General features: G+C 36.2%; 1 protein-coding gene and 2 pseudogenes across 5 annotated transcripts; 2 read left to right on the plus strand and 1 right to left on the minus strand.

Moving 5' to 3' along the window:
- The first annotated feature begins 18,729 nt into the window (after positions 1–18,729).
- GULP1 (GULP PTB domain containing engulfment adaptor 1) lies at positions 18,730–253,995 on the plus strand. Of its 3 annotated transcripts, none has more exons than XM_080933399.1 (11): positions 18,730–18,846; positions 141,693–141,761; positions 145,403–145,464; positions 193,218–193,289; positions 202,541–202,639; positions 210,198–210,335; positions 230,314–230,430; positions 231,026–231,118; positions 236,150–236,288; positions 247,997–248,091; positions 252,189–253,995. In XM_080933399.1, exons 2-11 carry the CDS (start codon positions 141,734–141,736, stop codon positions 252,258–252,260), a joined length of 915 nt encoding a protein of 304 aa, XP_080789525.1. In that variant the 5' UTR covers positions 18,730–18,846; positions 141,693–141,733; the 3' UTR covers positions 252,261–253,995. The 3 variants fall into 3 exon arrangements, with proteins under 3 accessions (XP_080789525.1, XP_080789526.1, XP_080789527.1); XM_080933400.1 differs by lacking the exon at positions 18,730–18,846 and adding an exon at positions 60,516–60,568; XM_080933401.1 differs by lacking the exons at positions 18,730–18,846; positions 141,693–141,761 and adding an exon at positions 143,992–144,045.
- LOC308433351 (phosphoserine aminotransferase-like) lies at positions 215,315–218,005 on the plus strand (annotated as a pseudogene). Its single transcript has 2 exons — positions 215,315–215,348; positions 216,892–218,005. The product of its transcript is annotated as a phosphoserine aminotransferase-like (transcript).
- Positions 253,996–361,864: 107,869 nt separating the features above from the next.
- LOC308433003 (selenoprotein P-like) lies at positions 361,865–364,045 on the minus strand (annotated as a pseudogene). The gene is made up of 2 exons: positions 364,031–364,045; positions 361,865–362,903 (listed from the first exon to the last, which is right to left on the minus strand). The product of its transcript is annotated as a selenoprotein P-like (transcript).
- Between the last annotated feature and the right edge of the window lie 212,671 nt (positions 364,046–576,716).

Genomic DNA, 576,716 nt, shown 5'->3' on the forward strand with positions numbered 1-576,716 from the left:
GAACAAAGGGATTGGACCTTCTTACCGGGCAGGGCCGCTTTTCGGCAGATCAGGCAAATTATCCATGGGGAGCCTACGCCCAGGTGTCTGGTACGGCCATCAGGGCGTGGAAGGCGTTAAATAAGAAAGGGGAAGGAGGCAACCAGCTCACAAAAATTCTCCAAGGCCCCCAAGAACCTTTTTCGGACTATGTGGCACGAATGATGGATGCCGCGGGCAAAATTTTTGGAGACCCTGATGCCGTGGGTCCTTTTCTAGAACAGTTAATTTATGAACAAGCCTCCCAAGAATGCAAAAATGCCATAGCCCCTAGAAAAAATAAGGGCCTACAAGATTGGCTTAGAATCTGTAGAGACATTGGCAGCCCTTTGAGTAATACAGGACTTGCTGCCGCCATCCTACAGGCGCAGAGGCGGCCTCCCCCTGCTGGGCGAGAACGCACTTGCTTTAATTGCAAAAGGCCTGGACATCTGGCAAGAGACTGTCAAGAGCCAAAGAAAGAACGTAAGGCTCCTACATTGTGCTCCAGATGTCAAAAGGGTTATCATACGGCCAATCAATGTAGATCGGTCAGAGATTTGAGGGGCAACCTCTTACCACCCCTTCAAAACTCAGCCAATGAGGAGCCAAAAAACGGGCCAGTGGGCCCCCGGTTCCGGGGCCCGCAAAAATACGGAACTCCGTTTGTCAAGGCCCAATCTCTATCCAAGGGGAGCCCACAGCCGGACACTCAAGAATGGACTTGCGTGCCGCCTCCTCAATCTTATTAATGCCTCAGATGGGGGTGTGCCCAGTCCCTGCACAACCACTACACCCCCCTTTGCCCAAAGATACGGTGGGCCTGATTATTGGCCTTGGTGCACTTACTGCCCGCGGACTAATTGTTTACCCAGGAATTATTGATAATCAACATGTCCCTGAGATCCAAATTTTGTGTGCAAGCCCCCAGGGGGTGTTTTCTGTACAAAAGGGGGACCGTATAGCCCAAGTTTTACTGTTCCCCGCCCCCGGAGAACCTATACAAAAGAGTAAAAACCAGATGGGGTCCTCTGGGACAGACTCAGCCTACTTAACATTAACCTTAGGAACTCGCCCACGCCTGACATTAACCATTTGTGGCAAAAGCTTCGAGGGCATTTTAGATACAGGGGCAGACAAGAGCATCATTTCTTCCCATTGGTGGCCAAAAAGATGGCCCCTCACTAAGTCATCTCATTCCCTTCAAGGGCTAGGGTATCAATCCAGTCCAGACATGAGCACTGAAGCCCTGGTCTGGAAAACGGCTGAAGGAGAAACGGGGACATTTACCCCATATGTGTTGCCATTGCCAGTTAACCTCTGGGGTCGAGATGTTATGACTGACTTAGGGCTAACTCTTACAAATGAGTATTCGCCCCATGTGAGAGACATGATGGAAAAACATGGATATCAAGAGGGATCTGGTTTAGGAAAATATGAACAAGGAGACCCACGCCCCGTTTCTCCACGGACACACACTGATAAAACAGGTCTGGGTTTTTCCTAGGTGCCACTGGGGCAACACGACCCATTCCGTGGAATACAGAGGATCCGGTGTGGGTTCCCCAGTGGCCTCTTACCTCTGAAAAATTAACGGCAGCAATAGACATTGTAGAAAACCAACTTGCTCAGGGAAACATCGAGCCCTCTACTTCCCCGTGGAATACCCCCATATTCGTCATCAGAAAAAGATCTGGAAAATGGCGTCTCCTCCATGATCTGAGGGCCGGAGTGCTGCTGACAGGCACTGCTGCGAGCCAAAAAGTCCAAAAGAAATGGTAAAATGGAAAGATGTCCTATCTAACAAATGGAAAGGCCCGGATCCTATCCTTATAAGATCCAGGGGAGCTGTTTGTGTTTTCCCACAGACTGAAGAAAATCCACTCTGGGTCCCAGAGCGATTAACACGCACAATCACCCAGGAAGATGACTGTCCTCCGGCTTCTGCTGATGACAACGCTGGCGGGAATGTCTGCTCATGAGTATCGATGGGGGATAATGTCAACTTTCCCTTTTCCCATGCCGGTGATGTATAATGCCCAAATTGTCCCTCGGTTCTTTACTACAGATAGAGAACTAGGTTTGCCCTTTCTTCCCTGGGATTCACAGATAGAAAGGGTCATAGACAATAGAACTCATTATCTCCCTGGGAGCTTATGTTTTGTCCTTAATTCAACAACCTCTGGGTGCCTGGGGCTGCATGTTCAGTCTGTGTCTAATATTGTTAATGGTTGGGATAATAAGACCCATTGGGGCCAGATCTTCTATACAGAGCTTACTGGAACCTGGCCCCGCTCAAGCTATTCAGAAAACTTAAAGCAGCCAAAGTTAGCCCCGTTTTGCCGAGCAAAAAAAAAAAAAAGACATGCGCCATATCTTACCCTGGTCGGGGTGCCAGTCGCGCATGGTAGGCGAGGTCGGCCCATATTTTTCCCTGTCCCCGCTCTTGTCAGATAACACAGGAAATGTGGTTAGCCTTAATGGTAAAGAAAACACAGGAGCCTCTGGTAGCCCATTTGATCTCTGGATCCTTTGTGGTTCTAACGGTAGCTGTTCAGACTTAACCCCGATGGCTATGATTTTGGGAGGTCGGGTGGGAAAAGGGAGTCTGATGTTCCCCAATAGCAGAGATAATAAAGCCAGCATTGGGGCCAGATCTTCTACCCACACAGAAAAGACCTTTTCCCCCACTCCTGTGTGTGTTTGGTCCCCCTTTTTATGGATTTTGAGTAATACATCATTTAATGAAAGCTTTTCTGAGCTTGATTATAGAATTCACTCCTGTTATTATGCTCTCTGTTGGAATGCTTCCGAGTTTTCCTTTGCCTTGGTGGCTCGTCTGCCAAGGTTTGTCCCCGTCCCTGTAGAAGCCCAGAGCTCTTTGACCCTCTTCAGAGAAAAAAAGAGACTTTGGAATTTCAGCCCTGATTGTGGGCATCATTGCTGCCACAGCCGTGGCTGCCTCTGTAACTGCTTCTGCCCTGGCGTTGTCCGGCACAGTACAAGCCGCAGCCACCATTAATGAACTTTCCTCCACTGTAACTACAGCCATGGAGGCTGGGCATTTGGCTTATACCCAAATCCAAGGAGGACTACTGATAGTCAACCAGCGTATAGATCTGGTGCAAGAACAGATAGATGTACTGTGGCAGATTGCTCAACTGGGGTGTGAAAACCGCCTGCCCGGACTGTGTGTGACCTCGGTCCAATATGAAAAATTTACTAAAGCTGCTAATCTTTCTAAGGCTTTGTCTCAGCACATTTTGCAGAACTGGTCGGTGGAGTTTGACCAGACCCTGAGAGAACTTCGCACGGCCATCCTGCAGATTAACTCCACACGCCTTGATTTATTGCTGACCGAAGGATTCGTGCCCTGGATTTCATCTGCGCTGTCCTACTTTAAGGAATGGGTGGGGGTGGGTTTGTTCGGGGTTTTGTTTAGCCTTGGACTTGTGTTTATTCTTTGGTTGCTTTGCAAATTTTACAATCAAACAAAAAGAGATAAGATGATGATGACTCAGGCGCTTGTCGCCCTAGAACAGGGAGCTTCGGCAGGCGTTTGGCTCGCGGCTCTGAAACAGTAGGCAGCCGGTCGCCGGCCTGATAGCTCTTGCACCCTCTGTGTCCTTAGACACACTGCACGAGGATGAGTGTCAGGCTTGAGCAGCCCAAGAGGGTTGTAGAGCAAAGGGCATCGCACAGAGAAGTCGCCCCCGCCTTCTCTGGGAGACAAGCCTTCTTGCAGAGGGTTGCCTGCCCCAGTGTCCCTCCCTCACAAAACGGCAGAGAGACCAGTCAGGGCCCTGTTAGGGTAACGTCAACAACCCTGACGGGGTGCTTGTACATAGTCTTGACCGCACGCAACTAATTGTGCGCCATGATCATTCGAGGAGAATGGCCTCTATCTCCACCCTCCGTTTTTTGGGTGTCCGGCTGGCCTTGTAATAAATAATAAAGGGGGAGATGTGGGGCGCCGCCCTACATGCCATTGCAAGATGGCGCTGGTTTCCGTTAAGGAACAACGGTAAATAACCAGAGCATGCCCGCCTAAAGCCTAGCCACGCCCCTAGACCCGGGTGCTCGCTTCTGACATCACATCGCATGATTTGGCCCTAGCCCATCAGGAGGCGCCACGTCCGAGGCAAAACCCCTATATAAGGGGAGGGTTTGGTGCACTCAGTGTCTCCACTTTGTATAGCTTTGGCTCTCCCTCTCAAGAGTTATTAAAGCTTGCTACAGAAGGATCCTGTGTGTGCCGCGTCGTTCTTGCGGGCCAGACGACTTGCGCGGGACAAGAAAGGAAAGTGGCGACATAACAACTGAAACTGAGGAAATTCAAGAAATCATCAGATCCTACTACAAAACTTATACTCCACAAAATTGAAAAATCTGGAGGTAATGGACGTTTTCCTAGACAGATACAAGGTCCCAAAGTTAAACCAGGACCAAGTAAACCATCTAAATAACCCTATAACACCTAAAGAAATAGAAGAAGTCATCAAAAGCCTCCCAACCAAGAAAAGCCCAGGACCAGACGGGTTCATTGCAGAATTTTATCAGACATTTATTGGGGATATAACACCAATACTCGCCAAACTATTTCAAAAGATAGAATCAGATGGAATATTACCCAACTCATTTTTTGAGGCTACAATAACCCTCGTACCTAAACCACACAAAGATCCTACAAGGAAAGAGAACTTCAGACCAATCTCACTTATGAACATTGATGCAAAAATACTCAACAAAATCCTTGGAAACCGAATCCAAGAACACATCAAAACGATCATTCATCATGACAAAGTAGGCTTCATCCTTGGGATGCAGGGATGGTTTAACATAAGGAAATCCATCAACGTAATCCACCATATAAACAAACTCAAAGATCAAAATCACATGGTCATCTCACTAGACGCTGAGAAAGCATTCGACAAAATCCAACACCCCTTGATGTTAAAAGTCCTGGAAAGAACAGGAATCCAAGGCCCGTACTTAAACATAATAAAAGCAATATACAGCAAACCAACAGCCAACATCAAACTTAATGGCGAGAAACTTGAAGCAATCGCACTAAAATCAGGGACACGACAAGGCTGCCCACTCTCCCCCTACCTATTTAACATAGTACTGGAAGTCCTGGCTGGAGCAATTAGACAGCAAAAGGAGATCAAGGGGATACAAATCTGAAAGGAAGAGATAAAAACATCACTCTTTGCCGATGACATGACAGCGCACTTGAGTGACCCCAAAAATTCCACCAGAGAACTCCTACAGCTGATAAACAAGTTCAGCAAAGTGGCTGGATACAAAATTAACTCAAACAAATCAGTAGCCTTTCTGTACTCAAAGGACAAACATGTGGAGAAAGAAATTAGGGAAAAGTACCCTTCACCATCGTTACAAAAACTATGAAATACCTTGGTGTGACTCTAACTAAGCAAGTGAAGGACCTGTATGACAAGAACTTCAAACCTCTAAAGAAGGAAATTGAGGAGGATCTCAGAAAATGGAAAGATCTCCCATGCTCATGGATTGGAAAATCAACATCTTAAAAATGGCCATCCTACCAAAAGCAATCTACAGATTCAATGCAATCCCCATCAAAATTCCAACCCAGTTCTTCATGGAATTGGAAAGATCAATGTGCAATTTTATATGGAATATCAATAGACCTAGAATAGCCAAATCCATCCTCAACAACAAAAAAACATCTGCGGGAATCACTACCCCTGACCTCAAGCTATATTACAAGGCAATTGTGCTGAAAACTGCATGGTACTGGTACAGAAATAGGCATGTGGATCAATGGAATAGAATAGAAGATCCAGAAATGAGCCCTCATGTATATGGTCACCTGATTTTTGACAAAGGAGCAGTAAACATTCAATGGAAAAAGGACAGCCTATTCAACAAATGGTGCTGGTCCAACTGGCACTCAGCATGCAAAAGAATGAAAATAGACCCTTTCTTATCTCCTTGTACAAAGCTCAAGTGTAAGTGGATCAAAGATCTCCACATTAAACCAGATACACTGAAACTATTAGATGAGAAAGTAGGGAAAACCTTAGAACACATAGGCACAGGAGAAAATTTCCTGAACAAAACACCAATGGCTCAAGCTCTAAGGTCAAAGATTAACAAATGGGACTTAATGAGATTGCAAAGTTTCTGTAAGGCTAAGGACATAGTCAAGAAAACAAAACGGCAACCAACACAATGGGAAAAGATCTTTACCAATACCACATCTGATAGAGGCCTAATATCCAAGGTGTACAAGGAACTCAAAAAGCTTGACACCAGAGAATCAAATAACCCTATTCAAAAATGGGGTACAGAGCTAAACAAAACGTTTTCAGTTGAGGAACACCGAATGGCCGAGAAACATCTGAGGAAGTGCTTGACATCCTTAGCCATCAGGGAAAAGCAAATCAAAACAACCCTGAGATTCCAACTCACACCAGTCAGATTGGCAAGATCCAAAACTCAGATGACAACAGATGCTGGCAAGACTACAGAGAAAGAGGAACACTTCTCCACTGTTGGTGGGGTTGCAAGCTAATACAACCATTCTGGAAATCTGTCTGGCAATACCTCAGAAAATTGGATACAGTACTACCTGAAGACCCAGCTATTCCACTTCTGGGCATATACCCTAGAGACACTTTAATACACAACCAAGATATATGCACCACAATGTTCATAGCGGCTCTATTTATAATAGCCAGAAGCTGGAAGGAACCCAGATGTCCTTCAGAAGACGAATGGATACAAAAATTGTGGTACATATACACAATGGAATACTACTCAGCCACCAGTAACAATGACTCAACCAAATTCTTAAGAAAATGGCTGCATCTAGAGAATATCATCCTGAGTGAGATAACCCAGTCACAAAAGAACAGACATATTATGCAGTCACTGATAGTGGGATGCTAACCCCAGAGGCTTGCACTCCCCCAGAAACAACTCACAGACTGTATGAAGTCCAAGAAATAAAGAAAACAAAACAAAACAAAAATAAATAAAAAAATAAAAAAAAATAAGAAACTATTTAATCGGTTTGTGTTTAAATATTTTATATAGATGTTATGTTTTTTTAAAAATAAAATAAATATGTTTTATGGATTAAAAAAAAAAAACAATGTGTTCCTAGAAGAAGAAAAATGTTTCTTAAACCTGTATTTACACACACACACACACATATGTGTGTGTGTGTGTGTGTGTATTAAAATTAATAAATTTTAAAAAGCCACCACCAACAACAAATGAAATTGTATGATGTTGATGCTGTATTTATTTCAGTATCCCAGCACTCTGAAGGTTGAGGACAAAGGAATTCAACAAATTTTAGGCCAGCCTTCACTAAAATGAGAGTTGACAAATAGTCCATACTCAACAAAATGAAACTGAAAATAAAATCAAAATCTGACAAACAGAGCTCTATGTGAAATCTTTGATTTCAAGAAAAGACCTGTTTCTTTGAAGTGAAAAGGATTTGTTTAAGCTATTGTTAACATCATGGGCATCTGATAGCCAGACCAGGACCTCAACAGCCAAAATGTATAGAACTGTACTACACAGATACTGAAGGAAGGAAACAGTCCCTAGAGCAACAGATATAAGGAATCAAAAAGGAAGAATTGTATTTAATAATGATGAAACATTATCATACAAAATTACCCCTTTTCTGTAAAAATTGAAAATAAATTAGAAAATAAAATGAAAAAATATTTTTCCATACATTGAAAATGAGTTTATTTAAAAATATAAAACTTAAAATAACATATAGTGTTATCAGATTTACAAATATGTGATAGGAAACATTCACATACTAGGCAGAGGGCCTTTCATCTGTACCAAATTCTACGGAATATGAGTGTCCCATCCTGTTTTAGTCAGTTTGGTCTGCTCTAACAAAGAGCACAGGCTGGCTGAGGGCCTTCATCTTATGGCGATATGTTTCTTCCAGTGCTGGAACTGTGGAACCCATTATTAAGATGCTTTCCTGGAGAGGGCTCTTATCTTCTTGAGTTTTATGGCAGACAAGATGGCAAACAAGCTCTGTTTTCTCTTTTTGCAAGTATACTCTACTCAAAGACCTTAATCTAAATAAATGACCTCCCTTGCCTCCATCCTTTGATATCTTTATTTTGAGGGACAGTGCACCAGTATATAACTCAGAGACTTAATTTATCTCAGAATACATTTCTTCTTTTTTTTTTTTTTAGACTTAAGACAGGTAAATGCTTTATTACTAAAAGGCAACCCTAAGTATCTTGCAAGACCAAGTCTTGTCCCTGACAATGCTCTTTACCAACACTCTTTCTATGTCAGCTACCTTCAAAAGAGAACCAGAAGTGAACAGCTTCTGACAGATACATAATGTGTACATAGAGACACACACAAAATAATTCAATGTAAAATATTTAAACTATATATAAATGAATGTTTCCCACTTAGTCATTAGTAGAAAACACATACTTCCAATCTTGATTCCACTTGACCCATTTTATCTTCTCCTTCTTCCCTCCTTTCCTTTTACTTTTTCTCTCTGAGAAGATACTCAGTCAATCCTATTTTCTGATTTCTCATTATTTGTAGAGGTGTTTGCTGCTACTTTCTTTTTTTTAAAACTTTATTTTAAAAAACAAAGATAAAAGAAAAAATTTTAAACATTTTTGCATAAATGTATACAAATACAATTGTGTCAGTGCTTGGCTTGTTTTTCTTTTTTTTAAGGTTTGATACTCTGCATTAAGGTCTTACTAGTTACAATGAGCAAAAAGTACATGTAAAACAGGATATAACCTGGAATTAGTCAACGTTTTCTTGGTGTGTAAGGATTGAGCATGACGTTTTTTTGTTTAGTTTTTTTTTTTTTTTTTCTTTTTTTCTTGAACTTCACAGAGTCTGTGAGTTGTTTCTGGGCAGTCCGAGTATCTAGGGTCCGAGCATCCCACTATCAGTGACTGCATATTATGTCTGTTCTTTTGTGACTGGGTTATCTCACTCAGGATGATATTCTCTAGATGCAACCATTTTCTTAAGAATTTGGTTAAGTCATTGTTTCTGATGGCTGAGTAGTAATCCATTGTGTAAATGTACCACAATTTTTGTATCCATTCATCTACTGAAGGACATCTGGGTTCTTTCCAGCTTCTGGCTATTATAAATAGAGCTGCTATGAACATTGTGGTGCATGTATCTTTGTTGTATATTGAAGTGTCTCTGGGGTATATGCCCAGAAGTGGAATAGCTGGATCTTCAGGTAGTACTATGTCCAATTTTCTGAGGAATCACCAGACTGATATCCAGAGTGGTTGTATCAGTTTACAACCCCACCAACAGTGGAGAAGTGTTTCTCTTTCTCTGCAACCTCGCCAGCATCTGCTGTCATCTGAGTTTTGGATCTTGGCCAATCTGACTGGTGTGAGTTGGAATCTCAGGGTTGTTTTGATTTGCATTTCTCTGATGGCTAAGGATGTCAAGCACTTCCTTAGATATTTCTCAGCCATTCGATATTCCTCAATTAAGAACATTTTGTTTAGCTCTGTATCCCATTTTTTAAATAGGGTTGTTTGATTCTCTGGTGTCTAGCTTTTTGAGTTCTTTGTATACCTTGAATATTAGGCCTCTATCTGATGTGGAGTTAGTAAAGATCTTTTCCCATTCTGTTGGCTGCCATTTTGTTTTCTTGACAATGTCCTCATCCTTAAAGAAACTTTGCAACAGAGGTCCCAATCCTGGGTTTCTGGTCTCCGGATCAGGCAGGGCAGGGGTGCGCTTTCCGTGTGTATTCGGCAGAGATCTCTCTGCCCCCTGGCTACTTGGATCTACTTCTCACCATGCCTTTACCTTTGGGAACTGCTGGTCCAGGTGGCAGATGGTCCGAGCCCTGTTCTGCAACCCAAAGCCGCCTTGTGGGAATAGAGGTCCCAATTCTGGGTTCCAGGTTCCTGGATCAGATAGGGCAGGGGCGCGCTTTCCGTGCGCACTCGGCAGAGATCTCTCTGCCCCCTGGCTACTTGGATCAACTTCTCACTAGGCCTGTATCTTTGGGAACTGCTGGTCCAGGTGGCATAACCAATTTTTAAAAAGGGATGGCTGATGATTTTAAGGAACACAATTTTAGGGAAAAGCAAAAAGACAAAAAGCAGTTCTCTGAATGCCATCTAGCTTATAAAATAAAATAAAATAATGAATATATACTAAATATATATTATGTAAAAAATTACAAAAAAAGTTAAAAAACAAAATTAAAAATTTAACACCAGAAACTGTAAATGTTTTGTGTATTTTATTAACATTCCCCATTTTATTAATGTGACCTAAAAAATCCTTTCTTATATTTCTCTTTACCTTCCTATGTTCTTTCCCCCACTCCACACTACAGTATTCCTTTGATGGTGATAAAACATGTTTGACCTAAGTTCTGTTTCCTCAAGTGAAATACATCCCAAGCAAGTCAACTTGCATTATGCCAAGTCTTCTAACCTGGCTGGCAATGTATTTTAGTTGCTAGAGTGCTTGACTGCCCTAATGAAGTATTCTTTCCTAGCACAACATAAAACTAGACACAGTGGACATATTTGTAATTTCAGCCAAGAGAAAATGAAGGGAGATGGATCAGTAATTCAAAGTCTTCCTCAATTGCATAGTTTGAGGACAGCCTGTGACTCTTGAGTCATTTATATTAAGAACAATAAATAAATAAATAAATATAACAAATGAACAAAAATATACCACAGAAAACCTAACCTTGCTTTGTTCATTAAAAAGAGATACATACCAATAAATAGCCATCTGAATAAAGACAACCCCTCAACATGAATATCCTTCAAAATTCTGACTAAAAGGTATTGAATATGGGGCTGGAAAAATGGCTCAGCATTTAAAAGCACTTGTTGCTATCGTTGAGAAGCCAGGTTTCAGTCATAGAGCCTTTATAGCCATATAATTACAGGTTGAAGAGATCCAGTGCCCTCCTCTGACCAAAATATGCACTGGAAAAACACATGTTACAAATATACTCATGCAAACATACACACATAGGAATAAAATAAATTTTATTTAGTTCTTTAGGTTTATTCTCTATATTTTATAAGACTGTTTTATTTTTTTTGTGGATTATTATTTTTTTGTGGATGTGAGTTTTGCCTGCATGTGTATTTGGGCATGCATGTCTGTGTCTGTGCAATCTACAAGAGGACAACATCTAATCCTTTTATATCTGGACCTTCAAATGTTGTGAGCTGCTATGTGGGTTCTTGGGATGGAAGAGCAGTCAGTGTTCTGAATAGTGGAGCTAACCATCTCTTCAGCCCATTTTATTACACATCTGTTCATTGACCTGCTTTATAAAAGGCAGATTCATAGGAACTATACCTCAACTTCTTCAAAGCTTCAGATTTCTTGTTGATTTAGGCCAAGGGGAATCACCAGCAGGAAACAGATATAGAAGAAAGGTGATATCAATTTTCCTTCCCAGTGCATGATCCCGACAACCCTGGTTCATCTTATCCGTTATGCTTACTGAAGCTTGAAATTTCTGCCAGGCATTCTTCTCCACAGTTCTCTCCAGTTCTGGTATGCATTTTCTTGTATTTTTTGAATTATCTAAGTATGATGTCTTCCCAAAGCATTTTTTAAATGGGGTAACTCTATTTCTTAATTTCCTTAACATCTGTTTACATCTTTAAAAATAAATAATCTTTGCATTAAATTATCTTCAGATTAGCTGGCTTGGATAAATAGTTTTATTCTTTTCAAGATTCTCAGTAATGTAAAGTCTCTATTGTAGCTTTTTTAAAGGTAGTATGTTTTTATATACAAAGAATCTAAATATTTTTGTGAAAAAAACTCCTGGTCAAACTATTGCTAGTTTGTTATAATGCAATGTAGCTTAATGCACATTGATCACAGTTTTTTCTGATATCTAACTAATATCTGAAAAATATCATTTCTATATCTAATATAATCTCTTTGACATTGTATTAATACATATATTATATGTATTAATCATCATTTCTCTCATCTCTGCTCAGGACTTTGTGATTGAAGTCCTCATTTCACTTAGTGTGGAGGGATTACTGATAGAGCTACCCTGCCAATCTGATAGCCACTACTCCTGATTTTTAACAGGAGGCAAGTATAGTTTATTAAACAAAACTAAAGTAAACTTCAAACATGACTACCTACAAAGGAAAGAAACATTTCTTTCTTACAAAATAATTTCAATTAAAAGATGTAAAACTCATGAAAGAAAATAGAAAAGATGTCACTAGAACACTAGAGTAATAATTACTACAGGAGTGGTCTGCCAATACATGTTAAGATTATTAGGGGAAGTTTAAGGAGTAACAGAGTACTTTCATAATTTTGAAGTATGTTCCCAAATTATTATTTACAAAGGGAAAAATTAATTTTACAGTGGAGAAAACTGGCAACCACCACCTTGAATCTTGGCATAATCCATATGAACTCTCATCATGCATCCCTATTATTTATGCAACAATGACTCTCAACTTCTGTGGTATTTCTTCCACAAACTCATAACTCAGTATAACGATAAATATAAAAAAAACTGAAGACAAAGTAGACTTGAGAGTTTATGTAAAAAACATTTACCAATTTATTTTTAGGTCACAAACTGATCATCCTTGCAATCAGTTTATGTTAAGAATTTGTGTGATAGTGAAATTGCTTCAGGCATTTCACTCAACAATGGAATTTGTAGTCACACCCTCTGTAAACCAACCAGTTTCCATCAAGCTGATAGGATTTATCTCTGTGTATTCTCAGATTGCTGCTTAGAGAGACTGTTGACTCAGAACCAACAAGACGTGGCCCTGTTCCTGCAATCCTTGAACAGATCGCCTTTTACAGAAAAGCCAGTGAATTATTTTAACAGGGAAATGAAAAAATACCAGTGAGTGAGGGTTTTTAGTTGTGATTGGAGTCAAAGTCAGCTTTGCATTTTAAAGTGTTATAAAATTTTCCTAAATCACATAGCATCAGTCTGAAGCACGTAGGCATCTTGCTTTGCTCTGCTTTTTTTCAGGGCCTTTCATCGGATCTGGATAAATTGTGATATAGAATGCTATAGAAAATTTGAAATTAGTATTATAGTAAAAGACTAAAACCCCTAACTTTCAAATAAACTTTTATTTTGCCAAAAAGCCTTTTAGGCGATTAACATTGTAATCTTTTGAGAAAAAAACAATTTTATCTACAAATAAATCTTTCATTGGATATATTCTTGCATTTAGAGCATGGTAGCAATGTGTTGTTTAAAACTATCAGTTTCTTACAGAGGTGCTTCTTAGAGCAAACTTTCTAATCCCCAAACCATTGTGGCAAGAATGCACTTTTAGAACACCAAATCCAGGCATAAAGCATGCGTTTCCTGATGCAGGATCTGGTAGTTTTATTTCACAAAAGATCATTCCAGTCTAGAATGTTCATTAACTGAACTGAATCAAAAGGTGATTGTGTATCCAGATCTGTTCTTTCTCTCATTTTCCCCACTGTACAAGTGCTGTGTGTTTCTGTGACACTCAACAAAGGCAATGACATCATAGCTGGGAGGCAAAGATACAAGATGAATAGCTGCAGAAGTCAGGTCTGTTCAAAATGAGAAAACATCCTTTTCCAGGATCAAAAGAAGAATGAAATAATGAAATGGTTCAAGTGATGTGTAAGATTAATACAATTCTAATAGAAGAGTATGGGGTGGTCAAAGGTAGAAAAGAGAAAAATGTGATAATAAAAAAGACTGATTCCAAAGATCAATTGAAAATATAGGCTGGGAAGAATATGATGAAACTTTGGATGGAAGAAGAAATAATCAAAGAGAACTTAATACAATAGATATGTTAAATGATTAAAGACTGAGGTAATTGATAATCTTTGATTGCCTGAATACTGTAGTAGTTAAATGAAAAAGCACTCTGGGGTTGGGAGAAAAAATAAAAAGAAAAAGCACTCTGGTGTCTTGTATCATGCTTTCAGGAAAACTGGCTCTTTCTAAGTAAGCCTTGTAAATGCTTGAGGCTGAAATTGTAGCTAGAAAAGATGTGCCATTTTTCAGGATCACAGACCTTATTAGTTTGACTAAAGAGAAAACATGGCTGTTTTTCCTTCTGGGAAAAAACGGATTTTACAAGTTCTATCTTTAATATTATTTTACCAGGATTGGGCTGAATTCTAAAATCACTAGATAATGAATAAACCATTCACTTAGCACATATTATTGACCATTTTGTGGACGCAACTGATAAAACTTTATACTTAACAACAACAACAAAAGAAAACAATGTGGAAAGATAAAGTGTGTGTGTGTATGTGTGTGTGTGTGTGTGTGTGTGTGTGTGTGTGTGTGTGTGTGAGAGAGAGAGAGAGAGAGAGAGAGAGAGAGAGAGAGAGAGAGAGAAATTTAGTGAAATTCTCTATAATCATCACCAAAAGAGAGAAGTTATCATAGAATACTACATTTCATGGCTAATATTTGTTGGAGTATCTCTGAGACTTCAGCAGAACCTTGGAAATGCAGAGTAAGTATTGGTAATGGGCATTCTTGATGGTAAGAATATAGTTGTTATTTACTTCCTCTTTCGCACTTGCCCCTATTAATTTCATTTAATTATTTTCATAGAAATCATATTTCATCTTTCATCAGAAAGATCAAAATAAATTAGTTCTTTTAGAAAGTGGGTTAAAGTGGCAGATAAATATCTGTTAATTCTGGAACCAGAGTGTTCCTAGAAATTAAAAGGATATTGGTCATTGCTATCTTTAAGATATGTTTCTTGTTTCAATTGAGACTGAGTCTGAGATTTTAATTTCATATTGTATTTTTTCCTTTCAGAAAGAATTATCAGCTACTTTATAAAATGAGTTTGCAGGAGTATAGTGCTTAATAATCAGCTAAATTATGTTTTATTGTAAAATGGCATTTGTTTCAACTTAATGTCTTCTTTTGCTTCTTTCCTCCTTCCTTCCTTTTTCTTCCTGCCCTCCTTTCTTTTTTAGACAGGATCTCAATGTACTACAGGCTGTATCTCCATTTACCTCAGGCTGGCTGCTAACTTACCGCATTAGTTATTTTTCTTACTATTGTTAGAAAATATCTAACAAAAGCAACTCAGAGGAAGAGTTTCATTTCCTCCCATTTTGAGACTATAGTCCCTCATGGAAGTGAAGGCGTGGAGGCTGCAGCAGCATGACAGTAGGCTGATCAAGTTGCATCCTCAGTCATGAAGCAAACAGGGACTAACTACCTGGTGCTCAGCTTATTTTCTCTGTTTTTCCCTTTGTAGGGAATCTGGTGCTCCTGGAAGGGTGTGAATTTGAAGAAGATCTTCAACATCAGTTAAATCTGTTTAGAAATATTTTTACAGATATACCCAGAAGTTTGTTGTCTAGGTGGTTGTAAATACTGTCAAAGTGTAATTGGCAGGAATTACCTTGCTGAAACTACAAAGGTGTGGCATCAACTTCAGTAGCAACAAAAGTTTGTCAGTTTTCTTCTTATTCAAGCAAGAGAAACTGCAAACTAGCCTGAGCAGAAACATTAATTTTAAAATCAATAGAAGGCTGCTCATTTTTATGAGTGTATGTATACAACATGTTAAATACTAAGAATTTTTAAATGAACTTTGAGAAAATTCAATGGACACTGTCTAGTGGTTATACCCTGCCAGTTTTCCACAACTCTTTCCGCTTGGCATCTTCCTTCTTATAAACATGATTTTAAATTTTGTTCAGTTTTAGTTTAGTGCTGATAAAAACTTGATTCTAACATCCTTGGGATCTTTATGCCTCCAATCCATTTCATAAAGCGGTTCAGTTTGAAAATTAGACAATAAAAAATAACTAAGCAATAACTAATGTAGAGACTTTAAGTGTTCTGAGAAACTACAAAAGCATATAATGCTGAACATTATGTGCAATATTTGGAAAGAGACAGTTGTAGAGACTTATGTATTTTCATGTGTCTATCCAATAATGAATATACTTTGTAGTGACAATTTGTTTTCTGTGTAGTAACTTAGATCTGACATAGACGGGGAACACAGATATAAAGGAAAAACTAATTCAGATCTTCAGAAAATGGTTTTCATCAGGCAATGAGGACTAGGCTACAAAGGAGACTCTAATTGAGAGAGGGAACATTGTGTTGTAGCTCTGAGAACCCAGGAGTTAGCTCTATAAAGGCAGACAAGTCTCAACATGGAGTTTAGTGAGAAAGGGGTTAAAAGTCCTTTTGAAAGCTAGTAGAGACAAATGAACAGCTAAAAGAACATGTTCTGCAGTAGTTCATAGACTGGAATTTATAATGTTGATCTCTGTAGCCAGATACATTCTTTGTTCCTATACTTAAGATTTGTTAATTGAAAAAGATCTGCTGTTTCTTAAGCTAGTATAGTTTTGGAAGTTTAGTATTCTATGATAGTTTTTCACTATTGCATTAAAACACCCTAGTATTTACAGGTGTATGATGAATTAAATAAATCATTTTCTTATTCTTAAGTGATAGTTATCATACTGATAAAAATCATCATGCAAATGGCATTGCTTAATTACCTGGATTCATTCATGAATTATTTACAGATAAAACTACTAGTCTTGTCTTCAGATAAGTGTTTTTGTTGTAATTTTCTTCTTTTATTTTATTTTTTCCTTTTGAGTCAGGTTCCACGTGCCCCAAGCTTTCCTGGAGATGATTCCCATTTTCCTTACTCTTTAGTGTTGGGATTACATGTGTGTGTCACCACACCTATCGTTACACACCATAGACAAGGAGTCAATAAAATGTGCTATATACTCATCTTCTCTGTTACAGTAATTTCAATGTATGCTTAGTTATTTTAATAAAGGGGAAAACAAGCAAGGAAAAATAATAAATGAGCCCAGCTCAAGATACCAAAACTTGGTGTCAGGAAAAATCACCTAATACCTCTAATCTTCCATTACCTTGTGTTCCATACAAGGAAGTTTGATTATGAAGGATCCTAGGGGGTTTTGCCAGTGTTACACACACCTGCCTTGGGCCAAGGCTAGGCCAAGTTCCATTCTCCACCCACAGGAACATTTTTGAGTAGCAAATTCTCAAAATGTACTGACTGATGCTTGCCAGCCAACAGATTAAAAGTCAATAAGCTTAGCCAATAAGTTTAATCTGTAACCTTGCTGATGCAACCTGTACCCCTAAAAAAAGCATAAAAACTGCTTGTAATAGCCATTTGTTGTTGTCTTCTAGTCACACTTGACATGAAGGGCTGATTGAGGGTCGACCTGACAAGCCGGAAAATAAACCTCTTGGCTTTGCATAGAACTCCATTCTTGTGTCTCACTTGGTGGGGGGGGGGGTCTCACAGTGTAGTTAAAACTCACTCACTTCGGGTCTTACAATTAGACTAAGATAATCTCAAAATATTGGGAGGCTGAATCTTTCTTAATGGAACAAGTATCAGAAAAGATCCACTCTGTTACAAAATCTTTGGAGAGGACTTTCCACCACCATATCCGTCTCCCAAATTCCAGCAAAATATCATGAGATGTTTAAGAACCCCCCCTGTCTTCTTTGTCTAATACTAGTCCATTTTAACCCCTGTGCACATGACTGTCATGAGTTCAAACACCTAAGTCTTTTCTCCTGTTGTAACTGAGTAGCGAGACTGTCCTGGGAAACAAAAAGAGTAAAAAGGGGGACTAAGGTGTCTGTCTCTTTGCTCTGGCTTGGACTATAAGCACTTTACAAAGCACATCAATATTATATGCATTCTAACCATGTAAAATGCTTTATACCTTTTCCCTTTATTTTCACATCCAAACTAGAATTGGGTCAGCTAAATGTTAAGAATTATATTTTCAGAAACTTTCTCAGCACTCCTATCATGCTCCAGATTCTCTCTCATGAGGATGCGTTCTTATTCTTTTTCCACTCAGAATTTTACCAGGCTCATTAAGAATGGTTTACTGCGTTTTCCTCCCAACTCCACACAGAAGTTCTAAATTCTGAGGTAAGCATAGAAAGGTTGCTGTAAGTAGAATGTGGCTGTCGAGAAAATTGTCCTATTTCTTTTCTTTTGGGAAGGGGTTGGAGTAGGGGAAGGGATAATGTGCAAAGATTCAGGCCGAGTTTAAAAGAGAAGAAAAAAGAAAACGAAAAAAGAAAACGAAACAAGAAAAAGAAAAAAAAATCTGGTTTCTGCAGCCGCGTTTCATGATTGAGGCTGAAGCAGGCAGGCCCACTTCACTTACATTTATGCCCTTCCCCTGTCACTTTTTTGTTAAACACAGAGGTATTTTAAATTCTTAAGAAACAGCCTCTCTGAGAGGAGGTTTAAAAGGAAACGCAGAGCTGTGGAAGTGGGGCGTGGTCCGCGTTTTCTCTCTTTCCGAAATAAAAATTGGGTAAGGGTCAGCTTCTCATGGCAACCGGTTTCTTTATCTGTACTCCCTAATCTCCCCAGATCTGCCTTTAAAAGCAGGACAGTCTTGCATTACTGCAGAAAACCCCTCCAGCATTTCTAGGAGACCTGCGGAAGCGCGCACACGGAGCCAGAATTTTCTTCTGGCCGAGAGGGGGAGCCCCACGTTCCCAGCCCCAGCAACTGGGAGTCCCAACCCAGCCCCTGTCGTCGCCAGCACCAGTTTTGGCTTCAGCGGATTAGGAGGAGCGAGAGAACCAGAGCCCGAGGGTCCAGAGCCCAGTTCCTTTCGAACCTGCACAAAGTTTCCCCGTGGGCCACGAATATTCGATCCTGGTTCCCGGATCTCCTGTGCCTTCCCCAGCCCAGCGACTGCATCCCTCTACAAACCAGGGTAGGAAGTGGAAGAGTCCCTGGCCCGGCTAGTTGAGACAAGGTGGCGCGGAACCAGGAACAGACCCCGATAGAAAAGCGCGGCTAACCAGAGGGTGAGGAGGGTGCCGGGCTACGGCCGCCTACAGGTTGAGTAGATTCGGACCCGGAAGGTGCAGGGGAGTTGGCGAGTAGGGAAAGAGATTGGGACCTGTTGCTGCAGGCGTGGGCAGTGAGGGAGGAAGATGGGGGCACCCAGGGACGCTAGCCCAGCGCATTCCCGCCTCATCCTCCACTAGACGCAGCAAGTGGTGTGTGTGAGGGGATACTTCGCCTGGGTGCGGCGGGGGCGCGCAGTCTCTGGGAGCGAGCGGTGGAGGACACTAGACCATCCCGCTGCGGGTGCGTGGAGCAGAGGCTGCCCAGCAAGAGGAGGCATCACTAGGTCAACGAGGCGACCCGGGAGCTAATTTCCTCCAGCCTTGTCTCGCTTTGTTTGGCCTGCATTAAAATATGGGCAGCGGACTGGGAGGCATCAAGGAGCTTGTGACTGGGCTGCAGACCTGGGTAGGGCCCCCAACTCTCGGGCTTTGTCTACTGCTTAGCCAAAGCTGCTCTTTGGCTAAGCAGGTCAGATCGTCGCTCTGCGGGCGTTACATTAGTGGGACCCGGCTTGCCAAGCTTGCTTGCTCTGGTCCACCTCCCGATGGTGGCCGAGAAGACAGCCCAGCTGGCTCTCTGTCCTCGGGTGCTGGGCTGATTTCCCTGTTTGCAGGAGGGAACTCTGGGCAGTCTAGTTTTCTTGGAATGTGTTTACAATGTAGACTAGGACTTGAACAGGAAGCTGGACGCTGCAGTTAGAAATAGAGTGCTAAGGTAGAATGAGGAAGATACAGCTGCTGTTGGGGAAACTCCCAAGTGTGGGGGACAGTAAGAAACACCTTTCCCCAGCCCCACTCCCCCTGCACACGCGCTTGCACGAGCGCGCGCGCGCGCGCACACACACACACACACACACACACACACACACACACACACACACACACGGTCTTAGTTCCTTGATGAAACTTATCTTTGTTTGCAAATAGACATTTACGTGCATTATTTCAGTCTGTTAGTTAGACAACATAATATCAATTAGGAAGATTTAATAAGTTTGTATTGTGCCTGCTGTACCAACATTTAAGAATGGAAACTTTCTAGACTATTTCAGTTCTAGATACTCTATTAATTCTAGGACTTGTAAAAGCCAGGACACCAATGATTTTATGTAGTCCATATAGTGAACAGGTCGTAAAAGAGCACGAATTAGAAAACAGAGTAAATGCTGAGAAGTGAGGGAGTGGGAAATCTTGAAAGGATTTTTTTTTTGTTTTGTTTTTCAGGTTAGTAAATTGCCTGTTTGCTTTGCCAGTCTTTCTCTCCTTCTCCCTCATAAACAAATAGCTAGAAATTGTTAGAAAACGAGAGGCCAGACCCTGGTGTCTGCAAGCCTTTTTGGAAACAACAGTGAGGCTAAGGTACTGCTCCACTGCATAATTAAACTCTCTCCTTGAGCTGTCCAGGAGCTTTTCCAAATTTTTACGACTGACCAGAAAAGAAGAGAGGAATCTGGCAGGCAGCCAAACTATACTGAGCCTGAAAGAGACTAAGGAAGTTGCAGGGCATAATTTGAAGGGCTTGGTGGTCTACTAGGGCTTAAATAAGGGGTTTCTTTTGAAATAAAAATTTAAATAACTAAGAGCCTTTTTGAAAAAACAAAACAAAACAAAACAAAACAAAACAACTAACTGAGCATAGAATGCAGTTGAGTATTAGGGAGAGTTAAAACCTAGAGGGAAGTGTGACCCTTCTCATCCTCTCTCTTTAACAGCAACACTTTGCATGTGCTTACACTGTTACTAGGTCTCCTGCTCATGCACACTGTTAGCAAGTCTTTTGGCCTTGACCTTCCTTCTTTGTCTCCATGGCCAGTAAGAATTAAAGACCAGGATTGAGCAGATGATTTTCCACCTAAACTGATTGATTCTATTATTTTCAGATAACTTGGATTTGAGATCATGGAATTAAAGTGGAAAGTTCATTTACTATTTCTTCCTTGTATTACAGAAAGGATCCTATAAATAAACAAATCTTCAAATTTTATCTGAAGGACAAATCAGGTTGCAAACTTACTACTTCTTTCTCAATTTCAGGCATGCCAGACACTCACATCCTTATCTGCAATCTAGTCCCTTTTCTGTATTATCTTTGCTTCTGTTTCATCTGTCCCTCATTTTGTTGCTCAGTGAAGTGAATAAGGTGGGCATGGGAGGTAAATGGTAAAAAATAAATGTGGTTTGTATTCTTTCTGAATGTTGGTGTTTGAGATTGTAAATGTCACTCTTCTCTTAGAGATTGACTTTATGATTCACCTAGTGTAAATTGTCTTTCCTTACTGTGACTTCAGTGTTTCCACTTGCAAAATAAACTTTCCTTTACACAATCCAAGGTCACTAAGGAGATGAAGTGATGTGAAAGCTTTTTAAAGGTCATGAGTTTTCTCACTGAGTTTATGAGAATAAAATTGAGATGTTTATATCTGTTATATACACAATATTTCTGTAAACTTATTTTTTACCTTTTAATTATAGTTATAGTTTAATTTTACATTTTAATGCTTTTGATATTTTGTACCAAAGTACTACTGCAGTGATAGCATTTCTATGCCTCCCTCTGATATACCACCTCCTGTCCTTTTCCCACAACCTCTTAAATTAATCTCTTCAAACACAAATGCACACACACACACACACACACACACACATATATCAGACACACATGCACACACACACATATAACACATACACACACACATACCAAATAAAAAATAAAAACTTACTGCTTTCACTTACTGTTACTGGTACCTTTAGGATGACTTCTTGGGATAAAGTCAGAGATCCAATCCCTGAAGGAAACTTTCTTCATCTTTCAAAGCCACAGATTGACTGTAGCTCTTCATGGAGGGATGGGACCTTTTGAAAGTTGCACATTGGCATATCAGCTAGTATTGTCATTATGTTGATCTTGTTAGGTGACTATGTTGTTGAGATTTCATAAATGGGGTTTTTCTATCGTGTCTGAGTTCACTATCTAACAGTAGTTGTTCTTTTCCTCTGGTTCTTTCTGCCTCTTCTAACAAAACTTTCTCCAAACTTTAGGTATATGGATTTACTATAGATGTATTTGGGACTGGGTCCCTCATGCCATTTAGTATCAGCACTTTGAACAACTTAATTTGTTGAAAAAAAAAACAAAACAAAAACCTTCTTGGAAGAGGCATGATAGCTACTCTTATAAAAGAGGCAACTGTGAGAACTGCAAGTCAGAATCTAGGGCTAGGAGTGTGCAATATCTCAGGCCTAGGAGTGTTTAATATCTCAGGTTGAGGAGTGTGTAATATCTGAGACCTTGAAGTGTGTATTATCTCAGGACTAGAAGTGTGCAATGTCTAGGGCCAGCTTCATTTTCAGATTTCCATTGCTGAGGATGTTGAGTAAGATTTTTGTTATGTTAAAAGCTGGTTTATTTTGTTAGGCAGAAAAAAAAAACTCACTAATTTTTGATTATCTTAATATTCAAAACTAGTTAATTTTAAAGCCTAGTTTATGTTTTTCTTTGTGATATGTTTACAAGCATGTTTGCAAAATTGTGTTTTCAATTGTTTATCAATTTGCATATTTACTTTTGGTGCTTTTGAGGTATTTTAGAATACCTAGTAACTCACTATCAGCCTCACTCCATCTTTTGAGTTCAGGACTTCCAGACATGAGTCTTTGTGCTAGCCTGCCTTTCTTAGAAGAATTATTTGAGAGATTAAAATACATCTGAAATGTAGAAACTAATTAGTGATAGCTACAACAATTTCCATATAAATTGCATGCTAGATTTTGGACCCACTGATAAGTTGGCTCATTTAGCATTTGTTAAATGCCAAATATGAGCCTTAGTTCTCTGTCAACACTTTAGCACTGAACTCAGCTTTGCTGATTTGTATGTGTTAATTCATTTATTGTCTGTATGAGCATCTATAACTTGGGAACTTGTTAGTTGGGGATATATGATACTTGTGAAACATTTAATTTTTACTTTAGCTAATAGTATGCCAACAGTGAAACATGTTACTTGTTTTTAGGTTCCTTGTAATATTCATGAAAATAGGTCAATTTGACAAAGAAAACAATAAAAATGGTAAATGCTTTAAAGACAAAAGCTCTGTAAAATGCTTAATAATAGTTTTTGTTATTAGATTTTACTTTATTTCAAATAATGAATGTATAAAAAGCAAGCATATAGAGACTAACATAGTCTAAATTGTTGATATAGTAGTCAGCATATACATACTTTTGGTTTAACTACCAAGTGAATATTTAAAGATATATTAAGTTAATGTTAATATAAAATGTCTGATTTTTTTTTGTCTTTTAAAATCTTTTTCCCCCTGTAGAATGAAAATGATGTCTTTTTGATGTAAATTTTACTTAGCAGACTGATTTGTTTGTGATTCTAGTTGCAACATTGTGTGTTGTCTTCTTCAACCTCTAAAGGATAGAAAAGAGTTATTTCTTTGAACATGATAATGAATTCATGATTGTTACAGAAACCAATTGTGTGGATTTTATGAACCCTGGTCCCTAAATGTATAAGAGGCTGGTGGATCTAAATGTGTTTGTGTTAACATATTTATAGATCAAGAAGCTTATGTTTATTCTTATGGGAAAGTAAATATTTTCAAATTGGAGGAAGGAAAGTATCATAAACTTTTAACATATCAATTGCTCTGCTTGCAAACAACAGTGTTATTAAATTCAATCATACCTTTATTTTTAAAGAGAACAACTGAGCATTATTCTTCCTAAGTAAACCTTTCTGCTTTCAGGGTGCTATTTGCTAATTTTGTGTTTGTTTTATGCTTGGGAATTGGTTTTATCCTCTCTTGTGACGCTAAACATGCATGATTTTTGATTTTTAAATAAGAACACAGATTTTGATTTTTAATTGGCTCACATATTGTGTAGGAGAATAAATGCCAATTTCCTGTTTTCCTTGAAGTGGTATACTTGTGGTAATTTTGAAATTGTTTTTAATGGTCCAATATTCTATGCTTAGAATAATATATGAAGACTGCTTTATCTCACATAATATGAATTATGATGAGCTTAGGTGGCAACTGGATTTCCAGTGTTCTGTATGCCATGTGGCAAAGATAAAAAAAAAATGTTTAAGAGGTTGAGTAACCTTATATTTAATTTCTTGGTGTTCACCTAAGAAAACCCATGGGTATAACAACACTGGTCTTTTACCTTTTTTTTTTTACACACTTACGAAACAGTAATGAAAAGTATTTTATAGTTTGGGGATCACCACAATATGATGAATCGTATTAAAGGTTTCCTACCATTAGGAAGGGGTTGGGAACCACTGGCCTATGGAGATACCAGTGATGTGATTTCTTGATTAGGCCTGTCCATTGGACAGTGCCATCCATAGGCAGGGAGGGTTGGGCTATAGAATGTAGCTGAGCAAGACATTGAAAGCAAGCCAGTTAAGTAGAGAACCTTTGTAGTCTCTGTTTTAGTTCCTGCCTTGGGTTCCCACTTTGGCTTTCTTTAAGGGTGGACTGTGATGTAGAAATAAAAGCCAAATTCTCCTTTCCTCTCTGGGTCGGCTTTGGTTAGTATTTCATCACAGCAACAGAAAGCAAGCTAAAATGGCAGGACAAACGGACAGTTTGGAAATATCAGCCAGATATGAACATGAGAAGAGAAGGCATGCCAGCAGTGTAAAAGGCCAGGGGCAGAGGAACCTAGGCAGACATTACCGTTTGGTGTAGAAGTTGTTTAAGGAATTGGGGTTGTCCTTTGAGTAGATTGACCCTTGGGCAGTATACTCTCAAGATAGTTCCTCTGTGGGCTCAGCACCTTTCTTACAAGTGGCCAGTAGCACATTGGACCGGATGTGGACTATTGATGTATAGTGTGGGCACACAAGGAAATAGACCAGACTTTTAGATGAGCCGTTTCTAGGGCTTAAAACTAAGGACTTGGCCTTCTAATGCTTCCACCTGCTTCTCGGACCCCCAGAGATCATTTTTGGCTTCTCTGGAAGCAGGAAGGTCAGTTTCTGTGTACAAGATCATCTGTTACTCTTGGACTCCTGACCTGCTCCAGCACCAAACAGTTGCTGCTGTTCGAGTTAAAGATTTTTAGGTTATTTTTTTCGGCCAATTCCATTTCACAAAAGTTTGTACTCCTCTGTCCAGGTGAGCCTGCCAGAGACCCTCCCTGACCCAAATTGGAGTGTTCCCATGTCATGTGGCAACAAAGCCCAATTAGGAATGACCCAAGCAGCAGCCAACTTAATTTTATGCAGTTAACACATAACCTTTGGTTTTCTTGGCAGTGCAAAGTCATTGGCCTTTTGGCTTCTGATGGTCTGGTCAGCAATTACCCAGTTATTAAAACTAAATAATTACCATTAGCTCTTGTCCTCAGAGCATCCAGAATCTCACCATAGATTGATTTCTATCTCATTTGCCAGTGGTTCATTGTAGAGTTATGGACGCTTGTCCTTGTCATAGACAGATCTAGGAGTATGGTGACGCGGGAGGACCACACCACACAGCGCCTTTGCTCTTTAAAAGTGTTACATCCTATGAGCTTTGCAATGTCACTTGGACTGCAGTCACTGAGAGCTGTTCTCTGCCTACATTTCAGTTTGCTTGGAGGTCTTTGGCTTTATTGTCAAGGGAATAGGTTTTTTCCCTTGCTTTTTCTTAGCTGGATATTGCATGTGATCGGGTTTGAAATTCAGTGTGAGGGGCATGCACTTTCTCTCTTGGTCTCTTTCTCTTCTCTTGTCTTTCTTTCCAGTTCTCATCTCTGAGCAATTTCTCTTCTTAAACCCCAGCATTCAAAGGAGGCGACAGTCTCATGCTTAGGTGTGTGGCGCGATTCTCCGCCGGCAGCTTTGCCTGTTCCCTTGATGCTGATGGTGGCTGTCTAGGTCTTAGTTGATATTTTTTTTCCTTAGCATCTCTCAGAGGGTTATTTTTCTTCCTTCAGGAAGCTGGGATTCCACCTGTTTCCTGCAAGGGTTCTGCAATCAAAATCGTCTTTTACCGTTTTGTTGGGTGATAACATTACATAAACATATCTGTGCATGTATCATCTTATGCCTTCTGACAAAAGGGGTACAGACTAGATCACATAAACTTCCATTTCTACACTGCCTCCTGTGTGTGCATTTCTAATTATGAGATATGTATGTTCTTGAATGTTTCTAAATTTGTGATGGATATGTCTTTCTGTAGGAGCAAAGAAACATCAGTTAATTTTGTTTTCTAAACTGAGAATTGAACCTCTGAGTTTTGTGCATCCTCAGCAAGCACTTTATAGCTGGAGTACACTCCCACACCTAATACATGTATATATGTATGTATGTATATATGCACACATATACATATTCTTATTTAGACAAAGGCTCACTATAAAGTCATAGTTGGAAGGAACTCTATGTTTAAGCTGGACTTAAACTTACAGAGATTTGCCTGACTTTGCCTTCTGTGTGCTAGGATAGAAGGCCTGTAACACCACACTCAGTATTAATTGATATTTCTAACAATATTTATTTATTTAATTTTGGTATATTTATATGTGCCTCTATGATTATGTGTTTAACTTGTGCGCAGTTGCCCTTAGAGACAAGAGGGTTTCAGATGACCTGAAATTGTAGTTTCAGGTAGTTGTGACTAGGAGATTGAACTCAGATTCTCAACAAAAACAGGAAATATTACTAACTACTGACACTTCTTGATAGCTTCTGAATTAATATTATGGAACCTAGTTTTAATACTTAATTTAAAAGTGTATGTGTCCATGTGTGTGTTTGTGTGTGTGCATGTCTCTCTCTCTCTCTCTCTCTCTCTCTCTCTCTCTCTCTCTGTGTGTGTGTGTGTGTGTGTAAGAAGGTAGATTCTAGCAGCATGAAGGGTAGGCAGTTGCCCAAATATTGTACTACCTAAGGCATATTTTAAAATTCAAGACCGTGTGTGTCTTTCATCCCAGAACATAAATGGTCTAAGGAGGGTAAAAACCCGGCATGTAATATGCATTACTACAATAATATGCTGCATTTACACACAATTATTATTTCATAGTACCTTATAAATTTATCAGTGGTACCTGTTCTCTACAAAAGAAATTTCCTTCTTACAGCTGGCAACTTCATTTTGCTCATTTCTAACTTGAAGAGCTTAGAAGTTTCCAGTCAACATCTGGGAAAATAGTAATCCATAAAGTGAACTCTACTTGCCTAACAGTCTCCTCCCCTTTGTCTCTCTCTGTAACTCTTTGTCTTTCTCTCTAGCCCAGGAAACTAAACCCCACCTATGTCTTTTCTCTCTAGAGATTGGGTGTGTGCTTCTTTATTCAACCATCAGAATTAACTTGGGGGCTGGGTACCTGACTATATGCAAACTCCAGGTTTTGGGGGCCCACACTTTACATTACAATAGACAGTAAAAGACAAAACCTCAACATACTATACTTTATATTTTAGTAATGTTATATATTATATATATTTTAGTAATCTTGAAAGATGTTAAGCTGATAAGTTTCCTAAAACTTTTTCCATGATTTCTCAAGAATTTTAGAAATAGTAATAAAGTTTTATTATATCTAACAAACAAAATTAAGATTGACATGAGCTGTGGTTGCACTGTAGAGGTATGGTGCTTTTGATGACAGCCTGAGCTATTCAGTAAAACCTGTTTCAATAGAACAAAACATAACAAAACTGTAAAGAATAACATGGAAAAAGAAAGGAAAATATTAGCAACATTGGACAGTTTAGTGTCTTTGCAGCAACAAAAATTTATTTAAGAATTTAACTAGTCTACAATAGCAAATGAGCAAGATATAAACTCTGCCTTTGTGTTGACTATTGTCTAGTGAGGGACTGAAAAATCCAAGAAATAAGCAAATGTGTTTGTACTGTTAAAAAAAAAAAAGAACTTAACTAGTCTACTACCTGAGCTGTTAAGAATTTGCCTAGTGTAGTGTTGTTAAATACACCTGTGTTCTTAGTATTTGTGAGATACAGACAGGCAGATTATGAACTGAAGTCTATCCTTGTACATGACAAGTTTGAGATTAACTTGGCTACTTGAGACCTTATCAGAAAAAATTAAAAGGACAATAGAATTTTGTTCTTTACTTCATATTTTCAAGTGTGTGGCCAGTATTTTACTAAATGATGGCAAGCTGTCTTCTTTATATTTAGTTTGTATTTGAGAAGGTAATAACTTACTTTTTATAGTATTTTAGACTATTTAAACAAAGCAAATGGAACACATGTTTTGTGTAGCAAATATGCAAATTTGGGGCAATTAGTTCACATCAAAAGGATGACTGTAGTTTTAGTTTTTGGATTTGTTTCAAAGCTATTTATACAATGAAAAAGGTAGTGTACTTTATAATGAAAACTTAAAAGTAAATGGGTCCATTGAGATATAAAGCTAAATGAGTTAAAATGAACTTGCAAGTACTAATAAGAGAATAAGGGGATGCTAAACCTTATAATTTAGTTCATTTTTGTTCTGAGAAACTAGCCAACAGAATTTAGATTGCTGGCTGAATGCCCTTATCACCTTTGAAGATGTCTGCTTTAGTATTTATACATATGTCTTCCAATATAAGTGCTGATTATTACTGGTAGTACACATAATTACAGAAAAAGTCTGGATTATTATAAACAATTGTATAATGGAATTACTTTCAAAGTGATTTATTTATTATTGTGCTATCTACAGTAATTCAGTATGATTAATAAAAAGTTGTTTTATACAGAGCACTCTGTTAAGGTACAATTTAATGATATATTAAAAATTCAAATCTTTTTTTGAAATGATATAGTCACTACTTCTGATAGAAACTGATACTTCAAATTTATTAAGTAGAATTACTATATTACAAGAGTAGCTATTGTTTCAAATTTGTATGAGTTACAGTTTCTCTTTTAATGAATGAGTGGGACTATAAATAGAAATTTAAAAATTTTAATAGTAAATGAGTAAGGAATCTCACACTATTAATATCATCTTTTATCATTTTAAAGGAAGAACTGGTCTTACATTTATATCATGGGTTTATCATAGGCTTAATTACTTACATTAAGCAGTCAAAAACTTATGCTAAGTTTGAAAAAAAATCCTAAAGTAATGAAAAAAGCTTTAAAGAACTGGTTTAGATGAGATACAATAAATTGTGAATGTTTTTGTTTGACTCAGTGATTTCAATAACATTACAACTTTGCAAAGTTCACCCTTTTTCATTTTGGAAAATATGAGTCTACAGAGACATGGACTCTTATGTGATTTATTTTATTGAAAACCACGTATTCTTTTTATAGTTGTGTGCATAACAGTGAAAGAAAGAGCTAGAACTTGCTATAGAACTTGGTACTTTTTGTGAAACAGAGGAGAGGATGCTGACGGAGTAGGGACAAGAGAAAGCAGTTCATGAAAAGATTGTGTGGACATAGTTCTTACACAAAGTAAGATGAATTTCCCCTGCTTCAGATGAACCTGGGGAAGGCTTAGAAGCCTGAAGCTGTGAGAACGATCTAGTAGCCCATAGAAAGTTTCTCTCCATCTCTATTATGAAGATCATTAATTACATGTAGGACTTAAGAATTTTAACTGTTATCAGTTTTTAAAAACGATTATTATATCTAGAATTTTGTCTATTTCTGTAGATGCAAACAACATATAATTGGAGGAGGCTGATCTTATTAAACATTTATGCTTAAGTTGGGAATATGTAAATTGTTATATGTATTGATTTTGTCATAGCATGAATTGTGTTTAGAAAAATGATATTTGGCTAGCATTTTTTTATGAAAACCTTTTGCTTCTCCTGTTTAAAGTACAAATTGTCAAATATCTTCTAATTAGTCTTTATGGTCATAAACACTCATACCAGTATTAATCATTTTAAAAATATGAGTGACAAAGTTATTTTTTATACATGGATATGTTTTTCTTTATTTAAAAGTACATATTTGTTTAAATTATGTACATTATTTATTTCTTATGGAAAATTTAAGTATGTGCTAGGGATTTTTGGACTTAAAACTAAAAACAGCATATAATATATTACTGTATTACAAACTGTTCCTATAATTAGAACATATTATGTAATCTATTGCCCTCCTTATGGTCCTTTTTTTTTTTTTTTTGCTTGGCATGGGACTACATCTACTTTAATTTTTAAAATTTTATTGATGTTTGATATACTTGAAATGAATGTGTTATTTTACTTTTTAAATAAATGAAAGAAGATGGTATTTAATGATATTTATTTTAGAAAAAAAAATACTTCACATAGTCCTCAGTTTGTAGATTTGTCCTACCTTCAAGTCGAAAGGTTGGTGGTGTTGGGACTCAAAAAACAGTATCCCAGGCTCTGAATTCTGGCAACCTTGAACTAAAGGAACACAAAAGTATAGGAAGCCTGTTCTCTCTGATCTTCTGAGCCTCTCTTCTTTCTCTTCTGAAATTGACAGAGTAGCTTCACCTGGAGCTGTCTTCCTAGTGGAAAGGCAAATATGTACTCTCATTAACTTGGAAAGATTAATCACTATGGAAAAAGAGGCTACATCCAAGATGCTCCACCTGTTCAGGCATCATCTAATTTTCTGAGGGCAATGCTGAGAAACATTACCTAATATACTTTGTGGATCTCATAAGATCACTTTTGTTTCTGTGTTTCTCTCCTTTTGTCTTCTCAGGACTTGTCAGTATGAGCCTCCTACTCTGTTCAAGCTTAAGTTTTTTCATGTAGCATAACTAAAGTTATTTAAACTTCAATCATCTGACTTTTGGAGACTGTATTTTACTTATATTTCTTACATTCTGATTCCTCTTGGATAACACATACATCAACTAATGGGTGTATCTTTTCCCTATTAAATTTGTGTTTTGTCTATTTATTTTATGTTGGGTATAATTTCCAATTATTTAAAACAGAAAATGCAATAGTAAGTGGAACCTTATTTTTGTAAAGAACAATGCTAGAAATAATAATTTAATTGCTAAATTAGATAATTGTCTCAAGAGTTTTATATAGAAGCCACAACTACTCCAACAGGCATCTGCTCCAATATGACAACTGAAGAAACATGGATTGGAGAGCAAAGAGGGGAGATATCTAATCAGTAAGGCCACATTGAGAGAAACAAAGAAGTTTAGTAACCCCAAGTTTCTCTTTAGTGTACTGAAATAAGTTTTAAGTTTAAGTGGAGGAGGAGGATAAGTGGTATGGGTAATTAAGCATCCATGGTCAAGGTGTGGTCTTGATTACTGTCTCAACTCTGCCAGGAAGTTCTATAAGTTGTTCCAAACAGGTTCTTATGACTGTCCTGTGGACAGGATCAGTATGGTTCCTTTGGATGCTTACTTCCTTTTCAGGATGTAGCCTCCTTCTGATGTATAATTGTACTCAGCTGGGTGATGATCTGTTGGGTGAGGTTTTTCTTTTCCAGGAATCTGTGGTGATTGCAGGGTTAGGGCTTTGCCTGCCTCCAGGTCTTTAGCCTTGAAGGGGATGAGATAGTTTAGGTTTCTAAATTAGACACTCCTTGTTTTCTTAACATGCCTGGCAAAGAAACAAGCAGGTTACTAAAGCTAAGAAAGACCCACACCACATGAAAGCAGATATGCCAGATTTATTCTTTTCTAGTTACCTTTTGCCCCCAAATGAAGAGTCTGTGTTTTTCAAAGAAAATGTTTCCTAAGTGCTTATTACACATGTGTTCTGTAGATACTTTACAGAGAGTCTAATTTATCTATAGCTACATTGCCAATATAACTATAGCCTAATGTATCAAACATATCAGCCATTTGATTAACCAAATGTAGCTTGAGATAAAAAAGTTAAGGCAGAGTAAGCAAAATGAGGAATAATCTTAATAGGCTGAGAGTAATTCAATAAAGAATAAATTAATTTGAAACTTAAATTCATAATCCATTCTACTTACAATATTATACCACTGTTTATTGTTTGTATGGTATCCTTTGCGGACTAATAACATTGGAGATATATAGTAAACAAAGCCCACCTTCTGGTTTGAGTAATTTAAAATTTTCTGATGTTGGTACTAATTTATAAGTATTTATGAAATATAAATCTTATAAGAATACAATTAAAAATTATGAATTGCAGATCCATTCATAGAGGTGTATATTAAAGTTTTATGTAAAAAGAAATTACACAGAGTTCCTTTACTGGACTTTTGTCAGGTGCTTCTGAGCTTTGTTCTCTGGGATTCTTTGTTACATTGTCCAAATTCAGCAAGAATCTTGCTGGCTCAGCTTAGCAGTCTGTTTGATCACATTGAATTATATAATTGGATTTCTTACTGCCACATTTCCAAGATGATGTCTGATTACTCTGCATTCAGCAAGACTCCCTGCAAGATGAGCTTAGCCACAATTTTCACTGGTAACTGGTATGCTTTGCCTCTCATTCCTCCACTTCCTGCTAATGTAAGAACCAAATAGAGTCTCATCTATTTGAGGCTCCCATGAATGAGACTAAAGATCGATGCAAAAGCAAGAAGTTTATTGGTCCAGTGCACTGGGCGACCCTGAAAGGCTGTTACAAGCAGTTTATCCAAGAATCACAAGCAGTTTTATACTCTTTAGGGGTACAGATTACGATAGCAGGGTTATAACTTAAATTATTGGCTAAGTATATTAGCCTTTGAATCTGTAGGCAGGCAAGCATTTGACAGGCCATGGGACCAGAGGATCAGGTGACTATCATTCTGTGGTTTTTCAAGAATGTTTCTGCTCCTCCCAAGAACTGTGGGTGGAGAATAGAACTTGGCCTAGCGTTGACCTGAGAGGGTGGGTGTAAGGCTGGTGAAGGCCCCTAGGGTCCTTCACTAATTTCCAGTTTTCTTCTTTGAGGTTTGACCCAAATGTTTCTTCCACACTGCAAAAGAATTCATTGTACCTATTGTGATCCTGCTTTCCTTTTTTAAAAAATAAAATTTGTTTTTTTTTTACAGGAAATTTTAAAATGTTAAATTTACTTTTAAAAATCTAATAGATGTGAATAGTGTTTATGTTATTTATAAAGCTGGTTTTTTCCCTCCACATTTATTGGAGATCTGGGTATCAACTCAGTTCATCAGGATGGTAGAACAAGGAGTTTCCCACTGTGCCATTTCCCATCTCACTGGCCCATTTTATGTTATGAATAATCTTTTTCTTTAATCATACATTTTCATTCTTCTAGCTACAACCATTTGTAATTTAACTTTTTTCTTGACTTAGGAGTTTTGGTTCTTGTTTTTGTGTGTATGCCACTTGTATTCCAGTACCAGTGATGGCCAGAACACTCCACCAGATAGAGTGGAGTGTAACAATTGTGAGCACCTGACTATGTGGTTTCTGTGAACAGAACTCAGGACCTTTGGAAATTCAGTATGTACTTTGTAGCTGCTGACTCACCTCTCTTGACTTAGGTTTAAATTGTTTTTTACAACATGTTTTCTTAAAGTAAAAAAAAATATATAAAACCAAAAAATTAAAAAAAAACATGACTTTTGGATCTTTTACTCAAAGTAATAGGATTCACCCAAAGCTGATAATTGGCAACCATAAGAATAAAATGTATTTTATTATATCATGTCCTTCCAAGACAAAAATAGTTGCTCAAATAGTTTAAGCAGGAAGTTATAAATAACCTAACAGGCTCAAATAAGAGATAAAAGTCACAGTGTGCAGGCTTGTTGGGAATAAAGGGGTGTGAGAAACAGAAGAAAGGAGGTGTGGGTGTTACAGAGTAGGGAAAACAGTGGGTGAGATACAGATGTTGAAAATCTACTGTAAACAGATTTGGTAATGTAAACTAGTTCAAGGCTAACTTATTGGTATGAACATTAGAAATATGTAGCTTGGAGAGAGAAATAATTAATAACCTGAATACCAAAGGAAAATGAGAAGACATCAGAGGGGTTACTGATCCAAACATTTAATGTGCTGGGATTTCCTGCAGTGCTGTGACGAGGTGTTCATTTTAGTGGCTTGCATAATAATGCAATAAATATGCTTAGGATGCTTCACCCATGAGGTCATTCATGACCTCTTCTCCAAGCAACTAAGCAATCCATGAAGCTTCCCACATACGAGGAGTCCAGAATAAAACATGCTAAAATTTTCAGGATTATTTGTTCCTTTAGACATAATGGATGTTTTGGGGCCTTCATCTGCGATTACAGAATAGATGTGTACTCTGGTGACCTTATTTTCTGGTTTGAAAGGGTTCTTGTGGTTTTCAAAATGAATAACTGCCAGTTGATATGAATTGGAATGTTTCAGTCCATGGTTCAGTGGCTGTATTAATTTTAGGCCTGTGGTAAAGCCAGTACATTATGGCAGGTGGATATGAGAGAAATAAGCTTCCGATGGCATGACAGCTAGAGAGGAGAGAAAGAGAGAGAGAGAAGGCGGGGGGAAGGGCGGTAGAGGATAAAGCCTGTGAGAACATGCCCTGAGTGACCTACTTCTTCCAATTATGCCCATTCCTTAATAACCCATTTAGCTATGAATGGGCTAGATCTATCATAATCAAATCTCTTCTCAATAGCCCAGTAACTACAGCTGAGCCTTTAACACATTTGAGAGACACTTCTAAACCAAAATAGGCTGAGAAATGAAGAAAGATATATTCAATAGCATAGACATGCATCAGCTAATTTTGTCCTCCTGTGCTGAAGGAAGAACATAAAGGAAAAAAGGCTTATTATTAATTCCAGGAGGCACAAGAAACAGTTTATTAGGTTCTCACAGACTATGGTGATTTAAAAGAAAATGGCTTTCATAGGCTCATGGGGAGTGGCACTATTTGGAAGTGTCACCTTTGACAGAATAAGTGCAGCATTGCTGTTGAAAGACCTTGTCTCATTTCACTTCCTCTTGCCTGCACATCTGGATATGGAACTCTCAGCTATCTTTCAGCACCATGTCAGGCTTCATGCCACCATGCTTCATGCCATGTTAATAATGAACTAAACTTCTGATTATAAGCCATCTCTAATTAAATGTTTTCCTTAATAAAAGTTGCAGTGGTCTTGGTGTCTCTTTACTGCAATAAAACATTGACTGAGACAGAGGTCACAGCGTATGGGTCAACTATAATCATAATGTCCAATTCACCAAACCTGTTCTGTTCTCCCATATGTATCCATGTTTATATCTCAGGAACCTAGAGAATTCATGAAGACTTCAAGATCCATACTAAGGACCTAATCTCTCCATGCTTTCAAACTCATATACCTTTAGAGTATATATTTCCATTATCATTATCATCATTGTAAACATTCATCTTTGTATTTAAATTGACAAATCTCAATTAGGATTCATTGTTGAGATCTATAGGAATAGTCATCCAGTATTTTCATACTCATGCATTTTCTCCTGTCATTTTTAGTTACATCCCAGGCAACAAATATGATGAAGACAGCCTCTGACATCTTTACTCTGTATGTTTCAGGATATTTTTAAAAATGAATCTCTCCCATAGGCTGTGATTTGAACACTTGCTGTACAGCTTATTTAAAAGGCAACTAGGCTCTTTGGGGGGTAGGGTGTGACTTTCAAAAGAAGGTCAGCTTGTCAGGCCTTTGAAGATTATAGGTACTTCTGATCCCTGCCTACATTTTCTGCTTCCTTATCCAAGTTATGTAAATAACGCCTCTCCTCTGTCATGTCTGAGCTCCTCTCCTGTATCTTTCCTGCAATGATGGGCTGAATCATTTGAAATCATGAGCCGATAATAAGCCTTTCTTATTTTATGTCCTTTCTTCAATTCAGGAGGACAAAAGTAGCTGATGCACGCCATTTAAACAGAAAATGAGTATCAGAGAAGCACATATTATTTGGCTATTTTATTTGTAAGAACCATTTTGATTTTTAATCAGTTATCAATTGACTGAACTTTGAGGAAAGGGGAGAACACTATAAGCTGAGGTCACTTTGGTCAGCCAAGATCTCTGATTGGTCTCTAGCTCATTTTGTTCAAGCAGTAGTTTAGCTTTTAGTCTTAATATTTTGTTCCTGTTTATTAGAAGCTGAAAATCTGGACTTCAGCACACCATCTTCTTGTTGCATGCATTAGAATTCATATGTGCTTGGCTGGGGTTATGGGAACAGGCTGTGTCTCTCTTTTCCTGACATCTGCATATGCATTAAAGAAAATTAGGCCTTGTAGATGAAAATTGTTTTTTAGGTTTGGTATTTAAAACATGTTATACATGAAAGGCTAAAGAAAATCCTCCTTTAGTTTTGCAAATCTTCACAGGAAAAGCATTAACACAGAAATGTCTCTAGGATAAACTTTTTTTTTGTATTAAAATGAAAATCTGACAAAAACTAGATTTTAACCTGTATCAATCCACGATATGTTTATTTAGACTAACTTGTTAGGTAATTAATTGAGGAAAGGTTTCAGTTTGCCACTCAGTCTGCCTGGGGACACAGTATATGATATGAGTTGTCCTTGAACACATAGCACATATCCTGCTTCAGCACCCTGACCACTTAAATTACAGTTCTCTATCAGCATTCCCAATTGCTCCCACCACTGCTGTTGTAATATTTTTCAAAGTACCCCACTCTGGTTAAATTTGAAAAGAATCATGCACATCAAGAAAGCAGAAGCTCACAAGCAGAAATGCACTGGCTCTGTTGCATGTTTTTGTCCCTTTTACATCTATAAAGTGCAAGAAAATAAGAAAGGAAATGTGTCATGCGTGTGGTGTTACAGAACACCTACAGTGAGTTATTAAAAACGTACTGACCTATAAGGAACCCAGTCCTGTGCCAGGTGTTCCCATGTGCATTCTATCTAGGCTCCGTTAGTAGCTCCTTAAGAGGTCTTGTGGGTGCTGATTTTGCTAAGTCAGACATATCTAGGAATGAACTTTCTTCTTCAAGTGTAAACTGAAGATAATAATATGATATGAATAATATGATATGAATGTCATGTATCTCTCTGGAAAATGTAAACATGAGTAAAGCAAAAATCATGGTTGTAGAACATTAGACAGCTTACCCAAACTTTCTATGCTTCAAATCCTTTCAGTAAAGAAAGACAATATAGCTTACTTCATAGGTTTGCCAAAGGAATTAATGATTTACTCTGAAGAAGAAGTCTCTGGGAAGATTCTGAGCTAAACACTGAGCTCAGAAAAATAATATAGTAATTACTTGACCTTGAGCTAAATTTTAATAATGATTACAAGTACCTTTTCTTATAAAGCAAGCAGAAATTGTCCACAACAAAAATGATTAAGCCAAATATGGGACATTTTGTGAACTAAATTTCACTGGACTGTTGATCTTTTATTTTATTTTATTTTTTATGCTTTAAATCTAAAATTTTATAATGAAGTTACAGAACCAGGTTTACCCACTGCAAACCTTTGAAAAAGTAATATTGAAGTAAGGAATGAAAAATAGCTCATTTCTTCTGTAAAGTCAGCATTGCCCTATTGCCCTTATAGCAACACAACAAAGAAAACTAGAGTCTACTATTCCTGTTGAGACTAGGCACAATTATATGTTTGCATTTCCCCTAATCTGTGGGGCCACAATATATCATTTATCAATTATTCTCTATCTATCTATTATCTATCTATCTATCTATCTATCTATCTATCTATCTATCTATCTATCTATCTATCCATCTATCTCTATCATTCCATCTATCTCTATCTATCTATCTATCTATCTATCTATCTATCTATCTATCTATCTATCTATCTATCTATCTATCATCTATCTATTTATCTATCTATCCTCTATTATGTATCCTTATATCTATCATCTGTTATCTATCTTCCTATCTACTATCAATCTATCTTTTATCATTCATTAATTTTTTACATGAGGGAAGAAGAGGACCTCTGTAGGAGAAGTGAATATAAAGGGCAGGAACTGAGAAAGAGAGGCTTATGGAGGGAAGAAAATAACAAAAGCCCCTTGCAAAATCTCCTTTTGTAAACTGTGAATGTTAGAAAGGCTTTTGTGAATGATCACTATCTATAGACTAGATAGAGACCTGGTATTCAGTTTTCTTTTTTTTTAACAACTTTATTTTACAAAAGAAAGATAAATGTACAGATTTTAAGCATTTTTTGCATAAAATTATACAATACATTTTTGTCAGTACTTGTTTTTTTTTTTTTAAAGGTTTGATAGTGTGATCAAGATCCCACCAGTAACAATGAGCATAAAGTACATGTAAAACAAGATGCAACCTGGAAATAGTCAAAGTTTTTTGGTGTGTAAAGATTTTTTTTTTTTTTTTTTTTTTTTTTTTTTTTTTTTTTACAATGAGCGGACAGTACATGTAATACAGGGTACAACCCGGAATTTTGTCAATGTGTTCTTGGTGGGTAAGGATTGAGCATGACTATTTTTTTTTGTTTTGTTTTGTTTTCTTTTTTTCTTGGACTTCATACAGTCTGTGAGTTGTTTCTGGAGCAGTACGAGCCTCTGGGGTTAGCATCCCACTATCAGTGACTGCATATTATGTCTGTTCTTTTGTGACTGGGTTATCTCTAGATGATATTCTGGATGCAGCCATTTTCTTAAGAATTTGGTTAAGTCATTGTTTCTGGTGGCTGAGAAGTATTCCATTGTGTAAATGTACCACAATTTTTGTATCCATTCATCTTCTGAAGGACATCTGGGTTCTTTCCAGCTTCTGGCTATTATAAATAGAGCTGCTATGAACATTGTGGTGCATATATCTTTGTTATGTACTAAATTGTCTCTGAGGTATATGCCCAGAGGTGGAATAGCTGGGTCTTCAGGTAGTACTATGTCCAATTTTCTGAGGAATCACAAGACTAATTTCCAGAGTGGTTGTATTAGTTTGAGCCCCACCAACAGTGGAGAAGTGTTCCTCTTTCTCCGCAACCTTGCCAGCATCTGTTGTCATCTGAGTTTTGGATCTTGGCCAATCTGACTGGTGTGAGGTGGAATCTCAGGGTTGTTTTGATTTGCATTTCCCTGATGGCTAAGGATGTAGAGCACTTCCTCAGATGTTTCTCAGCCATTCAATATTCCTCAATTGAGAACGTTTTGTTTAGCTCTGTACCCCATTTTTTAATAGGGTTGTTTGATTCTCTGGTGTCTAGCTTTTTGAGTTCTTTGTATACCTTAGATATTAGGCCTCTATCTGATGTGGTGTTGGTAAAGATCTTTTCCCATTGTGTTGGTTGCCGTTTTGATTTCTTGACAATGTCCTTAGCCTTACAGAAACTTTGCAATCTCATTAAGTCCCATTTGTTAATCTTTGACCTTAGAGCTTGAGCCATTGGTGTTTTCTTCAGAAAATTTTCTCCTGTACCTGTGTGTTCTAAGGTTTTCCCTACTTTCTCCTCCAATAGTTTCAGTGTATCTGGTTTAATGTGGAGATCTTTGATCCACTTACACTTGAGCTTTGTACAAGGAGATAAGAAAGGGTTTATTTTCACTCTTTTGCATGCTGAGTGCCAGTTAGATCAACACCATTTGCGAATAGGCTGTCCTTTTTCCATTGAATGTTTACGACTCCTTTGTCAAAAATCAGGGAACCATATACATGAGGGCTCATTTCTGTATCTTCTATTCCATTCCATTGATCCACATGCCTATTTTTGTACCAGTAACATACAGTTTTCAGCACAATTGCCTTCTAATATAGCTTGAGGTCAGAGATAGTTATTCCCACAGATGTTTTCTTGTTGTTGAGGATGGATTTTGCTTTTCTAGGTTTTTTGTTGTTCCGTATGAAATTGCACATTGATCTTTCCAATTCAATGAAGAACTGGGTTGGAATTTTGATGGGGATTGCATTGAATCTGTAGATGGTTTTTGTTAGGATGGCCATTTTTAAAATATTGATCCTTCCAATCCATGAGCATGGGAGATCTTTTCATTTCTGAGATCTTCCTCAATTTCCTTCTTTAGAGGTTTGAAGTTCTTGTCATACAGGTCCTTCACTTGCTTAGTTAGAGTCACACCAAGGTATTTTGTAGTTTTTGTGACTATTGTGAAGGGTACCTTTTCCCTAATTTCTTTCTCCATATGTTTGTCCTTTGAGTATAGGAAGGATACTGATTTGTTTGAGTTTATTTTGTATCTTGCCACTTTGCTGAACTTGTTTATCAGCTGTAGGAGTTCTCTGGTGGAATTTTTGCGGTCACTTACGTACACTATCATGTCATCTGAAAACAGTGATGTTTTTATATCTTTCTTTCCGATTTGTATCCCCTTGATCTCCTTTTGCTGTCTAACTGCTCCAGCCAGGACTTCCAGTACTATGTTGAGTAGGTAGTGGGAGAGTGGGCAGGCTTATCGAGTCTCTGATTTTAGTGGGATTGTTTCAATTTTCCCACCATTAAGTTTGATGTTGGCTGTTGGTTTGCTGTATATTTGTTTTATTATGTTTAGATATGGTTTTTGGATTCCTGTTCTTTCCAGGAATTTTAACATGAAGGGTTGTTGAATTTTGTCAAATGATTTCTCAGCATCTAGTGAGATGACCATGTGATTTTGTTCTTTGAGTTTGTTTATATGGTGGATTACATTGATGGATTACATCTTTTTTTTTTAAACGACTATATTTTACAAAACAAAGAAAAATGTACAGATTTTAAACATTTTTTGCTTAAAATTATACATTTTTGTCAGTACTGTTTTATCAGACATTAAAATAATTTTTACATAAAACCATGTGAATATATTTTTTTAGTCAGTACTTGATTTTTTTCAAGGGCTTGACAGTATGCATTGAAAACCTAATAGTTACAATAAGCGTAAAGTACATGCAAAACAAAACGCAACATGGAAATAGTCAAAGTCTTCTTGTTTTGTAAATATATGTATATTTTTTTGTTTTCTTTATTTCTTGGACTTCATACAGTCTGTGAGTTGTTTCTGGGGGAGTTCAAGCCTCTGGGGTTAGCATCCCACTATCAGTGACTGCATATTATGTCTGTTCTTTTGTGACTGGGTTATCTCACTCAGGATGATATTCTCTAGATGCAGCCATTTTCTTAAGAATTTGGTTAAGTAATTGTTTCTGGTGGCTGATTAGTATTCCATTGTGTATATGTACAACAATTTTTGTATCCATTCATCTTCTGAAGGACATCTGGGTTCCTTCCAGCTTCTGGCTATTATAAATAGAGCTGCTATGAACATTGTGGTGCATATATCTTTGTTGTGTATTAAAGTGTCTCTGGGGTATATGCCCAGAAGTGGAATAGCTGGGTCTTCAGGTAGTACTATATCCAATTTTCTGAGGTATCGCCAGACAGATTTCCAGAGTGGTTGTATTAGCTTGCAACCCCACCAACAGTGGAGAAGTGTTCCTCTTTCTCCGCAGCCTCGCCAGCATCTGCTTTCATCTGAGTTTTGGATCTTGGCCAATCTGACTGGTGTGAGGTGGAATCTCAGGGTTGTTTTGATTTGCATTTCCCTGATGGCTAAGGATGTAGAGCACTTCCTCAGATGTTTCTCGGCCATTCGGTGTTCCTCAACTGAAAACATTTTGTTTAGCTCTGTACCCCATTTTTTAATAGGGTCATTTGATTCTCTGGTGTCTAGCTTTTTGAGTTCCTTGTACACCTTGGATATTAGGCCTCTATCTGATGTGGTGTTGGTAAAGACCTTTTCCCATTCTGATGGTTGCCGTTTTGTTTTCTTGATGATGTCTTTAGCCTTACAGAAACCTTGCAATCTCATTAAGTCCCATTTGCTAATCTTTGACTTTAGAGCTTGAGCCATTGGTGTTTTCTTTAGAAAATTTTCTCCTGTACCTATATGTTCTAAGGTTTTCACCACTTTCTCCTCCAATAGTTTCAGTGTATCTGGTTTAATGTGGAGATCTTTGATCCACTTACACTTGAGCTTTGTACAAGGAGATAAGAACAAGTCTATTTTCATTCTTTTGCATGCTGAAAGCCAGTTGGACCACATCATTTGTTGAATAGGCTGTCCTTTTTCAATTCAATGTTTACTGCTCCTTTGTCAAAAATCAGGTAACCATATACATGAGGGCTCATTTCTGGATCTTCTATTCTATTCCATTGATCCACATGCCTATTTCTGTATCAGTACCATGCAGTTTTCAGCACAATTGCCTTGTAATATAGCTTGAGGTCAAGGATAGTGATTCCCACAGATGTATTTTTGTTGTTGAGGATGGATTTGGCTATTCTAGGTCTTTTGTTATTCCATATGAAATTGCACATAGATCTTTCCAATTCCATGAAGAACTGTGTTGGAATTTTGATGGGGATTGCATTGAATCTGTAGATTGCTTTTGGTAGGATGGCCATTTTTAAGATATTGATTTTTCCAATCCATGAGCATGGGAGATCTTTCTATTTTCTGAGATGCTCCTCAATTTCTTTCTTTAGAGGTTTGAAGTTCTTGTCATACAGGTCCTTCACTTGCTTAGTTAGAGTCACACCAAGTTATTTCATAGTTTTTGTAACAATTGTGAAGGGTACGTTTTCCCTAATTTCTTTTTCCACATGTTTGTCCTTTGAGTACAGGAAGGCTACTGATTTGTTTGAGTTAATTTTGTATCCAGCCACTTTGCTGAACTTGTTTATCAGCTGTAGGAGTTCTCTGGTGGAATTTTTGGGGTCACTCAAGTGCGCTATCATGTCATCGGCAAAGAGTGATGTTTTTATATCTATCTTTCCGATTTGTATCCCCTTGATCTCCTTTTGCTGTCTAATTGCTCCAGCCGGGACTTCCAGTAATATGTTGAGTAGGTAGGGGGAGAGTGGGCAGCCTTGTCGTGTCACTGATTTTAGTGGGATTGCTTCAAGTTTCTCGCCATTAAGTTTGATGTTGGCTGTTGGTTTGCTGTATATTGCTTTTATTATGTTTAAGTACGGGCCTTGGATTCCTGTTCTTTCCAGGACTTTTAACATGAAGGGGTGTTGGATTTTGTCAAATGCTTTCTCAGCGTCTAGTGAGATGACCATGTGATTTTGGTCTTTGAGTTTGTTTATATGGTGGATTACGTTGATGGATTTCCTTATGTTAAACCATCCCTGCATCCCAGGGATGAAGCCTACTTGGTCATGATGAATGATCGTTTTGATGTGTTCTTGGATTCGGTTTGCAAGGATTTTGTTGAGTATTTTTGCATCAATATTCATAAGTGAGATTGGTCTGTAGTTCTCTTTCCTTGTAGGGTCTTTGTGTTGTTTAGTTACGAGGGTTATTGTACCCTTAAAAAATGAGTTGGGTAATATTCCATCTGATTCTATTTTTTGGAATAGTTTGGCGAGTATTGGTGTTATATCCTCAATAAAAGTCTGATAAAATTCTGCACTGAATCCGTCTGGACCTGGGCTTTTTTTGGTTGAAAGGCTTTTGATGATTTCTTCTATTTCTTTAGGTGTTATAGGGTTATTTAGATGGTTTACTTGGTCCTGGTTTAACTTTGAGACCTTGTATCTGTCTAGGAATTCATCCATTTCCTCCATATTTTCCAGTTTTGTGGAGTATAAGTTTTTGTAGTAGGATCTGATAATTTCTTGAATTTCCTCAGTTTCAGTTGTTATGTCCCCACTTTCCTTTCTGATTTTGTTAATTTGGATACTCTCTCTTTGCCCTCTAGTTAGTCTGGCTAGGGGTTTATCAATCTTGTTGATTTTGTCAAAGAACCAAATCTTGGTTTTGTTGATTTTTTCAATGGTTCTTTTTGTTTCTATTTGGTCTATTTCTGCCCTAATTTTGATTATTTCTTGTCGTCTACTCTTTTTGGGTATATCTGCTTCCTTTTGTTCTAGGACTTTTAACTGTGCTGTCAGGTTGCTGATGTTAGCTCTCTCCAGTTTCTTTTTGGAAGCACTTAGGGCTATGAGTTTTCCTCTCAATACTGCTTTCATTGCATCCCATAGGTTTGGGTATGTTGTGTTTTCATTTTCGATGAATTCTAGAAAATTCTTAATTTCTTTCTTTATTTCTTCTTTGACCCTGCTATCGTTTAACAGAGCATTGTTTAGTTCCATGTGTATGTGGGCTTTTTGTTGTCTTTGTTGTTGTTAAAGACCAGCCGTAGTCCATGGTGATCTGAGAGGATGCATGGAAGTATTTCAATCTTCTTATATCGATGGAGGCTTGTTCGGTGTCCAATTATGTGGTCAATTTTCCAGAAGGTGCCATGGGGTGGTGAGAAGAAGGTGTATTCTTTTACTTTTGGATAGTATGTTTTGTATATATCTATTAATTCTAGTTGGTTCAAAGTCTCTGCTAGTTTTGCAGTGTCCTTGTTCAGTTTCTGTTTCCCTGATCTGTCCATTGGTGAGAGTGGGGTTTTAAAGTCTCCCACTATTATTGTGTGGGGTGAAATGTATTTTTTGAGCTTTAGTAGAGTTTCTTTTATGAATGTGGGTGATTTTTTATTTGGAGCATATATGTTAAGGATTGAGAGTTCCTCCTGACTGATTTCCCCGGTAATGAGTAAAAAGTGTCCTTCTTTATCTTTTTTGATAACTTTTGGTTGAAAATTTACTTTATTCGATATTAAAATAGCCACTCCAGCTTGCTTCTTGGAGCTGTTTGCTTGGAAGTTTTTTTCCCACCCTTTTACTCTGAGATAGTGTCTGTCTCTGTCTCTGAGATGAGTTTCCTGTATGCAGCAAAAGGCTGGATTTTGTTTATGTCTCTTTATTGGGGAGTTGAGACCATTTATGTTAATAGATATCAAGGAATAGTTGTTTATGTTTCCTGCCATTATTGCTTTTTTGGGTTGAGTTGTGTTTGTGTTTTTTCTTCTTTTAGTTTTCTTGTTTAGGAGTTTTCTTGTTTTTACTAGGCTGTATTTTCTCTCATTGTATTGGGTTTTTCACCTATAATTCATTGTAGTGCTGGGTTTGTGGTCAGATATTGTGTGAATTTTGATTTGTCTTGAAATATTTTCGTCTCTCCATCGATGGTGATTGATAGTTTTGCTGGGTATAGCAGCTTGGGCTGGTACTTGTGCTCTCTTAAGGAGTGCATAATTTCTGTCCAGACTCTTCTAGCTTTCATAGTCTCTGTTGAGAAATCGGGTGTGAGTCTGATTGGTCTGCCTTTATATGTTACCTGACCTTTTTCCCTTACTGCTTTTAGTATTCTTTTTTTACTTTGGGCACTTGATGTTTTTACTATTATGTGTCAAGAGGTATTTCTTTTCTGGTCCAACCTATTTGGAGTTCTGAAGGCTTTTTTAATGCTCATGGTCATCTCATTCTTGAGGGTAGGGAACTTTTCTTCTATGATTTTGTTGAAGATATTTACTGTGCCTCTTAGTTTATACTCTTCTCCCTCTTCTATTCCTATTATCCTTAGGTTCGGTCTTCTCATTGTGTCTTGGATTTCCTGGACATTTTGGATTAGGAGCTTTTTGTTTTTTGCATCTTCTCTGGCTGTTTTGTCTATGTTTGCAATGTTGTCTTCTGCCCCCGAGATTCTCTCTTCGATCTCTTGTAATCTATTGGAAATGCTTGCTTCTGTGACTCCTGATTTCTTTTTTTGGTGTTCTGACTCTAAGGTTATCTCTTTTAGTGTTTTCTTTATTGTGTCAATCTCTGTTTTAATTTCCCTTTTCCATTCCTTTATTTATTTGGTTCTGTTTTTCTCTAGCACCTTGAGTGTTTTTCTTGTTTCTTCTTTAAAAGCTTCTGAATCTTTTTGCTTTTCCTCCCTTTCTTGTTTAAGTAACTCTATCAGTGTCTTGAGGCATGATTTCAGGTCAGTGTCTTATTTTTCTGGAGTGTTTGGAATTCCGATGTTTGCTGTTATGGGAGAGCTGGGTTCTGGTGTTGCTAGATTGTCTTGGTTTCCTTGGGATATACTCTTCCTCTTTCCTCTTGCCATTTTGTTGTCAGTGATATGTTCTTGCCTTTCCCTTGTATCTGGTCTGTGTCCCTGGTTCTCCACTGGTTGAGGTTTCAGATGCGTCAAGCCCTGTTTTATGCCTCAGAGTCGTCGGGTGTGAGCAGAAATTCCAACGTTCTGTTTCTGTTTGCTGGATCAGGCATGGCAGGGCAGGGCAAGGCAGTGGGTGCACTTTCAGTGTGTACTCCACAGAGATCTTTCTGCTCCCCTGTAGCCCAGGTCTCCCACCCACCAGTTGTTCAGCCTCTATGAGCCTCCGTTCCGGGTGGCAGGTAGGCCAGGCTCTTCGTCCTGAAGTCGCCTCCGGGCAGAAACAGAAGTTCTAATTTTCTGTTCCCAATCGCAGTTGCTCAGCCTCTATGAGCCTACGATCCGGGTGGCAGGTAGGCCAGGCTCCGCTCTGTGTCCGGAAGTCGCCTCCGGGTGGAAACAGAAGTTCTAATTTTCTGTTCCCAATCGCTGGATCGGGCAAGGCGGGGCAGGGCAAGTTATGGTGTGCACTTTCCGTGTGCACTCCGCAGAGATCTCTCTGCTCCCCTGCAGTCTTGGTCTCCCACTCACCAGTTGCTCAGCCTCTATGAGCTGCCGTTCCGCGTGGCAGGTAGGCCAGGCTCTGCTCTGTGTCCGGAAGTCGCCTCCGGGTGGAAACAGAAGTTCTAATTTTCTGTTCCCAATCGCAGTTGCTCAGCCTCTATGAGCCGCCGATCCGGGTGGCAGGTAGGCCAGGCTGGGCGCTGCGTCCGGATGGATTTCCTTATATTAAACCATCCCTGCATCCCAGGGATGAAGTCTACTTGGTCACGGTGAATGATCGTTTTGATGTGTTCTTGGATTCAGTTTGCAAGGATTTTGTTGAGTATTTTTGCATAAATGTTCATAAGTGAGATTGGTCTGAAGTTCTCTTTCCTTGTAGGGTCGTTGTGTGGTTTATGAACGAGCTTTATTGTAGCCTCAAAAAATGAGTTAGGTAGTATTCCATCTGATTCTTTCTTGTGGAATAGTTTGGAGAGTATTGGTGTTATGTCCGCAATAAATGTCTGATAAAATTTTGCACTGAACCCGTCTGGACCTGGGCTTTTTTGGTTGGGAGGCTTTTGATGACTTCTTCTATTTCTTTAGGTGTTACGGAATTATTTAGATGGTTTACTTGGTCCTGGTTTAACTTTAGGATCTTGTATCTGTCTAGGAATTCATCTATTTCCTCCTGATTTTCCAACTTTGTGGAGTACAGATTTTTGTAGTAGGATCTGATGATTTCTTGAATTTCCTCAGTTTCAGTTGTTATGTCTCCACTTTCCTTTCTGATTTTGTTCATTTGTATACTCTCTCTTTGTCCTCTAGTTAGTCTGGCTAGTGGTTTATCAATCCTGTTGATTTTCTCAAAGAACCAGCTCTTGGTTTTGTTGATTTTTTTCAGTGGTTCTTTTTGTTTCTATTTGGTCTATTTCTGCCCTAATTTTGATTATTTCTTGCCGTCTACTCTTCTTCCTTTTGTTCTAGGACTTTTAACTGTGCTGTCAAGTTGCTGATGTATGCTCTCTACAGTTTTTTTTTTTGGAAGCACTTAGGGCTATGAGTTTTCCTCTCAGTATTGCTTTCATTGAATCCCATAGGTTTGGGTATGTTGTGTTTTCGTTTTCATTGATTTCTTGAAAATCCTTAATTTCTTTCTTTATTTCTTCTTTTACCCTGCTATAATACATGTGGAGAAATTAATTAGGGAAAAGATACCCTTCACAATATTTACAAAATCTATGAAATACCTTGGTGTAACTCTAACTAAGCAAGTGAAGGACCTTTATGACAAGAACTTCAAACCTCTCAAGAAGGAAATCGAAGAAGATCTCAGAAAATGGAAAGATCTCCCATGCTCATGCATTGGAAGGATTAACATTTTAAAAATGGTCACCCTAACAAAAGCAATCAACAGATTCAATGCTATCCCCATCAAAATTCCAAACCAGTTCTTCATTGAGTTGGAAAGATCAATGTGCAATTTCATATGGAATAACAAAAGACCTAGAGTGAAAATATCCAAGCAGTAATATCCAAGGTATACAAAGAACTCAAAAAGCTAGACACCAGAGAAGCAAGCAACCCTATTAAAAAATGGGGTACAGAGCTAAACATAACGTTCTCAATTGATGAATATCGAATGTCTGAGAAACATCTGAGGAAGTGCTCGACATCCTTAGCCATCAGGGAAATGCAAATCAAAAGAACCCTCAGATTCCACCTCACACTTTTCAGATTGGCCAAGATCCATAACTCAGATGACAACAGATGCTGGCGAGGTTGTGGAGAAAGAGGAACACTTCTCCACTGTTGGTGGGGTTGCAAACTAATACAACCACTCTGGAAATCAGTCTGGCGATACCTCAGAAAATTGGACATAGTACTACCTGAAGACCCAGCTATTCCACCTCTGGGCATATACCTCAGAGACACTTTAATATACAATAAAGAGACATGCACCACAATGTTCATAGTAGCTCTATTTATAATAGCCAGAAGCTGGAAAGAACCCCGATGTCCTTTAGTAGATGAATGGATACAAAAATTGTGGTACATTTACACAATGGAATACTACTCAGCCACCAGAAACAATGACTTAACCAAATTCTTAAGAAAATGGCTGCATCTAGAGAATATCATCCTGAGTGAGATAACCCAGTCACAAAAGAACAGACATAATATGCAGTCACTGATAGTGGGATGCTAACCTCTGAGGCCTGGACTGCCCCAGAAACAACTCACAGACTGTAAAGTTTAAGAAAAAAAAGAAAAAAACAAACAAACAAACAAAAAAAAAAGTCATGCTCAATCCTTACACACCAAGAACACTTTGACAAATTGTGTGTTACACCCTGTATTTCATGTACTTTTTGCTTATTGTTAAAAAAAAAAAAAAAGAAAAAAAAAAGCCAAAAAAAAAAAAAAAAAAGAATTTTCCCATGCTTTTTCCACCATTCTCAGCCTGGCGTCCCAACTCCCTGGGACCTCACTTATCTGCTTGCTGCGTTTCTTTGAGGACAGCCACACTAGGTTCTTATTTGTAAGCACACCATAGCAACAGTAACTCTGTCATGCCTTGGAGCCTCCCCTTGAGATTGATCCCAAGTAGAGCTGGTCATAGGACCTCCTTTCACTCAGTGTCTTGCCGATTTTTTTCCCTGCAATTCTTTTAGACAAGACCAATATTGGGTCAGAGTTTTTGACTGTTGGATGACAACCCATCCCTCTACGTGATGCTCTGTTTTTCTACTAGAGGTGGACTCTACAAGTTCCTACTCCCCACTGTTGGGCATTTCATCTATAGTAGTTCCTTTTGAATCCTGAAAGTTTCTCACCTCCCAGGTCCCTGGTATTTTCTAGAGGATCCAACCACCTCTCATCTCACCCCCAAGATTGCATATTTCCATTTATTCTGATGGCCCTCAGGGCTCTCTCCTGTTCCTTCCAATATCTTATCAAGTTCCAGTTTTCCTTTTTTCCTTTTCTCTTATACCCAAATCCCTCCTTCTCTCTGCTTCCCATTATTGGGACTGAGGCATTCTTACCTGGGCTTTTTGGCTTGTTAAGCTTTTTGAGTTCTGTAGATTGTATCCTAGGTATTCTGTTTTGTTTTTTTCTAATATCAACTTATTAGTGATTGTATTTTATGTATGTTCTTTTGGGTCTCAGTTACCACACTCAGGATTATATTTTATAGTTCCATCCATTTGCCTGCAAAACTCATGATGTCTTCCTTCTTAATAGGTAAATAATATTTATTCCTCCTTTGTAGGACATCTGAGTTGCTTCCAGCTTCTGGCTATCACAGATAAGGCCACTATAAATATAGTGGCGAACATGCCCCTGTGGTATGGTGGGTCATATTTTGGGTATATGTCCAAGAATAGTATAGCTGGACCTTCAAGTAGATCTATTTACAATATTCTGAGGTACCTCCAGATTGATTTCTAGAGTGGCTGTACCAGTTTGCAATCTCACCAATAATGAAAGAATGTACTTTCTCCACATCTTTAACAACATGTGCTGTCCTGAGTTTTTGATTATAGCCATTCTGGTGTGAACTTGTTTTGATTTGCATTTCTATGATCACTGAAGACTTTGAATATTTCTTTAAGTGTTTCTCAGTCAATGGAGATTCAACTGTTGTGAATTCTCTGTTTAGTTCTATACTCCATTTTTTTTTTTTTTTTTTTTTTTTGGAGGTTAGCTTTTTGAGTTCTTTACAGAGTTTGGATATTAGCCGTATATTTGATGTGAGGTTAGTAACGTTGTTTTCTCAATCTCCAGATTGCTGATTTGTCCTATTAATTATATCCCTTGCCTTATAGAAGCCTTTCAGTATCAAGGGTTTTCATTTATAAATTCTTGATCTTAGAGCCTGAGCCACTGGAGTTTTGTTAGGAATTTTTTCCTCATGACAACAAGTTCAAGGCTCTTTCCCATTATCTCTTCTATTAGATTTAGTGTATCTGGTATTATGTTAAGGTCTTGGACCACATGGACTTGAGCTTTTTGCAATGTGACAAATATGAATCTATTTCTAATTTTTCTACATACACACTTGCCAGCATCATTTATTGAAGATGCTTTCTTTTTTCTTTTATATATTTTGAGTTCTTTTTCAAAGACCAAATGCCCATAAGTATGTGAGTTTATTTGCAAGTCTTCAATTTTTTCCATTCATCAAACTGTCTGTTTCTGTACCAATACCACACAGTTTTTATCACTATTGTTTTGTAGTACAGCTTGAGGTCAAGGATGGTCATTCTCCCATAAGTTCTTTTAATTTTGAGAATTGTTTTTTACTATCCTGGGTTTTTTGGTTTTCCATATGAAATTCAGAATTGCTCTTTCCATAACTTTGAAGAATTGTGTTGGAATTTTTTTTATCATTTTTATTGTATATTATATGTATTTACATTTCAAATAATATCCCCTTTCTCCAACTGCCATTCCCCTCCCTTCTCCCCTTGCTTCGATGAAGATGTTCCTACTCCCAACCACTCACTCCCACCCCAATGCCTTGGCATTCCCCAACACTGGGAAAATGCACTTTCACTGGACCAAAGGCCTCTCTTCCTATTGATGCCAGACAATGCTATCTTCTGCTATATAAGCAAATGGAGCCTTGGGTCTCTCCATAGGTACTCATTGGCTGGTGCTTTAGTCCCTGGAACCTCTGGAGGGTTTGGTTGTTGATATTGTTGTCCTTCTCATGAGGTTGCAAACACTTTTAGCTCCTTCAGTCCTTTCTCTAGCTACTTCATTGTGGTCCCCATGCTCAGTTTGATGGTTAGCTGCTGCAAGCATCCTCATTGGAATAAATCCCCAGATGAGGCAGTCTCTGGATGATCTTTTCTTCAGTCCTTGCTCCTCTATTTGTCTCTTTATTTTCTCCTGTAAGTACTTTGTTTTCCCTTCTGAAAGGGCTGAGGCATCCACATTCTGGCTTTCCTCCTTTTTTAGCTCCATGAAGTCTGTGAATAGTTTCTTGGGTATTTCGAACTATTTGGGCTAACATCAACTTATCAGTAAGTGCATACCATGTGTGTTCTTTTGTGACTGGGTTACCTCTCTCAGGATGATAGTTTCTAGGTCAGTCCATTTGCCTAAGAATTTCATGAAGTCATTGTTTTTAATAGCCGAGTAGTACTCCATTGTGTAAATGTACCACATTTTCTGTATCTGTTCTTCTGGTGAAGAACATCTGGCTATTATAAATAAGACCGCTATGAAAATGATGGAGCATATGTCCTTGTTATATGTTAGAGCGTCTTTAGGGTTTATTCCCAGGAGTGGTATAGCTAGATCCTCAGGTACTAGTTTGTCCAATTTCCAGAAGAACCTACAGACTGATTTCCAGAGTGGTTGTACCAGCTTGCAATCCCACCAACAATAGAGGAGTGTTCTTTCTCCAAATCCTTGCCAGCATCTGCTGTCACCTGAGTTTTTGATCTTAGCCATTCTGACTAGTGTGGGGTGGAATCTCAGGGTTGTTTTGATTTACATTTTTTTCTGATGACTAGGGATGTTGAACATTTCTTTAGGTGCTTCTCAGCCATTTGTTATTACTCAAAAATGAATGACTTTTTAGACAGATACCATTTACCAAAACAGGCAAACTATCTAAACAGGCTTAAATCCTTTTAGGCAATAGAAGTCACTAACCCCCTCCCTGCTCCCCTCCCGCCAAAAAAAAAAAAAAAAAAAAAAAAAAAAAAAAAAAAAAAAAAAAAAAAAAAGGCCAGGACCAGATGAGATGGTTTTAGTACAGAATTCTACCAGACTTTCAAAGAAAAGCTAAAACCAGCATTCCTCAAACTATCCCATAAAATAGAAACAGGAGGAACACTACCTAGTTCATTTTATGAAGCCACAATTCTATGAAGATCACAATTCTATTATCTCTAAATCACACAAAGACCCCCCCAAAAGAAAACTTCAGACCAAATTCCCTTATGAATATCGATGCAAAAGTACTCAATAAAATTCTAGCAAACTTAATTCAAAAACAGATTAAAATGATCATTAACCATGAAGTAGGCATCATTCTTGGGATAGAAGGTTGGTTCTATTTTCATTTTTAAAAAGAGAACTCAAAAGATAATCCTGTATTTTCCTTAGCATTCATTCTTTGATATACAAATATATGGAATTTAAGCAGTATTACATAGAAGAGTTGTTTGATTTTTTCTAAGATTTGGGAAGCTTCTTACGGGATTTTTTACTGGGAAACATTTTATACAGATGATATGTATCCTTGATACTTTACATCTGGGTGTTGTTCTGTTGAAAAGGACTATCAACAGCAAGTGGTATTGACAATGAAGCTGCTTCACAGTGTTTTCTGTATTTATACTTAATGTTCTTATTTCTGCTGTTAATATATATTCACACTTAATGAATTTCCTGTTGATTTTAAGATAAGTTTCTATTATGAACTATTTTTAAAGAGTTGCCTACTTTGAGCTGCCCACAGAGTTAAATCATTTCCGGTCCAGGAACAATGCTTAACTTTGAACTAAAAATCTGACCACGAAATTCAAGCATTATATTCATTTAAATGTATCACTTTTCTTGTTTTCAGTACAAATTGGTAATGTCTGAGTGTGCTCCTGTAATTTCCCATCATTTTTAATAAGTGTAAGTTTTAAGAGATTTGAAAATGGCAAATCTTTTGAAAATAGAAAAAATAAAGTTTTTAAAATTTTTGTTTTTAAATGAACTGAATCCAAGGCATGTTATATAAACCAGTATTACATTTAATGATAATACTGATTCTATATAAAGTAGTAAGATTTATTTTTTCTATATACTGTAGAGAAAATACAATTACTAAAAATTAATATCCTGACAGCAATACCTATGCCACTAATGCTGGTAAATGTGGGAAGCTCAGCATGTACAATGTAGTTATAAAAATTATGTCTTTGTACTTATTGCTCTTTCCCAGTAATATCTGGGTATTGCATAAAGTTTAATTTTTTTGTTTAAATAAACCATTTTATATCTTAAATATGTTTCAGTTGGAAATATATCATGATCTCTTTTCTTTCTTATGTTCTTATAAATAAGTAATCTGGTAAGAAAAGTACATCGGTTAAATGTTGGTGAGGAATCACTGACTGTCTTGGAAAGACTCACTAGCTGCAGAATGAAAGAATAAATTTGTTTCCTATGAAACTTCTCCCTTTGGCTCACAAAGGCTTTTGCTTTTAAATAGAATTTTTCAAAAATATTATAAAATTACTCTGCTTTATTATTTTAAGTATTACCCACATTGATCTCTACTGAATATTAAATAACATGAAGCAGCACTCATATAGACCTATATGTTTTAGAACTCTTCCTTGAGGCTGGAGAGGAGATTGTCATTTTTTTTTTCCTTTGTGAGCTACCAAAGGAATGACATTACAACCTCCTCTTTTTATTTTGTTCTTAATTCATAAACTTCAGTACTGGTTCAGGGTTCAGTTGAAGGGAAAAGCTGAAGCTGGTTACAGTTTGCTTAATTTTAGATCTTCCTAGGAATGCTATTAAAAACAGTTAAAGTATGTAGCTGGGTATACTATTTATGGTGGCTTATGATAATCCAGATTTATGGCTATTCCTTCACCAGATATTTCTATAGTTGAGTCTCATTTTTTTGCAAGACTGAAGTCTATGTTATTTCAGCTGGTTCATGGAGGTTTTTCTTGGAAACTAAACTTTTGTGTGCCCTCTCTCCTGGCTGTTGACAGTAAAGATCACATTTATTTAACTGTAAACCATTGCTGAGGAACATCAGAGTTAGTGAACTTCAATTCTCACTCTTTTGTTGAGTGCAGCTTTGACCTTCAGTCCCTCTCTCCTTTGAAACTTCTCAGTTTTCCTTTCAGGTTTTGCTATTCTGTACTCCCATTTCTTGCCAATTTGATTCTGTTTCATTTTGGACAGAAGCCTCCAAAATCCTGCCTTTTGTCAAGGCCTTGCTATTCTATTTTCTCCATCATCTTCCCTGTCCTTTTGTTACTCTTGTGCTCTACAAAATTTCTCATCCCGTGAGTTTAGGGAGTTTTATATTTACTTTGCAATGCTCATTTCTCTTTGGGTTAAGTTTTCAAACCACGGATAAAAGAACATTTGCCATACTTGAAGTTTCAGCAGCCATTTTGACTCCTCATTAAGCATCATGGATTCTCTTAATTCTCTGCAAATAGATACATATTCTTCTTCCAGATATTACAGTGACATATGTCACTGTAATTTTTTGTAGTTTTGTTTATTTTAGTTCTTATGGTTAGATTACAATATCAGCCAATAGGAAAGATTTGTGTTAAAGAGATAGGTATATCTTGTTTCTGATATATTTATTATATTTGTTTCAGGTATCTTGTGGTATGAATTGTTTTGCATGCAAAGGTGTATGTTAGTAATAGCTAAGAGTTGGAAAATAAATAAGGTTTATTTATGGAGGAATATTATTTTAATATTTAGTTAAACAATATCCCGAAGAATTTCAATGATTTTGCTACCCACAAAGAAATAACTTTCTTATCCAAAAAACCACCACCCGGTAAAAACCATGCAGACACAGTGAGGGACATTGTGTGTGGGAATAGTATGCAAAATGCAGGATGTCAAGAGTAACTGACAATGATTTGTACATATGTATATGTATTCACACATTATAATAGATGTTTTCTTGTTTTTCACACTTTTATGAATCCAGTTATAGTAGTTATTTAGAGCTAGATGTGGTCATTTCTGAATTTTAGTGCCAATTTCTAGTTTTGAATTGGGAAACTAATATGGCATAGCAGTAGACTGTGCTGCATTTCAGTCTCTCATTTTTTATTTTTTATTTTTGTGAAATATTTTTAATGTATAACATGACTGTACAGAGAAAACAACTAGTAAGTTTGTAAATATGCAAAGTACCTTACTAATTCAAATAATAAAGCCATATTATTAAGTTCTAGTAGTTAATAAGTTGCTTCTATACTTTTCCTGCTTCCTTGCTGAAAGAGGTAACATACATAGCATAGAAAAGTTTTTAGTACTAGAACTTAGCCTAAAGGGCTAACAGCTTAAGCTTGGGCTGACAAAAATCTTAGTGTTAGAAGAATGCCCTCTCATGCTGCTTATGCACAGGTGCTTGAGGCTACACTGCACACATTTCTGCATTTAATTGGAAATAATACCATTAATTAAAATTTTAGAAGATATTTTCATACCTTTAAATAATTTTACTCTAGAACATTCTGCAACTCAACTCTATAAAAATAACTGCTTGGTGAGTGTATAAAATGTCAGCAAACTTTTCAGTGTCCTATTTTATTAAATGACTACAATTTATTTTGCTAAGACATTAAATAGAGAAAATATATGGTCTCTGTTTTATTACTTTAGATATTTGAAATATGACTTCATTTGAGGAGTAGACTTATTTTTATTCTGCTGAACTCAATAGCAAGAGTGGAATTAAATGCAGAACTAATAAGAATGGATGCTTTGATTAGTATGTATTTTTCAAATGCCAGTATAGACACTTAAGCATCTTTTTATGCCACAATTATGCTATTAATGTAATATAATAATGTATCTTCCTCTTTATGCTTTCTGATCTCATGCATTCATTTCTCAGCCTCCAAAGGATCAAGCATAACAGATAAACTTTGAAAGTAACCCTTAATTAAGTCATATCTACATTGTTGGAATCTGTCTATAATTTGTTATTTGCTGTTGAACATCATCTACTGACAATTTATATCAGCCATTGTGGGATAAGAGGCCTATGGCCAATGTTACAAATCCCCAAATCAACATATGCACAAAAGCATTAAAGCCATCGGCAGCAACCTTGCTTTTATTTAATTGTAAGACCATAGGCAATCACATTGAACACAACATCAGGTGATGTTGTATACTATTGTGCAAAGATTTTTTGTTCCAGTCTATTGTAAAAACAGAAGAGCAATTGAAATCAACTGAAGAGAAGATACTTTGGTATTACAGGGTCCTGCATTTCTAATATATCTTCTGGAAGACTAGGAGAACCAAAGACCCTGTCAACTCATTGATAGTGCATTGACTGGTATAAGAATAGGACTCAAGAAGGCAGAAGTATTTTGTTCTTTATTCTGGATTAATAATGGGCCACTCTCCTGAGTGGAAGAAGCCTACTACTGACACACAGTTCATGAAAAGTATTTAGTATCATACCTTATGATCTACGAGAAAACTCTTCAGGTGGACTCTTGACATACTTTGCAGCAGAGAAGATGACATAGAGGACACATAAGTGTCATATAATAGCCACAACATAGACATAAATGTCATGCCACTGTCTGAGACCAGCTCAGACTCTCAAGAGGTCCACCAGAACCGGAGTGAAGATTGAAAGAAAAAGACAACTTAGTTAAAGCTGCAATATGACTTCAGCCAGCATTGAGGTTAAAACCTTGTGACTGAAGTGAAGCTTTGCTTTATTTTGTCCTCTTTTAAACTGTTTTAATTACGTGCAAAAATAGTAACAACTGTTCTGAGACAGGGATCCAAAGAGTTAACAATCTTGGAGGTCAGGTGAAAAGGTCAGAGACAAAAATGGATACTGCTGTGCCTACATTCCAAAATCCACCTTGCCCTGAGCTGCATTTCTAAGGATGCTTCCTGGAGCTACAAATACGAATGCACTTCCCTATTCCACATTCTAAAAGTTTCTGCCTCGAACTACAGATGTAGATGTACTTCCTTATAGTCTTATACTTAGAGCCTGCCTAGAGCTACAGATGCAGATGTACTTCCCTATAGCCCTTACAGGGTGTAGCACAGAGGCCAGATTCCTGCCTTGGCTAGCTCCAAAATGTTCTGGGATAATATTAATATTACTCCGCTATCAACTGTTCAGAGGTGCCAAAACCGCTCTCCACAGGTCACAGCCACTACATTGACAAATAATAAATAGAACTGGAACAGTAAAGTAATTGCCTTTTTGGGGGACAGAGATTTCTGAATGTCTGAGATCCACAGTTTATACTGTCCCAATAAATCCTTAGTATCCCTATGTCTCTTTTTCAAATAACTAAACCAATGATTTCTATGTAGAGAGAGCTGGCTGATGCATTTGTAGTATGTGGCGCAATAGAAGGACTGAATTCTGTGACCACTCATTTGTTTCCATCCTGTCTCAATTCCTAATTCAAAACATAATGCATTTTAAAATAAATAAAACTACCTTAAAGATTTAGTGTAAGATCAAAATTTAGGGCTAGTTCACATTGTGTGTTGTCTCATGTTGGATGTTCTTTATGAACATGTGGCCAGTATCTGTTTCTGTATTGAATGTGGAACATATCATATAAGCTATCCTGTCAGCATAGCAAAAAAACACTTCTCAAAGACTTTTGGCTCTTTATTCTGTCTATCTTTGGGATATTTTTGCGAGGCTGGCAAGATAGCTTATGCAGAGTCTATAGAAAACTCTCCATATAGAAGGGTCTACTGTTATAGAACCATTAGCAAACCACACATTTTCAAAATAAAAATCTACTTTATGGTAAAGATGAATTTTAGGTTTGAAATTTACATCTTTAGCTTTGCTCTTTAAAGTAAATGTGCGTCAGGGTATATTTCCCATAGATCCTTGCTTTCTGTCTACATTGCCCACTCCTTTCATTGTTGTTATTTCCTGTGTTCCTCTAGATGACAGAACAAGGTAACACTAATAAAATCAGTGCCCTCAGTATACTTCCAGAAGGATTGTTGTTCCTTTCTTAGTTGTTTCCTAGTGTATTCCAGTGATTTATACACAGAAACCTGCTAAAATATCTTTGCTAAGTGTCTTTTAGATCATTCTTCAGGTTTGTGGAATCCTCAGGCAGCGTTCCAGATGATCTCAGGAATTGTTTGTGGCTTTCTGTACCTTTGTTTCACTGTTGAGTGTACTCATAATTACAATTCACCAATTGTAAAATCTAAATAACCTTTAAGAATCTAGTCAGGTGTTTATAACAAGAGTGTTTTATTGTTTCATATATCCACTATTGAAGGCTCACTTTTATTTTTCTCCAAAATTCTAAAAAAGTATATCAAATTATCTTTGCATTATAGATAAAATCCCAACATATAAAAGGTTAAAATAGTTTGCCTTTGTTATTGGTGAGATAATTAAGACATCTGATTGCTAAGACTTACTCACTTGTTGTGCAATTACCCCTCAATAAATGAAAGTTTTAGTATAATTGTTTATGATTTATATTGATGCTTGTGCCTTAACTGAGCCTCAGTATAGCTAAGAGCTGTTCTTCTGCGTCCAAAGAATCTGGTTTTAGATATTTTTAGGAATATAAATGATGTGAATACTAAATGAAGTTTATTTCTTCTCTTTCTGTGGAAAAGTTTGTGATTATTGCCAAAAAGTCAGATGTTAGTGGCCTTCTGGAGTATATTCCCTTTCCTATTGCTGGCTTTAGCTTTCAAAACCAACCTCAGCTACTAGAGCTGACACTGTAGTTCCTGCTGATGACTGAACAGATGGTGGCCATGATGTAACTCAGCACAGCTCTTCTCGCCTGCCTGCAGACTCTGCAGATCAGTGTGCTTGTATGCAGCTTTGGTCTGTAGTGAAGAGGCTTATCTGGAAAGCCAGAGAAAACAAAGCAAGATGACAGTGGAAGTCAGTTGATAGGTCTAATTTCTCTGTGTGGTGTTATGTGTCAGGTTTAAGAACCATATGGCCAGAGAGCTATTTTATTGTAGGGTCATTTAGCAAATAGGCTGGTGTCACATTCCAGATAAATAAGTTTACATTTTGTACTGAGAGCATTTTTATCAGAGGGTGCTGTGTTTTACAAGTACTCACATGAGAACAAGATGCCTACTGTACACAACACAACTGATGGCTTCCCCAGGGACCCACGGAGAGATGTTTTTTTCTGTGTCAATAAAGCATTCTTTGTTTCACAGACGTTCCTCTCATTTTGGACTGGAATGTTTGAATACAAAAACAGATGAAGCAGGCTCTGCTCTGCTGGTGCCTGTAAATTGGGGCTACTGCTTTGTGACATGTAATAACTATTTCTTTCAAGGAAGAGAGGTATGCTTGTTTTTATGTTTTTTTTTATTTAACAAGTGTCTTTAAAACTACTTGCATGTTGAAATTTTGGTGACAGGACTAAGTCAGAAAAGTGACTCAATGTGAACTCTTTTTCAGACTTTAATGTTTCCAGGTTCTGACCAAAATCTTAGGTTTTATTCATGTGATTCTGTGCGAAATCCCAGTTAGGATGTTATGGGCTCTTTGTGTCTCTGTTCCCCTATTGTCATAAGTTTCAGGTTACAAAGTGATGTCACACTTGCTGTGGGCAATCCTGGAACTGGCTAATAGGATGTTTAGTAGCAGGTATATTTATTGTGGATTTAGGCCTTTGTTGTCCTGTGAGTCATCTGAAATATCAGTTTTGGAAATGGGAAATGGTGGAATATAAGCAATTCTACGTGTTTGGGAATAAATATTCCCTTAACTGTGTGGTGTTTACTGTACTAATAGGGTTTGTTTTCTGCAGGGGTTTCCTACTGCTCCTGTTGTTTCCATGTGAGCCTCTACATCCAGAGCATGAATGGTCAATGTAGAAAGAAAGGACACTCAGTCAAGGGATCTGGGGTCAGAATCAAATGAGCATGGAGGAAACTTTGCTGTTGTTAATAGAGGATGACCAAAATTATAGAATCAGGAGAAGCATATCTAGTTTAGAAATTATCTAAAAATATTAGTGATAATTATGAGCTGATTCATGATCTTTGATGTAAAGCAAAGCTGTCTCTGATTCTGGTTTGAAAACCAAATAAAAAAGACATAATATGTATGCTATACTACAAAAGGCAAGAGAATATTAAACATTTTAATGCTCATCCAATCTACTTGTTTTTACCATGAATATATCAATCAAAGCTTCTTACAGAATACTTTGTACCCTGAGCAAGAAGTTCACTAAAGGTAAGTTAGGTGAAGAAGAGATGTTAGAACTGCCAGTTTCTCTATTTTCTAAACTATGCATAATATTTGCTTGCTCACTGTGCATGGCAATCAAAACAGAGGACTAGTGGACAATGCATTGTACTAAAATTTTTACTTCCAGATCTTCCCACCAGTCCTTCACAGTACAGTTTCTTCTCTGGAAGGAAAACCAGTGATCCTTGTCTTAAGAGGTCTCCTGGAAAGAGATCTGAAGCAGGGAGAAATGTGAGTTTCAGCTCCTTTCTTTAGATGGTACTTAGGCTCATGACTACCCTCTAACAGTTTCCAGTACTTTTCGCAAGGCAGCCTTTATTACTGTAATCTTTTTCTAGTCCCCACTATTTTTCTTTCAACATGTTCCTTTACAACTGATGCTGGCAATAGCTCTACTATTACTATCCAAAGATAGTCTTTTGGTTGTTTTTGAATTATTTCTAGTCAATAATCTCCATTACTCTCTTTAATTATCTCAGTTATAGTGTGGCACTTAATTGCCAAGACCCTGAGCAATGTAGATGCTATTGTTGGTGTGTTCATGAGATAGCTTGGAATTCTCAGTGACATGAGTAAGGCAAGAAGAAAGTAATGTAGCCTATGGAAAGAAATCTTTCTGTAAGAAACTCAAGATAACTCTTTTTGTAGAATGTTGGATAAATAGTAGTATGGGCTAGGTGAAGGCTGGAATGAAATAAAGAAGCAGGAGGATGGTTGGAATTTTAGGCAGATATAGACGAATGATATGGTAAAATGATAGAGAGCTTTTCTAGAGTTTGTAGCCATGTCAGACTGGAAGATTCTAATACATACTTTTGAATACACCTACTGCTTGGAGACTATTCTGCATGGTTGCAAAGGTGGAAGAGTGGGGAATATTAGGAGGCTGCTAAAGAAGATGATGGTGATCACAGACAGAGTAAGGAATGATGATGCATTTTAGCAATTTGAAGATAGTGTATTCAGATGGTTATAACACGCTAAGAGAAGAATTTGGAATGATGCCAAATTTAGCAACCAAATGGGTAGCCTTATCTTCTATGTTTTAAGGGCCACCTTTGGAGGAAAGGTTTAGGGAACATTAGGGATTTTATATTGGTACTTTTAGCATGACTCGCAACTAGCGCTTTGAGTGGGCATTTTAGGAGAAATATCTATGCTGGAGACATAATTAGGAGTGGTCAGTAAATAGATGATATTTAAAGTTAAGAGAATAATTGAAATTCCTTAAATAGTTGATTATAAAACACTTTAGTCTGGTACTGTAATTATAATTTTTACTATAAATATATGATGGTTGGATCAATTCAGTCAACCTTCAGAAATATATACATAAATATATTCAACACACACACACACACACACGTGTGTGTTTGTGTCTGTGTATTTGTGCAGGTGCGCATGTGGACAAACAAGTACCTGGAGATGTGCTTATCTGTTTAAATGTTGATATGTCTTTATAAAGTAATAGGTAGTCATACCTATGTAAATATAGCAAGAAATCTGTTTAAAAATACAGTCTTTGAGAAGGCATTTTATTTAAATGCTGGGAAATGAGTGTAATCACTGCTTTTCCTGCCAAGCAAAATTCAATTATAACTCTGAGGAGAGAACACAAAGAAGCATTATTGCAGCTGTCTTCCAAATGACAATCTCCTTTTAAAATGCAACAATTTTATGCCAATTGTTTACAGTGTGGCATTTTTATAAGTATAAAACATCAAATTATTAGAACTTCTATGATTTTTCTTAACTTTGTAGAATTTTGAATGAAAGATAATTTGCAATAATGAAGTCTTTGTCATCCAAACTGGTAAAATATTCAGTGTCTGCTGGTAAAAATGTCCTATGGCTAACTAGCAAACAATCACTAGATTTAGTCACTTTGAAATAAAAAATAAATTGCACCTCTGATATGCATACAGTCCCACAGGCTCTGTGTGATGTCACCAGATCAGTCAAAATGGGCCAGGAATGGTAGTAATGCCTGGAGGAGATGCTGGTCTCTCCTCTACCTATCACCTTCATAACCATCTTCCTAGGTAGTTCTTTCTTTTTTGTCTCTGAAGCATTATTTAGTCTGAAGATTATTTGGTCTCAGAATCTCATAGTTCAGTTAGTCAATCTAAGTGAGTTCATTTAGCATCTGTCTTAACACAGGAATGCTTACCGCATCCTTGAGAGTAGCTTTCAAATCTAATTGTAGAGTGCCAGCAGCTTACTAGCTGGGATGGTAGCCTTTTGCATTTCTTTGTCCAACCAAAACAAATAAATTTAAAAACTTCCACTTTTTGGTAAATTTTCCCTAAGAATTTGTAAACATTTTTGTGGTTTAATGGCTCTCAAAGTTTACTTAAAAAGTATGCAGGGGTTACTTAAAAGGTTATGATGAATGATGTAGGACTCACTATCCCAGAGAGATTTTTCTGGATCAGTAATGGGTCCTAATAATGTAAATATTTGTGTGTGTGTGTGTGTGTGTGTTTGCGTGTATGTGCATGTCAGAAGTCAACCTCCATTGTTGCTCCTCAGGGGCTTGCCAATTAATCTAGGTTGGATGGCCAGCAAATACTAGAGATTTCTGTATCTTGGCTTTCTCCAGTGCTGGGGTTACAATAATACATCACCATGCTCCATCTGGAAGTCATATTCAGGTCCTTAGGGTTGTCCAGGGAGCACTTGCAATACACATTTTCAACAAACCTGTCACATCACTAATGAATGAAAAATTTAATGATAGGTTATCACAAACTAGTGTCAGGGAAAAGTCATTTATAAAGTAGTTTGTATAGCTGGGTATAGTGGCCATGCCTTTAATATAGCACTGAGGAGGAAGAGATAGGTAGGTTTCTGAGTTCAAGAACAGTTTGGTTACACAGATAATTCCAGGCTAAGCAGAGCTGTACAGTGCAAATCTGTCTCAAAGACAACATAACCACAGCAATCTTATGTAGTACAATTTCACTTTTGAAATGGTTCAACCTTAGAGTATTTTATGTACTATGTTAGCAAGTTTTAGAATCTAGGTAACCAACTCTTTAGTTCTGTCATGTGGGAACATTACAAGAAATAGATGGGAGGAGGTAGTGGGGGAACTATGTGGCCAGAAAGGTAGTGTTATGATACAGTGATTTGAAGAGGCCAAAGCTGTAAAGGAGTCATAAGTCTAGGTACTCAAATGAGTGATACTTTTGGGCAAAGATGCTAAAGTCTAATTTGTTTAGAAGGAGACAGGATTTGCTTTCTTTGTATTTCTTTCTAATTCAGAGGAGGCAGTAATTCAGTTTAGCATCTTTTAAATGTAAGCTATACCTTTTTAAATCACTCAGAAAAAGACTATAAGATGAACCTTTAGCCTTTTAAAAGCAGACTGAACCTGTAGGAGTTGGAGAAAGTTTTATGGGTTGGAAGCCAATACCATTTTTTTTAATGTCTGGTTTCCGCTTGCTTGAATTTTAATGACAATATGGCCACTGTTTTAGTTTTGTTGGGGTCTTTTCAGTCAATCTTAGGAGCAACAGTTTTAAACCAGATGATTCTTAGAGAACTCTCCTAAGGAATCCAGCTGCTACTCAGCTATGATCACTCATTGTTCTGAAATAAGCAGCTTAGGTTTAACTAGCCACACGTTAGATGGTCCCTATACAAAGCTGTTTCTGTCTCACATAAACTGGGGCTCCCTGTGCTCCAGTCTCAGCTGCATGGTCTGCTGAATTAATCACAGGATGCTTAGATCACATTCTCTAAAGTCTTGGCGATTTCTACAGTGACTTCACTCTAACACTGAACTCTCTGCCCCTTTTAAATGTCCTCTTGATGGCTGGGAATTAGAGAGCAGTCTAGTCCTAGGAGGACAGTATAGAAAGGATACTCCTAAAAAACTATTGAGAGGAAATGGGCATTCACTTGTCCTCTTGCTTGTTGCAATGGATGTAGCAGTTAATTTGCAGTTAGCATTCTAAGCACTGTAGAACTCTGTATGCACAGAAATCAGTGTTTTGCATTGACTATTTCATTGTCTCAGTAACACACTGGACAACTGTTACTTGTCTTGTTTGGAGGAAATGAAAAGCCCATTAGATTGAAAGTGGCCAGTAATTTAGGACAAGTGGCTTCAGCTCAGGTTGTACACTGAAGTTACCTAAAATACCTTTATGAAATATAGATGCCTGATTCTATGTCATATAAATTAGATAAGAATTAAGAATTTGGGGCCTGGAGAGATGTCTCAGTGGTTATAGCACTGAGTGTTCTTTCAAAGGTCCTGAGTTCAATTCCCAGCAACCACAACCATATGGTGGGGTGGCACACAACCACCTGTAATGAGATTCAGGCACCTTCTTTTGTTGTGTCTGAAGATAGTGACAATTTATTGTAGAACAGAAAATCTAAAAAAAAAAAAAGAAAAGATGGGGATTAAATAAATGTGCAATCTTAAGATAAAAATTGAAAACTTTCTGGTTAATTATTATAAGTAGGATTAAAAGTATTTGTCCCAGGTTCTCAGATATTCACACCTCATTTGAACTGGTTAGAGATCTTGATCTAGATGTAGGGATCTAGATCTTAGTGATCTAGAACACTAAAGCCTTGTCTAGAACACTAAATAGGGATTTACTACATCTAAAGCTGGATTTATGAAAGATTCCTCAGAAAAAGATTTGTACTGGTTTTTCAACTTTTCTGTAATTTTAAAGATATTCCAAGATAAAAAAAAAATAAGTTCAAAGGGGAGGGGGAAATAAAGATTATACTTAGCATACAAAGGTCAAAACCTTTATAGTAGTTTAGCAAGAAAGAAACTTATTAAAAGGAAAGTTGCTAAGAGTAAAACAACAGTGTACAGGAGGAAGTGAAGGACGCTATTTGGTGGAATTAGAGATCAGTAAAACTAAGTAAACTAAAGCATTCTAAGCACAGAGAAAGACAAAGGTACAACCCTTCTCAGGAAGTTGTTAATAAAAAAAAAGAATTATAAAAAGAGAGAAGAGGGGTCTGACTTTATTGAAGATTGCATTTAATGTACCTGTGTACATATTAAAATTTTACTTCAAAATCAAATTTGAAAACTAGTGCTAGGATAGCAGTTAATAAAAAGAATTTTTTATTTCTGAAAGAGAGAGCAGAGTTAAATGGAACTCAGTCTTTGCTGGTATAGTGATTGTAAAGAGGCTTAGAGACAGCCCTCTGTTCCAAATTCTTCCTTTTTTGGGATATGGTGACTGTCCAGGTTCATAGGCAAGTAGTGTTTAAACGCTGCACTAGATGATTACAAATTTGTAATCTGCAAAAATATCTGCAAAATTTTCCTTGTCATGTTTGGCTTCCTTTCCCCATTTTTCTTCTGCCTAGGCCTTCATCCTTCAGGTAGGATGCTATGAATAATTTCATGAAAGACCTTTTCAAATTATGTCTGTTTGGGTTAGGTACATTCATTTGAGGTTCCTGTAGCATATTGGGTATGTCACATTTTGTTGAGTTTTCCTCTTGTATGTTTATTTTATAAAGAAGTAATTAAAGTGTTTTTAGTAGCTAGCATATCATATTCTGTTTTACTTAATAAATCCTTTAAAATGAAAGAAAAAACTAAGATTATACTTTGGTCTTATGTTCTTATGTCTAGTGACAACAATATCTTTGGAGACTGAAGTATGTTTATGATTAATAGATAGGAAAAAATTTAGATGCTTCAATCTGTGCAAAGCACATGCCTGTCACAGAGCAGGGTTTTCAATAAATATTAGTTGTATAAAATTAAAGGCCATTGTTGTTTCTTCCAAGAGGACTCTGACTGTATTACTTTAAGAAGTAACCATTAGCATTTCAAGAGCATGTGGGTGTATTTCTTCATCAATTAACAATTTTATTGACTTCTAATTATAAAGTATCAGAACATTTTCTCTTATAATGAGATCTTTAGATATGTAGGTAATAGAGGCTTATGTGAAATTTAGGAGCTGGGATTTGGATTCTGAAATGTGTAATTGTGAGACTCATTGTTCATTTCTAATCAGAATTTTCTTTGTTTTGTTTATTGTGCTCTTAACTTTAAGAAGAAAAGAACAGTACACAAAAGACAAAATAATCAAGTTTGATTAGATAAAGATAAAGTGCCCTCCCTTTTTTACATAGATAGTTGTCAAAGGAACATATAAATGGCCAAATTTAAATATAGGAATATCAGTGTTATTGATCATCATGGAAATGCAAACAAAGCCCAGTGGCCTTATTACTTCATAATATTTAGAATAAAAGTGTTTTTTTTTTTTTTTTTTTTTAGACACTAGTGCTGGTGGTATATATAAAAAAAAATGGAACCTTGAATAACATACTGGTTCTAAGTGAACCTGCTATGGAAAATAATGTTAAAACTAAATCTTTATAATCCTGTCATCCTACTATTGGGAATATATCCAAAGGGAATGAGGTTAGTATGTTAAAGAAATATTTTGAGTCTCAAATTATATGAAATGCTACTTACAGTAACCAAAAATGTACATGTAACATAGAGTGCTATTTGGCCATAAAAACATTATGTTAAGTGAAATAATCCAAGCATAAAATGACAAGTGCCACATTATTTCAATCTAAATAGCTCATTTAATAAAAGTTGAAAGTATTGTAATATTTATTAGGGGCCAGAAGTATTGATGGGGCAAGTAAAGTTTAGAAATGTTTATTCAATGGGTATTCTGTTACTACTTGATAGCAGGAAGGAACTGCGATATACTTTGATCAGGATACCAGGATACCAATTCTTAAGAAATAGAGTATCATTTATCAACAAACTATAAGAAAGGTTTTTTTTTTGTAAAATATTCACCATAAAGAAATGATATTTTGGAGAGATGTATATTCAACCTGATTGGAGGATTATACCATATAAATGAACACATAGTACTTACTATATGTCTTATTTAGTGTTTTTATATAGCATTTACCAAAAAAACCCTATTCTAATTAAGTAAAAGAGAAGTTGTGCCTTGAAACATCTTGAATCTTTTTTTGTCAAAGTTTTTAAATTGGAAATCAAGCAGAAGCCTTGTTTCATTGTAGGATCACAAAAAAAAAAAAAAAAAAAAAAAAAAAAAAAAAAAAAAAGAAAGAAAAAAAAATACTGTAGCACTCTTCCCAATTCCTGTATTTCTTTCTCAAAGGGCCTATTTAGCTATATTAGTGACTCATTCATTGAGCAACACATATTATAAGGTATATTATACACTGTTCTAGATGCAAACAACACAACAGTATGTAGGACTAAAAAGATCCCTCCTATCCACTGAGCCCATTTTTTAGGCAAATTGGCCAAAAATAAACAAAGAAAATGATCAGCGACTTGGAGTAAATAGAACAGCATGATAGAAGATGAAAGATGTGGTTGGTGTGTGGTGATGGACAGTGGAGCACATAGTGGTCTGTGAAGTAATATTTGGGATCTGTGAGTAAAGCAAGAGCAAGTTTTGAATTAAGTTTATAGTGCACCGGTCAAGTTAGAGGGTTGCTCAGAGGCACAAATTGCAAACCTTGGTGAACCACAGACAAATCAAGGCTTGGGGAGAGAGAGCAGCCAGAGATGGATGAGAGTCTGGCAGCTCCAGACTTGGCATCAACATCAGCTGTTCTTTCACAGCAATGTGCAGACTCTCAGCTCATGATAGTATTCTTACCACTCTCATACTCCTGCTGTCTTTGATGTTTTTAAATCACTTTTCAAAATCTTTGTTTTAGCTTCATGCTTTGTAGAAATCCTTCTTTGTCACTGGCCCTGCTTCTTATTCATTGATGATATCATTATATAAACCATTTCCATTAACTAGATACACAGAGGTAAGACTTTAATTTATAAATTAGCAACAAACAAGAGACACTGCAACCTCCATTTTGGTTAATGGAGGCAGTAGTGGCAGAATTTCCTATGTAGTGGCTGGTGTTCAATGACTGCTTTGAAATAGCCTTTGCTGAGTGTTCCTGATGAAAACAGCAATATGGTCAGTGTTGTTCCTTCAGCACGTTATCCGACTGCAGAGCTTGGTATGTTGGCTGCCTTGGGATTTTCATGAATGTACTATTCTCTGTAAATGTCTTTTTACTTAAATTAACCAGAATACATTTCTACTGTTTGTATTGAGAACTCTGTGACCTAATCTTAAAAGTAAATTTACTGCTCACAGCTTAGAAACACAGACTCTAATTATAGAGTCATTCCAGTTTTGAAGTCTTGGATTATTTATTGGTTCATGTAGTAAATGTAGTTCAAAACAAAAGTTTTATTTAATTCTTCTAAAATTAATGTTTTTTTAAGCTTCCTCCTATATTAAAGCTTTCTTCTCAGCATCCATGGGAGGACATTAATTACCCAGTTATACCCTCTATGCTTTTTTCCCCCTTTTTAACTCAAGGAACATGATGTGGTATAAAGATGCTAGTTCCCCGATATATCACTGAAGGGGTGTGTTATTCTAATCTCTCATTTACTAAGGAATTACTTATTGGGAAGAGGGATACATTTAATTAATAACCATTTTCATTTCTAGAAAATACTGGTGTCTGTTTGATAGTCATTCTTTTGGTAGCATTTTATGAAAAATGCCTTTTATGAAATTTACCAATTTGAATCTAAGGCAAAAGCTCATAAAATTTAAGTGCTTTTAAATAGCTTTACAAAAGTATTATGACAGTAATTATCTATGCCTCTATTTGCCCAACGGTTATAACAGATTGGTTGTGGAAGGGCTGTTAAAAGGTAGGTGCTTCTCTGAAAGGCTTTATTTCTCATTTCTCCATCTGGCCCTATACTTTTATGTTAAAATTCTAAATATTTTTTAAAGTTCTGGCAATGTATTTTCTGAAAGCTATTTTTAGAGGTTGAACTGAACTTGCTTTCTTTTTTTACTGATATGTCAGTTGGGTAAAGCATTTTTTTTTTTTTTTTTTTTTACCATGACTACTAGAGAAGAAAGTCCATCCTCTAATGTTTATGTAAGTGAAAATGTCTCCTGGACATACTTAGTTTGTTTATGTTGATAGAGATTTCCCATTATAACAAATGGGAGAATAGGTGAACAATTGAACACCCTGTTTTTCTTATTCAAAGGCCTTATGTCCTATAATAACATGATGTGTAAAAGAACAACTTATTTAGACTATTGATTTTAAAACAGATTCTAGATTTTGATTGTCTACCTGATCTACCATTAGGGTGCTCAGCGGAGTTTTAGAAGCCTGCTGAGCTACACATGCTCATGAAGTATTGGTAACAAATTTATGAGCATTTGTAAGCTCCCACTTACGAATGCTCTTCATGTCTTTATAGGGTGGAGACAATACTTTGAACAGGAATTATTATTCTGGAGTATTTTCTGTAGTTGTGTTTTTTTCTCTTTTGTCTAATGACATAATAAATATTTTAATCAATATGTTACTCAACATTTAAATAATTATCTCTAGACTTATTAGAAACACTTTAAGAAGTAGTTAATCTTCAAATAGTTATTAGGGTTTTGTGAGGTGAACATGCTGCTTATTTTGTCAATCTGTCTGTAGATTTTTGCATAATAAAAACTTCAAAAAAAATATTACATATTAGATTAAGTTTTCAAAAAGCTCTCATGCCCTTATCAGTGAAGTTGAAGTAAAAGCCTTATTCATAGAACTGCTACTAGGAAATAAATGCTCTGATGCTCCAGTGTGCCTTATTGAATATAAATAAAAAAGTATTTGTATCAAATAGAAACAAAAAGAACCATTCAAAGAATTAACAAAACCAAGAACTGGTTTTTTGAGAAAATTAACAAGATTGATAAACCCTAAGCCAGACTAACTAGAGGGCAAAGAGAAAGTATCCAAATTAACAAAATCAGAAATGAAAGTGGAGATGTAACAACTGAAATTGAGGAAATTAAAGAAATCATCAGATCCTACTACAAAAGCCTATACTCAACAAAATTGGAAAATTTTGAGGAAATGGATAAATTCCTAAACAGATACCAGATACCAAAGTTAAACCAGGACCAGATAAACCATCTAAATAATCCCAAAACACCTAAAAAATAGAAGCAGTCATAAAAAGACCCGCCCCCCCCCAAAAAGCCCAGGACCAGATGGGTTCAGTGCAGAATTCTTTCAGACACTTATTGATGACCTAATACCAATACTTTTAAAACTATTCCACAAAATTGAGTCAGATGAAACACTTCCAACTAATTCTTCAAAGTCACAATAACTCTCATTCCTAAACCACACAAAGACCCAACAAGAAAAGAGAACTTCAGACCAATCTCACTTATGAACATTGATACAAAATTACTCAATAAAATTCTTGGAACCCGAAGCCAAGAACACATCAAAACTATCATTTACCATTATCAAGTAGACTTTATCCCTGGGATACAGGGATGGTTTAATATACAGAAATCCATCAATGTAATCCATCATATAAATAAACTCAAAGAAAAAAAACACATGGTCATCTGTCTAGGTGCTGAGAAAGCATTTGACAAAATTCAACACCCCTTCATGTCAAAAGTCTTTGAAAGAGCAGGAATCCAAGACCCATACCTAAACATAATAATAGCAATATACAGCAAACCAGTAGCCAACATCAAACTAAACGGTGAGAAACTTGAAGCAATCCCACCAAAATCAGGTACTAGACAAGGCTTCACAGTCTCCCCCTACCTATTCAAAATAGTACTGGAAGTCCTGGCTGGAGCAATTAGACAGCAAAAAAGGTCAATTGGATACAAATTGGAAAGAAAGAATTAAAAATATCACAATTTGCAGATGACATGATAGTATACTTAAGTGAACCCCAAAATTCCACCAGAGAAATTTTACAGCAGATAAACAACTTCAGCAAAGTGGCTAGATATAAAATTAACTCAAACAAATCAGTAGCCTTCCTCTACTCAAAGGGTAAGCCTTTTGAGAAAGAAATTATTGAAATGATACCCTTCACAATAGTCACAAAAACTATGAAATGCCTTGGTATGACACTAACTAAGCAAGTGAAGGACCTGGATGACAAGAACTTCAAATCTCTGAAGAAGGAAATTGAAGATCTCAGAAGATGGAAAGATCTCTCATGCTCATGAATTGGATCAACATTTTAAAAATGGCCATCTTACCAAAAGCAATCTACAGATTCAATGCAATCCCCATCAAAATTCTAACTAAATTCTTCATAGAGCTGGAAAGAGCAATTTGCAAATTCATCTGGAATTAAAAAAAAACCTAGAATATAGAAATCCACCCTCAGCAACAATAAAACATCCCTGGCCTCAAGCAATATTACAAGGTAATTGTGTTAAAACCACATGGTACTGGTACAGAGATAGGCAGGTTGAGCAGTGGAACCAAATAGAAGATCTGGAAATGAATCCTCACACATATGGTCACTTGATATTTGACACAGTAGCTGAAGACATTCAATGGAAAAAGGACAGCCTCTTCAACAAATGGTGTTGGCTCAACTGGCAGTCAGCATACAGAAAAATGACAATAGACCCTTTCTAATCTCCTTGTACCAGGTTCAAGTGCAAGTGGATCAAAGATCTCCACATTAAACCAGGTACAATAAAACTATTAGAAGAGAAAATGGAGAAAACTTTAGTACACATAGGCACAGAGAAAATTTTCCTGAACAGAACACCAATGGCTTGTGCTCTAAGACCAAGGATTGAGAAATGGGACTTAATGAGATTTCAAAGTTTGTGTTAGGCTAAGGACACTGACAAGGAAACAAAATGGCAGCCAATAGATTGAGAAAAGATCTTTACCAATCCCACATCTGATAGTGGTCTAATATCCAATATATACAAAGAACTCAAGAAATTAGACTCCAGAAAATCAGACAATCTTATGAAAAAATGAGGTGCAGAGCTAAACAAAGAATTCTCAATTGAGGAATATCGAATGGCTGAGAAGCATCTAAGGAAGTGTTTCACATTCCTATTCATCAGGGAAATGCAAATCAAAACAACCCTGAGATTCTACCTCACACCAATCAGAATGGCTAAGATCAAAAACTCAGATGACAGCAGATGCTGGCAAGGATGCAGAGAAAGAGGAACATTCCTCCACTGCTGGTAGGGTTGTAAGCTGGTACAACCACTCTGGAAATAAGTCTGGCTATTACTCAGAAAATTGGACATAGTCCTACCTGAAAACCCAGCTATTCCACTCCTGATTGTATACCCCAGGTACACATGCAGGAGTGGATAGCATTCTCTGGCATCAGTGGGAGAAGAGGCATTTCGTCTAGTGAAGGCTTGTTTTCCCAGTGTAGGGGAATTCCAAGGTACTGAGTTGGGAATGGGTAGTTGGGAGAGAGAGAACACCTTCACTGAGGCAATGGGAGGGGTAGGGGGGATAAGATTGGAGAAGGGGATAACATGTGAAATGTAAATGCAGAGAATATCCAATAAAAAAGTTAACAAAAAAGAAGCCAACAAATGTTTAAAAAGGGAAAATTGGTGACTATGGGCATGTGATGGGAGAGATTATATAGAGAACTGACTAATACAAGACTTGACTTTCAGATTTGGATATACTTGAGTTGTGAATTCAACTTTGCATGGGAGGCATGGAAATGGAATACAGTCATCTTTGAACAAAGGGCTGCTTGTTAATTGAGAGAGTCAGGGAAGAGATTTAAGGAAGTAAGGTTTGTGAAAAAAGTCAATGAAGTAGACAAGATGAGAAAAGTGATATATTTTCACCTTGTTCTTTTTTCTTTAAACATGTTGTCTTCAATTTTTTTCAACTTCTTGTTAATAAAAGAAAGATCAATGTTTTACTCTGCTTGGTGCTACATGAAAAGAACTATGAGGCTGTATTCCTGCTCTTTGGAATTTACAGTCTGAAGTCATCACAGCAATGTGAATGGGGTTATTTCTGCCTATGCCTGTCCTCTAGTAGATGTATTTATTGTGCCCTTATTTCTATGAAGAATCATGACTTAATGTCCCTGTCTGTGTGAATCACACAGACTAAAACTTCACTTTATCCTTGTCACTGAAAACAGAAATGTCTGTCTTTTTTGCCCTAGTTCCAATACCATTTAACAAGCCATTTACTGTTCAAGATGCTATCCTTCATCCAGAGTAGAGTTAAATCCACATGTTATAAGGTGGAAGTTGCCTTAAGCCTAACTACAGGGTCTCCAGATTGCTGAATCCACCTGAAAAGTCAATTAATGCCACAAACACCTATCAGAGTAATACTTTCCTATCTGCTGTGCTCATGTGTATATAAGTGTCTGATGAGGAATAATGGCAGTCTTTAAAAAACAAAAAAAATCACGTTTCATATTTTATTGGTATCAATAACCTTAAAAATCCATAAAGAATATTTGATCAGCCAGTTTTTAAAGATGTTTTGCTGTGAGGGAATGCATCATTTTTTCCAGTTGATAACATGCTGTCTTGGGCATTATTACTTTTATGCACAGCAACACTGCTCCTTGAGGGTTCAATAATAACAATAATTGATACATTGTTCTGGGCATGCCATTGAGGCACATATAAAAGCTACCTATGCTACATAGGTTATTACTTCCTAGAATTTGTGGTTAAGAATATTGCTATGTTAAGACTTGTAACAAAAAACTTTGACTATTTCCATGTTACATTTTGTTTTACATGTACTTTATGCTCATTGTAACTATTAAGTTTTCAATGCATACTATCAAACCTTTAAAAAATCAAGTACTGACTAAAAAATATATTCATACAGTTTTATGTAAAAATTATTTTAAAATCTGAAAAAAAAGTACCGACAAAAATGTATTGTATAATTTTATGCAAAAATGCTTAAAATCTGTACATTTATCTTTGTTTTGTAAAATAAAGTTGTTAAAAAAAGACTTGTATTCAAAGGTATATGATATATTAGTGACAGAGGATCCATGACTAAAGCACCAAAATGACTAACCTCTGTGGAATACTGTAATATTAAGCATTTCACACGCCTTTTTCTCCTTCTGTTGGTCTTATAGCATTTAATTGAAATAAACTAAGAACTATTTTATAATATAACTATATAAACACTCTCAAAGAAGTTTAAAAAATGTGAAATCAGTGGCTTTAATTAAAATGTGGACAGAAGTTTTATTTGTTTTACTTAAAGAATTAAGTATAACCAACTGAAAAGAATTTGGACCTTATTATTATAACTAAAGTAGGTTTGTCCATTCTTTCTTTAGAAATATTCTAGAGGGCAGGAAATGAAATTTAGTGTAGGATTTGTCATAAAGCTTTTGAGAAACAGATAACAAGTTATAATACCTGTTTGACAAACTTATTCTCCACAGGATTTATAACTGATATCCTGAAGTTACCTGGCCAAGCATATAGCTACTAACAGAGTCATGGACTAATTAGAGTTAACTATAGTTTTTCTAGCTAGGAGCACTTAATGAGTGTTTTTAATGTAGTATGTTGAGGGTGTTGTTAATACTTATATGGGTCAAAATGTATTTATTCAAATGTTGCTGATGTTAAGCTATGTTATCTCCAGATAAAAAGAAAAAAAGTTAAATGCCAGTTTTGAATTGCTTTCATTGCTATACCTGAAGGAACAGGATATCAGACTATTAAAAGATAAGAATGTGGAATTACTGTTAGTGTTGAAATAATTATAGTGTTGGATCCCAATTTGGGCCAGTCACTGGACCTCCTTTTCCTTAGGCTCTTCTCCATTTTGATCCTGCAATTCTTTCAAACAAGAACAGTCCTGGGTCAGAGTTTTTGACTGTGGATGACACTTGATGGCCTGTCTTTCCACTGGAGGTGGACTCTACAAGTTCGCTCTCCCCAGTGTAGGACATTTCATCTAAGTCCTGAGAGTCTCTTACCTCCTTCTAGCGGGTCTCCCACCTACTACCTCCAGAGGTTGGCTTTTTCCATTCTTTCAGCTGGTCCCAAGGGCTTTAGTGCCAGGGGCCAGCCCCTGCTGGGTTTTTCTTTTTTGTTGCTTCTTCTTGAGGCAGCAGAGGGGGAAGAGAGTTGGTGGAGGGTCAGACTTTGTCTTAAGAAATACAGGTAAGACTTTGTCTTAGTCAGGGTTGCTGTATAATCATAAAGTTTACTTATCTAAGTTACTATGCTACTGAAGCTGACCTGCCTTCTGCCTCTGAGACATAAACTGCAGTCTCTGGCATTTAGCACCTCATGCTAAAACAGCAGGAGATTAAGTAAAGGATTAATTGTTAGAATCTTTTGTTCTGATGCCTCTTTCTTTTTGGGCTAGGGAAAAGTATGGAGCAATAAACTTATATTGGATCAGAAGAAGAGAATAACACTCACACAAAGAAAAACTTTTACATAAGCAAATATACATAAACTCATGTAAGTTCATATAGACTCATGCATGCATTCTCATATACTTACACATACATATACATATATTCACAATTACATATTTACACAATGCATCTATATTTACATATGCATATGGAACAAAAGACCTGTGCAGAAAGAACTCATTCTGCATGAAACATGAGCTCCAATCTTTATTGCATAAAGCAGGCTGGAGAGATGACTCAGCCATTAAAGGCTAGGCTCACAACCAAAAATATAAGAGAAAGAAAATGCTTCTACTCTTTTAATGTTAAATAAATTAAACTGAAGTTTGAATGAAAAAAAGCTTTGTTCCTCTTAATAAGACTCAGCCTGCCTTGTTATTAAGAAAGGACCTGTTCTGTCCCATGGTAAGGAGACGCCTGCCTGCTCCTTCTGCAGCTTCTTCATTTTTCCTCTTTCTCTCTGCATTCTGCATATTGCTCTCTCAGTTTTTTATGTTGTCTATAGCTTCTAAGTTATTCCACTTTGCATTCTAATTTTAAATGCTCTCTCCTCTTGCTCTGAAATCACAACAATGCTCTTACTCTCGATGCCTTTTCTTACAAAGCTATGCCTATATTTCTAAGTTCTTGAGTTCAGTTCTGTCTGAAAGGTGTTCTGTCTAAAACACTTTATCTCAGCTCAGTTCCTCTCAGCTCAGTTTTGACTCTTCTCTTTGTCCTCTTCACTTAAGCATCTTTCAGAATACTTGATCACATTAAAAGGTCATCAAAAGTTACATACAAAATCAAATCTTAAATTGAAATAGAAGTTTACAATAGAGAGTTTACATGCATATCCACTAGGCGTAATTATCTGGCTAAACATCTATCACCTATTCGTTGTAAATTGAAAACCATAACTAAGTTATTAGTAAAGTTTTGTGTAGATAAATCCAGTCAGTATTTTATCTTCTGTCCTAGCACCTATAAAACATAGTTGGTTTCCTTTTTATGACCTTTGGTTAATTGTTTTACAACCTTTTAGAACTCCCTCTGAATAGGACAAAGTCTGGTTACTATCTAAGAGCAATTAACTGGTGATACATGGAATACTCAGAGTTCTCACTGCAGTTTTGACTATCAGAAAAGAACCTAATAGCAGTCCCACTATAGAAGAGCTTAATAATCACTGATATAATTTTAGGAATTCTTATAGGACCATCATTAAGATTTAAGAAGTCATCTATTTGTCTATATAGCATCACTACAAGACAGTATATCTTCATAGATTTTCAGAGATCTGCTCCAAAAGAGTGGACTAAAACCTAGTGATTTTTAGTTATATGTTTAATAATAAGAAAAACATGTTAATAGCAGGAATCTTTCCTAAAATAAATTCTCTTATGGCCTTGCTTTATAAAAGTGAATCTGTAACAGATTATATAGTAATCTGAAACAGACTATCTCAGGAAGATCACCTGCTAGTATTCAGCTTGTCCTATAATGGCTCCTGTCACTTCAGTCCTGTCCCACTTTAGGCCTGCAACCCCCTTCCCCCAATTCCTGATCATATTCCCTTTTTCTGCTCCTTGTACTTTTCCCCACCCTGGTTTTTCTCTTCCACTTCTCCGATCCATGATTGCTTTCTTCTTCCTCGTAAAAGGGATTGAGGCATTCTCACTTTGGCCCTTCTGATTGTTAACCATCTTGAGTTATGTGGATTGTATCTTGGGTAATATATATATATATATATATATATATATATATATATATATATATATACATATATATGTATATATATATATGCTAGTATTCACTTATTAGTGAGTATCTACTTGACACTATTACTGATACTAAAGTGTGCTTACAAACAGGAGCCTAGGATGAATGCATTCTGAAAGGCCCATCAAGCAGCTGAGTCAGATGCACATATTTACACCCAACCAGTGGTTCAAAGCTGGTCACCCCTGTGGTTAAATTAGAGAAGCACTGGAAGAAGATAAGGAGAAGGGTGATCCTATAGGAAGGCTGAAGACCAGCTTTCTGAACTAACTTGGACCTCCAAGATTGCTCTGATACTCAGTCACCAACCAGGAAGCACATACCAGCTTATATGAGACCCCCAACACATATACAGCAGAGGACTGCTGGGTCTGGACTCAGTCAGAGAAGATGTACCTAACTCTTGAGAGACTTGAGGTCCCAGGGAATGTGGGGGGCTGGGGGCAGAGGGTGGAGATATTCTCTTGGTTATGGAGGAAGGAACTATGAGATGTGGAACAACCAGAGGGTGGACCGGGAGGGGTATAAAGACTGGACTATAAAAAATGATTAAAGAATTTTTAAAAAGTAAGAAAATAAATATCTTCTATAGCAATACACTAAAAAAGAGAAATAGAGTGTCATTTGAGCTTTAAAGTATATGACATATACAAAGTCATATTGTAATGAAATCTATTTTATACATTGAATATTTGAAAATATCCTAAGTAGACATAAACAAAGGAACAGAAATTAAAAAAAATGTAGGAGTTCTGTGTATCAGTGGTTGCAACATGGTTAAGGCATTGTTCACCATGAGTTATTCTTTTGACAGTGTTCTAACACCAGTCACCTACCTTAGCAGTGGTAGTAATGGATCTAAAAACAGAACTGTATCTTAGATTATTAGTGACATAAAGTAGCAGTTGCCCAAATAAAAACAAAGTTAGTAAAGATTGAACATTATTATGTGTGTTTTAAATAATATAAATTATCAAAAAATTCTTTTTCATTTTCTTGAATTTAAATATTTCAAATAATTTCTTCACTCGAACAACATTTTAAAGTAACAAGTTCTTTTTTTTAAATTCACCATTTGATATATTTATGGTGCTTCTTTTTTTTAAGTCTGTTTTAGAATATTTCATTCTGTGCAATTAAGCACAATTCTTTCTTAAACATAATCAATTTTGGTTACATAAGTTGAGGGTTTCTAGCCACCTGGTAATTGTTTAATATTTTTGGACATTTTAAAGCTGTTTTTTAAAGTACATGCATTATTTTTATTCTCTGCTCCACTCTTTGTCCCTTTATTTCCTCCCATGAGTGTTCTGTACTCCTTTCTAAGAAGGGCTGAAGCATCCACATTTTGGTCTTCCTTCTTTATGATGAGTTTTATATGGTCAGTAAATTGTTTCTTGGGGATTTTGAGCTTTTTGGGCCAATATCCACTTATCAGTGAGAGCATATTATATGTATTCTTTTGTGACTGGGTAAATAGTTCCTATTTCTAGTTCCATCCATTTGCCTAGGAATTTCATGTAGTCATTGTTTTTAATAGTTGAGTAGTACTCCATTGTGTAAATGTACCACATTCTCTGTATCCTTTCCTCTGTTGAAAAATATCTGGGTTCTTTCTTGTTTCTAGCTATTATAAATAAGGCTGCTATGAATTTAGTGGAGCATGTGTCCTTGTTATATGTTGGAGCATCTTTTGGGTATATGCCCAGAAGTGGTATAAGAGGGTCTTCAAGTAGTACTATGTCCAATTTTCTGAGAAACCTCCAGACTGATTTTTAGAGTGGTTGTACCAGCTGGTAATCTCAGTAATGGAAGTGTTTCTCTTTCTCCAAATCCTTACCATCATCTGCTGTCACCTGAGCTTTTGATCTTAGCCATTCTGACTGATGTAATGTAGAATCTCAGGATTATTTTGATTTGTATTTCCCTGATGACTAAGGATGTTGAACATTTCTTTGGGTGCTTCTCAGCCATTCGTTATCCTCAGTTGAGAATTCTTTGTTTAGCTCTGTACCCTATTTCTAATAGGATTATTTGGTACTCTGGAGCTTGTCTTCTTGAGTTATTTGTATATATTGGATATTAGCCCTCTATCAGATGTAGGACTGGCAGTTTTTCCCATTTTCTTGGTTGCTGTTTTGTCATAATGACAGTATCCTTTGCTTTACAAAAGCTTTGCAATTTTATGAGGTCCAATTTGTTGATTCTTGATCTTAGAGTATCAGCTATTGGTGTTCTGTTTAGGAAACTTTCCCATGTGCCTATGTTGTTCTAAGCTCTTTCACACTTTCTCTTCAATTAGTTTCAATGTATCTGGTTTTATGTGGAGGTCTCTGATCCACTTGGACTTGAACTTTGTTCAAGAAGAAAGAATGGGTCAATTTGCATTCTTCTACATAATGACTGCCAGATGAACTAGCATCATTTGTAGAAAATGCTGTCTTTTGTTCATTGGATGTTTTTAGCTCCTTTGTCAAAGGTCAAGTGACCATAGTGTGTAGGTTCATTTCTAGGTCTTCAGTTCAACTCCACTGATCTACCTGCCTGTCTCTGTTCCAGCACCATGAAGTTTTATCACTATTGATCTGTCATACAGCTTGAAGTCAGGGATGGTGATACCCCCCAGAAGTTCGTTATTGTTGAGGATAGTTTTAGCTATCCTGGGTTTATTTTTCTTTCAAATGTATTTGCAAATTGCTCTTTCTAACTCTATGAAGAAAAGAATTGAAATGTTGATGTGGATTACATTGAATCTATAGTTTGGTTTTGATAAGATGGCCATTTTTAATATATTAATTTTGCCAATCAATGAGCATGGGAGATCTCTCCATTCTCCCGAGATCTTCAATTTCTTTCCTCAGAGATTTGAACTTCCTGTCATACAGATATGTTTCAGTAAATATTAAAATAAGGAATTTGTTGCTAACCATCCCACAGTCTTACTCTGAGAGATCTCTAACTCCGAGGGAGCCACTCCAGTGTGGAGCTGAGCACGGTACCTTAAGTAGTGAGTTACCAAGCCTTTCATACACACATTTCATTCTGTTGGCCTGAGCTGGATGTGTTTGTTTAATCTGCCTCTCAGCTATTGCTTTCACACATTGTCCTCCACAGCCTGGTAAAATCATGACTCAACAATCAATAACTTATCAAACAGACTTATATGTTAAATTCTCAATTCACAATACATCCAAACAATACATTTACTGCCACATAATAAAGATATAAACTGCCTAACTAGAAAAGATATCATCAATCTAGTTTACTTTGCTCCGAACCATCATCTGCTCTCTCCATCTTGAATCTTCCATTTCTCTTTCTCTTCCACCTTACCTAAACTTTGCTCCTGCTCCACTCTCAAACATTTAATTATGAATTGCCTTGACCTTCGTTGTGCCAGCTCTCACATACATATAGAAATTAACCTATACAGATCTTTCAGTTGCTTGGTTAGGGTCACACCAAGGTATTTTATATTATTTGTGGCCACTGTGAAGGGTGTTGTTTCTCTAATTACTTTCTCAACCTATTTTTTTTTTTTTGAGTAGATGGAGGGTACTGATTTATTTGAGTCAATATCAAGCCACTTGCTGAATTTATTTTGTTTGTTTTTGTTTTTTAATCATGTTTAGAAGTTCTCTGGTTGAATTTTTGGGAACACTTAATTATACTATCATATGATCTGCAAATATTTTGACTTTGTTCATTCTAATTTGTATTCCTTTGACTTCCTTTTGTTGTCTAATTGCTCTTACTAGGACTTCAAGTGCTATATTGAATAGGTCGGGAGAGAGTGGACATTCTTGTCTAGTCCCTGATTTTAGTGGATTGCTTTAAGTTTCTCTCCATTAGTTTGATATTGGATACTGCTTTGATGCATATTGTTTTTACTATGTTTAGTTATGGGCCTTGAATTTCTTATGGTTCAAAGACTTTTATCATGAAGGGTGTGTTGAATTTCATCAAAAGATTTTTCAAAATCTAATGAGATGATCATGTGGCTTTCTTTTTTTAAAAGTATTTCCTGCCATCTACTCCTCTTGCTTGGATTTTCTTTGTTTTGTTCTAGAACTTTCAGCTGTACTGTCAAGCTGTTTGTGTATGCTCTCTCCAGTTTCTTTTTGGAGCCATTCAGAGTTATTAGTTTTCCTCTTAGCACTGCTTTCTTTATCCCATAACTTTGGGTATGTTTTGCCTCATACCCAAAATTTAATTTAAATTTAATTGCATTAAATTCCACAAAGTATTTAATTTCTTTCTTTATTTTATACTGGACAAAGTTGTCCTTTAGTAGAGAGTTGTTTAGCTTCCATGTGTATGTGGACTTCTTATTGTTTTGTTGTTATTGAAGACCAGCCTTATTTTATGATGATCTGATACGATTCATGGAATTATTGCAATCGTCTTCTACCTGTTAAGGACTGTTTTGTGACAGATTATATGGTCAGTTTTGGAGAAGGTACTGTGAGGTGCTAAGAAGAAGTATATTCTTTTGTTTTAGGATGAAATATTCTATAGATATCTGTTAAATCCATTTGGTTCATAATTTCACTGTGTCTCTGTTTAATTTCTGTTCACATGATCTGTCCATTGATTAGAATGAGATGTTGAAGTCTCTCAGTATTATTGTATGTGGTGGAATATATGCTTTGTGCTTTAGTAAAGTTTCTTTATGAATGCAGGTGCCCTTTCATTTGGAGCATAGATGTTTCGGATTGAGAGTTTATCTTGATAGTTTTTTTTTCTTTGATGAGTACGAAATGTCCTTCCTTTGATGAGTATGAAGTGTTCAACCTTTTGGTTGAAAGTCACTTTCATTAAATATTAGATTAGCTACTATGGCTTGTTTCTGGGGATTGTTTGCTTTGAAAAAAATTGTTTTCTAGCCTTTTACTCTGAGGCGGTCTCTGTCTTTGTCACTGTGATGAGTTTTCTGTATGCAGTAAAATTCTGGGTCTTGTTTCCTGTATCTGGACTGTTAGTCTATGTATTTTTTGGGGAAGAATTGAGTCCATTGATTTTAAGAGATATTAAGAATATTGATTGTTGTTTCCTGTTATTCTTGTTGTTAAAGGTAGAATTATGTTTTTATGACTATCTTCTTTTGAGTTTGTTGCAGGAAGATTACTTTCTTGCTTTTGCTAGTGTATATTTTCCTTCCCTGTATTGGAGTTTTTCTCTATTATCTTTTGTATGGCTAGATTTGTGGACAGTTACTGTGTAAATATTTTTTTTTTGTCATTGAAGAACTTGGTTTATGAGAATTGAAGAACTTGGTAATTGAGAAATTTGCTAGTAGCCTGGGCTAGCATTATTGTTCTCTTAGGATCTGTATAGCATTTGTCCAGAATGTTCTAGCTTTCATGTTTTCTGTTGTAAAATCTGGTGTAATTCTGATCGGTCTACCTTTATATGTTATTTGACCTTCTTTCCTTACTGCTATTAATATTCTTCCTTTGTTTTTGCATTTGGTGTTTTTACTATTATGTGATGGGAGGAATTTTTTTTAATCCTATCTATTTGGAGTTTTGTAGGCTTTTGTATGTTCATGGGCGTCTCTTTCTTTAGGTTAGGGAAGTTTTCTTCTATAATTTTTTTGAAGATATTTACTGGCCCTTTAAGTTTGGAATCTTTACTCTGTTCTATATGTGTTATCCTTAGGTTTGATCTTCTCATTGTGTCCTTAATTTCTTGGATGCTTTGAGTTAGGAGGTTTTTGCTTTTTTGCATTTTTTCTACTGTTGTGTCAATATTTTCTATGGTATCTTCTGCCCCTGAGATTCTCTTTAGTCTCTTATATTCTATTTTTGTTGCTGTGTCTATGTCTCCTGATCTCTTTCCTAGGTTTTTTTTTTTTTTACTCCAGAGTTTTCTTCTTCTTCTTCTTCTTCTTCTTCTTCTTCTTCTTCTTCTTCTTCTTCTTCTTCTTCTTCTTCTTCTTCTCTCTCTCTCTCTTGATTTTTTATTGTTTCTATTTTCAATCTTTAGATCCTGGTTGGTTTTGTAAGATTTCTTCACCTGTTTGGTTGTGTTTTTCTATAACTCTTTAAGGAATTTGAGTGTTTCCTCTTTAAGGGCTTCTACTTGTTTACCTATGTTCTCCTGTTTTTCTTTAAGTGGGGTGATCTATATCCTTCTTAATGTCCTCTATCATCATTGTGAGATTTTAAATCCAAATCTTGCTTTTCCAGTGTGTTGGGATATCCAGTTCTTGCTGTGGTGGGAGAACTGGGATCTGATGATGACAATTTGTCCTAATTTCTTTTGCTTAGTATCTTGAGCTTTCCTCTTGCCATGTTGTTATCTCTGATGTTACTTGGTCTTGCTGTCTCTGACTGGAGCTTGTTCCTCCTGTAGTCCTGTGAGCCTGTGATCTTAGGAGTGAGAATGTTCCTGGAGACCAGCTATCTCTCACAGGTTTTGGGTCTGGGGGGCCATGGGACAGCCTTAGCTCTGGGCACAGATAAAGACTGGAACAGTCCTGTCCCAGGTTACCCTGAGGCTTCTGTGCCCAGAGAGCTCCAGACGGGTTGCTCCTTAGACTATCCATTGGAGCACAAGTAGGTTCCTATCTGTGGGCTTGCAAGTGAGAGTGTTCCTATGATACCAACTCTCTGTGGCTATGTTTGGGTCCACAGGGCCATGGGACCATCCCAGATCTGGGCAAAGGTGGAGACTGGAAGAATCTAGTCCCAGGCGGCCCCATGATTCTGTGCCCTATGTGCTTCTGGCAGGTCTCTCTTTGAACAATCAGTGGAGAGAAAGTTGTGTCTTACCTGTGAGCTTAGGAGTGAGAGTGCTCCTGGGAGACCTGTTCTCTCTTGGCAGGTTTTGGGTATTGAATGCTGTGATTCAGTCAAAGCGTTGGGTGCAGATGAAGACAGGAAAGTAATGTATGTTATTTTTGTTTGTTTGTTTTTTTAATTTTGAATACATTGGTGAGGATATTACTGTTTTGATGCTAAACAGATATGAACAAAATGACTTGAAATTCCTTTCTGCCCTTAATATTTCCAAAGTGTGTTATAATTCTATCCCTTTTCAATTTTCAATAAACATTGCAATCTGCCCTCTTTCTTAGAAAATATTTTAGAAATAAATTGAGTTTGCAGTAATTTTCAATTTTTATTGTTTAATTGTTTAATCTTTAAGAATTATTTTGTACCTCACAATGATTATAATATGCTTCTGCATGTGACATGTGAATTGGTGGATCCTTCATAATAACTTTGTGGTTCTTGAGAAACAGAGCACAGTGGGCATAATTGCTGAATGCAAGGAATAGGAGCTTAAAAGCAAATGGTTATGGCAATTAAATATGATGCAGTATAAAAATTATGTTAATGACTCCAAGGCAGCATTGAGGATAGTGAATAATTGAGAGAGAGAAAAATCAAGATTTACATTACTCTGGAGTAACAGCATTGGCTAATAATCACTGCCATAAAGCCCAGTATCTAAGATATTGTTATGCCCGTGTGATAGTAAGAAGGAAAGATGGGTACATCATAGACTTCCTTTTGAAAGCAAAATAAAAAGTTGTGGTAGCAGATGGAAAAAGTTGAGTAAATGAAAAACATACTGTGTGACCTGAAGTATTTATGACATTTACATGGTAAGAAATTTGAAGAACTTTGTCAATTCTAGAGAAGAGGAGGTATTTTTATGCTCTGCTTAATTTGGGTCTGCTGCATGCTAACTAGCAGCATTGACCTCTACTAAGTATGCTTCCCATACTTATGGCACACTGATGTTTATAGATAGCATAGTATTACATATACCAAATCAGATAATTAGTTTAAAAATATATTTTATTCAAGTCTTTAGTTTACATGTAGTAGGCTTCACTTGGACTTATTATGAGCTAGCTGAATTCCCTGTGAAGTCAGAGACTTCATTCATGAGAATGACTTATAGTGTCTAAAAATTCAGTGTATCATGTTAGTTTTTATAGGCTTATTCTCTTCACAGTGCTCAAGCAATAGTTTGTTAATATGAAACATCCCTAGACAAAATCAACTTGAGGTTAGACAGGTTTAATTTTGGCATCCAGTTTGATGGCTCATCATAATAGAGAGAGTAAGTCAAGATGAGCTTGATCTTGCTAGTCATATTGCATTCACAGACAGAACACACAAAAAAGATGCTAGTTAACACTTTTCAGTCACTGCTCTGTTGCTGCTAAGAGAAAACATAACCAAGTTAGCACTTATAAAAGAAAGCATTTAATTGATTGCTTTTTTACACTTTAATAGGTTTAGTCTATTATCAATCATAGGAGGTATGGTATCACATAGGCCGACATGGGACTGAAGCTAAGATCTATAGGCATCAAGGAGCAGAAGAGATACTGGATCTGGCATGGGCTTCTGAAACATGAAAGCCTACTGTTGTTGGGCATCCTGTTTGGATAGAACACATGTCCTGGGACTTGGGAGAGCAGGAACCATACATCTCTGAGATGGGAGAGTGTTCCAAGGCAAGGGCATCCTGAGACTTTGGGGGCCTAGGAGCCATTTAACTCTGAGAGGATGCCTCCTCCATATAGACATTGCAACTCCCAGGTAAACGTATCCATAGTTGAGTCAGGAATGTAGGAACCTCAGCACGACTCCTTTTCTTTGTTCCTTCCCTTCTTCATTTCCTTGTTTCTTGACTTCTTCAAATGAAAGAGTCATACCAGGCAGCAAATCTCATATGAGAGATTTACTGGAGGGATCAGGGCTGCTGCCTATGATCCCAGGATGGAGCAGACAACATGGAATGGGACAAAGTTCAGTGCTTTATAGGTATTCTGGTAGAGATTTTCTTATACGGTAGAGATTTTCTCAGTGAGGATTGATGGGATTTTACATTCTGAACTTGGGGGAGCTCAGGGATTTGTGGGTTTTCCTGTTCAGGGATTGGTGCATTTCTGAGGGAAGTTCAGAGACTGATAACTTTGATTCAGACTTTTCACCTAAAATTAGCATAATCTGAGGAGGATCCTCTTGAGGGCCTGGAGATAATTCTTGTGATAGTTACAAAGGTTGGAGGTCTAGGGGAGAGGAGGTGTGGCTGCTGGAACTCCTCCGGTAAGGGCATAGCCACTTTTCTGCCTTAAGAGTTTACAAAATGTATAAAGTATAAAACATCTACAAACAGAATCCACTGTAGGAAAAGCCTTTCCTGCCACTTGAGTTGAGTGAATATCTAACACTAACTTTAGTGACATACTTCTTTTCCAACAAGGATATACCTACTGAAACCTTACTGCATCTTCTAATCTGAATAAGCATTCAAAAATATGAACCTATGAGAGTCATTCTTACTCAAACTAGCACAATGCTCAAGTCATGTTCTTCTTTTTATTCTATCTAGGATTCCAGACCATGAAATTCTGCCACTTACATTTAGGGTGAGCCCTCCCACTTCAAGCCAACTTAGAAACTCTTTTACAGTCATGTCTAAAAGTTTATATTTTAGGGATTCTGAGCTGTGTCCAATAAACAAACAGTATTAATCATAACAGCAAATCTATTCTAAATCAGCATCTACAAACTCTGCCAAAAGATGGTTTGCTTACATCCAGGTAACTTGGGTTGTTTTTTAGTAGAAGGATATCTATGAGGAGAATTCACAGTAGAAAGTAAAAGTTGTACAGTAGAGACCACCTTGTCATACCCAGGACTCAGGTATCAGCATCCACATTTGTTTTCTAATGAAACTTAGATAATTTGGAATGATTTATCTCTAAGATAGTAAAAGAGAAATAGCTATAGGCAAATTGTCACACTGAAGAGAAATATCTGGAAAAATGAGCCAGTGAGAAGCAGAGAAAGTTTTAACAGGCACCATCTCACTGTACAGTGATCATATACATAACTTTGTTCAGTTCAGAAGTGATTATCTTAAGAGAATTGATATCAGGATTATAGCTGATAACATACAGTCCTAAGAGCTGCTGGGATATTTTCATTTTAAACAAAAGTGAGTAGTCTTGTTTACTCACTCTTCAGAAAACATTTCAGAAGAAAAGGAGTAGGCCACATTCAAGGTTATAAATATTTAAGCCTTAAATGTATCTTTTTGATCACTTAAGTTCTTATTTGAGAATATTTCTATATAAAAATAATGTTTAAGAACCAGAAACCTTCCGAGCATATGTATGTGCTGAATTTCTTGAGCTACGGTTCCAACAAACTCTGGAGTAGGGAGCAGCAACTGTGTGGGCCATTTCTATGCTTACTCAAGCATGAACACAGAGGCTTTTATTTATTAATTAGTGCCCAGGATTTATACTAGGCTTGTTTCCCACTAGCTTGTAACTCAAGTATTATGTTTATACTAATCTAAGTTCTGCTGCATAGCTAGATTGTTACTTCTCCTCAGTTTCAGACTTCCAACAAAGACACATGCAACACAATGTTCATAGCATCCCTATTTATAATTACCAGAAGCTGGAAAAAACCTAGATGTCCTTCAGTAGATGAATGGATGCAAACATTGTGGCACATTTACACAATGGAGTACTACTCAGCTATCGAAACAATGACTTTATGAAATTCTTAAGAAAATGGATGCATCTAGACAATATCATCCTGAGTGAGGTAACCCAGTCACAAAAGAAAAGACATAATATGCAGTCACTGATAATTGGATACTAACCCCAAAAAAGCTCTGAACACCCTGAAAGAACTCACAGACTATACAAAGAAAAACAAAGGCCAAAAAAAAAAAAAAAAAAAAAAAAAGAAAGAAAGAAAGAAAAAAATAATTATGCTTAATCTTTACACACCAAGAAAACTTTGACTATTTCTGGGTTACATCTTGTTTTACATGTACTTTATGCTCACTGTAACTAGTAAAATTTTAATGCATACTGTTAAACCTTTAAAAAAAAATCAAGTACTGACAAAAATTTATTCATATACTTTTATGCAAAAATGCTTTTAAAATTTGTACATTTATCTTTGTTTTTTAAAATAAAGTTGTTCAATTAAAAAACAAAACAAAAAAGAAAACACATAAATTAGGAACAAAATAACCATTTCAATATTTAATTTTAATATATAAATGAAGATATATAAAATATATACATTTACATTGTTCAAATCTTTTATTAGAGAAAGTATCAGAGAAACTAAAATGCTGATAGAAATAGAGATGGGATATAATAGATCTTTTCAAAAAGATCCTGTGTGGGAACTACATAGAAAAATATAATATGGCTAATATTATGAGACAAACCTTGACAATGGTTACAGAGCTATCATGAAAAGCAGGTATTAGTGTATAAAAATAATTTCACCCAAGATAGAATCTATTTTTTTAAACAGTTAAGATGCTGTGGTGTATGAGGGTATCAATTCATATAAAAATACAAAAAGAACACTCTGGAGAGCTAATGACTAAGCCATGAGTAGAAAGATACCCACATACCAAGCAGAAAGATGTGAAAGGGCATTCTAAGAGAAAAGACCAAAAAGAAAGAAACGTTTGGGAAGCCAATCAGGTTTTTTATACACTCAACTCCATGATTCATTAAATGTATATCCCAGGGGTTTCAGAGTGGCTCAGTGATTAAGAGAATTATTTGGTCTAGCAGAAGATTGAACTGTGCTCTTTAGAGAGTTACTCATTTGCTGGGGTTGTGTGTAAGATTGTGATATCATAGCTAGAAGCATATTTCCAAGTTCCACATATTTATATTTTTCAAAGTACTTCCCATAAGAAAATTTTCTCTATTATCAGCTTCTAATTTCATGTCACTTTAATAAGAAAGATATTTGGTATGGTTTAATCCTTCTTAAATATAATGATATATGCTCTGTGGCATAACACACAATCTCTCCTGAAAATACCACATGCACCTAAGCAGAGTGCCAAGTCTATATTCATAAAATCTAGGGGTTCATATGATCTAGAGTGCAGTCTAGATCCAACACATCCCTTTAAAGCTTCATGTCTGAATGATACTTCCATTTTTGAAGTAGTATATGAAAGTTTAATATGAATGTGCTGTGTAGAATATCTCTTCAGATGTATATACTCATATATATCTTTGTATCTTTGTATATACATCATGTGTATCTATCTCTGCTCTCTTCTAATTTCATTGTAGGATGATTTTGTTCATCTTTCAGTGCCCTTAATATTAAGTAAATATCTTGTAAAGAATACAGAGTTGGGTCTTTTAAGTAAAATACTTGCGGCTAACCATTGGACTGAGCACAAGGACTCCAGTGGAGGAGTTAGAGAAAGGCCTGAAGGATATGAAGGGGTTTGCAACCTTATAGGAAGAATAAGATATCAACAAATCAGACCCTCCCTAGAGCTTTCAGGGACAAAACCATCAACCAAAGAGTACACATGGAGGTGGACCCATGGCTCTAGCTGCATATGTAGCAGAGGATGACATTGTCTGGCATCAATAAGAGGACTCCCTAGGAATGGTGAAGGCTCTTTTCTCCAGTGTAGGGGAATGCCAGGATGCTGAGGCTGAAGTGAGTTGGTAGGAGGGGAAACATGTTCATAAAAGAAGGGAGAGAGGGGATAGGAGAGGGAGGAACCTGGAAAGGGATAACATTTGAAATGTAAATACATAAACTATCCAATAAAAATTTTTTGATGTAAAAAAAAACTCAGTTGTGCTAGAGAGATGGCTCAGATGTTAAAAGCACCCACTGCTCTTGCAGATAACCTGTAGTTTAATTCCAAAATCAATGATCAATAAAGAGTAAAATAAAACTTCAACAAAAAATTTAAAACTCAGATAAATTTGGATGGGAATACTGTATATGGTTATAAGCAGAATAGCTAATGAAGTAGAGATGTTGTTGTGCTATTTTCTGTGTTGTGAAACATGTGCTCCCTTCTTTCTTTGTCTTCTTCTGTGAGCAGATTTTTTTTCTCTACTGTCATGTGATGAATCCTTGCTCTTTGCATTTACATCATAACTACCAAGGCTTTGTACAATGAATAATAGCTTAATTTTTATTGCCTAACAACACTCTGTGGTTTGACTTTCTGTCAAACATTTTGTTCTCAGTGTAAAAATGTTTTATGTTGTTTGCTCTTTTAACATTTATGCTAACTATATAGATACTTCACATAGCAATTTCACAGAACTAGGTGAAGCACTATAAACTTGATTGCACAGTTAATTACATCTATGAGTTAGACGATTGTGTGCTCATAATACTAATTAAATCCTTTTCTTTTAGCTGAAAAAGTATGCTTAACATTTCTTTTTGCATTTATCAGTAGCAAACGCAAGTTTAGGTCTAGAAGAATCCTTACCTTCTCATTTCACATGACTAGTTATTCTGGGAAAGCACACTTGGTTAGCAGCATTTTGCTCTTCAGTGTTCAGATTGACCTCTAGCTCTCTTCTTCCTACCAATATGTGACATCCATTTCTCCCCTCTCCCTTAACTGGGCAAGTTCTGTCCAGATGACTGCCAGCTTCATTGGAATTCCCTTATACTTGAGATGTTAACATTTTTCTTAATTATTTCAAGGGAATCCTTCTCTTGACCTTAGGTTTGACAATTCAAACATGTCTTATTTAGGTTTTTTAAATTTAATCTACCTGAAAAGCTCTGACATTTCCATACTAGGACACTTCTTTCTGAATATATGAAAAATGTGTGGCTATTTTTAATAACTTTCAGAAATCTTTGTCATTCTCTTTTCATTCGCCGATTTCCATAACAAAAAGATTTATTCTTTTGATGGTATCATATGAGGCATAATATACTGTTCATTCATTTCATCATTCTATTTTAATATTTGTATGTTTTTTAATAATCTCTGACTGATTCTATGGATTTTTCAGCTTTATAGTTCCACTACTGACATTCTTTGTTCCATTTTCTATTTTACTAGTTTTATATTCAGATCTAGAACCAGTTTGATTTCTTCTGTTGATCTCCTACTTCAGGTAATGTGTTGCTTTCCTAATTTCATTGTATCATTTTATTGCTCATTGTTAATGGAACTTTACTGAACTTTCATAAAACAGTCAATATGATTTTTTTTTGTCAGATAGTTCAGAGATAGGCATTTGTTCAGGTCAGGCTCCTGGTACCTTCTTCTTTTTTTTTTTTTTTTGTTAATGTCATTTTTTCTTGTTTGTTTATGGGTTTTCTAGCCATTGTACAACAGAAGGATTTACTACAGTAGCTACAGACTGGCTTGTTCTGGGAAAGTATTAATCAAGCCAACTAGAAATCATGAGGAGGTTGTCTCATATGGCCCCATATAGGCTTGATGCTGAAGTCCCTGGTCAAGATTCACCATTATCTATGTCTGTGGGGATCCATTGTGATATATTTGTCAATTTAGTCAGTAGGAAATAGCCTGAATGCTGGGTCCATAAGAAAGGAACCTGGAATATTAGTCTATGAAGACAAATGAGGACAAAATCTGATAGACAAGACACTGAGTAACCTGAAATGTTGTCAACAGATAAGGCATCTGTGTTTTTGAACTATGATCTGAACTTGGTCACTGAAGCATATCCTTGTATGTCCTCTTCAAACAAGAGTGCCAAGGCTTACACTAAACAGAAAGGAAGTATTTCAAGAAATTTTAAAGGTGGCTTCATCAGTAGCATTCCATCACATTTCTTTTAACCATTTTTGTTACTTCCCACTATTTTCTACTAATACATTCTAATTTTAAAAACATATACTTAAAGATTCTGAAAACTTAAGTCACTTGGTATAGACATCTTAATCTAAAGTTCCTTATACTCTCAAAACAAAAACATTCTCTTTGGAGACATTTTCTTTGACCCCGAAGTATTTTCACAAAATCCTGCTTTAGCCTTAATCCTACCTTGGAATTTTTCAATTTTCCTCTGTAATTAGTTTATAAATTCCTTTCTCTATCCTTCTTTGCACGTTAAGCTAGTCTTTCCGGTTACTGATTTTGTTGTGAGAGTCTTGGGATGAGGGGTCTCTTCTTCTTCTTCTTCTTCTTCTTCTTCTTCTTCTTCTTCTTCTTCTTCTTCTTCTTCTTCTTCTTCTTCTTCTTCTTCTTTTTGTTCTTTCATCTCCCACTAGTTATAGCAAAAGAAATTTTTTTCTTTTTTCTTTTCTTTTCTTTTTTTTTGTGCAGACCATTAAAACTAGACACCCCAGATAACGAACCGACAGATAACCTGTCTGGTTACTTGACACTTGAATCACAGAAAGAAGAGTCAGATGTGAAAAAAAGCAGAGTTATAAAATGTATTTTAAAAGTTTTTATATAATTCTATAGATCTATTTTGGGAAATGATTAGACATAGTTTGAATTTAGGAAAGTCAGGGTTCATATTACAAGGTGCTTCCTGGTAATTAATTTAATTGCCAGAGAAGGAGGGGAGACATAATGAGTGATGTTAAGTACAAGTTTTTCTTTATTCTAGATGAGTTTCCAGAGCCATATGCAGAGAAAGAATTAAGAAAAGATCAGAAGCCAGGTAAGGGCTATACTGTTCCTTTGGAAACCAAATATGAAAGAAAAAAGTGCAAGTGGGTCTGAACAGGAAATGGTGAATAATAAAAATGCACAGAGTAAATGAAAAATGCCAAATGAGTTAATGAAAGATTGCTGGTGTTAAAACAAAAATCAAGTTTCCTGTTCTATAACTTTCCACATTTGATGACATAGATAAATGATAGTGCTAATTAAATAGAGAGTAAAGATGAGTGAAGAATAACGATTTTTTTACTTTTTTTAAATTGAACAACTTTAATTTAAAAAACAAATATAAATGTACAGATTTTAGGCATTTTTGCATAAAAGTATACAAATAAATTTTTGTCAGTACTTGGTTTTTATAAAGGTTTGATAGTGTGCATTAAGATCTTACTAGTTACAATGAGCATAAAGTACATGTAAAACAAGATGTAACCTGGAATTAGTCAAAGTTTTCTTGGTGTGTAAAGATTAAGCATAATGGTTTTTCAGTTTCTTCTTTCTTCTTTTTTTTCTTGACCTTCATATAGCCTGGGAGTTGTTTGTGGGGTGTTCAGAGGTTTCTAGGGTTAGCATCCAATTATCAGTGACAGCATATTATGTCTGTTCTTTTGTGACTGGGTTATCTCACTCAGAATGATATTCTCTAGATGCATTCATTTTCTCAAGAATTTCATAAAGTCATTGTTTCTGATGGCTGAGTAGTACTCATTGTGTAAATATACCACAATTTTTGTATCCATTCATCTACTGAAGGACATCTGTGTGCTTTCTGGCTTCTGGCTATTATATATAGGGCTGCTTTGAACATTGTGGTGCATGTGTCTTTGTTGTATGTTGGAGCTTCTCTGGGGTATATACCCAGAAGTGGAATAATTGGGTGTTCAGGTAGTACTATGTCCAATTTTCTGAGGAATCACCAGACTGATTTCCAGAGTGGTCACCCCACCAACAGTGGAGAAGTGTTCCTCTTTCTCTGCATTCTTGCCAGAATCTGCTGTCAAAAGAATTTTTGATCTTAGCCATTCTGACTGGTGTGAGGTATATCTCAGGGTTGTTTTGATTTGCATTTTCCTGATGGCTAAGGATGTTGAGAACTTCCTTAGATGCTTCTCAGCCATTCGATATTCCTCAATTGAGAACTTTTTTTTTTATCCCTGTACTCTGTTTTTTAATAGGGTTGTTTGATTCTCTGGTGTCTAGCTTTTTGAGTTCTTTGTATACCTTGGATATTAGGCCTCTATCTGATTTGGGGTTGGTAAAGATCTTTTCCACTCTGTTGGCTGCCATTTTGCTTTCTTGACAGTGTCCTTGGCTTTATAGAAGCTTTGCAATCTCATTAAGTCCCATTTGTCAATATTTGACCTTAGAACACAAGACATTGGTGTTCTGTTCAGGAAATTTCTCCTAAGTCTATATGTTCTATGGTTTTTCCTACTTTCTCTTATAAGAGTTTCAGTGTACTTGGTTTAATGTGGAGATCTTTAATGCACTTGCACTTGAGCTTTGTACAAGGAGATAAGAAAGGGTCATTTTCATTCTTCTGCATGCTGAGTGCCAGTTGGACCAACACCATTTGTTGAAGAGGCTGTCATTTTTCCATTGAATGTGTATAGCACCGTTGTCAAAAATCAAGTGAACATATGTGTGAGGACTCATTTCTAGATCTTCCTTTCTATTCCATTGATCCATGTGCCTATCTCTATACCAATACTATGCAGTTTTCAGCACATTTGCCTTGTAATATAGCTTGAGGTCAGGGATAGTGATTCCCACAGATGTTTTCTTGTTGTTGAGGATGGATTTTGCTATTCTAGGTCTTTTGTTATTCCAGATGAAATTGCACATTGCTCTTTCCAACTCTATGAAGAATTTGGTTCGAATTTTGATGGGGATTACATTGAATTTGTAGATTGCATTTGGTAAGATGGCCATTTTTACAATGTTGATCCTTCCAATCCATGAGCATGGGAGATCTTTCCATTTTCTGAGATCTTCCTCAATTTCCTCTTTAGAAGTTTGAAGTTCTTGTCATACAGGTCCTTCACTAACATAGTTAGAGTCACACCAAGGTATTTCATATAGTTTTTGACTATTCTGAAGGGTATCTTTTCCCTAATTTATTTCTCTACATGTTTGTTCTTTGAGTATAGGAAGGCTACTGATTTATTTGAGTTAATTTTATATCCAGCCACTTTGCTGAACTCATTTATCAGCTGTAGAAGTTCTCTGGTGGAATTTTTGTGGTCACTTATGTACATTATCAAGTCATCTGCAAACAGTGATGTTTTTACTTCTTCCTTTTTAATTTTTATCCCTTTGATTTACTTTTGCTGTCTAATTGCTCAGGCCAGGACTTCCAGTACTATGTTGAATAGGTAAGGGGAGAGTGGGCAGCTTGTCTAGTTCCTGATTTTATTGGGATTGCTTCAAGTTTTTCATAATTAAGTTTGATGTTGGCTATTGGTTTGCTGTATATTGCTTTTATTATATTTAAGTATGGATCTTGGATTCCTGTTCTTTCCAAGACTTTTAAGATGAAGTGGTGTTGAATTTTGTCATTTGCTTTCTCAGCATTTAGTGAGATGCCCATGTAGTTTTTTTCTTTGAGTTGGTTTATATGGTGGATTACATTGATGGATTTCTGTATATTAAAGCATCCCTGCATCCCATGGATGAAGCCTACTTGATCATGGTGAATGAGCATTTTGATGTGTTCTTGGATTCGGTTTGCAAAGATTTTGTTGAGTATTCTTGCATCAATGTTCATAAGTTACATTGGTCTGAAGTTCTCTTTCCTTGTATGGCCTTAGTGTGTTTTAGGAAGGAAGGTTTATTGTGGCCTCGAAAAATGAGTTAGGTAGTGTTCCATTTGACTCTGTTTTGTTGAATAATTTGGAGAGTATTGGTATTAGGTTGACAATAAATGTCTGATAGAATTCTGCACTGAACCTACCTGGATCAGGGTTTTTTTTCGGTTGGGAGGCTTTTGATGACTGCTTTTATTTCTTAGGTGTTATGGGATTATTTAGATTGTTTACCTTGTCCTGGTTTTAGTTTAGTATCTGGTATATGTCTAGGAATTCATCCATTTCCTCCAGATTTTCCAGCTTTGTTCAGTATATGCTATTGTAGTAGGATCTGATGATTTCTTGAATTTCTTCAGTTTCAGTTATTATGTCTCCACTTTCATTTCTGATTTTGTTAATTTGGATACTCTCCTTTTGCCCTTTAGTTTTTCTGGCTAAGAGTTTCTGAATCTTGTAATTTTCTCAGAGAACCAGCTGTTGATTTTGTTGATTCTTTAAATGGTTCTTTTTGTTTCTATTTGGTCAATTTCTGCCCTGAGTTTGATTATTTCTTGCTTTCTACTCCTCTTGGGTGTATTTGCTTTCTTTTGTTCTAGAACTTTCAACTGTGCTGTGAAGTTGTTAGTGTATGCTCTCTCTAGTTTCTTTTTGGAAGCACTCAGAGCTATGAGTTTTCCTCTCAGTACTGCTTTCATTGCATCCTATAGGTTTGGGTATGCTGTGTTTTTGTTTCTGTTAAATTCTAGAAGATCCTTAATTTCTTTCTCTCTTTCTTCTTTGATCCTTGCTATTGTTTATTAGAGCATTGTTTAGTTTCCATGTGTATATGGGTTTTTGTTGTGTTTATTGTTATTAAAGATCAGCCTTAGACCATGGTGATCTCATAGGATGCATGGGCGTAATTTAATATCCTTATATATTTGAGGTTTTTTTTTGTGACAAATTTTATGGTCATTTTTGTAGCAGGTGCCATTGAATGCTGAGAAGAAAGTGTATTCTTTTGTTTTAGGATGATATGTTCTGTAGATATCTATTAATTCCAATTGGTTCATAATCTCTCCTAGTTTTACTGTGTCCTTGTTCAGTTTCTGTTTCCATGATCTGTCCATTGGTGAGAGTGGTGTGTTGAGGTCTCCCACTTTTATTGTGTGGGGTGCAATGTATTTTTTGAGCTTTAGTATGGTTTCTTTTATAAATATGGGTGCTCTTGTATTTGGAGCATATATGTTAAGTATTGAGAGTTCCTCCTGACAAATTTCACCTGTAATGAGTAAAAAGTGTCCTTTCTTATCTTTTTTGATAACTTTTGGTTGCAAATCTACTTTATTTGATATTAGAATGGCCACTCCAGCTTTCTACTTGGGTCCATTTGCTTGGAAGGTTTTTCCCCAACCTTTTACTCTGAGATAGTGTTTCTCTTTGTCTCTGAGATGAGTTTCTCTAATGCATGAAAATTCTGGGTTTTGTTTATGTATCCATCTGATAGCCTATATTTTTGTATTGGGGAATTGAGTCTATTTATGTTAACAGATATTAAGAAATAGTGGTTGCTGTTTCCAGCTATTTTTGCTTTTGGAGGTAGAATTGTGCCTGTGTGTCTTTCTTCTTTTGGTTTTCTTTCTTAGGTATTTTCTTGTTTTTACTATGAGGTGGTTCTCCTCCTTGTATTGGGTTTTCTACCTATAATTCGTTGTAGTGCTGGGTTTGTGATCAGATACTGTTTAAATTTCTTTTGTCTTGGAATATCTTGTTCTCTCCATCTGTGGTGATTGAGAGTTTTTCTGGGTATAGCAGCTTGGGCTGACACTTATGTTCTCTTAAGGTCTCTATGACGTCTGTCCAGGATCTAGTTTTCATAGTCTCTGTTGAGAAATCGGGTGTGATTCTGATTGGTCTGTCTTTATATGTTATATGACCTTTTTTTCTTACTGCTTTTAGTATTCTTTCTTTGCTTTGGGCACTAGGCGTTTTGACTATTATGTGTCGGGAGAAATTTCTTTTCTGGTCCAACCTATTTGGAGTTCTGTAGGTTTCTTTTATGCTCATGGTTCAAGACTGTTCACCACTTTCTCTTCTATCAGGTTCAATGTATATAGTTTTATGCTAAGGTCTTTGATCTACTTGGTCCCGAGTTTTGTGTAGGGTGATAAATATGGATTTGTTTGCATTCTCTTATAAGCAGATATCCAGTTAGACTGACATCATATGTTGAAGACACTTTCCTATTTTGATTGTATAATTTGGCTTTTTTTTCCCAAAAATTAAGGATTCATAGGTGTATAGATTTACTTTGTGGTCTTCATTTCAATTCTATTGATAAACCTCTCTATTTTTCCTGGCAGTCACTTCTTAATTTTGTTTATTGTACTACATTCAATCCTTCTAAGATGCTCCTTAAATAGGAAGGTAAATAACTCAAAATAGCTTTATGAAGTTTGTGGAACTTACCAGATTCAATATGACTTTCCCAGCCAAAGTAAGAAAGAGAAGCTGACAGTCCTCAGACAAGCAACACTACAAAGAAAATCTGCACTCAAAATATTTTTTCTTCTGGAAGAAGCAGAAACAGCTGTCTGCAGTTTATACTAAGTGCGGAATATGGAAAGCTTACTTTCCAATCAGCTGAGCTGCCTACAGTCTGTGCAATGCACTACAGGTTCCCAGTTTTGTGAGCTTTCACATAGGCTTTAGCAGTGCATTTGTCTTTTTAGTCATTTCTGTTCCTATAAGTAACCCTTATCCTTGCTTCTGTAAGTATCCCTAATAAAACTTATTCATTCACCTAGTTGGACATTGATTATATTCATATTTTTAGTCTTTTGTGGACTGAGGTCAGTGAAAGTGTGTATTTATCTCCCAAGGAAAAGTTTTGTTAAACAGCAGTGCTCTTTTACTGGATTTGTATAGCTTTCTTTCATTGATGTTTGCAATTGATGCTTAATGGCTCAAATAATTTTTTAGGGTTTGAAAATGAATATTACAATCCTATCATTACTTACAAACTCATCAAAAGAATATCTTTGAGGGAAAAATGCCCTTCAAGCATTAGACTAGTCTCTGACTGCCAACACAAATGGTTTTATTTTACTGCTTTCATTTTGACTTTTATTTACTGACTTTCCAAATAATTTCTTTTCTTTTCTTTCTTATTTGTATGTATCTGCTATTTTACTGTTGGCTTATGCATTTTGACATACTTGACATATTTTAATACATTCAATTATTTTTCTGGTGCATGTTCATTTTTCCCATTTTAACCACTATCTTTGGTTTAGTTTTATAGTTGTACTCCTCAAATCCTGCTCCAGACTTTTAAGCAAACCAAGCAATTTTAGTTTCTTTAGGGGAAAATAATATTTTCAATGTACTACTTTTGGATGTACTGTAGGGTTGGAAGTTTCCAGCCTTTCAGAATTCAAGTATTTGTGTTGTTATTTGTTAATAAGTATGTTTTGAACCTCCAACAAGTTTCACAGTTCCTCCTTCAGAGTTCAGGAATTTCCTCATATGTGACTGAATTTAAAGTTGTCTATGGCACTGGAAAAGAAATGGGTTATTATGTTTCTTTTTCACATTGTACAATTTAAAATAATTCCCAGAATTACAATTCCATAACTTTTCCCCCAGCTATATAACAACCGAGATACATTTAAAATTTGTTTGCATTTTTGTTTGTCCTCAGGATATAATCCTGTAAGGTTATTGCACTAAGGTTTTTATGTTGTTATGAAATCAAATGAAATAGCCTAGTCTCTGGTTTTACTACACTTACAAGCATTTTCATTCTTTATAAGTTTATTTTTTAAATTTAATTTTGCATCAAATTTTAGTAATATTTAACCCTTCTCCAACATGAGGAAAAAATACAATGTATACATTTTCAAATATACTCAATTCCTATTTTCATCATTCTACATGCTCCTTTCACAGGGTATCTGGAAGTTATGAGTGGTTTTCTTGGTCTTAAAACTGGGCATTTCTCCCTGAAATTCAGCTGATATACCCTGTTGACTCCTGTTGACCTTTTTTTTTTTTTTTTTTAAACGACTTTATTTTACAAAACAAAGATAAATGTACAGATTTTAAACATTTTTTGCTTAAAATTATACATTTTTGTCAGTACTGTTTTTTCAGACATTAAAATAATTTTTACATAAAACCATGTGAATATATTTTTTTAGTCAGTACTTGATTTTTTTCAAGGGCTTGACAGTATGCATTGAAAACCTAATAGCTACAATAAGCGTAAAGTACATGCAAAACAAAACGCAACATGGAAATAGTCAAAGTCTTCTTGTTTTGTAAATATATGTAGATTTTTTTTTGTTTTCTTTATTTCTTGGACTTCATACAGTCTGTGAGTTGTTTCTGGGGGAGTGCAAGCCTCTGGGGTTAGCATCCCACTATCAGTGACTGCATATTATGTCTGTTCTTTTGTGACTGGGTTATCTCACTCAATATGATATTCTCTAGATGCAGCCATTTTCTTAAGAATTTGGTTAAGTCATTGTTTCTGGTGGCTGAGTAGTATTCCATTGTGTCTATGTACCACAATTTTTGTATCCATTCGTCTTCTGAAGGACATCTGGGTTCCTTCCAGCTTCTGGCTATTATAAATAGAGCTGCTATGAACATTGTGGTGCATATATCTTTGTTGTGTATTAAAGTGTCTCTGGGGTATATGCCCAGAAGTGAAATAGCTGGGTCTTCAGGTAGTACTATATCCAATTTTCTGAGGTATCGCCAGACAGATTTCCAGAGTGGTTGTATTAGCTTGCAACCCCACCAACAGTGGAGAAGTGTTCCTCTTTCTCCACAGCCTTGCCAGCATCTGTCATCTGAGTTTTGGATCTTGGCCAATCTGACTGGTGTGAGGTGGAATCTCAGGGTTGTTATGATTTGCATTTCCCTGATGGCTAAGGATGTCGAGCACTTCCTCAGATGTTTCTCGGCCATTCGGTGTTCCTCAACTGAAAACGTTTTGTTTTCCTGCTGACCTTTTTCTTGTTGTTTGGATGGCTACTTATGATGCTTTTAGAAAGTTTCATTAGAATAAAATTTCTTAGTTCTTCCACATCTAACAGTTGATCTCTCCAAATTCTTTGCCTGATGGAGAACTACAACTTTGGGCTCCATTCCTTCTATCATCTCTGCAATGTCAAAACTCTCATGACCTCTGAGCTTCTACTCCAATGCTTCAGACCTTTTGTGGAAAATTCTAATATTTTTCTTTCAATTTAATTTTACTGGACTTTGAGTAGAATGTGTTTTGGGTTGGTCATCTGGTGACTTTGTATGATTATAAATTGTATGATTATAAATTTATGTATGTATATTTCTTAATTTTTTTATTTTAATGATGTTTTAAAAATAATTATAGTTTTAACTTCTGGTTTTGCCTCCATTGTTCTTATTTTTTTCTTCTATCTACTACATCTGTGATTTCCACTATTGTCCACAATATATCTTAATTTATGTTCAGTTAAAATATAAAAAGTTATCCTTTTGTTCTTTATAGCATTATCTACTTTTGTTTTGTATTATAGTTTTCCTTTCTAAAATTCTCAAACTGTACCATTCATATTTTAAAATTTTCTGAGATCTATTCATTTTAAATTGTATTTTTTTCTTTGAACTCCACTTAATCTGAATAATTTAAAATTTTATTTTTATATGCTGAGAGTCTTTCTTGTAGGCTTTCCTTGTTTTACATGCTGCTGTAACTTCATTTTTTTGCATATTCTTATTGTAAATTTAGTCAGATGTCAAAAGAATCATTCTACCAGTATTGATATATGGCATGGAATTAGATTTTCCAAAAACTTAATTTATTAATTTAATTAGGTTACATGGTAAAATTTCCTAGCAGGAGTTACATTATTTCATTTTAGTTGATACTTATTTTCCTTTCTCTATCTCCTTTCCTCTTCCTTTCTCTGCTCTGCCTTCTCAACTCCAGTATTCTACTTCAACTGTTAGATCATAGACCTTCTGTAGCTCACCAACTTCTCTCTACTTTCAAAATTTTACATTTCATCATGTATTGAAAGTATAGCTTTGTAGTCCCCAATTTATCCTGTCCCTAACTTTTCCCTTAACATTATTTTCTGGGCATTCTTTTTGTATATAGTGACTATTATTCATATTTATTTTTAATTTACTTTTGTTTTCAGAATTTACCTTTACTATTTTTGAAGTTCACTTTTGTAAACTTATAAGGTTGGGACATTTTTGATATTTCTCTATTCTTAGCTTATCTTTTATTTTCTCCAGAGGTTTGGCATAGAAAAATGTTTTCTTACTTACTCACAAAATATTGGATACTCTGGTGTATTAAATGATACTTTAATTTTACTTAATTTATTCCACATTCTTACAAACCATCTGTACTGGCTGGTTTTGTGTCAACCTGACACAAGCTGGAGTTATCACAGAGAAAGGAGCCTCAGTTGAGGAAATGCCTCCATGAGCTCCAGCTGTAAGGCATTTTCTCAACTAGTGATCAAAGGGGGAGGGTCCAGTCCATTGTGGGTGGTGCCATCCCTGGGCTGGTAGACCTGGGTTCTATAAGAAAGCAGGCTGAGCAAGCCAGGGGAAGCAAGCCAGTAAGTGACATCCCTCCATGGCCCCTGCATTAGCTCCTGCTTCCTGACCTGCTTGAGTTCGAGGCCTGACTTCCTCTGGTGATGAACAGTGATATGGAAGTGTAAGCTGAATAAACCCTTTCCTCCCCAACTTGCTTCTTGGTCATGATGTTTGTGCAGGAATAGAAACCCTGACTAAGACACCATCTAATGGGTTATTCTCAGTTCCCCAATGAGACTCTTCAAGACAGTTTTAGTATTAATTTTTATGGACATTGCTTGTGCTCACAGCAATCTATTATTTCACTATTGTATGAGAAGTCTCAATACTTTCTTTGGGTCCTCCATATAGCATTACACTGCTGATTTGAATGTTGCCTGGATGTGCTATGATCTGTAGACTGTGCCCAGGAAGAACCTGCCCCCAAGATCCTTCAGATTACATTTTGAGCTTATTTTCTCAAGCTGTGTAGCTGACAGAAACTATAATTTCTTCAGACACAACAGAGGAGAATTAAAGCTTGTTCCTTTTTAAGAGTATTTATTTCAAAGACAGCTTATAAATAATACTGTATTTACTTCTTCATATCCACAAGATGTACTTCTTAGAAAGGCTCAGTATTTATTATAAGAGATCTCACCACAGTACCAACTCTACGTTTGAAAAATCTATAGTTTTGAGACTCTTTTAGAGTCTCCCCATCTATCTAGTACAGCAATTAGTAAGTTGCTTTGTCCTTTGTTCATAGGTCCAGCTCCAAATTAGGGTAGGATTATGTAAAGAATATACATATTGGGTAGAACGTGTAGTGGTAAAACCTACTGTAATCTGCTTTTGTTGTTGATTTTATACTGTCAGATTTTGCTATTTTACTTTGGTTGTATTTTTCCAAAGGATTCAGTAATTATGACACATTTTTCTGTTCTCATAAATTCTTTAATTGAATTTTCTCTTAATAGAATCAGCCATCATTATCAAATGCAGTACTGAATCATAGACATAGTCTCCACTTGAAGGACACCCTAAGCCCCTGTTCGCTCATGTTGTGTGGTTATTATGTGCCTCTCTGAATTTTATGCACACTCTTCCAATCTCTAATAACAGATGTGTCTTCACACTTCTCTCATAGTAATTCATACATTTTAGTTTCTGTTTCCTTTGACCAGTGGTTTCTAAACTAGGTCAGATAAATTTCCATGGTAAACTCAAGGGAAAATAAATATGAAAAATTTTATTGAAACTTTATTTCTCTCATATCTATATGCTTTACTTATATTTTTGTGAGGCTTGTACATTGACATAAAAATGTTAGTTAAATTACAGTCTAATTATGAATTATATAACATGTGTATGGCACATGAACAGAAAATATCTTTCTAAACCATGTCACAGAGAATGAATTTCCTTCAGAGAAGCCATACAAATTTACCTGAATGTGCATTTTTTCAGCTCCATAGGTTAAAACTATATAATTTGTTTGACCTTGAGGAACCTGTAATTATATTTACCACAGCACTGTCTGCTAGAGTTTTGTGTATTACCACACAAGGCCTGGTAGAATAACTATTTTAATATAACTTTGTTTTACTATGTGCCAACTGTAGGATACATTTCAAATCTACTAATAAGTAGGATGAGTACTATGAGAAAATGACAACAAATTATTATAAATGTATCACTTCTGCTTTCCAGGTGGCAGTGGTTTCCTAAAAATGAAGAGTATTTAGAACTAAGTTTATTGATTCCGTTTGAGATTGGTCTGTAGAATTTTCTACTTCAAAGCCTAGTGCAGTCTAATCAGCAGCTATATATGCCAAGCCAATATTAGAATTTGCTATATACTAGATTTATCTGTTCTATTTGAAGGAGAAAAAGCCTATTTCTCCTTCTTACTTCATTATTTGTCTAAGTACTCAGTCTTGAATATTATATAAATATAAAAGTCTAAATAGGTGTGTAATAATTCTGGGGGCTAGATAAATAGCACAGAAGTGAAATCCTTACTGCTCTTGTAGAGGACATAGGTTCAGTTCCTACTACCCACATAGCTTCTCACAACTGTCTTTTATTCCAGTTCCAAAGGATCTGACCCTTATGTTTTTTATGTACTTTTTCACTCTTAAAAATAATGCTTCTTAGTTCTGAAATCACAGCAGGCCAGGTCCTGGTATGTAGTATCTGTTATTACAAAGGCAGGCATCTTTGGCCGACTGACTTGCCTGTCTAGACTGCTAGGAAGCATGGAACTATTTTTCTGTTTGGAAGATGTTCATTGTTATGTTTTGTTCATTTAGTAAAGGATTTAAATATTAAATGTCTATTCAAATGAGCCTTCCTAGCTATTCTCTTTCATACCACACAAAGAACTGTATTAACCTTTGCTTTAAACTTTATTCCTCTGCTTTGTTAGCCTAATTACCTGCAAAGAATGGGTTGCCGAAATTTAAAAAAAATTAAAAAAAAAATCCCAACAACTGCAGCAAAGATCTGCAGTATACAGTGAGTTTGGACTTAAAAACCATCAGAGATCTAGAATTTAAGCAACAGTTATAAAATCTCTTTTAATATATAATAGCAAATTTCATCAAGATTTATTTTCTTTAGACATATTCTTTTTTTTTTTGGTATGTCTAAGCGATTTGTTTTATTTTTTTAACAACTTTATTTTACAAAACAAAGATAAATGTGCAGATTTTAAGCATTTTTTGCATAAAATTATACAATACATTTTTGTCAGTACTTTTTTTTCAGATTTTAAAATAATTTTTACATAAAAATGTATGAATATATTTTTTAGTCAGTACTTGATTTTTTTAAAGGTTTGATAGTATGCATTGAAAACTTAATAGTTACAATGAGCATAAAGTACATGTAAAACAAAATGTAACATGGAAATAGTCAAAGTTGTCTTGTTGTGTAAAGATTTTTTTTTTTTGTTTTGTATTCTTTATTTCTTGGATGTCATACAGTCTGTGAGTTGTTTCTGGAGGAGTGCGAGCCTCTGGGGTTAGCATCCCACTATCAGTGACTGCATATTATGTCTATTCTTTTGTGACTAGGTTATCTCACTCAGGATGATATTCTCTAGATGCTGCCATTTTCTTAAGAATTTGGTTAGTCATTGTTTCTGGCAGCTGAGTAGTATTCGATTGTGTAAATGTACCACAATTTTGTATCCATTCATCTTCTGGAGGACATCTGGGTTCTTTCCAGCTTCTGGCTATTATAAATAGAGCTGCTATGAACATTGTGGTGCATATATCTTTGTTGTGTACTAAGGTGTCTCTGGGGTATATGCCCAGAAGTGGAATAGCTGGGTCTTCAGGTAGTACTATGTCCAATTTTCTGAGATATCGCCAGACTGATTTCCAGAGTGGTTGTATTAATTTGCAACCCCACCAACAGAGGAGAAGTGTTCCTCTTTCTCCGCAACCTCGCTAGCATCTGTTGTCTTCTGAGTTTTGGATCTTGGCCAATCTGATTGGTGTGAGGTGAAATCTCAGGGTTGTTTGATTTGCATTTCCCTGATGGCTAAGGATGTCAAGCACTTCCTCAGATATTTCTCAGCCATTCGATATTCCTCAACTGAGAACATTTTGTTTAGCTCTGTACCCTATTTTTTAATAGGGTTATTTGATTCTCTGGTGTCTAGCTTTTTGAGTTCTTTGTATACCTTAGATATTAGGCTTCTATTTGATGTGGAGTTGGTAAAAATCTTTTCCCATTCTGTTGGCTGCCGTTTTGTTTTCTTGACAATGTCCTTAGCCTTACAGAAACTTTGCAATCTCATTAAGAACCATTTGTTAATATTTGACCTTAGAGCTTGAGCCATTGGTGTTTTCTTCAGGAAATTTTCTCCTGTGCCTATGTGTTCTAAGGTTTTCCCTACTTTCTCATTTAATAGTTTCAGTGTATCTGGTTTAATGTGGAGATCTTTGATCCACTTACACTTGAGCTTTGTACAAGGAGATAAGAAAGGGTCTATTTTCATTCTTCTGCATGCTGAGTGCCAGTTGGACCAGCACCATTTGTTGAATAGGCTGTCCTTTGTCCATTGAATGTTTATGGCTCCTTTTTCAAAAATCAGGTGACCATATACATGAGGGCTCATTTCTGGATCTTCTATTCTATTCCATTGATCCACATGCCTATTTCTGTACCAGTACCATGCTGTTTTCAGCAAAATTGCCTTGTAATATAGCTTGAGGTCAGGAATAGTGATTCCTGCAGATGTTTTCTTGTTGTTGAGGATGGATTTCGCTATTCTAGGTCTTTTGTTATTCCATATGAAATTGCACATTGATCTTTCCAATTCCATGAAGAACTGTGTTGGAATTTTGATGGGGAATGCATTGAATCTGTAGATTGCTTTTGGTAGGATGGCCATTTATAAAATGTTGATCTTTCCAATCCATGAGCATGGGAGGTCTTTCCATTTTCTGAGATCCTCCTCAATTTCCTTCTTTTGAGGTTTGAAGTTCTTGTCGTACAGGTCCTTCACTTGCTTAGTTAGAGTCACACCAAGGAATTTCATAGTTTTTGTGACGATTGTGAAGGGTACCTTTTCCCTAATTTCTTTCTCCACATGTTTGTCCTTTGAGTATAGGAAGGCTACTGATTTGTTTGAGTTAATTTTGTACTCGGCCTCTTTGCTGAACTTGTTTATCAGCTGTAGGAGTTCTCTGGTGGAATTTGTGGGGTCACTTAAGTACACTATCATGTCATCGGCAAAGAGTGATGTTTTTATCTCTTCCTTTCCGATTTGTATCCCCTTGATCTCCTTTTGCTGTTTAATTGCTCCAGCCAGGACTTCCAGTACTATGTTGAATAGGTAGGGGGAGAGTGGGCAGCCTTGTCGAGTCCCTGGTTTTAGTGGGATTGCTTCAAGTTTCCCACCATTAAGTTTGATGTTGGCTGTTGGTTTGCTGTATATTGCTTTTATTATGTTTCAGTATGGACCTTGGATTCCTGTTCTTTCCAGGACTTTTAACATGAAGGGGTGTTGAATTTTTAGACATATTCTTATTCTTAGGAACCTATATGAATTCTCTATAGTAGCCATTTCTCAACCTGTGGGTCACAACCTTTTTAGGGTTATATGGCCCTTTTACAGAGGTAACCTAAGACCATCAGAAACACAGGTGTTTACATTATGATTCATAACAGTCGAAAATTATAAATCAGTTATAAAATAGAAATGAAAACAATTTTATGGGTGAGTCACCACAATACTAAACATTGTATTATTGGAGCACAGCATTAGGGAGCTTGAGAAACATTGTTCTTCTACAGTATGTAGACTTCTCATCATTCTTTCTAGTAGGGTACTTCCATCCTCAGTATGGGCAGAGCTGCATCCAGTCTCTTTCATTTAGTTACACTGCATATAGGGATTTAGATCACTATGTTGGCAAGTCTTTCTGTTCCTGCTTTCTTTCAGCATGTTTTGTTGTATGGCAGTGAAGGTGGTAGCTGTCTTTTATGCCAAAACATTAAAGCAAATCACTGCTCCCTGGTTTTTCGATATTCACTACTTCAGTACCAGAGGCAATATTGATTTTAGCTGCCTTAAAGCTAAGTGAAAGTTTTCTGGTAACTACCTAGATATTCTAGGTACTATATTTTTTTTCTGTAAATAGTTCTTTTTTCACCAATGCATATTTCACCAAGCTCAGGAAATTGTCATGATTTATGATAACTTCTTTTATCTTGGAGTAGAAATACGTTTATGAAGAGAATAGACATATATCTAGGGTTCTAGGTCAGAGCAGCTGAGATAAAAAATGCAATTTTTTGGCATTACTATATAAATACCACATTTAATGTACATGGACATATTTTATTACTTCAATGAAATGACTAAAGTGAGAGAATGCAAATTGCTTCTGTAAGTTAAGCATTTGCATGCTAACATTTTATACTATCAATTAAAGAATGGGGAAAAAACACCTAAAATAGGAAACCAGAAACTAAATCTTCACAACCAAAATATTGTGTAATATAGGCTCCTTAAAACCATCTGTAAAGCATTTCTTGTAAAACCAAATATGGGCACTTCTGTTGGCAAATGTGTGCAATATGTATACTTGCTTAAATATAAGTAGTTATATCATAGTTCTACCTTTAGTACTAATGATTAATTTTAAATATTAAAATAATTGACCTACTTTCCATTTATAAAATAAAAAAGAAGTATCCAGGTCAGAGAGAATTAAAACATGGTAAGTAAGCAGAATTTCTACTTGAGATTGACCTGTCTGGTTTCTTGTCCTTGGAGAACAGGGAAGAGTCTGAGTAATGCTTTGCACAGCACCTCTGGTACTCCATATGAAGCTAGGTCCAGGCTGAAGTAAAGAGAAAATGCAGGGATGGGGACTGTTTTAAGATTATCTTTAAATAAAATGTTCTACCTTAATCAAAAGCAATAGTCCAGTACATAACTTCAGAATGCAGCTGTTTTACACAAGAGGCTGAACTGACAGTTCCATTCTTGTATAAGGTCGTTTTTACACATTTTTCTGTAAATACCCAGTGATCCTCACCAAAAGTCTTACTGCTCTCACATGCTCTATCGCAGAACCACATTGTACTCATTGGTGGATCTGCTTTCAAAGAATTTGGAGATTCTTTTTTGTTACCTTGGAAACACACTTGAATAAACACCATCATGTCTTTTTCACAGAATTCCCATGACCCATACACCACACTTTTTGCTTTACCCTTCTCCCAAAAGGAAAAACATAATGATGATGTTCCCATGTTAATGCCATAACATTTTAAAATACAAGTTACACCATGATAAGTTTTTTGTTTTGTTTTGTTTTGCTTTGTCTTTTGTCTCTAAAAATCTCTCCACATCTCCCTCCTATACCTGGAATCTGCTGTCATAGTAGGTCTACAGGACACTATAGGACCTAATTCTTCTGGTTTCTACATCAGGTTCTCCCTTATATGTTCACTGGCTTTCTTGCAATTTTGCACACACACACACACACACACACACACACACACACACACACAAATAGCCTGGTATTTTTTATCTTGTCAGCCATCTTTTTCCATCTTGCTTCTCTTACTCAGATCTAGCCACAAGTTATCCTGTTTTTTTTTTTGTTTTTGTTGTTGTTGCTGCTGCTGTTTTAGCTAGCTTTCTACACCTCAGTTCTGAACTGTATCATTTTCCATCCCTCCAGACTCTCTTCCTTTGTTTTACAGGTACTTGTCACTGCCTACTCCTCTAGTTTTACTTTCACACTCCTCCATGACCACAAAGTCCATTTATAGAAGTGTGGGGAGTTTGTGTTGTTTAGTATTCCTCTCTTGTCTACAACAATGCTTTGAGAAAAAAATGCTCAAAGAATATATGCTGAAGAAAGAGCAGATAGAGAGGGAAACAGAAGAAAGGATTTCTTCAAAGCTTACATTTATGCCTCCTTTTCATTCAGGTAGAGTGAGCTTTTGTACCTTCACTTCATTCTATTTACTTGTCTCTTTTGATAATTATACACCTGCTATTTATTATTTACAAATATGCACATAATAAATTTTTTTTGAAAATCATATCTGTAAGTTCAGGACTTGCTTTCTTTGATTCCCTGAAATGCATCATATCATAGGATTAAATAAGTAATTATGTGATGAAGTGTAAATGATACCATTTACACCTGCCTGCTAAGTGTTTTGTTAAGTTCCAATGCATTTTAGGAGTGACAATAAATTATTCTGAAGCTTTTATTTTACAGTAAAGGAGCTTTTTGGATTCTAGGTAACCACTCTGCCTGCATCCACAGCCCATAATAACTTTCTTCCAGTTATTTCTATTTATTTGTCTTATTTTTAATGAATAATGTATAATTTATTTGACTGAGGCTAGGTAAATACCATACAAACTAAACATGGACTTACCTCCTCCTGCACCTAAAAGACTGGTAGATATCCAAGATGTACAGATAAACTAAAAGGAAAATAAAACAATCTAATTCTGGGACAAATAATATAACCTTGGGGTTTCTTCAAGCAGGAAAGCTAAAAGTAAAGTCCACTGTAAAGTTGCTAAGATAACCTCCCAACACACACACACACACACACACACACACACACACACACACACGCCCAAACACACACTAAAATTTAGGTTGTCTAAGAATGTAGTCTAGGTTAAAAGTTGCTCTGTGTTTCTCCTTTTCATCACTAGGAATATACAAGACATGGATATATTACTACAATTTTATATCCCCACAAAGATTTATTTCAATGTTGCAATGTTGCCATATCAAGGTTGACATTTCATTTCTGCCTCCAGTTTATCACCTATATTATTTATGTCACAGCTACAACTATCTTTTATTAACTGTCTTGTTACATGACCATTTTGTACTTGTAAGAAATAATTTACACATAAAAATGTTTAATGACAACTTGAACATACACCTGTAAATAACCATGCTCCTTTTAATTCAGCATTTGCTCCATAGGGACTTTTCATGGGGAAGACAGAGGCACTCCTTATAGTGAGAGATGTTTGCAACTCTTTCTTTCATTAGAGGAGTTGGGTTCTTGTGTTGTGATCACCTTGGTTGAGGAAAGGCAGGAGGCCCAAGTGTACAGAGAGTTGCTCTGGTCATAGTTTTTCTGTCCACACAAAAGGCTCTGGAGTATCACATTGAGGTTTTCTTGGTGAAGTCAGGAGCACTGTCTCAATCCAAGTAAAGAAACTCAAAGTTTCTTAATAAATATATTATAAACATATACATAGTTATTATGTATATACAATTATAGATGATGTGTAGTTGCTAACTTAAAGTTGTCACTGCTCAATACATACTTATTTAAATTTTTACAAAATATTTGACCACATTTGTGATAGTTTGTATATGCTTGATCCAGGAATTGGCACTGCTTGAAGGTATGGCCTTGGAGTAGGTGTGTTATTGTGGACGTAGACTTTAACATCCTACTCCTAGATGCCTGGAAGTGAGTATTGTGAAGCCTTCAGATGAAGATGTCAAACCTTCTGCTCTGCCTGCACCTTGTCTGCCTGGGTGCTTCCATGCTCCTGCCTTGATAACAATTGACTGGACCTCTGAACCTGTAAGCCAGCTCCAATTAAATGCTGTCCTTATAAGAGTAGCCTTAGTCATGGTGTCTGTTCACAGCAGTAAAACCCTAACTAAGACAATATTTTGATCCTCTAATAATTCATTTATGTTCAGGATATTACATGTTTTTTAAATCTCAGAGTAAACACAAGCAGTTATATTAATTATATCCTCTGTTGCTATGATAAAACACTGACCAGAAGCAACTCACAGAAAGAAAGCAGTTGTTTGAGTTTCACTTCTTCCTGATCACACCCCATCTTTGAAGAAGCAAGGTAAAAACTAGGATGTAGGAACTGAAGGGGAGAACTTGGAGGTATGCTATTTATTGACTTGCTCACCTCCTCACTGCTCAGCTACTTTGTTTATACAGCTCAGACTTACCTACTTAGGGAGGGTGCTGCCCATGGTAGGTTGGACCTTCCTATGTTAAATAGTAACTGAAGAACTGTTCTCAAAGTGTTTCATCTTTCCAGATCTCTAATTTGTGTCAGGTTGGCAAAAAACAAACCAGCACAGTGGTCGTTACTTATCAAGTTCTTTGCAAGCTCATTAAAATGATCTTTCATTGAATGATAATTAAAAACTAAATGATTACTTTAACTTTTAAAGGTAAGATTGAGGAAGGCAAATGTTTAGATTAGCTCATCTTTTTTTTTTTTTTTTTTTTGAATCTGGGATTTGATCCATGTTGGAATCTGGGATTTGATCCATGTTGGTTTGTTTTCAAATCCCACAGTTCTGGGAGTTTAGTTAGACCACTGTTAGTAGACTATTGCACAGACTTGGGCTCTATTAATAGCTTGGCATTCAGAGTGACACCTTTAGGGGTATTTTCATTTAGACTATGTATATAGTGAATCCTCCAGAAAGATATTTAGAAAAAAAAAACTTAAAAGCTAAAGTTTTCATAAAATTGAGTTTGAAAAACAACAGAGAGAATATTAATACAATAGCCTGAAGCCTAAAAGTCACCTTACGCACAACCCTGCTTTAATGTGTGTTCTACTGAGTTTTCTACTGGCTCTGATTTTCTAAGAAGCATATTTATCGCATATGCTAGACTTCAATTCCTTGAGACTATAAACCCATGACCAAGAGATATTTGTAAGATTAACAAGACTTAAAATGATTTAAAATGGATTCTGTTTACTGAGGAAACAAACATCTTGAATTAGACTTTACAATGTTGTGTTGGCAGTTCAAGACCATTGGTTTTCAAAAACATAAAACAAGTCTTCAAAAAATCTGAGTGAAAAAAAATCAAAGGTCAGTTAATAGGAATGTTCTTTCATTTTTAAAATTCCAGTGTAATTTTTCTTTCTACAATAATTACGAGGATAGATTCTTTTTTTGCTGAAAGCAAAACAATGGACTCAAAATTAAATGAAAGTTTGGTTACATTTTAAATTTATACCTAAAGGTCATAATTATTTTTTTTTATTTAGAAATTTTGAATAAAACAGTTTTACTACATAAACATGATATATTATCCCTAAAGAAGTGTGACTAATTTTAATTGTTATTTTTATCTTTTCATCTTATTCTTAATTGTGCTAGGTAAATATTGTTAACCTACTTGAGTCTTGGAGCCGTAAGGTCATTAGCTTTCATAGTACATATTTAGCATTTTATAAAGTGAGGCATGAGAGGTTGAATAAAACCATAATAGTGTGTGTGTGTCTTCATGTGTACTCTGCATCCTATGGAGAAAATAAAATCTTCCTATGTTTATTTTCCAGGAATACTCTTCACCATATTTTGAGAAAATATCTTTCATTGTTTTGAAGTTCATCAAACATCAAATATGTGAGGCAGACTGGTTAGAAAGGTCCAGTTGTCTCTATTAACACCTAGAGTACAAATGTAACCTACTTGTATGGGAATTCTGGGTAAAACCTGGGTGTACCTTTTTGCCAGGCAAATCATACCTCATACTTAATGAAAACATCTTCTAATACCTTCTTTTAAAAAGGTGAACATATATAAGTTACCATAAGTCTTCTTTGTTTTAGATTTGTCTTTTTGTTAAATGCTTTTTGGAGACAGAACAATCAGAGCATGAATCTGAATCATTACTACTTTAACTTCTCAAAATGAATTTCTTGACCTTTATGTCCTTGCTTGTGTAATTGACCAATAAGAAGACCTACTTTTTTTTTTTTTTTTTTTTTTTTTTTTTTTTTTGGATATTCTCTGTATTTACAACTCAGGTGTTATCTATCCCCTTAATACCAATCCCATCTCCACTCCCCTCAGATTGCCTCCATGAAGTTGCTCCCTTTCCCAACTTCCCTCTCCTACCTTAGCGCCTTGGCATTCCCCTACACTGGGAAAATGAGCCTTCCCTGGATCAAAGGCCTCTGCTCTCATTGATGCCAGAGAATGATATCCTCTGCTTCATATGCACCTGGAGCCATGGGTCTCTCCATAAGAGCTCATTGGTTGGTGTTTAGTCCCTGGGAGCTGTAGTGGGTTTGATTAGTTGATAAATTTTGTTCTTCCCGTGGGGTTGCAGACCCGTTTGCCTCCTTCAGTCTTTTCTCTAGCTCCTTCATTGGGGTCCCCATGTTCAGTCTGATGGTTAGCTGGAAGTATCCACTTCTGTAGCAGTAGGACTCTGGCAGAATCTCTGAGGAGGCATCCATATCAGATTCCTCCCGGTAAGCACTACTTGGCATCAGCAATAGTGTGTGGCTTTAGTGGCTACATATGGGATGGATACCCAGGTGAGTTAGTCTTTGGATGATCTTAAGAAGACCTACTTAAATAACACTCTGGTGAGAATTATTGAAGATATTTACTAAGTTTATATAAGGATGTTTGGCTTTTAACAAAATCTCTTAACAATTAATTGTTCTTATAGTATGAAATGGATAATCTGCTTTGGTAATTCACAACTTTTTTTATATGCTCCAGTTTTTAATTTGAAAAATTAGATTCTTGTTTTCCTTTTCCCTTCTTTCTAATATTTCTTTCTGTCAAGCAGCCTGTCTCCCAGTCTTGTAATATAAGAGAGATATTTATGAAATCATTTAGACATGGTGAAATAGTTTTAGGAAACTAGTGATATGGATTCATCACTTTTGAAAAAGCTAGAATAACATTATACTGACTATTCATAGTTTATTCACATTTTTACTCCCCACTGGGTTTATCAAAAAGTCTTTGTGGGAATACATACCAAGGAAATAAGAATGAGCAAGGATCTAAGAGACAGTTGAAGGACAGTCGTGGGTTGGGGGCATTTTCTTGCTAGTACTTTAGTTATCCAAATTCCCTGATATTGGATATGACGTTAGTTATCTACCAGCACCCACCTTGTGTTAGACTGAGTGACTTACCTGGTGTTTTGCCTCTTGATGCTTGAATGCCTCTGAGTGTCTGATCTAAGCAAACATTTATCACATTGTGAACATTGAATGAAAACTCAGATGTCTTTTCAATTAACCTTAAACACAATGACAACTTTTTTACCATAAGAAAAAGAGTGACGATAACTCTAGGTCCAATGGGTAAAGATATTCCAATGTCAATGCAGAATATTCCAGCAGAAGAGAATTTTATCAGTGTGTATTATTAGAAGTTATGCTATAAGTTTATACATAGTTCTATGAAAAAACATTTTGCTGCCAGGCAGGGTGGCATATTTGTGTGGTCCTAGCATTGTGAGGTAGTATAGAAGGAGCAATTCATAGTCAGCTGGGGCTATGTAACAAGCTGTTCGAGGAAAATAAATAGTACAAAAACAGACCCTTTGTTAATAGATGACTTAAATATCTTAAACTAAAACATTTTCAAACCAGAAGTTAGAATTCTATTTATAATTGAAGGTGGAATTAAAAGTATGCATCATAGAATACTCACAGTTGCTCTGGAAGAGAAGTGGGCAGTGGAAACTTGTCTATTTTGTTTTTGTTTGTTGCTTCTTTTCATTGAAAAAAGTCATTTACTTATAGAAAGGGACCTTAGAGTCAAATGACATTCAACCTTCTTATATAGCAAACAGGACAGATTAATTAAATTGCATTTTGACTTCCTCTCTAGTGCGCAGGCCAACTTCATTCTCTCTTTTGTTCTGTTTGTTGGTCTTCACTGTCTTCACCCAAGTCCCAGTGCATCCTTGAGGTGCTGCTCCAGCAGCTGAACTTTCTGTTTTTTGAACTTTCAATATTGAAATGAGTTTTCAGTAGTACAAATATCAGGTAGATTGGACCAGAAGGTCTAGGCCTATTTTGCATCACAGTGATTACAGTTAACAATATGTTAATTACTTGAAAATTTTCAAGGGTGGTTATAAAGTCTCATGAAAAGAAACAAAGAAACAGACAAAAACAAAGACTTGTCAAACCATATGGTAGATTTTTAAAATATATTATGAATGTAAATTGCATACATTTTATTCTGTTTATTTAAAGATTAAAAGAAAAACATAGTATTTGTTACTACTGGGACAGCTTATATTGTATCAACAATTCATTGACAAAGTGTTTTTATTGTGAAAGCTAACTCCCCTGTTAGTCAAGAAAGAGTGACTTTTGACTTCTAGACCCACTTGACCTCAGTGTCCTGGAAGCTATCCATGACCACTCAATACAACAGAAATTTGTGTATAACCCATCTAGCACATAACTCTTATGGTCTGCTATAAAGTATACAGATTAGTACTATGAATGTCACAAGTATTTAATTTTGTAATTGAAATTTTATTTTTGTGTGCTCCAAGATGTTAAAAGCTCTCCATATTATCTGAAGGATACAGATAAATTTTACTAAGAATATCCCAATCTGTGCGATGTAGCAAAAATTTAATTTTACAAAGTCCTTTTAGGAGTATAATTAATGAATGACAGGACTTTTAGAATATGAAAGAACTTCAAAAAGGATCTTCAAAATTTGTTACCTAATTTTTGTGTTGGCATTTTGTGTTGCCCCTGCCCTGCCTGACCTAGGAACCAGGAACCTAGCATTGGGACCTCTGTTCCCACCCAGCAGCTTTGGGGCACAGAACAGGGCTCGGACCATCCGCAACCTGGACCAGTGGAGATCCAGGGACATAGACCAGGTACAAGGGAAAGGCAAGAACATATCACTGACAACAAGATGGCAAGAGGAAAGAGAAAGAGCATATCCCAAGGAAACCAAAACAACCTGGCAGCACCAGTACCCAACTCTCCGATCACAGCAAACAGCAGAATGCCAAACACTCCAGAAAAAGAAGATGCAGACCTCAAATCCTACCTCAAGACAATGATAGAGATCCTTAAGCAAGAACGGGAGGAAAAGCAAAAAGAATCAGAAGGTTTTTAAAGAGAAAACAAGAAAAACACTCAAAGAACTCAATAAACTAGAGGAAAACAGAACCAAAGAGATGAAGGAATGGAAGGAGGAATTTAAAATGGAAATTGACACAATAAAGAAAACACTAAAAGAGACAACCCTAGAGGTAGAACACCTAAAAAAGAAATCAAGAGTCACAGAAGCAAGCATTTCCAATAACTACAAGAGATGGAAGAGAGAACCTCGGGGGCCGAAGACAACATTGTAAACATAGACAAAACACCCAGAGAAGATACAGACCAAAAAGCTCCTAACCCAAAATGTCCAGGAGATCCAGGACACAATGAGAAGACCAAACCTAAGGATAATAGGAATAGAAGAGAGAGAAGAATATCAACTAAGAGGCACAGTAAATATCTTCAACAAAATTGTAGAGAAAACTTCCATACCCTTAAGAATGAGATGACCATGAGCATAAAAGAAGCCTTCAGAATTCCAAATAGGTTGGACCAAAAAAGAAATTCCTATGGACACATAATAGTCAAAACACCAAGTGCCCAAAGCAAAGAAAGAATACTAAAAGCAGTACGGGAAAAAAGGTCAGGTAACATATAAAGGCAGACCAATCAGAATCACACCTGATTTCTCAACAGAGACTATGAAAGCTAGAAGAGCCTGGACAGACATCATGCAGACCCTAAGAGAGCACAAGTGCCACCCCAAGCTGCTATACCCAGCAAAACTATCAATCACCATAGATGGAGAGATGAAGATATTTCAAGACAAATCTAAACTACACAATATCTGACCACAAACCCAGTATTACAACGAATTATATAGGTGGAAATCCCAATACAATGAGGGGAACTACATCCTAGTAAAAACAAGAAAACTCCTAAGCAACAAAACCAAAAGAAGAAAGAGACACAGACACAACTCAACCTACAAAAGCAATAATAGCAGGAAACAGAAACCACTATTCCTTGATATCTATTAACGTAAATGGACTCAACTCCCCATTAAAGGGACATCGGCTATCAGTCTAGATACATACACAAAATCCAGCATTTTGCTGCATTCAGGAAATTCATCTCAGAGACAAAGACAGACACTATCTCAGAGTAAAAGTTTAGGAAAAAAAAATTTCCAAGCTAACAGCCCCAAGAAGCAAGCTGGAGTGGCTATTCTAATATCAAATAAAGTAAATTTCCAACCAAAAGTTATCAAAAAAGATAAGGAAGGACACTTTTTACTCATTACAGGGGAAATCTGTCAGGAGGAACTCTCAATCCTTAACATATATGCTCCAAATACAAAAGCACCCACATTAATCAAAGAAACCCTACTAAAGCTCAAAAAATACATTTCACCCCACACAGTTATAGTGGGAGACTTTAATACCCCTCTCTCACCAATGGACAGATCATGGAAACAGAAACTAAACAAGGACACTCTAAAACTAGCAGAGACAATGAATCAACTGGAATTAATAGATATCTACAGAACATATCATCCTAAAGTAAAAGAATACACCTTCTTCTCAGCACCCCATGGTACCTTCTCGAAAACTGACCAAATAATTGGACACAGAACGAGCCTCAATCTATATAAGAAGATTGACATACTCCCATGCATCCTCTCAGATCACCATGGTCTAAGGATGGTCTTTAACAATAACAAAGACAACAAAAAGTTCACATACACATGGAAACTAAACAAAACTTTGTTAAACGATAGCAGGGTCAAAGAAGAAATAAAGAAAGAAATTAAGGATTTTCTAGATTCAATGAAAACAAAAACACAACATACTGAACCTTTGGGATGCAATGAAGGCAGTACTTAGAGGAAAACTCACAGCTCTAAGCGCTTCCAAAAAGAAACTGGAGAGAGCATACATCAGCAACTTGACAACACAGCTAAAAGCTATAGAACAAAAGGAAGCTGACACATCCAAGAGGAGTAGTCGGCAAGAAATAATGAAAATTAAGGCTCAAATAGACCAAATAGGAACGAAAAGAACCATTGAAAGTCTCAAAAAAAACCAAGACCTGGTTCTTTAAGAAAATCAACAAGATTGATAACCCCCTAGCCAGACTAACTAGAGGGCAAAGAGAGAGTATACAAATTAACAAAATCAAAAAGAAAAGTGGAGAAATAACGACTGAAACTGAGGAATTTCAAGAAATCATCAGATCCTACTACAAAAGCTTGTACTCCACAAAGTTGGCAAATCTGGAGGAAATGGGTGAATTCATAGACAGATAAAAGATCCTAAAGTTAAACCAGGATCAGGTAAACCATCTAAACAATCCCATAACGCCTAAAGAAATAGAAGAAGTCATCAAAAGCCCCCCAACCAAAAAAAGCCCATGTCCAGACTGGTTCAGTGAAGAATTTTATCAGACATTTATTGCGGAAATAACACCAATACTCTCCAAACTATTCCACAAGATAGAATCAGATGGAACACAACCTAACTCATTTTTTGAGGCTACAATAACTCTCGTTCTTAAACCACACAAAGACCCTACAAGGAAAGAGATCTTCAGACAAATCTCACTTATTGAACATTGATGCAAAAATACTCAACAAAATCCTTGCAAACCCAATCCAAGAACACATCAAAATGATCACTCACCATGACGAAGTAGGCTTCATACCTGGAATGCATGGATGGTTTAATATAAGGAAATCCATCAATGTAATCCACCATATAAACAAACTCAAAGAAAAAAAATTACATGGTCATCTCACTAGATGCTGAGAAAGCATTTGACAAAATTCAACACCCCTTCATGTTAAAAGTCCTAGAAAAACAGGAATCCAAGGTCCATACATTTTATTTTAAAAATAATAAAAGCAATATACTGCAAACCAACAGCCAACATCAAACTTAATGGTGGGAAACTTGATGCAATCACACTGAAATCAGGGACTTGACAAGGCAGCCCACTCTCCCCTAACAATTCAACATGGTACTGGAATTCCTGTCTGGAGCAATTAGACAACAAAAGTAGAGCAAGGGTATACAAATTGGAAAGGAAGAAGTAAAAACATCACTCTTTGCAGATGACATTATAGTGTACTTAAGTGACCCCACAAATTCCACCAGAGAACTCCTACAGCTGATAAACAAATTCAGCAAAGAGGCCGAGTACAAAATTAACTCTCAAACAAATCAGTAGCATTCCTATATTCAAAGAACAAACATGTGGAGAAAGAAATTAGGGAAAAGATACCATTCACAATAGTCACAAAAGCTATGAAATACCTTGGTGTGACTCTAAGTAAGCAAGTGAAGGACCTGTATGACAAGAACTTCAAACCTCTAAAGAAGGAAATCGAGGAAGATCTCAGAAAATGGAAATATCTCCCATGCTCATGGATTGGAAAGATCAACATTTTAAAAATGGCCATCCAACCATAAGCAATCTACAGATTCAATGCAATCCCCATCAAAATTCCAACCCAGTTCTTCATTGAGTTGGAAAGATCAATGTGCAATTTCATCTGGAACAACAAAAGACCTAGAATAGTGAAATCCATCCTCAACAACAAGAAAACATCTGCGGAAATCACTATCCCTGACCTCAAGCTATATTACAAGGCAATTGTGCTGAAAACTGCAAGGTACTGGTACAGAAATAGGCATGTGGATCAATGGAATAGAATAGAAGTTCCAGAAATGAACCCTCAAGTATATGGTCACCTGATTTTTGACAAAGGAGCTCTAAACATTCAATGGTAAAAGGACAGCCTATTCAACAAATAGTGCTGGTCCAACTGGCACTCAGCATTCAAAAGAACGAAAATAGGCCCTTTCTTATCTCCTTGTACAAAACTCAAGTGTAAGTGAGTCAAAGATCTCCACATTAAACCAGATCCACTAAAACTATTAGATGAGAAAGTAGGGAGAACCTTAGAACACAGGCACGGGAGAAGATTTTCTGAACAAAACACCAATGGCTCAAGTTCTAAGGTCAAAAATTAACAGATGGGACTTAATGAGATTGCAAAGTTTCTGTAAGGTAAGGACATTGTCAAGAAAACAAAATGGCAGCCAACAGAATGGGAAAAGATCTTTACCAACACCACATCAGATAGAGGCCTAATATCCAAGGTATACAAAGAACTTAAAAAGCTAGACAACAGAGAATCAAACAACCCTATTAAAAATGGGGTACAGAGCTAAACAAAACGTTCTCAATTGACGAATATCGAATGGTTGAGAAATATCTGAGGAAGTGCTGGACATACTTAGCCTTCAGAGAAATGCAAATCAAAACAATCCTGAGATTCTACCTCACACCTGTCAGATTGGTCAATATCCAAAACTCAGATGACAACAGATGCTGGCGAGGTTGCAGAGAAAGAGGAACTCTTCTCCACTGTTGGTGGGGTTGCAAACTAATACAACCACTCTGGAAATCAGTCTGGCGGTTCCTCAGAAAATTGGACATAGTACTACCTGAAGATCCAGCTATCCCATTTCTGGGCATATACCCCAGAGACACTCCAATATACAACAAAGGTACATGCACCACAATGTTCATAGCAGCTCTAATTATAATAGCCAGAAGCTGGAAAGAACCCAGATGTCTTTCAGTAGATGAATGAATACAAAAATTGTGGTATATTTACACAATGGAGTACTACTCAGCCATCAGAAAGAATGACTTAACCATATTCTGAAGAAAATGGTTGTATCTAGAGAATATCATCCTGAATGAGATAACCCAGTCACAAAAGAACAGACATAATATGCAGTCACTGATGGTGGGATGCTAACCCCAGAGACTCTGACTGCCCCAGAAACAACTCACAGACTGTGTGAAGTTCAAGAAAAAAACAAAACAAATCACACAAACAAACCAAAAAAAAAATGTCATGCTCTATCCTACACACCAAGAAAATGTTGACTAATTTGGGTTACATCCTGTTTTACATGTACTTTTTGCTCATTGTATCTAGTAAGACCTTAATGCACAGTATCAAACCTTAAAAAAAAAGAAAGGAAAAAAAAAAAAAAAAAAAGCCAAGCACTGACACAATTGTATTTGTGTACATTTATGCAAAAATGTTTAAATTTTTTTCATTTTTTTAAATAAAGTTTTAAAAAAAGAAATGTTTTGATATTTAGAAATCAGTAAGAAAATTTATGTTAAATATAAACAATATTTTAAAATTTGGCGTGTTTCAAACTTTAGATATTTTTAAAATGCTAAAAAATGATGTCTTTATAATTTTAAGATAGTCTTGAGATTGAATTGGTCACACAGCTCAGTTATAGAATACTAGACTAACATGTACAAAGCTGTAAGGTTTGTTCTCAGGCACCAAGGAATATAAGTCTGCATTTTAAGTCTATTTTGTAGACCGTTTACTGTAAACTCCCCTTGGTCCTATTAACAAAGCAAAAGCATATTTTTAGAAATATAATATAAATTTATTTTGTTATTTCTGTTTGATATTTGTCGATATGTGAATGTGTATTTTTGATATTCACATGAAAGAGTGTGGGTACACATATGATACAGGGCAAGTTCAGAGTAAAATCTTACCCTCCTATGTCAGGGTAATTGGTCCTTGGGATTCCAGGGTATTTTATTCTCTATCTTTAATCTCATAATAAATATAGGAATCAAGAAAAAAAAAGACTCTGTGCTACTAATGCAAACCAATTCCCATTGCTGCTCTTAGGATTCAGAGACTTGGAGTCTTATGAAAAAAATTTTCTCAGAAGCATTCTATGAGATTAAAGACAAAATGTATTATTGCCACATTGTTAGAAAATTCAGTGAAATTTTAATTTTTCTTGAATTTTAAGAGACAGTGTTTAGTAGTAGCTCAAGTGGCAATTGTAGATTTTATTCATTTTTACATTCATTCAAATATTAAAAAATGTTTGTTGTCTTTTCTGCTATCTTTTTGCATGTGTTTTTCTGATGCTTTGCAGTTATCATTTAGCCAATTCTAATATCTTGCCAATGCTATATATCCTAGATTGCTTATAATGTGTATGAGGTGATGGTTTTACACACTAATAATGTACAAGATACAATGGTGCAGCCCAACATACATTGTGTTCCTGTTACCATCAATGATATTAATAAAGGTATTTTGTAATCTTGTGTTACATTCCTTTACTATAGCAGGAGGTTTAGCATTTGTTTTAGCACTAGCAACTCATGGTGCTTTCTAAAGAGAATCTAGGAACATTCTCTCAGACTTAATTTGTTTGTCTAATTATAATATATTGATCTTAATATGCGAGTTTACAGCAGAAGATTGTATGGGGGCACAAGAAAATTTAAGCAGAAGATGCTATGGGGGCACAGCTACATGCTGTCTTCTACCTTGATCTGAGAATTTTTCATAATCTTTTAGGGATCTCAGTTTGGGCAAAGCCAGATTCTTGAGCACACTGGGGGAAAGAATTTCAGACTAAGTCAATGAGAGGCAGAATTAGAACTCTATTTAGCTAAAATAGAAAATATTCATTAGAGCATGGATGTGGGCTTCTCAAAGGATATTCTGGCCTCATTGTTGAAATGAGTATAGAGTTTTTTGGAGAATTAAAATGCCATTGTTCTTTGGTATCTTAAGGGACCCTCTTCTCTCTCTCTTTTTTTTAAACAACTTTATTTTACAAAACAAAGATAAAAGTACAGATTTTAAGCATTTTTTTGCATAAAATTATACAATACATTTTTGTCAGTACTTTTTTCAGATTTTAAAATAATTTTTACATAAAACTGTATGAAGATATTTTTTAGTCAGTACTTGATTTTTTTAAAGGTTTGATAGTATGCATTGAAAACTTAATAGTTACAATGAGCATAAAGTACATGTAAAACAAAATGTAACATGGAAGTAGTCAAAGTTTTCTTGTTGTATAAAGATTTTTTTGTTTTGTTTTGTTTTGTTTTCTTTATTTCTTGGACTTCATACAGTCTGTGAGTTGTTTCTGAGACAGTGCGAGCCTCTGGGGTTAGCATCTCATTATCAGTGACTGCATATTATGTCTGTTCTTTTGTGACTGGGTTATCTCACTCAGAATGATATTCTCTAGATGCAGCCATTTTCTTAAGAATTTGGTCAAGTCATTGTTTCTGGTGGCTGAGTAGTATTCCATTGTGTAAATGTACCACAATTTTTGTATCCATTCATCTTCTGAAGGACATCTGGGTTCTTTCCAGCTCTGGCTATTATAAATAGAGCTGCTATGAACATTGTGGTGCATATATCTTTGTTGTGTACTAAGGTGTCTCTGGGGTAGACCCTCTTCTCTTTTATCACTCTTTCCTGTGTGATCATTAAATTATAGGGTAGCTATGGAGTTATCTTTATTTGATTGCAATCTGATGAAACAAGGTCCAAGTTGGTTAAGCAAGGTTTTAGGGTATGTCCGTGATGTTTTTGACAATATTCCTAGGCAAGAAAGAATTGTAGCTAGGAAGTGAGGAAGGTATTAAACACGTGTTAATTGTTTCAGTTCCTGATTCCTATCTGGTGAGAGACTTTCAGGAATAGAGTTTGTCTTTCACTTCTGGTTCCTGTGTCATTATAATTCCCCTGTCCACATAATTTGTCCTCCATTATTTATACCCTTCCTCCAACTTCTTAATTTTTTTTTTGATGAATAACATTTGAGCAATATGTGTAAAGCATAGCTAAATGTATAGGATTCTTAATTTTTTTTTTTTTTTAGTTGCTGGTTTTGATACAGGTTCAATATATGCCAGTATGGCCTGAAAACCCACTCTGTAGCAAAGATAATTTTGCACTTCCAGCCTTCTTGCCTCCATCTCGAGTGCTAGGATTTATAGATATGCATCACCAAAATTGTAAAGAGAACTTCACAGGCAGTAAAAACAAACCCAAACTACTAAGCTCCATCCTCAGCTTAACCCTTCCTATTGATATTTTCTAGCTGAAAATTGAACTAAGGAACCTTGGGTGAGTGACCTTGAGTAAGAAGCTAGTTATAGTGTTAGATTATGAACTAATTCTTTCTACTTAAAAGTACTGTTTTAAACTCATATGAACATATATTATTTATACATATCAATGTTCATTTCTATGTTTTCTGAAGCATTGAGACATTGCACCCAGTGGGCCAAGATGAGTTAGTATTGCTTTCTTCAAGTTTCATTTATTCAAAATGTTTTTCATAATGTTGAAGAAATAGCTGGACATCGGGGGCATATGGCTCCTGTTAATAACCACTCTTATACTAAAGTGCAGAAGGTTCTTCAATAGGACACTGCAAGGGATGCAACAAAGATTAAGGTTTGTGCTTCAGAAGCCTAGTCATTGCCACTCAGTACAGCTCTCAGAGCTGACACTATATGCCTCACAGCTGAAAATAAATGTCACAAACAAAAGCCTTCCTCACTTTCTGGCTTTTCCTAGACAAGTTTCCTGGCACCATTGGGCAGATTACTCAGTAATGTAGCATAGGCTGCCAGTTCACCTGTGAAGTTGAGTAAAGTCTTAGCTAAGAACACTGGACCATGAATATTTTAATTATTAGTAGTATATTTCAATTGGGGATTTCTTAAATTTTTTTCAAAAGGACTAGTTTCCTACTAAATATTATTAGCAATTATTGCTGAACATCAACTTGACATATACTAGAGAAAGGCACATTGTTGCTTTCTTTTACCTAGCTTGTGTTGGTACAGAAATGATCAAAGACATATGTAAGTACCCAGTCACTGTGTTAGCCTACTAAGTGAATGCATGTGTGCAGTGTTAAAGCTCTGGCTGGGTATTGCAGCATATGGTTTGCATTATGGGAGAAGAATATTAACATAAAATGAAAGGGCAAGCAGAACACTGAAAATAAAAAAGAAATACAGTATTTGTTTGTTTTTTTTTTAAAGAATGGTGGTGCTTTATTTCCCTCTAACAAAACAGGATTCTTGGTATTGGACCTGTGTACTGTGTTTCAGTATATTGGTAGTTTAAGAATAAGAAAGAATACAAAATTTCCAGCAATTAAAATATATTTGGACCAATCTTTAGATACTTCAAAAAGGCTTATTTTAATTTGTACTTCTTATAATTATTCTCTTCATTAGTATCATAATTAAAATACATTGCTTTAAGGTATATTTGCTTCTTTCTAAACAAATTCATTGGGAAGTTACTTTTTATCATTTTTATTGAATAGTCAATGTATTTACCTTTCAAATGTTATCCCTTCTCTCCCTTCCCCATCCCCTTGCTTCCATGAAGCAAAACTACCAATCACCCACTCCCAGTTCAGTGCCTTGGTATTTCCCTACACTGGGAAAACAAGCCTTTACTGGACCAAAAGCCTCTGATCCCACTGATGCCAGACAATGCCATCCTCTGCTACATATGTAATTGGAGCCATGGGTCTCTCCATGTGTGCTCAGTGATTGATGTTGTAGTCCCCGGGAGCTTTGGATGGTTTGGTTGGTTAATAATGTTGTTCTTCCCATAGCATTGCAAACCCTTTCTGCTCCTTCAGTCCTCTCTCTAGCTCCTCCATTGGGGTCCCTGTGCTCAGTCTAATGGTTAGCTGAAAGTATCCTCAACTATATTAGTATGACTCTGAAAGAGCCTCTGAGGAAATATCTATGTTAGGTTCCTGCCTGTAAGAACTTCTTGGCATCAGCAATAGTGACTAGGTTTGGTGGCTACATAAGGGATGGATTCCCAGGTGAGGCAGTCAGTCTCTGGATGATCTTTTCTTCAGTCCCTGCTCTACTATTTATCCCTGTGTTTCCTCCTATGTGTATTTTGTTCTCCCTTCTAAGAAGCATTGAGACATACATATTCTGGCCTTCCTTTTCTTTGAGCTTCATAAGATCTGTTAATTATTTCTTGGCTATTCTGAGCTTTTAGGCTAGTATCTGCTTATCAGTGAGTGCATATCATGTGTGTTATTTTGTGACTAGGTTGATTTTATTTGTCAGGCACAGGGGGGACCACATAGCCTTGGGATGACTAGAAAATCTTTGAGTCTGACTTTAACCATTTCTGTGTCTTTACGGTCTCACTTTCTAAGTATGGGGTGTTTTTGAAAAGTCTCAGAGCCCCTAAAAACTTTGTTTTTTACATCAGTGAGATACATCAGTGAGGACTCAAAGGGAAGGACCATAGATGAAATACCCAAAAGTGAGGACTTGTAGAGTCCACCTCCAGTAGAAAGACAGGGCAACAAATGGAGGGATGGGATTGCCATCGCTCAGTGAAAAACTCTGACTCAGAATTGGTTGGTCCTGTCTAAAGAACTGCAGGAAAAACAATACCAAAAAAAAAAAAAAAAAAACCCAAACAACAATAAATGAATGAATGAATGAATAAATAAAACTGCAGGGACAAAAATGGAGAAGAGGTCCAGTAACCTGCCCAAACTGAGATCCAGCTCAAGGGGAGACTCCAAGGTCTGACACTATGACTGACGTTATGGTGTGCTCACAAACAGGTGCCTAGCATGGCAGTCTTCTGAGAGGCCCAGCAAGCAGCTGACTGAGACAGATTCATATACTTACACCCAATCTTTGGATTGAAGTCAGGGACCCTGTGACTGAATTAGAGAAAGGCTGGAAGAATCTGAGGAGGAAGTGACTCTTATTGGAAGACTAGCAGTCTCAACTAACCTGGATCCCTGAGATCTCTCAGATACTGCACTACCAACCAGGCAGCATACATGACCTAGTCCAATGCTCCCCAACACATATAGAGCAGAGGACTACCTGGTATGACTTCAGTTGGAGAAGATGTGCTTAACTCTGGAGAGACTTGAAGCCTCAGGGAGTGGAGATTCCTGGAAGGGGAGAGTGAATAACATCCTCTTGGAGACAGAGGGAAGAAGAAATGATATGACAAACTGTGAGAAAGCTAACCAGGAGGTAGGCAATGACTGGATTTTAAAAGAATAAAAGTAAAAATACTTATACATAGTATTTTAAATATGGATTGCAAGCCAACTATTCCCTTCTCAATATCTTTGAATCTACTTGAACTGTAGTAACCTTTGATTTTTCTGTGCCTAACTTCCCAACGTTTTAATGGCTATCATTTCCCATGTAGTCACAAAAGAAAATAAGATATATTCTAACAAAAAAAAAAAAAAAAAAACATAAAAGTAAAAGTTGTTCCTGTGTGCTTTACATTAAATGTTCATTCTCACATGAATTAGTACTAATAAATGATATTTTAAAAAGAGAAAAAAATAAAGAAAGAGGGAGGGAGGGAGAGAGAGAAGAAAGGAAGGAAGAAAAGAAGGAAGGAAAGAAAGAAAGAAAGAAAGATGGATGGAAGAATATTTTTAACATTGGTTTGTTGCATTAATCACAGGCCCAGGGTAAGGTAAAATTTTTTTTTTTCAAACATGTGATGAACCCATGAAGAGATTGCTGAGGAGAAATAATTTATCAGTTATAAGAAAAGCATTGAAAAGTAAGCAACATAGAAAACTAATTTAGTTCAGCTTACTGTAGTCACACTAAGGTTAGAAGGGAAAAGGTCATGGTAGCAATGGCAGAAGTAGAAGGTGTTATTTACCATGTCCAAGTAGTTGTGTGCAGGCCTGGCTAATACACCTTTGTTGCCAAATGTCAGAGAAGCATGGCTTTCCTCTATGTGCATATGAATACTTAATTCTATGTCTTAGTTCCATCTCAGGAAAATGAATTTCATGATTTTGGGCACCCACATAAATTGGTCAAAAACATTCTGGCAATGTCTTAAAACCTACCAAAAAGGCAATTTAAACCTTTGCCTAAACCTAAGTTTTTTAAATCTGTGGGAGCTTCTTTTTTTTTTTTTTTTTTAAACGATTTTATTTTTCAAAACAAAGATAGATGTAAAGATTTTAAACATTTTTTGCTTAAAATTATACATTTTTGTCAGTACTGTTTTTTCAGACATTAAAATAAATTTTACATAAAACCATGTGAATATGTTTTTTAGACGGTACTTGATTTTTTTCAAGGGCTTGACAGTATGCATTGAAAACTTACTAGTTGCAATAAGCGTAAAGTACATGCAAAACAAAACGCAACATGGAAATAGTCAAAGTCTTCTTGTTTTGTAAATATATGTAGATTTTTTTTTTTTTGTTTTCTTTATTTCTTGGACTTCATACAGTCTGTGAGTTGTTTCTGGGGGAGTGCAAGCCTCTGGGGTTAGCATCCCACTATCAGTGACTGCATATTATGTCTGTTCTTTTGTGACTGGGTTATCTCACTCAGGATGATCTTCTCTAGATGCAGCCATTTTCTTAAGAATTTGGTTAAGTCATTGTTTCTGGTGGCTGAGTAGTATTCCATTGTGTATATGTACCACAATTTTTGTATCCATTCGTCTTCTGAAGGACATCTGGGTTCCTTCCAGCTTCTGGCTATTATAAATAGAGCCGCTATGAACATTGTGGTGCATATATCTTTGTTGTGTATTAAAGTGTCTCTGGGGTATATGCCCAGAAGTGGAATAGCTGGGTCTTCAGGTAGTACTATATCCAATTTTCTGAGGTATCGCCAGACCGATTTCCAGAGTGGTTGTATTAGCTTGCAACCCCACCAACAGTGGAGAAGTGTTCCTATTTCTCCGCAGCCTCGCCAGCATCTGCTGTCATCTGAGTTTTGGATCTTGGCCAATCTGACTGGAGTGAGGTGGAATCTTAGGGTTGTTTTGATTTGCATTTCCCTGATGGCTAAGGATGTCGAGCACTTCCTCAGATGTTTTTCGGCCATTCAGAGTTCCTCAACTGAAAAAGATTTGTTTAGCTCTGTACCCCATTTTTTAATAGGGTTATTTGATTCTCTGGTGTCGAGCTTTTTGAGTTCCTTGTACACCTTAGATATTAGGCCTCTATCTGATGTGGTGTTGGTAAAGATCTTTTCCCATTCTGTTGGTTGCCGTTTTGTTTTCTTGACGATTTCCTTAGCCTTACAGAAACTTTGCAATCTCATTAAGTCCCATTTGTTAATCTTTGACCTTAGAGCTTGAGCCATTGGTGTTTTGGTTAGGAAATTTTCTCCTGTGCTTATGTGTTCTAAGGTTTTCCCTACTTTCTCATCTAATAATTCCAGTGTATCAGGTTTAATGTGGAGATCATTAATCCACTTACACTTGAGCTTTGTACAAGGAGATAAGAACGGGTCTATTTTCATTCTTTTGCATGTTGAGTGCCAGTTGGACCAGCACCATTTGTTGAATAGGCTGTCCTTTTTCCATTGAATGTTTACTGCTCCTTTGTCAAAAATCAGGTGACCATATACATGAGGGCTCATTTCTGAATCTTCTATTCTATTCCATTGATCCACTTGCCTATTTCTGTACCAGTACCATGCAGTTTTCAGCACAATTGCCTTGTAATATAGCTTGAGGTCAGGGATAGTGATTCCCGCTGATGTTTTTTTGTTGTTGAGGATGGTTTTCGCTATTCTAGGTCTTTTGTTATTCCAGATGAAATTGCACATTGATCTTTCCAATTCCATGAAGAACTGGGTTGGAATTTTGATGGGGATTGCATTGAATCTGTAGATTGCTTTTGGTAGGATGGCCATTTTTAAGATGTTGATCTTTCCAATCCATGAGCATGGGAGATCTTTCCATTTTCTGAGATCCTCCTCAATTTCTTTCTTCAGAGGTTTGAAGTTCTTGTCATACAGGTCCTTCACTTCCTTAGTTAGAGTCACACCAAGGTATTTCATAGTTTTTGTAACTATTGTGAAGGGTACCTTTTCCCCAATTTCTTTCTCCACATGTTTGTTTTTTGAGTATAGGAATGCTACTGATTTGTTTGAGTTAATTTTGTATCTGGCCACTTTGCTGAACTTGTTTATCAGCTGTAGGAGTTCTCTGGTGGAATTTTTGGGGTCACTCAAGTGCGCTGTCATGTCATCGGCAAAGAGTGATGTTTTTATCTCTTCCTTTCCGATTTGTATCCCCTTGATCTCCTTTTGCTGTCTAATTGCTCCAGCCAGGACTTCCAGTACTATGTTGAATAGGTAGGGAGAGAGTGGGCAGCCTTTTCGAGTCCCTGATTTTAGTGGGATTGCTTCAAGTTTCTCGCCATTAAGTTTGATGTTGGCTGTTGGTTTGCTGTATATTGCTTTAATTATGTTTAAATATGGGCCTTGGATTCCTGTTCTCTCCAGGACTTTTAACATGAAGGGGTGTTGGATTTTGTCGAATGCTTTCTCAGTGTCTAGTGAGATGACCATGTGATTTTGGTCTTTAAGTTTGTTTATATGGTGGATTACATTGATGGATTTCCTTATGTTAAACTATCCCTGCATCCCAGGGATGAAGCCTACTTGGTCATGATGAATGATCGTTTTGATGTGTTCTTGGATTCCGTTTGCAAGGATTTTGTTGAGTAGTTTTGCATCAATGTTCATAAGTGAGATTGGTCTGAAGTTCTCTTTCCTTGTAGGGTCTTTGTGTGGCTTAGGTACGAGGGTTATTGTAGCCTCAAAAAATGAGTTGGGTAATATTCCATCTGATTCTATCTTTTGGAATAGCTTGGTGAATATTGGTGTTATATCCCCAATAAATGTCTGATAAAATTCTGCACTGAACCCGTCTGGACCTGGGCTTTTTTTGGTTGGGAGGCTTTTGATGACTTCTTCTATTTCTTTAGGTGTTATAGGGTTATTTAGATGGTTTACTTGGTCCTGGTTCAACTTTGGTACCTTGTATCTGTCTAGGAATTCGTCCATTTCCTCCAGATTTTCCAATTTTGTGGAGTATAAGTTTTTGTAGTAGGATCTGATGATTTCTTGTATTTCCTTAGTTTCAGTTGTTATGTCACCACTTTCCTTTCTGATTTTGTTAATTTGGATACTCTCTCTTTGCCCTTTAGTTAGTCTGGCTAGGGGTTTATCAATCTTGTTGATTTTCTCAAAGAACCAACTCTTTGTTTTGTTGATTTTTTCAATGGTTTTTTTTGTTTCTATTTGGTCTATTTCTGCCCTAATTTTGATTATTTCTTGCCGTCTACTCTTTTTGGGTAAATCTGCTTCCTTTTGTTCTAGGGCTTTTAGCTGTGCTGTCAGGTTGCTGCTGTGAGCTCTCTCCAGTTTCTTCTTGGAAGCACTTAGAGCAATGAGTTTTCCTCTCAATACTGCTTTCAATGCCTCCCATAGGTTTGGGTATGTTGTGTTTTCGTTTTCGTTGAATTCTAGAAAATCCTTAATTTCTTTCTTTATTTCTTCTTTGACCCTGCTATCCTTTAGCAGAGTGTTGTTTAGTTTCCATGTGTATGTGAGCATTTTGTTGTCTTTGTTGTTGTTAAAGACCAGCCGTAGACCATGGTGATCTGAGAGGATGCATGGGAGTATTTCAATCTTCTTATATCGATGAAGGCTCGTTCTGTGTCCAATTATGTGGTCAATTTTCGAGAAGGTGCCATGGGGTGGTGAGAAGAAGGTGTATTCTTTTACTTTAGGATAGTATGTTCTGTATATATCTATTAATTCTAGTTGGTTCAAAGTCTCTGCTAGTTTTGCAGTGTCCTTGTTCAGTTTTTGTTTCCCTGATCTGTCCATTGGTGAGAGTGGGGTGTTAAAGTCTCCCACTATTATTGTTTGGGGTGAAATGTATTTTTTGAGCTTTAGTAGAGTTTCTTTTATGAATGTGGGTGATTTTTTATTTGGAGCATATATGTTAAGGATTGAGAGTTCCTCCTGACAGATTTCCCCGGTAATGAGTAAAAAGTGTCCTTCTTTATCTTTTTTGATAACTTTTGGTTGGAAATTTACTTTATTCGATATTAGAATAGCCACTCCAGCTTTCTTCTTGGAGCTGTTTGCTTGGAAGTTTTTTTCCTACCCTTTTACTGTGAGATAGTGTCTGTCTCTGTCTCTGAGATGAGTTTCCTGTATGCAGCAAAAGGCTGGATTTTGTTTATGTATCCAGTCTGATAATCTGTGTCTCTTTATTGGGGAGTTGAGCCCATTTATGTTAATAGATATCAAGGAATAATTGTTTCTGTATCCTGCCATTTTTGCTTTTTTGGGTTGAGTTGTGTCCGTGTTTTTTTTCTTTTTTTAGTTTTCTTGTTTAGGAGTTTTCTTGTTTTTACTAGGCTGTATTTTCCCTCCTTGTATTGGGTTTTCCACCTGTAATTCGTTGTAGTGCTGGGTTTGTGGTCATATATTGTGTGAATTTTGATTTGTCTTGAAATATCTTTGTCTCTCCATCGATGGTGATTGATAGTTTTGCTGGGTATAGCAGCTTGGGCTGGCACTTGTGCTCTCTTAAGGAGTGCATGATGTCTGTCCAGGCTCTTCTAGCTTTCATAGTCTCTGCTGAGAAATCGGGTGTGAGTCTGATTGGTCTGCCTTTATAAGTTACCTGACCTTTTTCCCTTACTGCTTTTAGTATTCTTTCTTTACTTTGGGCACTTGATGTTTTTACTATTATGTGTCGGGAGGTATTTCTTTTCTGGTCCAACCTATTTGGAGTTCTGAAGGCTTCTTTTATGCTCGTGGTCATCTCATTCTTGAGGGTAGGGAAGTTTTCTTCTATGATTTTGTTGAAGATATTTACTGTGCCTCTTAGTTGATACTCTTCTCCCTCTTCTATTCCTATTATCCTTAGGTTCGGTCTTCTCATTGTGTCTTGTATTTCCTGGACATTTTGGGTTAGGAGCTTTTTGTTTTTTGCATCTTCTCTGGCTGTTTTGTCTATGTTTGCAATGTTGTCTTCTGCCCCCGAGATTCTCTCCTCGATCTCTTGTAATCTGTTGGAAATGCTTGCTTCTGTGACTCCTGATTTCTTTTTTTGGCGTTTTGACTCTAGGGTTATCTCTTTTAGCGCTTTTTTTTATTGTGTCAATTTCTGTTTTAATTTCCCTCTTCCATTCCTTTATTTCCTTGGTTCTGTTTTCGTCTCGTTCTTTGAGTTCTTTGAGTGTTTTTCTTGTTTCTTCTTTAAAAGCTTCTGAATCTTTTTGCTTTTCCTCCCTTTCTTGTTTAAGTAACTCTATCAGCGTCTTGAGGCATGTTTTCAGGTCTGTGTCTTCTTTCTCTGGAGTGTTTGGAATTCCTATGTTTGCTACTATCGGAGAGCTGGGTTCTGGTGTTGCTAGATTGTCTTGGTTTCCTTGGGATATACTCTTTCTCTTTCCTCTTGCCATTTTGTTGTCAGTGATATGTTCTTGCCTTTCCCTTGTATCTGGTCTGTGTCCCTGGTACACTTTCCGTGTGCACTCCACAGAGATCTCTCTACTCCCCAGCAGCCCAGGTTCCGGGTGGCAGCTGGGCCAGGCTCTGCTCTGCGTACTGAAGTCACCTCCGGGTGGGAACAGATGTTCCTAAGATTTGTTCCTGGTCACAGTAGCTCATCCTGTAAGAGCCGCCTTTCCGGCTGGTGGTTGGGCCAGGCTCTGCTCTGCGACCTGAAGTCGTCTCCGGGTGGGAACAGAAGTTCCTAAGATCTGTTCACGGTTACTGGATCGGGGAGGACAGGGCAGGTCAGGGCAGGGGGTGCCCTTTCCGTGTGCACTCCGCAGAGATCCCTCTGCTCCCCCGCAGCCTAGGTCTCCCACTCACCAGTTGCTCAGCCTGTACGAGCCGCCTTTCTGGCTGTAGCCGCCTTTCCGGCTGGTGGTTGGGCCAGGCTCTGCTCTGCGACCTGAATTCCTCTTCGGGTGGGAACAGAAGTTCCTAAGATCTGTTCCAGGTCTCAGTAGCTCAGCCTGTACGAGCCGCCTTTCTGGCTGGAGCCGCCTTTCGGGCTGGTGGTTGGGCCAGGCTCTGCTCTGCGACCTGAAGTCCTCTCCGGGTGGGAACAGAAGTTCCTAAGATCTGTTCCAGGTCTCAGTAGCTCAGCCTGTAAGAGCCGCCTTTCTGGCTGGAGCCCCCTTTCCGGCTGGTGGTTGGGCCAGGCTCTGCTCTGCGACCTGAAGTCCTCTCCGGGTGGGAACAGAAGTTCCTAAGATCTGTTCCTGGTTATTGGATCGGGGAGTACAGGGCAGATCAGGGCAGGGGGTGCCCTTTCGTGTGCACTCCGCAGAGGTCCCTCTGCTCCCCCGCAGCCTAGGTCTCCCACTCACCAGTTGCTCAGCCTGTACGAGCCGCCTTTCTGGCTGGAGCCGCCTTTCCGGCTGGTCGTGTGGGAGCTTCTATAAGGTTATAATAATCATTCTGAAGCCCTGTAATATTTTTATTTATTTATTTATTTTTAACATCTTCATTTTACAAAACAAAGATAAATGTACAGATTTCAAGCATTTTTTTTGCGTAAAATTATACAATACATTTTTGTCAGTACTTTTTTTTCAGATTTTAAAATAATTTTTACATACATCTATATGAATAGTCAGTACATGATCTTTTTAAAGGTTTGACAGTATGCATCGAAAACCCAATAGTTACAATGAGCACAAAGTACATGCAAAACAAAATGTAACATGAAAATAATCAAAGTTTTCTTGTTGTGTAAAGATTTTTTTGTTTTGTTTTGTTTTGTTTTCTTTATTTCTTGGACTTTCTACAGTCTGTGAGTTGTTTCTGGGGCAGTGCGAGCCTCTGGGGGTTAGCATCCCATTATGAGTGACTGCATATTATGTCTGTTCTTTTGTGACTGGGTTATCTCACTCAGAATGATATTCTCTATATGCAGCCATTTTCTTAAGAATATGGTTAAGTCATTGTTTCTGGTGGCTGAGTAGTATTCCTTTGTGTAAATGTACCACATTTTTTGTATCCATTCATCTTCAGAAGGGCATCTGGGTTCTTTCCAGCTTCTGGCTATTATAAATAGAGCTGCTATGAACATAGTGGTGCATATATCTTTGTTGTGTACAAACGTGTCTTTGGGGTATATGCGCAGAAGTGGAATAGCTGGGTCTTCAGGTAGTACTATGTCCAATTTTCTGAGGTATTCGCCAGACTGATTTCCAGAGTGGTTGTATTAGTTTGCAACCCCACCAACAGAGGAGAAGTGTTCCTCTTTCTCGCCAACCTCACCAGCATCTGTTGTCATCTGAGTTTTGGATCTTTGCCAATCTGACTGGTGTGAGGTAAAATCTAAGGGTTGTTTTGATTTGCATTTCCCTGATGGCTAAGGATGTCCAGCACTTCCTCAGATATTTCTCAGCCATTCGATATTGCTCAACTATACCCCATTTTTAAATAGGGTTATTTGATTCTCTGGTGTCTAGCTTTTTGAGATCCTTGTACACCTTGGATATTAGGCCTCTATCTGATGTGGTGTTGGTAAAGATTTTTTCTCATTCTGTTGGTTGCCGTTTTGTTTTTTTTTTTTTTTTTTTTAAAAACGACTTTATTTTGCAAAACAAAGATAAATGTACAGATTTTAAACATTTTTTGCTTAAAATTATACATTTTTGTCAGTACTGTTTTTTCAGACATTAAAATAAATTTTACATAAAACCATGTGAATATGTATTTTAGTCAGTACTTGATTTTTTTCAAGGGCTTGACAGTATGCATTGAAAACCTACTAGTTGCAATAAGCGTACAGTACATGCAAAACAAAACGCAACATGGAAATAGTCAAAGTCTTCTTGTTTTGTGAATATATGTATATTTTTTGTTTTCTTAATTTCTTGGACTTCACACAGTCTGTGAGTTGTTTCTGGGGGAGTGCAAGCCTCTGGGGTTAGCATCCCACTATCAGTGACTGCATATTATGTCTGTTCTTTTGTGACTGGGTTATCTCACTCAGGATGATCTTCTCTAGATGCAGCCATTTTCTTAAGAATTTGGTTAAGTCATTGTTTCTGGTGGCTGAGTAGTATTCCATTGTGTATATGTACCACAATTTTTGTATCCATTCGTCTTCTGAAGGACATCTGGGTTCCTTCCAGCTTCTGGCTATTATAAATAGAGCCGCTATGAACATTGTGGTGCATATATCTTTGTTGTGTATTGAAGTGTCTCTGGGGTATATGCCCAGAAGTGGAATAGCTGGGTCTTCAGGTAGTACTATATCCAATTTTCTGAGGTATCGCCAGACAGATTTCCAGAATGGTTGTATTGGCTTGCAACCCCACCAACAGTGGAAAAGTGTTCCGCTTTCTCCACAGCCTTGCCAGCATCTGCTGTCATCTGAGTTTTGGATCTTGGCCAATCTGACTGGTGTGAGGTGGATTCTTAGGGTTGTTTTGATTTGCATTTCCCTGATGGCTAAGGATGTCAAGCACTTCCTCAGATGTATCTCGGCCATTAGGTGTTCCTCAACTGAAAATGATTTGTTTAGCTCTGTACCCCATTTTTTAATAGGGTTATTTGATTCTCTGGTGTCTAGCTTTTTGAGTTCCTTGTACACCTTGGATATTAGGCCTCTATCTGATGTGGTGTTGGTAAAGATCTTTTCCCATTCTGTTGGTTGCCGTTTTGTTTTCTTGACGATGTCCTTAGCCTTACAGAAACTTTGCAATCTCATTAAGTCCCATTTGTTAATCTTTGACCTTAGAGCTTGAGCCATTGGTGTTTTGTTCAGGAAATTTTCTCCTGTGCCTATGTGTTCTAAGGTTTTCCCTACTTTCTCATCTAATAGTTTCAGTGTATCTGGTTTAATGTGGAGATCTTTAATCCACTTACACTTGAGCTTTGTACAAGGAGATAAGAACGGGTCTATTTTCATTCTTTTGCATGTTGAGTGCCAGTTGGACAAGCACCATTTGTTGAATAGGCTGTCCTTTTTCCATTGAATGTTTACTGCTCCTTTGTCAAAAATCAGGTGACCATATACATGAGGGCTCATTTCTGGATCTTCTATTCTATTCCATTGATCTACTTGCCTATTTCTGTACCAGTACCATGCAGTTTTCAGCACAATTGCCTTGTAATATAGCTTGAGGTCCGGGATAGTGATTCCCGCTGATGTTTTTTTGTTGTTGAGGATGGATTTCGCTATTCTAGGTCTTTTGTTATTCCATATGAAATTGCACATTGATCTTTCCAATTCCATGAAGAACTGGGTTGGAATTTTGATGGGGATTGCATTGAATCTGTAGATTGCTTTTGGTAGGATGGCCATTTTTAAGATGTTGATCTTTCCAATCCATGAGCATGGGAGATCTTTCCATTTTCTGAGATCCTCCTCAATTTCTGTCTTTAGAGATTTGAAGTTCTTGTCATACAGGTTCTTCACTTCCTTAGTTAGAGTCACACCAAAGTATTTCATAGTTTTTGTAACAATTGTGAAGGGTACCTTTTCCCTAATTTCTTTTTCCACATGTTTGTCCTTTGAGTATAGGAAGGCTACTGATTTGTTTGAGTTAATTTTGTATCCGGCCACTTTGCTGAACTTGTTTATCAGCTGTAGGAGTTCTCTGGTGGAATTTTTGGGGTCACTCAAGTACACTATCATGTCGTCGGCAAAGAGTGATGTTTTTATCTCTTTCTTTCCGATTTGTATCCTCTTGATCTCCTTTTGCTGTCTAATTGCTCCAGCCAGGACTTCCAGTACTATGTTGAATAGGTAGGGAGAGAGTAGGCAGCCTTGTCGAGTCCCTGATTTTAGTGGGATTGCTTCAAGTTTCCCACCATTAAGTTTGATGTTGGCTGTTGGTTTGCTGTATATTGCTTTTATTATGTTTAAATATGGACCTTGGATTCCTGTTCTTTCCAGGACTTTTAACATGAAGGGGTGTTGGATTTTGTCGAATGCTTTCTCAGTGTCTAGTGAGATGACCATGTGATTTTGATCTTTAAGTTTGTTTATATGGTGTATTACATTGATGGATTTCCTTATGTTAAACCATCCCTGCATCCCAGGGATGAAGCCTACTTGGTCATGATGAATGATCGTTTTGATGTGTTCTTGGATTCCGTTTGCAAGGATTTTGTTGAGTATTTTTGCATCAATGTTCATAAGTGAGATTGGTCTGAAGTTCTCTTTTCCTGTAGGGTCTTTGTGTGGTTTAGGTACGAGGGTTATTGTAGCCTCAAAAAATGAGTTGGGTAATATTCCATCTGATTCTATCTTTTGGAATAATTTGGCGAGTATTGGTGTTATATCCTCAATAAAAGTCTGATAAAATTCTGCACTGAACCCGTCTGGACCTGGGCTTTTTTTTGGTTGGGAGGATTTTGATGACTTCTTCTATTTCTTTAGATGTTATAGGGTTATTTAGATGGTTTACTTGGTCTTGGTTTAACTTTGGGACCTTGTATCTGCCTAGGAATTTATCCATTTCCTCCAGATTTTCCAATTTTGTGGAGTATAAGTTTTTATAGAAGGATCTGATGATTTCTTGAATTTCCTCAGTTTCAGTTGTTATGTCCCCACTTTCCTTTCTGATTTTGTTAATTTGGATACTCTCACTTTGCCCTCTAGTTAGTCTGGCTAGGGGTTTATCAATCTTGTTGATTTTCTCAAAGAACCAACTCTTGGTTTTGTTGATTTTTTCAATGGTTCTTTTTGTTTCTATTTGGTCTATTTCTGCCCTAATTTTGATTATTTCTTGCCGTCTACTCTTTTTGGGCATATCTGCTTCCTTTTGTTTTAGGGCTTTTAGCTGTGCTGTCAGGTTGCTGATGTGAGCTCTCTTCAGTTTCTTTTTAAAAGCACTTAGGGCTATGAGTTTTCCTCTCAGTACTGCTTTCATTGCATCTCATATGTTTGCGTATGTTGTGTTTCCTTTTTGTTGAATTCTAGAAAATCCTTAATTTCTTTCTTTATTTTTTCTGTGACCCTGCTATCCTTTAACAGAGCATTGTTTAGTTTCCATGTGTATGTGGGCTTATTGTTGTCTTTGTTGTTGTTAAAGACCAGCTGGAGACCATGGTGATCTGAGAGGATGCATGGGTGTATTTCAATATTTTATATCGATGAAGGCTTGTTCTGTGTCCAATTATGTGTTCAATTTTCGAGAAGGTGCCATGGGGTGGTGAGAAGAAGGTGTATTCTTTTACTTTAGGATAGTATGTTCTGTATATATTTATTAATTCTAGTTGGTTCAAAGTCTCTGCTAGTTTTGCAGTGTCCTTGTTCAGTTTCTCTTTCCCTGATCTGTCCATTGGTGAGAGTGGGGTATTAAAGTCTCCCACTATTATTGTGTGGGGTGAAATGTATTTTTTGAGCTTTAGTTGAGTTTCTTTTATGAATGTGGGTGATTTTTTATTTGGAGCATATATGTTAAGGATTGAGAGTTCCTCCTGACTCATTTCCCTGGCAATGAGTAAAAAGTGTCCTTCTTTATCTTTTTTGATAACTTTTGGTTGAAAATTTACTTTATTCGATATTAGAATAGCCACTCCAGCTTTCTTCTTGGAGCTGTTTGCTTGGAAGTTTTTTTCCCACCCTTTTACTTTGAGATAGTGTCTGTCTCTGTCTCTGAGATGAGTTTCCTGTATGCAGCAAAAGGCTGGATTTTGTTTATGTCTCTTTATTGGGGAGTTGAGACCATTTATGTTAATAGATATCAAGGAATAGTTGTTTATGTTTCCTGCCATTATTGCTTTTTTTGGTTGAGTTGTGTTTGTGTTTTTTCTTCTTTTAGTTTTCTTTTTTAGGAGTTTTCTTGTTTTTACTAGGCTGTATTTTCCCTCATTGTATTGGGTTTTTCACCTATAATTCATTGTAGTGCTGGGTTTGTGGTCAGATATTGTGTGAATTTTGATTTGTCTTGAAATATCTTCGTCTCTCCATCGATGGTGATTGATAGTTTTGCTGGGTATAGCAGCTTGGGCTGGCACTTGTGCTCTCTTAAGGAGTGCATGATGTCTGTCCAGGCTCTTCTAGCTTTCATAGTCTCTGTTGAGAAATCGGGTGTGAGTCTGATTGGTCTGCCTTTATATATTACCTGACCTTTTTCCCTTACTGCTTTTACTATACTTTCTTTACTTTGGACACTTGATGTTTTTACTATTATGTGTCCGCAGGTATTTCTTTTCTGGCTTAACCTATTTGGAGTTCTGAAGGCTTCTTTTATGCTCGTGGTCATCTCAGTCTTGAGGGTAGTGAAGTTTTCTTCTATGATTTTGTTGAAGATATTTACTGTGCCTCTTAGTTGATACTCTTCTCCCTCTTCTATTCCTATTATCCTTAGGTTCGGTCTTCTCATTGTGTCTTGGATTTCCTGGACCTTTTGGGTTAGGAGCTTTTTGTTTTTTGCATCTTCTCTGGCTGTTTTGTCTATGTTTGCAATGTTGTCTTCTGCCCCCGAGATTCTCTTTTGGATCTCTTGTAATCTATTGGAAATGCTTGCTTCTGTGACTCCTGATTTCTTTTTTTTGGTGTTCTGACTCTAGTGTTATCTCTTTTAGCGCTTTTTTTATTGTGTCAATTTCTGTTTTAATTTCCCTCTTCCATTCCTTTATTTCCTTGGTTCTGTTTTCGTCTCGTTCTTTGAGTTCTTTGAGTGTTTTTCTTGTTTCTTCTTTAAAAGCTTCTGAATCTTTTTGCTTTTCCTCCCTTTCTTGTTTAAGTAATCTATCAGCGTCTTGAGGCATGATTTCATTTCTGTGTCTTCTTTTTCTGGAGTGTTTGGAGTTCCCATGTTTGCTGTTATGGGAGAGCTGGGCTCTGGTGTTGCTAGATTGTCTTGGTTCCCTTGGGATATACTCTTTCTCTTTCCTCTTGCCATTTTGTTGTCAGTGATATGTTCTTACCTTTCCCTTGCATCTGGTCTGTGTCCCTGATTCTCCACTGGTTGAGGTGTCAGATGGGTCGAGCCCTGTTTTATGCCTCAGAGTAGTCGGGTGTGAGCAGAATTTCCAATTTTCTGTTTCTGTTTGCAGGAGCTGGCACGGCAGGGCAGAGCAGGGCAAGGCAGGGGGTGCACTTTTCTTGTGTACTCCACAGAGATCTTTCTGCTCCCCTGCAACCCATGTCTCCCACCCACCAGTTGCTCAGCCTCTATGAGCCGCCGATCTGGGTGGCAGGTAGGCCAGGCTCTGCTTTGTGTCTGGAAGTCGCCTCCGGGTGGAAACAGAGGTTTTAATTTTCTGTTCCCAATCCCTGGATTGGGCAGGGCGGGGCAGGGCAAGTTACGGTGTGCAATTTCTGTGTGCACTCCGCAGAGATCTCTCTGCTCCCCTGCAGTCTTGGTCTCCCACTCACCAGTTGCTCAGCCTCTATCTCCTTTATGTTTTTAACAGGGTACTGAGTGTTATTGACCTGAGCAGTTGGGAGTTTCAACATGAACCGTGCTTTTAACAGGAAGAAAGGTAAGATAACTTGACAGTCAAATCAGTATTCTTACTAATAAAGTGAAAATAACTTGTGCTTTTTCTATTTATCAAAGCAATTTGGTTATATTAGAGCAATTCACATCTGTAGCTATTACTAACTGATATGTTTTCATTTTATCCTAATTAAAAATAATTAAAATGCTTAGTTCACAATACATGTGAATATATTATATGTTCACTAGCAAATTATATGCTATATTGTAAAACTGCATCGAATAAAATGATCTGAATTCTTTCCTTATGGAACTAGTTTTCTTTAGTAGGGAACAAGGAGCTATATTCTACTTAACCTGTTTCTTGTGATTTTTAGAGTAAGTATTTAAATAATGGTTATCAGATTTCTAGATGTTTAAAGGCTAGTGGAGATGATAATTATGTACAATTATAGATAAACAGACAGAAGTGAGCAATTAGGTTGTATTCTACACTAAAATTTAGGTAGATATTGTAAATTGCCCAAGCAGGATATAGAAAATCCAATTATTGTATTATTATCTATATAAAGTTTTAGAAGTTGACCTTAACTGTCCTGGGTAATAAAAAATGACCCAACGGTAAAATTAACTGTCATTATTCAATGTGTGAACAATAGATATCCAGAGCCAGCAACTACAAAGTTAGTGTTCTATTTGTTTTAGTGAAGTGTGTTCTCTCCAACTCTACCCCTTTATTGAGTATTCCAGGATTTATGAATCCCTTTCTGATCTCAAACTCACTGTGAAGTTAGGAGAATGAACTTGAATTTTGATAATCTGTCTTCCAAATGGCAAATGTTGGGATTAAAGGCATGAACCATTGCACCTGTTCACAAGATGCTAGGGATCACACTCAGGGCTCCATTCTAGCCAAGCATTCTACTGTTGGAACTAAAATGAGCAAATGATGCTCTGACACATACAACAGAAATAAAAGTGGGGTAACTTTAAATACTCTCATGGAAGTCAAATTTGAGAATTCTTTGTATGCAATGAAGAATGTTTTTCATTATTTAAGGGTTATATTTTCAATCATGACATTTATTGTAGAGGAGGGGAAAATAAGTGTAAATTATAAAGCCACTGATTTAGCATAAAAATATTCACATAGTTTGTGAAGGTATAAAGAGATTATTAAATTATTGTTTGTGAAGTAAGAGGTGCAAACACTTGGATGGGGGTAAGCAGACTAGTATATTCAGTGGGAATTTAGATAATGTGATCTTTCAGACCCCATTCAAATTTGTGAATCTGAAAACATTTTATTTGTTAGTCTGAAAAAAGAATGTGATATTCCTTGATGTCTACAACTTGCTTCTGATTTAAAACCCATTAAAAAGAAAATGTTTTCCTTTTTGTGGTAGCAAAGTCAGGAAATAGCCCTACAATACTGCAGAGTCTGCAGGAAAATACTTACATCATGATCCATCAGCTGGGTCACAAATCTCTCCAGGCCTTTTGAGATACGCTGTAGATTGATGTTAAGGTGATACATAATTGGACAGGAGAGAGAGAGAGGCAGGAAAAGGTGGAGGAGAGAAATTGGAGGAGAGGGGAGGAGATTGCATGGAGGTGGACGTTTATGTTTCTCTCAGCACATCTCTTCATAAATAAGGTCATTATGAATGTTTTATAAGGGATGAAATTGTACAAGATCATTTGATTTATCTAGGTGGCCAAATTATATTTTACCAATTGGATCTGAGTGTTTTGGTATGTTCTTTGATGTGGCAATTTAATTGTGTTCAAAGGCTGTACTGGTGGGACACATAAAGCGTGCCACAGAGTTGGTGTGTGTTTGTGTGTGTGTGTTTGTGTGTGTGTGTGTGTGTGTGTGTGTGTGTGTGTGAGTGTGTGTGTAAGGCCTGGTAACAACACACCAAGGGGAATTGTGGGAGAACAACATGTCAGGCCAATCTTATCCACCTGGGACAGAAGCAGCAGAGGTGCATGGAGTGAGCTGAGCAAGAGTTCATAGAGATGACCTGGAGCACCAAGTTAGAGATCCTATCAGTGCCAGATGGCTCTGAGGGAGCCAGCAAAGCTTAGGATAAAAGGCTAAGCCATCATTTTAATAATTACCACAACAATACATAGTTCTGATTACAGCTGTCTTTCTGAAAGCTTCAAAGCCAAAGGCCCCATTTAAATCTCAATATACTCTTGAAAAACATTTGAATTTCCAGTGAAAAATTTCAAGGACCAATGTTCCTTTCTAATTCAACAGAACATGAGTTTGACACATGTGCACATTGGAAGGACACATTGGGAAGTAAGAAATACAGGTATTTGTGTTTCTTGCATTGTTTCATTCTTCTCCAACTTTCTTCACCTTTATATCACACGTTTAAATTAAACTCACTTCTCTCTAAGGTCCCTTTTAGAAATTATATCCTTTCAGTAAAATTTCAGATAGTAGATCAAATTGTTAAAATGGTGGCATATGTACCACCATATTCTAATTATTTTAATCAGAAAATTATTGTTCTTAATATTGTTCTTCCTCTAGGTAAGAACTTAATGAAACACATTACCTTAAGTTAAAGTTAATTTAAGATAGCAAGATATATAATTACTAGAAATAATTAAGGCACTAGTCTTTTCTTAATAAAAACCATCTGTTAATATTGTGGTATGTGAATATATAGCCAAGGCTAACCTCAAACTTGCTGTGCTCTTACACATACATCACTTTTCCTGGTCCTCCCTTTCTGTCTTTTTCATGTAGCAGCTTCCTGCACAGTACTTCATGTCTCAGAAACAGAGGTATAAGGAGCCCTGGACCCCACTAACCAACTCATCTAGCTAAAGTAACACACTCATAATTCAGTGAGAAAACATGTCTCAGAGAATGAGGTAGCTAGTCACTAACAAAGACCACCAACATCAACATCTGTCCCATACTTGTACACATATGTGCCTGCCACACAAAAATATGTACAAAAATAAATTTTGACTAATGTGCATTGGATGTTACTTACATTTATATCACCTGTATTTCAGTAAATGTTGTATTTTATCTATATATACATATTACATTTAAAAATTACCAAATATTATGGCAAATGTATAAAGGGAGAAAAGAGCAACAATCTTCAAAATTCTAATTCATAGTTTTTTGGTTTTTTTTTGTTTTTAAAGATTTCATTTTTAAAGACTTTTAAGTATCTGAATATACTTTATTTTATTGGAGAAGTAGTTTTTGTGTGTATTACTCTTCAGCAGACTGTAAAGTTAGAATCAATATGACAAATAAAATAGACTTAAAAATATGTCCTTTGTTTTGTTTTTCTAATACAAGGTCCTGGCTGGCCCTGTATTCACTATGTAGACCAAATTGGCCTCAGACTATCAGAGCTCTACTAACTTTTGCCTTATAAGTGCGGGAACAAAATCATATGCAAGTGTAAATAATACATTTATGCACACAGTAATGAAGTATCAGTTTCTAACAAAGCATTTTCAAAATTCAGCTGAGATTTTTAAATTATCTTAAAAGAAGCAAATATGGTATTATTAACATATGCTTTACAAACTGGAGGAGGATAAAGATAAAAAACGCATATATTACTATAATGTCACATATATATGGCATCATAGAAATTTGTGGTTTAATCCAATACTGCATTTTCTCTGTTACAGACAAAACATGGATGCATACGCCCGAGGCCTTATCAAAACATTACATTCCTTATAATGCAAAGGTAAAATAGTTATTGGGATATGATCTAATATTATACTGTTATATGTTATGTTGAAATTATTGTGCTAATTTGAAAACAATCTTATGCATTGACATGTCCTGGTAAGCAGTACTTAAACTAATTTGATATTACTGAAATAATTGATGTAAGATATAAAATGTTGTTTTTATATCCAAATTTCTTTGAAAAGTATACTCCATTTAGCTTCTCTATAGTCATGTATTTGACTGAGGATTTTTTTCAAATCATGACCAAAAAACAAGTTGGGGAGGAAAGGATTTATTTTGTTTACACTTTAGTATCATTTGACTGAAGATCAATGATTTTAAAAATCATTAGTTAGACTATATTTAAATTACTTTGCAGTGTCATTGCCTCTGGAAAATTAAAAATCTTTAAAATCATTTTTCCTTAAAAACATCTTAATATCATAGTACAGAAACAACAAAAACATCTAATCCTAGAAAATGAGGTTCAGTGTTAATATGTAATCGACAGTTAAGAAAACAGGTGCCAGGTGGTGGTAGTAGAGACAGAGGCTTTCGAATATCTGAGTTTGTGTCCAGCCTGGTTTATTGAACAAGTTGCAGGACAACCAGGGATACAGAGAAAAATCCTGTCTCACAAACAATAACAAGTACAACAACAAAGGTGGGGTGGGAGGCAAATGAAATTCAGACTATAAAATTTCTGTGATTACTATATTTAGATGAAGGAGCATTAGTACATTTGCCAGCATTTTAACAATTTGATCTACTATATGAAATTTTACTGAAAGGATATAATTTCTAAAATGACCTTAGAGAGAAGTGACATTATAGTTAGCAAAAGATCTGAACTAGTTTTCAGAGAAATCTGAATTAAAATCTTAAAGAAATAAAAACAAACAAAATGAGATTTTGAATAAAGCTTTGGCTGTTGGACTTTGAAGATAGCATGGAGGAAATAGGAAACCTTATTATTTTAAAATTATTTCTAATAACCTTAGTATTTAGAATTATATATATATATATATATATATATATATATATACATATATATTACTATTTTAGAAAAATACATAGACATGTGTGCACGCACACACACATAAGAATATTAGGCACAAACTTAGGGGTTATTTTAGAAAAAAACTGAAAAGTTTATAAAATAGAAAATCAGTGGGACCCCTCAATAGTGTTGGTTCATGTCCATACTGGCAGAAGAAATATATAAAAGACTAGAGAAAGAAACTCCCTCAGAATGTTTGCAGTGCATCAGCATTTGTTAGGGACCAAAAAAAAAATTCAAAAAATAAAAATAAAAAACAAAACAAAACTGTGATTGCACCTAAAAAACATGCTCTACAATACTTTCTATGGAACAGAAATATTTATGAATTTCCATGTAAAAATTGATATGGAGGTTGATTGCCACTGTTTATCATGCAAAGTCAATGAACCAAAGAAAATTTTTACTACCTATCATGCCAAATATTTACCATATAGATAAACAGATAGACAGATAGATCGAAAGAAAGCTAATATTATTTTGAGCTGCACAGTCAGGTATTGATAGTCACTGTACAATTTTATCATTTTGGCAGAACCAAGGGCTATTTCACTTTGTGTAATTAAAATAAATTACATTGAATTACTTGTTTGTCAAATGTTGGAAGGCTCTATTTTCGGTACAACTCCCTTTTACTTTAGTACTACAATGTTTTTGTGATAATGAAGATCTGTATTTAGACAGTCTTAAGTTCCTTCAGCTGTACCAGACTCATAGCTAGAAAATAACTGACATTAAAGAAAAGCTATAGAACATATTCTTATATGGAGACCACCAATGTTCTGTAAGGCTTCAGCAACAGTGCCTAACGCACAAGCTGTTTAATAAATGAGAGACTGACTAGGTGTTATTACACACATTCATAGAGTACTGGTTTTGCTTGTTCTTCATGTAGCTTATGATGGAAAAATCAGGTTTCTTTTGTCTGTTTTAATTTTGTGTAAAAGTGAGGATGTATATCATACATCCATCAAGTAGCATTGCAGCCCTTGGTTTTGTTCCCTCTTTTGTAGCACTTGGTTATCTTTGGACCAAATTTAAAAATGTGCTTTCTTCTTGTTCAACTCTATGCCTTGTGAAAAGCCTGTGTTCACATAGCATGGAAAATTACAGACAATGGAACTAAATTGCCATGGAGTGTAGTCTAACTAACAATTTTAGCTGTAAGAACTTTCGTGTATATGAACTGTGCATTCAAATATAAAAAGTCAATGATAGCAAATTTGTTGTTGAATTATTTGAGGTATAAATAAGGTAGATGAAATTTAAAACACATATGACATAAATATTCAGTTGATATTAACAACTGCTTTTCCATAGAGCTTATCTTTTTTTTTTGTGAAGCATTTTTCTTTCTTTTTTAGTTTTTCTTTTTCTTTTTTTTTTTTTTTTTACAATAAGCAAAAATATGTAATACAGGGTGAAACCCGGAATTTGTCAATGTGTTCTTGGTGTTTAAGGATTGAGCATGACTTTTTGTTTTGTTGTTTTGTTTTGTTTTCTTTTTTTTCTTGGACTTCACACTGTCTGTGAGTTGTTTCCAGGGCAGTGCCAGCCTCTGGGGTTAGCATCCCACTATCAGTGACTGCATATTATGTCTGTTCTTTTGTGACTGGGTTATCTCACTCAGGATGATCTTCTCTAGATGCAGCCATTTTCTTAAGAATTTGGTTAAGTCATTGATTCTGGTGGCTGAGTAGTATTCCATTGTGTAAATGTATCTCAATATCTGTATCCATTCATCTACTGAAGGACATCTGGGTTCTTTCCAGCTTCTGGCTATTATAAATAGAGCTGCTATGAACATTGTGGTGCATGTATCTTTGTTGTATATTAAACTGTCTCTGGGGTATATGCCCAGAAGTTGAATGGCTGGGTCTTCAAGTAGTACTATGTCCAATTTTCTGAAGTATCGCCAGACTGATTTCCAGAGTGGTTGTATCAGTATATAACCCCACCAAAAGTGGAGAAGTGTTCCTCTTTCTCCACAACCTCGCCAGCATCTGCTGTCATCTAAGTTTTGGATCTTGGCCAATCTGACTGGTATGAGGTGGAATCTCAGGGTTGTTTTGATTTGCATTTCCCTGATGGCTAAGGATGTCAAGCACTTCCTCAGATATTTCTCAGCCATTCGATATTCCTCAATTGAGAACATTTTGTTTAGCTCTGTACCCCATTTTTAATAGGGTTGTTTGATTCTCTGGTGTCTAGCTTTTTGAGTTCTTTGTATACCTTGGATATTAGGCCTCTATCTGATGTAGAGTTGGTAAGGATCTTTTCCCATTCTGCTGGCTGCTGTTTTGTTTTCTTGACAATGTCCTTACCTTACAGAAACTTTGCAATCTCATTAAGTCCCATTTGTTAATCTTTGACCTTAGAGCTTGAGCCATTGGTGTTTTGTTCAGGAAATTTTCTTCTGTGCCTATGTGTTCTAAGGTTTTCCCTACTTTCTCATCTAATAGTTTCAGTGTATGTGGTTTAAGGTGGAGATCTTTGATCCACTTACACTTGAGCTTTGTACAAGGAGATAAGAACGGGTCTATTTTCATTCTTTTGCATACTGAGTGCCAGTTGGAACAGCACCATTTGTTGAATAGGCTGTCCTTTTTTCATTGAATGTTTACAGCTGTTTGTCAAAAATCAGGTGACAATATACATGAGGGCTCATTTCTGGATCTTCTTTTCTATTCCATTGATCTACATGCCTATTTTTATACCAGTACCATGCAGTTTTCACCACAATTGCCTTGTAATATAGCTTGAGGTCAGGGATAGTGATTTCTGCAGATGTTTTCTTATTGTTGAGGATGGATTTCACTATTCCAGGTCTTTTGTTATTCCATATGAAATTTCACATTGATCTTTCCAACACAATGAAGAACTGGGTTGGAAATTTGATGGGGATTGCGTTGAATCTGTAGATTGCTTTTGGTAGGATGGCCATTTTTAAAATGTTGATCCTTCCAATCCATGAGCATTGAAGATCTTTCCATTTTCTGAGATCTTCCTCGATTTCCTTCTTTAGAGGGTTGAAGTTCTTGTCATACAGGTCCTTCACTTACTTAGTTAGAGTTATACAAAGGTATTTTATAGTTTTTGTGACTATTGTGAAGGGTACCTTTTCCCTAATTTCTTTCTCCACATGTTTGTCCTTTGAGTATAGGAAGGCTGATTATTTGTTTGAGATAATTTTGTACCCAGCCACTTCGCTGAACTTCTTTATCAGCTGTAGGAGTTCTCTGGTGGAATTTGTGGGGCCAGTTTAGTACACTATCATGTCATCTGCAAAGAGTGATGTTTTTACTTCTTCATTTCCGATTTGTATCCCCTTGATCTTCTTTTGCTGTCTAATTGCTCCAGCCGGGACTTCTAGTACTATGTTGAATAGGTAGGGGGAGAGTGGGCAGCCTTGTCAAGTCCCTGATTTTAGTGGGATTGCTTCAAGTTTCCTACCATTCAGTTTTATGTTGGCTGTTGTTTTTCTGTATATTGCTTTTATTATGTTTAGGTATGGTCCTTGGATTCTTGTTCTTTCCAGGACTTTTATTATGAAGGGGTGATGAATTTTGTCAAATGTTTTTTAGCATCTAGTGAGATGACTGTGATTTTTTCTTTGAGTTTGTTCATATGGTAGATTACATTGACGGATTTCCTTATATTAAACCATCCGTGCATCACAGGGATGAAGCCTACTTGGTCATAGTGAATGATTATTTTGATGTGTTCTTGGATTCCGTTTACAAGGATTTTGTTGAGTATTTTTGCATCAATGTTCATAAGTGAGATTGGTCTGAAGGTCTCTTTCCTTGTAGGGTCTTTGTGTGATTTAGGAACGAGGGTTATAGTAGCCTCTAAAAATGAGTTAGGTAGTATTCCATCTGATTCTATCTTGTGGAATAGTTTGGAGAGTATTGTGTTATGTCCACAATAAATGTCTGATAAAATTCTGCACTGAACCTGTGTAGACCTGGGCTTTTTTTGGTTTAAGGGCTTTGGATGACTTCTTCTATTTTGTTAGGTGTTATGGGACTATTTAGATGGTTTACTTGGTCCTGGTTTAACTTTAGTATCTTGTGTCTGTCTAGGTATTCATCCATTTCCTTCAGATTTTCCAACTTTGTAGAGTTTAGGGTTTTGTAGTAGGATCTGATGATTTCTTGAATTTCCTCATTTTCAGTTGTTATGTCTCCACTTTCCTTTCTGATTTTGTTAATTTGTATACTGTCTCTTTGCCCTCTAGTTAGTCAGGCTAGTGGTTTATCAATCTTGTTTATTTTCTCAAAAACCTGCTCTTCCTTTTGTTGATTCTTTCCATGGTTCTTTTTGTTTCTATTTGGTCTATTTCTGCCCTAAGTTTTATTATTTCTTTCTTCTACTCCTCTTGGGTGTATCTGCTTTCTTTTGTTCTAGAGTTTTCAAATGTGCTGTCAAGTTGCTTATGTATGCTCTCTCCAGTTTGTTTTTCGAAGCGCTGAGAGCTATGAGTTTTCCTCTCAGTACTGCTTTCATTGCATCCCATAGGTTTGGGTATGTTGTGTTTTCATTTTCATTTAATTCTAGAAAATCCTTAATTTCTTTCTTTATTTCTTCTTTGACCCTGCTTTCCTTTAACAAAGCGTTGTTTAGTTTCCATGTGTAAGTGGGCTGTTTTGTTGTCTTTGTTGTTTTTAAAGAGCAGCCTTCGACTATGTTGATCCTAAAGGATGCAAGGGAATATTTCAATCTTCTTATATCAATTGAGGCTCTTTCTGTGTCCAATTATGTGGTCAATTTTCCAGAAGGTGCAATGGGGTCCTGAGAAGAAGGTGTATTCATTTACTTTAGGATGATATATTCCGTAGATATCTATTAATTCTAGTTCGTTCAAAGTCTCTGCTAGTTTTACAGTGTCCTTGTTCAGTTTCTGTTTCCATGATCTGCCCATTGGTCAGAGTGGGGTATTAAAGTCTCCCACTATTATTGTGTGGGGTAAAATGTATTTTTTGAGCTTTAGTAGGGTTTCTTTGATTAATGTGGGTGCTTTTGTATTTGGAGCTTATATGTTAAGGATTGAGAGTTCCACCTGACAGATTTTCCTTGTAATGAGTAAAAAGTGTCCTTCCTCATCTTTTATGATAACTTTTGGTTGGAAATTTATTTTATTCGATATTAGAATAGCCTTTCCCGCTTGCTTCTTGGGGCTGTTTGCTTGGAAGTTTTTTTTCCCACCTTTTTTACTCTGAGATAGTATCTGTCTTTGTCTCTGAATTGAGTTTTCTGTATGCAGCAAAATGCTGGAGTTTTTTAATGTATCCATTCTGATAGCCTATGTCTCTTTAATGGGGAGTTGAGTCCATTTATGTTAATAGATATCAAGCAGTAGTGGTTTCTGTTTCCTGCTATTATTTCTTTTGTAGGTTGAGTTGTGTCTGTGTCTCTTTCTTCTTTTGGTTTTCTTGCTTAGGAATTTTCTTTTTTTACTAGGATGTAGTTCCCCTCATTGTTTTGGGTTTTCCACCTATAATTCGTTGTAGTGCTGTGTTTGTGGTCAGATATTGTTTAAATTTAGATTTGTCTTGATATATCTTCATCTTTCCATCTATGGTGAGTGATAGTTTTGCTGGGTATAGTAGCTTGGGCTAGCGCTTGTGCTCTCTTAGGGTCTGCATGATGTCTGTCCATGTTCTTCTAGCTTTCATAGTCTCTGTTGAGAAATTGGGTGTGATTCTGATTATTCTGCCTTTATATGTTACCTGACCTTTTTCTCTTACTGCTTTTAGTATTCTTTCTTTGCTTTGGGCACTTGGTGTTTTGACTATTATGTGTCGGGAGGTATTTCTTTTCTGGTCCAACCTATTTGGAGTTCTGAAGGCTTCTTTTATGCTTGTGGTCATCTCATTCTTGAGGGTAGGGAAGTTTTCTTCTAGGATTTTGTTGAAGATATTAACTGTGCCTCTTAGTTGATATTCTTCTCTCTCTTCTATTCCTATTATCTTTAGGTTTGGTATTCTCATTGTGTCCTGGATCTTTTGGAAATTTAGGGTTAGGAGCTTTTTGATTTTTGCATAGATTCTTGCTGTTTTGTCTATGTTTACAATGTTGTCTTCTGCCCCCAATATTCTCTCTTCCATCTCTTGTAGTTATTGGAAATGCTTCCTTCTGTGACTCTTGATTTCTTTTTAGCTGTTCTACATCTATGGTTCTCTCTTTTAGTGTTTTCTTTATTGTGTCAATTTCTGTTTTAAATTCCTTCCTTCATTCCTTCATCTCTTTGGTTCTGTTTTCCTCTAGTTCTTTGAGTTCTTTGAGTGTTTTTCTTGTGTCTTTTTAAAAGATTCTAATTTTTTTTTGCTTTTTCCTCAGTTCTTGTTTAAAGATGTCTATCAGCATCTTGAGGTATGATTTTTGGTGTGCATCTTCTTTTTCTGGAGTGTTTGGCATTCCAATTATTGCTGTGATTGGAGAGCTGGGTACTGGTGTTTCCAGGTTGTATTGGTTTCCTTGGGATATGCTCTTTCACTTTTCTCTTGCTAGCTTGTTGTCAGTGATATGTTCTTGCCTTTTCCTTGTACCTGGTCTGTGTCCCTGGATCTCCACTGTCCAGGTGGCAGATGGTCCGAGCCCTGCTGTGTGCCCCATAGCCACCAGGTGGGAACAGAGGTCCCAATGCTGGGTTCCTGGTCCCTGGATCAGGCTTGGCAGGGACGTGCTTTTTGTGCGCACTTGGCAGAGATCTCTCTGCTCCCTGGCTGCCCAGATCCCCTTCTCACCTATCTTTAATCCTTTGGGAACTGCTGGTCCAGGTAGCAGATGGGCCGAGCCTCCACAGAGCTTATCAAAATGTCTTCTTAAGTGTTTTTATATATGATTGCTATGTCGGTGCAGAACATTATTGCTAATGTATATTTCCTTAAATTTATGGTATTGGTGTGTTTTTCATGACTTCTCTTAGCAGGGATGGATTTACATGGTGACCTTGTATACTGACTAACAATATTATCTCCACCTTACAAGTTAGAAAACTGATTGGGAAACACTACATATTTTGCCTATTCTTACAAAGACAGTAAGGTAGAGACAAGTAGAAAAGCTGAGGTTCCTTTGACTTTAATGTTGTGTGTTTTTAAAAACTAAATGTGATAATAGTGGGTTATGAATATATTATTTAAATGTTTATTTGCATAAAGCATTGTTGACTAAGATTTACTTAAGGATGGTGTATTCCAGATCTTTCTATATGTGTGGTGTTTGCTTTCATAAAGAAGGACAATAGCCTGCATAAAGGTCATGGTGTCTTTGTTTGGTTTCTATTGCTGTGACCAAAACAACTTGGGAAGGAAAGGGATTCTTTGTCTAACAGGATACAGGTCATCATCAAAGAAAGCCAAGACAGGAACCCAAAGCAAGAGACTGTTGAAGGAATACTGGCATGTTCCCTGTTTTCTATCTGCTTTCTTATACTACGTAGAACCACTTGCCTAGAACTGGCACTGCCCACACTGGGCTGAACCTCTCATCAATCATTAATCAAGAAAATTTAACATAGACATGTCCATAGGCCAATCTGTTGGAGGTGAATCTTCTGATACATTCTTTCCAGGTGTCTCTAGTTTATGTTAAAATGGGTAAAACTAACCAGTACATACCATGTTCTGTGCCATTCACATGACACTTGTGAAAAGTTGTAGAGACTCAGAGAACAGTGAGTTACCCCTATGAGTTAGGATTTCCAAAGTTAAGTAAAGGTAGGCTATCATTTCCTTCCTTCAGTTTTGACTGAGGGATTTTAGGGTAAGCAGTTGTCAGCAAGGTATGATGTATACAATGGATATGATAAGAGCTTAACTCTAGCCCAGATTCTAAAAATGATAAACAATATATCAAAAATTTCTCCACAAAGTTTGATCTGTAAGATTGTGTTGGCTATTTTTATGTCAATTTGACACAAGCTAGAGTATTTTGAGAAGAGGGACTTTGAGTTGAGAAAAATTGCTCTATAAAACTGGCCTTTAGCTAGGTTTACTGGGAATGTTCTTGATTAATGATTGAAGTAGGATTCCCAACCTATGTTGGATGGTGTCAACTCTCATTAGTTGCAATTAGTGTATGAGAAAGCAGTGTAAGCAGGCTAATATGAATTCCTCTATGGCATCCTTTTACTTCATGTCTTTGGGCTGCTGACTCAAGTTTTTGCCCTGACTTCCTTCAGTGATGGAAGGTGGCCTGAAGTTTGTAAGGGGGGTTAAATCCTTTCTTCCCCAAAGTTTTTGGTCAAAGTGTTTTATCACAGCCATAGAAATACTAAGAAGAGAAATACTAAGGAAAGGAAGTAGGGAGAGAATGAATCTACATGATAGACCAATCAAAAGAACTTGCTGAAATTCTTGCCAGAAGCTGACCCTGAAGACCACAGGTAGAATTTTCTTCTTTGGCAGAGAAATACCAATTCTATCTCCATTTTGTTCCCAAGACTTTTAATTGCTTGGATTAGGCCTGCCCAGATGACCTGAAATAATTGACATTCTACAAAATATTCTTTGATTGTAGGTATTAAGCACCCTTACAAAATAATTTCATCACAGTCTCTATTTTAGAATTTGACTAGATATTGGCACCATTATTTGTGAATTTTCACATAGAACTTCTGGTCATCACTCTAGAGATAGACAAAACTAAAAAGGAAAACCAAGAAGACTTTGGATGGAAGAACACCCAGTTTAAGTCATAAACTAAATGTAGAAAATTTTAACGATTTCTGCCATGACATGAAACTTTTATCATTAGAATGTAGATGTTATTAGAACTCTCAGGAATTTGTCCACAAGAATTAGTGATAAGTATACTGAATGATGGGAAATATATATGTCATATAAATGAGGTAAACATCAGATAAATATTGGATATAACATAGTAACAGCTGGTATATGCAGAATAGGAATATGCCTACTTTCAGATTGGATAAAAGAAAAGACTGCTTGTTAGAAGTTTGCTATCACTTCACTTTTGGCTTGTACCAGTTAAAAATTAAGAAGATAAGATTAACAGAATTGTTTAAAAACAGTAGTCTCCTGAAAAAAATATGCAATACCATTAAATTGAGATGTCTTCAAATTTTGATTTTTTTCTTTAATATTATTGTCCCTTTCATATTTTTATAAGAATACATTTTAGTTCTACATTCTTTCTTTTTATAGAGTATTGATTATAAAATTTTGCCTTGATCTTTATATTTAAACTATGTTTAATGTTTACACGGAAATATAGAATGTTAGGTTTAGTAAGTATCACTATGTAAGGCTCATTAGTTTTGATATTTTACTTATATGTGGTGACATTATTGCTAGTTCTCTGGGAATTTATCATATATTCTTCTGTACTCTGTAACCATGCTTTTAGTCTACAGCATAGATAACCTAAGGAGTAAAATGTGTTATGAAATCAGTGTAGTGAGGATCATTGAAAGCCTGCCTCTAGGGACAGAATAAAATATAAAATGGAAACTTCAGAATGTACATGGCAAATCTGTATTTGCTCTATAGATTTATGATATACAGTCAAAGAATTTATAGGTTAATACTTTTCTGTTGTAACCCATAACCTGCTTTTCAATGGTTGAGACAACCATATTTAACTAATTTAAAAGTGAAAAACTGTCTATGTAAGCAATTGCCGTTTTTGGAGGGAGGCAGCTTCTTTCTCTATAGTCTTAGCTAACCTGAGATTCACAGAGACCTGAATGCTGCCTGCTTTTGTTTCCTGGGTATTAAAGGTACATGCTGTTATAACCAAATTCTGGTACACATAGTAGAAGAGATGTTTAACAAGTTTAATCACATGCCCTATTGAATATATGATCTTACCATGATTTTTCACATATTCATGGAACTACTGAGTGGTGAAAAATGTACAGAACAATAAAGGGAAGCAGTAAGATCTTACAACCTACTAGTATTGTTCAGTCATTTCTTTCTTCCTAGTTCCCTCTCTTCTACCTTCTTTTCTTTCTATCATTATTTTATGAAATAGATTCTCATTCTTCTTACTGTGTTAGACTTAAACTTGTAACCCCTGTTTCAGGCTCTTTATTACTTGAGATTGTAAGTCTGCCTGATTTCTGAAATAGATGTTTAACTAAAATTGACTAAGGTCAAAATGTATTCACTGAGACCATGCCAGATGTGGTTGGTACTTAAATCATACTAGAGGCTGGAAAAGTGCTGCAGAATCTGAATTCATTTTGAAAATAAGGCTGACAGGATCTAAAGATAGATTTTATATTCACCCCTATTGCTATAATTAGAACATTAAAGCAAAATCTTTCAAAGATCAGCCATAAAGAAGCTGTATTTTCATGCCCTCCTATTTCTGACAGGAATGCTAAGATGTCTTTTCTATGAAGGTGAAATAATGACAGATTTTTTATTTTAATCAGTTTATTATTTTATTCATGTAAGAGTGATTTTTCTAGATGAAGGCTTATGACAATTGCTTCATACAGAACATTTATTAAATATTTTATTTTAAAATATATAACTCCTCTAGAAGGATTATATCTTGATTCTTTGATGAAATGTATAGACTTAGAATATGGTAAAAGGGGACTGGAGTTATAGTTTCATAGTGGAACACTTTCATAATCTATGCAATGCCTTAGACTCATCCCCCAGGAATTATATGCCCATGTCTCCACTTATAGAACATGTATAAAGTATATGTATAATACAAGTAGTATTTAATAGAATATAATGTATGAAGCAATGAATTCTTAAGGACACTGCCAGGATATTTGATGTTTTGGGCATTCTTTTGTTTGAGGCTCTGAAAAGAAGCAAATTCAAACAGAAGCACAGACTTTGACCTTAAAGCTTGTGACTTTTTTGATGAAAGAGAACTGTCAGAAAATGAATAAAAAATTCTGAGAACTATGTAGGTGATAAGAAACACTGTGAAATACAAATGCCAAAGAAAGATTTAACAAAGAGATTATATAAGATGCCAGTGTTTTCTAGTGATGTTGGCTTTTCCTACAGAAAAAAAAAAAACAAACAAAAAACATGTGCTGTACCCCTTTAGGTGCACCTAGAGGACTGCTGACTTGGTGAGCTGGATGACTTCTAGCTAGCTTTTCCTCCTTGCCATCAGATCTTGAAATATTTGTAATGTATAAACTCGTATTTGGCTCTAAAGACAAATGTAAATGAGCAGAGAACAAAACAAAGCCAATAATGTGTGTGTGTGTGTGTGTGTGTGTGTGTGTGTGTGTGTGTGTGTGTTGAATGGATTAAAACATGGAGAAAAAGGACAGAAGATTTGATATATCAGTGAAATGGTAAAGCTTTGTTTTCTATTTACTTTAAAACGTCATATCTTGGGTTCTGCTCTTTGAAACATTCAAATAAGTCTGTTCAATAGGATTTAGAATAGGAAAAATTAAAACCCAGGTAAAGAGTGGGGTTCTTTGCATCCCACAAGAAGAAGACATTCCCAAAACTTTACTGCTATTAACATTTTGTAGTTGTGCTTAATGTGTCTTGTTTCAGTGATCAAAATAGTTACTTTGCAAACTATCTTGGTTGAATTTAACTTTGTTAACTCAGATCAAATTGATGTAATTTTTTCTGTTTATTATCTCATTTTCATTTGTTCAAGATGTTCCTAATTACATCGACCTCCATAGAATTCAAACATTTACGGATAAGGAATATATAATTCCATCTATCTGTCTGTCTGTCTATCTATCTATCTATCTATCTATCTATCTATCTATCTATCAATCTATCTATCATCTATCTATCTATCCTATATTTGTATATATATATATATTCTCTCTCCATATATATATATATATATATATATATATATATATATATATATATATGTATATGTAATACGATTCAACTCTGTGGGTCCTTTAACAACAACAGAAGAGTTACATTTCTTTAATACATTTCTGAAACATGTAATATATTTTTAAACACACAAAATAGTATAGAATTCTAAGTTTTTAAGGCATTTTATTGTACTTTTATTATACCCATAAATATAACAATTTGACAAGTTTATTAGATGTGGTTCAAGAAGGATATGAAAAAATTATAAAAATCAGAGTGCAAAACTCAGAAGTACTGTTTTTAATCCATTTTACTTATTCAACTATAAGATTTATTAAACGTGAGAAGAGATATTAAAGTCAGATCTGTACAAAGCATACTGAAACAGTTTTTTTTTTTTTTTTGGAATTGTTCTTTAGTGATGCTAGTATATAAAATATGTCAATTTCAAACATTTGAAGATGGAATATTATGTATGTTAAATGTTAGTTAACTTCACCTAATGGTAAATTTTATATTCTGTAATAATTCTAGGCAATGCTGTTTCTGTAGGTGAATATCATGACCTTTGTGTAACATAGCACCACTATCACATATTTAAAAAAAATGCAGAAATCTCTATTATGTTATTTTCTCATTTTTCCTTTCAGTGGGAAGCTATGACATACTTTAATACTAAATATTGTGAAAATAAATAGGCAAATCAAATATATTTGGGAGCTTGTTATTGATTGTGTGACTTCTGTGTACTTATAAGATGAAAAAATAAATTCAGAAAGAGATATAGCAGTAGACTATGCATCTTCTCAGTTCTTCAGACAAGTTGTAAGACGAGTTGAATTTCTGAAAATCCATCTCTTTTAAAGAGGCTATTTCCTCACCATGTTTTCTCACATTGCTGAAATTATTAGTATACATAGTTTGTAAAGCTTAATTACTATATACTATTATTTTGGCCTCTGAAATTCTCTAAGAAGTGTCCCAAAGCTGTTTGAAACTCAAATAGAAATTAGATATTTTATATCAATTATTCACTACAACAATTCACTTTTGCATTGCTTTATTTGATTTATAGATAACTCACATGTTACATATCCAAAGGTATTGTGTTAGTTTCTTCAGTTCTACCATTTTCTTGATAACATTATTTGAAGTTAGAGAATTTAAAATTATTTTTCTTAAGTTAACAGAGGAAAATAATGTAAAGTTGGATGTAAAAACCAAGTCTCATATCTGAAAGAATTAAAAAACAGAAAGTAAAGGAAGGATAAAATAAAAGGAAAGGAAATGGAAGGGAAAGAAAGGAAAGGAAAGGAAAGGAAAAGAATAGAAGATGACCACGCCTAAGTTTAGTAGAGGAGAAGAATTTTTGTACTTAGGTGGGAGAGCACAGCCAGAAACAGACATTTTGGAGAGTTCAGAGTATACATGACCAGACTGAGCTGTGCTATGTGGGGAGAGAGAGGGGGGAAGAGAGTGTAGAGAGGGGTCAGGTGCAGCAGCCAGTGGGCTCAAAGGTGCAAGAGTAGTCAACCAAAATGCTTGGATTCCACAGGGAAGAACAATCTGGCCCACTGGACTAGAGAGGCTAGAGGTCCAGGCATGCCAGCAGGAAGGGCCCTGTAATAGGTAGAGATTGTGGAATGCACAGAGACCCTGGTGGCCAAGTCCACTTTCTTTTTTTTTTTTTAACAACTTTATTTTACAAAACAAAGATAAATGTACAGATTTTAAGCATTTTTTTGCATAAAATTATACAATACATTTTTGTCAGTACTTTTTTTCAGATTTTAAATTAATTTTTACATAAAACTATATGAATATATTTTTTAGGCACTACTTGATTTTTTTTAAAAGTTTGATAGTATGCTTTGAAAACTTAAGAGTTACAATGAGCATAAAGTACATGTAAAACAAAATGTAACATGGAAATGGTCAAAGTTTTCTTGTTGTATAGAGATTTTTTTTTATTTTTTAAAACGACTTTATTTTACAAAACAAAGATAAATGTACAGATTTTAAACATTTTTTGCTTAAAATTATACATTTTTGTCAGTACTGTTTTTCAGATATTAAAATAATTTTTACATAAAACTATGTGAATATATTTTTTATTCAGTAATTGATTTTTTCAAGGGCTTGACAGTATGCATTGAAAACCTAATAGTTACAATGAGCGTAAAGTACATGCAAAACAAAACGAAACATGGAAATGGTCAAAGTATTCTTGTTTTTGTAAATTTTTTTTATTTTCTTTATTTCTTGGACATCATACAAGCTGTGAGTTGTTTCTGGGGGAGTGTAAGCCTCTGGGGTTAGCATCCCAATATCAGTGACTGCATATTATGTCTGTTCTTTTGTGACTGGGTTATCTCACTCAGGATGATATTCTCTAGATGCAGCCATTTTATTAAGAATTTGGTTAAGTCATTGTTTCTGGTGGCTGAGTAGTATTCCATTGTGTAAATGTACCACAATTTTTGTATCCATTCATCTTCTGAAGAACATCTGGATCTTTCCAGCTTCTGGCTATTATAAATAGAGCTGCTATGAACATTGTGGTGCATATATCTTTCTTGTGTATTAAAGTGTCTCTGGGGTATATGCCCAGAAGTGGAATAGCTGGGTCTTCAGGTAGTACTATATCCAATTTTCTGAGGTATCGCCAGACTGATTTCCAGAGTGGTTGTATTAGTTTGCAACCCCACCAACAGTGGAGAAGTGTTCCTCTATCTCCACAGCCTCTCTAGCATCTGCTGTCATCTGAGTTTTGGATCTTGGCCAGTCTGAGTGGTGTGAGGTGGAATCTCAGGGTTGTTTTGATTTGCATTTCCCTGATGGCTAAAGATGTCAAGCACTTCCTCAGATGTTTCTCAGCCATTCGGTGTTCCTCAACTGAGAACGTTTTGTTTAGCTTTGTAACCCATTTTTTAGTAGGGTTATTTGATTCTCTGGTGTCTAGCTTTTTGAGTTCCTTGTACACTTTGGATATTTGGCCTCTATCTGATGTGGTGTTGGTAAAGATCTTTTCCCATTCTGTTGGTTGCCGTTTTGTTTTCTTGACAATGTCCTTAGTCTTACAGAATCTTTGCAATCTCATTAAGTCCCATTTGTTATCCTTTGACCTTAGAGCTTGAGCCATTGGTGTTTTGTTCAGGAAATTTTCTCCTATGCCTGTGTGTTCTAAGGTTTTCCCTACTTTCTCATCTAATAGTTTTAGTGTATCTGGTTTAATGTGGAGATCTTTGATCCACTTATACTTGGGCTTTGTACAAGGAGATAAGAACGGGTCTATTTTCATTCTTTTGCATGCTGAGTGCCAGTTGGACCAGCAATATTTGTTGAATAGGCTGTCCTTTTTCCATTGAATGTTTATGGCTCCTTTGTCAAAAATCAGGTGACCATATACCTGAGGGCTCATTTCTGGATCATCAATTCTATTCCATTGATCTACATGCCTATTTTTGTACCAGTACCATGCAGTTTTCACCACAATTGCCTTGTAATATAGCTTGAGGTCAGGGATAGTGATTGCCGCAGATGTTTTCTTGTTGTTGAGGATGGATTTCACTATTCTAGGTCTTTTGTTATTCCATATGAAATTGGACATTGATCTTTCCAATTCCATGAAGAACTGGGTTGGAATTTTGATGGGGATTGCATTGAATCTGTAGATTGCTTTTGGTAGGATGGCCATTTTTAAGATGTTGATCTTTCCAATCCATGAGCATGGGAGATCTTTCCATTTTCTAAGATCCTCCTCAATTTCCTTCCTTAGAGGTTTGAAGTTCTTGTCATACAGTTCCTTCACTTGCTTAGTTATAGTCACATCAAGGTATTTCATAGTTTTTGTGACTTTTGTGAAGGGTACCTTTTCCCTAATTTCTTTTTCCACATGTTTGTTCTTTGAGTATAGGCAGGCTACTTATTTGTTCGAGTTAATTTTGTATCCAGCCACTTTGGTGAACTTGTTTATCAGCTGTAAGAGTTCTCTGGTGGAATTTTTGGGGTCACTCAAGTACACTATCATGTCATCGGCAAAGAGTGATGTTTTTATTTCTTCCTTTCCGAATTGTATCCCCTTGATCTCCTTTTGCTGTCTAATTGCTCCAGCCAGGACTTGCAGTACTATGTTGAATAGGTAGGGGGAGAGTGGGCAGCCTTTTTGAGTCCCTGATTTTAGTGGGATTGCTTCAAGTTTCTCGCCATTAAGTTTGATGTTGGCTGTTGGTTTGCTGTATATTGCTTTTATTATGTTTAGTTATGGACCTTGGATTCCTGTTCTTTTCAAGACTTTTAACATGAAGGGGTTTTGGATTTTGTCAAATGCTTTCTCAGCATCTAGAGAAGATGACCATGTGATTTTGTTCTTTGAGTTTGTTTATATGATGGATTTTGTTGATTGATTTATTTATATGAAACCATCCCTGCATCCCCGGGATGAACCCTACTTTGTCATGATGAATGATCTTTTTAATGTGTTCTTGGATTCGGTTTGCAAGGATTTTTGTTGAGTATTTTTGCAACAATTTTCATAGGTGAGATTGGTCTGAAGTTCTCTTTCCTTGTAGCGTCTTTGTGTAGTTTAGGTATGAGGTTTATTGTAGCCTCAAAAAATGAGTTGTGTAGCATTCCATCTGATTCTTTCTTTTGGAATAGTTTAGAGAGTATTGGTGTTATATCCGCAATAAATGTCTGATAAAATTCTGCACTGAACCTGTCTGGACCTGGGCTTTATTTTTGTTGGGAGGCTTTTTGATGACTTCTTCTATTTCTTTAGGTGTTATAAGGTTATTTAGATGGTTTATCTGGTCCTGGTTTAACTTTAGGATCTTGTATCTGTCTATGAATTCACCCATTTCCTCCAGATTTGCCAACTTTGTGAAGTATAAGTTTTTGTAGTAGGATGTGATGATTTCTTGAATTTCCTCAGTTTTAGTAGTTATGTCCCCACTTTCCTTTCTGATTTTGTTAATTTGTATACTCTCTCTTTGCCCTCGAGTTAGTCTGGCTAGGGGTTGATTTTCTCAAAGAACCAACTCTTGGTTTTGTTGATTTTTTTCAATGGTTCTTTTTGTTTCTATTTGGTCTATTTCTGCCCTAATTTTGATTATTTCTTTCCATCTACTCTTCTTGGGTGTATCTGCTTCTTTTTGTTCTAGGGCCTTTAGCTGTGCTGTCAGGTTGCTGATGTAAGCTCTCTCCAGTTTTTTTTTGGAAGAACTTAGGGCTATGAATTTTCCTCTCAGTACTGCTTTCACTGCTTCCCATAGGTTTGGGTATGTTTTTTTTCGTTTTCATTTTATTCTAGAAAGTTCTTAATTTCTTTCTTTATTACATCTTTGACTCTGCTATCGTTTAACAGAGTGTTGTTTAGTTTCCATGTGTACTTAGACTTTTTGTTGTCTTTGTTATTGTTAAAGACCTTCCATAGACCATGGTGATCTGAGAGGATGTATGGGATTATTTCAATCTTCTTATATCGATTGAGGCTCGTTCTGTGTCCAATTATGTGGTCAATTTTCGATAAGGTATCATGGGGTGCTGAGAAGAAGGTATATCCTTTTACTTTAGAATGATATGTTCTGTATATATCTATTAATTCTAGTTGGTTCAAAGTCTCTGCTAGTTTTGCAGTGTCCTTGTTCAGTTTCTGTTTCCATGATCTGTCCATTGGTGAGAGTGGGGTATTAAAGTCTCCCACTATTATTGTGTGGGGTGAAATGTATTTTTTGAGCTTTAGTAGGGTTTCTTTTATGAATGTGGGTGCTTTTTTATTTGGAGCATATATGTTAAGAATTGAGAGTTCCTCCTGACAGATTTTCCCAGTAATGAGTAAAAAGAGTCCTTCCTTATCTTTTTTGTTAACTTTTGGTTGGAAATTTACTTTATTCGATATTAGAATAGCCACTCCAGCTTGCTTCTTGTGGTTGTTTGCTTCGAAGTTTTTTTCCCACCCTTTTACTATGAGATAGTGTCTGTCTTTGACTCTGAGATGAATTTCCTGTATGCAGCAAAAGTCTGGGTTTTGTTTATGTATTCAGTCTGATAGCCTATGTCTCTTGATTGCGGAGTTGAGTTTATTTATGTTAATAGATATCAAGGAATAGATGTTTCTGTTTCCTGCCATTATTGCTTTTGTGTGTGTGTATTTGTCTTCTTTTAGTTTTTTGTTTAGGAGTTTTCTTGTTTTTACTAGGCTGTATTTTCCCTCATTGTATTGGGTTTTCCACCTATAATTCGTTGTAGTGCTGGGTTTTTTGTCAGACATTGTGTAAATTTTGATTTGTCTTGAAATATCTTCATCTCTCCATCTATGGTGATTGATAGTTTTGTTGGGTATAGTAGCTTGGGCTGGCACTTGTGCTCTCTTAGGGTCTGCATGATGTCTGTCCAGGCTCTTCTAGCTTTCATATTCTCTGTTTAGAAATCGGGTGTGATTCTGATTGGCCTGCCTTTATATGTTACCTGACCTTTTTCCTTTACTGCTTTTAGTATTCTTTCTTTGCTTTGGGCACTTGGTGTTTTGACAATAGTGTCGGGAGGTATTTCTTTTCTGGTCCAACCTATTTGGAGTTCTGAAGGCTTCTTTTATGCTCGTGGTCATCTCATTCTTGAGGGTAGGGAAGTTTTGTTCTACGATTTTGTTGAACACATTTACTGTGCCTCTTAATTTATACTCTTCTCCCTTATCTATTTCTATTATCCTTAGGTTCAGTCTTCTCATTGTGTCTTGGATTTCCTGGACATTTTGGGTTAGGACCTTTTTGTTTTTTCCATCTTCTCTGGCATTTTTGTCTATGTTTGCAATGTTGTCTTCTGCTCCCGAGTTTCTCTCTTCGATCTCTTGTAATCTATTGGAAATGCTAGCTTCTGTGGCTTCTGATTTCTTTTTTTTTTTTTTTTTTTTTTTTGGTGTTCTGCATCTAGGGTTATCTCTTTTAGTGTTTTCTTTATTGTGTCAATTTCCGTTTAAATTTCCCTCTTCCATTCCTTTATTTATTTGGTTTTGTTTTCCTCTAGTTCTTTGAGTTCTTTGAGTGTTTTTCTTGTTTCCTTTTTAAAAGCTTCTGAATGTTTTTGCTTTTCCTCCTGTTCTTGTTTAAGTATCTCTATCAGCATTTTGAGCTATGATTTCAGGTCTGTGTCTTTTTTTTCTGGAGTGTTTGGCATTCCAATGTTTGCTGTTATGGGAGAGCTGGGTTCTAGTGTTGCCAGGTTGTCTTGGTTTCCTTGGGATATACTCTTTCGCTTTCTTCTTGCCATTTTGTTGTCAGTGATATGTTCTCGCCTTTCCCTTCTATCTGGTCTGTGTCCCTGGATCTCCACTCGTTCAAGTGGCAGATAGGCCCAGCCCTGTTCTATGCCTCAGAGTCACCGGGTGGGAACAGAGGTTCCAAAGTTCTGTTCCTGGTCTCCGGATCAGGCAGGTAGTAGGGTGCACCCCGTGTGCGCACTCAGCAGAGATCTCTCTGCTCCCTGGCCTCCCAGATCTCCCACTCACCAGTCTCTCAACCTTAGGATCTGGTGGTCCACGTGGCAGATGGGCCGGGTTCTCTCCCAAGTCCACTTTCATATGTTACATAGGTACCTTAGCCATTTCACCTTCTTTAGGAACCTAACACTATCCAGTGTCCTTTTATTTATTTATTTTTTTCCATTGCCTTATGCTATCACAGTATGGAGAGATTAACCTACTTAGGTGGGAAATTATGTAGCCTCAAAGAAAATAGAGTACTGCATTCATGCCTGCCTTTTCAGGCTATGACCTTCACATGAATGTTACTGATGCTTTGGGGCATATCATTTAAGACTAGCCAGTTGTGAGTGACTCTGTAGACTAAACGGAATGTATCCAATCATTTACCTCTTTAGCCCAGAGGCCACAATCTATAGGCTTCATTTTCTTCCCCTTACTCTGCTTTTACTTAATATTTCTACTAGCAATATCTCTCTGTAAAAATGTCTCTGTATTACTTTTTTCCCTTAGAAGTCTATTAAAGCACCTAGTTATTAGGGGGATTCTATGAAGGTTTGACATGTCTATCATTTTGCAAAAGGAAAAGAAAACTTGTTAGTGAACAAATGAAATTTTTGAAAATAGCACAAATTGATCTGAATCAAACAGTAGAATTCTGAAGCTTGAGATATGAATTCAAGGGACTGAGCAGAAAATAAAGCTAAGAAATATTTGAGAAAGGTAAAATACATTTGAAGCTTCTTATCAAAACTGTTTCAGGAATGGCTTTGACTAAAATCAACACATACTGCATCAAAAATCTAGGAGGGAGGTGAAGATTCCGTCCTTCCTTCCTTCCTTCCTTCCTTCCTTCCTTCCTTCCTCCCTCTCTCTCTCTCTCTCTCTCTCTCTCTCTTTCTCTCTCTTTCTTCTCTTCTCTCTATCTCTCTGTTCCTCCCTTTCTTCCTCCCTCCCTCTCTTCCTTCCTTCTTTTCTTTCTATTCTTTCTTTCTTTTTTTGAAAGAAAGATCCAAGAGAAATGAGAAGTGAGGATAAAGGAATTACCACTGAAGGTAAAATTATGGCAGAAATCATGTGGGTTAAACAATATAAACTGATCAGAGAACCAGAATTCTCTTTGGATTCTATAGCCTCATTTTAACTGTAGTCTACTTCAATACCCACAGCTCTTCATCTTTGGATTCAGTTATCAGAGGAAGGAAAGTATTTGGAGAAAAACTGTACTAGTATAAATTATTTTTCTTATAATTGTTCCCAAAACAGTACAAAATATGAAGTGTTTCTAAAATTGCTAGATTGTGTTGGGATCTAGGTACTCTAAAATAGATGTATGCATGTTATACATTTGCTATTTTTCCTGACTAAGGGACTGGAGTGATAGCTACACTTGTCTGTGAGCTACACCCCTCTCCACAAACACTATGGGACAGCTGCATTGATTAGGAAGACAATAGAGGGCAAGTGGCCTCCAGCTTCTCTCCTTGTTCTTCTTCCAAGGCATGAGTTGATGCAGTTACCAGCTAATCTAGGCACAGCATAGCTGTTTAGCATAACTGTTTAGTCCCAGTTTATGGTCCTCTGAAAACTTTCTACAGACATTTTAGGAAATAATCTTTTATCTCTTAGGCATTATTCAGATAAATACATATATCTCAAATTATACTAAAGCTATATTTTCTCTCTTTTTCAATGGCATAAACTATGGGAAAATTTGTCTCCCAAACAGCTTTGCATTTAAAAGGGACCTGTGTGGTCTTTCCTTTTTTCTTTCTTTCTTTCTTTTCTTTTTTTTCCCCCCTGTTTCCAGGAAACTTTATGTCCATGTGTTTTGTTATTTGGTTTTTTTTCTTTTTGTTGGAACTAAATGAATTTTCTCCTGAACATTTAGCATCAAATAAAAGAAGTAAAAGTGTTCTTTATGTCGGTCCTTGTGGGCACTAGATAGTATCAAACATTCCCCTTTGCCCAGTTTCGAAATATAAGCAACAACAACAACAACAACAACAACAACAACAACAACAAATGGAACCACTGATGACCAAAAGACCCAATGTATGATCTAAAGCCTCAGTCTGAAAAACAGCGTCTCAAAGTGTTATGTTTTATAAAAATAAAGGAGAGAGGGAATATATTTTATGTAGGTGCTGTAACATGTGGGAGAAGGGGGTGCCTCTGTGGTCCCATGCTGAGCCATTTATTCCCCTGAGGGATCAGCCTCTGGAAGGTATAGTATAGAATAGAGTTTATTCAGGACATGAGGAGAAGAGTTAAGCGGGTAGTAGAGACAGAGAAGGCAGAAAAGGAGGGGGACATAGAGGAGTAGAGGTGGGCCATGAGCACATGGAGAGAGATGGGGAGAAGAATGGAGAAAGAGAAGGGGAGGGAAAGGGGGAGAGAGAGGGTAAGAAGCAGGAGGAAGATCAAGAAAGCAAGAGACAAAGAGGACAGGGCAAGCAGTCCCTTTTAGAGTTAATCAGGCATAATTGGCTATTGCCAGATAATTGTGTTTGTTTGAAGCTTAACACAAAGCACAGAGAATAAAGCGCTATGTATGTTCAAGTGAGTTATTTACATTCATAGGTTAACCCTGGGTTATATTTTCTAAGATTAATAATGGTGTGCCAGAATATGATGCATGGTAATGATTAAGATTTAGGCAGTAAAGAAAAACACAGAAGTATTAAAATTAACATATTGCTTTTAGTCATACCAGGAAGAAATGACCCAAGATTAACTTTTAGCTAAAAATATTTCAAGAAATCTATTCTATACAAATGTGTAATTGTGGGTATATAAATCAGAAATGACTTAAGCATAGGTGAATAACTTTAGCAGTAACCTTGTGAGCACATTAGCCCTCACAAAGAGCAAGGAGAAAGACTACTAATATTTATAACTGAAGAATTAAATTGTAACTTTAAAAAATTATGAATAGGAAAGTGATGCTAAGGTTGAGTGGACAGATAGAAAGAACTAGCTTTATGGAATAAATCTGTGCCTGAGGCTTTGATTAGTTTTTTTCTCCTCAAAAAAGTTCCTAAAAGAGACACAGTGAATGTAAGGTTCTGTGGAATGTTTTCTATTTCAGAATATGTGTCTGACACCTGTCTTTCTGGATCTTTCTCCACTCAGAACATTAATTTCTAATAAGCAGTCTTTTTCACTTTTCTTATTGGAAATATATCTAACTTTACAGTTTCCCCCATTTTCTCCTTGGATGGTGTCTCACATTTTCTTTAGGGACACCAGCTTGTTAACTTTTAGCAACACAATGGTTTTGTTTAGTGTTGAGTGTTCTGTGTCACTTTGTTTCATAGTTACAATATACCTTTTTATTTACTTTTTAATTTAAAGGCATTTTTTGTTGTTGTTTGTTTTTTGCTTTTTTGGGTTTTTTGCTTGTTTGTCTTTTTTACAGTTTTTTTTTGCAGGTTTATGTTAAGGTGATGCATGATTGGACAGTAAAGAGGTAGGTGGGTAAAGGTCAAGAAAAGCAGAAGAGGGGACAGTAGGCAGAGATTGATGGAGGAAAGGATGGAAACCAATGTGTATGTTTCTCTCAGTGCATCTCTAGCTTGATGAGGTTGCTATGATTATTTCTAAGGGTTTCTATGGGTCTAAGCTTACTGTATAAAGATTTGTAGGTTGAGAATTTTACATTTAAACCTGTTTGATAAATTAATGGATGTGAGTCATGCTTTTACTGGGCTATGCAGAACGTGAGCTAAGTAAGGTTGTGCTAGTAGAGGAGCAGCGCGGGGGGTGGTAGTGGTGGTGGTGGCAGTTTCAGTGTGGTGACTTGCAACCAGTAGCCAAAGTTGTAGACTACAAGAAAGACAGCTAAGAGAGGGTGGTGTGGAGACCACATGGTAGAGAAAGAGCCCCAGTGCTAGCTCTAGATCTGAATAAAAGGTTTCCACATTTTAATATTTACTGTAACAGATTTTATATTTTAAAATGTTTTAAATTGAAATAGAATTATATCACCTTCCCATCTTCTTTTCTTTCCTCTAGCCCCTCCCTGCTACCCTTTCTTTACCTTTACTAAGCCACACCTCCTCAAGTTGATAGACTTCATTTTATTCCTTGTTACTCTTATGTCCTATCAATACAATCTGATGAGTCTGGTTTTGTTTTGTGTTTACAACTGCAAGGCTGATCACTCTACATTTGATAATAATAAGGGTGCTCATTTTTTTTTCAATTGCAAATAACTTCTGTTTTCAAGATGCAGAGAATTTTGGAATCCCCATATTTTCCTTTTACCATTCTTTTGACTATTTTCCAGTTGTTTTTGCTGATAACTAGGTTTATCCTCTCAAGAATGGAACTTCATTGTTCTGTCCCTGCTGAATGCTGTCACACACACTCAAGGCTGACTTCCTATCTTTTAATTGCTTTACCCTCTAGTCCTTATTTCTGGATGAAAGCCTCATGAATTCTTCTTGCAGGAAAACAATTAGTGGAAGACTTTAATATTGCTCAATAGTGTCTATATCAGGCTTATGATACCTTTCAGTAAGTTTATTCTCTTCCATCTAGCACAACTGCTGCAGAGATCCATTGGCTTCCTGAATTGTTTGCCTAAGTTTAAAAATGAGGCATCATTTGCAAGACAGTTCTCTGTGGTGCTCAACTGCCATCCATCATCAGCATGACTTTCTCACTGAAGTTCTTCTTGAGATGTCTTTGTTCTTATCACTCCTGGCAGTATCAGATTCAGATTGTCACAAGCATTAGACCCACTTGTCCAAATGTAGCTTACTAGCTCTAGTAAACATAATTGGTTTTGTGGCCATTGTAGACCAGTATCTATGAAGAGAACATGGGTTAATTGACTCAGCCCATGTCACAATGTCGTAGATTATGTTGGGTAATTCTGCAAGAAAGTTATGTCCTTTAAGAAAAAACAAATCTCTACTGTAAGAAGATCAAAAGACAACTATAGGTACAAGGAATACAAACACTCATTTTCACCAAGGTAGGCTTTACTCTTTCTTTAACTTCCTACTATCCACACATCATATGTCTAAAAATCACGTGTGTATTTCTCCTTCTTTTATTTTTTGTGATATATTTTCTTAATTTGAACAACTTTATTTTAAAAAACAAAGATAAAAGAGCACATTTCAAACATTTTTGCATAAAAGTATACAAATACATTTTTTGTCAGTGCTTGGATTTTTTTTTCACAAAGGTTTGAGAACATGCATTACAGTGTTACAGTTACAATGAGCAAAAAGTACATGTAAAATAGGATGTAACCCGGAAATAGTCAAAGTTTTAATGGTGTGTAAGGATTGAGCATAATGCTTTCTAGTTTTTTTTTTTTCTTGAACTTCACAGAGTCTGTGAGTTGTTTCTGGAATGTTCAGAGCTTTCTGGGGTTAGTATCCCATTATCAGTGACTGCATATTATGTCTGTTATTTTGTGACTGGATTATCTCACTCAGGATGATATTCTCTAGATGCAACCATTTTTTTAAGAATTACGTTAGGTCATTGTTTCTGATAGCTGAGTAGTACTCCACTGTGTAAATGTACCACAATTTTTGTATCCATTCATCTACTGAAAGACATCTGGGTTCTTTCCAGCTTCTGGCTATTATAAATAGAGCTGCAATGAACATTGTGCTGCATGTTTCTCTGTTGTATGTTGGAGTGTCTCTGGGGTAAATGCCCAGAAGTGGAATAAATGGGTCTTCAGGTAGTACTATGTCCATTTTCTAAGGAACCAGCAGACTGATTTCCAGAGTGGTTGTATCAGTTAACAACCCCACCAACAGTGGAGAAGTGTTCCTCTATCTCCACATCCCCACCAGCATCTGTTGTCATCTGAGTTTTGGATCTGGGCCAAACTGACTGGTGTGAGGTAGAATCTCAGGGTTGTTTTGATTTGCTTTTCCCTGATGGCTAAGGATGCCGAGCACTTCCTTAGATGTTTCTCAGCCATTCGATATATATCAATTGAGAACGTTTTGTTTAGCTCTCTACCCCACTTTTTAATAGGGTTATTTGATTCTCTGGTGTCTAGCTTTTTGAGTTCTTTGTATACCTTGGGTATTAAGCATCTATCTGATGTGGGTTTGGTAAATATCTTTTCCCACTCTGTTGGTTGTCATTTTGTTTTCTTGACAATATCCTTAGCCTTACAGAAACTTTGTAATCTCATTAAGTCCCATTTGTCAATCTTTGACCTTAGAGCACGAGCCATTGGTGTTTTGTTCAGAAAATTTTCTCCTGTGCCTATGTGTTCTAAGGTTTTCCCTACTTTCTCATGTAATAGTTTCAGTGTACCTAGTTTAATGTGGAGATCTTTGATCCACTTACTCTTGAGCTTTGTACAAGGAGATCAGAAAAGGTCTATTTTCATTTTTCTGCATCGTGAGTACCAGTTGGAACAACACCATTTGTTAAATAGACTGTTCTTTTTCCATTGAATGTTTACAGCTCCTTTGTCAAAAATCAGGTTCCCATATATGTGGGGATTCATTTCTGGATCTTCTATTTTATTCCATGATCCACGTGCCTATTTCTGTACCAATAGCATGCAGTTTTTAGCACAATTGCCTTGTAATATAGCTTAAGGTCAGGGATGGTGATTCCCCCAGAAGTTTTCTCGTTGTTGAGAATGGATTTTACTATTCTAGGTCTTTTGTTATTCCAGATAAAATTACACTTTGCTTTTTCCAACTAAATAAAGAATTGGGTTGAAATTTTGATGAGTATTGCATTGAATCTGTAGATTGCTTTTGGTAAGAGGGCCATTTTTAAAATGTTGATCCTTCCAATCTATGAGCATGGGAGATAATTCTATTTTCTGAGATCTTCCTCGTATTCCTCCTTTAGAGGTTGAAGTTCTTGTCATACAGGTCCTTCACTTGCTTAGCTAGAGTCACACCAAGGTATTTCATAGTTTTTGTGACTATTGTAAATGGTATCTTTTCCCTAAGTTCTTTTTCCACATGTTTGTCCTTTGAATATAGGAAGTTTACTTATTTGTTTGAGTTAATTTTATATCCAGCCACTTTGCTGAAATTAATTTTCAGCTGTAGGAGTTCTCTTGTGGAATTTGTGGGGTCGGTTGAGTACACTATCATGTCATCTGCAAATAGTCTTATTTTTACTTCTTATTTTCCAATATGTATCCCTTTGATTTCCTTTTGCTGTGTAATTGCTCTGGCCAGGACTTCCAGTTCTATGTTGAATAGGTAGGGGGAGATTGGGCAGCCTTGTTGAGTCCCTGATTTTAGTGGGCTTCCTTCAAGTTTTCCACCGTTAAGTTTGATGTTGGCTACCTCCCGACACATAATAGTAAAAACATCAAGTGCCCAAAGTAAAGAAAGAATACTAAAAGCAGTAAGGGAAAAAGGTCAGGTAACATATAAAGGCAGACCAATCAGACTCACACCCGATTTCTCAACAGAGACTATGAAAGCTAGAAGAGCCTGGACAGACATCATGCACTCCTTAAGAGAGCACAAGTGCCAGCCCAAGCTGCTATACCCAGCAAAACTATCAATCACCATCGATGGAGAGACAAAGATATTTCAAGACAAATCAAAATTCACACAATATCTGACCACAAACCCAGCACTACAACGAATTATAGGTGGAAAACCGAATACAAGGAGGGAAAATACAGCCTAGTAAAAACAAGAAAACTCCTAAACAAGAAAACTAAAAGAAAAAAAAAACACAGACACAACTCAACCCAAAAAAGCAAAAATGGCAGGAAACAGAAACAATTATTCCTTGATATCTATTAACATAAATGGTCTCAACTCCCCAATAAAGAGACATAGACTATCAGACTGGATACATAAACAAAATCCAGCCTTTTGCTGCATACAGCAAACTCATCTCAGAGACAGAGACAGACACTATCTCAGAGTAAAAGGGTGGGAAAAAAAAACTTCCAAGCAAACAGCTCCAAGAAGCAAGCTGGAGTGGCTATTCTAATATCGAATAAAGTAAACTTCCAACCAAAAGTTATCAAAAAAGATAAAAAAGGACACTTTTTACTCATTACCGGGGAAATCTGTCAGGAGGAACTCTCAATCCTTAACATATATGCTCCAAATAAAAAATCACCCACATTCATAAAAGAAACTCTACTAAAGCTCAAAAAATACATTTCACCCCACACAATAATAGTGGGAGACTTTAACACCCCACTCTCACCAATGGACAGATCAGGGAAACAGAAACTGAACAAGGACACTGCAAAACTAGCAGAGACTTTGAACCAACTAGAATTAATAGATATATACAGAACATACTATCCTAAAGTAAAAGAATACACCTTCTTCTCACCACCCCATGGCACCTTCTCGAAAATTGACCACATAATTGGACACAGAACGAGCCTTCATCGATATAAGAAGATTGAAATACTCCCATGCATCCTCTCAGATCACCATGGTCTACGGCTGGTCTTTAACAACAACAAAGATAACAAAATGCCCACATACACATGGAAACTAAACAACGCTCTGTTAAAGGATAGCAGGGTCAAAGAAGAAATAAAGAAAGAAATTAAGGACTTTCTAGAATTCAACGAAAATGATAACACAACATACCCAAACCTATGGGATGCAATGAAAGCAGTATTGAGAGGAAAACTCATTGCCCTAAGTGCTTCCAAGAAGAAACTGGAGAGAGCTCACATCAGCAACCTGACAGCACAGCTATAGCCCTAGAAAAAAAGGAAGCAGATATACCCAAAAAGAGTAGATGGCAAGAAATAATCAAAATTAAGGCAGAAATAGACCAAATAGAAACAAAAAAACCATTGAAAAAAATCAACAAAACAAAGAGTTGGTTCTTTGAGAAAATCAACAAGATTGATAAACCCCTAGCCAGACTAACTAAAGGGCAAAGAGAGAGTATCCAAATTAACAAAATCAGAAAGGAAAGTGGTGACATAACAACTGAAACTAAGGAAATACAAGAAATCATCAGATCCTACTACAAAAACTTATACTCCACAAAATTGGAAAATCTGGAGGAAATGGACGAATTCCTAGACAGATACAAGGTCCCAAAGTTTAACCAGGACCAAGTAAACCATCTAAATAACCCTATAACACCTAAAGAAATAGAAGAAATCATCAAAAGCCTCCCAACCAAAAAAAGCCCAGGTCCAGACGGGTTCAGTGCAGAATTTTATCAGACATTTATTGGGGATAAAACACCAATATTCACCAAAATATTCCAAAAGATAGAATCAGATGGAATATTACCCAACTCATTTTTTGAGGCTACAATAACCCTCGTACCTAAGCCACACAAAGACCCTACAAGGAAAGAGAACTTCAGACCAATCTCACTTATGAACATTGATGCAAAAATACTCAACAAAACCTTGCAAACCGAATCCAAGAACACATCAAAACCGTCATTCATCATGACCAAGTAGGCTTCATCCCTGGGATGCAGGGATGGTTTAACATAAGGAAATCCATCAATGTAATCCACCATATAAACAAACTTAAAGACCAAAATCACATGGTCATCTCACTAGACACTGAGAAAGCATTCGACAAAATTCAACACCCCTTCATGTTAAAAGTCCTGGAAAGAACAGGAATCCAAGGCCCATATTTAAACATAATAAAAGCAATATACAGCAAACCAACAGGCAACATCAAACTTAATGGCGAAAAACTTGAAGCAATCCCACTAAAATCAGGGACTCGACAAGGCTGCCCACTCTTTCCCTACCTATTCAACATAGTACTGGAAGTCCTGGCTGGAGCAATTAGACAGCAAAAGGAGATCAAGGGGATACAAATCGGAAAGGAAGAGACAAAACATCACTCTTTGCCGATGACATGATAGTGTACTTGAGTGACCCCAAAAATTCCACCAGAGAACTCCTACAGCTCATAAACAAGTTCAGCAAAGTGGCCGGATACAAAATTAACTCAAACAAATCAGTAGCCTTTTTATACTCAAAGGACAAACATGTGGAGAAAGAAATTAGGGAAAAGGTACCCTTCACAATAGTTACAAAAACTATGAAATACCTTGGTGTGACTCTAACTAAGGAAGTGAAGGACCTGTATGACAAGAACTTCAAACCTCTAAAGAAAGAAATTGAGGAGGATCTCAGAAAATAGAAAGATCTCCCATGCTCATGGATTGGAAAGATCAACATCTTAAAAATGGCCATCCTACCAAAAGCAATCTACAGATTCAATGCAATCCCCATCAAAATTCCAATCCAGTTCTTCATGGAATTGGAAAGATCAATGTGCAATTTCATAGGGAATAACAAAAGACCTAGATTAGCGAAATCCATCCTCAACAACAAAAAAAACATCTGCGGGAATCACTATCCCTGACCTCAAGCTATATTACAAGTCAATTGTGCTGAAAACTGCATGGTACTGGTACAGAAATAGGCAAGTGGATCAATGGAATAGAATAGAAGATCCAGAAATGAGCCCTCATGTATATGGTCACCTGATTTTTGACAAAGGAGCAGTAAACATTCAATGGAAAAAGGACAGCCTATTCAACAAATGGTGCTGGTCCAACTGGCACTCAACATGCAAAAGAATGAAAATAGACCCGTTCTTATCTCCTTGTACAAAGCTCAAGTGTAAGTGGATTAAAGATCTCCACATTAAACCAGATACACTGAAACTATTAGATGAGAAAGTAGGGAAAACCTTAGAACACATAGGCACAGAAGAAAATTTCCTGAACAAAACACCAATGGCTCAAGCTCTAAAGTCAAAGATTAACAAATGGGACTTAATGAGATTCCATAGTTTCTGTAAGGCTAAGGACATCATCAAGAAAACAAAACGGCAACCAACAGAATGGGAAAAGATCTTTACCAACACCACATCAGATAGAGGCCTAATATCCAAGGTGTACAAGGAACTCAAAAAGCTAGACACCAGAGAATCAAATAACCCTATTAAAAAATGGGGTACAGAGCTAAACAAATCATTTTCAGTTGAGGAACACCGAATGGCCGAAAAACATCTGAGGAAGTGCTCGACATACTTAGCCATCAGGGAAATGCAAATCAAAACAACCCTAAGATTCCACCTCACACCAGTCAGATTGGCCAAGATCCAAAACTCAGATGACAGCAGATGCTGGCGAGGCTGCGGAGAAAGAGGAACACTTCTCCACTGTTGGTGGGGTTGCAAGCTAATACAACCACTCTGGAAATCTGTCTGGCGATACCTCAGAAAATTGGATATAGTACTACCTGAAGACCCAGCTATTCCACTTCTGGGCATATACCCCAGAGACACTTTAATACACAACAAAGATATATGCACCACAATGTTCATAGCGGCTCTATTTATAATAGCCAGAAGCTGGAAGGAACCCAGATGTCCTTCAGAAGACGAATGGATACAAAAATTGTGGTACATATACACAATGGAATACTACTCAGCCACCAGAAACAATGACTTAACCAAATTCTTAAGAAAATGGCTGCATCTAGAGAAGATCATCCTGAGTGAGATAACCCAGTCACAAAAGAACAGACATAATATGCAGTCACTGATAGTGGGATGCTAACCCCAGAGGCTTGCACTCCCCCAGAAACAACTCACAGACTGTATGAAGTCCAAGAAATAAAGAAAACAAAAAATATACATATATTCACAAAACAAGAAGACTTTGACTATTTCCATGTTGCGTTTTGTTTTGCATGTACTTTACGCTTATTACAACTAGTAGGTTTTCAATGCATACTGTCAAGCCCTTGAAAAAAATCAAGTACTGACTAAAAAACATATTCACATGGTTTTATGTAAAATTTATTTTAATGTCTGAAAAAACAGTACTGACAAAAATGTATAATTTTAAGCAAAAAATGTTTAAAATCTTTACATTTATCTTTGTTTTGCAAAATAAAGTCGTTTAAAAAAAAAGTTTGATGTTGGCTGTTGGTTTGCTCTATATTGCTTTTATTATGTTTAGGTATGGGCCTTGGATTCCTGTTCTTTCCAAGACTTTTAACATGAATGGGTATTGAATTTTGTCAAATGCTTTCTGAGCATCTAGTGAGATAACCATGTGGTTTTGTTCTTTTAATTTGTTTATATGGTGGATTACATTGATGGATTTTTTTATATTAAACCATCCCTGCACCCTAGGGATGAAGCCTACTTCAACATGGTGATGATCATTTTGATGTGTTCTTGGATTCAGTTTGTAAGGATTTTTTTGAGTATTTTTGCCTCAATGTTCATAAGTGAGATTGGTCTGAAGTTCTCTTTTCTTGTAGAGTCTTTGTGTGGTTTAGGAACAAGGGTTATTGTAGCCTCAAAAAATGAGTTAGGTAGTATTCCATCTAATTCTATCTTCTGGAATAATTTGGAGAGTATTGGTATTATGTCGTCAATAAATGTGTGATAAAATTCTGCACTGAACCCATCTGGACCTTGGCTTTTTTTGGTTATGAGGCTTTTGATGAGTTCTTCTATTTCTTCAGGTGCTATGGGATTATTTAGATGTTTACCTGGTCCTGGTTTAATTTTGTTATCTTGTATCTGTCTAGGTATTCATCCATTTCCTCCAGATTTTCCAGCTTTGTTGAGTATAAGCTTTTGTAGTAGGATCTGATAATTTTTTGAATTTCCTCAATTTCATTCGTTATTTCTCCACTTTCCTTTCTGATTTTGTTAACTTGGATACTGTCTCTTTTCCCTCTAGTTAGTCTGGTTAAGGGTTTATTGAACTTGTTAATTTTTTCAAAGAAGAAACTCTTAGTTTTGTTGATTTTTTGATGGTTCTTTTTATTTCTATTTGGTCTATTTCTGCCCTAAACTTGATTATTTCTTGCTGTCTACTCTTCTTGGGTGTATCTGTTTCTTTTTGTTCTAAAGCTTTCAGATGTGCTGTCAGGTTGCTATTGTATGCTCTCTCCAGTTTCTTTTTGTAACCACTCAGAGCTATGAGTTTTCCTTTCAGTACTGCTTTCATTGCATCCCATAGGTTTGGGTATGTTGTGTTTTCATGTTCATTGAATTCTAGAAAATCCTTAATTTGTTTCTTCATTTCTTTTTTGACCCTGCTATCATTTAATGAAGCATTGTTTGGTTTCAATGTGTATATGGGCTATTTGTTTTCTTTGTTGTTTTTAAAGAGCAGCCTTAGACTATGGTGATCTGAGAGGATGCAAGGGAGTATTTCAATCTTCTTATATCGATTGAGGCTCGTTCTGTGTCCAATTATGCAGTCAATTTTCGAGAAGGTGTCATGTGGTGCTGAGAAGAAGGTGCATTCTTTTGTTTTAGGATGATATGTTCTGTAGATATCTATTAATTCCAGTTGGTTCATAATCTCTGCTAGTATTATAGTGTCCTTGTTCAGTTTCTGTTTCTATAATCTGTCCATTTGTTTGAGTGGGGTATTAAAGTCTTCCACTATTATTGTGTGGGGTGAAATGTACTTTTTGAGCTTAGGAGGGTTTCTTTTATGACTATGGGTGCTTTTGTATTTGGAGCATATACGTTAAGGATTGAAAGGTCCTCCTGACTGATTTCCCTTGTAATGAGTAAAAAGTGTCCTTCCTTATCTTTTTTGATAACTTTTGGTTAAAAATTTACTTTATTCCATATTAGAATAGCCACTCCACCTTGCTTCTTGGGGTCTTTTTCTTGGAAATTTTTTTCCCAACCTTTTACTTTGAGGTAGTGTCTGTCTTTTTCTCTTAGATGAGTTTCCTGTATGCAGCAAAATGCTGGATTTTATTTATGTATCCAGTCTGATAACCTATATCTTTTTATTGGGAAGTTGAGTTCATTTATGTTAATAGATATCAAGGAATAGTGGTTGCTGTTTCCTGCTATTTTTGCTTTTGTAAGTTTAATTGTGCCTGTGTGTCTTTCTCCTTTTGGTTTTCTTGCTTAGTTTTCTTGTTTTTAGTAGGATGCAGGTCCCCTCATTGTGTTGGCTTTTTCACCTATAATTCGTTGTAGTGCTGGGTTTGTGGGTCGATATTGTGTAAATATAATTTTGCCTTGGAATATCTTAATCTGTACATCTAATGTGATTGATAGTTTTCCTGTGTATAGCAGCTTGGGCTGACAGTTGTGCTCTTTTAGGGTCTGCATTATGTCTGTCCAGCCGCTTCTAGGTTTCATAGTTTCTGATTGGTTTGCCTTTATATGTTACATGACTTTTTTCCCTTACTGCTTTTAGTATTCTTTCTTTGCTTTGGGCACTTGGTGTTTTAACCATTATTTGTTGGGAGGAATTTCTTTTCTGGTCCAACCTATTTGGAGTTCTGAAGGCTTCTTTTATGCACGTGGTCATCTCATTCTTAAGGGTAGGGAAGTTTTCTTCTACAATTTTGTTGAAGATATTTACTATGCTTCTTAGTTGATATTCTTCTCCCTCTTCTATTCCTATTATCCCTAGGTTTGGTCTTCTCATTGTGTCCTGGATGTCCTGGACCTTTTGGGTTAGGAGCTTTTTGGTTTTGCATCTTTTCTGTCTGTTTTGTCTATGTTTTCATGTTGTCTTCGTCCCCCAAGAATCTCTCTCCATCTCTTGTAGTCTGTTAGAAATGCTTGCATATGTTTCTCCTGATTTCTTTTTTAGGATTTCTACCTCTAGGGTTGTCTCTTTTAGTGTATTCTTTATAGTGTCTATTTCTGTTTTGAATTCCTTCTTTCATTACTTCATCTCTTTGGTTCTGTTTTCCTCTAGTTCTTTGACTTCTTTGAGTTTTTTTCTTGTTCCTTCTTTAAAAATCTTTTAATTATTTATGCTTTTCCTCTCGTTCTTGTTTAAGAATATCTATATTCATCTTGAGGTAGGATTTTGTGTCTGAGTCTTCTTTTTCTGGAGTGTTTGGTATTCTGCTGTTTGCTGTGATGGGAGAGCTGTGTTCCAGTGTTGCCAGGTTGTCTTGGTTTCCTTGGGATATGCTCTTTCGCTTTCCTTTTGCCATCTTGTTGTCAGTGATTGGTTATTGCCTTTCTCTTGTACCTGGGCTGTGTCCCTGGATCTCTGCTGTTCCTGGTACCAGATTGTCTGAGCTCTGTTCGGCACCCAAAAGCCATATTCTGGTAATAAAGGGACCAATGCTTGGTTCCTGTTCCCTGGATTAGGCAGGGCAGATGCATGCTTTTCGTGCGCCCTCGGCAGAGATCTCTCTGCCCACTTGCTAGTCGGAACCCCTTCTCGCCAGGCCTGTATAATAGCAGATGGTCCGAGCCCTGTTCTGCGTCCCCATATTTCTCCTTCTTAATGAAACTACTAACAAGATATAGGAAGAAGCTCTTCAAAATATTTATGGTGAAATGATAGATTTTCATTTTATTTATTTATTTATTTATTTATTTATTTATTTATTTAACTTTTTATTTATTTTTTTGTTTTAGAACTTAAATAGAGATACATATATAGATTTTTAAAGACATTTTTGCATAAAAATATATGAATATATTTCTGTCAGTACTTGATTTTTTTTAATGGTTTGATAGTATGCATTGAAATCTTACTAGTTACAATAAGTATAGAGTGCATGTAAAACAAAATGTCAAATAGAAATAGTCAAAGTTTTTTTGGTGTGTATAGATTAAACATAATGATTTTTAAATACCAAAAAGTGCTACAAGGCTGTCTTCTCAGCTCTTGAGTTATTAATGATTTAAGGTCTAGGTGTACCCCACTCTGAGAGGGTGATATACACTTATTGTTATTTTTTTCTAAGAAGGGCTGAGGCTTCCACTTTTTGGCCCTTTTTTTTTTTTTTTTTTGAGCTTCATATGGTCTGTGAGTTGTTTTTTGGATATTCAGATCTTTCATGGGCTAGCATCCAATTACCTGTGACTTCATATTATGTCTGTTCGTTTGTAACTGGGTTATCTTACTCAGGATTATATTCTCTAGATACATCCATTTTCCTAGAAATTTCATAAAGTCATTGTTTCTAATAGCTTTGTAGTACTCCATTGTGTAAATATACCACAATTTCTGTATCCATTAATCTACTGAAGGAAATCTGGGTTCTTTTCAGCTTCTGGCTATTATTATAAATAAGGCTGCTATGAACATCGTGGAGCATGTGTCCTTATTGTATGTTGGAGCATCTTTGGGCTATGTGCCCTGAAGTGGAATAACTGGGTCTTCATGTAGGACTATGTCCAATTTTTTGAGCAATAGCCAGACTGATTTTCAGAGTGCTTGTACAAGGTTACAGCCCCACCAATAGTGAATGAGTGTTCCTCTTTCTCTGCTTCCTTGCCAGCAACTGCTGTCATTTGAGTTTTTGATCTTAGCCATTCCGATTGTTGTGAGGTGGAATCTCAGGGTTGTTTTGATTTGCATTTCCCTGATGACTAGGGATGTCCAGCATTTCCTTAGATGCTTCTCAGCCATTTGATATTCCTCAATTGAGAATTCTTTGTTTAGCTCTGTACTCCATTTTTTAATAGAATTGTTTGATTCTCTGGAGTCTAACTTCTTGGGTTCTTTGTATATATTAGATATTATACCTCTATCAGATGTGGGATTGGTAAATATCTTTTCCCAATCTGTTGGCTTCTGTTTTTTTTTTTTTTTTTTTTTTTCTTGACAGTGTGCTTAGCCTTACAGAAACTTTACAATCTCATTAAGTCCCATTTATAGATTATTGATTTTAGAGCACAGGCCATTGGTGTTCTGTTCATGACATTTTCCCCTGTGTCTATGTGTTTTATGCTTTATTTTTATAGAAAAGACCGTTTTCTCACAAATAACTATTTTCAGAAATTATACAGAAAGTAGAAAATATATTTCTTGTTAAAATGCCTTGAGAATTTAGTCATGGTAAGAGCTGATGCCTGTATCTATCTTGCTGGCAGCAGGTTGGCAGTTCATATTATTGCTAGTCTGCTGATCATGCATGTCATACACTTTTAAGGCCATGATCACCTCCTATACAATAGGTTGATACAATAAATTCCAAGATGCAGTTATATCTCTTCTTTTTTCAAGGTCTTATGTTCTTTAAGTCAGATGTGATCTAGTTATGATGAAATTCATTTGTTCCACATCCTGATGGTAGAGCTATATTTCTGTTATAACCTATCCCTCACTTATAGGTGTGGCTAATGTTTGCCTTCTCTGCTTTTTCACCTATGCTCCTTTAAATACTCTGTGTTTTCACAATGTGGGTTGTTATGTTTTGTGTCATCTTTTTCAATACTCTTGTCTTTAGAGATATTGCATACCTAGACTCTGCTGCCTCAGTGGTCTGTGCGTTACTATTGTTCTTTCTCCGGGTACACTTTGTAATCTCTTGTGCTTAAGCATCCTATCCTCATTTTTATAATTTTATTCTGAACTAATCTTTGTTGTACCCTTTTTTTCCAATTTACTCTTTTAGGAGTTCATACATCCATGTGTGATGTAGTTTGACAACATACATCACTCATATCCATTCCAACAACCCATATGATTCCCAATCACATCTCTCTTTTATACTTCAATTTTTTAAATAATTTTTTTCAATTAAGTTTTTCTTTTTATTTCATTGAGTTCAGTTAATGCTATTCCATCAGTTGCCATTGTCATTAGATCATTAACTTCTAGCAATTAGGCTCAGATACTGATTGTCTTCAAATTGCAGCTCCTGTTGTAAGGCTTATAACTTAATGATTGGTACTCACCATTTCCTGGTCCACCCAGGTAAATTAGAAGGAACAGCCATATAGGACAAAATATGCATTGTACTTTGATATTCAGGGCCTCTTTTGTAAGTTTGAAAAGAATAAATACATTTTCAAATGAAAAGAACTGGAAAATTTCAGCATGTAGATATAAAATGTGAATAGTAAGCTTAAGCACAAGAGGTCAAAAAAACTTTTTTCAGAAGCTCAGTTGGAAGTCAGGGGACATAGGTTAAGTGTGCCAGGAGAAAAGAACTACAGTAACCTATAGAGCATGGAGTATAGGTTACTATAGCTAAGACAGAAGACAGGATCTTGGTATGCTCAAAATATATGTAAAGCTTCAAAAGAGAGCAAGAACAAGAAAGAGATGGTAAGACAAACAGAACAGCCTGCTCTAAAAAACTAAAAGTATTTGAAAAGGATAAGATTGGATAAATGGAGAGCTCTAATTTAGAGTGTCAGTAGTAAAATACAGAATTCATATATATGATATCAACATAATGATATTTTGAGTGTCAGAAACACAGCAAAATATTTGAAGCTGAGATAATAGATAATGGGGTGCTATATCTCTTAAAGCTAAGCAAGTTTAGGCCCCATTTCAATACTGAATGATCAGTCATGAAAGCACAATACAAACAGCATTGTATAGACTTAAGTAGATTATATTTAGGAATGTATATGTATGTATATATACATGTACATACAGGCATATTATAACAATAAAAATATATCATGAGCTTGGAATTGAGTGAGGAACAAATTATGGGTTTGGAAAAAAAGGGAAAGAAGTATTGCAATTATGTTATAGCCCCCAAAATAAAAAATAATGAGACAATATATTACAAATTTAAATTAGTTTGTTACTAGATTGTTTCAGAGTTAATGTCTTTATAATTGTCTATTTTTAGTAAGATTTAAAAAAATTAATTTATAAATCAATTACATTTTAACTGAGTTCCAAAAAACAAGATTGTGATTCCACCAGAAATACTCCGGAAGACGTGAATGCTTATTTTTTTGTAGTATATACTACATATCAGTTTTATGGGTATGAAATGTCTTCCTCCCAGTCTCACTGAATTTCTACTGTAAGGATTTTATAAAATTGCATTGTTGAGAGGATGGCCAATTACTCAAAGCAAATAAATGCTACATACTCAGAGGAAAAACATACACAAAGTATTAGAAGAAGCTTTCAGCAATGCCCCCTAGGGTCCTCTGTTAGTCACAAAATTCATTGCCAAATATTCAATTAACAGCATACGTGTACGTTTATATTAAGGTAATATATGGTTGGACAATGAAGAGGTAGGTAGGGAAAAGGCTATGGAAATGTAAGAGTAGGAAAGGGAGATTCAAGGAGGATTCAAGATGTAGCTGGAGAAGGAGGATCTAGATCCAGATGGTCTTAATTGCCAATAGGCAGATATAAATATTTTTAAGGGTTTCTATAGCTCTTTTTATCTCATATAGAAGGGAAGTTTGTATCTTTGTACATTGGATATGAGCTTATTGTGTAGAGGGGTTGTGAACTGAAAAATTTGTAAACCTGTTTCATAAGCTACTGGCTTTTGGAGTCATGTCCTGCCAGGCAGTGGAGGAAAGGATCATGCCAGGTAGGTCATATCCACCTGAAACAAAAGCAACAGGGTGGGCAGAGTGAACGACCTGGAAAGGGAACTACGTGGAGAGGGTAACAGTGGACCATGTGACAGAGCCCTTGTACTCAGATCTACACTAGAGCGGTGTTCATGGATTGAGACCTCAGGGACACATAAAACCTTAAGTCATCTTTTTAATATTTATCGCAACACATATGTGGTGTTTTTGTTTCAGAAAACTATCACATTTCCTCACATATAGACGAAATGAAAAGAACTAGTAGGTATTATCTTATCAATGGAAGTGGGGGGGTCATTGTAGATAACATCCCAGTAGCACATCAAAGCATGACACATTTAAAAACTGTAAGCATTTGGAGTAGCTCTAATTTAGAGTGTCAGAAGTAAAATACAGAATTCATATAATGATATCAACACAATGATATTTTGAGGGTCAGAAACACAGCAAAATACTTGAAGCTGAGATAATAGATAATGGGGTGCCATATCTCTTAAAGCTAAACAAGCTATGGAGAATTTAAGTATCTTCTGTCACAGCATCATTAAAATATCAACATATGCAGGGTTAAAACCCAGGCCTGGAAGACACCTTCCAGCATGCTGTGGAGGAATGGGTGTTAGTGTTTAGCTCTGGATAGCCAGAAGTTGAAGTGTCTTTCTGATCTGTGAACTTCTGTTTCAGAAGGAGCCATGGAATAGACCCTTTCTTATCTCCTTGTACAAAGCTCAGAGTAAGTGGATCAAAGATCTCCACATTAAAACAGGTACACTGAAACTATTAGATGAGAAAGTAGGGAAAACCTTAGAACACATAGGAACAGGAGAAAATTTCCTGAACAGAACACCAATGGCTTGAGCTGTAAGGTCAAAGATTGACAAATGGGATTTAATGAGATTACAAAGTTTCTGTAAGGCTAAAGACACTGTCAAGAAAACAAAATGGCAGCCAACAGAGTGGGAAAAGATCTTTACCAACCCCACATCAGATAGAGGCTTAATACCCAAGGTATACAAAGAACTCAAACAGCTAGACACCAGAGAATCAAACAACCCTATTAAAAAGTGGGGTACAGAGCTAAACAAAACGTTCTCAATTGATATATATCGAATGGCTGAGAAATATCTAAGGAAGTGCTGGACATCCTTAGCCATCAGGGAAATGCAAATCAAAACAACCCTGAGATTCCACCTCACACCAGTCAGATTGGCCAAGTTCTAAAACTCAGATGACAACAGATGCTGGCGAGAATGTGGAGAAAAAGGAACACTTCTCCACTGTTGGTGGGGTTGTTAACTGATACAACCACTCTGGAAATCAGTCTGGCGATTCCTCAGAAAAATGGACATAGTACTACCTGAAGACCCAGTTATTCCACTTCTGGGTATTTACCCCAGAGACGCTCCAACATACAACAGAGATACATGCACCACAATGTTCATAGCAGCTCTATTTATAATAGCCAGAAGCTGGAAAGAACCCAGATGTCTTTCAGTAGATGAATGGATACAAAAATTGTGGTATATTTACACAATGGAGTACTACTCAGCTATCAGAAACAATGACTTAATGAAATTCTTAAGAAAATGGATGCATCTAGAGAATATTATCCTGAGTGAGATAACCCAGTCACCAAAGAACAGACATAATATGTCGTCACTGATAATGGGATACTAACCCCAGAAAGCTCTGAATACCCCAGAAACAACTCACAGACTGTGTGAAGTTCAACAACAACAAAAACAAATATATTCTAATTTAAATAGAACTGTCTTTCATCCCCTTTTCCTCTCTACAGACCCTCCTGGTCTCTCTCTTATCCCCTGAAATTAATAGCTTCTTTTCCTATATTATTGTTACATATATGCATATGTTATGTATATGTACCCACAAATACTTAATTACAACCTTAAAAATATATTCGTATACTTTTATGCAAAAATGCTAAAAATTTGTACATTTATCTTTGTTTTTTAAAATAAAGTAAAATAAACGAATAAATAAATGAAAAAAAAAAAAAAAAAACAAGGAGCCATGGTGTTTAGAGTCACTAGGAACAGAAAAATTAACACACAAAATAAGGCTAAGGTCAGTATGGTAAGTGCTAAGCATGTGCCTGTGGCAATTGCTGCTGCTGAGATTGAGAACTGCTCTTGGAGACGTTGATAATAAAGTTAGTGAACAGGTACAGGCAAGAATGCTTCTGAAAAAAGGAAGCAAAATGTTAAGAACTGGAAATATTACTATTAAAGTACTACCAAAACCTGTGGAGAAGGTGCTTGTGTGTGAACCAGAGGTGGAACTTGCTGAGCCTGAGACTGAGCCTTAACTTAAACGTGTTATAGAAGAGAAGATTTTTCCTGAACCTATTTTGTTGATAATCCCTCTTCAAGCCCAGTGCAAACATCTGGATCTGAACCTGCAGATATCTGTGAGGCTTTCTCTGATGTTATTCTTGCAGGAAGTGATGTAGACGATAGAGCTGATCCAAACCTCAGTAGTAAATCTGTGAAAGATATCTGTGGTTATCTCAGACAATTGGAGGAAGAGAAGTCAGTTAGACCAAAATACCTACTGGGTCATGAAATCACTGGAGACATGAGAGCCATGATAATTGATTGGCTAATACAGGTTCAGATGAAATTTAGGCTGTTGCACGAGATCATATACATGACTGTCTCCATTATTGATCAGTTTATGCAGACATTTCTATGCCCAAGAACTGTCTTCAAAGCTGCACATTATGAAGAATTTGCTTTATTTGGATTTAAAGGAAGATAAGTTTTTCTTAAAATGATGTGCTTAGTTTTGCAATGTCATTTTTTGTCCAGTCTTTTTGCTTCAATGGGTTTAAAAGGAGTTCAGAAATATGTATTGTTACTTCAGTGTTATTGAGAAGCATTTGGAAATAAAATAATACTATTTTATTGGCACTAGAAGGTCAAATAGAAAACTAAATTAAATGCACAGGTAAAGCCAGTACTCCATTAGTAGCTAACATGTTCCCTCCAATATTTATGGGAAGCTAATAATGAAGAGTAAAATTGAGAAGTGTGAGTTTTGATTCTTCCTCTTGCAGCAACTGTGATAATATTAATAAGTGTCAGACTGTCCAAAGGTGATGATTAAGGCTGCTGAAAAGAAAATTTCAGGACCTGAATCCATTGTCCTATTGTTACATTGACAAGCCTTGTAATGATGCTAGCTGGGTGTTTAAAAGGCCATCCTGTGAATTGGAATTACTTCTTTTGCATAGCACAGACGCTCGACTACCTGTGTGCTTAATAAAATCGATACAGCTAAAATTGGAAAGTAGTTTACTCTAGCTATTCCCTGTCTTCATATATTTGCTCTTCTGTTCCCACTTAGCAGAGAAACATTATTTTCTTCCACATTCCTTTTTTTCTGAGTTAAGATCTTCAAACCTTTTCTGAGTTAAGAATTTCAAAACTTCTTCCCATGAGGTTACAACCTTTCAACTCTTTCAATCCACTCTCTAGCTCTTTCACTGGGGTCCCGTGTTTAGTCTGATGTTTAGCTGCAAGCATCCTTATCTGTATCTATATGACTCTGGGAGAGCCTCTGAGGAGACATGCATGTCTGGGTGTCTCCTTCTTGGCATCAGCAATAGTGCTTGGGTTTGGTGGCTGTATATGGGGTAGTTCTCCAGGTGAGGTAGTCTCTGTAGATCTTTTTTTCAATCCCTGCTCCTCTTTTTTACCTTGTATTTCTTCCTCTGTTTTGTTCTCCCTTCTAAGAAGGACTGAGGCATCCACATTCTGGTCTTCCTTCTTTGTGAGTTTCATAAGTTCTGTGGATGGTTTCTTGGGTGTTCCGAGCTTTTTATTTTTTTGGGGGAGAGGGGGCCTAGTATCTGTTTATAAATAAGTACATGCCATGAGTGGCTGAGTAGTGCTATTTTGTGACCAGGTTACATCACTCAAGATGATAGCTTCAAGTTTCATCCACTTGCCTAGAAATTTCATGAACTCATTGTTTTTAATAGCTGAGTCATACTCCATTGTGTATATATATGTACCACAATTTCTGTATCCATTCCTTTGATGAAGGGCATCTGGGTTCTTTCCAGCTTCTGGCTATTATAAATTAGGCTGTTATGCACATATTGAGCATGTGTCCTTGTTATATGTTGTAGCTTCTTTTGGGTATATGCCCAAGATTGCATTGAATCTGTAGATTGTTTTAAGCAACATGGCCATTTTTTTCTATATTAATCCTGCCCATCAACGAACAAGAGAGATCTCTCCATCTTCTGAGATCTTTAATTTCTTTCTTTAGAGATGTGAAGTTCTTGTCATACAGACCTTTCACTTGCTTGGTTAGTTACACCAAGGTATTTTATGTAATTTGTGACTATTGGGAATTATATTCTTTCCCTAATTTCTTTCTCAGATTGTTTATCTTTTGAGCAGTGGAAGGCTACTGATTTGAATTAATTTTATATCCACCCACAATGCTGAAGTTGCTTATCAGCTGTAGCAGTTCTATTCTGGAAATTTTGGGGGTCACTTTAGTATACTAATATATCATTTGCAAATAGGGATGTTTTCACTCCTTCCTTTTCGACTTGTTTCCTTTTGACACTCTTTTGTTGCTTTATTGTTCTGGCTAGGACTTCTAGTACTATATTGAATAGGTAGGGAGATAGTGGGCAGCCTTGTCTAGTCTCTGGTATTAGTTGGATTGCTTTAAATTTCTCTTCGTTTAGTTTGATGTTGGCTACTGGTTTTTATGTTTTTCTTTTTACTGTATTTATGTATGGGACTTGACTTCCTGATCATTCCAAAACTTTTATCATGAAGGGGTGTTGAATTTTGTCAAATGCTTTCTGATCATTCAATGAGATAATCATTTGTACACGTTTTCAGCATTTTTGCATAAAAGTATACAAATACATTTTTAAGGTTGTAATTAAGTATTTGTGGGTACATATACATAATAATTTTTTTATATTTTAACATGTATGTATTTTCCCTAACATTTCAAAAACAATTATGGAGTAAATATATATATATATATATATATATATATATATATATATATATATATATATATATATATATATATATATATTAAATTGATATATTTTGAATTTGATATAAATCAAATATACATTTCACATTTTTTGTTTTTAAATAATTCCTTCATGCTAAATAATTTCACATTTCATGGTAGACTCAATAAACTATTTACTTTTGTTTTTAACTTTATTTCTAGAGTGATTTTTAAATATTTGAAAGAGCAGGCAAAACAGTGTAAATGGCTCCCTGTTGATGTGCAAGACTGCTCTCTACTGGTAAAGAGGCACAAACCTCAAAAAGTTTATTTGAAGTAATCCTCAAAAATGAGGTTAGAACTCTCCAAAACTTTTCCATACTTTTGTATAGCTCTTACTGCAAATATAATAGGATGATAGAAGCAGTGAGAGAAAAGGATACGAAAATGAACTTAATGAGGTCTGTGCTGTTTAACCCACTGGTAATTATAAATATAATCAAATATGGCATACTGTAATATAATGAAATGTAATAAAAGGTAATATAATCTTTAAAAATCCCTTAAACAAATATTTTATACACTAGAAAACTTAGTGAACATTTTTCTACTTTCAATTTCAATAAACTGCAGACTACAAAATGCTCATTTTTTGTGCATCTGCCTAGATCATGTTTTTTAATACATTGAACTAAGATATTCTATGTGTAGAATATAGAGTAACATAGACAGTTGTGCTTTATTTATTGAAGTCTTCTTGAAACATTAAAAAAAGGGCATGGTATAGTTTGTAAATTTTGAAAAGAACATACACTATGTTGCCATAAAGACTAAGAATGAACCAAACATTTTTATTGTAGGTAAGAAAATTACAAAAGATTGACTTTTGTGTTGCTGCCAGAATCATCATCCTGAACTGTGTTGCTAACTCTATTTCTTTCATGTTGTTAGTGACCTCACATTCTAATTTCTTTTGCTATTTTTTAAATAAATATTCACCCAAGTCCATTTGTAACAGTAGTATCTTCTGAGAAAACAACAATTCCTTGTGAAACCAAGGTCCTTTCAGTTTTCATTTAAAAGCCTTTGTGACCTCACTACTAGTCTCCTAGTATCAGCCTCTCTCTCTCTCTCTCTCTCTCTCTCTCTCTCTCTCTCTCTCTCTCTCTCTCTCTCTCTCTCTCTCTCTCTCTCTCTCTCACACACACACACAGACACACATACACACACACACACACACACACACACACACACACACACACACACACACTACTAGAACAGTTTCATCCAAGCTCCAAGTTTGTACACATTGTTATTGGAGTCCTCATCATTTTTAAAAGGTGCTTTTTTAAAATATAAATATAACTTATTTCATGATGCCCTTTCCATAAATACCTGGTATCGGATTCACCACTCCTTCTCTTCTTACAACATCTTCTAAATTTTCTTCTTCTGCTTTCATGTTGACTCTGGCTTCTGTGTAGTAGTTTTACAATTATTTCCTTTACTTCTAGTGTATGGATATTGAGCTATCTATATATTCTTAATCCTCACAAATCTGGATTTGTAATTATGGACTTGTAACTGATTCTAAAAATGTGGTCATTTTCCTTCTGTTCTGTTTCTAAAACTCCATGTGGTTGATGTTGGGTTTCTTGGTACAATGCTTCTCACATTCTCAAGGATTATGTGAAAGAGGTACTGTACTCACAGGACTGGGTCACCATCTACAGTTTCTGAGTTATTAAAATTTGTATGTATAACAATTTTCCTGACAATCTGTTACTAATAATCCAGTGAAAAAATTTTAGTCCTGACTTTCTGAGTCAAGTTTTCTAATTGCCCTATTTTAATATCTAAACTTAATAGTTTTCTAATCCCTTTGATTGGCCTTCCTTCCCTTAGATATCTGATGAATAATATCTTTTTGGCTGTCTTACATTTCACCTTATTAGTGAATTCTTCCCTAAAGATTGTGTCTTAAAACAAACAACAAAGAGAGGTAGGAAACAAGCACAGAGATGTGAGGCAGTTTCCAAGCACATATCTTTTCCAGTTCTTTTCTCGAGGCATGCAAAGTTCAACGTAAATTAGATATCTGCCTAACATCAGTCATTGCTGTCTCTTCCACTGGAATATAAACTAAGGGTGGTTTATGCTTAATTTTATTCTTTACTACATTTCCAGCTTCCATAGCATTACTTGAAAAATATAAAACATGCAATATTATATTTTACTTTTATTAGAATGTCATATATTCATGAGATGATCTTGAACCTTGTGTAGTATTTGTACCTTGTGTAGCTAAGGATGATTTTAAAATTTTGCTTGTGAGAATGGATCATTTTATATCCCTGGATGGCTATATAGAATCTCTTCTCACAGAATTTCGTCTGCTTTAGCGCTGTGATTAAAGGAGTGTATCACCATGACTATTACTAAAAATCTACTGTTTTTTTTTTTCTGCTTTGGTACCTCTTGGGATTACAGGAACAATATGTTTTATGTGATGCTGAGGATTGAACCCAGTGTTTATGTATGCTAGGTAACCTCTCTACATCCTCAACCTAAATAATCATTCTTGATTAACTTTTTTGAATTTATAATTTTAGTGTTTCTATTACTTCTCAAATTATCTAAATTGTATTTTTAATAGCTATGTGCATTCTTGTTTTCTAAGTGAGTTTTTTCAAGTTCATGCTTTTATTATGAATAAAATATATTGACCTTAAGGTTTGTCTTAGTTATTTTTCTATTAGTGTGATAAGACCAAGGCAACTATATATATATATATATATATATATATATATATATATATATATATATATATATATATATATATATATATAAGAATTTAGCTGTGTTGCTTACAGTTTCAGAAGATGAGACCATGACAATATTGGTGGGAGCATAACAAAAGGCAGAAGTAGTAGCTCACTGCTTACACCTTGAGATAATGGCCAAGATGCAGCCAATGCATTTTCATGTGGTATATACAAATTGAGTAACAATTGTTCTCCCTAAGATTTGGGTTTGAATTTCTGCCAAACTTTCTCATACAAAAAGTAGCAGCTCCAGGTGGTTCAAAGATGGGTTTAATAAGGACTGTGTCTTATGAATGCTCATGTTCAGTTTCTTGGCAGTACCGAAGTGGAGCAGCCAAAGGGAACAGAAGTTGTGAGAGATGCTGTCAGGAAACTGAAGGTAAGAGTCCTTCAGATGAATGGCAAGTGTAATGATCTTGTGTCATCAGCAGATTGATAGAAGCTAAAACATGAATAACTGTTTAAATTACTCCTTAAATTAAAAAAGAATTGAAATTTTCTTTAAATTACAATTAAATAAATTCCACCTATTCAAGGAGCCATTTTGAATTATAAATATATTCACGAAATTATTTTGCTGTACATACTATATTTTCTATAGTTTAACTTCTTACAATAACTAAAGGCCTTTAAGGCAGAACTTAGTCAATGCTTATAGTCAGTGTCATATATAGCTTTTATATTCCCTAGACAATGTGTATCCCATGTTCTAAATCAAAACTAGTAAAAACATTATATAAATCTCTGACAATTAAGATATCTTATCGACCAGTTGAAAATACAGTTAGTGTTTATTTCAAAGTAGAATGTTTTTAGTTCTGCTATATATTAAGAATACCCTAATGGGCCATGTCAGTAAGCAGCTTTAAGGGAGCTTGTGTGATGAGGAGCAAAAGAAAATATTGATTAAACACCCTAAATATTTATGAATATTATATTTCTGGAGTAAAATCTACAAAATCTCTAAAACAGTTGTTTAGCAAGTTTCCTGAAGAACTAACTTGCTTATGTTATAGCTCACTTCTAAAAAGTCAGCTTCACTGAGATTTTACAGTTAGAATAATTAATTCCTTTAAGAGGATGGCCATCCTCATGATGTGAGAGATCTACAGACTTCTAATTTACACACAAAGTTAGATTTTCTTCTCTAGGGCTACTCTCATAACTTAGTGGATGAGGCACAATCATGCTCTAATTTTGATCTCGAGATAATATATTCATTCCATAGTGATAGTAGGCGTTGTGGTTTGTTCCAGGCAGAATCATGAAAATTAATAATTATTGCAATATTTTGAAGTTACATAAAATATATGAGAAGTTTCAAATGAGGGAAAAGATCAGGATGAGGTTTGTATTATGGATGAGGAAATAAAGTAGGAAGTGATTTAATTCATTCATTCTTGTGAATATTTGATAGAAGTCCCCAAAGTATAGATTCTGTGGGGTCCCAAGATAATATCTCATCTCATATGGGAAGAATGCACTCACTAGCAATTTCTTTACAATTTTCTTTAGGTGATAATTGAGGCTGGTCTTTGAGCAGCATTTCTAATTAAGTATAGAAGGTTTTATTGAAATCTTCCTCAGTCATTTTTTCCTCAAGCAGTTGCATCAAATTATCCCCAAAATCACATAGCAGAGAACATAAATTTGAAGATATATTAGCTTCCAAATAAAGCTTTTGTTTTATTTTCTACAGGGCCTTCTTTCTATCTAGACACATGCAATTTCTGTTTCTTTCTATACATATAGCATGTATTATGTTATATATGGAGAGATGGTTTTATTTTTCTTACCCTGGTTAATCTAGAATTCACTGTGTAACCCAGGCTGGCTTCGAACTAAGCAAACCTGCTGAGTTACCTTCCTAAGTGCTGAGTCTGGTTCTGAGGAACTGCTTCAGTCTGTAGGTCACTTAGGGGCTAATTAGAAATTTTAGGGACTATGTAGGCTTGCCATCTTCTCTATGGCTAATCGAGTTTGTACAAATGTAAGAATGAGTCTTTATATAACCTTTGATATTAAAAATAATTTCCTCTTTTCAAAAAATAGAAAACATATTCAGCTTGTGGCAACACTTAAACTATGATTCTATATAACTTTTAAAAGTAATACAAATCCTGATTTAAGCCCTACTTTACTACAATTAGAGGGTATTAAAAAACCAACTTTATATCTTGGTAATTCTTCATTCAATATCTCATACCTGAAACCAATATAAATGGCTTCTAATACTATGGCTTAAATATATTATATGGTATTTCTGTATAATTTCATATCAAGAAATGAACTATTATTGGAGAATATAATGAAAATCAATAAGATAGTTTAAATGTACACTTAATGGGCAGTAGATTTTATTAAATTTATTTTTCACAATTAATTAATAAATATTTTGGCTGAAAAATTTGTTTATATATGTATATATGGAGAGAATCTTTTACTAGTGAACAGGAGGAAGACAATGATTTTTATGTAAATTTGTTGTAATATTTCTTTTATGTTGTATCTGAGGTCAGAAGCTATGATACAAACTATATCAATATTTACACTTATTTTAATTTTGCTGTTATATAGATAAGACCAGATGGTGGTGCTGTGGCTCCACTAGAAATAGAAAGTACCAACTATTCATGACCTCATTTTTATTTTCTGCTTATTTTTCTCAAACACAATCCAGACTCTTTTAAAACATATACTATAGTGTTATACTCAGATTTTTCTCCTATAATTAAAAATGTTTTATACATACATACACACACACACACACACACACACACACACACACACACATATATTCCCCTTTCAAAGTTTACATTTAAAATGCATTGGCTTTTTGGATTTTTGACAATAACTATAAATATAAACATAATGCAGGGTGATTAAAATCTTAACAAAGTTTCAATAACGATTTTTTTTCTAGCCCTGTACCTCATGGCATCTGCTTGAGTTTTAACAAAATGTTTAAAGATTTGAATATTGATTATTTTGTGAATGCAGAAAATTCATAGTTTAAAAACTTTAATGTAATAATTTGTGTAAAAATTTAAATATTTCTATATTTTGTTTGTTGAAACATTCATTTTTCTGTTTCTTACTTATGCTTAAGCTGATATTTAAGAAAATAGTATCTTAAAGTGTGATACTCTACAACTTAGCACTGTTGTCATAAAAAATCTAGTTTTCAGAAGGGGTGTTTCAGTACATTCAGTTCTAATACCAGGACTTCACAATTTGTTATGTTTCAGTATGAATTTGTGTCTTCACAATTTGTTATGCCTCAGTATGAATACACACTGGAAGATAGATATTAACTCAACAGCCTCCCTTTGACATAAACAGAATCAGTATCTTCTGGTCCCAGTTTGAAAGGCCATAGTAAAAGGACCTCGTTTTACACACACAAAGCTGCTTCAATCCAGTTAAAAATTAGGCATAGATCTAAACAGAGAATTCTCAATAGTGGAATCTCAAGTGGCTGAGAAACATTTAAATAAGTGTTCAATATCCTTAGTCATCAGAGAATTGCAAATCAAAATGACTTTGAGATTTCATCCTACATTTATCAGAATGGCCAAGACCAACAGCACAAATGACTGCTCATGTTATCCAGGATGTGGAGAAAGGGGAATACTTTTCCATTGCTAGTAGGAGTGCAAATTAGTACAAATGAAAATCAGTGTAATAGTTTCACAGAATGTTAGGAATTGATCTACCTCAAGATCCAGGTATGCCCATATGTACAAAGAATGTTTCATCCTACTACAAGGATATTTCTAATAGGCAGAAACTGGAAACAACCTAGATGTCTCCCAACAGAAATTAGATTAAAAACAAAATAAAACAAAACTGGAATACATTCACACAATGGTGTACTACTCAATTGTCTAAAAAAAAAAAAAAAAAAAAAAAAAAAAAAAAAAAAAAGGCAGGCAATGAATAGAACAAGAAAAAAAAAATCATCTTAAGTAAGGTATTCCAGACTCAAAGAGGCAGATATGATATGTACTCATTAATTAAATTAAACTAAATAATAAAATAAAATAAATATTCAATTAAAATATAAGTTAAATAATAAATTTTAAAATAAATGATAAATAAAATAAATTAAATAAATGGATCTAGAGGTGAAACAGCGTTTTCTCTGGGATGGGGAAATAAATAGACTAGTGGCAGGTGAGTACAGGATTAGGGAATCAAGTGTCTGGGAAGGGCCATGGGGTGGAGGGAGAAATTATGTACAGAGAAGTTGAAATTGGGGGATAGTGGTATGGAAATTTACTGCAGTGGAAAGAAATTTCCTAGAATTTATAAATGTGGTCTTAATGAAGACTCCTAGTAATAGGGCATATGGAATCTCAACTGACTATCTCTTGTAGCTAGGTTAGGCTTCCAGTGGCCATACTGGGCTGCATTTAATTGAATTGTTGTCCAACGGATGCCCGTGGAAATCCCGAAACATCCTGTTGGGTTGCTGTTGGTAAGACAAGGGGTTGCTCTTTACAAATGGACAACAGAGCTTTATCATTGAGTACAACACCCACACTCCTCATTGAACTTGACAATGTCAAACTGGTACTTACGTGGAGATTCTTCTATATCGATGTACTCTCTTTAATACAGGAAGGTACTCTGCAAGCTACTGGAAAAGATACACAACCACAAAACTTTTGACCTACAATCTCTTACATGCATACACTAGGGCAATGGTGGTACAGAACTTGTGGGACTAGCTAACCAATGTCTGATTTGAATTAAGGCCCACTTAATGAGAAGGAATCCATACTTAATGCTGCTTGAGTAACCAAGAACCAGAGACTACATAGTCTGGACACCTAGAGTAAAACCAAATGCTACTGCTCTTAAGAAAAATCAATAAAATGATTCCTAATGATACATAGATCAGTTCCTTATACAGTCATTATGAGAGTTGCTTCCTCCATCAGCAGAAGGGAATAGTTGCTGAGACCCACAACAGACACACAGAGAGAGAGTCTAAATTTTGAGGTTTCTATCAAATTTCTTCCCTCAGAGCTCATAATATCCTTTAGAAAAAGAGACAGAAAACATTTAAGAGCCAGAGGTATATAGGTATAGAGGACAGCAGGAGAAAAGGGCCTTCTGAATAAACTAAGTAAAGTACATACAAGCTCACAGAAATGGAACCAGCAAGTAGAGGGCCTATATGGGTATACATCAGGGAGTGGAGGGGAGAAAAGGAGGTTTTGGGAGGAGTAAAAGGAAGGAAAACTATAATCAGGATATATTGTATAAGAAAACAATCTATTTTCAATAAAAGAAAACATACATATAAACATAAAGTGCATAACATTACCAAATAATAGAGCCAAAGTAATAAATTATTTTCCCAATTAATGTATATTCCATTAATAATAGAATTAGATTTTATTTTTAAACTATCTTTTATGAGATATATTATAGAATGATAGCATCAAAGTTCAATGATCCTTAAATTTTCATTACAAGCTCTATGTAGCAGTGACATATGTTTAACTAACTTTATAATTTCAAGTAACACTTCATTCTTTCATTATTTCATGGGTACAAAGGCTCGTTTTTGACACTGTATGGTGTTAATGTATACATTTGTTTTACAACTTTAGGTTCTTTTCATTGGATTGAATTATTATGTTCAAGTGCCAGTGATAGATTATTCTATCTAGAGAGGTCTATCAGGAAAGAAATTTAGAACAAAAATTGGATGAAATTTGCAAATAAGACTGTTAAAGGATTTACACAAAAATAATAAATAAAAAGAGGAATATAGCCAAGGGAAAGTAAGCATCACTTTGTGCATTGTTTCCCAGCACTCCTAAATTAGAAATATTTCTGAGTACTGTTAAGAAGCCCCCAAATAACCAGGTGATGGTGTCTTATGCCTTTTATTTACAGCACTCAGGAAGCAGAAGCAGGTAGATCTCCGAGTTCAAGGCCAGCTTAGTTTACAGAGTGAGGTTCAGAACAGCCAAAGTTACACAGAGAAATCCTGTCTTTAAAAAAATAAGAGAGAAGGGAGAGTGGGGTAAGGAGGGAGGAAGGAAGAAAGAAAAAAGTACACAAGTAACAAAATCAAGTAGAGTTAATATGGGAGAATGAAAGAAAAATCTTTTGATCAATGAGCTTAATCTTTAGAAAAAAAAGCAGAGACAGTAATTTTTAACTATTGAAGATATAAACTGAGTGAATCTAAATATATATACAAGAATTTGGAAACAGATATTTTCAGCAAACATGTCACAAGACTGATGAAAACCTTGATATATATGAAACACAAATGGAAAACATTTTTTAAACAGCATCCCAAATATTACTTTATTAGTGCTAACATAGGTAGTGACAGGTATGTGTGCTATTTGTATGGAAGTGGACTCTGATAGTCTGTGCTAGGATCAGGCAATCTTATTAGCCTTGGTAAAGCATCATGATTTTCTTTTTTTTCTTTTTTTATTGAAGAACTTTATTTTAAAAACAAAGATAACTGTACAAATTTTAAGCATTTTTGCATAAAAGTATACAAATACATTTTTGTCAGTGCTTGGCTTTTTTTTTTAAGGTTTGATAGTGTGCATTAAGATCTTACTAGTTACAATGAGTATAAAGTACATGTAAAACAGGATGTAACCTGGAATTAGTCAAAGTTTTCTTGTTGTGTAAGGAGTAAACATAATGCTTTTTTTTTTTTTTCTTTTGCTTGGACTTCATACAGTCTGTGAGTTGTTTCTGGGGTGTTCAGAGCTTTCTGGGGTTAGTATCTAATTATCAGTGACTGCATATTATGTCTGTTCTTTTGTGACTGGGTTATCTCACTCAGGATGATATTCTCTAGATGCAGCCATTTTCTTACGAATTTCATAAAGTCATTGTTTCTGATAGCTGAGTAGTACTCCATTGTGTAAATGGACCACAATTTTTGTATCCATTCATCTACTGAAGGACAACTTGGTTCTTTCCAGCTTCTGACTATTATAAAAAGAGCTGCTATGAACATTGTGGTGCATGTGTCTTTGTTGTATGTTGGAGCGTCTCTGGGGTATATGCCCAAAAGTGAAATAACTGGGTCTTCATGTAGCACTATGTCCAATTTTCTGAGGAATCGCCAGACTGATTTCGAGAGTGCTTGTACCAGTTTACAACCCCACCAACAGTGGAGAAGTGTTCCTCTTTCTCCACATCCTCGCCAGCATCTGCTATCATCTGAATTTTTGATCTTGGCTAATTTGACTGGTGTGAGGTGGAATTTCAGGGTTGGGAAAACATTTTTTTAATGTAACAAATGTGATGTAAAAGAAAGAAGTCCTGAGTACATGGGTGCAAATATATCTTTCATGCTGCTTATCGCAATTAATTCAATTTCCTGACTGTTGGTGCATAAGGGTGTTAGGGGAAATTGAGTTTGGTTTGGGTAAGAATTCAAGGTTGCTTTAGCACTGTTTAATTCTTTCTCTCATCTGCTCATCCTCCCTCTCTTGGAACTCCCCTCTCTCTAGCCCTCTTCTTTTCCTCCCTTCCTCCCTATCCACCTACACCGCTCTGTGTAACATCAGCCTTCTTTCTTCATTTCTTCAATTCTTTTTTCTTTCTAAATAGATAAATTTAATATTACTAGCTGTTTTGTAGCAAATACTAGCTGTGTTTTATAAAATACAGTATTAAACAATGCTTGTCAGAGATCACAAAAATTGCTCTTTCCAGATGGTAAAAAAGGCCTTGGAGGCACTGTGGTTTTGTTTTTGTGGAAAACAAACCATGGGGAAGCCACCAGTACAGGTTGGCTTTTCTCTGGTGGCCTGCTGTAGATTAAGAGCAACTGGTGGTTTCGTTAAGCCTTCAAAAAATAAATCTCAAAGTTGTAAAAAGGATAGTATGATTTGAAAGGAACATTAGTACACTTTCTGTGAGAGAGAGAGCTGAAATGTATGCAAAACACATTTTTTAAGGACACAAAAGTGTTTGGCACATGTTGAATGTCATGTGCCATTCAAAGCCTTCTAGAGACAAAAGAAAAAATATAGCTAAACAGCGTATGTTCATAGAAATGCAGAAAAGAGCAGCCTGAAAAATGATGCCACCCAAATGGGAACAAAACAAGTGGCACCAGCTAGAACTCAAAGGCAGACACTTCAAGGCACTTCCTCTCTGTGGCAGTGCAAAGACATAAAATAATAAGACTCTGCTCCAGGACCAACTATATCATGCATGCTCACATCTGCCCTAAATTAGAGGGACTTACACAAGGCAAAAATTGGACACACAAGTGTCTTGGAGTCCCGCCCGACCTCACATCTGATCCAATTTGAATCAAGTTCAGAGGATTTTCCATATGCTGAAAATGAGTTAAAGAAGCCTTGAGACAGGGGCAAGAAATCTTACAACTTGAAAAGTTTCTTTCTTTTTCTTCTCTTAAAAAAGACATATGAAAGGAGCAAAGAAAGAAAACAGGGAGTGTAGAGGGGTTGCCAGACAGAAACTATACCTATTTAACTGTGGATTCAGGAGGGAAGGAGCTTAAAAAGAAAATAGGATGTCATAGTGGGTTGCAGGCAATTGGACATCCAGTGAAACTGTAAGCAGCAATTAACCTAAAAAGAATTACAAAATATTGCTCAGGGCAAACTTATTCTAAGAGCACATATATGCTATATGTACGTTCATAGGTAAATATTTGTATGTATTTCAATGTTAAAAGTTTAGAAACATATCCTCAATAAAATTTCCCAGTAAATCTGGCAATGTTAGAGAGACATAGGTAGAGACTTCCCCTGGCTGAGAGCAGATTTCCTTTTAAAATTTACAGAGACCCTAACACAAATGTGCATAAGTGCTCTAAATAAGTGCAAAGACAGACAATACAGCTATGAAAGTAGGAGAAACACTTATCCTCACCCTGAAGATGCTTTATTTGTGATTCTAGAGTACATCTTACTTCTACTGGAGTCACTCCTGTGAAAATGATCCAGGGTCTTAGCTTTCATTTAGATATATGTTTGTCTTTGTCAACTTTGTTGATTTACCTGATACAACAGAAGGTAACTAGGTAGGTGTTGAACTGTGGCAACATTGCACATTCAACATTAGGTAATCAGCAAATTCTGAGAACATATTAAAATAAAATTATCTCAGGATGAATTAATCTCTACCTATTGCTTTTGTTACTTGCTGCTATGCATTCATCCTTCTAAATTTCATGTGAAAAATGCATGCAAAATCAAGTTATGTATTTTTTTTAAGAATTGAATTTCAGCTGGCCTGGTGCCTCATACCTGCAGTCACAGCACTGGAAAGGCTAAGGCAATGGATTGTCATAAATTTGTGCCCACTCTGGAGCTATGTAATGATTTCTCAGCTAGCATGAAATGTAGAAGATCCTGTCTTAAAAAGAAAAGCCAAGCAAATGAGCAAAAGTGCAAGGAAAATGAAAGATAAGTTACTAAAAATGAATCTGAATCATAATGGCAAGTGAAGAGGCTTACTGAGCAAAACTGTTTAATGAAATGCTTTGTAATGGGTAGTACTTGAATTAATAAATGTCTGTTAAGGACATAAACTCCAAATGTGCATTTATGTTTATTCAACTCAGGAATGAAACTATAATTTCTTTGTCTTTTGTAGTTTGCAAGACACATCAAAAAATCTGAAGGCCAGAAGATTCCTAAAGTTGAATTGCAAATATCAATTTATGGAGTAAAAATTCTCGAACCCAAAACAAAGGTAAGGCTTGATTTTTTTTTGGTCATGTTATCCTACTCTTCAACTAGTTGTAATTACACCTGTTCTCACTAACATTGAATTTTATTAATAACTTAAAATGGTTGGTTCTTGGTGATTTATTTAAGTATGTGTAGGAATTTGGGGAAAGGACTCAATCTTTGGAATCTTGAAGTTGTCTATTCTGCAGCTGGTGTTCCACACCCAATAACTTAAATAAAATATATGCAGTAGCACCCATATTTAGAGATTTATGTTTTGTTATTATTAAATTTATGTATGTATTTATTTATTTATTCACTTTACAACCCAATATCAGCCCTTCCTCTCCTGCCATTAACTCCTCACAGAAGTCCTCCCCTTAATGCACCCTCACATCCTATCCCACTGAGAGCAAATAAGGCTGTCCATTTACCAGGATGGATCCACAGCCAGGTAAGCAGCAGGCTCAGGGACAACCCCTGCTCCAGTTGTTGGGGACCCTGCATGAAAACCAAAGTGTTCATCTTGTACATGTTTGCAGGAGCCTACATCCAGCCTGTGCTCATTCTTTGTTTGGTTATCTGGTCTCTTGGTGCCCACAGGCATCCGTATTAGTTGTCTCTGTTGGCCTTTCTGCGGAATCCCTGTCCTCTTCAGATCCCTCAATCTTTCTCCCAACTTTTCTATAAGACTCCTGAAGCTCCATCTAATGTTTGGGTGACATTCTCTGCATTTTTCTCTTGGATGCTGCATGGAGCCTCTCAGAGGACAGTTATGCTAGGTTTTGTCTACATACATAATGGAGTAACATTAATAGTGTCAGAGATTGGTTCTTGCCTATGGGATGCTCTAAGTTTGGGGCAGTCATTGGTTGGCCATTCCCTTAGTCTCTGTTCTATCCTTAACCTTGCACATCTTGTAGGCAGTACATATTTTGGGTATAAGGCTTTGCGAGTGGATTGCTGCCCTTATACTTCAACTGGGGTCCCTGCCTGGCTACAGGAAGTGTCCACTTCAGGATCCATATCCCCCACTGCTAGGAATCTCAGCGAGAGTCACTCTCATAGACCCTCTGGGGCCTATCCCCATCCAAGCTCTCTGGTACATCCTAGAGATTGCCCCACCAGCTGATTTCCCTTATAATTCCCCTCCCCCACTCCCTTACTCGTTCCCTTTTCTATCCAGTTTTCTCGTTCTATCAACTTTGAAATTTCTATTCACTTTATGTGAAAGATGTATATGGTATGATTTGCTGGGTATGAAAAAAGACAAAAGCTATTCAATGTATTAAAATGCCCTGCCTTACAGATACAACTGATGCATATATGTTTTCTATGACTGATATAACAAAATGCAAAAGGCTGGGTAACTTAAACAATAGCCATTTATTTCCTTAGAAGTTGTGGGCCTAGAATCCCAATATCTGTATCCACATATCCACAAGCTCAGTTTCTTCAGTGGCCTCACCTTTGTCTCAGATGGTTGGCTGCTATATCTTACAATGTACACTACATTTTATATTTTTTGTCTCTTTGGGTTTCTTTTTGTTGTGTTTTAATAAAGCCATGAGATTTAACTTAGGGTCATACAATGCCTTTATTTAAACTGAATTTGCTGGACAACAAATGACAGTGGTAATCGTCTGCTAATTTCAGGGTTCTCAGGGGAATCCTTGACTAACAACTCACAGTGAGGTACTCTATCTCTGATACAGGGATTTCCATTTAATAATCTATGTCTTCTGGGAGCAACTTTATCTACATATGCAGAGATCTCCCACTTAAACTCATTGTTTTTCCATTTCACTTTTAACTTATTTTATGAATTTCCAGGCTTCCTTGTGGCATATTCATACATTGTAGTTTTAGTGGATTTCCTCTCAGAACTTCTTTGTTTCTTCCATATGCCCATCACTATTTCCATTTAGTTATTGCTACCCCCAGTATTTTCCTTGAAAGTACAAAGATCATAATCATGCTGTATATCTTCTAGCCAAATAAGTCATGAATCAGATAGTACACACAATAATTCACCATTGTAAGCAATGAGGCTTAGAGGTTGAATGTAAATATGGTAAAAGAGATTTTCTAATTGGCTGTGACTGGATGAATACTTTATTTGAATATGCCATGATGAGCTGCCCACCATGGTTGTTAAAACATAGCTGTATGAAATTGGCTGAAGTTGCACTCTTTATTATATGTATTGCTAGTCTGTTTAAATACTCTTAGCATGCAGTTTGTTAGATAAAAATAAAATAAGCAGACAGCTTCAATTTCTTGAGCCTCTTTTTGTTTCATTAATCATTTCCAATACAATCATAGCTTACCATACTAGGATTTAACTCTTCAGGCAGAAGAAAGGGTAGAACTTAGAATAGTTACATTGCAAAATTTGACAAAATTGCAAAAATGATGTCTAAGGCCCCATGTTGTCTAAATTTAATTCTTAAAATTTATTTTATTTTATGTGAATGGGTGCTTTGCCTGCATGTATGTCTGTGGCACCACGTTCATGCATGGTCCTGATAGAGAACAGAAGAAATGCTTGGATACATGAAACTAGAATTTCAGATGTTTGTGAGCTGCAGTGTGAATGCTGGAAATGAGACCCGGGCCTTCTGGAAGAACACTGAGTTATTTATCTACTTTGCCATCTCCCCAGCCCAATAATCTTAATCTTTGAATGTATTTGTAAACAGTTGAGTGATCTTAGCATGCATGTGGTTCCTCTTCCTAGATTCAATGCTGTAGAATAATTACATCCTTCTCAAATTCAAGGCATGAATGTAGGACATTAATATACCTTGTAATGTTATCCTATTTCACCTTCTCAATTGGACAACAAATAAAGACCTGAAGAGTTTAGTTACAGCTATTGCAGTGTGACTGCTGCCAAAGAACTAAAAGAAGAGGAGTGATGGAGAGTGGAAGCAGGATTTCAGTATACCATGAAGTGTGTGTAGTTTGCTTTTATAGAAAGAAATAAAAGTAAATCTCATTTTCCAAACAGGTGCCTTGACTGACAAAAGTGCATTAGGCAAATGACAGGTGCAAAAAAGAAATGAGCTCAGAGCAGCTCTATAACATATATCTAACCTGTATCTTGCAATCTTATTAGTTCCTATCAGTGAATACTTAGAATGATTTAAGTACTTCCTTGATATGTACTTAAATATTTAGGATATACAAATATGTTTAAATAGCGTATGTACAGAGAATTTCTTCATTCTCTTCAGTTGAATAATAATGCTGTATCCTTAGAAATATACAAAATATAAAAACTTAGATACATTTTTGTCAGTCACTAGTAATATGTGTGATAGATCTGTCCCTGTGTAAGACTGAGGAAGAGTGCATATAAATAAGTGTCATTAGCAGTAGGTGAGAAAACTGTGGCTGTACATTGTAACTTTTTATTTAACATATTATGGGCTGCGTGATTTCAATCTGCCTTTCACAAGAGAGCATGTCTTTTAATAATGTTGAGAAGTTTTCAAAAAGAGTCTAACAAATAGTTCAGATGTCATATCTTTGTACTCCTCTTTCTTGCTTTTAGGACACTTGGTGAGCTCTCCCCTATTAAGCCAGTAAGCAGTGTCTTCTGGTGGTCAGAGCTGTTTCACTAACTCTTGAGTTTTTCACTCAGGAATGCAAAGATATTTTTTACTTAACTTGTAAATATAAGAATAAAAATATAGCAACAACAACAAAGTTAAAGGAAAGCAGAAAAATGGTAGTATTAGTTGATTATTGTCCAATAAAAAATCAAAATAGACTTTAAAATCAGTTGTATTATAGAACAAAGTAGAGTAAAGGAAGGATAGAAAAGAGTCTGGGTGATGTTTACCTGTTGTTATTCTTGTTATTGGATAACTATGTTTTCTGACCCTGGGGACCCTTCATTGCCAGATTATCAGTCTGTCTTTCTCTTTCCTAACCTTTATTGTCAAAACTTGATGCTTTTCACAAGTACACTCCATTAGTAAAATGTGAGCTCAACAGAGTTTGATGGAACAACATCAGTGAATTTGCTTTTGATCCTTCTAGACAGCTTTACTCAGAAAATTGATATCAGTGTTCATCCTTTTCCTAGACCTTCAGCTCATATGTTGAACAGCCAATTTTCCAAAGGGCTTATTGTACACTTTCCTCAAAAGTAAGTTTTATAAAGCACATGGTAACAAAGCATATTCATGCCTATTTCTCTCCAATCTGAAAAACAATCTTGGGATTTAAAATCTCTGTTACCATCTTGGAATCTAATCTTATTACATCTGACACCAGAACACTAACATTCACATCTGTGCTATGTAAGAAGATGTAAAGCTTGGCTATATGAACATACAGGAAGACTTGACTATATGTGCATATAGGAAGATTTAACTTTATGAACATACAGGATTACTTGAATGAATGTACATATAAAAGTGTCATCTTTTTATTCCATTGAAAAAATTAAAGACACCCAAAGTAGGGAGTTACAAGCTCTGTTAAAGATCAGTGTCCTCAGGACACTGTTAAAACTCGATGTCTAGAGTTATCTTGTTCCTCTGAGTAATGTGGTATGTGTGAGAGAGAGAAAAGAGAAGAGATAAAAGGAGGGGGAAGTATCTACTAAAGGAGACTCTAACCCATTGATATAGAAACCAATATTCTAAGAAAGATAAATGAATCTGATAACAAAAATTACTTAATTTAGATTGAAATATATGAAAAAAGGTCAACTAAACATGAGGCAATTACATTTATTTATATATAGTAAATATATACATGTAAGAGGTAGGATTAAAAATACATTATTAATGTAAAATGACCTTTCTTTATAGAAAGTATGTTTCTTTTTCATTTGGGTGGATAAAATTGAAATTCATGCAATCTCTGTAAGAGTTATAACCTTTTTTTTCATTGCTCTTAATTGTTCTCCAAATGGAGAATGTATGGTTCATGAAAAGGTGGCACAAAGTGAACTATATATTGATATTTTTTAATTTTAGCTGTAATAAAAAGGTATGGATTATAAGATATATGTATTTCCTCACTGTATATTGTTGTTGTTCCCTAATCTCTTTATGTGTCTCACAAAATTAGTTCTAGTTCATTTTTATTGGATATTTTATGTATTTACATTTCAAATGTTAACACATTTTCCCTTTATCCCATCGCCCCTACCTCCCTCACCCTACTTTTATTAAGATGCTCCCACTCTCATCCACCCACTCCACCTCAGCACCCTGGCATTCCTGTACACTGGAGAAATGAGCCTCCACAGGATCAAGGATTTCTCCTTCTATTGATGGTAGACAATGCCATCCTCTGCTACATATGCCACTGGAGCCATGGATCCCTCACTGTTTGGTTGATGGTTTAGTCCCTTGGAGTTCTGTGGGGTCTGGTTGGTTGATGTTGTTCTTCCTATGGTGTTGCAAACCCTGTCAGCTCCTTCAGTCTTTCCTCTAACTCCTCCATTGGAGTCCCCGTGCTCAGTCCAATGGTTAAATGTGAGCATCTTAATCGGTATCAGTAAGACTCTGGCATATCCTCTCAGGAGACATCTATATCAGGCTCCTGTTAGCAAGCACTTGTTGGCATCAGCAGTAGTGAATGGATTTGGTGGCTACATATGGAATGAATCCCAAGGTAGGGTAGTCTCTGGATAACCTTTTCTTCAGTCCCTGATCTACTCTTTGTTCGTACTTCCTCCCATAAGTATTTGGTTCTCTGGAGTCTAACTTCTTGAATTCTTTTATATATTAGATATTAACCCTCTATCGGGTGTAGGATTGGTAGAGATCTTTTCCCAATATGATGGTTGGCATTTTGTCCTATTGACAGTGTTCTGGGCCTTGCAGAAACTTTGCAATTTTATGAGGTCCCATGTCAATAAGTAGACAATAGTGATGATAATGGTGTTTTATTTATTTATTTTTTAATGATTTATCAATCAGATTTATATGTTAGATTCTCAGTCCACAATACATCTGCACAATAAGCTTACAACCATTTGACAAAGATGTAAACCACCCACCTAGATAAAACAAATTAACCCATAGAAACCTTTAGAAATAATAACTACCTAAGGCTACTCAGCTGTGCTGACAGAAATGGTTTATCTTCCTCTTCCATCTTTATTCTTCCTCCTCCTTCTCTCCCACCTTACTAAAACTTTGTCCCCTCCCCACTCTCTACCGACCAATCATGTATTGCCTTGACCTAACTAGTGCTGGCCCTCACCTGCATATAGACATCAGTCTACACTCCTTTAAGACCCCATTTTTCTCTTCATGGTCCTCTTTCTTAAAAGTTGGGTTATAAATATGATTGGTTATGTTTCTTTTATTTTTTAATTGAACAACTTTATTTTAAATTTAGGCATTTTGCATAAAAGTATACAAATACATTTTTGTCAGTACTTGATTTTTTTAAAGGTTCGATAGTGTGCATTAAAATCTTACTAGTTACAATGAGCATAAAGTACATGTAAAACAAGATGTAACCTGGAATTAGTCAAAGTTTTCTTGGTGTGTAACGATTAAGCATAATAGTTTTTCATTTTCTTTTCCTTTTTTTTTTTTGGCCTTTGTTTTTTCTTGAACTTCATATAGTCTGTGAGTTGTTTCTGGGGTGTTCAGAGCTTTTTGGGGTTAGTATCCAATTATCAGTGACTGCATATTATGTCTGTTCTTTTGTGACTGGGTTATCTCACTCGGGATGATATTCCCTAGATGCAACCATTTTCTTAAGAATTTCACAAAGTCATTGTTTCTGATAGCTGAGTAGTACTGCATTGTGTAAATATACCACAATTTTTGTGGTGATGCTGTTTTATAACTCAGTACTGTATGTATCCATACATACACATGTCTGTATTTGCGCACATGTTGCTATTGTGTCTGGTTATTTATTTTTATATAGAAACTCTCATTCAGTCATCTCCAGGCTGTTGTGTTATCAATCCTATGCTACCAAATTTGCAAGGATAACATCCCTAAATAGGAGGGGCCCAGGGGTGAATGAATCAAAAAGACCTGTTACTTAATTGGAAAACCTTGTCTGGTTGTTACTGTGGCTTGGGGAACTTGTGCACAGGTGGTTTTGTTCTTGACTATAGTGTTTGTTAGTGCCAGAAACATGAAATGCAAAGAATTTGACAGAATTTGTTCTTGTTCTATAAACTTTGAAACAACTTTAATCTTTTGCAGCTCAATATTCTCTTAGGTAAATGTTCACGTTTTAAAGAATATGTTTTTGTTTGTTTGCTTGCTTTCTTGTTTTAAGATTCTTTGTAGCTCAGAAACCCAGTGAAGCTCTGATCCTCTGGTATCCAGCATGTGCTTGTGTATATGTTATCGCAGTGAGCACCTTAATTCAGCCTTGAATGAGACATTCCATGTCCATTTTGTATTTGTTTAAATTTGGGGCATGTGTAATGATAAGAGCAAAGCTTGACAAATGTATACTATACTTTCAGAACTGTAAGATATATTAATAATACAATAATTAATAATATAATAATTAATAATGACATTTTAGAATGTGAAAGAAAAGACCATGAACTTTATCTTCATTCGTGTTCACAGGAAGTTCAACATAACTGCCAGCTTCATAGAATATCATTTTGCGCAGATGATAAAACTGACAAGAGGATATTCACTTTCATATGCAAAGATTCTGAGTCAAATAAACATTTGTGTTTTGTGTTTGACAGCGAAAAATGTGTGAGTATGCCAAATGTTTTAGGATGGTTTGTTTTCTTTTACAAGCCATGGATTGTTTTCTTTCCTGCACTAACAAAGTATTTGGAAATGAATAAGGCCTGAAAACACTTAACTGCACTAATAGATTCATTCTGTCTTAAGAACAGGCTTCAGGATTCATCCTAACTAAATCTCATGTTCATTATAGAAAATGCTTGCATGCAAATTTCTTTCATTAGAGCATCATGGCTACTTTTATTTGTTTGCATTAATCTCAAAATAATTTAGTTTATTTTAAATTTTAATCTAAAAGATATTGAGTAACATCTGCATGATTCAAAGAGGAACAGTGAGCAAATTTTTTTTTCTGGAATACGATGAATTTAGTGAAGACAAAAGTTTTAATCTAAGGAATAAATGCTATTAACTTTAAAAAATTTTTCCAATTCTTTGAAAGTTGTTTTTTGAAGCTTATTATTTAGAACATTTTATATAACATAAATAGTGGTATTGAGTCCCCTTCTGAGTGTGTGTATGTGTGTGCATGCACCTATGAGTGTACTGTGAATGAAAATTTGAAGTTTGTAATAAGTAAGGACATTTAGGAAATTCTGAGTCATGTCCCAATTTCTTAACCAGCCAACATCTTAAGGAAAATCCTATGTCTTGCTTAAAAGTGTAAGCTAATTTTGTTCATGACCAAGTTTTGAGTTCTGTTATAAATCCTAAGATGTGAGCACATATTGTAGCCATTAATGGTGTCAGTAGAAAAACATCCAACCTCAGCAACACTAGTAGATTAAAATGAAAATAGAAGTCAACTCATTTTGAATTCCATTTTCCTTGTTCTCAAAAATAGAAAATTACTAATATCTTGATTAGCTACTTTGTCTGTTTTTACCACAAGGTCCTTTTGAGAATAAGTGCCTGTTTATTTCATATCTATTACTTCTACGAGGTAGATAACAGATGCCCAACAATTTTATTATCTGATGCAAAATTTGATGTTGAAGTGTATCCAATGTAGCTAGGTTGTTTTTATATCATTTAAATGTTATAACTTTTAAAAATTAAGTTCCCATTTTGGCTACGTAGCATTCTAAGATCTGTTCATAATTTTGTAAAGAATGCAGAACATCTCATATATATAGCAATGCAAGTCAGAATTCTGTAGACAGGAAGGAACTTCATATGGTAACCACATTAGCTTTAAAATTTATCCCAAATGCACAATTGTTACATTTTCCTATGCTTTCACAACATGTTATTTGCAGTTAATTTTGTTCTTATGATTGAGAATATTAAAGCTGATTTTCTTAAAATAATTTTTATTTTATGATGCTACTCTCTTTTACAATTTGTATCAAAGTAATTAATTTTCTTTCATTCATTGCCTTTAACATGAAAATCAACTTAGTTGGAATTCACTAAAGTAGTTACTAATTAAAATTCATAATAAATATTAGCCTTGATATTATTTTGTGCTGATTTATAATCTTTTTTGATATCCATCTAATTCTGTTATATGATCATAAAGCAAAAGTGTGTTTCTCATAAAGATATATTACATTGTAAAAAGCATATATTTTTTTAACTCAAGGCATTTTATTAGAACTTAAATGTTGAACTTATATGGAAGGCAAACTATAAATATCAGTAGCTGACTTTAGAATATGAATAGAAAGAATGAGAGGATAAAAGCCCTGGCATTTGAGTTACTGATAATGAGGTTCACCATCTGGTGGAGGAAGACATTGGAGAAGGAAGAAGGACATCCAAAGTATCACAGAAGCCCAACATGTTGGGGAGAACATAATTATAGAAAAGAAAACAAAAAATATTAATGTTTTTCTGAGTAATTCACAAAATGGGCGGACTTACAAAGCAGCATGATGTAGTTCAGTAAGCTACCACACAAGGATCCTGGAATGCTGGGAAAGGAAGATGTACTACCTCCTTAAAGAAATAATTATTCTATCTTTACAACATGGTTTAAGACAAACATATCTTCCTATGGGTGAACATCTTTTTCCCCCAAATACTTTGATTGTTGGCTTGAAAATATTTAATAGTAGGAAAAATAAAAGTTAACATGAAAAGTGTTAATTGAGAGACAATCAAGTTTCAGATATTAAAAAGAATTGAACATTACATGAAAAATCATGACTCTTTCTTTATGCATGTAACAGAAACCTCAAAACACTTAAGCAAGTAATGTGAGAAATGCAAAGAGAAATAGGCAAACCCGCAATTACAAAGCAAGCTTTCTAGTGTATATAAAATGTAAGGGTTACTTTACTGGGTACTTCTTAAACGAGTGTAAAATACATATAAGTACTTGTTACATATATGCTATAAGCTATCAAAAATGAGTAATACATTTGATGAATCATATATATTAAACAAAAATTTTGTACTGGATAAATAGATTAAAAATTTTTCAGCATTCTTGAGACATTTATTAAGTATGTATTACTATGCATACAAATATGTACCCACTCCAGTAGAAAGATGATGCTGACAATGATAATGATAGTTACCACCAGCACTGTCCTAGGAACATGGCTGGTAAGAGTATAATAGATGACTGTTATTGTAAATTTGGTGACAGCTCTTAAAGAATCATTAGCAGCATGTGCTGAGTGTCTATATTCTTTGACATAGCAATTATCATCCTGATAATCTATCCTAAACAAATTCTATTAAGCATGGGAAGGCAGAAATAGAATTATGAGAAACTGGCAGAAAAGCAAATGCAAAAAGAATGGAGACTGGTCAAGTATGCCAAAAGAATATCATTTGCTATTAAAATGACATTAGTAGAGCATACAAAAAGTGCTTTAAAGGGTACAAAAAGCAGAGCAATAAAATGGTACATTTTATGCAGCTGTATAAGGAACCCAATTTTAATGTACTATCTCATTAAATAGCTATGAACTACTTTTTATAATTTAAAACAAAAGATGGAAGGAAAAAAAAACCTATATGTCTTACCTTCTATTTTAGGTGAGTTTTGCATCCATCTTTGTAGCCTTCTATTTCATTGTAAACTATCTAAAAATATATTTCTACTGAAATCACATAATCTTTGTACAATAGCAACCCACCCATTTCTACCTTTTAAAAAAGAGTATTTACATTTAAATGTTTGAGTTTAAAAATTCTTTTTAAAGGCGTTTTACTATTTGATAATGAATTATCCTCCTCCCCCAAACTTGCTCACATTTAACCTTGTAAATTAAAGTAATTTTTATAAATAAATAAATAAATAATAAATAAATAAATAAATGACAAATTATGAGGCAATAAATATATACAGATAGTTTCAATCAAGGCAATAGAGTTACAAATTCTGGTTTTTTTATTTCTTTGTGAGTAATTGTAGTGTACATGGTGCTCTGCTGCATATTAGAGTTGCTTCAGCTTAAATATCTAAAATATAATGGATATTAAGTTGCTTAAAGTCAGTCCATGCTGTGTAACTGACAGATGCCTGGAAAAAAAATTCCATCATAGAAGTACTGAGAGCAGCTGATGAATATGGGTTCATTTATTCTTTTCTGTAAAGGTTGCTATTGTGCAATAGACCTCTAAAGGAAATGGAAAAGCATGCTAAGCCTGGGATAAGATGTTTGTAAACCTCAGAGGATACAAAGGACTAGACTAGTGTCAAGAGCTCTCAGTGTTCTACAGTACACAATACATCAAGTTAGAAAATGAGCAAATGATATTTCATCGATGAGGAGAATCTATAGATAAGAAATAAGCACATGAAAGACATTTTGTGGTAATGTTTATTAGGAAAACACAGTTTGAAATTCAAACACAGACATTACCCCACAGTTATCCAAAAGGCCAAGCCTCCAAATGCTGATGAGAATGTGGAAACTGTATGACTCATTGTAGCTGCTTGGGATAAACAGCCCGAGTCTTAAGAAACTTAACATGCAACACTTGTGAACATTTTGGAAATTCGCAGCACAGAAACCAATGTTTCAAATGTTCACAGAAAAACAAATCTGGTAATATTTACAAGTATGCATACATATGTATATGTTTGCATGAGTATAGCTAATTGCTAATAGCTCCAAACTATAATCATCGTTAAAAGTGGCTGAATAAACACTCTTGCTAAATCTCAACCTCAGAACACTACTTAGCACTGAAAAGAAAACATCAGTCCGTGCCTACAGTAGCCTGATGGCCCTGTGTAGCATTCTAATAAAGACGAAATTATAGGAAGGAACGAATTGATGTTTGCTTATAGTCTGAGAAGATGAGAATAGGTTGTGCAAGAGTGATTGTACAACAAGGTGAAGGATTATTGTTGTGGAATTTTCTGTGTTTTGGCTATATTATCCATATCCAAGCTATAATTTTTACTGTAGTTTTGAAACATGGTATCATGGTAAGGTCAGGATACAGGTTAACATGATATATGCATATTTTTTATAATTTGAGGTAAATCTAAAACAATCACAAAAAATTGGTGAGGACCTATTTGAAGACAAACTGCTCAGGATCTTCCCAGCATTACAGGGTTGCTGAGGAATTCAGTGATAGGAACATTGGTGATTGAAGTGGCAAAAGTTGCAAATGGTCAACATATTTTTTTTTCCTAACTCTTTGCTATTCTGGGGCCAGAAACTGCAGCCTCTGGGTGTTAACACCTGCTGTTTAACAGCTGGCTCTGGGAATGAAGTAAAGAAGTTAGTTTATTTGGGCTCTTTGTTCTTTTATTCAGAAGCCCCTAGCTGAGGCTCAGAGTTTTGTTAACTCCTTGAGTGCCAGAGAAAAAGGGAAAAACGTTACACATGCAGAAAGAAAATCTTTTACTCAGATAATATGAACAGGCATTTACATGTTCTTACATACATACACTCTTTCAGCCTGGCCACCTGTCTTATATGTTCTACAAGTGTTCTTACATATTTATATACATACACATATACCTACATATGTATATATAGATAGATGTATACATATATACATTTGGATAGATGGGGGAGAGCCCCCCTAAGCCACAAGCATTTGGTAAGTAGATGTGGCAGAGCTTTATGTGTAATTATGAAAGCTCATGGTTTCCTTATCATGCAGCCTTTATTTACTATTCTATTAGAAGTAGGCACATTCAATTCTTGATTCTGACTTTATTACATATTTCTGACAACAGATAATACTATCTCCCAAAAAGTTTCTTTCTAAAATTATCAAATCAGGAATTTGACAAAGTCATTAATTCATCTAAACAGAATTAATTCATGAAAGTTCATCTTCATATTGATTTCAAGAAAATTTGCTCAGTTGGGTGAGCTGATGCCCATGAATCATTAAGCTGTCTAACAGTGATAGTAAAAGGCAAACCAGCCATAAGAAGCAATCCTGGGATGAAGTCTCTTGGTACCTTGTCTCTTAGAGGATACCCATTGTAGGCCCTACAACAAAAAATGGTGGGCCACCTCCTGAAAAATCACCTGTTAGCCTTAGCCTCTCATTCATGGCTTCTGACACCAAATGTTTCTCCTATTTTAAAGAGATACATGTTGAGGAGATTCACTGATGACAGCAGACCCACAAAGCCGAGCAGGGACACACCTTTAGATTTAGCATTTGGAAGTCAGAGCAGGCAGATCTCTGTGAGTTCTAACCCAACTTTGTCCACATGGTGAATCATAGACTATGCAGGGCTGCGTAGTGTGACCCTACCTCAAGACAACAAAGCAAACCCCCACCATTTTCATTTTCTTTCTGATTTAGTTAAAGGCCTACTTTACTATAGTATGGATTACAGTTAAAGCCTGCTATGGTAATAAAATTTTAAACTTATGTATCTTCCACTAATTCTCTATTAAAAATGTGTTATTATCAAGATACACAGGCATCATTAGTTCTACGAGTGATCTATTTTACCTACTATGTTCATGTTTATTGGAGAAATCTTCATAAGAAATTGTTACGGTTATCGTTCATGTTTTAAGTTTTTGAAATTTTAAATCACTATCCTTTTGTTCTTTGTATGTCATTATATTAGATGAAAAATGAATTTTTCTTGTTCAATAATCCACCCTAACATGGTTTGCTAATAATCAAATCTGAAAGCTAAGTTATTTTTCCTAATGTAAAAAAAGTCATGAATTGTGGAGCAGATTCTTAAGCTACTAAACATCACTGAATTACCTTATTCTGACAAAGACATCTGTAAGCCATAAAAATCACTTTAGTTAATAATATTATTGGAGATATGTTTACAATAAGACTGATACCAGACTGGAGAGATGGCTCAGTGGTTAAGAGCACCGACTGCTCTTCCAGAGGTTCTGAGTTCAAATCCCAGCGACCACATGGTGGCTCACAACCATCTGGAATACGTTCTGGTATGTCTGAACACAGCTACAGTGTATTATATAGAATAAATAAATCTTTAAAAAAAAGACTGATACCTACTATTTTGATTCAAGTATATAAAAAGAAATATTTAAGACTATTGATATCTTCATAATGCTGACTGGATAGGAAAATGAAATCCAGGCTTGTTTTACTTATTAAAATATATTAAAAGGCCCTCCTGTTGCCTTAGCCACCAAGCAAAGGGCTAACTTTGGGCCAGGGCTTGCCAAGCAGCCACATTTTATATAGTAGAGATATAGAAGCAGCTACTAGACTACAAAGAACTTGGCATCAATGTGCTTGAAATAAGTCACAGGTCATCAAATTTCTCTAAGATTATTAGCAACACAGAGGATCTTGTGAGGGAATTGCTTGCTATTCCCAACAACTACAAGGTGATCTTTGTACAAGTAGGTGGGTCTGGCAAGTTCATTGCTGTCCCCTTTGGTCAGATTGGCCTGAAAGATGGAAGGTATGATGAACAGAGCTTGGTCAGCTAAGGCTGCAAAAGAAGCCATGCAGTTTGGGAATGTGAATATTGCCCATTCTCAACTTGGAAGTTACACAAAAATTCCAGACCTAAGTACCTGGAACCTCAACCCAGATGCCTCCTCTGTCTACCTCTATACAAATGAGACTTTGCATGGGGTGTAATTTGACTTCATATACATGTCAATGAAACAGTGCTGGTCTGTGAAATGTCCTCAAACATTTTATTCAGGCCAGTGGACATTTCCAAGTTTGGTGTGATTTTTGCTGGTGCTCAGAAGAATGTTGGCTCTGCTGGGGTGACAGTGGTGATTATGCATGATGACCTGCTGGGGTATGCCCTCAGAGAGTGCCCATCAGTCCTTGACTACAAAGTGCAGGCTGGGAATGCTTCTTTGTAGAAAACACCTCTGTGTTTCAGCATCTACATCATGAGCATGGTCCTGGAATGGATCAAGTAAAATAGCGGGGCTGTAACCATGGAGAAGCTCAGCTCCATCAAATCCCAAATGATTTATGGAATTATTGATAATTCTCAAGGATTTATTTTATGTAGATCCAGTGGAGCAACAGAATAGAAGCAGTATGAATATTTCATTTCACATTGGCAATAACAAAAGGGATGAAGGTTTGGAAAAGTGATTTCTTCATAAGGCAGTAGAACTAAACCTGATCTCTTTGAAGGGGCACAGTCAGAGAAATCCATGCCTCTATGTATAATGCAGTTACAGCAGATGTTGAAAAGTCAGCGCCTTCATGAAAAGTTTTTGGAGATGCATCAGCTGTTATCATTACCTGCAACACTTTGCCTGTGAGCAACATGGAGGTTTAGAGTACTTAAAACTCAGATGATAGTAGGTGATAGCAAGGACATATAGAAAGAGGAGCACTGCTCCATTGTTGGTTGGATTACAAGCTGATACAACCACTCTGGAAATCAGTCAGGTGGCTCTCTAGAAAATTGTACACGGTGCTACCAGATTCATTTTTCAATGAATAACAACTAAACAACAGGGCTCTGTAGAGCCGAGGAAACTACCAGCTAATTGCCATCTTCATTCTTACTTGACCTACAAGCATTGTGAAGGCTTTCCTTTTGATTTTCTTTTTCTTTAGATTGGATATTCTTTGCATTTACATTTCAAATGTTATTCCTTCCCCACATTCCCATTCCCCTCCCCTCCCATTGACTTCATGAAGGTGGTCCCTCTCCTAACCTCCCTCTTCCACCTCAGCACCTTGGCTTTCTCCTACACTGGGATAATGAGGATTCACTGAAGCAAAGGCCTCTCCTTCCATTGATTTCAGAAAATGTGTTTCTCTACTATATATGCACCTTGGGCCATGGGTTTCTCCATGTGAACTCACTGGGTGGTGTTTTAGTCTATAACAGTTTGGTTAGTTGATAGTTTTGTTCTTTCCCATGGGGTTGCAGACTTTTTCAGCTTCTTCAGTTCTTTCTCTAATTCCTTCATTGGGGTCTTCCTGTTTAATCTGAAGGTCAACTGCAGGCATCCTCCTCTGTATCAGTCTGGCTTTGTCAGAGCCTCTGTGGAGGCATCCATATCAGGTTCTTGCTATCAGCAATAATGCTTGGGTTTAGTGTCTGCATATGGGGTGAATCCCCAGGTGAGGCAGTCTCTGAATGATCTTTTTGCCACTCCCTACTCCTCTCTTTGTCTCTTTATTTTCTCCCATGATCATTTTGTTCTTCCTTCTAGGAAAGACTGAGGTATCCACCGTCTGGCCTTCCTTTTCTTTGAGCTTCATAAGTTCTGTGGATAATTTCTTGGGTATTCTGAACTTTTGGGGCTAGAATCCGCTTATCAGTGAGTGTATACCTTGAGTGTTCTTTTGTGACTGGGTTGCCTCACTCAGGATGATAGCTTTAAGTAACATCCATTTTCCTCGGAATTTCATGAACTCATTGTTTTTAATAGCTGAGTAGTACTCCATTGTGTATATGTATCACAATTTCTGTATTCATTCCTCTGTTGAAGGATATCTGGGTTTATTCTAGCTTTTGGCTATTATAATTAAGGCTGCTATGAACGTGGTTGAGCATGTGTCCTTGCTAGATGGTGGAGCTTCTTTTAGGTATATGCCCAGGTGTGGAATAGCTGGGTCTTCAGGTAGTACTATGTCCAATTTTCTGAGGAACCACCAGATTGATTCCCAGAGTGGTTGTACCAGTTTATAACCCCACCAACAGTGGAGGAGTGTTCCTCTTCATCCACATTCCTGCCAGCATCTACTGTCACCTGAGTTTTTCATCTTAGCCATTCTGACTGGTGTGAGGTGTAATCTTAGGGATGTTTTGATTTGTACACAGTAAAACTGGCCATCTTGCCTAAGGCAATCTACAAATTCAATGCAATCCCCATCAAAATTCCAACTCAATTCTTCATAGAGTTATATAGAGCAATTTGCAAATACATTTGGAATAATAAAAAAAAAAAACCACAGGATAGCAAAACCCATTCTCAATAATAAAAACTTTGGGGGAATCACCATCCCTGACTTTGAGCTGTATTATAGATCAATTGTGATAGAAACTGCATGGCATTGGTACAGAGACAGACAGGCAGATCAATGGAGTAGAATCAAAGACACAGAAATGAACCCACACACTTATGGTCACTTGATCTTTGACAAAGGAGCTAAAAACGTTCAATGGAAAAAGGACAACCTCTTCAACAAATGGTGCTGGTTCCACTAGCAGTCATCATGCAGAAGAATGCAAACCCATCCTTTCTTATATCCTTGACAAATCTCAAGTCCAAGTGGATCAAAGATCTCCACATTAAACCAAGTACACTGAAACTAGTAGAACAGAAAATGGGAAAGAGCTTAGAACACATAGACACAGGAGAAAAGTTTCTTAAACAGAACTGGTTCCAAGTGGTTCTTTATTATTTGGAGCATATTACAAGGAGGCAGAGAGGTTCTATGTGCTGAATTGACAGCTGTGAGTTTGCTGGGTTCTGCAGCTGTTGGTTTAAGTGAACAATGACTTTTGAGCATTTTGGATCTGTATATTGCTATTCCCATAAAAAGATAGACATGGCAGACTGTGTTTATGTAATGGGAATTTTTATACCCCATACAGTTTATACCTATGTCTTTGTATTTCTAATGAAACAGTTCTATAGAGGCTTTTAGAGTTTGTTCAACTCATAACTTTTTTTGCATGACTGTTGTCTATTGTGAATACTTGCATCCTCTACCTCCTGCATTTTAAAGCTGCCTCATGAGAAGGATCTAAGAAGTTCTATGATTTACTTTGCCTGTCACAAGTAGAAGAAATGGTTGGTTCTTTGCTTTTGTTTAGGCCATTAAGCAAAAATGAGGTACACCCCATCCCCACTTCCAACCCCCAAACTTTGATCACATGGCTGTTTTTGTAATTTAACCATGGCAACATTATAAATTTCAGATCTTTGCTGAGGTTTTTTTCTGTTTGTTTATATGTTAATGTTTCCTGCTGACTATATAAAGAACATTAAATCCTAAGTCATCTAAAAAAATAACTTAAAAGGATAAGGAGTGTAGCTAGTTAATACTATGTTTTTTAGCTGGTGTAAGGGCCTGCTTTCATTTGACAGCACTCCATAGCTCTTATAAAGTGATCAAATGTCTTTAATATCAGTACTCTGAAGACAAGGCACAGTGAAAATTACAGAGCCCTACTAAAAATAAAGCTTAAAAATAACATTCACATGAATGACAACGTCCAATTTATTGTAAGTTCCTATGAATAGGATCAATCATTGATTTAAAATTTGCCTAGAAAAGAAAAATTAATAATAAAGGAAGAAAATTAAGGCCCATCACTTTAAAATTTCCAGAAGGAAAAACTAATAATTTTATTTCCTCATACTTTCTCCAACCCACCCCCATACTGAAGTGTTGGAAACTCCATAGTTCTTTCTTTCTGTATTTGAGCTCCATGGTTTGCACCATCTAATGAGAACCTCAGACAAACATAATTTTACAAAATTGCATTTTAATTATATGTCTTCTCGGAATGTTATTTATTGTGTCTTTATAACCATTATGGAAACTAAGTTTCTACCATGATTGAATTTTTATATCTTCATGTTCAAAAGAAATTATGTATTTTAAAGAGTATGATCCTCAAAAAGTTGTATGGATAGTTCACATAAAGTTGAATGTTACTGATGGTGAATCAATAAGGTTGCCATTTTAATTAACCTTTATACTGAACATATTAAATATCTAAGAAAGCTTATAATCTCGTTAAATAGAAAGAGAACTTCCATAATTTAGAGGGTAGAAAACTGGCACTGGAGAGATGACTGGCTGCTCTTCTAAAAGTGTAGGATTCAATTCCCAATAGTCACAGGATGCTCACACTAGAGGTAGCTCATTCCATCTTTAATTCCAGTTCCAGGTACCCTTGCTGGCCTCTGGGAATACTAGAATGCATTAATATCCAGATATACCTGAAGATAAAGCATTCCTATTCATAAAACATGTTTTAATTAAAAATAAAGGGTAGGAAGTTAACCATCATAAAAATAGATATCGTTCCTGTGTATGTGGTAGGGAGCTGGGTATGTATGTGGTAGTATGGGCTGGAGGAGGTTGAAAACATGATCAAAATCTAGTATATAAAAATATTAAAAAATAAAGTAGGTCCTATCTTTTGTTATACAAAACATTATAAGCATGATATTCTAAATTTTGAAGTTAGAAAGAAATAAAGATTCATGAAGACTCTATCCTAACTACTTTTATGACATTATAATATTACATACATTTCCAGAATCTAATATCACAGAATTACTTTGCATATGTTTTTAATTTAATTGTTTGTGCCTCTGTCTGTCTGTCTGTCTGTGTATTTGTGTATCTGTTTACTATGTATATACATGGGTATGTGTTATGGTAAATATTAAATATGAATCTGCTCCTACTGGTCCCACATGGTCTTACTCCACTGGAGCCTATCCACTGGAGCCATTCAGCCAGTCTCTTTTTCTACCATGCAGTCCACAAACTGCCCTCTGCCCTTTCCCAGCTGTCTCCCTATCAGCCAGGAACTTGGCTCACATAGTCCACTGCCTGGTAAAATTACTTGGCAATCAATAATTTATCAATCAGATTTATATGTTAAATTCTCAATCCACATTCCATTCACATAATAAACTTACCATTTTTCAGAGATATAAATCACCCACTTAGATAAGATAAATTGACCTATAGAAATCCATCCCTTAGAAAGTATATATCCGCTCTGTTCCCACCCAACACGGTGAAAAAGTGCGCCCCTGCCCTGCCTGATCCAGGGACCAGGAACCCAGCATTGGGACCTCTGTTCCCAACCAGCAGCTTTGGAGCTCAGAACAAGGCTAAGCCCATCTGCCACCTGGACCAGCAGTTCCCAAAGGTTAAGGTCTAGTGAGTAGGAGATCCGAGCACCCAGGAGGCAGAGAGATTTCTACCGACTGCGCACAGAAAGCTTGCCCCTGCCCTGCCTGATCCAGGGACCAGGAACCGAGCATTGGGACCTCTGTTCCCACCAAAGTGGCACGGAAAGCGTGCCTCTGCCCTGCCTGATCCAGGCACCAGGAACACAGCATTGGAACTCCTGTTCCCACCCAGCAGCACACAGAAAGCACGCCCCTGCCCTGCCTGATCCAGGGACCAGGAACCCAGCAGTGGGACCTCTGCTCCCATCCAGCGGCTCACTGAAAGCACATCTCTGCCCTGCCTGATCCAGGGACCAGGAACCCAGCTTTGGAACCTCTGTTCCCACCCGGTGGCTTTGGAACACAAAACAGGGCTCAGACTATCCGCCACCTGGACCAGTGGAGATCCAGGGACACAGACCAGGTACAAGGGAAAGGCAAGAACATATCACTGACAACAAGATGGCAAGAGGAAAGCGAAAGAGCATATCCCAAGGAAACCAAGACAACCTGGCAACACCAGTAATCAGCTCTCCCATCACAGCGAATATTAAAATGCCAAACACTCCAGAAAAAGGAGATGCATAACTAAAATCATACCTCAAGACTCTGATAGAGATCCTTAAACAAGAACAGGAGGAAAAGCAAAAAGAATCAGAAGCTTTAAAAAAAAAAAACAAGAAAAACACTCAAAGAACTCAAAGAACTAGAAGAAAACAGAAGCAAAGAGATAAAGGAATGGAAGAAGAAATTAAAAACTGAAATTGAGACAATAAAGAAAACACTAAAAGAGATAACCCTAGAAGTAGAACACCTAAAAAAGAAATCAGGAGTCACAGAAGCAAGCATTTTCAATAGACTACAAGAAATGGAAGAGAGAATCTCAGGGGACGAAGACGACATTGTGAACATAGACAAAACATCCAGAGAAGATGCAAAAAACAAAAAGCTCCTAACCCAAAATGTCCAAGAGATCCAAGACAAAATGAGAAGACCAAACCTAAGGATAATAGTAATAGAAGAGGGAGAAGAATATCAACTAAGAGGCACAGTAAATATCTTCAACAAAATTGTAGAAGAAAACTTCACTACCCTTAAGAATGAGATGACCACGAGCATAAAAGAAGCCTTCAAAACTCCAAATAGGTTGGACCAGAAAAGAAATTCATCCCGATACATAATAGTCAAAACAACAAGTATCCAAAGCAAAAAAAGAATAGTAAAACAGTAAGGGAAAAAAGGTCAGGTAACATATCAAGGCAGACCAATCAGAATCACACCCAATTTCTCAACAGAGACTATGAAAGCTAGAAGAGCCTGGACAGACATCATGCACACCCTACGAGAGCAAAAGTGCCAGCCCAAGCTGCTATACACAGCAAAACTATCAATCACCATAGATGGAGAGATGAAGATATTTCAAGACAAATCTAAATTTACACAATATCTAACCACAAAACCAGCACTACAACGAATTAAAGGTGGAAAAACCTACATACTAGTAAAAACAAGAAAACTCCTAAGCAAGAAAACCAAAAGAAGAAAGAGACACAGACACAACTCAACCTACAAAAGCAATAATAGCAGGAAGCAGAAAGAACTATTCCTTGATATCTATTAACATAAATGGTTTCAACTCCGCAATAAAGAGACATAGGTTATCAGACTGGATACATAAACAAAATCCAGCATTTTGCTGCATACAGGAAACTCATCTCAGAGAGAAAGACAGACACTATCTCAGTAAAAGGTTGGGAAAAAACTTCCAAGCAAACAGACTCAAGAAGCAAGCTGGAGTGGCTATTCTAATATCAAATAAAGTAAATTTCCAACCAAAAGTTATCAAAGAAGATAAAGAAGGACACTTTTAATCATTACGGGGGAATCTGTCAAAAGGTACTCTCAATTCTTAACATATATGCTCCAAATACAAAAGCACCCACATTCATAAAAGAAACTCTAATAACGCTCAAAAAATACATTTCACCCCACACAATAATAGTGAGAGACTTTAATACCCCACTCTCTCCAATGAAGAGATCATGGAAACATAAACTGAACAAGGACACTGTAAACCTCGCAGAGACTATGAACCAACTGGAATTAGTAGATATCTACAGAATATATCATCCTAAAGTAAAAGAATACGCCTTCTTCTCAGCACCCCATTGCACCTTCTAGAAAATTGACCACATAATTGGACACAGAACGAGCCTCAATCTATAAAAGAAGATTGAAATACTCCCATGCAACATCTAAGATCACCATGGTCTAAGGCTGGTCTTTAACAACAACAAAGATAACAAAAAGCCCACATACACATGGAAACTAAACAATGCTCTGTTAAAGGATAGCAGGGTCAAAGAAGAAATAAAAAAAGAAATTAAGGACTTTCTAGAATTTAATGAAAACGAAAAAATAACATACCCAAACAATGGGATGCAATGAAAGCAGTACTAAGAGGAAAACTCATATCCCTGAGCGCTCATAAAAAGAAACTGGAGACTTCAGGAACTTAACAGCACCGCTAAAAGCAATAGAACAAAAGGAAGCAGATACACCCAAGAAGAGTAGACAGCAAGAAATAATCAAAATTAGGGCAGAAATAGACCAAATAGAAGCAAAAAGAACCATCGAAAGCATCAACAGAACCAAGAGCTGGTTCTTTGAGAAAATCAACAAGAGTGATAAACCCCTAGCCAGACTAACTAGAGGGAAAAAAGAAAGTATACAAATTAACAATATCAGAAAGAAAAGTGGAGACATAATAACTGAAACTGAGGAAATTCAAGAAATCATCAGATCATACTACAAAAGCCTATACTCCACAAAGTTGGTAAATCTGGAAGAAATGGTTGAATTCCTAGACAAATACAAGATCCTAAAGTTAAACCAGGACCAGGTAAACCATCTAAATAATCCCATAACACCTAAAGAAATACAGGAAGTCATCAAAAGCCTCCCAACCAAAAAAAGCCCAGGTCCAGACGGGTTCAGTGCAGAATTTTATCAGACATTTATTGTAGACATAACACCAATATTCTCCAAACTATTCCTCAAAATAGAATGAGATGGAATACTACCAAACTCATTTTTTGATGCTACAATAACCCTCGTTCTTAAACCACACAAAGACCCTACAAGGAAAGAGAATTTCAGACCAATCTCACTTATGAACATTGATGCAAAAATACTCAGCAAAATCCTTGCAAACTGAATCCAAGAACACATCAAATGATCATTCACCATGACCATGTAGGCTTCATCCCTGGGATGCAGGAATAGTTTAATATAAGAAAATCTATCAATGTAATCCACCATATAAACAAACTCAAAGAATAAAATCACATGGTAATATCATTAGATGCTGAGAAAGCATTTGACAAAATTCAACACCCGTTCATGTTAAAAGTCCTGGAAAAAACAGGAATCCAAGGTCTATACGTAAATATAATAAAAGCAATATACAGCAAACCAACAGCCAACATCAAACTTAATGGTGGGAAACTTGAAGCAATCCCACTAAAATCAGGGACAAACTTAATGTTGGGAAACTTGAAGCAATCCCACTAAAATCAGGGATTCGACAAGGCCGCCCACTCTCCCCCTACCTAATGAACATAGTACTGGAAGCCCTGGCTGGAGCAATTAGAAAGCAAAAGGAGATAAAGGGGATACAATTCCAAAAGGAAGAAGTAAAAACATCACTCTTTGCAGATGACATGATAGTGTACTTAAGGGACCCCACAAATTCCACCAGAGAACTCCTACAGCTGATAAACAAGTTCAGCAAAGCGGTTGGATATAAAATTAACTCTCAAACAAATCAGTAGCCTTCCTATATTCAAAGGCCAAACATGTGGAGAAAGAAATTAGGGAAAAGATACCCTTCACAATAGTCACAAAAACTATGAAATACCTTGGCGTGACTCTAACTAAGCAAGTGAAGGACCTGTATGACAAGAACTTCAAACCTCTAAAGAAGGAAATCGAGGAAGATCTCAGAAAATGGAGAGATCTCCCATGCTCATAGATTGAAAGGATCAACATTTTAAAAATGGCCATCCAACCAAAAGCAATCTACAGATTCAACGCAATTCCCATCAAAATTCCAACCCAGTTCTTCATTGAGTTGGAAAGTTCAATGTGCAATTTCAACTGGAATAACAAAAGACCTAGAGTAGCAAAATCCATCCTCAACAAGAAGAAAACATCTGTGGGAGTCAGTATCTCTGACCTCAAGCTATATTAAAAGGCAATTGTGCTGAAAACTGCATGGTACTGGTACAGAAATAGGCACGTTGATCAATGAAATAAAATAGAAGATCCAGAAATGAGCCCTCATGTATATGGTCTCCTTATTTTTGACAAAGGAGACGTAAACATTTAATGGAAAAAGGACAGCCTTTTCAACAAATGGTGCTGGTCCAACTGGTACTCAACATGCACAAGTATGAATATAGACCCTTTCTTATCTCCTTGTACAAAGCTCAAGTGTAAGTGGATCAAAGATCTCCACATTAAACCAGATACACTGAAACTATTGGATGAGAAAGTAGGGAAAACCTTAGAACACATAGGCAAAGGAGAATATTTTCTGAACAAAACAGCAATGGCTCAAGCTCTAAAATCAAAGATTAACAAATGGGACTTAATGAGATTAAAAGTTTCTGTAAGGCTAAAGACATTGTCAAGAAAACAAAATGGCAGCCAACAGAATGGGAAAAGATCTTTACCAACTCCACATCAGATAGAGGCCTAATATCCAAGGTATACAAAGAACTCAAAAAGCTAGACACCGGAGAATCAAACAACCCTATTAAAAAATGGGGTACAGAGCTAAACAAAATGTTCTCAATTGAGGAATATCGAATGGCTGAGAAACATGTAAGGAAGTGCTCGACATCCATAGCCATCAGGGAAATGCAAATCAAAACAACCCTGTTATTCTACCGCACACCAGTCAGATTGGCCAAGATCCAAAACTCAGATGACAACACATGCTGTCGAAGTTTCAGAGAAAGAGAAACACTTCTCCACTGTTGGTGGGGTTGTAAACTAATACAAGCACTCTGGAAATCACTCTGGTGATTTTTCAGAAAATTGGACATAGTACTACTTAAAGATTTAGCTATTCCACTTCTGGGCATATACCCCAGAGACACTCCAATATACAACAAAGATACATGCACCACAATGTTCATAGCAGCTCTATTTATAATAGCCATAAGCTGGAAAGAACCCAGATGTCCTTCAGTAGATGAATGGATACAAAATTGTGGTACATTTACACAATGGAGTAATACTCAGCCATCAGTAACAATGACTTAATCAAATTTTTAGAAAATGGTTGCATCTAGACAATATCATCCTGAGTGAGATAACCCAGTCACAAAAGAACAAACATAATATGCAGTCACTGATATTGGGATGCTAATCTCTGAGGCTCCGACTTCCCCAGAAACAACTCACAGACTGTGTGAAGTTCAAGAAAAAAAGAAAACAAAATAAAAAAACAAAACAAAACAAAAAAAGTTATGCTCAATCCTTACACACCAAGAAAACGTTGACTAATTCCGGGTTCTCTTGTTTTACATGCACTTTTTGCTCATTGTAACTAGTAAGACCTTAATGTAGAGTATCAAACCTTAAAAATAAAAAAACAAAAGCCAAGCACTGACACAATTGTATTTGTATACATTTATGCAAAAATGTTTAAATTTTTCTTCTTTTATCCTTGTTTTTTAAAATAAAGTTTAAAAAAAAAAGAAAGTATACATTCAATGGCTATTCAGAACTGCATGGACAGAGATAGGTCATCTTCATCTTCAATGTTGAATCTCTCCTCCTCCTTCTCTCCTCCTTCCCAGACTTCTCACCCAATAATAGACCTCACCTTATCATGGGCCTGTCTTGTTGCATAATGATGTCGTCCTACAAGTATGCATGTGTAATGTCACAAATATGAAGGTCAAAGACAACCTCCAGGAATTGGCTCTCTCCACTATGTGAGATCCCTGTTGAAATAAGGTTGTCAGGAATAACAATAAGCACCACTACAACTTAAGCCATTTTGTTGAACTTTTAAGGTTTTTGGGTTTATGGTGTTTTTTTGTTTTTTTCTTTTAAAACAGATTTTTAACTTGACTCTTTGGGTAAATGTTTAGTTGATCAGTGACATTTTTTTTATGTAGTACTTTTACTATACCCTATTGTGATTTGTTCTTTAATGCTTTGTTTTTAGTAGTTTATAATAGATAAAAAAAAATTACAAAGTCAGTTTGTTAAAGAGGGATATTTTTAATATTTAATATTAGCACTATTTTCCTGTCATAGAAACAGGAATTTATCTTATTAAATGTGGTATTTGTCAGCATATTTCATCAGTTAATGCTTTATTAAGACTCTTTGGATTAATTAAATAAATCACTTTTTCATGAAATTGTAGAGATTTGGATGTAGAAGGAATGAACTGGTAGATTTTGGAAGTCTATAGCAATTTTTTTTTCTAGATAGAATGTATACCAAGTTTAATTCAGATGACTTCTGTACTTAGTTCCATTATCATTATTATACAAAAATGTGAACTTTTTAACATTGATGAAAATTAGGAGCCCTCATAATATTTTCATTCTGATCATCTCATCTGACTCTTGTTTGAAACTGCTCACTTCTATGAAGATGGTGGGCCAATTGGATCTACTTGCTCCATTTGGAAAAAGTTATTTTGGAGTTTTCTGTGGACCCCACCCAGAAGGCTTTAATCATATTACCTGCACAGAGTATAAAAACCTGATCACTAGGAAAAGAAAACAACAGCCAACCAACAAGAGAATTCCAATAATTTAGTTCAATGCTTATATTTAATTAGTAGAAGGTATTTAAGGAAGGGAGAAAAACAAAAGAAAGCTCTTCAGTTTTTTTGTTTTGTTTTGTTTTGTTTTGTTATTTAGTTAAATATTTTTTTGTATTACATTTCAAATTTGATCACCTTTCCAGGTTTCCACTCCAGAACCCCCTATTCCATCTGCTTCCTCCTGCTTCTGTGAGGATGCTCCCCCTCCCACCCACCCATTCCTACCTCACTGCACTAGCATTGCCCTACACTGCCTTTACGAGTTCAAGGTCCTCACATTGTATTGATGCCAGGCAATGCCATCCTCTGCTTCATATGCAGCTGGAGTTATGGGTCCCTCCATATGTACTCTTTCATTGGTGGTTTACACCCTGGGAGGTCTGGAGGAGTCAGGTTGGTTGATATTGTTGTTCTTCCTGTGGTGTTGCAAACCCCTTCAGCTCCTTCAATCCTTTCTCTAACTCCTCCATTGGGCTCCCTGTGCTCAGTCTATTGGTTGGCTGTGATCATCCTTCTCTGTTTTTGTTAGGCTTCAGTTTAACAGAACAAGCTGCATAGGGAACTTGCACAACTTTCTCACTTTAATAACTGTTCACTGGTGGCCTCCTTGTACACTTGATTTTACTCTTGATGATGCAGGGGTCATCAGATTCTTATGCCAGTGCAAAAGGAATACTTTACTTGCCTGTTAAGTATTTAGCCCTGATCATTATTATTCTTCCACAGTACTTCCTACTAATGTCTCTTACTAAGTTTTTGGGGGGTGGTATTAAATCACAGCTTGATGCCCTATTGTTAACATGAAGATCTTCATTGTGTGATTTTTACAAAGGCTGAAGAAATTACATTAACAATTGGCCAGGCATTTGACTTAGCATACAGGAAATTTCTAGAATCTGGAGGAAAAGATGTGGAAACAAGAAAACAGATTGCTGGAATGCAAAAAAGAGTGAGTAAGCTAAACTTCTTGTTTCACCTTTGTCCAATGTGTATGCTGGGAAGTTTACATGTCATTAAACATTAATTGTCCCTCACAAGGCTTTCACCATATTCCTATAGTTATTCTTCTTGGATCCTCTGCATAGTCTTTAATTGTTTTAAATTGAATTCCCACAAGAACTTAGTGTTCTCATGTGACTTTTCTTCACTTCCTGATGCTTCTCATGGGGATCAGAGCAGCAGAGACAGCAGATGCTGGGTAAGTGGTTTCCCATGCAGATCGGATTCCTTTGTAATTCAGTTATGCCTTTTCTCCACTCTTCAGAGTCATCATGAACAACTTTGTCTTGTGGTTGTACTCCAAGATTATGGGTATAAATTGTACAGCTCAACAAGTAAATACAGCAATGAACATTAGAAACATAAAACTTACACACACAAGATTTTTTTTAATTTAATGTCTTTCCAATGACCTAGGATCTTCTGATATTTCCCTAGCTTTTTCAAATCATTTTCTTTCTTGTGTACAAGATAATGTTTGAATTTTAATAGAACAAAATGCTATTCACTAACATAGCTGAGATACATAATCTTTTGATTTTTAGATCCAAGATTTAGAAACAGAAAATATGGAACTTAAAAATAAAGTACAAGATTTAGAAAACCGGTTGAGAACAACTCAAGTATCCTCGGGTCCAGTAAGTACATTGAGGAAGTGTGTGGTGTTAAGATTTCAACAGCTGTTGATCATGAATACTTCACTAATTCAAATAAAATGTTTTGATCAATAACCAAACTAAATATGGGTAGAGATGAAGATCAGTCAGCAGGCTAATTTTTCATATTTAAATTCCATAGGTAGTTCAAAACAAAATTGTTTTCATTATATTCTTTTGTTACCTCATGTTTTATAAAATAATTTATATCTCACTTTGATCTTAAGGTTTAACATAATTTCTCCCTCTGTGGCAAACTCTGTCTTTTATTCCAGCTGGTTACTGTTTACTGGGGTTACCCACAATATCCATGCAATTTGGCCCTGCACTGCTGAGCTTCACTTTAAGAAATAGACTAAGAACAAGACCATGTATGTACTGGATACACTTGCTTTAGACATTTGAATGAAGCAAGTGTTATCCAGACATCACACAAGCACTTATCATGAAATTATTTGTGTTTGACCTGTTCCATTTTGAAATGCTTTCCTCAATTTCAGGAATGAAGTGATTTTGGCAAAAGGAATTATTTTTCAGAGAAGTACACTTTAAAGCTACATTATTTTTCTAGCAAAGATTTATTTAGAACTGGGCAGTTTTCCTGTTTAATAATCTGTACCACTAATAATCTTCATTAAGGAATGCATTTTATTTACACTAAATTTAACTTACACCACGGTTATGTTTGCTGAACTCAATTGTGAGTCAAATAAACTGTTGCAAGAATTTTGAGTATTTTCATCTATAATATACATAATTATATAGCTATAATTTTATAGACTAAATATCATAATGGCTTCCCAGTTCATTACCATGAAAAAGAATGCTTCAAACTAGCATGCCCTAGAAGTTTGTCATTTTTTTTCTTTTACTCCTGTTTTTTCATCCTCTGTGCTGAGAGAGTGAGTATGACCACTGAATGACAGCAATGATAACAGTCAGCTTCTCTAGCTGAGCAGAGAAAGGTTGGGGACACCTGAGTATAGACAATGTGCTCAATGGGCTTTGGAGCCTCCTAAGGTCTGAGCCTTCTATGGTCTGAGCCTTCTTAGTTTAATCTTTCTTATTTTTTTCTCTTCACTATATATTCCACTCAACGGCCTTGTGGAATTTTGTTTGGGATTACTTGCTTCCTTCTTCTCAAGATACAGAACAATAATTCAAATTCATTCTGCTTTGACTCTAAAAATGCAAAATGCTGCACACACTCTTTTGAGCTATGATAAAAATGCCTAGAATAGTCCTGCTACAAAATACAAATTGTGAGAAAGGCTACTTTTCAAGGGAATTTTGAGTAGTTATTTCTAAAATTTAACAGGCTATGCTTTGGTTCAGCCTTTGAGTTTACAAAGGAATGAAATAAATGTGTTATCATTTGCATGCAAAAGTAAAGAATATTCACTATGTTTTCTTGGAGAACAGAAATCTAAAGCCTTACATTGAAAGAGAAGATTTGGGAGGATCAAACAAATGGATTGGGGACACATTCACAGAACTACTCCCTTTTTAGCAGATCTTGCAATTTATATTAAGGCAGACACTGTCCTGAACTAAGACTGGATGGAGTCAGTGCCGAGGTTATAAATGAACATGGTTACTATTTCATAACTTCAATTTGCTACTGCTATGAATAATAATGTTAATATTTGACATGCAAGATATCCGATATGCAACTGCCATGAAAAGGTAGTTTGACTGTTAAAAGGGTTGCAATCTACAGTTTGAGAACCACTATTGTAGATTGTGCAGTGGTTATTCTCACCATAATGAAATGATGTATGGAAAACAACATACAAAATATTTGATTCATTAAAGACAGTCAATTTAGAAATATTCTAGAATTCTAAAATTAAAAGATGGCATTAAAATATAAATTTATGACACTTCTGATCTATTTTGAAAATATTTTATAGCCTTTTGTTAACCTACTTTTATTTTTTATCTTTCAGTACATTTTTAATGAAAAGGAATTACATAATTTTCCCCTCTTTTTTCTCCCTTTATCCTCTCCCAGATACCCTTACTTCAGTACTTTTATGAACACCTAGTGGCTCCTATGCCCCTACTCTCAAAATGATAGTCCATTTTTCATTGACTGTTATTTATTTAAATTATATGTGTATATGCTTTTACAATTATATAAATACAAGCTACTGAGTCCATTTTCATGTTTCTGTGTGTATAGTTTGAGGGCTTGTTCTTTTAGGGATTATTAATAAATATCTTTGCTTTTCATTTTTTGTTTTATTTACTCAGCAGTGATAATAAGCTGGCATAATCCTAAATGCAGCTACATTTACTTTACCACTGTACAAACAATTTCCCACATTTCTTATAGTAAAATCAAAAAGTTTATGTTATGTAAACTATTTATTATGAAGTATAGTCATGTTCAGGAATACCCTTTCTTTTTCTCTTTCTTTCTTTCTTTCTTTTTTTTTAAAGAGATCTGGTGTGTTTCAAACTATTGAATTGAAAAAAATGACAGATGTGTAATAATGAAAATATGAATTGCAATGTATACATCTTTTATTTAATGACATAATTTCTTAGGTTAACCAATTATTGTTAAGTTAGAAATAGGCTACATCTGTTCTTTCTTCTGAAACTTTAAAGTTACTTTCAAGTACACGCTAAGAAAGAATACCATTCTGAATTCCCACAGAATGTTCTGGAATTGAAATTCTGGACACTGCACATTTTTTTTTTTTGTTTTGAACTGAGGAATACAAAACAGAATGCTTTCAAAATGATTAAACTTGCTAGCAGTTTGATTAAAGAAATAGAGTCAATGGTCCATAAAGTAACTAAGAAAATACTGGAATTGATTAAGAATCCCATTATCCACATATCATGGTATATGTGAATTTTATGTACACAATTAAATGGTCATTGGATGCTAAATGAATATTCATTGTGTTCATGCTAAATGGGGCAACCCCCTGCCCCAAACAAATTGCCTCACCACTGACCATGCCAACACAGAATGTTCATAGCCCTAATTCCACTCTGTTAGCTAAGTCACAGGTTCTTTTTATGTTCAGTGAAATAAACATTGATATTATCCATTATATGTATCTCCTTATCACATCAAGGTTGTTGAAGCCTTATGTTGGTTTCAGAAATTGGTCCTTATGCTAACGTATCATTAGATACACTGAGAAATTTTTGTTTCTTAACTCCATGTTTTTTTCCCCTGTGTTCTCGTGGTTTGGCAATAGATGAGAGGCTGGGTTTTCTGCCATTTGGTAATAATCATCTAGGAAAAATCTGATTTCTATTTATTATGTTCACATGGCAATTTTGCATATACTTATATTTGAAAAGATCATTTATTCTGCCCTCTAGCCTCATGAACACCTTCAGAAATTTGTTCCTTTATAAAATTTGGGCACACCAAGTTATGTTTCTCCTCTTGATTCTTATGTCTAGACACTTGCATTTTAATTTCACTAGCTCCACAAGCTTTCAAACAAATCAAGGTATTGCCAGAAAGTTAAATGAATAAAAAAAAAAAAAAACAAATTGTAGTTTGGAAGAATACCTCCTATCACAGGGTAAAACAAATATCTCTCTTTCAGTATTAGATAAAATTCTACTTTTACATAATCAACTGTGCAGCCACTGACTAGATTTCATAAGACAATTACAAACTAAAATCTGTATTTTGTTGCAGGTAAACAAGCCTGATTATTTATCTTTCTTTAGTGCTTTCTCAACTGCTTTTGAATTCAAGTTAGGCAAGAGCACATTATGACAACTCAATTACACAACAAACTAAATGTGAGTCTCTAAACAAAGGCATGAAGTTTAAACATGAACATTAGTAAGAAATATTTGCTGCCCACAGGAAATTCTTACCAGTTCTTGGCTACACATTCATCATTGCTAGCCAGTACAGAGATGATCCAGGAACTAACCCTATAGAATAGGAAGGAGGCAAAGACAGAATGACCCCCCCACAAAGTCACGGGAAGTTTGATATGCAGTATACAGACACTCTCTACCCATACACCCATTTACAATTTGCCCATTGTTTATGACCTGTAATTGCTATAAGGTTCTTGATAATTTCCTTTCCATTTTGAGTGTTCTACCATATTGAACTTCCTACTTTCGAGATGAGTAGGGGAGTTGGAGTAACACTTTTGGATTTTGGCTATGCATCAGAGCTTGCAGAAGTGTTCATCCTGTAAATCTATGTGAATTACTTCTGTGATAATATAAACACATCACCATTGCTATTAGTTATATTGACAAAGTCCCAAAAATTACTAAAATGCATAGTAGCACTAGAAAACTCTACAATCACTAACTACTCACCAGAACCTCTCTTATGTCCATGACTGTAAATCTTACTAAACCCACCATCCTAAATCACCAAGACCTCAAAACACATCACGAACTTTCTCAGTTTCTTCTCTCCTATTTTCCTCTGGAGTCCTGGTGGCTCCAATATCCTGTTTAAAACTATGAGACTTCATACAGAAATCTAACTTCAGATATTTAGATTTTATACTTGTACTCTTGTAATTTTCACAAAACATCCTTTCCAAATAACCTTCTTGTATATTCGTCATTCCCTTCAAGCCTCTTTTCTTCTGCTTATCATGTTTCTCTTTCTATTGACCTTTTACAGCTGCCACACAGAATCTCTGGTCATGTGCCACAGGTGTTTTAGAGATGCTCATTCTCTTTCTCTGGAGCAATAGTGATGCTCTATTTTCTTGTTGAAATATGTTTTCCACTTTCCACACTCTCATCCACTCTCTTGACCCCAGACTGTCAGTAGGACCATTTTCTAAAAGTGGCCTGCTCAGACAAGTCAATGAGAGCAGCATTCATAGACCTCATATAACTTATAAAGAAGAAAACTCTAGTATCCATTCCCTACTACAAAAGAATTCTTATAAAATGTGTCCTTTATGTGATACTAAATGTTTAGCTGTGACTTGAGTCAGGATAGAAATATGCCTGCCTTGGTCATCACACTATTTTCTATCTTCATTACAGGCCGGTGGTATGACAGTGACATCTCCTTCCACTGACATCTTTGACATGATTCCATTTTCTCCAATATCACCCCAGTCTCCAACATCTGCTCTCAATGGCACAGAGCTACCCCCCATACCTAGCAGATCTGCAGATATCAGTAAGAACTCTAAATATATTACTATGTGTGTGATATTTGGCTGTATTTTCAATCTTTCATATTTTGTAGAAATAAAATAACAAGCTAACAGCTTTAATTACTGAAGTATTATGATTTATATAGGTTTCAAATGTGATTATATTTATTGTTTTATAATTGAGAAAGAATACTAAGCACATCTCTATTTGCAAGTTGAACATTGTATGAACAGTAGGCTTTTAGTATAAAGCTACTTGCCACATGAAATTGTTCAACTGTGCATTTGTGTTTATTTAATATCTTAACTTTGTTAAAATAACTAGTCATAATGGAGTTATTTGTTATGTATTTACTAGAGTAGTTTAGATAGCCCTGTTATGTAAAGAGTAAAAATTTTATAATTTTTCTGTGTATAATATTATGTAAAGGGTTTGTCTTTTTTTTTTTATTATGTTCTTGTCAAGGGCTGAAGGGTTTGTGTTTGATGTACTATATATCTAAAAATATTTTTAGATGTATTTTTTTACATATCTATAAAAATCATTAAAATCTCTCCTGAAATACAGAAAGCATTCAAAAGATATTTATTGTCTGGGCCTGACTGGGTGTTTTAGTCAGGGTTTCTATTCCTGCACAAACATCATGACTAAGAAAAAGGTTGGAGAAGAAAAGGTTTGTTCTGTTTACATTTCCACTTTGCTGTTCATCATCAAAGGAAATAAAGACTGGAACACAGGCAGATCAGGAAGCAGTTGCTGATTCAGAGACCATGGACGGATGTTACTTACTATCTTGCTTCCTCTGGCTTGCTCAGCTTGCTTTCTTTTATAACTCAGGACTACCAGCCCAAGGATGGTACCACCCACAATAGACCCTTGATCACTAATTGAAAAAATGCCTTACAGCTTGATCTCATGGAGGCATTTCCTCAAAGAAGGATCTTTTCTCTGTGATAACTCCAGTGTGTGTCAAGTTGACACACAAATCCAGTCAGTACATTGACCCCTTGTCAACTTGATTCGCAAGCACATCAATATTAAGCATTAACCCTTACTTTCTATAAATGTCAGCCCACTAGAATTTTTCAAAATACCAACTCAGAATGGGAATATATAATGAATGGGATTTTTCTTTCCATTTGAACGCAAACCCCATAACATTCAAAGCAAAAACTAGATATTCTGGTTTCCTTTTTCTTTTTTTTTTTTTTTTTTTTTTTTCTGGTTTGCTTTTTATTGCTATGATAAACACCATGACCAAAACGCACCTTGTGGAGGAAGTGGATTATTTCAGGGGAAGTCAGGACAGGAGCTCAAGGCAGGAACAATGCAGAGATCACATATGGAGGAACAGTGCTCACTGACTTCTTCCTGGCTCTTACTCTTTAACAACCTAAATCCATTTATTCACAGTGGACTGGACCTTCTTAAATCAATTACCAATCAGGAACATGCCAAGGCATGCCCACATGTTAGAATGAAAGAAGAAGTCTCACAAAATTGAGAGTACTTTTTTCTAGATGTGTCAAGCCAATAACCAAGATTCATCATCATAAATAACTGATGTTATTTCAAAGAATTATCTGTCTCACAAACAAAATATTAAAGTGAATACTAATACACAGAGTAGGTGAAAGAATTCGTGATATCTAAATATATAGATAATCCCGACTTTCAATCAAAAACACAGGCAGTTGATATACCATACAAGAACATAGATCAATGTCATTGGCTGGGTACATGGAAAAAAATGCTCAAAATCAGTATTCCTTAGATTAAAAATGTAGCAATGCCAAAATGTGATTTTATGTCATATGAATGACAGTAATACATAATGATATTATATATTAGATAATATAATATAACAAAGATATTAGAGAGAAGGGATCCTTGTACATATAAAAAGACTAGGAGAATAAACTAGTATGGATAATATAGGGAAAAAAGTATGGAGATTTATAAAAAACAAAAACAAAGTACAACCATGCAAACCAACTATTGGAATACCTGCTATGTATTGAAAGGAAGTGATCATGTAGCAGACTGTACCAAACTTAATGTTTAATTAGCTATTTTGTCAAGAAGTAGAACAAAACTAAGTTTTTGTTTGTTTGTTTGCTTGGTTGGTTGGCTGGTTAGTATTGCTTGTATTGTTATTGTTGTTTTTTTTTTTTTTTTGGCTAGTGGCTCTTGCAATGTTTCTGTCCACTGTTCTACAATGTTCTCTGAGCCTTGGGTGTGAAAGTAAGAGTGTCTTATATATGTATTCACTAGGGACTGAACTCCAAAACTCTGTGGTGTGAAGTAGTTTTCTGTTGTAAAGAGTTTTCACGCCTAGAAAAATGTTCTGCTAGTGAAGTCTTGGCTATAAGAGGAAACTCTACAATTATGAAATTTCAAAACCAGCATAAATCCTAACAGCAATCTATAAGCATTTATTCTTAAACACACAGATAAATATAGCCGTGACCCCATCAATGAAACTTTGGTACTTCTTTGGTGTCAGAAACAATGCTTATATCCAAGTGTTTGTAGGGTGCTATTTAAAGTGAATGTAGGAAGCTGTTTAAAGTATGTATAAAGGCTGAATAGATTTTTTTCAAAATAAATTTTGGGATTATCATATATTTATATAATTTTCTCTTTGCTTTCTTCCCCCAACCTTCTATATACTCCTTCTTGCTGTTGTTTAAACTCATGACTTTATTAATTATTGTTACATGTATATGTGTGTTCATGTTCACAGACATGTGTATTCCTAAATACAAACCTCCCAGTGCCTATAATGTTATATATGTTTACGACTTACCATTTGTTACTGGATTACCAATTGCTGTCCTCTTCCTTCAGGATGTTAAAATAAAAGCTGCTTCTTACATTTGAGGACTCCCATTAAAAACTTAGTTTAGTGTGATACATAAAATTACATCATTTCATGCTGCTCAATACACACTGTTTTGCTTTTTCTTAAAAGCAAGATTCAATTTTTATGAACTACAAGTAAAGAGCTAACTTACAAATTCTGCATGCTTCTTTACATTTCCATTGTGAGATAGCAACAAATGGAATTAAAGAAATCTCATATGGTATTTTATTAATGTTAATACATTCTACAATAAAATCAGTGTTGTAATATGTCAATTATTAAATAAAAGTGATGTTGTTGTTAAGAAGTTACATTAAAGACACAGAAAATTCTCTAGAAAGCAACTCATCATGGCCACAGACATTTTTCTATTTTGGTTTTGTTGAGATAGGTTCTTACTCCATAATCAAATCTGGCTTTGAACATTTTAGAACTGCCCCCACTCACAGGGAATGTATTACAGATATGACCATTATTCAGGAACAAAGAATTTTTTATTAATTTTTTGTTAGATAATCTCTGTATTTACATTTGAAATGTAATTTCCCCACCCAGCTCTAATCTCCCCTCCCCCTCCACTTGCCTTCATGAAGTTGCACTCCCTCATAATCACCCTCATCTCCCCATTGCCTTGGCATTCCCCTACATTGGGAAAAACATACCCTCCCTGAACCAGAGGTCTATTCTCAAATTGTTGTCAGACACTGCTATCTTCAGCTACATGTGCAACTGTAGCAAAAGGTCTCAATGTGTGCTCAATTGTTGGTATATTGTTGTGGAGGGTTTGGTTAGTTGATAACGGTGTTCTTCCCATGAGGTTGAAACTGCTTTCAGCTCCTTCAGTCCTTTCTTTAGCACCTTCATTGGGGTCCCCGGGTTCAGTCTGATGGTTAGCATGCTCAGCTGTATCTGTATGAATCTGGCTAAGACCCAGAGGAGGCATCTCTATCTGGTTCCTGCAAATAAGTACTTGTTGGCATCAGCAATAGTGCTTGGGTTTGGTGACTGTCTATGGGATGGATGGATCCCCAAGTGAGTTAGTCTCTGAATGATCTTTTCTTCAATCTCTCTTCTTCCATTTGACTTGTATATCCTCCCAGGAATGTTTTGTTCTCCCTTCTAAGAAGGGCTGAGGCATCCTCATTTTGGCCTTGCTTCTTTTTGGGCATCATAATGTCTGTAAATTGTTCCTTGGGTATTCAAAGCTTTTGGGGGCTAGTATCTGCTTATTAGTGAGTGCATACCACATGTGTTCTTTTGTAACTGGGTTACCTCAGTCAAGATGATAGTCTCTAGTTCCATCCATTTGCCCAGGAATTTCATGGAGTCATTGTTTCTAATAGCTGAGTAGTTCTCCATTGTGTAAATGTACCACACTTTCTGTATCCATTCCTCTGTTGAAGGACTTCTGGGTTCTTTTAAGCTTCTGGCTATTATAAATAAGGCTGCTATAAACATCGTGGAGCATGTGTCCTTGTTATATATTGGAGCATCTTTGGGATATATGTCCAGGAGTGGAATAGCTGGGATTTCAGGTAGTTCTATGTCCAGTTTTCTTAAGAACTGCCAAACTGATTTCCAGAGTGGTTGTACCAGCTTACAACCCCCCAACAGTGTTCCTTTCTCCACATCCTCGCCAGTATCTGCTGTCATCTGAGTTTTTGATCTTAGCCATTCTGACAAGTATGAGGTGGAATCTCTGGGTTGTTTTTATTTTTATTTCCCTGATGACTAAGGATATTTAGCATTTCTTTAGGTACTTCTCAGCCATTTGGTATTGCTCAGTTGAAAATTCTTTGTTTAAGTCAACCTTATTTTTTAATTGGATTTTTTTGATTCTTTAGAGTCTAATTTCTTGGGTTCTTTGTATATATTGGCTATTAGCCCTTTATCAGATATAGGATTGATAAAGATCCTTTCCAAATATGTTGGCTGCCTTGTTGTCTTCTTGATAGTGTCCTTAGCGTTACAGAAACTTTGCAATATCATCAGGTCCCATTTGTCAATTCTTGATCTTAGAGCATAGGCCATTGGGGTTCTGTTCTGGAATTTATCCCCTGTGCCTATGTGTTCTAAGCTCCTCCCCACTTTCTCTTCTAATAGTTTCAGTGTACCAGGTTTTATGTAGAGGTTTTTGGTCCAACTGGACTTGAGCTTTGTACAAGGAGATAGGAAAAGATTGATTTGCATTTTCCTGCATGCTGATTGCCAGTTGAGCCAATACCATTTGATGAAGAGGTTGCCCTTTTCCATTGAATGTTTTTAGCTCCTTTGTCAAAGATCAAGTGACCATAGGTGTGTGGCTTCATTTTTGATTTATTTACTTGCCTATCTCTGTACAAATAAATACCATGCAGTTTTAATTACAATTGCTTTGTAATATAGCTTAAGGTCAGAGATGGTTATGGTGATTCCCCCGGAAATTCTTTTATTGTTGAAAATAGGTGTTGGTATCCTAGGTTTTTTATTTTTTCAGATGAATTTGCAAATTGCTCTTTCCAACTCTGTGAAGAATCAAGTTAAAATTTTAATGGCGATTGCATTGAATCTGCAGATTGCCTTAGTCAAGATGGCCAATTTTACAATGTTGTTTCTCCAATCCATGAGCATGGGAGGTCTCTCCATCGTTAGAGAGCTTCTTCAACTTCTTTTTTCAGAGATTTGAAGTTCTTGTCACATAGATCTTTCACTTGCTTAGTTAGGGTCATACCAAGGTGACCTATTGTATGTGACTGTTGTCATTATTTCATATTGTATGTGATTATTGTGAATAGTGTCTTTTCCCTAATTTCTTTCTCAGCATGTTTATCCTTTGAGTAGAGGAAGGCAACTGATTTGTTTGGGTTAATTTTATATCCAGCCACTTTGCTGAAGTTGTTTATCAGCTGTAGGAGTTTTCTGGTGGAATTTTAAGTTTTCTAGGGTGACTTAAGTATACTATCTATCATATCATCAGCAAATAGTGATATTTCGACTTCTTTCTAATTTGTATCCCTTTGACTTCCTTTTGTTGTCTAATTGCTCTAGCCAGAACTTCCAGTAGTATATTGAATAAATAGAGGAAGAGTGGACAGCCTTGTCTAGTCACTGATTTTATTGAGATTGCTTCAAGTTTCTTACTATTTAGTTTGATGTTGGCTACTGGCTTGCTGTATATTGCTTTTACTATGTTTAAGTATGAGCCTTTGATTCCTGATCTTTCCAAGACTTTTAACATGAAGAGGTATTAAATTTTGTCAAATGCTTTCTCATCATGTAGTGAGATTATTTATGTGGTTTTTTTTTGAATTTCTTTATATGGTGGATTAAAATGATGGATTTCCATTTGTTGAACCATTCTTGCATCCCTGGGATGAAGCCTACAAATCATGATTAAAGATTGTTTCAATGTGTTTTTGGATTTAGTTTTCAAGAATTTTATTTATTATTTTTGCATCGATGTTCAAAAGAGTAATTGGTCTAAAGTTATGTTTTTTTTCATAGGAGTTTTGGGTGGTTTAGGTATAAGCATAAATGTGGCTTCATAGAAGGACTTGGGCAGTTTCCTTTTGTTTCTATTTTGTGGAATAGTTTGGAGACTATTGGTATTAGATCTTATATGAAGTCCTGATAGAGTTCTGTACTGAACCCATCTGGTCCTGAGCTCTTTTTGCTTCGGAGGCTTTTGATGACTGCTTCTACTTCTTTAGGGGTTATTGGCCTATTTAAATGGTTTACCTGATCCTGATTTAACTTTGGTACCTGGTATCTGATTAGAAATTTGTTCCTTTCCTCTAGGTTTTCCAGTTTTGTTGAGTATAGGCTTTTGTAGTAGGATGTGATGATTTCTTGAATTTCTCCAAATTCTGTTGTTATGTCTTCCCTTCCATTTCTGATTTTGTTGATTTGGATACTCTCTCTGTGACCGCTAGATAGTCTGGCTAAGGGTTTATCAATCTTGTTGATTTTCTCAAAGTTCCAGCTCCTGGTTTTGTTGATCTTTGTATAGTTCTTTTTGTTTCTACTTGGTTGACTTATGCTCTGAGTTTGATTATTTTCTGCCATCTTCTTGGGTGTATCTACTTTTTTGTTGTTGTTTTTGTTTAGAGCTTTCAGTTTTGCTGTCAAGCTGATAGTGTATGCTCTCTCCAGTTTCTTTTTGGAAGTACTGAGAGCTATGAGTTTTTTCTTTTAGAAGTGCTTTCATAACATCCCGTAAGTTTGGGTATGTTGTGCTTTAATTTTCATTAAATTCTAAAAAACCCTTAATTTTTATTTATTTCTTCCTTAACCATGTTATCATTGAGTAGCACATTGTTCACCTTCCATGTGTATATGGGCTTTGGGGTTTTGTTGTTGTTGTTGTTGTTATTAAAGACCAGCCTTAGTCCATGGTGATATGATAGGATGCATGGGTGTATTTCAATCTTCTTATATCCTTAGGTTTAGTCTTCTCATTGTGTCCTGGATATCCTGGATGTTTGGGTTTGAAGCTTTTTGGTTTTTGCATTTTTCTGATTGTTGTGTCAGTGTAATATCTGCATGACACTGCCTTGCCCAAGTCCTTTCTAACCTCTGGGTAGTCTTTCTAGCTTCTCTTCCAATTTTTTTTTCTAATTTTGAGGGATGATATATAGATATCTCATTTGTGGATGAGCACTTCAACAACATTTATTCTCTACATTTCAATCAGTTGTGAGTTTCTGTTGCATTAAATATTAAAAGAATGGCTTAATCTTTTATCAGGCCCCACAGTCTCACTCTGTGAGCACCGCTTTAGTGAGGAGCCCAGCATACACTATGTGGTTCACACACCATTTGGTGCTCCAGGCAGCCTCTAAGAACTCAGGTGGGGTTCCCTCTACTGCTTTGTTGCTTCAGTCCTGGGTGTATATGACCACCTGGTGTATTGTTTTTACTCACTTCCCCTTGGTATGTTGTTGCCAAGCCTTAGCACACACATCCAAACCTGTGGTGGGCTTTATGCACTCTGCCACTATACCCTTTGAACTTAAGTAGTCACATCAAAGAACACACCAAACTACTCTAATCCAATAGTTATAACATAATTTGCCAACCTAGATAAGTCAAATGATCTTGAACAATTCTATTCCTTATAAAACATTCATAGCAACCTTATTTATGAAGAGATATGCTAAGAGAAACATACTCATCTGCCTTCATCTTTATTCCTCCCATAATCTTCTCTCCCCAAAACTGCCTCCTGCCTTCTTTTCCATTCCTAGACCTTTTTCTGCCTATCTATCTATCTAATATCCAATTATGTATCACCTTAACATAAACCCCTAAGTTTCTGTATTAAACACCATATGTTGTACAAGGAAACTTCTTTGATGACATCTGAAAATTACACTAATTTGCAGACCTAGAAGGCAGTTTAGTATTAAGTCACTTTGGTAAAATTATAGTAGTTTCAATTTGGGGCTTGTGATCTCTTCAACCATGGGGTTTTGGTCAAATTAACAGAACCAGATATGTTTTTTCTTCCTGTGGACCAGTCCTTAAATTCAATTTGAAACAGTTGGTCACTATCATTACCTTTATTACACTATTGGATACATTACTGTATCTTACCACAGCAGTTATTATCATAGTTCAGAGGATTCACAAGTGGATAAGAATGTTAGCAATCCATCTTTCTCTTAGTAGCCAAGTCTAAATAGTAGCCGTGGTACTGTGAAAGCTAGCCAACTTGAATAAAGCTATTTTTCTATGCCATATGACCCAAGTGTGTAGTGTCTTCAGCAATGAAATTTTTATATAAAGGTTTTATTATCAAACAAGAATGTTAGAGTTTTGGTTTGAATAGTACTGGTCTCCATAGACTACTCTCTGAATGCTAGGCCCATAGGAAGCATTCCTAGTAATAGCCTATTAGGAGGTAAAACCTTGTTGAAGTAGGTGTAGTTTTGTTGAGAGTGTGTCACAATGGAGGCAGGCTTTGAGATATTCTGTGTTGAATCTATGCCCAGTGTGGCACACAGTCACTTTCTACAGTCTGTAGAAAAAGATGTAGAACTCTGAGTTACCTCTCCAGAACCTTATTAGCCTGTATATCTTCCATGATGATAGTGGACTAAACCTTTAAACTGTAAGCCAGCACCAATTAGATGTTTTTCTTTGTAAGAGTTGTCATGTTCATGGTGTCATTTCACAAAAATAAAACTCTAACCAAGACAGATGTTGATATCAAGAACTTAGGTATCACTGTGAATAGACATGACTACATTTTTGTTTGGAAGCATTTGGAGATTTAATTTTGAATTAGAAAAGCAGTTGGATGCTTTAAATAAGACTTAATAGGCTATCCTAATAGAAGCATGGAAGATAATGGTGCTAAATTGATTTGAACTGTGGATGCCTGACTCAAGAGGCTTCAGAAGAGGAGAAGAATGTTAATATGAGGCCTAGAGACTATTCCTGTAATATTTTAGTGAAGAATCTGGCTGCTCTCTGTCCTTGTCTGAAACCTTCACCTCAAGCTAAATTGAAGAGTTCTGAACTTGGGTTGGCTGAAAAAATTTTGATCATCTTAGTATTGATTCTGTCATGTGGTTACTACTATTCACTCTTATGAAGTTCTAATGATAATGAGAAAGCTGTTCAAAGAGAAATAAAAACTATATAGTTTAAGAAGAAAGGGGGCATTATAAATTGGGATGGGTCTAAATCCTGTGTTCAAGGAGATAAACATTAAAGAAAAGCCTCATACTAAATGCAATAAAAGGAGTGGTGAACTCAGGGCAAGACTCCACCCAGCTAAGCATGCAACTTGTCAAAAGAAATGAAAGAAGCAGTTAGAGCCATGTGTGGTAGGTAGTTCACACCTTTAATTTTAGTACTTCAGAGACAAAGGCAGGCAGATAGCAGAGTTCAAGGCCAGTCTGGTCTACAGAGCAAGTTCCCAAACAGCCAATCTTAGGCAGTAAAGGAAACCATCACTCACACACACACGAGAGAGAGAGAGAGAGAGAGAGAGAGAGAGAGAGAGAGAGAGAGAGAGAGAGAGAGAGACTGATGAAGATGTTATTGAATAAGGGGGCTATGTTCTAGCCCCAGCAAGCAACAGAGCAAAAGAACTTGAGAACTTGGTAGCTTTGACCATATGGTTTTGGTTTTAGAGTCAAGGATGAAGAAAGGTGTTTTGGATTCTCCCTCCATGACTAAGGAAAGCCCCTGACACTAGGCATGTGTAAGGGGTGTTCCTTCATGAAGGTCTAGGGAAGCCATTGCATACACCCATGAAGGTGAATCCTGAAGAACCTTGGAGACCTAAGATATTGGAACTACCAGAATCATTGGCTACCAAGAAGAGCTGTTAACACTAAGTGGAACCAGCTTAATAGAAAGAATTATGTTGTAGTCAATAAATCTAAATCAGTTGGAGGTCTGAAGAGCACTTTGACATCCGACATGGAGATGTGGAGTTTGATGTTTGCCTCATTGGGTTTTGGTCTTTAGTATTTTCACACTTTGCTACATTTCTTATCTTTTGGAATATTAATGTGTATCCATCCGTGCCAATATATGTTGAAAGCATGTGATCTGCTTTTTTTATTTTATCTTATAGGAGATTACAGTTAAGAGATTACATGAGACTGAGAAAAGACTTTGGACTTTTTTATTAGAAGTTTTTTATTGGATATTCTTTGCATTTACATTTCAGACTTTGGATTTTTAAACAAGGTTGAGACTGATAGAAATTATGGGGATTTTCAGAGTTGGACTGAATACATTTCTACATTATGCTGTGCCTACAAGTTTTGGGCGTCAAGGAGTACAAAGTGCTGGTTTGTTCTCACTGAATTATTGGCCTATAGGAAATGACACTATTAAGGGGTTAGTGTCACTGTGGGGAAGACTTTGAAGTCTCCATATTCAAGCTATCTCCATTGTGGCAAACAGTCACTTTCTACTGGCTATAGATCAAGATTTAGCACTCTCAGCTACTTCTCCAGCACTGTGTCTGCTTTCATACCACCATGCTTCTCACCGTGATGATAATAGATTAAACCTCTAAAGTGTAAGCCAGCCCTATTTTTTGTTTGTTTTGTTTTTTGTTCTCATAAGAGTTATCTTGGTCATGGTGTCTATTCACAGCAATAAAACCCTAACTAAGTTGTAACAGTGGCTACTCTTCTTTTTGGAGGGATAGGAGGTAACTACTGGACACCCCTGGCAAACTTCTAGTGTAGATATTCCTCATTTCATGTTGAATTTTATATTGGCAACATTTGGCACCTGTCAACTTTATCCTGTGTTGCATAACTGAAATTAAACTTGTTTATATGAACACAGAAACACACACACGAAGTTTATAAAATAATACGTATGTTTCAACATGACTTTTTCATGCATCATTATGGTTAATTATGCCTCCTCCAACCCTTTTCTCTGTCTTACTCTCCCACTCCTCTTTCTCCCTAAATTTCCTTCTGTATTTTCTCTTTTATATCACCTATGTTCACCATTATTCCTCTCCTTTAAGACCTTTACTTTCTTCACCAATAAGCCATTTCTAGTTTTTTAGTTGTTCCAGGTATTTCACGGTAAACATACACATATAAATATTTGACACCAATACTCACATATGAATAAGAATATACAACACTATTTTATGGTAATACCATCCAAAATGTGACTGAATCCATCTTGCCAGAGAATTTTTAATATCACAAAACATGTTTTTCTTACTTGGCCCAAGAATATGCAGAACAAATTTTAAGTGTCAGTAGCTCAATTGATCCTGTAAATACTTATATTAATATAATAATTAAATTTATACTTTATATTATACTCCTGATTTTGTTCTATTGCAACTAATATTTCATCTTATTTCTTACTAACTATTTTATTCTTTACAGAACGGGACCTTTTTGGAGCTGAACCTTTTGATCCATTTAACTGTGGAGCAGGGGACTTCCCTCCTGATGTTCAGTCCAAACTAGATGAGATGCAGGTGACTACTTTAACAGATTTTTTTTTTTATTTCTTACAATCTGGAACAACAACAACAAAATGTTTATACCAAAACTCTATCCTTTGTTGTTATAAAGGTTTGCTTAAAGTGGTTAGACCAAAAATAACTACACTTAGTCCTTAAAACACACATGCTAAGGACTGTGTCTTTTTTTTTCTTTGAATGAATTAATATTCAATGGAAAGAAGATGGATGGTTATTTTTAATACAGATGACATAATTATATCTTTTTAAATTACAGAACGTAAAAATCATTGCAATGAAATTGTGATGCTTTTGTCTCTGTCTTAATAGTTCTGAACTTCTAAATTGTAAAGAGATTGGATGAGGAAAATCTTTGTTAAAACTAACATTTTTTTTTTTTTTTGAGAAGCATTATAACTTTGGTTCGTGACTTCTTGACTTTAGAGAAAGCAAACACCAGTGACAACTTCTTTAGGAAGTTGGCCAAGCTTCTTCTTCCTTTACATTTTTTCTTAAGTTGAAAGAAAGTGGGTTTTAAAGCATTATAGATTTTTCCATTGATGTAAAGATTATTAGACTTAGATTGGAATAATGGCTTCTTTATATTTTCCCTCTGTGTTTGAATAAAACAATTATGTATTATTTATATCAGAAATACTCATAACTGATAAAATGCAGTATGACCAAGTTACATGGAACTGACTGAGAAGAGATACTTTAGAAATTAATGTGAGGAGGTTGAGTTATTTCTGCTCATTTTCCTGATTAATTCACTTTCTCCTTGAGCTTCACTACCCCGGCATACCTACCCCCAAACCAAAGGATCTGTGATCTAAAGCTGGTGATCACACTTCTTTCCCCAAAACAATATAAATATCCTTTTACTCAGGTAAATGATATGATGCTGCATTTTTTAATTATTATGTACTTATCTTTTTTTGTTCTAGACTTAGTAATGTGATTGCATTTAAAAGGTTGAATTACTTAAAACATGTCTTGATGCTTTCAAAAATACATCAAAAATTCTGAAATTCAACAACTTGCTATTTCTGCAAAATTTTATTTTACTTTATTTAAATTTACTAAAATAATTATATTTTTAAAATATTCTGAAAAACATTACTGGTTACTGAGCTATATAATTTTGTATAATTAATAATCATCATGCCATCTACATAATTCACAAAAAATGTTTAGTTAAAATAAAATATGGAGCATTTTCAGGTAAAACAAACACCAATCAATCAACCTCTGTCAAATTCAACACGCAGTATATCTAATAGAAGTGATCTCCCATCTGTACAGTTCAGTGACAGAAAACTTCACTTAAATAGTGACTGGTTAATGAGACATAATACTATGTCTCTTTGAATTAATTATTTTCTTTTGTTGTCATCTATGCTCACTTGAATGAACTATCTGGGACAATGCCTGTAAAGCAAGAGTTGGCAGCTGGAAAGAGTAATTGTTCTCAGGCTGATGCAGATTATGAAAAGTTTCCATGAAGACTTTTGGTTTTTAATAGTAAACTTAAGACTTGAACAGGTTTTAAAAGATAAGCCTTTACCTACAGACTTTTGAAGTCACCAAGTTTGAGTATTGTGGTAAAAACGTGATGTAGAAATGTAGTAATCAGGTAGTCTTAGGGTAGGATCCAATGCTTTTGATTCTCAGGTTTCTAATACATTTCTTAATGTCTTCTTTACCTTGCTTTCATGGTGGGTAGCGCCAAAGATGGTTGGTATCTCATTTCATAATTTAAAGAACAAACTTTTTAAAAGCTAAAATATTTGTATTTGCATGTTTCACTTAATAACTATTTAAACAAGTTTCATATGGTTGTATGCTATTAGTTCAATGTGTTTAAAGAGATTTCATAGCCCAGATTTTCAGGTTAATATTTCAATTATTGTCAGTATTTCACTGTTTCATTTATAGTCTACAATGATCCTAATTAATCTTATATACATGCATGTGTACTCTATCTTTGCATATTGTATAAAATACCAATACAGTATAATAAGCTAAGTAAATGTCATATAGTATATAACATTAGTTGTAAACTTTGCTAAATATTTAGTTTTCTTTTTTATTTTAGAGTATTAAAACTAAACTTTTACTAAGAATTTCAGTATTGACTTTGAAATTTCAGGAATGCCTCATTCATGTAAGAATTAAAGCAGAAATGTTTCAAATAGTTAAGTAATATATTTTTTAAAATTAATCATATAGTTATTTTATGTGACATAATTTAAACTGCAAGGTACATGTCTTTGTCAGATAAAGGAATAGAATTGTATTTATAGCTGTGAGTATATTTTATGATTGCAATAATGAAATAGAAGATGAGAAGAATAACTCAGCTGGCAAAGTGATTGCCATGCTAACATGAGAACCGTAGTCTCAGAACCCACATAAAAAATCCAGGGTAATCCCATCACTAGAAAACAGACACAGATGTTTTCTGGGACATATTAGTTAGACAATGTAGCCTAATTGAGAAGTTTGACTTAATGACATGGAAGACATTTCTAAAAAACATAACAGCCAAACTTGATCTCTGGTATCCACAAACATGCCCATGCGTGTGGATGTACACATATTTACAATACATATACCTGTGCACACATGAGTATACAAATCATTCACATACATAAACACATGTACAAATATGCACACAGGCATAAAACACTACAATATGTTTTCAAACAATTACAAATCAAAACAGGATGAAAGAATTTTACACAAATATCAAGTCAATTGTTTAAGAATTTGGGAGGCTATGGATATATAAATGAAATGTAAGCAGTATCTCCAGGTCAATGTCTCAAGGAAGTTGATTGCATTCCTGGGGAATGATGTCCATAATTGGTCTCTATCTTCCATATGCATCTATATACATGTGTGTGCAAACCTATGCACACACATGCACCTACATGCATGTGTCTAATTAAAGGAGTAGACAAATGATTGGGAGACTAAACACTCATTCCATGAATAATAAGCCTCAGAGAAAGAGCCACAATTGTTTAGCCCATGTGTGAATGAACTCTATGTAATCAAAGTAGACATGCAAGAATTTTTTAAAATCTAAGGGCCATTTTTAACTAACAGACAATTATTTTTTTAAATAAACAGTATGAGTAAATTTGTTAAGAAGCATGATGTCTAAATGCTTGCTAGATCAAGGATAGATTATAACTTAGCATCTCCATGGGAAGTCATACTACTTTGATACTAAACTTGATACTAATATTTGCACTTACATTTTCTATACTATTTAAAACATGAACAAATAATTATAAACATTTTAAATATTTACACATGAAATTATACTGTTGGCCTTGTTTATGATTGTAAAGTAATGGAAATGGATTGATACTATAAAGATTAGTACTGTATTGTAATCAGAATGAATTTGACGAGAAATTTATAGTAGAAGGTTTTGTTAGACAACAGAAAAGAAAATTATAGGTAATATAATTTTAAAACTAAAAATAGTAGCAAAAATGATTGAAAAAGAAAAACAACAGCAGCACTGGTGGGCAGCGTTCAGATGGTGCAATGGTCCATGATACTACATCCTGTTTGGAGTAGAGCACTCTTCTTGCAAAAGTATTTTACACCAGATGAGGACTGTTGTAGCCAGAAGGAAAATGTGAATGTTATCAGGCTTCTATGAACCCTCACTCAGAATATCTGGATAAGTAACTTAGGAGTGAAAACTATTTACTCTTGCATAGGACCTGAATTCAATTTCCAACATTGACACAAATGGCTCATCTACAAATCAAAAATGGTAGTAATTAATTATACTAAAAGGAAATAATGAAAATGTCTACTATAAAAGAAATGAATGTCTTAAGACTATATCATGTCTTAAATTGCTATTTTTTTATTTCTCATGCACATTCATCTCCCATACTTAAGACAGAAAAATGTCCCATAGTGTAAAAGAACTCACAGAGTTTTATCTGTGTAAAGTTTTGATAAGGTAAAATTTGATTTACTTTAAATATAAATATTATAAATTTGTTTATAGATTCTTTTGCTTATTGATCATTCTTTTGTCATTAATGTCTACACTTTAACAATTTTATTCTACTTTGCAGGAGGGGTTCAAAATGGGACTAACTCTTGAAGGAACAGTATTTGGTCTCGACCCATTAGACAGCAGGTGCTGACGTCACAAATGAATGATCCAAACATGCTTAATTTGTTTATAAACATGTATGTCAGTTATTATTTTAAGACAACTATTATACTTGTGCCAATATATTTTTGAATATCTAAATGTTTTTAGATCTGTGGAAGTAACAATCTCCTCACTTTTACTGTTGATTTATCTTTCATTTTAAACAGAAGTTAGTATAATGTATATTGGATTTTTATATGGGTGAACTTATAATTGGAAGACAAGTTTTCTAAATGTCTGCCTTGTTTGAATTTTAAATTATCATTAACTTGACATTTATGCTCACACTCCAGGATATTTGTTCATTATTTTTGTCCTCAAAAAGCCATACCTTGATATCCTCTAAATATCTGAAGAGACAGGCCCATATACATGTTGCATCTGACACCAATAAACAGGCTACTAGTGATTGGCTGTATAACATTTTGTGAATAAAAAGTTTACCTCATTATGAAAATCTAAAGTTTAGCTATTATGCTACCTACTTATTAAACTCTATCTGGTAAAATAAGAATCTAGGTTTTAGCAGTATTCACATAAAATATATTTAGAATATTAGTAAATATGAAATAATGCTAGTCATTTAAGTTATATGATATAATGTTTAATTTGTCTCAAAAGTAACAATTGAGAAAAAATTGCTTCATTGTAAAACTTAAAATTTCATTTCTAATGTGCTGTCATATTAGTGGAACACTTGGCTAGCATCTGCTCCAGTATTTTAAGAAATGAAGTTTTAAATTTCTCTAGATGTAATGCCTATTGCCTGTTTTTATGCTGCCATATATTTTCTGCAGTTATCATGTAATGTGATATTTCTTACACCAATCTTATGAATCAATGTTTTCATACATCTAAAATTCAGTGGGGTATTTTTTTTAAATCTAAGAAATTTTAACAATTTTAATTTTATTTGCACTGTTAAAGTCAGAATTTAATTTTTCACAAAATTCTCATCAGGTCCATTTTGACTATGAGCAGTAAAACTTCCCAGCATTCAATCTGATGTACTGATATACCTGCCCTTTGAAAATATATGCTTCCAAAGTATTTGCTCATGATGTAAAATAATACCAGTGCAGAAAAAATTATTGTCAAAAATTTAAATTTGATTTATCACAGAGAAGGAAAATAAAGTAATGAAAATCTGGGCTTAGTTTGTGGGAATTTTATCAAAACTTAGTAGATGTGTTACTCCTAGAGTATTATGGAAGTGTTAAAGGTACCTTTTCATTAGGAGCAGAGTTGAAATCAAATGTGCTTATGCAATTTTATGTTTGAATGATTATGCTCTAATACATACATGAGCTTTCCTGCTTATGTTCTGTTATACCTACTAAGTTAAACTTTAATTAGTAGGTAATGTGTGTTTCATCAGGAAGTCTTTGTAGTTCTTGATTCTCAGCTAGTATTTTGGAATTTGTATAATGAGGATGTTTAGAAGCCATCTTTATGTCTTTTTTTAAACAGATAGAATTTGTATTTTTATTGTACCTTTAAAAGCTTTATGTAATAGGTATTATATTTAGCAAACATTTAGTATCAATTTTAACACAGTATAATACTAAGATGATATTTGCACATTTATATGTTACTTACTAGTTTTTAATGATGACCTGTACTGTTACTGGCATGGTCAAATACATAAAATTGGTCACTAATACGAACATTTACTTCACCAGTAAATTTTTATGAAGACACGATTGAAAATTTAATTTTTATGTAAACTCAATGATACATTTGATTTTTCTGAGAATAAAAGATTTTAAATAAATTAAACTGTATAATAAGCTCATTTATTAATCTATAAATGTGTTCTAAGGCTACATAATTTTTTATTCACAAGTTGGAGCTGGAAAGAGAGAGAGGGAGAGTTTAACTTGTATCTTTTTTTCCCTCAGCCCACACATGTCTCAGTTTCATGAGTAAATCTCACTCAGTTGTACAAATATGGATCTGGTGCTGATGATGGGAACGGTCATAGTTTGGTTTCTTTTAGCAGAAGCATCTGATGCAATAGTAATATAATGATCACGTTTCAAAATTGATTGTTCCTTTAGAGTGTTTAGGCTGACTGTCTTCTAAGTGAGCTTTATAATAGGACTGTCACATATTGTACCATCCGGAAGAATTTTGATACTCTCCCAAACATAGTTTAAACATGTGGGTCTCATATACACTCCTTTGAAAACCGATTATGCACCAATTTATTCAATAAAATCCATATATCATTACTTTATCTTACTTACATATGTAATGTAGGTGAGAATATATTTAGGTAATTTGTTAATATATATTAAGCTGTCAGAATGCTTAAGTTCAAAAGAAAGTGTGTATATATATACACATTTCATTTATTAACTCATATACATATATGTGAGTTAATAAATGAGAAGTAATATATTTATCAAAATATCACATAAACCACTAACTACCCTGGGATTATAGACAATAAAATATGCTTAAATATGGTTACCTTGAGCTGGCTACTTATGTCAGGTACTCATAAAAGGTTTATCAGGACAGGACACTAAAGATTTTCCTTATTTATTTTTAGATCTTGCAGTAGATTTGAATTTTTTATATGAAAACTTGGGCCTGAAACTGACTCTTAAGTAAAGACACTTTCCACCTAGTTTGATAACCTCAGTTAAATATCTCTATGGGATAGCCAATTTTAAGCTGTGCTCTGACCTTCTCAAGTATGCTATCCACAAGTGCCTACTCCTGTGCTCACAGACAGATACACACAAAAATTTAAAGTTCATTGTTAAAATATAAAAAATTCTTTAATCATATTATGCAATTCATACTGAAGTAGATAGATATTCTGACAATTTTATGATGTTGCATTTCTAAATGCTGCTATATATTTATTACTTTTTGTTATTCCCATAACTGAAACAAATATTAGCTATTTTTCTGTGCTAGTATTTCCATTTATAGTTTCAACTTCATTATTTACTCAAGATTTTAGATGTAAGCCTCTGTTAAGTTACTCGCAGGGTCTTGGACTGATTTTAAATTTTGACAATCTGAGACTCTACCTAAACTACCCACTATGTAAGCACTTAGTGAGCTACTAATGTGGTAATGGCTGTCATTGGTCTCCATCCTCATGTGTTCTGTGTAGTGTCTTCATCCTAAATAATTCAAGACAAGCCTTTGAAGAATTTGTTTTAGAAAACCCTTATAGTATATTTAAATAGCTCATAATCATAGATAATTTTTATCATATGGTATTATATAGATACTGGTATGGAATTTCTATGCACAGAATCACTTTGAATTCAACTACAGTAAAAATCTTTTACTTAAGCAAATACACACTACTGTCTAAATTCCTTGTAGCCTTCTATTTCTAGACTTTCAAGTGAATTTTTATGAACTATGGATGCTACTTTCATACTAGGCTGCTGCCATTCTCCTAAATAACTTTTTTATATTGATTATTTCTATATTGATTTATATTTATATTTATTTTTTAGATATTATACTATGATTACATCACTTCCACCTTTCTTTTGTCTCCCTCCAAACAATTTTGTATACCCTGCTTCGCTATCATTCAAATTTATAACCTAATTTTCACTAATTTTTGTTACACACATGTATGTATATATTTCTAACCACACTCTGCTGTCTGTATGATATTACTTATGCCTGTGCTTTCATGCCTGACCATTTACTATTGGGTAGACAATTTATGTGCTCTTCCCTTGGAAAGACTATTTCTCCCACTCTCAGAATACTTTATTTAGTTGCTCATAGCTCTTCATATAAGTAACACTTTTTAAAGTAACAGTTAACTATTATATAGATAACCCACTAAATATGGATGAAGGATAGTTGCCTTGCCATTTCTTTAACTTCTTTGCTGGAAAGCACAGCAATCCTTCTATAAGTACTCAGTATAAGGCTTAATGATTTTGTAACATGTTATTGCTGATAGTATAGACTCAAATTTCTTCTGCATAGTTATAAAAACTCATGCCTTCTAGATGAATATTAGAAAAAAAAAGCATTTTTTACTTTACAGCATGCCTTCCCCACTTATCTACAATGTCTCCCTAGCAGGCTTGCCTTAAAGTCAGAGAGAGTCAAACCCCTCTGCATCTGCCTATAGAAAGCTTGTATCAACAGCTGCCATGGAATTACAGGTTAAGGAACTCTGACCTAGATTCAGATTCGGAATACTCAAAGGTGAATGTTACATAAATATTCAGATTTGCTGTACTCAAACAACTTAATTTGTTGAGAGTGTATATCAAATATTGATAGTTTATACCTCAAAATTTAAGTTAGGATTAGTGGGTTTTTTTTTTTTTTTTTGCATTGTAGATACATGTTTCTTCATCAGATATAATCTCTTTTAAAGTTATTTATCTTTCCTTAAAGTTTCACTGTTCTCTTCACAAGCAATTTCATGAAAACAAGCTGCAGTCATTCCCAGTTGACTACACCCTTCCCTCAGTCTGGCAAGGTTTTTGTGTTCTACTCTCTTCCAAAGGTCACTTGTTCTCATTGAAATTGTTGTCTGAATGGCCTGGAGGCATTCCAGGTTCTGATTCTTTCTTGGAAAGAAAGCAAAGACAGATGTTTGCCACTTGGCTACACTTTGGGAGGAAAAAAATGTAAAAGACTGTTAGGGATGAATCTTCTAAGAGCTGAAAGGACATAATTCTAGACCTGTATACAATCTGCTGTTTTTCATTGTTCTCTATTTTGCTTTGCCTACACTTTGGAAGCCAATTTTTTACTCTCAGCATCTCTTAATATTTAAAAGTTACTGAATAATATGGAATGTGTACAGAGATTTTAGCAAAATTGAATGTCCTTCTCTACACACACTCCATTTAACTATTAAGTTCTCCATCTATTTATTTTTCCTGGCTGCTTTAATGAAAGATAAATTGAGTTTTACTCGACAGTGGAAGCACAGAGGATAGGAGGTGACATGTATTGAAAGACTAGTCATTAGTTTTCTGAGATGTCAACTTACGCTTAACAACATGACTGAATAAATGTCTGACCCATTTCTTTTTCCAGACAAGTTGGCTCATTTTGGGTCCAGAGAAGTAATAGGAATGATATAATTATAGGAAAGGGTGTTTCCATAGTGATTAATCTTCAGCTTCTCTGATTCATAAAATGCCCACAGATTCGTTCTCTGTATGAAAAATAAATAAATAAATAAGGAAATACCTGAAAAAACCTGGCCACTCTTTCAAGATTTCAATATTTCTACCAAGTACAAATTACTGCTTGCTTTCTCAGTATCACTGGGCTTTTAAATTTCCAGAAACACTTATGGGGAGACATGGTGATAAACTTTGAAACTCTGCTCTATTCTACTTTGGGCATAGTGTGTCCTTTAACCTTAAAAATAATGTTATGATTAGCTGAAATACACCAGAAAGGGGAGAGAGAGCCTGTGGACATCATATGCAGAGATTAGGCAGGGTCCACCAGTGAAGTGATAGGGCCACCCACACATCTCCAAAATGTTAACCCAGAATTCCTTCTGTCTAAATGAAATATGGGGATGAAGGGTGGAACATAGACTGAAGGAAAGGCCATCTAGAGACTGCCCCACCTGGGTATCCCACATGCAGACACCAAACCCAGACACTATTGCTGGTACCAAGAAGTGCATGCTGATCAGAGCCTATATAGCTGTCTCCTGAGAAGCTCTGCCAGATCCTGATCAATACAGATGCAGATACTCAAAGCCAACAATCAGACTCATCACAGAGCCCCCAATGGAGGAGTTAGGGAAAGACTGAAGGAGCTGAAGGAGCTTTATTTGACATCAATCTAAGGGAAGACACTTGATCCTACAATGGCTTGATGGCCCACATTAAAGGAATACTGGGGAGTGAGCCAGCTGTAAGACAGCGTGAGGTCCTCTGGTTCCCCCTCCCCAACTCAGCTTGCTCCAGGGAACCAGTAACCCTGCATTGGGATATTCCCAGCCAGACAACACAGAGTGAGGAACCACACTCAGACCACCTGCCACCAGGAACAGCAGTGAGCCAGTGGTGATCAAGAGGTGATCCAGGGAAACAGGTATGGAACAGCAGTGAATCAGAGGTGAGCCAGTTTTGAGCCAGCGGTGATCCAGCAGTAATCCAGGGACACAAGACTGACAACAAGATGGCAAGAGGAAAGGGAAAGAACGCACCCCAGGGAAACCAAGACAACCTGGCAACACCAGTACCCAGCTCTCCCATCACAGCACACAGCAGAATGCCAAACACACCAGAAAAAGAACACACAGACCTAAAACCAAAGGATAATAGGAATAGAAGAGGACAAAGAATATCAACTAAGAGGCACAGTAAATATCTTCAAAAAATCATAGAAGAAAACTTCCCCACCCTTAAGAATGAGATGACCATGAGCATAAATCAAGCCTACCCAACTCCAAATAGATTAGATCTGAAAAGAAACTCCTCCCGACACATAATAGTCAAAATGCCGAGTGCCCAAATTAAAGAAAAAATATTAAAAGCAGTAAGGGAAAAAGGCCATGTAACATATAAAGCCAGACCAATCAGAATCACACCCAATTTCTCAAAAGAGACTATGAAAGCTAGAAGAGCCTGGACAGACATCATGCAGACCTTAAGAGAGCACAGGTGCCAGCCAAAGCTGCTATACCCAGCAAAACTCTCAATCACCATAGATAGAGAGACTAAGATATTCCAAGACAAAACTAAATTTACACAATATCTGACAACAAACCAAACACTACAATGAATTATAGGTGGAAAACCGATTACAACGAGGGGAACTACATCCTAAAATAAACAAGAAAACTCCTAAGCAAGAAAACCAAAAGAAGAAAGACATACAGGCACAATTCAACCTCCAAAGGCAAAAATAGCAGGAAACAGTAACCACTATTCCTTGATATCTGTTAACATAAATAGACTCAATTCCCCAATAAAAAGACATAGGCTATCAGACTGGATACATGAACAAAGTCCAGCAATTTGTTGCATACAAGAAACTCATCTCAGAGACAAAGACAAACACTATCTCAGAGTAAAAGGCTAGGAAAAAACCTTCCAAGCAAGGGCCCCAAGATGCAAGCTGGAGTGGCCATTCTCATATCGAATAAAGTAGATTTTCAACCAAAAGTTATCAAAAAAAAAAAAAAAAAAAAAAGAAGGATACCTTCTACTCATTAGAGGAGAAACTTGTCAGGAGGAACTCTCAATCCTTAACATATATGCTCCAAATACAAAAGCACTGATATTCATAAAAGAAACCCTACTAAAGCTCAAAAAATACATTTCAACCCACACAATAATAGTGGAAGACCTCAATACCTCACTCTCACCAATGGACAGATCAGGGAAACAAAAACTGAACAAGGATACTCTAAAACTAGCAGAGGTTATAAACAAACTAAAATTAATAAATATCTACAGAACATATCATCCTAAAAAAAAAAAAAAAAAAAAAGAAGAAGAAGAATACACCTTCTTCTCAGCACCTCATGGGACCTTCTCAAAAATTGACAACATAATTGGTCACAAAACGAGCCTCAATAGATATAAGAAGATGGTCTAAGGCTGGTCTTTAACAACAACAAAGACAACAAAAAGCCCTCATACACATGGAAACTGAACAATGCTCTGTTAAATGATAGCAGGGTCAAAGAAGAAAGAGAAATCAAGAATTTTCTCGAATTTAAGAGAAACGAAAACACAATATACCCAAACCTGTGGGATGCAATGAATGCAGTACTGAGAGGAAAACTCATAGTTCTGAGTGTTTCCAAAAAGAAACTGGAGAGAGCATACATCAGCAACATGACAGAACAGCTGAAAGCTCTAGAACAAAAGGAAGCAGATACTCCCAAGAGAAGTAGACAGCAAGAAATAAACAAACTTAGGGCAGAAATAGACCAAATAGAAACAAAAAGAACCAGTGAAAGAATCAACAAAACCAAGAGCTGGTTCTTTGAGAAAATCCACAAGATTGAAAAACCCTTAGCCAGACTAACTAGAAGGCAAAGAGAGAGTATCCAAATTAACAAAATCAGAAAGGAAAGTGGAAAAATAACAACTGAAACTGAAGAAATTCAAGAAATCATCAGATCATATTACAAAGCCTATACTCAACAAAGCAGGAAAATCTGGAGGAAATTAATGAATTACTAGAGAGATACAAGGTACTAAAGTTAAATCAGGACCAGGTAAACCATCTAAATAACCCTATAACACCTAAAGAAATACAGAAAGTCATCAAAAGCCTCCCAACCAAAAAAACCCAGGTCCAGATGGGTTTAGTGCAGAATTTTATCAGACATTTATTGATGACAAAATACCAATACTCTTCAAACTATTCTACAAAATAGAATCAGATGGAAAACTCCCTAACTCATTTTTTGAGGCTACAGTAACCCTCATTCATAAACCGCACAGAGACCTTACAAGGAAAGAGAACCTCAGACCAATCTCACTTATGAACATTGATTTAAAAATACTCAACACAATCCTTGTAAACTGAATCCAATAACACATCAAAACGATCATTCACCATGATCACATAGGCTTCATCCTTGGCATGCAGGGATCGTTTAACATATGGAAATCCATCAATGTAATCTACCATATAAACATCTCAAAGAAAAAAACAACATGGTCATCTCACTAGATGCTGAGAAAGCATTTGACAAAATTTAACACCACTTCATGTTAAAAGTCTTGGAAAGAACAGGAATCCAAGGCCCATACTTAAACATAATAAAAGCTATATACAGCAAACCAACAGCCAACATCAAACTTAACTGTGGGATACTTGAAGCAATCCCACTAAAATCAGGGACTCGACAAGGCTGCCAACTCTCCCCCTACCTATTCAACATAGTGCTGGAAGTCCTTGCCAGAGTAATTAGATAGCAAAAGAAAATCAAAGGGATACAAATTGGAAAGGAAGAAGTAAAACATCCCTAATTGCAGATGACATGATAGTGTACTTAAGCGACCCCACAAATTCCATCAGAGAACTTCTACAGCTGATAAACAAGTTCAGCAAAGTGGCTAGATATAACATTAAGTCAAACCAATCAGTAGCCTTCCTATATTTAAAGGACAAACACGTGTAAAAAGAAATTAGGGAAAAGATAGCCTTCACAATAGTCACAAAAACTATGAAATACCTTGGTGTGACTCTAACTAAGCAAGGGAAGCACCTGTATGACAAGAACTTCAAACCTCTAAAGAAGGAAATAGAGGAAGATCTCAGAAAATGGAAAGATCTCCCATGCTCACGGATTGGAAGGATCAACATTTTAAAAATGGCCATCTTACCAGGAGCAATCTACAGATTCAATGCAATCCTTATCAAAATTCCAACCCAGTACTTCATTGAGTTGGAAAGATCAATGTGCAATTTTGTATGGAATAACAAAAAACCTAGAATAGGGAAATCCATCTTAATCAACAAGAAATCATCTGTGGGAATCACTTTCCCTGACCTCAAGCTATATTACAAAGCAATTGTGCTGAAAACTGCATGGTACTGGTGCAGAAATAGGCATGTGGATCAACGGAATAGAATAGAAGATCCAGAAATGAGCCCTCAAGTATCGGGTCACCTGATTTTTTACAAAGTAGCTATAAACATTCAATGAAAAAAGACAGCATATTCAACAAATTGTGTAGGTCCAATTGGGACTCAGCATAAAGAAGAATGAAAATAAACCTTTTCTTATCTCCTTGTACAAAGTTCAAGTGCAAGTGGATCAAAGACCTCCACATTTAACCAACTACACTGAAACTATTAGATGAGAAACTAGGGAAAATCTTAGAACTCATAGGCAAAGGAGAAAATGTCCTAAACTGAACACCAATACCTTGAGCTCTAACGTCAAAGATTGGCAAATGGGACTTAATGAGATTACAAAGTTTCTGTAAGGCTAAAGACACTGTCAAGAAACAAAACGGCAACCAACACAGTGGGAGAAGATATTTCCCAACCCCTCATCAGATAGAGGCCTAATATCCAAGATACACAAAGAAATCAAAAAGAGAGATACCAGAGAATCAAACAACCCTATTAAAAAATGGGGTACAGACTTAAACAAAAATTTCTCAATTGAGGAATATCGAATGGCTGAGAAACATCTAAGGAAGGGCTCAACAACCTTAGCCATCAGGGAAATGCAAATCAAAACAACCCTGAGATTCTACCTCACACCACTCAGATTGGCCAAGATCCAAAACTCAGATGACAATAGATGCTGGAGAGGATTTGGAGAAATAGTAACAGTTCTCCACTGCTGGTAGGGTTGTAAACTGATACAACCACTCTGGAAATCAGTTTGGCGGTTCCTCAGAAAAATGGACAAAGTACTACCTGAAGACCTAGTTATTCTACTTCTGGACATTTACCCCAGAGACTCTCCAACATGTAACAAAGATACATGCACCACAATGTTCATTGCAGCTCTATTTATAATAGCTAGAAGCTGGAAAGAACCCAGATGTCCTTCAGTAGATGAATGGATACAAAATTGTGGTACATTTACACAATGGAGTACTACTCAGCTATCAGAAACTATGGCCTAATGAAATTCTCAAGAGAATGGATGCATCTAGAGAATATCATCCTGAGTGACATAACCCAGTCACAAAAGAACAGACATAATATGCATTCACTGATAATGGGATACTAACCCCAGAAAGCTCTGAACACCCCAGAAATAACCCACAGACTGTGTGAAGACCAAGAAAAAAAGAAAAAAAAAGAATATATTTTAATTAAAATATAACTGTATCACATCCCTCTTTCCTTCCTACAGCCCCTCCCAGTTTCCTTCCTTTCTCCTCAATTTAATAATCCGTTTCCTATGTTTTTTTACATATACATATGTGTATGTATATGTACCCACAAATACTTAATTATAACCCTATAAAAATGTATTTGTATACTTTTATGCAAAAATGCTTAAAAATCTGTACAGTTATCTTTGTTTTTTAAAATTTTTAAAAAAGGAATACTGGTTGGTAAGGCAGGACTGGTTATGTGGGGTGCACCTTCATAGAAGCAGAGTAATAGGGGAGAGGATAAGGGGTTTGCAGTGGGGAAACCAGGAAAGGAGATGACATTTGACATGTAAATAAAAATATCAAATAAAAGAAAAAAAAAGACACAATCACATGACTTCCTAAATGATAACTTTTTAAAAATTTTGTTTTAAATTTACATAGCTTTACAGGATTAAAAGTTCATCTTGGTAGATTTTTCCTTTGATGACGATGAAGTGTCCTTCCATATCTGTTTTGGTAACTTTTGTTTGAAAGTTGAGTTTATTTGATATTAGAATGGCTACTCCAGTTGTTTGTTTGAATTATTTGCTTGAAATTTTTTTCCAGCCTTTTACTCTGAGGTGTCTGTTTTTGTCACTGAAGTGTGTTTTCTGTATGCAGCAAAATGCTGGGTTCTGTTTATGTATCCATTCTGTCTATGTCTTTTTATTGGGGAATTGATTCCATAGATGTTAAGAGGTATCTTACTTTCTTATGACTAAGATATTAAGATAAGATTAGTTTCTTAAGACAAGAGATATTTTATCCAATATTAAGGAATAGTGATTTTTGTTTCTATAATTTTGTTGAAGATATTTACTAGACTGTTAATCTCTGTTATCCTTAGGTTTGGTCTTCCTTGATTTCCTGGATGCTTTAGGTTAGGAGCTTTTTGCTTTTTGCAATTTCTTTAACTATTGTGTCAATATTTTCTATGGTATCTTCTGCCTCTGAGATTCTCTCTTTTATCTCTTGTATTCTGTTGGTGATGCTTGTGTCTATGTTGCCTGATCTATTTCCTAGGATTGCTAACTACAGGGTTGTCTCTTTTTGTGATTTCCTTATTGTTTCTATTTCCATTTTTTAGGTCCTGAATGGTTTCTTTCAATTCCTTCACCTATTTGGTTGATTTCCTATAACTCTTTAAGGGATTTTTTTTTTTTTTTTGTGTTTCCTCTTTAAGGGCTTCTATTTCTTTACCTGTGTTTCCCTGTATTTCTTTAAGGGAGTTATTTATGTCCTTCTTAAAGTCCTCTATAATCATCATGAGATGTAATTTTTAAATTTAAATCTTGCTTTTCCATTGTGTTGGGATATCCAGTACTTGCTGTAGTGGGAGAACTGAGTTCTGATGATGCCAAGTTGTCCTTAAAAAAAAAAACGGTTTTATTGAAAATATTTATTTACATTTCAAATGTTATCCCCTTTCTCTTGGTATACCTTCCATAAACCTCCTATTCTATCCCCTTACCCTTGCTTCTATGAGGTGCTCCCCCACCAACCCATCAACCCCATTTTGCCTCTCTGACCTGACATTACCATACACTAGGACATCAAACCTTGGCAAGAACAAGGACTTCTCCCTCACTGATGCCCAACAAGGACATCCTCTGCTATGTATGCATCTGGAGCCATGGATTAGTCCATGTGTACTCTTTGGAACTTGGGAACTCTGATTTATTGTTGTTGTTGTTCTTATGAGGTTACAAACTCCTTTAGCTCCTTCAATCTTTTTTCTAACTCTTTCACTGGGAACCCCATTCTCAGTTCAGTGGGTGGCTGTGAATATCTTCCTCTGTATTTGTCATGCTCTAGCAGAGCCTCTCAGGAAAAACTTATATCAAATGCTACTAAAAAAGGCTATACTCAATAAAACTGGAAAATCTGGATGAAATGGACAATTTTCTAGACATATATCAGGTACCAAAGTTAAATCACGATTAGATAAACCATCTAAATAGTTCCTAAAGAAATATAACCCCTATATATATATAATATTATATTATATAATTATATAAACACAATCCCTAAAGAAATAGAAGCATTTATCAAATGTCTCTCAATCAAAAAAAAAAAAAAGCCCAGGACCAGATGGGTTTAGAGCAGAATTCTGTCAGACCTTCATAGAATTCCTAATACCAATACTCTCCAAACTATTCCACAAAATAGAAGCACAAGGAACACTGCCCAAGTCCTTCTATGAAGGCACAATTGTGCTTATACTTAAACCACACAAAGACTCAACAAAGAAAGGAAATTTCAGACCAATTTCCCTTATGAATATCGATGCAAAAATACTCAATAAAATTCTTGCAAACTGAATCCACAAACACATCAAAATGCCAAGTTTTCTTGGTTTCTGTAGCTTATGTTCTTTTCTTGTTCTTCCTTCTCACAATCTTGTTATCTCTGATGTTAGTTTGTCTTGGTGTCTCTTACTGGAGCTTGTCCCTCCTGTGGGCCTGTGAGTCTGTGATGTTAAGAGTCAGAGCATTCCTGGGAGATCAGCTCTCTGGGGGCAGGTTTTGGGTCTGTAGAGCTGTGGGACAGCCCCTGCTCTGGGCAAAGATGGAGACAAGAAGAGCCCGATTGCGATTGCAGGCATCACTGCTGTTTCTGTTTCCTGTGTACTCCTGGTGAGTCTCTCTTTGGACAGTCAGTGAAGAAAAAGTGGAGTCTCATCTGTGGTCTTAGGAGTGAGAGTGTTCCTGGGAGACCAGCACTCTTTGGGCAGGTTTGGGGACTGAAGGGCCATGGAATAGCCCTAGGTCTGGGCACAGATGGAAACATGAAGACTGTGCAAATGGAGACTTGATGAAATTTGCCTGTTTGTGCCCTGGTTCCACATAATTAATTAATCGATTGAAAGAAAAATAAAAGAAAAGGCATGAGTATGGCTATCAATGTTAATGTTTGAGAACTTTCTTGAAATGGAGTCAAATAATGTCTTTTGAATAAGTTTTGCCTACAATGGATAAAAAATGAAGACATGATAAGTGTCCTGGAATGCATGTCAGCTTTCCCAAGAGGAGCACCTGCTCTAAAAATTTCCCATCAATGCCTTCAGTCCTTCCCAAGACTTCATCACAGAGCTTGCAGCCACAGACAAAAGCTGGCTCTGCAATGCAAGGTCCCCAGCATTCATTCTGCTGCTCAGAATGGCATATTCTATAAACCATTAGGAAACGTTTTGCAACATATGAAAAGAAATTTAGCACACAAGCCATTAGTGTTCGGTATATTTACACAACGGAGTACTACTCAGCTATTAGAAACAATGACTTTATGAAATTCCTAGGAAAATAGATGCATCTAGAGAATATCATCCTGAGTGAGGTAACCCAGTCACAAAAGAACAGACATAATATGCACTCACTGATAATGGAATACTAACCCCAGAAAGCTCTGAACACCCCAGAAACAACTCACAGTCCATATGAAGCTCAAGAAAAACAAAGGCCAAAAAGTGAAAGCCTCAGTTCTTCTTAGTTAAAAAAAATAAGTGTATAGCACCCTCTCAGAGTATGGTATACCTGGACCTTAAATCATCAATAATTCAAGAGCTAAGAATATAGTCTTGTGGAAATTTTTGGTATTCAAAAATCATGTTTAATCTATACACACCAAGAAAACTCTGACTGTTTCCATGTTATGTTCTTTTCTGCATGTACTTTATGCTTATGGTAACTAGTAAGATTTCAATGCATACTATCAAACCTCTAAAAAATTAAGTACTGACAAAAATATTTTCATATAATGTTATGCCAAAATGCCTTTAAAAATGTACATGTACCTCTCTTTTTTAAAAATAAAGTTAAAAGGGAAAAAAGAAAAGAAAATAAATTTAAAATACAGTATTTTTAAGACTGATTTTAAAATGTCTATTTAATCACATGATATTAATTGAACAGTTTCTAGACAAAATCATAAAGTCGGTGAGACCACAGAATGCTTGTGAGTCATATGACTGAATTGAATTTATTTAGAGCATACATATGCTCACAAAAATTTGCATCAAAACCAGATTGTTTCCTACACTCTTCTAACTAAAAATTAGAAGGTCAAAGAAAAATTGGACCATTCTTTAAAAAAAAAAAAAAAACAACAAAAAAAACTCTTTGCATGAAAATTATCTACCAAGCAAAATGAAATAAATGGAACAACAAAAGAATATTGTTTTCTGTGTGTTTTTACCATTTCCAAATGTACTTGCTCTTAAGAATGACCAAATGACATTAAAATAAATACATTCATGGAAATGAACAGCATGCATCAGAGAGTAGTTGAAATAGAATATAGTTGAAAATTGGGTCAATTATTTAATAATTATGACAGATTGTTAAATTGAAAGACTATTCTGGTAAGACCCTGTCCGTTTTGAATGGGTGAGAAAGCTGTAACAGTTTATAAATTTGACAATTGCGAATTCTTGAGAATCATAGACTCTAGTTGCAACTCCCTGTGAATGTTTGCACCAACTGAACAATCAAAGTCTATTTATATGGATAAAGTAAAACTGGTACACAATAGAGCCTTCTAGAAAAATAATTCTGAATCAGGTGATTTAACATATACAGTTTAAGATATTCATTTTGGGAATATATTTGACAAATAGTTTACAATTTCCTATTCCTAATGGTAAAAATCTTCAAAAGAATGTTACAAATAATGAGCATATATTGACAAGGATAATATTTATTTTCAATTATCAAAATTTTATGAATCCTAATAGAAAATGTGATGCCTATGTGAATGAAAGGACCATTGTAAGGCCAGCAGTGTTTTCCACCCAGCAATCATCATAGAGTATTCTTCCGTCTATTGAGGAACCACAAATGCATGAGTGGCTGGCTGCGCAGAGAAGCAATCTGGAAACACTGCAGTCAGACCACTAATAATGGCAGCAACATTTCCCAGAATAAAAACCATTACTTTACAAATTGTGCCAACAGTTTGGATTAGAAAAATACAGCTTTAAAAGCTTGAGATCAGCATAATATGTTAGAGTTACTATCAAATTTCAAAATTGTGGCTTTAAAGTGACGAACTTGAGCAGCCTTTATGATGGCTTTTATTCTTCTTGCTCTAAGTTCTCCAGTGTTAATTGAAAAAACCATCAGTTGTTCCTTTTTTTAAAAAATTATTTTATTTGTTTATTTAGCAAATGGTATCCCCCTTCCTGTTTTTTCCTCCATAAACCACTCACATCCCCCTTCTGTCTGCCTTTATAAGGGTGCTCCTCTACCCACTCACTAACTCCTACCTCACCACCCTTGCATCCCCCTACACCAAGACCAAGAGCCTCTCTTCCAATGGATGCCAGATAAAGCCATCCTTAAGTACATATGTAGCAGGAGTCATGGATCCCTTACATGTATACTCTCTGATTGGTGGTTTATTCTTTGGATTCTGTCGGTGGTCTAGATAGTTGATATTGTTCTTTCTGTAAGGTTGCAGTCCCCTTAAGATCCTTCAGTCCTTCCCCTAGCACTTCTTTTGAGGTCCCTGGTACACTCACATGGTTGGCTATGAGTATCTGCATCTGTATTAGTCAGGTGCTAACAGAACCTCTCAGGGACCAGCCAAACCATGCTCCTGACAGCAAGTATTTTGTGGCATCAGCAATGTCTGGGTTTGATGTCTGCAGGTGTGATGGTCCCAAAGTGGAACAGTCTCTGGATGGCCTTTCCTTCAGTCTCTGATTCCATAATTTTTGTATCTGACTTTCCTTTAGAGAGGAACAATTCTGGGTTAAATTTTTGAGATGGGTAGGTGGCTCAATTCCTCAAACTGGGGGCTGTGCCTTTCTACTCTAGATGGTCTCTATAGGTTCTATCTTCCCTTTGTTGGCTATTTCAGCTAATGTCATCCCCATTGGGTCCTGGGAGCCTCACACATTCCTTATGTCTGTTACTTTCTAGTGGCTACCTCCAGTTCTCCATTTCCCACTGCTACAAATTTATATTCCATTTTATGATGCTTTGGACGTCTCTCCTGCCCTTTCCATATCTGATCTTGCCACCCTCTTTTCCCTCCCCCTGTGATTATTCTGTTTCCTCTACTATATAGGATTGAAGCAGCCACACTTTGGTCTTTCTTATTTTTTTCAACTTTATTTTTTAAAAAACAGAGATACATGTACAGATTTTTAAAGCATTTTTTGCATAAAACTATATGAATATATTTTGTCAGTACTTGATTTTTTAAAGGTTTGATAATATTCATTAAAATCTTACTAGTTACAATGAGCATAAAGTGCATGTAAAACAAAACGTAACATGGAAATAGTCAAAGTTTTCTTGGTGTGTATAGATGAAACATAATGATTTTTAAATACCAAGAATTGCCATGGGGCTATATTCTTAGCTCTTGAATTATTGATGATTTAAGGTCCAGGTATACCATACTCTGAGAGGGTGCTATACACTTACATTTTTTTTCTAAGAAGGACTGAGGTTTCGACTTTTTGACTTTTGTTTTTCTTGAGCTTTATATGGCCTGTGAGTTGTTTCTGGGGGTTTCAGAGTTTTCAGGGGCTAGTATTCAATTATCAGTGAGTTCATATTATGTCTGTTCTTTTGTGATTGGGTTACCTCACTCAGGATGATATTCTCTAGATCCTAGGAATTTCATAAAGTCATTGTTTCTAATAAAAGCTTCATATTGTTTATGGATCATATAGTAGCTTTTCTTAGTGTTTTTGCAAATATCAGCTTATCAGTGAGTAAATACCATGTGTGTTCTTTTGTGTCTGGGTTACCTTACTCAGTGTGATATTTTCTTCTTCTCTTTTACTTTTTCTCTTGGATATTTCATGTATCTACATTTCCCCTCCCCCTTTCACCTCTCTCTGCTCGTACAAAGATGCTCCCACTCCTACCTACCCACCCCACTCTCACCTACCTACTGCACTCCCACCTACTTACCCCCACCTCAACATCCTGGTATTCTCCTACACTAGGGAAAAGAGCCTGAACAGGACAAAGGGCTTTTTCTCTCATTGATGCCTGACAATGCCATCCTTTGCTACATACGTAGAATGATATTTTCTAGTTCCATCCATTTACCTGAGAATTTCATGAAATCATTGTTTTTAATAGCTGAGTAGTATGCAATTGTGTAAATGTACCACATTTTCTGTATCCATTCTTCTGTTGAGGGACATCTAGGTTGTTTCTAGCTTCTGTCTATTACAAATAAGGTTGTGATAAACATAGTGGCTCATGTGTCCTTGTTATAGGTTGGAGAGTCTTTGTTTATAGCTGCCCAAGCAAGACTGGTCCTCAGATTCCCTAAGCCTACATGTGTCCTAGGTGGGTGTGTACACTCATATGTAATTCCAGCCTCTGAAAGTACAGAAATTTCTAGGTTTTATTGAGAGACTCTACATCAAAGAAGAAATTGGAAGAGCAATCAAGGAAGGTTTTAGATACCATTTTGGATCCCTGGACTTTTCATACATTTGTGAATACCTACACAAATCCATGTGTATACATGTACCACATGTATCAAGCATATACATGTACCATATGCACAAATATCTGTGAGAAAAAGAAAAAGAAAAAATTTTAAATCGAATTACAGTAAAAGTGGTAAAAACAGTAGATGTGAACTATGAATATACAACACAAAAATAGACAGAAAAAGTTCTCATGCCAAGAGACTGAACAAATTCAAAATTTTCAAAGCAGAGTCAAGTATATTTCTTCTTAAAAAAATACTTGTGAATTGCTGTTGCCATAAAGTTACTGAGAGAATTGTGAAGAAAAAAGATAAAGTTCCCATATAGAAGTGCTTTACATAAACTCTGCTGTCGTGATTTCCCATTTAAGTATGGGCTGCCAGACAGTATGGACAAAAGGGGAAAAATCACAAAAAAGTCCAAATGGAGCATCATCAGTCATATGGAGATGCAGACTCTTTCTACAGTATGATGAAAATAGCCTATGTCACAAGGGTTGACTTCTTATAGTCCATAATCTGATTTTAAGGTAAACAAAGCATCACAGAATCAGACCAATCTTAAAAGAATAATGTTATGTGATCAAGTTGATCTTTATTCCCTTAATTTTCAAGATAAAGGCTTTCTGAAAGGGTGTCAGGATAAAGGAAACACAAAAAACCATGGCTTTTAACTGTGATCAGTATACTGAATAGATGAAAGAAGTTAAAACAAGCAAAAGATCTCTGACCCACATGTACATTTTTATTAGCAATGCAACAACATTAGCTTAATGATTACAATGAATGCACAAAAGAAATATGAAACAGAGGAATATGTGTGAAACATGTGAGAACTTTCTGCCATTGTTGCTATTTTTTTATTAAATCTAAACATGTTCTGCAATGAGCAGCTTAATTTTTAAAAGTATTAGGAATATGTATGGGCTCCTTTAAACACTTAAAGTATAAAATATTCACAGTAACTATGGCAATATTCTTTTTTTTTTTTTTTCTGTGAAGATCAAGCATCAGAAGATGCATTTACTATAAAGAGCTAAAGCCAGTCACGTGCATACTCTTGCTCTCAACAGGAAAAAGTGAAAATGGGAAGAAAACATAATGCTGGTATTGAGGACTATGTTAAATGACATTTGATGCCTTCAATACTTGCTACTTAATATTCATAGAAATATTATTTTATATCTTCACCTGCATTTCCTTCCCTGTAGAGGCCAAGCAATGTTTAATCATGCAATTAATGGGAATATAGAAGGGAATATGAGAAACATATATAATTAGGTAAAAACTTGTTTAATGGTAGCTATTACTAGAAATTCTACATATTTGTTAGAAGAAATTTATTTTCTTTGGCTCTTGAAAACTATGATATTTTTAGGTGCTTTTTCTATAGGGTATCTTTAATGAAAGGGGGACTTAATATTTTCAGAAGTAAATATTCAAAACTAAGCAAATCATCACATGACCTACATAATTGGAAACATAAATGCTGGTTCCAGGAAGGGTCTACCCTGCAATCAAAGCCATTAGCATGGCTTTTGAAATGGGTCTGTGTCTGCCAAAAGTCATTGTACTACAGCAACCAAAACTCCCACAAAGTACAATTTGGGTTGCTTTGCTGCTAAGCCCACAACTCTGTACTTTCTCTATGGTTTGAAATTTATCTCAAGAAAAAATTCAAACCAAAACCAAACTTGGCTACAACACTTAGGAAATATGAGTATTCAGGCAATTCACAAATGTTGAAGTGCAATTGACTGCTGACAGAGTGTCTGTCTAATTTTGCTTTCTTAAGCATGGTGGACATTGACAGAAGCATAATTACAATCTCCATAAATGCTTGCTTTCCATCTCTATTCCCTTTGCAATATGAATCTTTGATTTATATGAAGCAAAACTTTTTATACTTTCCATTGCAAATATAGTTGCTTTTACTTTCACTGATAAGACTTCCCTCAATTCTCATGAGTCTCACCCATTTTAACTTGATGTTGATGAACTCTAACTTTATGCCTATATTATGTGATATGATATGCCTTTCCACCTATTAGGATAGTATTTACATGATTCAACTAAAATGTACATGTGTGTATTATGGTTCTTGCCCAATACAAAACTGACAAAAGGGAGGATATGAATAAATATGTGATTGGGCATTCAGTTCCTCCTGTTTCTACCCTACATTTGCTTTTGATTTCTTCTTGTGTTTTGGCAACCATTTCTCCAAACATATATATAATCTATGAGTTAATCCTGATAAATATTCAGTCAAGTTTAATTGTGATGATGGACATACAATTAAAAGTCAGGCAATGAATAACCTTATTAACACAGGTAGGAATTAGATTTTTGTTGGTTTTCATAATGTTTATATATATATATATATATATATATATATATATATATATATATATACATATATACTTGCAGTAAAATGACTGAGATTCTCTCTCTAAAATAAATACTTGAATGGTGATATCTTTAGTGCAGATATGGCAAGCTGTATTTTTAAAAGGATAGATGATCCAGAAGATACAAGATACAACTTAACAACCCAAAGCTGGATTCAGAACAGACATGAAAAATAAGACAAATTCACAAAAAGATGCTAAATTTGGGGATTTGTGCTATAAAGTTAATGGGTAGTCCATGAGTGTTTACATCTCAGACAAGATAAGCAGAGCAGCATATTTGAACAACTATGATCCTTGTACCAAGTAATTCCACTGCCAGAGAATAAGAAAGAATCCATGGCATGAGTATAGACATCTCCAAAATTAAGTGTACAGGAAAAATCTGCACTTCTAAACTTAGAGCACTAAGAGGGCAAAATTTATGCTTAATGTTTAAGTATTCTAAGTTTAAATGAAATGGTTCTATAAAATGTATTTTCTAGTAAATAGACTCTGTGATGGCTCTTTACAAAATGGTAACTCATTTGGGATTACTCTTAATGATAATAGCTATTTAAGAGAGATAAGAATAGAGTATTACAGAGATTGATATTGGACTAATATGTAACTGTGGCCTCCAACAGAGAACTGTGGAGCCACAACTGCTCAGAGATTGCTGAGAGAAGAAATGGTTTGTGGTATTTCTAGAGAATGAAATGGGTGACTAAGCTCCTGTCAGCATAACACAGAGCTAGAAGAGAACCCAACTCTCAGATTCCAAAGTCAACAATGGGGCCACAGGTGTGTGACTGTCTTTATAACATTTATATGGGTGGATATGAAGCTAATTGCACCATTTGGAAAACTTTATCACCAATCTGATTGTTCTTTGTTCCTAGGGAAATATTCACAAGGCATATCTAGTGGACCCCATAACAACTAAAATTGATATTAGGAGAGTAAGTGATGGTCACAGTATTATTCTACTGCTACCTGCTCCAAACTTTAATCACACATAATGTCCATTTATTTTGTCTATATTTATGTATCTTAGGAATTCATGATTTATGTCTTCCATTTAGACTTTAGCTGCTGCTGCCTATGTCTTTATCATGAAAACTCAATGAAAAAAAAAAATAAACCAAGCAATGCCTCACTTAATTACCTACATGATTATATAACATATTCAACAACCTCACATCCACTTGAGGATCCTAAGAAATAAGTAGTGACTTTTTTTCTTCATCTAAAGATCTCTTAGAGATGGAAATAAGTGATCATACTAGTTGATTTAAGTTTACTTTGATTGCTTTTGAGGTAGGAGGTAGGGGGATGGAAACATTAGTAACTATGACTTAAGGACACAAAGTCAACATGTTTTAAAACAACACAGAAACCAAATTCTCTAAATAAATTATTAACATGATCCTAGTTATTGACTTTTACTATTAAAATCAATTATTCTACTTGTCAATGACTTTCTACTACTGATGGCAATTGATTAATATAGTACTCCCTGAAAGATAATCCTCCGTGCTCAGTAGAAATCATTTCCAAGTTGATATTTTTCTCCCTTACGTTAAAATGTCACCATATAATTAGAACCACTTCTAGAATCTGCAAAATTCAGACTTGTACTCAAGGGTTCAATCCAATGTTATATCCACCATTACCTATCCTACATGGTAATGTAGATACATTGAAAGTGTGGGATGCTCATTTGTAATTTCCTGGAAATAGAACAATTCTGATATCTCAAAAGAAACATAAAATTATACCCCCAACATAAACTGATTTCTGTGATGATGAATTAATTTTGCTGAAGCAGCAACAGGATCCATAAAGTCATACTATGTGAAAGGTCTTGCGTGGGAGGTTTATTCAGAAAAAGGAAAGGAGATACAGAGATTGCTTCTGGGTGGATGAATAAAATGGGGAAAGGGAGGAGTAACAGGACCTCTTATGCAACTGTATTATTTATTGTGGTAAATGTAAACACTGGTAAACATTATTTCATGAGGCAGCCTGTTATCCTGACTGTTAATGTCTACTTCCATGAAAGTATGTACATTAGCATGTATTAAAATACTTTATTTCATGTACAGCTCCATAGCACCACCTATATTTTTTAAACACAGTTTTCTTATCTTTTTTTTAGACTATAATTTTACTATACTTTTAGGACTCAATATAAAATTTCATGTTACTTTGAATATTAAAGAATTCAGTCTTATTTCATTTAAAATATGTGATAAGGCACATCATTTCTTTTCAAAGAATTTCTCATCGTGATTGTTTTATTTAGATGAGAAATAAAAAAGTATTCATTACTTCACATTAGAAAACAGCATTTACTCAGAGCATCTATCTTCTATCTTCTAAAGGTTTCACTGTGAAATTAAATGAGATTAGTTTGACTATCTTACATCCCTTGTGTTTTTAAATATAAAAATAATTATTGTTGTTTGCATATGGCATTTAGGAACTCAGTACCAATTTTTATAAATTTTCTGTCTTGTTTGGAGAGACTAATTTCAATAGATTATACAACTGTAATATCCACATCTCACATATCAAGGAACATCTTAATAATTTTATCCATTAATACCAATTTTTTTGCCAGGAAAATGCACAAGACTTTAACTAATCCTTTGAAAATTGAGGCTTGCACAAGGATTCATTTATCACAAAGCCCCAACACTCTCACTTTGAAAGGAATCATGCAAAAAATTTTAACAGTTTCTCTCAAAATTCTTGGCTATATTTTTCTACTGAAGTACAATTACTCAATACCTGGCAATAATTTTTTGGCAGAAAGTCAAGAAATATCCTGACCATATATGTATGATGTGATTATAGAGTCTTGGTCATTAAAAAAAATGTTTTACCTTTTCCTTTTCTGCAGACTATATGCTCCAGCCTTGAATATTTACTTAGTTCTAAATAACAAGACAAGTTATACATTTTATTGGTGCAGCCAATTATATGTACATAATAATCTATTGACTAATTTATTGTTGTCTAGCCCTCTGTGCTAGACCTAGAGATTATATGTTTTGATGATCACTATGGTACCTTTGTAGCTTTTTGTATGGGTAAGTGTTATTACCACTGCCCTTACAGTCTGACTTCAATGCAAGAACCGTGCTACTTCTCTTCAGATAGTTAGATTCCTCAACTGACCTCTGTCTGATGATCCAATCATCCTATTGCTGTCTGGAATCACATTTCCAAAACCAATACCACCTACCATTAGACAAAATAAAACAGTAACACAGAACTGTCTTTCCAATGTTACTGCCCTTGACTCAAGTATGCCCTGTCATGATTTTGGTAATTAAGTCTTTGAGAGAGATAAGATATACAACTTGTGGGTTTTATACCTTATGTACTTTATCCACTTTCAGCACTTCTTTGACCCCTTTGAATAGTCCTTCAGTATTTATTACACTGATATCATATCTGTTACACCATGTATACCTGAAGAGAGTCCTGGCACCAAGATAAAAGGCAGCATGCTTTCACCTCCATGTTAACCCCTGGCACACTCCTTTCTGCATTAGGAAGCAAGCACTCCCCCATACTACAGATGCCTTCTGTCTTTGAAGGAGGCAGAAAATTAATGCCCTTGAAGTAATCAGGCCCCTACTCGTGAGCTATGAGAAAGAGACAACCAAGCATTCCCAGACAGCTGTGGCCAGCTTGTAAAATGCACTGGTCACTGATAATGAAATGAGTCATTTCTTCCCAGGTCAAAAGGTCCTTTTCCAGATGTATGGTCTTTCCTTGCTGTCTGAACAAATGATAATGTTGAAGGACAGCATCCTTTTACCTCCTCACCCAGTCATGTAACACCAAGGCTCAAAATTCCCAGCATATGCATTTTCCATATAAAGACCTGGAGCTCCAAGACTCAGCTTCACTTTCCTAGCCTGCTAAGCAGGGGTATTTTGCATCAGTGGTGATCTCTGGCAGTTTCTTGGGGTTTTCATGAACTGGGCATAACACAATAAATCACTTCCTTTAACTTTCTTCAAACTATCTCTTGCCTATCCATAGTCTCTTCTCAGTTGATGATATTAGGTGTCAGAGGAGAGTTAGCTCTCATCATTTTTTTTCTTACACACATTTAGCATTCTTTACTCTTGACTTACAAATATTCTCACATTTCTTATCAGAATGTAGATCCTGCAACATTGGGAGCATAGCATTTTTCCTTACTTAGCATCCTAGTTATATTGCAATTTAACTATAGAAATTACTGACAAAGATGATAGATAGGGGTAGTTCTGAATGGTTATGATGAATAATTTTGTGTGGACTGGTGAATCTTTTAGTCTCTGAAAACTTTGAGGGGAGCCAGTAAGATGGCTTACCAGGTAAAGGTGTTTGCTGACTGCCAAACCCAGTGACCTGTTTTTTCTGTCTAGTATTATTAATTACCCCCATAATTTGCAAAATGCACTATATATAACCTCTATAATCTTTTCTTTGACATGCTAACCCCCAGGACCATAATATGGGATGGCTTTCAGAATTAGGTTATTGGTCAGTTGATTGGTTGTTGTTGTTGTGTTTGTTGTTGTTAATCCTTGAGATTGTATTTTAATTACAACACTTCTCACTTACCTTTCCCTTTTCCTTCCCACTCTACTTGAAATTCATGTCATCTTTTCTATTTGAAGAATTAGTGCCAGCCTCCGTCTTAGACATAAAAGCCATCTAACAGTAAGACAAACTAGGTTCATTCCTGCTTATGATTAAAGCTCTGTTCCTCAAGGATTATGCTGTGCTTCACCTATAACCTCAACTGCAAGTAGTTCTGTATTGCCTGTTCCTGGAATAAAAGTCATGTCTTTGTTTCAAAAAATTAATAAAAATCTTACAACACTACCTTTGTTTCAAGAAATTGTTATGAATCCCTTGTTATGGCTACCTGTTGTTAAGACTACCTTTTAATCATGCCTTTTGTTTAAGAAGGTTACTCTTCTAACTTGTTATGACTTGTTATGACTTTTGTTCCAATAACCTGGCCTATGTTGTTTGCCAAATCCTCCATTAGGAAACCCCTAATCTATGAATTATAAAAATATTGTCTTCCTTACATCTAATGCTGACCTCTCAAACCCCACCTTAGCTGGAGGCAGCCTATGTACAAGAACAAAAGGCTTACTGTAATTAACTGCTTGCTTTAATTAAATTGGCTGTGATTATTTTAGTAGGTGGTTTTTCTCCTCCCAACTTTAGTACTAGCACATCAAATGTTATTGCATTAATTTATTTTCACTTAATAAATGTAAGATTTTTTAAAAATTTTGGTTGGCTAGCTTCATTTGATAAAACCAGTTTAATTTTTTTCTGTGAAACCCTCTCCTCTGAAGGCTACAAAATAATAAATTCCAGTGCTTTCAGAAGATATCTAAATGAACTCCTTCCAAATATTAAGCACCCTTCCACAGAAAGTTGGCAAAAAAATGGATTTCAATCATACCACCACAAGGTGGTAAGTCTTACCAACAACTTGAATGAAGTTGCAAAAGGCACACTATTTCAATGATAAAATAGCAGCCTCAGCTAAAACTTTTTAGGGTACTACTTTGTTCTAGGGTACCACTACACAGAGTACCCAGCTAAGCCATGGGTGAACTTCTGACCTACAAAAAAGTGAGCAGAGTTAAACTACTGAGTTTGATGCAGCTTGTTATATAACAATTGATCACTAATTATCAACATTTAAGATATTCTAAAACTCAACTTTCAAATATTTATCTTTGTTATTTCTTAAGATAAACCAACTAAAAATATTATTTAAGGGTTTTCCAGTTTCTTTTATTCCTACCCTCTAATCACAAACTCAAAGTTCTTATTTCTGCCTTTGTACTTGTTCTCAGGATGTGGAAGAAATTTCTCATAAGATCTGTTTATCTAAATGTTCAAGACTTATGACTCATATCTTCTATTTCACATTTTATTTTTTTTATCTTATGAAATGTGTAGGTTTTTACTATTATGAGATGAATATAACCAAGCAGAACTTAGAGGCTTTCAAGCTTGCTTCTAAGGTCTGACACTTAAATGTCACTTCCCTTTGATCTTCCTTGTTGATCTCAGTCCAGCTTTATCACTCTATTGCCTGGGAGAAAGTGAAACAAATGCCACATTATACTGAATGGGATAAGTGTGAACATGTTGATGTAGAGAGCAAGAACATCCATATAGGGACTGGAGAGATGGCTCAATAGGTAAAGATACTTGCTGCCAAGATTGACATGTATTCATGTTCAGTCCTGGGAAGCACATGATAGAAAGAAGAAGAAGAAGAAAAAAAACTACCTCCAGTGGATTATTCTCTGATCTCCATATGCATGCCACACACAGAGAGACACAGACAGACAGATAAACAAAGACAGACACACACCCACACAAGTGTGCACATGCAAATTAAATGTAATAAAAACATTTTAAAAAAGAAACTGTTGGAAAACCTCACCTGTTGTCCTTTAATAAAAACCAAATATATGTTTTATATAGGGTGATATGATATGGTGGGAGGGGTGCCTCTGTAGGCCCATACTGAGGCATCCCTTCCCCCTAAGGTAGAGTTTATTTGGTGGCATGGGAAGAGGAGTTGAGGAGGGATTAGAGACAAAGACAGACAGACAGACAGACAAGCAGACAGACACAGGGAGAGACAACAGAGAAAGAGATAGAGAGAGAGAGAGAGAGAGAGAGAGAGAGAGAGAGAGAGAGAGGAGGGGCCAACCAGCCTCAACCAGCCCCTTTTATAGCAAGCCAGGTCTACCTGACTGTTGTAAACCAGGACAGGTCATCAACAGCTATCAAGATGTGGCACAATTCCACTGTTGTTAAGAATCACAAATCTTCCCTACCTATATGCACAATATCCTGCATCAAATGCCAGTGACTCCTAACGATATCCTCTTTCCCCTAATAACCTCACAAGAAGAAGCCTCTATTCCTTCCCCAATAATCATCTCTCATGAGATCTGTTACATGGAGTGACTTTGTGGTGTCCATACAGTAAGTCATTACTCTTATTTTTTGTAATGCAGTATAAAACAGTAGTTGCAGTGGTTCCATACCTAGGACTTCCCCCTGAGCAATCACGCCAAGTGAAAGGCCTAGTATAAAAGAATGTTTTATAATTGGGTTAAGGGAGGGGAACAACAAATGAGTAAAAATAGAAAATGTGGGGTGGGGGCAGACTGAGAAAAAGAGAGACAGAGACTTTCTGGGAATACATGGGGACAAAGTGAAGTAGGGGGCAGAGAGAATAGAAGATAGAGAGAAAGAGAGATCTGGGGTGCTAGCAATTTACTTATATGCCTAGTTTGTACCTGGTGGCATGTGATGATGTAACTTATTTTTAGGTTGCTGTTGCTCCTTGCAGGAGCCTAGTAGAATTACCTGTAAACCAATATTTCTCCATCTTTATTTAATTAAAAATAAGAAACTAGAAAGGGGTCATGGTGGGGCAGAATTAAGGTTGTGTTTATAAACAATTAACTGTTGATATGGGGTGATGGATCTGTTTTTGGGGCACCTATGAAAACTGGTATGCTGGTCAAGTCCTGGAAAAACTGGCTGTTTTATTGCTGCCTAGGGTCTGTGGGACTGTCTAAGGCTAGGATTTTGCAGTCCCAGTACAAGAGTCTGTGAGGGTAGATCAGAGCACCTGTGAATTGTCCCTTTAGAGCTGTCCTGAATGCAGATTTTGACTTAACAACCTGCATTTGGCAATATGCTGAAACACATATACATATTATAAGCAGAAAATAAAGTTAAGTAGTTTCTTTAAAAACAAACAAACAAACAAAACCACTTTTTCTTAGGTGCCCATTTGAAAGCATTAGGACCATTGTCTTGGTGGTTGTAGGATAGGTGTTCCCAGATCAGGAAACAATGGAGGAATCCCATCCTCTGGAATAGGCAACATGTGGAAAATTAGGCTATTGATTGAAAGGGATCCTTATCTTTATGAAGTTCACTTGGCCCAATCTAAGTGGGTTTTCTGGAGCTCACAAACATCCCTTTGTACTGACAGGTTTTATGTGTCAACTTGGCACAAGCTAAAGTTATCACAGAGAAAGGAGCTTCAGTTGAGGAAGTGCCTCCATAAGATCCAGCTGTAAGGCATTTTCTCAACTAGTGATCAAGGGGGGAAGGTCCAGCCCATTGTGGGTGGTGCTATCCCTTGGCTAGTAGACCTGGGTTCTATAAGAAAGCAAGCTGAGCAACTAAAGGAAGCAAGTCAGTAAGTGGCATCCCTTTTGCATCAGCTCCTGCTTCCTGGCCTGCTTGAGTTAAAATCCTGACTTCCTTTGGTGATGAACAGCAATGTGGAAGTGTAAGCTGAATAAACCTTTTCCTCCCCAACTTGCTTCTTGGTCATGATGTTCTGTGCAGAAATAGAAACCCTGACTAAGATACCCTTTAAGTTTACTTTCAATATCTTTGTTTCTTGAAAATGCTGCAAAGCATATAAACGACTTTATATATGTTAACTTTTATTCAGATTTAGAAATACCCCTAGATTTTACCTTTTCATGTTTCCAACCACAGACCAGTTTTTCTCAAATTAAATTTGCATTTCATATAAACCTGCTCATCTGTAACTATTGACAATTCATAGCTGCTTTCTAAAGGGAGAAAAGAATTGGTCTATCATACTTTAAAAAGGGAGAAGATAACTAGTTTACAATACTTCTACAAATATTGAAGTTGTTTTATACACAGAATTAAAAATTATGGCTTTAAAATGTTGAACTGTTAAAATCTAAAAGCTTTTAACTAACAGTTCAATGTCTTTGTGTACGCCTAGGACAGATGATCAAAAATGGTTTTTATTCATCATCAATATGCATATTTCCAACAATTATGTTTCCAACAATTATGGGGGAAAACAAGAGTCTTGGTAATACTTATAAGCATTCTGGCTTTGATGATGAATTAGAACTAAAGAAAGACAGTAGGCCCTGACAGTTACTGTGATGTGTCACTTACCAATAATTAAGTCAAACACACTATACTTCCTTATCTATTTAATTCTGTTTTAGTGGTACTAGGTAATAAAAATGTTGTATCTTGCAAGTTAGGCAAATATTATCACTGAGCCATAATCTCAATCTATTTCTTCTTTGTCTACTAATGAAAGGGTTTCATATTTATATACCAGACATGATGGTGAGTACTAAGTAATAGTAATGATAATTTAAAATTCATACAGCATCAAGCTACAAAGTATTACTCTTATTAATTTTAACTATAAAGTAATCAAGGCAATCAAAATATTTTATTAACAAAAGTAGACTTGAATTTTAGTAAATATGAATATGATTTCATAAAAAAATAAAAAAAGAATGATTTGGCTTTTTACCTTATTTAGTATTTTTTTATTGGGAACAGACAAATCTGTGTATCAAAATAATTCAATGTGATTATTTTGAAGAACTGGTGATTATTGTTTTCCTTACAGAAGTAAATTCACATTTCTAATTATTTTCAAAAATGCTATTCTAGAGTAAAATCTGAGCCTCTATTATTAAATTATGAACCCTGAAAATAAAGTAGAAAGAAAGAAAATTTCTCAACCAACTCAGAGACTTTCCGTATGCAGGTACATTTACACAATAAAGTACTATTCAGCTATTAAAAACAATGACTTCATGAAATTCACAGGCTAATGGATAGAACTAGAAAATATTATTCTGAGTGAGGAACCCAGTTACAAAAGCACATGGTACGTACGTACTCACTGATAAGTTGATATTAGAAAAAAAGCTCAAAATTCTTGTGATACAACTCATGGACCATATGAAGCTCAAGAAGAAGGAAGGCGAAAGTCTAGATGCTTCTGTCCTACTTAGAATAGGAAACAAAAGAATCATGGAAGGTAGAAGAAGAGAGGGACTTAAGAGGGAGAGATGGGGGGGGGATAAAATGGGCATGATCAAGGTTGGAAGAGACTGGGAGAGGATCAGGAATTGAACAGAGTTCTGTAGCAGTGGGAAATAGGGAAATGGGGATAGGCACAAAAGAAAAGTCTCAAATCGCAGGAAAGAGGATCCATGGACCCAACAGGAATGAGATTAGATGAAATACCCAACAAAGGAGAGGGAAAACCTGTAGAGACTATATCCAGAGGCCCCTTGTTGGGGGATGAAGCCACCAACTCATCTCCAAATTTTAACCCAGAATTGTTCCTGTCTAAAGGAAATACAGGGACAAAGTGTGGAGCAGAGAATAAAGGAAAGGCCACCTAGTGTCTGCTGCCCCACCTGGGAATTCATTCCATATACAGTCACCAAATCAGACAATATTGTGGATGCCAAGAAGTGCTTGGCGACAGGAGCCTGCTATAACTGTCTCCTAAGAGGCTCTGCCAGAGCCTGACAAATACAGAGGTGGGTGCTCACACTCAACCACTGGACTGAGGAGTTAGAGGAAGAACAGAAGGAACTAAAGGGGTTTATCACCTGTAGTGGCTATTCTTGTTTGCCAACTTGACTATATCTGGAATGAACCACAATCTAGAATTGGAAGGATCACCTGTGATCCTGATCTTGAGGCTTTGAGATATAAATTTCTGACCTGGATCTTGGCATGGAGATCTTGAGGCATAGTGGCTATGAATCCCAGGACACTAAGGCAAGGATATCTCTGAGTTCAAGTTCATCGGGGACAAAGCAAGTCCAAGATCTAGGTGTGGTGGTACACACCTTTAATATGAAACACACTGTCTGTTGGAGACCTACATAAGAACATTGGAAGAAGAAAGGCTCTATCTTCCTTGCCTGCTTGCCTTGTGGGACTGAGCAGCAGCTAGATTCTTTTATTTGTAATTGAACAACTTATTTTTAAAAACAAAGATAAATGTACAGATTTTAAGTATTTTTGCATTAAAGTATACGAATACATTTTTGTCACTACTTGGTTTTTTTAAAGCTTTGATAGTGTGCATTAAGATCTTACTAGTTACAATGAGCATAAAGCACATGTAAAACAAGATGTAACGTGGAATTAGTCAAACTTTTCTTGGTGTGAAAGATTAAGCATAATGGTTTTTCATTTATTATTTTTTCTTTTTTTTCATGAACTTCATATAGTCTGTGAGTTGTTTCTGGGGTGTTCACAGCTTTCTGGGGTTAGTATCCAATTATCAGTGACTGCATATTATGTCTGTTCTTTGTGACTGGGTTATATCACTCAGGATGATATTCTCTAGATGCATCCATTCTTATGAATTTCATAAGGTCATTGTTTCTGACAGTGGAGTAGTACTCCATTGTGTAAATATACCTCAATTTTTGAATCCAGTCATCTACTGAAAGACATCTGGGTTCTATCCAGCTTCTGGATAGAAAAATAGGGGTGCTATGGATATTGTGGTACTTGGATCATGTCTGGGGTATATGCCCAGAAGTGGAATAACTGGGTCTTCAGGTAGTACTATGTCCAGTTTTCTGAGGAATCGCCAGATTGATTTCCAGAGTGGTTGTAACAGTTAACAACCCCATCAACAGTGGAGGACTGTTCATCTTTCTCTGCATCCTCACCAACATCTACTGTCATCTGAATTTTTGATCTTAGCCATACTGACTGGTGGTAGGTAGAATCTCAGGGTTGTTCTGATTTGCATTTCCCTGATGGCTAAGGATGTCCAGCACTTCCTTAGATGCTTCTCAGCCATTTGATATTCCTCAATTGAGAACTTTTTGTTTCGCTCTGTACCCTATTATTGAAAAAAATAGTTTGATTTGCTGGTGTCTACCTTCTTGAGTTCTTTGTATACTTTGGATATTAAGCCTCTATCTGATGTGGGGTTGATAAAGACCTTTTCCCATTCTGTTGGCTGCCATTTTGTTTTCTTGACAGTGTCTTTAGCCTTACAGAAACTTTACAATTTCATTAAGTCCCATTTGTCAATATTTGACCTTAGAGCACGAGCCATTGGTGTTCTGTTCAGGAAATTTTCTCATATGCCTATGTGTTCTACGGTTTTCCCTTCTTTCTCTTCTAATAATTACACTGAATCTAGTTTAATGTGGAGATCATTGATCCACTTGCACTTGAGCTTTGGACTTGGAGATAAGAAAGGGTCTATTTTCATTCTTCAGTATGTTGAATAACAGCTGGACCAACACCATTTGTTGAATAGTCTGTCCTTTTTCCACAGAATGTTTATAGCTCCTTTGTCAAAAAAAAGTGAGATTGGTCTGAAGTTATCTTTCTTTGTAGGTTCTTGATGTGGTTTAGGAATGAGAGCTATTGGGGCTTCGAATAATGAGTTAGGTAGTGTTCCATTTGAGTCTATTTTGTGGAATGGTTTGGAGAGTATTGGTATTATGTCCTCAATAAATGTATGATAGAATTCTGCACTGAACCCATCTGGACCTGGGATGTTTTTGGTTGAAAGGATCTTGATGACTGCTTCTATTTCTTTAGGTGTAATGGCATTATTTAGATGGTTTACCTGGTCCTGGTTTAACTTTAGTATAAGGTATCTGTCTAGGAATTCATACCTTTCCTCCCAATCTTCTAGCTTTGTTGAATATAGGCTTTTGTTGTAGGATCTGATGATTTCTTGAATTTCCTCTGTTTCAGTATTTATGTCCCTATTTTCCTTTCTTATTTTGTTAATTTGGATACTCTCTCTTTGCCCTCTAGTCTGGTTAAGGGTTTATCAAGATTGTTAATTTTCTCAAAGAACCAGCTCTTGGTTTTGTTGGTTCTTTGAATGGTTATTTGTTTCTATTTGGTCAATTTCTGCTCTGAGTTTGGTTATTTCTTGCCTACTACTTTTCTTGGGTGTATCTGTTTCCTTTTGTTCTAGAGGTTTCAACTGTGTTGTCTCTTTGCTATTGTATGCTCTCTCCAGTTTCTTTTTGGAAGCATTCAGAACTATGAGTTTTCCTCTCAGTACTGCTTTCATTGCATCCCATTATTTGGGTATGTTGTGATTTTGTTTCCATTAAATTCTAGAAAATCCTTAATTTCTTTCTTTATTTCTTCTTTGACCATGCTATTGTTTAATAGAGCATCGTTTAGTTTCCATGTGTATATGGACTTTTTGTTGTCTTTGCTGTTATTAAAGACTAACCTTAGACCACGGTGATCTGATAAGATACATGGAAGTATTTCAGTCTTCTTATATCTATTGATGCTTGTTTTGTGACCAATTATATGGTCAGTATAGGAGAAGGTGACCTGAGGTGCTGAGAAGAAGGTGCATTATTTTGTTTTAGTATGATATGTTCTGTAGATGTCTATTAATTCCAATAGAATTAATAACCTCTGCTAGTTTCACTTTGTCCTTGTTAAGCTTCTGTTTCCATAATCTGTCCATTGATGCAAATGTGGTGTTGAGGTCTCCCACTATTATTCTGTGGGCTACAATGGTTTTTTTTTTTTTTTCTTTTCTTTTTTTTTTTTTTTTTTTTTTTTTTTTTTTTTTTTTTTTGAGCTTTAGGAGGATTTCTTTTATGAATTTGTGTGCTCTTGTATTTTGAGCATATATGTTAAGGAATGGGAGTTCCTCCTATAATATTTTTTCCGTAATGAGTAAAAAGATACCTTCCTTATCTTTATTGATAATTTTTGGTTGAAAATCTACTTTATTCAATATTAGAAAGGCCACTTCCGCTTGCTTCTTGGGGCCATTTGTTTGGACAGTTTTTTTCCAAGTATACTCTGAGATAGTTTCTGTCTTTGTCTCTGAAATAAGTGTCCTGTATGCAGTAAAATGCTGGATTCTGTTTATGCATCCAATCTGATATCCTATATCTTTTTATTGGGGAATTGAGTCCATTTATGTTAACAGATATTAAGGAATAGTGGTTGCTATTTTTGCATTTAGAGGTAGAATTGTGCCAGTGTGTCTTTCTTCTTTTGGTTTTCTTGATTATGTATTTTATTGTTTTTTCTAGGATGTAGTTTCCCTCTTTGTACTGGGTTTTCCACCTATAATTCATTGTAGTCCTGGGTTTGTGGTCAGATATTGTGTAAATTTAGTTTCTACTTGGAATTTCTTGGTCTCTCCATCTATGATGATTAAGAGTTTTGTTGGGTATAGCAGCTTGAGCTAAAACTTTTGTTTTCTAAGGGTCTGCATGATGTCTGTCCAGGATCTTCTAGCTTTCATAGTCTCTGTTGAGAAATCAGGTGTGATTCTGATTGGTCTGTCTTTATATGTTACATGACCTTTTTTCCTTGCTGCTTTCAGTATTCTTTCTTTGCTTTGTTCACTTGGCATTTTGACTATTATGTGTTGGGAGGAATTTCTTTTCTGGTCCCAACTACTTGGAGTTTTATAGGCTTCTTTTATGCTCGTGGTCATCTCATTCTTAAGGGTAGGGAAGTTTTCTTCTATGATTTTGTTGAGGATATTTACTGTGCCTCTTAGTTGATAATCTTTGCCCTCTTCTATTCCTATTATCCTTAGGTTTAGTCTTCTCATTCTGTCCTGGATCTCCTGGACATTTTGTGTTAGGACTTTTGGTTTTTGCATCTTCTCTGACTGTTTTGTTTATGTTTTAAATGTTGTCTTCAGCCCCTGTGATTCTCTCTTCCATCTCTTGTAGTCTGTTGGAGATGCTTGCATCTGTGACTCCTGATTTTGTTTTTAGGTTTTCTACCTCTCGGGTTGTCTGTTTTAGTGTTTTCTTCATTGTTTCCATTTCCATATTAAATTTCTTCTTCAATTCCTTCATCTCTTTTGTTTTTTTTCCTCTAGTTCTTTGAGTTCTTTGAGTGTTTTTCTTGTTTCCTTTTTAAAAGCTTCTATTTCTTTATGGTTTTCCTCTCGTTCATGTTTAAGGACCTCTATTTTCATCTTGAGGTATATTTTGGGTCTGAGTCTTCTTTTTCTGGAGTGTTTGGCATTCAGCTGTTTGCTGTGATGGGCGAGCTGGGTTCTGGTGTTGCCAGCTTGTCTTGGTTTCCCTGGGATCTATTCTTTTACTTTCCTCTTGCCATCTTGTTGTCTGTGATTACATGTGCTCTTGTTGTCAGCAATTGGTTCTCATCACTCCCTTGTACCTGGCCCGTGTCCCTGGATCTCTACTGTTCCTGGTGGCAGATGGCCTTAGTGCCTGTTCTGCCCACAGTGGTCACTGGGTAGAAACAGACACCCTAAGGCAGGGTTCCTGCTCCTCTGAACCAGTGGGTAGGGGCACTTTCCGAGTACTTGGCACAGACCTCTTTGTTTTCTGGCTACTTGGAGTGCTGTCTCACCAGGCCTGTGTCCCTTGATCTTCACTGTTTCTCGTGGCAGATGGCTTGAATTCCTGTCCTGCACCAGCTGCTAGATTCTTAGACTTCCATTCACAGAAGCTGCTGGCCATTGATGAGGAGTTGGAACACAGATTGTAAGTCACCAATAAATTTTCATGCTATATAGAGACTATCCATAAGTTCTCCGACTCAAGAGAACTTTAATATACCACCCCATAAGAAGAAAAACAGTATGAACCAATCAGATCCCCCAGAGCTCCCAGGGATTAAATCACCAACCAAAGAATACACATTGGAGGCACTTGTGTCTCCAGCTGCAAATGTAGCCAAGGTTGGCATTGTCTGGCATCAATAAGAAAAGAGGTCCTTCTTCCTGTGAAGGCTGGGTTCCCCAGTAGGGAAATGCCATGGAGGTGAGGTGGGAGTGGGTGGGTAAGAGGGGGAACACCCTCATATAAGCAGAAGTGGGATGGAAAAGGGTTTGGAGAGGGGAAACCAGGAAAGGTGTTATCATTTGAAATGTAAATAAAAAATATCCATTAAATTCTATGGGCATTTTATTTTAACAACAAAAACAACAACAACAAAAGAGAATGTGTATCTAACAACTGGCTTTTCCTCTGCCTGTTCTTATATGACTTGACCACAGAGTGAACCTTTCATTGCAACCATGCAGTTTCCACTCTGATTCATTCCCTGATGTCAAGTGATATGTTTCAATTGTTTCTGAATAAACTCAAGCATGGATTGAACCACAACATAGCTTACAGCTTTGATATAAGCTTTAGACAGAACTATTGTAAAATATGTAAAAACTCTTTTTCTCATAAAAACAAGCCTTCACTGTAGCAAATCTGGTTGACTTCATGCCTTCATCAATCTAGTTTTCCAGAAATCTGACATGAAATGGCTAGTTTCTGACAATTATTTAAATAAAGCAGCATTCATTAGAATTAGGCATGTCTCCCTTGCAAACTCTGACATAGTATTTTTCCTAGAAGTATCCTTATGGGCTTTAGCTTTATTATTTTTACTTTCCTTTTCTATGTCTCAATATCACTGACATTTATTCAAATGATTTAATCACTCCATTCCAAGTGTAACCAGTCAAAAATTTAAATGAATAACTAAAGAATTACCTAAGTTTGAAATTGCTCAATATGACTTTTAATATGAACCTTATCTGACCTTAATATTAAACCTAGTCACAAAGAACAGATCTTGAGGTTAAATTAGGACACATGTAGTCTTGTTGAATTAGTTACTCTTCCTTTTTGTCTCTTAAGCCTTTGGTGACACTGTGAAGATCATTCAGATTCTTAGAAGTTGGCTGCATGCTACTGTCTTTTTCCTTAAGTAAAGTTCTCTTTCCATTATCTCCACAGAGCTCTCTACTACAAAGGCATTGGCTGGGTAGCCCATATTATTACTTTATTAGTTATTATATGTAGTTTCTAAGAATACTTACTCACATGTCTCTTTTTTTTTGTGCCTACCCAATGAGCACACAAATACAAACAAAGCTATAAATCATCTTGGAAAAGCTCATCTCAATGATAGATAGATACATAGAATGTTTTTGTTTAAAGATGTTAAACATTTCTCAAGCTTTTCCTAAAATTTAAAGCTGAATATGATTTATAAGTAAGCAAAAAATTAAAGTGAACCGTGGAAGACAACACTTGTGACATAAGGAGTATTAATTATTCCTGTCCTCTTTTGCTAAAAGAAATTCAGTTTTATTCCTGATAGTAATATGTTTATGTAGAATATCTACCTCTTTATGCTACTTCACAGTTATTACATAATATTTATAGTCAGTTTTATCACATTCCCTGATATATGAAATAAAGTCATTCAAAAGTTTTTTTACATTTTTTTTTTGTTTAAGAACACAACGTGCTGCCAATTTGTACTATAAAAATAAAAACCGGTGAGCCAGTGGTGAGCCAGCATGCTGTCCCCCAGTTCCCCCTTCCTGCCCCAGCTTGCTGCAGGGAATCAGTAATCCTGCATCTGGCTATTCCCAGCTGGACAACACAGAGTGAAGAATCGCACTCAGACCAACCTCTACCAGGAACAGCACTGAGCCAACGGTGAGACAGCAGTGATCAAGAGACAAAGGTCTGGAACAGCAGTGAACCAGCGGTGAGCCAGTGGTGATCCAGCAGTGATCCAGGGACACAAGATTGACAACAAGATGGCAAGAGGAAAGGGAAAGAATATAACCCAGGGAAACCAAGATAACCTGGCAACACCAGTACCCAGCTCTCCCACCACAGCAGACAGCAGAATGCCAAACACACAAGAAAAAGAAGACACAGAGCTAAATTCATACCTAAAGATGTTGATAGAGATCCTTAAAAAAGAACGGGAGGAAAAGCATAAATAATTAGAAGCTTTTAAAGAGAAAACAAGAAAAAACACTCAAAGAACTCAAAGAACTAGAGGAAAACAGAATCAAAGAGATGAAGGAATGGAAGAAGGAATTTAAAACGGAAATTGACACAATAAAGAAAACACTAAAAGGGACAATCTTAGAGGTAGAACACCTAAAAAAGAGATCAGGAGTCACAGATGCAAGCATATCCAACAGGCTACAAGAGATGGAAGAGAGAATCTCGGGGGCCAAAGACAACATTGAAAACATAGACAAAACAGTCAGAGAAGATGCAAAAACCAAAAAGCTCCTAACCCAAAATGTCCAGAAGATTCAGCACACAATGAGAAGACCAAACCTAAGGATAATAGGAATAGAAAAGGGAGAAGAATATCAACTAAGAAGTACAGTAAATATCTTCAACAAAATTATAGAAGAAAACTTCCCTACCCTTAAGAATGAGATGACCATGAGCATAAAACAAGCCTCCTGAACTCAAAATAGATTGGATCAGAAAGGAAATTCCTCCCGACACATAATAGTCAAAACGCCAAGTGCCCAAAGTAAAGAAAAAAATATTAAAAGCAGTAAGGGGAAAAGGCCATGTAATATATAAGGGCAAACCGATCAGAATCACACCCGATTTCTCAACAGAGACTATGAAAGCTAGAAGAGCCTGGGCAGACATCATGCAGACCCTAAGAGAGCACAGGTGCCAGCCAAAGCTGCTATACCCAGAAAAACTCTTAATCACCATAGATGGAGAGACTAAAACATTCTAAGACAAAACTAAATTTATACAATATCTGACAACAAACCCAACACTACAACAAATTATAGGTGGAAAACCAATTACAATGAGGAGAACTACATCCTAATAAAAACAAGAAAACTCCTAAGCAAGAAAACCAAAAGAAGAAAGACATACAGGCACAATTCAACCTCCAAAAGCAAAAATAGCAGGAAACAGTAACCACTGTTCCTAGATATCCTTGATAGATGGCCCCAAGAAGCAAGCTGGAGTGGCCATTCTAATATCGAAAAAAGTATATTTTCCACCAAAAGTTATCAGAAAAATAAGGAAGGACACTTTTTACTTTTTACAGGGGAAATTTGTCAGGAGGAACTCTCAATTCATAATATATATGCTCCAAATACAAAAGCACCGATATTCATAAAAGAAACCCTACTAAAACTCAAAAAATACATTGTGCCCCACACAATAATAGTGGAAGACCTCAATACACCACTCTCACCAATGGACAGATCAGGGAAACAAAAACTGAACAAGGATACTATAAAACTAGCATAGGTTATAAACCAACAGGAATTAATAGAGATCTACAGAACATATCATTCTTAAAAAAAAAAAAAAGGATACACCTTCTTCTCAGCACTTCATGGCACTGTCTCAAAAATTGAGCACATAATAGGTCACAAAACGAGCCTCAATATATATAAGAAGATTGAAATACTCCCATGCATCCTCTCAGATCACCATGGTCAGATCTACAACAAAGACAACAAAATGCCCACATACACATGGACACTAAACCATGCTCTGTTAAATGATAGCAGGGTCAAAGAAGAAATGAAGAAATCAAGGATTTTCTAGAATTCAAGGAAAACGAAAACACAACATACCCAAACCTGTGGGATGCAATGAATGCAGTACTGAGAGGAAACCTCATAGCTCTGAGTGCTTCCAAAAAGAAACTGGAGAGAGCATACATTAGCAACATGACAGCACAACTGAAAACTGTAGAACAAAAGGAAGCAGAAACACCCAAGAGAGGTAGACTGCAAGAAATAATCAAACTTCAGGCAGAAAAAGACCAAAACAGAAACAAAAACAACCATTGAAAGAATCAACAAAACCAAGAGCTGGTTCTTTGAGAAAATCAAAAGGATTGAAAAACCCTTAGCCAGATTAATTAACTGGCAAAGAGAGAGTATCAAAATTAACAAAACCAGAAAGGAAAGTGAAGAAATAACAACTGAAACAGAGGAAATTCAAGAAATCATCAGATCATATTACAAAAGCCTATACTCTTCAAAGCTGGAAAATCTGGAAGAAATGGATGAATTCCTAGACAGATACAAGATACTAAAGTTGAATCAGGACCAGGTAAACCATTTAAATAATCCCATAACACCTAAAGAAATAGAGGCAGTCATCAAAAGCCTCCCAACCCAAAAAAGCCCATGTCCAGATGGGTTTAGTGCTGCATTTTATCAGACATTTATTGATGACATAACACCAAAGACTCTCCAAACTTTTGCACAAAATAGAATCACATGAAAAACTACCTAACTCATTTTATTGAGGCTACTATAATCCTCCTTCCTAAAACACACAGATACCCTACAATGAAAGAGAACTTCACACCAATCTCACTTATAAACATTGATGCAAAAATACTCAACAAAATCCTTGCAAACAAAATCCAAGAACACATCAAAATGATCATTCACCATGATCATGTAGGCTTCATCTCTGGCATGCAGGGTTGCTTTAATATACAGAAATCCATCAATAATTTCCACCATATAAACAAACTCAAAGAAAAAATCCACATGGTCATCTCACTAGATGCTGAGAAAGCATTTGACAAAATTCAACACCCCTTCATGTTAAAACTTTCTGAAAAAACAGGAATCCAAGGTCCATACCTAAACACATTAAAAGCAATATACTGCAAACCAACAGCCAACATCAAACTTAATGGTGGGAAACTTGAAGCAATCCCACTAAAATCAGGGACTAGACAAGGCTCCCCACTCTCCCCCTACCTGTTCAACATAGTACTGGAATTCCTGGCCAGAGCAATTAGACAGCAAAAGAAAATCAAAGGGATACAAATTGAAAAGGAAGAAGTAAAAGCATCACTTTTTGTAGATGACATGTTAGTGTATTTAAGCAACCCCCAAAATTCCACCAGAGAAATCATATAGCTGATAAACAAGTTCAGCAATGTGGCTGGATATAAAATTAACTCAAACAAATCAGTAACCTTCCTATATTCAAAGGACAAACATGTGGAGAAAGAAATTAGGGAAAAGATACCCTTCACAATAGTCACAAAAACTATGAAATACCTTGGTGTGACTCTAACTAAGCAAGTGAAACATCTGTATGACAAGAACTTCAAACCTCTAAAGAAGGAAATCGAGGAAGACCTTAGAAAATGGAAAGATCTCCCTGCTCATGGATTGGAAGGATCAACATTTTAAAAATGGCCATCTTACCAAAAGCAATCCCCATCAAAATGCCAACCCAGTTCTTCACTGAGGTGGAAAGAGCAATGTGCAATTTGATTTGGAATAACAAAATACCTAGAATAAGGAAATCCATCCTCAACAACAAGAAAACATCTATGGGAATCACTATCCCTGACCTCAAGCTATATTACAAGGCATTTGTGCTGAAAACTGCATGGTACTGGTACAGAACTAGGCACATGGATCAATGGAGTAGAATAGAAGATCCAGAAATGAGCCCTCATGTATCTGGTCACCTGATTTTTTACAAAGGAGCTGTAAACATTCAATGGAAAAAGGACAGCCTATTCAACAAATGGTGTTGGTCCAACTGGCACTGAGCATGCAGAAGAATGAAAATAGACCCTTTCTTATCTCTTTGTACAAAGTTCAAGTGAAAGTGGATCACAATCTCCACATTAAACCAGGTACACTGAAACTATTAAATGAAAAAGTAGGGAAAACCTTAGAAATCATAGGCACAGGCGAAAATTGCATAAACAGAACACCAATAGCTCCAGCTCTAAGGTCAACAATTGGTAAATGGGACTTAATGAGATTGCAAAGTTTCTGTAAGGCTAAAGACACTGTAAAGAAAACAAAATTGCAGCCAACACAGTGGTAAAAGGTATTTATCAACCCCACATCAGATAGAGGCCTAATATCCAAGATATAGGAAGAAATCAAAAAGCAAGATACCAGAAAATCAAACAACCCTATTATAAAATGGGGTACAGACTTAAACAAAAAGTTCTCAATTGAGGAATATCAAATGGCTGAGAAACATCTAAGGAAGTGCTCAACATCCTTAGCCATCAGGGAATTGCAAATCAAAACAACCCTGAGATTCCCTCTCACATCAGTCAGATTCGCCAAGATCCAAAACTCAGATGACAATAAATGCTGGCAAGGATGTGGAGAAAGAGGAACACTTCTTCACTGCTGGTGGGGTTGTAAACTGATACAACCACTCTGGAAATCAGTCTGGTGGTTCCTCAGAAAAATGGATATAGTACTACCTGAAGTCCCAGTTATTCCACTTCTTGGCATTTACCCCAGAGATGCTCCAACATACAACAAAGATACATGCACCACTATTTTCCTTGCAGCTCTATTTATAATAGCCAGAAGCTGGAAAGAACCCAGATGTCCTTCAGTAGATGAATGGATATAAAAATTGTGGTACATTTACACAATGGAGTACTACTCAGCTATCAGAAACAATGGCTTAATGAAATTCTTAAGAAAATGGATGCATCTAGAGAATATCATCCTGAGTGAGATAACCCAGTCACAAAAGAACAGACATAATATGCAGTCACTGATCATGGGATACTAATCCCAGTAAACTCTGAACACCGCAGAAACAACCTACAGACTGTGTGAAGTTCAAAAAAATAAAATAAAAGAAAAAAAAGAATATATTTTAATTAAAATAGAACTGTATCACATCTCCCTTTCTTTCCTACAGCCCCTCCCAGTTTTCTCCTATCCCCTCAAATTAACAACCTCTTTTCCTATATTATTATTACATATATACATATGTGTACTTATATGTACCAACAAATACTTAATTACAACCTCATCAAAATATATTTGTATACTTTTATGCAAAAATTCTTAATAATTTGTATATTTCTATTTGTATTTTAAATAAAGTTAAAAATATTTACTAATGATAATTACATATATGAACCATAGCACACAAAATTTAAAAGAACAATAATAAACCTCAACAACGAATTGAAGTTTATAAAGCATATAACCTCACATGCACACACACACACACACACACACACACACACACACACCATCTAAATAACAAAAAAAAAAAAAGAAAAGAAAAGAAAAGCAAGCCAGATACTAAAAGTTGTACAAAGCATATCTCTGATACAATCTATGGTCCCTTATGAAGTCTGAAAAATCTGTATCTGAATTTCTTGTTGTGGGATAATTTCAATATTTATTAAATTACAAGACTTAAGTTTTTATTGTATGCAAACACAGTAATTCCAAATAAATAATATATTATAAAATATTTACCAATAAAATTTTAACTAATTGACAATTTTATAGTCAAATTGAGAATAGGTAATTTTATTTTATTTTATTTAAATATACATTTTTAAAATACACATTTTTTTGAATTCTGAGCTCTGTTGTCATATGCACCTCTAATTGTCTGCACACAGATTTTTATCAGTTTGTATGTTGAGTCTCTGGACAGCTAGGAAACAAATGTGTACTGGAGAATAAATACACATTTCATAATAGAATTTTTTAAACTTTTACTAATTTTAGACTAGTCATTTTCATCCACATAAAATGCATTCAAATTCCTCTGTTGTTCTCTTTCTATGTATATATGTATGCATGCATGTATGTATGTATGTATGTATGTATGTATGTATTTGTTTTATGACCCATTAAAATCAACCGGGATATTTTGTGTTTCTATTTGTGTAGATTATTAATAGGAAGCTGTAGGGCTCTGTTGTCAGTGTAAAAAGGAAGAAAATGACTGTCACCCCCCCAGAATCCATCAATAGCCAATAGTTCTATATAATTCATCCCTCCTCAAACTGATATGTAAACACATAACTGTTAGGCCATAATCTTTTTTTCTTTTTGTTCCCAATCTCATGTTACATCATAATATAAATAATATGTATTATAAATAATACCATAAACTTAACAGTCTACAAAATATCAACTCTTTAAAAGTTCATCTTTTTTTTTTAAAATTCCAGTGCTTCTTAACCATGACCATTAATAAAATTAGAGAGGAGAGAGAGGGTGAGAGTTAGAAAGAAAGAGAAAAAAAAAAGAGACAGAGACAAGAGAGAGAGAGAGAGAGAGAGAGAGAGAGAGAGAGAGATACAGAGAGACAGAGAGACAGAGAGACAGAGAAACAGACAGAGGGGCAAATATTTAAATATTCTAAAAGAAAAAAAATTCTTAGGAACACTCAAAAGTTTAAATTCAATCTTATGTCTCAGTGCCTGTAATCTAAGAATCATTACATCCTGAGCTCCAAAGGCTTGGTTGCCCAATTTTCTGGGTTGGGCAGTCACAGGACACATAGCTTATTCAAAATGCTCAAGCTGGTGCTGCTTCATATCTGCCACTGTTCTTAGTGGACATCCCATAGCCCTAGCATCATCTCTAGCATTCTGGAATCTCTACTGTAATTGAGGCAGCATTTTTCTAATGGCCTTTCTGAGCCTCTCTGTCTGAATTCCAACTCTTCTACACAGTGACAAGCCTCAGATGCAAATACAGAAGTTTCATATATAACATTTTCAAATTCTGCTAATTGCCAGTGTTCATCCTACATGGAAAGCACAATAAGTTGTTGTTTTGGTGTTGTTGTTGTTCATTTTTTGTGTGTTTTTGTGTGTATATGTTTAGATTTTTAACCTAAAACATGACAGTAATGGCTCTTATAGTCTTTGCTTCCATCTGAAAATGTAGAGGTTAGGCCCACAGTTTTGGCATTCCTCCAACATTCTTACCTTTCAATTTTCCACAGAACAGTCTATTAAACTATAAGTACAAAACAGCTTTTAGAGCCTAAAACTATAAAATCTTCACTAAAACAATATAGTCATGTTAGGTTAGTTTATAGCAACAACCCCACTCTTGGCACCAATTTGTATTCTATTATACTTTCTATTCTCATGATAAACACTGCCCAAAATGAATGTTGGATAAAAGAGGTTTTATTTTACTTTACATTTCTAGTCAACAGTCCCCATTACTAAAGGAAATCAAAGCATGAAATCAAGTAGGTACAAAATAAGGAAACTGAGTAAAACTTCTTAAAAATCTGGCAAGATTTTGAGTTCTCTCTCTCTCTCTCTCTCTCTCTCTCTCTCTCTCTCTCTCTCGTTCTCACTTTTACTTTTACTTAGCTAGCTTTCTTATACAACTCAGGAATATCATTCATCAATCAACAAAATTATTCACAGGCATGGACATAGGCCAATATGATCTGGGAAATTATTCAATTTAAGATTCTTTCAAGTTGATTTGACCTGTGCCAAGTTGACCATCAAACCTATCTAAGACACTAAAATTCTAAAGTTTCACCAATTTCCTGTTCTCATCTCCCCGTACATGATATTTTCTTTTGATCAAAACTTTTAGTGTTCTTGTCTTCAGTTCCTGATATCCAGTGTCTTCTATAGCATAATGACAACCCACTTTCCCAAGCACTTTTACAATTGTAGTCCTACCTATTAAAAAGGCAGTGAAGCTTGGGACCTGTAATGATAGAATAAAAGCTGCACAACAATAAATTTGATTCATCTTCAGGTATCCTTGAAAGTATAATATTTGTGAAGTCCCTTTAGTACTATAGCACTACCCATTTAGTAGAAATCTTATGATTTTATTGTAAGATTGTGGAATTAAATTCTCAGGGTGATAGAAAGGTATGATTCTATATTATATACAAATGATTATAAATCATTTCTAAGTAGATTTGTCTCCACTTTGCTTATTTGCTTTTACCAAAACATAACCTCAAATACACACTCTCACTGGTGTGGTATTTTCTGGATTTAGATTTGGTTTTCCACGCAAAATTTATGTGTTAGAAAATTGATCCCAGATCGCTTCTTGGCATTTTGGCTAAGATCAAGTGTAGTATCTGTTCTTATCAGTTTACTATCTGATATGCCCTCTATCCGAGAACTATATAGTAAACGGATTTTTGGGGAAAAAAAAGAAAGAAAATTGATCCCAGATGTGGTGGTATTAAGGAGTAACAGAATATTCATGATTTGGGTCACTGGAGGTACTGTGTATGGAAAGAGTTAGAGATCACTGTAGAGTGATTTAGTACTATGGAACATACTTTGATTTAGTTTCTGTTTTCATGTTTCCTTGCCTGCCATCCACTTGCACTGAGATTCTATACTTTCTGTATGAGATTCTTTTATAACCAAAAAGAAACTATGGCTATATTCTTATACTGTTAGAATTTGGACCTAGGTAAATCTTTTTTAAATTATTTAGACACAAATATTTTGTTACAGTTATAGGGAAAAGGGCTAATAATACTTGATATAAACATAATTCTTGGGGTCCTAGAAGAGTATCTGTGTTGAATGTGAGAAAAATTATATTGAATTGATTATTTTATTCCAATAAGGCCCTTGATGAGAGGTTAGTTTTTACATGTGTACATGCTTATGAATATTTATGTATAAACACACCCACACAGACATACCCACATACTGACATTTATTTTTTTGACTTATTTAAAACCCAGTCACAAAACAACAGACACAATATACAGTCACTGATAACTGGATACTAACCCCAGAAAGCTCTGAACACCCCAGAAACAACTCACAGACTATATGAAATTCAAGAAAAAAATAAAGAAAATGAAAAACCATTATGCTTAATCTCTACACACCAAGAAAACTTTGACTATTTCTAGGTTACATCTTGTTTTATAGGTACTTTATGCTCATTTTAACTAGTAAGATTTTAATTCATACTATCAAACCTTTAAAAAGATAAAGTACTGACAAAAATGTATTCACATACTTTTATGCAAAAGTGCTTAAAATCTGTACAATTATCTTCGTTTTTTTCAATGAAGTTCTAAAAAAACACATTTTCTATATTGTTCTTTAAAGAACAAGGCAGAAAAGTGATGGAGGGTAGACTCATTTACCTATTTTAGATTCTTACCCTGGATTTTGTCTCATGCTTCAGAATGGACCAGAAGCCTTGGAAAATCTTAGAAAACTGAGGAGGGGAAAAGTAACTACTGCAGAGGCATGCAGTGGCGCTTTTGTGGTTGATGTCATTGACCACCAGGAACAAATGACACAATCAATGGTGGAGCCATGAAGAACCCCAAACTAGGGCATATCCTGACTCTTTGGAACTCAAGATTCAGCCCTCTCATCTTTAAGGTTCCACCATGCAATCCTTTTTATGGTACTATGGGGGTATGTCAGTTGCTAACCTTCTGTTTGCAAATCATTTAGTCCACTAGTGGCCTCTGGGATAATTCTACAAGAGAAAAGCCTGAGAGTGGTTAAAATCCTGTGCTGGCCAACAATTCTAATTGAGGTTCTTCCAGCCAAGGGCAGAAACTAGGAAGGAAGATTCTGTAAACAGCACGGGGGGGGGGGGGGGGTTGGGCTAATACCTGAGTCTCAATATTCTATGGCAGCTATTGGTTACAAATATGAGGTATTACATATTACAAATATAAGCGTTATGGTGCCCGGGAGACTTGGGCCAAGGTTTAAGGAAGCAGTGGGTGAGTAGGAAAGTCTAAAGAGAATATAGATGCTTCTTTTCTTTTGTGTGATTTAAAATACATTGTTTAAGAATGTTGTGGTAAGAATGTCAGGCAAGCTTGTGGGCTAGAGAGAAAGAGTATTTTTTTAAAAATATTGTACTTTATGGAAAGTGCAGTGCTCTTGAAGTCTGTCATGGGCTTAGATCTATAGAGCCTTGGTCTACTTAGGGCTTTAGCCATAAATAAAATATGGCCAGAGAGGTGAGAAAAGTTTATTAGGTTGGCATTTACTTTTCAAGCCTTTATTTAACTTCTGGCCAAAGAAATACCTGGAAGGAGGGTGTGAATCTAAGGTAATGGGCTCAGTGGACACCTAAATGTATTTTTCCCTTGTTGTTATTAAAACTGGCAGCCAAGCTCCTGGAGTTCAGAAAGTAAAATGTTCTCATACAACATTTTTCTTAATTTTTCAGGGAGAGAGAGGGGAAGGAGTGAGAGACAGAAAGAGAGACAAACAGAGAGATCAAAACAGACAGCCAGATAAACAGACACCACACACATACACACACACACACACACACACACACACACAGAGAGAGAGAGAGAGAGAGAGAGAGAGAGAGAGAGAGAGAGAGAGAGAGAGAGAGACAGAGACAAAGACAGAGACAGAGACAGAGAGAAAGAGAGGGGGAGAGAGATCCTGACAATGAAAGAGTATACTAATTGCCTCAGCTTTGATGGAGGATAAAGAAAGTTAAGAGCCAATGTAAATATATAGCAATGTTTATTCCATTCTTGAATCTTAGAACACTTTGACTTTCAGCTGAGTCTAAATATAAAACATAAATAATCCTGGAAGACTCTTAGATGTCTGGATTTGATATAAAGGTAGTCAGTCACCTGTGTTTGCTTTGCTTAGAAAGTCAATACCAGAATCAGAAGCAGACAAAAGTTATGATCACCTTTCAGCAGATTCTTAAGATATACAACTCTTGATTTCAGTGGAGCATTTGAAAAGCTGAATAGTGGTGATTACTGGAAATGAATTTGTACTAAATGTGATATAATTGTTGAGAATCCAACAGTCTAGATATTAACTAGAAATCTGTCTTTATTAGGAGCTGATCAACAATACTGGGTGGCACAGCATGGGCCATGAGTTGTAAGCTGGTAGTGACAAAGATATAGTCTGACTGATCATAATCTTGGCATACATCTGTCACACATGGTAGTTGCTGCTACTAAAAGGTTGATTCAACTTTTGTCATAAGTTACACATTTGGTTGGAATCCAAAGTAACTACAAGAGAGAATAAATCCAAGAAAGAACAAGCCAGAACATCAAAAAAAAAAAAAAAAAAAAAAAAAAAGAAAAGGATACATATGGAAGGTTACAACACAAAATCAGAAATATAGTATGAAGACAGAGATGTCAAGATTTTATCTTCTTTTCAGTTACCCACTACACAATGCAGGCCTAAGTGTTCTTCTCTTCTCTCACCTCTTGGTTTCAGCAATTAAATTTAAGTAGTTGATAAGGTTTGGCGGCAAGTGCCTTTTGTTCTCAGCTATCTTACAGTACTCATTGGTATATGAGTTTTATATTAATTAAGAGAAAAACCTGAATAAACCTGAATGTGCTATTCATGTCTAGGTGGTTAACATCTTTAAACCATTATTTTAAAAACTATGCATGAGAAAGTTATGCAATATGAACTCTAAATAACTAAATGATTTATTTTTCCTTAGGACACTTTTCCCCCTAAGGATTGATGGAAGTTGTTTGTTGTTGTGGTGGTTTTTATTTTTTGCTATATAAGTACTTTATTATTTGAGAAGTAGAAGCAGTCATCAAAAGCCTCCCAACCCAAAAAAAGCCCAGGACCAGATCGGGTCAGTGCAGAATTCTATCAAACATTTATTGATGAACAAATACCAATACTCTCCAATCTATTCCACAAAATAGAGTCAGATGGAACACTACCCAGCTCATCCTTTGAAGATACAATAACCCTCATTCCTAAACCACACAAAGACCCTACAAGGAAAGAGAACTTCAGACTCATCTTTCTTATGAACATTGATACAAAAATACTCAGCAATCTGAATCCAAGAACACAACAAAATGACCATTCATCATGATAAAGTAGGCTTCATCTCAGGGAGGCAGAAATGGGTAAATATATGGAAATCCATAAACATAATCCACTCCATAATCATACTCAAAGAAAAAAAATAATCATCTCATTAAATGCTGAGAAAGCATTTGACAAAATTCAACACTCCTTAAAAGCCTTTGAAAGATCAGGAATCGAAGACTCATACCTAGACATAGTAAAAGCAACATACAGGAAACCAGTATAGCCAACATCAAAATAAATGGTGAGAAATTTGAAGTAATCCCACTAAAATCAGGGACTAGACAAGGTTGTCTACTCTCCTCTTACCTATTCAGTATAGTACTGGAAGTTCTAGCCAGAGCAATTAGACAGCAAAATGAAGTAAAAGAAATACAACTTTGAAAAGAAAAAGTCAAAAATATCACTTTTTGTAGATGATATGGTAGTATACTTAAGTGATCCTAAAAATTCCACCAGGGAACTTTTACAGCTGACAAATACCTTCAGCCAAGTGGCTGGATATAAAATTAATTCAAGCAAATCAGTAGCTTTCCTCTACTAAAAGAACAAACAGGCTGAGAAAGAAATTAGAGACTTGACACCCTTCACAATAGAGACAAAGAATATGAAATACCTTGATGGGACCCTAACCAAGCAAGTGAAGGATCTGTACAACAAGAACTTCAAGCCTCTAAAGAAGGAAATTGAAGAAGACTTCAGAAGATGAAAGGATCTCCCATGCTCATGGATTGGAAGGATCAACATTGTAAAAATGGCCATCTTGCCTAAGGCAATCTATAAATTCAATGCAATCCCCATCAAAATTCCAACTCATTTCTTCATAGAGTTAGAAAGAACAATTTGCAAATTCAATTAGAATAATAAAAAACTCCAGGATAGAAAAAAAAATTCTCAACAATAAAAAAAAAAAAAAAACTTTAGGGGGAAATCACCATTCTTGACATCAAGCTGTTTTATAGAATAATTGTCATAAAAACTGCCTAGTATTGGTACAGAGACAGACAGGTAGACTAATGGAATAGGAGTCCAGGAAATAAACCCACATACCTATGGTTACATGATCTTTAACAAAAGAGCTGAAAACATTCAATGGAAAAAGAACTGCCTCTTCAACAAATGATCCTAGTTCAAGTGGCAGTCAGCATACAGAAGAATTCAAATTGATCTCTTCTTATCTCCTTGTACACAGCTCAGATCCACGTCAATCAAAGACCTCCACATTAGACCAGGTACACTGAAAATAACAGAACAGAAAGTGGGAAAGAACTTAGAACACATAGGCACAAGGGAAAATTTCCTGAACAGAACACCAATGGCTTATGTTCTATTATCAAGAATCGACTAATGGGACCTCATTAAATTGCAAAGCTTCTGTAAGGTTAAGAATTCTGTCAAAAGGACAAAACAGCAACCAACAGATTGGTAAAAAATTTTTTTTACTCAAGAAGCTATACCCTAGATTATCAAAGAATCCTATTAAAAATGATGTACAGAGCTACACAGAGACTTCTCTACTAAGGAATATCAAATGGATGAGACGCACCTAATGAAATGCTCAACATGCCTAGTCATAAAAAAATTGCAAGTCAAAACAACCCTAATATTTTATTTCATACCAGTCAGAATGGCTAAGATCAAAAACTTAGGTGACAGCAGATGGTGGCAAGGATTTGGAGAAAGAAAAACACTCCTCCACTGTTGGTGGGATTGTAAACTGGTAAAACCACTCTGGAAATCAGTCTGGTGGTTCGTCAGAAAATTGGACATAGTGCTTACCTGAGGACCCAGCTATACCACTCCTGGGCATATACCCAAAAGTAGTTCCAATATCTAACAAGGACACATGTTCAACAATGTTCATAGCAGCCTTATTAATAATAGCCAGAAGCTGGGAAAAACCCAGATGTCCCTCAACAGAGGAATGTGGTACATAAACACAATGGAATACTACTCAGCTATTAAAAACGAGTTCATGAAATTCCTTAGCAAATAGATAGAACTTGCAGCTATCATCCTGAGTGAGGTAACCAAGTCACAAAAGAAAACTCATGGTATGTCCTCACTTATAAGTGGATAGTAGGCCCTCCACCAAAAAAAGCTCTTGGAGTACCCAAGAAACGAGCAACAGAACTTATGAAGCTCAAAAAGAAGGAAGACCAGAATGTGAATGCCTCAGTCCTTCTTAGAAGGGAGAACAAAACAGGGTAGGAAATACAATGTCTAATAAAAGAGCAGGGATTTAAGAAAAGTTCTACAGAGACTGCCTCACCTGGAGAACTACTCAATATGCAGCCACCAAACCCAAGCAAGATTGCTGATGCCAAGAAGTGTTTACTGGCTGGACCCAGACATGGAAGTCTCCTCTGAGGCTCTCCCAGAGTTATACAGATACAGATGAGGATGCATGCAGCTAAACATCAGACTGAACACTGGGACCCCAATGAAAGAGCTAGAGAAAGGACTGAAATAGCTGAAAGATTTGCACGCTCATGAGAATAACAGTGCCAAGGCACTGAGCTAGAGAGGGTAATTGGGAGAGGGAGCACCTTCATGGAATCAAGTTAAGGGGAAGAAGGAAGGGAAGTATGGGGGAATTGTATAACATTTGAAATGTAAATACAGAAAATATCCAATAAAATTTAAAAAAATAAAAATAAGCTATTTTCAACTGATACCCATTGGAAAAAGTAAAATCCATTTTGTCCAGTGGGTTTTCATGTGTATACCAATGACATTCCAGGGCAGGCCTTATCCCAAGAAGTCATTGGCCAATAGAAAACAGAATCCATGCATTTTGTGTGCTTTTGTTAGGTTGTACGTTTATATTGGCATTTTTGTCTAGGAAGATTTTGTATATTTGATTATCTTTTGAATGGGGTTTTTAGACAGAGATTGAATATGAAGTTAGCTGCATAGGAGGCAGAAGATCCTAGAGAAGTTGTAGGAGAGAAGAGTATCATCAAAAATTAATGTGTGCAAATTTTTTTTAATAAAAAGAAAAATGTCACAATATTTCATTAATATTTTAGTTTATTATATTATAAAATTTGTAATTTCTCTTTTATATATGGGATTATGGAAAAGTGTTATTGTGAAGGAGCTAGAGAAAAGACTGAAGGAGCTGAAAGGTTCTGAAACCCCATGGGAAGAATAGAATTATCAACTAAACAAACCCACCGCAGCTCCCATGTACTAAAACACCAACCAGTGAGTTCTCATGGAGAGACACATAACTCACCGGTGCATGTGCAGGAGAAGATATTCTTTGGCATTAGTGGGAGGATAGGCCTTTGGTCCAGTGAAGGCTCATTTTTCCAGTATAGGGGAATACCAAGGTACTGAGGAGGTAGAGGGTGGTTGGGAAAGGGCTTACCTTCATGGTGGCAATGGAAGAGGAGGGGGAATGGAATTGGAGGGAAAGGGATAACATCTGTAATGTAAATACAGAGAATATCCAGTAAAAAATAAAAATAAACATTCTGAGCTGAATTCAGAAATATTATGAGTTTAATTGTTATAAAAAGAAAATTGACCAGATACAGTGATGATATTGCAGGAGGAGGAAGTTTCTAGAAGATTAACTTGTCTTATGTATTTTCTTTGAAAATTTCGCATATAAATACTGTATTTATATCCTTGCCAGACCTTCCTTCACTTCTTCTAATTCTTATGTATGCTATCCAGAACTTTTCTAATTATGATCTATTCTTTTGTTATTATATTGTTACACACACACGCACACACACACTCTCACACACACATACACACACACACACACATACACTCCTTACCGAGTCCATTTACTTTTATTTTATGAACATGCATATGGTACTTTAAGTGAGAATGTCCCCTATATGTTTATACCTCTGACTACTTGGTTCTCAATTGATGGCATTATTTGTCACACACTAAACATTGTGTTCTTTTTTGAGAAAGTGTGGCACAAAAGGCAGACCTTAAGGTTTTAAAATCCCACACCATTCTCAATTATCTTACTCTGTCTAATGGATTTGTCTCAAGATACAAGTTTTTAGATACATTATGCCTGTATTTATGATGCCAAGTTTTCTGTCATGATGGTCCTGGACTCTAACCATATGAATCTATGAGCCCTTTAAACCCTTTCTTTAACTAATTGTCTTGGTGATGCTATCTTATCACAGCAATAGAAAACTAACTTAGGTAATGTGTTTACCATTGACTACCTGAGAGCTGATAACCTGAATAAAAACTGATTCTCTCCCAACAGCCATTAGTTGTCAAGATCTCTACAGCTAGAATAGAACCTCACAAATTTTTTCCCATCTGCATCAGTATGTTAACTCATATTGTCATTATAAAGGTGTTATCTAAGTGTAATATTATTGAGAAGTTTTTGGATGCTGCCTTCCAATCATATTTAGAAGACATTATTTCCTAATACATGTCCTGCTCCTCTGACTCTCACAATCTTTCTCTCCCCACTTTTATTATTGGATATTTTCTTTATCTTCTTTCCTAGCTTGCCTCCAGAATCCTCCTATCTCTTACCTCTCCTTCTACCTCTATGACAGTGCTCACCCACCCACCAAACCACTCAACCCACTGCCTCCCTGCCATGGTATTGCCCTACACTGGGGCATTGAGCATTCACAAATGGGATTGCTCATACAACAACTCTAGAAAACAGTCTGGCAGTTCCCCAGAAAATTGGACATTGTTCTACCTGAGGATGCATTTACCCAACATATAACAAGGACACATGCTCCACTTTGGTCATACTAGCCTTATCTATAATAAAAGCTGGAAAGAACCAGATGACCTTCAACAGAGGAATGGATACAGAAGATGTGGTACAGTTTCACAATGGAGTATTACTCATCTAGTAAAAACAATGACTTCATGAAATTTTTAGGCAAATGGATAGAACTAGAAAATATTGTCCTGAGTGAGGTAAGCAAATCACAAATGAACACATGTGGTATGCACTCACTGATAAATGGATATTAATCCCAAAACTCTGAATATTGAAGATCTAATTCACAGACCACATTAAGCTCAAGAAAAAGGAAGGCCAAAGTGTGGATGCTTCAGACCTTCTTAGAAGGTGGAGCAAAATACTCACAGGAGAAAATATGGAGACAAACTATGGAGCTGATACTAAAGGAAAAGACATCCAGAGACTGAGTCACCTGGAAATTAATCTCATATACAGTCTCCAAACCCAGAAAATATTGTGGATGCCAAGAAGTTCATGCTGACAGTAGCATGATATAGTTTTCCCCTGAGAGGCTCTGCCAGAGCCCGAAATACAGAGGCAGATGCTCACAGGCAACCATTGAACTGAGAATGGGGTCCCCAATAGAGGAGTTAGAGAAAGGAGTGAGGGAGCTGACTGGATTTTTAACCCCATAGGAAGAACAAAATCAACAAAACTGACCCCCCAGATCTTTCAGGGACAAAACCACCAATCAAAGAGTACACATAGAGAGCGAGCCATGGCTCCTGCTGCTTATTTGGCAGAGGCTGGCCTTTTTGGGGCATCAACAGGAGAGGCCCTTGCTCTTACAATCTTTTTATCCCTCTTTTGTGGTATTCTTTGAGCAGTAGGTGAAATAGTTGTGATGTAGAACTGTGGAACTCTGTTGGATCAGTCTCTGTTTATCTGCTGCAAAGAAGCTTTTATCCCCCCTGAGGAGTGAGAACTACACTTACTTAGAAGTATAAAGGTACATATTTACATACATACATTTAGAAAATATGTTGATTTAGGAAAGTGGACATAGTAGGTTTCCCCCTTGGTTCTATGACCTCTCCAGCTAAGGATTATTGCCTAATTTATGGTACCTGGCATAAATTCCTTCTGAATAAGATAGCCTTAAATCCATTTAGATAACTGCTTGTTACCCCAAATAAAAGTGACACTGTTGCATCCCTGGTCATCTCACTATCCCAGTCATTTTTATGATTTATAGGCATTTCAAGTTAGAACTGTTGATTGTTTTGTCTTCCTTGGCAGAGCATATAGCACCCTCAGACATAGGCCATCTCTCAGGGAAGATGTCTCTAGGTCTGTTTCTGGTTGATTATTCCAAGTCTAGTGATCAAAGGTGTCTTTACCTGGTTTGAAAACCTAATGGAGATATGTGGCTTTCCCTCTTCTTGCAATGGCAATGATGTCTGCAGCAGGTAATATAGTAAAAATAATTAAATTGTCCCATTGTGTTTTTATTTATTTATTTAACCAAGTAATACTTAGTTATACATGTGAACATAAATATACTGTGACTGGGTAATTAATCAAATTTATTAATAGAGTGCCCTGTCATAAAGATGAAGTCTTGTAGCAAGCAAGAAGAATAAACAATAAACAGATATTGAAATGGGAATGAAGAGTGGCAGTTAGAAAGAGATAGTGAAAAAACCCACAGGAGTCATCAAAGGTTAGAGGAAAGCAAGAGCCTGATGGTGAGCATGTAACATTTATACAGCATGATATCACTCAACTGGAGTATAAAGTCATAGTGCTATAGGAAATACAATCAAATTCTACTTTGAAAGATTTTTTATATTAATTTTAAGCAAAATCAACTAGATCCCATATGAAACATAAAAATAAAATGTAAAAGTAAGCAAATATACAAATAGACTCAGCATGACAGACAGGTATGAGTGTAACCATTTGAGCCATCCTAGGATATAAATTCTTGAAAATATAGAAGATGAAAAATAGTCAGAAATGTTACCATTTAAGGTAAGTGTAAGAACAAAATTTATTTAAATAAAGATAAAATTGAAAATCTAGATAACAGGTAGCATACAAGGGAAATAATCTACCAAAATGGTTCTTAGAAGCTTACATTCAGTCTTGTACCATGATGCATGCATGTGTGTGGTTTTATTACAAAATGTTACTCTTTCATAAATTATTATGTGTGCTTTAAAGGAGCGAGTATATTATACAAATTAGCATGTAAATGTTTCTCTCATCTGAAACTTTGCCTGTTTACTCACACCATACTTTAAAAATATGTTCCAAAATTAATTTTCTGTGTGATTTTTCCACAACTTAATATGTTCTATCTGATTTATGAGTGATCTTCTTCTTAGACCTTATAAAATTAGTATAGGTTATGAATCCTGTAACACCTGTTAAAGCACAATCCTCAATTTCTGTGTGGTTTGTTTGTTTGTTTGCCTATTTTGTTTTGTTTTATGGCATCAGTATGAGACTGTGGCTCAATTCCAAATGCAATATACTCTGTATCTATTTATTGAGAAGTTTAGGAAAAATGAAATAGGAATCTGTTTTTCTCTGCATTGAAAAGAATTTTCAGATTATTAAAATCCTAGAAAATGCTAGTAGACAGGAAATTCAGTGTCAAGAGTATTCTTCCTGTTTCCAGTTGGTTTGTTACCCTCTTCTGTTTCAGTTTAGATTATTTCCCCATAGATATTAAGTTATATGAGTTTAGGCAAATGATACTGTGCCCTTTTATGTTTGCATGTTTGCATTCTTTGAGATTCAAATAACAACAGTCAGCACATTTTTATCTGTTATTGACATTCACAGGATCTTTGTCAAGAATGTGTCTAGATCTAGTATATGTGCTCTGCCATGGAACTTCCTTATGTAAATCACCAAGCCTGAAGGATCAGTTTTCTTTATCAAGAAAAAGTCAAGCACAGGATTCTGGAGATGAAACACCGGTGTTAGATTTGTGTGGTTATCACCTAAGTGCTTTTACCACCTAAGCTAAATCTCACTGACGCAGTAAACAAACCCTAGCTCACATCATCTCAACTACAAATCATTGCACAAAATAATTCCTGAGACCAACCCCAAACCTAAAGGTAATATAAAATTTATTGCAGACAAATGAATAATTAAGACTAAATTAGAACAGTGTAGATCCAGGGATACAGGCCTGGTGAGACTGTGCTGCAAGTAGCCGGGGAGCAGAGAGATCTGGGCAGAGGATGCAGAAAGTGCACTCCCAGCCCCGATTGGTTCAGGAGAGCAGGAATTCTGCCATAGGGACTCGGTTTCCAACAGGAGGGCCGGTGCATGCAGAATAGGTGCTCAGGCCATCTGCCACCAGGAACAGCGGAGATTGAGGGACACAGGCCTGGTGAGACTGCACTGCGAGTACCAGGGCAGAGAGAGGTCTGGGACAGGCGCGCGGAGAGTGCACCCCCAATTGGTTCAGGGGAGCAGGAACTGTGCAATAGGGACTCGGATTGAACTCAGAGAACCCTTGCATGCATAACAAATGCTCAGGCCATCTGCCACAGAGAACATTGGAGATCCAGGGACAAGGCCAGGTACACGGGAGAGATGGGAACCAATCACTGACAACAAGACCACATATAATCACAGACAACAAGATGGCAAGAGGGAAGCAAAAGAACTTACTCAAGGGAAACCAAGACAACCTGGGAACACCAGAACCTTGCTCTCCCATCACAGCAAATAGCTGAATGTCAAACACTCCAGAAAAAGAAGACTCAGACCTGAAATTATACTTCAAGATAATGATAGAGATACTTAAACAACAATGGAAGGAAAAGCATAAAGAAATAGAAGCTTTAAAAGAGAAAACAAGAAAAACACTTAAACCAAAGAACAAGAGGAAAACAGAACTAAAGAGATGAAGGAATTGAAGGAGGAATTTAAAATGGAAAAAAAAAATAAAGAAAACAGTAAAAGAGACACAACCCTGGAGGTAGAAAACCTAAAGACAAAATCAGGATTGAAAGATGCAAGCATTTCCAACAGACTACAAGAGATGGAAGAGAGAATATCAGGGGCCGAAGACAACATTGAAAACATAGACAAAACAGAGAAGATGCAAAAGCCAAAAAGCTCCTAACCCAAAATGTCCAGGGAATCCAGGACACAATGAGAAAACCAAACCAAAGGATAATAGGAATAGAAGAGGGCAAAAATATCAACTAAGAGGCACAATAAATATCTTCAACAAAATCCTGGAAAAGAAAACTTCCCTTCCCCTAAGAATGAGGTGACCATGAGCATAAAATAAGCCTACCAAACTTCAAAAAGAGTGGACTAGAAAAGAAATTTCTTCCAACACATAATAATCAAAACACCAAGTGCCCAAAGAAAAGAAAGAATACTTAAGGTAGTAAGTGAAAAAGGTCATGTAACATAGAAGGCAGAACAATCAGAATGGCACCCGATTTCTCAACAAAGACTATGAAAGCTAGAAGATGCTGGACAGAGATCATGCAACCATAAAAAAATAAAAGTGTCATCCCAGCTGCTATACCAACAAAACTCTCAATCACCACAGATGGAGAGACCAAGATATTCCAAGACAAAACTAAATTTACAGAATATCTGACCACAAACCCAGCACTACAACGAATTATAGGTGGAAAACCCAATACGGGGGGTGGGGAGGTGAGGGGGACTACATCCTAGTAAAAACAAGAAAATACCTAAGCAAGAAAACCAAAAGAAGAAAGACCCACCGGCACAATTCTACCTTTAAAAGCAAATATAGAAGGAAACAGCAACCACTATTCCTTAATATCTATTAACATAAATGGACTTAATTCCCCCAAAAAAGATATAGGCTATCAGACTGGATGCATAAACCGAATCCAGCATTTTGCTGCATACAGGAAATTCATCTCAGAGACAAAGAAAGACAGTATCTCAGGGAAAAATTTTGGGAAAAAAACTTTCCAAGCAAACGGCCCCAAGAAGCAAGCTGGAGTGGCCATTCTAATATCGAATAAAGTAGATTTTCAACCGAAAGTTATCAAAAAATTTAAGGAAGGAAACTTTTTACTCATTACAGGGAAAATATTTCAGGAGGAACTCCCATTTCTTAATATATATGCTCCAAATAGAAGAACACCCAAATTCATAAAAGAAACCCTACTAAAGCTCAAAAAAAAATACATTATATCCCACAGAATAATAGTGGGAGACCTCAACACCACATTCCCATCAATGACCAGATCATAGAAACAGAAACTTAACCAGGACAAAGTGAAACTTGCAGAGGTCATTAATTCTATGGGAATTAATAGACATCTACAGAACATATCATCCTAAAACAAAAGAATACAACTTATTCTCAGCACCCAATGGCACCTTCTCCAAAACTGACCATATAATCGGTCACAAAACAAGCCTCAATAGATATAAGTAGATTGAAATACTCCCATGCATCCTATCAGATCACCATGGTCTAAAGCTGGTCTTTAGTAACAACAAAGACAACAAAAAGTCCATATACACATGGAAACTAAACAATGCTCTATTAAACAATAGCATGGTCAAAGAAGAAATGAAGAAAGAAATTAAGGATTTTCTAGAATTTAATGAAAACAAAAACACAGCATACCCAAACATATGGGATTCAATGAAAGCAGTACTGAGAGGAAAACTCATAGTTCTGAATGCTTCCAAAAAGAAACTGGAGAGAGCATACACTAGCAACTTAAAAGCACAGTTAAAAGCTCTCGAACAAAAGGAAGCAGATACACCCAAGAGGAGTAATAGGCAAGAAATAAGCAAACACAGAGCAGAAATTGACCAAATAGAAACAAAAAAAAAAAAAAAAAAAAAAAAAAAAAAAAAAAAAAAACCAACATTCAAAGAATCAACAAAACCAAAAGCTGCTTCTTTGAGAAAATTAACAAGATTGATAAACACTTAGCGAGGCTAGAGGGTAAAGAGAGAGTATCCAAATTAACAAAATCATAAAGGAAAGTAGGGACATAACATTGAAAGTGAGGAAATTCAAGAAATCGTCAGATCTTACTACAAAAGCCTATACTCAACAAAGCTGGAAAATCTGGAACAATGGATGAATTCCTAGATAGATACCAGATACTAAAGTTAAACCAGGACCAATTAAACCATTTAATAATCCTATAACACCTAAGGAAATAGAAGCATTCATCAAAAGCCTCCCAACCAAAAAAATCCCAGGTCCAGATGGGTTCAGTGTAGAATTCTATCATACATTTATTGACAACCTAATTCCAATGCTCTCCAAATTATACCACAAAATATAGTCAAATGGAACACTACCTAACTCATTTTTCAAATCAAAATAACTCTCGTTCCTAAACCACACCAAGACTCTACAAAGAAAGAGAACTTCAAACTAATCTCAGTTATGAACATTGATGCAAAAATACTCAACAAAATCCTTGCAAACCAAATCCACAAACACATCAAAATGATCATTCACCATGATCACGTAGACTTCATCCCTGGGATACAGGAATGGTTTAATATATGGAAATCTATCAACATAATTCACCATATAAAGAAACTCAAAGAAAAAAAAAACACATGGTCATCTCACTAGATGCTGAGTAAAGCATTTGACAAAATTTAACACCCCTTCGTGTTAAAAGTCTTGGAAAGAACAGGAATCCAAGGCCCATACCTAAACATAATAAAAGCATAATACAGCAAACCAATAGCCAACATCAAACTTAATGGTGAGAAACTTGAAGTAATCCTACTAAAATCAGGGAGTAGACAAGGCTGCCCACTCTCCCTGTACTTATTCAACATTGTACTGGAATTCCTGACCAGAGCAATTAGACAGCAAACGAAAATAAAAGGGATACAACTTTTAAAGGAGGAAGTAAAAACATCACTGTTTGCATTATAGTGTATGTAAGAGTCCAGAAAAATTCTATCAGAGAACTTCTACAGCTGATAAACAAGTTTAGCAAAGTGGCTGGATTAAAACTTAAATCAGTAGCCTTCCTGACTCAAAGGACAAACATGGAGAGAAAGAAATTAGGGAAAAGATACCCTTCACAATATTCTCAAAAAATATGAAATACCTTGGTATGGTTCTAACTAAGCAAGTGAAGGACCTGTATGACAAGAACTTCAAATCTCTAAAGATGGAAATCGAGGAAAATCTCCGAAAATGGAAAGGTCTCCCATGCTCATGGATTGGAAGGATCAACATTTTAAAAATGGCCATTTTACCAAAAGCAATCTGCAGATTCAATGCAATCCCCATCAAAATTGCAACCCAATTCTTCATAGAGTTGGAAAGAGCAATGTGCAAAATCATCTGGAATAACAAAAAACCTAGAATAGAAGATCCAGAAATGAACCCTTATGTATATGGTCACTTGATTTTTGACAAAGGAGCTGTAAACATTCAATGGAAAACGGGCAACCTCGGCAACAAATGGTGTTGGTCAAACTGGCACTCAGCATGCAGAAGAATGAAAATAGACCCTTTCTTATCACCTTGTACAAAGCTCAAGTGCAAATGGATCAAAATCTCCACATTAAACCAGGTACACTGAAACTATTAGATGAGAAAGTAGGGAAAACCTTAGAACACATAGACGTAGGAGAAATTTTCTGAACAGTACATCAGTGTCATGTGTGCTACTGACAAATATGGACAAATGGGACTTAATGAGACTGGAAAGTTTCTGTAAGGCTAAGGACACGGTCAAGAAAACAAAATGGCAGCCAACAGAATGGGAAAAGATCTTTACCAACTACACATTAGAAAGAGGCCTAATATCCATGGCAAACAAAGGAATCAAGAAGCTGGACAACAGAGAATCAATCAACCCTGTTAAAAAATGGGGTCCAGAGCTAAACAAAAAGTTCTCAAGTGAGGAATATCGAATGTTTGAGAAGCATCTAAGATATTGCTTGACATCATTAGCCATCAGGGAAATGAAAATCAAAACAACCCTGAGATTCAACCTCACACCAACCAGAATGACTATGACCAAAAATTCACTAGACAGCCGATGCTGATGAGGATACAGAGGAAGAGAAACAGTCCTCCACTCTTGGTGGGGTTGTAAACTGGTTCAACTACTCTATAAATCAATGTGGCGATTCCTCAGAAATTCAGACATAGTACTACCTGAAGACTCAGTTATTCCACTTCTGGGTATATACCCCAGACAAGCTCCAACATACAACAAAGACACATGCACCACAATGTTCATGGCAGCCCTATTTATAATAGCCAGAAGTTGGAAAGAACCCAGATATTCTTCAGTAGATGAATGGATGTAAAAATTGTGGTATATTTACACAATGGAGTACTACTCAGCTATTAGAAACAATGACTTCATGAAATTCTTAAGGAAATGGATACATCTTGAGAGTGTCATCCTGAGTGAAGTAACCCAGTCACAAAAGAACAGACATAATATGCAGTCACTGATAATTGGATACTAACCCCAGAAGGCTCTGAACACCCTAGAAACCACTCACAGACTATATGAACTTCAAGAAAAAACAAAGGCCAAAAAAAAAAAAAAATCCAAACAAAATGAAAAAAACATTATGCTTAATCTTTACACAAGAAAACGTTGACTATTTCTAGGTTATTTCCTGTTTTACATGTACTTTATGCTTATTGTAACTAGTATGATTTTAATGCATACTATCAAACCTTTAAAATGATCAAGTACTGACAAAATGTATTCATATACTTTTATGTAAAAATGCTTCAAATATGTATATTTATCTTTGTTTTTTTAAAATACAGTTTTTCAATATATAAAGAAGAATAATTTAAACTATTATATATGAGAAAAGATAAAGAGTCACTTAGATACTCATATTCTTAATTTTAAGTTATGTTTTCTTTCTCTTTGTGTTTTTATTAAGGTCTTCTCTTAATGTAGCGAAGAATGGGTGAGAACACAAAAGATCTTTAAGGAAAATATACATTCATAAAGACAGCATTTGAGTTCTATTTTATTCCATGTTCCTCACTTCTTTCTTTCCCTCCTGTACATCTAGTTAGAAGTGGATTTTGCCTAGTTCTCTTTCCTTCTCTCTACAACAGTGAATATCCTATAGTTCTAACTTAGCCTGAGGTTGGTTAGTCTAACACAAAAAGAATCTGTACACTGAAAATAAATGTCATTACATTACAAGAGCTTGGAAAGCTGAGGATTCTTTTGTATCAAATCTAAAGTATCAGGTAGATTGTAAGAACTGGATTTAAAGTGTGAGCATGTCACTGACCATAGCCTCAACTATTTAGGAAACTAAGGCAGTAATATTATGAAGTTAAGGCTATTCTGGCCTCTACAGTGTGCTAAAGGCCAGCATGAGATTAGTAATGAGACCCTTTCTCAAATTAAAATAATAAAATAAAAAGCTCTGAGCATTAAATAGCTTGGCTAGATTACATAAAGTCTTTGGTTCAGTTTTTGGTGCTGCGTATGGATGCTGAGATTCATTTTATAAAACACCCTGTTTCTACCATGGACCATGTTTACCCAAACAGTCTGTTTTCTATATTAATCTATATGTTCCCTAGAGAGTAAAGTCTGAATTTGGGGATCGAAGTAGCCAAGCATGAAGAAATAAGAAATACTTAAGGAGTTTCTAATCTTATGGTGGGAATTTGTGGTGGGGAAGGAATCTACTTGTATGTTGTTGTTTTGTTGTTTTTTTTTTTTTCTATTTTTATTATCATTGCCTTCTCTTTTGGCCCCCCTCCCCCACACACAGTTCCTTATCACATTCCTCCTCCTGTTTGGCTCTGAGAAGGTGCTCCTCCCAGCAGGTTTCCCCTTTCCTGGAACCTCAAGTTTCATGAGGATTATGTATATCTTCTTCCACTAAGGCTGGGCCAGGCAGAACTCTGCTATATTTGTTCCAAGAGTCTGTGTTTGCTTCTGGTTGTTGGCTAAGTCCAGGAGTTTCCTGCGGTCTTGGTAAGATGAAACTACTAGTCTTTCTATGAGGCCACACTCCCCTTCAGCTTCTTCAATTTTAATGAGTTAAAATTTCTATGGTTAATATTATTCAAATATCTAATTTTATTTAATCTAGGAATAAACTGGAATATAAATAACAAAGTGCTTGACAAAATAAAATACATTTTACTTGTCTTATACATATACCTTCTCTCCCTACAATGTTTATCTTATTAAGAAAATGAAAACAGGAAACCACAAGTTATCACAAGGAACAAATCAACATATCATGAAGAACTTAGCCTCAGTAAATATGTGTATTTTACTGTTCCTGAGTCTATGTCTCAGGGAACATTATAAAAGGGGCTATGAATTATGTGATCCAGAATTCCAGGAAGTCTAGTATGAAACAATCTTGAGAGGGCTACATAAACAAGACTGAATGAATGACAATATCAATAAACATATTAATGCAGAAGGAAAAATTTTCAGAGACTCCCATCCATAGACAAAGAACTAGAGTCAGCTAATGATTTCTGGGAGTAAAATAATGTCTCCCTAGATGAGCCACAGTTATTTATCTTCCAGTGCAGAATGGTCAGTCTTGAAACCATACACACACAACAAGAACAACATAGGTATGTATGTAACATTAATAGAGAAAATGCAGATATCAAATGGAGAGGTGCATGTGGAGGACTGGAGGGAAAGGCTGGAAAGAGAAAAGGCGGGAAAATCATAAAATTCTATTTCTATTAAAACATATATATGGTTTATTATCTTCAATTTTTCCATTTAATAACAGAAAGAATGCATTTCATCAGAATTTTCAGAACTGAAAAAACTAAAATTTATGAATTCCTGTAGCAAATATATGTCACCTGGAAATCAATTTATTCAGGATGTTACTCTCTCCCAAACCATAAGCATTATAAAGAAGACTATATCAAGCTTATATTTAAATACAATTTTAGTTAAAGTGATATTTTGTGTTTTGTTTCTATTGTCCTTAAAATAAATCTCATCTTTATAATTTTTGATGGAAAATATAGAAAAATACAAAGATTCACACAACAATACCAAAATCTCAGTTTCTTGTAATATTCATAGGCATTACATAAACTCTGGAAGTAGAAATTTGTGTCATGATAAATTGGCTCGAGAATAAACACTGACCAAGAATTTAACTATTTCTTTCTTTTGTCTTCAGAAAATAAGACTTCTGTTTTTTAAGTTTAAAGTCCCTTGGTTACTTTGTAGACATTTCTCTTGGCTCCTAACAACAAGAATATGTCATAAATCCCAAAAATATAGATGCACTTATACTGTGCTGTAGGGAAGAACACATACCAAATTGAAACCTATAGAATAAAATCATAAATAAGAACACTCAAATTTGTGTTTGGAACAGTGTACTGGCTGGTTGTGTGTCAACTTGACACAAGCTGGAGTTATCACAGAGAAAGGAGCCTCAGTTAACGAAATGCCTCCATGAGATTCAGCTGTAAGGCATTTGCTCAACTAGTGATCAAGGCGGGAGGGCCCAGCCCATTGTGGGTGATGCAGTCCTGGGGCTGGTAGACCTGGGTTTTATAAGAAAACAAGCTGAACAAGCCAGGGGAAGCACGACAGTAAGTAACATCCCTTCATGGCTTATGCAGCATCTCCTGCTTCCTGACCCACTTGAGTTCCAGTCCTGACTTCCTTTGGTGATGAACAGAAATGTGGAAGTGTAAGCTGAATAAACCCTTTCCTCTCCAACTTGCTTCTTGGTGATGATGTTTTGTGCAGGAATAGAAACCATGAATAAGACAAATGTACAAAAAATAAATTACTACTCATGTTATATTTTCATAAAATAAGCAGGACAGAGGAATAGGAAACATTGACTATAAGCATAGTCACATGTGTAATGGGAGAATGATCCTGCTCCTATATCCTCCAAGGCCCCAGAGAATAATAGCTAGACAACACTGCAGCTTGTTAAACATTCTCTCTAACAAATTTCTGTGTCCTGTTTAAGCTCCTTGTTTTTAAAGATGTTTGTGTTTCACGTTATTCTAAATAATTTAAAGCCATTTCTTCTGATATGTCAATTTTAGATGATCATACAGAATATCCATCAAGTCATTTATTTGAAGAGCACTAAAACAGAGTCATATGATCTGCTATAACTTCTATAAAATTATCTTCTATGTAAAATATATATATATAAAATATAAACAACCCATCACATTTAGATCATTTATATATTTTATAAATAATATACACATCTCTCATTTTATGCATTTATTATTACTATATTTTGATAAAACATAATTTGCTTGTTATTTGCTACTAGTTCTTAATTCCTTATTCTTTGTGGAATTTATTACTCTTGTTCTTCATAAAATCAAAGGTAACTCAAATATCATTTGTTTGCAGGTTCCCATCATTCCAACTGCATACTACATGATCTGGGAAACAAATATCTAAAAGTGAGAGAATTACAGTCATTAAATGTCCAATAGCTTGGTGTTAGAAAACCTTTCTAATGGTATCTTTTCCCTAGGCACCAGTGCAATGCAAGATTATCTTTATGGACTCCAGATGTGCTGTCAAATCAAAATCATCTTTAATATTATTCAATGTATGATTCATTAGTTTTCACATTTATCTAGCAGAGCAAAATTTGACCTAGCATTATACAGTATGTCTTCTTTCTGAAATGTTACAAACTTCAGCATCTGCTTGTTAATGGATTTTACTAAAGATTTTTTAGGCAAGAAATACAGTGTTTGTACAGATCCAAGAATCTTCCCAAGCCCATAACATAAACACTTCAAGATAAGCTTCTTGACATGAATTAGTATCTCAGAAAGACTTCAACTACGTGCTTAAAGTGGAATGTACTCCTCCTGTGTATTTCAGTTTCAGACAGGATTTTGTATTTGAAGCATAAATTTACTTGACATTGTTTATAATTCTGTTGTAAGAACCACTCTAGCTGTGTCAGTACTTTTTTGTCTGATATGAGAAAAAGAATGTATACTCCAGTTTTGAAAAGCCCTGGATTTCCCTGGGGAAGGAATGTAAAATATTTGTTAAATTTACAAATTACAAATTCTTGCCAAACTCTAAGAGGAAGAGGCAGAAATAAACTATTAGAAAAAATATATACCTGATAAATTATTTCATTAATAGCCTGAAAATAAGGGAGAGAACTTGATAATCTTAGAATTTGAACACTGAGATTTAATTTCATGAATTTTCATAGTGACACATTAGCATCATCACTGGCAAGGTATAGAAGAATAACAATATTATTTTATCAATGGTAAGTCACTAGATAATAATGTGCACACATGTTTATAATTATGCACTAGAGAATACACAGTATTTTTATTTGCCTCATTTTAAACAAATAATTCATTATACAATATTACCTATTGTTTTATGTTTGTTTAAATAAATAAGATAAACAAAACTGATGTTTATTGCTTGTTCTTCATGTTCTTTTGAAATGAAAGTCTTTTTTAAAAAATCATATATACATTTTAAAGCAAAACTACAAGTTCATGTTTCCAGTAAGTGTCAAGAACAAAATTAAAATAGAAAATTATACTGAAAATAGAGCATCCTTAAATTTCCTAATTTATAGAGGACATAATTTGAAGAAGTGACTATGGTAAAAAGTTTAATAGCTCATAAATATTTCAAAATTAGAATTTTCATAAATTAGAAATAAATTTTATTATTAAGTTGATGCACTTGAGAAACAACTAAGGAATTAATAAAGCATACCTCTAGTGTTAGTAATGGCACCAGTTTTGGAATGATTAGTTCATAATAAATTGATTTCTTTTTTTTTTTTTTTTTTTTATTTTTTTAAACGACTTTATTTTGCAAAACAAAGATACATGTAAAGATTTTAAACATTTTTTGCTTAAAATTATACATTTTTGTCAGTACTGTTTTTTCAGACATTAAAATAAATTTTACATAAAACCATGTGAATATGTTTTTTAGTCAGTACTTGATTTTTTTCAAGGGCTTGACAGTATGCATTGAAAACGTACTAGTTGAAATAAGTGTAAAGTACATGCAAAACAAAACGCAACATGGAAATAGTCAAAGTCTTCGTGTTTTGTGAATATATGTATATTTTTTTGTTTTCTTTATTTCTTGGACTTCATACAGTCTGTGAGTTGTTTCTGGGGGAGTGCAAGCCTCTGGGGTTAGCATCCCACTATCAGTGACTGCATATTATGTCTGTTCTTTTGTGACTGGGTTATCTCACTCAGGATGATCTTCTCTAGGTGCAGCCATTTTCTTAAGAATTTGGTTAAGTCATTGTTTCTGGTGGCTGAGTAGTATTCCATTGTGTATATGTACCACAATTTTTGTATCCATTCGTCTTCTGAAGGACATCTGGGTTCCTTCCAGCTTCTGGCTATTATAAATAGAGCTGCTATGAACATTGTGGTGCATATATCTTTGTTGTGTATTAAAGTGTCTCTGGGGTATATGCCCAGAAGTGGAATAGCTGGGTCTTCAGGTAGTACTATATCCAATTTTCTGAGGTATCGCCAGACAGATTTTCAGAGTGGTTGTATTAGCTTGCAACCCCACCAACAGTGGAGAAGTGTTCCTATTTCTCCGCAGCCTCGCCAGCATCTGCTGTCATCTGAGTTTTGGATCTTGGCCAATCTGACTGGTGTGAGGTGGAATCTTAGGGTTGTTTTGATTTGCATTTCCCTGATGGCTAAGGATGTCGAGAGCACTTCCTCAGATGTTTTTCGGCCATTCGGTGTTCCTCAACTGAAAATGATTTGTTTAGCTCTGTACCCCATTTTTTAATAGGGTTATTTGATTCTCTGGTGTCTAGCTTTTTGAGTTCTTTGTACACCTTGGATATTAGGCCTCTATCTGATGTGGTGTTGGTAAAGATCTTTTCCCATTCTGTTGGTTGCCGTTTTGTTTTCTTGACGATGTCCTTAGCCTTACAGAAACTTTGCAATCTCATTAAGTCCCATTTGTTAATCTATGACCTTAGAGCTTGAGCCATTGGTGTTTTGTTCAGGAAATTTTCTCCTGTTCCTATGTGTTCTAAGGTTTTCCCTACTTTCTCATCTAATAGTTCCAGTGTATCTGGTTTAATGTGGAGATCTTTAATCCACTTACACTTGAGCTTTGTACAAGGAGATAAGAACGGGTCTATATTCATTCTTTTGCATGTTGAGTGCCAGTTGGACCAGCACTATTTGTTGAATAGGCTGTCCTTTTTCCATTGAATGTTTACTGCTCCTTTGTCAAAAATCAGGTGACCATATACATGAGGGCTCATTTCTGGATCTTCTATTCTATTCCATTGATCCATTTGCCTATTTCTGTACCAGTACCATGCAGTTTTCAGCACAATTGCCCTGTAATATAGCTTGAGGTCAGGGATAGTGATTCCCGCAGATGTTTTTTTGTTGTTGAGGATGGATTTTGCTATTCTAGGTCTTTTGTTATTCCATATGATATTGCACATTGATCTTTCCAATTCCATGAAGAACTGGGTTGGAATTTTGATGGGGATTGCATTGAATCTGTAGATTGCTTTTGGTAGTATGGCCATTTTTAAGATGTTGATCTTTCCAATCCATGAGCATGGGAGATCTTTCCATTTTCTGAGATCCTCCTCAATTTCTTTCTTTAGAGGTTTGAAGTTCTTGTCATACAGGTCCTTCACTTGCTTAGTTAGAGTCACACCAAGGTATTTCATAGTTTTTGTAACGATTGTGAAGGGTACCTTTTCCCTAATTTCTTTCTCTACATGTTTGTCCTTTGAGTATAGGAAGGCTATTGATTTGTTTGAGTTAATTTTGTATCCGGCCACTTTGCTGAACTTGTTTATCAGCTGTAGGAGTTCTCTGGTGGAATTTTTGGGGTCAATCAAGTACACTATCATGTCATCGGCAAAGAGTGATGTTTTTATCTCTTCCTTTCCGATTTGTATCCCCTTGATCTCCTTTTGCTGTCTAATTGCTCCAGCCAGGACTTCCAGTACTATGTTGAATAGGTAGGGGGAGAGTGGGCAGCCTTGTCGAGTCCCTGATTTTAGTGGGATTGCTTCAAGTTTCTCGCCATTAAGTTCGATGTTGGCTGTTGGTTTGCTGTATATTGCTTTTATTATGTTTAAATATGGGCCTTGGATTCCTGTTCTTTCCAGGACTTTTAACATGAAGGGGTGTTGGATTTTGTCGAATGCTTTCTCAGCATCTAGTGAGATGACCATGTGATTTGGTCTTTAAGTTTGTTTATATGGTGGATTACATTGATGGATTTCCTTATGTTAAACCATCCCTGCATCCCAGGGATGAAGCCTACTTGGTCATGATGAATGATGGTTTTGATGTGTTCTTGGATTCGGTTTGCAAGGATTTTGTTGAGTATTTTTGCATCAATGTTCATAAGTGAGATTGGTCTGAAGTTCTCTTTCCTTGTAGGGTCTTTGTGTGGCTTAGGTACGAGGGTTATTGTAGCCTCAAAAAATGAGTTGGGTAATATTCCATCTGATTCTCTCTTTTGGAATAGTTTGGCGAATATTGGTGTTATATTCCCAATAAATGTCTGATAAAATTCTGCACTGAACCCGTCTGGACCTGGGCTTTTTTTGGTTGGGAGGCTTTTGATGACTTCATCTATTTCTTTAGGTGTTATAGGGTTATTTAGATGGTTTACTTGGTCCTGGTTAAACTTTGGGACCTTGTATCTGTCTAGGAATTCGTCCATTTCCTCCAGATTTTCCAATTTTGTGGAGTATAAGTTTTTGTAGTAGGATCTGATGATTTCTTGAATTTCCTTAGTTTCAGTTGTTATGTCACCACTTTCCTTTCTGATTTTGTTAATTTGGATACTCTCTCTTTGCCCTTTAGTTAGTCTGGCTAGGGGTTTATCAATCTTGTTGATTTTCTCAAAGAACCAACTCTTTGTTTTGTTGATTTTTTAATGGTTTTTTTTTTTTTGTTTCTATTTGGTCTATTTCTACCCTCCTCGATCTCTTGGAATCTGTTGGAAATGCTTGCTTCTGTGACTCCTGATTTCTTTTTTTGGTGTTCTGACTCTAGGGTTATCTCTTTTAGCACTTTCTTTATTGTGTCAATTTCTGTTTTAATTTCCCTCTTCCATTCCTTTATTTCTTTGGTTCTGTTTTCGTCTCGTTCTTTGAGTTCTTTGAGTGTTTTTCTTGTTTCTTCTTTAAAAGCTTCTGAATCTTTTTGCTTTTCCTCTCTTTCTTGTTTAAGTAACTCTATCAGCGTCTTGAGGCATGATTTCAGGTCTGTGTCTTCTTTCTCTGGAGTGTTTGGAATTCCGATGTTTGCTACTATGGGAGAGCTGGTTTCTGGTGTTGCTTGATTGTCTTGGTTTCCTTGGGATATACTCTTTCTCTTTCCTCTTGCCATTTTGTTGTCAGTGATATGTTCTTGCCTTTCCCTTGTATCTGGTCTGTGTCCCTGGTACACTTTCCGTGTGCACTCCGCAGAGATCCCTCTGCTCCCCCGCAGTCTAGGTCTCCCACTCACCAGTTGCTCAGCCTGTTCGAGCCGCCTTTCCGGCTGTCTGTTGGGCCAGGCTCTGCTCTGTGTCCTGGAGTCGTCTCCTGGTGGGAACAGAAGTTCCTAAGATCTGTTCCCGGTCACTGGATCGGGAGGACAGGGCAGGTCAGGGCAGGGGGTGCCCTTTCTGTGTGCACTCCCCAGAGATCAGTCTGTTCCCCCGCAGTCTAGGTCTCCCACTCACCAGTTGCTCAGCCTGTACCCATAAATTGATTTCTTAATGGACTCATAATACATAGTATTATTAAAGGTGGAAGATAGTTGAAGAAGGTGGATTTTAGATTTATGCTAAAGTGATGATACTTGATTGGACTTGAGAGAGATAGGGAAAGGTCAAGAAGCAGAAGTGAAGGAAGGAGGGAGAAGAGATTGAGGTTAAGCTTTCATTTTAATATTTACTGCAACAGTGGGTCACTGAGCCATGTTTTTGTCTTACTGCATCTGTCCCTGGTCTTTTCCCATATCTCTTTCTTTCTTCTTCCTGTTGAAATGAGCTATAGTATTCATTCCTTTATCATACTTACCTGTCACTATGACGATTTCCCTAAACTAAACTCACGAAGCCATTAATCATAGACTTTAAAATAGTATGCCAAAATAACATTTTTCTCTGCAAAATAACTTCTGTAAAGTCATTTAATAAGCCATAGAGGATCCAGCAATTCTATTCATAGCTTGCTGTGGAAATTTTCTTTGGGAAGACATTGACAAATTACTACTTATTGCAGAAAGAACATTGACTACACACAAAAGAATGATTATCCACAGATATAGCTTAGTGAATAAATGATTTTAATATTTTACATAAGTGTAGATGACAAGTTCCACATAGAAATATGGATGACTCAAAGCCAGTTGCATTACAAAAAATCTTATCCTAGCATAGGCTTGTGAAAGAATCCTTGAGGCTTCCTGCAAACTTTTTGGTAGCTTAGCCAATCTTTTACACCTGCAGTCGATTGGGGTAGTGAACAGTGAGCGAGAGGAAGGAGCAGAAGTAGCAGAGGCTGCAGTCATGTATAAAAATGTATAAAATATATGCTCTGACCAAAAACTATTGTTGTCTATTTAACACTGGTGAAAATGGGAAATGCAAATCAAAACAACCCTGAGATTCCACCTCACACCAGTCAGATTGGCCAAGATCCAAAACTCAGATGACAACAGATGCTGGCGAGGTTGCGGAGAAAGAGGAACCCTTCTCCACTGTTGGTGGGGTTGCAAACTAATACAACCACTCTGGAAATCAGTCTGGCGATACCTCAGAAATTAGACATAATACTACCTGAAGACCCAGCTATTCCACTTCTGGGCATATACCCCAGAGACACCTTAGTACACAACAAAGATATATGCACCACAATGTTCATAGCAGCTCTATTTATAATAGCCAGAAGCCGGAAAGAACCCAGATGTCCTTCAGAAGATGAATGGATACAAAAATTGTGGTACATTTACAAAATGGAATACTACTCAGCCACCAGAAACAATGACTTGACCAAATTCTTAAAAAAATGGCTGCATCTAGAGAATATCATTCTGAGTGAGATAACCCAGTCACAAAAGAACAGACATAATATGCAGTCACTCATAATGGGATGCTAACCCCAGAGGCTCACAGTGCCCCAGAAACAACTCACAAACTGTATGAAGTCCAAGAAATAAAGAAAACAAAACAAAACAAAACAAAAAAATCTTTATACAACAAGAAAACTTTGACTATTTCCATGTTACATTTTGTTTTACATGTACTTTATGCTCATTGTAACTATTAAGTTTTCAATGCATACTATCAAACCTTTAAAAATATCAAGTACTGACTAAAAAATATACAGTTTTATGTAAAAATTATTTTAAAATCTGAAGAAAAATACTGACAAAATGTATTATATAATTTTATGCAAAAAATGCTTAAAATCTGTATATTTATCTTTGTTTTGTAAAATAAAGTTGTTTAAAAAAAAGAAAATGGTGAAGGGCAAAACTAAGGAGTCTTGTAGGTTTGGGGAACTTTTAAAGTTTTCTAACTTTCATTTATCATATGAGTCTTAAGAAGACTTATGAGAGGGGATACTTCAGTTCTCACATAAGAGTTTAGAACTGAGAGAAATTAACGGTATAAATGATTAGAGCAGTACTATATACTGCACCATAAGCTTAAATAAACCAAACACTCTTTAAGTGATAGATTTAAAACCAATGTAGTTCCTTATTAAAAAATGAAATTTCAACTAGATTTAAATGAAATGAACAATATCAATGGACTTTGAAAACATTATAATCAAAGTTATCAAATGCAAAAACATATGATATATAATTCATATATAAAAATAACTAATAGATAAAATAATTGAACAAAAAACCAGAATAATACTTGTCAAAGGGTATAGGAAAAGGAGGAATAAGGAATGACTACTGCATAATTATTGTTTTGTGCTTATAATGTGAAAAATATTTGGCACAGATACCAATATAAAAGATTATGGCTACATATTTTAAATGTATTAAGACTACTAAATTTTATACTTTAAAGTAGAAAATTAAGGAAAATTTTCTACTTGTTTTAACAAAGTCATATTGCCCAAATTTCAAAGTCAAACAAAGACCCAACAGAAAATTAGAGATTAATTTTTCTTATTAACATAGATGCAGAAATTAATATTAAAATTCTTGCAAACCTAACACAAGAATACATCAAAGGGACCATACATTATAATCAAGTAGGCTTCATCCTAGATATGCAAGGATGGTATAACATACATAAATACATAAATGTAATTCACTGCATAAAAACACTGAAATACAGTAGCCACACATCATCTCATTAGATGCAGAAATCTGACAAAATCCAACATCCTTTCATGGTAGAGGTACTAGAAAGGCTAGGGATACAAGAGACATTCTTCAAAATAATGAAGTCTTCATAACAGCCTTCAGCATAATAAAGAATATTTACAACAAGCCTACAGGCAATATCAATCTAAACAGAATGAAACCCAAAGCACTTAAACAAAATTAGGAAAAAGACAAGAATGTCGTACACTATACTATCTCTCCATTCTACCCCTTAGACAGAAGCGGATGTTCCCTCTTCTACTTTAGCTTCACTCACTGGAAGCTAAAATTTTTGGTCCAGACACAGGGTATCCCTACCATGTTCTGTAAATGCCAACTCTGTTGTGAGTAGGATCATATAGCTCTTTCCTAATGAAATTCTCATCCTTTTTTAAAATCTCATTTCCATTTTTGTCTCCTACCAACTTGCTGAAGTACTATCTATAAGCCAAACACAGCCATCACATTTTCCTAAAATCCAAATAGGTCTTGGCAACAGAAATAAAAGAATGGAGCACCTACCCAATAAAGACAATACCAGATAACAGCATCTAAAATAATAATCATCCCAAACTTAGATGCCAAGGCATCAGTATAAAAATACAATTATTACACCCAAGACAAAGAATCCAGAAACTCTACTTCAATAGGTCCCAAGAAATGCAATACAGCTGAAGCACAAGACAAATATTTCAAAATAGCTATTATAAATGTTTACATACTTTAAATACAAACAGATTCAATGCCATTCCCAACAAAATTTCAACATAAATTTTCAGAGAAAGTGAAAAGACAATTTTAACCTTCATAAGAATACATACATACATACACACACACACACACACACACACACACACACACACACACAATACCTAAAACATTACTGAATGATAGAAGTACTGCTAGAAAATTACTATTCCTAACTTCATATTGTACTATGGAATTATAGTATTAAAAAAGCAGGTATTGATAAAAAATACTAACTATAAGTTGATGGCAAAGTGATACATGATTAGACAGTAGAGAGTAGGGTGGGGACAAATATTTTATAAGGCAGGTGTGAGGAGTAAAGAAGAGGAATCAAGATGGACCTGGAGGAGGTTCTAGATATAGCTGGTCTTAATTTGTTATAGGTAGATATGATTATTTCTGAGGGCTTATATGGTACAATTTGGTTTATCTAGGTGGGCAGTTTACATCTTTGTCAAATGGTTGTAAGCTTATTGTACGGATGTATTGTAGATTGAGAATTTAACATATGAATCTGTTTGATAAATTATTGATCGTTGAGTCATGATTTTACTGGGCTGTGGAGAATGTGAGCAAAGTTCCTGGCCACCGGGGAGACAGCTGGGAGAGGGTGTCCTGTGAACTGCTTGGGTCTGAGAGTACTTGGGAGCATCATGGAGCCTCTGAGATAAAGATACTCCACAGTGCCATATGGCCCTAATGGTGCCAGCACTAGCATGGGATAAAAGGTTACCACACTTTTATTTCCCACAGCAACTAACAAAAAAGCAAAGCAAAACTAAATAACAATAAACAAAAATAAACACAGCTGAAAAAAGACAAATGATGCTCCCTATACTAGATGGCCACATGACTCCAAATCTATGGATAACCCCAAATTAGACCCTAAAAATGAAAGAAGAGGAAGTAGGGAACAGTATTGGACTCATTCGCAAAAGAAAAGCTCTCTGATAAGGACACCAGTAGCACAGGCACTGAGAAAAGCATGTAATAAATAGAACCCCATAAAATTGAAAAGCTTTCTATATGACAAAGGACACCAATATTCAGGCAAAGTGGCTGGCTACAGAATGGTGAAAGATTATACATCCAATGGAAGACTACTACCTAAAATATTGTAGGTGTTGATTTTGATGTTAAGGTCCTGTTTTCCACAATTGATTTTTGAGCTAACAGATACCAGGGGTCAGTTCTTGTGTGGAAGGAAAGAGACAGGACTTTAGGGTTACTACACGAGGAGGAGTAGGCACAAGAGAAAGGGAGTTTTTACCATGCTTCAAAGAGAGAAAATTCCACCAGCCAGGTTAGATCTAGGGTGGAGTGGCCATTGGCCACTTCCCCAACTGGGCCTGTGGTAGCAACTGAAACCAAGGACAGATTTAGGGTGTTGAGCTGGGACTAAATATAACTGCACAACTAAAGTTGAGGGCAGATTTAAGGTGCTGAGATAAGAGTATTGGAAAGGGCATGCTAGCTGCTGGATAGTAGGAGTACACAGCAATTGATCCAATAATGCAGGTTGAAATTAAGCTAATATATATGTGTCTTTCATTCATGGATCAGAAGGATCCTGTGCAGGGCTCATAGTACTCCCAGGGCATAAAGCTGGGAAGAAAAACTGTAATCTACAAATATAAAGAAGAAGAAGGAGGAGGAGGAGGAAGAAGAGGAGGAGAAGGAGAAAGCTGGTGTCAAGAAAACAAATAGCCCAATTAAAAATAAAGTATAGAAATAAACAAAATTCTTCAAAGATGGAACACAAAAGCTGAGAATCCCTTAAAATGTTCAATAGATAAAATCATTAGGAATGCAAATCAAACCAGTATGACTGTCCAAGTTCAATAGAACAAATAACAAATATGCTGGCAAGGATATGGAGTCAGGAGAATACTCATCCATTACTGGTTGGGATGCAAACTTTTGCAGCTATTATGGAAATTAGTGTGATACTTCTTTGGGAATCTGACAATAGATTTTGTTTAAGAGCTAACTGCATAACTTGTGGGAAAATACCAAAAGGTATTTACATTCTACTACAGAGATACTTGTTAATTTATGTTCATTGTTGCTATATTTATAATAGTTAGAAATTGGAAAACACTAGATGTCAATCAACACATAAATGAATAATGAAAATACAATTCTTTACACACAGAAATATCATTTAGCTGTTTAAAATATGAGAAAACATGGAATTCACAGGTAAGTGGATGGAGCTGGGGAAAATCATCTTGATGAGGTAAACCAGACTTAATGTGGATGTTAGCATTTAATTCTTCACTAGGCATATTATTATCTATATGATTACAGAAATTAGATATAGAATAAGAGACTGTACATAGTGGCAAAATATAGCTGACATAGAATTTATAGTTATGTAGAGACATAGGTAGAAAGCTAGGGAGAGACTGGAATGGGAGTATCAAATAGAGATGAAGAGGGAAGATAGAGATTAGGGAAGGACAAAGTCTGGGTAAGAAAAGTAACATTTAAGAAGTCAAAAGGAAACCTACTACTATAGTGGCTCCTTAAAAAATTAACATATAGCTTCCTGCTTTCATCTGTGCCAGGAGCTGACCCTGTGTTACAACCCTCCACACCCTAATTCTGCCCAGAGGAAGCTTGCCCCCCCCCACAGTGCTTACATACCCAAGCTTACAGGTGAGACCACCACCACTGCCCTAATACTTGGTTCAAGTGAAACTCACTTGGGGCTCAGTGGACTCAGAAACTGAAGCAAAACCAGAGACACAATCCTTCTAGTTTCTATTTGCACCCAGGATCTGACCCCACCACAATCCTATCCAGAGAAAGCTTGACACCAGAATTGCTGATTTACCCAAGTCCACAGGCTCACAGGAGGGACAAGCTCCAGTCAGAGATAGCAAGGACAGCTAACACTAGTGTGAAACAGATGGTCAGAAAGAGGCAAGCATAAGAGCATAAGCAACAGAAATCACCGGTACTTGACATGATCAGAAACTAGTTCTCCAACCACAGTGAGCCCCTAATATCCAAAGAAAATTGAAAATCAAGATTTTGTTCTAAAATCACATCTTAGGATGATGATAAAAGACTTTAAGAAAAACATAAATAGAATTATGCATCTGGTCCTGGACTTGTTTTTTTTCTTTTTGGTTGGGATGATTTTGATGACTGCTTCTGTTTCCTTAGGTGTTATGGGATTGTTTAGATGGTTTACCTGGTCCTAGTTTGACTTTAGTATCTGGTATTTGTCTAGGAATTCACTCATTTCCTTCAGATTTTCCAGTTTTGTTGAGTATAGGCTTTTGTAGTAGGATCAGATAATTTCTTGAATTTCCTCAGTTTCAGTTGTTATGTCTCCACTTTCAATTCTGATTTTGTTAATTTGGATACTCTCTCTTTGCCCTATAGTTAGTCTGGCTAAGGGTTTATCAATCTTGTTACTTTTCTCAAAGAACCAGCTCTTGGTTTTGTTGATTCTTTGAATGGTTCTTCTTGTTTCTATTTGGTCAATTTCTGCTCTGAGTTTGTTCAACTGGCACTCAGCATGCAGAAGAATGAAAATTGACCCTTTCTTATCTCCTTGCACAAAGCTCAAGTGCAAATGGATCAAAGAGTTCTACATTAAACAAGGTACACAAAAACTTTTAGAAGAGAAAGTAGGGAAAACCTTAGAACACATAGACACAGGGGAAAATTTACTGAACATAACACCAATGGCTTGTTCTCTAAGATCGAAGATCGAGAAATGGGACTTAATGATATTGCAAAGTTTCTGTAAGGCTAAGGACACTATCAAGAAAACAAAATGGCAGCCAACAGATTGGAAAAGATCTTTACCAACCCCACATCTGATAGAGGTCTAATATCCAATGTATACAAAGAACTGAAGAAGTTAGACTCCAGAGAATCAAACAATCGTATTAAAAAACAGGGTACAGAGCTAAACAAACAAATCTTAATTGAGGAATTTCAAATGGCTGAGAAGCATTTAAAGAAGTGCTCAACATTCCTAGTTATCAGGGAAATGGCCTTAGTCAGGGTTTCTATTCCTGCACAAAATATTATGACCAAGAAGCAAGTTGGGGAGGAAAGGGTTTACTCAGCTTACACTTCCATGTTGCTGTTCATCACCAGACAAAGTCAGGCCTGGAACTCAAGCAGGTCAGGAAGCAGGAGCTGATACAGAGGTCATGGAGGGATGTCACTTACTGGCTTGCTTCCCCTGGCTTGCTTAGCTTACTTTCTTATAGAACCCAGGGTCTACCAGTCCAGGGATTGCACCACCCACAATGAGCTGAGCCCTCCCTGCTTGATCACTATTTGAGAAAATGCCTTATAGCTAGATTTCATGGAGGCATTTCCCCAGCTGAGGCTCCTTTCTCTGTAATAACTCTAGCTTGTGTCAAGTTGATACAAAACCAGCCAGTACAGAAATCAAATCAGAACAGCCCTGAGATTCCACCTCACACCATTGAGAATGGCTAAGATTAAAAATCCAGATGACAGAAGATACTGGCAAGGATGCAGAGAAAGAGAAACACTCCTCCACTGTTGGTGGGGTTGTAAACTGGTAAAACCACTTTGGAAATAAGTCTGGTTGTTCTTCAGAAAATTGAACATAATCCTACCTGAAGATCCAGTTATTCCACTTCTGGGCATGTACCCCAGAGATGCTCCAACATACAATAAGGTCACTTGCACCACAATGTTCATAGCAGCCCTATTTATAATAGCCAGAAGCTGGAAAGAACCCAGATGCCCTTCAGTAGATGAATGGATACAAAAATTGTGGTACATTTACATAATGGAGTACTCAGCCATTAAAAACAATGACATGATGAAATTCTTAAGAAAATGGATGCATCTAGAGAATATCATCCTGAGTGTGATAATCCAGCCACAAAAGAACAGACATAATAAGCACTCACTGATAATTGGATACTAACCCCAGAAAGCTCTGAACACCCCAGAAACAACTCACAGGCCATATGAAGCTCAAGAAAAACAAAGGCCAAAAATGAAAGCCTCAGTCCTTCTTAGGAAAAAAAAAATGTATAGCACCCTCTCACAGTATGGTACACCTGGACCTTAAATCATTAATAATCCAAGAGCTAAGAATATAGCCTTGTGACAATTTCTGGTATTCAAAGATCATTATTCTTAATCTATACATATCAAAAAACCCGACTATTTCCATGTTATGTTCTGTCCTACATGTACTTTATGCTTATGGAAACTAGTGGAATTTCAATGCATGCTATCAAACCTCTAAAAAAATTAAATACTGACAAAAATATTCATATAGTTTTATGCCAAAATACCTTTAAAAATCTGTACATGTATCCCTGTTTTTTTAAAAAATAAAATTGTAAGAGAAAAAAAGGACATAAATAATTCCCTTAAAGAAACATAGGAAAATAAAGGTAAACAAGTAGAAGAACCTTAAAGAGGAAACACATAATTTCCTTAAATACAGGAAAACAGAACCAATCAGGTGAAGGAAATGAACAAAACCATTCAAGATCTAAGAATGCAAATAGAAAAAAATAAACAAATCACAAAGGAAGACAACCTTCCAAATTAACAAAATCAAAAATAAAAAGAAAGCCCTAAAAGAGAAATTAAAAAATAATCAGAATCTATAACAAAAGCCTATACTCAACAAAACTGAAAAATCTAGATGAAATAGATGATTTTCTATACAGATACAATATACCAAACGTAAATCAAGGGCATATAAACTACCTAACAGATCCATATTTCCTAAAGAAATAGAAGAAATAATTTTAAAAAAACTGCTAAGCAAAAAAAAAAAAAAAAAAAAAAAAAAATGCAGCCCAGGGCCAGATGGTTTTAGTGCAAAATTCTACCAGATCTGTAAAGAAGACCTAATAGAGCCAGAAGGGCTGCTACATAATTTATTCTATGAAGCCACACTTACTTTTATACCTAATCCATACAAGGACCCAACCAAAAAAGAGAACTTCAGACTAATTTCACTTATGAATATAGATGCAAATTTACTCAATAAAATTACCACAAATTGAATCCATGAATATATCAGGACCATCTTTCACCACGACCAAATACACTTCATACCAGGGATGCAAGGTTGGTTCAATATACGAAAATCCATCAAGTAATCCACTATATAAACAAACTTAAAGGAAAAAAAATCACATGCTCATCACTTTAGATGCTGAAAAAGAATTTGACAATAAGAACAGCCCTTTATCTTAAAATTATTAGAAAGATCAGAAAATGAATGTCCAAACCTAAACATAATAAAAGCAATTTACAATAAACAAGCATCCAATATCAACTCAAATGGAGATATAGTTGAAGCAATCTCACTAAAATCGGGGACAAGACAGGGATGCCCACTCTCCACGTATCTATTCAATATAGTACTTGAAATTCTAGCTAGAGCAGTGAGACAACAAAATGTGACTTTTTTTTTTTTTTTTTTTGGATAGAAGAAGGAGTTTTTTGGGCTCATGTTTCCAGAGGGATGAGAGTTCATCATGGCCAGTGTCAGGAAGCTCAAACTCATTTCTCAAACGTAAGTATGAAGCAGAAAGAGCAAACTGGACGTAAACACAGGCATAAGTTTTCAAAGATGATCTCTGCCAAAGGTGCCACTCCTAAACTTCCCTAGAGAATCCCAACAATTAAGAACCAAGTTTTAAAATCATAGCACATTCAGAGGACACTTCTCATTTAAACAATGATACTCTTTTCAAAACATGAATAACTAGCTTTCTCTTTCATTAGGTCTTTCTTTTTAATTTTTGTATTGAATATTTTTGTGTTTTTTTAATTATTTAATTGGATACTCTCTGTATTTACATTTCAAATGTTATCCCCTTCCCAGCTCCCTATAACCATTCCCATCCTCCTCAACTTATCTCCACAAAGGTGTACCCTCTCCCTATCACCCTCTCCACCTCAGTGCCTTGGCATTCCCCTACATTGGGAAATGTGACCTCTCTGGACCAAAGGTCTCTTCTCACATTGTTGTCAGGCAACGCTATCCTCTGCTCCATATGCAATTGGAGCTATGGGTCTCTTTATGTGTGCTCAATGGTTGGTGTTTTAGCCCATGGGAGTTGTGGAGTGTTTTTGGTTGGTTGATAATATTGTTCTTCCAATGAGGTTGCAGACCCTTTCTGCTCCTTCAGTCCTTGCTCTAGCACCTTAATTTGGGCTCTGTGTCTTTTATTTGGGGTTCCTGTATTCAGTTCAATGATTAGCTGCAAGCATGCTCGACTGTATCTACATAACTCTAGCAGAGCCTCTGAGGAGACATCCATATCTGGTTCCTGCCAGTAAGCACTTCTTGGCATCAGCTACAGTGCTTCGGTTTGGTGGTTGCATGTGGGGTGGATCCCCAGGTGAGGCAGCCTCTGAATGGTCTTTTATTCATTTCCTGTTTCCCTATTTGACCTTGTATTTTCTCCCATGAGTGTTTTGTTCTCTGTTCAAAGAACTGATACATCCAGATTCTGACCTTTCTCCTTTTGGAGCTTCATAAGGTCTATAATTTCTTTATTGGGTATCAAAAGCTTTCTGAGGCTAGTATCTGCTTATCAGTGAATGTATACCATGTATGTTCTTTTGTAACTGGGTTACCTCACTCAGGATGATAGTTTTTAGTTCTATTCATTTGCCTAGAAATTTCATAAAGTCATTGTTTCTAATAGCTGTGTAAATGTACCACAATTTCTATATCAATTCTTCTGTTGAAGGACATCTGGGTTCTTTCCAGGTTCTAGCAATTATAAATAAGGCTGCTATGAACATGGTGGAGCATGTGTCCTTGTTATATGTTGCAGTGACTTTTGGGTGTATGCCCAGAAGTGGAATAGCTGGGTCTTCAGGTAGTACTATGTCCATTTTCTGAGGAACTGCCACACTGATTTCCAGAATAGTTGTACCAGCTTAAAATCCTACCAACAATGGAGGAGGAATATTCCTCTTTCTCCATATTCCTGCCAGCATCTGCTGCCACCTAAATTTTTAATCTTAGCCATTCTGACTGGTATGAGGTGGAATCTCAGGGTTGTTTTGACTTTGAGTACTAGGGATGTTGAGCATTTCTTTAGGTGCTTCTCGAACATTAAATATTTCACACTTGAGCATTCTTTATTTAGCTCTATATTCCATTTTAATAGGATTATATGATTCTCTTCTTAAGTTCTTTGTATTTATTGGATCTTAGCCCTCTATCAGATGTGGGATTGGTAAAGATCCTTTCCCAATCTGTTGGCTGCTGTTTGGTTTTCTTGACAGTGTCCTTAGCCTTAGAGACTCTTTGCAGTTTCATCAGATCCCATTTGTTAATTCCTAATTTTAGAGCATAAGCCATTATTGGATATATATATATATAGCCAATATTGGATATATATTAATATATATATATATATATTAAGTTGAACAACTTTATCTTAAAAACAAAGATAATTGTACAGATTTTAAGCATTTTTGCATTAAAGTATACGAATACATTTTTGTCGGTACTTGATTTTTTTTAAAGGTTTGATAGTATGCATTAAAATCTTACTAGTTACAATGAGCATAAAGTACATGTAAAACAAGATGTAACCTGGAAATAACAAAATGTGATTAAGGGGATATAAATTGGCAAAGAAAAAGTAAAGGTATCACTATTTGCATGTGACACGATAGTATAAATAAGACACACCAAAAATTCTATCAGAGAACTTTTACAGCTGCTAAAAACTTCAGCAAAGTGGGTGATATAAAATTAACTCAACTAAATTAGTAGCCTTGCTTTTTACAAATGATAAATGGCCTGAGAAACAAATTAGGGAAACAACTCTCTTCATAATAGCCACAAACAATATAAAATATCTTGGGGTAGCTCTAACCAAACAAGTAAAAGAACAATAACTTCAAGTCTCTCAAGAAAGAAATTGAAGGAAAAACTCAGAAAATGAAGAGATCTTCCATATTCATGGACTGGCAGAATTAACATAGTAAAAATGGCCATCTTACCAAAGGCAATATACATATTCACCACAATTTCTATCAGAATCCCAACACAATTTTCCAAAGACATGGAAAAAACAATTCTCAAATTCATTTATAAAGGCAAAAAACCTAGATAGGAAAAACAATTCTTAACAATAAAAAGAAAACACTTCTGGTGGGGGATAGTAATCCCGGATCTCAAGCAATAGTAATGATAAAACAAACAAACAAACTGCACAGTATTGATACAGAGACAGATACATTGATCAATTAACTAAAATTGGAAATCCAGAAATAAAATCACACACTTACACACACTTGATCTTTGGCAAAGAAGCCAAAAATATACAATAAGGGAAAAGGCATATACAATAAATGGTCTAACTGGCTGTTTCTATGTATAAAAATGAAAATAGATCCCTTTTTGTCACTTTGCACAAAGCTCAAGTCCAAATGGATCAAGTACTTCAACACAAAACCTGATTCACTGAATCTAATAGAATAAAAAGTAGGAAAGAGCCTTGAAATCATTGGTACAGGGGGAAATTTCCTAAACAGAACTGCAATGATTCTGGCTCTAAGATCTAGAATTGATAAATCAGACCTCATGAAATGAGAATTTCTGTGAGGCAAGGGACATAGCCAAAAGGACAAATCAGCAACTTAAAGACTGAAAAAAATATCTTCAGGAACCTCAAAATCAGATATAGGACTAATATCCAAAATATATAAAGAAGTCAAGAAGCTAACCACCAAGAAACTAAACAACTCAATCAAAAAAATGGGGTATAAAAACTAAACTGAGAATTCACAACAGGAATCTCAAACGTCTGAGAAGCACCAAATGTATTGTTCAAAGACCTTAATGATCATGACAGTGCAAATCAAAGTGGTCCTGCGATACCACCTTACACAAATCAGAATGGTAAAGTTTTTTTGTTTTTCTTTTTTTTTTGGGGGGGGGGGAGGGTTTATTCAGTTTACACTTCCACAATGCTGTTCATCACCAGAGGAAGTCAGGACTGGAACCCGAGCAGGTCAGGAAGCAGGAGCTGATGCAGAGGCCATGGAGAGATGTCACTTACTGGTTTGCTTCCCATGGCTCCCTCAGCCTGCTTTCTTATAGAACCCAGGTTTACCAGCCCAGGGATGGCACCACCCACAATAGGCTGGGCCCCCCTCCCCCTTGATCACTAGTTGAGAAAATGCCTTACAGCTGAATCTCATGGAGGCATTTCCTCAACTGAGGCTCCTTTCTCTGTGATAACTCCAGCTTATGTCAAGTTGACACAAAACCAGCCAATACAATATAATATAATGTAATACATAGTATATATAGTCTATGATCACATATATAATATATAATGTATAATATATGATATATGATATTAATGTATGAATATATCATATATTATATACTAATATGATATGTAATAATAAATACTAGATAATAATATATAATATAATATAATTAATATCAGTAATAACAATTTAAAAAGTCTAGATTTAAGTGTGTGTGTGTTGGGGCTTGTGTGTGCTTGTGTGTGCAGGACAAGAAAGGAGAGGGGACTTATGAGAATGGAGTGAGACATCTTAAGTGTGAGGAGAGAGGCTAAAAGATGCTTGTGATAGGAAAGCAAAGAGGAAGCCTGTTTGGAATGAAGGAGGGAGGGGCTATGGAAGGGAAGAGAGGGGAATTGAGAAGGATAAAAAGAACAACCTATAAGGACATATATTATAAAAATGTCACAGTGAAGCCTGTTATCTTGCATGCCGGACTGAAAGAGTTAATAATAAAATGGCTGTTGATTGAACTCAGAATCTACTCTGTGTTAATGTTCAGAATGGTAAAGTTTAAAACCTCAAGTGACAGCAGATGCTGGCAAGAATCTGAAGAAAAAGGAACACTCCTCCATTGCTGGTGCAATTGCAAACTGGTACAACCACTCTGGAAATCAATTTGGAGACTCATCAGAAAATTGGAAATAGATCTATCTGCAGATCCAGCTATACCAGTCTTGGGCATATACCCAAAATATACCTCACCATGCCACAGAGGCACATGGTACATTATATTCATAAAGCCTTATTTGTGATCGCCAGAAGCTGGAAGGAACCCAGATTTCCCACAAGAGAAGAATAGATACAGAAAATGTGCTTTATTTATACAATTCTACTCAACTCTTAAGAATGGACATCATGACTTTTACAGGCAAGTGGATAAAACTAGGAAATATCATCCTGAGTGTGGTAACTCAGACACAAAAGAACTTACATGGTATATACTCACTAATAAGTGTATATTAGCCAAAAAGGACAGAATGGCCAGGATACAATAAAGGGACTCCAATGGAGGAGACAGAGAAAGGATAGAAGGAGCTGAGGGGGCTTGCAACCTCATAGAAAGAACAACAAAATTATCCAAACAACCCCACCGGAGCTCCTAGGGACTAAACCACCAACCAAAGAGTACATATGGAGGACCCCATGGATCTAGCTGCATATGTAGCAGAGGATCACCTTATCTGGCATCAATTCGAGAGGAGTTCCCTTGGTACTATGGAAGCTTGATACTTCAGTGTTGGGGATTGCTAGGGTGGTGAGACAGAAGTTGGGTATGGGTACGGGGAAGCTTCCTCATATAAGCAGGGTAGAGGGGTGATAGGATAAATGGTTTGGGAAGGGGAAACCAGGAAGGGGTATAATATTTGAAATGTAAGTATATAACTACAATTGAAAATCAAAATGAACAAGCTCACAAAACATGTGTGTGTGTTTCTGTGTATGAGACAAATCTACATGGAATCATCAAATAATAGGGGATACAAAGCCCAAACTGAACATCTTTTTTGTAACAAATGAAACAGCTTGTGCCAGTAATAGATTACAGACAATTGAATTATTGGCCAAAGGGGCTTCCTGTAATCCTCTTCCAAATAATGTTCTCAACGTGAGATATACTGAAATACTCAGACCTAAATGGGATGCCATTATCAAACACCTTACCTTGGAACTCAAGTAGCTATCTATAAAGATGAGGAGTCAAAAAAAGCATCTAAGAGCCACTGGAAATGCAAGACTCTGAGGAAATGTGTCTCTCCTGAGACAACAACACTGGATCACATATAAACTCACAGTGCCTAGGGCAGTAACACATAGAGACAGCTTAAGTACAACCAGATATGGCCACAGCACTGAAAGGAGAAAAGGACACAGGGTCCTACCCTAAATCAGATGTTATTTCCAGCTGGTACCTGCTCACAGATTAAAAATAGTTTTATCCAAGGAAGCTTCAATGGGTATTCAAAGCACTCTTAAGGGCAGGGCTCCTGCCTAACTTTAGATGACCAACACACACACACACACACACACACACACAAAACAAAACAAAACAAAACAAACCTTAGTGACGTTCTTGGAAATGTTTTATCTCATATTGTTTTGTTTTGGTTATTCTTTTCAACCTTGTTTGTCTTTTGCTTACGTAGATTGGTTTCTGACTTTTTAATCAGGTGTGTGTGTGTGTGTGTGTGTGTGTGTGTGTGTGTGTGCATCTGTGTGTATATATGGGGGCATTCAACTGATTTTTCTTTTTCTTTTTTTATTCTATTTTTCTGTTTCATTTGCTTTATTCTGTTTTTTTTTGAGGGGGGTTGTTTATTGACATGTTTGTTTTTTGGGAAAGAGAAAAAGAAGGCATGTAACTGGATTTATTAGGAGGTGGAGAAGATCTAGAAAGAGAGGAGAGAACCAAGATCAGAATACATGGCAGGGGAAAATGTATTTCAATCAAAAGAAAAAATAATGGTAAATAAATCCATAAATTGTCATAAACCTTTAACAAAAGAGATAAATGAATGTCAAGAAATACAGTAATATTTATGAAAGTCAACAAGTAATATTTATGAAAGAAAGAAGGATAAAGAGGAGGAGGAGAAAGAAGGCATAATATGACAGAGTGTTCTTTCTCCTCAAATCTATTTCTTCTTCTTTATTTGGGATTAGGAAATTGTTGAATAATCTGTTGCCAAAGTTTTATTTCCATGTAACCACCTTGAATTGTGCTACATATTCCCTAGCAGTAACCTTCATTGGCATAGAGGGTATATGGACTAATATCACTATTATGTATTGTGATATTCAGTTTCTACAAGTAGATACAAAATGCTTCATCTGAAATGGACATGGTAGAATAATTTATAATTTCTTTCAAGATAATACAGATTAATATAATTTGCCTTCTTAGCATTGCTGCTCTTAATATTCAAATTTACAAAAACAAATTTACATATCAGAGTTTCTCTAATTTCTAAGAATATTGTTATACATTCAATAATGTTGACTATGGCAATAAAAGCAGAATCTGATTTAAAAGCAAGAAAAATGAATCTATGATATCAAATTTGAGTGAAAGTGTGAGTACACTGAAATACTTAAAATATCAAGGAAGAGGTTTAAGAAAAGGGGCAGAAGAACCTAGACTATAAGCAGTTTGCTATTTGAAAAATGAACATTTGAATTCTTTGCAGAAGGGTCCTCCTTTTACCTTCTGCATGTATATATGCAATAAATTTTTGTTTCTCTGGATTTTTGAGCTTATAGCATGGCATATTATCATGTTATAAAATTTTAATACGGTTTTTAAATTTCAATGTCTTAAAAACTGAATTTGGTAATTTGAAGGGTAAGTTGAAAAAGTGAACAAAAGTAACAAGTAAAACATTTATAATTTGAAATTTAACACATTCAAGAAATCAAAGTTTACTGGATGTACCTATGTAAGTTCCCCCCCCCCCTTGAGGTTGGAAGTCTAGGCTCTATACGACCATGCATTTGGATCAAGGGAAACTATTAATATAGTTAACAGCAAAATCACTAGGAAATGCTATGTGACAATGCTTTTAATGTATATTGTAGTAAAGATCACAAGATGAGAATGACAAAAATCTTTTCTCTCCCACACTTCTTTCACTTTCTCCTGAAGCCAGGACTTTCAACTCAGCTTTTAAACATGTGATCATACAATCTACTATGTTATTGACTACAGTTTATTTAGGTCTTAAAAGGAGAAATTACCATTTTAGGCAACAAGATCAAAGTTAATCTCTAATAGTGATGTCACCATAGCTTAGTTTTATATGTGTAAAAATGTTTTGTCTCTTAATAAGAAAATTACACAAAACTTCTAAAATGTTATTTCTGAATTTAATTTTTTAGATTATTAGTTGCTAGTACTTCAAATACTGTATTGTTTCTAATCTTTGTTTAACAAAACAGGTACAAAGAAAAATGTATAAATACTATTAAATTATACTATTGGTATTTTAAGCCTTTAGAGAGTTGATATTTTTGTAGAAAAAAGTCTAGTCCTAAAGATTAATTTATTTAACATTCTGTGGTGTCTTTCTCGAATTTTTAACCCTTCTTTTATCTCACAGTTCCTAATAACTGTGACAGTAACCATGGCATACAAAACAGGTAAAGCAATGCAAAATAATAAAGCTGAAGTGCAAATGTCTTTTTTTTTTTTTTTTTTTTTTTAACAACTCAGTGTGTCATATGTTTTTCTGGAAGCTGTCTTTTGAGCTGGCCTGTAGTATTTTGCTGAAGTCACTTTGGAGGGCACATAATGCTTAGAAAGACTATAAATGGAACTCTACAAACAGTGAAAAGATACTCATGCATGGCTACATCATGTAACACTTTGCTTCTTTGCTGGTCAAGTTTCTTTGTTGGCTTTCTCTGGTTGTGGATGGTCTTTGCTGGTTTCCACTGGTCTTCTCTTTATAGAGTGAAACATCCCAAAGAATTTTTCATGTTTTTTTGGCTGATACTATCTGCATCTCTCACACCTCACTGTTGGCTGACTTGTGCTGATTCAGCTGAACTGCTGTTTCTGTTGGACACAGCTGCCACTACTCTTTTGTGTTTGGTGCTTGCTTTTGAAGTGTACTGTTCCTATTCTGACAAAGAAAAGTGAATTGCCCCAAGTAATACTTATAAATATGTCCACAACTGTGTTTTCCTATTGACCTTATTTCTTCCCTACCTCTGATCCAATGTTTAGTAGGTGAGAAAGGAGGTTGAAGTGTTTAAGATCCTAAGTAAAGTAGGTTTAAAAAAATTTAAGCGTACACAAAGCTAACATTTATTCCTGAAAGTGTTTTAATTCTATTTGAAGAAATGAATCATGTAACACACTAGTGGTATAATGGAGCTACCAGGTTAAACTTGAATATTTATGTAATCATGTAATTTCTGGGTTCTCATGTTTACAGATACATAATTCTAATGCTGCTAATTTTCTGTCAGGAGAGAATGCAAGACGGAATCTTAATGACATTGATGTACATATTCGTCCATATCTGTATTTATATAAATATAATATAAATATTCACATGTCTTTTTAATTTGCATATTATAATCAAATATTGTAATATTTATTTCATAATATTGCTGAGCAGTTTACAGCTATGCTTGGTACAGTCATACAGGAGTTATTTATTTTTGTTAAGTTTCATAATTTAATAAAATTATGAAATAATACTTTATTAATTTTATAAAACTGAAATTTAGCAAACATTTGTTCATCATATTCTTTGATTTATTAAAGCCAACTATTTTTTGAAAATTATAAAAAACATTTTTCTAGATAAATTTCACAATATTGTAAGTAGTTTGGCAATACTAATTTTAGCATTTTTATTGTTTGTAAATAAAAGCAGCATATTTTGACACCCAAATTATATTAGTTTCTTTCTTCCATCCCTCATCTTTTCTTCTCTTCTTCATTCTTTTTTGATTTTTACTCTTTTCTTCTCACTCTCCTTTGATTGTAGATATGCTTGAGGTTTGACAAGAGCCCAAAATTGAGTAATGAAATATTTTATTATTTCCATAATAATAAATATTGTCATAATTTATTGAGCAATTAGTTGCTCTATGTATACAGTTACTGGTACAGTTTTTAATATATAAGAACGGCTCTGTAAAATATGAAATCAATTTCCATGGCCAATTGCTCATTTCTCATCATTGTCTGTATTTATTTATTGTTGTCTGTAGATCTAGATATAGAACTCTCAGCTCCCCCAGCACCATGTTTGCCTGTTCATTGTCATGGTTTCAGCTATAATGATGATGAGCTAAACCTTTGGAGCTACTAACTAGCCCCTCAATTAAATAGCTTTTGCTGTGATCCTGATGTCTCTTCAAAGAAATGAAACACAAACTAAGACAACAGTTGGTACCAGGGTCTGGGGAATTGCTGTGATAGGCCTGACCATGCTTTTGTTTTTAGGAATATGGATTTTGGCACTTTGGATTCAAAAAACATTTGAATACTTTCAGTGGGACTTAATGGGTCATCCTAGTAGGTTCATGAAATACAGGGGTGTTGAAAATTAATTAAAGCATGGGAGCCTGGTTTAAGAGGCTTTAGAAAAGAATATTAGTATGTAGACTAAAGACTGTTATTATAGGTTGGTGAAGAATTTGGTTGCTTTCTACCGTTGTCCCAAAGTCTTCCTGCAGCTAAATTTATGAGATTTGGATTAATTGCTTTTCCAGAGAAAATATCAAAACAGCCAAGTATTGACACTGTCATGAAGATATTTGTGTTCCCATTTATGTAGATCTATAATGAAAACAATAAGCTAAGCAAGAAAAAATACAAAATGTACAGTTCAAGGAGAAATGGGGTACCAGAAATCAGATTGAAGCTAAATCATATGTTAAAAGAGATTAAGGGAAAGGATGATGTTAAATAGAACAAAAGGCATCATGACTCTGGATAAGGTCCCACCTAGCTAAGCTTTCAACTTGTGAAGAGAAAAGCTTAAAGCTTGTACCATTATATGTTGTAAGTATATAATCTGCTTTTCATTTTGATTTTACAAGGGATTGCAGTTAAAAGATGACATGAGTCTCAGAACATGCTTTGGACTTTTATAGGTTTGAGACTATTATGTTCACATATTATTGTTTGTGAGCTTATAAAGTTGGGCTTAATGAATTTCTGCATAATGATGCATAGAAAGAAGCCTCTGAGGGCCAAAGAGTAGATAATTATAGTTTGAAAGAAAATGCCTCCACACCCCATCCAAGAAGAGACACTATTAGGAGGTATGGCTTTGTTGGAATAGGTGTAACCTTCATGGAGGAAGTATGTCTCAGTTCTGTTCTGGCTTACTATTGATCAAGATGTATACTCTCAGTTCCTTCTCCAGCACCATAACTGCCTGCATGCTGCCATGCTTCAAAATAGTAGACTTAACTTCGGAAATGATATGCCAATCTTAGTTAAGTCTTTTCCTTTATAAGAGTTGCCATGAAACCCAAACTAAGATGCCAGGCTACTTCCAAGGCTTCTAGTCGCTCTTCAAAAACTGATAATAAGACCCTATTGCTGAAGACAACATATATACAAACATTGAACAGACAGAGATTGATCTAGTGCCAACCGAGAATCTTCATCATTTACAGCTAATGATCGTGGTACTGGAGGGTGCTCTTTATGTTACCAAAGGGAAAAGGTAAACACCAAACTAGTTACAAATCCTTTCATCTATAATGGTGATCTGCTTGCAAGCTATACTAGGACAACAGTGGCATAAGTCTTATTCAATTAAACAACTAATATTCAATTGGAATCAGGGATCCATGAAATGGAATTCATCATTAAACCTGCTTGAGTGGCCAAGAACCTGAAACTAGATGGTCCGGAGATCAGAGGGAAAACCAAATACTATTGTTCTGGTAAAGGAACTTAACAATAAAATGATTCCTTATGACATTCTCTATCATATCCCTCCTCTTAGGGCTAAGAAACCCTGTAGAAGAGGAGAAAGAAGGATTATAAGAGTCAGAGAGAATGGAGTACACCAAGGAAACAAGAACTAGACACAAGAAAGTTGTACATATGAACTTATGGAGACTGAGGCAACATGCACATGGGCTGCACAGGTCTAAGCAAGATAGAGTTCTAATATTCAGAGGGTAAGTGGACACAAGTACCCATTGCTAACCCAACTGATAAACATTCACAAAGAAAAAAATTGTTCTCCTCCCCAGTAGAATCTCACTGGCTATACAAACCACTCTTTTTCTCCATTAATTTATTTATTTATCCATTCCACATTACAATATTAATTTCCCACCTGCTCACCATCACCCAACACATCAGGTCCTTGAAAGAACAGGCACAGCCTCCCTCATCAAGACCAGACAAGGCAGCCAAGCCAGAGGCACAGGATTCATAGGCAGGTAACAGGTTCAGGGAAAGCCTTCACTCCAATTATTAGGGTATCCTCATGAAGACCAAGCTGCACATTTGCTACACATGGGCAGCAGAGAGGGGCAGGTCTAGCCAATGCTTGTTTTTTTTTTTTTTGTTGGTGGTTCAGTTGGGAGCCTGCATGGTCCAGGTTAGTTTACTCTGTTGGTCTTCCTGTGCAGCCTTCATCACTCTCAGGTAGTCCAATCCTTTTTCCAACACTTGCATAGACTCCCTGAGCTCTATCTAATGCTTAACTGTAGGTCTCTATAACTGTTTCTGTTGTCTGCTAGGTGGAGCTACTCAAAGATACGCTAGGCCTGCCTGCAAGCATAACAGAGCATCATTAATACAGTCACGGATTAGTTCCTGTCCATTTGATGGGTCCCAACATGGGTCAATTATTGGTTGACTTTCCCTTCACCTCTGCTCCATTCCTGTTACTGTGTTTCTTCTCCAAAGACATAGATTAAAAATACCTAGACACATTGAATTAATCTTTATTGACAATATGAATAAATAATTCTAATAGATAAGTATGTTATTTAACATTTTGTAGCTTATATAACCTGCATTATATTAAAATAGCTACTAGCTCATCTTTTAACATTTAGAAATGAAGACATTTGTTTTTTTCAACATTTAACAAAAAAAATCACAGACAAAATGCATTTTAGGTATTTACTATGTATATGGTGATCATGTGGTTTGTAAGTTAGTTCATTTGAAATTGAACATGAAACATTTGTAAGACAAGAATATTGAAGCCAGAATTCAGAATGGAAACTATGACACCATAGGAACAGAACTGCATTTCAAAAGACTGGAGGCCTGCCAAAGCGCCTGAGAAAATGCTTAAGGCTCATATACCTACATCTCCCACTTGAAGCAGTCTTAAGAAAAATAAAAGCCTCTTTTTAGAATTGCATGGTGAAGGAAATCAGCCAAAGGAGAAATATTAGTGACAAACAGCAATGCCTGAAACAAAACAAATGTGTGTGTTGGTGTATGTGTGTGTGTGTGTGTGTGTGTGTGTGTGTGTGTGTTGGGAGGGGCATGTAAAATAAATCTCGGTTAAAAGCAACCAGGAAGAAGGATCCCAGCAGGCTCTATTTCATAAAACTGATAAATGGCATAAGACTACACAGTTAGTCTTGGTTAAATGTTCATTTAGCATTTTTTCATGAATTTTATGACTGTTGCTTTCATAAGACTAGACATTTATTTTCTAAGAATAGAAATTTATTATTAAAAAAGAAATTTATTATTTTCTATGAATGTAAAAATACCTTCTACCCATTTTGTCTTTGAGTTGGAGTCTAAGTCTGTAGCCCTGGCTGGACCAAACTTACATTGTAGAGCAGGCTGCCTTTGAAATTACAAAGATCTGTCTGTCAATGCTCCACATACTGCAATTAAAAACATGCTCCACCATGTCCAGTTTAAAAATTAATTTTTATTAGTAGCTGTGCTCAAGTGTGGGAAATGTGAACTTTTCTGTTAACTTGTGTCCTTTGGTTCCCTAAAACAGGTGATCACCTATCATGAGTCCCTGTGGATGCACATGTCACTAGAAATTCTGACATAAAGGTTTTGTCATTGTATAAAAAAATGCATATTATCTGCTTACTTCTTTGAGAATAGTGCCCAATCTAACTATAATTCAACTTGGTTTTGCTTTCTTGAACATTATTTTTAAATCTCATTATTTAAAGCAACACTTACTCAGCTCTTAGTTGTGGTTGTATATGTTATTGACTTAATAGGAGAAGGCTATTGCTCTGTGGTTAAGATCTTCTTAAAGTTTGTAGTGAGTTGCTGTGTCAAAAATAGCTACATTCTAAAGTATGATTTGGAAAGGCAATACTTTGTGGCTTCTGCTCAATAAATAATATTTTTTTCTGAAAATCATAAAACTATCTAATGTTGACTTTCAAATCTTCAGGACTTTTGGGCTGCATGATACCATAGATGCATAACTTAAAAATGTGCTGTTTCATCTATAACCCTTTAGGCAAATGTAGTTTGTCCTAAGATTCTTTTAAGTAAGTGATGTTTTATTAGCATAAATATGTTGATTTGAGTACAATTTCTTACTGTTCTTATGCTATAATGGTGGAGTTGAGTCTCTATAATATGAAACATGTATGACATTGCTTATTTACTGTGTACCTTGGATTTCTCTCTTGTGCAATGAGAAGATTTTGACCCACATGTTAAATATTTTTAATATTTTATTTTTTCATGTTTACTTATTCTGTCATGGGTGCTATTTTAAGATACTTTAATTAATTTGATCCTTATGGACTGCCTATGACATAGGGTTATTACCACCACTTAATATATGAGGCATAGAAAAGAGAAGTTCTCTTTATTCGTTTTTTATTTGTTTCTTAGTCCTTTATGAATTTTACATCATGTACCCCATCTTACTCCTTGCCTCCTCCCCTTAAACTGGCTTTCCATCCTTGCAAACTCCCCCTTAAATAGTTAGAAAGAATCTTGTTGTGGAAACTGTAGTATGTCACAGTGTGTCCCACATTATACCCTTTGTCTATACTTTTTTTGGCTGCAAATGTTCATTGCAATGACATATTGGTCTTGTACCAGGCCTCTGGCTTCTGTTACTCTGTTTATACTGGAAACTCACTGGAACTCCTCTTAGATATCCTAGATTCCCAGTTGTTGCCCTCTTTCAAGAAAATCCTGTAGTTTTGGATCTACAGGATTGGCCTTTTATGCACTTTTGCAGTTCCTTGATGGGGTAGATGTTGGGGTGGGCCAATTCAAAGCCCTGGATCTAGGAATGAGATATGGGTTTGTCAGCCCAAAAGCTTTACTTTTCTCATGCTCACCAGCAACACTACTACTCCCTCACCTCCAGGAATGAGGGATAGAGCTCTTTTCTGCTGCTCAGATAAGGTTCAGGGCCCACTCACCCAAGTGTTTGACCCAGTGAGGAACATGGTCAGTTCTCCCACTCTAATGATACTAGGACCTGCCTGCCACAGCTAATGAAAGATTAGGAATAGGGGGAGGGCATCTCTCCCTCATATACCACATTACCCAGCAGACAAGAGACAGACAGGGCTAGGCCTCCCACACTCGTCCTTGAAGATGGTTTGCCTGTAATCGCTACATACAGGGCCAGCTTCACAGGTCAGGCACAGGAAATGTTCTTCCTAGTGCTGTAGCTCATTGAATAACAGAGCAGCTGCCAGTGGTAAGGAAAAGAAGGACAGGAGAAGATCACTTTCTCTTCTATTCCACCTCACAGAAGACAAGAGGCAAGGTCACCTTGTCTACATTCATGTTTTTAGGGATGGCTCATCTGCAATTTCAAAAATGTATAGTGCTTTTTCTCCCAAGTGCAGCAGCTATCTAGGGGTGGGGTCAGATCTGCTCTCATGCCTTTACGGCCAGCTCTTCCAAGATGCCCTGACACCAGTTCTCCACAGCCCTCAACTGTAGCTAGCTTCCAGACTCCATAGCACTAGTCTAGTGGTCATACTGGGATCAGTCCTCAGTTTTCAAGGCTTATTAGTCTTGGCATCACTCCCACCCTGTGCCTGTTGTCACAGAAAGGGTTCTTTTAATCTCTGGCTTGATACCTGTTCAGGAAGACTTCAGGGTCTACCTCATGCCATACTGGTGGTCATCTCAGGATTGTTTTTTTTTTTCAGGGTATGTTAGGCTACTAACTATTTAGATGTTTATCTGTCACAACATGGAACATAGATATAGCCTCTTTCATTCTGTCAGCTAGAAATGTACATATGATTGAGCAGCCACTTACCTTGTAGGGGCCGGGAAACCAAAGTTTTTAAATCACTTACCTCAGGATACTATTAATTCTAGTTTTCACTAATAAGAAGATATATTTCACCTTCATGTCACTTCTATCTCACATGATGCCAGTCAGTTCTAAATCGTCTCAGTTTTATGCAAATTGCTGTTTCACTAAAATGTTGTGCATTTGATTTCTATATGGTCTTACATAAGGAATCACTGTTCATGGAAGGAATGTTAAACATTATTTTCTATTTTTGTTTAACTGAAGAACATTATTTTTTAAAAACAAAGATAAATGTAAAAATTTTAAGCATTTTTGCATAAAAGTATACACATAATTTTTGGCATTGCTTGGCTTTTTTTATATAAGATTTGATAGTGTGCATTAAGATCTTACTAGTTACAAAGAATATAAAGTACATGTAAAACAGGATGTAACCTAGAATTAGTCAAGGTTTTCTTGGAGTGTAAGGGGTAAACATAATGGTTTTTGCTTTTCTTTTCTTTTCTGTTCTTTTTTCTTTCCTTTCCTTTTCTTTTCTTTTCTTTTCTTTTCTTTCTTCTTAAACTTCACACAGTCTGTGAGTTGTTTCTGGGGTGTTCAGAGCTTTCTGGGGTTAGTATCCAATTATCAGTGACTGCATATTATGTCTGTTCTTTTGTGACTGGGTTATCTCACTCAGGATGATATTCTCTAGATGCAGCCATTTTCTTGAGAATTTTGTTAGGCCATTGTTTCTGATTGCTGAGTAGTACTCCATTGTGTAAATGTACCACAATTTTTGTATGGATCCATCTACTGAAGGACATCTGGGTTCTTTCCAGCTTCTGGCTATTATAAATAGAGCTGCTATGAACATTGTGGTGCAAGTGTCTTAGTTGTATGTTGGAGAATATCTGGGGTAAATGCCCAGAAGTGGCATAACTGGGTCTTCAGTTAGTACTATGTCCAATTTTCTGAGGAGTCGCCAGACTGGTTTCCAGAGTGGAGATACCAGTGTAAAACCCCAAAAAGAGTGGAGACATGTTTCTTTTTCTCCACATCCTTGCAAGCATCTGTTGTCATCTGAATTTTTTATCTTGGCCAATCTGACTGGTGTGAGGTGAAATCTCAGGGTTATTTTGATTTGCATTTCCCTGATAGCTAAGGATGTCAAGCACGTCCTTAGATGCTTCTCAGCCATTCAGTATTCCTCAATTGATAAATTTTTTTATAGCTCTGTACCCCAATTTTTACTAGAGTTGTATGATTCTCTGGTGTCTAGTGTCTTGAATTCTTTGTATATCTTGGATATAAGGCCTCTATCTGTTGTGGGGTTGGAAAAAATCTTCTCCCACTCTGTTGGCTGCCTTTTTGTTTTCTTGACAGTGTAATAAGCCTTACAGAAACTTTGTAATCTCATTAAGTTCCATTTGTTAATCTTTGACCTTGGAGCATGAGCCATTGGTGTTCAGTTCAGGAAATTTTCTCCTGTGCTTATATGTTCTAAGGTTTTCCCTACTTTCTCATCTAATAGTTTCAGTGTACCTGATTTAATGTGGAGATCTTTGATCCACTTGCACTTGAGCTTTGTACAAGGAAATAAGAAAGGGTCTATTTTCCTTCTTCTGCATGCTGTGTGCCAGTGGGACCAACACCATTTGTTGAATAGGCTGTCATTTTTTCCACTGAGTGTTTACAGTTCCTTTGTCAAAAATCAGGTGATCATATATGTGAGGGTTCATTTCTGGATCTTCTATCCTATTCCAACGATCCACGTGCCTATTTCTGTACCAGTACCATGCAGTTTTCAGCACAATTGCCTTGTAATATAGCTTGAGGATAGCAATTCCCGCATATATTTTCTTGTTGAGGATAAATTTTGCGATTCTAGGAATTTTGTTATTTCAGATGATATTACACATTGCTCTTTACAAGTCTATGAAGAATTGGGTTGTTATTTTGATGGGGATGATTGAATCTGTATATGGCTTTTGGTAAGATGGCCATTTTTACAATGTTGATCCTTCCAATCCATGATCATGGAAGATCTTTCCATTTTCTGAGATCTTCCTCAATTTCCTTCTTTATATGTTTGAAGTTCTTGTCATACAGGTCCTTCAATTGCTTAGTTAGAGTCACACCAACATATTTCATCTTTTTTGTGACTATTGTGAAGGGTATCTTTTCCATAATTTCTTTCTCCACATGTTTGTCTTTTGAATAGAGGAAGGCTACTTTTTTGTGTGCATTAATCTTATATCCAGCCACTTTGCTGAACTTGTTTATCAGCTAGGTATAGGATTTCTCTGGTCGAATATTTGTGGTTGCTTAAGTACATTGTCATGTCATCTGCAAATAGTGATGCTTTTACTTCTTCCTTTTTAATTTGTAACTCTTTGATTTCCTTCTGCTGTCTAATTGCCCTGGCCAGGACTTCCACTACTATGTTGAATAGGTAGTGGGAGAGTGGGCAGATTTGTCGAGTCCCTGATTTTAGTGGGATTGCTTCAAGTTTTCCACTGTTAAGTTTGATGTTGGCTGTTACTTTGCTGTATATTGCTTTTTTTTATGTTTAGGTATGGGCTTTGGATTCCTGTTCTTTCCAAGACTTTTAACATGAAGGGTTGTTGAATTTTGTCAAATGCTTTCTCAGCATCTAGTGAGATGGCCATGTGGCTTTTTTCTTTGAGTTTGTTAATATGGTGAATTACATTGATGAATTTCCATATATTAAACCAATCCTGCATCCCAGGGATGAAGCCTACTTGATCATGGTGAGTGATTGTTTTGATGTGTTCTTGGACTCAGTTTGCAAGAATTTTGTTGAGGATTTTTGCATCAATGTGAGATGGGTCTCAAGTTCTCTTTCCTTGTAGAGTCTTTGTGTGCTTTAGGATGAGGGTTATTGTAGCCTCCAAAAATGAGTTAGGTAGTGTTCCATCTGATTCTATCTTGTGGAATAGTATGGAGAGTATTGGTATTATGTCGTCAATAGATGTCTCATATAATTCTCCATCTGGACTTGGGCCTTTTTTGTTTGGGAGGCTTTTGATGACTGCCTCTATTTTTTTAGATGTTTTGGGATTTACCTGGTCCTGGTTTAACTTTATTATCTGGTATCTGTCTTGGAATTGATCCATTTATTCTAGATTTTCCAGCTTTGTTTACTATAGACTTTAGTAGTAGGATCTGATGATTTCTTGAATTTCCTCAGTTTCAGCTGTTATTTCTTCACTTTTCTTTCTGATTTTGTTTATTTGGATACTCTCTCTTTGCCCTCTAGGTAGTCTGGCTAAGGGTTTATCAATCTTCTTAGTTTTCTCAAAGAACCAGCTCTTGGTTTTGTTGATTCTCTGAATGGTTCTTTTTGTATATATTTGGTCTATTTCTGCCCTAAGTTTGATTATTTCTTGCCATCTACTTCTCTTGGTTGTATCTGCTTCATTTTGTTCTATAGCTTTCAGCTGTGCTGTCAAGTTGCTGGTGTATGCTATCTCCAGTTTCTTTTTGGATGCTTTTGGTATTCTTTCTTTTCTTTGGACACTTGGTCTTTTGACTATTATGTGTCGGAAGGAATTTCTTTCTGGTCCAACATATTTAGAGTTCTGTAGGCTTCTTTTATGCTCATTGTCATTTTATTCTTAAGGATAGTGAAGATTTCTTCCACAATTTTGTTGAAGATATTTACTGTGACTCTTAGTTGATTTTTTTGCCCTCTTCTATTCCTATTATCCTTACGTTTGATCTTCATATTGTGTCCTTGATCTCCTGGACATTTTTGGTTAGGAGCTTTTTGGATTTTGCATTTTTGACTATTTTTTTTACATTTTTAATATTGTCTTCGCCCCCGAGATTCTCTCATCCATCTCTTGTAGACTGTTGGAGAAGCTTGCTTCTGTGACTCCTGATTTCTTTTTCTGGTTGTCCATATCCAGAATTTTCTCTTTTAGTGTTTTCTTTTTTTTTTTTTGTTTCCATTTATATTTTCAATTCCTTCTTCAATTACTTAATCTTTTTTTTCTCTTTTACTCTAGTTCTTTGATTTCTTTGAGTGTTTTACATGTTTCCTTTTTAAAACTTCTATTTGTTTATAGTTTTCCTTCTGTTCTTGTTTGAGTTAGCAATGTTCTCAAAAATCTTCATCATCATCTTGAGGTATGATTTCAGGTCTGAGTCTTCTTTTTCTGGAGTTTTTGACATTCTGCTGTTTCCTGTGATCAGAGAGCTCGGTTCTGATGTTGCCAGGTTGTATTGGTTTCCATTGCATAAACTCTTTCACTTCCCTCTTGCCATCTTGTTGTCTGTGATTATACATGGTCTTGTAGTCAGCGATTGGTCCCCATCTCTCCAGTGTACATTGCCTGTGTGCCTGGATCTCTGTTGTTCCAGGTCGCAAATGGCCTGAGAGTTTGGTCCACATGCGATGGCTTTTCCTGGCAGATACCAAGTCCCATCACAACAAACAGTATAATGCCAAACTCTCCAGAAAAAGTGGACTCAGACCAGAAATCCTGCATCAAGATAATGATAGAGATCCTTAAACAAGAACGAGAAGAAACAATAAAAACACTCAAAGAGCTCAAAGAACTAGGAGAAAATAGAACAAAAGAGATGAAGGAATGGAAGAAGCAATTTAAAGAGGAAATGGACACAATAAAGAAAACACTAAAAGAGACAACCCTAGAGGTAGAAATCCTAAAAACAAAATCAGGAGACACAGATGCAAGCATTTCCAATAGACTACAAGAGATGGAAGAGAGAATCTCAGGGACCGAAGACAACATTGAAAACATAGACAAAACGGTCAGAGAAGATACAAAATCCAAAAAGCTCCTAACTCCAAATGTCAAGAAGATCCAGGACACAATGAGAAAATAAACCTAAGGATAATATAAATAGAAGAGGGCAAAGAATGTCAACTAAGAGGTACAGTAAATATCTTCAACAAAATCCTGGAAGAAAACTTCCCTACTCTTAAGAATGATATGACCACGAGCATAAAAGAAGCCTACAGAACTCCAAATAGGTTGGACCAGAAAAGAAATTCCTCCGAACAAATAATAGTCAAAACACCAAGTGCCCAAAGCAAAGAAAGAATACTAAAAGCAGTAAGGGAAAAAGGACATGTAACATACAAAGGCAGACTAATCAGTATCACACCCAATTTCTCAACAGAGTCTATGAAAGCTAGAAGAGCGTGGACAGACATCATGCAGACCCTAAGAGAGCACAAGCGCCAGCCCAAAGTACTATACCCAGCAAAACTATCAATCACCATAGATGGTGAGACAAAGATATTCCAAGACAAAACTAAATTCATGCAATATATGACCACAAACCCAGCACTACAATGAATTATGGGTGGAAAACACAATACAATGAGGGGAAGCACCTCATAGTAAAAACTGGAAAACTTCTAAGCAAGAAAACCAAAAGAAGAACGACATACAGGCACGATTCAACCTACCAAAGCAATAATGGCTGGAAACAGCAAGCACTATTCCTTAATATCTGTTAACATAAATGGACTCAACTCCCCAACAAAAAGATATAGGCTATCAGTCTGGATACATAAACAAAACCCAGCATTTTGCTGCATACAGGAAACTCATCTCAGAGACAAAGACAGACACTATCTTAGAGTAAAAGGTTTGGGAAAAAAACTTCCAAGCAAATGGCCCCAAGAAGCAAGCTGGACTGTCCATTCTAATATCGAAAAAAGTAGATTTTCAACCAAAAGTTATCAAAAAAGATAAGAAAAGATACTTTTTACACATTATAGGGGAAGTCTGTCAGGAGGAACTCACAATCCTTAACACATATGCTGCAAAGACAAAAACAACCATATTCAAAAAAGAAACCCTAGTAAAGCTCAAAAAATACATTTTTACGCCAAACAATAATAGTGGGAGACTTTAATGCCCTACTCTCACCAATGGACAGATCATGGAAACAGAAATTGAACAAGGATACTGTAAAACTAGCAGAGACTATGAACCAACTGGAATTAATAGATATCTACAGAACATATCATCCTAAAATCAAAGAATACACCTTCTTCTCAGCACCTCATGGCACTGTCTTGAAAACTGACCACATAATTAGATACAGAAGGAGCCTCAATCGATATAAGAAGATTGAAATACTCCCATGCATCCTCTCAGATCACCATGGTCAAAGGCTGGTAATTAATAACAACAGAGACAACAAAATGCCCATATGCACATGGAAACTAAACAATGCTCTATTAAACAATACCAGGGCCAAGAAGAAATAAGGAAAGAAATTAAGGATTTTCTAGAATTCAATGAAAATGAAAACACAATATACACAAACCTATGGGATGCGATGAAAGCAGTACTGAGAGGAAAATTCATAGCTCTGAGTATTCCCAAAAAGAAACTGGAGAGAGCACACACTAGCAACCTGACAGCACAGTTAGAAGCATTAGAACAAAAGGAAGCAGATAGACCTGAAAGGAGTAGACGGGAAGAAACATTCAAACTTAGGGCAGAAATTGACCAAAATGAAACAAAAAGAACCATTCAAAGAACCAACAAAACCAAGAGCTGGTTCTTTTAGAAAATTAACAAGATTGATAAACCCATAGCCAGAATAACTAGAGGGCAATGAGAGAGTATCCAAATTAACAAAAGCCTATACTCAACAAAGTTGGAAAATATGGAGGGAATTGGTAAATTCTTAGACAGATACAAGATACTAAAGTTAAGCCAGGTCCAGGTAAACCATCTAAATAATTCCACAATACCTGAAGAAATAGAAGCAATCATCAAAAGCTTTCCAAGCAAAAAAAGACCAGGTCTAGATGGGTTCAGTGCAGAGTTGTATCACACATTTATTGACGACATAATACCAATACTCTCCAAACTATTTCACAAAATAGAATCAGATGGAATACTACCAAACTTATTTTTTGTGGCTACAGTTATACTCATTCCTAATTTAGTCAAAGACCCTACAAGGAAAGAGAACTTTAGGCCAATCTCACTTATGAACATTGACGCAAAAATACTCAACAAAATCCTTGCAAACAGAATCCAAGAACACATCAAAACAATCATTCGGCATGATCAAGTAGGCTTCATTCTTGTGAATCAGGGGTAGTTTATTATAATGAAATCCATCAATTTAATTCACCATATAAACAAACTCAAAAAAAAAAAAAAAAAAACCACACGGTCAGGTCATCTCACTAGATGCTTAGAAAGCATTTGACAAAATTCAACACCCCTTCATGTTAAAAGTCTTGGAAAGAATACGAATCCACGGCCCATACCTAAACGTAACCCTAACCTAAACATAATAAAACCAATATACAGCAAACCAACAGCCAACATCAAACTTAACAGTGGGAAACTTGAAGCAACTCCACTAAAATCAGGGACCCAACAAGGCTGCCCACTCTCCCCCTACCTATTCAACATAGTACTGGAAGTCCTGGCCGGAGCAATTAGACAGCAAAAGTCAATTAAAGGTATACAAATTGGAAAGGAAGAAGTAAAAACATCACTATTTGCATATGACATGACAGTGTACTTAAGCTACCCCATAATTCCACCAGAGAACTTCTACAGCTGATAAACAAGTTCATCAAAGTGACTGGATATAAAATTAGCTCAAACAAAACAGTAGCCTTCCTATATTCAAAGGACAAACATGTGGAGAAAGAAATTAGGGAAAAGATCCCCTTCACAATAGTCACAAATCTATGAAATACCTTGGTGTGACTCTAACTAAGCGAGTGAAGCACCTGTATGACAAGAACTTCAAACCTCTAAAGAAGGAAATCAAGGAAGATCTCAGAAAATTGAAAGATCTCCATTGCTCATGGATTGGAAGGATCAACATTATAAAAATGGCCATCTTAATAAAAGCAATCTACAGATTCAATGCAATCTTTATCAAAATACCAACCTATTTCTTTATTGAGTTGGAAAGAGCAATGTTCAATTTCATTTGGAATAACAAAAGAGCTAGAATATTGTGAAGTCCATTCTCAACAAGAAAACATCTGCAGGTATCACTATCCCTTACCTCAAGCTATATTAGAAGGCCATTGTGGTGAAAACTGCATGGTACTGGTAGAGAAATAGGCAAGTTGATAATTGGAATAGAATAGAAGATCCAGAAATGAGCCCTCATGTATATGGTCACCTGATTTTTGACAATGGAGCTGTAAACATTCAGTGGAAGAAGGACTGCCTATTCAACAAATGGTGTTGGTCCAACTGGCACTCAGCTTGCAGAAGAATGAAAATAGACCCTTTCTTATCTCCATGTCCAAAGCTTAAGTGGAAGTGGATCATAGATCTCCACATTAAATCAGGTACACTGAATCTATTAGATGAGAGAGTAGGGAAAACCTTAGAACTCATAGGCACAGGAGAAAATTTCCTGAATAGAACACCAATGGCTCATGCTCTAAGGTCAATGATTGACAAATGGAACTGAATGAGATTTCAAAGTTTCTGTAAGGCTAAAGACCCTGTCCAAAAAACAAAATGACAGCCAACAGGGTGGGTAAAGATCTTTACCAACCCCACATCAGATAGGGGCCTAATGTCCAATGTATACAAAGTACTCAAAAAGCTTGACACCAGAGAATTAAACAACCCTATTAAAAAGTTGAGTACAGAGCTAATCAAAAAGTTTTCAATGGAGGAATATCGAATGGCTGAAAAACATCTAAGGAAGTGCTTGACATCCTTAGGGATCAGGGAAATGCAAATCAAAACATCTCTGAGATTACACCTCACACCCGTCATATTGGCCAAGATCCAAAACTCAGATGACAACTGATGCTGGCAAAAATGTGGAGAAAGAGGAACACTTCTCCACTGTTGGTGAGGTTGTAAACTAATACAACCACTCTGGAAATTAGTCTGGTGGTTCTTCAGAAAAATGGACCTAGTACTACCTGAATACCCAGGTTTTCCACTTCTGGGTATTTACCCCAGAGATGCTCCAACATACAACAAAGATACATGCACCACAACGTTCTTTGCAGCTCGATTTATAATAGCCAGAAGCTGAAAAGAACCTAGATGTCCTTCAGTAAATGAATGGATACAAAAATTGTGGTACATTTACATAATGGAATTCTACTCAGCTATGAGAAACAATGGCTTAACGAAATTCTTAAGAAATTAGATGCATCTATAGAATATCATCCTGAGTGATATAACCCAGTTGAAAAAGAACAGACATAATATGCAGTCACTGATAATGGGATACTAACCCTAGGAAGCTCTGAACATTCCAGAAACAATTCACAGACTGTGTGAAGTTCAAGAAAAAAAAAGAATATATTTTATTTAAAATAGAACTGTATCATATCCCTCTTTCTCTCTACTGCCCCTCCCAGTTTCTCTCCTATCCCATCAAATTAATAGCCTTTTTTCCTATATTATTGTTACATATATACATATGTTTTTGTATATGTACCTAGAAATACTTAATTACAATCTTAAAAAATATATTATTATACTTTTATGCAAAAATGCTGAAAATTTGTACATTTAGCTGTGTTTTTTATAATAAAGTTTTTCAATAAAAAGAAATACAGATACACAAACATATAGAGAGATCCATATAAACATGAACAATTACTAATATAAAAATAAATTGAGAGTTTACTCTTTTAAAAAAAAGATATTTTTCTGGAAACTTTTCTGAATGCCACACACATTCTTATTAATCTTTTTTAAAATATTTGTTTGACATTATTGCTTTTCTTTCAATGTACAAAGAGAAAATTATGCTCATGTACATATACAATCTCAAAATGGTAGCAGTGAAGTCTTCCTGAACTAGACATATAGGCTTATTTGTCTGGTATGTAGGGTTCTCTGGGGGCTAATTCTTTCTAAGCCTGTGTTTTTATCACTGTGTTGTCTTTAAGATTAAAGTCTAATGTTTCAGATAACCTTAAAAAAACAGTAATGGGCTTCTTTATGAAATTTTTGTACAAACTGAAGAATTTTTAAAGATTATCATCAAACAAGCAAGCAAAGATTCTAAATAGATTTCTGATGTTTAATTTAGCTATTAAATCCAAACACAACCTGTAGCATTCATTTACCTTTGTGAAGGTAAATGAAAGGGGAGGGATGATAGTAGCAGGGTGGGGGAAAGGCATAACATCTCAAATGTAAATACAGAGAATCTAATTTAAAAAATAAAAGAAAGAAAAGCTCAAATAAAGAAAATAATTTTTCCTTTTGATCATGATTATTTTGGCTTAACCCACTTTTCCTTTTATATATACATGTAAAATTTAATATTACATGCATTCTATAGTCATCTCCATAGATTTTAAAATAGATTTTCTTCTTGATAATGTTATGCGTGTATAGAATGCAATTTGAACATATCCACTGTTTTTCCCTCCTTCCCTTTTCTTTCTGGCTCCTTCCACTCCATAGTTTCCTCCTAACTTCTATCTTTTTCTTTCCTTCTCTCTGTTATCCACTGAGCCCCATATATTATTATATGTAAACATACAGGCTTAGGTATATTCATTAGGTCGTGGCAAACATACCATATGCTATGTCAGAAAGAAAATTGTCTCTCTTTTTCTCAGGAACCATCAACTGCCTCCTTAGGAAGGGTGAGGCCTACTGATCTTTCATCCATGCTAAAATGTTGACTGGGTTGTTTTGTATGGGTTGTGCATTCATCCCCACCTGTGGCAAATGCCTGGGTTTAATGCACTGTTGCTGTCCAAGAGACATCATTTTAGCAGTCTATTACCATCCTCTCTGATTCTTGTAGGAAAGAGTGTAATATAAGTTGTCCGGGAAGACAGATATCATGTCAACTTTATCCAAGAATTCTAACAAAATTACTGTTGTCAGGTGGATATTAAAACTATTCAGTAGATAATGAGATGAGGTGAAAGATACTAATTGTATTAGCCATAAAAGAGTTCCGGTTTATAGAACTTAGTTTCTCTGTTAAACGGTCATTGATTATGGAAATATTGTATTAAACAGAAGGTACATTAACACCACACTTTTCTTCCATTACATCTTTCAGGACAGCCTCTCACAACTCAGAATAAAAATACATTATTAGATGAAGGAAACAAGATTCACAGATACAGGTAGTAAAACTCAAGCTTAGAGATAACAAAGATAAGAAGATATTTAAAATGTAGTCTGTTAAATATTTAATCTGTTTAAAACCTAAGGTTAGAAAGACAAAGTTTCTATTGTTGTGAGAGTTTAAGTAAAGAAAAAAAAAAAACTGGAAAATATGTCTTTGTTGTTTCTTCTTCATTCTTAATTATGAGTTATGCAACAGAAACCTCTAGGTCATAGTTTATGTTTCTGTTCTCATCAATGTATTTAGAACACTGGAAAAGGGAAAAAGAATGACATATTTACCAAATGCCGCAATCACTTTTCAGTTGCCCCATAGTACACATCCAATTTGGATGAAATGTTTTGTGGATAAAAATTTTTAATTTTAAAAGCCAATATGGTAGATTTCTCCATGTTTGCACAATCCAATTCCAACTACTTTTAGTTTACTAATTAGTTAAATGAGTTGTAAACATTCTAGAAATAAAATTGTGTCTTTAGATGGAGTTGGGGAGAGTATACTTTAGTTTAAATACTTACTTCAACTGTCTTTTTCATTTCTTGGTCTTACTATTTCAGCTTCAGTTGGGATTGGCTTCTGTGGGGCTAACAAGCTGACTGTGTCAGACAGCTGGAGGTGATCTACATTGACAGGATTCAATTACTTTCTCCTCCGTGAAAAGCCCATCAGCTACATAAGGATGGGAGGGTTTCAGCACATTGTCAAGCGATTGCAACCCTGACTTCTCAAATATGAGGTGGTGGCAGTGGCAGCAGCAGCTACTGGTAGCTGCCCCAGACTCCTTAGACAACTTACACAGAAACTGGTTTATGCATCCCCTTGGGCAGAGCTTCTTTTGGGCAAGTGAAAGTTGCAAGCCTTCACTTGCCCCCATGTCTCAGCTCTCTAAGTGACCCTGCCTGTGCTGGCTCTTGTGCTTATGGTGGTGGTGCAAGCCTAAAGGAGGCAGAAATGTGTCAACATCTAGTGCCCTGGTTGCTGATACTCTGAAGGCTTACTGTTCCCTAGATGCTCATGCCCATGTTTGCCATGGTGTTTGTGGTAGTCATGTGCCTCTGAGGGCTCTGAGGTTTTACTCGATGTAGCTGAGGACATGTTTTTACAGAAGTCTTCATCTTCAAGACTCTTGAAAGATCAGTTTCCACCCCCTCTTCTCACAGTAAGCAGTCTTAATGGCTTTTTAATGTAGGGGAAAGTGAGGAAGGAGTAAGGCAAACCAAGGTGATACACAAGACTGTCACATATGAGAAAGTAGTCTTTGTTTCCATTTAAGTCCAGACATCTGTTTGATGTTCTTCTTGTCTGCAAACAGCAATGTGATCTGACACTTGCTTTTGAAGATGTGCGTGTTTTAATTGGGAAGGAGATCCTTGATGATTAACAACAATATAGGAGAAGTTAAAATATCATTGGTTCTCTAGTTTTATTCACAGGTCTTCCAATTTGGATGCCTGCAGAAGGCACAGGTATCAGCTGGCTTGAGGAAGAGCAACCACGGTCACTGTGCCCTTGAAGTTTAGCACTGGATTTTGATCTCTTATGTGGTAGGCTGGAGCTTGCTTACAAGCAGGGCTTTGGCCTTGGCTCTCTTCTCCTCCATAGGGGAGGAGACAGAGAGCCAGAGCAAGCCCTAGGCTTCTCTACATTGCTGAGGTTGTCGGAACCCCTTCAGACTAGCTTTTGTCCTCTGCTTCTTTGCTCTAGTTAGGGCAGCTCCACTGAATGACATTAAACTCGTGACTTAGGAAAAGTTGCAGAGGTCATTGTCACCAAAGATGATGCCATGCTTTTGAAAGGAAAAGGTGACTCACATTAAAAAACATTCAAGAAATTACTGAGTAGCTAGACATCACAACTAGTGAATATGAAAAGGAAAAGCTGAACAAGTTACTTGCTAAACTTTCAGATGAAGTAGTTGTGTTGATGGTTAAAGGGACAAGTGATGTTGAAGTGAATGAGAAGAAAGAGAGTTACAGATGCTCTCAAAGCTAGAAAAGCAGCTGTTGATAACGGAATTGTTCTAGGAGGGGGTTGTGCTCTGCTTTGGTGCATCCCAGCCTTGGATTCATTAAAAACTGCAAGTGAACATCAAAAAAAAACAGGTATAAATCACTTAAAATTTCTGCAATGACAATTGCTAATAATGCAGGTGTTGAAGGATCTTTGATAGTTCAGAAAATTCTGAAGAGTTACTCAGAAGTTGGTTATGATAAAATGTTTGGAGATTTTGTAAACATGGTGGAAAGGGGAAACACTGATCCAACAAAAGTTGTAAGAATTACATTACTGGATGCTGCTGCAGTGGCCTCCTTACTAACTACAGCTGAAGTGACAGAAATTCCTAAAGAAGAGAAGAACCCTGGAATGGGTGCAATGTGAGGAATGGGAGCGGGTATGGGAGGTGGTATGTTCTAATCCTAGAATAGTGCTGTGACCTCATCAATGAGCTGTGACAAGAAGCTCAAGGCAGGTTCTTCACTGATAACTTCAGAGAAGTAACCTGAAGAAAATGAATGAAGAGAAGGCTGGTTGATCACTATAATCATCAGTTACAAGAAACTGAGGTCAGCTTCTTATAGGAAAAAATATGAATGGCATTGCCATTCCTAAGGAAACTTGTCCTCAGCTGGTGGCCCTGTTTGGGGAGGTTTAAGTATGGTTTTCTTAGTGTAATCATGTCACTTGAGACCAGCTTAACAGACCTGCTATGATTTTTGCTTATTCCCTGCTTCATGCTTGCATTTAGAATAAGAAACTGCCAACTTACTGCTCTCAAGACCATGATGCCTTGCAACTATTATCCTATAAACAGGAACTGTAAATACTAATAACATCTTTGTCCTCTTAAATTTCACTGGTCATGGTATTGTATTTCAGCAATGAAAAAGAAACTAATATAATGAACAGAATTTCTGTACAATTCAGGAAACCTCTTTTTAACCAATTATTAAAATGAAGAGACATTTGCTATTAGAATAGACTGTTTAATGCATTTCTTTCTCCCTGGCATTCTCACATGAAGACATTTTTCAAATGTTTGTGGATTCTTAAAAACACTAATGACTAAAAAGATACAAGCATGAACCTTCTTGTGGAAGAAATAAGTATAAACCAAGAAGGTCTGTATGCTTTATCATGGGAAAAAACAACCTAACATATTTGAAAAGGAATAGTAAAAATTCCCTGTGTTTTCATGAGCTCTATATAATTAAATGACTAAGGACAGAACCTTAGTCATTCTTTTAAAATAACAGGCTGATTTATGGAGGCCAGATGAAAAAATCTGAGTCATTCTCATTGTTGGAGTATACAGTCTTACCAGGGTCAGAACATAGTAATTTAGCTGTGTATTGTTATATAAATAATGGCTTCTTAACTCTCGATGACCAAAACCATTTATGTATTTTTCTTTTTACACTTGGTATTTAAATATAATGTTTCTGTACTTAAATCAATAGCCTTCCTTAAAGTAAACAATTTTCTGGGGTGTGTTGGTTAAATGATGGTAAGAAGTAAAAATGTTGAGGATGAAATTCCTTGTAACAACCATGGAGGTTACAAACTAATGTGCAGATACATAAAATGTGTCTTAATATATGACTACCATTTTCTTCTAAAAATTCATAACACACATTTGTATTGCAGGTCTGATTCAGAACTATGTTCTTTTACAATACATACATGAACATTGCCTATCAGATTATCATTTCTTTCAAGGGTTTGTTTCAACCATTTTGTATTTTTCTTCACATTTATAAACTCATATCAGAGTTAAACTTTAATGGATTTGTACTGAGTGAAAATTTCACAAAACAGGGAATTAGTCATGCATCTGATGATAACAATCTTTCTAAATATTCAATTTTAAGAAAACTTACTCAAAACCACTTAAAATCTCCACTCATATTATTATAATCATATTAATACTGATCAAAGTGTCCTAAAAATCTAAGGTCAAAGTTTTCTTTCTTTTTCTTTCTCTTTCTTTCTTTCTTTCTTTCTTTCTTTCTTTCTTTCTTTCTTTCTTTCTTTTTTTTTTTTTTTAGTATAGAATAGAGTTTATTCTGGGCATGAAGAGGGGAGATAAGAGGGTAATAGAGGCGGGGGAGGGGAGGAGGAGGAAGTAAAAGGAGGAAGATAGGAGTAGAGAAGAGGAGAAAAAAAAGAGGCTGGATATGAGTTCATGGAGAAGGGGAAAAGACATGGGGAGAGAAGGAACAAAGGGAGCAAGTGTAAGAGAAGCAAGAACAAGAGGGCAAGATTAAAGCTGAATTTGTGGTTCAGAATGCTTAAGTCTTATTTGTAAAACTCAAAGACTGAAGTTTGCATTTCAAAATCTCACTTTTGACATTGAATTTGGTATTACATTTTCATCATTTATAGCATTAATATCAAGTCAGCAGATATTTTAATTAGTGTAGCTATTTGATGGCTCTTAATCCCTTAAATAATCATTATGTTAGTATATTTCTTTTTTCTTTTTTTAATTGAACAACTTTATTTTAAAAAACAAAGATAAATGTACAAATTTTAAGCATTTTTGCATAAAAGTATACAAATACATTTTTGACAGTGCTTGTTTTTTTTTTTTTTTTTTTTTTTTAAAGGTTTGACAGTGTGCATTAAGATCTTCCGAGTTACAATGGGCATAAAGTACATGTAAAGCAGGATGTAACCTGGGATTAGTCAAAGTTTTTTTTGTGTAATGATTAAGCATAATGGTTTTTTATTTTGTCAGGTTTTTTATTTTTTTTGGTCTTTGTTTTTTTTTTTTTTTTTTTTTTTTTTTTTTTTTTTTTTGAACTTTATATAGTCTGTGAGTTGTTTGTGGAATATGCAGAATTTTCTGGGGTTAGTATCCAATTATCAGTGACTGCATATTATGTCTGTTCTTTTGTGACTGTGCTATCTCACTCAGGATAATATTCTCTAAATGCATCCTACTCTAAAGAATTTCATAAAGTCCTTGTTTCTAATAGCTGAGTAGTACTCCATTGTATAAATGTACCACAATATTTGTATCCATTCATCTAGTGAAGGACATCTGGGTTCTTTCCAGCTTCTGGCTATTATAAATAGAGCTGCTATGAACATTGTGGTGCAAGTGTCTTAGTTGTATGTTGGAGCTTCTCTGGGGTATATGCCCAGAAGTGAAATAACTGGTTCTTTAGGTAGTACTATGTCCAATTTTATGAGGAATCGCCAGACTGATTTCCAGAGTGGAGATACCAGTTTACAACCCCAAAAAGAGTGGAGACATGTTCCTCTTTCTCTACATCCTTGCAAGTATCTGTTGTCATCTGAAATTTTTATCTTGGCCAATCTGACTGGTGTGAGGTGAAATCTCAGGGTTATTTTGATTTGTATTTCCCTGATAGCTAAGGATGTCGAGTGCGTCCTTAGATGCTTCTCAGCCATTCAATATTCCTCAATTGAGAAATTTTGTTTAGCTCTGTACCTCATTTTTAAATAGGGTTGTTTGATTCTCTGGTGTCTAGCTTTTTGAGTTCTTTGTATACATTGGATATTAGGCCTCTATCTGATGTTGGGTTGGTAAAGATCTTTTCCCACTCTGTTAGCTGCTGTTTTGTTTTACTGACACTGTCCTTAGTTTTACAGAAACTTTGCAATCTCATTCAGTTCCATTTGTCAATCTTTGACCATAGAGCTCGAGCCATTGGTGTTCTGTTCAGGAAATTTCCTCCTGTGCCTATGAGTTCTAAGGTTTTCCCTACTCTCTCATCTAATAGATTCAGTGTACCAGGTTTAATGTGGAGATCTTTGATCCACGTACACTTGAGCTTTGTACAAGGAGATAAGAAAGGGTCTATTTTCATTCTTCTGCATTCTGAGTACCAGTTGAAACAGCACCATTTGTTGAATAGGCTGTCTTTTTTCCATTGAATGTTCATAGCTCCTATATCAAAAATTAGGTGACCATATATGTGAGGGCTCGTTTCTGGATCTTCTATTCTATTCCATTGTTCCATTGTTCTATTCTATTTCGGTACCAGTACCGTGCAGTTTTTAGCACAATTGCCTTGTAATATAGCTTGAGGTCAGAGATAGTGATTCCCGCTGATGTTTTTTCTTTGTCAGGATAGATTTCACTATTCTAGTTCTTTTGTTATTCCAGATGAAATTGCATATTGCTCTTTTCACCTCTATGAATAATTGGGTTGGTATTTTGATGGGAATTGCATTGAATCTGTAGATTGCTTTTGGTAAGATGGCCATTTTTACAATGTTGATCCTTCTAATCCATTAGCATGGGAGAACTTTCCACTTTATGAGATCTTCCTCCATTTCCTTCTTTAGAGATTTGAAGTTCTTGTCATACATGTCCTTTACTTGCTTAGATAGAGTAACACCAAGATATTTCATACATTTTGTGACTATTGTAAAGGATATCTATTCCCTAATTTTATTCTCCACATTTGTCCTTTGAGTAGAGGAAGGCAACTGATTTGTTTGAGTTAATTTTATATCCAGCCACTTTGCTGAATTTGTTAATCAGCTGTAGAAGTTCTCTGGTGGAATTTTTGGGGTTGCTTAATTACACTGTCATGTCATCTGCAAATAGAGATGTTTTTACTTCTTCCTTTCCAATTTGTATCCCCTTGATTTCCTTTTGCTGTCTAATTGCTCCCGCCAGGACTTCTAGTACTATGTTGAATAGGTAGAGGGAGGGTAGGCAGGCTTTTCCAGTCCCTGATTTTGGTGGGATTGCTTCAAGTTTCGCACTTAAATTTGATATTAGCTGTTGGTTTTCTGTATATTGCTTATATTATTTTTAGGTATGGGCTTTGGATTCCTGTTCTTTCTGAGACTTTTATCATGAAGGGGTGTTGAATTTTGTCAAATACTTTCTCAGCATCCAGTGAGATGACCATGTTTTTTTTTTGTTTTTTTTTTTTTTTTTTTGAGTTTTTTTATATGGTGGATTACTTTGATGATTTCTGTATATTAAACCATTCCTGCATCCCAGAGATGAAGCTTACTTGATCATGGTGAATGATTGTTTTGATGTGTTCTTGGATTCGGTTTGCAAGGATTTTGTTGAGTATTTTTGCATCAATATTTATAAGTGAGATTGATCTGAAGTTCTCTTTCCTTGTAGGGTCTTTGCATGGTTTAGGAAGGAGGCTTATTGTAGCCTGAAAAAATGAGTTAGGTAGTATTCCATCTAATTCCATTTTATGGAATAGTTTGGAGAGTATTGGTATTATGTCATCAATAAATGTCTGATAGAGTTCTGCACTGAACCCATCTGGACCTGGGTTATTTCGGTTGGGAGGCTTTTGATGAGTGATTTTATTTCTTTAGGTGTTATGGGATTATTTTGATGGTTTACCTGGTCTTTGTTTAACTTTATTCTCTGGTAACTGTCTAGGAATTCATCCATTTCTTCGAGATTTTTCAGCTTTGTTGAATATAGGCTTTTGTAGTGAGATCAAGGATTTCTTGAATTTTCTGGTTTCAGTTATTATGTCTCCACTTTCAGTTCTGATTTTGTTTATTTGTATATTCTCTCTTTGCCCTCTAGTTAGTCTGGCTAAGGGTTTATCAATCTTCTTAATTTTCTCGAAGAACCAGATCTTGGTTTTGTTGATACTTTGAATGGTTCTTTTTGTTTCTATTTGGTCTATATCTGCCCTAAGTTTGCTTATTTCTTGCCGTCTACTCCTCTTGGGTATATCTACTTTCTTTTGTTCTAGTGCTTTCAACTATGCTGTCAAGTTGCTAGTGTATATCTCTCCAGTTTCTTTTTGAAAGCACTCAGGGCTATGAGTTTTTCTCTCAGTGTTGCTTTCATTGAATCACATACGTTTGGGTATGGTGTGTTTTTGTTTTCATTGAATTCTAGAACTTCCTTGCATTCTTTCTTTATTTCTTCTTTGACCCTGCTATTGTTCGATAGAGCATTGTTTAGTTTCTATGTGCATATGGAATTTTTGTTGTCTTTGTTGTTAGTAAAACTAGCCTTAGACCATGATGATCTGAAAGAATGCAGGAGAGTATTTCAATATTCTTACATCTATTGAGGCTCATTTTGTGGCCAATTATGTGATCGATTTTGGAGAAGATGCTGTGAGGTGCTGAGAAGATGTATTCTTTTGTTTTAGGATGATATGTTCTGTAGATAACTATTAATTCCCATTGGTCCATAACCTCTGCTAGTTTTATGTTTTATGTCCTTGTTCAGCTTTTGTTTCCACAATCTGTCTATTGTTGAGAGTGGGGTTTTATGGTCTCCCACTATAATTGTGCTGGGTGCAATATATTTTTTGAGCATTAGTAGGGTTTCTTTTATGAATATGGGTGCTTTTGTATTTGGAGCATATCTGTTAAGGATTGAGAGTTCCTCCTGACAGATTTCCCCGGTAATAAGTAAAAAGTGTCCTTCCTTATCTTTTTTGATAACTTTTGGTTGAAAATCTACTTTATTTGATATTAGAATGACCCCTCCAGCTTGCTTCTTGGAGCCATTTTTGGAAGTTTTTTTTCCCCCAACCTTTTACTCTGAGATAGTGTCTGTCTCTGTCTCTGAGATGAGTTTCCTGTATGCAGCAAAATGCTTGGTTTTGTTTATGTATTTAGTCTTATATCCTATATTTTTCTATTGGGGAAATGAATTGATTTATATTAACAGATATTAAGGAATAGTGGTGGCTGTTTCCTGCTATTTTTGCTTTTGGAGGTTGAATTGTGCCTGTGTGTCTTTCTTTTTTTGATTGCCTTGCTTAGGTATTTTCTTGTTTTTACTAAGATGTAGTTTTCCTCATTGTATTGGTTTTCCACCTATAATTCATTGTAGTGCTGGGTTTTGGGTTAGATATTGTGTAAATTCAGTTTTGTCTTGGAATATCTTGGTCTCTCCATCTATGGTGATTGAGAGTTTTGCTGGGTATAGCAGCTTGGTCTGACACGGTCTGCATGATGTCTGTCCAGGCTCTTCTAGCTTTCATAGTCTCTGTAGAGAAATCAGGTGTGATTCTGATTGGTCTGCCTTTATATGTTACATGACCCTTTCCCCTTACTGCTTCTAGTATTCTTTCTTTGCTTTGGCACTTGGCGTTTTGACTATTATGTGTTGGGAGTAATTTCTTTTCTGGTCCAATCTATTTTCAGTTCTGTAGGCTTGTTTTATGCTCATGTTCTTCTCATTCTTAAGGATAGGGAAGTTTTCTTCTATGATTTTGTTGAAGATATTTACTGTGCCTCTTAGTTGATATTCTTCACCCTCTTCTATTCCTCTTAATCTTAGGTTTGGTCTTCTCATTGTGTTCTGGATCTCCTAGACATTTTGGGTTAGGAGCTTTTAGGTTTTTGCATCTTCTCTGACTGTTTTGTCTATGTTTTCTATGTTGTCTTCGACCCCCGAGATTCTCTCTTTCATCTCTTGTAGTCTGTTGGAAATGCTTGCATCTGTGACTTCTATTTCTGTTTTATGGTTTATACCTCTAGGGTTGTCTCTTTTGGTGTTTTATTTATTTTGTCCATTTCTGATTTAAATTGCTTCTTCCATTTCTTCATCTCTTTGTTTCTGTTTTCCTCTAGTTCTTTGAGTTCTTTGAGTGTTTTTCTTGTTTCTTTTTTAAAATCTTCTAATTATTTATGCTTTTACTCCTGTTTTTTTTAAAGGATCTCTATCATCATCTTGATATATGATTTTGGGTCTTAATCTTCTTTTTCTGGAGTGTTTGGCATTCAGCTGTTTGCTGTGATGGGAGATTTGGGTTCTGGTGTTGTCAGGTTGTGTTGGTTTCCCTGGGGTATGTTCTTTTGCTTTCCTCTTGCCATTTTGTTTTCTGTGTTCACATGTGGTCTTGTTGTCAGTGACTAGTTCTTGCCTCTCCCTTGTACCTGGCCTGTTTCCCTGGAGCGCCATGTGTTCCTGGTGGCAGATGGCTTGAGCATCTTTTCTGTATGCAAGGACCACTGGCTGATAAAGGACAACCCAAAGCAGGGTTCCTGTTTCCATGAACCAATCATGGGGGTTAGTAGGGCGCACTTTCTGCATGCTGGGCAGAGATCTCTCCATTCCCCAGCTATTCAGAACGACTTCTCACCTGGCCTGTGTCCCTGGATGTCTGCTGTTCCTTGTGGTAGATGGCCTTAGCACCTGTTCTGCATACACGGGTTGCTGGCTGGACACACACAACTCCGAAGCAGGGTTCCTGCTCCTCTGAATCAGTTGGGGGGCTGCACTTTTCACATGCTCTGCTGAGATCTCTCTGTTCCCTGGCTACTCGGAATGCCATCTCACCAGGCCTGTGTCCCTGGATCTCCCAATATATTTCCTATGAAAAGTTTTAGACAAAATTTGATAGCCGTTTATCCTAAACTCCACCAAACTTGTAACCATTCCAACTTTTAGCCAAACTAAGAGATTAAAAATGATGTTCAGATTTTAAATGATTCATTGTTTTCTTGGTTATGAAACAGCTTCATTAGACCAAAATTTTCTGAATATTAACCCTAGTAGTCCACCAACATAGAAAATTAATGCAGCAGTTTTAGAAATGTTTATTCTATTCTGGGGTTTCTTTCCTGCCTTTATCATTCAGTCCCTGGATAAAAGCTCTACTATTTTTACTATTTATAATAAGCCTAAAAGAGCACAAGAACTGAGCATATATCTATTTTATATGCTATTAGAATCTATTTTCCTACTGATAACCCTGAAGTATTACTTATTATGTTCCACCAGGACTGCTCTCAATTGAAAAATTGGCCATATTTTCATGATTCACCCATGGCAGCTTCTCCTCCATACCTCTTCTTCTCCAATTGTTACAGCAAGGGACTCTTAATCATAGAGTTCTGGGATTGTGTTCCAATTTGGGTACCAATATGTTGTACACATTTTTGAATCCCAATCTGGGGTTTCATTTCCACCTGGATCATTAATTTTCTGGATAAAATACAAACAACTATTATTATTTACAATAAGATTTAAATAGTAGAAAGCCTGGACAGGCATCCACCCTCCATGCTATTAGAATTTACTTTCTTATCTGTGACTCTGTGTTATTACTTACTATGTTTCATGCAGCCAGCTATCACAGACATCACATAGCTAATAATATGCAACCCTTTTCCAGCAGAAGCATTTGTATAATATTCTTTGAAATTCAAAGCCAAAAACCTATTTAAAAAATCCTCAATCATAAATGAATATGATTAAACCTTCTTTATTTATTTTCTTTTAATGTTTAAACATTCAGTATGAATAGTGGAATTATAAGGATCATACTAGATGTTATTTAGAAACATTGATGATCAGTCAGTGGTTATGGGATCTGTATCAGCAAATTTAACCTGAAATGTACTAGTAGTACCTAAAATTTGTAGAGTATATGATGATAAAGAACAAACTGTGGCTTAAGCACTTGGTATGTGTGTGCCTGTGTGTGGTGAGTATGCACATATACGTTTATGAGTAAGTTGTGAGTGAGAGAAAGAGAGAGAACATGTAGAAGCAAGAGGTTACATTTTGAACAGGGTCTCTAAGTAAACCTGTCACTCATCAGAAACAATGACTTTATGAAATTCTTAAGAAAATGGATGCATCTAGAGAATATCAGCCTGAGTGAGATAACCCAGTCACAAAAGAACAGACATAATATGCAGTCACTGATAATTGGATACTAACCCCAGAAAGCTCAGAACACCCCAGAAACAACTCACAGACTATATTAAGTTCAAGAAAAAAGAAAATGAAAAACCATTATGCTTAATGTTTATACACCAAGAAAACTTTGACTACTCCCAGATTATATCTTGTTTTACATGTACTTTATGCTCATTGTAACTAGTAAGATCTTAATGCGCACTATCAAACCTTTAAAAAAACCAAGTACTGACAAAAATGTATTTGTATACTTTTATGCAAAAATGCTTAAAATTTGTACATTTATCTTTGTTTTTTAAAATAAAGTTTTTCAATTAAAAGACGAGAAAAGACTGTCTGGCCAATAAACAAGTATCCCCTTATATCTGCCTCCCAAAGACTAGGGCTACAGGCATATATAACATCACATGTAATTTTATATTGGTGCTGAGGATCTGAACTTGGATAATAATGCATTCAAGCACAGAAGCAGTTTACACACTGAATTATCTCCCCAGACTCTGAACTGCTTCTTTAGATTGATACTGGACAGGTCAATGAACTTCTGCCCAAGCTTACTTCCCTGTGAAAAGGAGATGATAATAAATGTTTAACTTCAAGATTATTATGGGATTAAATGAATATGTTTTAGTCACATATGTGACTAAGATCTAATATTAAGCTTTTCCTATCACTACTTTCCTTTATATAATATATTCTAATTGAGATTTCCCATCTATCTACTCTTCCCAATGTCTTCCTACCTCCTCTCACATTAGGATCAACTTCGTTTTTTCCCTCATTTAAAAACAAACACATTGCTAGGGGATAAGAATTAAATATAGTAAGATAACACAAAAATTATCATATTGAAATTGAACAAAAGAACCAGAAGAAAATGAAAATAAGAGACAACACAAGAAACATATATTATTCATTCCCACTATCAGAAATCTCACAAAACATTAAACTGGTCATCATAATAAATACAAAAATGATCTGGTGCAGACCTGTCCTGCCATGTGTATACTGCCTCATTCCCTTTGAGTCCATATGTGGTTTAATCATGTTAATTTATAAGTCTTTATTTGTTTAGTGTCCTCTGTCACATATTGTTCTAACATACTCTCTGAGCTCAAGTTCCCTGAACCATGAGGGGCAAGATTTGCTATATACATACTGTTAATGTCTGAGTGATCCACGACCTCTCACTCTCTGCATATCAGGCTATAGAGTTATTTATAAGTTCCCATCTGCTCCAAGAAAACCTTCTCTGAATATAGAACAATGTCATGTATAAGTTTAATAGAATATTATTAGGATTGATTTTGTAGCTTTTTTTTTGTAAAAAAAGAGAAGTTGTGTTAGGTTTTATTCTAGGCTATCTAGTTTAAGGTTTTTTGTAACCAAACCAGTATCAGAAACAGATTCCATATTTTGGAGGGGTCTTAAGTCCAATTAGATATTGGTTGGTTATTCCCACAAGTTCTGATTTGCTATTACACTAGCAACTCTTTCCAGCAAGACATCATTTTTAATGCAAGGTATTTTGGCTAGATGGGTGTTATGTTTCACTTTCAGTAGCATGTATCATACCTTCTAGTACCAAAGACACTAGAAAATGAAGGTTCTATGTATGCACCAGCTGAACTTATCCATATTCAATAAGTTGTGGAGGTATGATCTTTAGCAACAGGGACTGCCTGGCATTTTGTGGAAAGCAAACTATAGGCTTGAAAACAGCCAGGCCTTTCTGAAGATTCCAATGGAACGTCTTTGCCCAACAACTCAAATGAATATAATGAAATCCTGAGACTGGAAGATGGCTTAACTCTTCCTCTTATTTATTTGTTAATTTCATTTTGATTCTCCCCATTGTTGTATATCTTAAAAAGCTTCCACTCTATTACATTTTCATATTATTCCTAAAATGTCCTTTTTTTTTAACATTAAAGTAGATTTACTTATTTATTTATTTATTTTTATAAAACAACTTTATTTTACAAAACAAAGATAAATGTACAGATTTTAAACATTTTTTGCTTAAAATTATACATTTTAGTCAGTACTTTTTTCAGATTTTAACATAATTTTTACATAAAACTATATAAATATATTTTTTAGTCAGTACTTGATTTTTTTCAAGGTTTGATTATAAGCCTTGAAAACTTAATAGTTAAAATGAGCTAAAGTACATGTAAAACAAAATGTAACATGGAAATAGTTAAAGTTTTCTTGTTTTGTAAATATTTTTTGTTTTGTTTTGTTTTCTTTATTTCTTGGACTTCATACAGTCTGTGAGTTGTTTCTGGGGGAGTGCAAGCCTCTGGGGTTAGCATCCCACAATCAGTGAATGCATATTATGTCTGTTCTTTTGTGACTGGGTTATATCACTCAGGATGATATTCTCTAGATACAGCCATTTTCTTAAGAATTTGGTTAAGTCATTGTTTCTGGTGGCTGAGTAGTATTCCATTGTGTATATGTACCACAATTTTTGTATCCATTCATCTTCTGAGGGACATCTGGGTTCCTTCCAGCTTCTGGCTATTATAAATAGAGCTGCTATGAACATTGTGGTGCATATATCTTTGTTGTGTATTAAAGTGTCTCTGGGGTATATGCCCAGAAGTGGAATAGCTGGGTCTTCAGGTAGTACTATATCCAATTTTCTGAGGTATCGCCAGACAGATTTCCAGAGTGGTTGTATTAGCTTGCAACCCCACCAACAGTGGAGAAGTGTCCCTCTTTCTCCGCAGCCTCACCAGCATCTGCTGTCATCTGAGTTTTGGATCTTGGCCAATCTGACTGGCGTGAGGTGAAATCTCAGGGTTGTTTTGATTTGCATTTCCCTGATGGCTAAGGATGTCGAGCACTTCCTCAGATATTTCTCAGCCATTCGATATTCCTCAATTGAGAACATTTTGTTTAGCTCTGTACCCCATTTTTAATAGGGTTGTTTGATTCTCTGGTGTCTAGCTTTTTGAGTTCTTTGTATACCTTGGATATTAGGCCTCTATCTGATGTAGAGTTGGTAAGAATCTTTTCCCATTCTGCTGGCTGCTCTTTTGTTTTCTTGACAATGTCCTTACCTTACAGAAACTTTGCAATCTCATTAAGTCCCATTTGTTAATCTTTGACCTTAGAGCTTGTGCCATTGGTGTTTTGTTCAGGAAATTTTGTCCTGTGCCTATGTGTTCTAAGGTTTTCCCTACTTTCTCATCTAATAGTTTCAGTGTATCTGGTTCAATGTGGAGATCTTTGATCCACTTACACTTGAGCTTTGTACAAGGAGATAAGAAAGAGTCTATTTTCATTCTTTTGCATGCTGAGTGCCAGTTAAACCAGCACCATTTGTTGAAGAGGCTGTCCTTTTTCCATTGAATGTTTACAGCTCCTTTGTCAAAAATCAGGTGACCATATATATGAGGGCTCATTTCTGAATCTTCTATTCTATTCCATTGATACACATGCCTATTTCTGTACCAGTACCATGCAGTTTTCAGCACAATTGCCTTGTAATATAGCTTGAGGTCAGGGATAATAATTCCCGCAGATGTTTTCTTATTGTTGAGGACAGATTTCACTATTCTAGGTCTTTTGTTATTCCATATGAAATTGCACATTGATCTTTCCAATTCCATGAAGAACTGTGTTGGAATTTTGATGGGTATGCGTTGTATCTGTAGATTGCTTTTGGTAAAATGGCCATTTTTAAAATGTTGATCTTTCCAGTCCATTAGCATGGCAGGTCTTTCCATTTTCTGAGATCCTCCTTAATTTCCTTCTTTAGAGGTTTGAAGTTCTTGTCGTACAGGTCCTTCACTTGCTTAGAGTCACACCACAGTATTTCATAGTTTTTGTGACGATTGTGAAGGGTACCTTTTCCCTAATTTCTTTCTCAACAAGTTTGTCCTTTGAGTTTAGGAAGGCTACTGATTTGTGTGAGTTAATTTTGTATCCATCCACTTTGCTGAACTTGTTTATCAGCTGTAGGAATTCTCTGGTAGAATTTTTGGGGTCACTTATGTACACTATCATGTCATCAGCAAAGAGTGATGATTTTATCTTTACCTTTCCAATATGTATCCCATTGATCTTCTTTTGCTGTCTAATTGCTCCAGCCAGGACTTCCGGTACTATGTTGAATAGTTAGGGGGAGACGGGGCACTCTTGTCGAGTCCCTGATTTTAGTGGGATTGCTTTAAGTTTCCCACCATTAAGTTTGATGTTGGCTGTTGGTTTGCTGTATATTGCGTTTATTATGTTTAAGTATGGACCTTGTTTTCCTGTTCTTTCCAGGACTTTTAATATGAAGGGGTGTTGGATTTTGTCAAATCCTTTCTCAGCATCTAGTGAGATGATCATATGATTTTGTTCTTTGAGTTTGTTTATACGGTGGATTATGTTGATGGATTTCCTTATATTAAACCATCCCTGCATCCCAGGGTTAGGGTTAGGGTTGAAGCCTACTTGGTCATGATGAATGATGGTTTTGATGTGTTCTTGGATTCGGTTTGCAAGGATTTTGTTGAGTATTTTTGCATCAATGTTCATAAGTGAGATTGGTCTGAAGTTCTATTTCCTTGTAGGTCTTTGTATGGTTTGTGTACGAGGGTTATTGTAGCCTCAAAAAATGAATTAGGTAGTATTCCATCTGATTCTATCTTTTGGAATAGTTTGAAGTATATTTGTGTTATACCCCTAATAAATGTCTGATAAAATTCTGCACTGAACCAGTCTGGACCTGGGCATTTTTGGTTGGGAGGCTTTTGATGACTTCTTCTATTTCTTTAGGTGTTATAGGGTTATTTAGATGGTTGAAATGGTCCTGGTTTAACTTTCGGATCTTACATCTTTATAGGAATTCGACCATTTCCTCCAGATTTTCCAATTTTGTGGAGTATAAGTTTTTGTAGTAGGATCTGATGATTTCTTGAATTTCCTCAGTTTCACTTGTTATGTCTTTACTTTCTTTTCTGATTTTGTTAATTTGTATACTCTCTCTTTGCTCTCTACTTAGTCTGGTTAGGGATTTATCAATCTTTTTGATTTTCTCAAAGAACCAGCTCTTGGTTTTGTTGATTTTTTCAATGGTTCTTTTTGTTTCTATTTGGTCTATTTCTGCCCTAATTTTGATTATTTCTTGCCATCTACTCTTTTTGGGTATATCTGCTTCCTTTGTTCTAGGGCTTTTAGCTGTGCTGTTAGGTTGCTGATGTCAGCTCTCTCCAGTTGCTTTTTGGAAGCACTTAGGGCTATGAGTTTTCATCTCAGTACTGCTTTCATTGCATCCCTTAGGTTTGTGTATGTTGTGTTTTTGTTTTCATTGAATTCTAGAAAATCCTTAATTTCTTTCTTTATTTCTTCTTTGACCCCGCTATCATTCAACAGAGCATTGTTTAGTTTCCATGTGTATGTGGGATTTTGTTGTCTTTGTTCTTGTTAATGAAGAGCCATAGACCATGGTGATCTGAGAGGATGCATGGGAGTATTTCAATATTTTTATATAGATTGAGGCTCGTTCTTTGTCCAATTATGAGGTGAATTTTCAAGAAGGTGCCATGGGGTGGTGAGAAACTGTGTATAATAATACCTTAGAAAATTGATCTGGTTCAAAAACGGATGGATATATTGTGGCAGGTTGCCCAGCTGGGCTGCCAATGAAAGTTCTCAGGATTATGTGTGACCACTATTCAGTATAAAAATTTTACTAAATCTGCAAATTATTCTAAACCATTATCTCAGTATCTTTTACATGTGTCCATTGATACTTGTTCAAAAGTTATTTTTGCTTCTCCTTTATCAGGAGAAAAGGCTTCTCATGTTATTACTCATTGTCTTAAAGCGTGGAGTGCATGGGGCATTTCTAAAGTGTTAAAAATGGACAATGCTCCTGCATATACCTCAGCAAAATTCAAGCAATTTTGCCATCACATGGGAGTTTCACTCCTGACAGGATTGCCTTATAATCCTCAGGGTCAAGGCATCATTGAACATGCCCATCGAAACCTAAAGGTTTATTTAAACAAACAAAAACGGGGAATTGAAGAAGTACCCCCTACTCCTAAAATGGCCATTTCTACTATACTTCTTACTTTAAATTTTTTAAAATTTGGATGCTCATGGCCATTCAGCTGCCGAGCGCCATGGACAATGGCCTGTGCCACCTAAAGAGCTAGTGAGATGGAAAGATGTCCTCACTAATAATTGGAAAGGCCCGGATCCTATTTTAATATGATTCAGGGGAGCTATTTGTGTTTTTCCACAGGGAGAAGAAAGTCCAATTTGGATCCCAGAACGTCTGACACGTCGAGTGCTACCAGAACAAGAAGCTGTTCCACCTGCTTCAGATGAGCCTGTCCTGCATGACGATTCAAGCGGAACTGAGTTGGAAGATTCTGTCGGTGTTCCCAAAACCGATGCCCATGTGCGTTAATGCAAAATTATTTTCTTGTTTGTTTGTCACTATTGTAACCTTTGATGTACTGCACCTTTGTCACTATTGTAACCTTTAATGTACTGTACTTGCCCTTAGACACAAAATTAGCAGGGTTATGGGGATTATAGAACTCTTGCCTTATCAAGTAATTTTGACATGCTTTTGTGCAGAGAGACTGTGTTTCTGCTCTAGATGGTGTGCAAACTCCGTACTCAACAATAACGTGACATAGTGGTCATAGCACAAGCTCTTGCTGCACTGGAAATGAGCACCTCTTCCTCTGTTTGGCTTAGTATGCTTAAGAAAAATGTTGGGTCTGTGTATGGACAGCCCCTGCACCCTGAGCCTTTTCGAGGCATTGCACCAGGATCGGGTGTCCTACACTAAGGCAGCCTTTGCACCCTGCAGGGCTTGTTCCCATTGCACGCAGGAAGGTGCCTTACCCAAAAATTATTACTGATCATGGTCTTGAACCCTAAAGGTCCAACAAGAGCCTGATGGTTGATCAGCCATGTTTTTTATTTAAGAAAGTAGGGGGAGATGTAGGGAGCCGTTTGTGCGGCACCCAAACATGGCGCAGGCTTCCCGCCAAGAGCTCAGCAAACAGAGCTGCTGCCCAGCCAAAAGACTTAATGCGCATGCGCCACATATGTCATTAGCCTGCTCTCGGGGCATACTATTGAGTTACTGGAGGGCACACCAATTAGGTAGCGACACAAGTCTCCTAGGCATATATAGCAGTGCATTTCTTCCCCCAAGGGGGGAGGAAGACAGGAGAAGAGGAACGGAGAGAGAAAAACCACATGGAGGGATGGCGGAGAGATACCACGTAGAGAGAAGCCCGATAGGAGAGGTTGCGGTTGATCCCACGTGGAGAGAGACTTGGTAATAGTGATTGCGGGAGGTCCCGCGTGGACAGAGACTAGACAGAGAGATCGTTCGTGGGGAACTGCGCGTGAGAGGCCATCTAGACAGTAGAACTCGGTAGGGAGTCCCCGACTCAGAGACAAGTTTCCTGCTCATGAAGCCCCTGCTCAAAGTGCTGTACAGTAAAGGTTATTCCACAAAAGAAGCTGTTCGTTTGTTGCACGCCTGTTCCTAGCGGCGGGAAGCGTGGGCATGTGACACTTTTACTTTCGGATAATATGTTCTGAATATATCTATTAATTCTAGTTGGTTCAAAGTCTCTGCTAGTTTTGCAGTGTCCTTGTTCAGTTTCTGTTTCCATGATCTGTCCATTGGTGAGAGTGGGGTATTAAAGTCTCCCACTATTATTGTGTGGGGTGAAATGTAGTTTTTGAGCTTTAGTAGGGTTTCTATTATGAATGTGGGTGCTTTTTTATTTGGAGCATATATGTTAAGGATTGAGAGTTCCTCCTGACAGATTTCCCCAGTAATGAGTAAAAAGTGTCCTTCCTTATTTTGATTACTTTTGGTTGGAAATTTACTTTATTCGATATTAGAATAGCCACTCCAGCTTGCTTCTTGGGGTTGTTTGCTTGGAAGTTTTTTTTCCCACCCTTTTACTCTGAGATAGTGTCTGTCTTTGTCTCTAAGATGAGTTTCCTGTATGCAGCAAAAGGCTGGATTTTGTTTATATATCCAGTCTGATAGCCTATGTCTCTTTATTGGGGTGTTGAATCCATTTATGTTAATAGATATCAAGGAATAGTTGTTTCTGTTTCCTGCCATTATTGCTTTTGTTGGTTGAGTTGTGGCTGTGTCTTTTTCTTTTTTTGGTTTTCTTGTTTAGGAGTTTTCTTGTTTTTACTAGGCTGTATTTTCCCTCATTGTATTGGGTTTTCCACCAATAATTTGTTGTAGTGCTGGTTTTGTGGTCAGATATTGTGTAAATTTTGATTTGTCTTGAAATATCTTCATCTCTCCATCTATGGTGATTGATAGTTTTGCTGGGTATAGCAGCTTGGGCTGGCACTTGTGCTCTCTTAAGGTGTGCATGATGTCTGTCCATGCTCTTCTAGCTTTCATAGTCTCTGTTGAGAAATCAGGTGTGAGTCTGATTGGCCTGCCTTTATATGTTACCTGAACTTTTTCCCTTACTGCTTTTAGTATTCTTTCTTTACTTTGGGCACTTGGTGTTTTGACTATTATGTGTCAGGAGGTATTTCTTTTCTGGTCCAACCTATTTGGAGTTCTGAAGGCTTCTTTTATGCTCGTGGTCATCTCATTCTTGAGGGTAGGGAAGTTTTCTTCTACGATTTTGTTGAAGATATTTACCATGCCTCTTAGTTGATACTCTTCTCCCTCTTCTATTCCTATTATCCTTAGGTTCGGTCTTCTCATTGTGTCCTGTATTTCCTGGACATTTTGGGTTAGGAGCTTTTTGTTTTTTGCATCTTCTCTGGCTGTTTTGTCTATGTTTACATAGACAATTTACAATGTTGTCTTCTGCTCCTGTGATTCTCTTTCATCTCTTGTAATCTATTGGAAATGCTTGCTTCTGTGACTCCTGATTTCTTTTTTAGGTGTTTTACCTCTAGGGTTATCTCTTTTTGTGTTTTCTTTATTGTGTCCATTTCCATTTTAAATTCCTTCTTCCATTCCTTCATCTCTTTGGTTCTGTTTTCCTCCAGTTCTTTGAATTCTTTAGTGTTTTATGTTTTCTCTTTAAAAGCTTCTGAATCTTTTTGCTTTTCCTCCCATTCTTGTTTAAGTATCTCTATCAGCATCTTGAGGTATGATTTCAGATTTGCATCTTCTTTTTCTGGAGTGTTTGGCATTCCAATGCTTGTTGTTATGGGAGAGCTGGGTTCTGGTGTTGCCAGGTTGTCTTGTTTTCCTTGGGATATTCTCTTTCCCTTTCCTCTTGCCATTTTGTTGTCAGTGATATGTTCTTGCCTTTCCCCTGTATCTGGTCTGTGTCCCTTGATCTCCACTGGTCCAGGTGGCAGATGGGCTGGGCTCTGTTCTTCTCCCTGAAGTCGCCGCTGGTTGGAAACAGAAGTTCTAAGTTCTGTTCCTGGTCCCTGGATCAGGCAGGGCAGGGCAGGGTGTGCACTTTCCATTTGCACTCCGCAGAGATCTCTCTGCTCCCTGGCTGCCTAGATCTCCTACTCACTATTTTTTCAACCTTTATGAGCTGCCAGTCCAGGTAGCAGATGGGCCGGGCTCTGTTCTGCATCCCGAAGTCCAGAAATATTTTTCAATGGAAACAAATTTTGAACATAAGCTATTAACTCTCATCGGTTTACTTCTTTTAGATATTAGAAGAAAAATCAATAACTATTTTTTAAAAGCCAAGAGTAGATAACTAAAAGTCACAAAAGAAAATTAATTTTCACATAAGAGTTGTGATTTTAAGTTTAATGGATAAAAGAAAACGCATAAACGATGAGAAGCTACATAAAAATTCAATCAACTTTGTACAAATTTTGTCTATGTGTGTTCACTACTGTCACTCATGCAGTAACTTCTGAGAATCTCATACTGTGGTATTTCAAACAGAAGAAAAGTATAGCAGAAAAACTAAAAAGAACCCCTGGGGAAATGTTTGAAATCACTTATGCCATACAAACCCAAATGGAAAAAAAAAAATACATGGTGTTTCAAAAAGTTTAGAAACATGTCATAAGGACTAGGTAAAACCTGACATGAGACTAGGATATCATTCACTCTAAATTTAATGAGATAATTCAAAACATTTGGAGGCAAAAGCATGTCACAGACCAAATGGTTTTTATAAAAAGCCTAGAGATTAGAGAAAAAGAAGAGGAAACCTGTATATCCTGAAGAAGAATGCACATTTATAGGAGGAGATAAAATATTGACTTATCTCTGATTTTATTCCAAAGAGCACCAAAGACTTTTAAGAAAATGCACAAAGCATTCAACAGGACAAATATTCCTATGAGATAACTGGAAATCAAGAATGTATTTTGTTTATGAGTTTTAAGATTTCTTGGAAAGGTGCAACCTACAGTGAATCATCTGGGGACTTTCAAGCTCACTGCTGCTATCTCTGGCAGGAAAAATAAAGGTTCCTAATGTAGCTGGGAAGATGCAATTCACCTGCCCCTTCATTCAATACTAAACTGAAGAATTACATTTTTCATTCTCTGGCAAAAGATAAAGAAAATGTTGATAGTTACTGGCAGTTCATCTTTTTAAAACATAAGTTTAAGCAATATCAAGAATGTAATTTTCTTTATCAAAGTCCAAAGCAGTAGCAAAAGATGAAAGCAGATCTGCATCTGGAAGGTTGGGTTTCTTCTGTGATCACCTTGGGAGCACCTATATTTCCACAAAGAAAACTGGGAAACACTGAGCACCAGGAGATGAAGGATACTGAGTTTCTCAAAGAAGCCATGAGTACAGCTTCAGATTGTGCAATGAGCACAGTAGAAGAGGATTGTTTTAATAAACCAATACCTAAATTGGTTCTTAAAATTTAGAATATTCTAAGTATCCTGTAGCTGCTAAAAGTGTATAAAAAGTCATGTTTTAACTGTACTCATACACCTATAGGTGGGAGAATATAAGATGGTACCTCCTTAAATTACTAAATATCTTTCATTGATAATTGGAAAAAGAATAAAGAGAGAAATTATGCATCAATTCAACAAATAATATGGAAAAGAAATTATGTAAAATTGTCTTAGTCAGGGTTTCTATTACTGCATAAAACATCATGACCAAGAAGCAAGTTGGGGAAGAAAGAGTTTACTCAGCTTACACTTCCACTTTGCTGTTTATTACTGAAGGAACTCAGGACTGGAACTGAAGCTGGCCAGGAAGCAGGAGCTGATGCAGAGGCCATGGAGGGATTTTACTTACTGGCTTGATTCCCCTGGCTTGCTCAGCTTGCTTTCTCATAGAACCCAGGTCTACTAGCTCAGGGATGGCACCACTCACAATGGTCTTGGCCTTCTGCCCTTGATCACTAGTTGAGAAAATGTCTTACAGCTGAATCTCGTGGAGGCATTTCCTCAGCTGAGGATCCTCTCTCTGTTATAATTCAGTTTTTGTCAAGTTAACACAGAAACAGCTAGTACAATTAACCTCTTGTCAACTTGACACACAAACACATCACTAGCAAGCCTCAACCCTTATTCATCTCCAAGATCTAAATAACTTTAAGAGTCCCACAGACTTTACAAAATCTTACAGAATAAAATTTCAATCCCTTTAAAATATCCAACCTATTAAAATTAAAATTTTTCAATTTAATGTCTCTTAACTGTGGGATCCACTAAAATACATTCTTCCTTCAAGAGGGAAAAATATTAGGGCACAGTCACAATCTAAAGCAAAAGCAGTCTCTAACTATCCAATATCTGGGATCCACTCATGGACTTCTGGGATCCTCCATGGGCTTGGGTTATTGCTCCAGCTCTGTCCTTTGTAGCACTCACCTGATCTTCTAGGCTCCGATTGTCTGTTCTCTACTGCTGCTGTTGTTCTTTGTGGTCATCTCGTGGTACTGGAATCTCCAAAACACTGCTGTCTTCCACCGAAACTAGGCTTCACCAATAACCTCTCATAGGCTCTTTTCATGGTGTGAAGCCCCAACTCCTTTGCATAACCCCTTCAGTCCTGAGGCATTAATAGCAATTCAGGCTGCACCTTTACCAATGGCCTTCCATGGCCTCTCACAGTGCTGATTCTCAACTGCTCTTTATGACCCCTTCATTCCTTCAAAACTAGTAACACCTGGGTATCTCTTACACATTATGAAGTCCAACCACAACATGAGGTACAACCTTGGTTATCTCTGGAACACAGCCTCTTTGTGCTCTCAGAAGACACTTCCCCGAAGATCTCACCTTAGTGATGCTTGTCTCTTCTTAATCACCACTAGTTTCTTAGCTCCAACTGACCTGCATCAATAGTCTCAGTAATGTGAAGCTTTTGCTTTAGTAGTTCTGGTATTTTGTTAACCACAGCTGATTCTTTAGCTCCAGCTAACCAAAATCACAGGATCTTCACAATCAAAACATCAACAGCCCTGATAAGTCTCTAATCTTCCCTCTGAAATTTCTCAAGCTGGCCTCCATCTTCTGCACTATTCTTAACATTATCTTCCAAGCTCCTATAGAACATTCCACAGAGCTCTTAGTATCCCAATGGCTCTTCTAGATCAGTTCCAAAATCCTTGCACAGTCCTCACCAAAATATGGTTAGATTGTCACAGGACTACCCCACTATGCTGGTACCAATTTGTCTTAGTCAGAGTTTCTATTACTGCACAAAATAATCATGACCAAGAAGCACATTGGGGAGTTTATTCAGCTTATACCTCCACATTGCTGTTTATCACTGAAGGAACGCAGGACTGGAACTGAAGGAGGTCAAGAAGCAAGAGCTGATGCAGAGGCCATAGAGAGATGTTCTTACTGGCTTGCTTCTACTGGCTAGCTCAGCTTGCTTTCTTAAAGAACCCAGGTTTACTAGCCCAGGGATAACACCGCCCACAATAGACTGGGTCCTACCCTCCTTGATCACTTGTTGGGAAAATGCTTTACAGCTGGATCTCATGGATGCTTCTTCTGCTACATATGTAGATGGAGCAATTGGGTCCCTTCATGTGTACTCCTTGTTTGGCAATTTAGTCTCTGGAAGCTCTAGGGGATTGGGTTGGTTAATAATGTTGTTCTTTTTATGGGGTTGGAAAACCCCTTTAGTTCCTTCAGTCCTTTTTATAACTCCTCCATTGGGGACTCTGTTTTTAGTCCAAAGGTTGGTTGAGAGCAACTCACTCTGCATTTCTTAGGCTCTGGCAGAGGCTCTCAAGAGAGAGAGCTATATCAGCATGCACTTCTTGGCATCCACAATATTGTCTAAGTTTGGTATAGATTTATGTTAAGTCAATACATGATTGGGCAGAGGAGAGGTAAGTGGAGAAAAGGTAGGAAAATGGAAGTGGCATAGAGATAAGAGGAAAAAATTAAGATGGAGCCAGTGAAAGCAGACCTGGATACTGGTGGCCATAATTGGCAATAGGTAGACAAAAATATTATAAGGAGTTCTGCAGGTCTTTTATCTCATATAGAAGGGCAGCTTGTATCTTTGTCCATTTGATGTAATCTTATGATATGTAGGGTTTGTGGATTGAGAGTTTGATATATAAACCTGTATGGAAATCTACCAGGCTTTAGAGTCATGTTTGTGCCAGGCAGTGGGGTAAAGGAAGACAACGGGGAGAAGCACCAGGGCAGGTGGAGTGACCCATATTTGAAGGAAATCTCATGGAGAGTGTAGCTCATAGACTGAGTGACAGAGTCCGTACACATGGCTCCATACTAAAGCAGTGACTGAGGAGGGAGACCATGGGGACTGATAAAGAAATATGCCATTTCATTTTTAATATTTACTGTAAGTGTTTGGTGTTGTATATGGGATGGATCCCAAGGTAGGGCAGTATCTGCATGACCTTTCTTCAGTCTCTGCTCCGTACTTTGTCTATGTATTTCCTCCTGTGAATATTTTGTTTTCCCTTCTAAGAAGAACTGAAGTATCTACAATTTGATCTTCCAACTTCTTGAGCTTCATGTGGTCTGTGGATTACATCTTGGGTAATTCAGGTGTCATTTTGATCCTGTGATTCTGTGATCCTGTGATCCTGGGTTTCTTAGTGTGTCAGAGCTCCTGGGAATCAAGCTGCCTTTGAGATACTGAAGTCCTTGTGTGAGCAAGCTTCTTGTTGTGCCAGAGCTTCTGGGAGTGAACTTTATATGGATATTTAAGGAGTTGGTGGAGGAGGCCAGAGCCCCGAGTTTTCTCCAGGCATATACATAAGCTGCAAGAAACCTGTGCTTCTGGGAGGGTGGGGATTTGTGTTTCACTGGTTCCTGTGTGGGTCCCAGTTATGCTAGTTATTAGGGAAGGTGTTGTGGCCTCAACTGTGACCTTGAGTGTTTCAGAACTCCTGTGCTCCTGGAGCTGTCTGATCTCCTAGGAGTTTAGCTTCCTCTGTGAACCTGTGCTCCTGTGATCTTGAGCCTGTTAGTGTACCTGTGATCCTGTGTTCCTGGTCCTGTTAGTGCAACTGTGATGGACTTCTTCTGAGTGTTGTGGGAATGAGTATGTAACCAGCACCCACGATCTGATCTAGGCACAAGTTTAGACCAGAAGGAACCTATGCCACTGTCTGGGCAGGAGTTCCTGTGTCTCTGGATACCAGAGACCCAGTTACTCTGGGTGTTGGGAAAGATGTTGTGTCCTATTTACAATTTTAATTAAAAATTTAATTAATATTTTAAATTAATATTAAATTTAAATAATTTTAATATATTTTAATAATTTTCTATTAAAATGTAGTATATTTTAATAATTTCAATAAATTTTAAACTAAATTTTAAGGAAAATTTAAAATATTTTTTCAAATAAAATAAAATTTAACATGGTAAATGAAAACTTTATGTCCTACAAATACAAGTGGTATGCCTGTATCTACATCTAAACTGAGGTAATTTTGTCTGGAAGTTCAAACATTTCTTAATTATTCATTCTTAAAAAAGTTATCTCCAGTTTTAGAAAAAATATATTGTACATTAGCACTAATAAATATTAAGAAAATATTTGTATATCATAAAATATAATTATTTATATATTATCCAAAATATATTAAAACAAACCATGGTAAAAATGAGGATACAGTCTTCTTTATTCTTCCTTTTCAAAACTATGGATAACAACCAAAAAAAAATAAAGTGTCAGAGAAAATAGCTCTCCTGATCTAGAAAAACAGTGAGGACCTCAAGTCAATGTCTATACTTGCCAATCTTGAACTTCGATGAGGGACATGCGGAGAGTTGATGCTGGATGCTTTTTTATCCAAGTACGTATTTTCTGAAAGATACCAACTTTGATGAAATTTAACATAATTGTAGCTTAATCATGGGGATCAAACATAATTTTATATCTGTCACAAATTTCCTGTGGAAAACGCAGAAAGAAACCTGGGTTAGAATAATATGGTAGGGACCCTATGAGAAAATTTTAGTAATATGTTTTATTTAAAATTTGACATCTTATCTCACAGAGACTGTGCAAAATGAAATAAAGTAAGAGAGAGGAGAGCTGGGAGAACAGGGACAACTAGACAACAAAACTGAGTTCAGATCAAAAATTCAGATGACAGCAGATGCTGGTGAGGATGTGGAGAAAGAGGAACACTTCTCCACTCTTGGTGGGGTTGTAAACTGGTACCACCACTCTGGAAATCAGTCTGGCGATTCCTCAGAAAATTGAAAATAGTACTACCTGAAGACCCAGTTATTCCACTTCTGGGCATATACCCCAGAGAAGCTCCAACATACAACAAAGACACATGCACCACAAAGTTCATAGTAGCCCTATTTGTAATAGCCAGAAGAAAGAAAGAACCCAGATGTCCTTCAGTAGATGAATGGATACAGACATTGTGGTACATTTACACAGTGAAGTACTACTCAACTATCAGAAACAATGACTTTATGAAATTCTTTAGAAAATAGATGCATCTAGAGAATATCAGCCTGAGTGAGATAACCCAGTCACAAAAGAACAGACATAATATGTAGTCGCTGATAATTGTATACTAACCCCAGAAAGCTCTGAACACCCCAGAAACAACTCACAGACTATATGAAGTTCAAGAAAAAGAAAAAAAAAAGAAAATGAAAAAATCATTATGCTTAGTCTTTATACACCAAGAAAACTTTGACTAATTCCAGGCTACATTTTGTTTTACATGTATTTCATGCTCATTGTAACGAGTAAAATCTTAAGGCACACTATCAAACCTTTAAAAAAATCAAGTACTGACAAAAATGTATTCGTATACTTTTATGCAAAAATGCTTAAAATCTCTACATTTATCTTTGTTTTTTAAAATAAAGTTGCTCAATTAAAAAATAGACTAATCATTTCTCGGAAACTTGTGAGTTTAAAAAGCAAAAGTAGAGGGTAGCAGTGTCTTTGCTATAAACATGACCAATAGCAAAAGGGGCACAAATATACATGTTTCAGGAAATTTTCATACTATTACTATTTTTCACTAATCTTTACACAACATTTTTCTTACAAGTAAACTTTCAAGCCAGTGATGTTCATGTATATAAAGCTTCACAAACAAGCAGAATACCTACTGTATAAAAAATAAATTCCATTGATTCAGTGAAAACACACCACCAAACTATGAGGCAACATGCAAAATAATAATTTATAATCTTAAAATAATTAGTTAATGTCCCTTTTTCTAAAGAAGTGACAAAACAAAAGATACATATGGAATAAAAAAGACATAAAGCCATAGACATGAAAAAAAAAACTACAAACAGCTTGGAGAAGAAGCAGGACACAATTTTAAAATGTTAATATTATCACAGAATCAAAAATCAATGGAATTACTGAAGTGAGCTTAGAATCATTGGATATGTTTGAGGCAATAGAAGTAACAAAAGAAAAATACCAACTATGTAAAAAGTATTTCAAAATGTTAAAATTGTGGCAATAAGGAACATCTGGGGCACACATGATTGCTTAGAAGGATAAAACTTAAATTGAGAGAAGACTGGGAGGTAAAGATGTCTGGGTTTCCTGTCACTTGGACTTGTTACATAAACAAAGAACAACCTCTTAGGACAGGAAGCACACAGGACATTCATTCCATCTAAAGAGCAATGAGAGGAAAAAAGTAAAGCTTCAATTTTACCTTAGTAAATCTTTTGAAGTAGAGCAGCTTGACATTAAACAAAACAAGAAAAGAGAATTATTTCATGATGTCTTAGCTAAAGGCAACTCATTCTAAAGAGTTCATAATGAAAGTGACTGCCTACTATACTGTAGAAAGAAACTTTTGTTCAATATTGAGTCTTTTCCAGTCAACTAGCTGATCTTCTAGCTATTATTCAGAGTAGGATAGTGAACTGCTTACTAAATTCAACAATAACGAAATAAGTAATATTTCAGAAGACAATTTCAAAATTTTCTCACATAAATCATCAATGCCCATCAAAGATGATACAAATAAGCAGATACATGCAAAGTAAGACATTAAAAGCTGAGTTAGCAACAAAGGATAAAAAGTGATCAAAATATAAGAGAAACTCAACAATAAGAAAGAAAAAATTCAGCAAGAAAATTGAGGTAAGAAAATCTGAATAAGAATATTGGAAACAAAATACAAACTGTACAAAAATCACAAGTGAAAGCATGGCCTGTGGGTTTGCCTACATCAGAGCAATGTTCATTAAGGGTGGAGAACAAGCATGAGGAAACAAAGTAAAAACTGAACATGACCACAGAACTCAAAAATTCTGATATAGGATCAGAAGGCCAAAACCTAGGAATCAGCTAGATAGAAGAAAGATCTGAGAAAAACACCAAAGTCATGGGAAATATACTTAATCAGGTTACAGCATAAAACCCCCATATTTAGAGAAAAAAATCGACATGATAACAAAAGAAATATTTGGAAGCCAAAATAGAAAGAACCATTGTACTGACTGCCTTTCTCATTGCTGTTACAATATAACTGGTATCAAGTAGCTTGAAGAAGGAAATGTTTATTTCTCTTTACAGTTCAAGTGGATACAGTCTATCAAGTTAGGTAGGTCATGACCTCAAGAGCTCTAAGTTGAATGCTCATAATTTATACATAGTTAGAAATTAGTGATGAATTCCAGGGCCCAACTTAGTAATTTTTCTTCAGTCCAGAACTCCAGTTCATGAAAGTTGGTCTTTCCATTTTAACTAATATAATCTCACATTGACTCTTAGGTGACTCTAGATACTGTCAAGTAGACAATCTACATTAACTATCATATCAGTAAGGAACCTCTTCATGAAATATTTTAGTCAAGATATCGAAAACACAAAGCAAAGACGTTATAAGCTGTAAGAAAAATGATTACATCATAAGTAAAAGAATAAAATATCTCTATTTCTTAACCCTAACAATTTTCTAAATTAAACATTAACTATTAATAGTTCAAAGCATGCCACATATTTGGCAGGCCTAAAAGGTATACACAAAAATTTTAATTTATTATAAATTGAAATACACATTCTTCTTAGAAGCTCGTGGGATTTTCTCTAAAAAGACTACATTGTAGGTCAAAAAACAAGTCTGAACTGTGAAAGAATTAAGGTATCTCTTATGTTTTATTTAAGGATGATGCAATAAATGTTGAAACTGATAGCAAGAGACACTATGCAAATACTCACTTGAAGACTAAACAATACATACCTGAATGACTAATTGGTTATTTAAGAAATGAGGAAGGAAAGGATTGTAGAATCAAATGAAAATGAAAGAAGTACTAAAGTACTAAAACTTTGGGGTATAGCTAAGACAGATTTATAAGTAAACTTTACAACAACAAGTTCTTATATTTAAAGGGAGGGTGGAAACTAATAATGATCAAGTATTTAGAAAAACAAGAGCATTTCAATCCCTAAATTAGTAAGCAATAGAAAAATAGTAATTAGTAAGTCACTTAATGAAATAGAGACTATGAAAATAAAAAGAGATAAACAAAACACTGATACTTTGACAATATAAAAAAGATTGACAATCTTGTCATTATGCTAAGCAAAAGAGACCTAAGATCCAAATAAAATAAGAAGTGAAACAAAAGAGAACAACTTTTATTTGAATTCAGAGGAGAATGGGGAGAATCTTTATAAATTTACACATCAAAACAGGAAGAAATGGACAAATCCTGAATACACAATATAATAGAATTAAAGAAAGGCAACATAAACAACTAAACAAATTTATAGTAAGATTTTTGTAACAACAAAATTCTCCTTTCAAAGAAAAGTTGTGACCAGATGGACTCTATGCTAAATTTTACTAACTTTTAATATATGGCTAATGTTAAAGAGCCCCAAACTGTTCCATAAAATAAAAGTAGAAGTGACACTATCAAACTTAATAAGGTTAAAGTCAGCATTACTTAGCTACAAAAGTCATTTATAGACAGAGCAGAAAAAAACAAACAAATAACTACAGTTTATAAAAATTATTGACCAAGTCCTTGCCAATCACACTTTCAAAAAAATAAATCATATAAAAGAACAAGGTGGTTTCATCATAGGGATACAAAGTTAGTTCATTATAAGCTAATCAACACATGTAATATAAAGGATTATATTAGGAGACTAAAGGACAAAAATTATATAATCATCCCAATAGATTAATAATTGTCCTTAACAATGTTCAACATTTTTTCATGATAAAAGTCCTAAAGAACATACATTTTTCAAAATAATAAAAGCTGTATTAAACAAACTTATAGCCAATATTATACTAAATTAAGAAAATAGCTATTGCTACAGCAATGAGATAAAAAAGAAATAAAAGAAAAGTTAGAAGAAAAAATAAATGATTCTTATCTGCAGATGGCATGATCTTACACTTAAAACATCTGAAGGTTGATGAGATGCCTGCTAACAAGCCTAGTGACCCAAGACTGATCCTAAGATTTACATGGTAGAAGAGAACAGACTCCTGCAAGTTGTCCTTTGACATAGAAAAGCATGAGGCAGTAAGCATATTTTTGTTTATATTTATAAATAAAATTTGAAACAACAGCAGAAGTAACTCTCAGATTTGAGAAGTAGCTTAGCAGAGTGCTGTAATTCAAGTGAAGAAATTGATTACTTCATTATGCAGTAATAAATAAAAGAAATTGGAAAAAAAAATCTCATTCAGAGTTGCTTCCAAAACATAATGCTATAGAAAGAAACTCCTCTGAACAGACTGATTGGCAGAATCAATCTTAAAAAGAAGTCAAAAGTAATCTACAAATTTTGTGCATTTCTATCAAAGTTTTATTTACATTATTAACAAACACATTTAAAAAATTTTAAAAAATCACATGGAAGTATAAAAGATCCTAAAGAAGCAATAACAAGCTTATTAGCCTTCTATCAGATGTGGGGTTAGTGAAGATTTTTTTTTTTCTAGTCTGTAGGTTGTTGATTTGTCTTATTGACTATGTCTTTTGACTTACAAAAGTTTTCCAGTTTTATTAGGTCCCATTTATTTATTCTTGATCTTAGAGCATGAGCCATTAGAGTTCTGTTTAGGAAATCTCCTCCTGTGCCAATGAGTTTAAGGCTCTTCCCCCACTTTCTCTTCTGTTAGATTCAGTGTGCCTAGTTTTATGTTGAGGTCCATGAGTCACTTAGACTTGATTATTGTGTAGGGTGACACATAATGTGTCTAGTTTCATTTTTCTACATAGAGACAGCCAGTTAGACCAGCACCAATTATTGAAGATGCTTTCTTTTTTCCATTTTATATTTTTGGCTTCTTTGCCAAAGATCAAGTATATGTAAAAATGTGGTTTTATTTCTGGGTCTTCAATTCTATTCCATTGATCAATATGTCTGTCACTGTACCAATACTGTGCAGTTTTTATCACTACTGCTATGTAGTAGAGCTTGAGGTCAGGGATGGTGATTCCCATTTGTTCTTTTGTTGTTAAGAATTTGGTTTTGTTTTGTTTTGTTTTGTTTTTTATTTTTTTCCTTTCTAGATGAATGTGAGAATGGCTTTTTTCATGTCCTTTGCCTTACAGTAGCTTTCCAGTTTCATGAGGTGTGAAGTTCTTGATCTTAGAGTGTGAGCCATTAGAGTTCTGTTTAGGAAATTCTCCCCTGTGCCAATGAGATCAATGGCTCTTTCTCACTGTCTCTTCTATTAGCTTTAGTGCATTTGATTTTATGTTGAGGTCCTTGATCCACTTGGATATGAGTTTCGTGCTAGGTGACAAATATGTTCTATTTTCACTTTTCTACATACAGACAGCCAATTAGACCAGCACGATTTATTGAAGATGCTTTTTTTAAAATTGCAGCTATATTAGTATAATTCTGTGACAACACTTTCAATACCAGTATATTTTAGATTACTTTTATTTTTCAACTACATTTAATGCTAGTTGCTACAGAAACTATGGTTTGAATCATGAAGAAAAGCTATTCAATTTTTAATTTCTCTAACCCATAAACTAGGAAGTTTTGCCCTATCATAATTGTCAGTTTAATTCTTTTCTCTTTAATACCATTTCCCCAGTCCCTCAAAATTAAAATTAGAGGAAAGAGTTGTTCTATTTTTTGTCTGGCTTTTTCTTTTTTCTACACTGCTGAGGTTGAAAATCTAAACAGAAAACTAGGCCCTGCTCATCCATTACCATTTTCTGTTCTGTTTCTCAGAATTCTTTACACTCTTTGAATACAATGAAGAGGTGATTTCCCTATAGAACTGTGTAGGAAGTGACTACAGAGCTTGGTGACCAATTAAAAACTCACATTTAAATAATATGAATTGTGAGATTAAGAATCTAGTTTGTAATATGAAAACCCAAACACAGCATAATGAAACAGAAATAAAAACCAAAAACATTCAAAGGTACAATATCTGCTGTTAGTTTCTTCCATGTATGATTTCCTAAGAGTCTCAAACCTAGTTTGAGTTTAATAATTCATGTTTAAATTATTTTCTCATACACTTGCATAATTTAGAATCTCTACATATTTTGTGCACATAATTCAAGAAATGTATTTAACCTGAGGTTAGTTTTTTTAAGAATATTTTCTCATTTCAATCATTATTTGAAATCTTTCAAAGTCACCATTATAACAATAATACACAGTAGGGTGCCATTGGTGTCACTACAAAGAGAAAAATGTGCATACCACAGATAGCAGAAGCCTAGAGATCTGGACCCCTAGCCTATAGGAGGTGACCTAAGGGCAAAGTGCCAGAGAGGTCTTTTGGTACCTGTGATGTTTGTGACAGCAGGGATAGATTTGCAAATGAGAATTCCAAGAATAATTGAGCTTTGTGCTTCTATTAGAAGGCATACATAAATTTTAAATAACTATTAATTTGTCACTGAAAAGCATGTAAATAAAATGATATTGAACCCCAGGAGACAAGACCTTAAGGGATTTAACTGCAATGAACTGCCCTCTCAGGGGTAGTCTTCTATACTGTCCAGTACTTGTATAGCATTGTCTATGAACTCTATTTTATAAAACTGTAAATTTAAGGTTGGCTCTATTTAAAAAAAAATTAGCTCTATGAAAATGACCATAATAAAATTTAAACATTATTTGTATTTATGATATATGCCACTCAAATCAAGGTTGCCATTGTATACCTACATCTCTCCTTCCCTTTCTCTGAAATGGTATAAATCAGTTTCACAGAGGAATTATTTCACAAGTTTTCAGAATAAAAGATGGGACAACATGGAATGTAGAGAAAAAATAGGAAAAATTAAAACAAAGCACTTTATGGAAGAAATGAAAATTAGATATTATAAAGTAGAATATGTTATTTTCTTAAATTTTCTTTAGAAGTTGTGAAAATGTATGTCATTGATTAGTTTTGATTGTATGAAAAAATCCTTTTGTTGCTGAATTGTACTTAGTAGCATTTTAAGATCATTCTGATGTGGTTACACCTACTGCTAATTGAGTATAATCATATAAACATAATATGATTGTTTTCAAATTGCAAGGAGAAATTTTCTGCATTGTAAGATATTGTTTCTTTTATATTTTTAAATATATTTTTTCTGAAACTGGCAAAAATGGGCTATTGTTATTATAGGTTAATATTAATAGTACCTTTATCCCAGTAAATATGAACAAACAATTCAAATTTTACTATAAAATTTGAAGGTTATCTATACCTATAATTTTACTTTGTTAAAAATTAAAATTTGAAACATTTGTCTCTTCCAATGGTAATACTCAGAAGCCTTTTTTTATATTGTAGATGTTAGTTTAATAGCCTACAAACAGGATATTTTTATTTTAAAATATTTTAACAAGCCACATATTTCTATCAACTTTCCTGATACTTTGTTTGTGAATGTAGATTTTAATATTCTCCAACATGTTATAATTTAATAAAATCTCTACTTTTTGGGAATCTCAATTATCGCTCACAATATTTTTATATTTTAAAATATCATACTAAAGTTAGATTTGTGTTGTAGTAAATGTTTACTCCTTTTTTTCCATAGTCAAATTTTTTTTTATAAAATCCAGTTCCTATTATAAACTTGTAACCACAGTTACAAACATATCTGTGAGATCTCTTCTTAAAGTAAATGACAACTATATTGCTTCATGTATATTAAATTTATAAAAGGCAAGTATTAATACTTCCTAAGTGTGTGTAAAATATTATTATATAATAGAGAAATGAAGACAGAAAAGTATAATGTTGACCTTTATTCATGGAACAGACAAGTCAATAGTAAGAAAATGTGTACTGTTACCTATACTGATTTTTTTTATTATACTTTGATTTTTCAATTTAAAACGTGTGTTCAGAGACCTCATTCCACTTCTTCCCTTGGAATACTAGAGTACAATCAAGTCGTTGCTTATTAATCTATGTCCTGTACCAATGATGTAGCTGTTTCTAGGCATACAAAATATAGTCATAAATCAATAAGGACTATTTTCTTCAAAGACCATGAATGAAACATTCTGCATTCAAATTAATCAGAAGATATGTTGCAGTGCTTGACAGAGGTTTGACTCTTGTGACTGTTCACTTTCTCAATCACTGTTCTCTGTTTTTTTTTTTTCTTTCTTTCTTTTTGTTAAATTAAACTTAACAAGCTCTACGAGTGTGGCTGGAAAATATAAAAGATTTTTAAATGGATCTTTTCTGTGGCTTATAAAATGCCAGAACCATAGACATTTGTAGGTATCTGTAGTACAAAGATTGGTGTCTGAAATTCAGCAGCATTGCTTATTACTCACTTTGAATTTCTATCATTACAATTCTGTAAATATTAACTAGAAAACTAAAAGCATATTTTCTTTTTAAGAAATTTATTTGATTTTTTTCACTACAGATTTTACTCCCATCCTAATCATCCTACCAAAGGCAATCTACAGATTCAATACAAACACCATCAAAATCTCAACATAATTATTCAATGACATGGAAAAAGCAATTCTCAAATTCATCTTGAAAAGCAAGAAAACCAAAATAGCAAAAATACACAAACAAACCACTCTTAACAATAAAAGAACGGCTAGAGGAATCACCATTCCTGGCCTCAAGGTGTACTAAAGAGCAATGGTGATAAAAACTACATACTGTTGGTACAAAGACAGACATGTTGATCAATGAAATAGAATTGAAGACCCAGAAATAAAACCACACAGACAAGATCTTTGACAAAGAAGCCAAAATTATACAATGAAAAAAAAAAAAGAAAAAAAATCATTTTCAATAAAGGTGCTCATCTAACTGGCTGCCTGTCTGTAGAAAAATGAAAGTAGACTCATATTTGACACCTTGCACAAAGCTTAAGTCCAAGTGGAACAAGGACTTCTATATAAAACCAGATACACTGAATATAATAGAAGAGGAAGTAGAAAAGCACCTTTAACTCATTAGAGGAGGAAATTTTCTAAATATAACTCCAATGGTGCACACTCTAAGAATAAGAATTAATAAGTGGGACTTCATACAACTAGAAAGATTCTCTAAGTCAGATCACATAGTCAATAAGACAAATCGACAACCTACAGATTGGAAAAAAAATTCACTAACTCTATATCTGACATCCAAAATATATAAAGAAATAATTGAAAAAAACTAACCAACAAAAAAGTATCAACCTAATCAAAAAAATGGGATATAGAACTAAACTGAAAATTTACAATAGAGAAATTTCAAGTGGATGAGAAGCACCTAAAGATATGTTGAAATTCCTTAGTGATTAGAGAAATGCAAATCAAAAGGACCCTGAGATTCCACCTAAAACCAATCAGAATGGCTAAGATCAAAAACTCAGGTGACAGCACATGTTTCCAAGGATTTGGAGAAAGAGGAATACTCCTCCATTGCTGGTGGAATGGAAACTGGTACAACCACTCTGGAAATCAGTCTGGCGGTTCCTCGGAAAATTAGACATAGTACTACCTGAGGACCCAGTCATACCACTTCTGGGCATATACCCAAAAGATGCTCCAACATATAACAGAGACACATGTTCCACTATGTTCATAGCATCCTTATTTATGATAGCCAGAAGCTGGAAACAAACCAAATACCCCACAAAGGAAGAATTGATACAGAAAATGTGGCTCATTTACACAATGGAATACTATTCAGGTATTAACAATGAGGTCAACTTCAAGTCCTAGGTCAGCCCTGACCCAGTTTTATCAGGTCCAGCAGCACACACACCCACAAATCCCTGGGAGCTTGCAACAGTTGCAGGAGCGTTCTCTAAGCAGAAGGGTGAGTCAATTTATTCTGCCCACTGTCTATCCCTGGAGAGGCCACCCAAAACCTAATGGCACAGGTGGTGGTACTGCCTGGGAGAGCACACTTCCAGCTCAAAGATAGACCTGGCCCAGCTGCATCAGGACTGGGCTCTGCCATCAGAACTCACCACCTACCCAGAGAGACAAATACCCAGGAATAATTTCCCACCAGAGGACACAGGTCCACAAGAGAGACAAGCTCCATTAAGAGACAACAAGATCACCTAGCATCACCTATAACAAGATAGCAAAAAGCAAGCACAAGACTTTAAGAAACAGGAACCAAGACAGCATGGCAACATCAGAACCCAGTTCTCCCACTACTGCAAATAGTGGATATCCCAACTCACCAGAAAAACAAGATTTAGACTTGAAATCACATTTCATGATGATAATGGAAATCTTTGAGAAGCACATAAATAACACACTTAAATAAGTACAGAAAAACCAGGAGAAAACACATTGAAGCCCTTAAAAAGGAAACACAAAATTCACTTAAAGAGCTAAAGAAAATCACAATCAACCAGGTGAAGGAACTGAAAACAGAAATAGAAACAATGAAGAAAACACAAAAAGAGACAATCCTGAAGTTGGAAAACTTAGGTAAGACATTGGGAGACATGGATGCTAGCATCACCAACAGAATATAAGAGGAGGAAAGAACCTCAAGAGCAGAAAATAACATAGAAAACATTGACACAACAGTCAAAGAAAATGCAAAAATAAAATGATTCTAACTCAAAACATCCAGGAAATCCAGGACACAATGAAAAGATCAAACCTAAGGATAATAGATGTAGAAGAGAGTGAAGACTACCAACTGAAAGGCCCAGTAAATATCTTCAACAAAATTATAGAAAAAAAACTTCTGTAACCTAAAAAAATGATGATCAGAAACATACAAGATGTCCACAGAACCCCCAAGTAGACTGGACCAGAAAAGAAATTCTTCCCGTACATAATAGTCAAAAGAACAGATGCTCAAGAGAAAGAAAGAATACTAAATGCAGTAAGAGAAAAAGGACAGATAACAAACATATAAGGTCAGACTGATCAGAATTACACCAGACTTTCAACAGAGACTACAAGAGCTAGAAGATCCTGGATTTGCATCATACAGACCCCAAGGAAAGTTTCAGCCCAGTTTACTGTATCCAACAAAACTCTCAAACACCATAGATGGAAAAACCATGATATTCCAGGACAAAAACAAATTTACACAATATCTGTCCACAAATCTAGCTCTACAAAAAATAATAGATGGCAATCTTTGCCACAAAGAAGAAAACTTCAGCCTAGGAAAATCAAGATTTATCCTCTTGCAACAAACACCGAAGAAGAGAACACAAACATAAGTCTACCTATACAACAAATATGGCAGGAAACAACAATTACTATTCCTTAATATCTCTTAACATCAGTGAACTCAATTCTCCAATGAAAAGACATAGACTATCAGAATGGATACACAAACAGGATCCATCATTTTGCTGCATGCATAAAACTCATCTCACCAACAAAGACAGGTACTAACTCAGAGTAAAAGGTTGGAAAAACAAACATTCCCAGCAAATGGTCCCAAGAGATAAGCTAGAGTACCTATTTTAATATTAAATAAAATAAATTTGCAACCAAAAGTCAACAGCAACAACAACAAAAACCAAACCATACCAAACAAACAAACAGAAAAAGAAGGAAGGAAACTTTTTACTCATCAAAGAAAAAAAAATCTATCAAGATGAACTCTCAATCCTGAACATCTATGCTCCAAATGCAAGAGTACCCACATTCATAAAAGAAAGTCTAATAAAACTCAGAGCATAGATTACACCACACACAATAATAGTGGGAGACTTCAATACCTCACTCCTATCAATGGACAGATGATGGATGCAGAAACTGAACAAAGACACTGTGAAACTTACATAAGTTATGAACCAAATATATTTAACATATCTATAAATATTTCTTCCTAAAACAAAAGAATATACCCTCTTCTCAGCACCTCATGGCACCTTCTCCAAAATTGACCATATACTCAGTCACAAAAGAGGCCTCAACAGATACAAGAAGATCAAAATAATCCCATGAATTCTATCAGATCACCATGGATTAAGGCTGGTTTTCAATAACAACAACAACAACAACAACAACAACAACAACAACAACAACAACAGCAACAAAAAGCCCTCATACACATGGAAGCTAAACAATGATCTACACAATGATAGCTTTGTCAAGGAAAAAATAAAGAAAGAAATCAAAGACTTTAGAATTTAATGAAAATGAAGGCACAACATTCTTGAATGATGTAACCCAGTCACAAAAAAACACTCATGGTATGTACTCACTTATAAGTCAATACTAGCTCCACTCCCACCCCAAAATAAAGCTTGTAATACTCAAGAAACCATCCACAGAACTTATGAAGCTCACAAAGAAGGAAAACCAGAATGTGGATGCCTCAGTCCTTCTTAGAAGGTAGAACAAAACAGGGGAGGAAATACAAATAGAGGAACAGGGATTGAAGAAAAGATCTATAGAGACTACCTCACCTGGAGAACCACCCCATATGCAGCCACTAATCCCAAGCACTATTGCAGATCCCAAGAAGTGTTTACTGGCAGGATCCAGACATGGATATCTCCTCAGAGGCTCTCCCAGAGTCATATAGATACAGATGAGAATGCTTGCAGCTAAGCATCAGATTGAATATGGGGACCCCAATGAAAGAGCTAGAGAAAAGACTGAAAGAGCTGAAAGGTTTGCAACCTCATGGCAGGAACAACATCAATCAACCAGTCAAGGCACTGAGGTGGAGAGGGTGATTGGGAGAAAGAGCATCTTCATTGAAGCAAGTTGATGGGGAGGAGAGAGAAAAGTGGGGGAGGGGAGGGTATAACATTTGAAATGTAAATACAGAGAATATCCAATAAAATTGAAAAAAAAACGATGAGGTCATCGTGAGTTTTTCAGGTAAATGGATAGAATTAGAAAATATTATCCTGATTGAGGTAACTCAAACCAAAATGGACAAGTATGCTTTGTACTTACTAATGAGTGGACATTAGCCTAATGAAAAGTACATAATAGCCAAGATACACTTCATAGAACACAAAGTTCAACAAGCTGAAAAGCACAAGTGAGAATACCTCAGTTCTACTTAGGCAGAAAAAGAAAGCAATCACAGGGGATATGGAGGGAGAGATATGAGAGAAAAGGGGGATGGGGGTCAGAGAAAGAGAAGAACATGATCTGGTATTTGGCCAGCAGAAAGAACAGAAACCTTCAGACAAAGGAGATTGGAGTGAACCTCTAGAATGTACCAGAGTCCTGGGACATGAGAGACTCTCAAGACTCAAAGGGAGGGATCTTAGATGAAATGTCCTACAGTGCGGAGAAGGAAATTGTAGAGCTCATCTCCAGCACAAAAAACAGGACATCAAGTAAGTGATGGGGTTGCAATCTCACCATTAAAACTCTGACCCATAACTGTTCCTGTCTGAAGAAAAACTTCAAGGATGGAGCAGAGCCCAGCCCATCTGCCACACGGATTGACAGCTCCTAGGGCTGAAAAACTGGGACCAGGAACAGAATTTTGGAACTTCTGTTTCCACCCGGCGGCGACTTCAGAGCGCAGAGCAGAGCCCGGCCCATCTGCCACGCAGACCACCAGCTCCTAAGGGTGAAAAACTGGTGAGTGGGGGATCTGGGCAGCCAGGGAGCAGAGAGATCTCTGCAGAGTGCGCACACGATGCGCACCCTTCAACCTTCCTGATCCGGGGTCTAGGAACAGAATTTGGAACCACTGTTCCCAACCAGCGACTCTGAGGCATAGAACCTGGCTGGGCCTATCTGCCACCTGGACCAGTGGAGATCCAGGGACACAGACCAGAACAAGGGAAAGGCAAGAACATATCACTGACAACAAAATGGCAAGAGGAAAGCAAAAGAGTATATCCCAAAAAAACCAAGACACCTGGCAACACCAGAACCCAGCTCTCCCATAACAGAAAACATCAGAATGCCAAACACTCCAGAAAAAGAAGATGCAGACCTGAAATCATACCTCAAGATGCTGATAGAGATACTTAAACAAGAATGGGAGGAAAAGCAAAAAGATTCAGAAGCTTTTAAAGAGGAAACAAGAAAAACACTCAAAGAACTCAAAAAACTAGTGGAAAACACAACAAAACAGATGAAGGAATGGAAGAGGGAATTTAAAACGGAAATTGACACAATAAAGAAAACACTAAAAGAGATAACCCTAGAGGTAGAACACCTAAAAAAGGAATCAGGAGTCACAGAAGGAAGCATTTCCAATAGATTACAATAGATGGAAGAGAGAATTTCGGGGGCAGAAGACAACATTGTAAACATAGACAAAACAGCCAGAGAAGATGCAAAAAACAAAAAGCTCCTAACCCAAAATGTCCAGGAAATCCAGGACACAATGAGAAGACCGAACCTAAGGATAATAGGAATAGAAGAGGGAGAAGAGTATCAACTAAGAGGCACAGTAAATATCTTCAACAAAATTGTAGAAGAAAACTTCCCTACCCTCAAAAATGAGATGACCACGAGGATAAAAGAAGCCTTCAGAACTCCAAATATTAGAACAGAAAAGAAATACCTCCCGACACATAATAGTCAAAACACCAAGTGCCCAAAGCAAAGAAAGAATACTAAAAGCAGTAAGGGAAAAAGGTCTGGTAACATATAAAGGCAGGCCAATCAGAATCACACCCGATTTCTCAACAAGGACTATGAAAGCTAGAAGAGCCTGGACAGACATCATGCACACCCTAAGAGAGCATAAGTGCCAGCCCAAGTTGCTATACGCAGCAAAACTATCAATCATCATAGATGGAGAGATGCAGATATTTCAAGACAAATCAAAATTTACAAAATATCTGACCACAAAACCAGAACTACAATGAATTATAGGCGGAAAACCCAAAGAAGGAGGGAAAATACAGCCTATTAAAAACAAGAAAACTCCTAAACAAGAAAACTAAAGAAGAAAAAGACACAGACACAACTCAACCTACAAAAGCAATAATGGCAGAAAACAGAAACAACTACTCCTTGATATCTATTAAAATAAATGGACTCAACTCCCCAATAAAGAGACAGAGGCTATTAGACAGGATAAATAAACAAAATCCAGCCTTTTGCTCCATACAGGAAACTCATCTCAGTGACAAAGACAGACACTATCTCAGAGTAAAAGGGTGGGAAAAAAACTTCTAAGCAAACAGCCTCAAGAAACAAGCTGGAGTGGCTATTCTAATATCGAATAAAGTAAATTTCCAACCAAAAGTTATCAAAAAAGATAAGGAAGGACACTTTTTACTCATTACTAAGGAAATCTGTCAGGAGGAACTCTCAAACCTTAGCATATATGCTCCAAATAAAAAAGCACCCACATTCATAAAAGAAACCATACTAAAGCTCAAAAACTAAATTTCACCCACACAATAATAGTGGGAGACTTTAATACCCACTTTCACCAATGGACAGATCATGGAAATAGAAACTGAACAAGGACACTGCAAAACTAGCAGAGACTTTGAACCAACTAGAATTAATAGATTTATACAGAACATATCATCCTAAAGTAAAAGAATACACCTTCATCTCACCACCCCATGGCACCTTCTCGAAAACTGACCACATAATTGGACACAGAACGAACCTCAATCGATATGAGAAGATTGAAATACTCCCATGCAACCTCTAAGATCACCATGGTATACGACTGGTCTTTAACAACGACAAAGATAAAAAAAAGCCCACATACACATAGAAACTAAACAACGCTCTTTTAAATGATAGCAGGGTCAAAAAAGAAATAAAGAAAGAAATTAAAGATTTTCTAGAATTCAATGAAAACGAAAACACAACATACCCAAACCTATGTGATGCAATAAAAGCATTACTGAGAGGAAAACTCATAGCCCTAAGTGCTTCCAAATAGAAACTAGAGAGAGCTTACATCAGCAACCTGACAGCACAGCTAAAAGCCCTAAAACAAAAGGAAGCAGATATACCCAAGAAGAGCAGACGGCAAGAAATAATCAAAATTAGGGCAGAAATAGACCAAATAGAATCAAAAAGAACCATTGAAAAAATCAACAAAACCAAGAGTTGGTTCTTTGAGAAAATCAACAAGATTGATAAACCCCTAGCCAGACTAACTAGAGGGCAAAGAGAGAGTATAGAAATGAACAAAATCAGAAAGGAAAGAGGAGACATAACAACTGAAACTGAGGAAAATCAAGAAATCATCAGATCCTACTACAAAAACTTATACTCCACAAAATTGGAAAATCTGGAAGAAATGGACGAATTCCTAGACAGATACAAGATCCCAAAGTTAAACCAAAACCAAGTAAACCATCTAAATAACCCTATAACAGCTAAAGAAATAGAAGAAGTCATCAAAAGCCTCCCAACCAAAAAAAAGCCCAGGTTCAGACGGGTTCAGTGCAGAATTTTATCAGACATTTATTGCGGATATAACTCCAATACTCTCCAAACTATTCCAAAAGATAGAATCAGAAGGAATGCTACCCAACTCATTTTGTGGCTACAATAACCCTCGTACCTAAACTACACAAAGACCCTACAAGGAAAGAGAACTTCAGACCAATCTCACTTATGAACATTGATGCAAAATTACTCAACAAAATACTTGCAAACCGAATCTAAGAACACATCAAAACGATTATTCATCATGACCAAGTAGGCTTCATCCCTGGGATGCAGAGATGGTTTAATATAAGGAAATCCATCAATTTAATCCACCATATAAAAAAACTCAAGGAACAAAATCACATGGTCATCTCATTAGATGCTGAGAAATCATTTGACAAAATTCAACACTCCTTCATGTTAAAAGTCCTGGAAAAAACAGGAAAACAAGGTCCATACTTAAAAATAATAAAAGCAATATACAGCAAACCAACAGCCAACATCAAACTTAATGGTAGGAAACGGGAAGCAATCCCACTAAAACCAGGGACTCGACAAGGCTGCCCACTCTCCCCCTACCTATTCAACATAGTACTGGAAGTCTTGGCTGGAGCAATTAGACAGCAAAAGGAGATCAAGGGGATACAAATCAGAAAGTAAGAGATAAAAACATCACTCTTTGCCGATGACATGATAGTGTACTTAAGTGATCCCAAAAATTCCACCAGAGAACTCCTACAGCTGATAAACAAGTTCAGCAAAGTGGCTGGATACAAAATTAACTAAAAAAAAATGAGTGGCCTTCCTATTCTCAAAGGACAAACATGTGGAGAAAGAAATTAGGGAAAAGGTACCCTTCACAATTGCCACAAAAACTATGAAATAACTTGGTGTGACTCTAACTAAGCAAGTGAAGAACCTGTACAACATGAACTTCAAACCTCTAAAGAAGGAAATTGAGGAGAATCTTAGAAAATGGAAAGACCTTCCATGCTCATGTATTGGAAAGATCAACATTTTAAAAATGGCCATCCTACCAAAAGCAATCTACAGATTCAACACAATCTCCATCAAAATTCCAACACAGTTCTTCGTGTTATTGGAAAGATCAATGTGCAATTTCATATGGAATAACAAAAGACCTAGAATAGCGAAATCCATCCTCAACAACAAGAAATCATCTGCAGGAATCACTATCCCTGACCTCAAGCTATATTACAAGGCAATTGTGCTAAAAACTGCATGGTACTGTTACAGAAATAGGCATGTGGATCAATGGAATAGAATAGAAGATCCAGAAATGAGCCCTCATTTATCTCGTCACCCTATATTTGACAAAGGTGCAGTAAACATTCAATGTAAAAAGGACCGCCTATTCAACAAATGATGCTGGTCCTACTGGAACTCAGCAGGCAAAAGAATGAATATAGATCCTTTTTTATCTCCTTGTACAAATCTCAAGTGTAAGTGGATCAAAGATTTTTACATTAAACCAAATACACTGAAACTATTATATGAGAAAGTAGGGAAAACTTTAGAACATATTGGCACAGGAGAAAATTTTCTGAACAAAACACCAATGGCTCAAGCTCTAAGGTCAAAGATTAACAAATGGGAGTTAATGAGAATTCAACATTTCTGTAAGGCTAAGGACATTGTGAAGAAAACAAAATGGCAGCCAACAGAATGGGAAAAGATCTTTACCAACTCCACATCAGATAGAGGCCTAATATCTAAGGTATACAAAGAACTGAAAAAAGCTAGACACCAGAGAATCAAATAACCCTATTATAAATGTGGTACAGAGCTAAACAAAACGTTCTCAGTTGAAGAATATGGAATGGCTGAGAAATATCTAAGGAAGTGCTCAACATCCTTAGCCATCAGGGAAATGCAAATCAAAACAACCCTTAGATTCCACCTCACACCAGTCAGATTGGCCAAGATCCAAAACTCAGATGACAACAGATTCTGGCGAGGTTGCGGAGAAAGAGGAACACTTCTCCACTCTTGGTGGGGTTGCAAACTAATACAACCACTCTGGAAATCATTCTGGCGATACCTCAGAAAATTGGACATAGTACTACCTGAAGACCCAGCTATTCCACTTCTGGGCATATACCCCAGAGACACCTTAGTACACAACAAAGATATATGTACCACAATATTCATAACAGCTTCATTTATAATAGCCAGAAGCTGGAAAGAATCCAGATGTCCTTCAGAAGATGAATGGATACAAATATTGTGGTATATTTACACAGTGGAATACTACTCAGCCACCAATAACAATGACTTGACCAAATTCTTAATAAAATGGCTGCATCTACAGAATATCATTCTGAGTGAGATAACCCAGTCACAAAAGAACAGACATAATATGCAGTCACTGATAGTGGGATGCTAACCCCAGAGGCTCGCACTGCCCCAGAAACAACTCACAGACTCTATGAATTTTAAGAAATAAAGAAAAGAAAACAAAACAAAACAAAAAAATCTTTACAGAACAAGAAAACTTTGACTATTTCCATGTTACATTTTGTTTTACATGTACTTTATTCTCAGTGTAACCATTAAAATTTCAATGCATACTATCAAACCTTTAAAAAATCAAGTACTGACTAAAAAATATATTCATATAATTTTATGTAAAAATTATTTTAAAATCTGACAAAAAAGTACTGACAAAAATGTATTGTATAATGTTACGCAAAAAAAAAATGCTTAAAGCTGTATATTTATCTTTGTTCTGTAAAATAAAGTTGTTTAAGAAAAAAAAAAAAACTTCAAGGATGGAAGTGGAGAGGAGCCTGAGTGAAAGGATATCCAGTGTCCCAAAGTGGAATGCAGCTCAAGTGGCTGCCCCAAGTCCTGATATTATTTCTGAGGGTATGGAGTGCTCACAAAAAGAGCCTATCATGACTGCCCTGCAAAAAACCAACAAGCAGCAGAAAGAGTTAAATTAAATATTTGCATCAAACCAATGAGCAGAAGGAAGATGCTGATTCTTGTGGTTGAGTTAGGAAAAAGATGGAAGAAGCTGAGGAGGAGGGCTACCCTGTAGGAGGACCAGCAATCTCAATTAACATGGACCCCTGAGATCTCTCAGACACTGGATCACCAACCAGGCAGCTTACACCAGCTGATATGAGACCCAGAATACATATATAGCACAGGACTGCTGAGCCTGGGTTCAGCCAGAGAATATGTACCTAACCCTCAAGAGACTGGAGTCCCCCAGGGAGTGGAGAGGTTTGGTGGTGTATAGGTGTGGGTGGAGATATCTTTGTTGAGACAGGGGCATGTGTAAGAGGCTTGGGATGTTTAACAGTCAGAGAGTAAATGTTTACTTTTGATCAGGTGTTGCTAGTTTGCCTTAGATCATTCAGGTCTCAGATAAAAGACATAAAACTTATTTACAATAAGCTTTTAAAAAACTAGGGTGAGGCTAATATCTACTTTATAAGTTATTAGTATCTACTTTCTTATCAAGAACTCTGAGTTATGACTGGCTATGCTCTACTTAGACAACTCTTAACTGCATTATGCTAACCCGCATAACCATGTTTTTATGAAAGTTACTCCATGGCATCTTCTCTTTTCACCTTCTTCTCCTCGTCTCTGGTCTCTTGGCTCAGAAACCAAGCAGGGAAACCAAAATGTATCTATATCTCTTCTGCCCATCTATGGGTTGTAGGCATTTCTATTGAATAATCAGGGATAACTTCAGAAATAAGGTTATACAACAACACATGGTGTATGTGAGGATCTCTTTGTTCCTGAGGTAACCAGGGCCAGTATGTAACATTACAATACCTAGCAACAGACCAAACCTCAAGAATTTTATATTAAGGAGGAAGGTTTGCACAGCAAAGGCTGATAAACTTGAGAATTTGCTCATAGGCCTAGACCTTCTCATAGATAATTAAGCACTACAATCTAGAGCAATATACCAAACCTCAACAATTAGCTTTTCAGCAGTGTTCATTAAAAAAATATTTCTAAACTACTAGAACATTCTATAAAAGTCCAGATTACTAAAAATTTTTCTTATTTATGAAATAATTCCAGTTGTTTTCTATTTCACATTTCATGTACTAACTTGTTCACAAAGAACTGAAATAGAATCATGTAACTAATTAAAACATATTTTCTTTTTTTTCCTTACAACTTTAAAGAAGAGAGATGCATGTACAGATTTTTTAAATACATTTTGGCAATTCTTTTAGATGTTTGATAGCATGCATTGAAATCCCACTAGTTACCATACATAATGTACATATAGAACAGAATGTACCATGGAGACAGTCAGAGTTGTCTTGGTGTATATAGATTAAACATAATGATCTTTGAATACCAAAAATTGCCACAAAGCTATATTCCTAGCTCTTGGATTATTGATTATTTAAGGTCTAGGTGTACCACACACTTAAAGGGTGCTATACATCTATTTTTTTCCTAAGAAGAACTGGGGCTTTCACTATTTGACCTTTGTTATTCTTGAGCTTCTTATGGCCTGTGAGTTCTTTCTGGGGTATTCAGAGCTTTCTGGAATTAGTATCCAATTATCAGTGAGTGCATATTATGTCTGCTCTTTTGTGACTGGGTTACCTCACTCAGGATGATATTCTTTAATGCATCAATTTTCCTAAAAATTTCATAAAGTCATTGTTTCTAAAGGCTGAGTAGTAGTCTAATGTATAAATGTACCATAATTTTGTATCCATTCATCCACTGAAGGACATCTGGGTTCTTTCAAGTTTCTGGCTATTATAAATAGGGCTGCTATGAACATTGTAGTGCATGTGTCCTTATTGTATGTTAAAGCATCTCTGGGGTATATCCACAGATGTGAGATAACTGGGCCTTCAGGTAGGTCAATGTCCAATTTTCTTTGTGTGGTTTAGAAAGGAGGGTTATAGTGGCTTTGAAAAATGAGTTGCGTAGTGTTTCATCTGACTCTATTTGGTGAAATAGTTTGGAGAGTATCAGTATTAGGTCGTAAATAAATATCTGATAGAATTCTGCACTGAACCCATCTGGTCCTGGGCTTTTTTTTTGGTTGGGAGGATTTTGATGACTGTTTCTATTTTTTAGGTGTTATGGGATTATTTAGATTATTTACCTGGCCCTGGTTTAACTTTGATATCTGGTATATGTCTAGGAATTCATCCATTTCCTCCAGATTTTCCAGCTTTGTTTAGTATAGGCTTATGTAGTGGGTTCTGATGATTTCTTGAATTTCCTCAGTTTCAATTGTTATGTCTACACTTTCATTTCTGATTTTGTTAATTTGGATACTTTCTCTTTGCCCTCTAGTTAGTCTGGCTAAGGATTTATCAATCTTGTTAATTTTCTCTAAGAACTAGCTCTTGGTTTTGTTGATTCTTTGAATAGTTCTTTTTGTTTCTATTTGGTTACTTTCTGCTCTGAGTTTGATTATTTCTTGCTGTCTACTCCTTTTGGGCTTATCTGCTTCTTTTTGTTCTAGAGCTTTCAATTGTGCTGTCATGTTGCAAGTGTATGCTCTCTCCAGTTTCTTTTTGGAAGCACTCAGAGCTATGAGTTTTCCTCTTAGTACTCCTTACATTGCATCCCATAGGTTTGGTTATGGTGTGTTTTCATTTTCATTAAATTCTAGAAAATCCTTGAGGGCTCAGACCACCCACCACCTGGACCAGTGGAGCCCCAGAGATAAAGGCCTGGTGAGAAGGTGATCCGAGTAGCCAGGGGGCAGAGATATCTCTGCCAAGCGCACACGGAAAGCATGCCCCGCCTGATCCAGGGACCAGGAACCCAGCTTTGGGACCTCTGTTACAGCCCGGCGGCTTTGGGGTACAGAACAGGACTCAGACCATCTGCCACCTGGACCAGCAGAGTCCCAGAGATAAAGGCCTGGTGAAAAGAGGATCCGAGTAGCCAGGGGACAGAGAGATCAATGCCAAGCACGAACGGAAAGCTCGCTCTTGCCCTGCCTGATCAAGGGACTAGGAAACCAGCATTGGGACCTCGGTTCCCACCCAGGGCCTTTGGGACAGAGAGCAGGGCTCGGACCATCTGCCACCTGGACCAGCAGAGATCCAGGGACACCGGCCAGGTACAAGGGAAATGCAAGAACCTATCACTGACAACAAGATGGCAAGAGGAAAGCAAAAGAGCATAGCCCAGTTAAACCAAGACAACCTGGCAACACAAGAACCCAGCTCTCCCATCACAGCAAAGAGCAGAATGAAAAACATTCCAGAAAAAGAAGACTCAGACATGAAATCCTGCCTCAAGATGATAATGGAGATCCTTAAACAAGTACAGGAAGAAAAGAATAAAGAAATAGAAGCTTTTAAAGAAGAAACAAGAAAAACACTCAAATAACTAGAAGAAAACAGAACCAAAGAGATGAAGGAATTGAAGAAGGAATTTAAAACAGAAATGAACACAATAAAGAAAAAACTAAAAGAGACAACCTAAGAAGTAGATATCCTAAAAAAGAAATCATGAGTCACAGATGCAAGCATTTCCAAGACTACAAGAGATGGAAAAAAGAATCACGGGAGCAGAAGACAACATTGAAAACAGACAAAACAGTCAGAGAAGATGCAAAAACCAAAAAGCTCCTAATCCAAAATGTCCAGGAGATTCAGGACACAATGAAAAGACCAAACCTAAGAATAATAGGAATAGAAGAGGGAGAAGAGTATCAACTAAGAGGCACAGTAAATATCTTCAACAAAATCCTGTAAGAAAACTTCCTTACCCTTAAAAATGAGATGACCACGAGCATAAAAGAATCATTCAGAACTCCAAATAAGTTGGATCAGAAAAGAAATTCCTCCTGACACATAATAGTCAAAACACTAAGTGCCCCAAGCAAAGAAAGGATACTAAAAGCAGTACGGGAAAAAGGTCAGGTAACATATGAAGGCAGGCCAATCAGAATCACACCCGATTTCACAACAGAGACTATGAAAGCTAGAAGAGCCTGGACACACATCATGCACACCCTAAGAGAGCACAAGTGCTAGCCCAACCTGCTATACCCAGCAAAACTATCAATCACCATAGATGAAGAGATGAAGATATTTCAAGACAAATCTAAATTTACACAATATCTGACCACAAACCCAGCACTACAAGGAATCTTAGGTGGAAAATCCAGTACAATGAGGGGAACTACATCCTAGTAAAAAGAAGAAATATCCTAAGCAAGAAAACCAAAAGAAGAAAGAGACACAGACACAACTCAACCTAAAAAATCAATAATAGCAGGAAACAGCAACCACTATTGCTTGATATCTATTAACATAAATGGACTCAAATCCCCAATAAAAAGATTAGGCTATCAGACTGGATACATAAACAAAATCCAGCATTTTGCTACATACAGGAAACTCATCTCAGAGACAAAGATAGACACTATCTCAGAGTAAAAGGTTGGGAAAAAAAAACATCCAAGCAACAGCCCTAAGAACAAGCTGGAGTGGCTATTCTAATATTGAATAAAGTAAATGTCCAACCAAACGTTATCAAAAAAGATAAGGAAGGACACTTTTTACTCATTACAGGGGAAATCTGTAGGAGGAACTCTCAATCCTTAACATATATGCTCCAAATACAAAAGCACCCACATTCATAAAAGAAACCCTACTAAAGCTCAAAAAAATAAATTTTACCCCACAAAATAATAGTGGGAGTCTTTAATACCCCACTCTCTCCAATGGACAGATCATGGAAACAGAAACTGAACAAGGACACTGTAATACTAGCAAGACTATAAACCAATTGGAATTAATAGATAGCTACAGAACATATCATTCTTAAGTAAAAGAGTACACCTTCTTCTCAGCACCTCACAGCACCTTCTTGAAAACTGACTACATAATTGGACACAGAACGAGCCTCAATCGATATGAGAATATTGAAATACTCCCATGCATCCTCTGAGACCACCATGGTCTATGGCTAGTCTTTAACAACAGCAAACACAACAAAACCCACATACCCATGGAAACTAAACAACGCTCTGTTAAAGAATATCAGGGTTAAAGAAGAAATAATGAAAAAATTAAGGATTCTCTAGAATTCAATGAAAATGAAAACACAACATATCTAAACCTATGGAATGCAATGAAAGCACTACTGAGAGGAAAACTCATAGATCTGAGCACTTCCTAAAAGAACATTGAGAGAGCATACATCAGCACCTTTACAGCACAGCTGAAAGCTCTAGAAAAAAAGGAAGCAGATACACCCAAAAGATGTAGACGGAAAGAAATAAATAAACTATGGGGAGAAATAGACCAAATAGAAATAAAAAGAACCATCCAAAAAAATCAACAAAACCAAGAGCTTCTTCTTTGAAAAAAATTAACAAGTTCGATAAACCCTTGGCCAGACTAACTAGAGGGCAAAGAGAGAGTATCCAAATTAACAAAATCAGAAAGGAAAGTGGAGACATAACACTGAAATTGAGGATATGAAAGAAATCATCAGATCAAACTACAAAAGCCTACACTCCACAAAGCTGAAAAATTTGGAGGAAATGGATGAATTCCTAGAAAGACAAAAGTTCCTAAAGTTACACCGGGACCAGGTAAACCATCCAAATAATCCCATAACACCTAAAGAAATAAAAAAAGTCATCAATAGCCTCCCAACCAAAAAAATCCCAGGTCCGGATGGGTTCAGTGTAGAATTTTATCAGACATTTATTGCGGACATAACACCAATACTCTCCAAACTATTCCAGAAGATAGAAACAGATGGAATAATACCTAACATATTTTTTGAGACTTCAGTAACCCACGTTCCTAAACCACACAAAGACCCTACAAGGAAAGAGAACTTCAGACCAATCTCACTTATGAACATTGATGCAAAAATACTCAACAAAATCCTTGCAAACCGAATCCAAGAACACATCAAAACGATCATTTATCATGACCAAGTAGGCTTCATCCCTGGGATGCAGGGATGGTTTAATATAAGGAAATCCAACAATGTAATCCACCATATAAATAAACTCAAAGAAAAAAATCACATGGTCATCTCACTAGATGGTGAGAAAGCATTTGACAAAATTCAACACCCCTTCATGTTAAAAGTCCTGGAAACACAGGAATCCAAGTTCCATACCTAAACATAATAAAAGCAATATACAGCAAACCAACAGCCAACATCAAACTTCACTGTAGAAAACTTGAAGCAATCCCACTGAAATCAGGGACTCTACAAGTCTGCCCACTCTCCCCCTACCTATTCAACATAGTACTGGAAAGTCCTGGTTGGAGCAATTAGACAGCAAAAGGAAATCAAAGGGATACAAATTGGAAAGGAAGAAGTAAAAACATCACTTTTTGCAGATGACATGATAGTGTACTTAAGCGACCCCACAAATTCCACAAGAGAACTCCTACTTCTGATCAACAAGTTCAGCAAAGCGACTGGATAAAAAATTAACTCAAACAAATCAGTAGCATTCCTATATTCAAAGGACAAACATGTAGAGAAAGAAATTAGGGAAAAGATACCCTTCACAATAGTCACAAAAACTATGAAATACCTTGGTGTGACTCTAACTAAGAGAGTGAAGCACCTGTATGACAAGATCTTCAAACCTCTAAAGAAGGAAATTGAGGAATATCTTAGAAAATGGAAAGATCTCCCATGCTCGTGGATTGGAAGGATAAACATTTTAAAAATGGTCATCTTACCAAAAGCAATCTACAGATTCAATGCAATCCCCATGAAAATTCCAACCCAGTTCTTCATTGAGTTGGAAAGATCAATGTGCAATTTCATCTGGAATAACAGAAGACCTAGAAGAGTGAAATCCATCCTCAAAAACAAGGAAACATCTGTGGGAATCCCTATCCCTGACCTCAAGCTATATTACAAGGCAATTGTGCTGGAAAATGCATGGTACTAGTACAGAAATAGGCACATGAATCAATGGAATAGAATAGAAGATCCCGAAATGAGCCCTCATGTATATGGTCACCTGATTTTTGACAAAGCATCTGTAAACATTCAATGGAAAAAGGACAGCCTATTCAACAAATTGTGTTGGTCCAATGGCACTCAGCATGTTGAAGAACGAAAATCAACCCTTTCTTATCTCCTTGTACAAAGCTCAAGTGTAAGTGGATCAAAGATCTCCACATTAAACCAGATACACTGGAACTATTAGATGAGAAAGTAGGAAAAACCTTAGAACACATAGGCACAGGAGAAAATTTTCTGAACAAAACACCAACGGCTCAAGCTCTAAGGTCAAAGATTAACAAATGGGACTTTGATATTTCAAAGTTTCTGTAAGGCTAAGGACATTGACAAGAAAACAAAACAGCAGCCAACTGAATGGGAAAAGATATTTATCAACTCCACATCAGATAGAGGCCTAATATCCAAGGTATACAAAGAACTCAAAAAGCTAGACACCAGAGAATCAAACGTCCCTATTATAATATGGGGTACAGAGCTAAACAAATCGTTCTCAGTTGAGGAATATGGAATGGCCGTGAAACATCTAAGATAGTGTTAGACATCCTTAGCCATCAGGGAAATGCACATCAAAACAACCCTGATATTCCACCTCACACCAGTCATATTGGCCAAGATCCAAAACTCAGATGATAGCAGATGCTGGTGAGGTTGTGGAGAAAAAGGGACACTTCTCCACTGTTCATGGGGTTGTAAACTGATACAACCACTCTGGAAATCAGTCTGGTGATTCCTCAGAGAATTGGACATAGTACTACCTGTAGATCCAGCTATTTCACTTCTGGGCATATACCCCAGAGCCATCCAATATACTGTAAAGATACATTCACCACAATGTTCATTGCAGCTCTATTTATAATAGCCAGAACCTGGAAAGAACCCAGATGTCTTTCAGTAGATGAATGGATACAAAAATTGTGGTTCATTTACACAATGGAGTACTACTCAGCTATCAGAAATAATGACTTATCCAAATTCTTAAGAAAATGGTTGCATCTAGAGAATATAATCCTGAGTGAGATAACCCAGTCACAAAAGAACAGACATAATATGCAGTCACTGATAGTGGGATGCTAGCCCCAGAGACTTGGATTGCCCCAGAAACAACTCACAAACTGTGTGAAGTTCAATAAAAAAAAATCAAAAAACAAAAATACATTAGGCTCAATCCTTACATACTACTAAAACATTGACTAATTCCGTGTTACATCCTGGTTTGTATGTACTTTTTGCTCATTGTAACTAGTAAGATCTTAATTCAGAATATCAAACCTTATAAAATGCTCATAAATTTGTACATTTATCTTTGTTTTTTTTTTAAAAATAAAGTTCTTCAATAAAAAAAGAATATAAAAAAAGCTTACTTTTCTCACTTTCTGCTGCAAGTTTAACTTTCATAAGCAAGTGGCATGTTTGCCCTTATACACACTCCTAAATAGTGGACAGTTTATATGATGACCATTGCTATCACAGATGCGTAAGGTTACCCTTGACAGGTACTACATCAGGTTTTCCTGGTACATCTTACATTAGTTTTAAATTACCCAAGACACATTTACAGATGTAGCTTATAGTTTGAAAAACTGACCAACCGTTTTATATTCTGAAACTTTTTTTAAAGCTTTTAACTAACTGTGATGGTTTGCATATTCTTGGGTCAGAGAGTGCCAATTTTGTGAGCTGTGGTTTAGTCAGAATAGGTGTGTCACAGTGGGAGTGAGCTATCATAACCTAGTCCTAGCTGCCTAGAAGTCAGGCTCCTCATAGCGGTCTTCAGATGAAGATGTAGAACTCTCATCTACATCTGCACCATTCCTACCCGGATGCTGTCATGATTCCACTTTGATGATACTGGACTTGACCTCTGAATTTGTAAACCAGCCCCAAATAAATGCTGTTTTTATAAGAAAAAAAAAATGAAGAAAATCCTTTATTTCTTTCTTTATTTCTTCTTTGACCACGCTGATGTTTAATAGAGCATTGTTCAGCTTCCATGTATATATGAGTGTTTTGTTGTTTTTGTTGTTATCAAAGACCAGCCTTAGTCCATGGTGATCTGATAAGATGCATCGGAGTATTTCAATTTTCTTATATCTATTGAGGCTTGTTTTGTGACTGACTATATGGTCAATTTTGGAGAAGGTGCAATGATGCGCTGAAAAGAAGGTGTGTTCTTTTGTTTTAGGATGAAATGTCCATTAGATGTCTGTTAATTCCAATTGATTTCAGGTCTCAGTCTTCGTTTTCTGGAGTGTTTGGCAATCCACTGCTTGCTGTGGTGGGAGAGTTGGGTTCTGATGTTGCCAGGTTGTCTTGGTTTCCATCGCTTAAGTTCTTTTGTGTTCCTCTTGCCGTCTTGTTGTCAGTGATTAGTACTGGTCTCCCCAGTGGGCTCAGGAAGAAAACCTCTTCTGAGTGAGTGTTTGACTTTAGTGGCCAAGCAGTGAGTTCTGGTAGCAGTGATTCAGCTCTGTCTTTGTGGGTTCAGATGTGGGAGCTCTTGTGAGACTGTTCTGGTAGCTCAGCCCTGTGCCCACAGGTCCTGAGTACTACTGGCAGGGATCTGGCTCTTTCTCTAGGCCAGAATGGATCCTTTGCCAGATAGCACAGCATTTTTTGCTCTCTGAGAACTCCCAGTGTGTTTTCCCTTGGCCTATATGCCAGGTTCCCCTCTCTTCCAGGTGTATGAGTACCTGTAGAATTAAACTTCAAGCACTGCCTTTCCCAGACAGACCCCAGCTTCCACTGAAAAGAGCCTGTGCCTCACTGTGGTCTCGTGTGTCTAGTCTGTGAGCCCGGGCTTTCCCTATGAGTGAGTCCCTATGCCAGAGGTCTGTCCCCACCATGGGCCACAGGGATGTGATTTTCACGTGCTCTGCCTAGCCCTCTCTGTGCTTTGGTTATTCACTGCACAGTATCACCAGGCCTCTGTCCTTAGATCTCTGCTGTTCCAGGTGGCAAAAGGGCCAAAGTGGTTTGAAAACATATTTTCACATATTCTGATGATTTCTCCAAGAAAATTGGTTTCTTTAGAAGGAAGACCAATTCTTAAACTGTTAAAACTCTGGAGATAAGACTTTGAAATAAATCTGAATTTGATTACTTTCAAAGGTCAAACATTTTAGTTCAGGATGGGATAGCCTAGGTTATCTTGTGTGAATATGAAAAAAAAATTTGCTTTGCCTTCTGCCACCAATTCTAAGAACTTTAAAACAGCTAATTGATGTGAAAACACAATCCTATTTTGAAGCATTTTAGTAACACCTTAATATTTTTGTTGCAAGTAGTCTAGTTAGGTGACCTGGGGGACTGTGTCAGTTTTCCAGCTGATGTAAGCACTCCTAATGTAATCTGTGCAACAACTAATCAGTGAGAGTATGAGTTCTGCACACTGTAGGATCCGTCTGAGTACCTATCTTTGATGCAAAATAACTCTCTGTGCTGGTTAAGACACTTCTATTTGTTTATTGTATGAGACTTTTCCTCTCCACCCAATCCTGTTTCCTCTGGATCAAGGTATTGTTTTCAATAATGTCTTTCACTTGTAACCTCATTCTAAAATCTAATCAGACTTTATAGTAACTGGAGGCTTTATCAGAAATGTACTTCTAAACTTTATTTAGTGAGGTGAAGAAGGAACTCCAGGGTTGAATGAAACTAAAGCATATGGGTATAAGCTTTATTTTCTGTATTTTCTAATGGTATCGCTGAAAGCCTCAATCTCTCCAGTAGCTGGTTCCCTCATTAGTAAAGTAACTGCCTTAATATCTAACCACTCAAAAGGTTTTCTGAGATAAAAAGGGGTATGTGTGTGATGAATACTTTAAGGAAAACTCTACTACACAGGCCTACTAATATAAAAAGCTACACAAGTTGAAAAATGTGAGCAATTATAACAAGAGAGGAGTAGCAAATAATTAGCACAGGGGCCAGGAGTTGTCTTATGAGAAGTTAATATTTAATTTTAATGTGAAAAGACAAATACATATCAACAACCTATTGAACTAACAATGAAGACCACATATTCTAGTCCTTGAATTTGCATTTTCAAAGACTTAAAAGTGGAAAAGAACTAATTTCTTCTGATACATTACTGGTTTTGGCTTCTTTGTTTTTGCTGTTGTTTTTAAGGCAGAATCATTATATATACATGCTTTGCCTGAAATTTATTATGTAAGTCAGGCTGTCCATAAACTTGCATTTTGATTTTTGTTTTTGTTTTCTCCTATATCTCCTGAGTACTAGGATTATAAGCCTATGGTATCATACCTGGCATGTTTATCTGGACATTTTTAATAATGCTGTATATAGTATTTGTAAAGAGGAAAGATGTGAGTTACTGAGAGAAATGATAGTAACAGTAGTGTACCACCAAATCATGAAAAAGCCTTTTTATTACACTAACAGCTTTAAACTTGGTAGGAAAGAGTAGAGAGCAGTGTTTTAATAAATAAGAGGCAATGTGTTCTGCACTTCAATAAAAAATAACAGTTTACACTTACAGAAGTTCACACAAGGTATAGAAGAACAGAGTTGAGACATAAGGAAAAACTAGTAATGCAGGAAAAGCTCTGTATTGCAGTACTCAGAAGGCTGAAGCAGGAAGGTGATGAACTTCTGGCCACCCTGAGCTACATAATGAGATTTTATCTTGTGGAAAAAAGAAAGAAAAAAATAAGGAATAAGACAGTGATTTAAAAATAGATGATTTTGTGATAGGATTGATATAACTCTATTCCATCTGCACACATGACAGAAATAATAAGAATTTGTTTTTAGTGGAGTGTGAGAGCTAGGGCTATAGTCAGAGGAAAAGAGGAATTCTAAGGTAGACTTTATTAGATGAAGTGATTGTTTATAAAGAAACATACTAGATATACTCTTATTTTAATGTTCTTATTAGAATATATTCATGAAGGGGTGTTGAATTTTGTCAAATGCTTTCTCAGCATCTAATGAAATGACCATGCAATTTTGTTCTTTGAGTTTGTTTATATGGTGAATTACATTGATGGATTTCCTTATATTAAACCATCTCTGCATCCCAGGGATGAAGCCTATTTGGTCATGATGAATGATCGTTTTGATGTGTTCTTGGATTTGGTTTGCAAGGATTTTGTTGAGTAATTTTGCATCAATGTTCATAAGTGAGATTGGTCTGAAGTTCTCTTTCCTTGTAGGGTCATTGTGTGGTTTAGGAACGAGGGTTATTGTAGCCTCAAAAAATGAGTTTGGTAGTATTCCATCTGATTCTATCTTGTGGAATAATTTGGAGAGTATTGGTGTTATGTCCGCAATAAATGTCTGATAAAATTCTGCACTGAACCCGTCTGGACCTGGGCTTTTTTTGGTTGGGAGGCTTTTGATGACTTCTTCTATTTCTTTAGGTGTTATGCGATTATTTAGATGGTTTACTTGGTCCTGGTTTAACTTTAGGATCTTGTATCTGTCTAGGAATTCATCCATTTCCTCCAGATTTTTCAGCTTTGTGGAGTATAGGTTTTTGTAGTAGGATCTGATGATTTCTTGAATTTCTTCAGTTTCAGTTGTTATGTCTCCACATTCCTTTCTGATTTTGTTAATTTGTACACTCTCTCTTTGCCCTCTAGTTAGTCTGGCTAGGGGTTTATCAATCTTGTTGATTTTCTCATAGAACCAGCTCTTGGTTGTGTTGATTTTTTCGATGGTTCCTTTTGTTTCTATTTGGTCTATTTCTGCCCTAATTTTGAGTATTTCTTGCCATCTACTCTTCTTGGGTGTATCTGCTTCCTTTTGTTTTAGGGCTTTTAGCTGTGCTGTCAAGTTGCTGATGTATGCTCTCTCCAGTTTTTGTTTTTTTTTTTTTTTTTTTTTTGGAAGCACTTAGGGCTATCTATGAGTTTTCCTCTATGTACTGCTTTCATTGCATCCCATAAGTTTGGGTATGTTGTGTTTTCCTTTTTATTGAATTCTAGAAAATCTTTAATTTCTTTCTTTATTTCTTCTTTGACCCTGCTATCATTTAACAGAGTGTTGTCTAGTTTCCATGTGCATGTGGGTTTTTGTTGTCTTTGTTCTTGTTAAAAACCAGCCGTAGACCATGGTGATCTGAGAGGATGCATGGGAGTATTTCAATCTTCTTATATAGATTAAGGCTCTTTCTGTGTCCAATTATGTGGTCAGTTTTCGAGAAGGTGCCATGGGGTGCTGAGAGAAGGCGAATTCTTTTACTTTAGGATGATATGTTCTGTAGATATCTATTAATTCTACTTGGTTCAAAGTCTCTGCTAGTTTTACAGTGTCCTTGTTCAGTTTCTGTTTCCATGATCTGTCCATTGGTGAGAGTGGGGTATTAAAGTCTCCCACTATTATTGTGTGGGGTGAAATGTATTTTTTGAGCTTTAGTAGGGTTTCTGTTATGAATGTGAGTGCTTTTTTATTTGGAGCATATATGTTAAGGATTGAGAGTTCCTCCTGACAGATTTCCCCGGTAATGAGTAAAAAGTGTCCTTCCTTATCTTTTTTGATAACTTTTGGTTGGAAATTTACTTTATTCGATATTAGAATAGCCACTCCAGCTTGCTTCTTGGGGCTGTTTACTTGGAAGTTTATATTCCACCCTTTTACTCTGAGATAGTGTCCGTCTTTGTCTCTGAGATGAGTTTCCTGTATGCAGCAAAATACTGGATTTTGTTTGTGTATCCATTCTGATAGCCTATGTCTCTTTATTGGTGAGTTGAGTCCATTTATGTTAATAGATATCAAGGAATAGTTGTTTCTGTTTCCTGCTATTATTGCTTTTGTATGTTGAGTTGTGTCTGTCTTTTTCTTTTTTTGGTTTTCTTGCTTAGGAGTTTTCTTGTTTTTCCTAGGATGTAGTTGCTGTCGAGGTTGCGGAGAAAGAAGAACACTTCTCCACTGTTGGTGGGGTTGTAAACTGATACAACCACTCTGGAAATCAGTCTGGAGATTCCTCAGAAAATTGGACATAGTACTACCTGCAGACGCAGCTATTCTACTTCTGGGCATATACCCCAGAGACACTTTAATATACAACAAAGATACATGACCACAATATTCATAGCAGCTCTATTTATAATAGCCAGAAGCTGGAAAGAACCCAGATGTCCTTCAGTAGATGAATGGATACAAAAATTGTGGTACCTTTACACAATGGAATACTACTCAGCCACCAGAAACAATGACCTAACCAAATTCTTAAGAAAATGGGTGCATCTAGAGAATATCATCCTAAGTGAGATAACCTAGTCACAAAAGAACAGACATAATATGCAGTCACTGATAGTGGGATGCTAACCCCAGAGGCACGTACTGCCCAAGAAACAACTCACAGACTGTGTGAAGTCCAAGAAAAAAAGAAAACAAAATAAAACAAAAAAAAGTTGAATTAGCAAACCTATAATAATTTTGGTCATATGTAAAAACAAAAAAAATAAGAAGCATTTTTGGTATTGTTACAATAAAAACAGAGTCCAATACTTGATCAATTAATCAGAAATGTATTTTGTTTTAAGTGTGGGGAACAATGAAATCAGTATTCCTTGGAAAGTCCAAATGTAATAAACACTGAAAATTCAATATTGCCTATTAAAAAAGAATTTATTCAGATGATTAACTCTGTATAATTCCTGATCTAAAGGAAATGTGTGTAGGGTTTATTATTGCCATACTGAGAAATTATTCTTAACTCTAATCTGGATTGCAGCTTTGATGAGAGTTTGGAACCAAGTACATGTAAGTGTTAATGTAAGCAATGTTGTGATTCCTTTAATAAGTCTGGTAGGAAAGAATAGAAAAAAGGTGTATTTGATTGGTACCACAAAAGCAGAAAGAAATCACCCTAATTATAATAGGAAATAATCCTACTTTACTTCAGAAAGAAAAACTTTGTAAGTTCATATATGCTTGTTTGCTCAATCTGTAAACTCCATTGTACGTTTGGAAGAATATATGTGTTCAATAATGCATTTCATTGAATATGTTATTTTTTTCTATTATGAGAGCTTATGTAAAGAATAAACTTTTCTCTCTCTTTTTCTTTTTTATTGCATATGCTCTGTATTTACATTTCAAATGTTATCCCATTTCCCCTCATACCCATTCATGCTCCTCATCCTCTTGCATCCATGGAGCGAGCTCCCTCTCTCAACTTCCCTCTTGGCATTCTGCTACAGTGGGAAAATGAGCCTTTACTGGAACGAAAGCATATCCTCCCATTTATGCCAGATAATGTTATCCTTGGCTACATATGCAATTGGAACTATGGGTCTCTCTATCAGTACTCATAGGCTGGTGTTTTAATCCCTTGGAGCTATAGAGGGTTTGGTTAGTTGATAATGTTTTTCTTCCCTTGGGGTTGTAGATCCTATCAGATCCTTCATTTTTTTCTCTGGCTCCTTCATTAGGTACCCATGTTCAGTATGATGGTTAGCCTCAAGTATCCTCAACTGTATCAGTATGACTCTGGCAGAGCCTCTGAGGAGGCATTATTATCTGGCTCCTACCAGTAAGCACTTCTAGGCATCAGCAATAGTGCTTGGGTTTGGCTGCATATGGGTTGGATCTCAAAGTGAGACATTCACTGAATGATCTTTTCTTCTATCCCTGATCCTCTATTTGTCCCTGTATTTTCTCCTGTGAGTGTTTTGTTCTCCCTTTGCAATTTTATGAGGCCTTAATTGTCAATTCGTGATCTAGAGCATAAATCATTGGTATTCTGTTCAAGAAAATTTTCCCTATCCCTGTGTATTCTAAGCTCTTCTCCATTTTCTCTTTTATTAGTTTTAGTGTACCTGGCTTTATATGGAGGTCCTTGATCCACATGGATTTGAGTTTTGTACAAGGAGATAAGAATGGATAGATTTGCATTCTTCTGTATGCTGACTGCCAGTTGAATGAGCACCATTTGTTGAAGATGCTGTCTTTTTTCCATAGAATATTTTTAGCTCCTTTGTCAAAGATCAAGTGGCCATAGTTCTGTGGTTCTTCAATTCTGTTCCATTGATCTACCTGCCTTTCTCTGTATCAATACAATGTGGTTTTATATCATGATTAATATGTAATACAGCTTGAGGGCAAGGATAGTGATTTCCCCTCCCGAAGTTCTTTTATTGTTGAGAATAGTTTTTGATATCCCAGGTTTTTTGTTTTTCCAAATGAATTTGCAATTTAGTCTTTCTAACTCTATGAATAATTGAGTTGGAATTTTTATGGGGATTATATTGAATCTGTAGATTGCTTTTTTCAAGGTGGCCATTTTTACTATGTTGATTCTTCCAATCCATGGTCATGGAAGATCTTTCTAACTTCTGATCTTCTTCAAGTTCCCTCTTCAGAGACTTAACCTTCTTGTTATATAGATCTTTCACTTGCCTGATTAGGGTCATGCCATGTTATTTTATATTATTTGTGGCCATTGCAAAGGGTGTCAATTCCCCAATTTCTTTCTCAGTCTGTTTATTTTTGAGTAGAGTAAGGCAAGTGATTTGTTTAAAATAATTTTATATCTAGCCACTTAGCTGAAGTTTTTTTTTTTTTTTTTTCTTTTTTTATCAGCTGTAGGAGTTCTTTCATGAAAATTTTGGGGTAACTTAAGTACTTAAGTATATTATCATATAATCTGCAAGTAGTGATATTTTCACTTCTTCCTTTCCAATTTGTATCTCTTTGACTTTCTTTTGATGTCTAATTGCTCTGGCTAGGACTTCCAGTACTATATTGAATAGGTAGGGGAGAGAGTGAGTAGATTTGTCTAGGCTATGACTTTTGTGAGATTACTTAAAAGTTTCTCTCCATTAAGTTTGATGTTGACTACTGGTTTGCAGTATATTGCTTTTACTGTGTTTAGGTATGAGCCTTGAATTTCTGATCTTTCCAAGGCTTTTAACATGAAGGGGCATTGAATTTTATTGAATGATTTCTCAGCATCTAATGAGATGACTATGTGTTTTTTTTTTTCCCTTTGAGTTTGTTTATATAGTGGATTATGTTGATGGATTTCCATATACTGAACTATCTCTGCATCCCTGGAATGAAGTGTATTTGATCATGGTGAATGATCATTTTAACATGTTCTTGGATTCAGTTTGCAAGAATTGTATTGAGTATTTTTGTATCGAGTCCATTGATGTTAAGGAATATTAAGGAATACTGATGGTTGGTTCCTGTTATTTTTGTTATTAGAGGTAGAATTCTGTTTGTGTGATTATCTTATTTTGGGTTTATTGCAAGATTATTTTCTTGCTTTTGTTAAGATATAGTTTCCCTCCTTATGTTGGAGTTTTCCATCTATTATCCTTTATAGGGCTTGATTTATGGACAGATTTTGTGTAAATTTGATTGTATCCTGGAATATATGCATTTTTCTACCTATAGTTTTTGAGAGTTTTGCTGGATTTAGTAACCTGAACTGGCTTTTGTGTTCACTTAGGGTCTGTATGATATCTTTCCAAGATCTTTCAGCTTTCATAGTCTCTCTTGAGAAGTCTGGTGTACTTGTGATCAGTCTGCTTTTATATGTTACTTGTCATTTTCTCTTAATGCTTTTAGTATATTTTTCTATGTTTTGAACATTTTGTGTTTTGACTATTATGTGTTGAATGAGTTTCTTTTTTGCTCCAATTTATTTGGAGTTCTGTAGGCTTCTTGTATGTTCAGGGTCATCTCTTTCTTTAGGTTAGGGAAGTTTACTTCTATGATTTTGTTGAAGATATTTAATGGGCCTTTTAGTTGTGAGTCTTCACTCTCTTCTACACCTGTTATTCTTAGTTTGGACTTCTCCTTGTGTCTTGGCTTTTCTGGATGTTTTGGGTTAGAACCCTTTTTACTTTTGCATTTTATCTGACTATTCTCAGTGTTTTCTATGGTATCTTCTGCCCCTGAAATTCTCTCTTCTATCTCTTATATTATGTTGGTGATGCTTGTGTCAATGACTCTTGATTTCTTCCTAGGTTTTCTATCTTCATTCTTATCTCCTTTTGTGATTTCTTTATTGTTTCTATTTCCACTTTAGAACCTGGATGGATTTGTTCAATTCCTTCACTTTTTTGGTTGTATTTTCTTATAGGTCTTTAAGTGATTTTTGTGTTTCTTCTTTAAGGGTTTTTACTTTTTTACCTGTGTTCTCCTGATTCTTCTGTATTTCTTAAAGGGGTTATTTATGAACTTCTTCAGGCCCTCCATCATCAATAGAAGGTATTATTTTAAGTCCAAATCTTGTTTTTCTGTTGTGTTGGGATATCCATGACTTGCTGTGGTGGGAGAATTGAGTTCTGTTGTTCCCAGGTTGTCTTGGTTTCTGTTGCTTAGGTTCTTTTGCCATCTTGTTACCTGTGATGCTAGTTGATTTTGTTTTCTCTGACTAGATCTTGTCTCTCCTGTGGGCCTGTAGGCCTGTGGGTTCAGAAGGAAGAATTCTCTTGGGTGTTCAGCTCCGTGGGCAGGCTGTGAGTTTAGATGGCAGTGGGTTGGCTTCACCTCTTGGCATAGATAGACACCTGAACTTTCTGTTTCCAGACAACACAGTGATACCTGGTTCCCAAGAGTTCCCAGTGGTCTCTCCCCAGATAGTGAGTGTGCTCAATAAAGAGAGAGCTCCTGAGGCTCCTCTGGTTGCTCAACTCTCTGTGGACAGGCCATGAGTCCTGATGGCAGTGGGTTGGCTCTGATTTTGTCCACTGATGGAAGCCAGAACAGCTCATTCCCAAGTAGCACCAAGATACCTTCACCCTGAGAGTTTCCAGTAGTTTCTCCCTGAATAGTCCCTGGAGAGAAATTGAAGACTCACCTGTGGGCTCAGGAGGGAGAGAATTCCTGAAGGTCCTAGGTACTCAGCTCTCTGCAGACAGTCTGTGAGTTCTGATCAAAATAAACTTTAAAACTGTTTTTCCTCCTTCTAAGGCAGTAAGCTGTGGTTGGAAAGCCTTTATTTCAAGCCAAAAAAAAAAAAAAAAAAAAAACCAAAAAAAAACTTGGCTCTTTGATCTGTGAGTTCAAAACCAAAACTAACTCCATGTTTGTATCCTAATAGACAAACATTTTCTACCCAATGAGAAATGGTGTTTCCTAGGCAATATGACTCTACTTTGCTTGCTTTTTGTAATAAAAATCAAAATAACAAATACATAATAATTTTTCTATTTAAACAAAATTTGTATAATGCAGAAAACCAATCTTTTAAATAAAGCAACCAAAGTACTAGTGTCAGTACTATCAAGACTGTTTCTGCTTAATCTAATTAACTTGTACCCAGAAGAGCTCATGATACTGAATTAAAACAGGCAATTAATTAAACCAAGTGTGCCTCTTTTTAAGGCAAGGGTTGAAAGTTCAGTTCTGGATATAAGGAACACAAGGTTTTTATAGCTCAGGTATAGGTGGACAAGTAAGTGTGGTTACAAAAACAGAACATAAGGTGGTCATTTAAAAGGAGTCATAACAAGAGAGTCATAACAGACTTTTGAAATAAAAAAAAGGGTTCCAAGATGGCCATTCCATAAATTCATAATTGCTGTTTCCTAGAACAGACAATTAGGAGTCATTTGTAATTAAGGATACATGTGGGGTATAGCACAATCCATGAGATGACGTTTTAGACTAAAATGGAGGTAAGTTGGTTTATCACTACCCCTGATAATTCAGTAATTTTATTCAGGTTATTTACAGATATGTGGGTAAAGAGCTGGTTTCAGGAGTAACATGTGGATGCTTTGGAGAATTGAAGGGATGCTTTGAGAGATCATCATATTGCACATCCTCATGATCTCTTAAAATTGGCCTACATTAATTAAATAAAATAACATGAAGAAGAAAATGATGTGTGAACTCATTTATTTCTAACTTTTAAGTTTGAGGGAGTCATCCTGATCTTGCTTTACACAGCTTATTTACATTAATGAAAGTACAAGCATACAAGATAACATATCTTTTAATTTTTTTAAATTTCAGCCTCCACACAATGCACATCATCATAAAATGACAAATTAACCACATTCAAAAGTCTGTAAATTATGTGGATGAAATGAATGTTAGACAAGGCAAGTCTCCTGACACAGCTGAATACCCCAACCAATGAGAGTACAACAAAGACATGTTTCAACGTCAATTCTCTATCTTCTTATCTTGATTGTTGAAATAATTTGGCACAGATGTCTGTGGATTTGAAGGCTTAAAAGATTGTAAGGTCTGGTTTGAGATCACAGTCAGCTACCAAGTCTATACTATGGTTCTGATCTATCAATCTTAGTGTGAGCACTCAATAAATTATACTTGTCTTACCAAGGTAAGTGTTTGTGTGGTCTTTTAAGTTATCCTGGAACCCATCAACAACACTTGAAGTTATGGCTTTATCTTTACTACCAAATCTTGCCTTATCGAAGCACATTTTCCATGAAGTGCTTACATATGGCAATAGTACTAACTGTGTATGTTTTCTCCCACTTTAAATTAAAAATCAGTGGGAACTGTGATCACAACAGTCACAACAGTAGTTATCTATGTATAATTATCATCAGTGACTCATATGAACTATGATTATCCTCATAGTTAAACTACTGTGACCCAATTAGAGTTCAACTGTTCCAGAAAATATAGGTCCCCTATATTCTGTATGTAACTTAAAAGAACAATGAAGAAGAGAATTGACAATATCTTTAGGGCAAGAAATAATGCCAATAGCAGCACTTCCTTGAGTAGCAGCTTATAAGAAAAAATATTGAAAATGTATATATATGTATGCATATACATATATATTATATGTATATTATATGTAAATTATATATATTGATTCCAATCTGAAGCTGATACAAATATTATTGGTTTTGGATTTAAACACTAATTTTGTGGTGACTGAAGTGGGCCCCTTAATCCATTTCCCTCTTTTTGACTCTTATTGCTATTGTTACTAGATAATTTCTTGCCATCCTTATTAAATTTAGTTAACCATTAGCTTTATGCTGTCCTTTATTTCATTTAGGGCATAAGTTGGGAGTCCTTGATTCTAAGTATTCATTTCTTGTAAAGGCAATTTACATCATGTCTTTAAGTGTCTATGTAAACTGCAATTGGAACATTTGCTATCATTTATATTTAAATAGCATCATATTCTAAAGCAGCTAATTATACTCTATATTTGTATGTCTTCACATTTCTACATACCTTCAGAAACTCTATTTCCCATCTCTATCTGACTTCTGATTAATTCTTGGCATTCTTTATTAGCATTATCAAAGCCAGCTGTTTTAATAATAATTCTTGAATTTGTTCCCCTTTTAATTAAATATTAATAGCATCTTTGAATTTGCCTATAAAATCAGCATAAGGCTCAGAAAGACTTTGCATAGTTTTTACATAACTAGACCCAAAGTCTGATCCCATATTTATTTTCATCCAACCATGTTAGGAATAGCTAATGATATGTTGATACCCATTTACCAACATTTCATATATATTTCCAGGATGATACCTTAGTTCTAGTTGAATTATTTCACGGGGTTCATTTGCATGCCGCATTTGCCAATGAAGAAATGGGGAAGAGCTAAAAACACATTTTAGCAATTGCATGAAAATCATATGTGAATGGACTATTAAACATGGTAAACATGACCTTCTCCCCAACACCCTCTGCCTTGCTAAAAACTGTTAGGTTGCATTCCCAAATCTAGCCACCAAGGTCTATTGCCTTATTTGGCCACTTTCTCTTCCAAAGGCTTACTACCAAGGTCCAGCTGTCTAACTATTAAAGTTCAACAATCAAAATCATCCTTTGGCTTACCTATTTAACCTGTCCAGTCAAAATTAAAGAACTCGAATACAGGGTTTCCCCTTGTATGTATATAAACTGCCATTTTTCCATGGGCCATGCCTGTCTCCTCTCTAACCAGAGACAGTTCTATGCTCCATTTTAGGACAAACACCCTGGCCCCCTCTTCGCTGTTTTCACCTCTTCTCTCACAATTTCTATCTCTTGTCTTTGTCTTATCTTCCCTGCCTTTTGTTCTTCTTCATCTTTGCTCCAACTGTAACATATATAACAATATGAAAAAGCAGGTCCATAGGAAGAACAAGCTTTTAAAAATATTTTATTATATTCACATTTAAACCCTAATAAATACTTTGATGTTGCTGAGATTGCACTGAAAATATCAAAGCACAATTTATGAAGACAAGAAAGAATTGGTGAACAAATTCTCTTTTCCTATTTTGCTCTAATTTGCCTATGTTGTAAACTTAGCTCTTTAATAGGCTTCCCTACACTCGTATTAGGAAGTAGAGAGAATTTAAGATTAAATTGGCTATCAAATTGCTTGCCCCAGGCTTCAGGGTTATTTTCAGGTAATAGAGAATACGTGTCTAAAGGAAGCTAGAATGCGAGTGCTGAGAGGTCTATCACAAGCCTAGATATCAGTGGCATTGTTTTTAGTTTTGCTTTCTCAATGTGGGGAAAATTTCTTTTCTGCCTCTTTTACACATTTTAAGGTTTGATATCCAGGTTTTATTCATTCAATAAATTAGCCATTTCTTCATCACACATCCTCCTTATCTTCCTGTAGTATTTTGATAATAGTTAAAATTAATGCCCATGTAATCCAAAATTGAATTGGGGTCTGTCCCTTATTTATATGCCTTTTCACTATTTTGGGGGGACTGTCTCCTACTTCTTCATCTAAAGTTTCTTATTCTGGAAACCTAGGATAATAATCATAAACTACTTATAGGCAATTTTAATGTGCCTTCCTTTAAAAATGACACATAAACTTGTTGAAAGGCAAAGCCTTTCATGGGTTTTGCCCCATTATTCTTCTTCTATGCCCCATTAAACCTTCTTCTATGAGGTTTCCCACTCTCTTTTCTAGTAGTTGAAGTCACATGAATGGTTTCTGGTGTCTCTTGCTTATCAGTCTAAAGATGGTAGCTGAAAGAATGAGGCCAGTAAATGGGTCAAGCTAAAAAGTCTCATGTAATACCCAATTGTATTCAGATTATCCCACAATTTTTACTGTGAGGTTTAAAAAAGTCACATGAGTAAAGTGTAAAATACAAGAAATATTCACTTCAAGAATATTCAAGAATAAGTTGCATGTGGTGAAAACATGTTATTCCATAGAGACATATCAACAAATAACAATGACCAGCTAAAATGAAAAACCTGTAGTAAACTAACTACTATCAAGTACAGATGTGAGAGGTACAAAGGCAAATTCCACGAACAATTCCAAGTTTTTGAATAAACTAAGTTCCCAAGACACTTACTTTTTTACAAACACTTAGAATTCTCCTTGCACCACCCCATTTTTGGACTGTGTTTTGACATTTTTTTAAAATTCTGGAATATCATGATATATCTCTAAAATTTAAATTCAGTTAGCTAATTTACAAAATTAATCTCATCTTGGCAGACCATGGTGAAAATGGTTCTGTAATGAGCTTCTCTACCTCATCATTTATATATGCTATATTTGAGAATAAATTCTACATAATCATGATGTTTCAAATTTACACTGAAGGAAAAACAAAACCAATCGTAATGATCTGAATAGTTTTATATGCTGCATTTTATACATAGCAAGCTTAAGTTCACTGAATACTTCTGTCTTTCTACACAGGAATGTCAGGGCAGACACATCATATAGAGGCAGCATAGCTGGTATTCTGGGTTCTACAGACAAACTTATCTGGATGTAATGAACATTAACTTGCCACTTAACTGAAAGAAGTAGAAAATACAGTTATTTAATACTCAGTGCCCACATTAAAAACACAAAGAAATTTGCTATTTCAATTAAATTAAAGATGATCAAACATGCAAATCTTTTATACAGTATGTGTATACAGTCTATGTATGTTCTCTGTGTTAAGTGCTAACTATATCACCAGCTAAACTAGATCATTATGCTATTTGTTTTTCTTAAATTTACTCTTAAATTTTCTCCTATAATTTCTAAAAAAGAATAAAATAAGTCCTAATAAAATTTAAAAGTTTTATTGACCTCCTGAAAATCTTAATACATTTTTAAAAAGCATTTTTTTTGGGCAGCTGACACAAATTTGTTGAACTCACTATAAGCAGTGGGATAGCACATGATTCTCAAGGTGACCTTTAAAACTTACATTCTCAATTTTCTTAGTTACAAAGTATTATTTTGTTTCTGTGAATATACTCAATAAAGTTATTGTCTTTATGATATAGTTGTAAATTTTGTAAAATATTTCCCAAATTCTTTTCCAGTGAACAATGAAAAGATCTCTGTCTACTTGTTTGAATTTGAAGTCAGGGCTCCTTGCCAGAAACACAAAATAGAATTCAACTGACCTTAATAGCATGCAGTCTATTATTTGAGGAGGAAGATAAAAGGATAGAAGCCCAATTGAAAGAGAAACTGCTAAATATCTTCTCACATAAGAATGACAATTCATATCTGGTTTTACAACTTATATAATTTAAGCTGGAGAATGGTGGCCTGATGAAGAATGAATATAGTAATGTGCTACTTGAAGAAAAAAAATAATTCTGTCTATCCAATTATTCCATTCCAAGTAGCAACAAAGCAACATAAGAGAACCATTTTAATTTTCAAATTATTTTTGAATCTTAATGTGACTCAGGTTCATTATCTAACATGGAAAAATTCATATTCACTTCTGTGATTTAAAATACTTCTGAATTTATTTATTTTATTTTTTTCTTACAACTTGAATTTATTTTTTAAATTTATATAGTATTTGTTGTTGTTGGTAGTGATGGTGGTGGTGGTGGAAGTATGTGTATGTGTGTTCAACAAGTATGTGTTATGGCATACCTCAGGACCCAGCTATACCACTCCTGAGCATATACTCAAAAAGAAACTCCAAAATCTCACAAAGACACCTGGTCAACTGTGTTCTTACAACCAGCAAACAGCTCTGATGTGTTTGGTTGGTTGATATTGTTCTTCCTATGGGGTTGCAAACACTTTCAGCTCCTTCAGTCCTTCAACAATTCCAATGAGGACCCTGTTCTTAGTCCAATGGTTGGCTGCAAGTATCTTGGTTACTCTAGACCTAGAAGGCTGACCAACTGGGACACTTTCTAAACCACGTTCTCCTGGCTCCTTCTATGGCAGCTATGCCTTTATGTCCAGCATTATTCTCAGGCCTGTTTACCTGTTTTGGTTCTATAGAGAATAGCATGGTACCTGTATGTTATGGCTAATATATACTTATAAGTGAGTACATACCATGCATGTCATTTTGGGAGTGAGTTACCTCAGGATGATATTCTCAAGTTTAATCCATTTGCCCGAAAAATTTATGATGCCTTGGCTTTTAATAGCTGAATAGTATTCCATTGTGTAGTCAAACCATCCATAAAGCTTTCAACCCAAAATTTATTCTATCTACAAGTAATGGAGGCATGTAGGAGAAACAGAGACTAATAGAATGGCTAATCAATAACGAGCCCAAATTGAGACCCATTCCATGGGCAAGCAAAAATCCCTAATACTATTAATGATACTTATAATGCTTGCAGACCTGAGTGAGCTCCACTCAGCAACTGATTAAGAGGTATGCAGATACCCATAGCCAAACAGTGGATGTTTCTTGGAGACTCTTATGAATGAATAGGAGGAAGGATTGCAAGCCCTGAAAGAGATAAGAACGCCACAGGAAGACAAACATAGTCAACTAACCTGGACCCTTGAGGCTTTCAGAATCTGAACCTCTAACCAAAGAACATACACAGGCTAGACCTAGGCCTACCCGCTCATATTTGGCAAATGTGCAACTTGTCATTTATGTAGGACCTAAACAACAGGAATGAGGGCTATCCAAAAAGCTGTTACCTGTACATGGAATGTGGTCTACTTGCTGGGCTGCCCTGACTGGCCTCAGTTGGAGAGGAAGCACATAACCTAGCAGAGATTGATGTGCCAGAGGGAAGCATACGCAGGGGAGCCCTTACCACCTCAAAGGAGCAGGGTGGGGGGAGGATTGTGGGACGCACTGACCAGGAGAGGGACAGTGGGTGAGTTTTAAAGTGAATGAGTAAATAAAAATTAATTTACTTTTTATAAAAGTAACAGAAACAATGGATAACCTTTCTAATTGCTCCTAATAATCTATGAAAAAAAAAGCTTCATAAATTTATATAATTGAAAACATATGATGAAAATTAAATGTATTAAATTAAAAAATACTAAGTTTAAAATACTCATTCTCTTTTTTAAAATATATTTTTAGAGCACACTTTATAACTCTCTTCATGGTGGGGTCAAGGTAACAAAATTTTTTGAAGGTAATCTTGGGAAGGCAAAACTATTCTTTTGAGGGTTCAAGGAAGTGTTCTAATACTGAAAGCTTTGTGCAACACATTACTTCAATTATTACATTAATGACTACTTAATGTGTGCTTACCTAGGTCTCACAAGGTGTACAGGTAAGATTCCTACCACTTAGCACCTTTATTACAGCAATTACTTGTTTATACTTTGCAGATATTTTTGCTTCTTATTTTATTTGCTTTAAATACCAATAAATACCTCTGCACCAGCTTTTATTCTGCATTTCTTAGCTTTCCCTTTTGTTTGCAAAATACTGTTTGTTTAAAATTGAATACAAATGCACCTTTCTATGCAGAAACTTAATAAATCTCATTCTTAGTTAGAATTCTTCTGTGTACTCATAGCATTATATAAGCTTATAAAGTAGAAAACAACATCATATTTACAATAAATTAAAATTGAACAAATATACCAATAATTGTCTGGCTTTATAAAGAAACCAGCAAATATGATCATAGAGGTTCAATTTTTTAATTTAACTGTTCGCACAACCAAATGTTTTGCTAGCCTTTCATGAAGTTTGGGGTTTAACACATTTGTGGTAACAACTGTCTCTTGATTCTTCTTAATTCACATTTTGAATATTCTGCCACATCACTGTTTGATAACATAAACAACAAGTAAGTGATATAAATTTGTACACTCCTACAAACATATTAAGGTAATAATTTAAATGTTATCTATTATGTAGTTTTAATAAAATCCATTATTTCATAACATAAGATTCCAGGGAAAAACAATCAGATATTATAATTTATCATTTTCTAACATTTACTTCTGGGTCTTCTTAAAAACAAAATCTTCTAATTTTAGCATACACTAATAAAAATTCTATTATTAAACATTATCCACAAAAATTTTTTACTTGAATAAAAGGAGTTACTTAAACTTTTATTTATGTCTCATTGACTAGTAAAAGGAAATGTTGAAAATGAGGTTTTGAGAAATAAGAAATAAGCAGAGTTTTCTGTGAATAATTCCTGGCCAGTTGGGTCATATTTGGCTTTGAGCCACTGGAAAGACTGTTTTAGAAATATAGTCTATGACTGATTTTCATGGCAACTCTATAAGGTATAGAATGTGTTCCATATTACTTATGACCACAGTGTGCCAAACTAATGAATTAAAAATAGTTAATATGGGATGTAAAAAAAATAAGAAAACTATCTTTGCCAAGTTGGAAGAAATGGACTGAGACATGTGTCATCAGAATGGAGCAGGGACATTCATCATGTGTTCTGTCACTGTGTGTGCAGGATTATGACAGTGTGCACACATATAATTTGTATCAGATGTTAATGTAAAAATGCATTTTCATGTATGCCAAAATCTCACCTTTAAAAAGGACAATGTTCCACAAGTTGTATCACATTAGTGATTTTAATGTATTTTCTAATAATTTACTCTAAAATAGATTTAGTCACAAACAAAATATATTTCAGAAAATTAGATTTAAATGACAGGTGTGTGTTTGCAGAGCCACAGCCCAAACATATTCACTAAGAAATCAGCTCTTCAGGAGCCCTGTTTCTGTTACAGCCCAGGGACCAGAGGATAATTCTATTTAATGCCAGATTTTAAAAAGTATGACTACTTTTATATGCATTTATTATGATGTAAATGGATTGTTCTCATGCAAATAAAAAGCATAAAGTAAAACAATAAGACATTAAAAATAACAGATAAACGTAAACCTAGAATTTGCAAATATGAGGGATAATGAACACAATGAATCCTGATTGCAAAAGATACCAAGCCAAAAATATACCGCTCTAAAAGATTTCCTAACTGAACACATGCAAAGTGAACACAGTGCATCGTTTTGTTGCTTATTTGTATCTTGAGTATAAATACTGAGATTTGTAATGTTCTACTTTTGCTAATGAGAAATTTCATGTTACTATGTTAAGCATGCCCTGTAATGATGAGGGTGATCATGTGGCATAAATAAAGTTTAACTCCCCAGTTTATCAGCATCCTTCACTACACAAATGACCCTATATCCTACTTGGCATTTTTCAGTATTTTACTAAGCTGAAACCGACCTAAAATCTTTATTCTTACTGGATAACTTTGATAGTGCACATAAATATAAAGCAATAAAATAAAAATATAAGCACAACTTAATACACATACAGGAAAGTATACTAATTTTAAGGCTTATACATGTTTTGACATGTTCCTTAGATAGAAATAATAATGTTTATAATAGAAACATGTTTTTGTTTTATCTGATACATTTTTTTCTCATATAATATATCCTGATTAAAATTCTACTCCTGACCTGCCACCCGGACCGTCAGGTCCTAAACGTTTAAAAACTGGTGAGTAGGAGATCTAGGCAGCCAAGGAGAAGAGAGACCTCTGGGGAGTGCACACGGAAAGCGCACACCCCACCCTGCCTGATCCAGGGACCAGGAACACAACTTTGGAACTTCTGTTTCCACCCGGCAACTCTGAGGTACAGAACAGGACTCTGCTCATCTGCCGCCTGGACCAGTGGAGATCCAGGGCCACTGACCAGATACAAGGGAAAGGCGATAACATATCACTGACAACAAAATGGCAAGAGGAAAGCAAAAGAGTATATCCCAAGGAAACCAAGACAACCTGGCAACACCAGAACCCAGCTCTCCCATAACAGCAAACATCGGAATGCCAAGCACTCCAGAAAAAGAAGACGCAGACCTGAAATCATATCTCAAGGTGCTGATAGAGATACTTAAACAAGAACGAGAGGAAAAGCAAAAAGATTTAGAAGCTTTTAAAGAGGAAACCAGAAAAACACTCAAAGAACTCAAAGAACTAGTGGAAAACACAACAAAAAAGACAAAGGAATGGAAGAGGGAATTTAAAATGGAAATTGACACAATAAAGAAAACACTAAAAGAGATAACCCTAGAGGTAGAATGCCTAAAAAAGAAATCAGGAGTCACAGAAGCAAGCATTTCCAATAGATTACAAGAGATGGAAGAGAGAATCTCGGGGGCAGAAGACAACATTGAAAACATAGAAAAAACAGCCAGAGAAGATGCAAAAAACAAAAAGCTCCTAACCCAAAATGTCCAGGAAATCCAGGACACAATGAGAAGACTGAACCTAAGGATAATAGGAATAGAAGAGGGAGAAGAGTATCAACTAAGAGGCACAGTAAATATCTTCAACAAAATCATAGAAGAAAACTTCCCTACCCTCAAGAATGAGATGACCACGAGCATAAAAGAAGCCATCAGAACTCCAAATAGGTTGGACCAGAAAAGAAATACCTCCCGACACATAATAGTCAAAACACCAAGTGCCCAAAGCAAAGAAAGAATACTAAAAGCAGTACGGGAAAAAGGCCAGGTAACATATAAAGGCAGACCAATCAGAATCACACCCAATTGCTCAACAGAGATTATGAAAGCTAGAAGAGTCTGGACAAACATCATGCACACCCTAAGAGAGCACAAGTGCCAGCCCAAGCTGCTATACCCAGCAAAACTATCAATCACCATGGATAGAGAGATGAAGTTATTTCAATACTAATCAAAATTTACACATTATCTGACCACAAACCAAGCACTACAACACATTATAGGTAGAAAACCAAATACAATGAAAAGGATTACAGCCTAGTGAAAATAAGAAAACTCCTAAACAAGAAAACCAAAAGAAGAAAAAGACAAAGACACAACTCAACCCACAAAAGCAATAATAGCAGGAAACAGAAACAAATATTCCTTGATACCTATTAACTCAAATGAACTCAACTTCCCAATAAAGGGACATAGGCTATCAGACTGGATACATAAACAAAATCCAGCCTTTTGCTGCATACACGAAACTCATCTCAGAGACAAAGACAGACACTATCTCAGAGTAAAAGGGTGGAAAATAAACTTCCAAGTAAACAGCCCCAAGAAGCAAGCTGGAGTGGCTATTCTAATATCGAATAAAGTAAATTTCCAACCAAAAGTTATCAAAAAAGATAAAAAAGGACACTTTTTACTCATTACCGGGGAAATCTGTCAGGAGGAACTCTCAATCCTTAACATATATGCTCTAAATAAAAAAGCACCCACATTCATAAAAGAAACCCTACTAAAGCTCAAAAAATACATTTCACCCCACACAATAATAGTGGGAGACTTTAATATCCCACTCTCACCAATGGACAGATCATGGAAACAGAAACTGAAAAAGGACACTGCAAAACAAGTAGAGACTTTGAATCAAGTAGAATTAATAGATATCTACAGAACACATCATCCTAAAGTAAAAGAATATACCTTCTTCTCATCACCCCATGGCACCTTCTCGAAAATTGACCACATAATTGGACACAGAAGGAGCCTCAATTGATATAAGAAGATTGAAATACTCCCATGCATCCTCTCAGATCAATATGGTATACAGCTGGTCTTTAACAACAACAAAGATAACAAAAAGCCCACATACACATGGAAACTAAACAATGCTTTGTTAAACAATAGCAGGGTCAAAGAAGAAATAAAGAAAGAAATTAAGGATTTTCTAGAATTCAACGAAAATGAAAACACAACATACCCAAACCTATTGGATGCAATGAAAGCATTACTGAGAGGAAAACTCATAGCCCTAAGTGCTTCCAAATAGGAACTGGAGAGAGCTTACATCAGCAACCTGACAGCACAGCTAAAAGCCCTAGAACAAAAGGAAGCAGATATACCCAAGAAGAGTGACTGCAAGAAATAATCAAAATTAGGGCAGAAATAGACCAAATAGAATCAAAAAGAACCATTGAAAAAATCATCAAAACCAAGAATTGGTTCTTTGAGAAAATCAACAAGATTGATAAACCCCTAGCCAGACTAACTAGAGGGCAAAGAGAGAGTATAGAAATGAACAAAATCAGATAGGAAAGTGGAGCCATAACAACTGAAACTGAGGAAATTCAAGAAATCATCAGATCCTACTACAAAAACTTATACTCCACAAAATTGGAAAATCTGGAGGAAATGGACAAATCCTTAGACAGATACAAGATCCTAAAGTTAAACCAGGACCAAGTTAACCATCTAAAAATCCTATAACACCTAAAGAAATAGAAGTTATCAAAAGCCTCCCTACCAAAAAAAGCCCAGGTGCAGTCGGGTTCAGTGCAGAATTTTATCAGACTTTTATTGCGGATACTACACCAATACTCTCCAAACTATTCCAAAAGATAGAATCAGATGGAATACTACCTAACTCATTTTTTGAGGCTACAATAACCATCGTTTCTAAACCACACAAAGACCCTACAAGGAAAGAGAACTTCAGACCAATCTCACTTATGAACATTGATGCAAAAATACTCAACAAAATCCTTGCAAACCGAATCCAAGAACACATCAAAACGATCATTCATCATGACCAAGTAGGCTTCATCCCTGGGATGCAGGGATGGTTTAATATAAGGAAATTTATCAATGTAATCCACCATATAAACAAACTCAAAGAACAAAATCACATGGTCATCTCAATAGATGCTGAGAAAGCATTTGACAAAATTCAATACCCCTTCATGTTAAAACTCCTGGCAAAAACAGGAATCCACGGTCCATACTTAAACATAATAAAAGCAATATACAGTAAACCAACAGCCAACACCAACTTGATGGCCGGAAACTTGAAGCAATCCCACTAAAATCAGGGACTGGACAAGGCTGTCCACTCTCCCCCTACCTAATGAACATAGTACTGAAATTCCTGGCTGGAGCAATTAGACAGCAAAAGGAGATCAAGGGGATACCAATCAGAAAGGAAGAGATAAAAACATTACTTTTTGCAGATGACATGATATTTTACTTAAGTGACCACAAAAATTCCACCAGAAAACTCCTACAGCTGATAAACAAGTTCAGCAAAGTGGCTGGATACAAAATTAGCTCAAACAAATCAGGAGCCTTCCTATACTCAAAGGACAAAAATGTGGAGAAAGAAATTATGGAAAAGGTACCCTTCACAATCGTCACAAAAACTATGAAATACCTTGGCGTGACTCTAACTAAGCAAGTGAATGTACTGTATGACAAGAACTTCAAACCTCTAAAGAAGGAAATTGAGGAGGATCTCAGTAAATTGAAAGATCTCCCGTGCTCTTGGATTGGAAAGATTAACACTTTAAAAATAGCCATCCTACCAAAAGCAATCTACAGATTCAACGCAATCCCTATCAAAATTCCAACCCAGTTCTTCATGGAATTGGAAAGATCAATGTGCAATTTCATATGGAATAACAAAAGACCTAGAATAGTGAAATCCATCCTCAACAACAACTAAACATCTGCGGGAATCCCTATCCCTGACCTCAAGCTATATTACAAGGAAATTGTGCTGAAAACCGTATGGTACTGTTACAGAAATAGGCATGTGGATCAATGGAATAGAACAGAAGATCCAGATGTGAGCCCTCAGGTATATGGTCACCTGATTTTTGACAAAGGAGCCGTAAACATTCCATGGAAAAAGGACAGCCTATTCAACAAATGGTGCTGATCCAACTGACACTCAGCATGCAGAAGAATGAAAACAGTCTCTTTCTATCTTGTTGTCACAGTTTCTGAGAGTACATATAATCTTCAATCATATTTATAGAAGGTCTTGTTTTCTGGGTATCTTCTATTTTCTTTGGTGCTTACACTTTTTCTCCTCTTACATGTACCCATGGAACTTTTTTTTTAAAAACAATGACATGGTATTCTCTTTCATCAGCATTCCATCTTATATTTAACACATTATAAAACACATATTGTCTGTATTATATAAATATTATATAATGATAATACTTGATTTATCTATATCTTGTATGTTTCATTTATTCATATGTAAGAATATATATTGCTTATATGCTTCATTTTATATATGAATACTCATAAGTTTAAAATATTTGGTTTAACATCTTGTTTGTTTACTAAAATAATAGTAGCATTTTCTCTTCTAGAGTCTATGCTTTGTCTAAACAAAGTTTGTAAGTTTAAATTTAAACCAACTTTGCTAAGGGATCTTAAATGTTTTGACCAACATTTTATCTCACCATCCAAAGGTAGGGGAGAAAAGATGTTAAACAGGACAAGGGGATGTGGACCTGTTTGGAAGTAGTTCCTTGGAATTATTCCAAACTCTGTCAGGATAACAGCAGTTTAGTTCAGTAGTGTCAAGATACCAAACATGAATCAGCAATGTTGGCACAATCCAGCAGAAACAGCCAGGCCTCCACCAAATTGGCAGGAGTCAGCAGCAGCAATGAGGACCAGCATGGATGCCAGGAGAAGTTCTCTGCCATGTCTCTCACAACAAAGTAAAGATAAGCAAAGACACAAGAACAATGAAGCATTACAAAGCTAACTATTCTAGTATGCTGTCACTAACCTTTGAGTCTTATTTACACTTTCTCCAAACATTAACATGTCCACCAATGAGTCTTGCCCCAGCTAAACACCATGTGAGTAGGCCTTACTATATGATCCTTTATTAGCAAAATACCATTTGAGTATGTATCATCTGACATATCCAGAAACTTCTACTTCATCATAAGTTCATGACAATGGTGTCAGTTATAAATTTCACCAATGAAGGTTTTAATTCCAATTTAAAATCAATGGATCTTCCCATAACATTCATTCCATGATTGCACTTAGGGCTATGATTTGCCTGGCTGATTGCATGTGTAGCCCACATAGTTTATACCTATGTAAGACTGATGATTATTTTTCTCTTCAGTAACATTCATAGCATCTTCCAATATTATGAAAGCAATTCAATAGGGACAAGACTCCCAGGTAAGGACCAGCTTGATATCTCCATTCCCCATTACTCATTTAATTGGTATGAGGAGTGCTCTTGGTGCTGCTTCAAGGATATTAGCAAGAGCATTTATTTACATTGGGCTAGGACAGGAAGTAGGCTCAGGATAAATACAGCTGAGAAATTTATTGTTTGTATCTTGATCATCTTAATGTAACAATTGGACCTTTATTTATGCCTTGATTGTTCCTTGACTATTTTGTTTATGCCTTATTTGTTGACTACTTCGTATATGCTTTATAACTTGCATGTATATTACTTGCATGTGCCTAGAATAATATAAAAGCAGACTGAGAAAAATTAAACTTGTTTCAGCACTTGATGGAATCATGCTATAGTGTTATCTAATTGTCTCTTTTTTCTTTAAACCTCACTCCCTTTCTCAAATTGTGTTGACTGACTGAGCAGGCTTGGTCATTGGTATTTTTAGGAATAAGGTCATATTACTGAGTTTTGAAGAATAACTAAGAGCTGTGAAAATCATCTCTAATATTTTGGGATATTTTGGAAGTCACTGGTAAGAAACTCCAATAGAAGTAACCCATTTGGGGCTCAGGTCTTGACCTCTCCTTGTCTGAGCACTATTTGTCAGAGGCCATAAAGGAACAAGCTAATAACTAGCAGGTGATCATCCTGGACTCGGATTATTACACAATCTGAGATAGTAACTCATTTTAGGAAATATTCCTGCTATTAAAATACTTTTTTGTTTTTGTTAAGCTTTTATAACAATCACTAAGTAATAGCACACCACTTTGGAGCAGATCTCTGAAGATCTACAAAGATATACTATCTTGTAATTATGCTGTATAGACAAATAGATGACTTCTTAAGCCTTAATGATGATCCTATAATAATTCCAAAAATTATAAAGATTATTAAATTTTTTCAGAGTGGGACTGCTATTAGGTCCTTTCTGTTAGTCAAAACTGCAATGAGAACTCTTCCAGTCTCCCAAGTGTCACCAGTTAATTGCTCTTAAGTAGTAGCCAGACTTTCTCTTACTCAAAGCACATTCCAAAGGTCAAAAATGGGGAACTAATGATTTATTGTAGGTGCTAGAACAGAAGAAAAAATATTGACTAGGTTTATCTATACAAAACTTCACTAATAACTTCGTTACAGTTTTAAATTTTCAGTGAACCTGTGGAGCTGAGACAGGTGATGGATGTTTAGTTAGATGATTATTCCTAATAGATATGTATGTAAAAATTCTCTGTTGTAAACTTTTATTTCAATTTATGGTTTTATTTTTTTTTTTTTTTTGTGTGTGTGAACGTATGATGAACTTTGTAACACGTGATTATGTATTCTGAAAGATGTATAAGTACTGAGGACAAAGAGAGAGGGGATAACATTTCACTTAGAACTTTTATCCATTAGGAACTTTTTTCCATTAGAGGAAGATTTTCTCCCTTAGGAATCTTTTTCCCTTTCCCTGTTTAGGTTCTTTCTGCTTACCATAGATAGCTTTTATAGGAAACATTTTACAACTTAGTAATAAACATTATAATCACTTTTCTAAGTGTCCTCTTTTCTTCCTGAGACACTCAACTAGCAGGCTGAAAGCTAAAGCCCAACTGTTCCTACTGGGATAATACAAAGGCTATTTACTTAATTCTTTGCTGTTTTAGGAGGTGTTCTAAGTGCCAGAGACCACAGTTTCTGGCCTCAGAGGAAAACAGAAGGCTGGTCAGCTACAGTAGCATAGTAACTTAGACTTAGATAAGTAAATATTTTATTATAAAGCAACCCTAAATATTTCATAAGACCAAGTCTTATCCTCCACTGTTGCTCTTCCCCCCTCTGCTGCCTCAAGAAAACCAACAAGAAAAAAGAACCCACCCCAAGCTGGAGCTGGCCACTGGCAACTATTCATGTCATTTAGACTTCTGTCAATTAGATTTTATGACTTTCTTTATGATTAATAGAACATGAAGAAAAATGGCTTATATTTATATCAAAACTTATCAATTGTGTTTCTTTTTAAAGGTCTTCTAAATAAATTCTTATGAGTTTATATTTAATACTTTTTTGATATTTTGGGACTACTTACTCTCAAAACTTGTTTCTTCATGTACTCAGTGTAATGGTGGCCATAGAAAACACAACACAGGTATTTACTGAAAACATTTTTGTCTTCTTTGTACCATGCCTGAGTGTACACATATGCATGAATACAAACACAAACATGCATATATACAATAATAATGAATTAAATGTGATAAAATATTTTAAAAGAATAATTAACTTCTTAAAAGTCATATATCCTTGTTTTCTTAACAAACTGACTTAATGTCAGAAAGAAAATGTGAGCCAGTGGGAAGAGGAATGGTAATCCAAGAGCTGAATGCAGTTATTTTAACAAAGACATTATCCTTCTTCTGCTCAGTCCTTTCTTAGGGCAGATCGCTAACTCATCTGTTCCCTGGAAATGGCTATACACTGAGGCAAATGAGACTATCCACTCTACTCAGAGCTTTTAATACTGTAACCTGAGGTATCCCAGCAGATCTCCTGCACCCAGAACATCTGACACCATAGCTGGAGACATCCCAGGAGATTCACTGGACCTAGGATACCACAGCTTGAAGTTATCTCAGGAGTGTCTTTGTACACAGGGCATTTTGGCAACTAATACCACAGTCTGAAGATGCTCTAAGGGCTCTGTTGCCCTCAGGCCAACTGACTAAAACGACTGAAAACCTTGATGGGGATCAGTTGCAAACAGGAAAACAGAAATCACAGTCCATAGTCCCTGCTGGAGAACAGCTTCATACAGGACCACAGTTTAAATGTTCCTCTGAAGACCTAACAGTCTGAAGCCCTCGCAGAAGATCTACTGCATACAAGGCAACAAATAAGCTGCTACTCTGCCCCTCTGAAGGCTCTACAGTTGGAAGGCCCCATAAGAGGTCTGCTACAGCTAGTACTGCAGGCCTACCAGGAGACCAGGGACATAAGAGACTCACTCAAGACAGAATTCTTGAGATCAGTAAATATTAGGAATAACCAAATGGTGAGAGGTATGCATAAGACCATAAGTAACAGAAGCCAATATACTTGGCCACCATTAGAACCCAGTTCTCCCACCACAGAAAACCCTTAATATACTAACAAACCTGGAAATAAAAATCTGACCTAAAATTTTATCTCATGAAGATAATAAAGTCCTTTAAGGAAGATATAAATAACTCACTGAAAGAAATACAGGAAAAACACAGGTAAACAAGTAGAAGCCCTTAAGAGGAAACAAATCCCTTAAAAATATACAGGAAAACACAATTAAAAAGGGGAAGAAATTGCATAAAGCAGTCCAATAACTAAAAGTGGAAGTAAAAATATTAAACACAAATGGAGGAAAACCTGAAAGTGAAAAACTAGGAAGGAGGTCAGGAATTACAGGTGTAACTATCACCAATATCAGAGATAGAAGAAAGAATATCAGGTGTAGAAGATTCCTCAGAAGAGATTGACACAACTGTCAAAGAAAATTTAAAACACTAAAAAAAAAAAAAAAAAAAAAAACTCCCAGCCCAAAACATCCACAAATTTCAGGACACAACGAAAAGAGCAAATCTAAGAATAATTGGAATAAAGATGAAAAATGAGACCCAGTTCAAAGGATCTGAAAACAACGTCAACAAAATAATAGACAAAAACTTGCCTAACCTAAAGGTACAAGAAGCCTATAGAACACCAAACAAATGGGACCTTAAAAAAATTCTCTTGTCATATAATAATCAAAACACTAAACCCTCAGAACAAAGAAAGAATATTAAAAGCTGCAAGAGAAAGGGGCCAAGTAATATACAAAGGTACACCTATCAGAATTAAGACTTCTTAATAGAGACTATGAACAGCAGAAGAGTCAAAGGTAATGCAGACTCTAAGAGAACACAAATGCAATCCCAGGCTACTACACCCAGAAAAACTCTCAACCAATATAGATGGAGAAACCAAAATATTCCATAACAAAACCAAATTAAAACTGTATCTATCTACTAATCCAGCCCTACAGAGGGAGGATACAAGAAAGAAAACTCTAACACAAGGTAGGTACCTACATAAAAGAAAAGGCAAGATATTAACCATCACAACATACCCAAAAGGAGAGAACCACAAGAACATAAAACTGTCTACAAAATCAAATATAATAGGAACCAGCAGTCATCTGTCTTTAATATCTCTCAACATTAATAGTTTCAACTCACCTATATAAAGATATAAGCTAAGAGACTGGATACACAAGTCCAGTATTTTTCTGGATACAAGAAATACACCTCAGTAACAAGGACATATTCTATCTCAGGGTAAAAGGTTAGAAAAAGGTCTTTCAAAAAACAAGCTGGAGTTACCATCCTAATATAAAAAAAATAGACTTTTAACCAGAATTTATCAAGCATGATAGGAAGGACACTTCATATTCAACAAAGGGAATATCCATTAAAAGAAAGGCTCAATTTTGAATATCTATGTCCTAAATATAAGGGAACCCACATTTATTAAAGAAACTTTACTAAACCAAATAAAAAAAAATTCACTTTGGACCCAACACAATCATAGTAGGAGAGTTCAACACCCCACTCTCACCAATGGAGAGATCGTTCAAACAGAAACTAAATAGAGACAATGAAACAAATAGAGGTTATGAACCAAATAGATTTAACAGATATCTGCAGAATATTTCACCCTAAAACAAAAGAATACAACCTCTTCTCTTCTCAGCACCTCATGGTACCTTCTCCAAAATCAACTGTATAATTGGTCACAAAACAACCTTCAACCAATAAAAGAAGATTGAAATAATCCTATGCACCCTATAAGACAACTGTGGACTAAGGCTGATCTTCAGTGACAGCAAAACAACAGAAAGCCCACACACACGTGGAAACTGATATTCAATGATAATTTCGTCAGGGAAGAAATAAAGGAAAAATTAAGGACATCATTGAATTTAATGAAAATATTGGCGCATCCTATCCAAATTTATGAGGCATAATGAAAGCTGCACTAAGAGGAAAATGCATAGCACTAAGTACCCTGGTAAAGAAACTGGAAAGATCTTAGACTAGCAACTTAACAGCACACCAAAAAGAAGCAAAGAGGACTAGAAGGCAGGAAATAACTCAGGACTATAATCAAACAAACAGAATCAAAAAGAACAATACAAAGAATAAACAAAACCAAAAGCTGGTTGTTTGAGAGAATCAACAAGATAGATAAATTCCTAACCAAACTAATTAAAGGACAGAGAGGCAAATTTAAAAAATTAGAAATGAAAAAGGAGACATAACAGAAATAGAGGAATATCAAAAATCATCAGATTCTAATATAAAAGACTATACTCAACAGAACTGGAAAATTTAAATGAAAAGGATAGTTTTCTAGACAGAAACACCATACCAAAGTTAAATCAAGAGCAGATAAGCTAGCTAAACATGTCAAAATCCTGTAACAAAATAGAAGATATAGCTATAAATATTAAAATGTGGTTCTGTTATTGTAGGCACCACAGATGACTATGCTCCAGGAGCTGCTAGAGCTGTGCCAGTAGGTGCTCCAGTGTGAAGCTGGAGTTCAAGCCCCTAAGCAGTTAGTTTCCAAGCCTGGTACTGGCACATCCCATTCCATGGGCCCACACACATTCACCCTTTGTGGGCAATGGATCTGGAACTGCTAGTTTCAGCTATTTCCTAACCATTTCTGTCATTCACTATCCTCCACTGCCCAGTGAAAACATGACTCCATAGCCATTAACTTATCAAACAGGTTTATATGTAAATCCTCAGTCCATAAACACACAATAAGCTTACAACCAGTGAACAAAGATATAAACTGCCCATATACTTAAGATAAATAGACCCACAGAGGCCCTTAGAAATAATCATAACTTTATAATTAGAGATGCACCGTAGAAACATTCATGTCTGCTTTATCTTCCTCCTCTCCAATCTCCCTCCTGCTCTCCTCCTTTTCCATTTTCCTAGACATTTTTCCTGCCTACCTCTCCACAGTCCAATCATGTATTACCATGACATCATCGTACAAGAAGTCACTCAAAACCTTCCATCCAAAAGAAGCCTAGGGCCAAATGGGTTTAGTTCAAAATTCTACCAGACCTTCAGTTAAGACCCGATACCAAATTTCCTCAAACTATTTAATAAAATAGAAATAGAAGTATCATTACCTAATTCATTCTTCTTACTTATTAGATATTTTCTGAATTTTATTTCAAACTTATCTCCTTTCCCATCACTCTCATCTTCCCTCCCCATCCCCTTGATTCTATGAAGGGTCTCCTTCTCCCAAACACCATATCACACCTCAGTGCCTTGGAATTTTCCTACACTGGAAAAATGTACCTTCACTGGAACAAAGGCCTCCCCTACCAATGACACAAGACAGTGCTATCCTCTGCATCATATGCAACTGGAAACATAGGTCTCTCCATGTGTACTCTTTGGTTGGTGTTTTAGTACCTGGGAGCTCTGGAGGGTTCCATTGGTTGATAATGTTGTTCTTCCCATGGGTTATAAACCCTTTCCACTCCTTCAGTCCTTTCTCTAGCTCCTTCATTGGGGCCCCCATGTTTAGTCTGATAGTTAGCTGCAAGCATCCTAAATTGTATATGTATGACTCTGGCAGAGCCTCTGCGGGGTCATCCCTGTCTGGCTCCTGCCAGTAAGCTCATCTCAGCATCAACAATAATGCTTAAGTTTGGTGGCTGCATATGGGCTAGATCTCCAGGTGAAGCAGTCTCTGAGTGATCTTTTCTTAAATCCCCTCTCTTCTATTTGTTCCTGTAGTTCCTCCAAGAAATGTGTTGTTCCCCCTTCTAAAAAGAACTGAGGCATCCACATTCTGGCCTTCCATCTTTTTGATCTTCATAAGGTCTGTGAATTGTTTCTTTGGTGTTCAACCTTTGGGGGATATTATCTAATTATCAGTGAGTGCATACCATGTGTGTTCTTTTGTGACTGTGCTACCTCACTCAGGATGATAATGTATAGTTCCATCCATTTGTCTAAGAATTTTACTAAGTCATTGTTTCTAATAGCTGAGTAGTATACTACACCATTGCGTAAATATACCACAATTTCTGTATCCATTCCTCTGTTGAAGGACATCTGAGTTCTTTCCAGCTTCTGGATATTATAAATAAGGTGTCTATGAATATAATGGAGCATGTGTTCTTGTTACATGTTGGAGCATCTTTTGGGTATATACCCAGGAGTGGTATAGCTGGTACCTCAGGGAGTACTATGTCCAATTTTCTGAGGAACTGCCAGACTCTTTACCCCATTTTAATAGGGTTATTTGATTCTCTGATTCTAATTTTTGAGTTCTTTGTATATATTAAATACTAGCTCACTCTCAGATGTAGGATTGTTAAAGATCTTTTTCCAATCTGTTGGTTGCCGTTTTGTCCTCTTGGCATTATCCTTTGTCTTCCAGAATCTTTGCCATTTCATGAGGTCCCATTTGTTGATCTTTGAACTTACAGCATAACCCATTGAAAGTTTTTAGCTCCTTTATTTAATATCAAGTGACCATAGGTGTGTGGGTTCATTTCTGGGTCTTCAATTCTGTTCCATTGATCTACCTGCCTTTCTCTGTACCATACCATGCTGTTTTTCTCATGATTGCTCAGTAATGCAGCTAGATAGTGATTCCTCAGAAGTACTTTTATTGTTGAGAATAGTTTTCAGTATCCTGGGTTTTTGTTATTCCAAATGAATTTAAAAATTGCTCTTTCTAACTATATGAAGAACTGAGTTGAAATTTTGATGACTGCATCAAGTCTGTAGATTGCTTTTGGCAAGATGACCATTTTTGATATGTGGGCTTTTTGTTGTTTTTGTTATTGAAAACCAGCCTTCATCCATGGTAGTCTGACAGAATGTATGGGATTATTTCAATATTCTTGTATCTATTGAGGCTTGTTTTGTGACTAACTATATGGTCAGTTTTAGAGAAGGTGCCATGAAGTGCTGAGAAGAAGGTATATTTTTTTGTTTTAGGATGAAATGTTCTATAGATGTCTGTTAAATCCACTTGGTTCATAACTTCTGTTAGTTTCACTGTGTCTCTGTCCAGTTGCTGCTTCCATGATCTGTCCATTGATGAGTGTGGGGTGCTGAAGTCTCTTACTGTTATTGTGTTTGGTGCAATATACATTTTGAGCTTTAGTAAACTTTCTTTTATGAATGTGGGTGCCTTTGTATTTGGAGCATAAATGTTCAGGATTGAGAGTTCATCTTGATCGATTGCTCCTTTGATGAGTAGAAAGTGTCCCTTGTTATCATTTTGATAACTTTTGGTTGAAAATCAATTTTATTCAATAATAGAATGGCTATTCAACCTTGTTTCTTGGGACAATTTGCTTGAAAAAATTTTCCCAGCCTTTTACTCTGAGGTAGTGTCTGCCTTTGTAGCTGAGATGAGCTTCCGAGTTTCTGCAAAATGCTGGATCCTATTTAATTATCAAGTCTGTTCATTTATGTCTTTTAATTGGGGAATTGAGTCTGTTGATGTTAAGAGATATTAAAGAATAGTGATTGTTGTTTCCTGTTATGTTTGTTGTTAGAGGTAGAATAATGTTTGTGTGGTTTTCTGCTTTTAAATTTGTTGCAAGGAGATTATTTTCTTGCTTTCTGTAGTGTGTAGCTTCTTTCCTTGGGTTGGAGTTTTTCATCTATTATCCTTTTAAGGCTGAGTTTGTGAACAGGTATTATGTAAATTTAGTTTAGCCCTCAAGTACCTTGGTTTATCCATCTATGGTACTTGAGAGATTTTCGGGGTATAATAAACTGGGATGGCATTATTTTTTTCTTTTAGGGTCTGTATGAGATCTGTCTAGGATCTTCTAGCTTTTATAGTTTCTGTTGAAAAGTGTGGTGTAATTTGAATTGGTTTGTGTTTATATGCTAATTGCCCTTTTTTCCTTATTGCTTTAAGTATTATTTCTTTGTTTTGAACATTTAGTTTTTTGACTGTTATGTGTCAGGAGAAATTTCTGGTCTAATCTACTTAAAGTTCTGTAGACTTCTTGTATGTTCATGGTCATTTGTTTCTTTAGGTTATAGAAGTTTTCTTCTATAATTTTGTTAAAGACATTTAGTGGGCCTTTTTTTTTGGGGGGGGGGGAGTCTTCGATCTCTTCTATGCCTATCTCTCCTATTATCTTTTGGTTTGTTTTTCTCATTGTGTCCTGGATTTCTTGGATATTTTGGGTTTGGACCTTTTTATTTTTGCATATTCTCTGACTGTTGTGTCAATGGTTTCTATGATATCTTCTGCCCCTGAGATTCTCTTGTCCATCTCTTGTATTTTGTTGGAGATGCTTGCATCTATGACTCCTAATCTGTTTCTTGGATTTTCTATCGCCCAGGTTGTCTCCTTTTGTGATTTCTTTTTTGTTTCTATTTCCATTTTCAATTTCTTCAGCTGTTTGGTTGTTTTTCTGTAGATCTTTAAGTGATTCTTGTGTTTCCTCTTTAAGAGCTTCCACTTGTTTACCTATGTTTTCCTGATTCTCCTGCATTTATTTAAGGGAGTTATTTATGTGCTTCTCATGTACATGAAGTGTGATTTTAAGTCCAAATTGTTTTTCTGATGTGTTAGGATATCCACCACTTTCTGTGGTGGGAGAACTGGGTTCTGATGTTTCAAGGTTGTCTTTGTTTCTGTTGCTTAGATTTTTGTGCTTGCTTCTTGCCATCTTGTTCTCTGTGATGCTAGGTTATCTTGTTTTCTCTGCATGGAGCTTGTCTTTCCTGTGGGTCTGTGAATACATGGGTTCAGGCGGGAGATTTCTCCTGAGTGTTCAGCTCTGTGTAGGTAGGTTGTGAGTTCAGATGGTGGTGAGCTGGCTCTGGCTCTGGGCACATATTAGGGCCAGAACAGTACATTCCCAAGTAGCTCCAATATATCTCAGCCTTGAGAGTTTATTCTGGTCCTTCCACAGATAATCAGTGGAGAAAAAGTAGAGGTTTACATGTGGGCTCAGGAGGGAAAGGGCTCTTGAGGCTTTTCTGGGTGCTCAGCACTGTGTGAGTGGCCTGTAAGTCTTCTACTTAATTCATTCTATGAAGCAACAATTCCTCTGAAACCTAAACTACACAATGTCCCAACCAAAATACAAAAGTCTTCAGGCCAATCTCACTTATGAATATCAATGCAAAATACTCAATAAAATTCTAGCAAAGTGAATCGTAGAAATACACCAAAACTATAATTCACCATGACCAAGCATGCCTCATCTCAGAGATGCAACATTGGTTCAATATACAAAAATCCATTACCAAAATCCACTATATAAACAAATTCAAAGAAAAAATTCACATGATCATGTCCTTAGATGTAAAAAAGCATTTGACAAAATACAACACCTTTTCATGTTAAACATATTGGAGAGATCAGAAATTCAATGCCCATAATAAAAGCAATTTACTGCAACCCAACAGTCAATTTTAAACTAAATGGAAAGATACTTGAAGTAATTCCTTTAAAATCGGGAACAAGACAAGGATGCCCATTCTCCTCATATCTATTCCATATAGTACTCAAAGTGCTATCTAGAACAATAAGACAACGAAAAGATATCAAGAGGATACAATTTGGCAAAGAAAAATGTCACTACTTAAATAGTATACATAACCAACCTCAAAAATTTGACCAGGGACTTCTCTAGCTGAGAAATAACTTAACCAGAAGGTGGATGCCTCAGTTCTTCTTAGAACGGATGGCAAAATACTCATGGAATGCTTGCAGCTAACTATCAAGCCGAACACAGGGACCCTAGTGAAGGAGTTAGAGAAAGGACTGAAGGAGCTGAAAGGGTCTGCAACCCCATGTGAAGATCAAAATTATCAACTAACAAAACCTACCACAGCTCCCGGGAACTAAAACACCAATAATTGAATTGTTATGGAGAGACCTATGGCTCCAGGTGCATATCCTTCAGAGGATAGCATTTTCTGGCATCAATGGGACGAGAGGCCTTTGGTTCAATGAAGGTTCGTTTTCCCAGCATAGGGGAATGCCAAGGCACTGAGGTGGAAGAGGGTGGTTGGGAGACCGAGCACCTTCATGAAGGCAATGGGGGAAAGGGCATAATATCTGAAATGTAAATACAGAGAATATCCAATTAAAAAAAGAATTTGAATTAACAATTCTTATGTGTTAGCATTGTTTTTGACAATGTGGAAAACATTCATGTATTACAAGAGATAGAAAAAAATAATAATGCATTTTAAATTTTGTCAGAAATGATAAAATTAAGAAAGAGAATAAAGCTGAAAGGCTAAAAAGTTTTAAAAATATTTTTAATGGAAATTTTTCATTTACATTTCAAATGGTTTCCTTTTGCTAACCCCTATCCCAATACCCCTCTTTCTGCTTCTATGAGGGTGTTCACTCACCCACCCACTCCCTTTCTCCCCCACCTTGACATTCCTCTACACTGGGGCATTGAGCCTTGGCAAGACCAAGGGCTTCTCCTCCTATTGTTGCCCAACAAGGCCATCCTCTGCCACATATGCAGCTGAAGCCATTGGTCCGTCCATGTGTACTCTTTAGCTACTGGTTTAGTTATTAGGAGCTCTGGTTGGTTGGTATTGGTGTTTTTATGGGTTGCAAACCCCTTTAGTTCCTTCAATTCTTTCTCTAACTCCTCCATATGGGACCCCATTCTCAGTTCAATGATTGGCTGTGAGGATCTGCCTCTGTATTTGTCATGCTCTGGTAGATAGAGCCTCTCAGGAGACAGCTATAATATCAGGCTCCTGTCAGTATGCACTTCTTGGCATCAGCAATATTGTCTGAGTTTGGTGGCTGTATATAGGGTGGATCCCCAGGTTGGCAATCTCTGGATGGCCTTTCATTCAGTCTTTGCTCCAAACTTTGTCTCCATATTTGCTCCTGTGAATATTTTTGTTTCTCCTTCTAAAAGGGACTCAAAAATCTGCACTTTGGTCTTCCTTCTTTTTAAGCTTCATGTGGTCTGTGAATTGTATATTGAGTATTCTGTGCTTTTGGGCTAATATTCACTTATCAGTGAGTGCATACCATGGGTACTCCATTGTGTAAATGTACCACATTTTCTGTATCCATTTCTCTGTTGAAGAACATCTGGGTTCTTTCCACCTCCTGGCTATTTTAAATAAGACTGCTATGAACATAGTGAAGCATGTGTTCTTATTATATATTGGAACATCTTTGGGGTATATGCCCAGGAGTGGTATAGATGGGTCCTCAGGTAGTACTGTGTCCAATTTTCTGAGGAACTGCCAGACTGTTTTCCAGAGTGGTTGTACCAACATGCAATCCCACCAGCAGCAGAGGAGTGTTCCTCTTTCTTCACATCTTTGCCAGCATCTGCTGTCACCTGAATTTTTGATCTTAGCCATTCTGACTTGTGGTAGGCTCTCAGAGTTGTTTTGATATGCATTTTCCTAGAGAATCTTCTTAACTGAGAAAACAAAGCTAGCTTGGACAAAAAAAATGAATCATTAAATTATAGATACATTACTAGAAAGTTGTTGTATGAATATAACAATTTTAATTCTATAGTCTTCCTCAAGTTGTTCAGATACAGATGTAGAGAAAGAAAGTTTCCCTACATTCTGTAATGAATTTAATAAATATATATTGCAAGATATTTATGAAAACATATGGTAAATGTAATGGTTTCACTGCTAGCTGCCAAAATGTGATATAAAAGATGCTAATCTGCAAAATAATAGCTAATGTTTGTGATAGAAAATTACTATTAACTTCATATAGCAAAATGATTGCCTAGTCTCATAGCACAAACTAACATTGACTTTTTACTTTTCTTGGATTTTGGATTTTAATAGGATAATTAGATGCCTCAATGTATATTATGTTCTGATATAAAACAAGACCTCTACAGATTATTGATACATAGTGGTTTTATATACACTACTTGGCAATGGGAACTGAAACCATGGAACTCTAGTCATATTTCTTTATCATTGCTGAAGACTGATGTCATATGATGCCTTAATTTATTAGGTATGATTTGTAAATGAAACCCTACGTTCTTTATGTGTCAACATATTATAAAGCTGTAAGAGCACTGGTGCACTTTATAAATATACTATTTAACACTAGTTTGTTTTAGCCATCTACAAGAGCAGAATTAATATCATCTGTGAATATTGCAGCATATGTTTTTGCAGGTTTAAAATCACCAGGAAAAGAACACATATGAAAAACAAAAGTTAAAAATAATTGTTTTTGTATACACCATTTTAGAGAATACACAATATTTATCTTTCATTGCGGTAAGATATTTTATCAGGATTAGAGACTACATATGTTTTAGAGAAAATTAACATGGAAAATAAAGTAACAAGTGTAACACTGATTAGAAAAAGTACTAACTGTTTTCATTCCTTCGTACTAAAGAAGAAACATTTAACGTTAAAGAAATGGAAAACCTTAAGGAGTGCCAAAAGCATTTTGTGTGCTTTGGCATACACAATCTATATGTATCTATCCAGATGTTAAGAGTAGAAATTGTGAGATTTAATGATAACTAGATGTATTTGAAAAATAGAACTATAACAAAATGAAAATAGATGACTACTTTCAAAATAAATGTCTTAAAGCATCCAGGATAATACAGTATAATAAATGTTAAATTACACTAAAGAAGAAGACCCAAAGAAAATATTGTACTTCTATTTCTGAAATAATTAGACTAGGAGGAAATATCCCAAAGATGTACTTCTCTATTTGTTGATACCTAAAAGATACTTTTTAAAAATAATATCCTCCAAGCATTTTCTGGCTGTATTTGGACTAATGTTAAGTGATATTGTGGATAAAGTAAGGCAGGGTCATTTGGGAGAAGGAGGCCATATACTGATTTGTTTTCATTTCCATGTATAAACTGTACAGCCTTATGCAAGTGATTCCTTGTTCTGACTGTCAGAGGAGACATATAACAGATTCCCACCCCTATAACAAGTATCTGAGTGATGGTTTTATTTACTTTTGTTTTCCTCACAGTTTTGAAAGTCCCAGTCAATGGTTATTTGTCTTAGTGTTTTTCAGGTTGTAGTGAAGTGGTGTGCCACTGGGGAATATCTGGCAATGCAAAGCTACTCAGGTCATGGCCAAGAAACAAGAAAAGAGAAAGAAACTGAGGATCTGAGTCCCTCTAAGGTTCATTCAGACAATGATCCAATCATTCTACTAGGCTCTTTCTCTTAAAACCTCTATTATTTGCCAGTACTTTTATATCAGGGCTTGAACCTTCACTATTTAGATCTTTGAGAACTATGTAAGACACAAAATACATCAAAGAGTAAAGTCACTCCCCTTAAAGAATATCTGTTAATCAATTCAAATGATGATGAATGCTATAATTTTGAGAACTCCAGTATGACACATGATTTATTAGTTTGATTGTGATTATAGTAGACACCAATTCTGGCTAACTGTGTACCTGCATAATACCATCTACTGTGTCAGGAAGGACATTATTTGATAATGTCCCAGGAAAAGGGAGTGGAACTGGAAAACATCATTTTAGGCATTTTAACTTAGGTTCAGAAACACAATTACCATATATCTTTCTTATGTACTTGCTGACCCTAAGCTTTATTTGTTTTAAGTATGTGTGCCCAGGAGGGAGAAAATGGGACTTGAAATGAAAAAGGCTCTAGTGAAGAAGGGTGGAAGTAGAACTGAGCTAAATGCAGGAAGCAGGGAGTACAACTTGCAAAGAGATGAGGTAGTAAAGGGGAGGAGAATGAGCATAACTGAAGTGGGCATGAAAGTCCCACATGAAAATCTACTACTTTGTAAGCTAATTTCTTTTTAAATAATAAAAGTAAAATAGATAAGGCTGTAACAATTAAATTTAGGTTTCCTACTAGGAAAATAGAAAAAAAAAAAAAAGACCTGAGGGCAAGCTCTCTCTTCTCAAAGGTTCCAATGTAAAAAATAAGAATTCATTTGCAAGAACCTACACTGTGAATGCCACTAAAGCAACTACCTAGGAAAGTGTTTCCTCAGGGTAAGTACTTAGAAGCTAACTTAACAGTGGTTTCAAAGGGCCAGGCTCCATTCTGAGTTGGCTATAGAGATGTGCACCAATAGCCATGAGATACTGTTTTGCAGGCGTGAAATCATGCATGAAGTGGTCACAGAGTTTCACATTTCAGGGAGCTGATGATATCAGGCAGTGTATTGTAGTGTGAAATATTAAAAAAAAAAAAGGAATAGAAAAACAACCCACACTAGCACAGTCTATGCTTTAGTAATGCAGTTTTTTCCACCCTTAAGGTCACCATATTCTCCATATGATGGCTGCTGTGCTGTCTCTGTTCTCTTGCTGAAGATCCTGCTCGCATTCCCAGCCATCTGTTGTTGTTGTTGATGATGATGATGATGATGATGATGATTTTATTAAATGCCTTTACAAGACAACATCCAGTCTCCAGATGCAACTACCAAGGCCCTGATATGCTGTAGGCACATGATAGGCAGATGATTCTTGGGACCAATCTTACAACTTGGGTCCCAGGGCAGCATGATCTTCACTTTGATGCCCATCACCCTCTTCTTGAAAATTTGTAACTCCATCATGCTCACCCTGTTTGAATCCTGATGATGCAACCCTGAGAGGCTGCTAGGCAAAGCTCTGAAAGTGAGGCTAGGTTGAAATGGAGATTCTGGGATATTTTAGCAGTTAGAACCAGGGAATGTCATCTAGGTAAGATGAATGTATAGAGTGGAGTGGGTTGAGGAAGGGCCTTCCTGTGATACAGAGAGCAGTTCTGCAGAAGCAGGATTATCTAAGCCCCAAGAAGCCCAGATGATTCCATCATAAACTCCAAATGTCAGTCATGAAACTATATTTGGTGTTTCCTTCTGGATTTTAGTCTTGCTTTGATCTTATCCTTCCTTGCCATCCCACCACTTACTTATTTTTACATTGAAAATGCTTACTATAAATGTTTGGAAATATGTTACTTATTTTTTGTTCAAAAACAAGAGCTCAAAGTTAAGAGATTTTCCTGAGTCTTAGAAGAGACTCTGGACAGTGTGGGATTCTTAAACACAATGAAGAATTTAAAAGTTTAAATGAATGTATATTGTAGTATTAAATTATCATGGTAAGATTACTATAGATTGAATGTGAAATCCCCCCCCCCCATATTTGCATGTGTTTGAAAGCTTGGACAGATGGTTCTGCTATTTAGGACTCAAAGATTACATGAGCCATTGGAGACAGGACTTAATCTTAGTTTTTCTTTTTAATCAATCTAATAGTCTGTCTGTCTGTCTGTCTGTTTCTGTCTATTACATATATGTTTTTTCTATCTATCATCTATATATCTGTGTGTATATCTATGAATATGCATGAGCATGGTATGGTTGTGTACGTGTGAAGTTCAGAATTCAGCAGCATGTGGCAGTTGGCTCTCTCTTTTTATTATGTGAATCCCAGGAATCAAATTTAGACAATCCAGGTCTATGGCAAATACTGTCACACTCTGTCCAGGCCTTGAGGTTGTATAGCCTGACCCTACTTTGTGTTCACTCTGTATTCTCACTGACAATGTAATGGGACCAGATGACCATCTACTCCTGTCACAGTGCCTTCACTACCATGTTTGAATATATCCACTTTAAATATAAGACAGACTAAAACCGTCTTTCTTCCAATTGCTTCCTCTTACATATTTTGATGTATCAATGAGAAAAGAAACTAATATGCTTATATAACTCAAATGTAGTGAAGCTTTACCAATGAGAAAAATTACCTCTTGAATTGTTACAACTATGAACTAAAATGATAGTGATTCTTAAATTGTTTGAGTTTGTACTTATTTCATGGCATAATCTTTTTAAATATTTCTAGATGTTTATAATTTTATTTTAAAATGAATAATGATCCATTTTACTGAGAGGGTCTAGAGCAATGGAATCGTGACATTTGCATGATACTATTGCAAATAATCATGATAAACTTTGGACATCCTGGGTTATTGCACAAAGAGATTGGGAAGCTATGGCCTATATAATTTAACATTGTCAGCAAGAACACACATTGTTTATTTTAATAAACATCTGGCTACAATGAAATATTCAAGTAGATACAATGACATTTTCAATAACTTTGAGTCATAATTTAATGATTTTGTAAAATGTGACGTCTGTGAGAATTTTTGTTTTGATTTTCATAATACATTGTGTTTTCACAAATAACCTTTATGTATTTCTTAGTAGTTACTAACACTTCAGGTTTCACATTTCTGTTCTTAAATTTAAGTCATTCAATGGATTATTTTCATGCAATAGCAATTTTGGCCTAAATATAATTTTATTAGAACCAGAATGTATCTGTCATATTGCTGGTTTTCCCAATGGACATTTGCTTAATGCTAAACATTTGCTCTCTATGTTTGTTGTTCACACCCTTCAAATTCCTTTAGCCTTCTCCCTTCTTACTCATCATTTGGCATAGTTGAAAAGATTCAGTTTATTTGAGTTAAATCAATACCATATTTTGAAAAGAACAATTCTAATCTTCATGTATTCTTCATTTAACCATCAACACTTTAGAGGTTTTTGGTACAAATAAACCCAGAATTATATGTAATATAACTTTGAAAAGGTAATTCTAGGGACAGTAGTGGTCCTTTTATTACTTATTTGAGTATAAAATGGTTCCTAAAATTTATTTTATTATTGATCCAAATAATTAACACAGGCTCTATTCTATTAATTTACAGGAATAAGCAGGATAAGGTTTACAACACTGAACTGAAGAAGAAAAAAGAACTTTGTAAAAAAGTTTGTTGATGTATCTTAGAAGTTGTTGATGAAGACACTGAAGTTTTCAGAAAATAAATACCAACCCTTAATTTGCATATCTGGTTTTGTGTTGGCATGCCGAAGTTTTAAATTGACATAAATTTACTTTTATATAATCCCACTTCCCACTTTTCTGCAAATGTGTCTGCACAATTGGGAGTAGACAATAAAAATTATTAGAGAATGAGATTTGGTGAACTAGATACACCTCATTTTCCTCCTAATGTATAGTCTACGTTTTCATAAAGACAAATAGTACAAAACATATAGTCAACACAAACATGAAGGCACTGAATGCTGAAGTTGTAATAGGTAGTTATCAACTGTAAGTTTTTGAAATTGAAAATAAACATAATTACTAAATATATTTGCCACCAAAAGACAAATAAAATCTGAACCCAGGCTCTTTCCCTTACTGCAAACATATATAGCAGTTGTACAGCTTGGTCTTCATTCAGGTCCCCCAATAACTGGAACAGGAGCTGCTTCTGACTCTGTTGCATGCCTGCGGATCCAGTTCCATAACTGAGTCTTCTTGTCTGGCTTCAATAGGAGAGAATACACCTAACCCTGCAGAGACTTGATTTGTCAAGGTGGGTTGATAACAGAGAAGTAGAGAGGGATAGAAGAGGGGCTGTATGGAAGGGTTGGGAGGAGGTGGGTTGTAATTGGGATGTAAAGTAAATGAATAAATTAATGAAAAATACTTGCCTTTCAGGTTTATAGAAAGTACTAGAAATGTTGCATACCTAATGTGGTTTTAAAGTATTTTAAATATTTAAAACATTAAACTGTGAATTTAATTCCTTGCATTTTTCTAAGTTTTAAAAGCATCTATACACATACACAACAATTTAATCAGATGCTGTCTTGTCCATGTTTAGATATAAGAAGATGCAGGGCGGAAAGCAGAAAACACAGATAAAATATTAGCTTAGTGGAGAGAAATAAATCAATTCTACAATTCTACTAAAATCAGGAACAATAGAAGGTTGTGCACTATTTCTATACTTCTTCAAAATATTACCTTACACCTTTGCTAGAACAATAAGATGATTAAAAGGAACCACGGAGATATAAATTGGAAATCAAGCAGTCAAAGTATCATTATTGTAAATGATGTAGTAATATTTATAAGCGTTCTACAAATTTCAACAGGGAGTTGATAAATAGAAGTAACTGAATTCAAAACTAAGTTCCACTAATCGGTAGCTTTCATATATTCAAATGACAAATGGACTGAGAAACAAATCAGAGAAACAATTCCTTTCATAACAGCCTCAAATAATATATCTTGGTATAATTCAAACTAAATAAGTAAAGGATTCTATATTAAAAATTGAAGATATTGAAGACAGAAATTGAAGAAGTATCAGAAAATGAAAAGATCTCCCATTTTCATGGATCTCAATGTAATTTCCATCAAAATTCCAACACAATTCTTCAAAGAACTTTAAAAGGCAACTATCAGTTTCAAATGAAAACAGATAACCCAGGAGAGCTTAAAAACAGCCCTGTATAGCAACAAAATGAAAAACTTCTACAGGTATTACCATTCTTGATTTGAAGTTGTACTACCAAGCAACCCATAGTTATTTTATAATTCCTGTTTAAAAATTAATATATCAAATAGGATGCTCCTGAGACTACTTTATCAGCTTATTCAATCTATTAAACAGTATGAGTTTTTCTGTATTGAGAAGATCAATATGTATAACCACAACCATGAAATATACTGCATCTATCTCACCTAATTACCATATTACACCTCATTCAAATGGCAGGGGGTACTCTAGTATTATATTTTTGCTACGTAAAATGATTAGTTTGTTTGGATTTTATAAACTTCCATCACATTTGTGATATTTAAATGGTGTTCAAGTATGTTTATCTAGGAATATTTAAGAGACATGGAAATTAATATCAAACAGCAAATTATGTTCTTGATGGCAGTTCAAAGCTGTCATTATTAGATGATTGTTCTCATGTATGAAGTTTGGAGGCTGACATAATCTAGCTCAATACCCCTCTTTCCCCCTGCACAATCACCTATACCATGTCTACCTAGCATAGAGACCTTCTCTTCCTTGGGGTATTATTATCTTTTCCCACTCTTTGGTCATTTTAGATGAGAATTATTTGTTTTCTCAACAAGTATACTGCTTCTGAAGTATACTGTATCTAAAACATGATTTAGAGATATTTAGATATTCTAATTTTATTTAACTAACATCTGAAACAATTTATTTTTGTAGATGAATAATAGAGCTGTATCAAGCAGTTAGCCTTTGCTTGAAGTTCTGGGGATTGCTGGCTCACAAGGGCATGTGTATTTTTTCTTGGATACTTTATCTTCTTTTTGCACCCGTTTAGTCATCACTGTTTTATAGTTAATGGAGCTGTCCTCTCCCTATTCCATTCAGTCCCTAAATGTACATAAAAATCACACTAGGTTCCCACTAGCACAGTTTGTGTTTGTTGTTGTTGCTGTTTTGTTTTTGTTGTTTTTGTGTATGTGTGTTCGTATGTCTGTGTGTGTGTGTGTGTGTTTGTGTGTGTGTGTGTGTGTGTGTGTGTGTGTGTGTACAACACTGTATTGAAGCCTTGAGGATGATGAAAAAATCAGAGTATAAAGCAAGAAATCATACAATGCTGGATACAGAACCATGTTTTTTTCTATTTTAGGAGGATGGTGGTTTGTTTGTGTCTGGCTTCTCCTCAAATATACTCTGATGACTTTGGGCTGGTCCCTTGAAACTTTAAGATGCTCACTGCTCACAACCACCCTCTACTGATTAATGACTATTTCCATGTTATGTTTAGTTTTTCATAAACTTTATGATCTTTGTAAATAGCAAGATTTGAATGCATACTCTCCTATCTTTAAAAAAATTAAGTACTAACAAAAATATACTCATATATTTATGCTAAAATGCTTTTAATAATCTGTTCATACATCTTCGTTTTTTAAAATAGAGTTGTAAGAGAAAAAGAACTAATGCAATAGTCAAAGTTTTCTTGATGTATAAATATTGAACATAATAATTTTTGAATACCAAAAATTGCCACAAGGCTATATTTTTATCTCTTGAATTATTGATGATTTAAAGTCTAGGTGTACACCACTTTGAGAGGGTACTATACACTTTTTTTTTTCTAAGAAGGACTAAGGCGTCCACATTTTGGCCTTTCTTTTTGTGAGCTTCATATGGTTTATGAGTTGTTTCTTGGGGGTTCAGAGTTTTCTGGGGCAAGTATCCAATTATCAGTGATTGCATATTATGTCTGTTCTTTTGTGACTGGGTTACCTCAGTCAGGATGATATTCTCTAGATTCATTTCCATGTTATGTTTTGTTTTACATGTACTTTATGTTCATTTTAACTAGTAAGACTTCAATGCCTATAAAACTATCAAATCTTTAAAAAAAATCAAGTACTGACAAAAATATATTCATATAATCTTATGCAAAAATGCTTTTTAAAAATCTGTACATGTATCTCTGTGTTTTAAAATAAAGTTGAAAAAATCATAAAAATATTCAATAAAATGTAAAAACAAAAAAGAACTAATAAAATAAACTCAATACTTTAAATATTAAATACAGTAGTAAAACAAAATGAAGACCAATAACCTTTTTGATGTTAGAGAAACAATGTATGTGTTTATTTCTTTTCCATATAGATACTATAGTCCTTGTAACTTAAAAGTCTACAAAATGGTATTCTAAGTAAAACAGTTTTCCCTGGAAAGAAATTTTGTTACTATATTCATTGAAGATATTAGACAGTGATTTTTTTTAAGTAGCAATCTGTCCCTCTTTTCAAATGACTCTACATTTATTTGTTTACATAATATTTGTTCTTACATGTTTGAGAAATGCACAGAAACTAAAAAGTTGATTTCTAAAAAAATGATTGTTCCAATTTCTGGGAAAGGACAAGAAATAGTAAATCAGAAACAAAAGTGATTCTTTTGGAGGAGACAGATTAATCTTGCTAGATGATGATAGTAAAACAAACAGAGGAAGCTCAAATATTACATAGGACTAAAGCCTTTGATACTTTTTCATTATTAGGCTCATGAGTCACAAACATGTCTATGGGCCCCTAATTTTTTTTTAATAAAAATAAAAAGTAAATTTTGGAAATGGTACCTTAGTTTCATGTCTGTGGGCTAACCTTATATTAGTAAAGCTATATGCCAATGTTACCTACCAGCCATAGTAGCAAAAGGCTAAAGTAGATCTTACTGTATTCATCAAGCTGTAGTCACTGAACCACACTTTTGTCTCAGAATTCAATTCTTTCTCTCTTCCCTCATCCTTTCTCGGTCTCTTCCTATAACTTACCTTTTTTCCCACATCGTGTCCTACTTCTCCATTTTCTATTATAGGTTTTTATATTCACTGAAGCACAAAGAGGGTGGCTGAAAGCTCCAATGTCCATTTGCTCCCCTCATACGCACATTTATACCACACTTTACAACATTTTCCCAGCTTTAGCCAGGCTCTGTTCATGTGGTGTTTAGGGAAGTTGCATTCCTAAGGTTGTTCATCATTGTTTTTGATTGTATGTACTTGAGGCTTTCCAGAGCTTTTACCAGAGAAGGCTTCAGTAAATGGACCATGCCAAAAATCCAAATAATAATAACAGCAGTCACACTTTCAACAATATTTATATAATACTTAACTGTTAGAGACCACAAAAAATTACTGACATTTTACTGTTCATAAAACAGTACTTTTAGCATTTGTAAAAGTAACTCTGGTTTTTTTTTAAAAAGTCGATAGTGACTTTAAAACACAAATATCTATTATGTGTTTTATTAAACAAGTTCACAGGGATCCTTAAAAGCAATCTCATGTCTCCATTTTGCACACAAAAGTATCTATGAATCTAGATCATACATACATCATTAAAAGAATTATATTTTTATCTAAAGGAATAAAGAAATAAACTGTCAAATAAGAGTGAATAAATCTATTGTAGTTTAGAGATTCCCAAATAGACTATTTCCTGAAATTCTAGATATTTTTCCTCTGTTTTATAATTTCCCCTTTCTCCAGCAGCTACGTGGCAAATCTTTCTCCTCAGACTCACTTTTGCCCATGGGCTCTTTTTCATTGCTTTTCTCCTTAGGGAGGGAAGCTGGGTGTGGGAGCTCAGCCTTCACTGTTAGCTTCTAGTCAACGTGGCATGGGAATCTGCTTGTGAATCTGTTCCTCATCTGATTGTCTATGTGAACAATTGCTCTTTAATTAGAACCATCTGGGTCCCACCAATGTTATTTAATCCATGTGTTTAGCCTGCCTTGATTCCAAGTGCAAACTAGTCATGTGGAGCAGTTGCTGATATCATGTAACTACTAGACAGTGTGGGACTTGATAAACACTAGCCACCAACAGTGATTGACTAAATTATTTTTGTGCTGATATTAGAGCAGGAGAGAAAGGGAAAATGGAGGAAATGTACTGGGAAAGTGTATAAAAATGTGGTCATGAGAATGAGTATAAACCTACATTCAAAGGACCAATCAGTATGGAGCAAACCATGTCTCTGAAACTTGACTTTACTAGCCACAAAAACTAATATTTTCAAGATACTTCACAACATAATATATAATATTCTTCCAGGTATCAACAGCAACACACACACACACACACACACACAGAGAGAGAGAGAGAGAGAGAGAGAGAGAGAGACAGAGAGAGACAGAGAGACAGAGAGAGACAGAGAGAGACAGAGAGAGAGAGAGAGAGAGAGAGAGAGAGAGAGAGAGAGAGAGAGAGAGAGGAGAGACAGACAAAGACAGAGACAGAAACAAAGAGACAGAGTCAGAAAGAAATACTAAGCACCAGGAGATTTACCTAAATCCTGTGGTGGTTATTTATTGCAAGTTCATAGATCTATAAATTACATTCATTTTAAATGTTACCATGGATGTTTTGCTCTTATGACATTTTAGTGAAAGTATTTGTTAACATTGTCAAGGGATTTCCTAGATAAAACATTATCAAAATGTCTGTCTGAGAACCATTTCTCTTTTTATCCTAAGTCTCTGATCTTTTCAACTAACCAAAATTCAAAATGTTGTGATTTGAAAAAGTACAGCAAAGCAGACTTTACTGGAAATCTTATAATAGCCTTCCTCCCCTGGTGTTTGACTGTAAGCAAGACCCAAAAGCACTGTCCTTGCCTCTCCTTTCTGTTAATTCCTGTTTGTACATGCAGAATGTAGGGCAGTGACTCACAGTACTGGCCCAGAGCCACACAGCTGGATAGACACAGGGTGCATTTCATAATAAAAGGGTCAAGAAAGAAAAATTGTGTTTGTTCGTATTTTAAGTTTCTACATGGATTATTGTTAAAAAAGCAAGGTCTTATCTTTCTAAGGAAGTAGATTTAAGGGAGACATTTTTTATTCTAAAGCTCTATTGCTAAAGAAACCACACATTTTGACTGTAGAACACAGAGAAACCAAGCCTGAACTAATCATGAACTTATCTCTCTGTTAGCTAGCTTTCACAGGGCTGGTATTTGCTTTTCTGGCTGCTGGTAACCACTAGACACCAACAACATTACCCAGTGTTGTACCCTACATACTAAACAATACTGACCCACCAGACAAGATGTGTCCTTGATGTCAATAGCAGCATGACTGTTTATGGGATAACCAACCATTCCTTTGATTAGATCTGAGACCTGATCTTCAGTGGGAAATTTATAAATGGGATTTGGAAACTTGGTCAAAACCCAGGGCTATAGAAGTCATATGATGGAACTTATTCATTTCATTTTGCTAAATTCATGTTGTCATACTGCCCTCTAAATATTTATGTACATATCCACAGATTTGCATTGAACTCTTGAGCAGAGAGCATCTTATTGTAGTGGGCAGCTGAGAAAGAAGAGACTCGTAAGTGATCAAAGTGCTAAGAATAAGTGACTGTGAGTGCTTAGCTACACAAAGAACATCTATATGAGCCCTCCTCTATACCAACACTCAGTGAACATCATGCAAGAGGAAGAAGAATGGGTAAAATAACTAGAAAATGAAGAATAGTGGTGTGAAATGCTGTTTTCTGGACATGATGTGATCATTGCTCACATGGACTTACATCAGTTGTAGGTACCTGCACAGATCAAGACATTGATTTTTCCAGCACACAGAGAAACTGGATTCCTCAGGCCCCACCCCTTCCCAGGGAGCTGTTGGAAGTTGATTCCGGCTAAGAGAGAAAGAATCACTTTTCTTGAGGAATAACAATTGGAAGACTGCCCAAAGCCGAGTAGAAATCAATCCACATCCATGCAAATATTCACATAATGGCAATAGTAATTGGACTTTGTGGGTAATTTGTTTAAAAGGACAGGGGGATTGGACATATTGCTCAGAACTTAAAGTGTTTACTGCTCTTCTATATGACAAGAAATTAAAAACATTTTAATTAAAAAGAAATAGAAAAATGGGTTTGAAAGAAGGAATAAAGCAAAAGTGATTTGGGTTATAACCTAACAAAGGGGAGCAAATATTTAAATCTTTGAGAATCTCAGTGAATAATGATGTCACTTGATTTTTGACAAAGGAGCTGTAACATTCAATGGATAAAGGACAGCCTATTCAACAAATGGTGTTGATCCAACTGGCACTCAGCATGCAGAAGAATGAAAATAGACCCTTTCTTATCTCCTTGTACAAACGTCAAGTGCAAGTGGATTAAAGATCTTCACATTAAACCAGGTACACTGAAATTATTAGAAGAGAAAGTAGGGAAAACCTTAGAACTCATAGGCATAGGAGAAAATCTCCTGAACAGAACACCAGTGGCTCATACGCTGAGGTCAAATATAGACAAATGAGACTTAATGGGATTGCAAAATTTCACTGAGGCTAAGTATACTGCCAAGAAAACAAAATGGCAGCCAAAAGAATGGGAAAAGGTCTTTATCAACCCCAAATCAGATATAGGCCTAATATCTAGGGTATACAAAGAACTCAAGAAGCTAGACACCAGCAAATCAAACAACCCTATTAAATAATGGGGTACAGAGCAAAACAAAAAGTTGTCAACTGAGGAATATCGAATGGCTGAGAGCCCTCTAAGAAAGTGCTCAACATCATTAGCCATCAGAAAAATGCAAATCAAAAAACCCTGAGATTCCACCTCCCACCAGTCAGAATGGCTAAAATCAAAAATTCAGATGATAGCAGATGCTGGTGAGGATTCAGAGAAGAGGAACAGTCCTCCACTGTTGGCGAGGTTGTAAACTATTACAACCACTCTGGAAATCAATCTGGTGATTCCTCAGAAAATTGGATATAGTACTACCTGAAAAACCCAGTTATACCACTTCTGGGCATATACCCCAGAGAAGCTTCAACATAGAACAAAGACACATGCACCACAAGGTTCATAGCAGCCCTATTTATAATAGCCAGAAGCTAGAAAGAAACCAGATGTCCTTCAATAGATGAATGGATACAAAAATTGTGGTCTATTTACACAATGGAGTACTACTCAACTATCAGAAACAATGACCTTATGAAATTCTTAAGAAAATGAATGCATGTAGAGAATATCATCCTTAGTGAGATAACCCAGTCACCAAAGAACAGACATAATATACAGTCACTGATAATTGGATACTAACCCCAGAAAGCTCTGAACACCCCAGAAACAACTCACAGACAATATGAAGTTCAAGAAAAAAAAAGAAAATGAAAAATCATTATGTTTAATCTTTACACACCAAGAAAACTATGCATAACTCCAGGTTACAACTTGTTTTACTTGTACTTTATGGTCATTGTAAGTAGTAAGATCTTAATGCACACTATCAAACCTTTAAAAAAACCAAGGACTGACAAAAATTTATTCGTATACTTTTATGCTAAAATCCTTAAAATATGTACATTTATCTTTCTTTTTAAAAATAAAGTTGTAAAAAAACAAAGCAACAACAACAACAACAACAAAATGGTTGCACAATGCAAGCAACAGTTTCCTACAACGTTTTCAAATTATAACCCTACCACTTTCAGGCAAGGTCAGAAATACATGTTCACATTCCCCTCCCATACATTTTATTTATTCTCATTAGTTTTAATTATTCTTCATGCACATGTGTATCAACATTCATCAATGGTAATAAAATACATCTAAACAGTGAGTCAGGAAGTAGCAGCTCCTTGGTTAGTTCTTTTTTTTTTTTTCATCCATTTGTTTGCAATATGTAGGGTCACGCCACTTGCAGGATGTTTGTATAATCACTGGGGAATCATGAACAATGGAACTGCTGGAAATATCTGGCTCAGTGTTGTTATATAGAAAATGGAATTTTCTAATGGCAGCTGTGTAATCTAACAAGCATTTTTGTCTTTAAAAATGAATCCTTGGGCTTCTGCATTATCAACCTACAAGAATTGAAATAATGCTTTTCCATACTTGCATACTTAAAGTTTATTCTTATATAACTTAAAGCAATCTTCACAGTACCACAATATTAGTATAGTAATTTATCCATGTGATATAGTCCCTAAACTATAAACATGTATGTGGGCACATATACCCACTTACATGAGATACTTCTTCTTCTTTGTATTTTTCTACATCTACTCTACTTATTGTATATTTTCTATTCTTCTGAAAAGCTGTAAGAAACACTAACTTGTAGATTGCTTTCAGAATATAACTTTTCTACTGAAATAAGCCAGAGATTTTTAGAACAGGAACCATTCCAGATATGGAGAAAAGAATGTAAAAGTTCAGTCTGAAATATTTACTGAACAAGAAAACTATACAAATTTCCAAACTTATATTGAAATTTTAAAGATAGATGAAGATAAAAGAGTGCTTACCTGGCATTCTTGGATCCCTGTTTTGATCCTCAGGACAGTATAAACATAGCATTGTTATATGTCTTTCATCGTAGCATTCAAATGGTGGAGATAGAAGGACCAGAACATTTGAGCACAAGCTGAGGACATGTCTCATATAAGAGTATTTTATACAAACATGAGGTTCTGAGATCAAATCCCAAAGACCACATAAAATTCAGGCATGAAGACAGACATATTTTAGGAACTCACTGAGTAAGTAGCCAGTATAGCTGAAACATTGAGCTCCAGGTTTAATGAGAAATCCTATCTCATGCCTGATGTCCCCTCTGACCTCCTCATGCAGCTACATGGGTGTGAATAGCTGTACACATACACATGTGCATACATAAAACACACATGTACTTATACACAGCATATATATAAGCATTCAAACAAAATAAATTACCATAAAAGCTTACCATCTTAGTTATATAGTGAGTTTGAGACAATATTGCATAACATAAGACTCTGTCATAAATAAATGAATAAATGTGAAAATGTAAAGTTATTTTAAATATTTTATCACAAAAATTCACACAATAAGTGAGATGGCAGATATGTTAATTAACTTAATTTGATTAATCTTAATTTACTTCAATTCAGTGGACATTGTTATATGCATTTAAATACAATATTTTTGGCCACTTAAAATTATTCATATACATTTATAGAATATGTTGTGGTCTCAAAAACTAACTTTGAATAATAAAGTAAAGAATCAGATATTTTTTATTCTTAATGTATGTGAACACATTACAAACCAATCAAAAAGTTAAATATGGGATCTGATACAAAGGTCATGGAGGTACTGCTTACTGGCTTATTCTCTATGGTTTGGCCAGCCTGCTTTCTTATAGAAACCAGGACCACAAGCCCAGGGGTAGTACTACCTATAGTTGGCTGAGTCCTCTCTCATCAGTCCTTAATTAAGAACATGCCCTACAGCAGGATCTTATGAAAGCATTTTTAAAACTGATGCTCCCTCCTCTCATATGACTTTAGCTGGTATCAAATTGACATAAACTACTCAGCAGAAATAACAAAGGGAATGATGGATCTATATAATAATAATCCATTGCTTTTGAACAATTTAGAGGCACATTGGAAATCATGTAAGAATTAGGTTGTCTGTACATGAATACTCTGCTGTGTTTTAGTATCACTTTTTAAGTGACTAATCACATATTAAGTAATTCGCAACCTGAAGTAATTAGAAGTAAGTAACATTGCATGTGGATGAAGTATTCTTGCTAAAATAATCCATGTGGACATAATCAAGCCTCTGTAAAAGCTTTCAGGAAATATGAGAGAGTGTCATGCTAAATGACTTCCTGAAGACACAATTATCCTAATGAAAATCAGAAGCACAATTGAAAGCTAAGACTTAAAGTTTAATGAAAAAAATGGCTAAGGGATATTTATATATTTGAAAAAATCTATATCAAAAGGCCTCTTGAGTATGAAGAATGGTTGAAATAATTTGATAAACTATTGGTTATTTTGTTGCTATGACAACTGAATTTTGATGTTTTATAAACATTCCTGTCTTTTAAAATGCATATTTTAATTAAAACACTTAGAATTCATATTCTGTCATAATTAGAATTTGCTTTTATATATTTCAAAAATGTCTGAACGGTAGAATAAATAAGCACAAACTATTAATAATTACTGGATACATAGATTATGGATTTAATTATGTAATTCTTGTACTTTTCCTAACATTAAAGGTCTAATAGAAAGAAAAATAGTTTTATAAATAGCACATCATTATCTCAGTATAAAGTATTCTGAAAATTAGTGACTTAATATTTGTTACAATATTAGAAGTAAGAAATTTGGTGACTAAAAGACAATGTCCAAACTATCACAAGAGAAGAAGTGTCCTGTCAATACACAGAGCAACAACTTTAAAGGCATGGTTAAGAATGTTTGAAACTAAACGGCAGCCAACAGAATGGGAAAAGATCTTTACCAACTCCACATCAGATAGAGGCCTAATATCCAAGGTATACAAAGGACTCAAAAATCTAGACACCAAAGAATCAAACAACCCTATTAAAAAATGGGGTACAGAGCTAAACAAAACATTCTCAATTGAGGAATATGGAATGGCTGAGAAACATCTAAGGAAGTGCTCAACATCCTTAGCCATCAGGGAAATGCAAATCAAAACAACCCTGAGATTCCACCTCACACCAGTCAGATTGGCCAAGATCCAAAACTCAGATGATAGCAGATGATGGCAAGGTTGTGGAGAAAGAGGAACACTTCTCCACTCTTGGTGGGGTTGTAAACTGATACAACCACTCTGGAAATCAGTCTGGCGATTCCTCAGAAAATTGGACATAGTATTATCTGAAGATCCAGCTAGTCCACTTCTGGGCATATACCCCAGAGACACTCCAATATACAACAAAGATACATGCACCACAATGTTCATAGCAGCTCTATTTATAATAGCCAGAAGTTGGAATGAACCCAGATGTCCTTCAGTAGATGAATGGATACTTATTGTGGTACATTTACACAATGGGGTACTACTCAGCTATCAGAAACAATGACTTAACCAAATTCTTAAGAAAATAGTTGCATCTAGAGAATATCATCCTGAGTGAGATAACCCAGTCACAAAGGAACAGATATAATATGCAGTCACTGATAGTGGGATGCTAACCCCGGAGGCTTGGACTGCTCCAGAAACAACTCACAGACTGTTCAAAGTTCAAGAAAAAAAGAAAAGAAAACAAAACAAAACAAAAAAAAAAAAAAAAAACATTATGCTCAATTCTTACACACCAAGAAAACGTTGACTAATTCCGGGTTACATCCTGTTTTACATGTAGTTTTTGCTCATTGTAACTAGTAAGACCTTAATGCAGAGTATCAAACCTTAAAAAAAAAAAAAGAAAAAAAAAGCCAAGCACTGACAAAAATGTAGTTGTATACATTTATGGAAAAATGTTTAATTTTTTTTTCTTTTATCTTTGTTTTTTAAAATAAAGTTTAAAAAAAGATTTTAGGATTGAAAAAAAAAAAGAAATGTTAGCATCATTAGTCATCAGAGAAATGCAAATCCAAACTATGTTTATCTTACACCAGTTAGAATGGCCAAAATCAATAAAACAAATAATAGCTCCTGCTGGCGAGGATGTGGAACGAGGGGAAACTCATCCATTGCTGGTGGTAGTGAACGAAAATTGTACAATTACTATGAAAATCAGTTTGGCAGTCCCTCAGGAAGCTGGAAATAGTTCTACCTCAAGATTCAACTATACCACTCTTAGGCATATGCCCAAAGACAATTAATCTTATTACAGAGACACTTGCTCAACCATGTTTATTGCAGCTCTATAAACCCTTTCATTTACAGCGATGACCTTCCTGCAACATGTGCTAGTGCAACAGTGGTGCAAAGCTTGTGGGTGTAACCAACCAGTATTTGATTGGACTTAAGGCCCACTCCATGAGATGGAACTTATACCCAGTACAGGTAATCAAGAACCAAATACTAGACAGCTGAGACCTACAGTAAATCTAAATACTGTCCTGCTAAAGAAGGAATGTAGCAATAAAACAAGTCTTAATGGCAAAAAAAAAAGAATGTTTGAAACTAGTTTACTGATGAGCCTGAAGCCTCATTCTCATTTCCTTCTAATCAGCAATGAATACTAACCATTTTTCCCAAAGATTCCAATTTGTGTGGTGAAAGTGCCTGATTCAAAAAAATGTCTTGGAGGAAGCATGATATTTTTATGATTAAATAATATTCTATGAAATTTCACATTAGAAGACTTTAGCGAGAAAGATTGCCCTGATTTGAATAAGCAAGGCATTGTGATAGGACATATCTTTAGAAAGAACCCCACTAGAGAGAACTGAATGTTCCTTCCAGCTTACAGCCTATAGGAGGTTGAACTATGCACTCTGATAACACTAGAATCTTGAAGATTTGCCCACAATCAAACTTTAAATGGAGAAAGGAATTCTTCTATGAATTCTACCATTTGACAAATAAATGGAAGAGGCACAAATTACATGTCCTAATTTCTGAAATATGGTATTCATACTTTTAATGATTCTCTCTCTCTCTCTCTCTCTCTCTCTCTCTCTCTCTCTCTCTCTCTCTCTCTCTCTCTCTCTCTCTCTCCTCCCTCCCTCCCTCCCTCCCTCCCTCTCTCCCTCCCTTCCTCCCTCCCTCCCCCTCCACCCTCTCTCTCTCATATGCACCTATAGTTATAATTTTTGATGACTTTCACATAGAAATAGTAAACAAAATTGTCATATATTACTCTTACTGGGAGACTATAAGAATCTTTGAAGAAACCCTGGTTGAGATCAGGAATTATACTAGAGCAGGTAGTCTCTGCAGCAGGCAGCAAAGCTGCAAAGACCATGGAGGATTTTATTGGAGAGCTACCCAGGAGACAAAGAATAGGCACAGGTACTGAATAGGTATGACAGAGTTTACTATAAAGAAAGTAACACAGTAACATAAACGAAATGTTTTGAGAGTATAAGTGGGTATTCTATGATCACATGGGACAGAGCTTATATGGAAGTATCTTCTTAATTTGCCTGTGAACTTCCAGCTGCCATTTAAAGAACTGTAAAAATAGGCACACCCAAGGACTACATGAATAAATGTAGAAAATTTGCTTCTTAAACTTACAGTGCTCCTTGACTAAGCCAGCTCAGTATGTCGACAGGTTGTCCAGGGCAGGAATGAGTATTGAAAAGAAAAAAAGACAATTAGACAAAATTGTAGCATGACCCCAGCCAGTTCTGAAGCTGACACACATGTATTATTTTCCAATCTGCTTTAATTACATGCAGAATAATATCAGTCTGAGTCAAGGAACAAGCAAGGCAATAAACAAAATCCTGCAAACATGTTTCTAGGGGCTAAGCAAGATGACTGAGACAAAAAAACTGCCACACATGCTTCTGCTGAGCCTGCTCTGAGCTTTGCATTACCTCAAATGTAAATGTACTTAATGGAGCAGGGAGAGGGCTATTTTCTGTGTCCAGGCCGAGTCAGATTCCTGCCTTGAGCTTATTATGTAGAGGCAAGAAGTACTAAAAGGCTCTCCACAGCTCCTAAAGTTTGAATTATCTGGCACCCATAGAATCTAGAATATTAGTCAAAGTCTAACAGTTAAAATTTGCTGTAGAAATGTCTTGGAAGTGCACGGAAAGATTAAATCAGTACTAAATGAGACAAAAGTTGATTTCATTTAGACATCTTTTAACTATTGGCCTTTAATTATTGGCCTTTACATAAATCTTTATATGAGCTTAAGAAAGATCTAATGGTATTTCTTGGGCATGGCTATGCACTTCAGGAATAATTTCCAGTTTTTTGTTTTGTTTTGTTTTTCTAAACAGTACATAGCCTAACTCCTTAATGCTTTAAGAAACTCACCGTCTTGGTTATGATCAAACCCAAATTATAGTTGTCATCATAACATCCAAGGAATAAACTTACTTTCCTAGGCTTGCTTGAAGCAAAGATGCAAACATCTAAATATTCACCCTTAGCAGACTCTTAGTATAGAATCAGATTTAGGTGTTAAAACAGGAATGATCATATATCCTTCTACCCAGGCACCATTCAGCAATGGGAAGCATATAACAGTGGTGGAATGTATAAACTGAAAGTCTCATAATGCATTTAGTGGGTTGATTTAAGTGATCTCTGGTACATATCTGTGGCAGTAAATATTAAAAAATAAAAAAAAAATCAGTTTATCTGTTTACCAGCCCTGAGGTCTCACTCCTTAGGCCGGACCCTGATACAAAGTTGTGTGCACCTCCGGAGCCTGGTCTACATGACAATTATACTAGATTTTCTAGCTTTAAGTCTCTCTATTGAGAAGTCTAGTGTAATTTTTATAGGTCTGTCTTCATATGTTACTTGGCCTTTTCCAGTTATAACTTTTAATATTCTTTCTTTGTTCTGTGCATTTAGTGTTTTGATTACTATGCAATGAAGGGTTTTCTTTTCTGGTCCAACCTATTTGGTGTTCTGTAGGTTTCTTGTACATTTATGGTTACCTCTTTCTTTAGGTTCAGGAAGTTTTGTTCTGTGATTCTGTTGAAGATATTTTTTGCCACTTTGACCTGGGAATCTTCACTCTCTTCTATTCTTATTAATCTTAAGTTTTCTTTTCTTACTGTGTCCTTAGTTTCTGTATTAGGAGGCTTTCTTTTTCTTTGGCTTTGTATTTTCATTGACCACTGTGTCAATATCTTCTAAGGTATCTATCTTCTGAACCTAAAATTCTGTCTTCTGTTTCTTGCATTCTGTTGTTAATGATCTGTAGTTCCTGATCTCTTTCCTAGGTTTTCTATTTCCTTTGTGATTTATTTTTTCTACTTCCATTTTTAGGTCTGGGACCACTTTGTTCAATTATATCATATTCTTGAATGTGCTTTTCTGTATTTATTTAAGTGGTTTATTTGTATCTTCCTTAAAAGTCTCTATTATCTTCGTGAGATGGGATTTTAGGTCAGCATCATACTTTTCAGGTGTATTGGGGCATTTTTGAGTTCTTGTGGTATGAGAGCTGGGTTCTGATGGTATAAAAAGTATGTTGACTTCTGTTTATGATCTTGTGCTAGCCTCTTGCTATCTGTTTATATCTTGTGTTATATACAGCCTTGGTGACTCTGGAGCATGCCTCCTGTGTCCTTAGATTGCTGCATTTCTTTTGGGAAATCTGTGCTCCTAACTGCATCTGATATCAAGGGAGACTTGCAAATGGATGCCCAGGCTGCAGCAGATCTTCTGGTTGCCCTGCAGACTGTTGCCTTGGCTCAGCAGATCTCCTAAAAGCCCTTCAGACAGTGAGATGTTGAGAGGGGGAGACAATCTGATCTTCCCCAAGCAGATGCACACCAGAGGGGAGATGGCATTTGCATTTGTGTGTGTGTGTGTGTGTGTGTGTGTGTGTGTGTGTGTGTGTGTGCGCGCGTGCGCGCCTGCGCGCACACACACACACACACAGGCACACAGAGAGGGTTAGTTCTGCATCCATTGGGCATTAGCCGGATCCCACCTGCTGCAGCTATTTGGTTGGCTCTCCTACCTGTTGCTGTGGCCTTAGCAGATTTCCTGGAAAGCCCTGAAGACTACATTGTTGAGACAGAGGGCGAGACAGGCTGATCTGCCCTCGAGCAGGTATATACTAGTCCCATACTCATATTTAATTACTCTTTTCTGCACATATAAAAATTAGAAACTAGGATCTGCATATGAAGATGAGTATCTTGCATTTTTGTTTCTGGTTCTTGGTTATCTCCCCTAAAAGAATGCTTTTCTAATCTATCCATTTTTTCCAAATTTCATACTTTTATTTTTGTTGATTGCTGAATAAAAGTTTCATTGTGTATATGATCTACACTCTAATTATCAATTCATTAGTGTGACTATGTGAAAAGTAAACATGGCAGTACATATCTTCTTGTATTTAGAATACAAAGTCCTCTAGTGTTTTTATGGTGATATAAATAATTCACTGCAATTCTGACAAGATTGAATGGAATCTATAGTATGCTTTTGATACTATGATCATCTTTATAATATTTATTGTACCAAGCTAAGAGCAGAGAAGAACTGTCAACATGTTTTATCTTATCCACTTTCTTTTCATTGATGTAAAATTTCATTATATAGGTATTTGTCTTTGGTCAGGATTACACAAGGGTGTGTCTGAAGCTATTGTGACTCTTAATAAGCAAAGTTTGCAAGTAATAATTTTAAAGCTACTAATTTTTTATGTTAATTTTGTATTTCATAACATTGTTGAAAGTATCAATTAGATCTCAATTTTTTTTCTGGTGGAGTGTGTATGGTCTTTTAAATATAAAATTATATAATCTACATATAGAGATAATTTGATTTATTCCTTACTACTTCAATATTTTTATATATTTCTTGTTGCTCTAGCTGAGACGTATGAAATTATATTAAGTAAGACTGTAGGGTGAACATTCTTCTCATATTTCAGATTTTAGAGGTCACATTTTTAGTGTTTCCTAATTTATAACAATACTGGCTATAAGTTTATCATATATAACTTTTGATATATTGAGGTGTATGCTATCTATTCCTAAATTTTACTACTTTTACCATGAAGAATGTTGAATTTCATCTAACACCTTCAGTATCTATTGAAATTATCACTTGTTTTCTGTCTTTACATCTATGTGTGTGATGCATTAAACTTATTTAAGCATGTTGAATCAATTTTCTCTCTCTGGGATGAAAGAAATTTAACTGGGATACATAACCTTCTGAAAACAGTTAGCTATGTGATTCATGAGATATTTTTAGTAAGTGGTTTTTTAAAAACTTATTTTTACTCATCACTATTGAGAATTTAAACCTAATATAAGTGATTTTAAAAAAAGAACTGCATTCCCAATAGCTGTGTAATCAGAGCATCTTAACATCATCTTCTGCCTTCTCCCAAAGCATCAACCACTGAAGAAAATGAGTAAATAGGGAATAACTCTCCAAGGAGAGGTTAGAGCCAAATTTGTGGAATCAACTGGCAATAAATCACAATGGGAGGAAATGACTATAAAACTTGCTTGCCTAGGGTACCCTTTACTGGTGGAATGTTGACCAAGGCCTTATGAAGTCCTGCTTCATGAAAATTATATGAGATAAAAATTCCATCTTACTTTCATTTTCCAAAACTTCTTTATATCTTTGTTTCTAAAATTGCACACAGATCCAAACATATGTTAGTGAAATGTTGATATTAGTACTTTGTAGAAGAAATGAGTCTCCTATCTATCATTTTACAAAGGTAACTTAATCAAAGTTTGTATGAAAGGTATTCAGCTCGCATACCACAGACACAGAAAGAATAGAAGAATACAGTATGATAAAAAGACATTTTAATCTTTTTTAAAGGAAAAACACTAATTTTTCCTGGCATTGGTACTTCTGAAATTTCTAAGGGAAAATCAAATATTATTAGTTTTTAATTTCAGTTTACTTATGACATTTTAACATAGATGAGATATAGAAAAGATGAATGAAATCAAATGATATAAGTAGCTTTACCCATTCATAACAATTATAAATAAATTTAAGTTTTCAATGAATAATCTCAGTGTCTATTTTGTAAAAAAACATTTAGTAGCTTAATGATACTTACAGTATTTTTATTAAAGATTTGTGCACATGTGTGTATTTGTCTGTATTTGTGTGGTGTATGTGTGTGTGGGTCTGGGTGTATGTGTGTGTGTGTGTGTCTGTTAGTGTAAATCACATGTGGATGTTTGTCTAATGAGGCTGGAGCTGAAGTTCTGGGTGCTGGAGTTAAACTTCATTTTGCTGTTCTATTTTGTATTATTTATCTATCAATAAAACAATCATTAGATAGATACAGAAATATGTAGTATTAGATTTCTCAAAACTTATTTCACTTAAGAGTTCTTAAATGCTTCAACCTCTCTTCTACCCCACTGACCAGAGGTAGGGAAGAAAGAAGGTTAGGGAAATAAGAAAAGGGAGTTATGAACCTATTTCAAAGTAGTTCGTTGTGGTCAATTTCACTTTTCATTGTCAGTGTATCAGCAGTCCAGTTCAATAGCAAACATCAATCATGAAACAGTAGTGGCTGATTGATGCAACAGAAACAGAAAAATCACAACATATTGACATGAGTCAGAAAAAGAACCCAGTAACACTTTAAATACTATAAGTACTTTGGTGCATTACTCTCTAAGAAGCAAAGTCCAGCAAAGAAGTGAAGAATTTTGCTATGCAAGACTGTTTATGGTATTCTATTTACACTGTTTCTACCCATCATGACTCAAGTATCTTTTCAGCAAATCGTCACATGCTCCCTCACAAGACTTCCAGAAAAACATCATGTAACACAACATAGTCATAAAGGCAACCTAAAATTTCCAGTTCAGCTACAGATATACATCATCAATGATCTAGTACTTAGCTACATTTTTGATTAAATAGTTTCTAAGTGATAAAGGAGCTATTATACTAGAATGGATTTGCTGTACAAAGATATAATTTATACTTAAAGTAAAGCAGAATAAAATGATATGAGATACCATCATGCTCTCAGAATAGCACAAAAAATTTTTTTTAATTTATAAAATTTAATTCTGGAAGTTAAAATTTTCAGACAACGGTTAAGTGTGGCTAACTGAAACCATAGAAGAGAGTCCTGATTTAAAGAACACACCTGACTTTTCTCATAGACATTAGTGATGATTACTTTTTAGGCTTCTAACCTGTCACTATGAAAGAATTTTATTGCTTTAAATGTACTCATCATTATAATGAGGTATGTGTGGCATCAGTCCAATTGCTAATGTGATTAAGTAAATAACATTATTAAAATATTTGATTTTGTAGTTTTCAGTGTTTCTCTGGTGTCCCTCTTAAAACACTGTTTGAGAATGGAAAAGTAAACAACAGTAATAAATGCTAAGGTTCTTTATTGGTTTCTTGACAGAGTTGGGTTTAATCATTTTAATTATTAAATTCACAAAGTCTAGAGTAATCTGAAAAAACGTCTTTAGGTAGACCTATGAATTCTTATCAAGATTAAGTTACCTTGTAGGCTTGTCTATTGGTGATTATCTTGGTTCTCTTAATTGAAGGAAAAAGACTTGTTTTCTTTGTGTGGTATCATGTCATACATAAGATAAGGTTAATTGAAATAATGATATAAAAGTAGAAAATGAAGATAAATTCAATGAAAAGTTACAGTTATCAGTTATGGTTGGGATTACCAAAATGTAATATTGCCCACTCAAGGACTGGAAATGTATGGGCATTTATAGATTTACTATTTTGCAAAAACAAAGGCCATGTCAAACTGGATTTTAAAAGTCCGTGAGTTCTCAACACAAAGTACTACAGAAAATCTGGAGGACTGGTCTTTCTTAGAGAAGAGCATACCAACTGACTGTCCAGCACCAAATTCACACACACGTATCATTATACAGACTTAACAGGTTCTACTTTAAAATTTATATAGGTATACATCATTAGTTATAAAGGAAAAAGAGAAGTCATAAACAGGTATGAGAGAAGGACATGTGGGAGGTTTTCTTGGGGGAAAAGAAAGGGAGAACTATAATTAAATAATAAAATAAAAACAATCTTAATTAAAATCAAACGGCTTTGTATAAAAAATATTGAATGAGAAGCAATTACCATATACATTTATTATGATTTTTGCACTAAAGAAGTAGGCATGTCAGTTTTCCTTGTTCCAAATAAGATTAGTAGTCTCATACCTAAATCAAACAAATGTGTAATAGATACAAGTCAGCTTGGATTATATAATATATCTTCATTAAAATAAAATTCATATCCAGTTTCTATACCCAGATGCTTGAAAATACTTATAATATTCTCATTAAGTGATACAATAAACATAATTCTACTTTAGAAAACATAGAGACCATGTGTGACTACTACAATAACTTTATTTCAGTGTTGAGTTTTATATCATGCTTCTCATAAAACTTAAGAGGTTTCACAATATAATCCATGTCTTAGTTAAGGCTTTACTGCTGTGAGCAGATACCATTACCAAGGCAAGTCTTATAAAAAGCAACATTTAGTTTGAGCTGTCTTAGGTTCAGAGTTTCAGTTCATTATCATCAAGTCAGGAACTTGGCAGCATCCAGCAAGACATGGTGGAGGAGGAGCTGAGAGATACAACACTATCTCAAGGCTTAGAGCAGAATATTGGCTCCAAGGCAGCTAGAATATGAGTATTAAAGCCTACACCCAACAAGGCCATACCAATTCCAATAATTCCACACCTCACAACAGTGCCTCTCCCTGGGTCAATTGTATACAAACCATCAAATTCCTCTCCCTGGCCCCAATGGGCTTGTTCAAACACTTGAGTCTATGGTGACCATACATAGCCATAGCGTAATTTACATTTAGTCCATCTTCCAAAGTCTCCATAGTCTATTGCAGTATCAACAATGTCAAAAGTTCAAAGTTCAAAGCCTTTTCTGTGATCCATGCAATCACTTAACTCTCATCCCTGAATCAAAATAGGAAACCAGCTGGACAATCTCCAAACTCTGCATCTCCATGTCTGATGTCAAAATGGTCTTCAGATCTCCAACTCCTTTTTCATCTTTGTTGATCAACAAATTTTATTCTTGACCTGGTTCTACTTCCTGTTAGCAGCATCCCTCAGGAGCTATCCTATAGCTCTGGCATCTTGAATATCTTGAGGTCTGCAAGGCAACTTCAAAGTTACAGCTTCTTGTTTCAGTGTCTGGAATCCACAAATGATCTCCTGGGATCTGCTGAAGGGCTGGCACCACTTCCCCAGCTCTGCACTGTGTAGTGTTCTAAGCTCAGGCTGATCCACTCCACTACTGCTGTTGTTCTTAGTGATAATCCTGTGGTACAGGTATCTTCAATATGCTGAGGTTTTCTGCTGCAACTAGGCTTCACCAATAGCCTCTCATAGGCTCTCCTTGTGGTGCCAAGCCTTAAATCCTTTACATGACCCTTTCAGCCCTGGGCTGTCAACTACAACTGATACTGCACCTTCACCACTGGCCTTCCATGGCCTCTCACAGTGTCAAGACTCAGCTGCTCCTCATGACCACGTCAGGTCATGCCTTCAAAATCAGAACCACCTCTGAAGTACTTAAACATAACCAAGTCCATCTGCAGCATAAGGTACAACCTTCACTATCTCTAGAACACAGTCTTTGTGTTCTCAGAAAACATTTCCAAGAAGATTTTACCCCAGTGATGCTGCTCTCCTTTACTCACCACTAATTTCTTAGCTTGAGCTAACCAGCATCAACTGTCCTTGTAGTCTCTTCTAATTTTGACTCTAAAGCCAGAGCCACATGGCTAAAGATGCTGAGTTCTGCTGTTTGCTGGGGCTGGAACATACCCCCCCCCCCATCCTATTAGACTGTTATTAGCTTTGGGTGCTCCAACTCCTTCACTGCCTAAGCTTGGCTGTCCTGGATCTTACTCTCTAGATTGACCATGAACTCAGAAATCTGTATGCCTGTCTCCTAGGAATAAAGGTGTGTATCACCATGCCTAGATTTAAGTTTGTCTTTACCTAGAACTTGCTCTGTCCAAGTTCAGCCTTGAGTTTAGGGATTGAGTTGGCTTTATCTCCACAGATTAAAGGTATGTGAACCACCATTCTTGGATCTAGGATAGGACAGGATATAGGATAGGATTAGCTGGGTAGGATCTTGCCCCAAAGAACCTTAATCTGTTATCTCTTAGAAGATAGGATGCAGTTCCATTTGACTTCCTGGTTCCCCTTTAATACTTGAACCATATATTTTTCCTTTTTCATCTTGCTATGCTTGTTTAAAATGTTGTTCATGAGAGAATACCATCTATGGTGGGCATTTCTAAGACTTCCTTTGTCAATCCAATTAATCAGAGTGAAGACCTTATTCTCAGGCAGACTCTTAAGACAAGGGCAAAAAGTAGCCACATTCTTGATCAAAATACCACAAAACAGATTTTTTTTGTCATATACTGATATTCTTCTCCTCCAAAATCCTTGGGCAAGGTCAACACAGTTCAAATTACTTTCAGCAAAAGGTTTTCCATAGTTCTACTAGGATGGTCAATCAAGCCCCCATATAAAGCATTCTAATGCTTTCCAAATTTAAAGCCCCCAAATCCACGTACTTCCAAACAAAAGTATGGTCAGGTCATCACAGCAATACCCCAGTCCCTGGTACCAACTTCTGTCTTAGTTAGGCTTTTACTGCTGTAAAGAAATACTGCTTCAGTCCATTGTCATCAAGTCAGGAACATGGCTCAAGAAAGGTATGGTGCAGGAGAAGCTGAGAGTTCTATACCTTATCTGAAGGCTGCTAGCAGAATACTGTCTCCCAGAAAACTAGGACAAGGGTATTAAAGCCCTCACCCACAAAGCCATACCTACCCCAACAAGTCCATACCTCCCAACAGTGCCAATCTTTGAGTCAAGCATATACAAACCATTACAATCTGTTAACAAGAAAGAAATAGATTGATTTTATTATCTCTAAGGAATAATAAGATGAGTGAGTCTTAGTATGCAAGATTTAGTGAGCAATTAAGAATGTAACAACAAATTAGGTACAGTGCTTAACTGATATGCTTAACATCTACAGCTTTGAAAGTTCAGAGGGTCAAAGCCAATCTTCCATCTGCCTGTAGGCATTTCTTTCTCAAGCTGATTTATTTAAACCATCCTCCCTGATAGAATCCATTTGTTATCTAAGGAAAGATTGGCCATACTCTCCATGAACTTTGTGTGAAAATCAAAGTATATATTTCTTCTGAATCAATTTCTGCTGTAATTTTACATAAAACATACTTTTCATTGTGTCTGTGTTAGTAGACCAAAGAGACATCTACACTACTGTTTGCTTTCCTGGGAAATCAATAGTCAGAAAGTAATGGAAATGTCATCTGTGCAAATCTTTTAGGAAAAGTCTCAAGATAGCATAAGAAGTGGAGTGGCTTGGTGCCATTTCTGCATAGTATCAAATAACATTTGATATAACCAGGAAATCTAGGAAAGCTAAATGTATGGGTAATAAGAATTAGATCCTGACCAAAAATTAAGTAGTGATAACTAGAAATTTAATTTTAAGAAAAAGGGTGATTGAAATACAATGCAGCGGTTAGAATTGTGCTTAGGAAATTTTAATAAAACAAAATTAAAATGCTAAATTATGTAATAAAAAATAGAGAACACTCCAGAATAGATAAATAACATAGAAAATGAAATAGAAAAGGTAAGAGAATCCTAAGATAACAGTTGAATTCAAATACATAATCACAGAAACTATAAATACTTTTAAGACTTTTTAATAAATCTAGGTTGAGGATCACATTAATGTCAAAAGGCAAAACTGTATAGCATGGAAGAATCAAACATGTCTGCCATTAGAGTCACAGATTTTAGCATCTCTCCATCAGGGAAACACAAAAGCTCTGAATATTCACAATACAACTCACAGACCATATGCTGCTCAAGAAGAAGGAAGAACAAAATGTGGATGTTTCAGTCCTACTTAGAAGGTGGAACAAAGTAATCCAGGGAGGTATAGGTAGAGAGGGACTTGGGGGTGGGGGAAGGGAGAAAGCAGGGTAGGACCAGGTGTGGGAAAAGAAATGGGCAGGGGAAGATGTACAGAGTGTAAGGAAGTTGAACAGAGGTATGTAACAGTGGTGGATGGGGAACTGGCAGTAGCCACCAGAAAGTCCCAGATGGCAGAAAGGCAAGAGGCTCTCAGGACCCAACTGGGATGACATTAGCTGAAATACACAACCAAGGGAAGAGAACACCTCTAGACACCATATCCAGAGGTTAGGCAAAGCCTTGGATTGAGGGATGCGGCCACACACCCATGTCAAAAATTTTAACCCACAACACCAACAGACCCAGACACTATTGCTGATGCCAAGAAGTGCTTGTTAAGAGGAGCCTGAGAGCCTTACTGATACAGATGTGGATGCTTGCAGTCAATCATCAGACTGAGCATGAGGGACTCCAATGGAGGAGTTAGGGAAAGGACTAAAGAAGCAGAAGGGGTTTGCAACCCACAAGAAAAGAACAATATCTCCTCACCAGACCCACTAGAACTCTCATAGACTAAACCACCAACCAGAGTATACATGGAGAGAACCATGGCTCCAGCTTCATATGCAGCAAAGGATAGCATTATCTGGCATCAATAGGAGGAGAGGCAGATGTCTCAGCATAGGGGATTGCTAGGGCAGTGAGGAGGGAGTGTATAGGTTGGAGGGGGGCATGAGATAAGGGTTTGCAGAAGAGAAACAGGGACAAGGGATAACATTGAAAATGTAAATAAATAAAATAATCAATTAAAAAAAGGTAAATCTGAAAAAGTGGTTTCAAGAAGGAGAGTGGAATCCAACTGTCTATATAAGATAAAGGTAGGGCAGAGCGGAGCATGGCCCAACTGCCAGCCGGAAAGGCGGCTCATACAGGCTGAGAAACTGCGACCTGGAACAGATCTTAGGAACTTCTGTTCCCACCCGGAGATGACTTCAGGACGCAGAGCGGAGCCTGGCCCAACCTCCAGCCGGAAAGGCGGCTCGTACAGGCTGAACAACTGTGACCTGGAACAGATCTTAGGAACTTCTGTTCCCACCTGGAGACAACTTCAGGACGCAGAGCGGAGCCTGGCCAAACTGCCAGCAGGAAAGGCGGCTCGTACAGGCTGAGAAACTGCGACCTGGAACAGATCTTAGGAACTTCTGTTCCCACCCGGAGACGACTTCAGGACGCAGAGCGGAGCCTGGCCCAACTGCCGGCCGGAAAGGCGGCTCATACAGGCTGAGCAACTGGTGAGTGGAGACCTAGGCTGCGGGGGAGCAGAGGGATCTCTGCGGAGTGAACACGGAAAGGGCACGCCCTGCCCTGACCTGCCCTGTCCTCCCCGATCCAGTGACTCGGAACAGATCTTAGGAACTTCTGTTCCCACCCTGAGACGACTTCAGGACACAGAGCAGAGCCTGGCCCAACAGCCAGCCGGAAAGGCGGCTCGAACAGGCTGAGCAACTGGTGAGTGGAAGACGTAGGCTGTGAGGGAGCAGAGGGATCTCTGCGGAGTGCACACGGAAAGGGCAAACCCTGCCCTGACCTGCCCTGTCCTCCCCGACCCAGTGACGGGGAACAGATCTTAGGAACTTCTGTTCCCACCCTGAGACGACTTCAGGACACAGAGCAGAGCCTGGCCCACCTGCCAGCCGGAAAGGTGGCTCGGAGAGGCTGAGCATCTGTGACCAGGAACAGATCTTAGGAACGTCTGTTCCCACCCGGACGCAACTTCAGTACGCAGAGCGGAGCCTGGCCCAGCTGCCACCCGGAACCTGGGATGCCGGGGAGTAGAGAGATCTCTGCAAAGTGCAGACGGAAAGTGTACCAGGGACACAGACCAGATACAAGGGAAAGGCAAGAACATATCACTGACAACAAAATGGCAAGAGGAAAGAGAAAGAGTATATCCCAAGGAAACCAAGACAATCTAGCAACACCAGAACCCAGCTCTCCGATAGTAGCAAACATCGGAATTCCAAACACTCCAGAGAAAGAAGACACAGACCTGAAATCATGCCTCAAGACGCTGATAGAGTTACTTAAACAAGAAAGGAAGGAAAAGCAAAAAGATTCTTCTTTAAAAGAAACAAGAAAAACACTCAAAGAACTCAAAGAACGAGACAAAAACAGAACCAAAGAAATAAAGGAATGGAAGAGGGAAATTAAAACAGAAATTGACACAATAAAGAAAGCGCTAAAAGAGATAACCCTAGAGTCAGAACACCAAAAAAAGAAATCAGGAGTCACAGAAGCAAGCATTTCAAACAGATTACAAGAGATCGATGAGAGAATCTCGGGGGCAGAAGACAACATTGCAAACATAGACAAAACAGCCAGAGAAGATGCAAAAAACAAAAAGCTCCTAACCCAAAATGTCCAGGAAATACAAGACACAGTGAGAAGACCGAACATAAGGATAATAGGAATAGAAGAGGGAGAAGAGTATCAACTAAGAGGCACAGTAAATATCTTCAACAAAATCATAGAAGAAAACTTCCCTACCCTCAAGAATGAGATGACCACGAGCATAAAAGAAGCCTTCAGAACTCCAAATAGGTTGGACCAGAAAAGAAATACCTCCCGACACATAATAGTAAAAACATCAAGTGCCCAAAGTAAAGAAAGAATACTAAAAGCAGTAAGGGAAAAAGGTCAGGTAACATATAAAGGCAGACCAATCAGACTCACACCCGATTTCTAAACAGAGACTATGAAAGCTAGAAGAGCCTGGACAGACATCATGCACTCCTTAAGAGAGCACAAGTGCCAGCCCAAGCTGCTATACCAAGAAAAACTATCAATCACCATCGATGGAGAGACAAAGATATTTCAAGAAATATCAAAATTCACACAATATCTGACCACAAACCCAGCACTACAACAAATTATAGGTGGAAAACCCAATACAAGGAGGGAAAATACAGCCTAGTAAAAACAAGAAAACTCCTAAACAAGAAAACTAAAAGAAGAAAAAAACACAGACACAACTCAACCCAAAAAAGCAAAAATGGCAGGAAACAGAAACAATTATTCCTTGATATCTATTAATATAAATGGTCTCAACTCCCCAATAAAGAGACATAGGCTATCAGACTGGATACATAAACAAAATCCAGCCTTTTGCTGCATACAGGAAACTCATCTCAGAGACAGAGACAGACACTATCTCAGAGTAAAAGGGTGGGAAAAAAACTTCCAAGCAAACAGCTCCAAGAAGCAAGCTGGAGTGGCTATTCTAATATCGAATAAAGTAAACTTCCAACCAAAAGTTATCAAAAAAGATAAGGAAGGACACTTTTTACTCATTACAGGGGAAATCTGTCAGGAGGAACTCTCAATCCTTAACATATATGCTCCAAATAAAAAATCACCCACATTCATAAAAGAAACTCTACTAAAGCTCAAAAAATACATTTCACCCCACACAATAATAGTGGGAGACTTTAACACCCCACTCTCACCAATGGACAGATCAGGGAAACAGAGACTGAACAAGGACACTGCAAAACTAGCAGAGACTTTGAACCAACTAGAATTAATAGATATATACAGAACATACTATCCTAAAGTAAAAGAGTACACTTTCTTCTCACGACCCCATGGCACCTTCTTGAAAATTGACCACATAATTGGACACAGAACGAGCCTTCATCAATATAAGGAGATTGAAATACTCCCATGCATCCTCTCAGATCACCATGGTCTACGGCTGGTCTTTAACAACAACAAAGACAACAAAATGCCCACATACACATGGAAACTAAACAACGCTGTGTTAAAGGATAGCAGGGTCAAAGAAGAAATAAAGAAAGAAATAAAGGACTTTCTAGAATTCAACGAAAATGATAACACAACATACCCAAACCTATGGGATGCAATGAAAGCAGTATTGAGAGGAAAACTCATTGCCCTAAGTGCTTCCAAGAAGAAACTGGAGAGAGCTCACATCAGCAACCTGACAGCACAGCTAAAAGCCCTAGAACAAAAGGAAGCAGATATACCCAAAAAGAGTAGATGGCAAGAAATAATCAAAATTAGGGCAGAAATAGACCAAATAGAAACAAAAAAAAACCATTGAAAAAATCAACAAAACAAAGAGTTAATTCTTTGAGAAAATCAACAAGATTTATAAACCCCTAGCCAGACTAACTAAAGGGCAAAGAGAGAGTTTCCAAATTAACAAAATCAGAAAGGAAAGTGGTGACATAACAACTGAAACTAAGGAAATTCAAGAAATCATCAGATCCTACTACAAAAACTTATACTCCACAAAATTGGAAAATCTGGAGGAAATGGACAAATTCCTAGACAGATACAAGGTCCCAAAGTTTAACCAGGACCAAGTAAACCATCTAAATAACCCTATAACACCTAAAGAAATAGAAGAAGTCATCAAAAGCCTCCCAACCAAAAAAAGCCCAGGTCCAGACGGGTTCAATGCAGAATTTTATCAGACATTTATTGGGGATATAACACCAATATTCGCCAAACTATTCCAAAAGATAGAATCAGATGGAATATTACCCAACTCATTTTTTGAGGCTACAATAACCCTCATGCCTAAACCTCACAAAGACCCTAAAGGAAAGAGAACTTCAAACCAATCTCACTTATGAACATTGATGCAAAAGTACTCAACAAAATCCTTGCAAACCGAATCCAAGAACACATCAAAACCATCATTCATCATGACCAAGTAGGCTTCATCCCTGGGATGCAGGGATGGTTTAACATAAGGAAATCCATCAATGTAATCCACCATATAAACAAACTTAAAGACCAAAATCACATGGTCATCTCACTAGACGCTGAGAAAGCATTCGACAAAATCCAACAACCCTTCATGTTAAAAGTCCTGGAAAGAACAGGAATCCAAGGCCCATATTTAAACATAATAAAAGCAATATACAGCAAACCAACAGCCAACATCAAACTTAATGGCGAGAAACTTGAAGCAAGCCCACTAAATTCAGGGACTCGACAAGGCTGCCCACTCTCTCCCTACCTATTCAACATAGTACTGGAAGTCCTGGCTGGAGCAATTAGACAGCAAAAGGAGATCAAGGGGATACAAATCGGAAAGGAAGAGATAAAAACATCACTCATTGCCGATGACATGATAGTGTACTTGAGTGACCCCAAAAATTCCACCAGAAAACTCCTACAGCTGATAAACAAGTTCAGCAAAGTGGCCGGATACAAAATTAACTCAAACAAATCAGTAGCCTTCCTATACTCAAAGGACAAACATGTGGAGAAAGAAATTAGGGAAAAGGTACCCTTCACAATAGTTACAAAATCTATGAAATACCTTGGTGTGACTCTAACTAAGGAAGTGAAGGACCTGTATGACAAGAACTTCAAACCTCTAAAGAAAGTAATTGAGGAGGATCTCAGAAAATGTAAACATCTCCCATGCTCATGGATAGGAAAGATCAACATCTTAAAAATGGCCATCCTACCAAAAGCAATCTACAGATTCAATGCAATTCCCATCAAAATTCCAACCCAGTTCTTCATGGAATTGGAAAGATCAATGTGCAATTTCATATGGAATAACAAAAGACCTAGAATAGCGAAATCCATCCTCAACAACAAAAAAAACATCTGCGGGAATCACTATCCCTGACCTCAAGCTATATTACAAGTCAATTGTGCTGAAAACTGCATGGTACTGGTACAGAAATAGGCAAGTGGATCAATGGAATAGAATAGAAGATCCAGAAATGAGCCCTCATGTATATGGTCACCTGATTTTTGACAAAGGAGCAGTAAATATTCAATGGAAAAAGGACAGCCTATTCAACAAAATGGTGCTGGTCCAACTGGCACTCAACATGCAAAAGAATGAAAATAGACCCGTTCTTATCTCCTTGTACAAAGCTCAAGTGTAAGTGGATTAAAGATCTCCACATTAAACCAGATACACTGGAACTATTAGATGAGAAAGTAGGGAAAACCTTAGAACACATAGGTACAGGAGAAAATTTCCTGAACAAAACACCAATGGCTCAAGCTCTAAGGTCAAAGATTAACAAATGGGACTTAATGAGATTGCAAAGTTTCTGTAAGGCTAAGGACATCGTCAAGAAAACAAAATGGCAACCAACAGAATGGGAAAAGATCTTTACCAATACCACATCAGATAGAGGCCTAATATCCAAGGTGTACAAGGAACTCAAAAAGCTAGACACCAGAGAATCAAATAACCCTATTAAAAAATGGGGTACAGAGCTAAACAAATCATTTTCAGTTGAGGAACACCGAATGGCCGAAAAACATCTGAGGAAGTGCTCGACATCCTTAGCCCTCAGGGAAATGCAAATCAAAACAACCCTAAGTTTCCACCTCACACCAGTCAGATTGGCCAAGATCCAAAACTCAGATGACAGCAGATGCTGGCGAGGCTGCAGAGAAATAGGAACACTTCTCCACTGTTGGTGGGGTTGCAAGCTAATACAACCACTCTGGAAATCTGTCTGGCGATACCTCAGAAAATTGGATATAGTACTACCTGAAGACCCAGCTATTCCACTTCTGGGCATATACCCCAGAGACACTTTAATATACAACAAAGATATATGCACCACAATGTTCATAGCAGCTCTATTTATAATAGCCAGACGCTGGAAGGAACCCAGATGTCCTTCAGGAGACGAATGGATACAAAAATTGTGGTACATATACACAACGGAATACTTCTCAGCCACCAGAAACAATGACTTAACCAAATTCTTAAGAAAATGGCTGCATCTAGAGAAGATCATCCTGAGTGATTTAACCCAGTCACAAAAGAACAGACATAATATGCAGTCACTGATAGTGGGATGCTAACCCCAGAGGCTTGCACTCCCCCAGAAACAACTCACAGACTGTATGAAGTCCAATAAATAAAGAAAACAAAAAATATACATATATTCACAAAACAAGAAAACTTTGACTATTTTCATGTTGCGTTTTGTTTTGCATGTACTTTACGCTTATTGCAACTAGTAGGTTTTCAATGCATACTGTCAAGCCCTTGAAAAAAATCAAGTACTGACTAAAAAAACATATTCACATGGTTTTATGTAAAATTTATTTTAATGTCTGAAAAAACAGTACTGACAAAAATGTATAATTTTAAGCAAAAAATGTTTAAAATCTTTACATTTATCTTTATTTTGCAAAATAAAGTCGTTTAAAAAAAAAGATAAAGGTAGAAGCTAATCTCTAGATATTTGGAAAGCAAATAACATACTTCTAAGTAACCCAATTCAACGAATACTCAGGTGAAATTAAGGAATTGTTTCAGAGGAATAAAAAAGATAAATATAACATAGTAGAGAGAAAGGTTGAAATAGACTTTAGAAGCAAAGATGTCTAAACCATTTATAAGCAGCTGAAAAATGTAATGTAAAATTAAACAATAAAATTATAAAAGCAATGATTTTTATGGTAGAAAATTTAGGTAACTTCAGTAGTGATGAGGACATGAGTGTATAAATTAGCTCATATTACAAATTTATATTCACTAAATTCTATAATACTCTCTGTTAGGAATATACCAGGCAGTAATAAACCAAAACAAATACATATATAAGTATATACATAGCATTATTCACAATCATCAAATCAAGACATACATTTTTGTCAGGAGAAGCATAACTGAATTATGGCTTTCTGAGAAAGCCACACCTTTATCAAATACAATGCATGACGATATTTTGGGAACTGTGGAGAGATGAAATGTTGTAGATTAAGTATTAAAGTTATTTAGGGTATGCTTTATAAAAAGTGTTTTTTTTTTTTTTTTAAATCTGAAGTGTGATGATATGGGAATGCTTCAGGCTGACCGCAGCAGCTATGATTTGCCTAGTGCTCTAACAACAGGCATGGTTTCACCAGCTACAGATAGTTTCATCAATTGTGAGATATTTGAAATTCTGGGAACATTTTCAAGGGTGTATAAATGCTTGGGTACCAAAAGGTTTGGTTAGTGGTTATTCAGGGGGATTGTTTGTGGTCTGTTAGTAGTCATTCTCAAAGAAGGAACAGGAAGAAAGAAATTAGAGATATCTCTCCCCCTTATATCATTCTTTCTCTCCTATCTAGTGATAGGGTATAAAACATAGGATAAAGGGTAAGAACAAAAGAACCCACAAAGTATCAAAGACCAGCTATAATGCATAAAGCCCTTTTAGAAGTCACTTATTGTCATGGTCTGTTAAGATCTCACTATTTGTGTGTGTGTGTGTGTGTGTGTGTGTGTGTGTGTGTGTGTGTGTGTGTGTGTGTGTGTGATTAGTAAGATTAAGATCTCACCATTGTTTTTTTGTGATTACTAAGGTAAATTCGCTACAAGATGACATTTGAAATCAATAGAAGAACTTCCTCTGTTTGTATAATATCCTCCTACCAGATATATTCCATAAAAATAATTTGTCTATGCTTTTCTCTGCTTCTGAGACTTAATAGGTCCTATAACCTAGCAGGTAGTGGAGCATATTATTCTATGCCACCAAAATCTACATTCTTAGACTGTAGTCACCCATAATAGCATTGAAAGAACTCTCTTATTTAAATTAGAGCAAAAACTAACTTATAGCATAATAATATAATGGACACTGTGCATGCACATACACACAAAAATACACACTCACACACAATCACACACCACACACATGCAAGTTAGCACACACACACATAAATGAACAAACATAACTACAAAATATTAATGAATGTCATAGTAACTTAGAGAAGAGATCTAAGCCCAAATAATTCAAAATGTACTATGTGATTACATTAACAAAATTAAGAGACAAAGTGAATATAATTCATAGTATCAGAAGGTTGACAGTGGGGCAATGGGTGGTGACGGGTACCCTGATTCTTGGTTGAGATAAGTGAAGCCCCAGAGACTCTAAGGGACAGCAGGAGTTTCTTAGTCTCCTGGGAGATACGGCCTCTCCTCTCACAGCTACTGGCCCCCACAGTTCCCTGTAGGTTTGAGTCACATAGTTCACACTTCAAGTCCCTCCTCCAAAGGTTGTGATGCAGGCTCAGGACAGAAAAGTCATACCTCCAAGACCCTCCTCTGCAGGTGAGGTCCACATAGGCTCAAGAGAGAAGTAGGACCACACACCCAAATATGCAGATGATGTATTCCCAAGCCCTCAGGCCAAGCAAATAAGAAGCACCTGTTGTCAGACTCTGAACCACCCCAAAACTGTATATATGAGGCCTATCTGAAATTAAAGCAGTTTATGAGTTATTCCATCTTCTGAGAGCTTCTCTAATAAGAACTGTAACATCACTGCTTGGGAAGAGATCTACTTTCCTAAATTTGCTGCTTCTGGAAACTCTCCTGCAACCCTTGCTACCTAAATAGTCCACTGCTAGCTTGGCCCAGCCTGGATTCTCACAACACTGGTGGAAATGGAGATGGAGAAGGAGCAGCACCAGCACTGGTAGTAGCAGAACCAGTTCTTCCCATCCCTGCTAGAGTCCTTCTCCCCCTTAACTGAACCCACACACCTAGTCAGACCCAGCAGTAGAGGTGGCAGAAGACTTCCCCCCTCCCTGACCAGAGATCTCCATGTGGGGCCTCTGGCACATAGCCCCACAGTTGACTGTTAATCTGTATGGAGGAGAAATTCAGAGGAAAGGAAATGGGAATGGGTGGTATGTTTTGAATTCCTTGGTGACTATTTTGTTTCTGTTCTCCATATAGCATTTTATAACACTTGGTTTTTGTATAGTTTGGTTTTATGTGCTTTTCCATGAGCATGGTGTATTCCAATAAAATGTTTACTTGGATTGTAAAATAAAGATTTAAATTCTTTGGTGTAGAAGACAGGTCTTGTCCAGGAGCTCATGTCTTCTCACCACCATTTGCCCTTAATAACTGCACTGGAGACATTAATACTTTTTAAGATAAAGAGTTGTTTTTAACAGATTCTTATATTTTAGTGGGAAAATGATAAGTTGTTTATTTAAAAAATTGATTTACATTCCAAGGGGTTATGTAATTTCTGGTCTAATAAAGAAAAGGTCGTTGTCCCAATAATAAAGGGCCTCTTTGTGTCCTCACTGTGTTATAAAAACATCCTGTCATAAAATTCTTTTTAGGGATTCAGAGTAATTAATGTTTCTTTTAAAGTTACGCAGTGCAGCTGGAACCCCTGTTCTTGAATTTCAAGTTTGAGAGTGATTCTGGATCCACAGTCCTCAATTTCTGATGGTTTGATGTTTTTGTTCTATTGTAGGCATTCATTATTATTATCATTATCATCATCATCATCATTATTACTACTATTATATTTTTTGTATATTATTATACAGTCCACTCATTATCCCCTTCCTGGTCTGTCCTCCAACTGTTCATCATCCCATTCCTTCTTGATCATATCCAAGAGGATTTCCCCACCTCACTACATCAACCCCAGCAGATCTTATCACACTCTAGGGCCTCAAGTATCTCCAGGATTAGGTGCATCTTCTCTCACTGAGAGCAGACTAGGCAGTCCTCTGCTGTATAAGTGTCTTGAACCTGATCTAAGCCAGTGTATGCTGCCTGGTTGGTGGCTCAGTGTCTGAGAGATCTCAGGGGTCCACGCTGCTGGTTTTGCTATGAGGTCGCCCTCCTTCTCAGTTTCTTCAAGTTTTTCCCTAATTCAACCACAGGAGTCCCTAGCTTCTGTCCATTGAATGGGGGTAAGAAAGAATCTGTATCTGACACTTTCAGCTGCTTCTTGAGCCTCTCAGAAGGCCATGCTAGGCTTTTGTCTGTAAGCACACCATAGCACCAGTAATAGTGTCAGGCCTTGGAAGTTCGTTCCCCTTAAGATGGATCCCAATTTGGGACAACCGCTGAATCTCTTTTTCCTCAATCTTTTCTTTACTTTGGTCCGTGAAGTTATTTTAGACAGGCACAATTCTGGATCAAGTTTTTGAGTAGGAGATAGCAGCCCCATCACTCTACTTCATTCCCTGTCTTTCTACTGCAGTTGGACTCTACAAGTCCCCACTTTGTTGCAGTAAATATTAAAAAATAATAATTTGGTTTATCTCTTTATTGGCTCTGTGGTCTCACTCCTCAGGCCTGACCCTGATACAGAGCTGTGCGCACCTCTGGGGCCCGGTCTGGACTGTCACCAGCCCAACTTGTCCGCACAACTCCCTTCCATTGGCAGTTTACTACTGCCTGTTCTGCCTCTGTCCAGGGTGTTTCTGTATCCCAAAATCCCAGAAACACAACTCTACAGCCTGATAGCTTTTCATAAAGGGCTATTTATTCAACTCTAAATCCACAAACCGTCTATACAACAAGATTGCATCAAATAGACAAAGATACAAACTTCCTTTCTATATGAGATATTAGACCTGTAAAATCCTTAATGTTCATATATTTTTAACACCAATCAATATCACCTGGTTCCAACTGGTCTTTGGGAAGCTCCATGTCACCACAACATTCCCCCTCCATCCTCTGACCACTTCTGACTTCACAGCCCTCTCGAACTCCCTCGCCCCACCCAGTCACTGGCTTACCTTTATATTACTAATTAAAATGGGATGGTTCAGTTGGAGTCATATGACTAGGCATCCCTTCTTGGGGAAGTGGAATTAACATTAAAATACAAACAGCTTCAGGACAATCTACACCTCTTCCCATTTTTGAACATTTCCTCTAATATCTCCCTTGGAGACCTAAGCATCTCTCCCCTTGCAAGTCTCTGGTATATTCTAGATGGTCCCACTCCCCCACACTTCCTACATCTGGAGTGCCCCTGTTTCCATTCATTTGGCAGGCCCTCATGGCTTTACACCTTTTCCTCCACCACAATACCTGATTATGTTCCTCTTTTCCCCTTCCTGTCCCCTTTTTAACCCAGGTCCCCCTCTCTCTCTGCTCCCAGTAATTAATTTCTTCTCCCTTCCAAGTGGGATTGATGTATAATAACTAGGATCCTTTTACTTGTTAACCTTCTTAAATTCTGTGTTTTGTATCCTGAGTATTCTGTAATTTTTTGGCTAATATCTACTTATTAGTGAGTACATACTATGTGTGCCCCTTTGGGTTTCAGTCACCTTATTCAGGATGATATTTTCTAGTTCCATCCAAACTCATAATGTCCTCATTCTTAATAGATGAGTAGTATTTCATTGTGTAAATGAACCACATTTTCTGTATCCTTCCTTTGTGGGACATCTGTTTTTTTTTTTGGTTTTTTTTTTTTTTTTTTTCTTCCAGCTTCTGGCTATCACAATCAAGGCTGCTATGAACATAGTGAAACATGTGCCCCTGTAGCATGGTGGGGCATCTTTTGGGGATATACCCAAGAGTGATATAACTGGGTCATGGGGTAGATCTATTTCCAGTTTTCTGAGAAACATCCAGATTGATTTCCAGAGTGGTTTTACCAGTTTGCAATCCCACCAGCAATGGATGAATATTCCTCTTTCTTCACATCCTTGCCAACAAGTGCTGTCACCTAAGGTTTTGATCTTAGCCATTCTGATGGGTATCAGGTAGAATCTCAGGGTTATTTTGATTTGCATTTCCCTGATGACTTTGACCATTTTTTAAGTGCTTCTCAGCTCTTTGAGATTCCTGTGGTTTGAATTCTTTGTTTAGTTTTATACTCCATTTTTGATTGTGTTGTTTGGTTTCTTTGGAGGTTAGCTTCTTGAGTTCTTTATATATTTTAGATATTAGCTTTTTATTGAATGTGCTGTTGGTAAAGACATTTTTCTTTAATTTTTAGGTAGCCACTTTGTCCTATTGACTATGTTCTTTGTCTTACAGAAAGCCCATTATCATTTTTTGTACAAATTAATATTTTATTTATTTATTTATTATTTTAAGTTCTCTTTTTTTAACAACTTTTACAAAACAAAGATAAATGTACAGATTTTAAGCATTTTTGCATAAAATTATACAATACATTTTTGTCAGTACTTTTTTTCAGATTTTAAAATAATTTTTACATAAAACTATATGAATATATTTTTTAGTCAGTACTTGATTTTTTTAAAGGTTTGATAGTATGCATTGAAAACTTAACAGTTACAATGAGCATAAAGTACATGTAAAACAAAATGGAAGATGGAAATAGTCAAAGTTTTCTTGTTGTGTAAAGATTTTATTTTATTTTTTACAATGATCAGACAGTACATGTAATACAGGATGCAACCCGGATTTTGTCAATGTGTTCTTGGTGGGTAAGGATTGAGCATGACTATTTTTTTTCTTTTGTTTTGTTTTCTTTATTTCTTGGACTTCATACAGTCTGTGAGTTGTTTCTGGGGCAGTGTGAGCCTATGGGGTTTAGCATCCTACTATCAGTGACTGCATATTATGTCTGTTCTTTTGTGACTGGATTATCTCACTCAGAATGATATTCTCTAGATGCAGCCATTTTTTTAAGAATTTGGTTAAGTCAATGTTTCTGGTGGCTGAGTAGTATTCCATTGTGTAAATGTACCACAATTTTTGTATCCATTCATCTTCTGAAGGACATCTGGGTTCTTTCCAGCTTCTGGCTATTATAAATAGAGCTGCTATAAACATTGTGGTGCATATATCTTTGTTGTGTACTAAGGTGTCTCTGGGGTATATGCCCAGAAGTGGAATAGCTGGGTCTTCAGGTAGTATTATGTCCAATTTTCTGAGGTATCGCCAGACTGATTTCCAGAGTGGTTGTATTAGTTTGCAACCCCACCAACAGTGGAGAAGTGTTCCTCTTTCTTCACAACCTCGCCAGCATCTGTTGTCATCTGAGTTTTGGATCTTGGCCAATCTGAAAAGTGTGAGGTGGAATCTGAGGGTTCTTTTGATTTGCATTTCCCTGATGGCTAAGGATGTCGAGCACTTCCTCAGATATTTTTCAGCTGTTCGATATTCCTCAACTGAGAACGTTTTGTTTAGCTCTGTACCCCAATTTTAATAGGGTTATTTGATTCTCTGGTGTCTAGCTTTTTGAGTTCTTTGTATACCTTAGATATTAGGCCTCTATCTGATGTAGAGTTAGTAAAGATCTTTTTCCATTCTGTTGGCAGCTGTTTTGTTTTCTTGACAATGTCCTTAGCCTTACAGAAACTTTGCAATCTCCTTTGATCCACATGCCTATTTCTGTACCAGTACCATGCAGTTTTCAGCACAATTGCCTTGTAATATAGCTTGAGGTCAGGGATAGTGATACCCACAGATGTTTTCTTGTTGAGGATGAATTTTGCTATTCTAGGCCTTTTGTTGTTCCATATGAAATTGCACATTGATCTTCCCAATTCCATAAAGAACTGGGTTGGAATTTTGATGGGGATTGCGTTGAATCTGTAGATTGCTTTTGGTAGGATGGCCACTTTTAAAATGTTGATCTTTCCAATCCATGAACATGGGAGATCTTTCCATTTTCTAAGATTTTCAATTTCCTTCTTTAGATGTTTGAAGTTCTGGTTGTACAGGTCTTTCACTTGCTTAGTTAGAGTCACACCAAGGTATTTCATTGTGAAGGGTACCTTTTCCCTAATTTCTTTCTCCACATGTTTGTCCTTTGAGTATAGGAAGGCTACTGATTTGTTTGAGTTAATTTTGTATCCAGCCACTTTGCTGAACAAGGCTGCCGACTTTCCCCACTACCTATTCAACATTTTACTGAATTCCTGGCCAGAGCAATTAGACAGCAAAAGAAAAGCAAAGGGATACAAATTGGAAAGGAAGACGTAAAAACATCACTATTTGCAGATGACATGATACTGCACTTAAGTGGCTCCACAAATTCCACCAGAGAACTCCTACAGCTGATAAAGAAGTTCAGCAAAGTGGCTGAATATAAGATTAATGCACACAAAAAGTATCCTTCCTCTATTCAAAGGACTAACATGTGGAGAAAGAAATTAGGGAAAAGATACACTTCACAATAGTCACAAAATCTATGAAATTCCTTGGTGTGACTCTAAGCAAGTGAAGGACCTGTATGACAAGAACTTCAAACCTCTAAAGAAGAAAATTGAGGAAGATCTCAGAAAATGTAAACATCTCCCATGCTCATGGATTCAAAGGATCTCAACATTTTAAAAATGGCTATCTTACCAAAAGCAATCTACATATTCAATGCAATCCCCATCAAAATTCCAACCCAGTTCTACACTGAGTTGGAAAGAGCAATGTTCAATTTTATATGGAATAACAAAAGATCTAGAATATAGAAATCCATCCTCAACACTAAGAAAACATCTGCAGGAATCACTATCCCTGACCTCAAGCTATATTACAAGGCAATTGTGCTGAAAACTGCATGGTACTGGTAAAGAAATAGGCATGTGGATCAATGGAATAGAAGATCCAGAAATGAGCCCTCATGTATATGGTCACCTGATTTTTGACAAAGGTATTGTAAACATTCAATGGACAAATGACAGCCTATTCACCAAATGGTGTTGGTCCAACTGGCACTCAGCATGCAGAAGAATAAAGATAGACAGCCCGGTCTTATAGAGGTACTTTCTTCAGTGAGGCTTCTTTCTCTGAGATAACTCAAGCTTTTTTCAAGTTGACACACATACTGAGTCCCTATATTAGGCTACTAAAATAGTAAGTTTACTATTGACTTGTTGATAAGGCCTTCCCTATCAACCAACAAAACAAACTTAATTAGAATCCATGAAGTCACAACTTGAGTACTTTTCATTAATCTTGAGAAAATGTCAGAGAGACTTTATTGTTTCTTTCTACTTTAATGAATGTATAGTTGTCAGAATCATTTTTAAAACTTAAAAGTAAATAATGATACATACAATGGTAAGCTGAAGCCATGGTGCTTTGTCTGATATTTTGAGACTAATAGAAGTAGTCAACATCATTTTATGATGAGAGAATGTAGAAATCTAAGGTTTGACACTTCCAATATTAATGTAGATATTAGGTACTGCAATACATGTGGCACATTTTACCACAAGTCTCTTGGACTACAAACCACATGGAAGAATATTACTGCATTGTTACTGAATTTTTCCCAGGTCTCTTCCACAAAGTTGTTTCTAGTACCTAATGGTTTTCTGATGGCCAGGTTCTTAATCATCAAGTCCTATGTAATGTTTAATTCTCAATCTCAGTTCTTCTTGTCAACTGTTTTTGTTATTAATTTATTGGTTGATTGATTTTGTTTAATTTTTTTTCTCTCTATTTACTTTTCAGATTAAAGGTAAGTGTTCAGCTTTGTGTGATGGAGTAGTAGTATTGAAGTGTTGAGTAATGGAAAAGAAATGGGAGTAGAATCTGGAATCTTGCCTCACAGTGCTATAATTACTTCTGGAAGTTTTCCTTTTTCTTTTCCTTTTTAAAAAACACATTCACTTTCAGAGTCTCAGTTTCTTCATCTGTAAAATGTGGCTAACAGCTTTTATTCCATTGACCTCACTCATTGTTGGGAAGTAATGAAGCTAATTTCAGTGCTCTGTGAACACCCACTGAATAACTTCAAGTTGTTACTCAAATCAAGACTATATTTGCCAAGTCATGATGAGGAACATATTTCTATATCTGACTCAATTTCTGACATAAATGAATCTTGATCCAACTTGTAAGGAATAAAAAAACTTTAGAATGTAAGTACCTATTTTATTGGGGTGAAGGTGATTTACAAATACTGTCAAATACTTTGTTTCTGATATTTATAGAATTATAAAGGAAGACAGAAATAAAACAATGAGGCAAGAATACATTTCTTCTTATCTGAATTCCTGGCAACTGCTACACTGAAATATATCAGGCTAGTATAGAGAAGGATTTCTGTTGAAAATATGCTAAGGGAAGGGGCACCCAAGGCTACTTGCTGAAGGACATTGGTTCTGGCACAGTTACTTCTAAGTAACTTGCAGCAACTTTTCCCCATGACCTTACAATTTGGCTCCCATTGTGAGTGGGCACGACTCTTTCAGTCTCTACTGTTTCCAGCATGTAGCAATGTTCTCCACCCTTATTTACTGGTTCCTGACTGCCAAAGCTTTGAGGTTTCCAAAAGGAAACACAGACAGCATCCTCTCTAAGTGGCTGATATGAAATCTCAAATTATATGTTCTATTTATTAGACTTGAGGGCACAACTGTGGAGACATGTTGTAGGGAAGCTCTCTACAGTAAAATGACATGTATGCTTTAGGCCACAATGACCCTTTTGGAGTCCTTTAAACTTCTCTTGAGATCTTTCTGACTGGTTATCAGCAATATTATGAGCTCAACATAGTTCCCAGTCAGCTGAACCTATAGCCACAGATTAAGAGAACACCTTACATGAAGGCAGCAGCACTTTGATACACTTGAATTTAGTGTACCAGGAAAATTATTTCTTCTATCTGCTTTAATGAAAGCTTTCAGGAAATCCAAGATTTATACTGAAAAATGGAAAATACTGTTTTTATCCTCTCTATTATTTATATATCATACATTTGTAATTATATCAGACTTTGTATATTGTAAATTATTTTTTTCAAAATTAGCATCCAGTGATTTCTTGTTATATTCAAAGACAAATATTTAAAATTGTATATGTCAATTAAAAGAAAAAGAAAAAGCAGGGAGAGGTGCAGAATAAATACCAAGACAGCAGCAACAACATAGTACATGAAAGGATCAGGACAGGCTCAGTACACTGCAAGACCAGTACAAACATATATTTGTTCTAGACAGACAAAATGCAGGGTATAAGACACAAAAAATAGGAGATAAAGGACTAGGAACAAAGAGAAAAAAACAGAGGTATTTGTCTCTGAGTGAGGGGATAAAAGGCTGCCTCTGGATAAAGAAGAAACTGAAAGGGTTCACAGGAAAGTGACTGTTTATAAAGGCATTAGGATGAAGTGTTTGATTTTAATTAGGCATGTAAATTAGGTGAGCCAATGGGGGATTTTATTGCTGGACTTCAATACTTTCATATCTGAACCTTGATAGCCTCAGGAGAAGGAAGTGGTCAAATATGGAATAAACTTTGATAGCCAGATTTAGGAATGTAATCTAATAGTTTTTAATCATGGAAAAGAGAATGAGGTAGAAGGGCAAGGCCTGCTAAAGCTATGATTGCCATACTTGAGCTGGCCAAAGTTGCTACAGTGGGCACATTCCCCATTACCTTCCCAAAAGAGTATGATAACATAGCAAGCCAATAGAGACGTGGCTAAATAACATTTACAGTAGTAACATCTGATAATGCTTTCACATCCCACATTGACCTTCCCTGCAGAATTTCTCCACCAACCTCAGTCTAAGTTAGTTCAAGAGAGCAAGTTAAGTTGTTCACACAATAAGTCTTACTTGAACAACGAATATTTGATACTTCTCAATATTTCAATTTTCTAATCCCTAAAACTATCTTGTTTTCAATTCTATTTTTGAGTTTTTAATTTTTACTAGAATATTTACTATCTGTTTTGTTTGTGATATTACAAATGTAAAGCATTTCCAAACTGCCTGCTTTGTTTGTTTGTTTCTGTATCTGATTTTTAGGCAGTATTTTCTCCTTGAAAAGTTTTATTTAGATGTGGTAATCAGACCCTTATTTCCTCCAAAGACAAACTTAACAGTTTTCACATTTTCATTCTAACTCCTCCTTACTTGGCTAGATTAAAAAACAAAAACAAAAACAAAAACAAAAAACAAAACCATTTTTTGAGACTTAAGCAAAATGAATTCTCTTTCCTTAAAAAATTCTGTTTCAAGTCCTGGACTAGATAATAGTCATTCAGAAATAATATAGTTCTCTCTTGACATATCCAACTCCTTAGACTTGGCTTATTAATTGTCAGTCTGCATTGTTACTATACATGAGGTTTGGCATCTTCATCAAAGAAGAATGAACTTAAAAGGGACAGGTGCCATGCTTGTATTGAGCACTACTTGATTTTTTTTCTAATAATGCACTTGATGTATATTTGTAGATAAAAATACTTTTATGTGAAAGCAAATATTAAAAAGCACTAGTATCTGTTTGGCACAGAATTCCCCAAGTTAAGTCCTTCAATATTAATGAGTCCTAAAACAAATTCAGGACATTTATGCCCACTAGCTGACAAGATAAAAAAGTCAAGAAAAGAAAAACAGGTGGTTTTGCGCAAACTGACAACATTTGTTTTATTACTATAAATTAACACTTGCAGCCTTTCAAGCTATTCAGAATGTGAAACTATTTAGGGATAGGTGGTTTGTATACCTGAAACCTTCTTCTACGTATTTCTTTCATAAATATTAAATATATGGCACTTTTTTCTTCCTTTTAAAAAGGTTTCTCCTGCTGAACCAGAAGTTCCCAAAGGTTTAAAGACTGGTGAGAAAGGGATCTGAGAAGCCAGGGAGCAGAGAGATCTCTGCTCAGTGCGCACAGAAAGCGCACCATTGCCCTGCCTGATCCAAGGACCAGGAACCCAGCATTGGGACCTATGTTCCCACCGGGCAGCTTTGGGGCAAAGAAAAGTGCTTGGACCATCTGCCACCTGGACCAGTGGAGATCCAGGGACACAGACCATGCACAAGGAAAAGGCAAGAACATATCACTGACAACAAGATGGCAAGAGGAAAGCGAAAGAGCATATACCAAGGAAAACAAGACAATCTGGCAACAAGAGTAACCAGCTCTACCATCACAGCAAACATTAGAATGCCAAATCTTCCAGAAAAAGAAGATGCAGACCTAAAATAATACCTCAAGATACTGATAGAGATCCTTAACAAGAACGGGAGGAAAATCAAAAAGAATCAGACTTTTAAAGAGGAAGCAAGGAAAACTCAAAAAACTCAAAGAACTGGAGGAAAATAGAACCAAAGAGATGAAGGAATGGAAGAAGGAATTTAAAACAGAAATTGACACAATAAAGAAAACACTAAAAGAGATAACCCTAGAGGTAGAACACCTAAAAAAGAAATCAGGAGTCACAAAAGCAAGCATTTTGAATAGACTACAAGAGATGGAAGAGAGAATCTCAGGGGCCAAAGACAATATTGTAAACATAGACAAAACAGCCAGAGAAGATGCAAAAACCAAAAAGTTCCTAACCCAAAATGTCCAGGAGACCAGGACACACTGAGAAGACCAAACCCAAGGATAAAAGGAATAGAAAAGGGAGAAGAATATCAACTAAGAGGCACAGTAAATATTTTCAACAAAATCGTAGAAGAAAACTTCCCTACCCTTAAGAATGAGATGATCACGAGCATAATAGAAGCCTTGAGAACTCCAAATAAGTTGAACCAGAAAAGAAATTCCTCCTGACACATAATAGTCAAAACACCAAGTGCCCAAAGCAAAGAAAGAATATGAAAAGTAGTAAGGGAAAAGGGTCAGATAACAAATAAAGGCAGACCAAATGGAATCACACCTGATTTCTCAACAGAGACTATGAAAGGAAGAAGAGCCTGGACAGACATCATGAACACCCTAAGAGAGCACAAGTGCCAGCCCAAGCTGCTATACCCAGCAAAAATATCAATCACCATAGATGGAGAGATGGAGATATTTCAAGACAAATCTAAATTTACACAATATCTGACCAAAAAACCAGCACTACAATGAATTATAGGTGGAAAACCAGATACAATGAGGGGAACTACATCCTAGTAAAAGCAAGAAAACTCCTAAGCAAGGAAATCAAAAGAAAAAAAAAAAACACAGACACAACTCAACCTACAAAAGCAATAATAACACGAAACAGAAACTACTATCCCTTGATATTTATTAACATAAATGGACTCAACTTTCCAATAAAGAGATATAGGTTATCAGACTGGATACATTAAAAAATCCAGCATTTTGCTGCATACAGGAAACTCATCTCAGAGACAAAGACAGACACTATCTCAGAGTAAAAGGGTGGGAAAAATTTCCTAGCAAACAGCCCCAAGAAGCAAGCTGGAGTGGCTATTCTAATATTGAATAAAGTATTTTCCAAACAAAAGTTATCAAAATGATAAGGAAGGAAACTTCACTCATTCCAGGGGCAATCTGTCAGGAGAAACTCTCAATCCTTAACATATATGCTCCAAATAATAAAGCACCCACATTAATAAAAGAAACCCTACTAAAGCTCAAAAAATACATTTCACCCCACACAATAATAGTGGGATACTTTAATACCCCACTCTCACCAATGGACAGATGATGGAAACAGAAACTGAACAAGGACACTGTAAATTTAGAAGAGCCAAAGAACCAACTGGAATTAATAGATATCTACAGAACATATCATCCTAAAGTAAAAGAATACACCCTTTTCTTAGCACCCGATGGCACCTTCTTGAAAATTGACCACATAATTGGACACAGAAGGAGCCTCAATCAACATAAAAAGATGGAAATACTCCCATGCATCCTCTCCGAACACCATGGTCTAAGGCTGCTCTTTAACAACAACAAAGACAACAAAAACCCACAAGGGCATGGAGACTAAACAATGCTCTGTTAAATGATAGCAGGGTCAAAGAAGAAATAAAGAAAGAAATTAAGGATTTCCTAGAATTCAATGAAAACACAAAATACCCAAACCTATTGGATGCAATGAAAGCAGTACTGAGACAAAAACTCATGGCCCTAAGTGCTTCAAAAAAGAAACTGGAGTGAGCTTACATCAGCAACCTGACAGAACAGCTAAAAGCCCTAGAACAAAAGGAAGCAGATATACCCAAAAAGAGTAGACGGCAAAAAATAATCAAAATTAGGGCAGAAATAGACCAAATAGGAACAAAAAGAACCATTGAAAAAAAAAACAAAACCAAGAGTTGGTTCTTTGAGAAAATCAACAAGATTGATAAACCCCTAGCCAGACTAACTAGAGGGCAAAGAGAGAGTATACAAATTAACAAAATCAGAAAGGTAAGTGGAGACATAACAACTGAAACTGAGGAAATTCAAGAAATCATCAGATCCTACTACAAAAACTTATACTCCACAAAATTGGAAAATCTGGAGGAAATGGACGAATTCCTAGACAGATACAAGATGTCAAAGTTAAACCAGGACCAAGTGAACCATCTAAATAACCCTATAACACCTAAAGAAATAGAAGAAGTCATCAAAAGCCTCCCAACCAAAAAAATCCCAGGTCCAGACGGGTTTAGTGCAGAATTTTATCAGACATTTATTGCGGATATAACACCAATACTCTCCAAACTATTCCAAAAGATAGAATCAGATGGAATGCTACCCAACTCATTTTTTTTGAGGCTACAATAACCCAGGTACCTAAACTACACAAAGACCCTACAAGGAAAGAGAACTTCAGATCAATCTCACTTATGAACATTGATGCAAAAATACTCAACAAAATCCTTGCAAACCGAATCCAAGAACACATCAAATTGATCATCACCATGACCAAGTAGACTTCATCCCTGGGATGCAGGGATGGTTTAATATAAGGAAATCCATCAACATAATCCACCATATAAACAAACTCAAAGAACAAAATCACATGGTCATCTCACTAGATGCTGAGAAAGCATTTGACAACATTCAACACCCCTTCATGTTAAAAGTTTTGGAAAAAACAGGAATCCAAGTCCATACCTAAACACAATAAAAGCAATATACAGCTAACCTACAGCCAACATCAAACATAACGCTGGGAAACTTGAAAAAATCCCACTAAAATCAGGAACTCGACAAGGCTGCCCACTCTCCCCCTACTTATTCAACATAGTACTAGAAATCCTGGCTAGAGCAATTAGACAGCAAAAGGAGATCAAGGGAATACAAATGGGAAAGGAAGAGGTAAAAACATCACTCTTTGCAGATGACATGATAGTGTACTTAAGTGACCCCAAAAATTTCACCAGAGAACTCCTACAGCTGATAAAGAAGTCAAGCAATTTGGCCTGATACCAAATTAACTCAAACATAACAGTAGTTTTCCTATATTCATAGGACAAACATGTGGAGAAAGAAATTAGGGAAAAGAAACCCTTCACAATAGTCACAAAATCTATAAAATACCTTGGTGTGACTCTTAGCAAGTAAAGGACCTCTACGACCAGAACTTTAAACCTCTAATGAAAGAAAACAAGGAAGATCTCAGAAAATGGAAACATCTCCCATGCTCATGGATTCAAAGGATCAACATTTTTAAAATGGCCATCTTACCAAAAGCAATCTACATATTCAATGCAATCCCCATCAAAATTCCAACCCAGTTCTTCATTGAGTTGGAAAGATCAATGTGCAATTTCATCTGGAATAACAAAAGACCTTGAATAGTGAAATCCATCCTCAACAACAAGGAAACATCTTTGGGAATCACTATCCCTGACCTCAAGCTATATTACAAGGCAATTGTATTGAAAACTGCATGGTACTGGTACAGAAATAGGCATGTGGATTAATGGAATAGAAGTTCCAGAAATGAGCCCTCTTGTATATAGTCACCTGATTTTTGATAAAGGTGCCGTAAACATTCAATGGAAAAAGGACAGCCTATTCAACAAAGGGTGCTGGTCCAACTGGCACTCAGCATGGAAAAGAATGAAAATAGACCCTTTCTTATCTCCTTGTACAAAGCTCAAGTGTAAGTGGATCAAAGATCTCCACATTAAGCCAGGTACACTGAATCTATTAGATGAGAAAGTAGGGAAAACCCTAGAACCCATAGGCACAGGATAAAATTTTCTGAACAAAACACCAATGGCTCAAGCTCTAAGGTCAAAGATTAACAAATGGTGTCCCAGGCTACCTTCTCGCCAGCAAGAACGTACGGAGAACACCAGGATCATTCTTAAGCAAAACCTTTATTGCATCTTAAAGAGGAAGACCTCTAGCAGGAAAAGGCACCCTAATTCATTCCCCCCAAGGGTGGTGTGTCGCTGTGTTATTGGCTGCCCACTAATGGTCTGATCGTGATGCCCTGGGATGGGCGGTGACTTGGCTCGCACTACTCTTTGCACATGTGTCCAGTTGATGTTTACCACAATTTAGCTGATTCATGGCATCTGAAACCAGCACCATCTTGTAAGGGCGCAGCCTTCGGCCCTCAACATTTCCCCCTTTTTGTTTTACTAGAACAAGTCTGGTCTAGGCCTCTGTAATTATGTCTATCTGCTGTGGCTCCTGTCTTAGGTGATTCCTCCAATGTCGCAGCTTTATCCATCATAGGGTGACCCTATCGCCACCAGGCCCCGTGTCTTAGATTGGTCTGTGCATGAGGAAAGTTGCCCGTCTCTGGATTCCACAGTGCTGTGGGACAACAGCTGCTAAATGGCCTAGGGTGAACTCTACAAAAGAGGCCAGCCAAAAAAATGGATTAGTGGGGAAGTCATGATCACCCTATCGCATGCAATGAGGAAACCTCAGCAATGTGCAAGGGCTTATCAATGACCTCTGAGTCTCTTTCTTCACAGTGCAATGGACCTATAAATCCATGGGGTGCAGGAGCAGAGAACTCAGAAGCCGACTAATTCTTGAGCATAGATAACCAAATTTTAGGGGAGGCCCCTTGTTCAATGGCCACAAGTGCTTGAGTGATAACGACCTTGTCACGTTTCTGTTGAGACCATAGTCTGTAAACCAACCACAGCAGGAACACCAACCCACAGCAAAATATTGCACAAAAAGACCCACCCCCACCCATTCCTTAAAAGAGGAAAAAATCGAAGAGATCCAGGTGAAGAGGTCTTCTGTCAAAGACAGGTCCACTTGTGTTGAGTTGATAGCCAACACTGCTGCCCTCTAAGACTCGAGAGTCTCGTCAAATCCTGCTGACCAATTTCCTGCAAGGTACAATCTAGACAGATTAGCTGCTTGGGTAAAATTTTCATATTGTATGCTGGTAATGCAAAGCGCACCCAATTTTCTCTCACATCCAAATTGGGCCAATTGAAAGAGAATATCTAATCTTTCCTCTACCAGGCCGAGGCGTTAGTTAACAATCATTAATCTGCCCTTTAACTGGGCACTAGCAGAGGTATGAAAATCAACAGCATCTGCCACTGTGGCTGACAATTGATTTAAGGCTGTGCCTGTTTGAACTGTGATTGCCATGGCAGCCCCAGAGTCAGTTGCTGCAGCTGCTGCAGCAGCCATCGCCACTACCACAGCCGCTGTTATTCCAAAATCTCTTTTCTGCCTGAATAAGGACAAGGTGGAGGGGTGCTGGGGCCTATAGGCCGGGAAACCGCGTGGTTTCCACCTCCCACTTTCTTCTGTTTTTTAACCAAGCTGTTAGCTCGTAGTTCATCTGGGTGGTATCTTTCTTCTTCATAGCAAGCTGCCTCATCTTCTAAATCCTCTTCCTCAGAGGGGCTAAGCTCGTCTCTTTCGAAACTATCAAGCCCTAAAGCCTCTAACTCCTTTACCGGATAAAGGCTTTTACTTTTCGGGGTTTTCTCCTCCTTTCCCTGTTTCTCTCCCAGGATCCTTTTGTCCTCAAACTTTTCCTCTTTCTCCTCTTTCTCTCACCCAGGGCGTCCTTTCCCTTATCTCTCGATTCCCTGGATCCAAGGTCCTTGGAAGGGTATTTTTTTTTAGGTGCACGTTTTCTCTTTGAACTCTTTAATCTTTCATCTCGCTCTGTTTCTGACAGGAACTCAAAAAGCTAGACACCAGAGAATCAAACAACCCTATTAAAAATGGGGTAGAGAGATAATCAAAACGTTCTCAATTAAGGAATATCGAATGGCTGAGAAACATCTAAGGAAGTGCTCGAAATCCTTAGCCATCAGGGAAATGCAAATCAAAACAGCCCTGAGATTTCACCTCACACCAGTCAGATTGGTCAAGATCCAAAACTCAGATGACAGCAAATGCTGGCGAGGTTGCAGAGAAAGAGGAACACTTCTCCACTGTTGGTGGGGTTGTAAACTGATGCAACCACTCTGGAAATCAGTCTGGAGATTCCTCAGAAAATTGGACATAGTACTACTACCTGAAGACCCAGCTATTCCACTTCTGGGCATATACCCCAGAAACACCTTAGTACACAACAAAGATATATGCACCACAATGTTCATAGCGGCTCTATTTATAATAGCCAGAAGCTGGAATGAACCCAGATGTCCTTCAGTAGATGAATGGATACTTAAATTGTGGTACATTTATACAATGGATTACTACTCAGCCATCAGAAACAATGACTTAACCAAATTCTTAAGAAAATGGTTGCATCTAGAAAATATCATCCTGAGTGAGATAACCCAGTCACAAAAGAACAGACATAACATGCAGTCACTGATAGTGGGATGCTAACCCCAGAGGCTTGGACTGCCCCAGAAACAACTCAAAGACTGTGTGAAGTCCAAGAAAAAAAGAAAACAAAACAAAACAAAAAAAAGTCATGCTCAATCCTTACACACCAAGAAAACGTTGACTAATTCCAGGTTACACCCTGTTTTACATGAACTTTTTCCTTATTGTAACTAGTAAGACCTTAATGCATAATATCAAACCTTAATAAAAAAAAAAGCCAAGCACTGACACAATTGTATTTGTATACATTTATGCAAAAATGTTTAAAATTTTTTTCTTTTATCTTTGTTTTTTAAAATTAAGTTTTAAAAAAAAAAGCTTTCTCCCTTTCTTTTTCTCCCTCGAAGTCCTCAGATATATTTCTGCTTACTCTCTATAAAATTCTTTTGCTCTTTTTTCATTAATTTTAATACAGTTATATGTATATTCATTCCTATATATTATCTGCTCAGTCTATATAGTATTGCTTATACATGTTTTCATGGCTGAGTATTGGATAATCCTGAGTATAGATAGTGTGTTCTTCCATGGAGAAAATGATTTCTCCCATTATTAGAATTTCTTAGTTTTATGAATTTCTTTGTTATCTAGCTACCCCAGATTCCAAATAAAATTACAATTGACCTTGAATTTTTCCAAAGAAAAATATGAGGTAAATGTTTTGACTCTGAAGAAATACTTCCCAGAAAATTTCACCTCAATCATGCTGATCTCTTTTATTCCCCTTAATACTCTCCTGCTGGTTCACCCTCCTACTGTTCCACATCACACTCCTCCTCCCTTCACACCCCCACCCCCAGTCTCCATGAGGAGAGGATGTCTCCACCCCATCCACCCTACGATACCTCTAAACTCTTTGAGGCCACTAGTCTCTGATAATTTCTTAGCTCCAGCTGACCAGCATCAATTGTCAAAGCAAAGTAAAGTTTCTGGTCTCTTGATAAACACAGCCCATTCTTAAGCTCCAGCTAACCATAACTGTAGGTTCTTCACTCAAATAGCATCTTTTCCTCCCTCTAAAACTTCACAAGCCAGGTCTCTGCTGCCTGCACATTTCTCAATAATCATATTCCAAATTCCACTGAACTCTCAACACTCAGTGGATTTTCTAGGTTAAAGTTCCAAAGTCCTTTTACTACCCTCCCAAAGACAATTTGGTCAGGTCTTTCAATACCCAACTCCTGGTATCACCTTGTCTTAGTTGGCATTTCTATTCTGTGATTAAACATCATGGCCAAAAGCAAACTGAGGAGGAAAGGGTTTATTTGGCTTATACTCTTATATCATAACTCATCATTAAAGGAAATTAATAACTCAGTTAGTAACTCAAACAGGGCAGAAAACTGGAGGCAGGAGCTGATAAGTTTACTGGCTTGCTTCCCATGGCTTGCTTAACCTGCTTCATGACAGAACCCAGAAAGGCCAGCTTAGGGGTGGTCACATCTAGAATGGGCTGGACCCTTCATCATCAATTACTAATTAAGAAAATTCTATACAGGCTTGCCTATAATTTAATCTTATAAATATATTTTTCTCAGTTGAGAATATATATGAAAGGTGAACAATGTGAACATTCAGAGAGAATTATAGAACAAATGCTTTTCATCAGTACAGTCTTTATATAGTGTAATTTAAAAATAGAAGGATTACAGCCAAAATCTCAGCATGGATGAGGAAGGGGTTCAAAAAGTTCTCCCCATAGATAAAACACCATTGGAGGAGAGTAAGCTATCTTTAGGTGACACAAGAGACAACTCATGTTCCTGTAGATAGTCCTGTACCCATGCACATACCAACAGCAGTAAGTAGACTCAGTAGGGTTTAAAATTTAAAAAAAATAAAATAAAATTGGGTGAGAAACGTCATGGGTGCGATAGGGGAAGAAGAAGGGTTTGTTTTCTCAAAATGCACTACTTGCTTATTAGATATTCTTAAATTATTTGCAATATATATGGCTTAAAGATTTCTTGGAACTCTTTGGTTACCCTGTACCATGGTGCTTTGTTATCAAAATGAACATGTGGCTGAACTTTAGGGACTGATGCCAACCATATGGTATCCACAACTAGCAGTCATATGCTTTGGAATGTTAATTACAAAGAAGAGCCAAGTGAAATACTTAATAACACACACATGGCCAGTTAAGGATTTCCTAATAGAGTGATTGCTTTAAAGCTTTTGTCATGTACAACAAAGAAGTTTTAATATTGCAAAATATACAAAGATTAAAGACAGTTTTTATAAAGTTTTATGTATTTTTTTAAAATGTGAAAGTAAAATGTAATTTTCACATCTTTATTAAACCCATAAAATTTCACTACAAAACTGTATGCTTGCTGGAAATGCCTGGATCCATTCCACTTATTTTAGCCTGAAACTAATTATAGGTGTATTCTTCTTTGAATTAAATACACAGTAACTCTACATAAGTAACATTTATAAATAACTGCTTACATCATATTGATTTGGGCCCTAATTATGGAAATGAAGATTTCAGCTGAAATAAATGCCAAAGATTACCTAAATTAATTGCTTTATTTGATATATAAAGAATAGCAATTTACAAAGTTATGTGATTTGTTCAATGCAACATTTTATTATTATTATTAGTAGTAGTACTAGTAGTGTAATATAGTTGATTCTTTCTTATTACTTTACTTATTACTTTAATCTCTTGTGTAAAATATGTTACTTTTTTATTACTTTACTCTCTTGTGTAAAATATGTTATATAAAAAGAACTAAATATACCAAAATTTTGTGTGTTTCAAATCTTTAAATTCACATTTTTTGATATTTAATATGAGAACTTGAAGAATTAATTAGAATTAGTAGAGATCGTGAGGGTGAGATCTCCATAGCTGAAATGATTGGTAAGAGAGGAAGAAAGACATAGTTTATTACACTTTCTCTGTCATACCATAGGAAGGCCTCAAGAAATACTAGAATGCTGGAAGAAGGCCCTGGTCTGATCTTGTTTTGTATTTTATACCTCCCACAGCATAAAGCTTTGAGACAGTCAACTTTTACTATTTTATAAATGATCTAGTCATTGATATATAGTTTTAACAACTTGGAGGGTCCTAATATAACTCATTAGAATGTTGTTGAGCTTATTGTTTGTTCCACAGAAACACAAATGGGAGTTGAATCTTTACACAAGGGCTTTGAGGGTTGTTGTCTAGTATTTGTTTGATAAGTCCATCTTACCTCTTTACAAGAAGTTGGTTTTCCATTTAAAATAATGCTTCAACAGATTAAAAATTATTAAGCTATTATTAACCTCATTATTTCCTTTCCAGCAATTCTTCCAAATTGTTGTTCTGATCTCACCACTAAAGCTAAGTGAATTAAGACTGGCCCAAATCTATGACCAAATTGAAAATCAGTTTGTTACTATATAGTCTTTATCATATATATGGCAAATTCTTAAGGCTTCAGCAGTCAGCAGTTTGGAAATTTCTAATTGGCCCACCTACTTCTAAAATACTGAAGCATAGTCATTTTAAATTTTATTTGACTAAGGAATAATTGCTGAATTTATTATCTCTTTGTAACAGTTACTAACTGTTAAATACCAAACTTCTCCAAAGCATTGTGCATTAGAGTGGTGAGCATGGTGGATAGAGATACCTGCCAAGTGACAACATGAGTTCAATCTCTGATACCCACATGGTTCAAAGAAACCAACTGCTTATGTTGCCCTATGATCTCTACACGTACTGAAATAAAGAGATTTAAAGGGAAACAAAAGACCATTCATTTACTTATTATGATAGAAATGCCAGGACCAATGTGAATGGGTCTCCATTGTTCTATGTGTTATGATTATTGATGGTTGGTGGTATGAAGGAGATTCTAATATGGTTTTATTCACATGCCTCATATCTCTGCAGAGGTGAATAGAATGGTGTTATCTGCCCATTAGGGCTATGCATTTCTATTCCTAAAGTTAACTGGTGTTGGCTTACTAATGTCTGACTGGGACCTCAATTTTCCTTTAAATTCTCCTTGTTCTTTTATTTTAATGCCTGAACTTGCAGAACTAAACTACCAGTTAATAAAATTGAACTTTTTAAACTCTATTTTGGTCTAAGCCTGCAGCTGGCAGTTATTTACTCCAAATTATCAAAGTAGGTCATAAACATTGTCCATACTCAATGTTACATGGAAACATTTACTGGGGGAGATACAATACACATGCTTACTAACCTCAAATAGGGAGTCCATGGTAACCCAAGATAGGGGAACCAACAATGTTAAGCTTGGAGAACCAGTGCATTTCATTGAGTTTTCTTACAGGAGCATAAATATCTCAAACAGCTGTGCCACCAAATCCCTCACTAGCATGGGTGAGAGCTCACAACGCCTTGAAACCTGTAGCACATTATACTGCCTATAAGCAGCTTAACAAGGAGGAGAGCATCCATTTAAGTTACTCAGTTGATATAAACCTTTTCCAGGCAAATCAGCTGGTTTTTGCATCTTCTAGGAAGCTGGCTAAATCCCAAAGTCAACTTTGAAACTCTGTTCTGAGAATCTTATTTACTACTTGATACTTCTACAAGAGATTCTTGATAACAGTATTGCTTATGTTGGCACAGAGGAGTCCTAGTGAGTGTAGTCTGTTTCAGGAACTTTATGAAGGTATTCTGAGTTGCTTACTTCCCTTCTGAAAGAATTTACCTGCAGGGTAGAATGTTTCAATTTTAGAGGAAACTATTATTGGAGGAAACTGATATATAATAATATAGGCAATTATTAGTGGATGGTAGAGTAAGAAATATTTGTCTAAAAAATTGTAGCTGTTGGTAAATCACCCACACTCCTGTGGGATATGTCACATTCGAGAATATTTGGACAGAACAAATTGGTCTGAGGGGATTTTAAAAAACAAGATACAAAGTTGGGTGGGCAAGGAAGGTATGTTAATTTGGAAGTAGGATAAGAGGTTAAATATTATCAAAATAGATGTTCAAAACTTCCAAAGAACTACTAAAACATATATTTAAAAGATTGATTATTTCTGGTTTGCATCTGTGCCTGGGAGTGAACACTGTGCTACAGCTTTCCATACCACTATCACACCAAGAAACAGTATGTCCACCCCCCAGGAGTCCTGACACAGTGAGGCTCACAGGAGAGTCCACCACTACTGTCCCAATACCTGGCCTAACTGTGACCTGCCTAGGGCCCTGGAGACATGGGACCCAGCACTCAGCAGGGGACAAAATCCTTCCACTTACCCTCTTTGCCCTGGAGCAGACCCTATGCTATAGCCCTCCCCAGCCAAATCATATTCAGAGACAGCTTGATCTCCAGGAGTCTATATACACCCAGGCTCATAGGCTCACAGGCTCACAGGAGGGACAGGCCCCAGTCAGAGACAGCAAAACCAACAAACACCAGAGATAACCAGATGGTGAGAGGCTAACACAAGAAGAAAAGCAACAGAAACTAATTCTACTTGGCATCACCAGAACCCAGTTCTTCTACCACAGCAAGCCCTGGATAAACCAACACACTAAAAAGCAAGATTCTAATCTAAAATCCTATCTTGTGATGACAGAGGGAGTTAAGGACATAAATAAATCCCTTAAAGAAATACAGGAGAACACAGATAAACAGATAGAAGTCCTTAAAGAGAAAACAAATAAATCCCTTAAAAAATACAGAGAAACATAAACAAACAGGAAAAGAGTTGAAAAAAATCCATAATGTAAATATGAAAATAGAAGCAATAAAAAAACCACAAAGGGAGACAGCTAATGAAATGGAAAACCTAGGAAAGAGATTAGGACTCATAGATGCAAACATTATCAATAGACTAGAAGAGATAGAAGAGAGATTTTCAGGTGTAGAAAATAGCATAGAAATAATAAACATAACAGTCAAAAAATAAAAAATGCAAAAGTCTCCTAATCCAAAACATCCAGGAAATTCAGGACACAATTAAAAGACCAAAATTAGGAATGATACATATCGAAGAGATCAAAGATTCTAAACTCAAATGGCCAGTAAATATCTTCAATAAAATTATAGAAAAAAACTCCCTAACCTAAAGAAAGAAATGGCCATAAACATTTAAGAAGCCTACAGAACACCAAATAGATGGACCAGAAAATAAATTCTTCCCATCACATAATAATCAAAATACCAGATGCACAGAACAAATAATACATATTAAAAGCAGTGAGGGAAAGAGGTCGGGTAACATATAAAGGTAGACCTATCAGAATTACACCAGACTTCTCAACAGGGATTCTAAATGCCAGAAGATCTTGGGCAGATGTCATACAGACACTAAGAGAACAAAAATGTCAGCCCAGGCTACTATATCCAGCAAAACTCCCAAGTACCATAAATGAAGAAACCAAGATATTCCAAAACAAAATCAATATTAAACAATATCTTTTCACAAATCCAGCTCTCCAAAAGATAATTGAAGAAAAACTGTAGTACAAGGAAGGAAAGTACACCCAAGTAAAAGCAAGAAATTAATCTTCTCAAAACAAGCCCCAAAAGACAGAGCCATAAAACAGAATTTCACCTCTAACAACAAAAATAACAGGAAGCAACAATCATTGCCCCTTAATATCTCTTAACATTAATGGACTCAATTCCCCAATAAAAAAAGACTGGATATGAAAACACTACCCAGTCTTTTGCTGAGTACAGAAAATACACCTGAGTGACAGAAATGGCACAACCTCAGAGTAAAATGCTGGAAAAAATTTTCCAAGAAAATGGTCCTGAGAAACAAGCTGGAGTAGCTATTCTAATATTGATTCAACCAAAAGTTATCAAATGATAATGATGAAGGACATGGCATATTCACCAAAGAAAAAAAATCTACCAATTCTGAGCATCTATGCTCCAAATGCATGGGTACCGACATTTATAAGAGAAACATTTTTAATGCTCAAAGCACTCATTGAAATTTACACAGTAATGGTGGGAGACTTCAACACCCTGCTTTCAGCAATGGACATATTATGGAAACAGAAACTAAAGAGTGACATAGTGAAAGTACTAGACGCTGTGGAACAAATATATTTAACAGATATTTAGAGAACATTTCACCCTAAAAAAAATGACTATACCTACTTCTCAGTACCTCATTGTACCTTTGCCAGAACTGAACATACAATTGGATACAAAACAAGCCTCAACTCATATAAAAAGATTGACAAAATCACATGCATCCTATCAGATCACCACAGAATAAGACTGGTCTTCAATAAAAACAAACAAACAAAACAAAACAACAACAGAAAGCTCACATACACATGGAATGTGAACAACCCTCTACTCAATATTAACATGGTCAATGAAAAAATAAAAAAAGTAAAATAAAGACTTCTTAGAATTTAATAAAACTTAAGGCATAACATAACCAAATGTATAGGATACAGTTTTAAAAGGAAAACTCATAGCTCTAAACGTCTCCATAAAGAAATTGGAGAGAGCACACACTAGCAGCTTAACAGCACATAAGAAAGCTCTATAACAAAAAGAAATAAATACACCCAAGAGGAGTAGAGGGCAGAAAAATAATCAAACTCGGGGCTGAAATCAACTAAGTAGAAAAATACAATGAATCAACAAAACCTGGATTTGGGAAGAAGAGAGAACGGGAAGGGGAAAAGTAAGGCCGAATCAGGTATGGAAGGAGATGGAGAGAAATACGGAGGGTCAGTAAATTGAACAGAGTTGTGTAGTGGGGGAGGATGGGGAACTCATGGTAACCACTAGAAAGTTCCAGATGCCAGGGAAGCAAGAGGTTCTCTGGAAGACAGAACCTGTAAAGATCATACGAGAAGATAGTCACAGCCCCTGGTTGAGCAATGGGATCACTCACCCTTCTCAAAAAATTTAACCCCAAATTGTTTATGTGTAAAGGAAATGCAAAGACAAAGAGTGGAGGAGAGTCTGAAGGAAAAGCCATCCAGAGACATCCCCACCCTGGGATGCATCCCATCTACAGACACCAAACCCAAGAAGTGCTTGCTTATAGGAACTTGGTATAGCTATCTCCTTAGACACTCTGTTAGATTCTGACTAATACAGATGTGGCTGCTTTTAGCTAACCATAATAAGACCCCAATGGAAGAGTTATGGGAAGGACAAAATGAGCTGAAGAAGATTGCACCCCCATAGGAAGAACAAAAATATAAACTAATAGGACTCCTCAGAGTTCCCAAGGACTAAATTAACAACCAAAGAGTACATGTTGAGAGAACTATCACTCCAACTACATATGTAGAAGAGGATTGCCTTATCTGGCATCAGTGGGAGGAGAGGCCCTTGGTCCTATGGAGGCTTGATACCCCAGCAAAGGAGGATGTTAGGGCAATGAGGTGGTATGAGTGGGGTGGGATTTGGAAACAGGATGGGTTATGGGGTGTGCAGAAAGAAACACAGGGAGGGGGATAGCATTTGAAATGTAAATAAAAATAAGCAAAAAGAAAAAAGGACAATAATTATTTTGTTACATAGAAATCTTTTCAGGTTTTCAGATGCTTATAGTACACCTTTTGCTCTATTGAAGATAGGAATAAATAGACTGATGAAATCCTTGGTTTGAACATGACATTCTAGCCATATTATAGGCAAAAATTCAAGTTAGTAAATAATATATAAAACATTTTTAATCCACAGTTTAATCATTTAAGCTTTTATTATACTCATATTTCTTCAACTTTTACACTGATATTTTGAGAATTTCATGCACTGAATACAAAACTAACAAGTAACATTTTAGCCTTCAAACACACATCATCTTCTCCTGTATTCTATTCCCTCTTAAACCCATGTGTTGAGCATTGACTACTTGGGAGAGAATGACTTGCAAATACTGATATTTCCTCTCAGCCTTTCTGACCACACTAGTCTTAGTCTGTCTGTCTGTCTGTCTGTCTGTCTCTGTCTGTCTCTGTGTCTCTGTCTCTGTCTCTGTCTCTGTCTCTCTCTCTCTCTCTCTCTCTCTCTCTCTCCCCCCCCCCCACCTCTCTGCACATATTTGTGTAGTAAATGATTAGGAAATGCTAGTGTGACTATTTAAAGATGGATTTTGAAGGCCACTTTTTAGTTCATGTTTTTCTAAGCTGAGTAGCATTTAACACATTTTAATTGTCAATAGTTAATATCTGGGAGTTTTCATATTATACTTTTATCTTAATAACTGAAAGAAAATAGGGCTTTTCTTTCATTATGATAATATGAGTTAATTGAAATAGCCCATGTTCTCTAATGAACAACCAGAATTTTAGTGGTTGGGACATTTTTCTGGGTTAACGAACCAAAGTATCCTGTTCCAGAATGTATCTGAACAGCTCTCCTCCAAATATTTCAAAGGCATTAGTAATTTCTGTGTTGATTCCGGTTCTTGAATTCTCTCTATTTAGTCAAGGGGATAAGAGAACTGCTATCTTCATATAGCTGCTTCACTGTATACCCAAATACTGTGTTTGCCAGTCTATGATCCAGAAACCATTTTCATGCCCCACCTAATGGCAAAGAAAGCCAGAAGGAAAAGTAGTAGCCTGAGAACAAATAGCCAATTCCTTCCACATGACAGTTATCTGGAGTGTGGATGATATTCCCTCAACTATGTGCAAATCAACTTTTCAACACTCTGTCCTCAGTTTCTGAGTTGTATAGAGTACGTGTCTAATAATTGAAGACAAGTGGTTGTTGAGTGGGTTAAAAATAAGGAAGTACTTCCCTCTTTTAAAAATAATAAACTTTATAGAAATGGGAGGTATGAAGTTAAAAAAATCCCTTAAATAATGTGCTACTTTTATTTAACCTTTTTTCCCCAGGAGAAGACAATTCATTTAAATTCATTAATAGTTGTCTGAACCTTCATTCATCTAATGTCTTGATATTTTATAAATTTCTACATTGCTTGTCTGTACTTCTATATAGAGTGAAATTTTTATGACATATTAATGGAGCCAATATTTTTTTGTAAGTAAGAGAACTCTGATTTATGGACTGTAATATTGGACACTAGAAGGAGATTTGCTATGTAACCTAGTTGTTTGACGTTTCCCCTAAATCCTGTCTATTTGTTGATCTCTTAGACCAATTTTAAAAAATTAGAAAAATTTTAGCATTTTTTGCAAGAAAGAAACTTGTATACAGCATACTTCTTTAGAAGTTGCATGCTCTCAAGTTAAGACACATATCAGAAATTGCTGTTGTTATTTTCTTTTGTGTATTTGGTAAAGGGAATTAAATAGATATTCTAGATAAGGTTGCTATTGCTTTGATAAAAAACAAGGATCAAAGCAATTTGGAGAGGAAGGGGTTTATATGATTTTTTTCCATAAAACTGTTCATCATCAAAGGTTATCAGGACAGGAACTCAAACAGGGCTGAAACCTAAAGGCAGGGGCTGGTACAAAGGCCACAGAAGGGTGCTACTTACTAATTTGCTCCTAGCAACTTGATCATCCTGATTTTTTTATAGAACACAGGACAACCAGCTCTGGGGTGAATTGGCTGGGCTTTTCCTCCATTAATCACCCATTAAGAAATGTCAAAAAAGAAAGAAAGAAAGAAAGAAAGAAAGAAAGAAAGAAAGAAAGAAAGAAAGGAAGAAAGAAAGGAAGGAAGGAAGGAAGAAAGAAAGAAAGAAAAAGAAAGAGAAAGAAATGTTTTATAGGTTTATGTAGAGGCCAATTTTATTGAGACATTTTCTTAATCGAGGTTCCTTCTTCTCAGATGGCACTAGCTTGTATCAAGTAGACATAAAACAACCCAGCATAATCAAAAATATTCTAATAATACTAGATAAAGTTTTAGTGGTTGCATAAATCATGGAGATCATTCAATTTAATTTAATCTCATGAGATATAACTAAAGCTACATGATGCAACCTATTATGTTCATCTATTCAGCCACCACATTTTAAATCATCTCAGGATATTATAGAGTATATTTCCTTTTCTTATTTACATACAATCATTTAAATTCTCGCTCAAAGACTTTTAGTAGGTGATTCAAATGACATGACAAAAAGAACAACTTAGCAAAGAATGGAGAAGTTTATGGTGAGTTGTAGAGAAGTACAGATGTAGAAATGTAGCATGGAGTTAACTTAAAAGTAAACAAAAATATATATTTCTTCAAATACAGCTGATGTAGATGATGCCTGGCAGTCTAAGCTGACAAAGGCACCAAATTCAGGTTTAAAAACTTAATACCACCTCTTCTTGTGATTTTTTTTGTCCAGAATCTGATTGTCTTATCAGTATAAATCACCCACGGTTGTCTATCATTTTAATTTTTAGTAGAGGAAATAGAAGTTGGTCCACTTTCAATTCTGAATCAGAAATCACTTTCCATTGTGCAAATTTGGTGTTTTTTTTTTTTTTTTTTTTTAATGAAACGAAACATTTTACATAGGTTTGACGTTGCTGATTGTGAGTCTGGGTTTTGTGCTCTGTTGGCTGGACCATTTCTGAGTTGTTACACCTTAGGAATATTCAGTACTACAGAAGATGTTTGCACCCAGTTTGGATATCCCAGTGCACAGTCTGCCTTAGGGTTTCATTGCTGTGAAATACCATAACCAATGTAGCTCTTATAAAGGAAAACCTTTAATTGGTGTGGCTTAAAAATCAGAGGTTTAGTTCAAAATTATGGTGAAAGACATGAAACATGCAGGCAGATATCATACAAGAGGTATCTGAGAGTTCTGTTTCTGGAACTGAAGGAAAAAGAAAAAGAATAAGAAACACCAGACCTTGGATGAACTTCTAAGTTCCATCTGCCCAAATGTACTTGAACAGCACCATACCTACTCCAACAAGGTCATATCTCCCAATAATGGCACTTCTGTGAGCCTATGTGGCCATTTTCATTCAAACTACCTTAGAGATCTACTTGCTCTTTATTTTGCCTGTTATGACTCCTTCAACTTTACAGTGATGTGTAGCAGAGAATTAGTTATTCTGCTTTGGCTCCTGGTGGGTGGACAATGCATTGCTCACCCAAGAGCTCTCTGCATTTGCAGACCACAAACACACACACACACACACACACACACACACACACACACACACACACACACACACAGAGCAGCTAATTTTGATATGCCTTGACTAGCATTATGGCTGTGCATGTCTAAACCTCCCTGCACCTAGCATACATTCCCCTCTTGTATTCCTAGTTAATCACCTTTTTTTTCTTTTTCTTTTTTTTTTATTGGCTATTTTCTTTACTTACATTTCAAATGTTATCTCCTTTCCCAAATTCCCCTCTGGAATTCCCCCATTCCATCTCCCCTCCCCCACCTCTATGAGAGTCTTAAATTCCCACCTCCATCTTCCTGCCCAGTCATTAGATGTACAGTATTTCTTTATTACCAATCAATTCCAGCTACAGGTTGGAAACCTCGGGTCTGGAAGCATGGCTTTTGGGAGACAAATTAAAACAGTGCATTAGAACCAATTCCTAACAGTGATGAACTTTCTTTCAAATGAGCATAGTTCTGTGTGCCTAGTATACGTCTTCAGAAATCATAAAGCAACCTAAACATTCATCATACAGTTAGTACAATAATAGTTGGTTTGACTTGAGGATTTTTTGTTTGTTTTCTTTTCTTTTTTTTTTACTTTATGCTATCCTGGGTTTTTTATTATTCCAAATGAATTTTTAAATTCTTCTATCTAACTCTATGAAGAAATGAGTTGAAATTTTGATGGGGATTGCATTGAATTTGTAGATTGATTTAGGCAAGATGGCCATTTTTACTATGCTGATACTTCCAATCCATGAGCATGGGAGATCTATCTATCTTCTTAGGTGTTCTTCAATTTCCTTCTTTAGAGACTTGAATTTCTTATCATACTTATTTTTCACTTGGTTGCTTTGGGTCACTCCAAGGTATTTTATATTCTTTGTGACTATTATTAAGGGTGTAAATCTTCTAATTCTTTTCTCAGTCTGTTTATGCTTTGAGTAGAGGAAAGTTACTGAATTATTAGAGTTAATTTTATATCCAGCCACTTTCCTTGTTTATGAGCTGTAGAAGTTCTCTGATGGAATTTTTGGGGTCACTCAACTATACTATCATATCATCTCCAAATAGTGATGTTTTGACTTCCTCCTTTCTAATTAGTATCCCTAGAACTCTTTTTTTACTGAATGACTGTTATGATATGTTTTTGGATTCAGTTTGCAAAAATTTTATTGAATATTATTTTTTATTTTTAAGAATAAAAATTAAATTATTTATTTTTACTTTTATTTTTTAATTGAACAACTTTATTTTAAAAAAACAAAGATAAATGTACAGAATTTAAGCATTTTTGCATAAAAGTATACAAATACATTGTTGCCAGTACTTGGTTTATTTTAAAGGTTTGATAGTGTGCATTACAATCTTACTAGTTACAATGAATATAAAGTACATGTAAAAAGAGATGTAACCTGGAATTAGTCAAAGTTTTTTTGGTGTGTAAAGATTAAGCATAATGGTTTTCCATTTTCTTTTTTTTTCTTGAACTTCATATAGTGGGTCAGTTGTATAAAGAACTCAAGAAGCTAGACGCCAAAGAACCAAACAACCCTATTAAAAATGGGGTACAGAGCTAAACAAAAGTTCTCAATTGAGGAATATCGAATGGCTGAGAAGCATCTAAGGAAGTGTTCAACATCATTAACCATCAGGGAAATGTAAATCAAAACAGCCCTGAGATTCCACCTCACACCAACCAGAATGACTAAGATTAAAAATTCAGATGACAGCAGATGCAGAGAAAGAGGAACACTTCTCCACTGTTGGTGGGGTTGTAAACTGGTACAACCACTCTGGAAATCAGTCTGGCAATTCCTCAGAAAATTGGACATAGTACTACCTGAAGACCCAGTTATTCCGCTTCTAGGCATATACCCCAGAGAAGCTCCAACATACAACAAATTATTTTTAATTAAGAATTTAATTAAGAATTAAAATTAAATTAAAATATTTAAGAATTTTATTTTCTGCATCAATGTTCATGAGATTGTTTTGAAATTCTCTTTCTTTGTAGGGTCTTTGTGTGGTTTAGTAATAAGTGTAATTGTGGCTTCAAAGAATGAGTTGGACAGGGTTCTCTTTGTTTCTATTTTCTGAAATAGTTTGGAGAGTGTTGGTACTAGGTCTTTTGTGAAGATCTGATAGAATTCAGCACTAAACCCCTATTGTCCTAGGCTTTTTTTTTGGGGGGGGGGAGGTTTTTAATAACTGCTTCTATTTCTTTAGGGTTTATGGGGCTCTTTAAATGGTTTATCTGATCCAGATTTAACTTTTGTACCTGATTTGTGTCAGGAAAATTGTCCATTCCTTCTAGATTTTTGTTTTGTTGAGTATAGTTTTTTGTAGTAGGGTCTGATAATTTCCCGAATTTCTTCAGTTTCTCTTGTTATTTCTTCTCTTTCATTTTTGATTTTGTTAATTTAGATACTCTCTCTGTGCCCTCCCATTATTCTGGCTAAGGGTATATCAATCTTGTTGATTTTTTCAAAGAACCAGTTTCTGGTTTTGTTGATTATTTGTATAGTTCTTTTAATTTCTATTTGGTTGATTTCAGCTCTGAGTTTGATTATTTCCTGCCGTCTACTTCTCTTGGGTATATGTGTTTCTTTTTGTTCTAGAGCTTTCAGTTTTGCTGTCAAGCTGTCAGTGTATGCTATCTCCAGTGTTCAGAGCTATGAGTTTTGGACATTTGGTGTTTTGCCTGTTATGTGTCGGGAGGAATTTTTTTCTGGTCCAATCTATTTGGATGTCTGTAAGCTTCTTATATGCTCGTGGTTATCTCTTTCTTTAGGTTAGGTATGTTTTCTTCTAGAATTTTGTTTAAAATATTTACTGGACCTCTCAGTTGGGAGTCTGGTCTCTTCTATACCTATTATCTTTAGATTTTGTCTTTTCATTGTGTCCTGGATTTCCTGGCTGTTTTTGGTTAGGAACTTTGTAATTTTTACATTTTCTCTGACTGTTGTGTCAATGCTTTCTATGTTATCTTCTGCCTCTGAGATTTTCTATTCCATCCTTTGTATTTTGTTGGTAATGCTTGCATCTATGACTCCTGACCTCTTTCTTAGGTTTTCTGTCTCCAGGGTTGTCTCTTTGTGTTTTCTTTACTTTTTTCAATTTCATTTTTAGATCCTGGATGGTTTTGTTCTATTCCTTAATCTGTTTGCTTATATTTTCCTGTGTTTTGCTAAGGCTTGTGCTTCTTTTTCTGTGTTCTCCTACATTTCTTTAAGGAGGTGATTCATGTACTTCTAGAGGCCCTCTAACATCAGCATGAGGGAGGTATAATTTTAAGTCCAAACTTAGATTCTGCTGGCCTCTTGGCATCTTTTTATCTTTGATGTTCGTTGGTCATGTTGTCTCTAAAAGGAGTTTATCTTTCTTCTGTGTCTGCAGGCTGTGGGCTCCAGAGGGAGATCATTCTTGGGTGTTCAGCTCTCTATGGGCATTCTGTGAGTTATGATGGTGATGGGCTGGCTCTAGCTCTGGGTGCCAATAGAGGCCTGAAATGCAGACCCAAGAAGTAGCATGATACCTGCACCCTGAGAATTCCTGGAGATCTCTCCCTAGATAATCAGTGGATAGAGAGTGTGAGGTCACCTGTAGGCTCAGTAAGGAAAGAGCTCCTGCATCTCCTCTGTCTACTCAGTTCTCTGCAGGCAGACCTGCTCCAGCTTACTGTTTCTAACTGTATATTTGATTGAGTTCTTCCATGCACTTAATAAAAGCTTTTTACCACCAATGCAATAGATTAATTATTGACTATATGCAGTACTAGACTATATACTAGGCAGGGAAAAATAGTAATATATTAAGAGTTCTACTATTGGACAAATGACATCTGGTGCCTTTAACGTGCAAGGAGTTTCCAAAGTTTAGGTCATAAAATTTACTGATGTCTGTGACTAAACTTTGATAAAATTATTTTGAAAAAGACCAAATGCATTTTAGAAGAAATGTTAGATAAATTGTGAAATTTCCAAGACTGGATATTTGACATTTAAAAATGTCAAATCATTCCAGACAAACCTTCACAAATGAACATGCCTAGAGCATGTTTAAAGTTAAGAAAGTTTTCAAAGAGAATTCAGTATGAATTATGTTTTCCTATATAGCATGTCATTAAATCTCTTCTAACTCCAAATTTCATGACAATTGTAAATTTATTGTTATCTGAAAATCGGTGCCTGTTAATTGAAAAGCTAGAGGATTTTTTTTCTGTCCGAACCATTTTCTTACTTGACTCTTTTTTAAACTGTAGTTACAATTTCTTTTTTTTTTCTCTCAAGGAATATCACTTTATTTATTTAGAAATGTATATATTTAAATCAGCAATATGTTACAGATTAGATAGAAACATCTTGAAAACTTTATTTAAAATTTTTAGAAACTTTTTTATATACTACAAGAAGTAAAATTTGCTTTTTATGTTTGTAGTACTTAATAGTTAGCCTAAGGCACATGAATTGATTTATTTTTTCTTTAAACAACTTTATTTTAAAAAACAAAGATAAATATGCACATTTAAGGATTTTTGCATAAAAGTATATGAATACAGTTTTGTCAGTCCTTGGCTTTTTTAAAGGTTTGATAGTGTGCATTAAGATCTTAATAGTCACAATGAACATAAAGTACATGTAAAACAAGATGTAACATGGAATTGGGTAAAGTTTTCTTGGTGTGTAAAGATTAAGCATAATGGTTTTTCTTTTTTTTTTTTTCTTTTTTTTTTTTTTTTTTTTTTTTTTTTGGTCTTTGCTTTTTCTTGAACTTCATATAGTCTATGAGTTGTTTCTGGGGTGTTCAGAGCTTTTGGGAGTTAGTATCCAATTATCAGGGACTGCATATTATGTCTGATCTTTAGTGACTGGGTTATCTCACTCAGGATGATATTCTCTAGATGCATCCATTTTCTTAAGAATTTCATAAGGTCATTGTTTCTGATAGCTGAGTAGTAATCCATTGTGTAAATGTACCACAATTTTTGTATCCATACATCTATGGAAGGACATCTGGGTTCTTTCCAGCTTCTGGCTATTAAAAAAGGAGCTGCTATGAACATTGTGGTGCATGTGTCCTTGTTGTATGTTGGAGCATCTCTGGGATATTAGGCATCTATCTGATGTGAGGTGAGTTAAGATCATTTCCCACTCTGTTAGCTGGCTTTTTGTTTTCTTGACAGTATCCATAGGCTTACAGAAACTTTGCAATCTCATTATTCCCATTTGTCAATCTTTGACCTTAGAGCTTGAGCAACTGATGTTCTGTTCAGGAAATTTTCTCATGTGCCTATGTGTTCTCAGGATTTCCCTATTTCTCAGCTAATAATATCAGTGCACCTGGTTTAATGTGGAGATCTTTGATCCATTTGCACTTGAGCTTTGTACAAGGAGATAAGAAAAGGTCTATTTTTATTCTGCTGCATGCTGAGTGCCAGTTGGATCAACACCATTTGTTGAATAGGCTGTCCTTTTTCCATTGAATGTTTACAACTCCTTTGTCAAAACAAGTGACCATATATGTGAAGGCTCATTTCTGGATCTTCTATTCTATTCCATTGATCCACTTGCTAATCTCTGTGCCAGTACTGTGCAGTTTTTAGCACAATTGCCTTGTAATATAACTTGAGGTCAGGGACAGTCATTCCCTCAGATGTTTTCTTCTTGTTGAGGAAGGATTTCACTATTCTAGGTCTTTTGTTATTCCAGATGAAATTGCACATTGCTCTTTCCAACTCTATGAAGAATTGGGGTGGAATTTTGATGGAGATTGCATTGAATCTGTAGATTGCTTTTGGTAAGACGGCCATTTTTACAATGTTGATCCTTCGAATCCATGAGCATGGGAGATCTTTCCATTTTCTGGGATCTTTCTTGATTTCCTTCTTTAGAGGTTTGAAGTTCTTGTCATACAGGTCCTTCACTTGCTTAGTTAGAGTCACACCAAGGTATTTCATAGATTTTGTGACTATTATGATAGGTATCTTTTCTCTAATTTCTTTCTCTACATGTTTGTCCTTTGAATATAAAAAGGCTACTGAATTGTTTGAGTTAATTTTGTATCCAGCCACTTTGCTGAACTTGTTTATAGCTGTAGAAGTTCTCTCGTGGAATTTCTGGGGTCACTTAAGTGCACTACCATATCATCTGCAAACAGTGATGTTTTTATTTCTTCGTTTTCAATTTGTATCCCTTTGATTTCCTTTTGCTCTCTCATTGTTCAAGCCAGGACTTACAGCACTAAGTTGAATAGGTAGGGGGAGAGTGTGCAGCCTTGTTGAGTGCGTGATTTTAGTGGGATTGCTTAAAGTTTCCCACCATTAAGTTTAATTTTGACGGTTGGTTTGTTGTTTATTGCTTTTATTGTGTTTGGGTATGGGCCTTGGATTTATGTTCGTTCTAAGACTTTTAACATGAAGGGGTGTTGAATTTTGTCAAATGCTTTCTCAGTATCTAGTGAGATGACCATGTGGTTTTTTTTTTCTTTGAGTTTGTTTACATGGTGGATTACACTGATAGAGTTCTGTATATTAAACCATCCCTGCATGCCAGGGATGAAGCCTACTTGATCATGGTGAATGATCCTTTTGATGTGTTCTTGGATCGATTTCCAAGAATTTTGTTGAGCATTTTTGCATCAATGTTCATAAGTGAGAATAGTCTGAAGTTCTCTTTCCTTGTAAGGTCATTGTGTGGTTTAGGAAGGAGGGTTATTATGTCCTCAAAAAAATTAGTTATGTAGTGTTCCATCAGATTCTATTTTGTGGAATAGTTTAGAGAGTATTGGTATTAGGTCATGAATATATGTCTGATAAAATTCTGCACTGAACCCATCTGGACCTGGGCTTTTTTTGGTTGGGAGGCTTTTGATGATTGCCTCTATTTATTTAGGTGTTATGGGATTATTTAAATGGTTTCCCTGGTCCTGGTTTAACTTTAGTATCTGATATTGGTCTAGGAATTCACCCATTTCCTCCAGATTTTCCAGCTTTGTCGAGTATAGGATTTTGTAGTAGGATCTGATAATTTCTTGAATTTCCTCAGTTTCAGTTGTTATTTCTCCACTTTCCTTTCTGATTTTGTTAATTTGGATATTCTCTCTTTGCCCTCTAGTTAGTCTGGCTAAGGGTTTATCAATCTTGCTAATTTTCTCAAAGAACTAGCTCTTGGTTTTGTTAATTCTTTGAATGGTTCTCTTTGTTTCTATTTTGTCTATTTCTGCTCTACGTTTGATTATTTCTTGCCATCTACTCTTCTTGGGTCTATCTGCTTCCTTTTATTCTAGAGCTTTCAACTGTGCTATCAAGTTGCTGATGTATGCTCTCTCCAGTTTCTTTTTGGAAGCGCTCAGGGCTATAAGTTTTCCTCTCAGTACTGCTTTTATCGCATCCAATAGGTTTGGGTATGTTGTGTTTTTGTTTTAATTGAATTCTAGAAAATCCTTAATTTCTTTCTTTATTTCTTCTTTGACCATGCTATCGTTTAATAGAGCATTTTTTAGTTTCCTTGTGTATATGGGCTTTTTGTTGTCTTTGTTGTTAATAAACACCAGCCTTATACCACGATGATCTGATAAGATGCATGGTAGTATTTCAATTTTCTTATAACTATTGAGCCTAGTTTCATCAATTTTGGAGAAGGTGCTGTGAGGTGCTGAGAAGAAAGTGTTTTCTTTTGTTTTAAGATGATATGTTCTGTAGATGTCTATTAATTTCAATTGGTTCAAAACCTCTGATAGTTTCACTGTGTCCTTGTTCAGTTTTTGTTTTCATAATGTGTCCATTGATGAGAGTGGGGTGTTGAGGTCTTCCAGTATTATTGTGTGGGGTGTATTATATTTTTGGAGCTTAACAGGGTTTGTTTTCCAAATATTGATGCTCTTGTATTTGGAGCATATATGTTAAGGATTAAGGGTTCCACCTGACAAATTTTCCCTGTAATGAGTAAAAAGTATCCTTCCTTAGCTTTTTTGATAACTTTTGGTTGAAAATCGACTTTAATTGATATTAGAGTGGCCATTCTGGCTAGCATTTTTGGGCCGTTTTCTTGGAAGTTTTTTTCCCCAAGCTTTTACTCTGAGATACTGTCTGTCTTTGTCTCTGAGATGAGTTTCCTGTATGCAACAAAATGTTGGATTTTGTTTATGTATCCAGTCTGATAGTCTATATCTTTTTATTGGGGAATTGAGTCCATTTACGTTAATAGATATTAAGGAATGGTGGTTGGTGTTTCCTGCTATTTTTAGTTTTTCATTAGAAATGTACCTGTGTGTGTTTCTTCTTTTGGTTTTCTTGCTTAGGTAGTTTCTTGCTTTTATTAGGAGGTAGTTTCACTTCTTCTATTGAGTTTTCCACCTGTACATCATTGTAGTACTGGGTTTGTGGACACATATTGTATAAATTTAGATTTGTCTTGGAATTTCTTTTTTTTAACAACTTTATTTTAGAAAACAAAGATAAATGTACAGATTTTAAGCATTTTTTGCATAAAATTATACAATACATTTTTGTCAGTACTTTATTTTCAGATTTTGAAATAATTTTTACATAAAACTGTATGAATATATTTGTTAGTCAGTACTTGATTTTTTTAAAGGTTTGTTAGTATGCATTGAAAACTTAATAGTTACAATGAGCATAAAGTACATGTAAAACAAAATGTAACATGAAAATAGTCAAAGTTTTCTTGTTGTATAAAGATTTTTTTGTTTTGTTTTGTTTTGTTTTCTTTATTTCTTGGACTTCATACAGTCTGTGAGTTGTTTCTGGGGTGGTGCGAGCCTCTGGGGTTAGCATCCCATTCATTATCAGTGACTGCATATTATGTCTGTTCTTTTGTGACTGGGTTATCTCACTCAGGATGATATTCTCTAGATGCAGCCATTTTCTTAAGAATTTGGTTAAGTCATTGTTTCTGGTGGCAGAGTAGTATTCCATTGTGTATATGTATCACAATTTTTGTATCCATTCATCTTCTGAAGGACATCTGGGTTCCTTCCAGCTTCTGGCTATTATAAATAGAGCTGCTATGAACATTGTGGTGCATATATCTTTGTGGCGTATTAAAGTGTCTCTGGGGTATATGCCCAGAAGTGGAATAGCTGGGTCTTCAGGTAGTACTATATCCAATTTTCTGAGGTATCGCCAGACAGATTTCCAGAGTGGTTATATTAGCTTGCAACCCCACCAACAGTGGAGAAGTGTTCCTATTTCTCCGCAGCCTCGCCAGCATCTGCTGTCATCTGAGTTTTGGATCTTGGCCAATCTGACTGTTGTGAGGTGGAATCTCAGGGTTGTTTTGATTTGCATTTCCATGATGACTAAGGATGTCAAGCACTTCCTCAGATGTTTCTTGGCCATTCGGTGTTCCTCAACTGAAAACGTTTTGTTTAGCTCTGTGCCCCATTTTTTAATAGGGTTATTTGATTCTCTGGTGTCTAACTTTTTGAGTTTCTTGTACACCTTGGATATTAGGCCTCTATCTGATGTGGTGTTGGTAAAGATCTTTTCCCATTCTGTTGGTTGCCGTTTCCTTTTCTTAATGATGTCCTTAGCCTTACAGAAACTTTGCAATCTCATTAAGTCACATTTGTTACTCTTTGATCTTAGAGCTTGAGCCATTGGTGTTTTGTTCAGGAAATTTTCTCCTGTGCCTATGTGTTCTAAGGTTTTCCCTATTTTCTCATCTAATAGTTTCAATGTATCTGGTTTAATGTGGAGATCTTTGATCCACATACCCAGGAGCTTTGTACAAGGAGATAAAAAAAGGTCTATTTTCATTCTTTTGCATGCTGAGTGCCTGTTGGACCAGCACCATTTGTTGATTAGGCTGTCCTTTTTCCATTGAATGTTTACTGCTCCTTTGTCAAAAATCAGGTGACCATATACATGAGGGCTCATTTCTGGATCTTCTATTCTATTCCATTGATCCACATGCCTATTTCTGTACCAGTACCATGCAGTTTTCAGCACAATTGCCTTGTTATATACCTTGAGGTCAGGGATAGTGATGCCCGCAGATATTTTCTTGTTGTTGAGGATGGATTTCGCTATTCTAGGTCTTTTGTTATTCCATATGAAATTGCACATTGATCTTTCAAATTCCATGAAGAACTGTGTTGGAATTTTAGGGGCATTGCGTTGAATCTGTAGATTTCTTTTGCTAGGATGGCCATTTTTAAGATGTTGATTTTTCCAATCCATGACCATGGGAGGTCTTTCCATTTTCTGAAATCCTCCCCAATTTCTTTAGAGGTTTGAAGTTCTTGTCATCAAGAAGGTGCCATGGGGTGGTGAGAAGAAGGTGTATTCTTTTACTTTAGGATAGTATGTTCTGTATATGTCTATTAATTCTAGTTGGTTCAAAGTCTCTTCTCGTTTACAGTGTCCTTGTTCAGTTTCTGTTTCCCTGATCTGTCCGTTGGTGAGAGTGGGGTATTAAAGTCTTTCACGATTATTGTGTGGGGTGAAATGTATTTTTTGAGCTTTAGTAGGGTTTCTTTTATGAATGTGGGTGATTTTTTATTTGGAGCATATATGTTAAGGATTGAGAGTTTCTCTTGACAGATTTCCCCTGTAATGAGTAAAAAGTGTCCTTCCTTATCTTTTTTGATAAGTTTTGGTTAGAAATTTACTTTATTCGATATTAGAATAGCCACTCCAGATTGCTTCTTGGAGCTGTTTGCTTGGAAGTTTTTTTCCCACCCTTTTACTCTGAGATAGTGTCTGTTTCTGTCTCTGAGATGAGTTTCCTGTATGCAGCAAAAGGCTGGATTTTGTTTACGTATCCAGTCTGATATTCTATGTCTTTTTATTGGGGAGTTGAGACCATTTGTGTTAATAGATATCAAGGAATAGTTGTTTCTTTTTCCTGCCATTATTGCTTTGTTGGGTTGAGTTGTGTCTGTGTTTTTTTCTTCTTATAGATTTCTTGTTTAAGAGTTTTCTTGTTTTTACTAGGCTGTATTTTCCCTCATTGTATTGGGTTTTCCACCTATAATTCGTTGTAGTGCTGAGTTTGTAGTCAGATATTGTGTGAATTTTGATTTCTCTTGAAATATCTTCGTCTCTCCATCGATGGTGATTGATAATTTTGCTGGGTATAGCAGCTTGGGCTGGCACTTGTGCTCTCTTAAGGAGTGCATGATGTCTGTCCAGGCTCTTCTAGCTTTCATAGTCTCTGTTGAGAAATCGGGTGTGAGTCTGATTGGTCTGCCTTTATATGTTACCTGACCTTTTTCCCTTACTGCTTTTAGTATACTTTCTTTACTTTGGGCACTTGATGTTTTTACTATTATGTGTTGGGAGGTATTTCTTTTCTGGTCCAACCTATTTGGAGTTCTGAAGGCTTCTTTTATGCTTGAAGTCATCTCATTCTTGAGGGTAGGGAAGTTTTCTTCTACGATTTTGTTGAAGATATTTACTGTGCCTCTTAGTTGATGCTCTTCTCTCTCTTCTATTCCTATTATCCTTAGGTTCGGTCTTTTCATTGTGTCTTGGATTTCCTGGACATTTTGGGTTAGGGGCTTTTTGTTTTTTGCATCTGCTCTGGCTGTTTTGTCTATGTTTGCAATGTTGTCTTCTGCCCCCGAGATTCTCTCTTTGATCTCTTGTAATCTATTGGAAATGCTTGCTTCTGTGACTCCTCATTTCTTTTTTTGGTGTTCTGACTCAAGGGTTATCTGTTTTAGTGTTTTTTTTATTGTGTCAATTTCTATTTAAATTTCCCTCTTCCATTCCTTTATTTCTTTGGTTCTGTTTTCCTCTTGTTCTTTGAGTTCTTTGAGTGTTTTTCTTGTTTCTTCTTTAAAAGCTTCTGAATCTTTTTGCTTTTCCTCCCTTTCTTGTTTAAGTATCTCTATCAGCGTCTTGAGCTATGATTTCAGGTCTGTGTCTTCTTTTTCTGGAGTGTTTGGAATTCCGATGGTTGCTTTTATGGGAGAGTTGGGTTCTGGTGTTGCTGGATTGTCTTGGTTTCCTTGGGATATACTCTTTCTCTTTCCTCTTGCCATTTTGTTGTCAGTGACATGTTCTTGCCTTTCCCTTGTCTCTGGTCTGTGACCCTGGTTCTCCACTTGTCCAGGTGTCAGATGGGCCAAGCCCTGTTTTATGCCTCAGAGTCCTCGGGTGTGAGCAGAAGTTCCAACGTTCTGTTTCTGGTTGCTGGATCGGGCAAAGCAGGGCTGGGCAAGTTAGGGTGTGCAATCCGCAGAGATCTCTCTGCTCCCCTGCAGCCCAGGTCTCCCACCCACCAATTGCTCAGCCTCTATGTGCCGCTGTTCCGGGTGGCAGATGGGCCAGGCTCTGCTCTGCGTCCTGAAGTCGCCAGTTGCTCAGCCTCTATCTGTACCCCATTTTTAATAGGGTTATTTGATTCTCTGGTGTCAAGCTTTTTGAGTTCTTTGTATACCTTAGATATTAGGCCTCTATCTGATGTGGAGTTGGTAAAAATCTTTTCCCATTCTGTTGGCTGCCGTTTTGTTTTCTTGACAATGTCCTTAGCCTTACAGAAACTTTGCAATCTCATTAAGTCCCATTTGTTAATTTTTGACCTTAGAGCTTGAGCCATTGGTGTTTTGTTCAGAAAATTTTCTCCTGTGCCAATATGTTCTAAAGTTTTCCCTACTTTATCATCTAATAGTTTCAGTGTATCTGGTTTAATGTGGAGATCTTTCATCCACTTACACTTGAGCTTTTTACAAGGAGATAAGGAAGGGTTCATTTTCATTCTTTTGCATGTTGAGTGCCAGTTGGACCAGCACCATTTGTTGAATAGGCTGTCTTTTTCCACTGAATGTTTATGGCTCCTTTGTCAAAAATCAGGTGACCATATATGTGAAGGCTCATTTCTGGGTCTTCTATTCTATTCCATTGATCCACATGCCTATTTTTGTACCAGTACCATGCAGTTTTCAGCACAATTGCCTTGTAATATAGCTTGAAGTCAGGGATATTGATTCCCGCAGATGTTTTCTTGTTGTTGAGAATGGATTTCGCTATTCTAGGTCTTTTGTGCAATTTCTTAGTCTCTCCATCTATGGTAATTGAGAGTTTTGTTGGGTATAGCAGCTTGGGCTGACACTTGTGTTCTCTTAGGGTCTGCATGACGTCTATCCAGGATCTTCTAGCTTTCATAGTCTTGTTTAGAAATTGGGTGTGATTCTGATTGTTCTACCTTTATATGTTAAATTACCTTGTTCTCTTTCTGCTTTTAGTATTCTTTCTTTGCTTTCGGCAGTTGGCATTTTGACTATTATGTGTCCAAAGGAATTTCTTTCCTGGTCCACTCTATTTGGAGTTCTGTAGTCTTTTTTATGCTCATGGCCATCTCATTCTTAAGGGTAGGGAAGTTTTCATCCACGATTTTGTTGAAGATATTTTTTGCCTCTTGGTTGATATTCTTCGCCCTCTTCTATTCCTATTATCCTTAGGTTTGGTCTTCTCATTATGTCCTGAATCTCGGGACATTTTGGGGATAGGAGCTTTTTGGTTTTTATATCTTCTCTGAGTGTTTTGTCTGTTTTCAATGTTGTCTTTGGCCCCCAATATTCTCTCTTCCATCTCTTTTAGTCTGTTGGAGATGCTTCTATCTGTGACTCCTGTTTTCTTTTATATGTTTTCTACCTCTAGGGTTGTCTTTTTAGTGTTTTCTTTATTTTTTCCATTTCCATTTTAAGTTCTTTCTTCCATTCCTTTTTCTCTTTGGTTCTGTTTTCCTCTTGTTCTTTGAGTTCTTTGAGTTTTTTTCTTGTTTCCTCTTTAAAAAAATTCTATTTCTTTATACTTTTCCTCCCATTCATTTTTAAGGATCTCTATCATTATCTTGAGGTATGAATTTGGGTCTGAGTCTACTTTTTCTGCAGTGTTTGGCATTCTGCTGTTTGCAGTGATGGAAGGGCTGCCTTCTGGTGTTGCCAGGTTGTCTTGGTTTCCCTGGGGTATATTCCTTTACTTTCTTCTTGCCATCTTGTTGTCTGTGGTTATACGTGGTCTTGTCAGTGATTGGTTCTTGTCTCTCCCTTGTACCTGGCCTGTGTCCCTGGATCTCCGCTGTTCCTGGTGGCTTTTTTTTTTTTTTTTAGTATTTCAGATTTCTGTCATCACAGTCTCTATTATTCAATGCTCTACTTTGGAGTATTTTTAATTTTTTAAGTATGTATTTTTGTTATAGATATGGGTGTTCTGCAAATATAGTATGTACACTATATGTCTGCCTGATACAGAGTTAAGAAGACAGAACAAGTTTTAGAGCACTTTCTGGAACTGGTTTTTGGGAAGGCTATGAGTCACCTACCATGTTAATGTTGGGAACTGAACCTTGACTATCTTTAACAGCATCAAATGGTTGTTAACCACCAAGCCATCTCTCCAGTCCATCTACCAGGGATTCTAAGCAAGAGTAATTATATAATGGAAAATTTTTTTTTTCATCTAATTGGGAAGAAAACAGTAAAATTGTTTTTATTCATGGACTTCATAACCTTGTTAATACAAGTTTACAGTATGTAAGATAAATAATACAATATGTAGAGAGAATCTGAAAATGGTAGGAGTGTTTTGAAATGGGTTTTGGTTATGGCATGGCTGTTGCATATATAAACTCATGGCAGCAATGATTAACTTTAATAGTCACTTAAGATCAAGTCAAGAGCAAAGTAGTTGTTAAGGAATCCATGCCTGCTGGATGCAGAGAAACTTTTCTTCAGAGATATTGATCTAGGATAATACTCATGCCACAGTGAATGGTCATTACATATAACTGTGGGCAACATTAATTGTAATCAGTGATGAGAAGTGGTAGAAAATTGGCAGTGTGATTTTGGGGGGTACTCACAGGAAATTGGAGGTAAGAATGGGGAAATGAATATAATCAAGACAAACTTATGATCTAGATTGATTATGGAATCAATTCTCTGGAGGGTATCACTGGACTTTGAGTTTCTTGGAGTCTCCCAGCTTAGCAATGATGAGACAGTCAATCTCTACTTGTTTCTTCTGAATGGGCAGCTCTGGTCCTATGCAGTAAAAAAAAAAAAATCTTTCTGCATTGTTCCTTACACCAGACCTCTTGTACTTCTGAGGAATCTGTTGTTGTTGCAGGACTCTTATCTATTCTTTAAGGCAGAGGCTATATCTAGGTTGTTTTCTCAGTACCTATCCTAACTGGACACTTCAGCAGAAAGCCTGGAATATTAGGGAAACAAGGTTATACTCTCTGGTCTATTATTCTTTTGATTATTCTTTTACAAAAGATTATAATACATTGGACTTTCCCTCCATCCCTTTCCAATTTATTTACATTAAAATTATTAGAAAACATTGCAGTAGTGCAATTTATTCATACCATAGGCACATATTGATGGTAATCCTGTGTTACTACATGCCCACAGGATGCCAGTAGAAATATTAACCTTGTTTCCCAGGATACCATCTCTCAAACTTTTTCATCTATGAAAATTATAAGAGTTGACATTTTAATGAAAGACAATTTAAGAGTACATTTTATTTGTTTTTATGTTTCTTGCTCCCTGACTTGTTTTTTATATCTTAAATTGTTTTGCATTAAAAACATTTGCTTTTGGCTGTGGGATGGCAACTCTGTCCCTCCACTTGATGCCCTCCCTGTCTTTCTACTAGAGGTCGATTCCCTAAGTTTCCTCTTCACATTGTTGGACCTTTCATCTAAGGTCTGTCCCTCTGAGTCCTGAGCTTTGTTTACCTCCCAGATCTCTGGTCTATTCTAGAGGGGCCCCATCTCCTACCTCCCAAGGTTCCCCATTTCCATTTTTTTTTTCTGCTGGGCACTGCTAGGACAAAAATGCAGAAGAGACTGAGGGAAAGGCCCAAGTTCGGGTCCAGCTCAAGGTGAGGTTCCAAGGCCTGATACTATTACTGATGTTGTAGTGTACTTACAGACAGGAGCCTAGTGTGGCTGTCCTCTAAGAGGTCCAACAATCAGCCGAAAGAGTCAGATGCAGATACTTACACCCAAACAATGGACAGAAGCTGGGAACTCCTGTGCATGAATTCAGGAAAGCCTGGAAGAAGCTGAGGAGGAAGGTAACCTCATAGGAAGGCAAGCAGTCTCAACTAACCTGGACCTGAGATCTCTCAGACAGTAAGCCAACGAACAGACAGCATGCACTAGCTGATATTAAGCTCCCAATACATACACAGCAGAGAACTGCCTGGTGTAGCCTCAGAAAAAAAAGACGTACCTAACCCTCGAGAGACTTAAGGCCCCAAAGTGTGGGGAGCTCTAGTGGGGTGGAAAAGGGGGTAGGAACATTCTCTAGGAGAAGGAATGGGACAAAGAATTGTCAGAAAGTGGACCAAGAGGGAGATAACAACTGGACCATAAAAAAGCTTTAATAATGATAATAATAGAAATAATTAATAATTTAAAAATGTGAAAATGAAAAGAAAATATAATCAATGAATAACAACAATAAAATAACTTAAAAACAAAATAAAAGAACCTCCAGCCGGAAAGGCGGCTCGTACAGGCTAAGCAACTGTGACCTGGAAGAGATCTTAGCAACTTCTGTTCCCACCCGGAGACGACTTAAGGACACAGAGCAGAGCCTGGCCCAACAGCCAGCTGGAAAGGCGGCTCGAACAGGCTGAGCAACTGGTGAGTGGGAGACCTAGGCTGCGGGGGAGCAGAGAAATCTCTGCGAAGTGCACAAGGAATGGGCACCCCCTGCCCTGACCTGCCCTGTCCTCCCCGATCCAGTGACCTGGAACAGATCTTAGGAACTTCTGTTCCCACCCTGAGACGACTTCATGACACAGAGCAGAGCCTGGCCCACCTGCCAGCCAGAAAGGTGGCTCAGAGAGGCTGAGCAACTGTGACCAGGAACAGATCTTAGGAACATCTGTTCCCACCCGGAGCCAACTTCAGTACGCAGAGGGAAGCCTGGCCCAGCTGGCACCCGGAACCTGGGCTGCCGGGGAGTAGAGAGATCTCTGCGGAGTGCACACGGAAAGTGTACCAGGGACACAGACCAGATACAAGGGAAAGGCAAGAACATATCACTGACAACAAAATGGCAAGATGAAAGAGAAAGAGTATATCCCAAGGAAACCAAGACAATCTAGCAACACCAGAACCCAGCTCTCCGATAGTAGCAAACATTGAAATTCCAAACACTCCAGAGAAAGAAGACACAGACCTGAAATCATGCCTCAAGACGTGATAGAGTTACTTAAACAAGAAAGGGAGGAAAAGCAAAAAGATTCAGAAGCTTTTAAAGAAGAAACAAGAAAAACACTCAAAGAACTCAAAGAACGAGACGAAAACAGAACCAAAGAAATAAAGGAATGGAAGAGGGAAATTAAAACAGAAATTGACACAATAAAGAAAGCGCTAAAAGAGATAACCCTAGAGTCAGAACACCAAAAAAAGAAATCAGGAGTCACAGAAGCAAGCATTTCCAACAGATTACAAGAGATCGATGAGAGAATCTCGGGGGCAGAAGACAACATTGCAAACATAGACAAAACAGCCAGAGAAGATGCAAAAAACAAAAAGCTCCTAACCCAAAATGTCCAGGAAATACAAGACACAATGAGAAGACCGAACATAAGGATAATAGGAATAGAAGAGGGAGAAGAGTATCAACTAAGAGGCACAGTAAATATCTTCAACAAAATCATAGAAGAAAACTTCCCTACCCTCAAGGATGAGATGACCACGAGCATAAAAGAAGCCTTCAGATCTCCAAATAGGTTGGACCAGAAAAGAAATACCTCCCGACACATAATAGTAAAAACATCAAGTGCCCAAAGTAAAGAAAGAATACTAAAAGCAGTAAGGGAAAAAGGTCAGGTAACATATAAAGGCAGACCAATCAGACTCACACCCGATTTCTCAACAGAGACTATGAAAGCTAGAAGAGCCTGGACAGACATCATGCACTCCTTAAGAGAGCACAAGTGCCAGCCCAAGCTGCTATACCCAGCAAAACTATCAATCACCATCGATGGAGAGACAAAGATATTTCAAGACAAATCAAAATTTGCACAATATCTGACCACAAACCCAGCACTACAACGAATTATAGGTGGAAAACCCAATACAAAGAGGGAAAATACAGCCTAGTAAAAACAAGAAAACTCCTAAACAAGAAAACTAAAAGAAGAAAAAAGCACAGACACAACTCAACCCAAAAAAGCAAAATGGCAGGAAACAGAAACAATTATTCCTTGATATCTATTAACATAAATGGTCTCAACTCCCCAATAAAGAGACATAGACTATCAGACTGGATACATAAACAAAATCCAGCCTTTTGCTGCATACAGGAAACTCATCTCAGAGACAGAGACAGACACTATCTCAGAGTAAAAGGGTGGGAAAAAAACTTCCAAGCAAACAGCTCCAAGAAGCAAGCTGGAGTGGCTATTCTAATATCGAATAAAGTAAACTTCCAACCAAAAGTTATCAAAAAAAATAAAGAAGGACACTTTTTACTCATTACCGGGGAAATCTGTCAGGAGGAACTCTAAATCCTTAACATATACGCTCCAAATAAAAAATCACCCACATTCATAAAAGAAACTCTACTAAAGCTCAAAAAATACATTTCACCCCACACAATAATAGTGGGAGACTTTAACACCCCACTCTCACCAATGGACAGATCAGGGAAACAGAAACTGAACAAGGACACTGCAAAACTAGCAGAGACTTTGAACCAACTAAAATTAATAGATATATACAGAACATACTATCCTAAAGTAATAGAATACATCTTCTTCTCACCACCCCATGGCACCTTCTCGAAAATTTACCACATAATTGGACACAAAACGAGCCTTCATCGATATAAGAAGATTGAAATACTCCCATGCATCCTCTCAGATCACCATGGTCTATGGCTGGTCTTTAACAACAACAAAGACAACAAACTGCCCACATACACATGGAAACTAAACAACGCTCTGTTAAAGGATAGCAGGGTCAAAGAAGAAATAAAGAAAGAAATTAAGGACTTTCTAGAATTCAACGAAAATGATAACACAACATACCCAAACCTATGGGATGCAATGAAAGCAGTATTGAGAGGAAAACTCATTGCCCTAAGTGCTTCGAAGACGAAACTAGAGAGAGCTCCCATCAGCAACCTGACAGCACAGCTAAAAGCCCTAGAACAAAAGGAAGCAGATATACCCAAAAAGAGTAGATGGCAAGAAATAATCAAAATTAGGGCAGAAATAGACCAAATAGAAACAAAAAAAACTTTGAAAAAATCAACAAAACAAAGAGTTGGTTCTTTGAGAAAATCAACAAGATTGATAAACCCCTAGCCCGACTAACTAAAGGGCAAAGAGAGAGTATCCAAATTGACAAAATCAGAAAGGAAAGTTGGGACATAACAACTGAAACTAAGGAAATTCAAGAAATCATCAGATCCTACTACAAAAACTTATACTCCACAAAATTGGAAAATCTGGAGGAAATGGACGAATTCCTAGACAGATACAAGGTCCCAAAGTTTAACCAGGACCAAGTAAACCATCTAAATCACCCTATAACACCTAATGAAATAGAAGAATTCATCAAAAGCCTTGCAACCAAAAAAATCCCAGGTCCAGACGGGTTCAGTGCAGAATTTTATCAGACATTTATTAGGGATATAAAACCAATATTCGCCAAACTATTCCAAAAGATAGAATCAGATGGAATATTACCGAACTCATTTTTTGAGGCTAAAATAACCCTCATACCTAAGCCACACAAAGACCCTACAAGGAAAGAGAACTTCAGACCAATCTCACTTATGAACATTGATGCAAAAATACTCAACAAAATCCTTGCAAACCGAATCCAAGAACACATCAAAAACATCATTCATCATGACCAAGTAGGCTTCATCCCTAGGATGCAGGGATGTTTTAACATAAGGAAATCTATCAATGTAATCCACCATATAAACAAACTTAAAGACCAAAATCACATGGTCATCTCACTAGACGCTGAGAAAGCATTTGACAAAATCCAACACCCCTTCATGTTAAAAGTCCTGGAAAGAACAGGAATCCAAGGCCCATATTTAAACATAATAAAAGCAATATACAGCAAACCAACAGTCAACATCAAACTTAATGGCTAGAAACTTGAAGCAATCCCACTAAAATCAGGGACTCTACAAGGCTGCCAACTCTCTCCCTACCTATTCAACATAGTACTGGAAGTCCTGGCTGGAGCAATTAGACAGCAAAAGGAGATCAAGGGGATACCAATCGGAAAGGAAGAGATAAAAACATCACTCTTTGCCGATGACTTGATAGTGTACTTGAGTGACCCCAAAAATTCCACCAGAGAACTCCTACAGCTGATAAACAAGTTCAGCAAAGTGGCCGGATACTAAATTAACTCAAACAAATCAGTAGCCTTCCTATACTCAAAGGACAAACATGTGGAGAAAGAAATTAGGGAAAAGGTACCCTTCACAATAGTTACAAAAACTATGAAATACCTTGGTGTGACTCTAACTAAGGAAGTGAAGGACCTGTATGACAAGAACTTCAAACCTCTAAAGAAAGAAATTGAGGAGGATCTCAGAAAATGTAAACATCTCCCATGCTCATGGATAGGAAAGATCAACATCTTAAAGATGGCCATCCTACCAAAAGCAATCTACAGATTCAATGCAATTCCCATCAAAATTCCAACCCAGTTCTTCATGGAATTGGAAAGATCAATGTGCAATTTCATATGGAATAACAAAAGACCTAGAATAGCGAAATCCATCCTCAACAACAAAAAAACATCTGCGGGAATCACTATCCCTGACCTCAAGCTATATTACAAGGCAAGTGTGCTGAAAACTGCATGGTACTGGTACAGAAATAGGTAAGTAGATCAATGGAATAGAATAGAAGATCCAGAAATGAGCCCTCATGTATATGGTCACCTGATTTTTGACAAAGGAGCAGTAAACATTCAATGGAAAAAGTACAGCCTATTCAACAAATGGTGCTGGTCCAACTGGCACTCAACATGCAAAAGAATGAAAATAGACCCGTTCTTATCTCCTTGTACAAAGCTCAAGTGTAAGTGGATTAAAGATCTCCACATTAAACCAGATACAGTGGAACTATTAGATGAGAAAGTAGGGAAAACCTTAGAACTCATAGGCACAGGAGAAAATTTCCTGAACAAAACACCAATGGCTCAAGCTCTAAGGTCAAAGATTAACAAATGGGACTTAATGAGATTGCAAAGTTTCTGTAAGGCTAAGGACATCGTCAAGAAAACAAAACGGCAACCAACAGAATGGGAAAAGATCTTTACCAACACCATATCAGATAGAGGCCTAATATCCAAGGTGTACAAGAAACTCAAAAAGCTAGACACCAGAGAATCAAATAACCCTATTAAAAAATGGGGTACAGAGCTAAACAAATCATTTTCAGTTGAGGAACACCGAATGGCCGAAAAACATATGAGGAAGTGCTCGACATCCTTAGCCCTCAGAGAAATGCAAATCAAAACAACCCTAAGATTCCACCTCACACCAGTCAGATTGGCCAAGATCCAAAACTCAGATGACAGCAGATGCTGGTGAGGCTGCGGAGAAATAGGAACACTTCTCCACTGTTGGTGGGGTTGCAAGCTAATACAACCACTCTGGAAATCTGTCTGGCGATACCTCAGAAAATTGGATATAGTAGTACCTGAAGACCCACCTATTCCACTTCTGGGCATATACCCCAGAGACACTTTAATACACAACAAAGATATATGCACCACAATGTTCATAGCGGCTCTATTTATAATAGCCAGAAGCTGGAAGGAACCCAGATGTCCTTCAGAAGACGAATGGATACAAAAATTGTGGTACATATACACAATGGAATACTACTCAGCCACCAGAAACAATGACTTAACCAAATTCTTAAGAAAATGGCTGCATCTAGAGAAGATCATTCTGAGTGAGATAACCCAGTCACAAAAGAACAGACATAATATGCAGTCACTGATAGTGGGATGCTAACCCCAGAGGCTTGCACTCCCCCAGAAACAACTCACAGACTGTATGAAGTCCAAGAAATGAAGAAAACAAAAAATATACATATATTCACAAAACAAGAGGACTTTGACTATTTCCATGTTGCGTTTTGTTTTGCATGTACTTTACACTTATTGCAACTAGTACGTTTTCAATGCATACTGTCAAGCCCTTGAAAAAAATCAAGTACTGACTAAAAAAACATATTCACATGGTTTTATGTAAAATTTGTTTTAATGTCTGAAAAAACAGTACTGTCAAAAATGTATAATTTTAACCAAAAAATGTTTAAAATCTTTACATTTATCTTTGTTTTGCAAAATAAAGTCATTTAAAAAAAATAATGTAACATGCATATATGTATGAATGTATCATGATAATTAACACATTTTATTTCACTAGGAACATATGTAATACGTTTAATGTATTTTATAATAAAAGTGTCAAATAAAATATGTCTAGTCATTAAGAGCTGAAGTATTTCCAGGTTATTGATGTTTCAATATAAGAAAATCATTCAAACATAATCCAGAGCTGATAAAAATCTAATGTAAATCACTAAGTATGTACATATAATAAAGTGAATATATGTGAAAAAAAATAAAAATAAAAAATCTTTGATCTTATATCACTTTAACTTAAAGGGTAAATGAAAATATAATATTTACATTCAAATGTTTAAAGTGAAAGTGAGGATTGTACTAAAATTTTAAAAGAGAAATTTGATGTATATAATGATTTTGAGTAGATAAGGTACATTTAAAAAATTTTAGTCCTATGTCTACTAGTGTTCAAGGGAAAAAAACAAACAATATGGTAGTAATCAGGCCTCAGAATTTTTTCTTATATACTTTTCATGTATTCTAAACTTTTAAGCATAATGTTTATATTGATATATTAAGGAATTATAGACAAAAACATATGTTTATAATCAAAGGAAGCTCTACTCAATCACATCGATCAATTCAGTTTTCTTGAATCTTGTGGTATCTGTTTAAAGCAGGTACAAAAAGTTATATGCATAAGTGATCCTCAGAATTCTACTGGAGAATTGCTACAACTTATAAACAACTTCAGAAAAGTGGCTGAATATAATAACACAAAAATCAGTACCCTGTCTTTATACGAATGATAAATGGGCTCAAATAAAGGAATTAGAGAAACAACACCCTTCACAAGAGCCACAAATAATATTAATATATTTCAGGTAGTTTGATATATACTAACATATCATGTGCAAATAGTGATAACTTGACTTTCCTTTGCAATTTCTATCCTTCTGATCGCCTTTTGTTGTCTTATCACTGTAGCTAGAACTACTTAAGCACTATATTTAATAGATAGGAAAAGAGTGGGTAGCCTTATCTTATCCTTGATTTTAGTGGGATGGCTTCAAGTTTCTCTCCAGTTAATTTGATATTACTATTGACTTGTTTTATATTTATTTTAATATGTTTATGTATGTGCCTTGAATCTCTGATCTCTCCAATGGATTTTAACATGAAGAGGTATTGAATTTTGTTGAAGGTTTATTCAGCATATAACTATAATATGATGCTTTTCTTACTGTTTGTCTATGGAATTGATAATGATGAATTTTTGTTATTGAACCATCTCTGCATCCTTGGGATGAAGCCTACTTGATCATTTTGAATGATGTTTTTGATATGTTCTTGGATTCAGTTTAGAAAAATTTTATTGAGTATTTTTGTGTCAGTGATCATAGTGAAATCGGCTTGAGGTTTTCTTTCCTTTTGTTTCTATTTTATAGAATAGTGTAAAGAGTATTGGCATTAGCTCTTCTATGGAAGAGTGGTAGAATTCTGCAATTCTACACTAAAACTATCTGTCCCCCCATTTTTTGGTTGGGATGTGGGAGGCTTTTAATGACTTCTATTTCTTTGGTAGTCATGAGACTCTAGATGGTTTATCTGATCTTGATTTAACTTTGATAGGTGTATATATCTAGAACATTATCTATTTTATTTATTTATTTATTTATTTATTTATTCATTTATTTATTTAGATCGTCCAGTTTTCTTCAGTATAGGCTTTTGATGTAAGATGTAATGAATTTTTAAATTTTTCACAGAATTGTATATCTGTCTTGAAAATCTTCCATTTTATTTAGTTTCCAGTTTTGTGGGATCAGGCTTTTGAAGTAAGATATAAAGATTTTCTTAATTTCTTCAGTTTCTATTGTTATGGCTCCCTTTGCCGATTTTGTTAATTTGAATAATGTTATTTAGTTTGACAAAGGTCTATTTTACTGGTTTTTCTCAAAAAAGCTCTTGGTTTCATTGACTCTTTGTACTGTTCTTTTTCTTTTGAATTGATTGATTTTGCCCAGAGTTTGACTATTTCTACCCATCTCCTCCTCTTGGATGTGTTTGCTTTTTTTTTTTTTTTTTTTTTTAATCGAGAGCTTTCAGGAGTGCTTTTAAGTTGCTAATATGAGATCTCTCTGCTTTGATTTTGGCCCATAATTTTGTATTTGTTATGCCTTCTTTTTCATTGAATTCTAGAAAGTCTTTAATTTCTTTCTTTGTTCCTTCTCTGTCTAAATAATCATTGAGCAGAGAGTTCATGAGTTTCCTTAAGTATATGGTTTTTTGTTTCTGTTGTTGTTGAAGCCAGGCCTTAATTCATGATAATATGATAGAATACCCATGGATTTCCATTCTTCTTCTATCATTGAGGCCATCTTTGTGCTCAATTGTATAGTCAGTTTTGATTAGACAAGCTTCAAATTCCCTGTGAGGTCTCTAAGGTCCCTCCATGATAATCATAGACTCTTCAACTGTAAACCACTATCACATGTTTCTTCTTTGAATTGGTTTTTTCATGGTATCTGGGCTCAGCAACAGAAAAGTAAGACTATTCTACTGAAATTTAAACTCATTATTTATTCTAAGTACTGTCATCTTATATTGTGGTTCCTATAACGTTACTGGCAGTTTATTGAGTATGATCATTTTCTATTTATACTTTCTATCTTGATATTTCTTATCCATATTAACTTTGTCTAGATACTTGGTAAAATAAATAGATAAATAAATAAATAAATAAATAGGCATTTAATGACTACATGTCAGGTCCAAGGATTGTTCCCCAGAAAGAAGGGAGGGAGAGAGGGAGAAAAGAAGGAAGGACTTGTTTCTTGTTTGTAACTGTCTTATGTGCATGGGACAAAAAAATTAATTCTTCATTTCAAAAACATATTTCTAATATGCATTATATGTAATATATTAGAGTCATTGACTAATAAAATGACAAGTTGAAATGCACATCCAATTCCATCTGCATACACAGTTAAGTAAATATGCATGAATGTATGTTTAATTTTATATATATTTTTGCCTTTTCAAGGTACTACGGATTTAACATAAATCTTCATACTTAACAACCAAGTACTATATCCCCAGCCTTCTTTTAGTTTTTTTCATTTTTAGATGTGTGTTTATCATTAAGATATTCATGTTGCCTCTGAGCTTACTCTGAATTCCAGACAAGTCTTGAACTTAGAATCCTATTGCCTTTCCCTTCCAAGCAGCTGAGCTTACAGCCATGTACCAACAGACTCAGCTTCCATTTCTTTTATCTAGATGTATGCTTTGTAAAAGTCACATTCTGAAGCAAAATTTCACTTCCCAAATCCAAACCATAATAAATCATCTCCATTAAAGTACATTTAATTATGAATTGGAAAAATTAGGCAAATTATGTAAAGCATTTCCTCAATTCAAACTGTATTAATGATTTAATCAATTATTCAATTAGTTTAAACTCTTTAAGAATAATCTTATGTGAAGATTTTACAGTACCATTTCTTCAACAAAATTTAACTTCTGCACTTGTTTTCATCCCTTACAATAGCAATAAAATATGCATTATTATTCTGTTTCTGGCTATCTTAAAATATGTATACACACTGAGGCTGGATTCCAGATGAACTGTAAAGAATAGACACATAGCTTATAAAGAATAAAATATATTCCAGGCTCCAAAAAATGCAGGCAGCTCTTTTCCAAATGCTACACTTCTAGATAGGATTGAATGAATTTAAAATCACAAACTAATGAATTTCCACAAGTCAGCTTACCAGTATAGGGCATAATGTATTTTAAAAGGTATTTTTTCTCTTGAATATTTTACATATATGACCTTGACCCCTAAAACAGTTAAGATTGCTTTAAACAAGTATGCTGTCCTGTTAGATAGCATTAATATGGGGCTTCTTAACTCAAAGATGCTATTTTACATTAAAACATCCTAACAAAGAAAAGATTTTCAAAATTTATTATGCTGCTCCCTCTTCAAGAGTAAAAGAGATTCTTTAAGAAGGAGAAATGAGTGAAACCCATTTTCATACCTCAGGAATCCTGGAGGAAGAATAGAACTGAACCAGCCAGAGTTGGGGTCAATCTAAGGCCAGTGGAAAAATTCTACCACAAACATCTGAGCACAAAGACCCCTCCCTTCCAGGAAGAATAGAACTAGTTTAGTTTCTGGAACAGCTACAAGCCAAACTGTCAGACAAAACCACCTATGACTCCCAACTGACCCTCCTTGGAAAAAGTCTCTGGTGTTTTGTCTCCCTGAATAGAGTGGGTGGGAGTCAGAGTGGGTCACAGTCTAAGAATCAGGCTTGGTGAAATGGCCTTTAGCAAAGAGGATTGCAGAGGTCATAGAAATGATTATCTGAATGATTCTATGTCATTCACAGGCATCCTAACAAGCACTGTAGGTTAGATGATACTAGACTGTCCATATCTGAACCAAAATATAAATTTGTGGTATCAAATAAATGCTATACTCTATAGTTCATGAGTTAATTTTTCTTTATTGTGACTTGAAACTTATTGGCTTGCTCTATGTATTTCAAATGAAAAAATACTGATTGTAAAGTAGAGATAGTTTTTCTATTATTTAGTTACTATTTCTGCATTTTTAATTTTTTCAATTTTTATTTAATTTGTTTTGTTGTTGTTTGGGGAATGTTTTTTTATTTGTTTGTTTGGTTGTTTTTTGTTTTTATACTCTAGACTTTGCTTCCTTTTGGACCACCCTCTGACTGTTCCACATCTGATACCTCCTCCTTGTCCCGTCTCCACAATGATGTCCCTATTCCTTTACCCCCACACTACTAGACCTCTAAACTTTCTGGGACCATGAGTCTCTTGAGAGTTAGATGCATCTTCTCTGACTGAACACAGACCTGGAAGTCCTGTTGTATGTGTGTTGGGGACCTCATATCAGCTGGTGCATGGTTGTTGATCCAGTTTCTGAGACATTGCTGAGGTCCAGGTAAATTGAGACTGCTGGTCCTCCTAGAGGGTCACCCACCTTCTCAGTTTCTTCCAGCTTTTCCTAACTCAACCACAGGGGTCATGAGTTTCTGTCCATATTTTAGGTTCAAATATTTGGATCTGACTCTTTCAGCTACTTGTTGGATCGCTCGGAAGGCAGTCATGAAAGGTCTATTTTTGTTAGTACCTTATAGCCTCAGCAATAGTGTCAAACCTTGGGGCTTCCCCTTGAGCTAGATCTCACTATGGGCTTGTCAGTGGACCCACTTTTCCTCAGGCTCCCCTCCATTTCTATATCTATAGTTCTTTCAGACAAGAACAATTAGGAGTCAGAGTTTTGACTGTGGGATGACAACCCCATCCCTGACTTGATGCCCTATCTTTCTGCTGGAGGTCTGCTCTACAAGTTCCCTCTCCCCACTGTAGGACATTTCATCTAAGATTTCTCTCTGAGTCTTAAGAATCTATTGCCTCCTAGGTTTCTGGCATATTCTGAGGGGTCTCTCCAAACTCCTCTCTTACAAGGTTGCCTATTTCCATTCTTTCTGCTGGCCCTCAGGGCTTCAGTCATTTTCTCCTACCCAATACTTGTTTATGTTCCTCTCTCTCCACCCTGTCCCTATTCCCTCCAATGTCTGTCCCTCTTTCCTCCTTTGTGCTTGCTTTCTTCTTCCACCTAAGAGAGACTGAGATATCCTCATATACGCCCTTAAGCTTATTGACATTTTTGAGTTCTGTTGACTGTATTTTGGGCATTCTGTACTTTTTATTGACTAATATTGACTTACTAATGAGGACACACCATACATTTTCTCTTGGGTTTGAGTTACCTCACTTAGAATGATATTTTCTACTTTCATCACTTTACCTGCAAACCTCAGAATGTCCTCTTTCTTAACAGCTGAGTAGTATCCCATTGTGTAAATGAACCACATTTTCTGTATCTATTCTTCTGTCATGAGATATCTGGATTGTTTTCAGCTTCTAGCTATCACAAACTAGGTTGCTATGAACATAGTGAAACATATGCCCCTATAGCATGGTGGTGCATTTTTTGGGTATATTCCAAAGAGTGCTGTTGTTGGGTCTTGAGGTAGATCTTTTTCCAATTTTCTGATGAACCTGCATATTAATTTCCACTGTGGTTGCACACGTTTGCAATCCTGCCAGAAAGGAGGAGTGTTTTTCTTTCTTCACATCCTTGCCAATATGTGCTGTCACCTGAGGTTTTGATCTCAACCATTCTGATTGCTAAAAGGTGGAATCTCAGGGTCGATTTAATTTGCATTATTCTAGTCACTAAGGACTTTAAACACTTCTTTAGGCACTTCTCTGCCATTCAAGAGTCTGTTATTTTTGTTTATTTATTGTTCTGTGGTGGGTAAATTCTTGATTTCTTTATTTAATTTGAACTTCTCTATCAGATGTGAGGTTAGTGAAGAATTTTTCCCCAAACTGTAGGTTGCCCATTTGTCCAATTGACTATGTCCCTTGCCTTACAGAAGCTTTCCAGTTTCATGAGGTCCTATTTTTCAAGAGCCTGAGCTATTGGAACTATGTTTAGAAATTCTCCCCCTTGGCAATGAGGTCAAGGCTTTTTCCCATTTTCTCTTCTTTTAGATTCTGTGTATCCGGTTTTATGTTGAGGTCCTTAATCTACATGGATTTGAGCTTTGTGCAAGGTGACAAATAAGGGTCTATTTTTTTTTTCTACATACAGACAGCCAGTTAGACCAGCACAATTTATTGAAAATGCTTTACTTTTTCATTTTTATATTTGGCTTCTTTGCCAAATATCAAGTATTTGTAAGTGTGTGGTTTTAACTCTGGGTCCTCAATTCTATTTTATTGATCAATGTTCTGTCTCTGTACCAACACCATGAAGTTTTTAATGAGTATTGCTTTGTAGTATAGCTTGAGGTCAGGTATGGAGATTTCTCCAGCCATTTTTTTATTGTCAAGAATTATTTTCACTATTCTGGGATTTTTTTTCCTTTCCTGATAAATTTGATGTCTTTGAAGAAGTATGTTGGGATTTTGATGGGAATTACATTGAATCTGTAGATTGCCTTTTGTAGGATGGCCACAGGATTCTTCTGTGAACAACCTTTATTGTACAATACTCTGAGCAGGGGATCTCCCTGAGCAGGGGACTTCTTTACGTGGGAGAGAAAAGCATTGCTTATATATGCCCAGGAGACTCGTGTCTGATTGGTGCGCCCTCCAGTAACTCAATAGTATGCCCCAAGAGCGGGCTATGATGTATGTGGCGCATGCGCATTAAGTCTCTTGGCTAGGCAACAGCTCTGTTTGCTGAGTTCTCCGCGGGAAGCCAGCGCCATGTTTGGGTGTGGCACAAACGGCTCCGTACATCTCCCCCTACTTTCTTAAATAAAAACATGGCCAATCAACCATCAGGCTCTTGTTGGACCTTTAAGCCAAACAGAGGGAGAGGTGCCCATTTCGAGTGCAGCAAGAGCTTGTGCTATGACCACGTTATTGTTGAGTACGGAGTTTTCACACCATCTAGAGCAGAAACACAGTCTCTCTGCACAAAAGCATGTCAAAAATTACTTGATAAGGCAAGAGTTCTATAATCTCCATAACCCTGCTATCTCTGTGTCTAAGGGCAAGTACAGTACCTCAAAGGTTTTAATGGTGTCAAACAAACAAGAAAATAGTTTTGCATTAAGGCAAAAGGGCATCGGTTTTGAAAACACCGACAGAATCGCCCATCTTGCCTCTCCTCTGACTCTCTGGTTCCAAAGCATCAGGAGCAGGGCTGTCATCACCCCAAACTATCTAGCCTATCCCCTTATATAGGAATCTGTCCTCACCTTGAACGTGGAGCCCCCTGATTGGTTGAAACTCATCAGGCCCTATGACGCCAAGGGAGAGGCAGAGCTCAAGGAGTGGAAAGTTACCCAGCACGTGCGCATATGACTTGTTTACTGCTAACTCCAGCCGGATGTCAGTGCCATCTTGTAATGGAGAATGTGCAGGCAGCACCCCACATCTCCCCCTATCTTTTATTCTTTAATCAAAGTAGGGCACCCATATTAGGAGGGCGGAGATAGAAGTCAAATCCTCATTAAGGTGTATAAAGACCATGTACAGGAGTAACCACTAGACTTTCTGTTGCCCGTAGTACTCTTGACCTGTCACTCTGCCGTTTTTCTGAGGGAGGGACACTGGGGCAGGCAACCCTCATGCAAAATGACATACCTCCCAGAGATATCCCGCGACAAGGGGCTCTCAGTGCGATGCTTTGCTCAGCATCTCTCATGGGCTGCTCAAACCAGACACTCTAATCCTGTGCAATGAACCAAAGTTCTAGGAGTGCAAGAGCTGTCTGGCCGGCGACCTACTGCTTAAGCATAGACAACCAGATATTGGCTGATGCTCTATGTTCTAGAGCGACAAGCGCTTGGGCAATAACCACCTTGTCTCTTTTTGTTTGGGCCTTGAGCTTACAAACCAGCCAGAGAAGCAACGCAAGTCCACAGCAAAGGATTGCTCCAAAGAGTCCCACCCCCACCCAAGTTGATATCAGTGGTGAAAAACTTAGGGAAGACTTTAGCATCATGTTCCAGTGGAATTGGTTTTGGAAACACCGGGTAGCACTCGACATGTTAGACATTCTGGGATCCAAATCGGGCTTTTTTCTTCCAGTGGAAAAACACAAATAGCTCCCCTGGATCGTATTAAGATAGGATCCGGGCCTTTCCAATTATCAGTGAGGACATCTTTCCATTTTACTAACTCTTTAGGTGGCACAGGCCATTGTCCATGGCGCTCGGCAGCTGAATGGCCATGAGCATCCAAATTTAAAAAATTTAAGGTAAGAAATACTGTATAAATTTTGGGTGTGGAGGGCACCTCTTCAATTCCCCCTTTGTTTGTTTAAATAAACCTTTAGGGTGTGATGAGCATGTTCAATGATGCCTTGACCCTGAGGATTATAAGGCAATCCTGTCAGGAGTGAAACTCCCATGTGATGGCAAAATTCAAGCAATTTTGCTGTGGTATATTCAGGACCACTTTAGGAATGCCCCATGCACTCCACGCTTTAAGACAATGAGTAATAACATGAGAAGCCTTTTCTCCTGATAAAGGAGAAGCAAAGATAACTCCTGAGCAAGTATCAATGGACACATAATATTTTAATTTTCTGAAGAAGGGAACATGGGTGACATCCATTTGCCAATGCCTCTTTTGGAGATATACCCCATATTAATCATTGTCTCTTGTGCAGGCAGGGAATAATTGTTCATAAGTTTAAGACCTAGTACTGTTAAAATGTCTCTTCCCCATATATTAACAGGTAGTGTAAGGACATACGGTGTAAAAGTTCTTTTTTGTCCCTCAGGGGCTTTCCATTTTAATAATTTAGAACTAATAGCAGGACTGGCTTCATAGCCAAGGCCTCATAAAGAATGGGAAGATTGATTAACTGGCCACTTAGCAGGCCACCACCTAGTAGATATGATGCTTTTGTTTGCCCAAAAGTCCTTTAAAAAGTTTTCTTTTAATCTTCAAATTAAGGTTGGCCTGGTATTTAAATCTATTAATAGATATGTTAAGTCAGTTCCTGAAGAACTGAAGCCTTGTTCCCTCTTCTCCCTTTGTTCTCCCTTCTTGCCCAGTTTGATGCAAATTGGGCAGGACTATTGGGAGGATGAGCAATTGAGATGGGAAACAAACCCCTAGGGGAGGAGCACATGATCTTTAGTTGGCCTTTATAATTTTGATCAATTACCCCAGGTTGTACTACCAAACCTTTAAGGGTGGCTGATGACCGTCCCAAAAGCAGCCCTATTGTATTATAGCTGGTAATGGCCCATTAAAGTCACAAGGGATAGGCTGAACTCCCATTTGTGGGGTCAGGACAATTCTGGTGGTGGCACAGAGGTCCAATACCACGGAACCTGGAGTGGCTCTCCGCGGGGGTTCTCCTGCTCCCAGACTACTGGGGAGCTGGTTGCCCCATATATTTCAGGGCCCTTAACTGCCCAACATACACCCCGAGATTGACAGCCAATCCAAGGATACAGGGCTGAATCTCTTCCTGTACAGAAAGGTGACCACTTAGGTTGGGCTGGAATAAACAAATTACCCTTTGGCTGGGAAATAGGCCAGCAACCGGCAATCCAGGTGGCATTTGCCTATCCAGGTTTTTTGTATAATTAGCAGTGATTCTATAAGTTTGGTCTGACTTTGCCAACTCTTTAACTTGCTTATGTTCGAGGCAGTGATCATCCTCAAACAAGGGAAACATTTGCCTGATGGCATGGCATGTCTCCGGAGTACAAAAGAACTCGCACTTCCTCTCTGGGTAAAGCGGAAGAGCAGAGACGGCAGCTGCTTTAAGAGCTTCCGGTTGTGTTACAGGAGTCCTCTGTCCGGGCTGAAACCGCTCCACCTCACATTCTGCTGCCTCCTCCTCTAAATCTTCCTCCACAGATTCAAATAATTCATCCTCTAATTTTTTCTTCTGCCAGCTCTAAGGCCTTTTGTTCCTTTAGCAGATACAAAGCATTCTCTCCGGGAAACTTGTACTTAATTTTCCGGGGCACAATTCTCTCTTCTCCTGGTGGTCTTTCCGCCTTTGAATTCGCTCTATTTCTGACTTGTTTTGAACATTCCTCTTGGAGACTACTACTTATAGTTTTTTCTGGCGCGCTCCCTTCTTTTCTCGGTGGTTTTTCCGCCATCTCTTCGTTTCTGACTTGTTTTGAACATGTCTCTCGGGGACTACCTCTTATGCTTTTTTCTTGCGCGCTCCCTTTTTTATTACGCTCAGTTTCTGACCCACCCTCTTGGTGCTGCGTGATAACTTTCTGTCTAGATAACTTCCACAACAGTAATGTTACGACAGTTACCACAAATGCAAGCAATAACCCTTCTACTTCCGGAGAAAATCCAAGAAGAGACATGCCTAAGTTTTTGGCACGCTCTTTTGGCACCCCATTAAATCCAAAGAGAGACATGTCTCTCGGGGCTTACCATTTACCTTTTCGCAGTTCTGAATCCACTTCAGCAAACTGAAGGGTCCCCTCGGCGCTCCCGGGATTTTCGGCACCACTTGTCATGCGCCCCACTTCCCGCCAGTAGGAAAAGGCAAGGCGTGCAACCACAGGATTCTTCTGCGAACAACCTTTATTGTACAATACTCTGAGCAGGAGATCTCCCTGAGCAGGGGACTTCTCCTTTGAGCAGGGAACTTCTCCACGTGGGAGAGAAAAGCATTGCTTATATATGCCCAGGAGACTCGTGTCGCTACCTGATTGGTGCGCCCTCCAGTAACTCAATAGTATGCCCCGAGAGCGGGCTATGACGTATGTGGCACATGCGCATTAAGTCTCTTGGCTGGGCAACAGCTCTGTTTGCTGAGTTCTTGGCGGGAAGCCGGCGCCATGTTTGGGTGTGGCACAAACGGCTCCCTACAATTAATATTTGTCTTAGTTAGGGTTTCTATTTCTGCACAAAACATCATGATCAAGAAGCAAGTTGGGGAGGAAAGGGTTTTTTCAGGTTACACTTCTAAATTGCTGTTTATCACCAAAGGAAGTCAGGACTAGAACTCAAGCAGATCAGGAAGCAGAATCTGATGCAGAGGCCATGGAGTAATGTTGCTTACTGGCTTGCTTCTCCTGGCTTTGTCAGCCTGCTTTCTTATAGAAGAACCCAGTTCTATCAGTCCAGGAATGCCACCACTCACAATGGGTTGGGTCCCTCCCCATTCATCACTAGTTGAGAAAATGCCTTACTGTTGGATCTTATGGAAGCATTTCCTTAACTGAGGCTCCTTTCTCTGTGATAACTCCAGCTTGTGTCAGGTTGACACAAAACCAGTGAGTACAATATTTAATGTGCATTTTTTATTTCTAAACCATCATCATCCAAGCTTTTTTACATTCTCTAACCTTCATTGCTTGCATTTATCAATCTCAAACATTTTCCACAAACAATTTTTTAATACATTAAACTCTTTAGATTGGATTTTAACTCACCTATGGCAGAGCTCTTGAATCCCAATCTGCACAGGCTCATCCACTCACATGATATTCCCTTTCCCAGGTCCCACTGCCTGTCTCTGCCCCTATAGGAGTCAGCAACACTCATGTGACAAGAGTAGAGCTGCAGCATAATTGGTAACAGGGCCTCAGAGGCACTGCTGGGTGAATCTCCACAGTAGTGGTGCTTAGCTGTTGGTTCCTGAAACTGCTTGCTTTAATTTTCTCTCTTATTTTCCAAAGCATCCCAGACAGGTGGGAAAATTGTTTGTCTGAAACCCACCTCTCTCTCCTTGCCCTAACCAAGGTCCAAAGGCTAAAAGTATCTTTAGGCACTTTACCTGGTCTATGCACATTATTATAATTTTTGAAATCTTTCCCCAACTTTTTTCCAAGTTGGTAAATTCATCATGCCTTCCTCAGAAAACCAAGGGCAACCTTTCTCTACAAAATCTAAAAACTTATGTAATTGTAGTTGCCCTGCTTTAGCAAAGCAAATTAAGCATTTACACAGAAAGCATACTAAAGTTTCCATTTCCTTATTATGTTTTCCTTTCTTTCTTTTCTCTTATTCTCCCTTTTTCCTTTTGTGACTGTTACTTTTTACAGGCTACCTTATTTTTTCAAGCTGCCTGATCTACATTTTACTATGTCTTTTACACTAGATAAATACTTCACTGACCTCCCTTTTTCTTTGCTCCATTTTATTTTTCCAAGCACTTACTTCACTTTGTCCTTTACTTTGTCCCCCATAGTCAAGCCTCATGCTGTCTAACATTTGGCCAGAGCCTGCTCTTCAGACAACAGGAAAACCATGAGGGGGAGTGACAATGATTATAGAAAAGGCAGAAGGAAGATACAAGAAACATATATGGGAGGGCTAGTGGTCAATACCATGCCAGCAAAAAGTTAGTTTCTCAGTGTCATTTAAAGGCAAGAAACATAGACACACACACACACACACACACACACACACACACACACACACACACACATCAATTCCAGAAAGTTGAACAATGACCACAAATACTTACCTGGGGAGTTTATGGTACACAGTATCTGTGTTTGACTAAATTAATTCTTTTAGGCTGGAACAGTCTCTCAAGAACCTATGTCTAAAGGGAGGAATTTGGCAGGATACAACATAAATCTTAACAAAAAGCAAAGACAGATGTCAGAATACTAAATTATGATTAATCACAGACAAGAGGTCAGCCAAAATTAACTCCAGATGTGTTCCCCACATTCCCTTCTGTGAAGAAAATCTCAAAACCAAAGCCATTATTGTACCAATGAGCACACCTTGCCTGCTAAGCTGGTATTTCAGCATTCAGGATTCATAATTGAGTAATACCAGCGATATCTTTCCAAGTGGCTTGCATAGCACTTCATAGAACTATAAAATAAAGTCAACTTGGAGAAATTTTCAGTCATAACTTTCTTTCTATATACATGGTAGTCAAATTCTATGATGGATTCAGCAATAGTTTTTACTGCATTATCATAATAGTTCTTATAATTGCTGTGGTTTGAAAGAAAATATGACTAATGGTATTTCAATACATATATTTGAATATGTGGTCCTCAGTGATTCTGTTTAAGAAGTCTAGGAAACATTTAGGATATGTATAAGGATTGCATCTCTTCTCAAACCATAAACCAATCCAATCTCTTTTTCCTTTAAATTTATTGTCTGAGTATTTTATCAAATAAAAGAACTAAATACAGTAAACCAAAATTATGGCCACAGTCTATGTTATTCTGAAAGCCTCTAGAGCCTCTCTGACTAATAATTCAGAAGAAGGTAATTCATGCTTACAATTAATACTTTTATTTAACAAATCCATGTTTTCTAGGAGATAAAGTGTTCACTCATTTATTTTTTTAAAATATTTTTAATCAGGTTACAAAGCAGTGGGTTTCTACTATATAGTAGAATATATATATTCAGTTTTGTTTAACCTAACCGACTCTAAAACATCCTTCCCATTCTGCAATTTCTTTCTCTTCCATCCTGTTAACAGATTTTTCTTCATTCTCCCTCTGTTAATTTAATTATTTTTACTAAGATTCTTCAATTTGTTGTTTGTTTGCTTTTTAAAAGTTATTTTTATATCAATCCCTTTTTATCAGAGCCATCAATATAACAATAAAAAAATTCAACAGAAAAAGATTTCAATAAATTATTTGATACTAGAAAAAGTATTTTACTTGTGTAGGTGTAAGTTTCCACAGCTCTGAAATAAAGAGATGAAATTTTTAAAAATCTAAAACCATTATACTTCTGAAATTCTTGATCAGGTGTTTTGATTTTGTGATTTTTATATATATTTATCTCCAGAATGCCAAATTCTAAATTAATTCACTGAAAATATTCACATAGATGGTTGGTCTACATGTGAATAAACATCTATAAGATGTTTATAATTTTTAAGTTTTTGGGATCCACATAAATTTCCAAATAAGTAATACAATAAATAAATATTCTATATAAAATCAAATATATATGTCTTTTAAATTGGATAACTTTATTTTAAAAAACAAAATAAATGTACAGATTTAAAGCATTTTTGCATAAAAGTATACAAATACATTTTTGTCAGTACTTGATTTTTTTTAAAGGTTTGATAGTATGCATTAAAATCTTACTAGTTACAATGAGCAAAAAGTACATGTAAAACAAGATGTAACCTGGAAATAGTCAAAGTTTCTTGGTGTGTAAAGATTAAGCATACTGGCTTTTCATTTTCATTTTCTTTTTCTTTTTCTTTTTCTTTATTTTTTTATTTTTTTATTTATTTTTTTTTTTTTTGGCCTCTGTTTTTCCTGAACTTCATATAGTCTGTGAGTTCTTTCTGTGGTGTTCAGAGCTTTTGGGGTTAGTATCCAATTATCAGTGACTGCATATTATGTATGTTCTTTCGAGACTGGGTTACCTCACTCAGGATGATATTCTCTAGATGCATCCATTTTCTTAGGAATTTCATAAAGTCATTGTTTCTGATAGCTGAGTAGAACTCCATTGTGTAAATATACCACAATTTTTATATCCATTCATCTACTGAAGGACATCTGGGTTCTTTCCAGCTTCTGGCTATTATAAATAGGGCTGCTATGAACATTGTGGTGCATGTGTCTTTATTGTATGTTGGAGAATCTCTGGAGTATATGCCCAGAAGTGGAATAACTGGGTCTTCAGGTAGTACTATTTCCAATTTTCAGAGGAGTCACCAGACTGATTTCCAGAGTGGTTGTACCAGTTTACAACCCCACCAACAGTGGAGAAGTATTCCTCTTTCTCTACATCCTTGCCAGCATCTGCTGTCATCTGAATTTTTGATCCTAGACATTCTGGTTGGTGTGAGATGAAATCTCAGGGTTGTTTTGATTTGCATTTCCCTGATGGTTAATGATGTTGAGCACTTCCTTAGATGCTTCTCTGCCATTCGATATCCCTCAATTGAGAATTTTTGTTTAGCTCTGTACCCCATTTTTAATAGGGTTGTTTGATTTTATGGTATCTAACTTCTTGAGTTCTTTGTATACCTTGGATATTAGACCTCTATCTGATGTGGGGTTGGTAAAGATCTTTTCCCACTCTGTTGGCTGCTTTTGTTTGTTTGTTTGTTTGTTTTCTTGACAATATCCTTAGCCTTACAGAAACTTTGTAATCTCATTAAGACCCATTTGCCAATATTTGACCTTAGAGCATGAGCCATTGGTGTTCTGTTCAGGAAGTGTTCTTCTGTGCCTATGTGTTCTAAGGTTTTCCCTACTTTTTCTTCTCATATTTTCAGTGTATCTGGTTTAATGTGGAGATCTTTGATCCACTTGAACTTGAGCTTTGTACAAGGAGCTAAGAATGTATAGCACCTTCTCAGAGTGTGGTATACCTGGACCTCTAATCATTATTAATCTAAGAGCTAAGATAATAGCCTCGTGGCAATTTTTGGTATTCACAGATCATTATGCTTAATCTATACTCAACAAGAAATTTGTTTCCATGTTATGTTCTGTCCTACCTGTACTTCATGCTTATGGTAACTAGTGGGATTCAATGCATGCTATCAAACCTCTAAACAAATTAAGCACTGACAAAAATAATCATATAATCTCATGCCAAAATGCCTTTAAAATATGTATATGTATCCATCTTTTTTAAAAAAATAAAGTTGTAAGAGCAGGGGGAAAAAGATATACTTTAAAAAATATTAAGTGAAATGTGTTGGATATATGGTAGGGGAGGCCGGCATCTGCTCTGTCACAGGGCTTGGGCCATTAGGGAAGGTAGGATGTGGGAAGTTGGACCATGCTTATCCATTCTGGTTCCTGGAAGGTGTCAGGCTATGAAAAGCAACAGGAACACGAGGGTGGAGAACCATGTTCTGAGGAGCAGGACAGACAGCCACAGATAGTGCTGGGATTCCCAGGCCTTCAGCTATGCCTGGAGTCATCTGGTTCCCAGGTTCTTGGACACCCAAGCGCCACTCAATGCTGCAGAAGAGTTGTTAATAGAGTGAAGACACACTTTCTGCCCTGGGTCAAAGGGAAAGGGGGAAGCTCTATCTGGTCTTGCAGTGGGAGTTCTTGTCTGCAGTTAGCTGTATGCTAAAGCTTGGATGGTGGCCATGGCTAGGAATGCAGAGGCTTTCTACAAGAGGCCAGGACATCAGCTCTGTAGACTAAAAGTTCCCCTATAGCTCCCAGGAGCTGGTCCAGATGGAAAGGAGACAGTGCATGGGTTTAAGGTTTTTATTGTCATGGTATAAAGTGGATGAGTAAAGCCATAACCTGTCTTCTAAGAGTAGACCTGAGATTAAATACCTTTTGCATGGAGGAGTGTCTTCGGAAGAAAGGCTAATTGGCTAAGCATCCAGGCCTTTTGATAGCTCATGATAATGAAGATATACCTTGAACCTGTGGAGGAGAGGCTTTGGGCATGCTCTACATGATTGATGGCCACAAATCTGGTTGGGCTGCAGCCAGTGACAGCAGCTTTGTTACCTGGGAATTTTAGGGAAACATCAACCATCCTTTAGGGTCCCTGGGGCTCCATCCTCTCTTGACCAGGGACCAGGGTACCTTTCAAAGCCCACAGCCTCACAGAAATATATCTGTAGAATTCTTGTCTATTAGACAAGATAGTCTATTAGAGCATAGTGTTTGACAGCAAAATATCACAGTAGTGAAACACTGAAGGAAACTTAGCTTTAAATGTGAAACACAACTTGCAAAATGGAAAGTATTAGGATAATTGAGAAAGACTTTCAAAAAAAGAGGTGGCAGAGCATCTATTCAAGCTGCATCATCTTTTAATAAAAGATAAGCTACATCATCACCAAAGAAACCTCAGCTTACCTTTCATACTTTATGAAAAGACAAGTGAATATTGATGCTGGCCCCCAGTCTTACAACACATACCTTAACAATGAGTATACTATGGCAGGAAGCCAACATCATGCTGGGTTGTTATGGATCTGCTGCGGACATGGTTTTCCTAACTTATACTTCCCCCTCCAGACAGCTTCTCTTCAGATGGCAGATTATGTGTCTGGGGAGACTTCCTGAGAGCACTCCTTAGTAATGAGTATCCCCCAAACAGTATGTCTGTGTATGTACATGTATGTTTAAGAATGAGAGTGTTCAATGTTGTTGCTTATTACTATGTGACATAATTCCAGTGTGGTAATTGGTGGCATGTACTGCACATACTAATAAACATTATATTGCTGAATAGAAAAAAAGATAAACTATAAAATCATTATCAATGTAACTTCTCAGAAGGAAGGTCAGGGGTCAGTGAGATGGCTTTCCAGGAAGCCTGGTGACATGGATTCTTTCCCTGAAAACAATTCAAAAGTCAAAAGACAAAGAATTCTACAAGTTGTCGCATGACTTCCACATGTGCCAGTGCATGCCTCATCTCAAATCAATAAATAATAAAACCTTGATTTTAATGCATAATGCTTCTTATGAATAATACTTTAAGCTACTGTGACTAATCTTCCAATAACTAATGCCTTCCATAGGAATCTATGCATGCATATAAGCAAGTATAACACAGTACATGCACTCACATTATAATATTGTGTAGAAATTATTGAAACGTATATTTATTTGAAAGACTCAGGCGTTGTTAATGACTAAGCAGTCTGTAAGAACTATCAGAACAATGTTCTGCCTAACAAACAGTCACTGACTCCAAATACAATATAGGCTATTATCTCTCAAAGGTTGAAGGCAAAACTCCGTTGCTGAATATACCACCCACTTAGAACATTGACCTCAAACAGAGATGATTTGACTTGGATCTAACCTAAAGCCTCTTTCCTGGACTCCAGCTTTCATGGTACTGTGGTATTATGAAAGCTGCCAAGGAAAGGATAAAAGTAATAGTCCTACCCAGCTCCAATACCTATGAACCACGACAATGAGCAATATAGAAAGATAGCTAAAAAGGTACAATAAATTGCACTCACTCTTTAGCAGCGACAAAAGGTTATCTAATTAGACTTAAGGCTCACTCAACAGGAAGGAAATCATGCATGGTATTGGAAGTCTGGCCAAGGTCCTGAGCTGCTAATGTCATGGAATTTAGAAAAGAATCCTTTATTATCACTTTTGCTAGACCAGTATAATACTTTACTACATTCTGAATCTGATTTGTGTAGCTAGAAATAGTTCTTCCCTAATAAACTTCCCTCTATAACAAGTAGTGGCCATGACAACACACTGGCAAAATGCAGATGTCAGTGGATTGTGGATAGTTCAACCTTGGTGGATACATCTATATAAGAGCTCCTATATCTCTGGTTCACAGAATATTGAAGAAGATGGGGAACAGAGATTCTAAGAGCCAGAATACAAGGAAGTGGGCTATGAAACAGTCTCCTAAAAATGGCTTCATAAACAAAATTAGAACATTAGGCAAGTAATGACTGCTGGGAAGGAAGTATTAGCCTATCCCAGGGCTAAGCCCTGAAACCATATATACACAAACAACAAAACTAGACTCAGAATGTTGTATTTACATATCTATATATGAAAATATGTAAATTTACATATGAAGATATGTATCATGCAACTATAACAATCAAAGAAAGAGAGGTTTTTAATCTGATAATGAAAAGAGCATGGGGGATTTAAGAGAGACTAAACAAGAGATTCTGGGAGAGGAAAAGGAACTGGGAAAGAGGTAAAATTCCATTTAATTAAAAGTGTATTTAAATGAAAGAGGATAAAATGACAATTTAATATAAACGTTATATTAAAATAGTTTACATCCTGAATGCCTATTCTAGCTGAGTACAAGTTCGTTGAGTTATGTATGCTTTGGGTCTAGTTAATTATGGTGTGTATTATTTTTATTTGCTTGTGAGTTTTTTAATAATAAAGCATATAAAATAAAAATAAGAATAGAAAAGTTGCTATTCTACAACATCCAAGTCTTTTTAGATCCTGAAAAAATGAGCTGAGATGAAGTCAAAACTATGTGGCAAGAACACCAATATTTTTAAGAAAAGTGGATCACTAAAGAAATAAAATATCTAAAATTATTTAAAATTTCTTACAGCTAATCACTATGACATCACATGATACATTCAAATTGTGATATAAAGTAACAAAAATAACTGTATATATTACATTTTCTATGTTAAGTATTTCAGTGATAGTTTCAATAGGAATATGATGATTAATTAGAGTCATATTGAAAACAAACCAAGTTCCCAAACCTCATTTGGTTTTGATAACAATGATGGAAAAAACACAGAATAAAATTTAATTTAGAGTTCTTTTTCTGATAAAATTAAATTTATAAACAAGTAAATCTGCATGGAAAAGATCTCATTAATGTAATTTGTGTTTTTTTTTTAGATGATTACATGGTATGTTTGATTCTAATTATTTCAATTAATATGAAAAATTTTGAATGACAATTACCAACATAATTTAAAAATTCTCTCTTCACTTGCATATATAGAAACACTGGAAGTATTACTTTTATTATAATCATGGCTTCTCCTATTTATTATTAGAATTTCTAGAAAAAAAGAGAACAATAGTATGTTTCAATTGTAAAGATGACGTAGTACATTTGAAATATTTTATTTCAGTTTAGTCATTTTACTGGATTAGTTGCTCTTTGTGTTTTCAGAATGACCATATTCATATTGATGTAGAAAAGAGGACCATAGCTAAAACGAGACCTTACATAATGATATTCAATAAAAGCTGTTATTCCAGAGTTAGCTCTCTTCTATGTCACTATTTCTTCATTTCTGTTTCATAATTGAAACTATTAACCTGTTCTATACAAATAAAGAAGCAAATAAGCAAGATTTTTGTTGCATAACAATATATGATGAATACACACTTTTTTCATTTTCTTTTCTAAGAACTGTGGCTTCCACAGTTTGGCCTTCCTTCTTTTTGAGCTTCATAAGGTCGGTGGGTTGTTTCTTGGGCATTCAGAGATTTCTGGGGATTTTATCCAATTATCAGTGACTGCTTATCATTTGTGTCCTTTTGTGACTGGGTTACCTCACTCAGGATGATATTGTCTAGGTCAATCCATTTGCCTAGGAATTTTGTAAAGTCATTGTTTCTAATAGCTGAGTAGTACTTCACTGTGTAAATGTACCACAATTTCTGTATCCCTTCCTTTGTTGAAGGACATGTAGGTTCTTTCCAGCTTCTGGCTATCATAAATAAGGCTGCTATAACATGGTGGAGTATGTGTCCTTATATGTTGGAGCATGTTTGAAGTATATGCCCAGAAGTGGAATAGCCGGCTCTTCAGGTAGTACTATGTCCAATTTTCTGAGAAACTACCAGAATTATTTCCAGAGTGGTTGTACCAGATTACAACCCCACCAACAGTGGAGAAGTGTTCCTCTTTCTCTGCATCCTCACCAGCACCTGTTGTTATCTGAGTTTTTGATCTTAGCCATTCTGACTGGTGTGAGGTGGAATCTCTGGATTGTTTTGATTTGGATTTCCCTGATGACTAGGGATGTTGTGCATTTCTTTAGGGGCTTCCTGGCCTTTGGTATTCCTCAGTTGGGAATTCTTTGTTTAGCTCTGTACCCCATTTTTAATAGTATTGTTTGATTCTCTGGAATCTAATTTCTAGAGTTCTTTGTATATATTGGATAGTAGACCTCTATCAGACGTGGGATTGGTAAAGATCATTTTCCAGTCTGTTGACTGTATTTTTATTTTCTTGACAATGTCCTTAGCTTTACAGAAACTTTGAAATCGCATGAGCACCCATTTGTCAATTCTTGATTGAGTATAGGCCATTGCTCTTTTGTTCAGGAATCTTTTCCTTGTGTCTATGTGTTCTAAGCTTTTCCCTACATTCTCTTCTAATAGTTTCAGTGTACCTGGTTTAATGTGGAGATTTTTGATCCACTTGCACTTGAACTTTGTACAAGGAGATAAGAATAGATAGATTTGCATTCTTCTGCATGCTAACTGCCACTTGAACCAACACCATTCATTGAAGAGGCTGTTCTTTTTCCATTAAGTGTTTTTAGCTCCTTTGTCAAAAATCTAGTGACCATATGTGTGAGAGTTCATTTCTGTATATTCTGTTCTGTTTTGTTGATTTATCTGCCTATCTCTGTACCAATACCATGTGGTTTTTTAATTGCTTTGTAATATAGGTTGAGGTCTGGGATGGTGATTCCTGCAGAAGTTTTCTTGTTTTTGAGAATAGATCTCACTATTCTAGGTTTTTTTGTTATTCCAGATGAATTTGCAAATTGCTCTTTCCATCTCTATGGAGAATTGTGTTGGAATTTTGATGGAGATTGTATTGAATGTGTAGGTTGCTAAAGCAAGATTATTATCTACTTTGACTTGTCTAATATTTTGATAGTTTCCATGCAAAATATAATGTGTGGAAAAATTAAATGAAAATATTTTTTAAAGTAAATTTTAAAAATTTTGATTATTTAAATTTTTTACAGTTCATTCCTTGCCCTTCTTCCAATCTGCCTTCCCACAGTTCCTCATTCTATTTATCCCCAGCCACTGTCTCCAAGAAGAAATCTACTCCCCCTACCAGGCCTCCCCACTCCCTGTGGCCTCAAGTCTCTAGTAGGTTAAGTACATCTTCTCTCATTAAGGCCAGACAGGGCAGTCCTCTGCTGTATATGTGCCCGAGGCCTCAACTGGTTCCTATATGCTGCCTTTTTGGTAGATCACTGTCAGAGATATCAGGTGTATGGGTTATTTGTGACTTCTGGTCTTCCTAAAGGGTTGCCCTTCTCCTTGACTTCTTCCTGCCTTTCCCTAATAAAAATACATGGATCCTGGACTTCAGTCCAATGGTTGGTTATAAATACCTGCCTCTGAATCTTTCAGCTCTTTGTTTGACCTCTTTGAGGGCCTCCACGCTAGACTCCTGTCTGTAAATACACCACAGCATCAGTAATTGTGTCAGGCCTTGGAACCTCCCCTTGAAATGAATCTTAATTTAGGCAGGTCATGGGACAGCCTTTCCCTCAGTCTTATTTAATTTTGTCTCTGCAGTTCTTTGAAACAGGAACAATTCTGGGTCAGAATTTTTGACTATGGGATAGCAACTATGTCCCTCCACTTGCTAACCTGTCTTTCTACTGGAGGCTGACTCTACAGTTCCACCTCCCCACTGTTGGGCATTTCAACTAAGGTCTCTCCCTTTGAGTCCTCAAAGTCTCTCACTTCCCAGGTCTCTGGTACTTTCTAGAGGGTCACCATGCCTCTCTCCCCTTGAAATTGTATATTTCCCTTCATTCTGTTGGCCCTCAGGGCTTCACTCCTGTTCCCCACAAGATTCCTAATCATGTTCCCTTTTTCGCCTCTCTCTCCCCTTGAACATAGGTCTCTTTTCTCTGCCTCCTGTGATTGTTATCTTCTACCTCACTTAGGGCCTTCTGCTTATTAACCTTCTTGAGTTTGTGGACTGTATCCTAGGCAGTCTGTACTTTATTTTTGGCTAATATCCACTTATTCAGGAGTACGTACCATGCATGTCCTTTTGTGTCTGAGTTATCTCATTTAGTATGATATTTTAGTTCCATCCATTTGCCTATAAGTATCACTATGTCCTCATTCTTAATAGCTGAGTAGTTTTTCATTGTGTAATTGAACCACATTTTCTCTATCCATCCAATTTTGGGACATATGGGTTATTTCCAGGTTTTACCTATCACAACTCAAGGAGGCCAGTGACCAGCCCAGCTAAGGGGGAGGTCCCAAGGCCTGACATACTATTGATGCTATGGTGTCCTTCTAAACAGGGGTCTATCATTACTGTCCCTGAAAGGCCCAACAACCAACTGAAAGTCAGATGCAGATATTTACACCTAGCCAGTGGACAGAAAGTGGTGACCCCTGTAGTTGAATTAAGGAAAAGGTGGAAGAATCTGAGGAGTAGAAGAACCCTACAGAAAGACAAGAAGTCTCAATTAACCTGGACTCCTGAGATCTTGCAGACACTGAGCCACCAATCCGGCAGCATACACCAGATAATATGAAGTTTCCACACATATACAGCAGAGGATTGCAAGGTCTGAACTCAGTCAGAGAAGATGCACCTAAACTTGAAGAGACTGAGGCCCCAGAGTGTGAACAGGTCTGATCAGGTAGGGTTAGTGAGGACATGTGGAATAGTCAGAGGATGGACCTGGAGGGGAATAAATTGTGTATTTTTAAAAAGGCTAAAAATTTTTTAAAAGAAAAAGAAACACTGAAAAATATTTTTTAAAAAACAAAACAACAAATAAAGTATCTTTGGTAGATCTAGTGTCTCCTCAGGGAAGTAAGTAATTTGTAGCATGGGGAGAATTGGGGTTATCCATATGCTTTAGATAACTCTTGATTTATCTTTGCTTGGCTAAGAGTTATGCAGCTTTAGCAACTGAAGACCAATGAGTCAAAACCAAAATTCCAGAGTTTGAAGTTTAACTTTTTTTTCTAAAACCCTATTATTACATAAAAATGTTCTGTTCTGGAAAAAAAAAAACAAAAACAAAATTTGTCCCTGTAATCATTGAATATATGTATGGGTTACATTTTTTTATTTAATTTCTACTTACATATGAAACAAATGAGAGATGTTTCATCTGTTGGAGAACATACACTGATTTCATTGATAACTAGCCATTGAGCATCCAATGCCTGTTGGGAGAACTATATTAATTTGTAGATAATAAGAAAAGAGGACTTAATTCTCATCCCAGGTAAGTATAAATCAACTTATCTATTTGAAGACATGGAAAACTTGATAAACTAAATACTGAGACTTGAAAAGGACAAACCGGGTGACTATACAAGTTGAGTAGGCACAACAGAAGAATAGGAACACTGCATCACAGAGAGGAAGAAATAGCAGACATGTATGAGTTACTTTGCCTAGAGTAAAGCAAGATTTGTTTCTTCTTATCACAAAAACAGTATACAAAAAATAATAACAAAGATCTGTACTTTTAAATTTGCTTTATTTTACTGGAAGTGATTTTCTCCATCAGTTATTACAGGTTTAGGGAAATAGAGCCACTCATTTCTCACCTTGAAAATTAGGAAAAAATTAAATAGAAGGATAGTTGGTGAATGAATTGTATGAATCTATGTCTGACTTTTCTGGATATTAGCCTGAAATGTGATGAATATGTTAGATAAATTGAGGAGAATGCCAAAAGAATGAGTTTGTGCAGAAGTAACTGATCTTCAAGGTGACTTCATGCAAACAAATAATCCCCTATAGTGCATAAATAAGGAAAGCATGGTACAGCCAAGCAGGAAAAAACACCAGTCTTCATTTTATGAAACCATAGATGCCACATATAGATTTTTCATTGGTCTGGCATGATGTGGCAAAGACTAATGGGTACACATTAGCAAGAGTACAGTTGGATGGAGGGGAGATGAGCAGATCAGCACAAAAGGTCAACCTAGGACTGATCAAGCGAGAATAAATAGAACACAAGTTAATCAAACGGACAGCAGGTCTACTTAGGTCAGCATTGTTCATTCATGCACAATTCTGCTTTTTAAAATTATACATTGAATTACTTATTAGCTAGTAGGATTCCATGAGGTTTTATTGCATCTTGAGATTTTATTAATCCACATCTGGTACTCTTTTATTCTTCCTCCAGTCTACATTTAAGTCTTTAACCTTCCCCCAGTATCTGCCCTTTATCTTTCATTATATATGTAGTGTAAAATTCAAGGAGATACTACACAGAAGTGACATGAGTGCATGTCTCCTTATATGGCAAAAGTATTCTCAACAATAAAAGAACTTCTGAGAATCCCTGACCTCAAGCTGTATTACACATCAATTGTGATAAAAAAAAAAAAAACTGCAAGGTATTGGTACAGAGACAGGCAGGTAGATGAATGGAATAGAATTGAAAACCCACAGATGAACCCACACATTTCTGGTCACTTCATCTTTGACAAAGGAGCTAAAAACGTTCAATGGAAAAGGACAACCTCTTCAACAAATGGTATAGGTTTAACTGGCAGTCAGCATGCAGAAGAATGCAAATCAATTTATTCTATCTCCTTGTACAAAGCTCAAGTCCAAGTGGATCATAGACCTTCACATAAAATCAGGTATACTAAAACTAATAGAAGAGAATATGGGGAAGAGCTTAAAACACATAGGCACATGGAAAAATTTCCTGAACAGAACACCAATGGCTTATGGTCAAAGATCAAGAATCGACAAATGGGACTTCATTAAATTGCAAAGCTTCTGTAACACAAGGACACTGTCAAAAGAACAAAAAGCAACCAACAGTTTGGGAAAGATCTTTACCAATCCTACATCTGATATAGGGCTAATATCTAATATAGACAAAAAACTCAAGAAGGTAGATTCCAAAGAATGAAACAATCCTATTAAAAATGGGGTACAGAGCTAAACAAAGAATTCTCAACTGAGGAATAGCGATTGGCTGTGAACCACCTATAGAAATGTTTGTCATCCATAGTTATCAGGGAAATGCAAACCAAAACAATTCTGAGATTCCATCTTACAACATTCACAATGACTAAGGTAAGAAAAGCTCAGGTGACATCTAATGCTGGTGAGGATGTAGAGAACTAGGAACACACCATTTTTGGTGGTATTGCCAGTTGCTACAACTACTCTGAAAATCATCTTGGTGGTTCCTCAGAAAACTGGACATAGTACTACCTGAGGACCCAGCTATTCCACTCCTGAGGATATACCAAAAAGATGCTCCAACATATAGCACATGCTTCACCATATTCATAGCAGCCTTATTTATAGTAGCCAAAGCTGGAAAGAACCCAGATGCCTTCAACAGTGGAATGGATACAGAATTTGTGTACATTTACACAATGGAGTAGTACTCAGCCATAGAAACATTTACTTCAAGAAATTCCTAGACAAAGGGATGGAACTAGGACTTATCATCCTGAGTGAGGTAACCCATTCACAAAAGAACACACATGGTAGCACTCACTGATAAGCAGATACTAGCCCAAAGAGCTCTGAATACTCAAGAAACAATTCACAGACCTTATGAAGGTCAAAAATAAGGAAGGCAAGAATGTGAATGTCTCAGTCCTTCTTAGAAGGGAGAACAAAACACTCATGGGAAGAAATACAGGGGCAAATAGAGGAACAGGGATTGGAGAAATGATCAGAGAGTTCATCACCTGGAGATCCACCCCATATGCAGCCACTAAACCCAGTCACTATTGCTGATGACAAGAAGAGCTTACTGGCATGAGCCTGATGCAGATACCTGATCAGAGGCTCTGCCAGAGTCATACTGATACAGTTGAGGATGCTTGCAGCAAACCATCAGACTAAACATGGGGGACCCAATGAAGTAGCTAGAGAAAGAACTGAAGTTGCTGAAAGTGTTTGCAACCCCATAAAAGAACATTATCAACCAAACAAAAGCTCTAGAGCTCCCTGGGATTAAAAACCAACCATTGAGCACATATTAGAGTCTCATAGCTCCAGTCAGATATGTAACAGAGAATAGCATTATCTGGCAGAAATAGGAGAATAAACATTTGATCCAGTAAAGGCTCATTTTCCCAGTGTAGGAGAATGCTAAGACACTGAGATAGGAGGGGGTGGTTGGGAGAGGGAGCACATTTTTTTTACTACATAAATATATACATTTATTATTTGTCAGTAAAATAAAGTGTGTGTACAAAGTGATCATGTTAATAGTTTATTTTTTTAATTTATTATAAAAAACAAAAATAAATGTACATATGTTTAAGCATTTTTGCGTAAAAGTATACAAATACATTTTTATAAGGTTGTAATTAAGTATTTGTGGGTACATATACATACACATAAGTATATATGTAACAATAATAAAGGAAAAGAGGTTATTAATTTGAGGAGATAGGAGAGAAACTGGGAGGCGCTGTAGGAAGGAAAGGGGGATGTGATACAGTTCTATTTTACTTAAAATATATTCTTGTTTTTCTTCATTTTCACAAAGTTTGTGGGTTGTTTCTGGGGTGTTCAGAGCTATCTGTGGTTAGTATCCCATTATCAGTGACTGAATATTATGTCTATTCTTTTGTGAATGGGTTATCTCGCTCAGGATAATATTCTCTAGATGCATCCATTTTTTGAGAATTTCATTAGGCCATTGTTTCTGATAGCTGAGTAGTACTACATTGTGTAAATGAACCACAATTTTTGTATCTATTCATCTACTGAAAAACATCTGGGTTCTTTCCAGCTTCTGGCTATTATAAATAGAGCTGCAATAACATTGTGGTACATGTATCTTTGTTGTACATTGGAGCATGTCTTGGGTAAATGCCCAGAAGTGGAGCAACTGGGTCTTCAGGTAGTACTATGTCGATTTTTCTGAGGAACCGCCAGACTGATTTTCAGAGTGGTTGTATCAGTTTACAACCCCAACAGCAGTGCAGAAGTGCTCCTCTTTCTGCACATCCTCGATAGCATCTGTTGTCATCTGAGTTTTGGATCATGGACAATCTGACTGGTGGGAGGTGGAATCTGATCTCAGAGTTGTTTTGATTTGCATTTCCCTGATGGCTAAGGATGTTGAGCACTTCCTTAGATGTTTCTCAGCCATTCGATATTCCCCAATTGAGAAATTTTTGTTAAAGTCTGTACCCCATTTTTTAATAGGGTTGTTTGATTCTCTGGTATCTCTCTTTTTGAGTTATTTGTATACATTGGATATTAGGCCTCTATCTGATGTGGGGTTGGTAAATATCTTTTCCCACTCTGTTGGCTGCCATTTTGTTTTCATGATAGTGTCTTTAGCCTTAGAGAAACTTTGCAATCTCCTTAAGTACCATGTGTCAATCTTTGACCTTAGAGCTCAATCTACTGGTGTTCTGTTTTTTCCTGTGCCTATGAGTTCTAAGGTTTTCCCTACTTTCTCATCTAATAGTTTCAGTGAACCTGGTTTAATGTGGAGATCTTTGATCCACTTAAACTTGAGCTTTGTACAAGAAGATAAGAAAGGATCTATTTTCATTCTTGTGCATGCTGAGTACCAGTTGGACCAACACCATTTGTTGAATAGGTTTTCATTTTTCCATTTAATGTTTACAGCTACTTTGTCAAAAATCAGGTGGCCATATACATGAGGGCTCATTTCTGGATGTTCTATTCTATTCCATTGATCCAAGTGCCTATTTCTGTACCAGCACCATGCAGTTTTCAGCACAATTGCCTTATAATATATCTTGAGGTCAGGGATAGTGATTCCCGTAGATGTTCTTGTTGTTGAGGATGGATTTTGATATTCTAGGTCTTTTGTTATTCCAAATGAAATTGCACATTGCTCTTTCCAACTCAGTGAAGAACTGGGTGGGAATTTTGATGGGGATTGCATTGAATCTGTAGATTGCTTTTGGTAAGATGGCCATTCTTAAAATGTTGATCCTTCGAATCTATGAGCATGGGAGATCTTTCCATTTTCTGAGATCTTCCTCGATTTCCTTCTTTAGAGGTTTGAAGTTCTTGTCATACAGGTCCTTCATTTGCTTAGTAAGAGTCACACCAAGTTATTTCATAGTTTTTGTGACTATTGTGAATGGTATCTTTTCCCTAATTTCTTTCTCCACATGTTTATCCTTTGAATATAAGAACGCTACTGATTTGTTTGAGTTAATTTTATATACGACCACTTTGCTGAACTTGTTTATCAGCTGTAGGAGTTCTCTGGTGGAATTTGTTGGGTCACTTAAGTACACTATCATGTCATCTGCAAAGAGTGATGTTTTTACTTTTTCATATCCGATTTGTATCCCCTTAATCTCCTTTTGCTGTCTAATTGCTCCAGCCAGGACTTCCAGTACTATGTTGAATAGGTACAGGGAGAGTGGGCAGCCTTGTCCAGTCCCTGATTTTAATGGGATTGCTTCTAGTTTTCCACCGTTAAGTTTGATGTTGGCTGTTGATTTGCTGTACATTGCTTTTATTATGTTTAGGTATGGGTCTTGGATTACTGATCTTTCCAAGACTTTTAACATGAAGGGGTGTTGAATTTTGTCAAATGCTTTCTCAGCATCTAGTGAGATGACTATGTTGTTTTTTTCTTTGTGTTTGTTTATATGGTGGATTACATTGATGAATTTCTGTATGTTAAACCATCCCTGCATGCCAGGGATGAAACCTACTTGGTCATGATGAATGATTGTTTTGATGTATTCTTAAATTCGATTTGCAAGGATTTTGTTGAGTATTTTTGCATCAATGTACATAAGTGAGATTGGTCTGAGGTTCTCTTTCTTTGTAGGGTCTCTCTGTGGTTTAAGAATGAGGGTTATTGTAGCCTAAAAAACACGTTAGGTAGTTTGCCATCTGATTCTATTTTGTGTAATAATTTGGAGAGTTTTGGTATTATGTTGTCAATAAATGTCTGATAAAATTCTGCACTAAACCCATCTAGACCTGGGCTTTTTTTTGGTTGGGAGGCTTTTGAAGGATGCCTCTATTTTTTTAGGTTTTATGGGATTATTTCGATGATTTACCCTGCCCTGATTTAACTTTAGTACCTCATATCTCTCTAAAAATTCATCCATTTCCTCCAGATTTTCCAGTTTTGTTGAGTATAGGCTTCTGTAGTATGATATAAAGATTTCTTGAATTTCCTCAGTTTCAGTTGTTATTTCTCCACTCTCCTTTCTGATTTTGTTTATTTGGATACTCTCTCTTTGCCCTCTAGTTAGTCTGACTAGGGGTTTATCAATCTTGTTAATTTTCTCTAAGAACCAGCTCTTGGTTTTGTTGATTCTTTCAATGGCTCTTTTTGTTTCTATTTGCTTGATTTCTGCCCTAAGTTTGATTATTTCTTGCTCTCTACTCCTCTTGGGTGTATCTGCTTCCTTTTGTTCTAGAGCTTTCAGCTATGCTGTCAAGTTGCTGATATATGCTCTCTCCAATTTCTTTTTGGAAGCACTCAGTGCTATGAGTTTTCCTCTCAGTAATGCTTTCATTGAATCCCATATTTATGGGTATGTTGTGTTTTTGTTTTCATTGAATTCTAGAAAATCCTTAATTTCTTTCTTCATCCTTCTTTGTCCCTGCTATGGTTTAACAGAGTGTTCTTTAGTTTCCATGTGTATGTGTGCTTTTTGTTGTCTTTGTTGTTGTTAAAGACCAGCCATAGACCATGGTGATCTGAGAGGATTCATGGGAGTATTTCAATCTTTTTATATCTATTGAGGCTGGTTTTGTGACCAATAATGTGCTCAATTTTTCAGAAGCTGCCATGAGGTGCTGAGAAGAATGTGTATTTTTTTTTTTAAAGGATGATATGTGCTGAAGATATCCATTAATTTCATTTGTTTCATAGTCTCTTCTAGTTTTACAGTGTCCTTGTTCTTTTTTTGTTTCCCTGATCTGTCCATATTTGAGAGTGGCGTATTGAGGTCTCCCACTATTATTGTGTGGTGCACAATGTATATTTTGAGCTTTAATAGGGTTTCTCTTATGAATATGGGTGCTTTTGTATTTGGAGCATATATGTTAATGATTGAGAGTTCCTCCTGACAGATTTCCCCTGTAATGAGTATAAAGTGTCCTTCCTTATCTTTTTTGATAACT

Source organism: Micromys minutus (genome assembly GCF_963924665.1).
Source record: "Micromys minutus genome assembly, chromosome: 19".
In the NCBI taxonomy this organism is placed as follows: domain Eukaryota; kingdom Metazoa; phylum Chordata; class Mammalia; order Rodentia; family Muridae; genus Micromys; species Micromys minutus.

Excerpts from the sequence above, each read along its gene's own strand:
- GULP1 (XM_080933399.1), top strand. The coding sequence starts at position 141,734 with ATGAACCGTGCTTTTAACAGGAAGAAAG. Across the intron at positions 210,336-230,313 it reads TGTTTGACAGCGAAAAATGT|GCTGAAGAAATTACATTAAC; the intron begins GTGAGTATGCCA and ends ATTTTTACAAAG. Across the intron at positions 231,119-236,149 it reads CTCAAGTATCCTCGGGTCCA|GCCGGTGGTATGACAGTGAC; the intron begins GTAAGTACATTG and ends TCTTCATTACAG.